The following is a 576,716-nucleotide window of genomic DNA, read 5'->3' as shown; positions in this document are numbered from 1 at the left end:
TATCCTTCTACCACACCTCCAATCCTAGGAAATAGTGCATCAACCCCAAATCCTTCATATCAAATTTTGCTGCCAAGTTCCTCTTGCAATCCTCTATGAGCCCTAATGATACTGTCAAGAAAATATCATCCACATACAATACTAGGATGAGTGGCTCACCCTTTACCATTAAATAGTAAAGGTTGGGATATGTGTTACTCTTGATGAATCCCATCTGCTACATGTAACAGTTAATCCGACCATACCATGCCTTGGGAGCCTATTTGATCATGTATAGAGCTTCTTCAATTTGCACACATGAGTGTGCCTCTCATGAGTCTCGAATCCCTCTTGTTTTTCTATGTATACATCTTCCTCTATCACCACATTCAAGAATGTTGTCTTGACATCCATCTGGTGAATCTACCATCCCATCTGATTTGTTAGGGATATAACTGACCTGATAGAGGTGTATCTGGAAACTGGGGTGAAGGTCTCCTCATAATCTATCCCTTCTTTCTCTGCATACCCCTTTGCCATGAATCTAGCCTTGTACTTTTCCACACTACCATGTGCAACATACGTTATCTTGTAGACCCATCTAGAGCCTACAATTGACTTTCCTTCAAGCCTTGGCACTACTTCCCAAACATCATTCGTCATGGTAAAGTTATACTCTTCTAAAATGGCATCTACCCACACCTGATGTTGTGCATCCTCATGAAATATGGAAGGTTCTGCAACCTGAGCCACCAATTCTTGGTACTTGTCAGGTTGTTTGTGCTATCTTTTATTCAACCTAGGAGTTCTAATAAACTCCTCTACATCTCTCAATGTCTAACGAACCTCTCTATTGGTTCGATCACTGGTGGTGGGAGGTTCAACCAGCTCCTCCTCATCCTGCCTCTATTGCTCTGTCTACTGAGAACTCCTTGGATCTCCTGCACCTGAGAAAACACTGGTACTAGTCACTATACTCGATCTTTGTGACTATCCTCCTGTCAGTCCCACAGGTTGCCCTTATTGCTGGACCAAAGGAGCTTTCACTGACTAATTTTGATCACCTGCAGGCATCTCATGAGATCTTCTGAAAGCTCAGCCCTCCATGAAATTCATGCCTCGTCTTACCACAACATTCCTAACTCTAGGAATGTAAATCCTATATGCATTTGAGGTTTCGCTATACCCAACGAGAACCACTTTTTTGTAGTCTAATCCAATTTGGTATGCTTTTCATCTGGTATGCGTCAATAAGCAACACTACCAAAAATCGTGAAGTGGCTAACTTTTGGCTTCTTACTTGTGAAGACTCATTTTGGAGTTTTCTTCCCCAATGCTCTATGAGGAGTCCTGTTCTGAATATACACTGTCGTGTTACATGCCTCTGCCCATAAAAATCTAGGAAAATCCTAGTCATATAACATAGATTTTATAGTTGCAACTATGGTTATGTTTTTCTTCTTTGCTACCCCATTCTATTGTGGATTATATGGAGTTTTCCATTCTCTTCTGATTCCTTCCTTCGTGCATAAATTTGTGAATTATTTATCAATATATTCTCCACCATTATTTGAGTGAAGCACCTTGATATTCTTCCCTGTCGCATTCTTCACAAGAGCCTTAAACTCTCTAAAATGATCAAAGACCTCATCTTTGGTCTTCAAGAAGTAGATCCAGGTTTTCCTGGAAAGATCATCAATAAAGGTGACGAAGTATTCATTACCACAAAGAGCTCTAGTGGACATCGGGCCACAAATATATGAATGTATAAGTCCTAACATGCCATCTACTCTATTGTCACTTCTTGGGAATGCTTACTTAACATACATCCCAAGCACGCATCCTCTGCACACATCATCGTGTTTTGTGACAATTTATGGAACCCTTGTTACTATTTCTCTGAGCATCGTAAGTGCTCCATGTTGTATATTTTCCATTCTCCTATGCCATAACTCATTCAGCTCCTCACCACTGCTATTGTTACTACATACTTAGTGTCATTGGAGATTCAAGATGCAACTTGTACAATTTGTTGCTTTGAGCTCCAATTTGTCTGACCATCTTCCAGCTTGAGTGTTTGACATACACTTTCTTCCCTATGAAGTGGACATCATACCCCTTATCCTACAACTTGGATACTGAAATTAGGTTCATACCCAATCCTGGCACATGCAATACATTTGTAGCATTGGTACTTTCTCCTGACTCCCTCATGAAAATCTATGTTACCTCTCCCTACTGGAATACATTTTTTTCTATTTCCCATAGTAATCTGGGATTCCATATGCTCCTCCTCGTAGCTAGAGAAATATTCTCTAACCCTTGTCATATGAGCTAATGCTCCACTGTGTATATACCAGACACCTTGTGAAGTTGATCCTGACAAGCAAGCAAATTCGTCCTCTAACCTGGAAGACAAATTTGAAGCTTCCTAAAAGTTAATTTTATCCATGGTCAAGAAATATATAAGTATCATCCATGATTTCATCATAGGAAACCCATGACCGCAACATAGAAAAAACTTCAGCTACATGATAATCATTATGTATCATCCATGATTTCATCATAGGAAACCCCTGACCGCAACATAGAAAAAACTCAGCAACATGAGCATCATTATGTAACAAGAAATTCTCAAGCAATCATAATGCCAACAGTGCATTATTAGAAGAATAGCATATTCTACCCCTGAACCTGTGCCAATTGTTCACTATCATATCTAATCATATCATCTCACATATCAGTAAGGACATCAAAATATCTTCATCAATCGGTTATCCATCAAATAATCAACAACTTATAAAAGCCAAAAACAACTTCTAAATAACATCAACACACTGTAATCATCAATCATCAGAACAAGAAAGCCAAATAATAATTGACTGAAGCATATCAGAGCCTTTTGTTGAGTCTGTCTCACTGTTTCTTCATCATAAAAAACATATGTGACTATTTAGATCAGAACTCGTGTATATACACGACTTGTCTTCATAGGATCCACGTACAGAAAGTGAAATACTAAAACTTCACAACTTCAGCTCCCCCTAAGCCTGTTCATTATTACTACACCAGATGCACTGTCAGTAGTATAAGAAACATGAATATCAAAACAATCATAGGAATCATCATCGAGACAAAACATGTATTTCTCCCCTTGAGATTACTAATCCTTTGGACCTGATAATAAACTTTTGTTCTTATGAGGTCAAGTACCTCACATCACTTTTGTAGTCATTGTTACAAGTATTCTTTTAAGAATAATGAACTGCAATGGGCACCATATTCTTTTACTTTGAGTGTGTATCCTCCTCATATCTGCGAGAGTTTCCTTCTTCAAGAACATATAATTTGTATGGGTTTCTATATCCTCCTGCTATGACCTTTCTAGTTTCTTCATCCATAACCTTGCACTTGATTGATGTAAACACAATTATATTTCCCTTATCATCCATTTGACCTACACTTAGAATATTCTACTTTAGTCCCTGAACTGATAAAGCATCAACTTCTCCTCTATGTTTATTAATTATGCCTTTATCCTTTCCCGGAACTTTTGTTGTAACATTAGTTCCAAGAATAACATTACCATATTGATTTTTCTTGAGAGATTCCATCTTACTCTTGTTGATTTTTGGTAGCATTGGATGTGCTCTAAGTCTCAATTTTGCAGGGAGGCATGGGCACATGTATTCCAAAGAACCCAGAAAGTGTTTTGGGAAATTCCACCATGAGACAATTTTATTAAAATAATTAATTATTTTTAATGGGATCCTAAGTCTAAACTTAGGAAATTAAAATAATTAATGGGTATTAATCTAACTGTGGGTGTAACTTCTAGAAGAAGACGAGGATCAAGAAGAAATGATCTTAGCCATTGATTAGCTTCTAATATGGGTAGTTGAATGTCAACAATAATATTATTTAAGGAGGCTTGAGGATCATTTGGAAAACACACAAAGAGTTGATCAGTGAGATCGAATTGTTGAAGCTAGAGGCAGCACATTGATTTGTAGTGATCACGCAGAGAGGGGCAGAGGGAGTTTTGGCTAGAGGATCTTCTCTGGAGCCAAGAATACTCAGCAGAGAGGTAGAGAGACACACAAAGGAGGCATCGTAGAGGCCAGAGAGGATGACACGGAGCCAAGAAGGGCTCACGCAGGCCCCAGGCAGAGCCTTCACACAGAAGTCTAAATTTGCCGAGGAGGCTGACATTTCTGAGCCAGGAGGACTAGAATTAGCTCCAAAAGGAAAATTGATTCCCAAATGAAGTGAAAAATTGCCTTAGAGGCTGATGCAGGGCCCACACAAGGGTAGCGCAGAAGTAGTCGGGGACTCGTTGGTTCAACTGTCGGATCAGTTGCGACTTGTAGTGTAGAGTGAGTTAATATAACTAATTTCTTTTGCCAAGTGATATTCTCTGTAACTAGATTTCCAGGAAGGCATCTAGAGATTGTATTCATAAATAATTTCAGTTTAATAATAAAAACCCTCAAATCTGCTACATAGGTTTTCCCGCATTGGGTTTTTCTGAGGACGCTTGTCCAAAAACAATTGTGTCATTTGTGTTGTATCTTTCTCTATTGTTTAGTTTCTTGTTTCGGCATATTATTTAATTGTGTAGGCTACAGTGTATGTATTTCGATGTTTGTCGTAAGAAACTGCAAATAACTTGTTCAAGTAAATCTAACAAATAGGAGAAATATCATTAGTTGCTGCAGTAGGGATTCTGGTTTAAGGAATTTTCACATGGTATCAGAGTAGTGTAGGTGAAGCAAGAAGAACAGTACCAGAGAACCCAACGCTAAGCAGAAAAGGAGACTGAATAGTTGCAGGAGGCAACAATTCAAATCCCCAAAGGGGTTTGCACAGTCCAAGCCAGGAGGGTTGAATTTTGAGGCAGTCTCTCTCTAAGTGAGTCGATAGAGAGAAGGGCTTCCAGATCAAAATATTGTCATGGAAGAGGGAGCAACATTGAGTCTCAGTGTGAGGAAGAGCTGGTGGGACACAATTTTTTTGCAAGCCGTTTTTCTAGGTAGAATGACATTAGAAGAGAGAAGAGAAGCACAGTGAGGAAATTTTTCCTCTATAGACTTCCTGCCAAGAAGTTCGTTTTCTTATTGGCTGAGTAGCAATAGTAAGAAGCAGAGAGGAGCAATTCGACATTTTCATGGAAGAAATGGAAACCAGTTGGCTGAGAGATCAGGACAAGTTGGATGGAGCATCCAACTACATCATCTAGAAGGCAAGGATGTCATTCCTTCTAGATGAGAATTCTCTCAAGACTTATGTCGACAGTGTGGTGGTTGTGCCTATAGATCAAGATCTGTTGAAGAAGTACAGAGAAGAAATGGCGAAGGCCAAGAGGATGATCCTAGATGGAGTAAAGGATCATGTGGTTTGTCAAATCGCCAACATAGGAACTGCTAAGGAGATGTGGGATTCCTTGGCAATGCTATATCAAGGATCTTTCGAGTAGCGAAAGATGTACTTAGAGAAGAAACTGAGATCTACACAGATGCATAAGGGGGAGTGCATAGATCTGTTCCTCACAAAGCTTCAGGAGACTTGAGATGAGTTAGCAGCTATGAGGTATACACCTCAAGGGTCCGTGTTGGTTAGACTGGCCCTCAATTGAGTCTCAAATGAGTGGCAAGTCTTTGTCCAGAGTATCCTGGGCAGGGAAACTTTACCAAATTGGGATGAGATGTGGGAAACTCTTAAGCAAGAGGATCTGAGAGATCTAGTCAAGTGTAAGCTTGACGGAAGTAGTAGCAGTGGGTCGAAGCCCAAGGAGGAGGATGAGAATGCATCCCTTGCATCCAAGGGGCAGTAGGAGCAGCGGAAGTGAAAGAAAGACGTCTCGAAGATCAATTGTTTTAGGGGTGAAATGGGTCACTACGCAACACAATGTCCTCTCAGGAAGAAGGACAAAGATGAAAAGCATGATCTGAAGGCTACACTCGTGAAGATCGAGGAGGAGGATTTTGTCATGACATCCGAGATACCTCCACAAGGGAGGTGGGTTGATTTAGAGTTATAGTTCGAAGGAGCTACAAATGGGCAAGATCCTAGAGGATCCCACCTCTCGGATAAATTCCTTGCTACGGGGCCTAGATCAAAAGTAGCAGGATGGACCAATGTCAATTAGTGCAGAGGAGTGTTGGAGCAACAAATGCACTGACTAGAACGCTAAGTCTAAGTAGTGTAGTGCAGAGTTGCAACAGTGCAGGGAGGCACAGTGTAGTAGTAGCAGCAACGCAGTTTCTTCAAAGGGATAGTGTGGGCCTAGTAGCAGTTAGATATTCAGCATCGAGATGCATCTATGTTGAACACTTGTTTATATTTTGGGATGTTCTTAAGTTGTAGTGGAGATGAAGTGTTAGCAGTGGCAGTGCTAGCAACCACACAGATGCAACACTTGCGAGAGGGTTGTAGTACGGATGCAGTGTTCACAGTGGTAGTGTCAGTAGCAGCACAGTTGCAGTAGCAGCATAGTATTTGGTGGATAGCATGTCAAACACCAGCAACGCAAAGGATGATGTTATGAAGTCAGGGTGATGCTTCAGTGAGAAGCATTGCTAGAGCACATTCTTCGCTAAGAGGGTGTTAATTTAAGGTATGTTCCATGCTTGAGCAATTTATCTAAATTTTCACAGTTAGAAATCACATCATCATTAAGATAAACTGCAGATAGAACACAAATATAAATCGCAAAAGACAAGAGGACACAATATGTGGCGCAAGCCAGGGACAAACCCCACAAAGTGAGGGGAAACCCTTGATCAATTCTTCTTTTATGTTCTTCAAAGTTCAACAGAGAAAGAGAGAGAGAGAGATAGTACATTTACAACAGAAGTCAACACTTTGACTTATCTAGATTTAGCATAGATCATTTTGAATAATGATGAGATCAGTTGAAGACATTCTACTTCAACTGATTCTCCAAGGTGACTACTTCACCTATCGTAGTGCTGCATCTGGTCCACTTGCTGCACCACTGCATACTGCACTAATCATGATCATCATCATGCTGCCCATGTCCATAATCTTATAGCTGCCCATGATCTCATCATGCTTCATGCTGCCCATGCTGCCCATGATCTCATCATGCTGCAACACAATTACATTGCCAAATGTATATCTTCCTTAGCTGCTTGCTATGGCTTGCAGCCTAGCAAAGCAGCTAGGCTATGTTCCAAATCACACATAATGCTGCTGCCCATGACTGCATTATATAGATCACACATAATAACAGTGTCCTTATCTCTATGCCACAAAAGTTTATATACCTAGACAATATCATTGTTGTTCATTATATTAGGGCTACGTATGATTCATAATGAACAACATATTTGTACCTCCATGAACAACGTAAATATAATCCATGATGACAGCATTCTGTATGTATATGACTGCGTTTTACAGCGTATATATAATCCATGATGACTGCGTTTCGTATGTATATGACTGTGTTCTATAGTGTATATATGTATATATATTTGCGTAGACATACATATGAACTGTGTGGCATATTATCCTGCGTTCCATTATATATTACGTTGACTTACATATGATTCTGCATGGCATATTATCTTGCGTTCCATTATATATTATGTTGACTTACATATGATTCTGCATGGCATATTAACCTGCGTATGGGTGCTTCAGTGTATCCATGTCTTCCATGAATTGCGTATGGGATAACTGCTCCATTGACTGTGGTGCTCCCTTTGACTATGATCATTACAACGTGTTAGGGTTTAGGGCGTATCAGCGTACCATAAATAGCGTATAGGTTTCCTATATCAGCGGATTCATGACTGCGTTGGATTATGTCCTGCGTATATATATATATATATATATATATATATATATATATATATATATATATATATATATATATATATATATATATATATATATATATATATATATATATATATATATATATATTGTTGTCCTGTGTTGCTGCGTATGACAACATTTCATTGACCTTGCTGCGGCTTCATTCTATTCACCTCAGGACTATGACTGCGGCTACCATGCGTTGACTGTGGCTACACCATTATGTGCGGCCACCATTTATGTTACAGCGTGTAAGTGCCCCATGATCTGCGTTGGTAGGTTTTCATGACTGCGTAGATAAGGCATCATCTTTTGGGCCAACGTGAGTTTCTCTTGGTGTCTCACTTCTTCTCCAAAAACCCAAGACATGGAGAGGAGGAGATCACTCAAGAATTGTGTCCAAATGACATCCAATCCTCTTATATTTATACAAAAATGTAGAGGTTGAATAGACACGTCGGTTGGGCTTCTTGAGCCTACATCAGTTGCTGGTCGGCTAGATAATAAATCCATAATCAAAATAAATTCATATCTCCATAAATACTTATCGGAATCGGATGATCTTTGGATCAATCCTACACCTCTCGATGAGAGGGATCCAATAAAAATATCAGTTGCCATAAATAAGCTGACCCACATGGAGTTTGGCCCTAGTTGCCAATTTAACAGAGGGATCATTGATTTCTCATAGCTTTGGATGTGCTCTAAGTCTCAAATTTTGCAGTTAGGCTTGGGAACATGTATTCCAAATAACCCAGAAATAATTTTGGGAAATTCCACCTAGAGACAATTTTATTAAAATAATTAATTATTTTTAATGGGACCCTAAGTCTAAACTTAGGAAATTCATTAGGGGATTTTTGAGGTCTAAAATCGGCCTCCTAAGAAAAATGTACAACCAAAATAAATTTTATAAGAACCAATAGGATTCAAGATGATGATGTCAACCATGAGGGATGATTCACCATTTTTGGAATAAAAAAGTAAAAATATTAAAAAATAATAAAATAATAAAACTACTTTTTCAACTCGTATTTTAAACTTATATCCCTAAGGTTTTACTCAAATTTCAAGTGGAAACACTCCTTGGATGAAAAATTTAATTCCTCATCCAAGGAGTACCCATGTTTCATACTTTTGATGGACCCTGCTGCATGAAAAATGAGAAATACATGAAAAAACGTGATTGCAATCATGTTTTTCATGTATTTCTCATTTTTCATGTAGGAGGGTCCATCGAAAGTATGAAACATGGGTACTCCTTGGATGAGGAATCAAATTATGCATCCAACGAGTGTTTCCGCTCGAAATTTGAGTAAACCAAAAGGGAGATAAGATGAAAATACGAGTTGAAAAAATAGTTTTTCCTTTTTCCCTCTAAAATTTGATGATGTAGGCAAATCTTATTTTATTATTTCCACTATTATTTTATAATTTCCTTAGGGGGGAATTTTATACCTCAAAAGTCCCCTAATGAAAATAATTAACAGCTATTAATCTAAATGTGGGTCTAACTTCTAGAAGAAGACAAGGATCAAGCAGAAATAATCTTAGTCATTGATTAGCTTCTAATATGGGCCATTGAATGTCAACGAAAAGATTATTTAAGGAGGACTGATGGTCATTTGGAAAACACAAAAAGAGTTGATCAGTCAGATCGATTTTTTGAAGCTAGAGGTAGCACAGTGATTTGTAGTGATCACGTAAAGAGGGGCAAAGGGAATTTTGGTTGGAGGATCTTCTACAAAGCCAAGAATAATCAGCAGACAGGTAGAGAGATGCATAGAGGAGGCAGTGCAGAGGCCAGAGCGGGTGACACAGAGTCAGGAAGGGCTCACGCAAGCCCCATGCAGAGCAGCAGAGCCTTCACGTAGAAGTCTGAATTTTCTGAGGAGGCTGATGTTTCTGAGCCGAGAGGGATGGAATCAACTGTGAAAGGAAAATCAATTCCTAGCAGAGGTGATGCAGTGCCTTATAGGCTGACACAGGGGCAGCATAGAAGTAACTAGGGACTTGTTGGTTCAATTGTTGGATCAGCCGGAACTTGCAGTGTAAAGTGAGGTAATCTCACTAATTTCTTCTGCCGAGTGATATTCTCTGTAACTGGATTTCCAGGAAGACATCCAGAGATTGTATTTAGAAATAACTTCAGCTTAATAATAAAAACCTTAGATCTATTGCACTGGTTTTCCCACATTGGGCTTTTCCAGGGATGTTTATCCAAAAACAACAATGTCATTTGTGTTGTATCTTTCTCTATTATTCAGTTTCTTATTTTGACATATTATTTAATGGTGTAGGTTGCAGTGTATGTATTTCAATGTTTGTCATAGGAAACTACAAATAACTTGTTCATGTAAATGTAACAAGTAGGAGAAATTTCATCAGTTGTTGCAGTAGGGATTATGGTTTAAGGAATTTTCATAACTCTTATCTCCAGTCATGTGATGATAGCATCCACTGTTTATGTACTTGTTGTAGCGGCTACAACCACCCTCCAAAATTTTTCCTTAGCCCATTTTGGAGCCTCCCTACCAACCTTTCACAACACCTTGTCTTGCTTTGTCAAGTACACAAGATTCAGTGTTTTCCTTGCACAAAGGTAACTTGTTGATCACAGCTTGATCCATTCCCCTCAAAGGTTGTTCACCTGGACCTGGTCTAGCTGCAGGTTGAGAAGCTTCCCCAAGAAAATTGTGCATTTCTGGAGGGAAACCAGCCTTCCCTTCAGAAATTGTGCAATCCTGTCTGGCAGCCTGTCGGGCTCCAAGATTGCACAATTCTACTAGTCAACACTCCCAACAATAATTGCGCAATTTTCCCCAGCAGGGTTGCTCAGCCTAGAATTTGCGCAAATCTGGGTAGCAGTCAGCTGCTCTGCCTAGAAATTGTGCAAATATATGCATGGGTTGCTTCTCCCAAGGCAGCATGCAAAGACATCCTTTGTTTCATGGATTTATGTTTAGCAAGTGGAGGTTACATGCAAGGATCATTTCAGAAACCCCCCACCAAGTGTCGTTTTCCCTAGATTTGTGGCATGTGCGTCACAACCTCGATGTTATCAAAACTCATCAACCATAAACTGCAGAGCTCATTCCTCACATCAAACTTGTAGCTCTGACATCCCACATCACATCTAGGATCAATCGGCACATTCATCTCAATTTTTTGGGGTAAGTCCACTTCCCATGCCTTGTGTTGCATTTCCGTTGATTTTTGCATTTTCTCTTGTATGAGTATTGTTTGCTTGATTTCTTTGAATGCTTGTTGTCGTTTACATGTATATTAGCTTTTCCTAGCACCGTTTTAGTTTTCGTCAACATTTCACTACTGTCGCATGCATGAAACTTCTTTTCGTGAACAGTCGTCGATTCGACGACTCGCCTCACCCACATGCATCTTGTTCCATTTTCTGAATCTGTCTTTCACCATTTGCATGCATGATCATTCATTTTGATTTGGGGTAGCATCGGATGTGATCTAGCCATGAAAATTGGTGGAGAGGCTAAAGCACATGAGATCTCGAATTCCCAGAAATGATTTGGGCAGAATTTAACCAATTTGGGAGATATTAAAATAGTTAATATTTTTAATGGACTCCCTAAGTCTAAACTTAGGGAAAATAAAATATTAATGTGAATTAATATAAAACTGAGTTAGAATGGTCCAAAAGTCATGTATCAAGCCAAATCTAATCTTAGCCGTTGATTAGGGACTTAATCTCGACCATTGAATTGTCAACGAGAAAAGTATAAGAGGAGGCTTGAGGATCACTTGGAGACACATCGAGTTGATCAAGATTTCAATTTTTTTGGGGCAGGGTTTGATGAGGAAGTCGAAAGATTGATTAGAGTTGTAGCTGAGGGGCAGTGAATACAGAAGTAAAGACGCAGAGATAGTACCAGGAGGATCAATGTAGAAGCCAGGAGAGAGGGATGCAGAGCCAGCCACAGGTTCATGCAGAGCCAACCAGAGCTCACGCAGAGCCAACCAGGAGCTACGCAGTGTCTCGAAGAGCCAGTGTGGGTGAAGTAGAGGCTCTAAGGGCTGATGCAGTGCCTCCAGAGGCTGACGCAGGGCGAGCTAGGGAGATGCTGGGTAGAAGCTAAGCCAAAAAGGGCTGATGCAATCCCTAGAGGCTGAAGTTGGGGTTTTCGTGGGGCAGATTGGAGCTGGGAGTTGTCAGAGTGTTTATCTAGGGTTTCAGCTAGAACATCTATCTCCGACTGAGAGCTACTACTGCCGAGATTATTCTCTGTTGGGTGAACTGGTTTTGGCACCCAGATTGTATTCTGAAACTATTTAATAATTAAAACTCTCAGATAGCTGCACCGGTTTTCCCGCATTGGGTTTTTCCAGGGACATTGGTCTAAAAACAACAGTGTCACTTGTGTGCTTGTTTTTTTCCTTCAGTTGATGATCTGTAATGTGTTGAGCATGTACTTGTATTTATTTTCAGTATTTACATGGTAAATTACTTGTTAATTAATTAGAACAAGTAGGCAGAAATAAATCAGAAAAGTACATGAAGGGTTTCTAACAGTTCGACTTAGAAATTCCAACATGGTATCGGAGCGTGGTTGCAGATCATAGGAGAACTAAGGACATCAGCCGAGCAGACCAGCAACAACAAAAAACAGTTGTCTCGAGTGACAAAAGTTGTTCCTAGCAGAGAAGCAACAAGGAAGGGGTGACGCAATGCCTGCGTCATCAAGTTTGAGTCGGGAAGAGGATCATCATAGTGGTAGAGGGGAACAGACTCGATCTATGCAGTGCCTGGTCATCTTTCTCAGTCAGGAAGGATTGACACCCATGGCTAGGAGGTGAAGATTTTGCTGGTGCCGAGATTGCATAGAGCCTATAAGCTCTAACCTTCAGTTTGCTGGAGCTTAGGAGGCTGTGGGTAAGTTGTAGAGTGAAGCTGGTGGGATAATGTAGTCAGAATAGTACCCAACAGGGAAATACCAAGGAGGAGGGAGCTACTACCAAGAATTTCTAGCCAAGAAATCTGTATCAGTGTAGCTACACTAACGATCGGAGTGGGGGCATCTCGACATTGGCAGAAGGGTTTCCAGGAGGGAAATTGAGGCTCAGAGGGAGTCACACTAAGAACTTCCAGGAGGGAAGTAAAGGAGCAGCGAGATGGAAGTGAACGGGGTAAGAGACCAGGACAAACTAGACGAAGCCTCAAACTTCGTAGTCTGGAAGGCCAAAATCTTATCCATTCTAGACCAGAACCGTCTCAAGCAATTCGCCTTGAGGACAATAGCAGTCCCAATTGACTCGACTGATAACGCAAGTACAAGGATGCAATGGTGAGCGCTAAGAGCATCATCCTTGATGGGGTCAAGGACCATGTAGTACCACATGTTTCCAAGAAGAATACGATAAATGAAATGTGGGAGGCCCTAACAAAGTTGTATCAACATACTTCCATGCAGAGGAAGATGCTACTAGAAAATTAGTTGCGATCATACCAGTTGCAGAAGGGAGAACAGATCGACACCTTCCTCACTCAATTGAAGGAGATCTGGGATCATCTGACTTCCATAAGGGCCACGTTGTATCAAGAATTGATGGCAGGAACAACCCTGAACGTCATATGTGAAGAATGGGAGGTGTTTGTCCAGAGCATACTGGGCAGGACGACCCTTCCAGATTGGGAGGAAATGTGGGCGGCTCTTTGCCAAGAAGAGATCAGAAGGCTGACCAAGGTAGGAAGTAGTGGAAAGGGGGTCAGAATCAAGGAGGAGGAGGAGGTGGATGATGCCCTAACATCTAAGGAAAAGAAGGACTTCTCCAAGGTCAAATGCTTCCACTGTGGGGAACTGGGTCATTATGCAACCCAATGTTCAAGGAATAAGAGCAAGGGAGAGGCTTCCAAGACCAAGGCTATGCCAACAAGGGCGGAGAAGGAGTGGAGAAAGATGATGACTATGCCATGAGTGCTCACTGTTTGGTCAATTTAGTGTGATCTAAATTGCTATTTATAATGTCAACCCGGGGTTCGTAAACTGACGAAGTGAAGTGTACTATATGTACTAGATAACCATTTCCTTAATCTTTTGTCGTTTTTTACTTTTTTTAAGATTGTTTTTGGATTTATCTTTCCCTAATGTGAGATGATGAAAATGTAATAAAGCAAGTGGAATATGGATGATTATGGTGATCTCTAAGTGGTTTTTCAAAACTTAAAAGAAAGCAAGCTTTAAAGTGACTGAAATGAAATCAATTCTTAAAAAGAAATCAAACAATGAACTAATGACATCGGCCCAGTATCTTTGTTGCTGAATGAAAATGAAAGTGAAATCTACACTAAACTCAATTAAAAATAAGAACAACTAGTCCACACTATTTCAACTCTTCAACTCAATCTTCCTTGTGAAAAGATATCATGAAATGTTAAGCAATGTGAAATCTAAAAGAAGTTAAACTGCATAAAAGAAGCTAATCACACTAATTTAATTCTCTTGACCTTTTTCCTTTCAGCTTAATTTACCCTGTGAGAAACAGTCATGAACAAGTCAAGCAATGTGAGATCTAAAGCAAACTAAATCAAGCTATAAAGAGTGATATTCTGATCCCTAATACAGTTATTTGATTATAGAAAGGAACCATTAACAGATGAATAGCATGATATCTAAGAACAGAAAATAAATGTACTCAAGGAAATGACAGTGCTTGAAAATCAAACTTCAGAAAACAAAAGTCAGCGACAAAGACAAGATGATCTCGTATGCCAATAGTGATAAAAAGAAAAGGTGAAAAATTGCCCCAGGCTGCCTAAGAAAACCTGCAAAAACACTGATCAGTTGTAACCATGAAAGAGCAGCAATGAAAATGTAAATCAACAGAAATCAAAAGCTTTGTTATGTACAGCTAATATACATGATGAAATAAAACGCAACAATGAAATGACAACTGTAAAACTAATATACATGAACAGAAATAAAGTAATGAAAAAGTTAAAAGACAACTGTACAAGGTTTCAGTAAGCAGGGGCCCTCTGCCACTTCAACCAATTCAACGAACAGCTACACGCAGAAGTTTAAACCAGTCTTCTCATATATTAAACAACAACGTAAAAGTGCAGTGGGGAAATACAACAGTCTTCAAATTACATTAAAAACGATTAAATTTTCAGCATTCATGGATGCGTTATTTATAAGGAAAAAGAGCTAAACAGTTTAACTAAATCTACACTATTAACCATGCTGCCAGAGACACGTGAATCCTCCTCAGCCCGGATCTAGGTAACTGTCATCATGTTTATTAAATCCGAGAGGTATGGCTGTTGGATTTGCGCTGCCAGGGTGTCTTCATGGCTAAGGATTGTGCCACGTAGCTTCACGTGCTCAAAAACAGAGCTACGCAGAGCCATGCCACCGCTGGACACTTCTGTTGACTATCCTTTGCCCCCTGTTTGACCGCGGTCTTTCATGGCTGTGCTGGATGATCTGGAGGGACACGATCCATGTCCTTGACTCCTGGGACTTGCCCATGTGGCTCATCCCTTCAGAGGACACCTGTAGCATGGTATTTGACAAAACGGCTGCGGAATCCTGTGCTGGCTGCAGAATCCTGGGTCAGCTGCGAAAACCTGTGTCGGCTGCGGAAACCGAGAAGCTTCCGCAGCTGTCTGAACAAAATTCTAAACCAAACAACAGTCATCAGTGTAGTTAGAAAATCATGTCAAAATCTCCTTTTTAAACTAAAATACAATGATTTAATCAGCTAGGTGGATGAAATGAGTGGAAGAAGAAGGCTGAGAGGGTGTATAGGAAAGTGCAGGTTCGAGGCTCAACACTCACATGCCACTTGAGTGGACGTGGGGAGACATTGAGCTGTAGTCAAACAGACTACATGCAATGAGGGGCTGGATCCTTGAGGTACCCAACCTCTTGGATTATCCCTGGTTACGGGAGCCCCGAAGAGGAGTAACAGTGCTAGCGGATGTCAGTAGAGACAGTGAGGATAGAGTGACAGAGGGAGCTATAGTGCAGGATTCCCTGGACAGCGCAAGGCTAGCAGGCTACAATAATGTGAGAGGCACGGGAGTGTTAAACCAGTGTAGGATGGCACAAAGAGGTGTGCAACAATGCAAGATGCAGGGAGTTGTTCAGCAACGTAGAGGATAGATAGGGAGCACTTGTCAGTGACAAAGGGAGTTTTCAGCTTCGTGGGTGTCTCTACCCTGACAGAGATGTCAAAGTTGGGAGATCAGTTACTTACTTCTCAGTAACTGAGTTGCAGTGCAGCAGTTAGCAGTGGCAGTCCTATGGGTAGCACGATGCAACATGACAAGAGGGGTTGTCGTACGAATACAGTAGTGGAAGTGGCAGGGCCATGGGTAGTAGTACATGATGCAACAGTGCAGAGGATGTTGGGCAGCAGGCCTAGCATCAGCGCTAGGACCGATGTCAGATGATCAGGGTGATACTCAGTGAGGAGTATTACTAGAGCACAATCCTCGCTAAGAGGAAGTGTTGATTTGGGGTAGCATCGGATGTGCTCTAGCCACGCAAATTAGTGGAGAGGCTAAAGCACATGAGATCTCCAATACCCAGAAATGGTTTGGGCAGAATCTAACTAGTTTGGGAGATATTAAAATAATTAATATTTTTAATGGAGTCCATAAGTCTAAACCTAGGGAAAACAAAATATTAATGTGAATTAATATAAAACTGAGTTAGAATGGTCAAAAAGTCATGGATCAAGCCAGATATAATCTTAGTTGTTGATTAGGGACTTAATCTTGCCCGTTGAATTGTCAATGAGAAAAGTATAAGAGGAGGCTTGAGGGTCACTTGGAGAACACACCGATTTGATCAAGATTTCGATTTTTTGGGGCAGGGTTTGCTGAGGAAGTCAAAAGAGTGATTAGAGTTGCAGCTGAGGGGTAGTGAATATAGAAGTATGGAGGTAGAGATAGTACCAGGAGGATCAACATAGAATTCAGGAGAGAGGGACGTAGAGCCAGCCAGAGGTTCACGCAAAGGAATCCAGGGCTCACGCAGAGGCAACCAGGGCTCATGCAAAGGCAGCCAGGAGCTATGCAGTGCCTCAGAGAGCCAGCGTGGGTGACATAAAGGCTCTAAGGGCTGACGTAATGCTTCCAGAGGTTGACACAGTGCGAGCTAGGGTGACGCTAGGCTAGAAAGAGCTAACACAGTCCCTAGAAGATGGCGTTGGGGTTTTCATGGGGCAGATTGGAGCTGGGAGCTGTTAGAGTGTTTATCCAGGGTTTCAGCCAGAACATCTGTCTCCAACTGAGAGGTACTACTACCGAGATTATTCTCTGTTGGGTGAGCCAATTTTGGCACCCAAATTGTATTCTGAAACTACTTAATTATTAAAACCCTCAGATAGTTGCACTAGTTTTCCCGCATTGGGTTTTTCTGAGGACATTGGTCCAAAAACAATGGTGTCACTTGTGTTCTTGTACAATGGCGTCACTTGTGTGCTTGAGCATGTACATGTATTTATTTTTAGTATTTACATGGTAAATAACTTGTTAATTAATCAGAACAAGTAGGCAGACATAAATCAGAAAAGTACATGAAGGGTTTCTAATATTTAGACTTAGAAATTCCAACAATTCACTTATGCTTACACTCAGTATCAGCATGCATTTGCATTCACATTCGCGTTCAGTTGCCCATCGGCAAGTTTGGCCAACCTTGGCCCAGACTCTGCCTCACTAGACAACATTGCGCAATCCTAAGAGGGAAGGCTCTACCTTCCTCTCCAGAAATGTGCATTTCTATCCAACAAATGTTCCCTAGGCCTACTTTGTGCAATCCTGAGGGACAGTGACTGCTGGCCAAGAAAATTGCGCAATGCAGTCACTGAGCCTACAACCATTGCCAGCTGAGATTGTGCATTGCACAATTCCAGCAGTCAGTAGCCAGACTGGACTATGCATTGCACAGTTCTAGCAATCAGTCAGTCTCCCAACAACCCAGACTGTGCCTTGTGTAGTCTTGGCAGTCAGTCTCCCGACCTCCCGGCCGAAATTGCGCAACCTTCATGATCAGTCACAGAGGTATGTTGCAAGTCAATTCTCAAGTTTAGTTTGGTTTTCGACTGACAGATTACTTGCCATGAATGTTGCCATGTCTCCAGATATTGCAGGTGTGCATTTGCCTCTTAGCATTGCAAGTACAATGGTTTCCAAGAGGGCAGAGTCGAATACACCATTTAGAGCACACCTAGAGATGTAGCTGATCAAATGTCTATGAGCTTGCCTACTCATGAAGATATCAAGTTGTTCGTAGACAAGAACATCAAGATATCACAGTAAGCAGCATCATGAATGACAACGAATACAACGAATGCAGTGAATGCAATGAATGCAACGAATGCAACGAATGTAGCGAACACAACGAATAAAGAGAATGCAACGAATACAGCGAACACAATGAATGCAACGAATGCAATAAATGCAAGAGGAAGGTTGTTGACAACACAGAGGCAGAACAAAGTCACAAGATCAAGTATATTCTACAGCGAATGCAGTAGACACAGAAAATGCAGCAAGCACAGCGAATGCAGTGAATGCAACGAATGCATGAATGCAACATGAAGGTTTTTGACAACACAGAGGTGGAACAAAGTTACAAGATCAAGTAGATCCTCTGATAATGAAATCAACTTTGGAGACTCAGGCTATGAGGTGATGGCGCGACATGAAGATCGTGCGAAGACAGAGAATGGAACAAAGAAGGAGTTGCATGTGCTGAAGCAACAACTCAAGGAAGAACATGAAGCCACATAGACAAACGAATGAGTTGCAGCAGGAACAAGAACAACAGTGGGCGAAACATGCACCCACGGATGAAACTGTGCCTGTATAAGTTAAAGATCCATCCCAACAGCTAACACAGAGCAAACATGGTGAGCAGTGTTGTTGATCACATGCAAGGGATTCAATAGCATGCATGTCATTGTGTGCACACATGCAATCCAAACCATTCAACACACTCACCAAGGCGAAGACAAGAAGCAAGTCCAACTGGAGCTGAACCTGTACTTCATCAAGTTGATGCGCATGACCACTAGCACACACTTGAAGATCAGCTGGATACTATGCATCAGTGTGTTGCCGGTTCAGCTGCACCCAAGAAGACCATGAGCATGTTAGCAAATGAGTTGGATGAAGGAGCCGAACCAATGCACGGGTTGCAACGGAGGCAAGAGTTCGCTTCAGCAAGATGTCACCATGAGGTGCATGCACACCATTACGGACAACCAAGTTTGGCATCAACTCACCACCTTCACCATCACAAGCATGCCAAAGAGTTGGTCTCATCACAATGGACCAAGTGTCAGTGATGTCTTGCATGACTTGCTCAAGTCATGTTGTCTCACATGAGTACATGTGCATTGTAATGTAACGTCATGTTAAGTGTAAGTCAAGTGTCAATAGTTGGATGTAACAGTCATAGAGTAGATGAAGAGTCATGAGGGTAGATGAACTGTCACAAAGGGGAATGTTAAGGGTCACCCCACCCTTTGCTATAAATAGTCCCTCATAACTCATTGTAAGGGATTTTGGTCATCCAAGCTTCTGATAAGACTATCTTGGAAAGAGCTTGGACAATATTGTATCGCGCCTTGGCTTCTCCACTGCACGGAGCCAATTCATCTCTTTGGAGGAGCAGGTGGATGTGGCTGTAATATTCCACTGTTGGGGCTAGCAGGTTTACATGGATGTATTGTATGATTGGAACTTACACTTTTTTATATAATAAGATCCAACATGTTTTCATGCATATGTTGTTATTGTAGTTGGACTGTTCTGGTTGTTGTAGCAATGTATGTTGTTTAACTTATGTAGTTGTGTATGAACACTTTTGTATGCAATTATATGAATCTTGTTGTAGATGTGTTGTTGGTTTAACCATCACTTTGGATTGCCAGATTGACTTTCTTTCCATCTTGTGATGCATCTTCGCTTGTGTGTTCCCTTCCCAGCTGAGTACACTTACAGGATTCCAAGGGGCACACTCATCTCAACCCACCTGTGTTAGGAACCTCTCATGCACCTTCCTTGACTCACTGCATCATTCACACCCTTACTACCAACAGAGTTATCTTAGTTGCCTCTATGGGAAATTGCAGTCAAGGGATTGCTCTACGACCCACTGTTGGGACTCCTACACCAAACGGTCTGAGGTCTAATTGGGACTTCTTACCGGGGAGATCCCCTTGACATGTTGGCAAGTCCAACGTCATCAACAGTACCATTAATATTCTTCTTTAAATGAGAAAAGTGCAAGACCACACCTTATTTGTTCTTCTTATTTCTGCTTGTTATGATAAATGTTGGTGGATCCATCTTTTTCAGGTCTTCTGGCATCAATATTCTTATATGATTGCTTAGCATGTTGTCTACGGTGATCCATAGAATTTTTCCTACATTCTTTTGATACATGCCCAAACTTGTTACAAGAATAACGTCTTATATGAGTAGAGGAATCATAATATTTCTGTTTCATATTCCTTCTATTATAATCAATGTCTTTGTGACCAAATATATTGCAAACAAAACAATATCCTTTAAATTACTTGTAAGTTGATGATCTCTCTGTGAGGCGGTTATTAGCTTCAAATAGTCTACTTCTGAAATTGGCTGCAACGTGTCCATAATTATGACATATAGAACATTCAACATTATTGATCATAGGAGAGAATCAATTAACATTTCTATAATTAGGAGTAAATGATTTTCTTTTAAGGTTCACTTTCCTTGGTTGTTGATCAGTTTGACTTCTTATCTCTTTGTTGAGAATTTAAGGTTTTGCATTGTTACTCTTTAAATTCCTTGCCTTATCTTGTGAACTAGATTATCCTTCAACAGTTTCATGAAAACCAAGACTAGATTTGATGGCAGGAGACCCTTGACTACTATGAATATTATCCAAAATCTTAGTGATATCTTGAAATCACAAATGTTTATCATTTTCTTCTAATTTACCTTGTAGAATGTTTACCTCAACCTCCATTCTTTGATATTGCTTTTCCTTTTCTAGATACTGCTTCTTCATACGTTCTTCAACCCTTCTTCCTTCCTCCACTTGTTGCTTTAATTTGAGAATCTCTTCTTTCAGCCCATTTTCTTGTTCTTCAAATGCTTGAAGTAGTTCTTCATTCTGCTTATCTTATTTTTCAAGATATTCTCTTAGAGAGATGATCTCAGCTTCAAGACCTTCACGATATTGTTTAGATTCCACAATAGCATTTACTAGTTTAATATGATCCTTGTTATCATATGCCTGCAACTTATCTTTAAGATTATCAATCTTTTTCAAAGAAATATCAAGTTTTGTTCTAAGATCAAAAATATCTTCTAACCTGTCTTCTTCTGAATCAACAACTCCATTTGACATAACAAAGGTTGACACACTATTAAGGATAGGATTACTTGGTAGTTACCTTGACGAAGAATCTTGCTTTGAGATTTCTTCATGGATTGCTTCTAGATTAGCCCACACTTGCTTTACAATTGTACAATGCGTAACCTTATTTAATGTTGAATCAAGTATGCTACAAAAGATGTCACTCAAACCCTTACTGATCTTTTGCACTTCCTCGTTAGATGAAGGAGTATTGGTGTATCCATTGCATACTAGCTACCAAACATCAAGATCCATTAGATTATACTTCATCTTTTCCTTCCATTGTTGATAATTATATTTTCTCAGCATAAGCACATTTTCATTTTCCATTGTTTATGAATTGTCTTGATCTTCTTCTTCAAGAGGCATCATTTTTAATCTGTTTTCTATTTAGAGTGCTTAATTTCAATTTTACCCATAAGTGCAAGTTCAGTTGTTTCACTTTCATCTTCACCATCATTATTGCATAGACAAGGAAATGGATCAAAATCAGAATAAAATCCCATACTTGATAGTTCTTTGTTACCATCTTCTTCATTCTTAATCAATAGAAAGCGGGGTGCTCACAAACTTGAATATTTGCTAACATCTGTAACTTTCATTGTATCTGATATATCACTGTCATAGTTTTCTGAATCCCTTCTTTGAGCAATCTTCTTTATTTCCATAATCTTAAATTTGATCAATAGCATCATAACAACTATGTGGCTCAAGCAATATATAAGTATCATCCATGATTTCATCATAGTCAACCCATGACCACATCATAGCAAAACTTCAACAACATGAGCATCATTAATATAAGCATCAGTATGTAACAAGAAATTCTTAAGCAATCATAATGCCAACAATGCATTATTAGAAGCATAGAAAATGCTCCCCCTGAACTTGTGCTAACTATTCACTGTCATATTTGATCATATCATCTCATATATCAGTAAGGACATCAAATTATCTTCATCAATCGGTTATCCATCAAGGAATCAACAACTTATAAAAGCCAAAAACCACTTCTAAATAACATCAACAAACTGTAACCATCAATCATCAGAACAAGAAAGCCAAATAATAATTGAATGAAGTATATCAAATCCTTTTGCTAAGTCTGTCTCACTATTTATTCATCATAGAAAAACATATGTGACTGTTCAGATTAGAACTCACGTATATACGCGACTTTTCTTCATAGGATCCATGTACAGAAAGTGAAATGCTGAAAATTCACAACTTCAGGTCCCCCTGAGCCTGTATTGTATCAAATTTTTACCTGATAATTATTTGTTGTCATCTTCTTCATTCTTGATCAATAGAAAATGGGGTGCTCCCAAACTTGAATATTTGTTGACTTCTATCACTGTCACTGCATCTAATATATCATTGTCATATTTTTCTGAATCCCTTCTTCGAGCAATCTTATTTCTTTCCATCATCTTAAATCCGGTCAGTAGCATCATAAAAAATATGTGGCTCAAGCAATATATAAGTATCATCCATGATTTCATCATAGGAAACTCAAGACCGCAACATAGCAAAAACTTCAGCAACATGAGCATCATTAATATAAGCATCATTATGTAACAAGAAATTCTCAAGCAATCATAATGTCAACAATGCATTATTAGAAGCATATAAAATACTCCCCCTGAACTTGTGCCAACTATTCACTGTCATATTTGATCATATCATCTCATATATTAGTAAGGATATTAAAGTATCTTCATCAATCGGCTATCCATCAAGGCATAAACAACTTATAAAAGCCAAAAACCACTTCTAAATAACATCAAAAAATTGTAATCACCAATCATCTAGATAAGAAACCAAAATAATAATTGATTGAAGCGTATCAGAGCTGAGTCCTTCAGAAGAAGCAAGATCGCTAGAAGGAGATCCATTAAGGAGATGGGTTACTAACAAAGTTTGATAAATGATGGTGAGCTCATGGTTTTCTATTGATGACTTTTCTCATTGATAAAAAGATATATACATATTGTTATCTCTATGTCATGGGATATAATTGATGGGTGAATTACAGATAAGGATCTTATATTGCATGTTGATGAAGTGATGTTGGTGTGATAATTCTCCTTGCATGAAGAAAATGGGCCAAGAGAATGATGTTACTGCAAGTTTCATGAAGACATCTACTAAAGGTTACTACAGGAGACATGGCATACTTAGTCACATATTGATGATGATAAAGAATGATGCTACTTTATGATGATATGATTGGTTCTCACATATGTTGATTATTCCCTTGACGAACATGAATTGAGTCTCTTCCTAGTAAGGGAAAGAAAAAGTTGACCTTGATGAGGTCAAGAGGATGAGTTGATAGCAAATCTCTATGGAAAATATTATGCTACATACTTGGTCACAGGTTGATGGTATTAACGTGCAGGTTGCTGCTAACATACACTTACAATGCAGATCCTACATAGTATATGATGGTTTTTGAAGACTATCTTGGTCTTGTTACCTCACTATAGAGGTATTTGTTATAAATGTCATATTTTTCATTTGATCTAAAGGTCATGTAAAGACCTATGCTGTAATCATTGTAAAATTCAGTCGTGTATGGACTATTGTGGTAAAGTCATGTAATCCCATCTTTATGGGCATATGATGTAGTTTGTAACCCCACTGTGATTGGGTGACTGATGTAAGTTTGAGTCATTTACTTCTTTGTATATCATATATTCATGTACTTCTTTGTATATCTTCAGAAAATTAGAATGTGCTCAGGGGGGGCATGGTCAATTCAGATTAGATTTACAACACTCATGTCAACAAAGGGAGAGAAGCCTTCATTCCACCAATGGTAAGCCCTTTTCCCTTGATGTCAAAGGGGGAGAGTAACTTGGGGTTTGAAAATCTTGGTGCTTATCTTGATGTGTTTTATAAGTATCTATAGGTGGTGGTGACCAAACACCAAAGTGGTTGCATTATGACTAATGTGTTGTCCTTGATGGAAACCTACTTGATGAGTTGTACTTTGATGGAAACCTACTTGATGAAAATGTCAAAAGGATATGTCTACATGTGATAGAAAATGATTATTAGTTCAGAGATAGAAGAATGATAAAGATGAATTTTGAAGAAGTATACATAGGTTTGGTGAAGCAAAGTCGAGTATACGCAGGTTCTATGAAGCAAAGTCATGTACACACTTAGGTTTGGTGAATAAAAGTAGATTATACGTGGGTTTTGTAAAGAAAAGATGCATACACACACAGGTATGAAGAAGAAAAGGCATGTACATATTCCACACCAGGGTATTCCAAATACCAAGGATATTTACCATTTTATTGACCTATGGTATTGAGCCCAATAATGGATATTTGATCATGTCCAAGAATACCATTGGAACTAGTATGTTTTGACTTGTGGTATTGTCTAAAGGCTATAAGCTATATAAGGAGATGAAGATAAAAGTATTTGAGGTGTGCAAGTGATGAATATTTCATGAATAGTTAGATATGAAGTAAGTGAGCATGTAATGGGCTATTATTGATTTGTTTGATATAAAACTAAGTATGCACCCGAGAATTTGATGATGGATCAGATCCAATAGATCTAAGATGATAGTTTTGATTATGGGTTGATTTGATCAGTGATGATAATGTATTGACGTGTGATTATTCTGTGTATGCCGAGATCTTGGTATGTTTGAAGTTTTGTTGTGCAATGAAGGTCTGTGGCAATAATTGCATATCTGTACACGGGTTTGATAACCTGAAAGGCGCGTACTGTTGTGCAGGAAATCCTTTCTGTGGACAGAAATGATCCCTCTAGTCCTATGGGAGGATCTATTAACAAACAAAGACAAATATAGGTAAACTTTCCTAGTTCATACCAGAAAAACACAAAGGAGGATAGATGACCTACCTCACTGTGATGCTAACATCCGTTGGTGACGTCCTTGATTCTTTCACTTCCAAGATCAATCTCCTCTTCACCGTTATGGATGAATACCTACAAGGAAGATCATGTGGAGACGACATATGCGTACATACCAAAATTCATTCCAATATAGACCATGTAACAGATCAAGGAGTATTACACTAAATGAGCAATAATTGACACATTTATGGAAAGCAAAAACATAATGTATTATTAATAGATGGTAAATGGAGCATTACAAGCACTTAAGCCTTGATGTTGGAAGCCTCCTTTAGGTGAGTTTCCAAGTCCTAACCTTAACAAGCACTCCTTTCTCCTTAGCAAAATGGGAAACATTTTGGCATAGTTAAGCACTAGGAAGGAAACCAATCAATAGCCAACCATTGGTGGATAGTAGGGATATTATTTATAGGGAAGGAGAGGGAGTTAAGGATCCATAAAAGGAGGGAGAGGTTCCACATCTCAAGGGAAAGATCCATAAAAGTAGGATCAAAGACCAGGAATGGGAGGTCTCATTCTAATCCTGATTCACCTGTAACCAACTCGTTGTTCTCGAAACTTCAACGCGGGTTTTACTGATAAAATCTGTGTTGGCAGCACTAGAACATTATAGTGCAACAAGTTACCAACACAGGTCACTAGTGATGCAAAATGCATTGATCCTAAAAACAAGGTTTTTTGACAAGTTTCTTAAGAATTATTTCAAGGAAAGTTTTCTTCTTTTCTTCACAGATGCTTCTGAACATGTTTCATGATGAATACACTAACAATTTTCGTCATTTTGACACTTCGGGATACGAGACGGGGAGTGTGACAAAATATTGTATAACACGTACACACGTGAGTTCAATACTGGTAAGTCACGTATCTATTCATATCCGTATGCGGGTTTAATTCTTGAGAAGCAAGTATACACATGAATTTCTTTTGAGGAAAACACATATATAAGCTAGGGTTTTTCTATAAAAGATGTCTAATTAGTTTAATCAGTCTTGTTGTGTTTCTATTGTTTGTCAATGAAGTCTTACTTGATGATCTAGGCTTAATAGTGTTGTCTTGATTGAGGATTGATATGTTGAAGAATGATAATGTTACTAGCTATTTGGGATTGAAAATCAATGATGGTTTTATGATTATTTTAGAATGATGCAGTGGATCTGTGTATGATTCAGTGTTTATTTCAGAGTGATAGTGGTTGAGTTTTAGGGTTCAATGTTTTGAGATCTGTATGCGAGTATGCTTCAAGGAAGTCACATATGCACGGGGGTTTGCTACAATAAAGTAGCATATATATTCTAATAGTTTATTTATCTGGGCTTTCAGTTGATTCAGTAAGTTGATGCAGTGTTTGGGTTCAGTATTAGTATTCTGGTTATAGTGATCTAACTGTTATGGTTGTTTGAGAATAAGTTGATTGATTTGGGTTTCATTTGATTCAGTGATTGATTGATTTAGTTGGGTCAGAGATTGGTTATTTCGGCTGATGATTAAGTGATTTGTTGTAGTGATCAGTTTCAGTTTTGATATTTGGTTTTGGGCTTAAATGATGATAGTGGGTCAAGTCTGAAAATTTGATAAAAAGTGGCCTACAGTTGTGATGTGTTGGATCAGGTGGATCTAGTATGAAAATTTATGAAATGTGGTCCACGAATGTATTGAGGGTTGGAGCCTTCAATGAGGAATTCAAAGCTTCCTTCCAGTGGTAGCTGGTAAATCAGATCAGGGGGTTGGAGCTCCCTGCTGGGTGTCGGTAAATCAGATCAGGGGGTTGGAGCTCCCTTTTAGTGGTTGTTGGAGAATGAGAGAAGGTTGTAGCCTTATGCATGTGGGTTCCTGTGTGATGGTATGAGGTTGCGCCAGTACAAGCTTGTAAGAATTTTCTCTTTATAATAAAAAGAAGACAGAGACAACATCAGCGGTGTTTTTTTCTCACATTGGATTTCCACCTAAAAATCCTGGTGTTCGTATGTGTTGATGTGTTGCTTATGTGTGATGGTTTATTTTGATCTTATTGCACATGGTTACTTTTTAATTAGTGTTTAACGAGGTACTGACACAATGGCTCAAGTTAAACAAATGATGAATTAACTGAAAAGTAAGTTTATTGGATATATGTTAGTTGTTTGCATAACAGTCGCGTACATACGCGGGTTTCAAAAACGCTCTATGTCCAACCAAGGAGTCTGCTTGGGAAAAAAATGAGCTACAAATACTCCCTTTGACTGCTAGAATTACTAATCCAGGCAACTCGACTTTTCTACTCACCAACAACTGAAAATCTGAACTTCTTCCCTCAGCAACTTGACCTTCATGTTTGCGTTGCCTCAAGATTTTCGGCTCGTTGGGCGTACTGATCAGCGAAATTATTTCTTCTTCTTCTAATCTTCCCAATTGATCATTTAAGCTTTGATACCATGTGAAAATTTCATCTATTGCAGCAACTGGAAATTATTATTCTAACAGTAAATTTAATTATGCAGTTTATTTGCTACGACAAACAATGAATAAAATCACAACTACAATTTTTACCATAAAAATATTACAGAAAATAAAATACTGGAAACTGAGAAATTCTAGCACACACACAAGAATTCTAACACATTTATTTTTGGACAAATATCCCTGGAAAAACCCAATGTAGGAAAATTGGTGCAGTAGATGAGGGTTTTATTATTATTCTCCAGTAGCAATTATGAGTACAATAATTTAGATGCTCTACTAGCAATCTAATACAAGGAAAATACTGGCAAAAATTATTGTGAGAATTTTCTCACACTCCATCGCTAATTTCTTCCCTTGTGATTGACTTCCTAGCCTCACACTGGAGCTTTTGCGCCACTTTTTGCGTTGCGCCTGCACAGAGCCTCTGTTGAATTCAACCTTCCTCTCACTACCTCTTCCTAGAACTAGAAAACTTCCTCAAAAAATGCTGCTACCCTCCTCTACCACCTGCTACTCACCCTCTGGCTCTATCTTCTCTGCTAGATCACTGCCACTGAGAAAATCGAATTGCCTAGGCAACTGAGCATTTGCACTTGTCTCGTCTCCATGTACCCATTAACTTCTTCATATAATCCTTTATTGGAGAACCAATGACCAAGATTAAATTATAATTGATTGTTAGGATCATCTCTAATTCAATCCATGTGAGTTTCTAGATCATTCTCACCTTATCTCAATTAATACTTATTAATTAACCATATTCCCTAAGTTTAGACTTAGGAAATATTTTAAAAACGATTAACAATCTAATTGAGACACTTCTAGGTGGAATTTCCAGAAACAATTTTTGGGTTTTGGAGATTTCATGTATTCTAGCTTCTCCACCAAATTTCGTGGCTAGAACACATCTGATGCTACAAAAAATAGTAAGAAACGTATATCGAAGTGTTGTCATTAGTAACAAAGGGGGAGATTGTTATAAATGGTTGTTGTTGGTATCAAAGGTTGTCCAAATAAAAGATAAAATCACATTTTCAAATATCATATTTGAGACCTTTCCAACGATATATGGCATGCCTTCTAACTCCTCATGATTGAGGAGAAATGAGTTTTGAAGATTCATTTTTCATCCTACTAGTTGCACATGTTGGCCTAGGTAGTGGACAAGTTAGTCCCAAGACAAATTGGTCCCAAAACTGATGACATAAAACACTATATAAATACCACAAATGTGGCCCATTTGAGGTAAGAAACTTCTACATTGATCAAGTAAGAGAATAAGGAAGACCAGAATCCAGGCAAGTGATACAGGGCTGAGTTGACTTTATATGTGGCTTGAACGATGACCTTCACTTATTGTTTAGGAGTCTCTATTAACATATGAGTTTGACATGTTTTTCACTGCCTATACATGAAGATAATGATGGAATAAATTTGTTGTCATAATTGTATTTTTTTGTGGATTGTGGTGGTCATATTCTACTCTAGAACATCGTGAAAAATAAGCCTCAGTAGTTTATGAGCTCACAGGGCTAGATTACTCTAGAATAGGGCCAAGATGAAGGTACACAAGGCCAAATTGAGGGACACAACAAGGCCAAACTAAGAAAGATAACATGGTCGAGCAAAGGATACAAAAATTTGGAGTTGAGGGAGCAGAAGGTCGAGTTGAGGAGTAGAGACTTGACTGGCCAAAAGTTGACTTAGGAAGACTATTGAGTTTCCTTACCAAGTTGATTTTTTTGTTTATTTTTTTGTGGTATTCTATGTTATTTACCCCTATTGGTATTAGAGTAGGCTAAGCCCTATTTATCTAGGTCGTAGGCCTATAGAGAACCTTAAATTAAAGTGACAACAAATTTGTGAAGTCTATAATGGATAAATAAGTATTGGAACAACAAGAAAAATGGTATATTACAAGCTACTAGGTAGGAAAAAAAATTAATAGACAATAAGCCTAAATATTGACAGTGATCAACAAGTATTAAGTTATTTTAGTGCTAAGGTTGAGATAGCCCTAGACAACAAAGGCATTGAGGGGCTAGGAGATCCCTAAAATGATAGTTCAGTTGTACCAATGACACCTCAGAATGCAAGATTTAGAAAATGTTTGTGAGTAGGGAATAAAAAGTGTTCTGAAAATAGATCAAATTTAGAACTAATGGTTGAGAAAACCAAGGAGCAAGAAAGAAGACTAATTTTGAAATAGGCCAAGAATAACAGTCAAGAACAACAAGAAAATCTATGGAAAGATAGACGACAAAGCTAAGGATTAGGACAAGACAAATAAGTAGGATAGGTGGATGTGATCAAGATTGAAGGTGAAAACTTAAGGGTGGCATGGTTGGGTAAGAACTCCACTAAAAAAAGCTAATTTGAAGTGAACCAAGAGAAGTTGTGAAGTATCTTGAAGAAGTAGGTTGGTGCCTACAAATTTCTAAGTTGGTGCTCAACTAAGGGTATTAGAGTCTCATGTAGGTTGGTGTCTATGAAATTGTTGAGTTGGTGCTTAGCTAGGGGACTGAAATCTCTTGTAGGTTGGTGCCTACAAAAGTTGTAAGTTGGTGCTTACTTTGTACAAGGAAGTTTACAAAATATTTAAAAAGATAAATTGTATAAGTGTTTCTTATACAAATATTTGTGTTTCATGATTTACGTGCATAAAATGTTTTGAAAAGTAAAAATTATTAATAGTAACAAAACATTGATTCACCTCCCCTCTCAATATTCTCAAAAATTCCCACATTCTAGTGGTTTTTGGATTGTGAGATGAAATGCCATAATAGAAATTTCATTGCAAAACATCTTCTGTACAATTTGTGGGTTGATTTTTTTTCAAATATTTATTTCTTCTCTTGTTGTAATAATGCTTAATAAGATGGACACTAGGAAATCCTAGTTACATATAAATTTGAGGGATGATCCACAAAGGGGATACATATTCACATGGTGTTAGATCCCTATAATACTAGTATAGCCCCATGTTAGGTCCCTATAATACTAGTGTAGCCCCTATGTTATTATTGTTGTGCCCCAGAGAAGCCCAATATTCTTACTGTTGCACCCTTACATTATTATTGTTATGTAGGCCCTAATTATAGTTTTACCCTTTAGACTCCTATATATATGAAGGAGGTTTTCTCATTTGAATTATCCAAGAATTGTTCATTTATGCGATGTAAAAGGAGGTTTACAAAATGGCTTATTATCAAGGAATTGATGTATCTCTTCTTATGCTTTTGCGTTATTTTGATATGGGTACATAACATTTGGTATCAGAGCAAACGAATCTCGAGATTGTCTTCCTCAAAAATAGTCATCTTGGAAATTTTTCTATAAATTCTTTTTGGCTCAAGCTAAGGGTCTTAAACTTTTAAAATACAAATATTATAGGTCGAAGTACTTTGGATTCATGATCTAGGAGAATCCTTGAAATGCTCAAAGTTAAAAAGTCTCAGATACTCGCAAAACCATCGTCGAGTCGAAGAGCTTGTTGTGTTGATTTTGGCAGTATATTTAGTTTTGAAAATGGCCTCTGTATGAGTGAGAAAACATACTCTGAAATTTATGGAAAACAGGTAAAAAAATGGGCCTTTGTAGGCCAAGTGGCAATCTCATATCATGACAAGTGGTAGGTCAAAGTCAACACAGGTCGGGGTCGAATCTGCGACCTCTGCCTACAAAGTGAAAAACCTTACCAATACGCCATGTATTTCATTTATTAAATGATGTGCACAAATATGTATTTATTGTTTTGTATTATGGCAAGTTGGGGTAGGGTTGGCAGAGCCTGCCACATCTGGTGGCCCCACCAACCCGAAGCCATGGTTTAATTGGCACAACAACAATCTGAAATGACAAAGTATAAACGTTATATGGCAATGGAAGTGTTGATATGTGGCAATAAAGGTATGATGGGGAGTTAACAACAAGTTCAAATGGCTTAGAGTGTTGATGTGGCACAGGAGGTGGCACCCAATGGCATGGAGCAGTATGTTAACAATTATGAATTGGCATGTCATGTGCCATGAGTTTCAACGTGGTTCCACCACTGTGTTTGGTTACAATATATGTCAAATATATATATTCTGCCAACCTATACCATTAATACCAAATGCTATATATTAAATTCAATGCGCCATATTTAAACTATGTTGTAACGTATTGCAATATATCATATGGTTTTCAAACCATAATGCACCAACTTCATATTTGTTAAAAAAAAATGCCATATTTTCCATTCAAGTCTGGGAGGTCCGCAGGTTTGATCCCGGGACCTACCTGCGACCTTATAAAATTATATGCCTTTGCGCCATCAGGGGGAGAGTTGTACAGTGAGGCCGGAGACTATGTAATATTTGTGCCTGCAAATTCCTTTTTGGGCATATCTTGGCCACCCTTGGGCATTTTTGTAATTTGAAAGTTGTGTTGAAGAGTTGAGGCCGAAAGCTATTAGTTGACAGAAGAATTCTGATGTAAAGATAATTTTGATCATTCCTAATACAACAAACACCCACTTGGAACTGGACCCAGAGATGTAGTCTAGGAGGGACGAACTCTGTCATCAAATTTTTATGTGTTTTCTTCTTTTCTTTATGTTGTTCATGCTCATTTGTAGTTCTCAAGTTTATGTTTAAGGCACTTAAAAACTCAATTTTCTCTCATTCATTCACATAAAAGCAATCTTAGTTAATATTTGGTTAAATTGAGAAAATAGTCAATTCTGTGTTTTTAGATCATATTTTGGTATCAGAGTAGGATGATCATGTATAACCAGGATATTTTCCAATGTGAATGTTGACTAGATCTAGGCCGCAATGTGGAGAAGGGAAACTTGAAGAGATAAATCCAGAGATTGGAAAGAGGAAAGTCTCGCAAAAGATGCTAGGTTCAAATGAAGGAGGAGCTCCTGAGGCAAAGAGCGAGGAGCAATTTCAACAAATGTTCCTTAATATGAAAATTATTATTGTAGAACTTTATGAAGACAAGAAGACTAGAGATGCAATTTTGTCTTCTAAATGCATGAAAGTAAAAAAGGGCAAGGAAAATGCTAATGGTAATGAACTTCCTTCTCCTCCATCTTCATCTTCTTCTTCTTCCTCATCCTCTTATCATTCTAGTTCAGATTCAGACTCACAAAAGAAACCAAATAAATATCCTTTTTGAATCTTGGTGTTAAGTTTGAATTGCCAATATATGATGGTGAAATGAATCCTGAAAAGTTAGATAACTGGACAAAGCAACTTGAGATGTATTGCAGAATTTAGAATATTGTTGATGAATCTGCAAAAATTTAGTTAGCTACACTTAGAATGGGGGGAACAACTTTGATTTTGTGGGAAAGTAAAACTCAATCAAATTTGAAGCATAAAGGTAAAATTATCTCTTCATGTTCTAAGTTTGTTAAATCTCTTAGAAAGAAATTATATCCTTTAGGATATATGCAATAGGTTGTAATGGATTGGCAGCATATAAGGCAAGGTAAAGGATAGAGTGTGCAAGAGTTTCCATAGGAATTCAGGAAAAAGGCATTAGCACTTAATGTTCCATTAAGTTTGCATTCTTATTTGCGACATACAGTGCTTATGTTTAATTCAACTAACTTTGATGAAGTGTGTGTGCAAGACATTCATATTGAATTAGGTGGCAAACCTTTTCAGTCAAAGTTTTCAAAGAAACCATTCAAGCATTCAGAGAACAAAGATTCCAAACAAGGCAAAGGGAAGAGCAAGTTGAAAGGGAATAAATTGGCAATGGCTAAGAAAGAAGGAGAAAGGCCTACTTGTACTCATTGTCAGAGGGTTGGACATGATGACTCCCAGTGTTGGAAGCTTCATCCAAAACTTAAGCCAAAGAATTTCATTAAGAAGAAGGGTGAGATGAAAGCTAATGTTGCAGTCCAATAAGATTTGGGATCTGACTCCGGTGATGAAAAGAAGATAACCACTATGGGTCTGACACGTAATCCTTCTGAATCTAGATCTAGTTCTACTTGTTTTGCATCTTCTTCAAAATATAATGATGTGATTGAAGAAAAGAAGAGAGTTGAATTGTTTCATATCAGGATTATCTCCAAGCACACTAAGATAGATACATTATTCAATAGTGGATCACAGGAAAATCTAATATCTAAGGAACTAGTAAGGAAATTGGGATTGGAAACTAACAATCATCCAAAACCATATCCTTTAGGATGGTTGAAAGAAAACACTTTGATGCAAGTCACAAAACAATGTTGTTTAACGTTTGCAATTACAACTAATTTTGTTGATGAAGTTTATTTAGATGTGATTCCTTTGGATATATGTGGAGTTGTGTTGGTTAGTCCTTATCTTTATGATCGAGATTCCATATTTCATAGAAAGGAGAATAAGTATCATCTCTTTAAAAATGGAATTGAATACATTGTCAGGGCACACATAATGAAGACAAGCTTGGATTTAATCAATGTAAATCAAATGAAAAGACTCATAAGTTCAAGTAAAAAGTATGTTCTCATGTTTATTAAAGAACAACCTAAAGATAAATATGATGCTTTCTAAGGGTGTGATTCTAAGTTTAAGGAAAAATTGGTTGAAATAGTAGATTCTTATAAATATTTGTTTAAAGAACCAAAAAGTCTACCTCCAAAACAAGAAATACAACATGAGATTCAATTACAATCTGATGCCCCTCTTCCGAATATTGGCATGTATCAAATGTCGGTCATAGAGAATGAAGAAATTAAGAAACAAATTTAGGAATTGTTCGATAAAGGCTTCATTCGAACTAGTTCTTCTCCATGTGGATCACCGATCATATTAGTCCCTAAGAAAGAACTTGGAGAATGTGTGTTGATTTTAGAGCCTTAAATAAAATCACCATTAAGAACATGTATCCTCTTACGAAAATAGATGACTTTCTTGATCAGTTAAATAATGTTGTTTACTTTACAAAACTAGATTTAAGAAGTGGTTATCATCATATTCGTATTGTAGAGAATGATATATGGAAAATTGCAATTAAGACTAGACAGGGGCTTTATGAATGGTGGGTTATGTCGTTTGGTTTATGCAATGCTCCAACAAATTTTATGAGAGTGATGAATGATGTGTTTCATCCTTTTCTTGATAAGTTTGTCATAGTCTATCTAAATGATATTCTTATTTTCAGTTCAAGTTGGAAGAACATGTAAAGCATGTTAAACAAGTTTTTGATGTGTTGCAAAGAGAGAAACTGTATCTCAAACTTTTTAAGTGTGAATTTGGGAAAACTTCCTTAATATATCTTGGTTACATAGTTGGAGGAGGTCATCTAAAAATAGATCTAGCTAAAATTGATGTAATCCTTAAGTGGCCAAGACCTCAAAATGTGACGGAAGTTAGATGTTTCTTGGGTGCAGTTCAGTATTGGAGGAAATTTATTTCTCATTTCTCTTTTATTGCATCACCATTTCATGCTTTAACAAGTTCTAAAGTCTCCTTTCATTAGGGAGGGAAAAAACAAAAAGAATTTGATACTTTAAAGCAGAAAATTGTGACAGCTCCAATCTTAGCATTACCAGACCTTCAACAACCATTTGAAATAGAAATTGATGCTAGTGGGTATGCAATGGGTGCAATGTTATTGCAAAAAGTGAAGCCTATTTGTTTTCATTTAGAAACATTTTCTAAAGCAATTGCTAACTATCCAACATATGATAAAGAATTGTATGCATTAGTGGAAAGTGTTAAAAAATGGAAACATTATTTAATGGGAAAAGAAATAGTGATTCATACAGATCATCAGCCACTTCAGTACCTTTAATCTCAAACTAAGTTGCAGCAGTCTTGACATTATAGATGGATGGGGTTTTTGCAACAATTCCACTTAGTAATCAAATATAAGAAAGGTACCACTAATCAAGTAGCTTATATGTTATCAAGACCTTATTTGAATGCTTCAGTAATTATTCAAAATAGTTCTTTAGCGCATGAAATTTACATTGAACAATATGTTGAAGATACTGATTTCGAAGATGTTTATGAATCACTATCTCATGGTGCTCAGTTGGAAGAAGTGAATTATCATGTTCATGACAGTTTATTGTACCATCTTGGCAAGTTGTGCATACCACAAGGAGAAAGAGTGCATGTGATAAGGGAAGCACATTCTTCTCGTGTTTCAAGGAATTTTTGTGTAGGTAAGACAGTGGCACAGTTACAAAGATATTTCTATTGGCCTCGAATGAATGAAACAATTGCTAGATACATTAAACGTTGTGTCATGTGTTTGACAAGAAAACCAAACAATAGAAAGTTAGGTTTGTATATGCCACTTCTAGTTCCTTCTCGGCCATGGGACAATATATCTATGGATTTTGTAGGAGGAATTCCAATGTCTAGAAAAGGGCATGATTATTTGTATGTTTTGGTTGATAGATTTAGAAAAATGTGTATTCTTGTTCCATGTAGAAAGAAAATTACTGCTAAATAGACTACATAGTTGTTCTTTCAAAATGTATGGGTTCATTTTTGGTTGCCTACTTCTATCATTTCATATCGGGACTCTCGTTTCATGGGAGATTTTAGGTCCACTTTGTGGGGACTCATGGACACTAAATTGAAAAAGAGCACAACTTTTCATCCACAAACCGATGGAAAAACAAAGGTGGTGAACAGAACAATGGTACATCTTCTCATAGGCTATTGCAGCAAACATCCCAAGTTGTGGGATGAATCCTTACATTATGTCCAGCATGCTTACAACCGGACCTTACATTCTTCTACATATAGATCTCCTTTTGAGACATGGTTTGGGTACCTTCCAAAATCACCAATGGAGTTCATGTTTGGTGAAGACGCTCAGGGGTGTTAGCGCTTGAAATTTCACCTCAGGCTGAGAAAGTTAAACCTCAAGGCAACATCAAACCATTTAGCCTCGTAGCTAGCCCTACGGGGCAGGAGAAGGCTCTCTCCGGTCTATCTCGGTAAAATCTTCAATGGATGAGATGACCAATATGTTATCATTGATTTTAGGCTAGTAAACTTATCAAAAAGGTTGTTTTGGGATTTTTAGGGTTTTTGGTGGCAAATTTGAGGAGAGGGCAATTTTGGGTGCGGGGATTGGACACAGTTTCTGCAGGGGGTTCCTTGGGGCGAGGTAGGAAACAGTATTGATGCCTTAAATTGAGATGGATGATCGGGAATGAAAGATGAGGAGCTAAAGAGAGCAAAAAATGACTTTGAATTCTCTTTAGACAGTAGAAAACATTGAAATTAAACAAATTTAAAAGCAGAGCATGGCAAGCATGAATTCTTACTTTAACACTTCATTTGTTTAATGTGCAGAAGCAAAAGAAAGGAAATGATTCACATAAACACACTTACAAGAACATTGAGAAACACACCATCAACACATGAGTCCACAAGAATCCCAAAGAGGACTGCAAAACCCTGGTCTTCCTTAGCCAAAAATTGCAGAGATACAGTGAAATAATACAATGATAGGTTCTCCCTCAAGAGTCCAACCATGAAAATGAGCAAGAAAGTACATAATATAGATGATATAACCTCTTTCCCTGACTCCATGGGTCGAGCTCACTATCCTAGGAGCTGTTTCAACCACTTCTAAACTAAGCACTACAAACTAGGCAGTCAAAACAACTTGCCTCTATAAACTTGGAAACCAATTCATTCATTTAATATTTACCCTTTTCATGAATGAATGTTCTAGAAGTTTTACATAAGAGTAAAAGTGTCTAAAAAGTAAAATAATTACATCAATGAGGATCAAATTTCATCTCAAAAAGTCAAACTGAGTCAAATCTGCGTTTTCTGGCCTGTACAGTGCATTTCTGGACAAAACTGCCTCACAGGTCGCACGCCACTGCCTGACGGGTCGCGCGCCTTTTGATCCATGTTTGGGGCGCTTTCAGGTGGCCAAATTGAGCAAAAGTAGGCTTGTTGGAAAGGTCTATGAGTCTACTTTCCAACCCAACTAGAATTTCTGAATTTGGAGTTCATTTGCCCTGTCAAAACTCAAATCTCCCAAGACTGCTTTCTGCAATTCAAAAAAGTGGCAGAAAGTCAATTTTTGCATGTATTTTGACTTTCTGGAGGCCTAAAACTTCACGAAATCTCAAGTCCATCCATGAGCATATGTAGCTTTGCATGAAAAATCTGGAAATGCTGAGTTTTGGTCAAAAGGAGTTGCCCTGATGTAGGGTCGCGCAGGGGGTGAGACCCATTAATGGGAAAAACCTGCAAATTGCCAAAAAAATGCCAAAATTCACCCAAAATTCTCAAAATTTCTTGGGATTTGTGCTGTGGCTGGGCTATTTAATGCCTTGATCCTTGAGTGAAGCCTCAGCCAAGATACGGAGGGGATTTGGCCTCTTTCTCCTTTTCAGTGCCTCGGTCAACCGCCTTTGAAACATTTTCATCTTTGCCTTGCACACATGCATTCTTGCCCAGTAATGGTTCTTCATGTTCCTTAGCAATCTCTTCTCTTGGTTGGCCTTAGCCAACAGCCTCTCCAAGTGTGCATTGACCCGGATGAGCATGGACTCCCTCTCAGCAGGCAATAGGTCACCGGGCCTCCTTCTGTTCAAGTTTCGGTCTCCTCTAATCCTCCATAGCTCATCAAGGACTTTCTCATCCTCCAACTGTTTGTTGCGCTGCTCCAGGTATGAGACTGTCCATTGTGCTCCCTCTAACCTCCTCTGCAAGGCATCATTTTCAGCTCTGAGATGCTGAAGGACCTCCTTTGCCTCTCGGCTAGGAGAACTGGCCTCAAGATCCACAAGCTCAATATCTGGCACTGCTGATGGCCCCTCATGACTCATGGGCTGCTTGCCCCTCCCTGGTACCTGTGTTGGTGAAGAAAGCGAGGCCCCTTCCACCTGATGTGGAGATAACACTCACTGAGCTGATGATGAAGGCGAGACCCCTTCCACCTGCTGTGGAGATTGTACTCGCCTAGCTGCTGCAAATAAGGCCCTTGGGCCTTTCTGATAGGTAATCAGAGGTGAGGAGCTGACATGTCTAGTGACAGGGATGTCATGCTACTGAGATGGTCCTCCCTCCTCGTGAACAACCTCGGGATGTGGCGAGGGTGGAGATGTGAAAAACTCCCGAGAGATGAACTCCTCCCATGAGATGCCCTGCTGAGTCAACTAATGCAATACTACAAGCTGAATCAAACCATAATGGCATAGGCTCTTATACTGCTGTGCCATGTTCTTCCTCTGCAACATGGGCACCATCCTCTGAATGTTCTGATAGAAGAAAACCGGGATGTTCATCATCCTCACTCGGGTGAAGTGCATCAAGAGGCGAATATGATATGAATATTCCTGTGAAAATCTGCCCTCACAGGTGAAATAGTGCATGATGAGCCTCATCATGGGAGCATACTCGCTCCTGAGAAACCTGAATGGAAACACACTTGCCAAATGTCTCATAAATGGTGGCCGGACAAAAGGCTCAAAGTGAACATTATCTAGCACCTTGCGCTTGTTCCACACCTCCCCAACATTAGGTATCCCTGTGGCATGTGAGGTCACCTCGGGTGTCAATGTAAAGTATACCCCTGCAAGGTTGACATGTCCATCATGCAAGTGTAAGACAAATAGGCGAGCCAACTCTCTATGGTGCTGAATCCGTGAGATCCTCTCACAAAACTCATAGCATGACATATACTGAAAACATGTGACTGCCATAGGACAAGCCTGTAATTCTGCTAAAGAGGTGGGATCCTCTCTCTTATGATGTCCACCCTTTCCACCCTTATGAGGCCTCCTCTGTACCTCAATCTCTGAAGCTGATGACTGGTCATCACTCTGCTCATATGTTTCGGTTTTTGACATGTTTGAGGAGCAAAGTGGACAAAATGTACTGTTGTTTCCGCCTTTAAAAGTGCTAAATTCTATGTTGTTTCAAGGGGACAAGGACATGAGGGAAATGTTAGGGGAGGGACCTTTTTACAAGGAATTGGGAATATATGAATATAACAGGGAATTTAAGGAAAACATTGCAAACAATTATTGCATATAGGAATACATGTTTGTAATCAGGAATATTGGGAAATCATTTGCAAAAATCACTGCATATGGGAATACATGTATAGAAAGTGAACATATGGGAATATGAATACATGCATTAACAGGGGAGAATAGGGAAACATATTTACAAAACTCTTTACATATTCACCAACAAATTCTTGTGTTTACACATGCATATGGTGCAGCAAGATTAGGGTTTGAGTTTTTTGATGTTTTGGGAGAGGGGTAGGGTTTGTATTTTTAGTGATTAGGGAGAAGGGAGGGTTTGCATTTTATTTATAAAATAGTATGGGAAAATATATATAAATACAAGTGTAAGTGGAAAGGGGAAGGAGGGAAACAATTACAAAGGGAAAGAACCTTGAAACAACACAAACCCTAGCACATTTTAACCATTAATATTGCAGTCATATGAAGCCTCTTCCACTTGCACAATTTGATTCTTAAACACAAGCATGAGGGCCTTCAATTATAACCAACAACCAAATTGAAGTGTAGAGGGCCTACCTCAAACAACTTGAAGATTTGGAGGGAGTTTGAGTGATTTTGGAGTTGAGTTTGCAGGGGGAACGTTGACGGGTCGCGCACCACGCCCAACGGGTCACGCGAGCTTGACGGGTCGCGCCCATTACAAAACAACACTGCCTGAAACCCTCTGACGGGTCGCGCGCACCTGACGGGTCGCGCACCTGGCCTGACGGGTCGCGCGACTATCTTGAGCCCGAATTTGCTTCTGCTTTCGCTCCTTTCACCTAATCACTCTCTCAAACTTCTCTTGGAAGTGTCTTGGATGCACAATGAGAGTGAAAGGAGGTAGATTGGGTTTTTATAAGTTTCATTTGAAAAAATTTCATTTTCAAACCCACTTTCTAATGTTTCTCTTTGACACTTTATAAAATTGACTTTTTGGTTTCCTTTGCCCTGAAATTGACTCTTTTAGTGCTTTGACTTGATTCTTTTTGCAGGTAGATCATCTGAGGGATCTAGGCAAGGGGACCAGGGTTGCATATTGTCCGCTGAACACTTTTGAAATTTCATCACTTTTTACAAAAATTTGAAAAAATGACCTTGGCTTTAAAAACAGAGTTTTTAAATCCAAGGTGAAAATTAACTGTACAATATTGAAATTCATGAAGAAACACTTTTAAAATCATCCCTCTGGCTTGTTGGGCACCATTTGACCTTCAGAGACATGACCTTGTAAACCATCTTGACCAAAACCCTAGACCTAGGAATTTGACCTTATGACAAAACAAGACAAACTTTGAGAAAGCTTAATGGCTGAAATGACCTGAACCAGCAATGCCAAGAGGGGTATAAACACACCAGCTCCTCCATCAGGGTTATGGCATGCCTAATGGGATGCAAAAATTAACACTGATGAGACACCTACCTATGAAAATGCAAAGAGTTTTGATCACTGATGGAGGGCTCAAGACCGACTCTAACATTGGCTCCAATGGGGATGGTAGCTCCTTGGAGGTGCCAAGAACCACAGATCTCTGGGAGAGCAGACCAGCACCTTCATCCATTGGGCTATGGAGTCCATTATTTCGGCAAACGACATAAGACTTTGACTCATTTATTGACTGAAACCTGACTCAAGCCGACACAATTATGAAACCAACATGACTGAAAACCGACTCATAAATGACTCATGACTGACTTAACAAAAACAAGAACTTACAAAGCTTATTAAAGGGCAACAGTCCATCAAGATTTGAAATCATGATGACAACCACCTATGTTTCTTACAAGACAATATACCATCAAACTATATCAAAATGCCAATGCAACCAATCAAGCAGATGCCTTCTTGATTGTTTCTTCTTATCAGATCTTCTGGTCAACAGTACAAACCGATCACTTGGCATCCAAAAACATAGCTGACCATATTCTCCTTCATCACTGAATACTGCAATAATCACCTTCACTGTTGACTGCAACAAGTCTGCCATTGGATCTTGAAAAACATGAAGATTTGCCACTACCACCTCCTGCTGAAAGATCAAGGTGTCCTTTGTTTCAAATTCTGATCTACCTTCATCATGTGCTTCGGTGAAAGTACGCTCATGGGCTTCAAAAAACTCTGAACAAATGGATGAGCAGATCTCTTCGTGTAAAAACATCTCAACACATGAAACATATGAAGAATCTGAAAGGTAATCCTGAATGGTCTGATCTTCGATAGTCTGACAATATGGTAGGTCATCTTCATATGATATGACAGCCGGATTATCATCTTTGTGAACGAAAAAATTGTCTGTTTGTTGATCTACAAGACAGTCATCTTCTTCAACAGAGGAAGAAGTTTCCCCAACACTTTCCTGACTATGTGTGCATTGCAAATCTGATGTAGCTTGGGCTGTAACAAGACCTTTCAAAAGCTGATCTATCTCATCTTCAGACAAAGGAGACAATTCCTTTTGTTCTCTTCTGCTTAAACAGTAATTATCTTCATATGATAGGGCACTCAAACTATCATTTATTACTGAGTTATTGAAAAGAAATTCATCACTTACTTGCACAAAGATCTCACCTTGCTGTTCATGAACATCTGAATCCAAAACTCTGTCTATGATCTCAACAGTAGAGCTCTCTTTGATGGGCTTCAACACAAGAGATTCATGGTCATCATAATCAAAATGTTGTTCTGAAGTAGCTGTACTAACATTATCACATTCTGCAATCTGGTCTTCTTCTGTGGGCAGATCTGAAACAAGCTCTTCTCTTTCATCATCTTCCACTATATGACCATCTTCAGCCTGCTGATCTTGATTCTGCTGCAAAATTTCCTGATCATCTTGATGGGTATCCACTAGGTTCTCTTCATGTTGCTGAAATGGATTCTCATACAGAGCCTCCATAATCTCAACGTCCATGAAATTATCATCTTCATAAAACTTCTCAAGGCTTTCAATAAAACTATATGCATGCTGGCAACAGTCTTGAACTAAATTTAATGATGGATAAGAGTCCTTATATCTTTCGATGAACATAGCATGAAAATCCTTTAAACAGTAAATACAAGCAGGCGGCAAACTTTCATACCATGATTGGGCTCTACCTTCCAAAGTGGCCAAGAATATCTTCATCAAGCAATCTTCAGGAAAATCCACCTTCAACTTGCGAATATGCATATGAAATCTAACTAGATGAAGAGCAGCATCCTTCTTACCATCATCATTAAATATAGGCAGATTCCTTGACCAATCTACCTTCGGAATTTTATTTGGAAAACCGGGAATGTGATCTCGGCTCAAGGGAGCATATCTTCTTGCGATCTGATCCATCTTGAAAAGCTCAAAGCTACTAATCTTCCTGCAGTTAAGTCACCATGAAGCATTGATCTCTGGATTTTTCAGTGAATGAAGTCGCCAGTGAATGATTTCAGCCTTGTCAGTGTCTGATCGTTGTCCACTATCAACAATCAGATCTGAACTTGATACATGTACTGGGGTAAAATGCAAATGAAGTGTTGTATTCACAAGCTCACGGAGATTGACTGAAGCAGTGTTTATCTACTTCCGCTTATGCAAAGCAAAAGCGTTTCGAAGGCTACCTGGCATAACTTCAGGATCCGTCTAAGACTTATGAAATAACACGTCAATGAGCAAACGATTAATTGTTCTCCCCAGTATGGTTGCCAGCATGTTAGCGCTTGAAATTTCACCTCAGGCTAAGAAAGGTAAACCTCAAGGCAACATCAAACCATTTAGCCTCGTAGCTAGCCCTACGGGGTAGGAGAAGGCTCTCTCCGGTCTATCTCGGTAAAATCTTCAATGGATGAGATGACCAATATGTTATCACTGATTTTAGGCTAGTAAACTGATCAAAAAGGTTGTTTTGGGATTTTTAGGGTTTTTGGTGGCAAATTTGAGGAGAGGGCAATTTTGGGTGCGGGGATTGGACACAGTTTCTGCAGGGGGTTCCTTGGGGCGAGGTAGGAAACAGTATTGATGCCTTAAATTGAGATGGATGATCGGGAATGAAAGATGAGGAGCTAAAGAGAGCAAACAATGACTTTGAATTCTCTTTAGACAGTAGAAAACATTGAAATTAAACAAATTTAAAAGCAGAGCATGGCAAGCATGAATTCTTACTTTAACACTTCATTTGTTTAATGTGCAGAAGCAAAAGAAAGGAAACGATTCACATAAACACACTTACAAGAACATTGAGAAACACACCATCAACACATGAGTCCACAAGAATCCCAAAGAGGACTGCAAAACCCTGGTCTTCCTTAGCCAAAAATTGCAGAGATACAGTGAAATAATACAATGATAGCTTCTCCCTCAAGAGTCCAACCATGAAAATGAGCAAGAAAGTACATAATATAGATGATCTAACCTCTTTCCCTGCCTCCATGGGTCGAGCTCACTATCCTAGGAGCTGTTTCAACCACTTCTAAACTAAGCACTACAAACTAGGCAGTCAAAACAACTTGCCTCTATAAACTTGGAAACCAATTCATTCATTTAATATTTACCCTTTTCATGAATGAATGTTCTAGAAGTGTTACATAAGAGTAAAAGTGTCTAAAAAGTACAATAATTACATCAATGAGGATCACATTTCATCTCAAAAAGTCAAACTGAGTCAAATCTGCATTTTCTGGGCTGTACAGTGCATTTCTGGACAAAACTGCCTAACAGGTCGCGCGCCACTGCCTGACGGGTCGCGCGCCTTTGGAGCCATGTTTGAGGCACTTGAAGGTGGCCAAATTGAGCAAAAGTAGGCTTGTTCGAAAGGTCTGTGAGTCTACTTTCCAACCCAACTAGAATTTATGAATTTGGAGTTCATTTGCCCTGTCAAAACTCAAATCTCCCAAGACTGCTTTCTGCAATTCAAAAAAGTGGCAGAAAGTCAAGTTTTGCATGTATTTTGACTTTCTGGAGGCCTAAAACTTCACCAAATCTCAAGTCCATCCATGAGCATATGTAACTTTGCATGAAAAATATGGAAATGCTGAGTTTTGGTCAAAAGGAGTTGCCCTGATGTAGGGTCGCGCGGGGGGTGAGACCCGTTAATGGGAAAAACCTGCAAATTGCCAAAAAATGCCAAAATTCACCCAAAATTCTCAAAATTTCTTGGGATTTGTGCTGTGGCTGGGCTATTTAGTGCCTTGATCCTTGAGTGAAGCCTCAGCTAAGATACGGAGGGGATTTGGCCTCTTTCTCCTTTTCAGTGCCTCGGTCAACCGCCTTTGAAACATTTTCATCTTTGCCTTGCACACATGCATTCTTGCCCAGTAATGGTTCTTCATGTTCCTTAGCAATCTCTTCTCTTGGTTGGCCTTAGCCAACAGCCTCTCCAAGTGTGTTTTGACCCGGATGAGCATGGACTCCCTCTCAGCGGGCAATAGGTCACCGGGCCTCCTTCTATTCAAGTTTCGGTCTCCTCTAATCCTCCATAGCTCATCAAGGACTTTCTCATCCTCCAACTGTTTGTTGCGCTGCTCCAGGTATGAGATTGTCCATTGTGCTCCCTCTAACCTCCTCTGCAAGGCATCATTTTCAGCTCTGAGATGCTGAATGACCTCCTTTGCCTCTCGGCTAGGAGAACTGGCCTCAAGATCCACAAGCTCAATATCTGGCACTGCTGATGACCCCTCATGACTCATGGGCTGCTTGCCCCTACCTGGTACCTGTGCTGGTGAAGAAAGCGAGGCCCCTTCCACCTGATGTGGAGATAACACTCGCTGAGCTGACGATGAAGGCGAGACCCCTTCCACCTGCTGTGGAGATAGTACTCGCCTAGCTGCTGCAAATAAGGCCCTTGGGCCTTTCTGATAGGTAATCAGAGGTGAGGAGCTGACATGTCTAGTGATAGGGATGTCATGCTGCTGAGATGGTCCTCCCTCCTCGTGAACAACCTCGGGATGTGGCGAGGGTGGAGCTGTGAAAAACTCCCGAGAGATGAACTCCTCCCATGAGATGCCCTGCTGAGTCAACTGATGCAATACTACAAGCTGAATCAAACCATAATGGCATAAGCTCCTATACTGCTATGCCGGGCTCTTCCTCTGCAACATGGGCACCATCCTCTGAATGTTCTGATAGAAGAAAACCGGGATGTTCATCATCCTCACTCGGGTGAAGTGCATCAAGAGGCGAATATGATATGAATATACCTATGAAAATCTGCCCTCACAGGTGAAATAGTGCATGATGAGCCTCATCATGGGAGCATACTCGCTCCTGAGAAACCTGAATGGAAACACACCTGCCAAATGTCTCATAAATGGTGGCCGGACAAAAGGCTCAAAGTGAACATTATCTAGCACCTTGCGCTTTTTCCACACCTCCCCAACATTAGGTATCCCTGTGGCATGTGAGATCACCTCGGGTGTCAATGTAAAGTCTACCCCTGCAAGGTTGACATGTCCATCATGCAAGTGTAAGACAAATAGGCGAGCCAACTCTCTATGGTGCTGAATCCGTGAGATCCTCTCACAAAACTCATAGCATGACATATACTGAAAACATGTGACTGCCATAGGACAAGCCTGTAATTCTGCTAAAGAGGTGGGCTCCTCTCGCTTATGATGTCCACCCTTTCCACCCTTATGAGGCCTCCTCTGTACCTCAATCTCTGAAGCTGATGACTGGTCATCACTCTGCTCATATGTTTCGGTTTCTGACATGTTTGAGGAGCAGAGTGGACAAAATGTACTGCTGTTTCTGCCTTTAAAAGTGCTAAATTCTATGCTGTTTCAAGGGGACAAGGACATGAGGGAAATGTTAGGGAGGGACCTTTTTACAAGGAATTGGGAATATATGAATATAACAGGGAATTTAAGGAAAACATTGCAAACAATTATTGCATATAGGAATACATGTTTATAATCAAGAATATTGGGAAATCATTTGCAAAAATCACTGCATATGGGAATACATGTATAGAAAGTGAACATATGGGAATATGAATACATGCATTAACAGGGGAGAATAGGGAAACATATTTACAAAACTCTTTACATATTCACCAACAAATTCTTGTGTTTACACATGCATATGGTGCAGCAAGATTAGGTTTGAGTTTTTTGATGTTTTGGGAGAGGGGTAGGGTTTATATTTTTAGTGATTAGGGAGAGGGAGGGTTTGCATTTTATTTATAAAATAGTATGGGAAAATATATATAAATACAAGTGTAAGTGGAAAGGGGAAGGAGGGAAACAATTACAAAGGGAAAGAACCTTGAAACAACACAAACCCTAGCACATTTTAACCATTAATATTGCAGTCATATGAAGCCTCTTCCACTTGCACAATTTGATTCTTAAACACAAGCATGAGGGCCTTCAATCATAACCAACAACCAAATTGAAGTGTAGAGGGCCTACCTCAAACAACTTGAAGATTTGGAGGGAGTTTGAGCGATTTTGAGTTGAGTTTGCAGGGGGAACGTTGACGGGTCGCGCACCACGCCCAACGGGTCACGCGAGCTTGACGGGTCGTGCCCGTTACAAAACAACACTGCCGGAAACCCTCTGACGGGTCGCGCGCACCTGACGGGTCGCGCACCTGGCCTGACGGGTCGCGCGACTGCCTTGAGCCCGAATTTACTTCTGCTTTCGCTCCTTTCACCTAATCACTCTCTCAAACTTCTCTTGCAAGTGCCTATGATGCACAATGAGAGTGAAAGGAGGGAGATTGGGTTTTTATAAGTTTCATTTGAAAAAATTTCATTTTCAAACCCACTTTCTAATGTTTCTCTTTGACACTTTATAAAATTGACTTTTTGGTTTCCTTTGTCCTGAAATTGACTCTTTTAGTGCTTTGAATTGATTCTTTTTGCAGGTAGATCATCTGAGGGATCGAGGCAAGGGGACCAGGGTTGCATATTGTCCGCTGAACACTTTTGAAATTTCATCACTTTTTACAAAAATTTGAAAAAATGACCTTGGCTTTAAAAACAAAGTTTTTAAATCCAAGGTGAAAATTAACTGTACAATATTGAAATTCATGAAGAAACGCTTTTAAAATCATCCCTCTGGCTTGCTGGGCACCATTTGACCTTCAGAGACATGACCTTGTAAACCATCTTGACCAAAACCCTAGACCTAGGAATTTGACCTTATGACAAAACAAGACAAACTTTGAGAAAGCTTAATGACTGAAATGACCTGAACCAGCAATGCCAAGAGGGGTATAAACACACCAGCTCCTCCATCAGGGTTATGGCATGCCTAATGGGATGCAAAAATTAACATTGATGAGACACCTACCTATGCAAATGCAAAGAGTTTTGATCACTAATGGAGGGCTCAAGACCGACTCTAACAAGGGGGATGGACATGGAGATGCTGACAAAGCAATCAAGTTCATTCAAATAATCCAAAAGATTCATGAAGCAGTGTAGGATCAATTGGAGAAAATTCAGGCCAAGTACAAAATGCGCCATGATAAGCATTGGGTGGATCATCACTTCCAGGTTGGTGATTAAGTATGACTACAAATCAGAAAAAAAATGATGAAAGGTGAAGGTAAAAAGTTGAAACCTATCAGGTATGGTCCATTTAAGATTGTTAAAAAGATTGGGTACAATGCATTTCGGTTAAATTTACCTCCATACATGGACATATATTTAGTTTTCAATGTTGAAAATTTAAAGTTGTATGAACCTCCTGTGATCATGGATCCAGAGGAAAATGTTCAAATTCCAACTGTACATGATTTTTCACCTGAATGTATGACTGAGTTACAGGAAGATACCATTTTAGACAGAAAGGTTTGCACTTCCAGGCGAGGATATGTTGAGTATCTTCAAGTGGGATTCAAAGGCATGAATCCAAGTAAAGCAAGATGGATGGAGATTGGAAGGGTGAGGGAGATGTACCCTCACCTCATGTCTGATTAAAACCAAACTTTTGGTGGTCCAAAAGCTTCCAGTGGAGAGGAATGATCTGAAGGATCCTTTAAATGCTCAAAGTTCAAAAGTCTCATATACTCACAAAACCAACGCCAAGTCGAAGAGATCATCGCGCTGATTTCAACATTATATTCAGTTTCGAAAATGGCCTTCGTATGAGTGAGAAAACGAACTCTGAAATTTATGGCAAACAGGTAAAAAATGGGCCTTTGCAGGGCAAGTGGAAATCTCATATCATGACAAGTGGTAGGTCAAAGTCAACACAGGTGGTCAAATTCAACACAGGTATAGTTCAAAGGTCGGATGGGCAGGGTTGGGGTCGAACCCGTGACCTCTGCCTACACAGTGAAAAACCTTACCAATACGCCATGTATTTCATTTATTAAATCATGGGTGTAAATATGTATTTATTGTTTTGGATTATGGCAAGTAGGGGTAGGGTTGGCAGAGCCTGCCACATCTTGCAGCCCTGCCAACCCAAAGCCATGGTTTAATCAGCGCAACAACAATCCGAAACGACGAAGTATAAATGTTATATGGAAACAGAAGTGTTGATATGTGGCAACGGAGGTATGACACGGAGTTAACAACAAGTTCAAAGGGCGCGGAGTGTTGATGTGACATGGGAGGTGGCACCCAATGGCGCGGAGCGGTATGTTAACAGTTTATGAATTGGCATGTCATGTGCCACGGGTTCAATGTGGTTCCACCACTGCATTTGGTTACAATATATGCCAAAATATATATATTCCGCCAACCTATAACATTAATACCAAATGCTATATATTAAATTCAATGTGCCATATTTAAACTATGTTGTAACGTATTGCAATATATCATATGGTTTTCAAACCATAATGTGGCAACTTCATATTTGTTAAAACAAAATGCCATATTTTCCATTCAAGTCTGGGAGGTTCAGGGGTTTGACCCCAGAACCTTCCCATGACCTTATAAAATGATATGCCATTGTGCAATTAGGGGGAGAGTTGTACAGTGAGGCTGAATATTATGTAATATTTGTGCCTGCAAATGCCTTTTTGGGCATATCTTGGCCATCCTTGGGCCTTTTTGTAATCTCAAAGTTGCATTGAAGAGATGAGGTCGAGAGATATCAGTTGACAGAAGAATTCTTATGTAAAGAGACTTTGATGATTCCTAATACAACGGACGCCCACTTGGAAGCGGACCCGAAGATGTAGTCTAGGAGGGATGAACTTCATCATCAAAGTTTTATGTGTTTGCTTCTTTTATTTATGTTCTTCATGCTCATTTTCAGTTCTCAAGTTTATGTTTAAGGCACTTAAAAACTCAATTTTCTCTCATTCATTCACATAAAATAAACCTTAGTTAATATTTGGTGAAATTGAGCAATAGTCAATTCTTTGTTTTCAAATCAATTCAAGTTTCAACAAAATATTCATTGTGGTTTGGATGTTATGATAAGTGAAAGTTATGATTTTTTACAAGCCCTGAATTCAGTCTTAAATAGGTGTCCTAGGGAAAATCGACATAACTTACTCTTTGAGCATCTAATTTGAATTCCGTAAAAAGTTGTTGAAATTTCACAAGTTGTAGTTTTTCTGATACTAGTTTTGTTGAGAAATGTATAAGGCAAAAGTTAGGATGATTTCTTTATTTCTTGATAACTTCTTGTGATGTCTTTTTACTTTTTCATACTTATTATCTTCTTCAATTATTATTATGTTTGTGTATCATCAAACAACTACCAAAATAGGAAGAATAACAGTACACAAGAACACAGAATGTAAGTTGCAAGCTAGGTCCAAAACCTCTCCACTTGAGAGGAAAACCAGCAAATCTCTTCTCTTCTTATATATTCTTTAACTGGAAATTTCCAATACCTATAGACCAATACCAATACCCTCCAAGACCAATTCCAACACTTCCGGATGATGTGCTTCCTTATATCAAGTCAAACCTCTTCCAGCAGCACAACTTCAATCCCCAACTTCATAATTTCGGCCTCTACTACAGGTCTGAAATCCCCCCCCCCCAGCAACGACTGTTTGCCACCCATGCGAGCTTGTTTTAGCCTCCCAAGGCTTCCTCATACATTCCCTTGGCTTTCTCCTTCTTCTAGTGCTCGAGGAGGACCCAATGTGGCCTTCGTTGACCTTCTTTCTCTTCTTTCTTCAAGATCGAACCTGCAGAAGAAAAACCCTAGTCTAGTAGTAGAAACCCTAGCCTTCCTTCGCACGTGTGAGACAGAAATATCCCAGAAACTAGTCTTCTTCATCCTCTTCCTTCTTTGCTACATTTCTTTCTCTTCTTCTTCACTTGGATGAGTAAGTGATGAATGTCTTCTAAGGAGGTCGAGTTCCCTCCTTTATATAGGCTTCTAAAGGTGGATGTGGCTCCTCAAAATAGGCCAACTTCCCAGATGCCAAGTTGAATTGGTATTGAAGGGTATTTTGACACTTTTAATCACAAAAAATATTTTCTTTACAATTTACAATGTGCCCGATGGGGTCTTAAACTTATGAAAATGAATCTTTTGACTTCTTGACCTAGGACAAACCCTAGAAGCACTCAATGGGGGCTTGACCTATAAAATAAAATACCTTAAGCATGAAACCCATGCTCCAAAAATAACCAGGGAGGTATTCATAAATGGTACATGAAAATTCTCAATTTGAAAAGATATCATAAGAAGATTCGAATTTCTAACCCATCTGTTTAACATCATAACAATCAACATTGTCATTAGCAAGGCCTTGACTAAAAACTCTATCTCTCCACAAGATCAGAGCACAAAGTTGGCGAGGCCAATTATTTATAGACACCATCATCATTGTCTCTCTAGGCACATACCCCACCTGGGTGTTCACAAAGTATGTCCTTCCTTGGACTATTCTTTTCTTGGATAGCTAGTCCTCAAAGAATATCAATCATCGGCTACTCTTATCTTGGACACCCTACCACATCCTCAAAGAGTATCAGATGTCAGATGCTTACTCAATCCTCCATTTTTCCTTCCCAAGTGAAGAAAAGAATGATTTTTTTATATCTCCCTCTCAACCAGAGAGGATATATCAACCAAACCAAGCTTGTCTCTCAAATACACAAGCTTATTATTAGGAATAGATTTTGTCAATATGTCAGCTACCCAGTCATCGGTGGAGATATATTGTAGCTGCAACACACCATCTTGTACCAGCTTCTGAATGTAGCAATACTTGTTGTTTATATGATTTGTCTTTCCATGAAACATTGGGTCTTTAGAAAATCTTATACAATTGGTGTTATCACAATTTATCATTGTAGGGTCCATTGGTCCTTCGAATAAGTCAAACAACAACTTCCTCAACCAAACAACTTCTCTGCTCACTTCACAGGCTGCAATATATTCAGCCTCAACACTACTTAAAGAAATTATATCTTTCTTTCTGCTTATCCATGAGATCATGGAGGATCCAAAACTAAAACATCCTCCTGTAGTGCTCCTTCCATCCTGCTCACTACCTCCCCAGTCGAAATTTGTATATCCAATCAAGTGGACATCATTCCTCCTATCATATTTTAGGCACTAGTGGATTGTTCCTTGCAGATATCTCAGTATGTGCTTGGATGCTATCCAATGGTCATGCTTCATCTCCACTTGGAACTAACTGAGAATATTCACTGCAAAACATATGTCTGGTCGAGTATTCACCAAGTACATCAGTAAGCCAATCAATTGTCTACACCTTGTAGGATCCATTGGGTTAGATTCAGAACTCCTTAGTCTCTTCAAGTTCATGATCATCATAGTTGTCATTGGTTTGCAATCCATCATCTCAAACCTTTTCACCATCTCGATCACATACTTCCCTTGACCTAGGTAGATCTCATCACATCCCTACCAGACTTCTAGTCCAAAATAGTAGTGCAATAGCCCAAGATCCTTCATATCAAATTTTGTTGCTAGTTTCTTCTTGTATTCTTCAATTCGACCTTCCACACCATGCCATTGGTGCCTGATTAAGGCCATATAATTCCTTCTTAAATATGAAAACATATGCCTCTCTATCTTTGACTTCAAATCCTAAGGGTTTCCTATATAGACTTCCTCATCAATTGTGTCATTCAATAATGCAGTCTTAACATCCATTTGATGTATATTCCATCCCATCGATATTTCCAAAGAGACCAATGATCGAATAGTTGTATACCTTGTTGTTGGAGCAAATGTCTCTTCATAATTGATGCCTTCTTGTTGAGAGAAGCCCCTAGCCACAAATCTTTCCTTATACTTGTCAATACTTCCATCTCCTGCATGTTTAAATTTGTACAACCATTTGGAAGTTACCACATAATTCTCTTTAGGCCTAGGTATGATCTCCCATACCCCATTTTTCATTATTGATTGGTATTCTTCATTCATAGCATCTTTCCATTCTTGATGATTGACAACATCCTCAAAAGTGGATGGATTTGCTTCTATTAACTTTGTCATATATGTTGTGTACATTGAATATATTTTGGGCTTCTTTCTTTCTCTAAATGTGCCTTTAGTTGCACCATGACCCTCTGCATCTAATAGGGTGGGTTTCAACCAATTAGGTCTCTTTCTAGTCTCGGGGATTACCTCAGGTTGTGTAGGTTCACTGGGACCTTAGTCTTCATGATTTTATTCTTCTTCCTCCCTAGCAACTTCCTCTTCAAATACCAGAATCTATTCATCATTAGAGTCCATAGGGAGATATCTTGGTTTCTTGAATGCAATACTTTCGTCAAATATCACATCTCGACTGAATTCTATCCAGTGTCCTTCTTTTATGTAGATCCTATAAGCCTTTGAATATTTAATCTAGCCAACAAATGTTCCCTTCATGCCTAATGGATCTAACGTCTTTCTCTTGTCCTTTGGTATATGAATATAAATAGGACAACCAAAAATTCAGAGATGATCTACGTTTGGTTTCTTCACAGTGAATACTTCTTCAAGAGTTAGGTTGTCTAGTGACTTATGGGGAATTTGATTTTGTATGTAAACAATTTTCTTTGTTTCTTCAACCACAGGAATTTTGGAAAGTCTTGATCATGTAGCATTGTTTCACACTTTCTTGGGATTATATGGGACTATCAACTCCCTCTTAATCTCAGACACCTTACAGAAGGCTATAAGTTCTTATGAAGTATATTCTCCTCTATTATCATATCTCAATATCTTTATTCTCCTTTCTGTAAGGTTCTCTACTTCAGCTTTGAATTCTTGAAATTTGGTAAAGACTTCATCCTTGGATTTCATTAGGTGAACCCAATTTTTCCTAGAGTGGTCATCTATAAATGTGACATAAAATAGATGACCTCCAAGTGACTTTGGAGTCATAGAACCACAAACATTGGAATGAATAAGATCCAAGATTTCTTTTGACCTTGAAGCACTGCTTCCAAATGGTCTCTTGGTGTTCTTACCTAATGCACATCCCTTGCAAACTCCTTCATGATATTCTTTCAATTCAGGGATGTCATTTACTATGGTATTTAGGGTTGGTAATATTTTGTAGTGAAGATGACCAAATATTCTATGCCAAAGTTCACATGGGATAACCTCAATGTGAACTATGGATTGAGCGAGGGGAGTTATCAATCTATAGAGTCTTCCTTCAAGGATCCCAATCATTTTAGCATATTCTATGCTTGAGTTTTTACCCCATACTACAACCTTTCCATCAATGAATGCAACTCAATCACCCTTGTCTTCTAAGCATGAAATGGAAAGTAATTTTTTGTGCAAAATTGGAACAAATAAGATATTGTTGAGATGAATGTTTCCTCCATTTTCCATCTCAATCGAAGTTGATCCAATTCCTCTCACAGGGTAGACTTTATTATCACCAAGTTCTACGAAGTAAGAGGACTTCCCTTATGATAATGTATTCAATTGCTTATGTTGACTAGTCATGTGCCTTGATGCTCCACTATTGATCATCCAAATATTCTCATCTTGAAATGTGCCAGTGAGTGCTAAGAATAATCCTTCATCCTTTGTAGATATCTTGGTCACTTCCTTCTTAGAAGAAAATAGGAGATCCCATACTTCCTTGATGCCCTTCTTGAGTTAACTTGCCACCTTAATACACTTCTTTAGGAACTTCTTTAGTGTAGTAGAGATCTTCATTATGCCCTTAGCCAACCTTAGCTCTAATACCATGTTGATAAATGTATAGGGAAAAATTTAGGATGATTTATCTTTTTCTTTATAACTGCTTGTGATGTCCTTTTAATTTTTCTTGCTTATTAGCCTTTTCACTTACTATTATGTTTGTGTATCATAAAAAATATACTAAAACAAGAAGAAATATAGTACACAAGAACACATAATGTAGGATGCAGGCCAGGGCCAAAACCTCTCCACTTGAGAGGAAAACCCGCAAATCTCCTCTTCTTATAGATTCTTCAACTGGTGAATTCCAAGACCTCTAGACCAAGACCAATAGCCTCCAAGACCAAGTCCAAACTTTTTGGATGATGTGCTTCCTTATATCAAGTCAAATCCAGTCAAATCTCTTCCAACAACACAACTTCGACCCCCAGCTTCAGAATTTCGGCCTCTACTACAGGTCTGAAATTCTAGCCACCTAGCAGCAACTGTTGCCACACGTGTGAGCTTGTTCTAGCCTCCCAAGGCTTCCTTAGACCTTCGCTTGGCTTTTGCCTTCTTTTAGTGCTTGAGGATGACCCAATGTGACCTTCGATGACCTTCTTTCTCTTCTTTCTTCAAGATCAAACCTGTAGAAGAAAAACCCTAGTCCAACAGCAGAAACCCAAGACTTGCTTCGCACATGTGAGAGAGAAATAGCCCAGAAACAAGTCTCCTTCGTCGTCTTCCTTCTTCACTACCTTTTTTTCTCTTCTTCTTCACTTGGATGAGTGAGTAATGAATGTATTCCAAGGCGGTCGAGTTCCCTCCTTTATATAGGCTTCTAAAGGTGGACATGGCTCCCTAAAATAGGTCGACTTCCCAGCTACCAGGTCGACTTGGTCTTGAAGGGTATTTTGACACTTCTAATGAAAAAAATAAATTTCTTTACAAGTTACAATGTGCCCAATTGGGCCTTCAACTTATGACAATGACTCTTTTGACTTCTTGACCTAGAATAAACCCTAGAAGCACTCAATGGGTGCTTGACCTTTGAAAAAAAAGGTCTTGAGCATGAAACCCATGCTCCAAAAATAATAATAATAAATTTTTTGTTTATTTTAAAATATACAAGAATCAAAAGTACATTTCATATTTATGAAAATCAAACCTAGTTACACATTTTTTAATAAGTTTTAGGGATAAAATTTTAAACTATGACACATGAAAGCATGTACAGGTCTGCTATATTGAACCAATCCATAATCAGGTCATTGTGGGATATGTGGCATAACATTATCTTGAAGAATCCAATCTAGATCTAACTTGTGGGGTTTGAAAGAAGACACAAAAAGCTACCTAAATACAAAGTTTCAAACCTTGGTAGGCTTAAATCACATAGATACAATAGTTTCAAGGTCGGTCAGATCAACAAGCTCAAAATCAAGCTCTTAAAAACAAAAAAGGTGTGTATTTTTAAAATTGCATCTTTTGTTTGAAAAATTAGTTTGAAGTGATTTAAAGGGCATAGTAAAGCATAGATATCATTATTTGGTTCCAAAATTCCTCCCAAAAAAAAATGATACATTCATTGAGGCCCCAGAAAACTCTACTATGATGCATAAAGAAGAGGAAGAAATGCAACACAATATATCAAAATTACGGGACCAAGTGAAACAATTTTTTCTCTCACAAAGAGAAACCAAATATGAACTGGAAGAAATGATGAATGTTAAGATGGATGGTTTAAATATAGACATAAAAGTATATATGAAAGGGGACATGGAAGGTTTGAGAAAATTTCTACAAGAAATGCTTCTTATTGGTGACAAGGTATGAATCCATGAAACTCATGATGAGAACAAAAGGAATGTGAATCATGATTTTGGAGACTCCAACTTTGGGTGGAAGACCAACCACATTTCAAATATCGATATGAGAAAGTTTAGTGCCAAGGATCCAATAACATGGTGTTGACAGTGCTAGATCTGCCAACATTTAAGGGGATCTTCCCAATATGTGGTCCCAATTAGACCTCACACCATTTGGGATAGGAGCCCCATCTAGAATATGACTCGGTTATCATTTTCTTAAAGGTTTTCCTTGGCTCCAACTATTAGCAAGAGAGAGGAATGCATATGTGCCTTCTAAAATCGAGTGTGCTTGGTGAGTGTTCGGTTGTAGGTGTGTCGAGGTTCTTCTACTATGGAGGGGAAAAGAAGGTGAACTAGTAGTACCACTCTAGTATAAATACTCACAACCATGAGAGATTCGTCTAACACCCAATGGAATGGTCCACAAAGATGTGACAGTCATTGCAACCATTACAACACATTCTCAATATGATAAGCACTAAAATAACTGAAATAATTCAACTACTTTAGTACAAGTGAGAAAAAACATGAATCATAAACATTCACAAAACAATATTACAAATATTCATAATCCATGCATGAAGAATGGTGTTAGCCATCATGATTGATATAATAAGTAAAAGTCCTAAGACACATGTATACAACGAACACCACTAGCTCCAATAGTGGAGCATTGGAGACACTACTTGATCCTCAAAATAATTGGCTTATCTCTCTGATGCCTTGCGGGAGGAGCCAAGGGGATAAGTGTTTTTCTTGTACAATGAAGGTGTATATATAAACAATGGGGTGATCCTTCACCTCCCTTGTGATTCCTTGGCTAACCTCATGACTGTTTGACTTCCCTATGACTTTTCAACTTTACATGACTCTTCATATTTTGTACATGTCCTTTGAACTTCCAATTTACAATACATTTTCAAATAAGAATTTACTTAATACACAAAAATGATGTGGCATATGATGACTCATGACATGACACTAATGACATGGAAATGTCATGTCATTATTACTACTTCTTGCTATGTTTCTTCATGAGAATGGTCTTCTATGCACCTCCAAATGGCTTAGAGATGAGGAGAATTTAATGTTATCAGGTCTTGAGATGCGACTGCAAACTGATGTCCCTTTGCATTATCCTAATTGATCAACTTGCATCTTCAGCTACAGAGGTGTCTTCTAGCATGTTCTCCTTCTCCATCTCCTTCTTCATGATCCTGTCATAACATGATAGTTACCTGCATCTACAATTCACTCATGACAAGACGAAATTAGTCTGATAAACCCCTAGTCTAAGATGTTGCGTGATGATCCAAAGACTAAGCCGGAACCAGGTGGTAGGCTGAGGTAGAGGCTCAGTGGCTGTGAAATTATGCAGCTCAGGAATTCACGGGTCAGACTTGAGCCTTGAGACTATGCAATGCATAGTTCATGTAGTCAGGGGTCTGGATTGAGCCTTGAGACTGTGCAATGCGCAATTCAGGCTGGACTGAGCATGATGATTGAGAATTTGGGGACCTCAAGGAGAAATTTGAGGGCTTGATGACTGAATTTTGCCACTGAACAGTGTTGGAAGGACAAGGAGGCTAGGTGAATGCATAATTGCGCAATTCAAGAGCTCAAGGATTGGGCTTGAGGACTGAGACTAGGTAATTGCACAGTTCAAGAGCTCGATGGTTGGGCTTGAGGACTGAGACTGCACAATGTGCAGTTCAGGCCTATCTAGAGGGAAGTATTGCGCAGTTTTGGAGCTCAAGGGTTGGGATTAAGGACTAAGATTGCACAGTGTGCAGTCCTAGGAAGCAAGAACTGCACATTACGCAGTGCCAATAGGCAAGGTTTCTACATGAGGGTTGAGGATATGCAATGCGCAGTTAAGGATGGTCGAATGAGGCTAAGTTACTTGATCGACAAGTTTTCCAAATCTGACTAACTGTGGGAGTCATGAGGCTAATGTGACAGTGACAAGACTTGATTGTGATCACACACTTAGAACACTTGACAACACAACATAGATAATCCAAAACACATGAACAACAAACTTCCCTCAGTGCGATAACTTTCTGATAACAAGTGCGACACCAAAGATACACTCTGTGACGATCGTGACAACACTTGTGCGACAATGCTTAAAACTTTGGAAATGAGTGTGACACATGTTTAAATGGTAAGATTGACTCATTTACACAAAGATTTCCCTTTGAAACCACCAAAACAATATTTTTTACATCGTCTAACACTTAACATGCGAAAAGACAACACTTTGATTTTCTTGCAAATGGGACCAAAACACTTAGAGAAAAGACATGTGATAAGTCTTAATGTTTGTGATGAAAATATACAAGATCAAGGCAGGCTCCAAAATTTGGGTGTAGGCCAAATTTTGGAGGGTATTGTAGCAATGACAACACTTGGCGACACACTGGTAGAATTCCAGCTTCTCTTTCTAGGTCGATCCTTTTGTGCAAGGTCTAGTTCCTATGGGAGTATTGATTCATCGTGCAGATCACTTTGGTTTCCTCACTTATCCCATGAATAAACATAGTCCCCTATGTCCCTTCTCGGTTGAACACAAACATAAGATCAACAGTATCGTAATGTTTTGAATCAGGAAAGGGTAGTATATTTTGCAAGATTTAGATTTTCAGAGTATAGTTTTTCATCTTCAGTGTCGCTCTACTGCTAATAAGCCTGGATAATACCCTGGTAGTCACTACAGGAACACAAGCATTGCTTCGCTTCCAGCGAGCCTGGAAAGTACCCCGACAAAGTTTCTTGCTTCACCTCTCTATGCAGGAAGCCTTTCTCTTCTTTCTCCTTTATCTATATATTTATATAAGACTATGCATAGGAACTTATTCATTTCATGGGCTGAAGAGGGATCTCGACTTATTGAGAGTAGGAGAGGTTGTTCCTTCAAAGAAGCATATAAAGACCTTTGATTTAGGTTTTCTCATTTATATTTTTCCCCTTTTCCTCTTCTACTTGATTGGATAAGCATGAAGACACTGAAACATAAAGAACCGAGTACATGTGCAAGGTTTCTAGAATAGACACAAGTATCATGGTTCAACACAAAACTCTCCTTACTAAAGGATCGTATTTTTCATCTGAACATCATTGACCAAAATATGTAACCAAAGAAAAGAAGGAGGACTGGAGGTTAGCCAAATGTTGTAGTGTCACAAGACTCTTTTCAACTCATCCACACACAAAGAAGTTAGAAAACATGTTCACACATGACACTTATTTACATGAACGAAAACAAATGCAAGACCAAAGAAACAAAGAAACAAGAAAACAAACTATGTACATAGAGCAGGGCATATCCCCAAACCATCATTGAAAATATTTTTTTAAGTCTTGGCCATTAACAGGAAGAGAGTCAATCTTCATGTCTAAAGGTTGAAGACGATATGTGTGTTTGCCAAGTTTCTCATGCACAGTGAACGATTTGATCCATAGGGATTATAAATTAATATTTTTTCCTTTTTCCTTGTGGGATTTGTCCCACTTTAAGACTAGGTCACCCACACTGAATTCATTTTTCCCTGCAGACTTCTTGTCGAACCACCTCTTGATATGACTCTAGTGAAGAGAAAAAAATAAATTTTCTTTCTATCTTTCTTCCTACAACTTGTGAAGGGTGTCTATCCTACTTTGATCCAATAAGCATGGCTTGCCTTGGGACTCTTGTGAAAGTTTAAGGGTAGGCTAATAAATGTTCAAGGGTAGGATGGATTATTTTCCATACACCAGGAAGTAGGGAGACATTTAGAGAAGGTTTTGGGCATGACACGGTCAGCCCATAGGGCATTCACCAAAGTGGAGTGCTAGTTCCTCTATTAAGGGAAAATGGTCTTCTTGATGATGCAAATGAGGTTCTTATTGGTAAACTCAGCAAGACCAATTCCCTGCAAATAGTAATTAACAAAATGTTTCAATACAATTCCATTTTCCAATGCAAAATCATATAATCTTAACAATGAAAAGTACGTTGCATTGTCAAAAACAAGTGAAGTCAAAATGCCAAACATGGAAATGATATTTTGTTTGAGGAAGTTGATGACTTCTTGATCATTCACTTGTTTGAGTGGAACCACTTTTTTCCACCGCGTGAAGTAATCTATGGTAGTGAGAATATAACGATGTTTCTTTGATGAGTGCAGAAAAATCTCACTAATGACATCTAGCCCCATTGTTGAAATGGTTTTTCCGCAATGATAGGCTGCAACGGGGAAACTGACTTCTTTCCTCGGTTGGCACACTTCTGACATACCAGCCACTTGCACGCATATGCGTGAGCATCTTTAAATAATGTGGGAAAATAAAAACTGGCCTGCATGACTTTGTGCTCTGTAGTGTTGCTCACAAAGTTTCCTCCAGTTGGTCCGTTGTGGAGGTCACGCAACACTTTCTCCAAATCATGTGCTTCCAAGCATCTGAGAAATACTTCGTTATGGTGCTTTCTGAAAAGCACCCAATGCACCAACTAGTAAGATAATGCTTTCAATCTAACTTCCCTCTTTTGTCGTGTAGATAAGTGAGAGGGAAAAGTGTCATGCTCAAGATATTGGTGCACATATGCATACCAAGAGTTTGAGATAATAGTGGGGGAAGCTCGCTCAACATTATGCATCTCAATTTCCTACTCCCATCCGAATGGATCATCTTTCATTGCATTCACTACTTCTGTTGCTAACCGACAAAGACCATGGCCCTTGATAGTATGAACTAGTTTGAATTCTAAGGCATACTCTTGTAAACCAGTCATCCATTTCACTCTTCTCTCACCCAGCTCTTGTTGTACAAACATTGATCTAACTGCTAGGTGTGAAACAAAGATAATACAATGATTTTTCAAAATGTAGGGTCAGAAGTGTTTCACCAGCTTATAGACTGCATATGCCTGTTTATCGATGGCAAGATAATTGAGTTCAGGTCCTTTTAAGCTAGAACTCATAAAATATATTGACCACTCATTATTCTGATCATCTTTCTACGTAAACACAACGACAAGAGAAGTATCGAAAGCGAAGGTGTAGAGAAGAAAATCGTTGTTGAAATTTGGATTGTATAAGGCTAGTGCTTCTACGATAACTTGCTTTATATGGGAAAATGCATCATTTTCCCTTTTGTCTGACTTGTATATTGCATCCTTCCTTACCATCTCCTGCATAGGTTTCATAATTTGAGCGTAATCGGAGATGAACATGTGGAGAAAGTTTATCTTCCCTAGGAAGGACTGCATAGCTTTCTTGTTCACTGGGAAGGGAATCTGCGTAACAGCACTGACCCTTTCAAGGTCCAATTTAATCTCACTCTTCACTATGATATGGCTCAAGAGGTTTCCCTGATATTATCTATAATATCTGCTCCATTAGCGACACATGGTAATTGTCCTTATTTGAGGCACAGTTAAGATTTCAGAAATCTTCACACAAGCGTATTTCCCCAGACTTCTTCCTTACCTGGACCATATTGACACCATGTTGAATGTCGTACTTTGTAGATGATCCGAGCATCTAACAACTTCCTCAAATCCTTTTGAATCAGGGGCTCAAGCGTCGAATGTACCTTTCACAACTTCCGTTGAAAAGGCTTGGCCCCTTCCTTTATTGGGAGAACATGCTGGATTATTCACATGTCATAAGTTTTGAGCTCATCATATGTCCACGCGAAAACATATCGGTACTACTTGAATAAGCGGATGAAGAATTTTCGCTCTTGTGGTATGCATCAAGTATCGGGATTAACAAACTTTAGATCCTTTTCTATTCCAAGATTAATCTTCTCATGTGACAACGTTGAACTGTGGGTTTTGGAATTCATTGGTCCTCTAAAGAAATTATGAAAGAAATATAGCTTCTCTAATGATACCATGCCCTTCAACATAGGGTTTTCCTTGCTTGCTCAAGCTGCATCTTGCAACGCTCTATCGTGCTCGTCTTCATCAATGGCTGCATCTTTGAATACATCAGTGTTTACCATGAAATGCAGTATCTTTGGTCATCATTAAAAATGCATAAATTAGTGATATTATCAGGGACGAATGGTTTATAAATAATCTCAACAGAAAAATCATCCCTAAGCGTGACAACCTAGCAACAACATTTGCTAATGCATTCACAACTATGTTACGCATTCTAGGAACATATACAATGTTAAAAGATTGGAATTGAGAAATTAAACACCATACCTCTTGTTGATAACTTTTCAAATTTGGTGACACCCAATGTATAATATTTCGTACCTGTCATGTGACAATCTCAATGTCACCTACTGCTTTAAGAATTCCAACATTGAGGTTGATGGCCTTTTGTAAGCCCAAGATGGGTGCTTCATATTCTGCAGTGTTGTTAGTGCACTCGAATTCCAAGTGGCTTCAGATCAGGTGGTTCCTCTGTCACAGGTCTACTAAAACACAACCAGCTCCAAATCCCTCCTATGTCTTGGAACCATAAAAAATAAAGGCCAAACATCATATGTACAAGAACTATGCCCTACACTAGTACTACTACTATCTACTGTATAGAGGTCATTTGTGTCAGTTGGACTAGGAAGGAGTTCCGACTGTGTGTCTAGTGGGAATGGGGAAGGTTGAGCAAGGTAGAACCCTATGTCAGTCTCCAAAAAGCAATTCCCAATGATCAAATGTATGAAAGCAATTGGTTCGTTCTTTCCCTCTAAGGGTGTGACAATGTGCTTCATGTATGGTTCTGAGTCTACCCAGATTTGGTTATTCCTACCCTTATAATGAAGCCATAAATGTGACCATTCAATAGCAAAATACCACTGTAATTTTTTGGACCAATCTCTACTCAGCAATACACTGTATGCTTCCGAGATGTCCATAATTACTATGTTTATACACTAGTGAACTCATTGATCAGATGATAAGAGAATAGGCACATTTCTGAGTTCACCAATAACATGGACAAGAGTCCTGTCTAGTTGAATGATCTGTGCATCTATCTTATCCCATTTCGCATTGATTTTCTTAGCTATGGATAATGGCATTAGATTTACAGATGCACCAGAATCAACTAAGCATTTGTGTACATTATAATTAAAAATTTCAAATGTCAATAAAAATGGAGGGCATAGTGTGTTTTCTTCTAATGTTAATGCATTAAAAATAAACTCCAGTGGACCAAAAGACTTACTAGATCCCTTCTATGAAGAAGCGTTATCACCCGAGGAAGATTGTTCAAGATCTCAGACAAGCAGTTTCCATTGGCTTGTGATATTGGTAAGTTTGAAGAGTGAGATATTAGCACGAGCTTTCTTCTTGTCTTCGAGTATGTTATAATCAAGCATGGCAGGCATCGCCAAAGTGTCTAGAGGAGTGACTCTATATGATACTTTTGGAATGGTGCACTTGATTTTTCCATTGGAAGAAGTATTTTTCACTGTATCAGTATTTCCAGACTTGTTTTGAGTGTTCTGTGCTGAGTTGACAGGCAGAGTGATCTTCCTTAACAAGTGTTCTTTCAATTTTCGCCTTGTCATCTCTGGTTCAGAAACTAGACCTTGGATTCTCAACTTATATCGATTATTCTGCTTTTGAGCTGGGTCCTCACGCAGTGGCAATTCTTCGACATTTTTCTTTTTAGTTGCGTATACACAACTGAACGTATTCACTGTGTGCCCAACACTCGCATTAGTTTCTACCTTCTCTTCCGCTGGCTCAAACTTCTCATCTGAAAGTACAGTGTCAATGATATGCACAGGAAAAGCGTTCATGTTGTGATTCCATTGCGAGCATGTCTTTTTCTGAATGATATTCTTGATGAAACGAACAATATTAATCCATGCCCATGCTCTCAATATTCAACACAAAATTCGAGCTTTGTGTAGACTTGGTTGGCTGATTGTTGTTGTTGCTAAAGTTGGCATCCCTTCTCAAGAAGTTTAATTTAAGGTCTTTCTGCTAACGGTGGTATCACTTGACCTTTGTTTTAACTCTACCAACTCATTGGACAAAGATTTGATGGTCCAGGTCAAGATTTCAAGGTTTGTAGCTTCTTTATCCTTGGCCTTACTTAAGGAGGCCTAAGACCTTTTACCCGTGTCCTTGGAATCTTTTGAAAGTTCATCATCAATGATGACTCTAATTGCACGCAAGCCCTTTTCAACCATAATGGCCTCTTCGTAATTTTCGGGCAGAGTTCCTTTCAAAGTTCTCTTAAATTACTACACAATGCTTGTCGGTAAGGCAAAAGTATAATAATCAATAGTGATGGAGTCATGAGGCTTCATATCCATAAGAAATTTGTTCAATATGTGATTGAACCTCTGATTAAAATCTTTAACTTTCTCTTTCTTCTCAATCTTCAGATTTCCCAGCTCTTTTAATAACATGGCTGGGGTTTTGTCATCAACAAACTGTTCAAGGAACAACTTTTTAAACCCCTTCCAATTTTGGATTGAGTTTGGAGGAAGACTGTGATACCATACAACATCTCTACCATCTAAGGTACAAGGTAAAATTCTGCATGGACCATCATCGTAATGTACCTCGAGAATTTGCAGATGTAGGTATAAGTTGTCCAAATGGTCCTTTGCTTTGAATTCTTTTTCAGGGTTGTACTTTGTTAACAACTTATTCGGGTTCCTTGACATCTTTTGTAAAACACCTGGTAGAGAAATTGGGCCCTGAGTCATCCAATCCAAATCTTGGTCCATCGTGTCTTCATCTCTATGCTCCTCTTCTTCTTCAGAATCTGAGGGAGCTTCCTCCTCCTTTCCGTAACTGCCTAACCCACAAAAAGTGTCATCTAAGAGTATGACATCATCTTTGTCACCACCGTTAAAAGATGGAGGTTGCTCTGATTTTTTTGCATTCTCCATAGTCTCTGCTAACTCTTTAAGGGTGGCAAGAACCAATCTTTGATTTTAGAAACCACTATCCCAGTAGGAGTGGTTATGTTCTTCTTTGTAGAATAAGGAACATTGTGTACTCCATGTATCAATCCAATAGCATTTTCAAACTTATGGGTTATAGGTCAGATAGCCTAAATCTTCTCATAAGAGATTTCACAAATTTGTCCAAGACTTGGTTGAGAAGATCTGCCAACTTCAAGAATATGAGAAGGAGAGGTGCTGGGAATATTGTTGCCTTGACCAGAAGTAGTATGATGAGGGTAGGTGGAGTTATCATCCATAAAAATATGGCTTCCCTCCTAGTGCCAGAAATGTTGATAGTGCTAGAATTGCCAACATTCAAGGTGGTCTCCCCGATATGTGGTCCCAATTAGACCTCACACTATTTGGGATAGGAGCCCCATCTAGAATATGGCATAGTTACCATTTTATTAAAGGTTTTCCTTGGCTCTAACTGTCAGCAAGAGAGAGGAATGCATATGTTCCTTTGAAAACCAAGTGAGTGTGCTTGGTGAGTGTTTGGTTGCAGGTGGGTCAAGGTTCTTCTACTACGAAGGGGAAAAGAAGGTGAGTCTCTAAGAGAGAGGTAGTAGGACCACTCTAGTAGAAACACACACAAACACAAGACATCCATCTAACACCTAGCGGAATAGTTCACAAAGATGCAATGGTCATTGCAACCATTACATCACATTCTCAATATGATAAGCACTAAAATAACTGAAATAGTTCAAATACTTTAGTACAGTGAAAACAAACATGAATCATAAACATTCACAGAACAATATTACAAACATTCATAATCCATGCATGAAGAACATGGTGGCCATCAGGCTTCATATATTAAGTAAAAGTCCCAAGACACATGTATACAACGAACACCACTAGCTCTAATAGTGGAGCGTTCGAGCCACTACTTGCTCCCTAAAAGAACTAGCTTGTCTCTCTGATGCCTTGTCAGAGGAGCCAAGGTGAAAAGTGTTTTTCTTGTACAATGAGGGTGTATATATAACCAATGGGGTGATCCTTCACCTCCCTTGTGACTCTTTGGTTACCCTCATGATTGTTTGACTTCCCTACGACATTTCAACTTTACATGACTCTTGATATTTTTCACATGTCCTTTGGACTTCCACTTTACAATACATTTTTGAATAAGAATTTACATAATCCACAAAAATGATGTGGCATACGATGACTCATGACATGACAGGACATGATAGTGATGGCATGCAATGCATGATGACATGGCAATGTCAAGTCATTCTTGTTTCTTCTTGCTATGTGTCTTCATGAGAATGATCTTCTATCCACCTCCAAATATATTAGAGATGAGGAGACTTCAGTGTTATCAGGTCTTGAGCTGCGATCACAAACTGATGTCCCTCTTCATTCTCCTAATTGATCAACTTGCATCTTCAACTACAAAGTTGTCTTCTATCATGTTCTCCTTTTCCATCTCCTTCTTCATCATCCTATCATAGCATGATACAGTTCATGTATCTGCAATTCACTCATGACAAGACAACATCAGTTTGATAAACCCCTAGTCTAGGATGTTGCATGATGATCCATTGACTGATCTGGAACCGAGTGGCAGGCTGAGGGAGAGGCTCAGTCACTATGCAATTGCACAACTCAGGCAGTCAAGGGTCAGTCTTGATCCTTGATACTGCGGAATACGCAATTCAAGCTAGACTGAGCATGATGATTGCGTAGATGGGGAGCTCAAGGAGCCAGTCTGAGGGCTTGATGATTGAATTTTCCCACTTCACAGTGCTGGAAGGACAAGAAGGCCAGGTGACTGTGAAATTGTGTATTTCAAGATCTGAAGGGGTGGTCTTGAAGACTGAGACTGCACAATACACAATTCAGGCCTGACTAGAGGGCATGATTTCATAGTTTGGAGATCAGGGGTTGGGCTTGAGGACTGAGACTGTGTAGTGTGCAGTTCTGGGAGGCAATAACTGTGCATTGTGCAGTGCCAAGAGGTAGGTTTTTTGCTCGAGGGTTGAGACTATGCAATGTGCAGTTTAGGAGGGCTAGATGAGGCTAAGTTGCTTAATCGGGATGTTTTTCAAATTTGACTAAGCGTGGGAGTCATGAGGCTGATGTGACAGTGACAATACTTGATTGCGATCACACACTCAGAACACTTGATGAAAAACATATATCATCTAGAACACATGAACAACAAGCTTCCCTCAGTGCAACAACTTTGTGACAACAAGTGTGACACCAAAGATACACTTTGCGACAACCATGACAACACTTGTGCGACAGTGCTTCAAATTTTGGAAATGAGTGTGACACATGTTTACATGGTAAGACCGACTCATCTACACAAAGATTACCCCTTGAAACCACCAAAACAATTTTTTGTACATCATGTGACACTTAACATGCGAAAAGATGACACTTGGATTTTCTTGCAAATGGGACCAAAACACTTAGATAAAAGACATGCGATAAGTCTTAATGTTTGTGATGACAATATACAAGATCAAGATAGGCTCTACAATTTTGGTGTAGGCCAAATTTTGGACAACACATGGATACTACATATGGAGCAGTTCTTTGATCTACACAACGTGCAACACACACAAAAAACACATATTTCATTAAAATTGGAATTAAACAATGGATATGGAATTTTAAAATAACCAAAATAGTCAATTCTAATGATCTCTTTGTAATAAAAAATTTCCAATTTTAATGAAATATGTGTTAAAGGTATGTATTTCACCTTTATATTTAGAACCCAATAAGTTTATGGTGTATCGATGGCTTTTTTCTCATAAATCACTTGTCACTTGGATAATTTTTATAGAGGAATTTATAGCACATTATGAGGATACAAAGAAAAATATCTTCTTTATCAAATTGATAAATCTCAAACAAAGGGGTTCAGTTGCATATTACATTGAGAACTTTCACATATTGACAATCAAGGTAACTGATATTTCAGAGGAGCATCTGGTTAATGTATTCATAGGGATTTTAAGGGATAACATCCAACATGATGTTTGACTTTGGGAACCTAAGTCATTGGAGAATGAATTTAGGATGGTGAGAAACATTGAAAGCAAAATTATGGCAATAAGGAGGTATACCACTCACAACTATAAAGATGGAAGTGTTGTCGCTCCTAGCCTCCCATAACCTACAAGGTTGACACCACAACAAATGGAGGAAAAAAGAGAAAAAGGGCTTTGTTATAGTTCTTATAGAAAATTCAATAAAGGTCATAAGTGTGTTGATAATAAATTATTTTACATGCATTGTGAACAGGAGGAAGAAAAGGAACAAGAAACATCAGAAGAAGAATATATACACCAAGAACCAACTCTAGGTGTTGAAATAGAAGAAATCAATTTGACCATATATTGTAATGCATTGGCTAGAATTACCACTCCTCAAACTCTTAAGATAGAAGAATATATCAAGAAGAAAAAATAAATAGTGTTGATTGATTCAAGTAGTACCCATAACTTTATTCATTGTAAGATAGTGAAGGATTTGAAATGCTTTATATATCCAACACCAGAGTTCCAAGTGATGGTTGCAGATGGAGGAACTATAAATTACACAAGGAAGTTCATAATATTAATCTAACCATGGGCCAATATGTATTGAAAAGTATAATGATTTCCATTCCAATGGGTGGTGCTAATGTTGTATTAGGAGTCCAATGGTTACCATCTTTAGGGATGATAGCTTTTAATTTTCAAGAAATTTTCTTGAAATTTTTCTAAGGAGGAAATGAATTTGAATTAAGGGGTATCACAGGGATACCTGTTAAAATAATCAACTCTAATGGCATGACAAAGATTTTGAAGAAGGAAAAATGAGGTGGAATTTCACAATTATGCTCACTATATGTTCAAACATCTAAGTCATCCATTTCTCTAGATCTCCAAAGAGTCCTTGACAATCATTCCAAGGTATTTGATACTCCCAAAGGTCTCCCACCTATTTGAAATTGTGATCATGTTATTCAATTGATTCCACGAAGTTTTCCTTCAAACATCATACGTTACAGATATCCCTATGCCCATAAGAGTGAAATTGAAAATATGGTTGCAGAAATGCTAGAGGCTAGAATAATTCAACATAGCAAAAGTTCTTTCTCTTTTTTAGTAATATTGGTGCACAATAAGGATGGATCATGACATATGTGTTCAAATCATATAGAAATCAACAATCTCTCTATTAAAGATAAATTTACCATCCCTGTCATTGATGAATTGTTGGATGAATAACATGGAGTAATTTACTTCACCAAGTTGGATCTTCGTTCAAGATATCACCAAATTAGAATGAAGACAAAATACATTCCAAAAATAGCATTCAGAACTCATGGAGGTATTACGAATTTTTGGTCATGCCTTTTGGCCTTACTAATGCACCTTCCACATTTCACGGTTTGATGAATTCCACTTTCAAACCCTTTGAAAATGTGTGTTAGTATTTTTTGATGTTATATTAATATGCAAAAAGTCTTGGGAAGATCATGTTCAACATGTTGTCAGGGTGCTAAAACTATTGCAAGAGAAACAATTGTACACAAAACCCTCCAAATGTTTCTTTAGAGTACAAGAGGTGGAATATTTGGGTCATATTGTGTCTCATGAGGGTGTTAAGGTAGACTCTAACAAAATTAAAGCCATGAAGGAATGGAAAATTTCCACAACCTTAAGGCATCGAGGATTTCTCAGGTTGACAGGGTATTATCACAAGTTTATTAAGAATTATGGGCAAATAGAAGCACCTATAACAACATTAATGAAAAAAAGATGCATTTTCTTTGACTCTAGAAGCAACTAAGGCCTTTGAACATCTTAAAGAGGCAATGTGTCGAGCCACACCTTAGCTACACCAGACTTCATAAATACCTTTACTGTGGAATTTGACACATCGGGAAATGGCATTAGTGTTGTTTTAATGCAATAAGGAATACCAATTTCCTTTGAAAGTCGTAAAATCAAGGGAAAGAATTTACACAAACCTATTTATGAGAAGGAAATGCTAGCAATACTACATGTGCTTAAGCAATGACGCCCTTACCTAATGGGAAGACACTTCAAGGTAAAAACGGATCATGATAGTCTTAAATAATTCTTGGAACAAAGATTATATTTACAAGAGAAGCGAAAATGGGTCACAAAGATGTTGGGTTATGACTCTGAAATCATCTACAAAAAAGGGAAGAAAAATGTTGTTGCAGATGCACTCTTAAGAAAGGATGAGGATGTGGAGGCATTGATCTGTGCCATTTCTATTATCCAGCCTGATTGGATAACTAAAGCAATGGATGAACAAAAGAAAGATGAAGAGGTGAGGACACATTCAAAAGTTGCAACAAGATCCTAGTGCATCTGATACATTTATCTAGAAAAACAATTCACTATGGTACAAAGATTGCATATATCTATGTAATAAATACCAACTCAAACATAAGGTTCTTTTGGAATTGCACACCTCTCCTATAGGATGGCACTCGGGATTTTAAAAACTTACCACAGGGTCAAGAAGGAATTTTTTTGGGATGGCCCTAAATATGATATTTAGAAGTTTGTGGAAAAATATTTGGTTTTCCAACAAAATAAGGTTGACAATTAATACCCCATGTTTTTTTACAACCATTAGCCATTCTAAGTTAGCGTTGGGAGGAGGTCTCAATGGATTTTATCACAGGTCTACCCAAGTTCGAAGGAAAAAGTGTTATCATGGTGGTAATTGATAGAATTACCAAGTATGCACACTTTTATGCACTATATCATCCTTTCAAATCCAGTATAGTTGCAATTGCATTAGTGGAGACAATTCAAAAGCTACATGGAAACCAAAATATTATTGTAAGTGACAGAGATCCCATTTTCATGGGAAATTTTTAGACAATTATTTTTCTTGTCTTGGTACTCAATTGGCTCATAGCTCATCTTATCATCTTCAATCTAATGGGAAAACTGAGATAGTGAACAAATGTTTTGAAGGATAAATTTGTTGCTTTGTATCTAATAAACAAACACAATGGGCCAAGTGGTTATCTTTGGCAGAATGGTGATATAACACTTCCTTCCATACGGCAACAAAAATAGCCCCATTTATGGTGCTTTATGGATATCATCCACCGTTTATTACACCGTCTCAAGATACAAATCTAAGGTTCAAGCAATGGAAGATCACATCGAGCATCAACTACAAGTTTTCCAACTCTTAAAGGATAACCTTGTTGATTGCTATAGAATCAACATAAACTAGAGAAATTTTCTATTTGGTAACTACTTCCAATGATAAATTTTAATTTCTTAAAACATTTACATCATCAAGCAGTTACACTTAGAAAAAATCAACCATTAAGATTAATAGAGCAGCAAAGATCATAGTGAAATAATGAGACAAAAGACACCAACAATTTACCCTAGGAAAAACCCAACAACCTTTCCTTAGAGATATCCTTTAAACAAGAGATACATCAAATTCTAATGATAGACAACTGACTAGTATAGGTGACAAGCTCAACCTCTTACCAAGAAACCAAGTCATCCCTCATGAATTTGTCCACAAAGTAACCTCCAAGAACACGATCACAATCTCAGATAGGTCTGCTCCAAAAGGCCTAAATTCGACCTATATCCAGACCACAGAAGTTCGGTCCTAACCATTGATATACCACTAAAACACCATAGAGTTTCAGACTATAATATCTGAATTTTCCACATAGAAACACCACAGAGATTCAGACTGTAATCTCAGACTTTTCCACATAGAAACATCACATAAATTTGGATTGTAATCTCAGATTTTTCCATAGAGAAACACCACAAAGATTCAGACTGTAGTCAACCTTTTAATCTTTCTTGAGCCAGGAACAAAGTTACCAACTTAATGAGAACTCTAGCCCTAAAATCCCTATTTTTGCAGAAAAAAAAACATAAAAAAACACCTAAAAACGAAACATGTTGATGCTACATCAACACCCTAAAATGAAAGTGTTAATGTAGCTTAAAAAAATCACAGATGTAGCTTGATGTTGTCTTCTTCAAGCATTTATAAAACAAATTAAAAATAACTAATAAAAATGCAAATTTCAATCATAGAAAATAAATTAATTAATTAAAAATAAAAAGTGTAAAACAAAAGAAAACCTCAAAGAAACATAATTTAAAAAAAAAAAATAGAGATTAAAAATAATTAAAAAAAAAATAAATAATTACAAGAAATCAATTTGAAAAAATAAAATAAACAAATAAAAAAATATTAAGAACCATTTAAAAAAAATCAAAAATCTATTTAGAAAAGATTAAATTATCAGAAAAATAAAAAATAGAAAAAAATAAAAATAAAAAAATTATTAATAAGAAAGAAAGAAAGTATATATATATATATATATATATATATATATATATATATATATATATATATATATTGCAGAGGTTCGCGAACCCAGGGTGGGGTTCTTGAACATGTCCCAGATTCTCGTCCCCAAGTACCGGGTTCGAGTACGGGTTCTCCTAAAATGCACCCAAAAGAACCGGGTTCTTTGCAACCAAAATTTGGGTTCTTTTGTCTAATTGGATGCGCTGAACCCAACAACGGGTGCATGGAACACCAAAATCAGGAACGTTAGGGTCAATATTTTTTACTGATTTTGTTGTAATTCTTTTCAAGCTCAACCTTTTTACTTCTCTTTCTACAATTTTGACCTAGAGATGGCCACTATAGATTCATTGTGTAGACCGAATGTCATTACTATTGTAGTTATGTTAAGGACATTACTATTGTAGCTATGTAGTGGGAGAGCACGTTGAATGAAGATCTAAGTGATGTTGATGACATGGCTTGAAGAAGCCATTGTTCACTATTTTGAAATTTCCTAGTTCATGTTTGGAGATGCCTTAAGGCAAAGTTTGAATCTAGTATGACAATGGACATATATCATGATTCTTAATAATATGTAAACTCCAATTTGCACTTGATATCAAACTAGAAATTTTGAAATTTCAATGTGAATGTTGAATGTTCAATGATGTGCATGTTTAAATCATAAATATTTTATTTTTCTTTTTTAAAGTTGGAAAATATACAAATTCATATATATATATATATATATATATATATATATATATATATATATATATATATATATATATATATATACCCGACGAACCCACAAACCCTTTTTCAAAAAGGGACATACACATTCCCGTTCACGTCCTCGAACCCATGTTTCCCAATTATATATATATATATATATATATATAGAGAGAGAGAGAGAGAGAGAGAGAGAGAGAGATCTATAAGCATATAAGCATATAAATAAATAAAAAGTCAGTGGACAAGGGAATGGATGGGCCGCCCCCGCCAAGGCGCCAAAGGCTGCAGGCAAGGCAATTGGAGCGACCTCCACCACTCTAGTTGCCCTACTTAGGGCCTTTAGCACCTCAGTGAGCATGACACTTCCATGCCTAGTCAACCACAATTTTTTTTTCATATTTCTTTTATTATTTTCTAATGTTATTTTATTTTCAGTTTTTTTAATACTATTTAATATATATATATATATATATATAATTTATTTTTTAATGTTTTTTTAATATTTATTTTTTATTTATTTTTTTTATATTTTTTAAATTGGTTTTTTTATTTTTTAATATTTTTTTCCTTTTTTAATTTTTTAATTATGTTTTTCTTTTTCCTTTTTCCCTTCAAATTTTTATCCAATTTGGTTAATTTTTTTAATTTTATTATCAAATTTGTAATAGGATTTTTTTTTAATTGGTTTATTTTATTTTTTTATTTGTTTAATTTTTTTAGCTTTATAATTTTTATTATTATATTTTTAATTTTCTTTTTTCTTTTTTTTGGGATAAATGTTGATTTTGACTTGTTTATAATGTTTTATTTTTTCCCCTTTTGCTATTTTTTTTCAGATTCTTGTTTTAAATAATCTTTTATTATTATTATTATTATTTAGTTTTAAATTAAGTTTGGTTTAGTTTCATTTTTTTTTTAATAATTTATTTGTATTTTGTTATTTTGATTTTTCTTGTTAAAGTTGTTTTTGTTTTAAACATATATTTTTATTTTTTGGTTATTTTTACTTAAAATTATATGTGAATCATTATTTTTGAAAAAAATAAAAAAACAAAACAAACTAACTAACTAACTAACTAACTTCAGATGCTATTATCTTTAGACATAAAATTCAGAAAATTTCTTCTTTTTTTTCAAATTCTTCATAAAAAATATTTATTTGACACATCCATTTTAGCAAAATAGGATTTAATTGTGCATTTTTTTAATTACATCTATATGCAAAATGTGTAAATTTTTGTCAATTGTTTAAAATTATTATATTTTTAGTGGCAATTATTTTATGTGTATTGAAGTATTAATTAAATATACATAAATTAATAAAAATCTTAACTTCAAAATATTAATTTGATTATTTTTTTTTAACTTTGCAAAAAAATTGAAATTTTCATATTACAAAATAACATTGCAAAGAAAAACAAAAAACACAAACTTGAAAAACCCTTAGAAAATTGTTGGACACAGATTGTCATTAATGTCAATATGGCAATATTCAAGGAGTAGACAGAGCTAAGAGGAGCACACAGAGTTATCAGAGCCAAGAGGAGGAGACAAAGCCACCAGAGGAGCAAACAACGCAAAGAGCAGACAGAGCCAATGGAGGCATGCAAATAAGTCATCGGAGATCTTATATGCATGCAGGTAATAGCTATAAACAGCCATCAGAGCAATAGAGGAACAAACAGAGAGCCATCAAAGCAACAGAGGACGCAAACAGTCATCGGAGGAAGCAGACATAGCCATTAGAGAAAACCTTATATATATATGCGTTTAAAGGAATGGAGAATATATATATATAAATAGGCAAATGCATTATTGAAGGAGAAAACCTTATCTATATGCATTTAACGCAAATGGAGGCGGAAGGCTTATACATATATGTATTTACCCATTGGCAGCAAAAACATAGTTATATGGTGTTTAACACTATCGGAGGGCAAACGCAGGCCAAAACACATATATATGGCAAACACACTAACAACGGAGAAGTTTATATATATATATATATATATGTATGTATGTATGTATGTATGTATGTATGTATGTATGTATGTATGTATGTATGTATGTATGTATGTATGTATATCGGCGATAGTGCTAATCGGCGGTTCGGCTATGTGTCACCATCGAAACCTCTGATTGCGATAATGTACGCGAACCCAATGCGGCATTGTGTTATGGTTGAATGCAATATCGCATCCACCCTATCGGGACTTTCACATCACAATATCCAAAGGGCTGTCCTCCTGCTATGCACCGATTGCGATGACACATGCGGACCCGATGCGGCATTGTGTTATGGTTGAATGCTATATCGCATCCACCCATCTCAACAATACACAAAGGAATTACACTCTCCTGAGTGCCGATTGTGATGTAAGTCACGGACCCGATGGTCCGATTGCAACGTGGTCCAATGTTATGAAACCAGCTCAAGAAAAGATAGAAAAGATAGATCAACGCCTTAGAATTCAACCTCTTCGAGGGGGCAACCTCCTTTACATTACATAAATGAACAATTCTTGGATGATACAAATGAAAAGACCTCCTTTCTATATATAGGAGTCTAAGGGGTCATAACATAATCAGAGCTGACATAACAATAATAATGTAAGGGCACAATAATAACAATGGTGGGCTTGAGCCCCAAGAGTTAGCTCAATCGGTCAAATCAAGTGCCTCACCAATGGGAGGTCACAGGGTCGAATCCCGAAAGCTCTTGGGGTTAGGTCAGTAAATAGGCCAAGGGGTGTTGATGCCTTCGGGTGCGTCCACTCAGTGTTGAACAACCCTGGATGTAGCGGCTACCCATTGACCCGGGTATCAGTGAACCAGAAGTGAAAAAAAAAAACAATGGTGGGCTTCTATGTGGCACAATAGTAACAATATGGCAACTACTTGGGTACATCAATATAATAAGTGGGTTGTACTAATAACAATAAGGGGTTACACTAGTAGTATAGGGGCCTAACATGCCCCTCTCCTTCAAAAAGCATTGTCCTCAACGCTTGAGTAGTTCTTGATGCTTTTGTACAAAATTCTTGTCCTCCCATGTGGAATTTTGTTGATGCTCGATGTGATCTTTCTCTGCTTAAACCTTTTTCTTCTTGATATGTCCTTCTATCTCTCGAGTTTGAGGAGTGGTAATTTCTTCCAATCCTTTACAAGATATGGTCGGATTCATTTCTTGATGCTCGATGTGATATTTCACTTCTTGAACATTTTTCTTCTTGATATGTCCTTCTATCTTGATAGTTTGAGGAGTGGTAATTTCAACCAATGAATTAGAAGATATGATTGGATTCATTTCTTCTTTCTCGATGTGATATTTCACTTCTTGCACCTTTTTCTTCTTGATATGTCCTTCTATCTTGAGAGTTTGAGGAGTGGTAATTCTTGCCAATGCTTTACAAGATATGGTCTGATTCATTTCTTCTTTCTCTAGGGTTGGGTCCTGGCATATATCCTCATCTTTTGATGTTTCTTGATCCTTTTCTTCCTCCTCTTCATATTCTATGTAAAATAATTTCTTCTCAGCACACTTATGACCTTTAGTGCATTTGCTATCACAATTGTAACAAAGCCATTTTTCTCTTTTTTCTTCCAATTGTTGTGGTTTAACCCTTGTAGGTTGTGGAAGGCTGGGAGAAACAACACTTCCATATTTATAGTTGTGAGGGGTATGCTTCCTGGTTCCCATAATTTTTCTTTCCACTATGTCGCAAAACCTTTTTACTCTTTCCAATTGTTGTGGTGTTGCTCTAAAGAAGGTGTTGCTCTTTGTATCCTCATAATGTGCTATCATTTCTTCCGTGAAAATTGACCACGTAACAAGTTGTTTACGACAACAAATCCCTTCATATCATAAAAATTGATCTAGTTCTAAATATGAAGATGCAATACATACCTTTTGTAACAGTGGTACACCATGTAGATCAAAATATTGCTCCATCTGAATTATCCAATTTACCGAATCCTTGCCATCAAACTTCCTCACCTTGCTTTTTCTTGATTTTAGGAGCTCGATCTTGAAACGATTGTAACTCTGTACTTTCGGATCTTTAAGTTCTGAAATTGCGACCTACAGTAGCCCTCTATGTCCTCTTTCCAATGCCACCAGTCTGATCCAAATTGGATTCTCCAAGAAAGAGTTATGTACAACCTCCTAAGATGACCTGATTATAAACCTTTCTAGAAGAGCGAATTTTTATGAAGTGCCACGTGTCACTATTTTGACCTTTGGATCTGAAAAACATATACAAGAAACTACAATTCGTCCTCTTTTTATACCTTCTTACAAAATTTCAATCTGATGCTCAGAGAGAAAGTTATGATGATTTTCCCTAGGTCACCTGTTTGGAATGTAATTCAGGAGTCTGCAAAAAGACCAACTTCCTCAGATCATATCTTCGCAAATATAGCATGAAAAGCCCTGAAATTCGGACCCAAGATTCATCGTGATTTCTTCTCAAAACGTTTTTTTTTTTAACTTCTGAAACATCGCAGAAAAAAAAAAAAAAAAAAAAAAAAGAGTTATAGCAAAAATTCCACGATGACCTGTTTGAAGCAGGGAAACCCTAGAATCCAAAGCTCTGATACCAAATGTTATGGAAACAGCTCAAGAAAAGATAGCAAAGATAGATCAACGCCTTAGAATTCAGCCTCTTCGAGGGGGCAACCTCCTTTACATTACATAAATGAACAATTCTTGGATGATACAAATGAAAAGACCTCCTTTCTATATATAGGAGTCTAAGGGGTCATAACATAATCAGAGTTGACATAACAATAATAATGTAAGGGCACAATAATAACAATAGTGGGCTTCTATGTGGCACAATAGTAACAATATGGGCACTACATGGGTACATCAATATAATAAGTGGGTTGTACTAATAACAATAAGGGGTTACACTAGTAGTATAGGGGCCTAACATCCAATGTAATATCGCATCCACTGTGTCGCTAGTCTCAAAGGGATGTTAAATCCATCAATTGCGATGGAGCTATGGACCCGATATAGGAATAGGAGCGGGTAAACTAAATTTGAAATCCGCCATTAGTGTTTCTCGCCTGATTTTTTTCATATATTTTCCTGTGTAACCATGTTTTCTTGTGGGGTGGTTTTAAGCCGAAAGGCTTACGATGGCTGTGTCCAATGGTTTTTAGAAGGCTGAACGTCAAGTAAATGGGGTGATTCAGGGAAATATTGATTGTGATTGGACGTGGCAATCCATTAAATGAAGCAGAGCTCTGTGTATGCCCACAATCATTGTTAAAGGAGCGTTGTTATAGTCGTAACTAGTAAGATGTCTTCTTCGTGGAGTTTTGGACCTCTCAAATGAATCTACGTGTCTCAGAAAGTTAGTGAACTTGCACAGCGCAGAGGAAGCTGAAGTAGGCGAGGAGGAAGCCAAAGAGCCAGTGAGTACGTGGAAACGAATGGAAAAAGGCATGAGAATGTATAAAACAGTAAAAACAGAGAACTGTTGGGGATGTTGTTGTGGTGAAGAACCAAAGCATGAGGTAGCAGAAGCAGCGGAGGCGGTAGAAGTAGCAGAGGCAGGAGAGTAGGAGTGAGAGAACCTCAACTGAATAGAGTGCAACAACATACTAGTGTATACCAAGATTGGGTTGGAGCCTCAAAACTGAACAAGACTAAAGTCATTAGGGGTAGGTGCTCCTAATTGCAGAACCATTGCAAAAAAGAGTTGGTGCTTTAGAGGTTGTAGCCTCACTGAAGTCCAAGTTGGAGCTTGGAAACTATTCACAGTCGGATATATACATATATTGTATTTATTTCATTGCACTATCTTGAGTTTTAATAAAAGCATTTATTCCAGCTGCTGGTTTCTGTGTTCTGTGTGTACATATACATATCTATATATGCTTTTGGCAATCACTAGAACAATTAAAAAAAATAGTAAGAAATAGTGATTCACCCCCCCCCCCCCTTCAGTATTTCCAACAAAAACAAACATCTCAAGAAGAAAAAATATATAAAAATAAAAATAAAAAGCTTGAAAAATGGTTAAATAACCAACTTTAAAAAAAATGTGCATACTTAAAACATAAGAAAATTCAAAGTGTCAAAAGTATGACCCCGAAAAAAAAAGGTTGATGTACCTTGATCTGTTTCTTCAACTTGCTTAGCTTGATCTGTTTCTTCAACTTGTCCTGATGATGAACCACACTTGTTGGTTCGAAACGCGTCGACAAATGATTTTCCATGTGATTTTCGCCGAAGAATCTCTCTCTAAGGTTGATGTAGCATCAACACTTTTCAAAATCAGCAGGAAGATCACCAACATTTAAAAAAATTATCCATACTTAATACATAAGAAAACTTAAAGTGTCAACAATAAGCCCTCCCTAAAAAAAGGTTGATGTTGCATCACCAGTTTTCAAAATCAACATGTAAATCACAAATGTTTTTAAAAAAATGTCCATACTTAAGGCATAAGAAAATTTAAAGTATGAAAAATATGCTCCAGAAAAAAGGTTGATGTTGCATCAACACTTTTCAAAATTGGCATGAAAATCGTGATTTTTTCTGATCTTTAAAAAAAAAAAACTAGGAACAGTTCTCGTTAATCTGGTAACTTTGTTAACGACATACAAGTCACTTCTTCTCCTTATGTACTTTGGCCTTCTTCACTCCTTGTATTTTTCGTAGATTGCAGAGATGGACGACTTTTAGATGTGAGATTGAAGTGCCCAAGAGGGAGGATGAATGTCTCCTTTATATAGCCATCAATGAGGTCAAATGGGTGCCATAAAGGGATTGAGCTGACTTGAGCAATTAGAGAAGCTGACTTGGTTTCTTGTGGAGGGAAAATTATAAATTCAAAATTCAAAATACTTCTCTTCTTGCAAGCATGAAGAACATGCTTCAAATAATTTCTTTTGTCACAAATATAATTTATATTTTATTATTACAAATACAAATTGTACATTTATGAATACTGGCCATAGCTACATACTTGAACACTCCCTCTTAGCTAGGGAGGTACTCAGACTGTCAAGATGTCAACAAATTGAAAGGTCAAACAATCTCTCTCTCAAATGTATAAATCTCTGCATAAGGAAAGGTTGACAGCATCAAGTTCATTCCATAAGCCAAAACCAATGGCATCAAGGTCAACCCAACTAACCATGGGGTCAATCAATATCATTCATGAGGCCAAACTCTCCAACCATACGTAATGGTTTCTCAGTCAAACACAATGACTCAAGGGAGTAATCAAGATCGAACTCTCCAATCATACCAATGGTCTCCTAGTCAAACCCAATGACCTAAGAGAGTACACATGGTCCATCTCCTCGACCATAAACAAAGGTCATTCAATCAAGCCTAATGACCTAAGGTAAGAATCCCTATCTCAATATCAAACTCCTCGACTATATAGTGTCTTGGTCAAACTACATGACCTAAGGGAGGAATCTCGATCTCGATGTCAAAAGAGCCAATCTCCCTAACCACATGGTATCTCAGTCAAATACAATGACCCAAGGAGAGTACTCAAAATCAATGTCCATGTGTTATGCAACCAGCTCACAAAATAGAAGAAAATATAGATCAACAACTTGAGAAATAGCCTCTTCGAGGGGGAAACCTCCTTTACATCACATAAATGAACGTTTCTTGGATGATACAAATGAAAAGACCTCTTTTCAATATATAGGAATCTAAGGGGTCATAATATAATCAAATCCTACATAACAATAATAATTTAAGGGCACAACAATAACAATAGTGGGGTCACACTAGTATTGTAGGGACCTAGCATTTCCCTCTCATTCAAAAAAGTGTTTTCCTTAACGCTTGAGTAGTTCTATATGCTTATGTATAAAATTCTCATCCTCCCATGTGGAATCTTCAGTGGGTAAGTTCTTCCACTTAATGAGATACACCGAAACTGGTCGATTCCATAGTTGTCGAATTATTGTTTCTGTGACTGCTTTAGCCTCCAATATGACTTTTCCTTCTTTGTCAAGTTCTGGAAATACTATTTGAACTGGGAGCTTGTTACCAATAACCTTATTTAAGCATGAAACATGGAAAACTGGGTGTACTCGGGAAGATGCAGGAAGCTCCAATTTGTATGCCATAGTACCAATATTTTGCAACAATTTGTAAGGACCATAATACTTGGGTGATAATTTATTATCCTTATTAGCTTGCTTGAGGGACATTTGTTTGTATTGTTATAGCCTTAAAAATACCCAATTTCCTACATCAAAACTTCTTTCACTATGATGTTGATATGCCTGTTGTTTCATTCAATTCTGCACCAGAGTGAGGTTATCCTTTAAGAGTTGGAGAACTTGTTGTTAATGCTTGATATGATCTTCCACTGCTTGAACCGTAGAATGTTCTCTTAAATATGATGTGATGGATGGTGGATGATATCCATAAAGTGCCATAAATGGGATCATTTTTGCTGCAATATGGAAGAAAGCGTTATACCACCATTCAACCAGGGGTAACCACTTGACCCATTGTGTTTGTTTATCATATACAAAACAACCGAGTTATCCTTCCAAACATTTGTTCACTATCTAACTTTTCCCGTCAGATTGAGGATGATAAGATGAGATATGAGTTAATTGAGTACAAAGACAAGAAAATAATTTCGCCCAAAAATTTCCAGTGAAAAAGGGATCTCTGTCACTTACAATAATCTGTGGGTTTCTTTGTAGCTTTTGAATTGTTTCCATAAATGTAGTGGCAACTGTACTAGCTTTAAAAGGATGAGATAATGCAAAAAAGTGTGCATACTTTGTAAGTATATCAACTACCGCAATTTTGACACTCTTCCCTTCAGAATTGGGTAAACCTATGATAAAATCCATTGAGACATCCTCCCAACGCTGACTTGGAATGGCTAAATGTTGTAACAGACTCAGGGTCTTTATTATCTCAACTTTATTTTGTTGGAAAACCAAACATTCTGCCACAAACTTCTGAATATCATATTTAAGGCCATCCCAAAAAAAATCCTTCTTGACCTTGTGGTAAGTTTTTAAAAATCCTGAGTGCCCTCCTAAGGGGAAGGAGTGCAATTATAAAAGAATCTTTTGTTTAAGTTGGGAATTATTACAGAGATATAAATGATGTTTGTACCATAATGAATCATTTTTCCAGATAAATGTATCAGATGTACTGAGATCTTGTTGCAAATTTTGAATGAGTGTCCATACCTCTTTGTCATTCTTCCATTCATCCCTTGCTTCATTTATTCAATCAGGTTGGATAATAGAAATGGCATAGAGAAATGATTCCACATCCTCATCATTTATTGAGAGTCATAACCCAACATCTTTGTGACCCATTTTTCTTGCTCTTCTGAAGGAAATCTTTGTTCCAAAAAATATTTAAGACTATCGTGATCCGTTTTTACCTTGAAGTTTCTTCCCATTAGGTAATATTGTCATTTCTTTCATGCATGTAGTATTGGCAACATTTCTTTCTCATAAATAGGTTTGTGTAAATACTTTCTCTTGATTGGACGACTTTCCAAAGCAACGGGTTTTCCTTCTTTCATTAAAACAACACTAATTCCATTTCCTGAGGCATCACATTCCACAATAAAAAAAATTGTGAAGTCTAGTGTAGCTAGGACTGGTGCTTGGCACATTTCTTCTTTAAGATGCTCAAAAGCCTTAGTTTCTTCTGGAGTCTAAGAAAATGCATTTTTCTTCAATAATGTTATTAGAGGCACTATTATTCTCTCATAATTTTTAACAAACTTGTTATAATACCCTGTCAACCCAAGAAATCCTCGAAGATGTTTTATGGTTGTGAGGATTTTCCATTCCTTAATGGATTTAACTTTGTTAGGGTCTACCTTAACACCCCCATAAGATACAATATGACCCAAATATTCCACCTCTTATACTCCAAAGAAACATTTGGAGGTTTTTGCATATAATTGTTTCTCCTCCAATAGTTTGAGCACCCAATCAACATGTTGAATGTTATCATTCCAAGACTTGTTGTAGATTAGTATATCATCAAAAAATACTAACACAAATTTTCTAAGGAAGGGTTTGAAAATAGAATTCATCAAACCTTGAAATGTGGAAGGTGCGTTAGTAAGGCCAAAAGGCATGACAAAAAATTCATAATGACCTTCATGAGTTCTGAATGTTGTTTATGGAACGTATTTAGTCTTCATTCTAATTTGATGATATCCTGAATGAAGATCCATCTTAGTGAAGTAAATTGTTCCATGTAATTCATCCAACAATTAATCAATGACTGGAATGAGAAATTTATCTTTAATAGTGAGCTTGTTCAGCTGTCTATAATCTGGACACATATGCCATGATCCATCCTTCTTGTGCACCAATACTACTAGAGCAGAGAAAGAACTTTGACTAGGTTGAATTATACCATCCTCTAGCATTTTTGCAACCATACATTCAATTTCACTCTTTTGGGCATAGGGATATCTATAAGCATTGATGTTTGGAGGAACACTTCCTGGAATCAAGTGAATAGCATGATTATAATCACAAATAGGTGGGAGGACTTTGGGAGTCTCAAATACCTTGGAATGATTGTCCAAGAATTTTTAGAGATCTAGAGAAACAGATGATTTTGATGTTTGAACCTCTAGTGAGAATAATTGTGAAATTACACCTCGTTGTTCTTTTTTCAAAATCTTTTTCATGCCATTAGATATGATTATCTTCCCTAGTTTCCCTGCAATACCCCTTAATTCAATTCCTTTCCTTCCCAAAAAAATTCAAGAAGACTTCTTGAAAATTAAAAGTTATTGTCCCCAAAGATTGTAACCATTGGACTCCTAGTACAACATCAACACCACCCATTGGAATGGAAAGCATTGGACTATTAAATATTCCCCCATGGTTAGTTTGATATTATGACACTTTCTAAAGCAATTTATAGTTCCTCCATTTGCAACCATCACTTGACACTCTGGTGTTGGATATAGAAAGAAATTCAATTCCTTGGCTATCTTACAATGAACAAAATTATGGGTACTACCTGAATCAATCAACATTATTACCATTTTCTTCTTGATATATCCTTCTATCTTGAGAGTTTGAGGAGTGGTAATTCCTTCCAATGCATTACAAGATATTTTTGGATTCATTTTTTCTTTCTCGGGGGTTGGTTCCTGGTGTATATCCTCTTTTTTTATGTTTCTTATTCCTTTTATTCCTCCTCTTCACAATCTATGTAAAATAATTTATTCTCGGCACACTTATGCACTTTAGTGTATTTGCTATCACAACTGTAACAAATCCCTTTTGCTCTTTTTTCCTCCAATTGTTGCAGTGTCAACCTCGTAGGTTGTGGAAGGCTAGGAGCAACAACACTTCCATATTTATAGTTGAGTGGTAGACTTACTTGTTGCCATAATTTTTCTTTCAACTTTTCTTGCCACCTTGAATTCCTTCTCAAATGAATCAGGTTCCCAAAGGTGAACCTCATGTTGGCTTTTATCCTTCAAAGTCCCTATGAAGACATCAATCCTATGCTCCTTTGGCATATGAGTTACCCTGATATTCAATTTTTGGAAGTCCTCAATGTGTTCCGCCATTGAACCCTTTTGTTTGAGATTTATCAATTGGCTAAATAAGGTGTTTCTCTTTGTATCTTCATAATGTGCTATCATTTCCTCCATAAAAATTGACCAAGTGAAAAGTGGTTTACGAGAACAAAGCCACCAATACCATACAAATTGATTGGGTTCTAAATATAAAGATGCAAAGTGTACCTTTTGTGTGTGTTGCACATGTAGATAAAAATATTGCTCCATATGTAGTATCCATGTTACTGAATCCTTGCCATCAAACTTTATCATATTGATATTTGGAATGTGGTTGGTCTTCAATCCAAATTTAGAGACTTTAAATCATGATTAACATTTCTTTTGTTCTCATCATGAGTTTCATGGAATACCTTTATGCCATTAGAAAGCATTTCTTACAGCAACTTTGTCAAACCTTCCATGTTTGCTTTTAAACCATTATTCAAACCATCCATCTTAGCTTCCATGTCTGATTTTAATCCATCCTTGAAGCCTTCAACCTTAGCTTCTAGTTCATTTTTGGTTACTCTTTGCGAGAGCGAAATTTGTTGTAATTGGTCTCATAAGTTTGATATATCATGTTGCATTTCTTCCTCTTCTTCATGCTTCATAGTAGAGATTTTTTGTTTCTTACTAGGTTTATTCATTTTTTTGTTTCGAGACATTTTGGAATCAACCAAAGATATCTATGCTCCTTTGAATCACTTAAAAATTATTTTTCAAAGAAAAGTTACGCACATGTAAAAAAAACAAAAATACACACATTTTTCTTGTTTTTAGGAGTTCAATCTTGAAACAGTTGTACCTTTGTATTTTGGCTCTCCAATGTCTAAAATTTTGTTTTGTGGTATCCCTCTGAGTTTTCTTTCCAATGCCAAAAATCATACCAACATTGGATTCCTCAAGATAAAGTTATGCTCAATCTCCCACAATGACCTGGTTATGGATTGGTTTAGTAGAGAAAAGTTGTACGGAATTCCACGTGTCATTGTTTCAACTTTCGGCCTTGAAAATGATATGTGAAAAACTATATTTCGTGCTATTACATCAAAATCTTATGAAATTCAAATTTGATGCTTGTAGAGAAAGTTATGGTGATTTTCCCTAGGTCACCTGTTAGAGACTGAATTCTGGAGCATGCAAAATCCTTAACTTATTTAGACCATATCTCAGAAAATATAGCGAACCAAGATCTGAAATTTTTACACAAAATTCACCAAGATTTTGGATCCATGTGGTCAAAATTTCAGCTTTATAAGCCTTGTAGAAAAATATTTATAGCGAAAATTCAAAGATGGTATGTTTAAAGCAGCGAAACCCTAGAATCCAAAGCACAAATACCAAATGTTATGCAACCAGCTCACAAAATAGAAGAAAAATGTTGGGAAAAATATTGAGAGGGGAGGGGGCTGAATCAATATTTTAAACTCTAAATTTCAAATTTTATATTATGAAATATGCAAGTTATTGTTCTTAAAGCAACCTGCGTATGTACACTAATTCAGAGAAAGAAACCAACGTATATCTAGTTTACTGATTTTTCATGTGTTTTATCAGATGACTATATTTAATAATTGCATCAGTAGATTAATCAATATGTAGTAAAGAACATAAAATAATCACAACAAATGAGCAACACACATAGACCACCAAGATTTTTTAGGTGGAAACCTAATGTGGGAGAAAACCATCACTATTGTTGTCTTTGTCTTCTTTCTTATGATATAAAGAAAATGTTTTATTACATTTGTATTGATGCAAACTCTTATTAGTATGCAAGCACCCACCTACAAGAGGCTACAACCTCTACTCGTTCTCCAACTCCTACTGGAAGGGAGCTACAACCCCCTAATCTTGTTTACCAACTTTTACTAGAAGGAATCCCCTACCCCCTTTCTGAAGGTTGCAATTCTCAGCTCCTTGTGGACCGCTTTTCAGAAAGTTTCAGAATGGATCCACCTATCAAACAATCATCAAAAAAACTATAGTCCACCTTTCATCACATTTTCAAACTGGACCCAAACAAACATGTCAAACTGAAGCACTGAATTTGAGACACTGTAACACTGCAAATCAATTGAATTTCTGAAGCATTAAATCACTGAATGTAGAACCCAACCAGAATTAACAAAAATTAAATTTTGTACATGATTGTACTAAATAAGACTCACGTATGTACGTGCCTCCTTTGTACAATACCTGCATACAGATCTTAAATTGATGCAAACTGAATCATGAATAACTGTAATGTTGAATCAATCACTATACCATACATAGAACAATAACAAAATAATGAACCAATCACAAATCCCCACACTGTAGCATCATTTCCAATCAACCAACCCAATCATTATAGTCAGACATAGATCATCAAGATAGAGACATCACTGGCAGACAACAGAAGATAGAGCTGAACTCATCAAGTGTCATCATCAAAGCACACTACAAACCCTAACATATATACACGACTATCATAGTATAAATATGTGTATGTACATGAATATCATGAATTACACCAATGTGCAGATCTCAACAAATTGTATACCATATCTCAGAATATATACGCGGCCCTACATAAACAGATCTGCATATGTACGCGACCATTCAGAAGAAAACCAAAGTACATATCTAAAATCACTTAATCATACCTTTGCAATATGTCAAATCCAAATATTGGCCTACACACTGTCGCAATCATACATCATTATATGCATATTCATACCATCATCATAGGTCTATCATTGTTAGCCATGGACACAAACAGATTAAGCAATATGCATTTCTTTCAGATCTATCAGATCTGAGTCATCTCCATGCTCCTTGGTGCACACCTATTTCAGATCAAATCATTTATAAACAATGCATCACTTGCACACTTGACACCTTGAACTCCATCTCCTTATATAGTTTTAGCCTTGGGTAATACCTTAGGTAAATCCCTTGGTAATGTCATTAGTATTCTTTGATAAGATCAAATAATTGTTTTTGCACAAATTACTATGGCCCAATACCATGGTAAAGACCCCTGGTATTCAAATTACCATGGTTCAGATTATGTAAGAGAATTTCCCTTATAGGACCTGTGTATGTACGCGACCCTTCTTCATAAGATCCGCATATACTTTCTCAAACTTCACCTTAACATCCATTTGTCTCTAAACTATCATTTCTTTGTCCATACCATCTATAACATCTGTATCAATCTACATAACCTTCATGTTATCACAATGTTGATATATTTATCAAGTAGGTTTCCATCAAGGAAAACACATTAGCCATAATTCCAACAATCTCCACTTTTGGACTTGATGACAACCACTGTGGTGTTTGGCCATTACCTATAAAAACCTGCAAACACACCCACAAATATCAAGACTTCTCATCTACATTCTTCTCCAAACACCAAGCTTCTCTCCCCCTTTGACATCAAGGGAAAATGGCTGACCAATGTTGAATGAAGGCTTTTCCCCCCTTTGTAAAGAGGATTGTTGGAGGTCTGATCTGCTAAATATGAGGACTGCATACTGACCATGCTCCCCCTGAGCATATGCTGAACTTTTTGAAGGTATTCAATATAGTACAAGACTTGAGGACTCAACCAAATGACCTTTCCTATGACCAATGACTCTTTACATTAATTACCCAACTTGTGGGGTTTCCATATTGGATAAAAAAAATTACATCAATGTCCCAACATAATGAGATTACATACATTTCATGACTTACTCCCAATATGTAAAAATTCCCACTGTAGATCAACAGATTATGCAATAGACTAAAGCAAAATACAAGATCTACTTCTACAACAAACTTTGCATAAGCTTAATCGAATTGAGCAAGATCAATGGGAACACATATAACTAAGAATGAGAAATCAATCACACATAACATAGAAGAAATAACCCGGGGAAATCCTCATCCTAAAACCCCAATATCTGTATTATCATACAAGTGGAAATATGTTCGAGTTACAAAAAGAATCAACTCACAAGCTATCCTGCTCTCTTTGCAATCAAACAATACAGCTCACACACTGAATAGACACAGAATATGTCCTCCTCAAGCCCTCCAAGCCTCCTATTTCCTTGCGCAGTTTTTCTTGGGGTCCAATGATGCCACATGTGTGAATTGGCCTCATCACACTCACAAAACCTGAAGAAGTAACTGCGCAATCCTCAAGGAAATAATTCCTTCTGCATGCAAGGGATATTCACAATGGAATATTCTAGCAACTAATAGTACATTGTCCCTCCATATGATCTCAACTGGATCTCTGTCTGAACTGACATGCATGAGTTATGTATGAGAGAATATTGAGTTATCTGAAGTGCAGCAGTTGCATGCATGCATGCATTAACTAACTGAACTCACAATTAATTTAACAACCTAATTGAATTAATCTAACTGGACTTAACTCAGTTTATTGAGCCAACTAATTACAACTCATCCTTATCTCTTTAACTGATGGATAAATTCCTTAATCAATGGAGAAACTGTTGCATGTCCCCACATAGACTTCATGTTTGATTTTCCACAACTAATTAACTCATGGTGAATTAATTAATTCTTTTACAAATAGCTACTAAGATCAAATTCGAATTTTTACTTCTCTATTTTAGTTCAGGGACTAACTAAAATAGGAAGGTATCCAGAAATTCTATTTATAGCAGCACTAAATTTAGCACTTCTATATTTAGCATTTCTTGTTGCTATTTTCAACACTCCCTCTCAACAAGAAAGCGATTATCAGTAACCCCAATCCTGTCTTTGTGGAACTCGAACTTTCATTTTGACAATGCCTTCATCAAAATATTTGCATCCTGTTCCTCGATCGAAACATACAACAATAGCATGTTCCTCTTGACCACATAGTCTCGAAGATGGTGATACCAGATATCAATGTGCTTGGACCTGTCATGAAAAACTGGATTCTTGGAGAGTTTGATACAACTCTGGTTATCACAGTAGATCAAAGTAGGATCCATCCTCTGACTAAACAATCCCACTAGAATCTTCTTCATCCAAATTATCTCACATGCAACCTAACTAGTAGCCATGTATTCAGCCTCTACTGAGCTAAGTGCAACTGATCTTTGTTTCCTGTTGTACCAGGAAACTGCAGTTGAACCAAGGTTGAATATTCCTCCAGAAGTGCTCTTCCGGTCTGATGGAATCCCTTCCCAATCTGCATCTGTGAAGCCCTGAAGCTTCACTCCATCTATCCATTTATACCACAATCCGAACTGAGATGTGCCTCTGAGGTATCTCAGCTCATGCTTCGCTACCTTCCAAAACAGCTTGGTAGGCTGAACCATAGCTTGACTCAGCTGGTTCACCGCAAAGCATAAGTTGGGTTGTGTGTTCACCAGATACATAAGTGAACCCACTAACTGCCGATAAACAGTAGCAGCTACTACCTCACTTGAAGTAGCATCCTCCTTCCTCTAGTTCCCAGCTAGAGGAGTCTGCATGGGTTCACACTTTTCCATGTGAAAGCGCCTGAGTATCTCATTGGCATACTTGCCTTGAGACACAAATACTTCACCATCTTTCTGCCACACCTCCATGCCTAGAAAGTAGTGCATAAGACCCATGTCTTTCATTTAAAACTCTCTTGCAAGGTCCTCCTTGCAAGACTATATCAGTTGATCATCACCTATCAAAATCAGATCATCGACATAAAGATAATGGTTTACCTTCTACCATGATGTGGTAAAGGTTCGCATTTGCTTCACTCTTGTTGAAGCCCAATCTGGTGAAATACTTGTCGATCCTGGTGTACCAAGCACGGGGTGCTTGCTTCAGCCCATACAAAGCCCTCTTGAGTCTGCACACATGCGACTCACGATTGAAGGTCTCGAAACCCTCTAGCTACTCAATGTACACCTCCTCCTCAATCTTCCCATTGAGGAATTATGTCTTCACGTCCATCTGGTGGATCTTCCACCCCATTTGAGATGATAGTGCCAACATCGATCTAATCAATGAGTACCTTGCTACGGGAGAAAAATTCTCATCATAGTCGATCCCCTCGACCTGTGAGAAACCTTGGGCAACAAACCTTGCCTTATGTTTCTCAACACTGCCATCAGCTGCCTGCTTTACCTTGTAAATCTATCTGGAACTCACCACTGACTTACCATGAGGTCTTGGGACAACATCCCACACACTTTTCTAAATGATAGAGTCATACTCCTCTACCATTGCATCAACCCAGACTGGTTGTTGCATTGCCTCCTTGAATGAAGAAGGTTTGATATCTACACATTGCCCAACTAGGGCCATGTACCTAGTGTACTACTCGGGCGACCTCCTCTGTTTGCGCTAAGAAGATGGCTGTCCCACATTCTCCCACGCATCGAGCATCAACCTATCAACTTCCCTTAAGCGTTTCTTCCCATCTCTGGAAGTCTCAGAATGAGTGGATGTCTCCACTCCCAGATCCTCTACATGTGGTTGCTCTGCATCAATATGAGGCTCCTCCTCCTTAGGAACTGAAAGTTCCTCCTCTACATGCAACTTTACCTCCCTCTTAAGTGATAATCGCATGGCTTTCTGCTCGTCGAACTTAAAATCCCTGCGTACCACAGTCTTCTGACTGGTAGGTAGGTACACCCTATAGTTGTGGGGTGTATCCGTGTACCCCACAAGTATTCCCAACTCAGCTATTGGCTCTAGCTTCTTCCTGGCATCTTTTGTCACATGATAGTAAACTGATGATCCAAAGATTCGGAAGTGACTTACATAAGGTCGCTTCTCGGAAAACGCCTCCATAGGTGTCTTCATCCGCAGTATATAGTGCGGGCCTCTTTTCTACAAGTACACTGTTGTATTGCATGCCTCAACCCACAAATGCAGTGGTAGGATTTGGTCATGCAACATTGCTCAAGCTACACCCACAATCAATCTGTTCTTCCTTTCGGCCACCCCATTCTGTTGTGGGTTATGGGGTGCCGTCAATTCCCATTTAATTCCTTTTGCAAGCAGAAGTCTTTAAACTGTTGGGAGACATACTCTCCACTATTGTTGCTACACAAGGCTTTTATTTTCTTTCCAAATTCTTTCTCTGCCAAGGCTTTCAACTCACAAAAACTCAAGAAGATCTGATCCTTCTTTTGTATAAAGTAGATCCAGCATCTACGAGAAAAACCATCAATAAAAATAACATAGTACCTTTGTTTAGCGGTCGAGGTTGTAGAGAAAGGTCCACAAACATTTGAGTGAACTCGCTCCAAAATTGCTCCAACTCTACTATCTCGATCCGAAAAGGAATATTTCGCATACTTACCCAAGGTACAACCTTTGCATGTATTCTTATACTCAAGTTTTCCCTTGGATAATCCGGTAGAAATCTGTTGCATGATCTTCAGGGCTCCATGGTGCAAGTGGCCCAGTATTCTATGCCATAGCTCGCCAACATCTTGGCTCTGCACCATCTCAGCTTTGGAACTCAAAGCAACACAGTCGTCTACCTCCATCTTGTAGAGATTCTCTACTCGAATCCCAATTCACTTTCTCTGTCCAGTATCGATATGCCTCAGGAATACCTTTCCTTTACTAAATACTACATCATAGCCTTTATCTTCTAGCATAGCAACAGAGACAAGATTCTTCTTCAGACCTGGTACATACTTTACATCAGTCAGGGTGAGGGGAGCTCCATGCTCCCTCTGAAACACAACCGTACCTTCACCTCAAACACGGTACTTTCCATCATTTCCCATCTTGATCTGCATCTAGAGATCCTTCTCCTCCAAGGTACTGAAAAGATTCTTGTCACCTGACATGTGGAATGAAGCTGCACTGTCCAGGTACCACACACATCGCACCATGGATGAAACCATGCATGCAATAAGCGAGAAATCCAGCTCAAAATATGAGGCCAGTGCCTCACCATTAGATCCCTTAGAGGAACCCTTCTTGGATTTCTTCTGTGGACAATTTGTAGCATAATGGCCCACTTCATGACAATGAAATCATCACACTTTCGATTTGTCAAACTTCTTCCCACCATGGGAAGAACTGGATTTGGGATGGGACACCTTCCCTTTCCCTTTCCTCGCCTTACTCACTAAGGCTATATTTTCCTCATCATCTTGCTTCGATGAGGATCCATCTATGGTGCTTCTTCTTATTTCCTCCTGCATTAGATCTGACCAAAGTTGTTCCCAATCTGGCAGTTTTTCTCTTCCATTAACTGAGTCTTGGTAGCTATGCCAGCTCTTAGGAAGACTAAGGAGTGCAAGACTCACCATCTCATCATCAGCAGTCGTGATCCCTACACTTCCAAGCTCATCCCTACGGGCGGTGAGCTTGTTTAGATATGTAGAAATCATGTCGCCCTTTTCATACTTGATTTTCTGAAGCTTGTCTTTCAGCGCCAGCTTCCTTTGATCACTACTATTCTAATATAGATATTTCAATGTTTTGCACATCGAAAAGGGTGTCTCCCCATGGAGACTCGAGACTATGTGGTCTCGAACTCCCTCCAGAAGGATTCTCCTTGCTTTAGCCACACATTTCTTCCATTCCGCCAATTGAGTAGCATCAGTCGGCGTGGGGAATTCTTGATCAATGAAGTCCTTTAGACCGTTATCCTCTAATACTGCTTCCATGCGATCCTTCCAGGCTATATAATTCGAGTTGCCATCAAGGGCATACTCGAGTCTTAAACTGCTAAACGCCATTGGTGAAATTGAGATGTGATAAGATTTCAATTTATATATTCAGGAACCTCAAACTTCGAACTTCTCCCTTCTTGTATACAATTCTCTCCTTTGATCACCTTTGCTTAGATACCATGTATAAATTCCCACTGTAGATCAATAGATTATGCAATAGACTAAAGCAAAATATAAGATCTACTTCTACAACAAACTTTGCAGAAGCTTAATTGAATTGAGAAAGATCAATGAGAACACATATAACTAAGAATGAGAAATCAATCACACATAACACAGAAGAAATAACCTGGGGAAAGCCTCAGCCTAAAACCCCAATCTCTGTATTATCATACAAGTGGAAATATGTTCGAGTTACAAAAAGAATCAACTCATAAGCTATCCTGCTCTCTTTGCAATCAAACAATACAACTCACAGACTGAATAGACACAGTATATGTCCTCCTCAAGCCCTCCAAGCCTCAATTTCCTTGCACAGTTTTTCTTGGGGTCCAGTGATGCCACATGTGTGAATTGGCCTCATCACACTCACAAAACCTGAAGAAGTAACTACACAATCCTCAAGGAAAGAATTCCTTCTGCATGCAAGGGATATTCACAATGGAATATTATAACAACTGATAGTACATTGTCCCTCCATCTGATCTCAACTAGGTCTCTGTCTGAACTAACATGCATGAGTTATTTATGAGAGAATATTCAGTTATCTGAAGTGCAGTAGTTACATGCATGCATGCATTAACTAACTGAACTCACAATTAATTCAACAAATTGTTTGAATTAATCTAACTAGACTTGACTCAGTTAACTGAGCCAACTAATTACAACTCAATATTACAACTCATCCTTATCTCTTTAACTGATGGATAAATTCCTCAATCAATGGAGAAACTATTGCATGTCCCCACATAGACTTCATGTTTGAATTTCCACAACTAATTAACTCATGGTGAATTAATTAATTATTTTACAAACAACTACTAAGATCAAATTCAAATTTTTACTTCTCTATTTTAGTTCAGGGACTAACTAAAATAGGAAGGTATCCCGAAATGCTATTTATAGCAGTACTAAATTTAGCACTTCTATATTTATCATTTATTGTTGCTATTTTCAACACAATATCCCATATATGACTGAATTTTACAATGATTTACAATATGGGTCTTTTCATGACCTTTACATCAAGAGACATTGACAATTATAACAAAAAATCGAGACCTCAACAATGAGGTAACAAGATCATGATAGTCATCAGCAACCACTATACACCATGTAGGAACCTGCAATATGAACATTTAATCACAAAAACATAGCAGCAGCATGAACATGATCAAGAAGCTATGTAAGATCAAGCAATGTAGCATCAAACTTTCCAACATCATCAACATCATCAACATGGACCAAGTATGCAATGCTTCCAAGCATCACCAAGTAACTCCAGAAAACCAACAACCAACATCATTATTGACCATAACATACACATCTTCCTCATCAAGCATAGCATCATTCATAACTTTATCATTTGGAATCCATGCATCATTGATAACTAGAGACATAACTTTAGCATATAAATATTCAGTAGTAACATCCAAAAATAAGCAAAGATATGCAACAAGACATGCCCAAGAAATCATAATGCCAACAAGGTACTATTAGGGGCATAACAACTGCTCCCCTTGACCTAAAAGACTACAACAAACCAATGTCAGAGCCAGAAAACTAAACATGAAATGATGAAGGCATATAGGAGGCTCCCCCTGAATCTATGCCACTTTTTTTTTCAATCACTAAGAGGTACATGCATCTGTCTAACTCATAAACCGCGTATATATGCAACTGTCCTTCACACCATCCACATACGAAAAGTAATTTACAGACACAACTCCCCTTGAACATGATATACATGTTAGAACAATCAGTAGAGTGATGAGGCTGGAATCATTCCTAATTTATGTCTGATATATTCAAAGTAATCATGTGGAAGTGGCTTTGTAAATATGTATGCAACTTGTTCCTTGGAAGGAACATATTCCAGTTTGACCTTTTGTTCAAGCACCTTCTCTCTCAGAAAATGGCACTTGATTGGAATGTGCTTGATTTTTTTAGTGTACGATAGAATTTTCAAAGATACTTATTGCACTAGTATTGTCATAAAGAATAGGAACAAGTTGAGTATAAGTGACTTGAATATCTTGCAGTGTTTGTATCATCCATAGAAGTTGAGTACAATAAGATGTAGCAACAACATATTCTTCCTCAACAATGGACAAAGAGATAGAACTTTGTTTCTTGTTGAAACATGAAACCAAGCAAGGTCCTAAATAAAATGCTCCTCCACTAGTACTCTTATGATCATCAACATTACCTGCCCAATCTACATGTGTAAGCATGAAGTGCAAATTCTGCATTTTTGGGGTACCATAGACCAAAATCTTGAGTTCCTTGTAGATACTTGAATATTCTCTTAACTACTAGGAGATGAGTTTCCTTAGGATTTTCTTGAAATTTTCCAACAATGCCAACTGATGCTAATGTATGGTCTTGTACCTATAAGATAGAGCAAGATGTCAATCATAGATCTGTATTCTAGTTGATTGACTGAAGGAGAATCATCATTTTGACTTAGATTGCATCATGTTACCATTGGTGTGCATACAGGCTTGCAATATTCCATTCCATATTTCTTCAAAATTTGTTTGAGGTACTTGGTTTGAGAGACAAAGATACCATTCTTAGTTTTTTGAACTTGAAGTTCAAGAAAGTATGTTAGTTCACTAAGTAGAGACATTTCAAATTATTGTTTCATAACTGAAGCAAATCCTTGACTCATAGATTCTACATTGCTTCCAAATATGATGTCATCTACATAGACAACAACTATCAAAAAAATTTCTTTATCAAATTTGATATATAGGTTGTTATATGCAGAACCCTTTTTGAAGCCTTGTTACTGAAGATACCTATCAAGATGATAATATCATGCATGAGGAGCTTGTTTTAACCCATACAATGCCTTCTTAAGTTTGCAAACAAGATTTTTATCATTGCCAAGAATGAACCCTTCAGGTTGTTCAATATAAACTTCTTCTAGATCCCCATTTAAAAATGCAGCTTTAACATCCATTTGATATACTTTAAAGTTATGAAAACTTGAAAATGCAAGAAACATTCTTATGGCTTCAAGTTTAGCTACAGGTGAAAACGTTTCTTCAAAGTCTATCCCTTCCTGTTGAACATAGTCTTTGCATACAAGTTGTTGGGCCTCCAAATTAACCTTAATTTTCACTCCATTTTCACCTTTTATCCTCATTTTGTCATCTCATTTCACCATATTATCATTACATCACCCTATATTTCTATTACCATATGAGTTTATATTCTCATTTTCCAAAGTTATTAATTTCATGTATTTAGAGTGAATTTATGATTAAAAGTTAGAGAAATAACATGTATTTGCTTATACCTAAAAGTGGCTTGAGTTTGATGACAAGTGTAGATCATTTGGAAGCTTCCAAGGCACCCTTATGTGGCCTCCCAAGATCAAATTCGAATTTCAACTCAAGAGGTGGACCATATTCCAAGGAGAAAGATCATGGAGATTTTGATGTGTCATGGGATTTGTTTCTATTATTTAGGGATAAGTTGAGACAAGTGTGGGTCTAGTAGATATTTAAGGGATCTACATTTATTGAGTAGATATCCCTAATTCATGTATAAATAAGAGGAGCATCCTCCAAATCATGTAATAAAGGAGGAGGAGGGAGAGAAAACAATTATCAGTTATTCATTAGCATTAGATTTTTGTTCATTCAACATGAATAATACCATTTTCTCCAAATCATGAGTTATGAGTGTTGTTTGATTCTTAAGGTGTGATAATTGTTCATGTGTACTCATTGAGGAATGGAAGGATCCCCATACTGAGATAAGTACACTTTGTTGTAGAATAATGTTGTGAATATACTAATTTCAATTCTAATGTTCATCGTATTTCTTTCTTGTAAATACTTGTAGATAATTTTAGTATGAATTCATGTGGTGGCCATGTTTTATTGTGTGAAGGTTGATCTCCTTTCAATAGCTAGTTTTGATGTGAGAAGGAAAACCAGGACCTCCTAAGTTAGGAGTCCCTTCTTCATGAGCTAGATTAAATTGAAATAAGATTTACTTTCTCTTATGCTTTCCTAGATTACATTTATGTGAATATTGATTCCCTTTCAGTATCTAGAGAAATCAAGTCCTCCTAAGTTAGGAGACTCTTCTCCATTAAGAACTGAACTGAAAACAATATTTACTTGCTTTCATTTACATGCTTTCTTTCCTGCTTTCTTAGGTGTTTGGCAATGTTATTATAGAAAGATGGTAGAAGGACAACCAGGACTCTTGAACAAGAGACTCTTCTCTATCTTCTAAAGTAAAATAATTCCATTGATCAAACATTATTTTTATGCTTTCATAGAATAGATCTGATAGTTTAGATTTGTAATATGCATTTCCATTCTAAACAAACTTCTTGCACCTGTTTCATCTAAGGTCCCATATATATTGGTTTGCTTCTAAGTTTACGATTCCCCGGATTGATAAATTAAATGACAGGGATTTAGCAGACAACTAAATCGCCCAACATTTTGGCGCCGTTGCCGGGGAAAGCAAACTTAGATGTAAGCTAGTTAAGAAGATTGTTTAGGAAGAATTTTTATTTAGGATCATTTAGGGTTAATTGCATTTAGGAATTTTCATTTAAGTTTATTCTCATATAGAAAACATAGAAATAGAACACAAATCAGAAACCCCCCAGTCACTAAAAAAAAAACAAAAATACAATAAAGATCCATATGTATATATGGAAAAATGATGAGTATAAGTTTGGAACAACTCGCTCAGATCCTAGCAAATGTTAGGATCTCCTCTTCTTGCGAAGAAGAGATCTTGACAGCATCCAAAAGCTTAACTACTCCTCTAGAAGAAAACAATGAATTAACATTTGAAGAATCATCCTGTATATCTGACAATGAACCATTGTTTGAATAGGAGAATGAGGAGGACGAAGAGAAGTTGCAGCATGATCTGAATGAGAATGGAAATCACGCCTATGAAAGCCTTATCGACAAGTGGTTTCGATGGTTTCAAACAAGTACAAGGTTAGATCGATTTTGTTTTTATTTCATTAGATCATACTCACAAAAACTAGATTCGATCATCCTTGTATATTTTCATTTTAAAATTGCGAAATTGAAAATGAATATATTTTTACTACTATTGCGTGAATGGTTACACTGGAAATTTAATTACACGTAATAGTTTGTAATCTTCAATTAGCATAGAGTAGGTAGGATCATATTTTCAGTTTGAATAAGTATGCTCTCCTCCTGTGCCTTGTTGCGACCTGGAAGATCAGAAAAGGAAATTGAACAAGTTAGCCTTGAAATTTTACAATAAAAATCATAGATCTAGATAAATAACTAGGAGATCTAAAATTGCTATTGATTGTAAAAAAATGATCTCCAATTTATTTATTAAATAAATGATTTTTGAATTTTTTTTAATGAAACATAAAAACAAAACATTAAAAAATAAAATAAAAATACAAACTATAAAAAAATTACAAAACATTAAAAATGAATTAAAAAATAAAAACAAAACAAAATCATTTAAAAAAAAACAAAACAATTAAAAAATACAAAATACAAAATCCCACCCACGTACTCATGGCAACAAATTCATAATAAAAATCATTATATATGCATTAAAAGAAATTATAAAAGGAATTCATACAAAAACAAAACAAATTAAAATTTAAAAAAAATTGTATGAATATAAAAAACCCTCATAAAAGGAATTCATACAAAAACAAAACAAATTAAAATTTAAAAAAATTGTATGAATATAAAAAACCCTCGACCATTAAAAATTATCAAAAAGAAAAAGGCCATGATATTATTAACAACGCTGCATATAATAAAAAGTGAGGGTTGAAACAACGCACTGAAGGTTTGAAAACGACATTTTGTAAGTGGATTGAACAGGCCGAATCATGATTTCAAAACTGGCTTCAATCCAGCTTGGCCATCCACCCGTCTTTTTTTTTACACTTGCAACCTAAATAACAAAGATGAAAACCTGGGAGGCGTAAGTCTAAACATGGCTTGTTTATTGATAAACTGCGTGTTGATTTCGCAAACAGATATGCATTTAAAAGCAAATTATTGAGAGGGATGAGAACAAACGACCTAAAATAAATTTTGTGAGAGTCGGCTTTGCACAGGCCAACGAACAGATCAAGTTGCGACTGAAACGAGGGTTTGAACGAACAATCCTTTAAGGCAAAGGAATGATGGATTGCAGCGAGGGTTTGGAGGTTAAAAAATAAAAATGAAATGGCATGCAGGCTTCTCATTGGTTCCCTCTGGTTCCCTCTGAGGAGGCGCTCTGGGCGGTCTACATACTAGACAACAGCATTATCAAGTTCAGATTTACGGCCCGCTTTGCAATGGCAAGGTGGAACCTGGACGGTGGTCGTCCAGGAAAGAGACCCAAACATTGAACAAGTAACCCGATTTCTAATGGACGAAGCTCCTAACATATCTTTTGCCAATAAAGCACAGGTTACTGCAGTACCTCGTCGAGGTCGTCCAGTATCTCGTCGAGGTCGTGGAAGGATGAGAACCCAGAATGTCAGCTTTGGGTCACAAAGATGTTGGGGGATCCCCATCGAATATGCAAATAAAAACCTGGTATAAATCCATATTCAAATCCTTTGAGCAGATCCTATTTTGCAGGTAAGCAAATGAGTTTGAAACAGAATAAATTGTGTTGATTGCAAACAGGAAGGAACCGCTTGTGGCTTAATAAATAGAAAATCAGTTTGATGAGCTTAAAAAAAATTCGATAGACAATGCATGCCAGGCAGTGTCTTGTTGAAAAACGATGCTGGCGCCGTCGCACGCTAGCAAAGGTTGTTGAAACTTGGCACGTTGATGGGTTGTTACGATAATGGTGGCGGCGATTTTAGTTTGAATCCTCATTAAATTCTTCTATTATTATTTGATAATATTGGTTAATTATTAAATTCAAAATAAAAAAAAAAATTAGTTTAGCAATTAATAATACAACATTCATGGACGTTGTAAGGGTAAATTTATTAGTTACGTTAAGAGTTCAAATCTCAAGGTTGTTGTTTGCTTAAGATTTGAAAGAATTTTTGGTCAAATAAAGGCTTCTACGTGTGTGTGGTTCATGTGGCAATTTACTCTTTGCCTGTGTCAACTATTTGCCACATCAACCATAAAGAGTTAGAGTGACATTGGCCATGTTTTTCCACATCATTAGTCAGTGATTTTCCCACGTGGCACTCCATGGTGTTGCCACGTAGCACTTATGTAGCGCATTTTTATCATTTTGTTAAAATTTTAAAGCAACATTACTTTTTCATACGACATCGGATTTCGACGATTTAAGCGTCGTTGGAAAGGTCTTGGCGAGATCTACACAATGAGAAAGCTTTCAAAATAGTTTGAAACAGTTCAAGATTGACGAAATTGCTGACAAGACATAACAGGTAAAATGAGGCACTAGTTTTGAGACAGGTAAAAATTCTTTTGGTTTTTCTTTCAAGAATTTGTTTCATTAGTACCAATTCTCAGTTTCTTTTTGTAAATGTCATAAATAGCGAGATTGATCACCTCTCTATTGTGATAAACTTACATTTTATTGCAGAAAAAGTACTAAGTTTTTGCAGGTTCGAGGAAGATAAACAAATGAGCACAAGCAAACGGTGTCTTTTAAAGACCCCATTTCAAGCATGAGGACATGCTTTCGGATAAGCCAAGGGGGAGAGTGTCATCATATCCATCACTTGCAAGCCTTTTAGATGCCAGTATCTTCATTGCATCCATGCTTCTTTAGTTAATAAACATTCACCTCATTTCCCTTTACATTCGCCATTATACTTCTACTCATTTTCTAGTCAATAAAATTTCCATTCCATTTTCCTTTCCATATTTTCAAATAAAACCTTGATAAATTTTCCATTCTATTTTCCTTCACAGTCGTTTTCCTGTCTCTTTCACTAACCTGTAAGCCCATGAATAAAGTCATTCAGCTCCCTTACAAAGCTGAGTCACCCCATTTTCCTTTTCTTCCAAATAAACCCTGCTTCAATGCAAATTTTCCATCTATGGTCCTTCAAAATCATTATTTCATACTCGTGTTAGATGATGGAGGATTCCTTAAGGCCTCCCTTCTAACAAGTCTTGACCCATCGACCTCAGCACCTTATCTGGGATAAAGACTAGAGTCACTATTACTACCTTGAGGCTTGCATGCCCTAATGGCAATTCTTCTCGCCAACGAACAATGGGAATACATTAATGTCCCTTGTTTGTTGGATCTTGCAAGTGGCTCGACATCAGCTCATTCATTCGCACTTCGCAAGATGTACTTGGGTACCTTGGCACTCATTGACATTAATGGTGAGTTTGCCTCGCATTGGTTAACGACATTCATCAATGGTCGGTAATCCAATGACTTCTTTCCATGTTCGACATCGAGACATTCATTCACATGGAAAGAATTGTGCCACGATATGGGACGAGATGAAGACTATATGACTCAGGAGCAGATTACTTTGGAACAGTTTCAGTAGCAGTAATAAAGGATCTACATTCTCGACTTCATCCATCATATATGCAACCAAGACACAGATCACATTCTTGTATTCTTCATTCCATGATTCAACAACAGGAGCTACACATTTCTACATATACACAGTTTGTCCACTCAGGTAAGTAAAGGTATGTTCTTTCCTAGCTTTTTATCATACAATTCCTTTAATACTAAAATTATAATTTTTGGAAAATGTTTCACCATGTTCATATTCACATCCATATTCCATTATCACCTTCCATATGTCATATATATCCTTTCTACACATATCATCCTACCCAACATACTTTTTCTAACCAACATACTTTTTCCAAACAACTACTATTGCATTATGATTCAAATGTTACATGTTTTGCAAATAATGATCAAAGAAAGAAAGGTTGATTACATGTTTTCAAAGACTTTTGATGCAACACAAAAACAATGAAAGTATTGTTACACAAGAACCAATACTAAGTAAATTTTGGTTGTTACACAAGAACCAACCAAACTAATATGTTGCACTCGATTAAATGTTTTCAAAGTCTTTTGATGCAACACAAAAATAATGAAAGTATTGTTACACAAGAATCAATACTAAACAAATTTTGGTTGTCACACAAGAACCAACCAAAATAATATGTTGCAAGCAAATGTTTTTAAGAGAGAAGACTTTGCAAAAAAGGAACAAAGTTGTCAAAAAGGAAAATATGTGAAGTTAAAAAAATTGACATCAGCCAGAGTTCATGTAAAAGCAAGACAATTCAAAAGATCAAATCATGATCAGTGCAATAGATTGCATGAGGACATGCAATAACTTAAGTTGGGGAGTATGTTGGGCCTCCAAATTAACCTTAATTTTCACTCCATTTTCACCTTTTATCCTCATTTTGTCATCTCATTTCACCATATTATCATTACATCACCCTATATTTCTATTACCATATGAGTTTATATTCTCATTTTCCAAAGTTATTAATTTCATGTATTTAGAGTGAATTTATGATTAAAAGTTAGAGAAATAACATGTATTTGCTTATACCTAAAAGTGGCTTGAGTTTGATGACAAGTGTAGATCATTTGGAAGCTTCCAAGGCACCCTTATGTGGCCTCCCAAGATCAAATTCGAATTTCAACTCAAGAGGTGGACCATATTCCAAGGAGAAAGATCATGGAGATTTTGATGTGTCATGGGATTTGTTTCTAGTATTTAGGGATAAGTTGAGACAAGTGTGGGTCTAGTAGATATTTAAGGGATCTACATTTATTGAGTAGATATCCCTAATTCATGTATAAATAAGAGGAGCATCCTCCAAATCATGTAATGAAGGAGGAGGAGGGAGAGAAAACAATTATCAGTTATTCATTAGCATTAGATTTTTGTTCATTCAACATGAATAATACCATTTTCTCCAAATCATGAGTTATGAGTGTTGTTTGATTCTTAAGGTGTGATAATTGTTCATGTGTGCTCATTGAGGAATGGAAGGATCCCCATACTGAGATAAGTACACTTTTTTGTAGAATAATGTTTTGAATATACTAATTTCAATTCTAATGTTCATCTTATTTCTTTCTTGTAAATACTTGTAGATAATTTTAGTATGAATTCATGTGGTGGCCATGTTTTATTGTGTGAAGGTTGATCTCCTTTCAATAGCTAGTTTTGATGTGAGAAGGAAAACCAGGACCTCCTAAGTTAGGAGTCCCTTCTTCATGAGCTAGATTAAATTGAAATAAGATTTACTTTCTCTTATGCTTTCCTAGATTACATTTATGTGAATATTGATTCCCTTTCAGTATCTAGAGAAATCAAGTCCTCTTAAGTTAGGAGACTCTTCTCCATTAAGAACTGAACTGAAAACAATATTTACTTGCTTTCATTTACATGCTTTCTTTCCTGCTTTCTTAGGTGTTTGGCAATGTTATTATAGAAGGATGGTAGAAGGACAACCAGGACTCTTGAACAAGAGACTCTTCTCTATCTTCTAAAGTAAAATAATTCCATTGATCAAACATTATTTTTATGCTTTCATAGAATAGATCTGATAGTTTAGATTTGTAATATGCATTTCCATTCTAAACAAACTTCTTGCACCTGTTTCATCTAAGGTCCCATATATATTGGTTTGCTTCTAAGTTTACGATTCCCCGGATTGATAAATTAAATGACAGGGATTTAGCAGACAACTAAATCGCCCAACACAAGTCTTGATTTGTTTCGAATAACTTCTCCATTTTCATTTAGTTTGTTCTTGAACACCCATTTTGTCCCAATAACATTTTTATCACGAGGCGTTGGTGCTAATTCCCATGTATGGTTATTTTCTATTTGATCAAGTTCTTCATGCATTTCCTTAACCCAACATTCATCTTTGCATGCTTGATTTATATTTTGGGGTTCAATTATGGATAGTAAGTCTAAGTAACTAGAAGTTCCAATAAGAGTTCTTCTAGTTTGTATTCTTGCTTCCTTTTCACCTAGAATTTGAGATTCGGGATGATTTTTCTGAACATACCTTGAAGGAGTCTATTCTAATGTATTTGTATTTTCATTTCCTTCTTTTGATGCTTCTCTATTTCCTTCTCCTACAACCTTTTGGCTTGTAGTAGGGAGAGTTTCGTCATATGCTAGTGCTTCTCTTTTGGTACTTGTGGGTGCTACATCTATCACATCTATGCATTCAACAATCTTTTGAAGCCTTTTTATTATAACATTTATATCCCTTGCTTCTAGAAGAGTATCCAAGAAGGATTCATTCATCAACTCTAGATTCAAACTTTCCAAGCTTATCATCATTTTTCTTTATGTAACATTTGCTTCCAAAAATTCTGAAGTGTTTGACAGTTGCATGCTTGCCAAACCATAGTTCATGTGGATTTTTATCAATGTTTACTCAAACATGAACTTCGTTAAGTATATCCATAGTTGTATGTGTTGCTTCTCCCCAGAAGGTGTGAGGTCTTCCTGACTCATCAAGCATGGCACATGAAATTTGTTGGATTGTTTTGTTCATTCTTTCTGCCACTCCATTTTGTTGAGGAGTCTTAGCTATGGAAAATTGTCTTTTGATGTCATGTTGTTCACAAAAATTGAAAAACTAATATGATATAAACTCTCCTCCTCTATCAGATCTAAGACATTTGATTTTCAAATCTAACTCATTTTCTACCAGAGCCTTTAATACTTTAAATTTATCAATTGCTTCATCTTTATGTTTTAGTAAGTCAATTCAAGACATTCTTGTAAAATCATCAATGAATAATATAAAGTATTGTTCACCACGAGGAGAATTCTTTCTCATAGGACCACACAAATTAGTCTGAATAAGTTCAAGTGGCTTACTTGAAGCACCTTCCTTAGCTTTAAAATGAACTCTAGTTTGCTTACCAAATTGACATGATTTGCAGATGTTATTTTCAGGTGGAGAGATGTTGGGCAAGTCAAGAACTGCTCCCATTCTGCTTGATTCATATAATTGAGAAAATTTAAGGTGTCCCAACCTTTTATGCTAAAGCCAACTCTCTTCAGATTTACTTAAATAACAATGCTCTTGGTCGCCTTCTAAGACATAGGCATTGCCTGGAGTTCTTGTTCCCTTTATTATGATCTTATCTGTATCCATATTTCTTACCATGCAATTCTTTGATCTGAAAATAACTCCATGCCCTTGGTCACACATTTGACTAAAAATTAATAAGTTATATCTTAATCCATCAACAAATAATACATTTCCAGCCTTGACCCTTTTCTTCAACAACACAGTTCCTCTTCCCTTGATAGCAGCAACTGAGTTATTACCAAAAGTTACATTATTTTCTTTCTTTATTTCGTTAAAAGAAATAAAATTATCTTTGTCACATGTCATATGCTTTGAACATCCATTGTCAATGTACCATAGATTTTATTGATCTCCTGCATACAAAGCTAGACCACAATTTTCAGTATCTATAATTTTCTTTTTCCGTACCTTGGGTGGTATTATCTTTTGCTCATGCTGGTAAGACGGCCCCATGTTGCTTCTACATTCAATTTATTTATGACCAAAGTTATTGCAAAGAGAACATTCAATTTCATTATGAAGAGGTGAGAAAACATTATAAGAATATTTCTTTTCCCCGATCTCATTCTTTTGTTTTCTTGCTTCTCTAGTCATAATAGTTTTATAAGCAACACAATGAATAACTTTGTGACCAAAATTGTGACAAGTGAAGCATTGACCATTGAAGTAGGAATAACTGGGAGTATAATACCTTCTTGAGTAGCTTTCCCTTTGATTATGGTAAGGTTGTTTTGCATGAGAAGGGTTTAATCCTTCATTCTTTTGCTAAGAACTACAATTCTGATGATTGCTTCCTTTTACTGCATTGATGTAGCTTTCTGTACCTGTTTCAGAAGATTTCATAATTTTTTTATGTTTCACCATTTGAATTGTATCCAAGGCGTGTCTTGATTACAGGAGAGCATTGTACTTTGATGATTTCTTCTAAATTCTCAGTTCCTTTAGCAAATCTAAAATTTAGAGCCTTTGTTTTCTTAAGTTCCTTTCTTAGACCCACTATTCCAAGTTCTAAATTTTCACAGTGCCTTTCCTTTTCTAGAACGTGTTTCTTTGAAACTTCTTCAACTAATTTAGCTTCTTCTAAACATATTTTAGCTGAGTTATCTCTTCAACAAGAGTATTTTCCTTGTACATACAATTTTCCTTTTCTTCTAGGGAATCCATAAAAACATCATTAGATTCATCCACATATTTTTCTTCAAATGCCATAAGCAACTGATAATCTTGATCAGATTCAACATCTTCATTATTGGAAGAATTCACTATCTTCATGAGTATAAAATATTTTCTTGCTATCAAAACTTCATTTAACATTCCCTTTTAGAACATTCTTCCCTTTCTCATGATTTTTTTATAAGGACATTTAGCAGCATAGTGACCTACTCTTCCACAGGCAAAATATTTTAAAGGGAGCTTACCTCTAAACCTGCCAGTTCCTACCTAAAGTTTCTTCACAAAATTTGCTTATTCTTCGTCTAAAATGTAACATGTTTCCTTAAGCTCTTCATTTTCCTTTCCTTTGTATGTAGCCTTGAATGTTTCTTCTCTGATATCTGATGGACCTCCTTTTCTCATTTCATAAGTTGTTAAAATCCCATGGAGTTGTTCAATAGTGAGATTCTTCAAACCTTGCATTTCTTCAATGGAAGAGACTTTGGAATCGAACTTTGAGGTTAGAGATATTAGAATTTTCTCAGCAACAGTAGAATCCTCTATTTCATCACCAATATCTTTCATTGAGTTAACGATATCATCTATTCTAAGGAAAATACTTGCAGTACTTTCATCATCATGCATTCTAAGGGTCTCATGTTGAATTCTAAGCGTTTGAAGTTTAGAATTTTTTACCTTAGTGTCACATTCATAGCTTTGGATAATCTTGTCCCATATAGCCTTTGTGGTATTCAGTTGCATGACCTTCACAAATTTTGATTCAACCAAGCTTCCTAAGAGAGCATTGACTTCCTTCACATTGGTCTCATATTGTTTCTTCCCGGCATCATCTGTGGGAATGGAGGATGGGTATTGATATCCACCTTCAACAATTGTCCATACATCGGCTCCAAGGTGACTACAAAAATGCTCTCATTCTGACTTTCCAAAAGACAAGGTTAGTTCCATTAAACAAAGGTGGCTTAATAGAAAATGCTCCTTCTTGACTACTCTTCTTGATAGATCTCCTTTTAAGCAATCAAGCATTAGAGAACTTTTGAGGTCTAAAATGGGCCTCCTAAGAAAAATGTACAACCAAATAAAATTTATAAGAACCAATAGGATTACGGATGATGATGTCAAACATGGGGGTTGATTTACCATTTTTGGGGTAAAAAAGTAAATATATTAAAAAATAATAAAATAATAAAAATACTTTTTCAACTTATCTCCCTAAGGTTTTACTCAAATTTCGAGTGGGATTACTCGTTGGATGAAGAATTTAATTCCTCATCCAAGGAGTACCCATGTTGCATACTTTTGATGGAACCTACTATATGAAAAATGAGAAATACATGAAAAAATGTGATTGCAATCACGTTTTTCATATATTTCTCATTTTCGTGTAGAAGGGTCCATCGAAATTATGCAACATGGGTACTCCTTGGATGATGAATCAAATTATGCATCCAACAAGTGTTCCCGCTTGAAATTTAAGTAAACTCATAGGGAGATAAGTTGAAAATACAAGTTCAAAAAGTAGTTTTTTGTTTTTTCACTCTAAAATTTGATGATGTAATCTAATCTTATTTTATTATTTCCACTATTATTTTCCTTAGGAGGCCCATTTTAGACCTCAAAATTCCCCTAATGCTTCTTCTAAGGGACCTGCTCTGATACCAATTGTTGGGAAAAACTAAGAGGGGGTGTTGGGATGGGGAGTGGGAGGAAGGGGGGGTAGGGCAGGGTGTTGGTGGTGGTGGGTGAATCAGTATTTTAAACTCGAACTTTCAAATTTTATATTTTGAAATATGCTATTGTTCTTAAAACAAATTGTGTATGTACGCTACTTCAGAGAAAGAAACCAACGTATATCCAGTTTACTGATTTTTCATGTGTTCTATCAGATGACTATCTTTAATCATTGCATTAGTAGATTAATCAATATGCAGTAAAGAACATAAAAGAATCAAAACAAATGAGCAACACACATATAGCATCGGGATTTTTTAGGTGGAAACCCAATGTGGGACAAAACCACCATTGTTGTTGTCTTTGTCTTCTTTCTTATAATATAAAGAAAATATTTTATTACATTTGTACTGATGCAAACTTTTATCAGTACGCAGGCACCCACCTGTAGGATGCTACAACCTCTACTCGTTCTCCAGCTCCTACTAGAAGGGAACTACAACTCCCTAATCTTGTTTACCAACTTTTACTGGAAGGAAGCCCCTACCCCCTTTCTCAATGCTGCAACCCTCAACTCCTTGTGGACCACTTTTCATAATGTTTCAGACTAGATCCACATGTCAAACAATCATCAAACAACTTGTAGGCCACCTTTCATCACATTTTCAAACTAGACCCAAACAAACATGTCAAACTGAAGCAATGAATCTCAGACACGGTAACACTGCAAATCAATTGAATTTTTGAAGTATCAAATCATTGAATGTAGAACCCAACCAGAATTAACAAAAATCATATTTGTATGCAATTGTACTGAATAAGACTCGCGTATGTACACGCCTCCTCTGTATCATACCTGCATACAGATCTTAAACTACTGCAAACTGAATCATGAATAAATATAATGTTGAGTCAATCACTGGACCATACATAGAACAATAACAAAATATTGAACCAATCACAGATCCCCACACTATAGCATCATTGCCAATCAACCAACCCAATCCTCATAGTCAGACACAAATCATCAAGATAGAGACATCATTGATAGACAACAGAAAATAGAGAAAAACTCATCAGGTGTCATCATCAAAGTGCATTGAAAACCCTAACATATATACGCGACTACCATAGTATAAATATGTCTATGTATGTGACTATCATAAATTACACCAGCATACATATCTCAACAAATTGTAGACCATATCTCAAAATATATACATGACCCTACAGAAACAAATCTGCGTATGTACACAACCATTCAGAAGAAAGCGAACGTACAAATCTAAAATCACTTAATTATACATTCACAATCTGTCAAACCCAAATCTTGGCCTACACATTGTCACAGTCATACATCATTGTATGCATATTCATACCATCATCATAGGTCTATCATTGTTAGCCACGAACACAAACAGATTAAGCAATATGCATTTCTTTTAGATTTATTAGATCTGGGTCATCTCCATGCTCCCTGGTGCACACATGTTTCAGATCAAATCATTCATAAACAATTCATCACTTGCACACTTGACACCTTGAACTCCATCTCCTTATATAGTTTTATCCTTAGTCGATACCTTAGGTAAATCCCTTGGTAATGTTGTTAATATTCTTTGATGGGATCAAATAACCGTTGTCGCACCAATTACTATGGGCCAATACCATGGTAAAGACCCCTGGTATTCAAATTACCATGGTTCGGATTATGTATACGACTTTCCCTTATAGGACCCACATATGTACACGACCCTTCTTCATAGGATCCGTGTATACTTTCTCAAACTTCACCTTTAACATCCATCTATCTCTGAACTATCATTTCTCTGTCCATACCATATGTAGCATCTGTATCAATTTGCATAACCTTCATGTTATCACAATGTTGTAGGTTGCCATCAAGGACAACACATTAGCCATAATGCCAACAAAAAGATAGATCAATGATTTGAGAAATAGTCTCTTTGAGGGGGAAACCTCATTTACATCACATAAATGAACAATTCTTGGATGATACAAATGACAAGACCTCCTTTCAATATATAGGAGTCTAAGGGGTCACAATATAATCAAAACCTACATGACAATAATAATGTAAGGGCACAACAATAACAATAGGGGGCTACACTAGTATTGTAGGGACCTAACACCCCGACCAAACCCATTGGTCTCTCAGTCAAACAAAATGACCTTAAATATCACTCCAAGTCGTGGAATCAACCTCCCCAACCATAATGGTTTCTTAGTCAAACTCAATGACCTAAGGGAATAATCAGAACAATCTTCCCAAACATAAACCATGGTTTCTCAGCCAAGCCCAAGGAATATTGTTATTCTCATGATGTTGTACATTCAATGCTCTTTCTCTCCAAGAGGAATACTCAGCCACTCTAGGCTTCTCACAGAAGAAAGAAAACTTCATCTGGGATAGTGGCTTTGTCAAAACATCAACAACTTGCTCATCAATAAAAATGTATTTGAGCCTCACAACTCTCCTTTGGAAAAAAACTCAGATATAGTGACACTTGATTTTAATGTGTTGACCTGTCATGAAAAAACATATTCTCAAAAATCTTCACACAACTTTGATTGTCACAATATATCACAGTCAATTCCAGCACCTGATCAAACAAACCAACAAATAATTTTCAAAGCCAACAACAGGCAGAACTATCAGTTGTATACTCCACGTTAGTCGTGCTAAGTGAAACAAAGGTTTGCATCCTACTCATCCATGATATCCAAGCTAAAACAATATCCAAAAGTGCTCATCATGTCTTTAGAACATCTAGCCCAACCAAAATCTACAAATCCATGCAGCAAATAGTTCAACAAGCCAATTAGTAGGATCAACCAAGTCAGCAACAAAGTCTCATAGCTTCTTCAAAATTGTTATCATAGAGGTGTACATGGATTTGTAGTCCAACATGCCTAGATTTTTGAAGGATCTCAATAAATATTTCAACAAATATCAATTCAAGCTCGAGGTGCCTGACTTCATAGTCTTCTCCCTCTTACTAAGGTAATCCTTCGCTTTGTACTTCTAGCAATCTTCATTTCGGAAGTCACAACTGAATTATTTTTGACATAAATAAAAAACAAGCTTCAATTTGGTTGATCTATCTACTCCCTTTGAGTCCAGAGCTAGGGTTTGTTCTTTCAGCAGAAGCAATCAATCCTAGGGTTTTGTCTATAAACCTTAGGGCTTTCTTACCCGGTCCCTTTATCTAACTAGGATTTTGTAGATCTCCACTATTCATATCCAAATTAAATTCATCATTGTCATCAATAAAGGACTCTTCAAACCAAGTAGCACCAACAATATTTTGTTTTGAAAGATGTGGTCTTCACTTCATGATGCAACAAATAGTCTTTATTAATTTAGGTTGAGCATTCAACATCTGGTCATCCATAGCAATAGATACATGATTAGAAGTAGGCGCATTCAAGAACATATCTTCAGTTGATTACATCTTTGGCTTATAGAAACAAGAAAAGGAGGCTCTTAATTCATGTTTTTAAGAAGGGGTTAGTCTGGACTTAACTCAATACTTCCATGTCATAGCAAAAGGTATATGTTAGCAAAATAATGTCAATGCTTTGCATCATCTTCAAGGTAGCTCTTTATATAGATCATTTTGATCATGATCCAACACACCAAGATGGTTAGCATGCCATTCTTCAAGTATCCTTCCTTCAAATATATGCAATGCAAGGATCAAGGCATCAACTTCACATGTTCGGTATATCCCTTTTTCAATCTTTCAGTATAATTCTCTTATGTGACTACGTCTTTCTTTGAGCCACAATTTGATCAAGATAAATCTCATGCCATATATTAATGATGTTTTTGTGATCAAATATTGTTTGAAAAACTCATCAATGAATGAGGAGATTCCTTTGATATTCATTGTCATTGGTGATCTCTCCAAGGAACAGACTAGACAATCTTGCAAGTGAATCATCGTCTTTTTCAATCTTTGATATAGACCCTTTTAAGCATACACGAGATCTTTCTTTTGACTATGAAAAAAAAAACTTAGATAGATTGAATTATGATAATACCAGTCATAGCTTTGTTGATCTTCACATCCAACTTGATGCTTGTAATTGTAAATGGACTTTGAATTGATCATGGATGATATTGATTTATGAGAAGCAATTTTTTGTATCACGATCACAGACTTGATCCTTCTTTATTAAACTTCTCAAAGTTAAACAAAAGGGAAAACCCACAGTACTAATTGCCAACTTCAATATTCCTTTTAACGCCCTCTGACTCAGTAATAATCATACTTTACAATTCTTAAGTTGCTTCTTTCAACACCTTATGATGCATTTATGCCTTGACTTGATGCATTAATCACCTTACTTTAAGTCAAACACTTCCCAGAGTTCACAAGGATGTCTCTACTGGCATGTCAGAGATACTTCCAAGCTTACTCAGATTTTTCAAATGGACTTTCAATTTTGAGATTTCGATCCTTGAGAACATGGTATGCTTCATCAAATGAATTGTAGACTGAGATGATTCAACTATTCTAATGATAATCAATTTTTATCAATTTTTTTTGAGGTTGCATTAAGGTACTTCCGCTAAGATGGATATTCTTTAGAAAGAACAGACTTCGACCTTTTTAATATTAAGACTCCTTGAAACTTTTTCGGACCTCCGACAAGGGCTTCGGATTTATGAGACCAGATTCTTGGATTGTCTAAGATCCTTCGGCCTTCAACAAGTCTTGTGGCTTTCTTTGGTCTGCGAGATTAAGAAACCTTTCGGCCTTTGGTTGAACTAATACTTAGTTATTAGATTCTCGGCCTTCTTGACAGAGGCGTAGCATATTCGGTTTGGCGGTCTCTCCATGCGGGAAACAATGCATTCAAGTTCAGTCTCTCTGGATTTCTTCAGAAGAATGTTCCCCAGTTGGTATATGGTTGCCACAGAAGCGGAAGGTATGTCTGGTGGTCTGGCAGTTTTGTGGAACCCGGTCTCGGTCAGAGCAAAGGCCTTCAAATGTTGTGCTGGGATTCTCCTCTCGGCTTCTATCAGAGGAAGGCCTCAGATTATCAACATCTTGAATATATATGCGCCCTATAGGGACAGATCTCCTTTCTGGGACAAGCTGTTTGATTCTGAAATACTAGACATAAAATCTTTATTAATAGCGGGTGATCTAAACCTGACCCTCAACGCTGCGGAATGCTGGGGCTGTTGTAGAAAGCAGGACCGCATGGCTGATAAAATGCGTCAGGAACTTCTAAATAGAAATTTAGTAGATATAATTCCTGAAAAATTGGTACCAACATGGGAAAACGGCAGGACGGGCTCAGCTTACATTGCTAAAAGAATAGATCGCTTTATTATTAATGCCAGCATAATTGAAAGCTGGGGGATGCCTGTCGCTAGAACGGGATTGGAGCTTTCCTCGGATCACAGGCCCATCTTCCTCGAATGGGTGAACATGAATTGCAAGTTGGGCTACCCTTTCAAATTTAATAGATCCCATCTCGAGGATAAATCTTTCAATGAACTCATTGCAAACACTTGGAGGGATATTCATCAATCTGAAGAGGCATTCTTATTTACTTTCCGGGAAAAAATTCAATTGCTGAGAAAAGCAGCAAAGGATTGGCAGATCAAGAAGAGGAGAATGGACAAACAGGAGCTATCTGACATCAAAAAAGAAATATGTTATCTCTCTAATTCGGTCCATTATAATGGTCTATCTTTTGATCAAAAAACCCTCATCAGAACTCTGGAAAAAAAGAAACAAGAGCTGCTGCAAAAGGAGGAAGCATTATGGAGGCTTAAAAGCAGAGCGACATGGCTCAGGGAGGGTGATCGAAATACTAAGTTTTTTCACAATTTCGCAAACGCTCGACGGGCCAAAAACTCCATTTGGAAGATTGAGGATGGCAAGGGGGGTTTCTACCACACTCAACAGGATATCTCGGCAGAAGCCACAAGATTTTTTCAAAATCATTATAAAAGGCAGGATAGCAATGCATATGACTCTTTATGGGCTGTGGAACTGATGCCTGTAATGTTTGATGAGGGCGCAAATGATCAATTCTTTAAGCCAATTACGGATGAGGAACTTCTCGACACCATTAAAAAGTTCAAAAGGGACAAAAGCCCGGGCCCTGATGGTTGGCCGATCGAGTTTTTCTGTCATTTCTATGATCTGTTCAAAGAAGATTTGCTGCGCATGGTGGATGCCTCCCGCATGTCTGGGAATATAAACAATGCGCTATCCGCCACCTTTATAGCTCTTATTCCCAAGAAGGACAAATCGGAATCTTTCTTCGATTTCAGGCCGATAGCCCTATGCAATACTCTATTTAAAATTATATCAAAGATTATTGCGGAAAGGTTGAAGGTTGTTCTAAATTCCTTCATATCAAAGGAACAACATGCCTTTTTAAAAGATAGACTTATTCTGGACGCTGTTGCTATGACGCAGGAATGCCTCTTCTCAATCACATCAAACAATATAGATGCCGCAGTCCTGAAGATAGATCTCAAAAAAGCCTACGATTGTGTAGACTGGGGCTTCCTTCGAATCCTTCTTGCAAAAATTGGATTAAGAGCACAGGGAATTAAATGGATTATGGCGTGTGTTGAAAACGTCAATTACTCAGTTCTCATAAATGGCATCCCATCTACTTTCTTTCCAGCGGAGAGGGGCCTTCGCCAAGGCTGCCCTCTTTCACCTCTTCTTTTTATTCTCGTGATGAACTCCCTCAGCTCTCAGATCAATTTGGCCGTTGCAGAAGGGAGATGCAGGCCGATCAAGATCTGCAAGGACATTTCCCTCTCTCATAACCTTTTTGTAGATGATATTCTCCTTTTCGCGATGTTATGTAAATCATCATGGATTTGCCTAAATGTGATATTCCAGAAATTTCAATCCGCATCGGGCCTCTCTATCAATAAAGACAAGTCCACGCTGTATCATAATGAATCAAATCCGGACTTAGCTCAATGGATTGCTGCACGTTTTGGCATAAAACTTGCTTTGATAAAGGATGGGTTTAAATATCTTGGATTCCACTTAAAAGCAAAAGGTTATCGCGCACGGGACTGGCAGTGGCTGATCGAGCACTTTTATAACAAAATCTCATGTTGGGAGATGCGTTTTTTATCCCTGGCGGGCAGATATATATTGGTCCAGTCCGTTCTTTCTCAACTGGCGGCATAGTTTTAAAAACCGCTCAGAAAAACCGGTAGCCGGTCAAATCGGCCGGTTAGATAGCTGGTCGATCCGAACCGGCCTAAAAACCCAGTCAGCTCCCTCGTTTGCCCAAATTTTGGCCCTAACCGATAAAAACCGGCCGGTTTAGGACGGAACCGGCCGATTTCGGTTTATGGCAAGCCCACCGATTCATGAAAAAAAGCGTTGTTGTTTTGTGGTTTAGGGGTTTTGGGGGGGAGGTAAAGGTATTTTCCCTCCAAAAACACCCTCTCCAAGCTATAAGATACCCCTCTCACTCTCATTTGTCTCACACAACTGATTTGGAGTGTTTGTGAGTTTGTTTGTGAGCTTGGAGAGTGTGGAGTTTTTACTGAAGTAGTCATCTTGGAGTTGGAGTTGGAGCTATTTTGGAGATAGTGTGTAGCTGTCAATGGAGCTGCCATCTTCAAGAGGAGGCTAAGGGAGCTAGTTTGCATTTCCAGGTAAGGATTTGCACTTGATAATTCCTCATTTGAGTCTGTTGTCCATGAATTTTTTTTTAATGTGTTATACTTATAAACTTCTCACTTCTATGATCTATCATGTATGCTATAAACTCTCTAGCTCTATGCTATCAAATTTTGTAGCTTGAGCCTTGCATGTGCATTTGTTTTCCTACATTTATCTTTGGTTTTCCATTTTGCTTAGCTGCAACTTTTTTTAAATGGCAGATTTCTTTGCAAATTGTTATTATTTCAAGCAAACATGGCTCCAAAAGGAAAGGACAGTGCATGGGTTCATTGTGATGTAATTGATGGAAAAATGATATGCAAATTATGCCATAAATCTATTGGAGGTGGGGGTATTCTTAGGTTGAAACAACACTTGGCTGGGGTAAGAGGCCAAGTAAAGCCATGTGATGCACCAAAAGAACTGTTAGGTCCTATTAGGGCAGAATACATTGCCAAGCTTGAAAAATTTTATGAGGATAAGGCTAGGGAGAAGGCCATCCAAGATGAAATTGCAAGGAAGAGGGAATTAATAGAAGCCATGAAAGAGATTGGGTATGATGATTATGAGATTCAAGACTCCACTTCTATACATTCCACCAATGACCCCTTTCACTATGTTCATCCTTCTATTGGAGTTGGTCAACCATCAAAAGGAACAAAGAGAGCAAACATCCAAAGTTATTTCTCATCTCCTGCCAACATTGCCTCTTCTAAATCTAATCCCACTTCCTCCCAGCCAAGTTCTCAACCCACTTTGGATCAACATTGGAAAAAACAATGCAAAGAAACTTCTCACCAATACATTGCTAGATGGTGGTATGATTCAGATATCCCATTTAATGTTGCTCGCTCACCTTATTACCAAGCTATGTGGGACTCTGTTATAGCTGCAGGAAAGGGCTTCAAAGGCCCAAGTATGCATGACTTGAGGGGAGCTCTTTTGCAAAAAGAGATATCTTCCATTGATGAGTATTTGGTTGAGTTTAAAGAGTCATGGCTCAAAACAGGTTGTTCCATTATGTCAGATGGATGGACCGATGGAAAGAACCGCACTATCATTAATTTCCTTGTTTCTTGCCCTCAAGGAACCATGTTTTTGAAATCAGTTGATGCATCTGATAAGGTAAAGGATGAAATCCTTCTATTTGAGCTTTTGGATAATGTTATTCAGGAAGTTGGGGAGCAGCATGTTGTGCAGGTCATCACTGATAATGCCTCAAACTATGTTCTTGCTGGAAAGATGCTTGAGGCCAAATATAAGACGATATTTTGGACTCCATGTGCTGCACATTGCATAGACCTCATGCTTGAGGATATAGGCAAAGTGGAGTGGGTAAAAAACACAGTAGAGCATGCCAAGTGCATTACAAAATACATTTGCAACCACTCATGGGTATTGAACCTAATGAGGAAACACACTGGAGGCAAAGAGCTTGTTAGGCCTGCAATTACGAGATTTGCAACTCACTTCCTCACGTTGCAATGTCTCAATGGTCAACATAAAAACTTGCAGAAAATGTTTTCCTCTGAAGAATGGTCTGAATCTCGGTGGGCTCGTAGACCAGATGGAAAAGACACCAAAAAGAAAGTGTTAGACACTTATTTTTGGAAAAGGTCTGTAGAGCTTGTGAAAATTACCAAGCCCCTTGTTAAGGTGCTAAGGTTGGTGGATGGGGAAAGATTGGCCATGAGCTACATTTATGAAGCTATGGATCAGGCAAAGGAGCAGATACGGGCAACTTACAAAGACAGGTTAGCTAAATATGGCCGTATATGGGAGATCATTGATAACAGATGGAACAATCAACTCCATCGTCCTATACATGCAGCCGGGTATTTTTTGAACCCAAGGTATCACTATAAAAATCGGCTAGGAGATCAGCATGATGGGGAGGTCAGAGCTGGATTGATTGATTGCTTGGAGTGCATGGTCCCTAACCATGTAGACCAGTTGGAAATACATAGACATCTTACTATTTTCAATATGGAAAGTGGTACTTTTGGCAAAAACTTGGCAAAGATGGCAAGAGATGTGGACCAACCAGGTAAGCAATTCCAACTTCCATTTTGTTTTTCATTTCAAGTTAAAATTATTTACGTTCTTTACAATTCAAATTATAAACTAAGTTACTAATTATTGTCTTTTTCTTTGCAGCACATTGGTGGGAGTCATTTGGTGGCCAGTGTCCTCAATTGTAAAGGTTTGCAATTAGAGTCCTCAGTCAAACTTGCAGTGCTTCAGGTTGTGAGTGCAATTGGTCTGTTTTTGAGCGCATACACACGAAGAAGAGAAACCGTTTGGAACAAAAATGGTTAAATGATCTTGTTTTTGTGCAATACAACCTTCGACTGAGGAGGAACCAAATGATGAGCAAATCACCTGATCTAGATCCCATTGTGTTGGACGATATTGATCCAACATCAGAATGGGTGGAGGAGACTGAAGATCCTGTGTTTGAGGCTGATTTTGATATCGACATGGCTTTAGCGGGGGATGAGGCAGATTATGTGGCGGCATCAGAACCAGGATCAGTAGCGGCATCAAGGAAAGGCAAGGAACCAATGGAAGGCACTAGTCATGCAGGTCGACAAACTCGTGCTTCCATTAGGTCCACTTCTATTGTCATTGGTGGCATTGATACTGATGTTGCAGATCAGGCTGAGGCATCCTCAGACTCTGAACCAGATGATGTCTATGTAGCTCCTGATGATGATCCTGTGTCTAGTAGTGGTGATGGACTTGATGATTGATCATGTGTACACTGTAGACTTGTAGTAGGCCAATGGCCTCATAGCTTGCAGCATTGTTTTTGGACTTTATAGGCCATTTAGAGCCTCATTTCTTATGTATTTTGCTATTTTGTCGATGATATGTATTGCACTCGGTGCCATTTTGATATATTCACCTTTGCATGGTATATAAATGAGAAAACTTTGCATATTTTGTCTCTATTAGCTTGGAATCATGGTTTTACATCTTAAAAATAGTTTTGTTTCATTAAAAATTAATTATTTAATGTATTTTTTTAAAACCGGTTCGTTTAGACCAAACCAGTCCCGGTTAGACCGGTTCCGGTCGGTAAACCGGTTCATTAGGTGGACTGGTCCGGTCACCGGTTCCGGTTTTAAAAACATTGACTGGCAGTTTATTGGGGCCACCTCTTCCTTCTTCCTGCATCCATTACAAGTAAAATGTCCTCTCTGGCAGCCACTTTTTTATGGGGCGGCAGATCATATCAGTCTAAGATCCATCTCGTAAAGCTAGATTCCATTTCAAGTCCGAAGGTATTGGGCGGTTGGGGCCTTCTGCACATGCCGACTTTTGGCAAAGCACTTCTATGCAAATCCCTTCTCAAAGGAATATATGGGAAATGTCAATGGAGCACTATCATTAATCAAAAATACCTCAAAGGAAAAAGTATGGTTTTTTGGTACAGAAGACGCTCTTTGGGCATCAGAAGGGGTTCCCCCATATGGAAAAGTTTTAGAAAGATCCAGTCTCTCTTCTTGATGAATTTAAGATGGGAATTTTTCTCGGGATCCAGCATTTTTATTGGCATTGATTCAACTATGCACAATCTGGAATCGATGATTCCCCCCGCTTTGCTATCTTTCTTCTTCTCCAGGGGCTTTTTCACATGGAATAAATTAATAAAAACTTGGTCATCTCAGTCCCCTGTATGGAAGGATGCGGCCGAATTATCTATGCCCCACTCTCTTCGTCCCTTATGGTCATCGGCTATCAATGGTTTTTCCAGCAAAGGCTTCTCTCAATCGGGTTCCAAGGATGAACTCATCTGGTCACTTCAGAAATCATCACAGTCTATTGGCGTCAGAGATCTTTATGCTGCATTCTTATCTGGACAGTCGCCCTCCTCCCCCATCTTCCCCCTCAAATTTTGGAAAGCTTCCTGTCCACTCAAGATGATTCTCTTCTCATGGCTTCTCTTCTCGGACAGGAATCTCACCTGGAAGGTTCTCCAAAGAAAGGGATGGTAGGGTCCGGGCAGATGCCAAATGTGCCTTTCGGAAGCTGAATCCAACTCTCACATGTTCTTCAGCTGTGCCTCATCTTCATCAATCTGGTATGATTTATCTTTGATATATGGTTTTTCTCATCAAGTTTTTTCATCTGTACAGGATGGCTTCAATTGGTGGAGCGCTCAGAATCCCTCCTGGCGCTCATTTTTTATCCTCACCTGTTGGTTTCTTTGGAAATGGAGAAATGATTGCATTTTCCAGAACTCCAGATTGCCCCTTGATTCTATCCTGATCTCAATCACGGGCTTTCTGCCCCCCGCAGATTAATCACAAGTCCAGCTCTGCTTCTATTACAACTTTTTGGACCTTCTACTCACAATGTTGGTGTATTTACAGATTTTGGCTTGCTGTCTCAGCTCCTATTGTATAAAAAACTTTTATGGCGATCCTGCTCCTCCCCCATGAAGCGTTAATTGTGGAGGTTTATGTTTCTCTCTTTCTCAATCTTTTTTAGAAAGGTCTGCTTCTCTCAAGAAGCGCCACTATTTGTTATGTTGATGGACCCTCATGCCTATATGTTTTGCTTTTTGCTCATGCTGGGCTCAGTGCCTCCCGGTTTTGTTGGCTTTCTCATATTAGTGACAATATGTTACATGCTGCCTCATCAGTCATACTAACGGATCAGCTGTATGTTTTCCAGCTGATTCTCATAGATTTCGATCATGTATACAGATCTTTATATCTTCTTAACATAATCTATTATGTTTTTTCTCTTTGAAAAAAGGCTACTTCGTTTACCTTTTCTGAGGCTTGTGTAGATTGCTTATGATATTTTCGTACCTTTAATGAAAATTGGACCCTTTTAAACTCTTTTGGGTGCTTCTTCGAAAGAGACACCAGATCATATCCTTGGTTTCTGAAGATAACTTTAGTATTTGAAGATTATTGTAACAATTATTCCTTCATTGGCTTGGAAGACACCTCCTGAGATCCTCGACTTTTGAGTTTAAGGATTGCTTTGATTTCAAAATTGAGTCAAGATCTTTTCTGTGATTGGACCTTCAGAGTTAAGGCATTATTAAAACATCGAGTAGGTCAAGTTTTCTTCCCAAAGGTTGGGCAAATCCAATCTTTGATTCTTGAACTAGGGTAAATAGGGCTAGATGACAAATTAAGCCCTAGATGATGACTAGATGACTTCCTTTTCAGGGCTACTCTTTTACCATAGTTTTGATACCATGTTGATTTTTCTAGATGCAACATAAACTAGAGCAATTTTCTATCTGGTAACTACTTCCAATGATAAATTTTAATTTCTTAGAAAATTTACATCATCAAGCAGTGACACTTAGAAACTTGCAACCATTAAGATCAGTAGAGCAGTAGAGATCACTGTGAAATAATGAGACAAAAGACACCAACAATTTACTTGGGAAAACCCCACTCCAAGGGGAAAAACCCAAAAACTTTTCCTTAGAGAGATCCTTTCAATAAGAGATACGTCAAAGTCTAATGATAGACAACTGACTAGTATAGATGGCAGGCTCAACCTCTTACTAAGAAACCAAGTTAGCCCTCATGAATCTGTCCACAAAGTAACCTCCAAGAACACGGTCACAATCTCAGATAGGTATGCTCCAAAAGGCCTAAATTCAACCTATATCCAGACCACGGAAGTTTGGTCTTGACCAGTGATATACCACCGAAACACCATAGAGATTCAGAGTATAATCTCATAATTTTCCAAGAGAAACACCACAAAGGTTCGGACTATAATCTCGAACTTTTCTACAGAGAAACATCACAGATATTCAGACTGTAATCTCATATTGGTCCACAGAGATTTGAATTGTATTCGGCCTTCTATTCTTGCTTGAACAATGTAACACTCCTCCCTTGTGTACTACATTATTGTAAACCTAAGCTAAGTTAAAGCTAGGTATGATATCCTCCCTTGTGTGTTAAATGTTTTTAAACCTAAGCTGAGGAAAACTAAGTTTGATACCCTCCTTGTGGGTTAAACTATTCTACACCTAAGCTGAGGAAAGCTAGGTGATATGTAATATGAAAAGCAAATGTATTATTAAATAAATTAATAAAATAAATCACTTGGAGGGTGGAGCACCAAGAGAGAGGAGATGCTTGCCAAATCCCATTAGGAATGGTATAGAGATGAATCTTTCATGATAAATCTTCTAGATATGATTCTAGATAAGCTTGGATGGGAGATAAAGATCCATCGAACATAAAATCTTTGCGGGAGATAAAGGCAAGCTTTTATGTGGAAAAGCGTCGTGGGAGATAAAAACGAGCTTTTCTGGATAAGACCTAGGCAAAAGGAAAAATCCATAAAGTGGGACGCCAGTAATGGTAACGAAATCATGAAAGATCAATTGAGGATAGTTGATCCTTGGCAAGATCTTCAACTCGGGGGGAATCAGAGGTGATTCATGGCTGGGTGGTGGTGCTCCTCCCTCCAAGTGAGATTTAGTTGGTGTCATTTGCGTGGAATGGTTGTATGTCAGTCTCTTTCCCTTCATGTGATTATTTTATTTGGTTCAGTATTGGATATGTTATCAGTCTTGGCTTATTTCATTCTTATGTGCATGAATGAGTAGGATACCAAATGAATCTAATGGCAATCTTCTTATGTTTGTTTGTTTTGTTTGTTTGTTTGTTTTTTGTTTGTTTGTTTGTTTGTTTTTTTTTGTTTTTTTTAATATGACTACTCCTATATTGATACAAAAATTTTGATACAGAGAGGCAAAGGCCTCGAGATTCCTAGCCGATGTGTCGGCATGCTTACAAAAATTGCTTAGGACATTGACCAAAAGACCAGCATACTGACTTACTTTGAGACTTGAGACAACTGAAAACAGTGACGGAATACCAGGACAAGAGAAAGGAACAACACAACCGCTGCCAAGACAGTGACCCATTAACATACTGAACCAGAACAGGAGTGAACCCCCCACACATGGGTAACCGGTAAAGCCGAAATTGAAAACTGAAGTTTTGAGAGCTGGAACCATGAAAATACTGTGAATTTGGATGGGAGTGAGCAACTTCAAACAGAAATTGGACAAAAACAATAAGGCACCGACTTGATCATTCTTCATGTTGTGTTGAAGGTGATTCTTCAACTATGCGGCAGCCATATGGATCAGGGTTTCACTTTTAGAGGGTCGGCCCTCTTTTCCTGAAGGACTTCCACATGAAGGGGCACTAGGACCGGCTTGGAAGGGAGCTTCCTGGGTTGCTGAGCCGCCTTGGGTGTTACTTTGAACATTCAAAGTCTGCACTGTAGCCATCTGGTCTTCCATTCTTGGAACCAAAGGGTGTCCCGAACTGTCAGCCTCCCAATCATCAGAAGCCTCGCATAGCTCGACAGTAACTGATGCTGTGAAGGAGGAGCTGCCAAGGGTGCACGGGAAGCGGAAGCGAACTGTCTGGGAATTGGGATGGAGAGAATGCTCTTCTGAGAGGAAACGCCCTCGACCTCCGCCGTGTCCACTTCTAGTTTTAGGATACCTGTCAAACCGAAAATTCAAAGCCTCTGACAAAGTTTCTGAGGTAGAAGAGGAGGGCTGACGGGAGACATGACCTCGTGAGTTGCCCCTTCTGCTAATCATTCTGGTGCGCAGTCTCGGCATCTTGAAGAAATCTATAGGAATTAAACAGTCAGCCGTTGATAGGATTGAGAGGGGGCGACCAAGGGAGTTGGAAGCATACCATCCCCTACGCTTTTCGTCGTTTGGTTTCTAAGACCGCCAGTAGCGTGGACTATCTTCCACCTTGCCAAACCTGCAAGTGTCGGAGAGAGGAGCGAGACGGAGTAACATATAGAGAAGAGTATCCACAATACTAACATATTTGCAGGAGTAGGTGAGCTGCATTATTGCATCATTAATGTTTACTGACTGAGATATCAAATCATTGTTTGTGCGATGCCGGCTGGCACTTGTGTTGAGCCACTTTCTCTGCCTTTTCGCCGCCATCGTTCTAAACGCTATGCTATACACCCGCATCCGGGGTGGCAATATTATTATGTTAGTGAAGGAGCTTTTACTGTTATATAAAGCCTCTGGTTAACATGGCAGATAGTGGTAGATGGTTGCGGATTATCATAGTATAATGTAGGTAATAGTATAATCTATGATGGTCAAATTTTCTATTGCATGTATACCCAATAAGGATCGATTTGCATTTTGTCAATTGCTTAAGAATAATGCATCCTTATGTAGTAGAATGTCCTATTAAGTGGATAAAAACACTTTTGAGCAATCTGATTGAAGAGTAGATGTGATGAAAGTGGTGCATGTGATTATCTGAATAATTTATAAAGTTTACGCATGCATTATAGTAACCAGGATTTACTAGTGTGGAGACAAGTTATTGGCATAGAGGCATGCAGAGAAACTAGGAGGTAAATTCTAATCTTATATCGAAGGGTCGAGGATATCGATACCATGCGGGGCTTGATGCTTGCATGCTATGGTTCCTCCTTCTTTCCAATTGTGGATATATATATAAAATCATTCGATGAAGAAGAATTAATGGGTCTATGGTATAAGGTTACCTCTTGAATGTGACGTGACCATCCAGCTAGAAGAAGAGGACATGAAATCTTAATTATAACTAAGGAAATTTTTAAAAATTGGGGAATTAGGGGTTATTTTCCAGGTAGGCCATGGAGGTACATTACAAACAAGGTCATACAAGTCACTTCTTATCCTTTTTCACTTCGGCCTTCCTCACTCGTATTTTTCATAGATTGCAGAGATAGATGACTTTTAGATGTGAGATCGAAGTGTCCAAGAGGGAGGACAAATGTCTCCTTTATATAGCCATCAATGAGGTCAAATGGGTGCCATAAAAGGGTTGAGCTCTAAGTTCCACGAAATGGGGAAATGGGTACGAGTTTCTGAAACAGGCACAGGTACGAAACGTGACCCCCCCAAATTTTGGAAGCAGGGAAACGCGAATATATATATATATATATATATATATATATATATATTAGGACATTTAAAAAATATGTGCAATCACAAAGCATATATGATACATTCTAATTTATTACATTATGATAAAATTGTCAATTGTCAATGCATAAACTATAAGTCTCTAAATTTACATCACATTTACTCATGAATGATCACATAATGAAAATAGACATATCCAAAATCAGCCACGAGAGATTTCTAATTTCTTGTCTCGTGCTTGATTGGGAGTCTCCTCCTACATAGTCAAATGACCTTAGTGCTCTTAATTAAATACAAGTTTCATACCCTAGTACCCTATATGTTCTTGATTATTGGGAGTCTTTCCCGCATAGAGGGCTTGGTTCTCTTGATTAAATACAAGTTCCACACCCTAGTACATGATAAAATCCAATGGAAACATTGTAATCCCCCCAATCCTGAAATCTTGAAAAACAGATAAGTCTGTTGGATTTTGAGTGAGATCTAAAATTCTACTTTCTCCATATGAAATCCAATGAGGGCGAAACCACTCTCAAACATCCCGAGTCATTTCACGGTAATGTTAAAAATTTAAGTAAAAGAATGAAAATGAAAAATAAAGGAGAATGTCACTTTTACTTTAAGAATTTAACATTACCATGAACTGACCATGAACTGCATATCAACACTAGAGCCATAGGCTTGAACATTCGGCTGCCCCACTAAAAAAACTCCTTTTTTTTATAACTTGAGAGACATCTAGAAGCATCTAGAGGATATTTGGGTCACCCAATAAAAAATTAGAAGCGAACAAATAAAAAATAAAATACAAGAAAAAGTCAAGTTACAAGAGGAAACTCTGTCATACAGCCTCGAAACGCGTTTCCAGTTGTACTGGCCAAGTTTCCTCCTCGAGAAACGGGCCAGTACGGATGGAAACGCATTTTTGGGCCGTACCGTACGGGTTTCCACATTTCCATATAGAAACAGACCCTCTACCCACGTTTCCTGCAACTTAGGTTGAGCTTACTTGAGCAATTAGAGGAGCCTACTTGGTTTCTTACGGAGGGAAAAGTACAAATTTAAAATTCAAATTTCTTATTTTCTTGCAAGCATGAAGAACATGCTTCAAATCGTTTATTTTGTCATAAATGTAGTTTATATTTTATTATTACAAGTACAAATTGTACATTTATAAGGACCAGTCATAGCTACATACTTCAACAAACATGATTCCAACACAAAATCGAATGAAACAATAAGGAGATCAACATTGCAATGAAAAAAGTTTTGATGTGGGCAATTAGGTATTTTTATGGCTACAACCATACAAACAAATGTCCCTCAAGCAAGTTAAGAAGTATAACCCAAGTACTATGGCCCTTATAGGGTGTTGCAAAAGATTGGTACTATGGCATACAAATTGGAGTTGCTTGCATCTTCGCGAGTACACCCAATTTTCCATGTTTCATGTTTAAAGAAGGTTATTGGTGACAAGATCTCAGTTCAAACTATATTTCTAGAACTTGATGAGCAAGGGAAATTCATATTGGAGCCTAAAGAAATCACTAAAACAAGAATTTGACAACTACATAATTGATCAATTTTAGAGCATCTCATTAAGTGGAAGAACTTACCTGTTGAAGATTCCACATGAGAAGATGAATATTTTATACAAAAGCATCCAAAACTACTCAGGTGTAGAGGACAACAATTTTTTTAAGAAGAACATGCTAAGTCCCTATAATACTAGTGCAGCCCCTATGATGTTAAGTCTCTATAATACTAGTGTAGCCCCTATGTTGTTATTGTTGCGTCCTTACATTATTATTGTTATGTAGGCCCTAATTATAGTTTTGCCCTTTAGACTCTTATATATACCAAGGAGGTCATGTCATTCGAATCATCCAAGAATTTTTCATTTATGTGATGTAAAAGGAGGTTGCCCCCTTGAAGTGGCTTATTATCAATTCGTTGATTTATCTCTTCTTATATCTTTGTGTTATTTTGATCTAGGTACATAACACACGGAGGGTGCAACCAAGATGCTATTCATTGCAAACTTGTTGGAGGTTGGAACTATTGGATCTAGTGGTTGGACAAACCCTCATCAAGGGTGTCTTCAACTAGGTGAAGATCTCTTCCAATCTCATAATCAATCTGAAAATCGGAGATGCTTCACTAGAAGTCACTCCTAGTTGAACTTGAGGACTTATGGAGCTATCTTAGGCAAAGATGGGGGCGACAGAGTGTTTTTGACTCCAAACTCATCGCAATGTCCAAAGTACAAGGTCAACTTAAAAGTGTTTTTGATTTGTAACCTGACACTTGAAGGTAATATTGGGCTAAGGTAAGCATATCTTAGCAAACATCTTATTTTAAAACTCAATCTTTTCGATTTCTACTTTTATCAAAATAAAAATAAAAATATTTACTAGCATGCACTTTTCAAATTTTATCCAAAGGAAAGATATACCTTATTTTGGGTTTTCATACATATTTCACATGGTATATTGAGTTAATTTTGCAGATCTACATTAATCTATAGCAATACATACTTTAAACCCAACAAAATTCAAAACACATGGACATTTTCCAAGTTAGTATACATCCATAAGCATTAGATTCCAAATTTATTTATCAAGTTGATATCATTGTTTTACGACTATTTCTAGCTTACTCCAATACTTAAAAAGTTAAATGACAAGCTAGATAAATTTATGGGTTTCCACTAAATGGGAATTTGACCCCTAGACCTCTGCAAGAAGTTTTCAACTTGTTGGAAATGCAAATCTGTTGTAGATTTAAAGCTTAGGAAACATAAAATTGACATATACATGTTATTTGAGCTTCTCCCATCCCTAGATTATCAATCTGAAGCATATAGACACTTGTGGCTAGCCCTGGAAAGGGAGTTTCTCTATTGTGTCTTGTGTTTTTTTGCATTTTTTTCAAATTTGCGGTCACAAGAAAGCAAGTAGAAAAACACAAGATAGCCCCTTACTAAATGCATACTTTAAAGAAAACTTGTATCTCTGGTAAGTATATTGAATTTTTACTCTTTTAAGCATTTTTGAGTAAATTACATTATTGGTCTACACTATTTTTTGGTGTAAATATCATTTCCAAATCAGTTTAATAAGAAAGAATTACCTTGTCTTTTCACTTAAGACCCCATTTAAGGCACTAGTATATTAATGACTAGGTGAAGCATTTTACATAGGGAATCGTCCCATAAGTAGGAGTGGGTTTAAAGAATGGGAACACATGTCGATATAAGAGTGGAAATTTGTCTTGTGCGTGCCATATTAGCAAAGCCCAGAGACCTTGGAAAACCTACTAGTTTGAGTGGTAACAAGCCCAATATGGAGGAGACACTGTCACGCAAGCATAGATAACACTATTGAAAAATAATGAAAAAATACTTATATTAACAAATTTTAAAAATACAAGCTTTAAAGTAAAAAACTACAAGTTATCTTTGAGTTAAAACTAGAAATAGAAAGTATTATTAATTTTACTACATGACAATAGTAATATTAACAACGATTTACTTCTAATTATGAGTCGGTAATGGAAATAGAGAAAAAAATGTCTACTTAATTTATAAATAAAAATAAAACACAAAGACTTATTTATGCACATAAGTTACTAATGGAATTAGAAAAATGATTGTTTTTTTGTTTGTTGATAACCAACAAAAAAATGATTGGACTCGATTCATAGTAGATTGCATTGACAGTAGCAAGGTGATTTACAACCTAGTATGTGGAAAATGTTACAAATAATAATAATGTATATACATATGTCTGTGACAACAATAAATAAATAAACAAACAAACAACTAAATATGTATGTCACATCTAAAAAAATAAACTAGCATAAACCCATCTTAACCTTGGATCTATCCAGCACTAGGAGGAATCAAATTTCTTAAGGTGTAATTTGTTTATCGTTTAATCTAAGGAATCAATACATGACTTGGAACTAAATGATAAAAAATATTAAGACCTCGGCAAATTTGACCCTTCTCGATGCTTGATAGATCTGAGTTTAAGAAGTTTATGTGGTCATAGGTTAATGACTTATTTTACACAGTTAATCTCAAATTTGATATCTAATATGTTGTAACTGTGGAAGCCCCTAATGGTTAAACATGGATTAGATTACAACCCTAATTCCTTAACTAGAATTAGTTTACAATGGACCAAAACCATTGACCAAAATAATACATAACAAACCCAAAAAATTTCCTTTAAGGCTTTGTCCATAGCCTTCACATGCCCCTTGAATCCTCATTGGGATATAACATGTCCACACCCATTTATAGTTTAAATTGGTATTAGAGCATCTTTCTTTGGGGTTTTTGTGGAATGAAGTACTAAAATAGGTCATTTTTGCAACATTTCCTAGCATCCTCTCATGCACAAATTGGAGAAAAGGGTGCATGATGGTCCCTTTGGTATTTTGTCTTTGCGTCCCTTTTCTATGTCTCTCACATGTCCATTGTGTTCTTGTTGCATCCTTTTTTGTGTCATTATTTCATCCCTTTTTGCATCCTTAGAATCCTCCTAACATTCAATTTGTGTTGTGTTTCTTTATATCACCCCCGCCCCATAGAAAGACACTATAAGGATGCTAGGACAATGTAAGGACATTAAAAGGGTACACAAAAATGTTGTTGTGATTACAAATATTATAGTGATTAAGGCTACCTATCATATCATCTAGAGATAATATCCTCGGGTAATGATGATAATATGAGGCCGACACTCCACATATATGGTTGTCCTAAAAGAAATCACAAACTTCAAATGCAGTAATGTCACATAGTATGTCATATTTGACGAGCTTGGCAACATATTGTAGGTGGCATTGTTGATTACATGGATGTCTTGACCCTAGCTCAAGGAACCAATGGTGTATAGCTAGGGGTTTTACATTATTAGAAATGTCATTCTCTTCACAAACTCAACTAAGATCAAGTTCTCTTGACAATTGCTACCAACAATGACATGAAGTGATGTCCCCTTCACCTACATTTGCAAGTGGAAGAGGCAATCACCTTCCCCAAGCTCCTTTAGTGACCTTTGCAACGGTGATTGTGACATTGGATTCTATGTTGATGATCCATTTTATTTCCCCATCCATAGGATGTGGTGGCCTTCACACTAAATCAAGTTTGAGGCTTTAAGCTCATCTAATAACCATGGTTGAACATAACTTTGTCATTGTTGTGCCAAGGGATTTTATGGGTGTTGCACCATCCTCCCATGTCCTTTAACTTCCATGTGTTCTCTATATGTTGCTTTCACTAGGTATCTTGAGATAGGTTATCCTTGCTATGTCCTTTTTGAAGTGTTAAGGTTTCAGTTCCCTTCTTTTTGTTGCTAATTCTCGACCCCAAACTCTTCCTTACAATTTTGCTAAAAAAATTATTCAATCCTAACAATGTAATAGTAAATTGCTCCAAGTGACGAGAAGTCCAAAAACTACATTTATGTATAGATGTATCTATGCACGCTATTACAATGTTTTGGAACCAAGTGCCACTCAAATGTCTTGATACATAATGTAGCACATAGGGTATCAAAGACATTGGTGTACTTTAGCACAACCTAGTCATTACCTTAGAGAAGATTGCCCATCTCGTTCATTTGTTTTCATAGTTTCCAATAGGTAAATACTCTTCTTTGTGGGCAATGAAAAAATACCCCCAAGTGGGTTTTGTTACATGTGTTTCAAAATCATCTCCAACATGTTTCACATAATAGGTATGCCACCAATGCTTTACATGGGGAAGGTACTTCAAGAGTGAAAAGGTGATCTTCTCACTATAGGAAAAGTTGCAAATAAAGAAAAAACCCTCTAGCTGATTTAATCATCTCTCCAACTCTTTTGCATCTATCTTGACTTCAGTAGAGGGATATTAAACTTAACTTGTACCTTGAAGGGTATTGGTCCTCCAAAATCACTATTTTGCCAAAGGCGCCCTTGTCATTGTTGGGAGTCATTGAAGGATATGCACAAAATGATCCATCATCTAGCTCCTTTATCACTCAAGAACTTCCTAAAACAAAGCTTGTTAAAATTTTCTACTCCATTTCCTTCACCAAGAAAGGTTGCTTAGGTTAGTGAGGAACATCATCACTAGGATTAGTTAGATCATGGCCCAACTCCCTCTACTTTGAGCTTGTGGGGGGAAACCACAAAAAAAAAATAGAGCACAAATTGCTCTGATACCACTAATTTAGATTATGTTGACAACAAAACGAAAGATAGCATTAACCTAGAAAGTGACATGGAGATACAATGAAAACCAAATTGTATCACTAGAAGGATGGCGACAAACATTGTACAAATACAATTGCTAGAATGGTGGTATCTATCATTGACAAGAGATGCCTCTACTATGCAACTTCGCAAAAAACTAATCTTAGAGGTCTTATGATAATGTGGAAAAAACTAAAGAGACCAAAACCCTAAGATGCAAGGACCTTAACCAGACCATGAAGCTTTGACTAAGTGTGCACACTAAGCTCCAACTCAATATGGTTTAGAAAAAGAGTTTGCACACTAGTGACTAAACTATCTGAGAAAAAGCCAAGACCATAAATTTTCTCTTCTTGCTCCATTTCAAGTCTTCTTTAACTCGTTGGAAAAAGGAATTGCATTTTCAACCAGATGCTCAATCATTACACATCAAAACCTCAAAAAGTGTATGGGTAGGCCCCAAAATATGTATCAACCGTATATGACCCAAAAACTACCAATATCAAGACCATTTTTTGGATGGCCCTAAATGGGCACCTAGATCATGGCAAGTACGAGGAAAACCATTTCTCTAATATATTCCTCTAGACACAATGTATTTGGGATGCTTTAAAGAGAAATTTGATAAAATGTATAGAAGATTAGTAGATATTTTAAAGAAGACTTCACATTTATTACTTCGAAGAAATTAGGTTCTTAAGAAATTGCAAAGCTATGAAATCACTTGATTTCACAAACCTCTAGCAAGGTGTGGAGTTATAATCCTACATATTGAATGGCTTTTAAAACATGTACTCTACAGTTTTCATGCATACTCAAAATGAATAGGGAAATTTTTACAGAAAAATAAAAGATAAATGTACCAATAAAAGAAAGTAAGAAAAACAAAAAAGGAAAGGTAGCTTATAAATGAACCATAAAGGTGATTTCCCTTTGCACAAGGGAGAGAACAATGACATTGACAGGAACAATTTCCAATTCATGTGTTTGATCTCTTCCTGATACATGCAACTATATCAATTTTTTCCACATTGGATAGTGAAACTAGTTCCCCTTTTGGACCAGCCTGAAATCTATTTAATAGGACTCTCCCAAATGCAAAAGGGCATTCCATTGTAACAGAAACTTCTAAGAAACATGATGCAACTTTTTTCGCAGCGTAAAATGGCACAGTAACTGAACCAGATTTTACTCCACCATTTCCTTCAAATTCATTGACATCTATTTGGTTATATTGTACCGAGTCTCCCAATACCATCAACAACCAAATTCTGTGTTCACTAGTTACATTGTACAAAGTGATGTGCAAGGTAATTCCAATAGGCACACCTATTACAAAATTAAGAGGTCGCTCATAGCTATTTTCTGGAACAAGCAAAACTGCTCTAATTTCTTTAAGTTCTTCACTGAGAAATATGGGTTCAAGGAAAAAATGTTTAGGTAATTCCTGAACAAGTTTCAAGAGACATGATAAATTTGGATCGTCATCACAAAGTTGCTTCTTAACTCGCTCTAAAAAGTCAGAATGCTCCAATCCAAGTCCTTCATAGAGGACCTCAGCAGTAGAAACTATGGACTTCAATCTGGTAAATATTTGGGAATGTACATTTAGTCCTGACGCAGACAACCTCAACATATAACTGAGGGCATTAAGCTCAAGTATGTGCAGCTCTTGTTCTTCACCTAGGCCCAAAAAGCAATTCCCCATTCGTCTTAATGCTTTGTCTAATTGTTGCAGAAAGCATTCTGGTGAATTTATTCCAGAATGATATGTATTTCGGCAGCTTCCAGGTATCAAGTTGGCCCACAGCTTTGCTAAAAACTGAATTGAATATATATAGAGAGATGAAAAGGCTATCACAGAGCTAGGCCCTTCAAAATTTCTTTCAATTTTTCCCAAGTCTTCCCTGCACTCACTATGTTCCAATCCAAATGGAAGTTAGTGCTAAAATATATGCCATGCAAAGAGAAAACAGAGGAATGAAAACTAATTTTACTGTTACATGATCGATATCTGTTCTACTCAATGTTGCACAAACAATGATAATGCAATAAGCAGACAACTGACATTAAGATTGGTATATCTGCATTTGCATAAATGTTTACATTCTTATGCAAGCTTCAACACATACAAGAAGCAATAAAGTAGCGAGCATAGAAAAAAGGAATTAAAATGATTTCATGGATGGAACTATATTTTGCACCTAAAAATAAATTAACAATTTATCCCTAAAAACATTCATGGTATAACTAATCTAGAAGTCAGAATACACTGAAGGGACAGAAACCAAAGGAAGATTCTCACCTCAAAGTCTTTAGGACATCAACTAATGCCCTCTGTTTAATCAAAGGCCAAGTCGCAGCAACCACCCTGAGAATATTTGTAGCTGTATGTAAGATCTCACTTTCACATGGAGAATTTCGTTTATGTTGTCTCATTTCAGGTCCATCAACGTCCTTTGCCAATGTCTCACAATGTTTTAATAAATTATTTGGAAATCCATCCCCCATATCTAATGCTGTGAACTGTGGTCTTATATTATTTGTTTCACATCTAAATCTTTGGCATATCTCCTTTCCCTCATCCTGATATGGAACTATAGAACTTGATGCAATCAAGTTTTCATAATTGTTGTTTTCTGAACTCTTCTGCCAATCGTCTGAAGGTGGACTCTGCATTTTTACAGTTACAGTTGATCCCAGAGCACTAATGAACTTTCCATGGAAATATTTCGCATATGAAACCACCTCTTTTGGGATTTGAAAGCGGATTCCTACATTTGAGACTTCTGCTGCCAACATCATGATCAATAACGCTGCTACTTGAGGTTGATCCAAACCTAAATCTTCATTTGAATATGCTGTTATCTGCAGCCATTGACATTATATTAGCATTTTAAAATCCTTCCTTGCTCTTAAGACACAACCTTCATCTTAACCAAAATCAAGTTGCCCGCTCCTCTTCTCCAAAAGGATCTGCAGGAGAAAAAATAAGCAGCAAAACTGACAGAAAAATAGCACAAAAGCTCATCTCCAACGAATGGTAAATTTGTTGAGGAAAACTATTTCACCCTATGGAAAAGGTTTACAATCCAGTGAAAGCTGATGATCTCCAAGGATGCTATCAGTGATGCGCAATTTACTAAAGCAGGGATGAATGGGACCTATCAGGATATAAAATGTATTGGGTGAAGCAGTCAACTTAACTGGCATCATTGTAAAGGTTTTCCTTTTGCTGATTTTAAGTTTCTCATTTCTAGGAAATAACAGATGTCTGCATACGATTCAGACTTTGTGCTAGTGCATTCTAATGTTAATAATCAGGTAAATTTTTGCAATGAAATTAACTTCTTGAGCAATGCTGAGGGATATTTCAAATAAAAGAAGGAATATAGTTAGATTATTCATCTCAAAGAATAATGCCTCTTGAGAGATAATTGTGATTGCTTAGAAGACCCTCATGTTTATGATTAGATTTTTTCTCTTTCTGGATCATTTACTACATAAAGTCGCATGTCAAAAATATTTTCAAAAATGTTAAATAAAAGTACCTCTCCCAAAAATGGATAGATAATATGGGAACCTGAAAACCCCCAACAGGGATGGAAGAACCCAAGAGAAGGATGGATCATACTGAACTATTAAGGGACATCAAAGGGCAAGCTGGGATTAGAGTGGGGCCGGGGCAGTTTGTAGAAATCATGGAGGAAAGCTAAGTTGCAGGAAACGTTGGAGAAGGGTCCGTTTCCAGCGGGAAACGAAACGGAAACGAGGAAACTCGTACCGTACGGCCTAGAAACGCGTTTTCAGCCGTACTGGCCTATTTCTCGAGGAGGAAACGTGGCCAGTACGGCCAGAAACGCGTTTCCAGGCCATACGGTGGAGTTTCCTCTTCTAACTTGACTTTTTCTTGTATTTCTTTTTTATGTTTTTGCTTCTAATTTTTTATTGGGCAACTAAAATATCTTTTAGATGCCTCTCAAGTTATAAAAAAGAGGATTTTCTGAGTGGAGCAGCCTAATGTTCAAACCTATGGCCCTAGTGTTGATATGCAGTTCATGGTAATGTTAAATTCTTAAAGTAAAAGGATGAAAATGAAAAATAAAGGTGAAAATGAAAAATAAAGGAGAATGTCACTTGTACTTAAATTTTTAACATTACCATGAAATGACTCAAGATGTTTGAGAGTGGTTTCGCCCTCATTAGATTTCATATGGAGAAAGTATAATTTTAGATCTCACTCAAAATCCAGCAGACTTATCTGTTTTTCAGGATTTCAGGATTGGGGGGATTACAATGTTTCTATTGGATTTTTTCATGTACTAGGGTATGGAACTTGTATTTAATCAAGAGAACCAAGCCCCCTATGCAGGGGAGACTCTCAAAAATCAAGAGCACGTAGGGTACTAGGGTATGAAACTTGTATTTAATCAAGAGCACTAAGGTCGTTCGACTATGTAGGAGGAGACTCCCAATCAAGCACGAGACAAGAAATTAGAAATTTCTTGTGGCTGATTTTTGATATTGCTATTTTCATTATGTGATCATTCATGAGTAAATGTGATGTAAATTTAGAGACTTATAGTTTATGCATTGACAATTGAAAATTTAATCATAATGTAATAAATTAGAATGTATCATATATGCTTTATGATTGCACATATTTCTTAAATGTCCTAATATATATATATATATATATATATATATATATATATATTGTGTTTCCCTGTTTCCAAAATTTGGGGAGGTCACGTTTCATACCCGTGCCCGTTTCGGAAACTCATACCCGTTTCGTGCAACTTAGGAGGAAAGATATCACAAGTTCTCAGGGACAATAGCAAACAATCAGGCTAAAATGGATGCCCTAATTTCAGGATCAATATTTGTCTGCAACTTAGCCTCCAAAGAATTAAGATTGAGGGTGACTCTACAATATTGATTGATTATATAAACAAGAACAAAGAACCCTAATGGGAGTTAGGTACTCAGATTGATTGGATAAAAGAAGCAATAGGAAACATAGAGGAAATTTGGCTTATCAATGTTTAAATATCAGCCAATCAAATAGCTAATGGGTTGGCAAAGAGAGTGGTATCTAAATTAGATGCACAGTTGTCAAGAACTGAATGTGGGAACTTTCATAGAGAAGCAAGGAAACTAGAAGAAATGCCTCTTCGAGATAGTTGTCAAATCCCAGCCCACAAGGTCATTAAACATTCAAGTCCTACTCAATGTTGCATGAAGTGGAGACGAAGCGGGGACACAGAAGCATCATTTCTCAAAAGTCTTGGAAACAAAGCGTCTTGGAAGCGTCTACTATATATATATATATATATATATATATATATATATTGCATTTATACTAAAAAAAAAACATCCCAAATACCAAATTAGTTGTAGAAGACATAAAAACATGCATATTTTTACATAAACTAAGATAGATATGGTATCCATGATTCCATTGTACATCAATGATTAATTATTCAAGCATCAACCATCTAGATTCTAGCAATTACAAATATACATCAAATTTTTAAGCATATCATAAAACATAAAACATTTAGAGAATAAAATCATCAAACATTCAACTAACTTATCTACCGAGTGTGAAAATTCAATCACTACAGTAAGTGATTTACTTTTCCTACTTATTCCACCATAAGTTATTCATGAAATCACTTCAATAAACATTAAAATAAATATTGCTGCAAATATCACATTGTAATAAAGAAACAAACATATGCACAAGAATCAACACATTGACATAGATATTTTGGACTAATGTCCCCGGAAAAAAACCAATGTGGGAAAACTGGTGCAGCAAGGGAGGATTTTATTATTCAACAATTTTCTAGTACAACAGGGTGCCACATTGGCTTACCCACAAATAGAAAAATTCCCCAGCACTTCTTCTGAACCCAGCGTCAGCCCTGCTGCCCTCTGCGTAGTTTGAAACCCTCTGCGTCAACCTGTTGAGACTCTGCATAGACTCTCTGGCCTTCTGCGTCACTCCTGCAGCCTCTGCGTGGATGACGCAGGCCCTGCTAGCTCTGTGTAGTCTCTGCTGCCTCTGCGTGGCTCCCTCTGGCCCTGCGTCTGCCTTTTCTGCCTCTGCACTGATCTCTCGTCTCTCTGTTCCGTACTTGCTGCCTCTTGACTACTCACCAGACCACTGGTTCAATTTCTCAGCTAACCCCGCTCCAGAAATTGAACTGACTGGTCTCCCTCAGTATGTTCTCCAAGTGACCCTTAAGCCTCCTTTTATACTTTTCTTGTTAAAAAATAAACGGCCGAGATTAAGTCCCTAATCAATGGCTAAGATTAGATCTAGCTTGATCCATGACTTTTGGACCATTCTAACACAGTTTTATATTAATTCACATTAATATTTTATTTTCCCTAAGTTTAGACTTAGGGTTTACATGAAAAATATTAATTATTTTAATATCTCCCAAACTGTTTAGAATCTGCCCAAACCCTTTATGGGTATTGGAGATCTCATGTGCCTTAGCCTTTCCACCAAGTTTCGTGGCTAGAGCACATCCGATGCTACCCCAAATCAACACTCCCTCTTTGCGAGGACTGTGCTATGGCAATACTCCTCACTGAGCATCACCCTGATCATCCGACATCGGTTCCTGTGCTGATGCTAAGCCTTCCTGCCCAACATCCTTTGCACTGTTGCCCATGGTTCTGCCACTGCTACTGCCACTGCTGCATTTGTGCTACTGCTGGTCCTTTCTCCCAACATTGCATCTGCACTGCAACTCTCTCTTCATTCATGCTACTAACACATTCATTTCTACTTCTGAAAGTGGTTCTTTACCATCCCAATATTTTCCCTGAAGTAGTCAAATCTTGACTTTCCAAGGGCCTTGGTGAGGATATCTGCCACCTGTTCTCCTGTAGGAGTGTAGCTCCTCGTTGGACACAGTCTCTAACAAAGTGACATCGGATATCAATATGCTTCGACCTATCATGAAACATTAGATTCTTGGAGAGCTTGATGCAACTCTGATTATCGCACATGATCCTGGTCACCTCCATATTTCTTCTGAATAGGTTCACCAGTAGTTTTCTAAGCCATATGGCCTCACACGAAGTTGTGCTTACTGCCATATATTCTGCCTCAGATGAGCTCAAAGCCATAGACTTCTGTTTCCTACTGCACTAGGAGGTCATTCCTGATCCAATGTTGAAATAGTACCCAGACGTATTTTCTGATCCACTGAACTTCCTGCCCAATCTGCATTAGCAAATCCACTCAACCTGATATCCTTCCCCTTGGTGTATATGAGCCCATAATCAACTGTTCCCTCTAAATACCTGAGAACGTGTTTGGCTACTACCTAGTGTGCCCTCTTTGGTTCCACCATGAACTGACTGAGGGTGTTGACAGCGTAGCAAATATCTGGCCTGGTATTGACCAGATACATCAAGAACCCTATGAGCTGCTGGTATAGGGTGGGATCGACATCCTTGTCTTCTGATGAATCAATCTTCTTCCAATTGGTGATCATTAGCGTAGCCATAGGTCTACAGTCTCCCATCCTAAATCTTTTCAAGATTTCTGTAACATACCTCCCTTGCCCAAGGAAGATTTCTCCTTTCTACTGCCAAACTTGTAACCCTAGGAAGTAGTGCATTCGTCCCAGATCCTTCATATCGAATGGCTAGATTCTTCTTGCAATCCTCCATGAGTCTGGATGCTCCTGTTAGAAAGAGATCATCCACATATAATACTAAGATAAGCGACCCGTTCTCTACGACCAAATAGTAGAGATTCGGATCCGCGTCACTCTTGACAAACCCCATCTTCTGCAGGTAGCCATCTATTCGACCATACCATGCTCTCGGTGCCTACTTCAGCCCATACAAGGCTTTCTTCAGTTTGCATACATGAGACTTCTTCTCATGAGTTTCAAAGCCCTCTGGTTGTTCAATGTATACCTCTTCTTCTATTACCCCATTCAAAAATGTTGTCTTGACATCTATCTAATGGATCTCCCATCCCATTTGGGCTGCAAGAGATATCACAGTCCTAATAGATGTATACCTGGCTACTGGGGCGAAGGTTTCACCGTTTCCTCATAGTCAATCCCTTCCTTTTGAGCATACCCCTTAGCCACAAACTTGGCCTTGTATTTCTCAACACTGCCGTCTACAGTGTAAAGCTTGTAAATAATTAAACAGCTATTTACCCTAAACAGATTATGAAATCTACCAAATGTAAAGCCTGTAAATAATTAAACAGCTATTTACCCTGAACAGATTATGAATTCTTCATGAACCTGTTATAAAATTTAACAAAATTTCATGTATCAAATTGATTGATTTGATGAGAAGGACCTACCTGGTTTCCTGCGGATGAAGAGGCTTCAGATTTGCTCCAGCTTTCGCTCCCGTTACCAAAAGACCATAACCTCCCAGCCAAACTAAGTACAACCTAGGTACTCAGTCTAGAATGCTTCTCAATTGCTGCACTCTATTCCCCCTGTGCCCAAAAACTTCAGAACAAACAAGGCTTAGTCTTTACTGTTGAAAATTCTGTGTTACAAATTTTCCTCCTCCTTTGACCCCCCCTTCTTCCTCCAACCACCCCTTCCTTCTTATAAGTCTCCGTTCACCGACTTCCTCCATCTCCGTGTCCTAATTTTGATACATATTGATTTTATAAAACAAAATCTGATTTGATTTGGTGATTTTATTCGAGTATCTAAATTTGATTTAATAGGTTATTTATTATTTTAATGATTTAATTTAATTTCTAATTTTAATTTAATTAATTTTAGTTAATTTCATAAATTTCAATTTACAAATTAAAATTTTAAACATTAAAACTAACATTTCTATTCGTTTGAGGGTTTAGTATATATATAGTGCTTTACATACGGGTCCATGCATATGTAGCTATCATATGGAGGCCTTATATGTATGCTAATATTTGTATTTTACTTATAGCTATAGGTGGGTCATTACATGCAGCATATTTGATCTTGTGGATCCATCTCGAACCTACCACAGATTTGTCTTTGAGGTCTTGACACCACCTCCCAGACATTGTTCACCATTATGGAGTTATACTCTACCATCGCATCTAGCCGACCTGATGCTGCGCTGCCTCCTTGAAGCTGGCAGGCTCTCCATCCTGAGCTACTAATGCCTGATATTTGTCTGGCCGTTTTCGCTCCCTCTTACTGTTCCTTGGAGCACCGATGAAGTTCCCTGCTAGTTCTTCCTCTACCAGCAAGTACTTTTGTTCGCTCCTCCTCCTCATCCTGAGAATCTACCTGACCTGAGGAAGAATTCTTCACTTCTGTTGGTTGCAGAGGCATGACCAACGGATCCTCTTTCGACTGCTCCTCGGAAGGCATTTCGCGAGATCTTCTGAAGGCTTTGTCCTCCATGAACTTTACATCTCATCGTACTACTACCTTCCTACTCCCTGGAAGATAGATTATGTATGCCTTAGCGTTCTCGCTATATCCCACCAGATATCCCTTTTCTGCAGTCTGATCCAGCTTCTTCCTCTTTTCTTTGGGTATGTGACAATATGCTAAACTCCCAAATATCCTAAAATGACTAACTTCAAGCGTCTTCCTAGTGTAGACTTTCTCTGGAGTAATCTTGCCCAATGCGCGATGAGGAGTCATGTTCTGAACATAGACAACTGTGTTGCATGCTTCCGCCCACAGGAATTTTGGCATATCCTGATCATACAGCATGACCCTAGCTGCTTCTACAATAGTCCTGTTCTTTCTTTCTGCTACCCCATTCTTCTCCGAATTGTAGGGAGTTGTCCACTCTCTTATGATGCCCTCCTTAGCGCAATAATCAGTGAAGTCCTTATCGACATACTCTCCACCATTATCTGAGCGCAAAACTTTTATTTTCTTCCCAATCAGATTCTCCACTAGAGCCTTGAACTCCTTGAATTGACAGAAAACCTCATCTTTGATTTTCAGAAAATAAATCCAAGTTTTCCTCGAGTGGTCATCAATGAAGGTAAGGAAATACTCGGCACCACTGAGAGCTTTGACGGACATAGGTCCGCAGATATCTGAGTGTATCAATCCTAGTACACTCTTGGCCCTGTGTTTTCTCCTAGGAAATGTCGCCTTGGCATACTTCCTAGAGCGCATCCCCTGCATACATCATCTCGTTCCGTACTCAGATTTGGAACTCCTGTTACAGTGCTCCTGAGAATTCTCAGAGCTCCATGGTGCAAATGACCCATCCTTTTGTGCCATAGTTCGTTCAAGTCCTTATCCCCATGACTACCTATTAGTGCCATTGGTGATTCTAGTTGTAATCTATACAACTGATTACTTTTGATACCGATCTGCACTTTCTTTTTCTAGCTCAGGTGTTTGACGTATACCTTTTCCTTGATGACGTAGACGTCATAGCCCTTGTAGTTGTGACACGAAAAAGTAAGTTCATACCCAATCCTGGTACATGCAGCACATTTGTGGCACAAAACTGCTCTCCCCATTCTGTCTGAAAAACTATTGTACCTTTCCCTACTGGAGTACACTTTGCCTTGTTCCCCATGGTGATCTGAAATTTCATCTTCTCTTCTCGATATTCTGAGAAACACTCCCTGATTCCCGTCATATGCCACGAGGCTCTACTGTCTATATGCCATACTTCTGATGATGTAGCACTAGTCATGTATGCCACTTCTTCCAGCCTGGAAGCCAACATAAAGAAATCGAAATCTCTTTCTCTTGTGCAATCTTCTAAAAATCTGTGTGAGTCCCCTGAGATGGATGCCTCTGCATCGTGGTCTCGACCCATAACTGATTTTCCCTTTCTATCTCTGATTACTTACTCTGATACCATGTGAAAATTCTATCACTGCAGTAACTGATTTACTTTTCCTACTTATTCCACCATAAGTTATTCATGAATTCACTTCAATAAACATTAAAATAAATACTGCTGCAGATATCACATCGTAATACAGAAACAAACGTATGCACAAGAATCAACACATTGACACAACTATTTTGGACTAATGTCCCCGGAAAAAACCCAATGTGGGAAAACCGGTGTAGCAAGGGAGGATTTTATTATTCTGCAATTTTCTAGTACAACAGGGTGCCAAACTGGCTTACCCATGGATAGACAAATTCTCCAGCACTTCTTTGGATCCTAGCGTCAGCCTTGCTGACCTCTGCGTGGTCTAAAACCCTCCGCGTCAACTTGTTGAGACTCTGTGCAGCCTCTTTGGCCTTCTGCATCACTCCTGCAACCTTTGCGTGGATGACGCAGGCCCTGTTGGCTCTGCGTAGTCTCCGCTGCCTCTGCATGGCTCCCTCTGGCCCTGCGTCTGCCTTTTCTGCCTCTACACTGATCTCCCGTCTCTTTGTTATGTACTTGCTGCCTCCTGACTGCTCACCAGACCACTAGTTCAATTTCTCAGCTAACCCCACTCCAGAAATTGAACTAACTGGTCTCCCTCAGTATGTTCTCCAAGTGACTCTCAAGCCTCCTCTTATACTTTTCTTGTTGACAAATCAACGACAGAGATTAAGTCCCTAATCAATGGTTAAGATTAGATCTGGCTTGATCCATGACTTTTGGACCATTCTAACACAGTTTTATATTAATTCACATTAATATTTTATTTTCCCTAAGTTTAGACTTAGGGATTACATTAAAAATATTAATTATTTTAATATATTTCAAACTGTTTAGAATCTACCCAAACCCTTTCTGGGTATTGGAGATCTCATGTGCTTTAGCCTCTCCACCAAATTTTGTGGCTAGAGCACATCCGATGCTACCCCAAATCAATAGTGAGAAACTGTCAACATGAGTCATGTCCAAAATTCAAATAATAATGTTTACAAAATAGGCCACTTGGCCACCACCAAGACTCGAGTACACATTGAACCAGGAAGAGCAAGACAAAAAATTTTATAATCACAAGACTATAAGTCTAGTCTATGACAAAAGTAGTAAACTGTGAATATATCTATTAATCTCCCCTTCCAACACAAACGGGGCATGAGCCTCCACGTGGTGGCAATGAAGAAGAAGGTGGGTGGCAGTGGAGCTGATGAAGATGAAGCCCTTGTTTTTGGTGTTGAAGCATGGAACCTGGGAATCAAAGGACCGGATGGGGGTGGCATCTCAACTCGGTCATCATCATCATGGATAAGAGCATCATCCAATTGCTCTAATACCAACACTCCATCCTCCAACTTGGGCTCCTCTGGATTTTTGTCTCAAACCTTAAGGTCTTTATTAGTCTTTGCATCATCACAATAATGGTACAACAATCGCAAGTTGTAGTGAACATAAACCAAGCTCTTTGCCTGGTCTAAACTCAACCTGTTCCTTTTAACATTGTGGATGAAAGAATAAGAGCTCCAACACCTCTCTGTAGAAGAAGTGTTTACCACCTGTGATAGCACCCGCAATGCCAAAGTTTGTAGAAGTGGAGTAGCACCTCCATGCATGTTCCACCACTCAAGAGAAGATAAATTCTCTCGATCTCTAATTGCAGCATGCTCCCAAATGGGCTGGTGCTAAGTGTATATTTGCTCAAATGTTTTTGTAGCATGTCAGACTCCTCATCAAGGACTAATTTATCCAATGCTTTCATATAACCATTTAGAACCTATGGATCTAGGTGTGGTTTTCTCTTGCTCCCCCCCTTGGTGCTGGTGTTGAAAGCCATGATGGATGATAGGATTTAGGTGTCAGAACATATGCTAAGGCATGCAGTGGAATGTTTAGCATTTCCCATTGTTTTTCCACCTCTGCATGAATATAATTGTACAAGGTGATATCTCTAGGGTCAACAATGTCTTTAATCTGCCCCAACATGATATCCATTTTCTCATACACCTCCCCAATCATTGGCCGATCTGAATCTGCAAACTTGATCATGTAATAAATTGGTTTGGTGAATTGCTAAACATATTTAATCTGTGATCAAAAGTAACTGTCAAGAATAGTGTCCTTTGCTACATTAGCACCATCTCTATCAGTGTTAATTTCCTCCCATGATTCAGAGGTCACCATATTAGTTAAAGCTTGTCTCACCTTCACTAGCCGCCTAAAGGTGAGGTAATAACTTGCAAATTTTGTTTTTGCAAGTTTAAGCAACTGCAACTTGGAGTAAGTGCCATAAAAGTAGTTTACCCTTGTATGCCCTGTGACAAATTTAATGAGTTGCTTCCCTCTCTTGTAAAGCTCATTAATCCATCCACATTCTTTATGCTTCACAATATCATGCATCAAAAGGTTCAATGTGTGCACCAAACACCTGGACCAAAAGATGTGTGGATGAGTACGCTCAATAATTTTTCCTGCTACCTTACAATTTGTTGCATTATCAGTGATCACTTGAACCACATTATTAGGACCAACATCTTTGATTCACTGCAATAAGAGATCTGCAATGTTTTGGGCAGTTGCACTGATAGAGGAGGAGTCATGACATGTAATAGACACTGCACCACTAGCAAAAACACCAAGAACATTTATCAAATGTTGATTTCTAACATTTGTCCACCCATCTAATACAATGCATACCCCACAATCCACGCACTCATTTGTAAACTGTGTCAAAGCTCTTTGAACCTTTGTTTTTTCTCTTTCTAATAACATTGTTCTAGCTTTCTCATCTTTAGGGCTCTTGTATCCTTTTGGGGCTTCATTGATGGCCTTAACCATATCATGCCAATAGGGAGAGCGAAACACATTGAATGGTACACCGCAAGCACAAAGAATCTGGACTATCGTTCCATCCACATCATCCCTCCCAGCAACATTTAGGAAATCCCCTATTGTTTTTTTACTTTCAGAGGTTGCAGAAGTACCATGAGGAGATGAGCTACCAAATCTAGAGGTTGCACTTGATTTAGAATGAATTTTTTGTTTCTTGTATTTCTGTTGTGTAGCCTCCTCTATTTGGATGTATTTTCTTCTTTGTTCAGTTGGAACCTTTGGGCAAATTGCTATCCCCGTAGCACCCTTTTTGTCATCACTGTCCAACACCCCACAAAGACACCTCCCCATACGGATATATGAAACACTATATGGTTTTCCTCTATGACAACCATGAGGGCATAAAAACTTGTAGCTTCCACCACCTTTTCCCCCTTCAAGTTTGGTCACAAAATTCCACAAGGGTGTCAATGCAGCTTTCCCCTCTAGCATTTCAGTGTTTTTTTCATCCCCTTCCTCTTCAAACCTTCCTCCTCATCATACATTGGGTCACTCATATGGGGACCACTATCCTCTTGTTCTTCTTCCCTTCTATTCTTACTCCCCCTTGCCATCATGAAAACCAAAAGTGGAATGATACATAGAAGCCAAAAGAACACCATTTTAGAATATGAATATAGATAGACAACTTGCAATGAAATGAACAAGAAGAAAGAATGAGAAAGAGTAGGAGAGGGAGGAGAAAAAATACAAACAACAATGACAGAAAAATGAGGGAGTTTGGGGTTTGCACTTACCTCTTTGGCTCTTGTAGATGAAAGCCCTTCTTTACTCCTCCAAGCTCCTCCTCCTTCACTACCCCTAGCTCCTCCTCCTTCACTCCTCCAAGCTCTCCTCAAGTCTCTCTTCTCCAAGCTCTCTTCTCCTCTCTTCTCCAAGCCCTCCAAAAATACAAGAGTGAGGAAATGAGTTTTATCCCCATCTATCATTTCCCTAACTCAACCTAAACCCTCCCCTGACTCAAGTTAGACAAAAATAAAAATAAAAATAAATAAAAAGATTGGGTCAGCCTCGCGGAACTGCCCATCAGGCATCGGATCGGCTCAAGAACCATACGGATCTGTGCCTGATTTGCTACGGATTTAAGGCGGATCTGTTGTCGGATCTGCGGTTCGAAAATCTAGAACTACAGATAGGGATGACACGATTTTGAAATTCCAAGAACCGTGTTTTCCGGCCCAATTCGCAGTTCCGAATTTCTGAACCGCAGATCCGATGGCAGATCACCCACAAATCCGTACGGGACACAAGTCTCGGTTTAGATCCGGGGGGGGTGTTTCTTGCAACATTGGTCCTACTACACAACACCATAGTGTAACTAAAGGGTGAACCAAAGTTCATAAAAAACTAAGTAAATGGTACAGATTTCATTACTTCGAAAAGTGTTATCAATCATTTCAACATAAATACAGCCTTGTGCTCCAGATTAAGAGGATCGAGATGGATTTCCCCCCTCATCCTCATCCCATGTAAAGAGTCCTTTGAGAAGTGATTAAGAAAAGGGTCTTTCATGGTGATCGAAAGCCAATTCGGGTCCCCTCCTTTAGTAGGGGTACTCCAAAACTTTTTGGCCACACTATATAAGCTCAAAGCATGTTCCTTACAGCCTTATAAAGCCATGTGGGTGTGTGTTATCTTGTGAAAGTGACTCTTAGATCCCCATTGGCATGGACGGCCATGGCTACTCGATATTTGTTAGTTTCATGATATGTTTGCCTTATTGTTAACTTCCCCCTGGTGGGCAGTGTTACCGCTCAAACTAGCAGGGGTCCTAGGAGGTGATCCTATAGAGCAACTACTAGGTCAAGTGGCAATAATGGAGCAATAGCCCACTACCACCTCAACGAAAGCTCCCTGCTCTTTATGGACTTTCACCAACGGGAGGGGTCCCAATATGAGAGGAATCACGAGGATAGATAGATCAATGATAAGATGTGGAGTGATTCTTAAAGCCTATTCACATGAGAGGCTCAGGTAATTGGCTTACTTGCTTTGGAAGCAAGGTGATTGGCTCTCTAAGAAGAGATGAGGGGGCACCTAGAACTAGATTTGAAGAATATTCCTTAACAAGAGGTATCCTAGACCTAAGAATCCTAAAGGAGAAATAGTTTCAATGTAATCCGCGTGGAATTTGAGTCACAAAGTTGTGGGACCACAAAGAACCCAAGTGGACCCAAACTAGGTCAAGGGTATGGGATTGATCAACAATGGATGAACTTGACTGGGTTAGGGAGAGGAAGAGGATCAAAGGAGAAATTTTCTCTTGGAATTTATGTGCATTGATCCAAGTGAAGACAGTAACCCAAAGGAACCTAGGGAGAAGAACGGTCTTTAAGCTAGGGCTTGCGATATCTTAGGATTCCACTGTCGGATTGAGCTCAAAACTAGAGGACCTCTCAAGGAGACTCAGCACAGTTCTAGACAGATTTTCAAGAGTTTTTGATGGCTGCAAATGATTTCGTGTGATGCCCTAGGAGGCCTTTTAGGGTTAGGCTTAGAGTTGGAAGAGAGGAAGAAAAGAAGGGTTATTTTGACGACCAAAGGAATGCGAGGACTAGTGCCTTGCTTCTTGGGCCTAATGGAGTCAAGATACACTTAGATCGAGAATTTTCATATTCTAAGGAGCCCTAGATGAATTTTTCTAGCCCCTCCAAGTGTAGCGACTAAGTCATTTAGGGATTTACACTTCGATTTGCAAAGGAGATGAAGTTTCAAGGCTTGTTAACCTTCTAGGGTGCCTCTAGGAACATTCGATCCCTCCCTCTATGAGCAATGCATGCAATATGTCAATTATTCAAGACTTAAGAGGAATTTCACATTATTTAGTGCCCATACAAGAACAATGATAAAATTTCATGCATTAGACAAGTAAGAAAGACAAAATGGCATTAAATTTCACTTACAAGAGAGGCAAGAGTATATCCATTCATCATCTTCACATAGAAAGAAGCTCCAAAGACAATAGCGAAAATCCAAACATCATAGTGCATCAAGTAACTCCAAAATTTCGTCCAAGAGAGCAAGTGCGAAAATCTCAAGAGATACTAATCCAATCCAAGCGATGATGAGAGGAATGAATGAACCTCTCATCTATTTATACAATCCATAAGGGGGTTCGAATAGGCTAATTGGCCTAATTAAGCCCCACATAATAAAATAATGTACAATAGTGACATGACTTGGTGACAAGCCCACCAAGATAACTCAATAATACAAAGATGAAGCCTCTCAAGAGGGAAAAATAGTGAATACAATGATTCATTGGGCCCTTGAAGAGGCCTAGTGGAGTCCACATTGTGCCAATGTGAGAGAATAGGCTCCAAACACAGTGAGCAAGGGGGTGGCCCCTTGATATCCAAGCAAATCCAATGTGGTGTCCCCAAGTGGATGTGGGGGCACAATGACATCCTCATGGGTCTCCAAGTGGATCGATAATGCATGTATACCATCTGTAAGGGCTGGAATGATGACATAATCCCTCCCTTTGTCTCCCATGGTAAGACGCATCCTCATCTGGGCCCTAGAACATCTACCAAGTGTGTGGTGCAAGTGTGAAGTTGGTTGGGCATGATGGTCTAGGTGCATCATCCTCATCCAAAAGGTGTAACATGAGCAATCAACTACATAATCCCTCCCTTTGTCTCCTATGGTAAGACACATCTTCATCTGAGCCTTGGAACATTTTCCAAGTGTGTGGTGCAAGTGTGAAGCTGGCTGGGCATGGTGGTCTAGGTGCATCATCGTCATCCAAAAGGTGGAGCACGAGCAATCAATGAATGGCGTTGAGGGATCCGTGAAGTGACAATCTGCTCTTTATTATGGTGGAGGCCCATGGCTCTCAACGCTCACCATACAAATGCCAATATGATCCTCTGGAGGGCTTAGATCCCGTATAGGGAGACCAAACCCCAAATGGAGACCCACTTGCAATCCTGTATAAGATCCAATGTGTCCCCTCATCTTCTAGTACAACAAATCATTAGAGTAATCGAGTAAAAGAGTTCACAAATCATGGAATCAAGTGAACACTTCATAGTGGCATGCCCTTCCATAGCAGGCTTTAGCATGTACAGGTGTCTCCAAGCTCAATAAGGGGGTTAACCAAGGACCCTATTAGGTGGTTTCAAACTCTAAAGGGGGTGACATGTCCATGGTACATCCATCAAGTGGTAGGCGACACATGATATAAAGATGAGATGGAGTGGGGCATCAGGGAAGGCTCTAAGCCACTTTCCACAGTACAAGGGTAGCTACAATAGGGGAAGCCCACACTTGGGTATATGAATGTAGGAGGGAGAAATCGTGGTACATGAGTTACCCCGGCCTTTGTTTTTCCACCCTTCTTCATATGGCCTTTTGCTTTTGATTGATTTTTCTTCATAACTGCTTGGAGCTCTAGAGGATGAGAGCATGATGTGTAGGATATAGTAGTGATTACCCCATTAAGGAGGGGCAGTTCATTGCCCACCAGGGGTTGGGACAATCATGGGTTCCTTAATGATGAAAGTGGTCAATATGAGGGACCCAAGAAACCAGGGTGATTGCCATAATCACTGGGGTAGAGCTCATGTTTGGCTTTTGTCCACGTTCCAAACATGTATGTCTCGGCCATCTTTTGCATTTTATGGTACATTTCTTGTTGAGAGTGACCAAATTATGCTGTTTCCTTTTCTTTTAGTTGCATCAACCTCTGGGGTATCGTTCCAGGCCCGACCCAAGGTGTGGACAAGTGGAGGGGGAGGCTAACTCCTTGTGGACCCAAATGGGAAATATGGTGAATGGGGTTATAATGAATGGAGGGAGGTGATGTATGTGGAGTCGGGAAGTGGGACCACACAACCAAAATTAGGGTTCCCATGTAGTGCCACCCCTAAAGCTAATAACCAATAAAGGAGATCACACGGGACTAGGATACAAGGTTAAGCATCAACTTGGGCAGAGGAGACAAGAGTGCAGACCTAATCCACATCCCCCCACTAATCCATGCCCAAAAGTGTCCATGATAAGTAAAAAAAGATACGCAGTGCACACAATGAAAAGCCATACATTCGGGATTGGAAGGTCCACCTTCAAACATATGATCATAATAGATGGGAAAGGGACGACATGGTTGGCTCAGGTGGCTGCAAGGAGCTGCTAGTTATCAACTGAGGACCATCTAAGAGAAAATTTTCTCCTATGGATATCACCCACAAAGTGGTGGGTAACAGGCGGTGACGCCTTACCTTGATGGGTATTCTTATACCCTGGGATGTTTGGTGGGTTTCATGGAGTAGGAACTACTAGGACTCATGGTTTAAGGGAGCACCTACATCAATAAAGCCTTGTAAGGGTGATCACCATATGTTATTTTCAATGACATTATCCCTTCTAATTTAGGTGCACCCTACCCCACATGTGTTATGTTCCTTATGTATTTTGCACTCCCCTTTGGCTTTGAATTTTTTGTGAGTTTGTCTAGCTCGGACAGGTGTTCTAGTCTCAAATTGTGTCTATGAGGTTAGGGAACACATTTTCTCCAATACCCAGAAAAGGTTTCATGAGAAAAGGCCTTGATTAGAATTAATTAAGTAGTTAATTAATTTTCCTAAGTCTAACTTAGCGAAATAGCTTAATTAATTAATATTAATTGGGGTAAATCGATTTTTCTCTAGAGACTTTTGGAAAAGTCATGAGATGGGGTCAAGATGATCTTAGCCATCGATTGAGATTAGATCATGGTCGTTGAAGAGATAGATGGGTCACTTGGAAAACACACAAGATCAGTAGAACATCAAGACACAGATTGGTAGTGATAGTTGTTGGACACCTAATCCTCTATGGGTTGGTGTGGAATGTGAACAACCACCGGAGTCCAAGAGACCACTTGGAATATGAATCCAAGGGTCACACCATGTACTTTAAATGTATATCATGTCAATAATATATGCAATCAAATGCTTATCTTTCATATTCGTTGTTTACATTTCATGTGAGTTTAACATGGTATCAGAGTTGACATTCTCCTACCCTGCTCCAATTTGAGCCACTTGTTTTGTGGTCTCTATATACATGTCAATTCTGCCTTTCTTTAGATTAGAACTACCACCTTATAGAGCGTTTTACTCTGTGCATACATACCTATTTCATTACTAAGCGGATTTCACAAGGTATAGGTACATTTTCCTTGCCACACGCCTATCAATGTGACCTCTCGCATGAATCTTACTGAGTTCTTTTCCACGCCTGACAAATCTGCCTCTAAATTGATCAAATCTGCCACTCTGAGCAGTCCAACGTTTACTTAGTTCTGTCGATTCTCCGCTTCATCTGTCAGAAATGTTTCATGTTCTCTTCCCAAGGTCCAATAGATTTGTTTTATTCCCAAGCATTGTCCACAGCGAAGGGATGCGACCGTGTTTCACCCATTGCACACGTTTTCTTCCATTTCTGCACTGTTACTTTTCCTACCATATCCCCCTTTCTGTCAATATAGAAATCCATTTCCTTTGAATGATGTAAAGTGCACCAACTTTTCTCGAGTTCTTAATTAATTGTTTATTTCCAGGCCTATCGGAAAGTCCTCCTCTTGTACATCTATTGTGCAAGATAATGAGTGGCATTTTCTTTGATCGACTCATTCATTTTAGCTCATTGGCAACAACATTTATCTGAGAAATATTGAAGGCATGTATAGGTTGCAGAAAAAGTGAATGCATGTATAGGTTGTAGAAAAAGTGAAGGCGTGTATAGGTTGCAGAAAAAAGGTTGCATTTGCACCATCCATAAGTGCTTCATAGGGGCCATGTTTATCTAGCCATTTCTGAAAACTAACAAACTTTGCCTTTAACTCCCTTCCGCACGCCAATGCCACAACAGACCTTGCAAAGTTCTCCAACTCCTCTGAATCGATATCAATAGTGACCAATCGCTCCTGGCAACATGGGCAAACAATATTTGGGTTCATAGTGGTGCACTTCACTCTCCAATCCCTGGTCCCCAACCAACGGTGCGTTGTTTTTGGTGTTATTGCTTACCTCCCTGTTCCACCGGTTGACCTCCCCTCTACGCAACAATAGAATGGTTATCTTGCTTGACCTCCCCTCTATGCCACCTACGCACTTTTTGAGCCTAGAGTGTTGCATGCAACAATGGGTGTACTAGGCCATGGTCTTCCAGCTGCAGTACTTTCCAATGCTTGTCCAACACCACCATGAAGAAACTTTGATGCTTTATCCAGCTTGAATGTTATCGTGGGGCTCACAAGAGCTGCTAAAGTTTAGCGTTTGAAAATAGTTGGACAACATAGGGTCTTGACTCGAGGTTCAATAAAATAGTGATTTGGCGGCCCTCAGATTTAAGAGAGATTAGTGTGCAGGTGGTGGATGGGAGGATCGACGGTCATAAGGGTACATTGAAACAAAAATTGAGGCTTGAGTAATACCTGTAATAGAAATTATATTTTGTTGCTAACCTGTATTAAGGAGAAAAAGGGAGCTCAATTGGATTATTTTATCATTATTAAGAAGCCCCAAAATTGTTTGAACACTGAGATTGAGAATTCTCAAGCTACTATCTTCATGGCCAAGAATTCAAAGTTCTCTAGAGTTTGATTCATCTTCGGATGTCGAAAATGAGTAAGATCAGGTCATATTGCTTCTAAGTGAAGGCTAGGTCGTTCTGCTGCTAGGTGAAGTAAGGCAATGCTTGCAAGTCTGGTGGTGTAATCAAAGTATCAATGACACAATGTATAATGAAGGCATAAAGAATAATGGCAGTTTATAAAAAGTGTTGAAAGGTGCATGTTTGTTGGAAATCGACACCTTTATTTGTTGAGGTTGATTTGTTGACAAAATGGCTCAAATTAATAATGTATTAGAGCCACTGAATACTTTAATACAGTCAATTGTTTATGACAAAGTAGAAATCAACAAAACCACTCTTGTCGACATTCAAACATGTCTACAACATGCACAGGAAATGATCGAGTTTCTTCAACTCGAGTCAAAGCTACAACAAGAAGAATTGCAGTAGTGGAGTCATCATTCTGAACCTATTTCTGTTCAGAACATTGAGATAGACTCCCATAAGCAACAAATCAATAAGGTTGATCTTGTACCCAATAAAGGAGAAGCTTTGCAGAAAGATGCAGAAATTCAGCCTGCATGGTATCCAAGTCGGTCATCAGACCTTGGGAAGAGCTTGTCCATAACAAGCACAAAACAGATCTTGGATATGATAAGGAGGTTTCCCTTCACATTCCAGATTACTCAAAGCCCATCTAGTTTCAGAATGTTGGATTCCTTCATGACAGTTCACCTTCACTTGTTCCAGATTCTCCTCGTCCACATTTGCAACCAAAAGTTGTTAAATGCCAACACTATGACCGATTTGGCCATATGAAAGATCATTGTTTTGATCTTCATCCATGTGAGCATTGTCATAAAACCACTCATTCTTCAAATAGATGCTTCAAAAACAAGCCTCCTGCAAGAACAAAGATTCATCTTGGATGGATCCCTTCTCGGCAATGGGCTTCAACAGCCAAGAAGATATTTCAGTCATATGTCAATACTTGTTCTAGAGTATTGAACAATGTTGCAGTTGAGTTTTCTCCATCATCTCACCTTGTATCTGACAGGGGGGGAAGTGATGGTCATCTACAAGCTTCAAAGCCATATCAAGTGAGCCTGAGCCACAACTTGCCATACCAAATTCAGAGTTGTAGCCAGAGACAAAGATGCCCTTGAGCATGCCTTTGGTTGATGATTAGCCTTAAACCATCTATGTAGGGTTAGGACATCTCTTCAAAGAATTGGGGACACTTCCTCTAGCAGAAGACTTCAGCTTCTTGCCAGTTTTGGAAGAGTTCCAAGAATTGCATTAAGCATTCTAGAGTTGGTGGTCATCCTTAAACCATCACAGGTTGAGACCTCCCTTTTCAGGTTGAGGTTCTCCCTTTTTATGCGGGGTGAAACCTCCCTTTCAAGGTTGAAGGTTTCCCTCTTCAAAACATTAGGAGCACTTCCTCTAGCAGAAGACCTCAGCTTCATGCTAGATTTGGAAGAGTTCCCGGAACTACACTAAGTGTTCCAGTGTTGGTGGTCATCCTTAAACTACCCCCTTTATACCAACATTTCAAAGAGCACATTCACCCTAGTGTTGCCATGCATTTTTTGAACATTTTGTATTACAACTCTCTTCTTGGACTCATACATACCCATTCAGATTAAGGGGAGGAATGTTGGACACCTAATCCTCTATGGGTTGGTGTGGGGAATGTGAAAAGCCACTAGAGTCCAAGAGACCACTTGGAATATGAATCCAAGGGTCACACCATGTACTATAAATGTATATCATGTCAATGATATATGCAATCAAATGCTTATCTTTCATATTCGTTGTTTACATTCCATGTGAGTTTAACAATAGCAAGGGTGTGGAGGCAGCGCAGAGATACCAGCAGCAAGGGTTTCAGGAGGAAAAATTGAGAGATTTTCAGAGGTATTCTTCATGAGATTCTAGCATTCTGAGAGAAGGGAATAGAGGTCGAATTGATCTATAGTAAGGCCGCATTAGTTAGTGTGAGTTAACCAGTGCGCATAATTGGGCAGCAGTTTGATTTCCAGTTGCCGAAGGAGGTGTAAGTTGCCCAGTAGAGTTGTAGGAGGAAGAAGACGTTGCATGAACAATTTTCCAGAGGATGTGCGAATTCCAGGAGGGTCGTACGCATTTCCAAAGTAGCTAGTGCAAGTTGCAGGCAAGAATGCGAGTTGCAGGCAGGACACCATGAGGTTTTGCAGAAGGAAACATTGTGTTTCCAGATCGATTTGCCAGTGAGGAAAATTATCGGAGCTTTTCCAGTGTAAGGCAAGTAGTTGGTGTACTCTTTAATTTGTTGAAGAATTAATAATAAAATGCTCATTAGAAAAACTGGTTTTCCCTTCGGGGTTTTTCCAGGGACAATTATTCAAGAATATTGGTGTTCAATATATGTGTGTGTGTTTGTGTGCATAATTTTCTCAGTCCCTATGGTTATTGATTTTTCGGTGAAGTGGTAGTCGTGTTTTATTCAGTATTTGATGCAATTTAATTGCAAAAAACAAATAATCTAAACAGATAGGTGAATAATAACTAGTGATTGCAATAGTATATCAAAATTTCACATGGTATCAGAGTGGATCTGAGGGTAGAAGGAAGATTTGCGCAAACACAAGAAGAGAAAAGTCAAGGGTTTTTAGCCTAGTTCGAATTCTTCAGATATTTCTCCAGTTTATTTGAGTTCACTACATTTTAGATTTTCCATAGATGGTTGCAACAAGTTTGAGAGATCAAGAAAGGTTGTATGGAGCCTCCAACTTTGGCATGTGGAAGGCCAAAATGTTTAGACTTAGGGACTCGATTAAAAATATTAATATAACAGTGGAAAAATTTCATGTGGGTTAGCCTAAAATCAGTTCCTAATTTGTCTAATACATTAAGGAATTAATTTCTTGAGTTGGGCATTCATCATTAAGGTTATTTCATGTTTTAGTTGTTGGCTGTAATAAGTATATCAGATCTGATATAATTATGGAAATCACATCACAACAGGCTGAAAAATTTTGATAATTCATGTGGGCAAGTTTGGAAAATTTTCGGTAAATTTTTGGCATAAAGATATCATTGATAGCTCATTGTTTTCATTGTCATATTGCTGCTGTCATAAAGTTTTTCTTACTGCTGTCCTAAAAATTAATTTCTGAAAATTAAGTACTCTGTCATGGAATTGTGATAAAATGCATATCATTTGTTTCATAAACTGAGTATTTTTTTGAGCATCTGTTGACATTGATATCGAATTGCAAAGTTGTTTTTGTTCTCTTTGAGCTAAATTGTATCAAGAAGATTTGAAATAAGCTGGTGTTTTAATTATAGTATCTTCAAGAGTTTATTTTCTAAGTCTTCATCTAAAAAAAGGCGAGCATTTCATTTGGGTAATTGAGGGATTTTGCAGCATAAGTGTTTTCCCATTCTCGAGTCTAACTTCATCTCATCTTCCGGTGCATTTGCATATAAGTTAACTTTGCATAGACAAAATTTACCTCCAAGCATAAGCTTGGTCGATAGACAGATAGATCTCCATCTATCTTTTCTTGAGAAGCCTGTTTTAATAGTACTTAAAACGGTGACCTTGTAGTCGTCAGAGCCACAGTTCTCTGCGGTGTCGGAGGCACCAGGTATGTTAGAATTTCCGAAGAGGTATCGCTAATCACACCTTAGCGTGCTTCTCCTGATCTTCTCTCTTCCAATTACTACGAAATCAGGCTCAACACAGAAAGGATTGAAGGGTTCACGTTTAAATAGGCATTTAACTAAAATTAACCAAGATTATTGCATCTTGTAATAACCCACTTATAGTAAATTAATATTTATGAAATTAAATAAATTAATTAAATTAAATAGATTATAAATTAAATAGATTATAAATTAAATAAATTAGAATTAAATCATTGAAATAAATAAATAAACTTTATTTCAAATTAAGATATGCAAATAAAATAAAATCAGATTTTGTTTATAAAAAAATCTCAACACGTATCATAATTTAGACACAGTGATGGAGGATGTCGGTAAATGGAAACTTATAAGAAGGAAGGGACGGTTGGAGGCAAGGGGGGAAAATATAGGAGAAAAGCTTATAGACAGAGTTTGTTTATCATCAAGAACAGTTTGGCCTTGCTTGTTCTGAGGTTTTTGGGCACGGGGGAACAGTCTGCTTCAACTGAGAAGTTTACTGGATTGAGTAGCGAGGTTCTGCTCAGTTTGGCTGGGTGGTTTTGGTCTTTTGGTAACCGAAGCAGAAGTAGTTTGAGGCATCATCGACCGTAGGATTACAGGTAAGTATTTTCATTGGTTCTGTCAATTAAATTTATAAAATTCAGGAATTTTTATCATAGGATCATGATGTTTAATTTTAGAAGCCTTTACTATCTCTGCAATGGCTGTAATATTCTGTTATTTCATATTCTGTTCATAGGGAATAGTTGTTTAAATTATTCATAGTTCTTACACATCTCACATTAGTTTTAGGATCTGCATTTCATATAAAATAGTCATTCATCTAAGCAGCTGCTACTAATCGATTACTTGGTCTTAATTTCCCTAGCAAGATTTTTAGGCTAACCCACACTAAATTTTTTCCGCGTGTTAAATGTTTAGACTTAAGGACTCCATTAAAAATATTAATTGTTTTAATATCTCTTGATCTGTTTACAATCTGTCCAAACCCTTTTTGTGTATTGGAGATCTCATGTGCCCCAACCTCTCCACCAAATTTTGTGGCTAGAGCACATCCGATGCTACCCCAAATCAACAACAATGTGGCCCAGGGATGAATCAACTATGAAAAAAAATACAACTAGATGTTCAAAGTGTTTCGCCCTCCTTTACAAGTTTTATCTGTCACCCAAAATTGTACTCGGCTCTTCAAAATGGTGCACAAACTCAGTCTGGAAATGCTCTGCTGGTATACATTAATCTCGGCCTCTGCTTGGGTTTTTATGATGATGGAAACCTTGAGCAAATCGTAGAGATCTGGTAATCTAACCCTGGAGTAAGAACACGTCCACTAACTGGAACGATTGGCTTCTTCTATTTCTAGAAATGCCCGACCTTCATGTGAGTTGAATTCTGGAAATTATGCAATGAGAAATCCTCACACCTTGGAGGAATTATTACTACCACAAACTGAAAAAAATTGACCTCCACTCAGGTTATAAGTTTCCGCTCTTTGATCTAGAAGGGAAAGAATAGCAATCAACCACTTTGAATATATCTTCTTTGGCACTAACTGAAGCATACGACCTCCTAACCCTCCTTGTGATTCGTCTTGCTACCACAACAATTTTTTTGGCCCCTATGTGGAAAATTTGAGTATCCCTGCAATTGACAAATTTTCGTTGAGGGATTCCTTTTGAGCATCAAATGCCCATGATCTGCAAGAGTCTCTACTTCAGCTAAATTCATAGCCTTTGCAAATATAGTTCCTGTGGATGATTAATCAGCCCCTTAAAAATAATTTTGCGGCAATTAAACGTTGGCCCTTTACAAATGTTTGACAGCAACAAAAATTAAACCATGATTTTTATAAACTTTAGACTTTGTCTTTTGATCAAGATTTGCTCATCGTTCCCCTTTTAATAATATTCCATGCCAAAACTTTTGGCTTTATACAAGAAAATTAATCCCCTTTTCAAAAACTAGTTGGCCTCTTCATATACTTTATGAGCCCCACTTCAAATTAATTAGCCGCGGATTTTTGGATTTAAAAAAAAAATTGTAATTCTTGCCAATTAAAAATTTGTCCAATGAAATAAAATATTTGTACTCCTGATCTTTGCCCCGACTTCATGAAAGAAATTTCTTCTCCAACAAAATAATGACTTCGACAAAATAGATGAAATCCTTAAACCCTCCACGCTGGACAAAACACCAGCTTCGATACCAATGTAATATCCCAAATGGGATATTCGGCTAATTTTGCAAAAATCTAACTCACCCAGAATTTGTCCATACCATTCATTTAGCAGAAAATTTCCATGTAAAATATCATCAATCGATTGCATGCAATTCAATAACACAATGAGCAGAAATAATCTCAGCTTTCATTATAATAAATAACTGAAAGAGTGTACATGATGATATGCTAAAATAGCTGAGATAGATAATCTAGTGTCCAAAAAAATCTGCTCCAATGCTGAAACCGGCCCTCCAAAATTGAACTGAAATGCAACTACTAAGCTCTCCTATGAATTCAGGATGAATTCACGAAGGGGAGATGGGTACTCGCCCAATCTCATTGAATCACTCGAGGGTTTCCGTCCTAGGGCTATCAATGATGTGGAGAATCGAGTTCTCAACCTCTCATACAAGAAGAAATATCAAATCAAAAATGTCCTCTAATGGCCTCCTCCTCGTCTTTTTATATCTCTGATGGACCCCTCTAGAAATTCCTATTTTATTATTATTTTAATCATTGAGCACATTTCCCTCAATTAAAATATCTTTTTAATGTGGGAAAATGGTAAATTGGCCACAATACTCTCCCTGGCCACTGAAAGTCACTTCTCAGCATCCCATCTTGTAGATCTTCTTGTTCCGGTTCCAACGAGCGATTACACTGAGGTGTTCCATTAACTAATCTTCCTGGAGTGCCACCTCGAGCATAATTAATTAAGTTAGGCCCCATAATAATGCTATTTTTTGAAAGTTGTCGGAATGCAACGGAACGAAAAGCAAATTGTGCAAATGATGGAATATGCTAAGTGAATGCCATTGGATCCCATAAAAACTCCTCAAAACTCCCTCGGAACCCCGGATGACATAAACCTGCTCCCATGACCTAGCCATCTCGTGCCCTAGAAATCCACCCTGGTTGCACTAAGAGGAAAATAAAAATGGGGACATGACATTAGACTAGGCCCACTATATCGTTTAAGCTCAATACTGAAAATACCTCAAAACAATTGAATACAAATTCTTCTCTCAACACTCTGCAATAGACTCTAACTCATAAACAAAACTCTGCCCAAAACTCTCAATTTAGTAGCATGCCCTTAACACTCTGCAATACAAACTCTGCTATAAGCAATCAATTGTGCATCAAACTCATTCTCATCACCCCAACAAGCAAACCCTAGCATCACTTCAACAACGACCAAACCTTGGAAACACCAATCTGCTCTCACTACTAATCTCAACCTACAACATATAACAATCCACTTATACTCTGTTCATGACAAATTCAACATCAATCTCTCTCACAATCATCTCATCAAACCATGGACACCAGCAAACTCCCTCATTCAACATAGAAGACAACATGCTGCCAAACCCTAGCAGCAATACATAGTAACAAGTAACAACAAACTCTCACTAACCATCCAAGTAATGACATGACCTCAACAGCATAAAATGGCTCTCAGCATTGTTGCACACATTTGGTCAAAGTTCCAAGGAAGCAGTTGTACCATATTTTTCAAAAGATCAAGATCATTAGCCATCAGCTTTTTGAGTCATTATAAACCCATTCTGCAAAATTTGTAATACAAATGGTGCTAGTAAGACCGTGTATGTATGTAAGAACCTATGTAAGCCTATTATTTTGGTGACGAATTTCATCCTAGGAGGGTTTTCATCTCACTAATTTATCTGTGTTTCTAAACACAAATGATCGGAAGATTTTTCCCTCCAGCCTCACCCCAAATCTAGGGTGGAATTTATCGTCAAAGTTTTAGTTAAGTCCTAGTGTTTTAGTCGCGTTTTTGTAAAAGCGATTTGGGAATAATTTAAGTTGATTAGCTAAATTATTTTATTACAAGTCACTTCGTCTACTAGATCATATTGTGTCACATAATTGGGCGTGTATTTTGAGGGTCTATAACAAACGGGTATTCCCCCTTTGAGGGTTGAATTTTGTCAAATCTTATGTAAAAAATATTTTAGTGCATGGTCCCTCATACTTAGACACCATGGCTAAAATATGAGGGTGGAAAAATAATTAATCCCCTCAAGTGTCAACTAATTACTTTTTCTGGCCTTCCCCATATTCATTAAGGAGAGGGTGAAGTGTCATATTCAACGGGTTTCCTTCCCCATAATCTAGAGGCTCAAGTGATTTGAATGTATAATCATGAGGTGGGTAGGTAGGAGCCTCATTGCTTTCCTCATTATAAGCATCAAAGATTGGGTTTTCATTAAAAGGAGAATCAATCACCTACAACTGTCCTTCTTCATGCAAGGGAAAATAATAATTTTCCTTCCCAAGGGTATCAATGGATATGTCATTGCAAGTAATTTTTGGGATAAAGGGAAAACCAATCTTAACCTCGTCTTCTTTGTCAGTATCATAAATAGGTGCACAGTCGAATTGAGGCCCAACAATCTCCCCTTTCTCCTTTTCAATGCGGAAGTAATCTCCAATGTCATCTTCTAAGGAGCTCGTGGGATCACCTTCCTCAAGGTTCTCAAAAGGAGAGTCATCAAGAGTGATACCCTTGAGAGAGGTAAGGTCAGTCTCGGCCCTACTTTCCATAGCCTCATTCTCCTCAAAACATGCTCTCAAAATCGTCATGTCCATCTTGCGGCCCTAACGAGGACTCATCTTCCTGCTCATCACCGAGATCCTCAAGGTCGTCTTCATCTTGGTTGATTGATAAGCGGGACCCCTCTTCTTCTCTCTTCTCTTGAAGAACAATGGCTAAGATATTTGTTACATGATTTTGGTAATATGCTTCTAGGAGGAGAGCATTAGTAGGGTTCTCTTTATATTCACATTTCATCTTATGAAGCTTCACCTCTTCATCATATAAACGGGAGAAAACTTCATTAGAATTACATTCCTTTACTAACCCCCTGCATGACCTACTATATTCATCCATTCTTTCTTACGTAATTTGGAGGCTTTCAGGATCCAACTCTTTGTCGTCCTTAGAGGAGATGTCTTTTACTTCACTATTATTGGCCCCCAATTCCATAACTGATATTTGCTCATCATCCTCATTTTCTTGGTCATCCTGGTCATCCAAATCCTCATCTAGTAATGAGCCATATTTTCCTTGATCTTGTGAGACAAGGAATTAAATGCACCAGTATAATAAGCAAGCTCCAAGAAGAGATAATTTGTGGGCCCTTCTTCATACTCCTGCCTTATGCTGTCGAGGTTTGACCTACTCTTGTTATACAAATTGAGTATGAAGTCCTCGTTCTTGTGCTCTATTAGATGATCACAAAGCTCAAACCACGAATCCAATCTTTCCCATAGGTCCTGCTCTTCTTCGGGGCTAATGTTGTGGATACTTTCTTTAACCATTTTTCATGATCTTGCATATAATGCCAGAATGGAGCCGTCAGGGTGAATTAAAATGCCTTCACAAATGCCTGCTTCACCCTACAAGCATTGACTTTGAAGTTCAATGAGGAACTAGGACTTCATTCCTCCAATGGAATCGCCAAATGATATATCAATAATGTCGTACAGGGAACAAAGCACATGTTTCGTGTCTCCGACAACAACGCCAAAATGTTATTGCTCAAACTAGCAGGGGACCTAAAGGGGATTCATAAACGGTAAATGCTAGGCCAATGGCAACAAATGGAGACTTAGCCCACTATCACCTCAGCTAAGGCTCCCTTCTATTTACGGACTTTCACCATTGGGAGGAGACCCAGCATATAATGGAGTCACCAATGATAGATAAATCACGATGGCGCTTGTTTGCTTTCTAAGCAAGGTACAATGTCTTCTAGGGAAAGGAAGGGAGGATTTTAGGGTTAGGTTAATGGGATATGACTTGTGAAGGAGTTTCCCAATCCCTAAAATCCTTGTTGAAATTGGTATCCTGGATGGTTCTTCAAGAATTGTCTTTTCAAAGGAACGGGACCAAGTGGACCCAGTCTAGGGTAGGAGGAAAGAGTATGGAAATCAATGATGTTCTTACCCTAGACAAGGTGGGAAAAAGGATCAAACAAATAATTTTCACTTGAAGGTGTTGAATTGATCCTATAAAGTACTAGCCTTTGGATGCTAGGGCAAAGTTTGATCTCGAAGCTACGGCTTGGCTTTTCTCCCAACTCCACCATCGGAATGGCTTCCATTATAGCGAAGAAGACAAGGGTCAAAACCTAAGGAAAACCTCTCACACGTGTGAAAAACTAGGGCTGCAGTGTTGACACATCAAGTCTGCAACTTCATAGCAAGAAGAAGCTCGGTTGGTTAAGAGAAGGAAAGCATCATCTTATGTGAAAGAGTTCACTAAGGATCAAGGAGAAATATCTCTTCTAGAACTAAGCATAAGAAGGTCTATCACCAATTGCCGAAAGAAGTAGGAGGAAAAAGTGTCGGGGAACGAAGTGCTGAAAGAAGGAGGATGAAGTGTTGGGAAACAAAGTGCGGGAAGAAGGAAGGATTTGACTTGTGCTTGGAGGATATTCTTGTCAAGGGTCTAGGGTTTGGCATTGATCAATAAGAAGATTCAATAAGAGAAACTTACTAAAGGGTTTTCCTCTCAAGAGGAGAGGTTTTGGCCCTAGCAGAGAGCCAACATCTTGTGTTCTTGTTCTTATGTTTTTGGTAGCAGTTTGTTGAAGTACACACACATGCATTAATAAGAAGAAGAAGAGGATTAAGCTAACAAGAAAAAGTAAAAAGACTCCACAAATTGTTATGAAGTCAAGAAGAATCACACTACACCTAATTTGCCCTTGATTCTTCAACATGGTATCAGAGCTAAGGTGTCACATTAAGGAAAGGGCATCTCAAGAACACCTATAAGGTGACTCATCAAGGCAAGACATCTACAAAGTTGAAGCATCAAGCCAAGAAGTCTCAATCACTTCAAGGACAAGAAGGCCTACCATCTATCATTCATAAAAGGAAGAATACAAAGCAAGAAGAAGAGCCTTACATAAAGGCACCTACAAAGAAGAGCAGATCAAAGAGGGACCTACATCATCTACAAGTCACCAAGCAAATCTCATCATCAAGCAAGTCCACTTGGAGAAGGCAACTTGAAGAACATCAAGATCCTAGGAAGGCAAGCCATCAAGTCTTCAAGGAGAAAGCAAATCCACTACATCTAAAAATCTATCAAGTAAGTATATGTCCCCTTTTGAATATACATCAATGTCTTTTTGCAAGGAAAGCAACAAATCGGTGGGTACCAATAACTTTCTTGCATGGAAGAAGAGGACTGATTTACTTCTCAAGGAGAATGAACTTCTAGAACATGTCAAAGGGAATATCACTATCCCTGCTAAGGAACAAACCCAAGCCTTAGCCAAGTACAATAAGGATGAGACAAGAGCTCAAAGGATTCTAATAGAATCTATCAAGGACTCTATCATTCCTTATGTCTCCAAATTTGAAACATCAAAAGAAATCTATGATAAACTAGTAAAGCTATTCTCAGTAACCACTGCTGGATAAGTGATATCTCTAAGAAATGAATTGTACAAGATGAAGATATCAAAGGAAGGAAGAGCTCCCTACTTCATGAAGATCTCTGAGATGAGAGATCAACTTCAAGAGCTAGGGGATGTCATGTCCGACAAAGAAATGACAACTGTAGTACTCAATGCTCTACCTGAGAATTGGGGCAACTTCACATCAAGCATATATCCAAAGAAGGAAGCTACCCCACTAAGTGAAATGTGGTCTCTATGCAAGATAGAGGAAACAAGACTCAAAGCAAAGGAAGATTTGGGATCAAAGGAGCAAGCATTTGCTACCATGGCCAAGAGAAAGGGAAAATTTGGGAAATTTGGTCCGCAAAGAACAAACAACAAAGATATGTCCAAAATCCAATGTTATGGATGCCAAGAATATGGACACTACAAAAGGAATTGTCCTAAACTGAAGAAGGACAACAATAACAAAATAAAAAGGGAAGAAGCTCATATGACTCAAGAAATGAAAGAAGAAGACAAGAAGCAAAAGAAGGAAGATCCTCCGGAACTCTACTATGACTAAGTCAAACTCTTTACTTAAAGTCTTCTTTCAAAGTTTTGAGTAGTATAGGAGCATGTAGCAATAGAATAAAAATCAATGTTCCACGGGGACACGTCCCCCAGGGTCGGGTGCATGCACTCCTCACGCACCTGGGATGGGGGGACGCCTGGGGGTGCGTTTCCCCATTGTGGGGGATGTGACTCCCCAAAAGGGGTGCTTCAGGGCATCCCCTTTGGGGGATGCGACTCCCCAAAAGGGGTGCTTCTAGGCATCCCACCCACCCAAAAATGGTGCTTCTGGGCATCCCCTTTTGAGGGGGGATGCGTCCCCCCTCGAATTTGTCTAATAACACTTAATGTAGAGGACCAATCATTGAGATTGACTCCTTGATGTTGATTTTATTTTCAATCCTCATTGTCCATTTTTACTTTTTAGTTTTAACTTTGTTTGACACTAGATATTGATGACCTCAGACCAATTATTAATTCCTCACTCTTAACTATTTTTAAGTTTGAGATTTTGGGTTATATCAATTTTGAATTCAGTAATTTACTATTTTAGTGTTCAAACTTCAGTATCTAGTATACAGTATATTAGTAATATACTAGTTTGTTTTTCTTTCAAATTTTAATTTAGATTCTAGAATGATGAATTTATTTTTAAATCAATGTAGATTATAGAATGATGAATGACATTGATCAATGTATTTGAATGTTTCATTATTGAATCTCATGGTATGGATGAATGATGTATGTATCAAAATGAATGATGGGAGGGATCAATGTATGTAATTATTTCATTCAATTATGAATATAAATTTTATGTGTGGATCAATGTATTTACTATTACTATTAGTCTATTTATGCTTTCATTATTGAAAATGAACTTGAATTTTATATATATATATATATATATATACCCCGACGTCCCCCCGCACCCCCGAAATTTCCCTAAACTTTGAGGGTACTACTCCCACACATCCCCCCTGTGCGTCTCCCCGCGCTAGAGTCCTGGTGGAACATTGATAAAAATTGCATGGCTAGAAACATCTTCTAGAATCTAGAAGCATGATGTACAGAGTTCAAAATGCTCTTGTAGAAGGAGCATTTATAAATGAGAACAAAATGCATGGTTAGAAATATCTTCTAATCGAAGCATGGTAGATATAGTTCAAGATATTCATGTAGGAGCATACCTAGTATAGGACCTCATCCACAATGAAAGAAAATTGATCATGATTAAGAATCTTAGAAGACCTCCATCATCAAAAGGAAAGAAACATTTGCAGGGTAAGGGTCTTCAAGATCCTATGATGGAATCTTCAAAAGAAGATTCATAAACAAAAGCAGATGTCTCATTGGGAATCCCATTCATGGGATTCAAGAAAAGGATGATATGCAGGCAAGCTAAGATGAAGCAAGAAGGGCCACACCAAGGACAACCAAATGAAGCTAAGATGATCAAAGGAGAATCAAGATAAGGTATGTATGCATCAAAGTTTAGTCATGTTATTATATGTATATTATTGTGCCATGGGAATAGTTCTATGATATGATCAAGTAGGAAAGAATATATTTCACCAATGACATGCTCGAAGGCATGTACTACAATGCTATGAAGGTCAACAAAAAGGAATACTCACATAAGGAGTATAAGATTGTTGACTAAAAAGCAAGTGAAGAAGAAATGCTGACTAGCACTAGAAGCAAGCAATGAAGAAGTGCTCCCACAAGGAGCATAAGGTGGTTGACCAATCTATCCAAGAAGAAGCAAGTGAAGAAAGAGATCAAGCATGTGAAGAACACCATGATCACAACGAATCACTATCTAACAAAGATCCATTTAAGACAACTCCCGAAAGAAGGCAAGACAACTCTGACTAAGAAAGAAAAAGATCAAAGAACCCTTGACACCTATGAAGGCCTTGGAGATATAGAAGGTGCAGATAATTGATTCTACTCTACGAAGATGTCATGATGAAGAAGCCATCTAACAAAAGCACCATTTAATGTTGAAGCAATATCAGGATGAAGTCATGAAGGGCTTCTAGATCAAAGCATGGGAACAAGCAAGTACAAAGAATCATCCATGTAAAGAGTAGTCTGAAGCATAGACAAGATGAAAAGGAATAACCAGATGACAAGAGAACCTAATATATGACAAGAAGGCCACTTTCCACGAAGGAAGCAATGACATGACAAACCAAGAAGGAAAGTGATCGATGGATGATGCCCTACCAAGAAGAAGTTCAAACAAAGACTTCATGATATCAAAGGAAGGAAGGAGATCAAGCAACTGAAGGACCCACAAAGAAGAAGTTGCTAATGAATGGACAAGTCCCTATCTAAGAGGGAGTTATAACAAGTTCCCAATTACAAAGGAACTTGGACAAGTACCCTGTCAAAGGATACTCGGGCATGTCTTCCTCAATTGAGAGGAAGTGATAGACACAACATTCTTGTCTTCACTTGGGAAGAAAGAATGGGAGCATTGGGTAATCATCTAGCATCCGATACTCTTTGACGATGTGTAGGGAATTGTTATGAAACCAGCTCAAGAAAAGATAGAAAAGATAGATCAACGCCTTAGAATTCAGCCTCTTCGAGGGGGCAACCTCCTTTACATTACATAAATGAACAATTTTTGGATGATACAAATGAAAAGACCTCCTTTCTATATATAGGAGTCTAAGGGGTCATAACATAATCAGAGCCGACATAACAATAATAATGTAAGGGCACAATAATAACAATAGTGGGCTTCTATGGGGCACATTAGTAACAATATGGGCACTACATGGGTACATCAATATGTTAAGTGGGTTGTACTAATAACAATAAGGGGTTACACTAGTAGTATAGGGGCCTAACATGCCCCTCTCCTTCAAAAAGCGTTGTCCTCAACACTTGAGTAGTTCTTGATGCTTTTGTATAAAATTCTTGTCCTCCCATGTGGAATCTTCAGCGGGTAAGTTCTTCCACTTAATGAGACACTGTGAAATTGATCGATTTCGTAGCTGTCGGGTTCTTGTTCCTGTGACTGCTCCAAGTTCCAATATGATTTTTCCTTCCTTTTCAATATCTAGCAATATTGTTTGAATTGGGATCTTTTGCAACTTTTGAATAAGTGGCCATACTTCTTTGTCCTTCTTCCATTCATCCCTTGCTTCGTTTATCCAATCTAGTTGGATAATAGAAATAGCACAAAACAATGCTTCCACATCCTCATCCTTGAAGAGTCTTCCCATTCCGTAAGGTCGCCATTTTTTAAGTGCATGTAGTATTGCTAACATTTCCTTCTCATAAATAGCTTGCTTTAGATGTAGCAGTAAAAATACCCAGTCGCCTACATCAAAACATTTTTCACTATGATGTTGATCTACCTGTTGTTTCATTTGATTTTGCACCGAAGTGGTGTTATCCTTTAAAAGTTGGAGAACTTGTTGTTGATGCTCGATGTGATCTTTCACTGCTTCAACCTTTTTCTTCTTGATATGTCCTTCTATCTTTAGAGTTTGAGGAGTGGTAATTTCTTCCAATCCTTTACAAGATATGGTCGGATTCATTTCTTGACGCTCGATGTGATCTTTCACTTCTTGAACATTTTTCTTCTTGATATGTCCTTCTATCTTGATATTTTGAGGAGTGGTAATTCCGACCAGTGAATTACAAGATATGGCTGGATTCATTTCTTCTTTCTTGATGTGATTTTTCACTTCTTGCACCTTTTTCTTCTTGATGTGTCCTTCTATCTTGAGAGTTTGAGGAGTGGTCATTCTTGCCAATAGTTTACAAGATATGTTCTGATTCATTTCTTCTTTCTCTCGGGTCGGGTCCTGACATATATCCTCTTCTTTTGATGTTTCTTGATCCTTTTCTTCCTCCTCTTCATACTCTATGTAAAATAATTTCTTCTCAGCACACTTATGACCTTTAATGCATTTACTGTCACAATTGTAACAAAGCCCTTTTTCTCTTTTTTCTTCCAGTTGTTGTGGCCCTTGTAGGTTGTGGAAGGCTAGGAGAAACAACACATCCATCTTTAAAGTTGTGAGGGGTAGACTTCCTTGTTGCCATAATTTTACTTTCAAATATGTCACAAAGCCCTTTTACTCTTTCCAATTGTTGTGGTGTTGCTCTAAAGAAGGTGTTGCTCTTTGTATCCTCATAATGTGCTATCATTTCCTCCGTGAGAATTGACCACGTAACAAGTTGTTTACGAGAACAAAGCCCTTTATACCATAAAAATTGATCCGGTTCTAAATACGAAGATGCAATACATACCTTTTGTAACAGTTATTAGAATATTAGTCTATTTCTATTTAATGCTCATTCTTTTAGCTGTTGCTATTTTTTCTTTTAGCAGTTTCTTAGATGAAACTGATTGTTTCCTTAGACTACATAGAAACCTGATGTTTCTATTATTGTAAATATCTCTGTATTATCATTGAGCTGTTGGCTCATTCCTAATTAATTCATTCGATATTCTTTTATGGTATCAGAGCACAGGAATTTTTTTTCGAAATAATTTTTCATAGTTTGAAAAATTCAGTAGTTCATTTCGAAACTGCTCTCAGGGTCTGTAGATTTCTTGATCAGCTATCCTCTTCGTACCCTAATCTCTTGAGTTCCTTCATTCCTTTCTAAGGTCGAGCCCTCTGTAAGCCAGGTAGCCTTCACTGAGTCTTAGCCTCGGCGTTGCTCACTGTGATAAAAGCTTACAGTCATCAATCTCGATACAGAAAGGGATTCTTCTCCTGCATTATCATTTTATGAGGAATTAACTTTGTGGCGGTGCACAGAATCGTGAAATTGCCTTGAAATTAAAATTCGGCATTTCGAATCCGGGGGCAGCAATCGATTTGTCGGTTGATCAGTTTATTTGTTTTGAAGTCTTGTTTATTTCGTGGCCACCCGATCAACGAATTTGGAAGTCGTGCAGGACCGCCGACGCCTTCGAAGAACCAAGATTCGAAACCCCGGGGGGCCCAAGTTCTAAAACGGCAAAGGGCAAAAATTACTATCAATCGATAGAGGGGAATGAAAGCCAATCGTCGGAGCAGTCTTTAGAACACGTGATCTGAGAGATCGGACCAGAACAGCTTCGAATCGAGGACTAGCCAACTTCGAATTGTTACGAAGTATTTCAAGCACGGTCCTATACGTTTCCCAGTTCACAAAGTCGACGTAACTCTGTTGTCTGCTTGTATTGCAAACAGAAATGGAAGGCTCGATGTGCAGTCATCGCATATAACGCTTCCAGCTTCAGGCACTTTCCAGCGGCACATTCTCGTATTCCAAGGCTTCGGGTATTCTCGTCAACACGTTCTCCGACCTCGAAGCTCCATTCCAGGCATTACAGTTAGACCTCGCATTTCTGTTCTTCCTGTTCGAATCCCGTCCGGCCCCGCTTGCACCACGTGACGGCATTCTTCAGATTATAGTGACGGCATTTTTACGTGACGGTGATCGATACACAGTAAAACGTATTCAGGGTCATTCTGAGCTCCGTTTGGGCTGTGTTTTCTTAGCGAATACACATTGAAGAACGACTACAGACCTGCATACGACACCTCAATATCTTCGACCTGTGCTTAAAAGTGCAGAGATTCTGTTGGTATTCTTTTCAGAACGGCTACAAACAATTCGGTTGTCTGAAGACTTAATCTTGTGGATTTTTATGACTCAACTTTGTGGAGGACTCGATTTAGAGCAATCCGTGCAGACTTATAACCATTGCAAGCAGTTGGAGATCTATATTACGGTCCTGTAGAATCTCATTGAAGACTGACCTGACTCAAGATTTGGTACAGATCTGAGTTATTCTCTTGCGCAAGTCTATTTCTTTCAAAACAGAATTTGTTAAGGTTTGGTACAGTCATCCTGAAAGAGGAATTTTTAGCAGGCAGCTACATTTTTTGAGTGTCAGACTTCTGTATTGTCTTTGGGAAAATGGCCACGCTCACCAATCTGATGTTAGAAGGAAATCAACGCTTTAATGGCAGCAACTATAACATTTGGAAACAAAGAATGCTGACCATTTTTGAATACAGGCATCTTGATCAACTCATTTTGGGCAAAGAGCCTCGTCCCGGTACAGCTGGTACCGATCAAGATAAATTTGATGATCGAAATCGAGAGGCTGTTATGCTTCTCAAGCTCTCTGTCGCTGATGATCAGTTACCACAGATTCCTTCTGGCAAGACCGCTGCCAAAATCTGGCAACAGTTGAAAGAACTGCACGAGACATCTGACAAAAGCAGAGCATTTTTTCTCAAAAATCAGTTGTTCTCCATCATGATGGATGAACATATGTCTTTACAGGAACATCTCAACAAAATCAAGACATTCGAGATCAGCTCGAAGCCATTGGTCGGACCATGGAGGAAGAAGATATGGTAGTCATTACTCTGAAAATACCGAAATATTATGAACACTTCATAGAAACTCTCAACATTACGACCACAAATGTTGATCTGAAGTTTCCAGATTTATGTACCAAACTTCTGCAGCAGGATCGGTGGAAACAGCAGTTTGGTAGTGGTGCTTCATCAGTGCCCTCGGAAAATGCATTTGCTGCAAAATACCAGTCCTCTCAGTCCTTTCAGCAGAAAGGCTATTCTCAGCCTTTTGATCCTGCTAGGAAGAAAAGTGTGCAGTGTAATTACTGTCACAGGTTCGGTCACATGAAGAAAGATTGCCGACAGAGGATTGCTTCTGAACAGAAGAAACAGGGAGGGCCACATCAGACAGCAAATGTTGCAGAACATTCCGAGCAGACAGATTCTGCCTTTTATGCCTTTATGGCTAAAAGGTCTTCAAAACATGTTCCTTCCTCTGCATGGTACATTGATTCTGGTGCATCACGCCACTTCTCTCACAGGTGTGACTGGTTTATTGACTTCTCACCTTTCAGTGATTCCGTGGTATTTGGTGGAGGTGAAAAGTACACTATAGCTGGCAGGGGTACAGTTCAAATTCAGTCTGGTGGACGCACACTTATATTTCTGAATGTATACTATGTTCCCGGTATGGAGATTAATCTGCTATCTGTCAGCCAGATTATGAGGAATTCTCCTCAGCTTGATGTTGTGTTCAGTGCACACAAGTGCTCCATCATTGACAGGGAGACCAGTCTAACAGTTGCTGTTGGCCTAGAGGACCATGCTCTATACAGGCTACTTGACACCGGTGACTCTCCAGAAGTGGCTCTAGCAGCAAGTGTCTCTCCCATCAGCACTCTATGGCATCAGCGATATGGGCATCTAAATATGCAGTATCTCTCTCAGCTCTCTCGGGAGGGACTTGTGTCAGGATTACCTGATATTCAGACTCAGCAGTTGGGGGTATGCAGCGCCTGTAAAGCGGGAAAGCAACATCGGTCTTCATTCAAAAATGGAGAATCTTGGCGCGCATCTAAGGTACTTCAGTTACTTCATGCTGATATTTGTGGTCCTATGAATACAGCTTCTATCACTGCTTGCAAATATTTTTTACTTATTGTAAATGACTTCAGTAGAAAGATGTGGGTGTATTTTTTAAAAAATAAATCTGATGCTCTCAGTACCTTTCAGAAGTTTAAAACCTTAGTTGAAAAAGAATCTGGTTGTAATATCATGACCTTTAGGACCCACAATGGGGGGGAATTTTGTTCCTCAGCTTTTGCCAACTTCTGTGATATTCATGGCATCAAACGTCAATTAACCACCCCTTACACTCCCCAGCAGAACAGTGTTGTCGAGTGTCACAACCGCACGGTTGTTGAAATGGCTCGTTCCATGTTACAACACAGGAGTGTCCCAAACAAATTATGGGCTGAAGCAGTATTTACTGCAGTTTACCTTCTTAACCGATCACCTACTCAGGTTGTTAAAGGGAAAACTCCTGAAGAAGTTTGGTCTGGTCGTAAGCCTAAGATCAGTCACCTCAAAGTATTTGGCTCAGTTGCATATGTTTGGATTCCACCTGCTAAGCGCTCTAAGTTGGATTCCAAAAGCCAGAAACTCATGATGACAGGTTACAGTGATCATCACAAGGCCTATAGGCTGATAGATATAGCCATTGGTCGTCTTAGCTTCAGTCGAGATGTAGTATTTGATGAAGACAGAGGATTCTTTCAGTTTTCTTCTTCTGAGCAATGTTCTGAGGATCAACCTCACAGTGTTCTTCTTCCGGTCGGTCCACCTGATGGGAGGGATGATGTCGCATCCGTATTTGATAATACTCTATCTGAGCTTCCTCCAGCAACTAACCCTCCCCTTGCTGCCCCTATTGCTCTTGAGTCTTCTCCACCTCCTCCTGATATTGGTTCCTCTACTCCTGATATTGGTTCTTCTACTCTTCGGCCTAAATGGTGGGCTAAAACCATTGGTGATCTCCGGGATGATGAGCTCCTTGAAGGTAGAACTTCTAGACATAAGAACAGACAACAGTCTACAGTCAATTTTGCTCTTATGGCTAACCTACACAGTGTTTTTGAGCCTCAAACCTATTCAGAGGCTAAGGGTACATCTGAGTGGGAACAGGCTATGGAAGCCGAATACCAGAGTCTTCAGAAGAATCACACCTGGACACTTTCTGATCTTCCTGCCGAAAAAAAGCCCATAGGCTACAAATGGGTGTATAAAGTGAAATACAAAGCTGATGGAACCATAGACAAGTATAAAGCTCGTCTTGTGGCTCGAGGGTTCTCACAGAAGGAAGGCATCGACTATGAGGAGACTTTTGCTCCTACAGCCAAAATGAGTACCATAAGGCTTGTCCTTGCCCTAGCAGCTCAGTTCAATTGGAAAGTTCATCAAATGGATGTAAAGAGTGCTTTCCTAAATGGTGATCTCCAAGAAGAAGTCTACATGACGCAGCCTCCAGGATTCAAGGTTGCTAGTCAAGAACAGAAAGTGTGTCGGTTAGCTAAAGCAATCTATGGATTGAAACAAGCTCCTCGGGCTTGGTACATGAAAATTGATCAGTACCTGACAGATCAGGGTTTTCAGCGGAGCCCATCTGATGCAAATCTGTATATCAAGCATACTGGTGATCAATGTTACTTGGGAGCGGGAGCGGAAGCGGGAGCGGGAGCGACCATTTTCAGAAGCTCCCGGTTTGGGAGCGAATCCCGGAGCGATTTTTTAAAAATATATATATATTTATATTTTTTAATTTTTGATACATATATGTCAACAAAAACATGTAGAATGATGAATTAGATATAAAAAACATAAAAAAAAGCATAGATTGAACAATATAACAACAATCATCTAGAAGTTATAATCTTCATCAACCACATCCGCAAGTTAGTAACATAGTAACATACAACATATTGAGTCTCATGATTCATCAATCTTAAAGTTTCAAGCTTTCAAAATTCAATATATAACATTTATCATCATTGATCACCAAAGTTGTACTTGTAAGCTAAGTGTAACCATTACAACAAATAATATCTAACATGAAATGAAATGTTATAAAATGAAACGAAATGAAACAACTTTCAACTTTCATGAAGCATCATATTCATAATTCATTACTAATGAGTTATAATTGCCAACTTCAAACTTAAATTGTCATATATTGTTTAAAAAAATATCATAATAAATATGAAAGAGTCAATAGTTATAAAAGCTACTAGAAACTAGAGAAGAGAAGTAAATCTATTATCTATTTCTTATGCTTGGGCCTCTTGCCACCACGAGAAATGTCTAATTTTTTGGTCTTGTTGCAAAATCAGGATCTTTGTCATTAATATCACCCTCCAAGCATTAATATCCAGAGGTATCTTTGTCATTACCTTTGTATCTGTATAGGGATCTTTGTCATTAATATCACCCTCTAAGCATTAACATAAGATAGAAAAAGCATAGCATGTCAAGTCAAGATTTTGTTTGAGTGATGCGTACATTTTTAGAAGGGTCATGATAGAGGAGTTCGACAACCAATGTCACTAACATCAAGGTACATAGAGGGATTGGTACTCTTGATTAAATATGAGTTCCATACCCTAATACATGACAAAATTCAATGGAAACATTGCAATCCCCCAATCCTGAAATCTTGAAAAACTGATAAGTCTGCTGGATTTTGAATGAAATCTAAAATTCTACTTTCTCCATATGGAATCCAATGAGGACGAAACCACTCTCAAACATCCTGAGTCATTTCATGGTAATGTTAAAAATTTAAGTAAAAGGATGAAAATGAAAATTAAAGAAAATGTCACTTTTACTTTAAGAATTTAACATTACCATGAATAGCATATCAATACTAGGGCCTAGACTTGATCATTAAGTTGCCCCACTCAAAAACTATTTGTTTCTTTCAAAAAAAATTGCATTTCGAACATTACTACAAAAAAAAAATGCAAAAAAGGCAAAACGCTCCCGAAATCGGGAGCGATTTCTTTTTTAGGGAGCGCGCTCCCGACCCGCTCCCGCCCGGAGCGCGGATCGGGAGCGGGAGCGAGGGGGGGGGGGGGGGGCGCTCCCCCGCAACACTGCTGGTGATGATATCTTGTTTGTGGTTGTCTATGTGGATGACCTTATCATTACTGGCAGCTCTGCACATTTGATCCATGGGATCAAACAAGATCTATGCAGCACTTTTGAGATGACAGACTTGGGACTTCTTCATTATTGTCTGGGGGTTGAAGTTTCGCAGACTGAAAATCAGATCTTTCTCTCTCAGTCCAAGTATGCCAAAAATCTTGTGGAAAGGTTCAGAATGCAAGATTGCAAACCGGCCACGACTCCTATGGAACCAGGGCTCAAACTTTCAGCACAGTCACCCTCTCCCCTTGTGGATGAAACTTTATTCAGGCAATTAGTGGGCAGTCTCATCTATCTTACTGCTACCAGACCCGACATCAGTTTTGCAGTAAGCTACATTTCCCGCTTCATGTCAGCTCCTAAAGCTGATCATTGGATAGCAGCAAAGCGAGTGCTACGATATGTGCGTGGTACTTCTGATTATGGTCTCTTATATACTCGCAGTTCCAATCCTATTCTCAGTGGCTACACTGACTCTGACTGGGCAGGGTCGGTTGATGACCGTAAATCTACAGTTGGGTATGTGTTTAGTCTAGGATCTGGTGCTGTTACTTGGACTAGTAAGAAGCAACAGGCAGTGGCTCTCTCCTCAACAGAAGCAGAGTATCGGGGAGCAGTTAAGGCATCCTGTGAGGCAGTTTGGCTTCGACGTATGCTTGCAGATATGCATGTTTTCCAGACCGGGCCTACTTCTTTATTTTGTGATAATCAGGGAGTGCTCAAACTTGCCAAGAATCCAGTCTTTCATGAACGAACAAAGCATGTGGAAACTCATTGCCACTACATTCGCCAGCTGGTTGAGGACGGCTCAGTTCAGTTGCAATATGTTCCCACAACAGAGCAGCCCGCCGACATTTTCACCAAGCCTCTTGGTCCTGATAAATTTGTAAAATTCCGAGGGTCTATTGGTGTTGTAAATAGATTGAGCATTAAGGGAGGGTATTAGAATATTAGTCTATTTCTATTTAATGCTCATTCTTTTAGCTGTTGCTATTTTTTCTTTTAGCAGTTTCTTAGATGAAACTGATTGTTTCCTTAGTCTACATAGAAACCTGATGTTTCTATTATTGTAAATATCTCTGTATTATCATTGAGTTGTTGGCTCATTCCTAATTAATTCATTTGATATTCTTTTAACAGTTGTACACCATGTAGATAAAAATATTGCTCCATCTGAAGTATCCAATTTACCAGATCCTTGCCATCAAACTTCCTCATCTTGCTTTTTCTTGATTTTAGGACCTCGATCTTGAAACGACTATAACTCTGTACTTTCGTATATTTAAATTCTGAAATTGCTACCTGTAGTAGCCCTCTGTGTCTTCTTTCCAATGCCACCAATCTGATCCAAATTGGATTCTCCAAAAAAGAGTTATGCACAATCTCCCAAGATGACCTGATTATAGACCTTTCCAGAAGAGCGAACTTGTATGAAGTGCCACGTGTCAATTTTTCGACCTTTGGCTCTGAAAAAGATATACAAGAAACTACATTCCGTCCTCTTTTTGTACCTTCTTACAAATTTCAATCCAATGCTCAGAGAGAAAGTTATGACTATTTTCCCAAGGTCACCTGTTTGGAATGTAATTCAGGAGTCTGCAAAAAGACCAACTTCCTCAGATCATATCTCCGCAAATATAGCGCGAAAAGCTCTGAAATTCAGACCCGAGGTTCAGCGCGATTTCTTCTCAAATGGGTTTTTTTTGCAACTTCTGAAACGTCGCAGAAAAAAAGTTATAGCGAAAATTCCATGATGACTTGTTTGGAGCAGCGAAACCCTAGAATCCAAAGCTCTGATACCAAATGTTATGAAACCAGCTCAAGAAAAGATAGAAAAGATAGATCAATGCCTTAGAATTCAGCATCTTCGAGGGGGCAACCTCCTTTACATTACATAAACGAACAATTCTTGGATGATACAAATGAAAAGACCTCCTTTCTATATATAGGAGTCTAAGGGGTCATAACATAATCAGAGCCGACATAACAATAATAATGTAAGGGCACAATAATAACAATAGTGGGCTTCTATGGGGCACATTAGTAACAATATGGGCACTACATGGGTACATCAATATAATAAGTGGGTTGTACTAATAACAATAAGGGGTTACACTAGTAGTATAGGGGCCTAACAGGAATCCAAGACAAGAGTAGGCAAGAGGACCAATATTCTTTGAGGGTTGGGAACCCAAGATAAGAATAGTCCTAGAAGGTCATACTTAGTGAACACCCGAGTGGGTATGTACCTTGAGAGACAATGACTAAGGTGTCTATAAGTCATTGGTCTCGCCAACATTGTGCTCTGATCTATTGAGAGATAGATTTGTCAATCAAGGCCTTGTCGTGGAAACAATGTTGGTTACTATGATACTATAACAGATGGATTGCCAATCCGGTTTCTCTTATGTGAATTCTTCAAAATTAAAACATAGCCAAACACCTTGTAAGGTTGTATGAATACCTCCCTAGTTAAGAGGGGGTGTTGAAGGAAATGTAACTAGGTTCGGTCTTCATAAATGTACTTTTGATATTTGTATTTATTCAAGAAAAGAAATATTATTTTTATAATATATGTCAATGAGTTTTTTGCTCATTGAAATAGGTCTAGCACATGTTAAAGTGCTATAGGTGAGTCAAATAGTCAAAAGAAAATATTGAAGACCTTAAAGGCATGTTACACCATGTATATAATTGTATTAAGTCAAAAAGAATACCTCCAAGCAAAGTCAAAGTCTCCTCTTTGCAACGACATCCTTCAAGCAGCAAAATGATGAAGAAATAGACAAGTCAGCCTACTGTCCTCAAGTCGGTCTAAAGGAGGGATAGTCCTCTATATATAGAGGTTTTCCACTCTTCCAAAGACAATGAACTCACCTCTGAAATTAGCGAGCAAGAGAATTCGAGAAAAGAGTGAAAGAAGTGGAGTATAAGGAGCCTCTAGTGCAGCGAAGTGTGAAAATTCTATCACTGTAGTAAACTGATTTATTTTTCCTACTTATTCCACAATAAGTTATTTATGAAATTACTTCAATAAACATTAAATAAATATTGTTGCAAATAGCACACTGTAATACAGAAACAAACATATGCACAAGCATTAACTCAACGACATAGATATTTTGGACAACAGTCCTAGGGCAAACCCAATGTGTGACAACCCGTGCAGCAAGGGAGGATTTTATTATTCAGCAATTCTTCTGTACAATAGAGTGCCAAACTGGCTTACCCATAGAGAGAAACAATTCTCCAGCACTTCTCCCAATCCCAGCATCAACCCGGCTGACCTCTGCGTGGCTGTCAAACCCTCTGCGTCAGCCCTAGGCCTCTCTGCGTCACTCACGCAGGCCCAGCAAGTGACTGCACAGTCTTCTGGTACCTCTGCGTCTGCCTGAAAAGCCCTGTGTCTGCCTCTCCTGCCTCAGCACTAATCTCCAGTGGTTGATCCCGCCTCTCTGCTCCGTACTTTCTACCTCCTAACTACTCACCAGACCATTGGTTCAATTTCTCAGCTAACCCCGCTCTAGAAATTGAACTAACTGATCTCCCTCTGTGTATTCTCCAAGTGACCCTCAAGCCTACTTTTATACTTTTCTTGTTGACAAATCAATGGCCGAGATTAAGTCCCTAATCAATGGCTAAGATTAGATCTGGCTTGATCCATGACTTTTGAACCATTCTAACACAGTTTTATATTAATACATATTAATATTTTATTTTCCCTAAGTTTAGCCCCTAAACTTAGGGGCTCCATTAAAAATATTAATTATTTTAATATCTCCCAAACTGTTTAGAATCTGCCCAAACCCTTTCTGGGTATTGGAGATCTCATGTGCCTTAGCCTCTCCACCAATTTTCGTGGCTAGAGCACATCCGATGCTATCCCAAATCAACACAAAGAAGGAGAAGACAAGACCAAAGGTTAAGGGGTTGCTCTAAGGGTCAAACATAGTCACACGTGCAAGAAAAAGAGGCCTCTCTGCGGTCATAACAACAACAGCACATCAATCCCATATCTCTCATTGTTTGGGCTAGAAACTAAGGCCTATAAGGCCTCCCACTATAGCGAAGAAGAGACTCTCTCAAGCGAAGAAGACAAGGGTCAAAACCTAAGGGAAACCTCCCACACATGCAAAAAACTAGGGTTGTGGTGCTGTCACATCAAGTCTGCAACTTCACATCAAGAAGAAGCTCGGTTGGTTAAGAGAAGGCATCACCTTATGTGAAAGAGTTCACTAAGGATCAAGGAGAAATATCTCTTCTAGAACTAAGCATAAGAAGGTCTATCACCAGTTGTCGAAAGAAGTAGGAGGACGAAGTGTCAGGGAACGAAGTGCCGAAAGGAGGAGGACAGAGTGCCAAGAAACAAAGTGCAGGAAGAAGGAAGGATTTGACTTTTACTTGGAGGATATTCTTGTCAAGGGTCTAGGGTTTGGCATTGATCAATAAGAAGCTTCAATAAGAGAAACTTACTAAAGGGTTTTCCTCTCAAGAGAAGAGAGGTTTTGGCCCTAGCAGAAAGGCAACATCATGTGTTCTTGTTCTTATGTTTTTGGTAGCAATTTGATGAAGTACACACACATGCATTAATAAGAAGAAGAAGATTAAGCTAAGAAGAAAAAGTAAAAAGACTCCAAATATTGTTATCAAGTCAAGAAGAATCACACTACACCTAATTTGCCCTTGATTCTTCAACAGATCTGAGCTCAATGCTGGCGAGACCAATGATTTATAGACACTCTCATCATTGTCTCTCTCGGAACATCCTGTACCCGAGTATTCAAGGTGTGTTCCATGAGGACTATTTTTATCTTGGACTCCCCAGCCCTCAAAAAATATCGGTCCTCCATGACTACTCTTCTATTGGATGCCCTATCTCATCCTCAAAGAGTATCGGATGCCAAATGATTACCCAATCCTCCATTTTGTCTTCCCAAGTGAAGACCAGTATGACATGTCTATCTCTCCCTCTCAAATAGGGAGGACATATTCCAATAAAGGAATGTAATCATTCCTACCAAAAAGGAATGTACCTGAACTCCCTCTTGGCTTATGACTTTCAAGTTTCTTCCAAGTAAGAAACTCCTTTTCAGGCTCCCTCTTAACTAGGGACCTACAGCAGCTCCTCATGTGAAACAACTAGCTGCTTGAAGAAGTCCTTCCTTCGATGTCATGAATTTATTCTTCGTCATGGAGTCTTCATCTTTCGAGGACTTCTTCATAAGGCACAGACCATCTATCACTTTCATGCATGAGTTAGTCATGTCCTCATTTCATCAGAAAGTGATCCATCAGTTTTTCCATCTCGCTTTGCTTCATGTCATGTTGCTTTCTTCATGCCATATTTTCCGGAAGGATCTTACATCCCTCAATATGGTCCTCTTGGAAATCATCCACAAATCTTCCCTTTGGTAGTCCTACATAAGCCCATCTAGATATTAGTTCAAAAATAAGAAATGAATACTTAAATTAAAATTACCTTTGTGATGGTCTTTCTCCATGACATCTTCTTGTAGGTATCAACATCCTGCATACATGTTGACACATCTCTCAAAGATATTCATTGTCAAGGGTCTCCATCTTATCCCGACTCTTATCAAAGTCTTCATATCTGTGTGAAAGATATTCTGGTCAACTCTTCTTGGTCTCAGAAGTTGAATGCCTTCTATCTTTGTTGAATATTTTCACGATCTCTTCCTTTCTTTTAACACTTCATTCCCAAGAGCTTCCAATTAGAGTTCCTCAATTGTAGTCATCTTCCTCATCTTTCACATGAGAACATATTATGTTGATTCTATCTAGTGTGACTTATGCCTTTCTGCAATCTTTTGGAGGAGGAGATCCCTTCTTCTTTTGATCATATTTCCCAAGATGGAAATAGTGATCCATATTATCTGCAACCATATGACATGACTTTCATAATAATCTATGTGAGCATACATACCTCATCTTTCCTTTCGGTCATCCAAACTTCCTATAGCAGCTTCGAAAGAGCTTTATTCTTTAGACCTGCTTCATTGTTATGTCATCATACCATCATCCCTTGAATCCCACGAGTTGGAATACCTGATAAAACACTTGTTTTCCTTTGAGATCGGTGAATCCTTTGATAAGGATTCCATCAGAGAAACTTGAGGATCTTCCATATCCTCACCTGGTAGATGTTTCCTTATTGACTATTGTATGATGATCCCAGCCGATGATGACCTCTACTTCTTTTGAGATTTCATTGAGGTTTCCTAGAGCTCCCATTCTTTGTAATTAATAGAATTTATTCCAAACATCCTTTCTATTTCTTATGTCAAGAGACATTACTTCTAATGCTTCTTCCATGACGCTATAATCTAATGCACCTTATCTTATTTACATTGCTTCTTATCTATAAATTACAAGTAACAAGTACCTTCTAGTGAAGAAGATTATCTCAGTCATAGTAGAGATCTTTTTACTTCTTTCTTCTTAAGCTTCTTTGTCTCGGGTTCTTTCACTTCCTCAATAATATGGGCTTCTTCCCTTGTCCCTCTTAAGTTTAGGACAATCTCTTCTATATTGCCCAAGTTTCTGACAATCGTAGCATCTTCCTTAGCCATGTTCTTCTTTTTCTTTGGAGGACCAAACTTTCCAAGTTTCCCTTTTCTTCTTGTTATTGATTGATCCCTTCTATCTGATCTTTTGTTACCTTCTTTCTTCATTAGGATGATCTTTTTTTTTCAAATGAGATCCTTTCTTCAATAGAGAGAAGATTGCCTTTCGATCTAATCTTCCTTAGATTTGAAGAGCTTCCACTTCTTTGGTGATGTATGAATGATGATCTTTGAATTGCTTCTAGGGTTTCTGTCTTTCTTCCTACTTCCTTCTTGAAGATAATTTCAAGACTCTTGCTAGAATATATTTCTTTGATCTAGGGTTTTGAAGATCTTGACCGTAGTGGTCCTTGAATCTGATACGATAATTCTTCCACTGCTTGATGTCTTCTTGATTGAATACCCCTTCTTGTCTTCAGCACCTAGGCTCTAATACCTGTTGATTTGGGGTAGCATCAGATGTGCTCTAACCATGAAAATTGGTGGAGAGGCTAAAGCACATAAGATCTCCAAGGCCCAAAAACAGTTTGGGCAGAATCTACCTGGTTAAGGAGATATTAAAATAATTAATATTTTTAATGGAGTTCCTAAGTCTAAACTTAGGAAAAATAAAATATTAATCGGTATTAATATAAAACTGGGTTAGAAGGTTCTAAAGGGCATGGATCAAGCCAAATCTAATCTTAGCTGTTGATTAGAGATATAATCTCGGTCGTTGAAGACACAAAAGAAAAAGTATAAGAGCAGGCTTGAGGGTCAGTTGGAGATACCCCAGAGTGATCAGTCATTCGATTTTCTAGAGTGGGGTTTGCTAAGAGAAATCAAATCAGTGATCAGAGTTACAGCAAGGGGCAGTGAGTACAAGATAGAGAGGTAGAGATAGTGTTGAGAGACCAGCGCAGAAGCAGAGAGGTAGACGCAGAGCTAGAGGGAGCCACGCAGAGGCCAGCAAAGACAGCGCAAAGGCCAGAAGCAGAGAGGCAGACGCAAAGCCAGAGGCAGCCACGAAGAGATGAGCAAAGACAGCACAAAGGCAAAAAGGGCCTGCATCATCCACACAGACGTTGAAGGAGTAGCGCAGAGAGCTGAAGAGGCTGCGCAGAGCCTCAGAAGGCTGATGCAGAGGGTTTCAAGTTGACGCAGAGGCTAGGAGGGCTGATGCAGAGCTTCAGATTGAGCTGGAGAGGGATTCGTGGGGCAGACTTTCAAAATATTTGCTTCCAAAGAGAGAGGTATTACTGCCAGATTATTTTCTCTGTCGGGTGAGCCAGTTTGGCACCCAGTTGTACTCAGAATAACTGCATAATAATATAACCCTTAGAATTGTTGCACCGGTTTTCCCAATTTGGGTTTTTCCGAGGACGATTGTCCAAAAATAACGGTGTCCCTTGTGTGTTTGTCTAGTATTTCAGTTGCTAGTCTATATATGAGTTAAGACTGCATTTGTGTTTATTTTCAGTATTTATATGTATAAATAACTTGTTAATGGAATAAACAAGTAGGTGAAATAAACCAGATAATGCAATAGGGATTTCTAACGTGTCAGACTTAGAAATTTCAACAATACCATGTTGAGAAATCTAGTACATGGATAGTTAAAATATTTCTCTACTTGATAATTGCTTGTGATATACTTTTACTTCTTAGCTTATAGTATTTTCTTCATTATGTTATTATTGTGTTCTTTTCATCAAGAAAATTACCAGTATGCACAATAAAAGACAAGTGACACAGTGTGTAGGCTTGTCAACTAGGGCCAAAACCTCTCAATTGATGAGTACCAAGACCATGACAAAGACCCTTGACTCTAGTATCCTCCCAAGAACCTTGTCACTAACCTTGATGCTCTGCCTCTTCCCTTTTTCGACTTTCTTCTTGATCTCGAATTGTTCTCTTCGGCTCCTTCTAGAGAAACTCAGTCTCTATACTTCACATCGCTTCTTCTCGACTTCTCCTAGAGAAACTCGGTCTTTATGATCTTACTGGCTTCCTCTAGAGAATCTCAGTCTCTAGATCTCTCTCTCGGTTACCCAGAACAAGTATCCCAGAAGAATCCTTCCTTCGTTATCCCCAGAAGAAAACATCTCCTTCGCTAACCCAGAAGAAAATCTCTCCTTTGCTAACCCAAAAGAAACCTCCTTCACTGCCCCAAAAGAAACCTTTTTCACTGCCCTAGAAGAAACTCTTCTTCGATGACCCTAGAAGAAACCTTCTTCGCTATGCCCAGAAGAATCCTCCTTTGCTTCCCCAGAAGAAACTCTTCTTATCACTTCTTCACACTTTTCTTTGTAGCCCTTCTTCTTCACACTTCTTCACCGAATGAATGTCGAGTTACTTGCTTCTAAATGATGTCGAGTTAGGCTTTATATACACCTCATCTCATGATCCAGGAGGATCTCCAGACACCAGTGGCAGGGAAAAGGCTCAAACTTCAAATTGGCGGAAAGGCGATGAACTTGACATCAGATCGAAGTGCTCGTCTCCCTGATTCGAACGGTGTGAACGGCACTCCAATCTAAGTCCGGATGAAGGAGATAGAGGCAGTCAAAGTTGGGTTGACTTTTGATGACTGGGCAGGATTAATGAAGGCATAATTTGAACTTTTCCGACGGATGGAATCCGGCCAACTCCGGCCAGATTCTAGGCAAAATCGTGGCCTCATTAAAAAGACTCCTTCGGTCCAAAACTGAATTTCCAAAAATGCATAGTTTGTTTTATATCACAAAAATATATATATAAAAAAAGGGGTGGCGGGCCACCAACCCCGCCACCCCAACTCCATCCGCATACAAACAAAATAATAGTGGAGGGGCGGGCCACGACCCCCGGCCCCTCCCACGAAACCCACACCATGGAGCCATTAACCGTAAGCTCAAAGTTAAGGTGGTGGGCCGGCCCTTGGGGCACGAACCCAACCACCAACATTAAAACGAAGGACCGTTAGCATAAAAGGTGGGCCAGCCTTTGGGGCGCGGACCCAGCCTCAACCGCTGCTTAAATGAGTTGGAGTAGGGGAAAGGTGAGGTGGGCAGGCCGCCCAAGGCGGGCCTAGCCTGACCTCCCTTCCCACTTAAAAATTTTGTTATGTAAAAAAGGGAGGAGGTGGGGTTTGACCACCCGACCTCCTCCCCATTAATATTTGGATCTCAAATCAACTCCACCAACAACATTCTTGAGAAATCCGTCAGCCATTTTTTATTTAACACACAATTCATCAGTGTGCCCAGGGGAGAGGAGGCAACGCACACAGTTCGAGGCAGAATTTTGCAGGAGGACCGAATTTTCACTTTGTCAAAATTTGACAAATTTTATATGGTTTCAGCACTTCTCGACGCCACGAACGCAATGGCGTTGTCCGTTTCTCCATCAAAGTTCTGCATTTTTTGGCCATTTTTCAATATGGAGGTATAAAACTCCTTTTTTGTAACTGATGCTTGTACTCTTCTTTCTCATGCCACTTAATGAATGAAGGCCTCCCCATTGATCGAGCAGGGACCGGAGACGTAGTCCAAGTCAGACGAACTCTGTTATCAAGTCTTGTTGTCTTCTTTCATGCTTTATGTGTTTCTCCTCTTCTCTCATGTGCACATTAAGTCTTCTATGTTAAGCTACAATTTATGCATGTAATTCTTTAACACATCTATAAGCAAAAGATTTTGGATCAAGTGGTATCAGAGCAAGTCTTTTTTTAGATGTGAATTGCATGTTTGTATGCTAACAAGAAACAGGCTCCGAAGAGGTGAAGGGAAACTAAATTCTTTCGATCCCGAAGTGGGGCATGCACATCGAAGGAGAAACATGGTAGATGAAGAGGCCCATCATGAAGAGGAGCGCAATTTCCGCAAAACCTTCTATACAATGGCAGAGAATGTTCGGCAGTTGCTTTCAAGGCTGGAGAAAGCAGAAGAGAGAAATCCAGAAGAACAAGGTTCAGTGCATGGAAATGGTGGAGAAGAACCCCCTCCTTCTCCTTCCACGAGTGAAAGTTCTTCTCATTACCATCATCATAGAAATTCAAGGGATGCATCTAAGAAACCTTTCTTTAAATTAGATGTCAAATTTGATCTTCCCATGTTTAATGGTGAAAGTAATGCAGAAAATCTTAACAACTAGATTCGGCAAATTGAAATCTACTCAGGATTCAGCAAATCGAAGAGGACGAGGCAAAGATTCAACTGGCCTCTCTTCGGTTGAGTAGCACCGCTCTCGTTTGGTGGGAGAGCAAATTGCGAAGCAGTAAGAGTGTGGGTAATCTTCTTTCCTCATGGCCTAATTTCATTTCTGCATTAAAGGAACAATTCTATCCCTTGGGTTATAAACAAAAAGCCTTAATGGATTGGCAATACTTAAGGCAAGGTAGAGGTCAGGATGTTCAAAGCTTTATAGAGGAATTTAGAAAACTGGCACTTAATTTGGACATTGCACTTGACTCACCTGAAGTAGTAACTAAGTATATTGGATCATTACATAGTTACCTTAGACATTCATTATTATTGTTTAAACCAACTACTATTGACTCTGCCAGTGTGAAGGCAATTCATCTTGAGAACAGGGGCAAAAATGAAAGAGATGATCATTTCAAGAAACCACCTTTCAAACCTCCAAATGGCAAACCCAAAGTGAAAGGAAAGGGTTAGGAGAAGAGGACAGCATCAACCAAGAAAGATGAAGGAGAAAGACCTTATTGCAATCACTGCAAAAAGGAAGGTCATGACAACGATCATTGTTGGAAACAGTACCCAGAAAAGAGACCAAAGAAGTATGGAGGAAAAGGCAAGCAGAAGACAATGGCAACTGTGCAGCAAGACCTTGGATCTGATTTAGGAGATGAAGCATTGATCACAGCAGCTGGAACAAAAGGTACTCTTACACCTCATGTTAATTTTGAATCACATGAAGGTACTAGTTCAATAGATGAGTCTCTTCCTAATGAATGAAAGAGAATTGAGCTATTTCATATTAGAGTTATCATAAATCATACAAAAGTGGAAACTCTATTTGATACTGGATCCCAAGAAAACTTAATTTTAGAGTCCTTGGTAAAGAAGCTAGGCTTGGAAACCAAACCACATCCAAAACCTTACCCACTTGGATGGATAAATGATAAAGCAAAACTGAATGTAACTAAGCAGTGCAAGGTTAAATTTGTGATCGCTTCTAAGTTAGTGGATGAGGTAAAACTTGATGTGATACCATTGGATATCTGTGGCATGGTGTTAGGGAGTCCATATCTATATGATAGAAAGGCAATCTTCTTTCGTCATGAAAACAAATACCAAATCACAAAAGATGGGGTAGAATATATTGTAAGGGCTCATCAAACTAAAATCAATGGCAGCCTTGTAAGTGCAGGACAAATGAAGAGGTTGGTGAATTCCAGTAAGGGTTGCATGCTTATGATTGTAAGGGGAAAAGATGCAGAATTATCCGATGCTTTCCAAGGTTGTGATCATGTACATAAAAAGGAATTATGTGAATTAATTTCTAACTATGATGAGATTTTTCAGGAACCAAGGGGATTACCTCTGAAGAGGGAAATCCAACATGAGATCCATTTGCAGCATGATGCTCCTTTACCTAATATTAGCATGTACAAGATGTCGACCATTGCGATGGAGGAGATCAAAAAGCACGCGCAGGAACTATTGAACCAAGGGGTCATCAGAGCGAGCACTTCTCCATGTGGCTCACCGATTGTCTTAGTGCTAAAGAAAGAAGGCACATGGAGGATGTGGGTGGATTACCGAGCACTAAAAAAAATCACGGTAAAAAATCGTTACCCTCTTCCCTGCATTGATGGCTTATTAGATCAGTTAAAGAATGCTATCTATTTCACCAAATTCGATTTATGTAGTGGTTATCACTAGGTCCAAATTGCAAAGCAGGATGTGTGGAAAATCGCCTTCAAGACCAAATAGGGGTTGTTCAAATGGATGGTGATGCCATTCGGACTTTGCAACGCTCCAGCCACTTTTATGAGGGTCATGAATGATCTCTTTAGGCCTTTCATTGATGAATTTGTTCTTGTATATCTAGATGATATTCTTGTCTTTAGTAAAAGTTGGAATGAACATGTATGTCATGTGCAGAAAGTGCTTGATGTATTAAAAACGAAAAACTCTATGTAAAATTGTCAAAGTGTGAGTTTCAGAAAACCTCTTTGGTTTACCTAGGTCATATTGTTGGTCATGGTCAGCTGAAAATTGATCCTTCTAAAGTTGAAGCAATTGTAAATTCGCCTAAGCCTACTAGTGTAACCGAGGTTCGCAACTTTTTGGGTGCAGTACAGTATTGGAGAAGATTTATTGCCAATTTCTCTATTGTTGCAGCACCTTTACACGCATTGACATGTGTAAAGCAAGTCTTTCAATGGGGAGGAAAGCAGCAGAAGTCCTTCGAAACATTGAAAGAAAAGATCAGCACCGCACCAGTCTTGGCCTTACCAGATCTCCAATAGCCATTCAAGATCGAGACAGACGCCAGTGGATATGCCATGGGAGCTATATTGATGTAGCAAAAGAAGCCGATATGTTACCATTCAGAGAAGTTCTCTCAGGCTGTGATAAACTATCCCACTTATGACAAGGAATTATATGCCTTGGTCCAGAGTGTGAAAAAGTGGAAACACTACCTGATCGGCAAGGAGACCATCATCCATACGGATCATCAGCCCTTGCAGTATCTTCAGTCACAAACCAAGTTGCAGCAATCTCGTCATTTCAGGTGGATGGGTTTTCTTCAGCAGTTTCATCTGGTAATAAAGTATAAGAAGGGCACTAGCAACAAAGTGGTTGATATGCTATCTCGCCCTCCTATTTCTGCTTTTGTTATTTTGCATAATGCTTCGTTATCTTTTGAAAGTTATGCTGAACAATATGCTAACGATGATGACTTTAAGGAGATTTATGCAAAACTAACCCATGGTTCACAGGTGGACAACTATCACTTGCAGGGAAACTATTGTAACACCTTGGCTAATTGTGCATACCCACAAGAGAAAGGGTACATATAATCCGGGATGCCCACACCTCCCTTGTGTCTGGTCATTTTGGTATTGAAAAAACTTTGTGTCATGTACAAAGATTTTGGTTTTGGCCTCATATGAAGAACATTATGACTCGTTATGTGAAGCATTGTGTGATGTGTTCTATTTCAAAGCCCTCTAATAGAAAACTTAGGCTCTACACACCACTCCCTATTCCGAGTCGTCGATGGGAAAGTGTGTTGATGGATTTTGTAGGAGGTTTGCCTTTGTCTACGAAAATTCACGACTATTTATATGTCGTCGTTGACCATTTTAGTAATATGTGTATTTTAATGCCTTGTAAAAAGCATATCACTGTAGAGCAGATTGCTTAACTTTTCTTTCAGCATGTTTGGATCCATCTTGGGTTGCCCACATCGATTGTGTCAGATCAAGACTCTTGCTTTCTCGGAGAGTTTTGGACCAGCTTGTGGAAGATGATGGACACCAAGTTGAAAAGAAGCACGGCATTTCATCCACAAACTGACGGATAGACAGAGGTTGTCAACTGCACCGTGGTACACTTGTTGCGAGGCTATTGTGGGAAACATCCTAAGTTGTGGGATGAGCATCTTCCATATGTGCAGCATTCCTACAACCGAGCAGTGCACTCATCTACGCATCGTTCACCATTTGAGACATGTTTTGGCTACCTACCAAAAGACCCTTTTGATATGGTCTTTGGAAGGGAAGATGACTCCAGTGGACATGATGACAGGGACAAAGCGCAGCAGTTCATTCAACGGATCCAGTTGATTCACCAAGCAGTACAGGAGCAGTTGGAGAAAAGTCAAGCCCGTTACAAGGCTCGACATGAAAAACACCGAGTAGACCATCAATTTCAAGTGGGCAACAAAGTGTCGTTCCATATCAGCAAGGAAAGGATGAAGGGAGAAGGGAAGAAGTTGTGACCAATCCGGTATGGTCCATTCACCATTTTGGAGAAGATTGGAAACAATGCCTTTCGTCTCGATTTGTCGATATATATGCAAATGTACTTTGTAGTGAATGTGGAGAACTTAAAGTTGTATGAGCCACCATTGATTATGGACGCCGAGGAGGTGGGCACAGTTCCTACAATTGATGATCTTGCACCAGAGTATCTCGATGAGTTACCTGAAGACATCATCCTTGACAGAAGAACCAGGACTTCAAGATGAGGAGATGTGGAATACCTTCGAATTGGTTTCAAGGGGATGCACCCTAGCAGGACAAAATGGTTGGAAAAAGAAAGGGCGAGGAAACAATTCCCTCACTTGCCAATTGACTGATAAAGCTTTTGGCGGTCCAAAAGCTCCTCAATGGGGAGGATTGATCCAGGAGGATCTCCAGACACTAGTGGCAGGGAAAAGGCTCAAAATTCAAAGTGGTGGAAAGGTGATGAACTTGACATCAAATCGAAGTGCTCGTCGCCCTGATTCCAACGATGCGAACGACACTCCAATCCGAGTTTGGATGAAGGAGATAGAGGGAGTCAAAGTTGGGTTGACTTTTGATGACTGGGCAAGATTAATGAAGGCATAATTTGAACTTTTCCGGCGGACGGAATCCAACCAACTCCGGCTAGATTTCGGGCAAAATCATGGCCTCGTTAAAAAGACTCCTTCGGTCCAAAACCGAATTTCCAAAAATGCATAGTTTGTTTTATATCACAAAAAATATATATAAAAAAAGGGGTGGCTGGCCACCAACCCCGCCACCCCAACTCCATCCGCATACAAACAAAATAATAGTGGAGGGGCGCGCCACGACCCCCGACCCCTCCCACGGAACCCACACCATGGATCCGTTAACCGTAAGCTCAAAGTTAAGGTGGTGGGTCAGCCCTTGGGGAACGGACCCAACCACCAACATTAAAACGAAGGACTGTTAGCATAAAATGTGGGTTGGCCCTTGGGGCGCAGACCCAACCTCAACCGCCACTTAAATGAGTTGGAGTAGGGGACAGGTGAGGTGGGCGGGCTGCCCAAAGCGCGCCTAGCCCGACCTCCTCCCCAATATTTGGATCTCAAACCAACTCCGCCAACAGCATTCTTGAGAAATCTGTCAGCCATTTTTTATTTAACACTCAATTCATCAGTGCACCCAAGGGAGAGGAGGCAATGCACGCAGTTCGAGGCAAAATTTTGCAGGAGGGCCGAATTTTCACTTTGTTAGAATTTGAAAAATTTTATATGGTTTCAACACTTCTCGACGCCACGAATGCAATGGCGTTGTCTGTTTCTCCATCAGAGTTCTGCATTTTTCGGCCATTTTTCAATATGGAGGTATAAAACTCCTTTTTTGTAACTGATGCTTGTACTCTTCTTTCTCATGCCACTTAATGAATGAAGGCTTCCCCATTGATTGAGCAAGGCCTGGAGACATAGTCCAAGTTGGACGAACTCCGTTATCAAGTCTTGTTGTCTTCTTTCATGCTTTATGTGTTTCTCCTCTTCTCTCATGTGCACATTAAGTCTTCTATGTTAAGCTACAATTTATGCATGTAATTTTTTAACACATCTATAAGCAAAAGATTTTGGATCATCTCATGTCCTTTAGGCCGACATGATCACTAGAGGTTAGGCCGACTTCTTCTAGCATGTTCTTCCCTCGTTGTAGGTCATCTTGAAGAGGATAAGTGATAAGGTCTTGGAGGATAATTTACATAGACAAGTTTGACTCTATACAAAGTGTAACATGACTTTATTACATGACAATGACTCTATCATTTTATAACTAGATGACAAATAATTCCTAAAGACTCTCAATGGGAGTCGACTCAAATAAAATATCTTGCTCATGAAACCCATGAAGCAAGCATTACAATAAATTTATTTTTCTTCTTTACATCTCATTACATAGCATCATAATTACATGTCATTATGAAGACCAAACCTAGTTACACTTTTCAACAGGGACTTCAAGATGGTCTGCCCTTCCATAATGGGCTTCAGGATGTGCCAATGTCTCCTAAACTCCAAATGGGGTTAATCAAATATCCTATTAGGTGGTTTTTACTTCTAAAGGGGATAATATATTCAAAGTACATCCTTCAAAAGGTGGTGGCATGTGACAGATAGGTGAATGAAGTAGGGGATGACAAGGGGTAGCTCTGGGCCACCTGCTAATGTACAAGGGTAGCTAATAAAGGAAAGCCTACACTTGGGTTTATAATGTATAGGAGGGAGAAATCGTGGAACATGAGGTGCCCCGACCTTGATTTTTCCACCCTTCTTTATATGCCTTTTGCCCTTTTATGATTTTCTTTGATTAACTGCTCGGGGCTCAAGGGGGAAGAGCATGATGTATAAGATATAGCAGCAAATATCCCCTTTTAAGGTAGGGCGGTTCATTGTCTACTAGGGGTTGGGAAAATCATGGGTTCCTATATGATGAAGGAGTTCATAGAACTAGTAGGAACTAGGGTGATGGCCATGATGATCGGGTAGAGCTCATGTATTGGCTTTTGCCCACGTGATAAATGTGTTTGTCTCGGCCATCTTTTGCATTTTGTGGTACATTTCCTTGTTGAATGTGGCCAAATATGCTTTTATCTTTCTATTTAGCTGCATCAACCTCTGAGCATCATTCCAAGCCATGACCCAAGATGTGGGCAAGGGGAAGGGGCGAGCTAACCCTATGTGGACCCAAGTGGGAGAGATGATGAATGGGGTAATAATGAGTGGAAAGGGGGTAATGTAAGCAGATAAGAGAACGGGACCACGCAACCAAAATCAGGCTTTTCCGTGAAATACCATCCCTAAAGCCAAATGGTCAGTAAAAGAGATCCCACAGGACTAGAATGCAAGGTTATATCCAAAAGGGGTATAGGAGACAAGGACACAGACCTAACCAATTTTTTCTGCTGAATCCCCCCATTAATCCATACCCAGAAGTGTCCATGATAAGAAAACTACAATACTCAATTACCAAATGACAAGGCATACCTTTAGGTTCGGGAGGCCTACCTTCAAACATACGATCATGGTAGATGGGCGAGGGACCACATGGTTGGCTCAGGTGGCGAAGAAAAGGCACAATGAGCTAATTGGTGGCTGCAAAGGGCTACTAGTTGTCGGCTGAGGACCATCTTGGAGAAAAAAATTCTCCTAGGGATATCACCCACAAAATGGTGGGTAACAGGTCACACTTAGAATAGGCACGTAAAATTAACCAAGATTTTTCATTTTAACCTAGTTGATAGGATTTGCACTTCATTTAGGTTAGTAAGGCATTTAAGCAGTGATTGTCCATCCGGTTAATTGGCATTTAATTGATAATAAGCAAGAAGTTGACTCCATAAGGCACTGGTCTCACAATTCAATCTAATCTAATCTTTTAATCTTGCTTAATTTAACCAAGTAGCCAGGCCACTCAATCTTGTCTCTCGGACTCGTTGGTTTCCAACTTGTCCTTCATCTTCACATTTCCATAGGGACTACCCCCATAGCCTGCTATTGGGAGACAACTAGAACGGAGAGGTCGGGGATCAGGGTGACAACCCCGACCTAAGTCATTGTCGCAGTGTCTATAAAATCTGAGCGACAAAAAGCATGATAAAAACTTATAGCAACTAATTTGATCTCATACTTGTATTACATGAATTCACACAAAGTACATGGCCTACATATATAACTTTGCAACACTAAGAACTCATACATATACTATTGAATGTAGCATCAACAAAATATGATGGGTATTTGCACAACAGTATACCCCTACAACAAACATTGTTAGCTTCTCTGCAACCTTGCAATCACTACCTTAGATCAATAGCTACACCCTGCATAAACTCTGTTAGCCACTCTACTCCAACCTCAGCCTCTTGACAACAAACACTAACTCAACACTCTGCTGATTACAACCAAAGTATCTCGTCACAAGTCCTTTGCTCATACAGCAACATACAAACAACCTGCTGACTCAACAATACAAAGCCTTCTCAATACGTCTAGTTGTAGCATACAAATTATAAACTCTGACCTCATACATTAAGCTACAACCATATAAATTATAGGCCATATCACATCAATGTGTAGAGGCTACAAGCATACAAATGTTATGACAACAAAACTCTTGACAAAGCCTCTCTACCATGTATACTCTATCCCAACCAGTAGCAACTAATCCCTACAAACACTAGTAAGATTAATCATGACAAAACACCAACATTTTATTGCGATGGAAGCTTTTTGTCCATACTTTGCCACCAGACTTTCAAAACACTACTACAGGGGATGGATCCATGTGCTCTGCCTCAAAGCTTTGCTTAGTTCAATCACACTAGCAAACATACTCTATCACAATTAACCAATTGGTACAACGTAGCAAATTCTATCTCTGCAATGCGCACTTGATTCGCAGGACTGCTACAGGGATCGACTTTGTCCAAGCACCAAGTATATGCCTTGACATCAATCACTCTTCATGCACAAACCATGCACACTTACACTATCAAATGCCTTAATGCATTGTCCCTTTATCGCAATTTGTTACTCCTTGCGCTATGCTATAGATATTCAACACACTGGCTCTGCACGCACACATCCAAATTTCGTGCACTTCCTCAAATATATTTTCATCATTACACAATGTGCACTTGGCAATACTTTAGCACAAAAACACTCACCATCGATCTATCCCTTTTTCACTCCATTTGCACTAGTGTATGATGTATGTTATCAGCTCTGTGATTCTATGTGCGCCTATCTCAAAAACTCACGCCACTCACAATGCAATCGTTTTTCATCAAATTAACTATGCATATCATCCAACATTTTGTTGCTAAATGCTTTGTGTTGATTTTTGGTAGCATCGGATGTGCTCTAGCCATGAAATTTGGTGGAGAGGCTAAGGCACATGAGATCTCCAAGACCCAGAAATCGTTTGGAGAAATTCCACCAGGATGAAGAGATATTAAAACTAATTAATATCTTTAATGGGTTCCTAAGTCTAAACTTAGGAAAATTAAATTATTAATGTGTATTAATATAAAATGGGTGAGAAAGTTCTAAGAGACGAGGATCAAGCCAGATCTAATCTTAGCCGTTGATTAGGGACTTAATATCGGTCGTTGAATCGTCAACAAGAAAAGTATAAGAGGAGGCTTGAGGGTCAGTTGGACACACACCAAGAGAGATCAAGAATTCGATTTTCTGGGGTTGGGATTGCTGAGGAAATGGATTAGTGATCAGTGGCAATGAGGGGCAGTTCAGCAAGGGATTTCGATCCAAGGCTGAAGAATACATATCAGAGAGGCAGCAAAGAGCCTAAGAGGGTTGACGCAGAGGACGCAGAAGCCATAGAGGTAGACGCAGAGGACACAGAGGCTAACGCACAAGCCGCAGATGCTTACGCAGACAGCACAAATGGCTGTAGAGGCTGACACTGAGCTGAAGAGGCTGCGCTGAGAAGGTTTTGTGGGGCAGACTGAGAGGAGATCAGCCGGGAGAGTGTGATGCAGTTCTAGAGAGGGTGACGCAACTCCAGAGCAGTGCTTGGAGCAACTTTCATTGTCCAACACAAGGAACAGTCAGAGTCACTGTGGGGTTGATCATCCGATTGTTAATTTGTCGGAATATCTGTCTCTGGAGAGAGGTACTACAGCCAAGGATATTCTCTGAAGGGTGAGCCAATTCTGGCACCCTAGTTGTATTCAGAAATCTGCTTAATAATAAAACCCTCATAAATGTTGCACCGGTTTTCCCACATTAATATTTGTCTCTGAATAGAGCTACTACTGCCAAGGATATTCTCTGAAGGGTGAGCCATTTCTGACACCCTAGTTGTATTCAGAAATCTGCCTAATAATAATAAAACCCTCATATATGTTGCACCGGTTTCCCGCATTAGTTTTTTCCGGGGACAATTGTCCAAAAATAACGGTGTCCCTTGTGTTGTCTCAATTTATTTCAGTGGTTGATCTTTATATTTGTGAAGGTTGCAATTGTGTTTAATTCGATGTTTATGTTATTAAAAAACTTGTTAATGTAAAGAACAAGTAGGAGATAGTAAACCAGATATTGTAGTAGGGGTTTTTGATGTGTTAGATTCAGAAATTTTCACATGGTATCAGAGGGATTGCAGATCAAAGAGGACTGAAGACACCTGCGGAAGAAATCTGAAAATTTGCAGCAGAGAAACAGTTGTCCCGAGAGACAGCGTTGTTCCAGAGTTGAAGAGGCAAGAGGAGGAGTGATGCGTTGCAAAGAGGGTGACGCAAAGACTCACGCAGAGCCTGCATAAGCATTCTCAGCCAAGAGAAGGGTCAACGCAGAAGCAGAGAGGGGCAGAACAGGCTCACGCAGAGCCACGTCATCCATCTCAGCCAAGAAAGACTGACGCAGTTGGTCGGGAGGAGCAAATTTAGCCCAAGCCGTGATTACACAGAGCTTGAAGGGCTCAGATTCTTCAGATGATATGAATGAAGATATCTATAATTTTGTTTCATTTATGCATATCGATATGATTAATGAGATAGAAATAAAAGAATGATTATAATTTCAATATGAAAGCCAATAACATGAGAAGGACATGACCAAGTATGTTATACTGTAGATAACAACATATATGAGCTATACAGAAACTGTTTATTTTATATATATTGATACATATGTTATAATATATGGACAAGTGTTTACGTTGCAGATAGCATTGTTACCAAAATGACCACGTGATGACAAAAACTTCAGTACAATTAAGGCTCAATGAGATTTCATGATAGGGTGTTGACCCTAGTCCCACTAGGAGGGGTGGAGGTATTGCCCACTGTTTATCCTCCAAAACCTGGAGTCATGGGAGGACTGTGTGAATCACGCTCCCCTAGACGTGTGATGATGACTGTTGGATGCCTACTGGGAAATCAGGTCAATATAGTCGACGCTATCACCCTTGAGGTTTATGAATGGTTAGATCAGTGTAACTGACGCCATGACATATTCCAGTAGAGGACGGATAGGATGGGAGCGGAAGAGATTAGGAAGGATAGGATGATTTTGGAATAGCTTGGGAACCCAACTGAGATAGGGTATAACTATTAAAGTTGAAAACCTATAAATGTTCAAAACATAATTTTTATAGTGTCCTCACATTAAACATAAATTATATTAATCATTAAATAATTACTAATATATTATATAAAAACCTAAATTCGGGACGAAGTTTGCTGAAGGAGGAGTGTATGTAATGACCCATCTACCAGTATAAACGAAATGTGAATTATTAGCATGCAGACGATGCATGCATATGATAGCTATACATGCATGTGTCGCCTACACTACACTAGTAGTCATATTAAATTATAAAGACATTTTAAGCACAGGATAAATGATGTAAGTGTTGAAGATATTAAATAAATATCTAACTCACAAAAAATAATATACTGGAATATGTATTTTAGAACATTATCCAAAGGTTCTAAATTTTGAATTACTAAAGTTTTAAAAGGAGTTATATTGTTATAAAAGAAGTAACTTTATACTAAAGGTTAAACATTAAAAGGTATAATATAATAAAATATTAAATAAATATTAATAACAAAAGCACAACGTAAGTGATGAGTGTCAATATAAAACATGACTATCTCTTTAATTCACGGTAAGGAGCCACGTAATAAGACAGGGGGCACACAACCAAGGCAATGAAAGATGAATAAGCGGTGGTTCTAAGAAATAAAAGGAGAAGGGAGTAGGACTGAAAGGGAATCTTTTGTTGCTTGGGAGCACAATATTCAGGGGAGGAAGGAGAACAATTTTAACACAAAGGTACAGATAGGAAGGAGTCTTGATTGTACTGGAGTTTTTGAGCACGGGGGATCAAATTACTTCGATTGGAAAGCATTCTGAGACTGAGTACCTAGGTTGTACCCAGTTCGGCAGGGAGGTTTTGGCCGTTTTGGTAACGCAGCCAGAACAAGATTTGCAGCAGAGCAGACAGGTTGGTATTCCTAAGATAAATTGTTTAAATTCTGTATTTAAATTACATATTCTGGTATTTTATGAACAAATTATTGTTAAACCCTCTTAAGTTTCGAATTTAGGGCTCTTACACGGAGGATCAGTGTGATGTGTCTATGTTGAACTGTTGCTAGAGCACATTCCTCGCTAAGAAGGAGCGTTGTTTTTTGGTAGCATCGGATATGCTCTAGCCATGAAATTTGGTGGAGAGGCTAAGGCACATGAGATCTCCAAGACGAGAAATTCCACCCAAATGAAGAGATAATAAAATAATTAATATTTTTAATGGGTTCCTAAGTCAAAACTTAGGAAAATTAAAATATTAATGTGTATTAATATAAAATGGGTGAGGAAGTTCTAAGAGACGAGGATCAAGCCAAATCTAATCTTAGTCGTTGATTAAGGACTTAATCTCGGTTGTTGAATCATCAACGGGAAAAGTATAAGAGGAGGCTTGAGGGTCAGTTGGAGACACACCAAGAGAGATCAAGAATTCAATTTTCTGGGGCTGGGTTTGCTGAGGAAATCGAGTTAGTGATCAGTTGCAATGAGGGGTAGTTCAACAAGGGATTTTGATCCAAGGCTAAAGAATACATATCAAATAGGCAACAAAGAGTCGGAAGAGGCAGAAAAGAGCCTAAGAGGGCTAACACAGAGGCTAAGGAGGCCAGCGCAGAGGACACAGAAGCCATAGAGGCTGACGCAGAGGACACAAAGCCTGACGCAGAAGTCGCAGAGGCTGACGCAGAAGTTGTAGAGGCTGAAGCAAAAGCCACAGAGACTGAGGCAGACAGCGTAGAGGGCTATAGAGGCTGACGTTGGGCTGAAGAGGTTGCGCTGAGGAGGTTCTGTGGGGCAGACTGAGAGCAAATCAGCCTGGAGAGGGTGACACAGTTTCAGAGAGGGTGACACAGTTCTAGAGCAGTGCTTGGAGCAGCTTTCGTTGTCCAGCACAAGGAACAGTCACAGTCACTGTGGGGTTGATCATCCGTTGCTGATTTGCCGGAATATCTGTCTCCGGAGAGAGGTACTACTGCCAAGGATATTCTCTGAAGGGTGAGCCATTTCCGACACCCTAGTTGTATTCAGAAATCTGCTTAATAATAAAACCCTCATATATGTTGCAACTATTTTCCCGCATTGGATTTTTCCAGGGACGATTGTCCAAAAATAACGGTGTCCCTTGTGTTGCCTAAGTTTATTTCAGTTGTTGATATGTATATTTGTGAAGGTTGCAATTATGTTTACTTCAATGTTTATGTTATTAAATAACTTGTTAATGTAAAGAACAAGTAGGAGATACTAAACCAGATATTGCAATAGGGGTTTCTGATGTGTTAGATTCAGAAATTTTCACACTTTGGGTATAAATAAAATAATGCTCCAAATCAACCATACCTCCACGAACTGAGCATATCAACTCTTCCTTTGACCAGATCACACAATACTCTAATGATCAATGTGATCACACATGGGGACGAGATCAGATTACTTGGACCATATTAAGACATGACTAGATCAAACAATTTATTACAACCAGATCCACCATTGACGCCTTTACACTTTTAACACCAAGTCAACGGAACTTTCTGGACCAAATCGAACCATTACAATGACCACATGACAACTTGTAGACTAGATCAATGTTCACATTTTTAGGCTCCTTTTATACGATGATCAGGTTCACACTTGATCAATCAAACTTTTCATTTTGTCTCAACACTCTGCATATGATGGCAACTAGTCTCTGCAATAGATTATTCAGAAAATGGTATCTCCCATTGATCACACTGGTCCAAAACAATGCGAGACCTCAAAGGATTCTTCCAGACCAAGCACAATTTCATCAATCCACCATTCTTATATCCCCTGTGCCAAAACAGAAGAAAAACAAATTCATATCTATAATGTATGAGCGTTGGTGCCAAAACAAATTCCTCAAATAACTCAAACACTCATGCTCAAATGTCAAATTGCTATTTCGTCAATCCACCATTCTTATATCCCCTGTTCCAGAACAAATTCCTCAAATAACTCAAACACTCACGCTCAAATGTCGAATTGCTATTTCGTCAATCCACCATTCTTATCCCTTGTGCCATAACAGAATGAAAAACAAACTCAGATCTATAATGGATGAGCATCGGTGCTGTTGACCTCTACTGGTCAACTACCCATGCAGTGCACCCCATTTTTCTTGACAGAAAGAAGCAACACCTGATCAGCATGTCCGTGCCATCCTGCCATCATCAGCAGCTTGATCTTTTTGATTGTAAACCCAGTCTGCAATGTATTAATTGTAAATAATCTTAGCAGACATGAGTCATGTATGTAATTTGCCTAGGTGGACCTAACTTTCTGATGATAATCTACGTCCCGGAAGGTTTTTCGTCTCACCGATCCACGGATCAGCAGAGTTTTCCTTCAAACCTGACCCCAAAGTCGGGATTGATTTTGTCATTAGAACTTTAGGAGAATCCTAGTGTGTTGATCTGCTAGATTATCGTGGTGTCGCAGAGCTGGGTGATTTATGAGGGTCTGTATTAAGTGGACTTGTCCCCTTGAGATGTAAATTATAAAAGTCATGATGTAATGTGTCTTGAGGGTCGAGAAATGTTTTAAATCCCCTCATGAGTCCTAAGTCCTAGGTCCTAGGTGATGTTTCCGAAAGCTTAGTTCAGTGATCCATGTTAAATGAATTAAAAAATTAAAAAATGAATAAAAATAATAAAATAATAAAAAACAAAAAATTTAAAAAATGAAGCAAAAACCCTAACTAATAAAATAATAATATTTTAAGTTAATAAATCGACAGATGAGATCAAGAGATATCTTGATCCTCATCAACGGTTGAGATCATTTCTACATGGATCACTCGAACTAGCCGTTGGAGGCATTTCCTTTATATAGGGTCTTAGGTGGTCATTTCAGATCATCTGATCTGTGAGTCTGTACTGAAAAGCTCTCTTGTAATCTGATTTTCTGGTTAATAAAAAGACTTTGGGGTCCAAATCGTGCTGGTGTTACTCTCTGGGATTGCTGTGAGATCTTTAATTTTCTGCATATTTCAGTTTTTAGCCGTTAATCATAGCTTGTTTTTTTAAGAGTAGTGTGAGCACAGGTATCTTGTTCACCTGCTAGGGTTTGAGGGCTGCTAGGGTTTCTGAAATAATGGCAGGTATCTCCATTATTTTCTGAGATCTAGCAGCACTCTTTCTCTCTGTGCTGATGGTTGCTTGAGGTGTGCAGGAAAACCTTTCTGAAGGAAATTGTGGGCGTTTGGGGAAGTTCTAGGCTGAACCAGCCGACTCCCACTGGCTTTTCTGTGCAGAGCCCAGCTGATTGTTCCCTGGGTTAATCATTAAGAGTTTCTTTTCTGTTTTACATTGAGAGATTTTCTTTCTGTTCACAGTGAAGTTCAAAATTTCTGATATACTGAAAACACTTCTGCTCTTATTGTTAAATCTGGCAGTTAAGAGGCCAAGATCTGTAAATTAGTCAGTTGATCTAGGGTTTTGATTTTGATTTTGTGCATATATCATTAGGGTTTTGTTTTCTTTGTGTTTGCAGGTATAGGGTTTTGTTTTCTTGCAATTACGGCTGCCCAGCCTGCAAATCTATTTTCAGTCAATGTGTTCTCTTTATCAGTGCACTGCCAGACTTGCGTCACTTTCTGCCGGCAAAGGTGGTGCTGAAACGTTTTGAAAGGGAGAGCATTGTTGTTTGCTGGTACTACGGCTGAAAAATTATGCCATGAGAAGCCCGCACAAGGCAATGAAGGATGCAGATACACGTTGGCAATTAGATCAAGCTTCTGTAGCGGCCTTTGTATAGTGGCTCCATTGAAATTCTGCGGTCACCAAAGCCGTCTCAAATCTAAGCAGCCAAAAGACAAGAAAACTCAAAAGTCTGCACAGTTCGGATGATCCCGCAGCAAAACCAGGTTTAAATCGAAGGTGTCCGACATCATTCAACGCAGAACTGCCTCAAGTAATAAAATCCGTTTATATAAAAGACATAAATTGAGACGCATCACCACAATCCGTCAGACAGCGTATCCAGCGTCAAGCCGATTCAAGTTTCCTTTCTGTCTGCCGTCAATGTCCAGCCATTTCACCTGCATTCCAAAATCAATCCACAATCAACACGATTCGGATACCCACGCGTTCAACACTGATTGAACCTGCAAAATTTCTGCGGATCGATGTCATCGTGCGTGTGAGGAATCGAAGCTGTAAGGAGGTATCAATGGTCGGCTGGTCCAGGGTTTCGATGGCGTTTTAATGACTGCGTTTCAAATTACGGGTCAAGCGATTCATGAATCTGATTTATCCATCGAAAGCAAAGGCATACCCAGGCGTGACTACAATTTTCCTCACGAGTTTTGCTGCGTATCGAAATCATTCAATCATTCAAAATCATTCAATCGCATTGACAAATTCCATCGGGCCAGGTAAATCACGCTCAGGTAAGTTTCAAATTGATTTAAGTCTTTCTCTGTCCGCCGCATTCTATCCCTGCCCAGGTTTTTCTCCACGCGATCCGAAATTTTCACTGAGCCAAGGTAACGATATATGCAAGGCGTGGCTACATTTTAGTCAAGGGTTCAGTTTCAGTTCTGAGTTATATGTGCGTTCAGATAAATTTCGATTTCCTTTGGGTTATTCGGATTATAGCATGGTTTAGACGTTAGAACTTAGGCTTGGTTAGATAGATTTTAATTCTAATTAGATTTTAATTTGTTTTGTTTTATTTAGTTTTTTTTTAATGGGTTAAGCTTAGGTTTTCATTTAACGTTTTAGTTTATAATAGATTTTAAGTGTTAAGTTTTTATATTTTTTAGATTTTTTAATTTTCAGTTTTTATAACATGGAAAATAAAAAAGGAAAAAAATAAAAAATAAAAAAAATTTATAATTTTTTTTTTTTTTTAGATTTAGTTTTATTTTTTTTTAAATAGTTTAGTTTTAGAATAATCTTTAGATTTCATTTTAATATTTAAAAAAAAAAATAAAAAAAATATTTGTGGAATTTTTTTAGATCCAGTTATTTTCAGTAATTGTCATATCTTTCATGCTGAGATCTGAAATTTTCAAGTCGAAACACGAAATATGATGTCTGGTTAACAATTCATGGTTCTCAGGCTTTCATCTCTTCAAAAATTTCCAGTTGCCAGGATATCATTTTTGGTCATGTGATTTAGCTGATGACAAATGATTACTGTTCACGGTTTATGTTTCTATACCATTTAAAAAGTAATCATTTAAACATTAACTCCACAAGGCACTGGTCTATTAAATCTCTAAATTCATCTAGTGCTTATCATATCGTGTGTCGTGTCTCCCACCCAACTGTTTGGCAGTTGGTCTTCATTATCTCGCAGGGTCTACCCCCCTTAGCCGCGGGAGACAGGCTTAAACGGAGGGATCGGGGATCAGAGTGACAGCCCCCGGTCTGAGCGTTGTCGTGTCAATCTGCGCGACAACAGGTGCCAAAAAAAATTCCTCAAATAACTCAAACGTTCACACTCAAAGGTCAAATTGCTTTGCTAATTTATAGATCTCGGCCCTTTAATTACCACAAGAAAAATCAACTGTAATGTTTGATGGCTTTCCAAGTCAACCACAATGCATTAACTCATTTATAACAGTAGATGACCAAATCCACTACAACGACTCGATCGATCCACTACATCATCACTTGATGAATTAATACGTTCACACCATTCATTGGAGACTAGATTAGCCACAACATTGCAAACCACCTCATTCTAACTGTCAAAACTCTACCATGGGCGATTACTGAGGTTTGTGCTCGCGATAATTTCTTTTGCGCACCTACAAGCACAGGCACAGGTTATGCATGTTGAATCCAAGATGCGGACGTGGACTTGCCAAAGAAAATCTGGGCTGTAAAAGTTAGGTCTGTTGTTTTGCCTCTTTGAACCAACGTCTGTACACTTAATGAGGAAAAACATAAAACTTTTGATCCAGATCTGCCACTGCTATTTCAGGCCATCTGCAACGATCTTGTCAAAACCCTGTAAACCAACAGACTTGATCAAAACACCATGCAACCTCATCAATCTGTTGGAATCAATGCCAACAAAACTATCTGACTGGCTGATTGTCTCTGAGGGTTGAAATCAATGCCAACACCATGCTGCCAACTGCACGTCCCAACCCCAATGGGCAATAAGTTGCCTCATCATTAAAGGGTAATACAACTGCTATACATCATTCAAAGCAAGCTCTAACCCTTTGAGCTATGAGCAGTGATACAAAAAAAAAATAGGCAAAAGAAAAACGCATACAAGAGGGGTGGAAAAACAAAGGTCAAGTTGGTAACTCATGCATCCATGATTGCTTCCTCCTCACATCTATACACTCACGATGTGGATCCCCATCATTTTGTTCCATTTGACCATGGCACTTGGCCATGAAGTCTTCTCCCCTCTGTTACCATCATTATTCACTAACACCTATCAATTGAAGGTTGGACTGAGGAAATGTTACTTCCCCTTAGGGGCTAAAATACCTAATAGGGTTGTCCTTTAGCCACTCCCATCTAGGGAGGAAACACCATTTCGAGTTCAAGGCCCCAATTTTGGAAGGGAAGCCTTATTTGACGTATTAAATAAATAGCCTTTTACATTCAAGCTTGGTTCACTTAGATGCAAAAATGATTGTTTTCCCTAATGACTAGTTACTTTCGCTAGATTTTATGTTGTTATTGTCAGGTGGTTTAGCCGCCCATGATCTGGGCACCTTACCCACAGATACCTAGACCCTAGAGAAGTATACTGGCACCATAGGTGAAGTGTTGAGAGCCTTGGGTCTCTGAGCAGTAGCAACACATCATACCTACCTTATGCACCTTCTACACCTAGGACGTTCTACCTCTTTGCACTATATTTGATGATTCTTTAGGATGATGCACTTGCACCAACATGCCCCAGGTCGGCCTTAGCACTCTCTGAGAGATGGAAGTTGATCCAAAGCCCAAATGAGGATGGTCTCACCTTCAGAGACTTGGGAGGGCTAGTAACACCTAGAAAACCCTCAAATATTGGAGCAGAGATGGACATTTTGAGCAATGGGAGACCCAGGAGACCACCTTTGGTCAAACTGGATTTTGGGGTCCACAAAGAGATATTGACAGAGATTTGAGGGCCAACCCTCATATCATGATTTTTAGAGGCTTCTACACCACTCATCGCACCCTGGAGTCTCAAAGCATCCCACATGGAGCTTATTTGATGGATGATGTCGACATAATAAGGCTTCACGGCTCACAAATGTGGGCAATTCTTTGATTTTATGTCTAAGCCAGTGGGTTGGCTTGTAACACAATGCATTATTATGATTTTACTTGTCTTTCTAGGGGATTTTAGGTTAATTAGGAAATATTCCTCCTCATCAATAGAGGAGAGGACTATTACATTTTTCATCATCATCACTTGTGAACTCAACCTCTCTTCTTGAGAATTTCGGCCTCCTTTCCTATTTGAGAGATGTGATCTATGGAGCAAACCTTGTCTTGGAGATATTGTCCTGTCTTTGGAGAAGTTACCTTGGATTAATGATTGACTTGTACATATATATTATCTTGTAAGTGCCTTTATTTGCCAAAAAAATTATTTTATGTCTATTGTATGGAATAAATTAGTGACCTAGGTTAAATATTGTGCCCTAATTTTGTTGAATATCAATCTTACTGAAGGTAGGTCATTTTATTGCATGCATTACTCATTGTATGATATATGAATGGCAATCCCCTTGGTGATCTTACATTAGCTCTCCCAAGTGATTTTCAATCCCTCCCAAACGTAATAGTTAGGGTTTTGATATTAGGGCATCAAAATATCCTTACTCCTTTGCGAGTTTTAGCCAAACTAAAGAACCCATAGACTCCAACAACCCTAAGACTAGGCACTAACCATCCTTTGTCAGTGATCAAGTCAAACTTTATCCATAAATTTTACTCTTTCTCTCTCTTTACCTAATTCGGTCCTCTTAAGGCCAACCAGCCACCTAGGGCCTAGTGCAAATTAGCTAGGAAGGGAAATTTTGGCTTTTGGAAACTCTAAATATCAAGGGTGTGTGAAAATTTCTAACACGAAATTCTACTGCAGTAACTAATTTATTTCTCCTACTTATTTCCCACAATAAGTTATTTACAAAACCCTTCAGTAAACATTAAAATAAATTCTACTGCAGTTATCACATAATTACATAGAGAAAATAACAATGATATACAAGCACAAGAATCAATCACATCAACACAGTTGTTTTTGGACAATTGTCCCCGGAAAAACCCAATTCGGGAAAACCAGTGCAGCATATAGAGGGTTTGTATTATTAAGCAGATTTTTTAATACAACTAGGGTGCCAAATCTGGATCACCCAATAGAGAATAAACCCGGCAGAAGTACCTCTATCCAAAGACAGACGAATAAACTCCACAAGTGACTGCGTTGTTCCTAGTGCTGGGCAGCGATGGCTGCTCCAAGCTCTGCACTGGAATTGCGTCACCTCCTCTAGGAGCTGCGTCACTGCGACACTGCGTCAAAGCTCTCCCTCTGCATCACTGCGTCAGAGCTCTCCCTCTTCCTTCACCCTGCAACTCTCCCTCTGAAATCAAACTCCTTCTCCTTGAGAATCGATTTCCCTCGGGTTACTGAATATTTGCCCAATGTATCTCCAAATGACTCTTAAGTCTTCTCTTATACTTTTCCTATTGATGAATCAACGGCCGAGATTAAGTCTCTAATCAACGACTAAGATTAAAACAAACTTGATCCTCATCTCTTAGAAGCTTCTCACCCATATCTTTATTAATACCCATTAATATTTTTATTTTCCTAAGTTTAGACTTAGGAACACATTAAAAATATTAATTATTTTAATAACTCCTCATCCGGGTGGAATTTCTCCAAACGATTTCTACGTCTTGGAGATCTCATGAGTTCTAGTCCCTCCACAAAATTTCAGAGCTAGAGCACATCCGATGTGAAAATTCTATCACTACAACAACTAATTTATTTTACCTACTTATTTGCCGATAAGTTATTTACCAAAACCCTTCAGTAAATATTAAAATAAATTATGCTGCAGATATCACGTCATAATACAGAAACAAACACATGCACAAGAATCAACACATCAACACAGATATTTTGGACAAATGTCCCCGAAAAAACCCAATGCGGGAAAACCGGTGCAGCAGAGGAGGATTTTATTATTCAGCAATTCTTCAGTACACTGGGTGCCAAACTAACTTACCTAACAAAGAACAAATTCTCCAGCACTTCTCCCGGTCTCAACGTCAGGCTTACTGGACCCTACGCAGCTCCCAGAGCTACTGCGTCAGCTCCTGCCTCTCTGTGTCACCCACGCAGGCCTTCTAGTGACTGCGCAGTCTGTTGTCTCTGTGTCTGCCTCTCCAACCTCTACACTAATCTTCTAGTGTTGTTCCCAACTCTCTGTTCCATACCCGTTGCCTCCTGCTGCTCTTCAAACCACTAGTTCGAATTTCTCAGCTAACCTCGCTCCAGAAATCGAACTGACTGGTTTCCCTCAGTGTGTTCTCCAACTGACCCTCAAGCCTCTTCTTATACTTTTCCTGTTGGTCCTTCAATAGCCGAGAGTAAATCTCTAATCAACGGCTAAGATTACATTTGGCTTGATCCATGACTTTTGGAACCTTCTAACCCAGTTTTATATCAATACCCATTAACTCCATTAAAAATATTAATTATTTTAATATCTCCCAAACCGGGTACAATCTGTCCAAACCATTTCTGGGTCTTGGAGATCTCATGTGCTTTAGCCTCTCCACCAACTTTCATGGCTAGAGCACATCCGATGCTACCCCAAATCAACACTCCCTCTTAGCGAGGACTATGCTCTCGTAATACTCCATTCTGAGCATCACTCTGACTATACGGCACTGGTACTTGTGCTAATGCTAGGCCTCCCTGCCCAACATCCTCTGCACTGCTGCATCCTGTACTGCTGCCCATGGCTCTGCATCTGCCACTGCTGCATCCGTATGGCAGCTCCCTCTGCATCAGTGTTGTTGCTGGTCCTTTCTCCCAACGTTGCATCTGCACTACAACTCCATTTGCATCCGTGCTATTGTTGGTCCTTTTTCCCAACACTGTATCTGCACTGCGATCTCTTCTCGCCATGTTGCATTGTGCTACTGTTGACTGCTACTGCACTGCAACATCACCCCCATTTCTGCTACTAAAATGGATTCTTTATCATCCCCATATTTTCCCTGAAATAATCAAACTTTGTTCTTCCAAGGGCCTTGGTGAGGATGTCTGCCACCTATTCTCTTGTAGGAGTGTAGCTCAACTGTACAACTCCTCGTTGGACATGGTCTCTGACAAAGTCACACCGAATATCAATATACTTTGACCGATCGTGAAACACTGGATTCTCAGAGAACTTGATGCAACTCTGATTATCACACATGATCCTGGTCGCCTCCATCTTTCTTCTGAATAGGTTCACAAGCAGTTTTTTAAGCCATATGGCCTCACATGAAGTTGTGCTCGCAGCCATATATTCAGCCTCAGCTAAGCTCAGAGCAACGGATTTTTGTTTCCTACTGCACCGGGAGGTCATTCCTGATCCAATGTTGAAACAGTACCCAAAGATACTTTTCCGATCCACTGAACTTCAAGCCCAATCTGCATCAGTAAATCCACTCAATCTGATATCCTTACTCCTGGTGTACAAGAGTCCATAGTCGACTGTTCCCTATAAATACCAGAGAACATGTTTGGCTTTGCCCAGTGCGCCCTCTTCGACTCCACCATGAACAGACTGAGGGTATTGACAATGTAACAAATGTCTGGCCTGGTATTGACCAGATACATCAGGGACCCTATGAGCCACCTGTATAAGGTGGGATCAACATCCTTGTCTTCTGATACATCAATCTTCTTCTAATTGGTGATCATTGGAGTAGCCATGGGTCTACAGTCCTCCATCCTGAATCTCTTCAGGATTTCTGTAACATATCTCCCTTGCCCAAGGAAGATCTCCCCCTTTTCCTGCCAAACTCCCAACCCCAGGAAATAATGCATTCGTCCCAAATCCTTCATGTCGAATTCCATGGCTAGATTCTTCTTGCAATCCCCGATGAGCCTAGATGATCCTGTCAGGAAAAGATCATCCACATATAATACTAAGATTAGAGGTTCATTCTCTACAACCAGATAGTAGAGATTTGGATCTGTGTCACTCTTGACAAATCCCATCTTCTGCAAGTAGCCATCGATTCGACCATACCATGCTCTAGGTGTCTGTTTAAGCCCATACAAGGCTTTCTTCAATCTGCATACATGAGACTTCTTCTTATCTGCATACATGAGACTTCTTCTCATGTGTCTCAAAGCCCTCTAGTTGTTCAATGTATACCTCTTCTTCTATCACCCCATTCAGAAATGCCATTTTGACATCCATCTGATGAATCTCCCACCCCATCTGTGCTGCAAGAGATATCACGGTTCTAATAGGATGTATACCTGGCTACCGAGGAGAAGGTTTCTTCGTAGTTAATTCCTTCCTTCTGAGCATACCCCTTAGCCAAAAACCTGCCTTTGTATTTCTCAACACTGTCGTCTGCAGCGTATTTAATCTTGTAGATCCATCTCGAACCTACCACTGATTTGTCTTGGGGCCTTGCCACTACCTCCCAGACAGCATTCACCATTATGGAGTTGTACTCCTCTACCATCGCATCCAGTCAAACTTGATGTTGAGCTGCCTCCTGAAAACTGGCAGGCTCCCCATCTTGAGCTACTAATGCCTGATATCTATCTGGTTGTTTTCGCTCCCTCTTATTGTTCCTTGGCGCACCGATGAAGTCCTCTACATCTCGCAGAATCTAACGAAGTTCCTTGCTCATTCTTCCTCTGCCAGTAGGTGCTTCTGTTAGCTCCTCTTCATCCTGTGATTCTCCCTGATCCAAAGAAGAATTCTTTACTTCCATTGGTTGAAGAGGTTTGACCAACGGCTCCTCTTCTGACTGCTCTTAAGAAGGCATTTCTCGAGATTTTCTGAAAGCCCTATCCTCCATAACTTCACATCTCGTCGAACTACTACCTTCCTGCTCCCTGGAAGATAGATTCTGTATGCCTTAGCGTTTTCGCTATATCCCACTAGATATCCTTTCTCTGTAGTTTGATCCAGCTTCTTCCTCTTTTCCTCAAGTATGCGGCAATATGCTAAGCTCCCAAATATCCTGAAATGACTGACTTCAGGTGTCTTCCTTGTGAAGACTTTCTCTGGAGTAATCTTGCCCAATGCTCGATGAGGAGTTCTATTCTGAACATAGACTGTTGTGTTGCATGCTTCTGCCCATAGGAATTTTGGCATATCCTAATCATACATCATGGCCCTAGCTGCTTCTACAATAGTCCTGTTCTTTCTTTCTGCTACTCCATTCTGCTCCGGATTGTAAGGAGTTGTCCACTCTCTTTTGATGCCCTCCTTAGCGCAAAAATCAGTGAAGTCCTTATCGACATACTCTCCACCATTATTTGAGCGCAAAACTTTTATTTTCTTCCCAATCAGATTCTCCACTAGAGCCTTGAACTCTTTGAATCGACAAAAAACCTCGTCCTTGGTTTTCAGAAAATAAATCCAAGTTTTCCTTGAGTGGTCATCAATGAAGGTGAGGAAGTACTAGGCACCACTAAGAGCTTTAGTAGACATAGGTCCGCAGATATCTAAGTGTATCAATCCTAGTACACTCTTAGCCATGTTTTTACTTCTAGGAAATGTTGCTTTAGCATACTTTCCCAGAGCACATCCTCTACATACATCATCTCGTTCCGTGCTAAGATCTGGAACTCCTGTTACAGTGCTTCTGAGAATTCTCAAAGCCCCATCGTGCAAATGTCCCACTCTTCAATGCCATAGTTCATTCAAGTCCTTGTCTCCATGACTTCCTATTAGTGCCATTGGTGATTCTAGTTGTAGTCTATACATCCTGTTACTTTTGATCCCGATCTGCGCTTCCTTTTTCCAGTTCGAGTGTTTGACATATACTTTCTCCTTGCTGAAGAAAACGTCACAGCATTTGCCTTGAAGTTGCGTCACGAAAAGTAAGTTCATCCCCAACCCTAGTACATGCAACACATTGGTAGCACAGAACAGCTCTCCTGTTTCTATTTGAAAAACTATGGTACCCCTCCCTACTAGAGTACACTTTGCTTTGTTCCCCATGGTGATCTGAAAGTTCATCCTCTCCTCCTGATAATCTGAGAAACATTCCCGGATTCCCGTCCTATGCCAAGAGGCTCCACTGTCTATATACCATACCTCTGATGATGTAGAGCTAGTCACACAAGCCACTTCTTCTTCCAGCCTGAAAGCCAACATAGAGAAATCGAAATTACTGTCTCTTGTGAAATTTTCTGAAAATATGTGCGAGTCTCTGACATAGATGCATTTGCATCATGGTCTCGACTCATAGTTGATTTTCCCTTCCTTTCTCTGATTACTTGCTCTAATACCATGTGAAAATTCTATCACTGCAACAACTGTCTTATTTTACCTACATATTGTCGATAAGTTATTGACCAAAACCCTTCAATAAACATTAAAATAAATTACGCTGCAAATATCGCCTCATAATACAGAGACAAACACATGCACAAGAATCAACACATCAACACAGATATTTTGGACAAATGTCCCCGGAAAAACCCAATGCAGGAAAACCGGTGCAACAGAGGAGGATTTTATTATTCAGCAATTCTTCAGTACAACTGGGTGCCAAACTGACTTACCCAACAGAGAACAAATTCTCTAGCACTTCTCCCAGTCTCAGCGTTAGGCTTACTGGCCCCTACGCAGCTCCCAAAGCCACTGCATCAGCACCTGCCTCTCTACATCAGCACTGAACCTCTGCGTCACCCACGCAGGCCTTCCAGTGAGTACGCAATCTGCTGCCTCTATGTCTGCCTGAGAGGCTCTACGTTTGCCTCTCCAACCTCTACGTTGATCTTCTGGTGTTGTTCCCGACTCTCTGTTCCGCGCCCACTACGTCCTGCTGCTCTTCAGACCACTAGTTCGAATTTCTTAGCTAACCCTGCTCTAGAAATCAAACTGACTGGTCTCCCTCAGTGTGTTCTCCAACTGACCCTTAAGCCTCTTCTTATACTTTTCATGTTGGTCCTTCAACAGCTGAGATTAAATCTCTAATCAATGGCTAAGATTAGATTTGGCTTGATCCATGACTTTTGGAACCTTCTAACCCAGTTTTATATTAATACCCATTAATATTTTATTTTTCCTAAGTTTAGACTCCATTAAAAATATTAGTTATTTTAGTATCTCCCAAACCGGGTACAATCTATCCAAACCATTTCTAGGTCTTGGAGATCTCATGTGCTTTAGCCTCTCCACCAATTTTCATGGCTAGAGCACATCCGATGCTACCCCAACTCAACATCTGATGCTACCCAAAATCAACATTTTGTCTTAGAGAGGAATGTGCTCTAGCAATACTTCCCAATAAAAGCATCACACTGATCCACGACATCGATCCTCTACGTTGTTGATGCTCGGCCAACTGCCCCTCACCCATTGCGCTGCTGCAACCTGTACTATTGCCCATGACACTGCAACTGTCACTGTTACATCTGTACTGCAGCTCCCTCTGAATATGCTGCTCATTGCACTGCCACTGCTAACTGTTGCACTGCAACTCCTTATACTATCTGCTTTTGCTACTAAAACGGATTATTCACCATCCCCATCTTCTCCCTGAAGTAAACAAACTTTGCTCTTCCAAAAGCATTGGTGAGAATCTCTGCCACCTATTCTCCTATTGGGGTGTATCTCAACTGTACTGCCCCTCGTTGGACACAGTGTCTGATAAAGTGACACCTGATATCAATGTGCTTCGACCAATCATGAAAGACTGGATTCTCATAGAGCTTGATGCAACTCTGATTATCACACAACATATTGGTCGCCTCCATCTTTCTCCTGACCAGATTCACAAGCAATTTCCTAAGCCATATGGCTTCACACAAAGTTGTGCTAGCTACCATATATTCAACTTCAACTGAGCTCAGAGCCACGGATTTATGTTTCCTACTACACCAGGAGGTCATTCATGATCCAATGTTGAAACAATACCCAGTGGTACTTTTCCGATCTACTGAACTTCCAACGCAATATGCATCAGTGAACCGATTCAACCTGATGTCATTGCCTTGGGTGTACATTAGTCCATGCTCGATTGTTCCTCGTATATATCTGAGAACATGCTTGGTTGTTGCCCAGTGCACCCTCTTTGGTTCCACCATGATCTGACTGAGGGTGTTGACAGCGTAACAAATGTCCAGCCTGGTATTGACCAGATACATCAGGGACCCTATGAGCTGCCTGTACAAGGTGGGATCAACTTCTTTATCTTCGGATGCATCAATATTCTTCCAGTTGGTGATCATTGGAGTAGCCATAGGTCTATAGTCCTGCATTCTGAACCTTTTCAAAATCTTTGTAGCGTATCTCCCTTGCCCAAGGAAAACTTCACCCTTCTACTGCCAAACTTCCAACCCCAGGAAATAATGCATCTGTCCCAAATCCTTCATGTCGAATTCTGTGGCTAAGTTCTCCTTGCAATCTTGGATGAGCCTGTCAGAAAGAGATCATCCACATATAAAACCAGGATTAGAGACTCATTCTCTACAACCAGATAGTAGAGGTTAGGATCTACGTCACTCTTGATGAATCCCATCTTCTGCAAGTAGCCATCAATTTGACCGTACCATGCTCTAGGTGCCTGTTTAAGCCCATACAGAGCTTTCTTCAACCTGCATACATGAGATTTCTTCTCATGTGTCTCAAAACCCTTTGGTTGTTCAATGTATACTTCTTTTATTACCACATTCAAGAATGCCACCTTGACATCCATCTGGTGAACCTCCCACCCCATCTGTGCTCCAAGGGATATCACGGATCTAATAAAAGTATACCTGGCTACTGGGGCGAAGGTTTCTATGTATTCTATCCCTTCCTTCTGAGCAAGCTCCTTAGCCACAAACCTGGCTTTGTATTTTTCCACACTGCCATCTGTAGTGTATTTGAATTTGTAGAGCCATCTCGACCCTACAATTGACTTATCCTAAGGCCTAGGTACCACTTTCCAGACATCATTGACCATTATGGAACTGTATTCCTCCACCATAGCATCTACCCATACTTGATGTTGATCGGCCTCTTGAAAACTGGAGGGTTCTCCAATCTAAGCCACCAAGGCTTAGTATCTATCTGGCTGTCTATGATCCCTTTTCTCGTTCCCGGGCACCCCGACGAAATCCTCTGCATCTCGTAGTATCTGTTGAAGTTCCCGGCTCATTCTACCACTGGTAGTGGGTATATCTATCTGCTCCTCTTCCTAAGGCTCCACCTCTGGAGTTTTGCCTTTAGGAGAAATACTAGTGCTAGTTTCTGTTGGTCGAAGAGGCTGGACCAACAAATCATCCTTTGACTGCTCTCTGGAAGGCATTTCTCTGGATTTCAAGAAAGCTCTGTCCTCCATGAACTTTACATCTCGTCGAATTACGATCTTCCTATTCCCCGGAAGATAGACTCTATATGCCTTAGCATTCTCTCTATATCCCACAAGATATCCTTTCTCCGCAATCTGATCTAATTTCTTCCTCTTTTCTTTGGGTACATGGCAGTATGCCAAACTCCTAAATATCCTGAAATGACTTACCTCAGGCTTCTTACCAGTGAAGACACTCTCCGGAGTAATCTTACCTAATGCCCTATGAGGAGTCTTGTTCTGGACATACACTGTCGTGTTGCATGCTTCTGCCCATAGAAACTTGGGCATATCCTGATCATACAACATCGCCCTCGCTGCTTCAACAATAGTCCAGTTCTTCCTTTCTGCTACTCCATTCTACTCCGGATTATAGGGGGTTGTCCACTCCCCTCTGATGCCCTCCCTTGCGCAAAAATCAGTGAAGTCCTTGTCGATGTATTTTCCACCATTGTCTAAGCGCAATATCTTTATCTTCTTTCCTATCAGATTCTCAACTAGAGCCTTAAACTCTTTGAATCGACCGAAAACATCATCCTTGGTTTTTAGAAAGTAGATCCAAGTCTTTCTGGAATGGTCATCAATGAAGGTGACGAGGTATTCGACACAACTAAGAGTTTTTGTGGACATGGATCCGCAGATATCTGAGTGTATCAATCCCAGAACACTCTTAGCCCTATTGTTGCTTCTAAAAAATGCTTCCTTGGCGTACTTGCCTAGTGCGCATCCTCTGCATACATCATCTCGTTTGGTACTTAATTCTGGAACTCCTGATACTGTTCTCCCGAGAATTCTTAGAGCCCCATGGTGTAAGTGTCCCATCCTCCTGTGCCATAGTTCATTCAAATCTTTTTCCCCATTGTTGCCTATCAGTGCCATTGGAGATTATAACTGTAATCTATACAGCCTGTTACTTCTGACTCCAATCTGGGCCTTCTTTTTCCAACTCAGGTGTTTGACATATACTTTCTCTTTAATGAAGAAAACGTCATAGCCCTTGTTTTGAAGCTGAGATACAGAGAGTAAGTTCATCCCCAATCCTGGCACATGTAGCACATTGGTTGCTCAAAGTCGATCCCCTGCTTTTATTTGAAAGACTACAGTACCTCTTCCTACGAGGGTACATTTTGACTTATTTCCCATGGTGATCTGGAAGTTCATCCTTTCTTCCTGATAATTTGAAAAACATTCTCGTATTCCTGTCATATGCCAAGAAGCTCCACTATCTATATACCAAACCTCAGAGGAGGCAGAACTTGCTAGGCACGCGACTTCTTCTACCAGTCTGGAAGCTAAAATAGAATAATCATGATCCATATCCTTCGTGCTCTCTTCTTTCTCTGGAGATCTGCGTGAGTCCCTCTGAGTTGATGCCACAGCATCAAGCTCCTGAATCATAGTAGATTCTTCAATCATGTTGCCTGATCTCTACTCTGATACCATGTGAAAATTTCTAACACGAAATTCTACTGCAGTAACTGATTTATTTCTCCTACTTATTTCCCACAATAAGTTATTCACGACACTCTTCAGTAAACATTAAAATAAATTCTACAGCAATTATCACATAATTACATAGAGAAAATAGCAGTGATATACAAGCACAAGAATCAATCACATCAACATAGTTGTTTTTGAACAATTGTCCCTGGAAAAACCCAATTCGGGAAAATCGATGCAGCATATAGAGGGTTTGTATTATTAAGAAGATTTATTAATACAACTAGGGTGCCAAATCCAGATCACCCAATAGAGAATAAACCCGGCAAAAGTACCTCTCTCCAGAGACAGATGAACAAACCCCACAGGTGACTGCGTTGTTCCTGGTGCTAGGCAATGATGGCTACTCCAAGCTCTGCACTGGAATTGCGTCACCTCCTCTAGGAGTTGCGTCACTGCTACACTGCGTCAGAGCTCTCCCTCTACGTCACTGCGTCAGAGCTCTCCCTCTTCCTTCACCCTACAACTCTCCCTCTGAAATCGAACTCCTCCTTGAGAATCGATTTCCCTCAGGTTACTGAATATTTGCCCAGTGTATCTCCAAATGACTCTCAAGTCTTTTCTTATACTTTTCCTATTGATGAATCAACGGCCGAGATTAAGTCTCTAATCAACGGCTAAGATTAAAACAAACTTGATCCTCGTCTCTTAGAAGCTTCTCACCCATATCTTTATTAATACCCATTATTTTCCTAAGTTTAGACTTAGGAACACATTAAAAATATTAATTATTTTAATAACTCCTCATCCGGGTGGAATTTCTCCAAACAATTTTTGGGTCTTGGAGATCTCATGAGTTCTAGTCCCTCCACAAAATTTTAGAACTAGAGCACATCTAATGCTACCCAAAATCAACAGGGTGGAGTGGTTGCCTCAAAATCATTCCCCTTTGGTAAGCATTCATTCCGATTTTGTCCATAATTTCGCTTGCCTAGTTGTTTGCCCTAAGTCAAAACCCTAGTTTGGATTTAGCTTCAACTTGGGGGCTTCTTGATGGTTTCATGTGCCATATCCTTGCTGAATACATTGTTGGAAACCCTTTATCTACACCTTGACCTTTGGCCATCCGAAATCTCAACCTATTAATCAAGCCCTAGGTCTTGTGGTTCACAAATTTGACATCTCTAAGGAGAGTGAATTGTCTTCATTCATTGATTGGAGCCTTGTACTTAAGTTGCATCTTTCCATTAGAAGCCTCTTGGTCATCTTATACCTTTATACCTAGAATATCCCTTATAGGTGACCTTATACAGAGACTCCTCCCATTGATGACAATCCATAAAGAGCAAGGGGGTTTTGGTTGTGGTGACAGTGGGCCATCACCCCATTGTTGTCACTTAGTCTAGTGATAACCTTGTAGGGTACCCCTCTCCAAGGTCTGCTAGATTTTGCGGCAACAAGAGTTTCCGAGGTAAATGTGTCCTACTATTTATGTGTTTGGTTTCATTGTTGTTTTTACTTCTGCTGTGCATGTCCAAAAATCCAGTGTGTTTAGTGTATAAAAAACAGACCTGAATTTTATTTCCTGTTTTGAGCATATTTTATTGGGCACTGAATCTGAATCTAGGTGCAAAAGAAACTAACGCCCCCCACCTTCTCATCCCCGAGAAGGAGATTAAAGAATCAATCAAAGGTAACATTTATTGACGGTTCATTCAAATCACTTGAGTTTCCCCCACACAAAATCTAAGTCCTGAGCTAGCCTATTTGGACCACAAACTTGACATTACAACACATATTGGGCACAACTAATATTTAAGTCTCAGACTAAGATGCTTATCAATATTTCAGAATTTAAGAGCATAGGATGCTGATTTCAGCTCATTTGTGTTAATATTTAATTTCATTTTAACGTAATAAAGAAATATTTTGAGTTTTCCATGAATACTGGATCCGTACATAAATCTTGCATGTGAGAATGTTTTGCTAAATATGAAATAACATCTAACGAAAAAATTTGTTTTTGACACAATTCCAATCGACTATGGTATGTAGGCAGCAACAAGCAAGATTCAAATGAAATGGATGATTTGGTCAATTTCTTGGTTATAGAATGCTTAGAAGGTGGCCCATCTCCCCAGCTTCTATTAGTATGTATAGATTTCAAGTCGTACAGCTCATAGCAAGATAGAGTTCAGGAATTGATACAAGTAGAACAACTTCAGCTATGTTGAACACAATCATTTTTCAAAACGGGAATCCTTGGAATAATTTTAATACTTGCAGAAAACAAGCATATGAATTTTTGTCTTGACAAAAAGGAACCTAGAAAACCCCAGCTATGAACATTTTCTAATTGGATAGATCAGAAAACTGAAACTCTGGAAGAAAATTTATAAGTCATAAAACTTAACCACCTAAAAGTGTTGTGAGTGAAAAACACCAGTGGCTAAAATACTGAGCATACAAGAGGAAAGTGAATGTAAACCTGTTGTACAAATTCATTCGCAGAGCACAAGATATATGTGCCATGGCTTTTGCCCATGCAATACATAACAGAGATAATATCTTGCTCATCCTGCAGTCAAGAAAGATCAACCATCAAAGACCAGTCACACTTCAACACAAAGCAAGGTCTTATTCACCAACTAAATATTCCCAGCTGAATTACTTGGTATATGCTGCCTATGCAGGAACAATTCTAGATATTCTTCAATCATCTACTATGTCTTGGTTGAGCTACAAAAGTCAACAAATTATACAATACACTTTCAGTTTAATATTTTTAGGTTATAAGCATATGACAAGAATCAGCTACCACAGTTAACCATCAGGTAAATAGATGGTCAATGATTTAGTGAGAATGTGAGAGAATCTATCTCATTCACAAGTGACAAATATAAGAAACAAGTTGCATTATAAACTCAAATGTACAGCCTGCTCGAGGAATAAGGAAATATTAACTTCTCAGCATATATTCTCCATTTGCTAAGTGCCTACAAGTTTATGGTCAATGACAGTGAGAATGAGAAATTGACAGAGAATCTATCTCATTCACAAGTGACATACATAAGAAATAAGGTGCATTAAAATCTTGAATGTAAAGTTCAACCTGCTAGAAGAATAATTCAGTATCAACTTTTGAGCGTATATTCTCCTTGTGTCTACAAGTTTAATTAATCACAGTGAAATAGTATGTGTGTGCACTTTTGTTGCAAAAAATATCGATTTATCAGTGATTTTCAGTTTTTCCCCAAGTTCATCCCCAAACTAGAAATTGGAAAAGAAAAAGAAAAATACATGATTTAATAAAAATTTGAAAAAATCATGCTGCAAAATTTCTCTTATAAAAGACATACTAATTGCAGTAAGTTCATATATTAAACTAATTGGATAAAAAGATTATTTTGCATTTTTAATGCTTGCCAATTTTTGTTGAATCATCCCAACTTTTTCCCAAGTATTTCCCCAAGATACATTTTTAACCACCTTTGACAAAGTAGCAGAATCAGATCTTTCAGTACAGAAATTTGACCAGGATCATGATTCAGCTGAATCTCTGCTGATTTCTAACTGGTTTAGCATGCCAAAAAAATGACAGGATGCTTTTGAGAGTTCATTATGTTAGGCCATAATACTTTTTTATTGCAAACTACATCATATATTTACAAAAAGGCATATACAAATATCAAAACAAACATGGAAGGATATATACAATGGAATTTATATCCTCTTCTAAAGATGTAATCTAATCTTAGCCATTGATTAGAGATGTAATCTCAGTCGTTGAAGACTCAACAGAAAAAATATAAGAGGAGGCTTGAGGTTCAGTTGGAGATACACCAGAGTGATCAATCAATTCGATTTTCTAGAGCAGGGTTTGCTAAGAAAAATCGAACCAGTGATCAGTGTTGCAGCGAGGGGCAATGAGTACGAGGCAGAGAGGTAGAGATAGTGCCGGAAGACCAGTGCAGAGGCAGAGAGGCAGACGCAGAGCTAGAGGGAGCCACGCAGAGGCCAGCAGTGACTGCGCAAAGGCTAGAAGGGCCTGCGTCATCCATGCAAAGGCTGCAGGAGTGACGCGGAGGGCTAGAGAGGTTGTGCAGAGCCTCAGAGGGCTGACGCAGAGGGTTTCAAGCTGACGCAGAGGCCACGAGGGCTGACGCAGTGCTTTAGATTGTGTTGGAGAGGGTTTCGTGGGGCAAACTTTCTGAATATCTGCTTCCGAAGAGAGGTATTACTACCAGATTTTTTATCACTTTCGGGTGAGCCAGCTTGACACCATGTGTACTCAAGAAAAGTTTCTTAATAATAAAACCCTCAGGACTGTTGCACTGGTTTTCCCAAGTTGGGTTTTTGCCGGGGACGATTGTCCAAAAATAACGGTGTCCCTTGTGTGTTTGTCTATGCCTTTCAATGGTTGATCTATAGATGGTTGGGACTATATTGTGTTTATTTCAATGTTTATATGGTTAAATAACTTGTTAAGTAATTAAACAAGTAGGCGAAATAAACCAGAGAATACAGATAAAATTTCTAACAGGTAATACTTAGAAATTTCAACAGTGAACACTCATCCTGATATTTGCTATGGTGTAAACACCTTCAGTCAATTCATGACCAAGCCTTTACATAATCACCGGGTTGCTGCTAAGCATGTGCTTAGATATTTGCATGGGACAATTAATTTCGATCTTCGATATACTGTTGGCAACATAAAGTTGCATGCTTATATTGATGTTGATTGGGCAGGAAACATTATGGACAGAAAAAGCACTTCAAGATGTTGTTTCAGTTTGGGATCTGCCATGATCTCTTGGATGAGCAAGAAACAAAAATCAGTTGATGTCAATTCTGCAAACACTGAGTATATTGTTGCTAGCTTAGCTAGTTGTGAAGTTGTCTAGTTAAGAAAACTCTTTGGAGGGTTATTTGAACAAGTCTTGAATACTATAATGATATTTTGTGATAATATGAGTGGGATCCTATTGTCCGAGAATCTTGTATTTCATGGTAGATCCAAGCACATTGAAATCAGATATCATTTCATTTGAGACATGGTACAGAGAGGAGCAGTGAGACTCCACCATATTCAAATCGATGAGTAGATTGTTGATACACTTACCAAAGCACTGTCCAAGAAGAAATTTCTAGTCTTCAGAGATATGCTTGGATTAAGGGATTTACCTCTTCGAGGTTTGGGACCCAGTTGATCAAGCACACTGAGATGTGTTCTCTTCCCCCTTGGTTGAGCTCCCTAGGATGACGAATTGAGCTAGTGAGCTCCTAGGGATGAGGGGCCTCCAATCAGGAGTATGCCCCAGTCATGCATCTTGTTTCCCACCCATCTGGCCAATGGGTGTTGGCTACTTGAGATCGGATGGTGATCCTTACTAGTCATGGTAAGTTGTATCTCACCCAAGTTCAAAGATGTTGATTTTCTTGAAGAGCATAGATGTTGGTGTTCTTGAACAACATGGATTCCTAGCCTTTGAGCTAAGTTATTGTGGATTCTTAACCTTTATTTGGTTGAGCTTGGATTCAGGGTGGTAGCAGTAGCTCCCCTACCATGAGTACTCTTCTTTAGATTCGAGAATGTTCAGCATGAGTCATGATGATTTGACAGGTACAGCAGTTTTGGCTTTATTGATGGAAATTCCTCCCTAGTTGAGAGGGAGTGTTGAATTTTTGGGCAACTAGGGAGAAATTTCCCTAGAAATCACTTTATGTGATTAACCCCTTTCACCCTTGAAGCAAATTATTTCTCAAGAGCAAAGTATTTTTCATAAGAGCAAAAGTTATTTCAAAAATATTTTATAGAGCAATTAGACATGTGCAAAATAAAATCACTTAAGTGATTCAATTAGACATGTGCAAAATAAAATCACTTAAGTTATCTAATTCGAACGAATCACTCTAGGAGCTTCCAAAACACTTAATTCAAGGAAGCGATTTTTCCTCAAAAATTTATATATATTGAAGAGAAGCCTTCATTTGCAATACATCGAGTTCTCTCTCTCTCACTTTGGTGATCTAGCTCTCGCATTGATGATCAATCCCTTGCATCAGTAATTTATCTCTCTTATTATCAGTAGTAGATCTGTTGCAGATTCGCAGAACTCTTATCATCACTGGAAGATCTCTTATTATTAATAGCAGATCTATTGCAGATCCCTTATCATCATTGGCAGATCTCTTATTATCAGTAGCAGATCTCTTATTATCAGTAGCAGATCTATTGCAGATTTGCAAATCTCTTATCATCATTGGCAAATTTATTATCTGGCAGATCTAATGTTTGGCAGATCTATTGTTTGGCAGATCTATTATCTGGCAGATCTTTTGTTTGGCAAATCTATTATCTAGCAGATCTAATGTTTGGCCGATATATTATCTGGTAGATCTATTGTTTGGCAGATCTATTGACAGATCTCAAAGCTCTCGTTCATCTCTCGCACCAGTGGTTTCTGCTTTTGTTATTTGCTATTGCTAATGCTCTCTCTCCAGAGAAGTATTATTGCAGTTGGTATTTCTCTCACACCAAAAGTATTTAGCTCTTGTATCTCAAAGCTCTTGTTCATCTCTCGCACCAGTGGTTTCTGCTTTTGTTATTTGCTATTGTTAATGCTCTCTCTCCAGAGAAGTATTATTGTAGTTGGTATTTCTCTCACACCAGAAGTATTTAGCTCTTGTATTGATCTCGCTCCAGAGATATTCTATTCTTGATATTGCTTTCGCACTAGAGTTTGATTGTTGGTATATTGCCCTCACTTCCATAGCATTTTGATCGTGCATTTGGATAATATTGCTCTCAGTATTTAGCTCCCGTACTTGTGCACTTTGTTCACGCACTTGTGTCTACTGCTCTTGTTTTGGAAGCCTTTGGAGCCTTGTGGTGGTATTTTGAAGTTTTCATATTAAAAAGGGTTGTTACTACTGTTATTTGTAAAAGGGGTTTTATACTTTGACTATATATCTCTGCTGAATATTTGAAAACGATCTAATAGGAGAGCATTTTAAAAAGGGTTTCCCCCATAGTGGGGTTTTTCCCTGGTCTTGGACCAAATCCTGTGTCTTGTTGTGGGTTTTTCCCTAGTCTTGGACCAAATCCTGTGTCTTGTTGTTCATTGACTGTCTTCTATGGTTTATGATCTCAAAAATTAAATTTTAAATCTGCAAAATTTAACAAGACTTATCTCCCAAGTTGAGAGGGCACTGGATGAAGGAAAGTGTATATCCTCCACAAAGTTGAGAGGCAAGACATGATTATTTGCTTCATATGTCATGCAGTCGTACGTCTTGTAAAGGACATAACGAAAGAATGAGATCGAAGAATGGCTAAAGCACTGCTAATGGTTATTCGTGTTTGATAAGTCGTGAACAAGACTTGGTTGTTTTTTAGAAGTTGCCAGGGCTGATTTTAGTGTTGCTTGAGAAGATTGGAAAAGGAAGCTTTTGTCAAGATTTTTTTGGATATTGTGATGACCTAAGCAGCATCAGAATAGTTGAGGACCCCAGATTTTATGCTAGCATATTGATAGAAAGAACCAATCTATTGGAAGTTTGATACTAGTTGGGGTCATGGAGCTATAGTATGTTCGAATGGATGAACAAGTAGTTGAAGTGTTGATCTCTCCCTGAGAAGTTTGAATATTTGATAAGCATGCTTGGATTGATTTCATTGAGGCGGAGATATGAGTACCTTAGGCTGCATGCCTGTATGATGGTACTTGATAGGACATCTTGGCCTAGTTGGTATTGAGATCTCAGTTATAGTTTGGCCTTGATGATGTTTAGATCCTGGTGTGGGAGGGTATCTTGATCTTGATGGTATGGAGCTTTGTTTTAGTGTTGATATCTTGACCTTGATGATACCTAGATCCCTGTGAGGGTTGGTGTCTTGGTATGGAGGCCTAGATAGTATCTATATCCAGTTGGATTGATACCAAGGTTATAGCATGATGGTACCTATAGTGGCAAGTTGCCTTGATGACACCTTAGTCCTTATTGAGTTAGTGTCTTGGCAGGTAGCCTTGATGACACTTGATTAATACCTTGGCAGTTTTTGGCCTTGATAGTATCTAGCATTAGATATGATGTTGTAATCTTCTTGGAACACCTCAAATTGACGTCATCCTTGTATCTACTATCAGTTGAACAATTATAAAAACCTCCCTAGTTAAGAGGGAGTGTTGAAAATGTAACTAGTATCAGTCTTCATAATTGTTTTCTAGCATATCATGTTGTAATTCATATCATGATGTAACTAGCATCGATCTTCATATCATGATGTAATTCTTATGTATTGATCAAGAAAGAAAATGTAAAAGAAAAGTTATTTATAAAGCATGGGTTTCATGCTTATGTCATTTGGTCAATAGGTCAAGCATCCATTGTATGCTTCTAGGTCTTTGCCTTAAGTCTTGGTCATTGTAATTATGTAAAAGACCCTTTTAGGCTCTTGTATTAAAGAAAAGAAAATTATTTTTGTAATTATAAGAGTCTAAAGGGCTCCATCAGTCAAGACAGCCAGCCCTGCTCATGTCAGCCTAGAGAGGGCTATTTGAGCCACTTGGACAGCTATACAAAAGAGGATACACAACTTCATTTGGATCAAGAGAAAGTACGAGTTTTCTATCTGATCTGCGGCCAAGACTATAGGTGCGAAGAGGGCTAGAAGAGCTGACAATAAAGGAGAAATCTGAAGCATAAAAATCTCTGTTATTTCTTCTTTGACAGTATATATATATGCAAGAAGTTTCAGATCCAAGGTTACAAAGAAGAGTTGCAGAACTGTAAGGCTAGGAGAGCCTCATCTTGAAGAATATCTACTCCATTTGTGTGGGAAGGCAGGCTGGTCGACTTGATGGGAGCCCTGCTCTAAAGTTTGGTCTTGGAAATCTCCCTTGAAGTTGATAAGAAGAGAAGTTCTTTTGGGTTTTCCCCTGTTGGAGGGGCTTTCCCCTACCATGGAGCCTATATTCTGTGTTCATGTGATCTTTATTGTGTTTGGCATTTATTTGATGAAGAGAACATTAACATAATCAAGTTAAAAGGAACCTAAATCACAAGTAAATGTCAAAGAAAGAAAATGATAAGTTAAATATGCTGCCCTAATCAGTTTTCCAACAATAGGGCTACTAGAGAAGGCCTAAATCTGATATATCTCAAGTGCATTCGTCAAGAGGAGGGAAAGTCTCAGGTGCCGCAGACCTAAGGTGCCAAGCCAAGCGTGGAACAAGCACAAGGATGGTTCTGTCTCCCTAGATCTGGTTTGGCCATGAAGGAGGAACTGTAGGCTGAGCTTGGAGGAGAAGATCTGTGCATAAGATGGTGTGAAACCCTCACAAGATCAGGCCGCAGATATGGAGATCCTTAGAATAGGGCCGAGACCCTGCAACCTGTGATTAGGAGAGGCATAAGCTCTGTCTTAGAAGGTCGAGATCCCTGATCTATTGCAGAAGTGCAGCCACACAAGCTAAAGGTCCAGCGCATAGGGTTTGTGAGACGGGTTTTGCACAGGTACAAGGAGTTTTGGAGGCTGAGTTTAGGGTACACCTGTAGATGGAACAGGTATCCTAAAAGAGGCTGAAGGACTCATGGTCTATGCACAAGAACAGTGGCATAAAACGTACAGCAAGACATTTGAAATAAGGTGTGCCTAATCTGGTTCCTCATGTTGATTGAATGCAAGGCTAAGTCACCTGACACGGGGATTCGGGATTCATAGGATACGGAGATTCGAGTGTCGGATTCGGACACGTTGACCCCCCAGAACAGGACACGTAGGATTCGTTATATATTATTTTATTAAAAATATATATATATATATATATATATAGATTTAAGAAAAAAAAAAAAAAATATATATATATATATATATTAAAAATTAGATATTTCTTACACAAATTCTAATTAATGATACAAATTCATTGATTTCAAACATAGATCTTCATCTATAGCATGCATAGTACATACAAAATTCAAATACATGTCAGTGGTCACATAAATCATGATTCATAAATGAAAGACAACTTACAACTACAAGATAGTAAGATAAACACACTGACCGCAGTAGTTTTCTCATTAAGTCATCAAATCAAAATGTGTTACATAGGTAGTGTTGGTGCAATGCCAATGGCAAATAGAAATAGAAAATATAAAACAACTACAGGTATACAAGCCTCAAGGCAATAGGTAGCCCATGACTCATGAGTCATCAATCCTCAGAGTCATCATCAGAATCAGCATCAATGTCCTCATCATCATGGTCACCACTGCTCTCCTCTGCATCCTCCTCCTCCCCTGTATCCATAGTCGCCTCTGCATCTGCTGGTGTGGAGGATGACCCCTCTAAAATATCACCATTATCAAATCTAACAGGCTCTAGCACTGGATCATTGAGATCCATGTTGGCCAATGCCAACTCAACACTGCTGTCTAGACCCATATCATCAGGAAAGACATCCCACATCTTTGTCTTTACCTTCAACCACTCTTCCCACAGCTCAAAGTATGCAAAACTGAAAGAGAAATATGGTAAAACACATAAGGAACAATGCCTTTTTAAGAGTGCGGGTTTCAATTTAGGGGATTCGAATCCCAGAATCGAGACACATTGTGTCCTAACGGGATTCATATGAATCCCGTTAGGACACGACGTGTCCCCTTTTGGGATTCGAATCCCCAGCGAATCGTGTCCGATTCGCAGGATTCGGACATGTGGCCCCTATATAACGAATCCGGTTACTTAGATGCAAGGAGATGGAGGAGCCGTCCTAAAGGTTTAGGACAGAAATTGTTTGAGCCCTAGCTAGGGCTTCCTTCCAAGAATACACTGCCCCAGGTTGGGTCTGTCCAAGAGGTTAAATAACTCGGTCATATATGTTCATGAGTAGAAGGGTCGAGACCCTAGTTATGGTGTTGACACGTGTTTATCCCTACATGAGGGCCGCAGACCTGAGTGTATTTGTGCAAGGGTTTCTAGGTGTCAACAAATCCCAAAGAGGGTCGTGAGTACCCTAACTCATGCACATAAGTATGACTGAGTTGGACAAAAGTTTAAGCAGTTGTTGGCGTGGATAAAGGAAGGCTAGAGAAGGCATATAATGAAGTATTGGAGGTCAGTTTGAGAGTTTGGAACAGCAATATGATTGAAGCCCTATATCAATCCAAGGACTGACTGTATGTGGGCAGATTCAGGCCCTAAGAATAGTGATAGAAGAGGCCCACGTGTCACAGAAGTAGGGCAATTTTGTGTGCCCTAGGTGCAGCATTCTGGAGCATCCAGAATCACTTCAAGTGGCCAGTGCAGGAAGTGCGAGCATCTGATATGTCAGAGAGGTAGGGCATTTTTGGAGGCCCTAGGACCACCAATCCGATGTGACAACATTGTTCACAAGTGGGCAGACCTGGAAGAGAGAGCATTATTCACAAACGAAGTTGTGAACAGTGATCTTCATATGCAGGATGCAATGTTTGAAGACCTCAAGTACAGGATTATGAAAGGAGCCATGGATTGTTAGAAGGCAGGTTGTTGGAGCCCTAGTTCAGAAATTGCAGATGGACAGACTTCAGTGAAAAGTAGGCTATTCTAGAAGACCTAATGATCAGTCATCCTAATGGAGCAGGAGGGCTACTAGTGGGCAAATCGATGAGCCAAAGTTCAGTGACACAAAAGGAGTTGTGATCATTGATAGTGGCTGGCTGGAGTGATCAGCAGTTGGGAGGCAAGCAGACCCGCCGAATGTGTTCAGGGCATGTGGATTGAAAGGGCTGTGGGGCGCCACATAATAAAGTAGATCAAGTGTGCCTTGTTCAAGGTAGATTGGTGGTCAAAGTGACTGACACCAAGCCCTAATTGTGTCCTTGTATCAGGGTTGTATGTAAGGGCCAAGATCCTTGGTACAGGAGCCCTAAGACTGTTGTATTCTAGTTTGTAATATAACATGTAGTGGGTTTGAAAAGTTAAAAATTGTCATGTGCACTAGTTGATTCACTAATGTGTGTAGATTTCGCTATGCAAAGTAGTATTGTTGTGGCATTTGAGTTTGTTTGTGTTAAAATTGGCAACTAGGGCCAAACTCCATGTGGGTCACCTCATTTATGGCAGCTGATATTTTTACTAGATTCCTCTTGTCAAGAGGTGTATGATCGATCTAAAGATCATCCAATTCCGACAAGTATTTATGGAGATATGAATTTATTTGTAATTACTTGACAAATTGTCAAGGTCGGCCAACAACTAAATGTGTGGCACAAATCATATAAATACAAGTGAGATTGATTCATTTCAAATCATCTCATCATCTCTCATTCTTCTCTCTCTCCTTATATGATTGGGTATACACAAGCAAGAGGATCTCTCACACGTGGGAAGCAAGAAGACGCACACTGAAAGAGGACGCAGAAATTGTTGACTGCATTGACCGAGTTTGATTGAGGCAGCTGACCAAGCGTTGACTCATCAAGGATGCGGTTTTGGTGTGGCTGCCTCTCCTAGGCAGGCCGCAGATTTTGGCACAAAAAATCGAGGCAATCCGTCCACAGGTTTGACTAGCGTTGGCTGCCCTAGTTTTGGGCAACATGTTGACTTCAGTCAACAGCAGTTTGACTGTGTTTTTGGGGCTATTCAAGGGTTGTTTCTTCAGGCTGTTCAAGGGCTAGTTGATTGACCAAGCATATTGGAAGTCAATTTCAACTCGTTTGACCAAGTTTGACTTTGCTGATCTAGGTTTGTTGTTGCTGATATAAAATTACAGAATTCTGATTTTGTACTATCTCTCTCTGTTGAACTATTGAAGATAAAAGAAGATTTGATCAAAGGGTTTCCCCGCATTGGGGTTTGTCCCTGGCTGGCCACCGCATCTTGTGCCTCTTGTCTTGGCTTGTTTTATGTTAATCGTTTAATGTTCTATATGCGCTTTACTTAATGTATATGTGATTGCTAATCTGTGGCTAATAAGAAGAAAAGAAGTAAACTCCTCTAAGCATAGAACATACCATAATTTAACATGGTATCAAAGCTGAGGTGAAAACAAAGCCCAAGCAAGAGCAAGAGCAATTACCAAAGAGAAGGTTGGCAAGGCTATCCTAAAAACTTCATGGGATCCTCAACACTCTTCCTCGCCGAAGACAAGCTCCATGAGAAGTCTGACTATCACGGATGGAAGATGTCTCTCGATCCGACTTTAGAAGATCAGGAAGTGTTGGACCATGTGAGAGGCAATATTGTTGTGCCTCCATCAAATGCATCCATTGCTGCCAAAAGCAAGTGGTCCAAGGGAGAAGTCAAAGCAAGGAAGATCATCCGGGACTATCGTCAAGCGCCTAGTGGCCTATGTTTCCGAGCTGACAACCTCCAAGGAAATCTACAATAGACTGGTGAGTTTAATTAAAGTTAATGATGCAAATCAAGTTTTGTTCCTTAGAAATAAGCTGAAGGAAATTAAGAAGGGCAAAGATGAGAGTATGCAAGCATATTTCTTAAGGATCACCGAGATCAAGAATGATCTCCTATCTATTGGGGAAGTAGTTCCTGACAGGGAAATGACTATCACAACTCTTGGAGGACTGCCACCTGAATGGTATATATTCAAGACTACTCTTCTCAACAATAATGTCATCCCAGGATTTGAGGAATTGATGGCTAGATGTATTCAAGAAGAGACAAGGATGGAAGAGCAAGAAATGCCCGCACTTAAAGGCCATCCCTCTGCCTTTTCTTCTCATGCTAAAAGAAGAAACAATTCTGGGGCTAAATCCAAAGGAAAGGCTGGACCAAAGGGTGGAAGAAAAGGTCGATGTTACAATTGCAACAAAATGGGCCACTATGCGAGGGAGCACCCTGATAAAAGGGATTCACACCATGGCGATGACCAAAACCACTCTCAAGGCAATCAAAGGAATGGCAGGTCCAATGGCAAAGGTAAAAGAAATGCTGGAAATCAAGGAAGAGGACAACTCTTCAAGAAGGCAAGAAACTCTATGTATGAATCTAACATTGTTAACAATAAGCAAGATGAATATTGTCTACCAACGGCCCTCTCTACTACTGCTCCCCCGGACACTTTGGGAAATTGGCTTATTGATAGTGGTGCCTCAAGGCACTTCACTGGTTTCAAAGAAGCTCTCTCTAATCTGATAGAGAAGGAGACCAACTTGGAAATTGTTCTTGGGGACAACGCAAAATATCCCATGAAAAGCGTAGGGAATGTCACTCTTCAATTGAATTAGGGTAATACAATTCATTTGCAAGAAGTCCTCTGTGTACTTGATCTCAAAAAGAAATTGGTGTCCATTTCGGCAATGGAAGACAAAAGCTACAAGCTAACCTTCATCGATGGCAAGGTAAGTGTATGGAAAAATAATTTTAAAGAAGCTTTCACTATTGGGTTTCGAGTCGATTCATTATATCAGGTCGGAGGAAGTCCGTTGGGTGTCATGTCTTGTGACACATCACTTCAGTCCGAACTATGGCATTGGAGGTTTGTTCACCTTCCTTGTAAAGCTCTACCTAATGCAAGACAAATGGTGTATGTCCAGGATGTGCCAAAGGGAAGCTCAAAAGGGGACCATTCCCCTCAAGCCAAAGCAAGACCTCCAATATATTGCAGTTGGTTCACTCAGACATATCTGGTATGATGCCTGTGAACTCCTTGGGAGGATATTTATATTACCTCACTTTTACAGATGACTATTCTCGCAAGACTTGGATATATTTCTTGAAAAAGAAGGATGAAGTGTTCACTTGGTTTCGTCACTTCAAAGCCTATATCGAGAATCAAATGGAAAAGAAAATCAAAATCTTAAGGACTGATAATGGGACTGAGTATGAATCCAATGAGTTCCATGGCTTTTGCAAAGAAGCTAGCATTAAGAGAGAGACTACAACACCGTATACTCCTTAGCAGAATGGTGTGGCGCAAAGGAAGAATCGTACGATTGTGGAAGTTGTTCGTGCTATGCTTCACGATCAAAGACTTCTGAAGTATCTATGGGCTGAAGCTGTGAATATGTGCAAAACCGATGCCCTCATCAAGCATTGGGTTCCAAGACTCTCGAAGAGATGTTCACTGGTAAGAAACCTGACGTATCTCATTTTAGAATTTTTGGAAGTCCGGTATATTTTCATGTGCCTAAGGAAAAGAGGAATAAATTGGGTGCATCTGGAAAGAAAGGAATCTTCGTGGGCTATAGCGAAAACACTAAGGGCTATAGAATCTATGTGGCTGGTCAAAGGGAAATCGAGATTAGCCATGATGTCACCTTTGACGAAGATATGGCTCTTAACAAAGTTGACAATCTTCCTACTCAAAAGGGATCTAAAGAAGTTGACACCAGGGAACCAAAGAAAAAGGAAGATGAGACGATGCTCGATCTGGAAGAACCTATGGATCCTATTGATCCCCCTCCGCAAGAGCCTTCCTCTTCTAGGAAGAGGCCTTCATGGCTTAGGGGGACACTTGATGATGTTGAAGGGCACATAGCACCCAGGGGAACCTTCCGAGAAAGTAAGAAGCCGACCAGGTATCAAGGATACTTGACCATCATGAGCACGATCATCCAAAATGAGCCTTCGTCATTCGCAGAAGTTGTCAAGCATCAAGTATGGAAGGATGCTATGACTAAGGAATATGAGTCCATCATGAAAAACGATGTCTGGGATGTGGTCCCCAGACCCCAAGACAAAGCAGTTGTCACTTCAAAATGGCTTTACAAGATAAAGCATGCAGTTGATGGAAGTGCGGAAAAGTATAAGGCTCATTTTGTCACTCATGGCTTCTCTCAAAAGGAAGGTATAGGCTATGACGAGATATTTGCACCTGTTGCCCGATATACCACCATCCACTCGATCATAACCCTTGCTGCTTCGCAAGGATGGAACCTACATCAGATGGATGTCAAGATCGCGTTCTTGCATGGTTCGATCAAAGAAGAGGTCTATGTGGAGCAACCCAAAGGATTTGAGATTCATGATCGAGAATCTCATGTATGCAGGTTGAAAAATGCCCTCTATGGGCTAAAGTAAGCACCCCGAGCATGGTATGAGAGGACCGATAGCTACTTGATGAAGCTGGGATTCACTAGGAGTGAAGCCGACCCACTTTAAGGTTGAAGATGACAATCCTCTCATACTGGTGTTGTACGTTGACGACCTCTTTCTAACAGGTGTAGATCCTCTCATTCACAAATGTAAGAGGGAGTTGGCTTCTAAATTTGAAATGAAGGACCTAGGATTGATGCATTATTTCCTAGGACTAGAAGTTTGGCAGAAGCCTGGGGAGATTTTCCTATCTCAAGGAAAATATGTAGTGAAGATATTGGAGAGATTCGGTATGGTGGACTGCAAGCCCGCGACTACCCAGATGGAGCTTGACTTCAAGAAGTTAAGTGGTAGTGCTGCTGGACCCGTTTTACGAAATACTACAAAGTATCGTCAACTCAGCAGAGCATTGATGTTCTTGGTGAACTCTTGGCCGGATATATGTTTTGCAACAACACGTTGAGTCAACATATGGTTGAGTCTCACCACTCACATTGGATTGGTGCCAAGAATCTATTGAGATATCTTCGTGGCACAATCACTCATGGGTTGAGATACACCGCTGGAGATGTGAGACTGCATGGATATACCGATGTTGATTGGGCAGGCAATGTGGTGGATCGAAAGAGCACTTCCGGGTACTGTTTCTCTTTGGGATCCGCTTCGATATCTTGGATGAGCAGGAAGCAGACGTCGGTGGATTTGAGCACCGCCGAGGCAGAGTATATTGCTGCTATTATGGCCTCTTGTGAGGCAATCTGGTTGCGAAATCTCTTCAGTGAGTTGTTTGGATTTACATTGGATACCACCGTGATCTTGTGTGACAACCAGAGCGGAATTCATTTATCGGAGAATCTCGTATTTCATGATCGCTCCAAGCATACCGATATCAGGTACCACTATATTCGGGATATGGTGCAGCGGAGAGAAATAAGGCTCCAGCATGTCGGTACAGATGAACAAGTTGCTGACATTTTGACGAAGCCCCTGGGAAAGATCAAATTTTTTACTTTCCGAGAACGACTTGGTGTCGTTCAGAGACCCTCTTATGAGGGTGGAGTATGATGTATTGAGCTCTGGGAGCTCCAAGGGGGGCGTGGGGTACTTCTTGGAGCGACATGTGACCACAGGGTGACTCACCATCCCCTGGTGGTGCACTATGTACAGGGTGAAAGGTTCAACCTTCCCTTGTGACACCCCGTGGCAACTGTAGGACGGGATGATTAGTTCTCCTGTGGGCCAGGATGATTCGTTCTCCGTGGCCACTGTTGGACAGGATGATTCGTTCTCCTGTGGACAAGATGATTAGTTCTCTATGGCGACTGTTGGACAGGATGATTCGTTCTCCTGTGGACAGGATGATTAGTTCTCCTGTCAAGGCATCCTACCCATGCAGTGTGGGACTCATGGGAAGTACCTCTCATCTGATCAATGAGTAGGGAAATGGGGTTAGGGACCATTAGTAGTACTATCGATGGACGCATCGTTGTATCTACTGTACTCCCTATGCTAGGATGACCTCCATTGATATGGGATCAATAATATTAATCTAAGATCAGTGAGAGTGGTATGACACACTCTAAGACTGACTTCGGGTCAGTGGAGGATGGTATGATACATCCTCGATCATTTCTTCTTCTTCATAGTTCAAGGAGAGTAGAGCAGAGCAAAGCAGGGCCAAGCAGTGCAAGGCAGTGCATTTGATGGTTGGGATAGTAGCGACAGTCAAACGGATTGCAGATGAAGTTCTCCTTAGTTGAGAGGGAGTGTTAAAATTGGCAACTAGGGCCAAACTCCATGTGGGTCACCTCATTTATGGCAGCTGATATTTTTCCTAGATTCCTCTTGTCAAGAGGTGTAGGATTGATCTAAATATCATCCGATTCCGACAAGTATTTATGAAGATATGAATTTATTTGTAATTACCTGACAAATTGTCAAGGTCGCCCAGCGACTAAATGTGTGGCACAAATCATATAAATACAAGTGAGATTGATTCATTTCAAATCATCTCATCATTTCTTATTCTTCTCTCTCTCCTTGTATGATTGGGTATAGACAAGGAAGAGGATCTCTCACACGTGGGAAGCAAGAAGACGCAAGCTGAAACAGGATGCAGAAATTGTTCACTGCGTTGACCGAGACAGCTGAAGGCATCTTTGACCTATGCTGACCAAGCGTTGACTCATCAAGGGTGCAGTTTTGGTGTGGCTGCCTCTCCTAGGCAGGCGACAGTTTTTGGCACAAAGATCGAGGCAATCCGTCCACAGGTTTAACCAGCGTTGACTGCCCTAGTTTTGGGCAGCAGGTTGACTTCAGTCAACGACAGATTGACTGCGTTTTTGGGGCTGTTCAAGGGCTGTTTCTTCAGGCTGTTCGAGGGCTAGTTGACTAGAAATTGACCAAGCATATTGGAGTCAATTTCAACTCGTTTGACCAAGTTTGACTTTGCTAATCTAGGGTTTGCTGCTGCTGATATAAAACTATAGAATTCTGATTTTGTACTATTTCTCTCCGCCGAACTATTGAAGATAAAAGAAGATTTGAACAAAGGGTTTCCCCGCATTAGGGTTTGTCCCTGGCTAGCCACCACATCTTGTGTCTCTTGTCTTGGCTTGTTTTCTGTTGATCATTTAATGTTCTATCTGCACTTTACTTAATGTATATGTTATTGCTAGTTTGTGGCTAATAAGAAGAAAAGAAGTAAACTGCTCTAAGCATAGAACATACCATAATTTAACAGTTTGTGTCAGAGACTTTAAGATCCAAACCAGATTCTCATGTGCCATGGCAAATCGATAGATTCAGCTCTTCAAGTACCATTGCCAATGATGCTATAACCATAAAGAATCTTAAGTATATTTCATTATATCTATCTAACTTTGAATGTAAATAAACACTGGTAGCATTTCCATTCACTAGTTTTCACTGAGACCTTCAAATGTTACTCCAAAGTCTAGTATGTTATTTGAAAGCAAACGTTTGTAAAACCATCACAGAAAAAGATGCATCAGGGAGAAAGGGACAAGAATAGATGGTAGAAAACCTGGGGATGCTTGTCCAGATTAGTCATAAGGGCTTCAATTGTCATTTTAAACATAGATATGCTGGGTAGCTTTATTCGACCAAGAAGTTTCCTTGCTGCAGAACGTATATCAGAGTTGATGTCGTCGAACATACCAAGAAACTACAACATTTTGCACATTCAAGACAACACAAAATAAAATAACTGGTAAGTATTGATACATTTGGTTGATATAAAAAATATACAAAAAAATAAAATAAAATAGATAAATAGTATGGAACTTTGCACAAGCTGCAATGTAAATGAAATAGCTAGGAACTACCACTGATGTAAGTGCAAGCTGCATGAAACACTGAGCTGTCTGTCTCTCACAACATCAGATTTAAAGTTTCTAGCTACTTAAATGTGTGACCATCAACAATTATAGTCCCCAGACTTTCACCATTATCCTTAAAAGAACTCAAATATTTGAAGGTTATCAGAAGGAAATCATTGCTTTGGCTAACCATTTCTCATGAACCAGCATGTCAACACTAAGAGATAACTACATTGCACATTGATTACGTGTAGCTTTTAAATATCTAGAATGTGCATAATTCCAGCATGTCATAAGACTAAGAAGATAACAGCATTGTACATTTACTATGTGTAGCTTTTAAATATATAGAATTTTCATTGCTTGCATTATCTAGTTGTTGATTATTGTTGAAGTCACTATGTTCACAAATTCGTTTCCTGAACAACAAAGAATCTAATTAACGTTTTCCAATGCATGTTAATGGATAATTTGTCGCATTCATGGTTTTACCTTTTGTTGAATCCTATTTTCCCTTTGTAAGGGCAGCGAGGCACTTTAAATAACCTAATAGCTACTATTGTTAAAGTTAATGTGATTTTTGACAATATATCCAACCATAGTTATCAGGACCATCCAGTCCAAGCTGGAGACAGGTGGTCTGAGCTAGAACTGGTGGTCCAAGCCATAGCTGGGTTGTTTGAGTCAGAACTGGCAGTCCAAACTGGAGCCAGCCGGTCGAGCCAGAGCTGGAAGTCCAGACCAGTCAATACCCCTTAGCCCCCAAATCAATCTCTAAACCAGACCAACAAGACAGCTCATCACCGAATTGACCAGTTTAGACCAATTCCCACTGTGAATCAGTCTGTAGGACCAACAACAATTCCAGGGTAGAAGACAAAAAAATAATAAATTAAAAGAATGAAACGAAAATAAAAAAAATAACTCCTCGATAATTATTGGTAATATTAAATTCTTAGTAAAGTTGACATTCTCGTTTATCTTTCCTTTTCTATCCTTTTATTTAAATTTTCAACATTACTGTTAGTTGTTTCAGATTGTCTGCGAGTGCTTCCAACCTTATTGGTGTAATATCCCCTACTAAATTATCCACCAAATTTGAAAAACTTTTAATTTTTATCTTTCAAACATTTTGCATGCAAACCAATATGAAGTATTTCAAAGACATTTCATCAAACACTCTGCATGAAACCTTTACACCAATTATACCACAAGCAAAATAACATTAATAACACAGCCACAAATAAAACTTTTACAGCAACAACTCAGCCAACTAAATATGATTCATTAATATGCCAGGCAGCCCCTCATAGATACAACAAAAAATTCAGTTTCTGGGAACCTGAGAGTGGCCCACACGATTTTGCTAGGGAATAAGAAGAAGATGGCAGCTCTGAAATTCTTTTGACAAACTGATGTAAATCACTTTGTTGGGACAATTTGATAAGCTGATTCGACCTCCCTTTGAAATGCCATGACTCGGCAAATATATTGGTTTGATTGGCTGAATGAAATGTGCTGATCTTGCACAGTAAAATCAGGCTGAAATGGCCCACACAAAACCCTCATATTTTGCTGATATACTGATGAATTCAGCCTCCCTTGGCTTCCACGTGTTTTATTTCGCCTACTTATTTAATTACTAAAAAGTTGTTTAACGGTTTAACCATATAAATACTGAAATAAACACAATACAGTCTCAACTATCTACAAATCAACAGCTGAAAGAAATAGACAAACACACAAGGGACAACATTATTTTTGGACAATCGTCCCCAGAAAAATCCAAGTTGGGAAACCGGTGCAGCAATTCTGAGGGTTTTATTATTAAGCAGCTTTTCTTGAATACACTGGGTGCCAAACTGGCTCACCCGACAGAGATAAAAAAAGCTGGCAGTAATACCTCTCTTTGGAAGCAAATATTCAAAAGTCTGCTCCACGAAACTCTCTCCAACACCTCTTTGAGGCACTGCGTCAGCCCTCTGAGGCTTTGCGCAGCCTCTCTTGCCTCTGCATCAGCGCTACAGCCTCTACGTCACTCACACAGGCCCTCTACGCAGTCACTGTTGGCCTCTGCGTGGCTCCTTCTGACTTTGTGTCTACCTCTGCACTGGTCTTCCGACACAATCTCTGCCTTGCACTCACTACCCCTCGCTGCAATATTGATCATTGGTTCAATTTCTCTTAGCAAACCCTGCTCTAGAAAATCGGACTGACTGATCACTCTGGTGTATCTCCAACTAACCCTCAAGCCTCCTCTTATACTTTTTATGTTAAGTCTTCAACGGCCTAGATTACATCTCTAATCAACGGCTAAGATTAGATTTGGCTTGATCCATATCATTTAGAACCTTCTAACCCAGTTTTATATTAATACCCATTAATATTTTTATTTTCCTAAGTTTAGACTTAGGAACCCATTAAAAATATTAATTATTTTAATATCTCCTTCACCGGGCAGAATTTCCCCAAACCATTTATGGGTCTTGGAGATCTCATGTACTTTAGCCTCTTCACCAATTTTCATGGCTAGAGCACATCCGATGCTACCACAAATCAACACCACGAATAGCTGATAGCTAAATCTATCCACACTAATTCTGGTTGAACCCTCGTTTTGGCCCAAAAAGTTAATCTTCTTCTTCGGCAATGAATTCTTGTGAAGAATCTAAGTAATTCCTCCGTATGATCAACTAGGGTAAATTTGTTTCATCACCAAAACTAATTCTCTTAGGGGTTTTACCCCCACACACACACAAGCTGCAAGAGATCTCAAAATCAACTTGAGAAAATAATCAAAATTGCCCAAAGAGTGAGCTCCAATCTCTCTTTTATCCTGAGAATACCATTGGTTTATACCATGGGTCTCCATTTTATAACCCTTTTTCGCTTTGACACTTTCTTTCACCTTTTTACCTTTTCTTGCTCAATTAAATAATATAAAGTGACTTTATAAAGTTTTCCTCGTTTTTCCTCCCATAGTCACTTAATAACACTTTTTTAAGTTAATTATTCAATGTCACTTTTACATGTTTTTTCACACAAATGACATTTAAACAATTAAATTGATTGATCCCCCTTTTTCAACTATAGCCTACAAGAATCAAATAGGCTACTAAGTCGCTCTCCAAAAATTATCATTCAGAAAGGGACATTACAATTGGACTTCATATGGAGAAAGTAGAATTCCATATCCCATTCAAAATTCAACAGACTAGTTTTCAAGATTTGAAGATTGACAGGATTGCTACATTTCCATTGGAATCAATCATGTATAAGGGTATGGGATTGGCATTTAATCAAGAGCACCAAGCCCTCCATGCACCCCAATGTTGGTGTTGTTTATTGTTGAACTGCTCCGTCATGAATTTAGTATAAACATAACCTCATTCAAGCCATAATCACTAATTATTCATGTTAAGCTTTTCTACCTTATTTTAATGCTCAGATGGAGCAAGTTGACTAATGTTTTTGGAGGATCAAGGTAGAGGCAAAGGCTAGAGAAGGAGACAAAGGATGCTACTAAGGATCAGGATCCCAATATAGGCAATGGTTTTGATGATATGTAGTTATTTTTTGTAGCATGGTGTTTTTTGGACTCTAGAGGCCATTTAAAGCCTCAATGACTATGTATTTTAATTTGGACATGTATCATTATTCACGCAGTGCCATTTTCCTACATTCACCCTCAAGACAGTTATAGTTTGATTCTAGTTTTGTACTAGTTGAACCTCAATCTATTTTGATCCCTATTCCAGCTCTAATAACTTCGTATCCAACCATGTTCACAAATAACAAGTCCCTTGAAATCTTCTTGATTATTTGGTCAAAATGCATAGATATTTCCAACCCTCATCTTAACCTGCTTGAAACCAAAATTACAAGAGTTAGAAAGTCAATTCAGCTCTCAACATCGTCTGTGCCCCATAGACGCCCAGAGTCACAGACATTAGACACACTCATCCAGGATCCCTTTATGCTAGCTTGGGGTCTGTTCTCGTCAATTTTGAGTGGAGATTGACCACAATATACCAAGATCTAATAGGATTTACCAGATGTGTCACCTTCAAGAACCAAAAACAGAGCAACGCCTCATTTTTAGGTGCCCCCTATACTATAAGATCAAATGGTGCTACCACTACCTCTATAGAGATTTATGAGGATCCCTCTCTACCTTCTTCTAGTTTACTACCCATAGATGCCTAGCCCTCTTCATTAGGGAGATATTCAGACACAAATATCAGATCCTCCATACCCTGCCTCACTTGAGGATGATTTAGACGAACATCATACTTTCAGGTCGATCTGGATGATTGAAGCAACAAGCAATGAGCTAAGTTCCAAAGTATTTCACATAGTAGAACAGTGAGAGCTCGGGTCTCCCGCAAGCCCCCCCCCCCTTTGGGAGGCCAATCAGTATCCTCGAGACCAATGCAGAGGTGACGAACTACACATCAGTTCACTCACACCCAGAGTGTCAAATGGATTAGTTCCGTAAGGTTCTCAAGTAGGGTGCCCCCCCCCCAACGCACTCCTCCATAACCCCAGCAGAGCAGCCAAAGACTTATCTAAAGCTTATTTCCTTCAACTTCAAATGCTAGGAGTATCCCTTGCTCCTACACCCCCCCACTTGGATCGTGCAACCAGACACTTCATTGATCCAGAAGACTCCGATAGTGAGTTAGCACCATTGTTGTCCCCCTTGCCGTCGACTATCAGACTCGAGCATTCTTGACATCATCAACCTCCAACCCCGAACTTCTTCACTTAGTCTTCTACATCACCGGGGGCCTTTGATCAAATTATATACATGTTTATGAAGCTATCCTATTGTTGTATCCTTCTTTACTTCATTTTATCTAGATTTAGCTTTGGCATTTTCTAGGAGTTGTGTTTGCACTCCCACATTATACTCGTACTAGATGTATCTTTCAGTCTCATTTAACTACTTTTGTGGTCATTCATTGGACATTAATAAAATTATCTTATCTTATCTCAACCAAAAATTGAGACAACAGTGAGCATTCAACAACTTGCCGTCAAAATCAAGGCTCAACAAACATTGATAGCCTTAGAAAGTTGAGCAAATACTTGTGAAGTCTTAGCAAACTTGAGGATGACTCAGCCTACACAATTGCATGGAGCTTGTTGCATGGTTTGGAGTCTTGGCTTAGATTGCGTTAACACTTAGAATCAACACATGCAATTCTCATGTTAGCACAATTTTTTTCATCAAGCTTATCCATTAACAGATATCCTTCAGAAGCTTGTTGGTATAGCAATTTCAAACAATTTGTTTCAAAGATCAATTTGAACATGGTGACCATATCCAGTTTCACAGTTTGAGATTCAAAGGTGATTCATGCCACATTCAACGTTCATGTGCATATGTAGCAGTTGTTGGTATATTGCATGTGACATGCATGCAATTTTGTTACACTATTATTTTTAGCAATTGACTTTTTCAATGTTCACGCATTGGATTTAATGATATATTTGGACTCTTTGCCTCCATGTGAGTCTAATGAGACTATTTCTAATGACATGCAAGGTGTTTTGTGAGACTAGTATTTTTAGCAACTAGGGCTATAGGGCTTACATGGAAAAATAGAGCACAAATCAAAGTTCTTTAAAGATAGATGAGTTTGATGAACCTATTTGCAGTGACATATGAAGTAGTGTTATTTTAGGAGCATCTATTTTTAACATGCTATTTATTTTGGCATTCTAAAGTTCCTAATTTTTTCGGAGGCTCAAATTTAGATTTGGAAGTTTTATTTCTAGGAGAGTTCACTATTGTTTTTAGTACGCTTATTTTTAGGTAGTGAGGTGGTGCGTACAGGATGATGATTAATGGGAGAGATGGTGCCATGTGTTGAATTAGTAGAAAAACATAATTTTCGTATTTATAATTTCACAAGCATGAGGATATTGGCATGCACCTTGGCGTGGATAAAGACGAAAATAATTTTAAAAATACATATCTTTCACTCAAGGTATGTTTGGAAAGTTTATATCTTATCCATGCAAGAAGTACTTAAAGGGGAGATTATTTATGGCAAAAGAATTAATTATTATCGATAAGGTGGGTGCACTAGTTGAGTTGGATACATTGTTGAAAATTGGCAGCTAAGGGATGTTGGAAAATGTAACTAGGTTCGGTCTTCATTTAATGTATTTGAGTCATCTTGTAATGTACTTGGTAAAAGAATAAAGAAAAGAATTTTTATTATTGACTTATTAAAGCATGGGTTTCATGCTTGGGTCAAATGTATAGGTCAAGCCTCCATTGAAGGCTTTAAGTTATTGTCAAAGCCAATTTGTGAAGACTCCTCCATCCATCGAAGTCTCCTTACTATTGAAAGAATCTCCATCAAGTTGACTTCCATAAGGTGATCACATGTCGGCCTACACAATTTTTCGAATATATATGTCATCTCAATAACAGTGACACAACTCTTCATGATAACATGTCAACCTATTTTCATGTGGCAACAACTATATATATCAACCTAAGTACTTTGCATAAAACACAGTTCAGAGCTCGCATATTTCTAAGAAGTTTTTTGGTGATCACAGAAATTTGGACAAGACATTTCAGAGACAAGGTTTCGGTGTCATTGCAGGAGCTCAGATAGGATACAAGGATTATAGTTCAATGCTATGATAACTACAATTCGGTGTCACCACAGTTCGGTGTTCTCACAGTTCACTATTACCATAGTTCGGTGCTTCAACAAGTTCGGTGATATATCACAGTGACACTATGTTATTTTTGTCTCACAGTTTCGGTGCTATCACATTGCTACCATAGTGAATGTCTTAATATTATCACAGTGATGAAATCTTGGTTCTCCAATGTTTCGGTGATATCACAGTTTCGATGCTAGTATTATTACAATGATATAATATTGGTGCCATTGCAAGGATCTAAGTGTGAAGAAGAATGACTACTACAGGAGTTATTGAACTAAAGAATGACAAGGTTGACTTGATGGATGGAGGGAGTCTCGAGTCTAATTTTGAAAATTTGAGAATCCCACCCGAATCACCTATTGCAGCCTTCACTTAATTAATTTTCCCAAAACAAGAACAGAACAAATAGAGAAAGATGCACAAGTGACAGTATTTTTTGGACAAATGTCCCCAGAAAAACCCAGTGCGGGAAAACCGGTGCAGCGGCTCTGAGGGTTTTATTATTATGCAGTAGTAAAATCTGAATACATCTTTGAAGCCTTCCCGGCAATCCAATTACAGAGAATAATCCTGACAACGAGATTTGTGAGATTACCTCACACTATCACTGGGAATCCTGGCTAATCCAGCCCCAAAAAGATTGCCCCCGGCTTTTCTGGTTGCCTCTGTGCAGTGTCTGTGTCAGCGCAATGTCAAGCTCATTGGGGACAGCGTCAATCCTCTGGTTGGTCGATTTGCTGCCTAGGTGATTCGATTTCTGCCTCTCGATCTCACACCCCAACTCCCAGCTTTTGAAACTCGAATTCCCTCTGCAAATTTCAGACTCCCTCTTGGTTTTCGCGCTGCCTCTGTGTAGCTCTACGTCAGCCCCTCTAGCTCAGTGCTGCCACTGCTAGATCTCCCTCTGCCTTCTCTGTTGAGCCTCCTCCGGCCGAGAAAGATTTCCCTTCGACTGCCCCTCACTACAAAAGCTCACTATCGAAATTCTCCCGACAGCTGCTCTGCTTCAGAAAATCGAACTTCTGAACTCTCTGTGTGTCTTTCCAAGTGACCCTCAAGCTTTCTTAAATAATCTCCTCGTTGACATTCAACGGCCCAGATTAGAAGCTAATCAATGGCTAAGATCATCATTGTTTGATCCTCGTCTTCTTCTAGAAGCTACACCCACAGTTTATATTAATACCCTTTAATTATTTTATTTTCCTAAGTTTAGACTTAGGGTCCCTTTAAAAATAATTAATTATTTTAATAAAACTATTTCTGGGTGGAATTTCCAAAAACGGTTTCTGGGTTCTTTGGAATACATGTGCCTAAGCGTCCCTGCAAAATTCAAGACGTAGAGCACATCAGATGCTACCAGAAATCAACACTAAGTTGTAAAGGTATTGGTCATCTCATCTTGAATCTACTAAAAGAAGAATTTTGACTGGGTTTTCCCCTAGAGTGGGGTTTTGCCCTGGCAGCATGCCTACATCTTGTGTACTCTTTTATTTGTTGCTTGGAATTAGTCTTGATGGTAAGAAAAGATAAATCGAAAGAAATAATAATAATAACACAAACATCACACAATAATGTCATTAACAAGGGAAATCGTTTAATTGCCAACTCCTTGGAGTTCCCAACATGGTATCAGAGCTATGGTTAAGGTCAAACGCAGTTTTACATCTTTGAAGCTCTCTCAGTAAGAAGTTTTGCTTGCATGTGCCTTAAAGATCATGACAATTAAATCAAGATCCCTCAAGGTGACAACACAATGATATTTCAATGTTGCCACAAAGAGGAAGTTTCGATACTACTACAGTGAGACAGTTCGATCCTTTCAAGAATGGATTCTAAGCATTTCATTTCGGTGAAGGCACAGTGTGATGAAAATATGACTTCGCTATATATATTGATGGGGTCTTAGTACAATGACAAGATCTCAGTGCAATGATAATAATCTCGATATGTTTTCAGGGACCACAGAACTCGCACTACAATGAGATTCTCGGTGATATATTACAGTAAGGAGATCTGGTAATATTACAGTGAAGTAGTATCACAGTGAAGAAATTTGGATCAACCTTCAGAGAATAAGGATCGATGAATTCACATCTAGAAGAGATATATATTGCTCAAAAGGTTTTCGATGGAATCAAGTGACATAGTTTCAGTATATCACAGTGATCGAGTTCAAATAAATTCAAAGTGATTAGCGATTTTCTTGCAAGCCTTATCTACAACATTCAACAGATTGAGGACAACTTCTAACACAAGTAAGTATTGTGATTGTTGTGCTTTAGTCGTCTAACAATGTGTTTACAGTTTTCAGGAAGAGCACCAAGTCCTATAAAACATTGATCTCTCAATTAAAGAAGTTCAAGGTATGTAAAGTCGAGGTACGAACATACAAGAACCTTAAACCTTAAACCTTCTAGGATTTATAAAGCAATCTAGGATGTCAAGTAAAATCTTAGTATTAATTGGACGGAAAGATAAATTTGATTTTTATATAAAGGATTCCATCCTCCATTGTTAGAAAATATAGATTGAGAGCTAACATCATATTCTAGGTATCTCATGTTTTGTCTAGAAGTATTCATTACAAGTACAAAATATCATGGCACTTCAAGGAGTCCCTACTAGGTTTGTCAAGGAAAAAAGGTATGTCTTAAACTACAAAACATTGATTTCCTTATAATAAATGTTTATTCATTTGATAATATATTACTAACATCATTATGTCTAGCTATATTGAATCATAATGATTCTTGCTTTGGGTGATTCATCATTTGATAAATCTATCCCCCTCATATTCTTAATTGACTCTATAGAACCCTAGACTGGTTCTCTGGAAAACCCTAACCTAAGGGTATGTTGAAAATGAATGAAACCCTAATCTACTTAGGGTTATTGATAAAGTCTAAAGAAATCGCTATTATGATTGATATATTGATGATGTCATGGTTAGGGTTTTGGTATGATCATGAGAACCCTAACTTGTTAGGGTTGAAATAATGTTGTCTAAAATCTCGAACCTTTGAAGTTCTGGAAAAGTAGGGTTTGCTATGTTATGAATTGAAACACTAGATCCTCAGGATTTGGTTTGGCCTATGAGCAAAACCCTTGTTATGTATTTAGAGTCCTAAGAATGAAACCCTCGGTATGTGTCCTTTTAGTTGAAACCCTAGCCTGTTCTAGGTCGGTATATGTCTAACATATTAATATTGCTAGACATATGATGTGTTTATGATATGTTCATGAATTCCTAGATATATGTGTTCACCTAAGTGTTAATGGTCATGAGTACTAGGGTTTGGAAACAAGCCTTAGTTAAAGTTTGATGGTCTAGGATGATGTTGTTTATCGAGGGTTTAGTAGCTAAACCCTAGTAGTAGTTAAATTCTCTAGTATGTATAACCGTCTGGGATTTATGAATTTATATGGTGATTGCTGAGAATTTGTAAATGGAAATCTAGGGTTTACATTAAACTCTAGTAGATGCTAGTCATGATGTCGATTAAGTTGTGATAGGTTTTGGTTGTTGAAGCTCATATGTGAAATCTAGGAGTCTAACATATGAATTCTAAAAGTCGTTAGATTCATTGATTTGATTTGTTTCTAGGGTTTGCTATATGAAGGAAATTGTCATTGAAAGAATATTGAAACCCTAGACATAATGAGTTTGATTGATGAGCTATGAATGTGAGTTAAGGTTTGTAACTAAACCTAGGCAAGAAGTTGAAGTATTGAAATATAATCTCTTGTTGATTATGTTTGTAATGTCTAAATGCTTCCGTTGTTATAAGATTTTGATATGGCTAACTTCATGCTTCTATAATTTTGGTTGTACTTGTTATCTAAGTTGTGCAGGTACATCATCTTCAAGTTGGTGAAGATGATCAATGGCATAAGCATGATATATGAATGACTCTAATAAGAAGGACGGAAGCCATGAAAGATTCTCTGATGTCGTAAAGAAGAAGTAGAACTCCCTAAGTTAAGAGGGAGTATGGATGAAATCTCCCTAGGTTAAGAGGGAGCTTGAATGAAAGGAATCTCCCCAAGATAAGAGGATGGTTGAGAATATTCCTTCTACAGGAATAATTAGATCCTTTATGTTTAAGAGGGAGTCACAGATATGATTCTCTACTTCATGTGTCATGCACTAGACTAGGACTAACAATCATAAGTATTAGTGAAGACAATGAGTGAGAGAAGGAAATTGGAGAATGAATTTTGAGGTGTTGCTGAAACAAGGAAAGTCAGATCCAATTGAAGAATATGTTGCTAGGAAAGGAAAAGTGTATGATTGAGGAATCTTCTGTCAAAGGTTCGGTTGATAGCCCTACTATGAAAAGTTGAGAATCAACATCAAGTTGTCTGGAAGACCCCGGAGGTTTGTATTTGATTATCTACATGTGAAAGTATATTATTGATTGGGGTTGTGTTTGTACAGGTAAATCTCTTGAACGTTTTGATAGCATGCTGGTTACCGATCATTTTGAACGGGAGAGATTTGTTGTTCTTGATCTGCGGGATCAAGGGGTGTTGAGGTTTTGTGAGTGAAGCATTGCCTAGGAGGACATCTGGCCAGCACTTTGTGTTAATGTCTAGGTCCCGAAGTTGGAAGGGTGGAGTTGGTCATTGAGCTGTGACACACACCAAGATCTCTGGGTTGATGGTTAGCAAGTAAGCCTAATGGTACCTAGAGAGGCTGAAAGCTTGAGTCCATCTCAGTCCCACCCGGATAGATTGCCTTGGTCAAGAATCTAGTCCGTGGCATTGTGGTGCCTAAATTATTGAGAGACCAATGGATGGATTGCCCTGGTTAGGAATCTAGTCCATGGCATTCTGGTGCCTAAACTTCTTCATAGATGATGTGTTTTGAGATCTTCCATGTACCTCTTTGAATATATGTAAATACGAATACCTCCCTAGTTAAGAGGGAGTGTTGGAAAATGTAACTAGGTTCGGTCTTCATTTAATGTATTTGAGTCATCTTGTAATGTACTTGTCAAAAGAATAAAGAAAATATTTTTTATTATTAACTTATTAAAGCATGGGTTTCATGCTTGGGTCAAATGTATAGGTCAAGCCTACATTAAAGGCTTTAAGGTATTGTCAAAGTCAATTTGTGAAGACTCCTCCATCAATCAAAATCTCCTTGTTGTTGAAAGAATCTCAATCAAGTTGGCTTCCATAAGGTGATCACATGTCGGCCTACACAATTGTTCGAATATACATGTCGTCTCAATAACAGTGACACAACTCTTCATGATAACATGTCGGCCAATTTTCATGTGGCAACAACTATATATAACATCCTAAGTACTTCACATAAATCACAGTTCAGAGCTCGCATATTTCAGAGAAGTTTCAGTGATCATAGAAATTCAGACAAGACATTTCAGAGACAAGGTTTCAGTGTCATTGCAGGAGCTCAAATAGGATACAAGGATTACAATTCAATATTATGATAACTACATTTCGGTGTCACCATAGTTTGGTGCTCCCACATTTCAAGATTACCACAGTTCAGTGCTTCGACAAGTTCGGTGATGTATCACAGTGACACGATGCTATATTTGTCTCACAGTTTCGGTGCTATCACATTGCTACCACAGTGAATGTCTTGATATTATCACAGTGATGAAATCTTGGTCTCCATTGTTTCAGTGCTATCACAATTTTGATGCTAGTACTACTACAGTCATATAATATCGGTGTCATTGCAAGAATCTAAGTGTGAAGAAAAATGATTGCTATAGGAGCTATTGAACTGAAGAATGACAAGGTTGACTTGATGGATGGAGGGAGTCTCGAGTCTCAGTTGTAAGGGTCTTGGTCATCTCATCTTGAATCTACTGAAGGAAGAATTTTCATTGGGCTTTCCCCTAGAGTTGGGTTTTGCCTTAGCAGCGTGCCTACATCTTGTGTACTCTTTTATTTGTTGCTTGGCATTAGTCTTGATGGTAAGAAAAGATAAATTGAAAGAAACAATAATAATAACGAAAACATCACAAGATAATGTCATTAATAAGGGAAATCGTTTAAGTGCCAACTCCTTGGATTTCCCAACAAGGGATGAATTTCCTTATAAAAAATTGTTAGGAAAAATACTAAGAAGGGGGGGGAGGAGTGAATTAATATTTTAATTCACTTCAAACTTTCTATTTCTTATTCAGAATTATATACGCTATTGTTCTTCATGCAACTAGCATATGTACACGACTTCAATGAATCTAAATAGTGTATATCTAGTTTACTTAATTTGTCATAACATTCATCGGTAAGTTAATTTAACCATTAAATTATTAATTCATTAACCATCCAGTATGTAGTAAAGAACAGATAAGTCACAGTGCACGAGCAACACACATAGAACACCAAGATTTTTAGGTGGAAACCCAATGTGGGAGAAAACCACCGCTGTCATTGTCCCTGTCTTCTTTCTTATTATAAAATCTTCATTACATTTAGTATTGGTGCAAACTCTTACCAATACGCAAGCACCCACCTGCAGGAGGCTACAACCTCCACTCGCTCTCCAGCACCCACTGGAAGGGAGCTACAACCCCCTAATCTTGTTTATCGGCTCCTCCCGGAAGGAAGCCCCTACCCCCTCACTGAAGGTTGCAACCCTCAGCACCTTGTGGACCAAATTTCAAAATGTTTCAGACTAGATCCACCTGTCAAACAATCATAAAACAACCTGTAGGCCACCTTTCATCAAATTTTCATACTGGACCCACACCAACAATAAGCCCAAACCAATATCCAAACTGAAATATTGAACCACAAATTTGAACCACTAAATCAACTGAATCTATGAAGCATCAAGCCACTGAATCCAGAACCTAACCAAAACAAATGAATTTCATAATATATACATCACTGTTCTTAAGAGAACCAACGTATATACGCACTTCCTTAGCATAAAACCTGCGTACAAATCTCAGAATGTTGAACACTTAATCATTTAGCTCACTATAACACTAAACCACTTACTGAATCAAGTACTAAACCAATCACAGATCACCACATTGTTCATCAATCAATATTCCAATCCACAATCAACCCAACCAACACTGTCAGACACAGATCATAGAGACATCATTGACAGACAGTAGCAAATAGAACAAACATCATCAACAGTTATCATCAAGCAGCACTACAAACCCTGATCAGATCTGACTCAGAATATATACGCGACAGTTATTAAGCATAACAGCATATATATGTGCTTATATTGTAAGACACCCACGTACAGATCTCAACATACTGAAAAACATTTCACAAAATATATACGTGACTACTCAGAAACAGCTCCACGTATGTGCGCGACTATTCAGAAATAAACGTGTACAGATCTGAAAATTTTCACTGCAGACACAATTCCCATTACGCAAACCTCACTGTCAAATATTCAAATTACAGCATGAGTATAGCCACAAATCTACCATTATTAGCTACAAGTATAAACAAATCAAGCAAGTGTATTCATTAGTCTTTACTACTCTATCAGATCTGAGTCTTCTCCTTGCTCCCTGGTGCATACCTATTTCAAATCAAATCACATATGAATAACTCATTTATTTGCACACTTAACACCTTGATCTCCATCTCCTTATATAGCTTTTCCTTAGCCAATAACTTAGGTAAATCCTTTGGTAATGTCGTTAGTATTTGTTGACAGGATCAAATGAACATTTTCGCTCTAATTACTATGGGCCAATGCCATGGTAATGACCCTTAGTATCCAGATTTCTATGGTTCAGATTTTTTACGCGACTTTTAATCACAAGACCTGTGCATGTACGCGACCCTTCTTCATAAGAACCACGTATACTTTCTCAAACTTCACTTTTGTCATCCATTTGTAACTGAGTTGTCATTTCTCTGTCCCTATACTCTCTAGCATCTATACCAATCTGCATGAGTTTTATAGTCATCATGTTATCACAATGTTGACATCAAGTACATCTTTATTAAGCAGTTTTCCATCAAGGACAACACATTAGCCATAATGCCAACAAAAATTTCATTTCTGACTATTCTAGAGTGATTTTCTAAAAATAGAAAGTCATGTCCATCATTGCAACCATGACTTTCCAAAAGTAGTAAGTCACCTTGCTTCAATTGTTAATCATGTATAGATGATGGAAAATCACTGAACTTATCCTTAATCAATCTAAATTGTTTAATTTTTTATTTAATCATCAACATTATTAATATTATTATTATTACACTTATGATACTATAATATTATCTAAAGAGGAATTACATGTCACCTCTCCTACTTGGCAATCAATCATGCCACTTCATATCTCTCTCCTTGATGGCAAATCGAACTCTCTCATTAAATGATACATTACTCTCTCTCTCTCTCTCTCTTAATGGAGTCATTCCTCTCTCTCTTGAATGCTCTTACGCACCTCTTACACTCTCTTACACACATTAATGACTCGTCATAAAAAGATTCCTCTTACACCTCTTTAATGCATATGTTACACTTCTCCCTAATGGCTCGAATTACTAAGGCATGTGTTCTCCTTCTTTATGGCACAAGTCACTAAGGCATGTGTACTCCCTCATGATGGCATGAGTTACTAAGGCAAGCGTACCTCCTTTATGGCATAAGTTACACTCCTATTTTGGCATATGTAACTTATCCTCAAGGCATGGGAGTTACTCCTTCATGAATTCGACCCCCTTGCACTTCCTATATATTTGTGCCTCTCATCCACTCTACTACTCACTTGTGCATTGTGAAAGGAGAGTACAAACTTCAAAAAGAGAGAACTAGAGAGACTAGAGAAGAATTGAGAGAGAGAGAGAGATTCTTGAAGAGTACGAACAAAACTCGCTGAACCAAAATAATTTAGTGTTTGCATCAACTACTGCTATCAGAGATCTTTTTCAGATTTGGGTAAACTTCTCCATTCTCTCATTGTATTTTGTATCTATGTTGAACATTTGATTTCTAATAGAAGAAGAATCTAGTTTGGTTTTCCCCTTGTGGGTTTTGCCCTGATCATTGGACATAAACTCACTATGTCTTATTGAGTTCTTGGTTGTCTTCTATTGTGTATATGGTTTATGTTCTATCTACAATTGTTTAACTAACATTGCAGATTAAAGAAGTTATTGGATCAAGTAATTGTTAGACCATGGAACTTCTGAATTTCAACATACATGTGGCCAATTATAAACTCAACCTTGTTTGTCCAGTTGCTTTGCATGCAATCTTATCCACTTACATTATAGATTATTGTGCCTTTCATGAGAGACTACTTAAGTTCCAATTCAAAGGTTCAGATAAAGCGTCCATGCATGATTATTCTTGGCCAAGGAAGGTGCACCACTTAGCAGAAGAAATATCTACTTAATTAGTTTTCAAAGATGGTGAAAAACATTAGATCAAGAGGCTTGACTCACCTTTGTATTTGTAATTTGTTCCGAGGCTTCGAGGTCAATAAAATTAGTTTGGTCCCCATCTCCTTTTCTCTAGCATGTTATTTTTATCTTATCATTACTAGAATTCTCTTGTTTGATTAAGTTTATTTGTGTCATGTTATGTGGATTCATTCTTCCATTAGTTGTGTTGTCGCCTGAGGTGTACACCATAGCATGGGAGATGTTCCCAACCCCACAAAGTAACACTTTGTAACACACAACCCTCGGAGTAGGGGTTGTCACTCTAATCCCTACTCATTTCGTTTAAGCCCTCTCCTAAATAAGCTAAGGGGGGTAATCCCTAGAAGAAGAAGGAAGGAGAAAACTTGTTGAAGCAGCAAGCCCTTGGATACTATGGGCAAGGCAACTACTTCTCTAGGCAACTTGAATTAAGACTAATTAGCAAGTGTGTTTAATAATGAGCAATGTGTATCTCAAAAGATGGATTCAATTAGAATGGCATGACAATAAAAAGATTAGTAAATACATACAAGTGCCTTAAAATAATGCTCAACCGAATATATCACTTACACAATGGAAAAGATTTCAAGTTACCAGATAAAAAGTGTTGCAAGAGAAGATGTTAGTATCAAGAAAAAAGATGCAACAAAGTACTTCCACTTCAAAAAGATAAAAATATTATAAGAATTAGTGACAAGTACAAGAAGGATGGAACCTACAAATAAAAAGCGCTCACAAGATCAACAATGAAAAGATGTTAGACAAGAGGTACCAAGATTGTAAGATTTCCACAGTTTAATTGAGACGGCGTTATTTATGTGTTCATCCCTTAATTATCAATTAAATTTAAATGTTGCAAACACAAACAATCAAGGATATGAGGGAATGCTTGTTGAAAATTTGGCAGCTTAGGGATGAATTTCTAAAAATAGAAAGTCTCAAGTATCCCTTTCCAAAAATATTAAATCACCTTGCATCAATTGGTAATCAAGTATTGTTGATGGAAAATCCAATCTGATCATCAATCAATCTTGATAGTTCAATTTCGACTTAATCATCAAAAATATCAATAATATTAAATTATTATTCTTATGATACTATTAAATTATTATTAAAACGAAATCAAGTCACTCAATCATGGCTCTCAATAATGTTCTCTTACACTCTCATTATTGGCATGGCATATTCCTCTTACACTCTCTTACACTCAATTAAAGCACGTCATAAAAGATTCTCTTGCACTCTCTTACACTCAATAAAAGCATGTCATAAAAGATTCCTCTTATGCACTCTTTAATGCATATGATACACTCTCTCTTAAAAGCATAAGTTACAAAGGCATGTGTACCTCCTTAATGGCATGAGTTACATTTCTTAAATGGGCATGAGTTACACTCCTCTTGGCATGTGAGTTACTCCTCCTTTATGGCATGGATTCGTTGCTCCTCCTATATAGATGTGCCTCATTCTTTCTCCCTTCACTACTTGTGCATTGTGAAAGAAGAATTCGAACTTGAGAAAGAGTTGGAGAGAGTTGAAAAAATTTGTGAGAGAGAGACGTGGAGAGTAAGAGCAAAACTTGGTGGGCCAAGGTTGATTCAGTGTTTCAGTGTTGATTCAGTTGAAGGGAAGATTGATTCAATGTGTGCATTTGTTGCTGCTACTAATGATCTTTATGCTACAACTTGTTCAAATTTGGGTGAACTTACTCATTCTCTTGATCTCTCATTGTACTTTGTATATCTGCTAAACAATTGATTTCTAATAGAAGAAGAATCTGGTTGTGTTTTCGCCTTGTGGGTTTTGCCCTGGTTATTGGACCTAAATTCTTTGTCTCATTGTATTCTTGATTGTCTTCTATTGTGCATTTGATTTATGTTCTATCTACAATTGTTTATCTAATATTGTAGCATAAATAAGATTTGTAATAAGTGATTGTTACAGCATAGAACATCAGAATTTCAACATGGTATCAGAGCTTTGGTGAAGACAAGCTCCATTTTCAGCGCTTATTCTGCTGGAATATCTCTTGTTGTTGCTCCATTTCCTGCTCTCTTTCTGCAGGAATATATTTTGTTGTCTGCTCCATTCCCAACTCTCTTTCTATTGGAATATCTCTTGTTTTCCACTCCATTTCTAGCTCTCTTTCTATTGGAATATATCTTGTTGTCCACTCCATTTCTAGCTCTCTTTCTGTTGGAATATATCTTATTGTTCGCTCCATTTCTAGCTCTCTTTCTGCTGAAGTATCTTTTGTTGTTCCCTATACTTGCTGCTCATTTTCTGCTGAAATTTCTCTTTCATTTTGCCGCTGAAATATCAGATTTACAGCTGAAATATCTCTTGTTATTTGCTGCTGAAATTTACTGTTGAATTTTACCACTAAAATATTACTGCTGAAATCTTACTACTGAAATTTTACCGATGAATTTTACTATTGAAATTTTACTTCTACTATTCTTCCAAGATTTCAAGGAACCCAAGATATGATAGTAATTAAGGTGTTGCATTTGTTTAATAGTTGTGGTCTTGGTACTTGTTGATGCATGCAAAAGTAAAGAGTAGTTTTATTTCTATTTATGCATGTGCAAGAAAATGGTATAATGCATAGAAGGTTATGAAAGAATAATTGATAGAAATTGAATGTTGAAGATAAGGGGATTCTGACTCTCACATTATATGAGAAAAGTTATGGGAGTTTAATAACAATACTATCATCACTTTTGCAAAAGATGTAATGACAGTTTTCTAAACTAATCTCTTTTGCAGCGATCAAAGATGGATTATAACTTAATATCATTGCGGGCAATCAAGTCAATATGTATAATTATTATTACATGCCTTCACTCTGGGATCAAGTTTTGAAGATCTTTATAAAATCAATGGAAAACCTATTCATGCATTGATTCATGATAAGTAACCATCAATATAAGTTGTGGCACAGAAAGTTGACTCATCTTCACTATAAAGCATTACCTCATGTGAGAAAGATGGTTTCTGAAAAGCCTGAGATTAGAGTGGATCATGATGGAGTTTGCCAAGTGCTGTTCAAGAATATGCATTTCTTCTGCCAATGACATATGACTGATTGACAGTAGTAACTTATAGAGGCCAAATCAAGAGGGAGCTAACAGCTTCCTTCAATCCCCGTTAAAAAAAAATAATTATTTTCAAGTCTTATGTTGTTTCTTTGTGTCACTGCTCTTGTTTAGATTTTTTTATAGATCATTGGTAATTCTTCCTGCATGAATATTTGAATGATTCTTTAACTAACTTCTTGATGAGGATACGATCAAGAAACGCAGATCCTGAAGATCATCAAGGTGCAGAATAGTGCAAGAAGAGTAAACTTTAAGAGGAAGCCGGTGCAAGGATAATGAAGGAGCAATTCTCACATCTAGGAAAGAAAGAAAGACCTACCTCATCACCATGTATACTTTCCTCATGTCTATTTACTTTTCTACTATTGCTCTTGCTCTTGTTCTGGGATCAACAAGTACATTTGATGAAGGTGAGAACCAAGTCCTTTACATCGAGATTGAGGAAGATGTCGAGCCATCCCATGACTTGAGTGGACATGAAGTGGACAACAGCTCAAGACTTCTGCTAAAAAAAAGAAAAATTGGAATTAGGAAAGAGACCACAGTACCGTATAACCCATAACAAAATGGAGTGGTTGAGAGAAAGAATAGAACTATGTCGCAAGCCCTCTAGGGCTTTTACTCCTTGCCTTTAATTTTTTGTGCTAACCCTTGTGATTTTGCAGGAGTTTCAACGAAATTTTGAAAGGGTTTCACAATAAATTTTGGGCATAAATCAATCTTCAAAGGCTTATTCTCACTTGTAAATTTGTTTTTGAAGGAAGTCACATATTATTTAGCCTTCTTCTTCAAGGCCAAAAGCTCCTAGAGGAGCTAACCATAAAAGTTTAATAAAATTCAAAGAAAAAATTTAAATCATTTTTTTGGGCTAACCAAAAGGTCTTGGAGGCCTTCCTTCACCTAGGTCGTGAGCTTTGATGGCTGATTGTTTTCCTTGTTGAAGGTTGAGGGCCCTTGAAGGGTTAGATCAACTTGTTTGAAGTGTTTGCAATCATAATCAATAGCTGGTATGGTTTTCCTTTGTATCTTAAGGAGGTTGTGTTGTGAAGTTCTTCAATCCTTGTAAATCCCCTTGAGTGGAGGAGTCCTTTCCCTTTGTCAAAAGGACTTCCTCTTTTGTAACATAATAGAAGGAGATCTTGTTCTTGAGGGAGCTTGGGACCTCAAATCCCATGGTATCCTACCTCCTTATTTAAAAGGGAGGGCTTCTCTTTCTCTTTCCCTTTCTCTTAGTCTTTAGATCTAACTTTACTAACTTATCACTCTTGCATTGCGAGTTTCATTGTTATCATAGTTTAGATCCGATCTCTTAAGTTGCATTGGCTATTTGATCTATTTGCATTTGGAAGTGTTCTTGTCTCTGTTTCACTTGCAATTGAAGATTTAAAGTAATCTCTCTAACATCTTGTTAGTAATCTCATTTGTCATCATTCACTTGTGCTTTTATCATATAACTTTACTTGTTTCCATTGTTTAATATAAGTAAAGGACATGTTAAGAAGCATTTCTTGTTAAAGGCATTTCAAGCATTGCTCTAAACATCTAATCTAACTGCATCTATCTTGTTTCATTGAGTAATCTTAAAATTCGCTTCATTGTCATTGTTACAAGCTAATAATCTTGTGTTTCAAGTGACTATCATAAACCTTGATTATAAGTTTCCTATATTGAGGCATTATTGTTATTGAATCTCATTGAAGCATTTGCATCCTAATCTTGCATTTTTAATACTTACCTCCAAGCATAAGCTTGGTTGATAGAAAGATAGGTCAACCTTCTTCATATCCAATTTGAGAAGCTTGACCCTTAAACAACGGTTAAAACGAGTGACCTTGTAGTTTTCTTGTGGTCGAGTCCCTTGTAGGAACAGAGGCACTTGGGTTGCTAGAAGTCTTGGGTAGGCATCTTTAATGAGGCTTTAGCCTCCTTCCCCATCACTTCTCCCAACAACCTTGTTCTAAGACTTGCTTCAATAATTGAGGAGAAGGTCTTCACCTTAGAATAGGCATATAATTAAAATTAACCAAGATCTTGCATCTCACATAGGTAGATCTTGCATTTCAATTGATTAACGTAAATTGGATTGTGGGCTCATTTCATACTTGCAAATCTTACATTGTTGAACTTGTCATTTTCAAGTCTATTGTCTCTTGAATATCATCTTTACTTGAAGTACAAGTCTTATTTATATTGCAAGCCTATCTCTCATTGCTCATATCCAATTGTTTTAATCTCTTGATCTATTGTATTAACATTGTCTTGCAGCATTGCTTATCTTATATCTTGAGATATAGTTTATTATTGCGCAAGTACTTTAATTCATATTTTGAGCATTGTTATTAAGGCACTGGTATCTCACTCATTATTTTAAGTGTCTCATTGATCTAATTGAATTTATTTTTATTACTTACATTGCTCATTAGTAATTACACTTGCCAATTAGCTTTAGCTTTAAATGAGGTTGTCTAGAGAAGTAATTGTCTTGCCCTTAGTCTCTAGAACTTCTTGTTCCAAAAAAATTTCCTCTTTCATTTACCTTTAGGGACTAACCCCCATAGCTTGTCTTGGAGAGAGCTTAAATGAAGTGAGTAGGGAATAGGTGACAACCCCTGCTCTAAGTGTTGTGTCCTATGTGTACACTTTGGGCGACAATAGATTCAAAGGCAAGGTCTTTCATTGAGGACTGATTGAAAAAGTGTCACGAGAGAGAAATGGCTACAATGGCGTGTCTCTTCATTAAACCCCTACTGACTTTCAATTCACTGAAAATAAATAGACAAGGAAGTTATACTAAGGTTCCTTGCTGGAAACTAGAAGATAATCTTGCAAAAGGAGATGTTAGAGCCATAAAAAAAATCTTACACAATGAAAATTTCAATGAAACCCTAGTTCTATAACAATTACAAGATGGAACAAGCTGCTTACAATAAACTTGCACAAAATCACCATAGAATCACATTATCATCCAAGAGAAAATTCCTTCCACTCAAAATATCCTTCACAGGACAACTTTTTTAATCAATGCTCTAATGCATCCAAGAGAAAAGAGACACTAGTGTGCACTCCCTAATGAGTATGTTATACTTTGCTAAATTGATTTTCCTCTATTCATATGAGGGAAAACAAGTCAATTTAGCTTTGAAATTGTATAAAAGCCCTAAAAATACTAAAATATGTGATTACAAGTAAGTCACAAGTTGGCCTCAAAGATAGCTACCTCAATGACAAAAATAAAAATAAGCCTCCTTTTAGACCACATCTGTGAGCAAAAATACCTCCATGGGTTACATCATCCTCTAAAAGTGCTTGTCTCCATCATGATCAGCTATGGGCGGGTCAAAAAGGTGCTCCTCACTCAATAGCCCATATCCTCATCAGCAAGGTGTCCAATCATCAAGCAAAACCATCTTCATCAATACATCATCATCAACCAATCCCGTGACATCACAAGGCTATAGCATGACATCATCATGTATATAACGTGCACCATCCCTTCCAAAGGGATTTCAAGTAATCATTATCATCAAATCAGCTCAAAAAGAAGGTGGTGTACATCAGGAAGGTACAATGCCATCTTGGGGGTGCTCTGTCGTCTCTAGGGTACATCGGCACTCTAGGTAAGGTCCTAGCTCAAATGTACAACATTTAAGACTCTCGAGGGAGAAGAGAAAGTCATCATCAGTGTTGGATACATCCCAAGGTCAACTATCCTCAATAATGGTCATTAAATGGGGTTGGACATCCTCTCTGAAGGCTTGGAAAATCCTTATACAATGGTCGAAGGGATAACAAATGTCCCCAGGCATAACCATTTGAAACATACCCTCAAAATCAAGTGAGACCATCATCATGGGTAAAATAACAATTAGAGTAACATAGTGGCCCATATCTAATGCAAAAGGCACCAAAGTACTTCACCCAAGCATCATCTTCAAATGTCTTCTTAGCTTATGATTTGTAAACAAGTTTTCATGCTTAGATATGGGAGGGTTATCAAAAGGCCCTATTACGTGCTTCCAACCCTAAGGGGAGGAATAGTTCAAGGGCCAACCCATCAATCAATAGGTGGTTGGTGATATGGTAGGGGTTTACTTCATAGAGGAGGCCACAATCTTTGTACTAGCCATGAAATTCCATCATCATTGAGCATTAAAATGTGAAGACAGAGCAATAATGGGACTTGAGTTACCCCGACTTGAGTTACCCCTTTTCTCAACCTATTTTTACTACCCCTCTTGTGTGCCTTTTTCTTCATTGATTTTCTATTTCTTGCATAGCTTGGGTTACAAGTTGTCATTACGCGTCATTGACCACTTAAAGGTGAAGCAGTTAACTGTCCATCAGGGTTGGAATGTTCATAGTTCCTTTCATTTTGATAGCTCATGCATTAACCAGGAACTAGGTCAGGGCTAATGAGGGAGGTAGAGCTCACGCAAGGCTTTTTTCTATTGTACTTTTGTATATCCCAGCCAATCTTTTTCATATTATCAATATGGCTCGTGCTCTTACTTTTCTTTCTAGTGTATCAATCTCTTAGGGCAAAATTTCCAGACCCCTACTCAAGGATGAGGAAGACAGGGAACCAACACTGGTGACAGATAGCAATCAACCAGAAAATGGGACATCGATATAAGGTGTTGATAGATGGTTGTCATTAATGTCAACTCAAGTAGCACCTACCTTTTGTCGCTCAAAATGACATGGCAATTCATGGATTATCGTGTCACGATCATCATTAATGGATTCTCCTCATCAAGATGTTTCTAGTGGTATGTGGCACGCCATGTAGTTCTTCATGCTTTGAGAGATGGTCGTGCTTGAAGTTAAAGACACCAATGAGTGGGAAAAACCACAAGGGGTGGTGACATGGTACTCTTTCATTTGTTGTGTGTCATTAGACATCAAGCATAAGGGTTCTTTATCATGTTTTGTGGAGTAATCATCTTGAGGAGGGCATCACAAGTGTTTTGCACCCATAAGAAGTCTCCTTCATGCATTAAAGGCTAAATCCATTCACCTTAAGGGCGGACAGCCTTCTTGCTTGGGCTACAAGGCATGCACAATTCAAAATTTATCTCCTAAAAGCCCTCCAACTGTCAACTTTTGGAAGCCCCTTCTATTCAAGGGATCATCTATAAAAAGAAGTCTTTATCTCCCTCAAAAGGTATGAACTAAAATAAGAAATCAATAGGGATATCACTCTAAATTTTTCGGTCCTTTGAGGAGTCAATGGAGAAATCTGTTGAGGATAGGGTTTGGCTATTTTTCTTTTGATTTGGAGTTACATTTTGGAAGTCACCTTGCAAGAGGATGAGCGAAGGTCTGGAAGAGAGGCATATCTTCAATAGAATAACGAAGTTTTGTTGTAGAAACTTGATAATAGTTTTGGTCCAATTTAAGAGTTTCAGAACAAGTGTTTTTATCCTAATTTTTCTTTGGGTGTTGGGATTCACTTGGGCATTATTTTTTATTGCAGGTGTAGTTCTCGGCCCTCATTAGGGCACCTTCTCACAAAGGCAGAGAGGATTTTTTTTGTAGCTCTTGGCCCTCTAGGGCACACAAGACCTACGATTGAGACAAACTTATCTTCTTGTAGGTTCAAGCATCTGGTATGAAGCTTGAGTTTCGGACCTTATTAGGGCACAAATATTACAGAAGCAGTCTGAATTATGTATAAGGTTGCCTATGGTTTGATTAGGACACTCAAGGCTCAGTCAGCGAGTTTTTTTTTTTTTTGCAAAAGTCGTTTCGGCCTTGTCTAGGGAATTAACATTGCCACAAAAGTTCCATTCCTTGTGGCCTACATTGAGATTCATAGGTGTATTTTTTAGCAGTAAGAGGACTAAACCTTTATGGTCATGGGGTCATTATAAAGGTCTCTCTCTCTCTCTCTCTCTATATATATATATGCTAAAATGAACAATACAGTGTTGAAGCCGACTCATTGAGGTTCAAGCCACAGTGACATCAAATCTATGAAGTGCGGCCTACATTCCTGTACAGTATCAAGGGTTTCTTCTATCGTTGAAATATCTTTGTGACTTGCAACTAATATTCAAGTAGTTGAGAGTTGAGACCTATTTCTGCTCATTTGAAGATATTCGCTTAGAAATTAAGCAAAGAACATACTTATCAGTAACAGCTCTTGGGTATAGTTATTTAATGCTTGTGTTCGGAAGGCAGCAGTACCTGGTGGCCAATCTTTGATCAAGGAAAATGCATGACACATATTTGCCACTCAGTCTACTCTAGAAAGAGTCTCCAAGCTTCATCATCAGCATCAACTCACATTTTGTAGAATTGCAGTTATGGTTTTGTAATTTTGTTACAAGGGTATCATGATCTAAATTGTATTGTACAGTTGAAGGGCCTTGTAGTGTTACAACAGCAGCAGTATATGACAACCATCTTCAACATTTCCACAGTAGTGAAGGAAGAGTAGTCACATCATTCTCTACAGCAGTAAGGCAAAAAAGCACTCAAAGTGCCATCATCAGCAACATCCTCATTTGCATTGGTTATAGTTTGTAATTTCAGAGTCTTGTGAAATTTTGTAAAAGCATTATTGTACTGGGAATTGTAAGAGTCAAGAATCATAGTGGTTTTTGCTGGTACAAGGGTTTTAGGTCTTATGGTTTTTGTCAATTGAAGAAAAGTCATTATATGTCATTGTAAGTGGACCATTGTCCTTGCTACGGGGGTCCTCAATATTATATTTTTTTTTGTCTTTTTCAGGGTGGTAGGGTGGTGCCAAGGCAAGTTGGAGCTTGCTAGGGTGTTGGAGCATCCTTTCAACTAATTGCTAATAAAACCAAGGCATTGGGGCGTCTTTCCAGTGGGAGCTATGGAATGAATGCTTTTCTAGATTTCTAGGAAGTTGGGGCTTTCTTTTCAGTTATAGCTGAATATTAAAAGAACTTATTAGAAAAGCGTTCGGTGGTTTTTGACCAGGAGGGGGTTTTCAACCTAAAAATATTTGTGTTCACTATCTATTGTTTATTTACTAAGTTACTGGAAACACTACCCCCAACTCCCAAAAACGTCGTTCAGCATTTCGGATACAGAAATGCATACAAAGTAGCTTGGAAACGGCATGGAAACGTTTCCACCACGTTTCACTTTTTCGAAAACGGCCAACCTAAGATCAGAAACGTTTCAAAGGAGTTTCAACAAAATTTGATCCGTTTCTAGAAAATTTGGATACGTTTCCAGAAAATATGGATACATTTCCAAGTTTCCAAGTTTCCAGTTTTCTAGGTTTCCAATGTTCTAGGCACTTTATAAGTTTATTGCAAGAATATATACCAGGTTTGTTTGTCCAGAGCATGTAAATGCAGCTAAATTCTTTGCAGACCTTATATCCACTGATTACAGCTCATCTGAAAGTGAACATTTATCTTGAAAAAGGATTCATAACATGATAGAGGTATTTGCCAACAAGTTTTAATGCCAGATCTAAAGGATGGAAACCTGGAATTTGGAAGGGAAACTCATAAGTTATCTATGAAATCAAGAAGGAAAGTTGTTACCCACAAAGTTCGCTGGTGGAAGCAATTTCTTTGCATTAAGTTAAATTTCTCAGCATTTCTTTACGAGTATCATACTTCACAATATTTAATTGCTTAAATTGTGTTATCTTGATTCTTGGTCATATGATCTTAGGTTGTAGCTACCTAGAGCATCTCCTGTTGTAGCTACTTGAATAGAGTCCAATGTATAATGTGTAGACGTTGTTATTTACAATGATTAAAGTTACATTATATTCGGTGATACTAGACAATATTTCTATGTCATAACTGTAAAAATTCTGTTTCCCACCCCGGTTTTCAGTTTCACCTTATTTCTCCCATGTAGTTAAATGCCCATTCCCATAACCATACATTTAACAGACTGAAAAAAATAAATATTGCTGAAAACACAAATTCTGGAAATTTTTTCAGAATGCTGGAAATTGCATAAATAAAAATCAGCAATTAAAACAGCCATTAAAACACATTTAAACTCAGTGATTTTTGGTCAACTTGACCCTGGAAAAACCCCCTACAACTCTTGGGGAAAACCAGTTTGAGAGCTCTTCTTTATTTCTGGAAATGTCTTTTTACAGTGAGAAATTTTCAGCAAAAATCAGCAAACAAATTTACAACTTATCTCGATTTCTGAGCCTCACAGCCCACCAGAAATTTCCAAACAGCAACACAATGTTGTACAGCCACTGTACGGACGGTACGAGCAGTTGTACGGACGGTGCGGACGGCTGTACGGGCTGTACGGACCTCGATTTTTGTGCAGAAAATCAGCTGCCTCGATTTCTGTGCAAAAACAAATCTGCCTTTTGCTGTTTGCTCAAGAAAAATCTGCCTTTTACTGCTTGCACATTCAGCTGTAAGGATTTGCTTAAATGTTGCCTTGGTATGTGTGCCAAGCTGCTGCCTCCTTCTCCTCCTTGTCCAGAAATCTCCCTTGCTCTCTTGCTCTCTCTCTCTCAATCTGCTCATGAAAGAAAATGAATGATCTTTTTCCTCCTTTTCCTCCCTTAACCCAACCCTAAATGACTTTTGGGTGATCCCTAAATCCAATGGCTGAAATAGATTTAGATCAATGGCTGAGATTAAATGCACATTTAAATCTCACTTTCTATTTTTTTAATTCACCCCACTTTAATAAAGACCCACTTAGTCATTTATTTCCAAAGTCACTTTTCCTTTCTAATTTTTCATTGACTTTATAAAAGTCACTTTAAAATTAGACTTAGTAACTTTATCACTTAAAGTCACTTTCAAATTAGATTTAACTTTATAAAAAATTATAAAGTTACTTTAGGAGAAAAATTAAATTCTTTTGGACACTTTTCCCTAGGCCAAAGATCAAAGCCTTAGGGAACCACCTGTCCTCCGGTACCAAATTTCAACACTCCCTCTTACCGAGGAAGGTGTTCCTCACCACACCCATCTTGTCTCTGAAGTAGACATGCTTGCCCCATGGTAAGGCTTTGGTAAGAATATCTGCAACCTGCTCATCCGTGGAAATATACTCAAGCTTCACAGCTCCCTTCTGAACATAGTCTCTGATGAAATGATATCTGATCCCGATATGCTTTGACCTGTCATGAAATACTGGATTCTCCGTGAGTTTAATGCAACTCTGATTATCACAGTAAATCACTGAAGGTCTCAACGGCTGTGACCAAATAAGCCAAACAACATCTTGCGAAGCCAGATGGCCTCACAACTAGCTAGACTGGCTGCCATATACTCTGCTTCCGCTGAACTCAGTGCTACTGACTGCTGCTTCCGGCTGAACCATGACACTACTGCTGAACCCAACCCAAAACAACACCCTGAAGTGCTCTTCCTATCAGAAGCACAACCTGCCCAATCAGAATCAGTGTATCCTGCCAATCTCACTCCATCTCCCTGCCTGTAGTCCAGACCATAATCCACTGTCCCCTGCAAGTACCGCAAAATGTGTTTTGCAGCCACCCAGTGAACCTTCCTAGGCTCACACATAAACTGACTCATCGTGTTGACTGCAAAACAAATATCTGGTCTAGTGTTGACCAAATACATCAAGGAACCAATCAGCTCCCTGTACAATGTGGGATCCACCAACTCGGAATCCGAAGCATGAAGCTTCTTCCAGTTGGTGATCATCGGTGTCGACATGGGTCTACAATCCTCCATGTGGAATCTGCTAAGGATGTCCACAATATACTTCCCCTGCCCCAGGAAGAAATGCCCCTCCTCCTGCCACACCTCCAAACCCAAAAAGTAATGCATCAAGCCGATGTCCTTCATCTCAAACTCCGCCGCAAGATCTCTCTTGCAGTGCTCTATGAGTCTCTCTGCACCTGTAATGATCAAGTCATCCACATACAGCACCAGAATGAGAGGCTCCTCACCAATCACAATAAAGTAAAGATTCGGATCTGCCTCACTCTTTGTGAAACCCATCCCCTGCAAGTATGCATCTATCCTGGAGTACCAAGCTCTGGGAGCTTGCTTCAGGCCATAAAGGGCCTTCTTCAATCTGCACACATGGGACTCCTTCCCATGCACCTCAAAGCCCTGTGGCTGCTCAATGTACACCTCCTCCTGTATGAAGCCATTGAGAAATGCGGTCTTCACATCCATCTGGTGGATCTTCCAACCCATCTTTGCTGCTATCGATATAATGGAGCGAATCGAAGTATATCGAGCCACGGGAGCGAAGGTCTCCTCATAATCAACTCCCTCCACCTGGGAGAACCCTCTAGCCACAAACCTCGCTTTGAATTTCTCAATGCTGTCATCTTCAGCATGCTTTACCTTGTAAAGCCATCTGGAAGTAACCACGGATTTGCCCTCAGGCCTCGGCACCACCTCCCAAACATCATTCTTCATGATAGAAGAATACTCCTCCTGCATGGCCTCTCTCCAGACCTGCTGGCTAGTTGCCTCCTCATAGCTAGAAGGCTCAGAGTCAAGGATGCTGGTAACCATCGCCATATAACTACAAAACCTCTCAGGTGGTCTACTCTCTCTGACCGGCCTCTTCGGCTCAACAACAGATGTGGCATCTCTCAAGGTGTCCTGAAGCCACTTGGGCTTCCTCTTCCCTGAGCATGCTTCTCCCATAGGAGAATGAAACTCCTCCTCATCACCATCAGTAGCCTGAACTCCTAACTGTCTGTCTGTTGTCCTCCTGCCTGCACCTGAACCTGTAGAAGCTGAGGTACCGTGTGAACTGTCCATCAGTGGACTCCCTAGTGAACTGCTCTACATGCTGCCCGGAGCACCACCCCTCTGGCTCGGCGAGCCACTGCTCACTGATGGACCTGACATCCTCATAGATGTACCTCCGGATCCTCCTGATCCCTGCCCACTGGATCCCTGCGACTGACTCAACTGCTGCTGAGGTCTGGCTGATCCAGATACTCTAACTCCCGTGACCTCCTAAAGGCCCTGTCCTCCTCGAACTTCACATCCCGTCTGACAACAACTCTCCTCTGTGCAGGAATGTAAATCCGAAAGGCCTTTGAGGTCTCACTGTAGCCCACAAAGATACCCTTCTCTGCGGTGGGCTCTAGTTTGGTCCTCTTCTCCTTGGGTATATAGGAGTATGTAATGCATCCAAAGATATGAAGATGACCAAGATCAGGCTTCTTCCCAGAGAAAGCCTCCTCCGGAGTCATGTGCCCCAAGGCATGATGCAGACTCCTGTTCTGCAAGTAAACAGCGGTGTTGCAGGCCTCTGCCCACAAGAACAATGGCAACCCCTGATCATGTAACATGGCTTTGGCAGCCCCTATGATGGATCTGTTCTTCCTCTCCGCAACCCTGTTCTGCTGGGGGTTGTAAGGAACAGTGAACTCCCTCCTAATGCCTGCCTCCGCACAATAGTCAACAAACTCTCCAAGGGTGTACTCTCCTCCATTGTCCGACCTCAGGGACTTGATCTTTCGACCTGTCTGAGTCTCCACAAGAGCTCTGAACTCCTGAAACTGATTGAAGACCTCATTCTTGGTCTTCAAGAAATAAATCCAGGTCCTCCTGGAGTGATCATCAATGAATAAGACATAGTACTCATATCCACTCAAGGAAACATGAGACATCCGACCGCTCACATCGGAATGAATCAAATCAAGTATCCCCGTCGCTCTGCTGTCACTGCTGGGAAAAGGGGATTTGGCAAACTTGCCCATCGCACAACCTCTGCAAGTATCAAAGTGATCAGTACTGAAATCTGGCACACCTGTAGTGATCTCCCGCAATGTCCTCAAGGCTCCATGATACATGTGTCCCATCCTGCGGTGCCAAATCTCACACAGCTCAGAACTGCTAGCTCTGCTGTCGGTACTACTGCTCAATGCCAAAAGGGGCTGGAATGCAAACTTGTACACCTTTGCATGGCGTACACCTATCACTCTAGCTGAATCAGCTGGAGTGCCCCTGGGATACATCAACACCTGTCCTCCCCTGAACAGTACCTCATATCCTCTGTCCTCCAAAGCTGAGACGGATATGAGGTTCTTCCTCATCCCTGGCACATAAAGAACATCTGACACTTTCAAGGGAGGTCTGGACTCCCTCTGAAATGTCAGTGTACCCACCCCGACTGCTCTAACAACTCTGTCATCACCGAGTACTACCTCAATATCAGTGCCACTCTCTGAAAGCTCTGAGAAGTACTCCCGGACTCCTGTCATGTGACGTGAAGCCCCACTGTCCACATACCAGATACCTGTAGATGCTCCGCTAATCGAGGGAAAAGCATGCTCCCTCTGAACCTGTGTGGCAGGTGATCCTGCACTAGAGGACTCACATGTAATGAACGCAAACTCCCGGTCAAAACGACCTGCAAAGTCCTCAATCTCAGCTGAAGCTGCCACATCCTGGTTCTTCCCCTTCTTCTTCTTCTTCTCCGGACACACAACTGCATAGTGTCCCATCTTCTGACAATTCCAACACTTCACTTTGGAATAGTCCTTCTGTGAGTTACCCTGTTTACCTTTACCTTTGCCTTTGCCTCCACCACCGCTTGTGGAAGCCTGCTTCTTCCCTTTGCCTTTCTTGCCTCCTGCCACCAGTGCTACGTCCTCATCCTGCTCAACTGGCTTGGCTGCCCCAAGCTGTCCTTTCCTGATCTCTGTCTGAATACAATCATCCCAAAACCTCTCCCACGTGGGAAGGGTCTCACGTGCACAAACCCCATCAGCAAAGTTCAACCATGAACGGGGGAGGCCATTCACTGCAATACGCACCAACTCAGTGGATGGAATGGCCTCTCCAATCGCTGCCAACTCATCTCTCACATTGGTAATCTTTGTGAGATATCCAGCTGCACTATCATTCCCCATCTTAATGTTCTTCAGCTTCTCCTTCAGGACCATCTTCCGGTTCTCATTGGTACTCTGGTAGAGATTGGACAATGTTGTCCACATCTCATGGGCATTGCTCTTTCCTCTCACATGAGGAATGCAATGGTCTTTGATTCCGTCTAGAATCAGCCTCTTACCCTTATTGTTCTTTCTATTATAAGTTGTCGACTGAGTAGCATCAGTAGGCACAACAACAGGGTGCTGTGCTGTATGCACCATGATATCCCAGACTTCTGCCTCCTCAAAGATACTCTGCATTCTCTCCTTCCAAACGCTGTAATTTGTATGCCCATCCAACCTATCCTCCACCCTCAATCCCAATGACATCTTGCTGTCCTAAAACTGAAAAATAGCACTGTTGTGGTAAAGATAAAATTGTTGTTTATGAAAAATCAGCTTGCTGGAATTTTCTGAGTGAAAAAATCAGCAGCTGTATTTTTTTCCTTTTGCTGTCCCAAACTGCCCTTCAGCACTCAAGCTCTGATACCATGTAAAAATTCTGTTTCCCACCCGAGTTTTCAGTTTCACCTTATTTCTCCCATGTAGTTAAATGCCCATTCCCATAACCATACATTTAACAGACTGAAAAAAATAAATATTGCTGAAAACACAAATTCTGGAAATTTTTTCAGAATGCTGGAAATTGCAGAAATAAAAATCAGCAATTAAAAACAGCCATTAAAACACATTTAAACTCAGTGATTTTTGGTCAACTTGACCCTGGAAAAACCCCCTACAACTCTTGGGGAAAACCAGTTTGAGAGCTCTTCTTTATTTCTGGAAATGCCTTTTTACAGTGAGAAATTTTCAGCAAAAATCAGCAAACAAATTTACAACTTATCTCGATTTCTGAGCCTCACAGCCCACCAGAAATTTCCAAACAGCAACACAATGCTGTACGGCCACTGTACGGACGGTACGGACGGCTGTACGGATGGTGCGGACGGCTGTACGGACGGCTGTGCGGACTGTACGGACAGGCTGTACGGACCTCGATTTTGTGCAGAAAATCAGCTGCCTCGATTTCTGTGCAAAAACAAATCTGCCTTTTGCTGTTTGCTCAAGAAAAATCTGCCTTTTACTGCTTGCACATTCAGCTGTAAGGATTTGCTTAAATGCTGCCTTGGTATGTGTGCCAAGCTGCTGCCTCCTTCTCCTCCTTGTCCAGAAATCTCCCTTGCTCTCTTGCTCTCTCTCTCTCAATCTACTCATGAAAGAAAATGAATGATCTTTTTCCTCCTTTTCCTCCCTTAACCCAACCCTAAATGACTTTTGGGTGATCCCTAAATCCAATGGCTGAAATAGATTTAGATCAATGGCTGAGATTAAATGCACATTTAAATCTCACTTTCTATTTTTTTAATTCACTCCACTTTAATAAAGACCCACTTAGTCATTTATTTCCAAAGTCACTTTTCCTTTCTAATTTTTCATTGACTTTATAAAAGTCACTTTAAAATTAGACTTAGTAACTTTATCACTTAAAGTCACTTTCAAATTAGATTTAACTTTATAAAAAATTATAAAGTTACTTTAGGAGAAAAATTAAATTCTTTTGGACACTTTTCCCTAGGCCAAAGATCAAAGCCTTAGGGAACCACCTGTCCTCCGGTACCAAATTTCAACAATGACTCCTTTAGAGTCTAGACCCAGATATTGTGCAACATACTATTTACAAAGTCAAATTCCCTATGTTGCCTTTGCGTTAGTGTTGTCAAATTCATTAGAAAAATATATAATTTCATGAAGTATGATGTGACTCTGAAAACATTCTCATATTCCTTGAAACTGTGAGTGGGTATTGACATTTTAATCAAAGGTGCCAACTTGAATATTATAATAATCATTGATGATGACTGTTGACCACGTGTCAACTACCCATAGCAGTACACCCCCTTTTTCGCAAAAGGGAGAGCGCTTGATCGATATGTCCGTGCCATTCGACTGTCATCATCAGCCCGATCATGTTATGTTGTAAACCTAGTCTGCATGTGTAAATTTGTAAATAATCATAGCAGATCTATGTCATGTATGTATTTGCCTAGGTAAACCTAATTTTCTAGTGATGATCTACGTTCCAGAAGGTTTTTTGTCTCACCGACCCATGGTCGGCAGAGTTTTCCTTCAGCCTAACCCCAAAGCCGGAATGGATTTTGTCATTAGAATCTTAGGGGAATCCTAGTGTCCTTATGTAAGAGTAATTTGGAAATAATTCTAACTATTCGGTTAAGTTATTACAAATTGCTTGATCTGCTAGATTCTATTTGTGTCGTAGAACTAGGTAGTCTATGAGGGTCTTTGTTAAATGGGTTTTCCCCCTTGAGATGTAAGTGTAAAAATCATGATGTAAAGTGTCTTGAGGGTTAGAAAATGTTTTATCCCCTCATAGGTCCTAGGTGTTTTTTTCCAAAGGTTAAGTTCGAGGGTCTAATTAAAATAATAATAAATAAATAAAATTAAAAAATAAAAAATAAAATAATAAAATAATTATAAGTCAAAGTTTTGAGGAAATAAATGCAAAATTTTAATTTTTAATATATTAAAATGCATTTAAAATTTCGACGAATGAGATTAAAAGAGATTTTGATCCTCATCGACGATCGAGATCACTTTGACATGGATCACTCGAACTAGCCGTTGGAAAGTTTTCCTTTAAATAGGGTGTCAGGGGTCATTTGAGATCATTCGATCTTAGAGTCGTGCGCTAAAGGAAGCTCTCTTGTAGTCATTTTTCATGTGCAATAAAGAAAGACTTTGGGGTTGAAATCTTGCTAGTGTTACTCTTCTAGAAATGTTGTAAGATGTTTTATTTTTGTGCATGATTTTAATTTCAGCCATTGATGATAGCTTTATGAAGAGTGATTTTAAACACAGGTATCTTGTTTAGTCGCTAGGGTTTGAATGGTAGTTAAATTTCTAAATATGATGGCAGGTATCTCCATTACATTTGGATTTTAGTATCGTTTTCTCCGTCTTCATTAATGGTTGAAGTAAGTTGTGCAGGAAAATCTAGATTTCGAAGATCAACGGGCGTTTGGGGAAGTTCTCAGCTGAACCAGCCAACTCCCGAGAAAGCATTTTCTAAAGAGCCCAGCCAGTTTTGATCCCGGATTTATCATTTGAATTTTTCTTGTGAATGCATGAAGGGTTTTCTGAAGCATCTCATGTTAAATTTAAAATTCTGAAAATATTTTTGTGGCATACTAACAAATCTGGCTATTTAGAGCCTTTTAAACTGTGAATATTGTAATTATTTAGCTGGTTTTAGGGTTTTTAGTTTTGGTTTTATTTTTTTTGCATATTTTGTTTTTGGGTGTTTGTTTTTGTCATTACAGGTTGCAGATCTGAGGAGAAAATTTTGTTTGAAGCCAGATCTAGGCCCTGGAGAGTAAGATTTGGCCTCAGAAATCAGCTCTTGTAGGGGTATTTATCCCAGACCCAAATTTTCTTGAAGGAGTATCATTTCTGCAGTCCAAGGTTTTAGATTTTTGTCTATCTGGAGGCGATCTTACATGGGTTTCTGAGGCAGAACATATAAATTTTATTCAGAAGTCTTTGAGGGTTTTACTACTAAATTTCAAGCATAAATATAATCTGGAATATTTTAAGGATTTTCATCAGGAGCAGAAGAATTTAAAATTTTTTCAATTTTTTTGGAGAAAATCGAGGTTTCCAAGCCATTTGTTTGCTGGGGTTTCATTTTCGCAGGAAAATTTCGAAATTTTTTCAGGTTGTGCATTGTCCACGCCTCTAGATCTGCGTCCTTCAAGCTGCAACGCTGGCCATTCAAATCCACGCAAATCCGCCTGCGTTCTGTTCTATACGCAGCCTTTCACCTAGCCGCAACGCCTACCCCTCGCTGCCAGAACGTTGATTCATTCCCCATCGTGGCAGCTCCTCCCTCTGCGGCTTTCATCGTAGCCTTCCCTCACCTGCGTGTTGCCTACCCTCATTTCCCTCGGATCCCTGCTCCTTATTCATCAAACTCTCCTCCACACCTCTGCCTATAAAACGTTTTTTACAAAAAAAACCCTCTCAACCATGTCCATTCCTCTCTATTCCTCGCGCAGTAACTCAACGACCAACCTGCAAAAGACATAAAAATAAAATCAAAATTACAACATCACAGCTATTCCCTTTCTCACTCAATCCGTTGCGCGCTTAGCCATCATCGCTACCTCCGTCCAGCGCATCCCTCCTCTCGATGTCATCTCACTCACTGCTCTTTATTGCTGCTATCGGCTCCTCCCTTCCATACCTGCAAAGCAATCTTCTGTAGCACTGTCAACCTCTCCGCCATCTCAAACCTGCAGGACACAATTAAAAAAAAGTACATTTCGATTTGTATCTTCTGGTTTTAATGTGTGAGGGTTAGATTTCCTTTACGCATTCGATTTTGTTATATACATTTCATTAGCCGCAATTTCCTTTTTTAGTTTATTTTTATTTTTGTAATATGAAGGGTCTCGTTTCTATTGAGGCTAGGTTAATTCTTTTATTTGTATTTTAGTTAAGAGTTAGGATTAGCATTCTAGATTCATTAGATTTTTTAACTTAGGTTTTAGTTCTTTGCTTTGTATTTTTTTTTTAAGTTTAGATTTGTTTTGATTTTGATTTATAAAATAAATCAAAAATCATAAAAGGGTTTTTAGTTTTTATTTTTAAACATTAAAAAAAATTATAAATAAATAAATAAAAAATTGATTTCTTTGACTTTCATTTCATTAGCTTATGTCATTTAATAAAAATTCTAAAAACTAGATTTCTAATAATAAAAAATAAAAATAAAAATAAAAAAATAAAAAAATAAAAATAAAAAACATTAAAAAAATTTAAATCTAAAAAATATAAAATTTCAAAGTCCAAAAACATTTAAAAATCTTTAAAAAATTCTGCAAATTCTAAAAATTTTAAATTTTGTGATTAAAGATTTAAATTAAGGGGATTTTTCGCTTAAACGTTAAAAAATTTTAATGTGGCCTATGGCCCATTAAAATTTCTATTTTTGACCCGTTGATTAATTTTAAATTCCTTGGTATCTCTGATGTTGAACTCTCATATATTCTAGCGCAATAAATCATATTGGCTCTTGGAAAGGATTGATTAATTCTAGATCTTGGTCATTAACGATAATCGTTTTAAATCTGGAATCTTTTGCATGTGACAGTGTTGGGCGTTTTAGAGGATTATTTATAATTGTCGCTTTTTGTCACATATTGAAAATCGTTTTGGATAACTTGTTTAATTGATGGTCAATTCAGATATCGAAGGCACTGGTCTATAATTGGTTTTATCTTGTGGTCGTGTCTTGTTTTCATTGGCGTTTAATCTATCAATTTGATTTAATCATTTAAATTCATCAAGTTATCCATCATTAAAATCTCCAGGTGCTTGTTTGCTTCTCTGTGTCTCCCAACCCAGTTGATTCCCAGTTGGTCTTCCTTTATCCCATAGGGTCTACCCCCCTTAGCCTAAGGAGACGGCTTAAACGGAGACATCGGGGATCAAGGTGACAGTCCCCGGTTTGAGTGTTGTCACGCTGCCTAGACAATCTATGCGACAACATTTTTTGGCGCCATTGTCGAGGATAGAGTTTTTTCTGTCCTTGGTTCATTCATCATTCATCTTTCATCTTTCTCATCTCTCATTTGAGCCGGCAAAGCCAACATTTCTTGGCATCATCTCATCTTTTCCACCATTCATTAGCTTGTCAAATGGCCAACATTCTTTGGCGTCATTTGATCTTTTCATCGCCTTATCTTTCGTCATATCATTGTACCTTCAGCACCTATTCTTCAGTTCGTTTCTTTTTTGGGTGGCGACTCCATTTCTTCTCATTTATTTTTCCCAGACAAGAAGCCTCCCTCAAATCTGCTTGTTCCTTTTTGGATCATGGAGTTAGATTCATGTTCAAGTGGCGACTCCACTGCTTTCATCTCTTGATTTTCTTGAGCAGAGATCTCTTTCTATCATCCATTTGGTCCCTCATTATTCATCATGGATTATTCGTTTAGCCCATGTCATTTTACTGATTTTCTCCATGATATTCCGGAAGTGGCCATTTCTAAATTACCTTTGTTCTCGAGTGGTGATTCAGTTTTATCGTATAACGTTCATATATTGTAGATCTCCTCAGTATGATCAAGAAGGTGTCAAAATGCGTCTATTTGTCCTTTCTTTAGAGGGTGATGCTTTGAATTGGTTTAATAATTGTCCTGAAGACTCTTTCACTTCTTTACAAGACATTATCAATGCTTTTAGAGATAGATATGGTTATCAAGATAGCTCACCTTATGCCCCTAAAATTGTGCAACAGAATGAAAGTAATCTTATGAAGGGTCCAACTGTCGATGAAAGATTTCAAGACAATTCTTCATATCAGAATGTGCCATCCACCTGTACCATTGCAGATCAAATCCATGATAGTGGAAAAGTAGGGACAAATTGTAAAATCAATGTCAACAATAAAAGGGAAAATTAGAAGCAAGTTATAGAAGAACTAATGCGGCTGGTAAAAAATATGGAGATCAATCAAGAAAAATTTGTAACTGATTATGCCAATGATATGAAAACTTTATGCACCCACCTGGAAAAACGTGATAAGGAGATGGAAATCATGAAACTTAAACACTCTGATCACGTAACTAACATGAAAAGTCAGCATGCTAAGGAAATTGAGACCATGAAAGCTAATCATGACAGGGAAATTAATTTTATGCAAAGCAAGTTATCAGGCTTAGAGGAAAATATGATGATCATGGAACTCAATCATTCAAATCAAGTGACTGCCATGGAAGCAAGGTTTCAGGAAGAAATAAGTGCTATTCAGAACAAGTTGTCAACTATGAATGATGAAATGACCATCATGAGATTCAATTATAACAACCAGTTGGCTACCCTGCAAGCAAATCATAAGAAAGAGATAAACTCTATACAACATTGCTTGATGACCGTGAAGGCAAAGGACGACAAAGTATTAAAAGACATGGAAGCTAATCAGATATGTCTTCAGAATAAGTTATTGACCATGGAAGAAGACCATGCCAGGGAAATCAGTGCTATGAAGGTTGAACACTCTAGTCAGATGGATGCCATTACAATATAGGTTCAGAAATTTCAACGGCGGTCAGAGGATGAAAGAAACCAGGGAACGTCAATAGATCAGAAGCCTCCTTATCTGCTGCAGCAAGCTCCATCTTATTATGAGGTCGTTTGTTCCATTGAAAAGTGGCTAATTGAAGGTGACTTGGATAAAAGGGAAACTAATAATCAGATGCACAATGAGAAAGACATGTCATGCATATCTTACATACTTCATATGAAAGTTTTGAAGCAGAATTTTCCACGTCATCAGTGATACAGCCTACCACGAAGAAAAGGTGCAAGAGAAAGAGAACAAGAAGGCGATTTGATGCATCAGACGGCCGCGAGCAGCGTGATTTTCGGATAGGAAAAAGTCCTACCGTATGGAGAATTGGACATGGCACATCCGAGAAGCATCCGACAGATTTGCCTGAAAGCAGGCAAATGCTCAGTATACAATATATTGAACACATCTAATGCCATGGGGCATCCTCTGTATTTCTAACCCTACTCCTTGTTTTTTCAGCATCTTCATTTCTATTTTAGGATTAGATTTACTTTTCATGTTACTAGATAGTTAATAAATGAAGAGCTTATATCTTTCATGTGCTTAATGATGATTTTTGGATGGACGCTATTTATGTTATGTTGTGTGTTGCCTGGATGCATATTCTAAATTCTCACATTCCTACATTGCAGCAACGTGTCCCCAAGTAGAGCCAAATGTTGACCACTACGTGTCAACTACCCATAGCAGTACACCCCCCTTTCGCAAAAGGGATAGCGCTTGATCGATATGTCCGTGCCATTCAACTGTCATCATCAGCCCGATCATGTTATGTTGTAAACCCAGTCTGCATGTGTAAATTTGTAAATAATCTTAGCAGATCTGTGTCATGTATGTATTTTCCTAGGTAGACCAAATTTTCTAGTGATGAACTACGTTCTGGAAAGTTTTTTTGTCTCACCAACCCATGGTTGGCAGAGTTTTCCTTCAGCTTAACCCTAAAGCCGGAATGGATTTTGTCATTAGAATCTTAGGGGAATCCTAGTGTTCTTGTGTAAAATTAATTTGGAAATAATTCTAACTATTCGGTTAGGTTATTACAAATTACTTGATCTGCTAGATTATATTTGTGTCGCAGAACTGGGTAGTCTATGAGGGTCTTTGTTAAATGGGTTTTCCCCCTTGAGATGTAAGTGTAAAAATCAGGATGTAAAGTGTCTTGAGGGTTAGAAAATGTTTTATCCCCTCATAGGTCCTAGGTGTTTTTTGCCAAAGGCTAAGTTCGAGGGTCCAATTAAAATAATAATAATTAATTAATTAATTAAATTTAAAAAAAAATTAAAAAATAAAAAATAAAATGAAAAATAAATAAAAATATTAAAAAAATAAAATAAAATAATAATAAGTCAAAGTTTTGAGGAAATAAATGCAAAATTTTAATTTTTAATAATAAATATATTAAATGCACTTAAAATTTTGACGGATGAGATTAACAGAGATTTTGATCCTCATCGACAGTCGAGATCACTTTGACATAGATCACTCGACCTAGCCGTTGGAAAGTTTTCCTTTAAATAGGGTGTCAGGGGTCATTTAAGATCATTCAATCTTAGAGTCGTGTGCTAAAGAAAGCTCTCTTGTAGTCATTTTTCATGTGCAATAAAGAAAGACTTTGGGGTTGAAATCTTGCTGGTGTTACTCTTCTGGAAATGTTTTAAGATGTTTTATTTATGTGCATGATTTTAATTTCAGCCATTGATGATAGCTTTATGAAGAGTGATTTTAAACACAGATATCTTGTTTAGTCGCTAGGGTTTGAATGGTAGTTAAATTTATGAATATGATGGCAGGTATCTCCATTACATTTGCATTTTAGTATCGTTTTCTCCTTCATTAATGGTTGAAGTAAGCTATGCAGGAAAATCTAGATTTCGAAAATCAATGGGCATTTGGGAAAGTTCTTGGCACAACCAGACAACTCCCGAGAAAGCATTTTCCAAAGAGCCCAGCCAGTTTTGATCCCAGGCTTATCATTTGAATTTTTCTTGTGAATGCATGAAGGGTTTTCTAAAGCATCTCATGTAAAATTTAAAATTCTGAAAATATTTTTGTGGTATACTAACAAAATCTGGATATTTAGAGCCTTTAAACTGTGAATATTGTAATTATTTAGCTGGTTTTAGGGTTTTTAGTTTTGTTTTTATTTTTTTTGCATATTTTGTTTCTGGGTGTTTTTTTTGTCATTGCAGGTTGCGGATCTGAGGAAAAAATTTTGTTTGAAGCCAGATCTAGGCCCTGGAGGTAAGATCTTCCTCAGAAATCAGCTCTTGTAGGGGTATTTATCTCAGACCCAAATTTTCTTGCAGGAGTATCATTTTTGCAGTCCAAGGTTTTAGACTTTTGTCTATCTAGAGGCGATCTTACATGGGTTTCTGAGGCAGAACATATAAATTTTATTCAGAAGTATTTGAGGGTTTTGCTGCTAAATTTCAAGCATAAATATAATCTGGAATATTTTAAGGGTTTTCATCAAGAGCGGAAGGATTTAAAAAAATTTCAAGTTTTCTGAAGAAAATCGAGGTTTCCAAGCCATTTGTCTGCTGGGGTTTCATTTTCGCGGGAAAATTAGAAATTTTTTCAGGGTGTGCACTGTCCAAACCTCCAGATTTGCGTCCTTCAAGCTGCAGCGCTGGCCATTCAAATCCACGCAAATCCACCTGCATTCTGCTCTATACACAGCCTTTCACCTAGCCGCAACACCTACCCCTCGCTGCCAGAACATTGATTCATTCCCCATCGTGGCAGCTCCTCCCTCTGCGGCTTTCATCGTAGCCTTCCCTCACCTGCATGCTACCTACCCTCATTTCCCTCGGATCCCTTCTCCTTATTCATCAAACTCTCCCCCATGCCTCTGCCTATAAAACGTTTTTTACAACAACGAAAAAACCCTCTCAACCACACCCATTCCTCTCTATTCCTCACGCAATCACTCCACGACTAGCCTGCAAAAGACATAAAAATAAAATGAAAACTGCAACATCACAGCTATTCCCTTTCTCACTCAATCCGTTGCGTGCTTCGCCATCATCGTTGCCTCCGTCCAGCTCATCCCTCTCGTTGTCATCTCACTCACTGCTCTTTATTGTTGCTGTCAACTCCTCCCTTCCATACCTGCAAAGCAATCTTTTGTAGCACCGCCGACCTCTCCGCCGTCTCAAACCTGCAGGGCGCAATAAAAAAAAGGCACATTTCAATTTATATCTGCTGGTTTTAATGTGTGAGGGTTAGATTTCCTTTACGCATTTGATTTTGTTATATACATTTCGTTAGCCGCAATTTCCTTTTTTAGTTTATTTTTATTTTTGTAATATGAAGGGTCTCGTTTCATTGAGGCTAGGTTAATTCTTTTATTTGTATTTTAGTTAAGAGTTAGGATTAGCATTCTAGATTCATTAGATTTTTTAACTTAGGTTTTAGTTCTTTGCTCTGTATTTTTTTTAAGTTTAGATTTGTTTTGATTTTGATTTTAAAATAAATCAAAAATCATAAAAGGGTTTTTAGTTTTTATTTTTAAACATTAAAAAAAATTATAAAAAAATAAACAAATTTGATTTCTTTGACTTTTATTTCATTAGCTTATGTCATTTAATAAAAAATCTAAAAACTAGATTTCTAGTAATAAAAAATAAAAAAATTAATCTTAAACATCAAAAAATTTTAAATCTATAAAATATATAATTTCAAAGTCCAAAAACATTTAAAAATCTTTAAAAAATTCTACAAATTCTAAAAATTTTAAATTTTTTGATTAAAGATTTAAATTAAGGGGTTTTTCGCTTAAACGTTAAAAAGTTTTAATGTGGCCTATGGCCCATTAAAATTTCGATTTTTGACCCGTTGATTAATTTTAAATTCCTTGGTATCTCTGATGTTGAACTCTCATATATTCTAGCGCAATAAATCATATTGGCTCTTGGAAAGGATTGATTAATTCTAGATCTTGGTCATTAACGATAATCGTTTTAACTCTGGAATCTTTTGCATGTGACAGTGTTGGCCGTTTTAGTGGATTATTTATAATTGTCGCTTTTTGTGACATAGTGAAAACCATTTTGGATAACTTGTTTAATTGATGGTCAATTCAGATATCGAAGGAACTAGTCTATAATTGGTTTTGTCTTGTGGTCGTGTCTTGTTTTCATTGGCGTTTAATCTATCAATTTGATTTAGTCATTTAAATTCATCAAGTTATCCATCATTAAAATCTCCAATGCGTGTTTGCTTCTCTGTGTCTCCCAACCCAGTTGATTCCTAGTTGGTCTTCCTTTATCCCATAGGGTCTACCCCCCTTAGCCTAGGGAGACGGCTTAAACAGGAGACCGGGGATCAGGGTGACAGCGCCCAGTCTGAGCGTTGTCGTGCTGCCTAGACAATCTGTCTGACAACAATGACGATGACAATGTTTATACTCAATTGATGATGATGATTTGTTTATGTTGAACTCATGATGATGATTATGTATTTTTAAATATAGAATCTAGATTCTAAAGACTAAAAGATCAATGATAATATGAAATTTTTATTTTATCATAGGTGTGTGTGTGTGTCATTTCCTTGTCATATCGTATCCAGATTTTTTGAAAATTTGTCATATCTGTTTCAAACCCCGTATCCATATCCGTTCCCATATTTGTTTCAATGCAACTTAGCTTTTTATGTTTCTGAAATACTGCTGAAAATTAATTAATGCTCTGAAAGGATTAATAAGTTACTAATTGCTAAGAAATATTGATTCACCCCCCTCTCAGTGTTTCCAATATAAGGGAGCAATAGAAAGTGTCAAAAATGGATTTCCATGGACATGCAACATCAATAGATGCATCTTATTTGTGCCCCTCCTAGACAGTGGAAAGAAAGGCCTCAAGGAAGGTCACACTAGACTAGGGGCAAGGGATAACCACCAAGGTGAAGCATGGGAACAAGAATACAACCAAAAGTGGTCTATCATCCAATTCAACCTGTGATCCATACTAGAATGCCCTTAAACATTAAATGAAAGCACTTGATTACAAAAATGGTTAATGTACCTTATAATAGATGACTCACCTTCATGTCATGAGCAACCTAGATGAAATAGAACACTGACAAGAGCATGGATGGAAAGCCTTTGAGGCTAGCTATCTGTGGATCATCATAGGGCTGCTCATTGGCAAGCTGAACAAATAGGAGAAAACTTTCTCCTAAGGGTTATCCACTTGGGTGGGTAACATGTATTTCCACCACCATGATCTTCTAAGAGCTAGTTATGTTGGTCAATGTCATTAAGCTTATCCATTTCAAATCCATTTGTCAAGCTTATCTCCACTGGAAAATCAATGAAAGTGGAGGTCAAAGATATCTGTGTCCAACATGAAAGGAGGGTGAATATTGGGAATTGCTAAAATGCACAGGTTGTGGAGGAGGTTGTTGAGTCTATACCATCAAATGCTGGAACATTGACAGCGTGTCTTGCATCATCCTAGAATGAAATTTTTCGCAGCATTAAAATTGATCAATAAATTTCTCCATTTGCTGAGACTGTTGCTCCTAGAGTTGTTTGGCCAGAAGTTGGACAATGTCAGATTCATTTGAGGACCTAGTATCGCACTTCGCAGCCATTGAAGCGACCAAATCCACCAGTGAATGAATGGGAAAGAGAGGAGAGGGGAGCCATCATCTGGTTTTTCTTCTTTCAGTGAGAAAGAAAGGAGAGCCCCCTTCTAACATCACTTCTTGATCTCTCTTGGCAGTAGGCAGTCACTTGAGAAACCAAAAGGCTTTCCTTTAGGGAATGCCTTAGGTAGGCACTCATTTGACTTGACAGAGGTCCACCGTCCAATTGGGGAGAAAGGCACCAAATTTGCTCTAGATGAACACTCAATCTTATCCCTCCCATGCAGCCAACCATAGCAGCAACCCTAAGTACTCCTACTTGCAATAGGAAGAAATTCTTCTCATATCAATGGGGATGGCAAAGAGCAGGTTTTGTGGTTGTTGCCCCTGTTGTTGTCATGAATCGATGCCATCATTTGTTGGAACATGGACATCATGTCCTAAATCATCTTTGCCCAAAGCTCATTCTGCTGCTACTTCTATATTGCAATTTGCTCAACCAAGAACTCAGGTTGCTGATGTTGTTGCTCTTGCAACTGATCAGCCAGGAGCTGGATGATGTTGAACTGCTGTGAAGGTTCAGTTTCCTATGCAACACATCACGAAGTCATGTAGATGTTGTTTATCTGCAGCAGAAATCGACAGAAAAATGGTTTAAATCTGCAAGAATTCAATCAATTTTAACACTTCTGCAAACAAGTCACGCGAGTGTTGGAAATTCTGCTAGTTTTGGCACGTTTCAAGAAGAAATTCTGCGTGTTTTGTCCCTTCCAAGTGGAACTTCTGTTGGTTTTGGCACAGTTCAAGCAAATATCCTGTTGGATTTCCAGGGAGTAGAAAATTGCCAGAAAAGTAGCAGAATTTTGATGAAAAATGGTAGAATCACACAAAACTAAGTTAGAGAATCTGATGGCATGGCTTGGGCAACAGCATGCTACTGTGTGCCAACAATCTCAAAATATTATAAGCCTTCAGCAAGCCATGAATCACTCAAGCAACGTGCAAATTTTAAAGTAAGAAGAGACTTTGAGGAAATTTCTAGGAAGAAGAATCTCCAATGAAACCAGAATTGCAAAGTCCCCAAAAGCTCTAATCACCAACTCATACCAATTGATAAGACAAAAATGACAGCACTAACATAAAAAAGTGTGAGGAATTGCTGCAATAATACACATGGTACAACATATATATAGAGAGAGAATTTTCTCAAGATTTTGTTGATAAATTTACAATTTCTAGGTGAATTAGGTGGAGTGGTTGGTGAGATGTACAGATGTCTCTTCAATAGGAGTTACAAACATAAATATACAAATACAAATATAATACATCATTTAATTTTCGCCTAATACTAATTCTCGACTCTCATCAAATTTAGTAGGATCTAAAGAGATATTATGAAGATACATCAGGCAGTACCATATGCATGTGTTTTTCCTGCACTGTCGAATGGTTAACATGAGCCATGTGTAGCAAACCATGCAAGGTATGCATGCGAACCTCCGTAGAATCATCATTCAACATATCCATCAATAAGTCCAGTGCATTATCAGCAAATTTCTTAGAGAATCCACTGAGCCTTATCAAAGTGTCAATGGTAGCTATACGAACCTACAAACACACAGAGACATTTTATGTCATCATTAGAAGTCATAGTCCTAATGTTCATTTGTAAATATGTACATAGTTATTTTTGAGTTGGCTTTCTATAATAACAACAAAATAGTAAAAAGACAAGACTAACATGTGTAAGTGATCTAGCGGAATAGGAAATGATTTATTATAAGACTATCATCTTTGGGAAGATGTCAGTATGATTATGAATTATAACTTATGGTGCATTGTGCATTCTTACAAGAATAAAGGGAAAAAGCCTCATGCAGAAGATACCATACCGAAAAGAAATCGATAACTACCTCTGAGAATTCATCTTCAACTCCATGAAGAAAAGCTCCAGCAGCGCTAAGGGTGAGAAGATCTAATCCTCTGCCATGGCATGCTAGGTCTCTATCACCCTCAGGAGTTCCATTAGAAAAGTTATTTGATACCCTCTTTGCTGCTTGCCCCAAAATCTTCTTACTCAAAGCTTGAAGCAACACACTTTCAGATAAGGGACCCAATCTTCCAAGAGCATAAAGAGCTTCACTTCTTACTTTCATATTCATATCCCTTGAGATAGTACACAACTGCATAAGTGCCACAATCAGTTTTCACAAATAAGCACTCATCAAACAAATTCAACAAGAGTAAAACATTTAAGATTACTCCAAGATCAATATGCTAGAAGCACCTAGCAAAGAAATATAAAATCACAAATTCAGAAAGATCAGTTAGATTCTACATTTACGTCATAACCTAAGTCACCTAACATAGGACACGAAGGACATGGAAATACAAGTGTCTGACACAGACCATGGCAAGTGGGAATGCCAATGGAAAATACAAAATAGGGTAGATACTAGAACCGTAGATTGAAGAATCTCATAGCTCATGGCTATCAGTAGTCCTCCTCCATGTCATCATCATCAAAATCAGCATCACTGCCACTACTCTCTCCTCCATCCTCCTCCTCTATATCCACTCCAATATCTACATCTACGGATGTGGATGATGACCCCTCAAGATGATCACCATCATCAAAAGTGACCAGCTCTACAATTGGTTCATTAAGATCCAAGTTGGCTAACGCCAACTCAACATTGTTGTTGAAACCCATATCATCAAGAAACACATCCCACGTCTTTGTCTTTCCCTTCAACCACTCCCTCCCTCTACCTATCAGTAAGACAAAGGATACACTTTTTGGAGAGACATGCATTTGAATTGTGGGACACGTTGAGGGTACATGTAGGCCACACATTTGGCATGTGTCTTGTGAACAAGACACGTTCCAAATGCATGTCCAACATGTATCCTCATTAATCCATCTGGCACCATACATTCACGGCAAAGTGACCCTTTTGGACGTGTCAGGTAACATAGGTCATAACAAATATATTAGTTTGAGGCAGCCTAGCTTATCAAAGATGATCTTGAATATTTGTCATCTAACATAATTCCAAGTTAAAATCTAAGGCGATTTTGATCATGATGAATGATGACTACAATAAACATTTGCATATCTAGGTTAGAATAGGATGAATAAGCCCTTTAGCATGAGCATTGGATAAGATTAAAAATTTTGTAATTTCAATTTATGTTTTATTTTTGTGATGTTATTTTCATGTTTTAGGTTAGTTATATATTTTTCCTTGATATATTTCTATGTTGTCAATTGGATGTGTTGCCCACCAAAAGTGGGTACCCCTAGGAGAGTCTTTCTCCTATTCATCTTCTTCCAGTCAGCAACTAGCAGCCCCTGAGAGCCACCTAGTAGCCAATGTGATGTGCCACTTTATCTCCACTCCCTGCATCAATTGTATGTTTCCTTGCCCACTTGTCAAGAGCACATGTTAGAAGGTGGGCAATCCGACCTAAAAGGTATGTTTTTCATTGTGCAATCCAATGCTTATGCTTGTTTTTCATTTGAGCATTTTGGGCATTGATTAATGGGTGACTTGGAAGAAGGAAGGGCTTTGATTGTGGTTTTGTTCCCTCGCCTTAAATGGGGGGTTAATCTTCAGTCCTAGTCCTGTGTGATCCCCCCTATTGGCCTACGGCTTTAGGAAGGGCACTACTTGGGAAACCCCATTTTTGGTAGCGTGGTCCCATTTACCGTTCCAAATTTTTCACTCCCCTCCACACATTATAAGCCCTATTCCACCTGTTGACCACTACTGGTCAACTTCCCATGCAGTACTCCCTCTTTTCTTGGCAGAAAGGGGTAGCACCTGAACGATGTGTCCGTGCCAGCCTGCAGTCATCAACAGCTTGATCATTTTAATTGTAAACCCAGTCTGCATGTATGAATTGTAAATAATCTTAGCAGATCAGAGTCATGTATGTAAATTTGCCTAGGTGGACCTAACTTTCTAATGATAATCTACGTCCCGGAAGGTTTTTCGTCTCACCGATCTACGATCGGCAGAGTTTTCCTTCAGCCTGACCCCAAAGCCGGGATTGATTTTGTCATTCGAATTTTAGGAGAATCCTAGTGTGTTAATCTGCTAGATTATAGTTTTGTCGCAGAAACTGGGTGGTTTATGGGGGTCTATGTTAAGTGGGTTTGTCCCCTTAAGATGTAAATTGTAAAAGTCATGCTGTAATGTGTCTTGAGGGTTGAAAAATGTTTTAAATCCCCTCATGAGTCCTAAGTCCTAGGTCCTAGGTGATGTTTCCGAAGGCTTAGTTCGATGATCCATTTAATAAAATAATAAAATAATGAAAAAAAAAAAAAAAAATTTAAAATCATAAAATAGAGCAAAAACCCTAAAATAATAAAATAATAATATTTTAAGTGAATGCATGCAAAATATTATTTTAATTATAGGTTAACAATTTCGACGGATGAGATTAAGAGATGTCTTGATCCTCATCGACGGTCGAGATCATTTCGACATGGATCACTCGAACTAGCCGTTGGGATCATTTCCTTTATATAGGGTGCTAGGGGTCATTTCAGATGATGGATATAAGATCTGTGAGTCCGGTACTGAAGAAGCTCTCTTGTAAATCTGTTTCTGGTTAATAAAAGAAGACTTTGGGGTCCAAAAAACAAAAAAGCAAAAAAACGAAAAAAAAAAAAATGTTTATGTTTTAGACTTAGGTTTTGTTTGATTTTATAATTTTAGATTTTAATTTAAATAAAAATAGATTTAAGTTTTGTTTTTTTTTTAGGATTCATTTATAATATTTCTTTAGAATTTAGATTTAGTTTAGTTTCATTTTGACTAAATTTTAAATTTTGCTTAGTTTAGATTTTTAGTTTTGATATTTTAAAAAAAATATATAAAAAAAAAAAAAAAATTGAAAAGCATAAAAAGCATCGTGGAATTTTTTGCCAGATTCAGTTGTTTTCCTCAGGGAATTACCATGTTATATCTTTTATGTTGAGATTTAAATTTTCAAGTCTAGATACTAATATGATATCTGGTTAATGATTTATGATTCTCGTGGTGGTTTAAAGCATTCATCTTTCTCAGTTGCTGGATATCGTTTTGGTCATTCTAAGAGCATTGTGAGTTTAACTGATATCTTGTGATGACAAATGATTGTTGTTCACAGTTTATGTTTTCATATCATCTAACAAGTAATCGTTTTAACAACAATCACTTAAAGCACTGGTCTGCTAAATTAATCAAATCCTTTTAGTGCTTATAATATCGTGTTTCGTGTCTCCCAACCAGCTGGTCAACAGTTGGTCTTCATCATTTCACAGGGTCTACCCCCCTTAGCCGTGGGAGACAGGCTTAAACGGAGGGATCGGGGATCAGAGTGACAGCCCCCGGTCTGAGCGTTGTCGTGTCAATCTGCGCGACAACATTTTTTGGCACCGTTGCCGGGGATAGAGTTTTTTTGTTCCTGGAAGTTTCATTGACATTCACCTTCTCATCTTTCTCGTCTCTTATTTTGAGCTGGCAAATTCAGCCTTTTGGGTTATCATTTGGATCTTTTATTGCCTTCTTTTTCGCCATATCAGTAGCATCTCTTCGGTTTGTTTCTTGTTTGGGTGGCGACTCCACTTTCTCATTTTTCCCAGACAAAAAGCTTTCCTCATATCTGCTTGTGGTTACTTTTTGGATCCTAGAATCAGATTCATTGTTCAAGTGGCGACTCCACTTCTTTCATCTCTTAATTTTCTTGAGCAGAAATCTCTTTCTATCGTCCATTTGATCCCTTATTGTTCATCATGGATTATTCATTTAAACCATGTCATTTTACTGATAATCTCCATGATCTTCCGAAAGAGGCCATTTCTAAATTATTTAAGTTCTCGGGTGGTGATTCGGTCGCTGTTAGACAGCATTTAAACAGGTTTACTTGTGTAATGATCATATATTGTAGACTTCCTCAATATAATCATGAAGATTTCAAGATGCGTCTATTTGTCCATTCTTTAGAAGGTGATGCCTTGAATTGGTTTAATAATTTTCCTAATGATTTTTTCACTTCTTTACAAGACATTCTCAATGCTTTTAAAGATAGATATGATAGTCCAAACAGCTTGCCTTCTACCTCTAAAATTGTGCAAAAGAAAGAAAGTAGTCTTATAAAAAATCCAACTGTTGAAGAAAGTTTTCAAGATCAGAATGTGTCATCCACCGGAAATATTGTAGATCAAGTTTATGATAGTGAAAAATCAGGGATAAATGACAATGAAAAGGAAGAGCAAAAGCAAATTATACAAGAACTAATGATGCTGGTAAAAAATATGGAGGCTAATCAAACTAATTATGTCAATGACGTGAGAACTTTGTGCACCCACCTTGAAAAACGTAATAGGGAGATAGAGATTATGCAAAATCAGCATGCTAAAGAAATTGAGGCCATGAAGACTAATCATGAAACAGAAATTAGATTCATGCAAAGCAAGATGTCAGGCTTAGAAGAAAATATGGCGACCATGAAAGCTGATCATGATAGGGAAATTGATTCTCTGCAAAACAAGTTATTAATTATGGATCATCAGTTGGCCACCATGCAAGCAAATCATAAAGAAGAAATAAACTCTACACAGTATTTCTTGATGAACTTAAAGGAAAAGACCGATAAAGTAATAAAAGATATGGAAAAAGACCATGCCAGGCAAATCAGTGATTTAAAGGTTAAACACTCTAGTCAGATGGATGTCATTAAAGTACATGTTCAAAAGTTTCAACAATGGTCAGAGGATAAGAGAAACCAGGGGACATCAACAGATCAGGAGCCTTCTCATTTGTCACAACAAGCTCCATCTTATTATGAGAAGGTCATTGGTTCGAATGAAAGATGGTTAATTGAAGGTGATCCAGATAGACTTAAGAATGATAAAAGATCAGATGCAAGATAAAGAAAGACATGTCAGGCATATCTTACATACTTCATCTTATAGCTTTGAGACAGAAAGTTCCAGATCATCAGTAATTCAACCTGCCAGAAAGAAAAAGCGCAAGAGAAAGAAAATAAGAAGAAGATTTGACACGTCAGACGGCCGCGAGCAGCTTGATTTTCAGATAGGAAAAAGTCCTACCATATGCAGAATTGGACATGGCACATCCGACAAGCAGCCGACAGATTTGCCTGAAAGCAGGCAAATGCTCAGTATGCACTATATTGAACACATCTGATGCCGTGAGGCATCCTTTGTATTGTATTTCTAACCCTACTTGTCATTTCAGCATTTTCATTTCGGTTTTAGGATTAGATTTGCTTTTCTAGATTAGTTAATAAATGAAGAGCTTATATCTTTCCTGTGCTTAATGTTATATGATGATTTTTGGGATGGACGCTACTTATATTTTGTTGTGTGTTGCGTGGATGCAGATTCTGGATTCTCACATTCCTGCAAGCAGCAACGTGTCCCCAAGTAGAGCCAGATGTTGACCACTACTGGTCAACTTCCCATGCAGTACTCCCTCTTTTCTTGGCAGAAAGGGGTAGCACCTGAACGATGTGTCCGTGCCAGCCTGCAGTCATCAACAGCTTGATCATTTTAATTGTAAACCCAGTCTGCATGTATGAATTGTAAATAATCTTAGTAGATCAGAGTCATGTATGTAAATTTGCCTAGGTGGACCTAACTTTCTAATGATAATCTACGTCCCGAAAGGTTTTTCGTCTCACCGATCTACGATCGGCAGAGTTTTCCTTCAGCCTGACCCCAAAGCCAGGATTGATTTTGTCATTCGAATTTTAGGAGAATCCTAGTGTGTTAATCTGCTAGATTATAGTTTTGTCGCAGAAACTGGGTGGTTTATGGGGGTCTATGTTAAGTGGGTTTGTCCCCTTAAGATGTAAATTGTAAAAGTCATGATGTAATGTGTCTTGAGGGTTGAAAAATGTTTTAAATCCCCTCATGAGTCCTAAGTCCTAGGTCCTAGGTGATGTTTCCGAAGGCTTAGTTCGATGATCCATTTAATAAAATAATAAAATAATGAAAAACTAAAAAAAAAATTAAAATCATAAAATAGAGCAAAAACCCTAAAATAATAAAATAATAATATTTTAAGTGAATGCATGCAAAATATTATTTTAATAATAAGTTAACAATTTCGACGGATGAGATTAAGAGATGTCTTGATCCTCATCGACGGTCGAGATCATTTCGACATGGATCACTCGAACTAGCCGTTGGGATCATTTCCTTTATATAGGGTGCTAGGGGTCATTTCAGATGATGGATATAAGATCTGTGAGTCTGGTACTGAAGAAGCTCTCTTGTAAATCTGTTTCTGGTTAATAAAAGAAGACTTTGGGGTCCAAAAAAAAAAAACAAAAAACAAAAAAATGTTTATGTTTTAGACTTAGGTTTTGTTTGATTTTATAATTTTAGATTTTAATTTAAATAAAAATAGATTTAAGTTTTGTTTTTTTTTAGGATTCATTCATAATATTTCTTTAGAATTTAGATTTAGTTTAGTTTCATTTTGACTAAATTTTAAATTTTGCTTAGTTTAGATTTTTAGTTTTGATATTTAAAAAAAAAAAGATTGAAAAGCATAAAAAGCATCGTGGAATTTTTTGCCAGATTCAGTTGTTTTCCTCAGGGAATTACCATGTTATATCTTTTATGTTGAGATTTAAATTTTCAAGTCTGGATACTAATATGATATCTGGTTAATGATTTATGATTCTCGTGGTGGTTTAAAGCATTCATCTTTCTCAGTTGCTGGATATCGTTTTGGTCATTCTAAGAGCATTGTGAGTTTAACTGATATCTTGTGATGACAAATGATTGATGTTCACGGTTTATGTTTGCATATCATCTAACAAGTAATCGTTTTAACAACAATCACTTAAGGCACTGGTCTGCTAAATTAATCAAATCCTTTTAGTGCTTATAATATCGTGTTTCGTGTCTCCCAACCAGCTGGTCAACAGTTGGTCTTCATCATCTCACAGGGTCTACCCCCCTTAGCCGTGGGAGACAGGCTTAAACGGAGGGATCGGGGATCAGAGTGACAGCCCCCGGTCTGAGCGTTGTCGTGTCAATCTGCGTGACAACACCACCATTTCCCTTCTCTGGGTCCACAGGGCACTGGCACACCTCTCCCCTTGCCCACATATCTGGGTCGGGGCCTGGAAACACTGCCCTGGAGGTTGATGTAGCCAAAAGAAAACAAAAAGCATATCGTGGCCACAAGCAAGAAACAAAAAGAAAGAAAACTATAAAATGTAAAGGATGGTCGGAACATTAAAATTAGCACATGGGCAAAATCCAAGCATGAGCTCTACCCCTTATCATTATGGCCATCACCCAGTTCCCGGAGCCGATGATGCCCTATCACATCATAAAAAGGAACCCTTGCACGTCCCAATCCCTGGTGGGCGATGAACTGCCCCACCTTTAAGGGGGTAAACACTGATACACGTCATTCATAATGCTCTCATTTCCTAGAGCTTTGAGTAGTAATACAAAGAAAAATCAAGAAAAGGAAAAAGGCAATAAGAGGGGTGGGAAAACAAAGGTCGAGGTAACTCATGCATCCATGATTGCTCGCTCCTTACATCTATATGCCCAGAACTTGGATTTACTCATCATTGCTACCCCTTTGACCATGGCATTTGGCCCTGAGACCCCTCTTCCACCTCCATTAGATCATTATTCACATAACACCTATTGATTGAAGGATGTATCAGGGACCTGTCTTTCCCCTTATGGGTTGGGAACACCTAATAGGATCGTCCATTAGCCACTCCTATCTAGGGAGGTAACACTATTACGTGATCAAAACCCCAAATTTGGGAGAGAAACTCCATATGAAGTCTCAATTTGCTCGTGACTAACAAACTTGGTTCACTTAGATGCACTAATGATTAATTGTACCTAATGGTAAAGATGCAACACTAGACATTATGTGTGATTGGCAGATTGTTTTCATCATGGGTTGGGCAACTTAACTGGGTCCTGCGTCCACTAGAGGAGCATATGACACCCTACAGGTGAAGCGTTGAGAGCCATGGGAATCCTATCACTTGCAAACCATCATTCCATTCCATGGGAACCTACAGCACCTCGGCAGTTTGTGCTTTGCCCACATATTATTCACGAGATGATGTACTTGGACCAACATGCCCCAACCGGCCTAGCAGTGTGCAGCTGATCCGAGGCCCAGATGACGTTTGTCTCACCCTTTGAGACATAGGAGGGCTAGCACTATTCTCTGAGCCTTCAACGTTGGAATAGAATTCTTATTCTATCACTAGGAGACCCATGAGACCCATTTTGTGCCCCAAACACAAAACTGGGGCCCACACGATGATTTGCATGGAGATCTAGGTGCCAACCCCTAGAGGAAGATTTTTGAAGCCCTCTTAACTCAACTTGGCACCAAGGGAGCTCCACACATGCCTCCAAGAGGCCCACGCAGTGATGACGTCGGCATTTAACATGGTATCAGAGCTGAGGTGAAGACAAAGCCCAAGCAAGAGCAAGACCAATCAACGAAGAGAAGATTGGCAAGCCTATCCTAAAAGAACTATGGGGTCCTCAACACTCTTCCCCACCGAAGACAAGCTCCATGAAAAGTCTGACTATCACGGATGGAAGATGTCTCTCGATGTGACTTTAGAAGATTAAGGAGTGTGAAGCAGAAAACTTAAGATATATGCAGAAATTTATATATAAATATTTATTAAAAAGATGAATTACAGATGATGAATGTTTACAATGGGTTGCCTGGCTTATATACCGCCATGGGCACCCTTTGGGAAAGGGCATGATCTTATGATCGTGCCCTTTCATCTAATTAAACCTAGAATTAAATAATAACCTAAAATTAACTAATTTTTTTACATAACATTGCCTTCCTCTCGAAAGAATGCTTTGTCCTCAAAGCATACGTAACGACGGATGTTGTTGACAAAATGCTTCATTCTCCCATGAAGCGTTTTCTTCGGCAAGTCTTTCCACTTGATTATATATTCCAAAATGATCAAAGTCACACACTGTAAAAGGTCTTGGATTAATCTCTCAATTTCCGTTTTTTGGAGATGTGGATATCGGTATGGCTTGATGTTGACAAGGTCTGACTCTGTTTTAACTTCTGTTCTACGCTCAATTTCCGTATTAGGCGGCATCTTCATAGGTAGGTCTTGAATCTCTGGTGATTCTTCTCTGGTCATATTTGCAGATAACATCTCTAACTGGTGACATTGTACTACATAAGCGGGTGCTCCTTTTCGACTTAGTTTCATCATCTGAGATGATGATACAACTTGATTTTCTGGTGCTTGGAATCCCTGTAGCTTGTACTTCTGACCTCCCCATTTAAATTTTATAAATTGTACTTGATGGTTGGCGGCATAAGTACCTAAAGTTCGTAACCATTGGATACCTAAGACTACATCTACTCCTCCTAACGGTACCGTGAAGAATGGAGACTCTAGATTAAAGTCTTGAATCTGCAAATTGACCTTATGGCATTTCCCTACCTTTTCAATCTTCTTACCATTAGCTACCATCACTTTCATGTTTGGTAAGGGAAATGAAAAGATATTGAGTCTCTTTGCCACGGTTGCATCTAAAAAATTGTGTGTGCTTCCAGAGTCGACGAGAACCACTACATTGTTCTTCTTTATGTGTCCTTTTAACTTTAAAGTCTGAGGTTGTGATATACCTGTCATAGCTGATAATGACACTTGTGGAATACTTCCATCATCTAGTTTTGGTGAGAATTCTGGGGCGTCTTCTATGTCTTCTATGTCATAATCTTCACTATTTGAATCATTGGTTGCTTCACAATTATATAGGTTCTTTGGTTCTTTTCCTTTAGCACATCTATGTTTGGGGTCCCATTTCTCACCACAACGTTTACATTTACCCTCTTTTATCCTTTGCATTTCCACATTAGATTTTTCATCTTCACGACGATGTGGTGGAACATATCTTGTATTATTTGAGTCCACATACTGGGGTATCCTTCGTCTTGCATAAGCTTTTTCCGCTGTTGACCAAAATATTGGTTCAGATTTCTTTTCGGCGGTTTTTGCTTTTCGTCTTGCTACTTCTATAGATGTAATGTCATGCATCTCAAGTTCTGCTTGTAAATGGGTTTTGAGTCCCGAGATGTATGACTGAATTAGACGAGATTCTGATAACCCAGGTACTCATGTTACTAAGGTATCCCATTCTTGAGTGTATTCATCGACACTTCCTTTTTGTCGTAGTTTGATGAGTTTTGAAAAGAACTCTTCTTCCTTTACACCTTGGAATCTTTTGAAGAATGCATCTTTAAATTTCCTCCAGCTAATGACATGTGTTGTCTTTTTCCACCACATATACCAGTTATATGCTTCTCCCTCCATTTTCATGGATGCATGTCTGAGCTTTTCGTCATCGTCAGTGATGTCATATATCTCAAAGTATTCTTCTGCTTTATTTATCCATGCAACATTGTTTTTTTCGTTTCCATCGAATTTAGGCATCTCGACTTTTGCCCGTCGCTGGTATGTTGCTACTGGTTGAGCGAAAAAAGGGTGTTGATTGGTAAAGTTATCCCAGAGTTGCTTGTTTGTAAAGGTTGTGTTACTCGCTTCTTGGTGGGGTGTCACTGATTTTTTTGGGGATTCAACTTTGTCATGAGAGTCTGTGGACTTAGTTGAATCTGACGAAAGGTGTTCTTGATTCTCTTCACCTTCTTTTAGCAGTTGTTCGGGCGTACAATTCGACCTTTTACACAGAACTTTTAGCATTGTTAAGACCTCTTTGAAGTTTACTCCTGTTTGGACATGTTGACTTTCCATTTTTATCTCTATTTGATTTGTCGTATCTTCAAGATTTTTGATTTTGTCCGCTTGCTCCCCCAGCTTGCTCTCGACTTCATTTAATCTTTTACTGACCTCGTCGTGGTTGTTATTTATCTTATGCTCTACATCCAACAACCTTTTTTGGAAATCCGCCATTGTCATTGTCGACATTGAGCTGGTTTGCGGGGGCGTGTATTTATTTACCAGCTAAAATATTTTTCCTCCCCCTATTTTTTTATTAGCTAAAATAATTTTTATACATATAAATTTTAATTAATTAAAATAAATTTAATTAATTAAATTAATATATATATATATAACTTTTTAATTAATTAAAATAAATTTAATTAATTAAATTATATATATTATATATAATATATAATATAATTAAATAAAGTTATGAAATATATATATATAACATATATATGAATTAATAATATAACTATATAATATACGTATATATAAATAAATTATATATAATATATGTTATATAATATATAAATATTTAATATAAATATATGTTATAAATATATATATATATATATATATATATATGTTATAACTATATATGTTATAAATATATATATTGAAATGGAACGACACAACGAATTTAAATGAAACGACACAATGAATTTAAATGAAACGGCACGCAGAGGTTTGACGGCAGACGTGGCCAGATAACGAGGGTTAAGAAATGGGTGCGGACGGCGGACAACGAATGGTGTGGCGCTGCAGACAGGAGTGGATGGGAACAGCAGTGACACGGTGTTGCGGACTGGACAGCAGACGAGAACAGCGGAGGGAGACGACGAGGGACAACGACAGGAATTTGCGGACGGATGGACACAGGGTGGATGACGCAGAATGGAACTGGACGGAGCCGAGAATACGCACAGGGTTGCAGTTGTAAGTGCAGTGGACAGGTAGTGCAGAACCCTGCTCTGATACCAGATGAAGCAGAAAACTTAAGATATATGCAGAAATTTATATATAAATATTTATTAAAAAGATGAATTACAGATGATGAATGTTTACAATGGGTTGCCTGGCTTATATACCGCCATGGGCACCCTTTGGGAAAGGGCATGATCTTATGATCGTGCCCTTTCATCTAATTAAACCTAGAATTAAATAATAACCTAAAATTAACTAATTTTTTTACATAACAGAGTGTGTGACCATGTGAGAGGAAATATTGTTGAGCCTCCATCAAATGCACCTGCTGCTGCGAGGAACAAATGGGAAACCGGAGAAGTCAAAACAAAGAAGATCATCCGGGACTCTATCGACGAGCGTTTGGTGGCCTACATCTCCGATCTAAACACCTCCAAGGAAATCTACGATAGACTGGTGAGTTTATTTAAAGTTAATGATGCAAATCAAGTTTTTTCTTAGAAATAAGCTGAAGGAAATTAAGAAGGGCAAAGATGAGAGCATGTAAGCATATTTCTTAAGAATCACCGAGATCAAGAACGATCTCCTATCTATTGGAGAAATTATTACTGATAAGGAAATGGCACTCTCAACCCATTAGAGGATTACCATCCGAATGGTACGTGTTCAGGACTACTCTTCTCAACAATAACGTAATTCTTGGTTTCGAGGAATTAATGGCAAGATGCATTCAAGAAGAAACAAGGATAAAAGAGCAAGAAATGTCCATGCCTAAAGGTCCTCCTGCTACCTTTTCTTCTCATGCTAAGAAAAAAAATAATTCTGGGACTAAATCAAAAGAAAGGTTGGACCTAAGGGTGGAAGAAAATGACGATATTACATTTGCGATAAAGCATGTCACTATGCAAGGGAATGCCCTGATAGAAGGAACTCTCACCAGGACGATGATCAAAATCCCTCTCATGGCAATCAAAGGAATGGCAAATCTAATAGCAGAGGTAAAAGGAGTGCTCGAAATCAAGGAAGAGGACAATCATTCAAGAAGGCTAGAAATTCCAGGTATGAATCTAACAACACTGTTGACAATAAACATGATGAATATTATCTACCAGCTGCTCTATCTACCTCTGCTCCTCCAGACTCGTTGGGAAATTGGCTTATTGATAGTGGTGCCTCAAGGCACTTCACTGGTTACAAAGAAGTTCTCCATAATCTGACAGAGAAAGAAACTAACCTAGAAATTGTCCTTGGAGATAATATGAAATATCCCGTGAAAGGTGAAGGCAATGTCTCTCTTAAATTAAATCAAGGTAATACGATCCACTTACAGGATGTATTATATGTACCTGACCTCAAAAATAACTCGGTATCCATCTCGGCAATGGAAGACAAAGGCTACAAGGTGACCTTCAGCGATGGCAAGGTACGTGTATCGAAAAACAATGTTAAAGATTCCTTTACTCTTGGGTTTCGAGTTGATTCACTATATCAGGTCGGTGGAAGTCCGCTAGGTGTCATGTCTTGTGACACATCTCTTCAATCCGAACTTTGGCATCAGAGGTTTGCCCACCTTCATTATAAAGCTCTACCCGATGTAAGACAAATGGTGACAGGGATGCCCGAATTCCGAGTAGAGAAAGAAGGTGTATGTCCGGGTTGTGCCGAAAGAAAACTCAAAAGGGGACCATTCTCCTCAAGCCAAAGCAAGACCTCTGATATATTACAGTTGGTTCACTCAGACATATCTGGTTTGATGCCTGTGAACTCCTTGGGAGGATATTCATATTACCTTACTTTTACAGATGACTATTCTTGAAAGACTTGGATATACTTCTTGAAAAATAATGATGAAGTGTTCTCTTGGTTTCGACACTTCAAAGCCTTGATCGAGAATCAAACCGAAAAGAAGATCAAGATCTTAAGGACTGATAATGGGACTGAATATGAATCTAACGAGTTTCATGAATTTTGTAAAGAGGTTGGCATTAAGAGGGAGACTACTACACCATATACTCCTGAACAGAATGGTGTGAAGGAAAGGAAGAACCTACGATTGTGGAAGTTGTCTGTGCCATGCTCCATGATCAAAGACTTCGGAAGTTTCTATGGGCCGACGCTGCAAGCACCGCCGTATATGTACAACACTGATGCCCTCATCAAGCATTGGGTTCCAAGACTCTTGAAGAAATTTTCACCGGTAAGAAACCTGACGTATCTCATTTTGGAATTTTTGGAAGCCTTGTATATTTTCATGTGCCGAAAGAGAAAAGGAATAAATTGGGTGCATCTGGAAAGAAAGGAATCTTCGTGGGCTATGGTGAAAATACTAAGGGCTATATAATCTATGTAGCCGGTCAAAGGGAAGTCGTGATTAGTCATGACGTCACCTTTGACGAAGATATGGCTCTCAGCAAGGTGAACAATCTTCCTATTTTAAGGAGCTCTCAAGACGCTGACACCAGGGAGCCCAAAGAAAAAGATGATGTAACAATGCCCAATGTGGATGAACCCATGGATCCTATTGATCCACCTGAGCCTTCCTCTTCTAGGAAGAGGCCCTCTTGGCTTAGGGGGCTACTCGATGATGCTAAAGGACACACTGCACCCCGAGGAACCTTCCGTGGAAGTAAGAAACCTATCAAGTATCAGGGATACCTAACCATCATGAGCACGATCATACAAAATGAGCCTTCATCATTCTCAGATGTCGTCAAGCATCAAGTATGGAAGGATGTTATGACCAAAGAGTATGAATCTGTTATGAAGAATGATGTCTGGGAAGTAGTTCCCAGACCCCAGGACAAGACAGTTGTCACTTCTAAATGGCTTTACAAGATAAAGCATGCAGTAGATGGAAGTACAGAAAAGTATAAGGCTCATTTTGTCGCTCGTGGCTTCTCCCAGAAGGAAGGTATAGACTATGACGAGATATTGGAAAGATTCGGTATGGTGGACTGCAAGCCTGTTACTACCCCGATGGAGCTTAACTCTAAGAAGTTAAGCGGTAGTGCTGCTGGACCTATTTTACGAAATGCCATCGTCAACTTGTCAGAGCATTAATGTTCTTAGTGAACTCCCGTCCAAATATATGCTTCACAATCAACACGCTAAGTCAACATATGGTTGAACCTCACCACATACATTGGATTGGTGCCAAGAATCTGTTGAGATATCTTCGTGGCACAATTACTTATGGGTTAAGATACACTGCCGGAGATGTGATACTACTTGGATACACTAATGTTGATTGGGCAGGCAGTGTGGTGGATCGTAAGAGCACTTCCGGGTGTTGTTTCTCATTGGGATCTGCTTCGATATCCTGGATGAGCAGCAAGCAGAAGTCGGTGGCTTTGAGCACCGTCGAGGCAAAGTATATTGCTGCTAGCATGGCCACGTGTGAGGCAATCTGGTTACAAAAGCTCTTCAGTGAGCTGTTTGGATTTACATTGGATATCACCGTGATCCTGTGTGATAACCAGAGTGGGATTCGTTTATCAGAAAATCCTATATTTCATGATCGCTCCAAGCATATCGATATCAGGTACCACTATATTTGAGATATGGTACAGCGGGGAGCTATAAGGCTCCAACATATCGGTACAGATGAACAAGTCGCCGACATTCTGACAAAGCCCCTAGGAAAGGTCAAATTTTTGACTTTCCGAGAACGACTTGGTGTCGTTCAGAAACCCTCTGATGAGGGTCTTGTATGATGTATGGAGCTCTTGGAGCTCCGGGGGGGGCGCGGGGTACTTCTTGGAGAAACATATGACCACAGGGTGACTCACCATCCCCTGGTGGTGTACATGTACAGGGTAAAAGAATCAAAACTTTCCCTGTGACACCCCGTGGCGACTATGTAGCAGGATGATCAGTTCTCCTGTGAGGTTTGGATGATGTATTCTCCATGACGATTGTGTAGCAGGATGATTAGTTCTCCTGTGAGGTCTAGATGATGTGTTCTCCATGACGATTGTGTAGCAGGATGGTTAGTTCTCCTGTGAGGTCTGGATGATGTGTTCTCCATGACGATTGTGTAGCAGGATGATTAGTTCTCCTGTGAGGCCTGGATGATGTGTTCTCCATGACGATTGTGTAGCAGGATGATTAGTTCTCCTGTGAAGCCTGGATGATGTGTTCTCCATGGTGATTGTGGAACAACATGATTCGCTCACCTATGGACCAAGATGATTAGTTCTCTGTGGATTCCACTGGATAGGATGATTCGCTCTCCTGTGGACAGGATGATTAGTTCTCCTGTCGAGGCATCCTACCCATGCAGTCTGGGACTCATGGGAAGTACCTCTCATTTGATCAATGAGCAGGGAAATGAGGATAGGGACCATAGTAATACCGATGGACGCATCGTTGTATCTACCGTACTCCCTATGCTAGGATGACCTTCATTGATCTAGGATCAATGATACTGGTCTAGGACCAGTGGTAGGAGTTGTACCCACTATGACACCGACTTCGGGTCGGTTGAGGACTGGTCTGGGACCAGTGGTACACACTCTGAGACTGACTTTGAGTCAGTGGAGGATGGTATGATACATCCTCGATCACTTCTTCTTCTTCATAATTCGAGCAGAGCAGATCAGCACAAGGCAGAACAGAGCAAAGCAGAGCAGGGGTCAAGCTGTACAGGGCAGTGCATTTGATGGATGAATAGTAGCGACAGACAGACGAATTGTTGATGAAGTTCTACCTAGTTGAGAGGGAGTGTTAAAATTGGCAACTAGGGCCAAACTCCATGTGGGTCACCTTATTCATGGCTGATAATATTTTTCCTAGATTCCTCTCATTGAGAGGTGTAGGATTGATCTAAAGATCATCCGATTCCGATAAGTATTTATGGAGATATGAATTTATTTTGATTATGGAATAATTATCAAGCCAACCAGCAACTCATGTAGGCTCAGAAGCCCAACAGACGCATCTATTCATCATCAACATTTGTATATAAACACAGGAGGTCTTTTCCTTATTTGGAGACACATATCTCATCACATCTCTCTTTCTCTCTTGCGCAGAAACGAGGCTCTTCTCCTACTGTGCAGAAAGGGACTCTTCTCTCACACGTGTGGAAGGAAGGACGCAGAATTTAGGGCTGCAACTACAAATCAAAAGTTTGACCATCAGACTCTCTCTCAAAACTACGTTGTAGGTGGAACTGACTCTCCTCAGAAGGCCGCATTTTTTGGTGAAGGAATCAAGCCGATCCGACGATCAGTTTGCAAGATATTGTCTGCCCTAGTTTAGGGCTGATCTAGGGTTTGTTGCTACTGATGTAAATCAGATTTAAGTACTATTTCTCTCTGCTGAATTATTGAAGCTAAAGAAAGATTTGATCAAAGGGTTTCCCCATATTGGGGTTTGTCCTTGGCTAGCCGCCACATCTTGTGTCTCTTGTCTTGGCTTGTTTTCTGTCGATCGTTTAATGTTCTATCTACACTTTACTTACTGTACATGTGATTGCTAATCTGTGGATAATAATAATAATAAGTAAACTGCTCTAAGCATAAAACATACCATAACTTAACATTTGGTGAATGGATGAATATACTACATGTTATCTTGTAAGCACCTATTGTTGAAGATTATCATTTTGATTTTGTCTAATGTGTGGAATTGTTGCTTCTAGATTATGTTAATTTGTGCCCTAATTTGTTGAAAATTAATTTTGTAGGCTATCTAGTTCAGAATTGCACATGTTACTCAAGGTATAACATGTAATGAATGTTCATAGTGGAGGAATTCTTATAACTCTCCATCAAACTCCATTTATCATTGAATGCGTAAAAACTAGAATTTTGATACATAGGGCATCAAATTTCAGCCTCCTTAGCAACAAATTTGGCTTATCTATCACATCCTTGACTCCATATGCTTAAAGGGCAAGGCATTGGTCCAAGTCATGGGTGAGCAATCCTAAATTATCTCAATAATTTTGTCTCCTTAAAATCAATCCTTTTAAGGCTAGGGTGAAAATCTAGGGATTGCAGCGAAATTTTAGGGAGGAGGCTTTTTGGTGATTTGAGAGTCTAAACATCAAGAGATAGGTCTAGGCTACCTAAGCTATCAATTGTGTGGGAATCCACTCAAATTTCATCCATAAAATCTCTTGCCCTAGGGTTGCTCCAAGAGGGAAACCCTAGTTTCTTTTCCCCTCAACTTAAGGACTTTCTTTAAGGTTTTATGAGCTTAGTACTTGTTGAAGTATATCTCAAGAAGCCTTTTCTCTCGGGCCTTGACCTTATGAATACCTATCACCATCGAAAAATCTCAAAACCCTAGGTCTTGAGCCTTTTTCTCTTGACTTTCTCTTTGAGAGTGTTTTTCTTCTTTGAAGCCTTGTACGATTATTGAGTCTCTCTCTTGAATGAGATCTAGCATGATCACTACTCTGTGTCATATACCTAGCATATCTAATTTGAGTGATCTCTCTCCTTTATCGAGACTCCTCCCATCAATGAAAATCCATAAAGAGCGGGGGGGTTTGGCTGAGATGACATTGGGCCTCTACCCCATTGTTAGCACTTTGTCTAGCTCTTATCTTGTCGGGTTTCCCTCTCCAAGGCCTGCTAGATTTTGTGGTAACAAGATGTTTTTTCATTTCCTATAATAGATTTCATTTCATTTTGATTTTATTACTATGTAGGGAGGGATACGACTTTTGTCTAATTCTCTCATAGGGTACTAATGTCTTAATGTTGAGATTTCCGGTGATAGGTGAGAGATTCTAAGGTTATCACATCCTCCCAAGATGAGAATGTGTCTTGCAGTTGGAGTCTGTTGTTACCCCTCTATCAATGGGGGTACATAGACTTTTTCATTTACGTCATTCACCACCATTGTAAGCCCAAGGTCATAAGTCAAAGCCTTGTAAAAACAATGTGAGGCCCTATATTAGGTCTCTTAGGCCAGTGTCTTGTCAGTGTGAGTCTGTATTCATAGCAATTGGTCAAACCATGCCCTATTCCTTGAAAGCTTCAACCAAGTGATCTTGTCCCTGACCAGATTGGAGGACCTTGGGAGCCTTCTCATGAGGACTCACAGTTTTATGGTAGCCTACATTTTGTGGGGGATATCACTGGTGTATGGGCCAATCCAGCATGTTTCAAGGTGCACCTATGTCATTCCACATGGTTAGTGTCTATAGAGTTTGTAGGTGACCTTGGCCTTGGTACAATATTAATCAAGATAGCTCTAATAGCATAGCAGTCTCTCGTGACAACATTCGCGTTCCCCGATGCAGTTCACGACTCCCAATGCAAAATGTTCTAGGTGTTTAGAAAGTCAACCCATCCTCATATTATAAAGCATGATGAGAGGATTCCATGCCATGTGGAATTTTCCCAATCTGAGCATCTAATGGCTAGTTACAGCTCGATCAAACTTGGTCAACAATATAGGAAAAGCTTCCAAGGAGATTTACAAGCAAATCATTGGGTCATTTGTGACATGCATGACGTCAAAAGTGGTCTACTCAATGAGACAAACAATACCCGCATTTCAGATTTTGCAAATCCTCAAGGGCGTTAGAGATCCATCCACTTGCGCGTGATGATGAGGCAGGACAGGTTTCCAAGAGGCTTAAGAGGGGCAAACATTAATAGAATTTGACATATAATATGTCAAAATTAGCCTACAAAATTAAAAGAACAAAACCCATGTCTTGTTTCTCCAAATTTCCAAGGGTGTTACAACTCTAGCAAGGTATGATGATGTGGCAAGAAGGTGATAACATGGCAAGGTTAGGAAAGATATGAAAATTCTGAGATATACCCAGTTTAGATCCAGGCCAATTTCAACATACCCAGGTGCCGAAATTGTCAAAAGGTCAAGGGCATTGGAGATCCATCTTCCATGTGGCTAAGAGAAATTACTAAACGGAAAATTCAAGTCAAAAATAGTCGTTGGTGAAGTCGACTAGCCATTAGAGAGTCTAACTAGCCATTGGAGACCCGGTGAACCAATTAGTTGAGCAATGGACCATGAGCAAAGAGAACCTTGAACTAAATTGTGGAAATTTGTCTAGGTTGACCCCCATGTGGGTGAATTAAAAATTTATAGTACTATTTTTTGAGTTAATTTAGCAAGTCTCCAACATGTGGATGACTAGTAAATATATTATTCAACAAGAGTCAAACTAGTTGTTATAATTTTTTCTATAAAAGGCTAGCCTCTCCTCATTTGTAAATCGTTGTTGTTCACTTGAGAAAAGTGTTATTTAATGAAAAGAGCCCATTCATTTTGCAAACATTTGTTCTTGTACAATTGTGGAGCGGTTATTGTTTCTTCTCGCTATTTCCATTGAGTATTGAATTATTTTTAATCTAATTCCATTTTGCTAACCAATAGATTTATCCTAAAACTAATGTTCTTTGCAATGGAGAAGCTAATACACTACATGGAAGTAAACAACTATGATTCCCCAATTGTTTGTTTTGGTTTTGCAAGTAAATCGGTGCGAGGGTTGTAAACCGCTTTGTAAGAAGGCTTTATTATCTCAAGGGCTTCGTATCTTGCCGCACACAAAGAGCAAGATTGGAGACGCCACATAAGAGGGTCACTCCGAAAGATAATCAAAGATAGCAGAGTGAATTATGCCAAAGTGAGGGCGACTCCCTAAAGGACCAAGCCCACTCCTTGGACATAAACCATGCATATCGACTTAGAGAGATATCTACTTCAGACTCCAGTAAAGGGTGAAACTCCAAGGCACAGGTAAAAAATTCCAACAACCAAAAACTATAAATTCTTCTAAAAATTCTTCAAATTTCTTTTACTTTTTTGCATTAGGATAGGATTCTTGTTTGTTGGTTTTTAGCTACCATATTAGTTTACAACTAGCTTTTGTTGAGGAATACTAAATAAATTGCTAAATCTAAGCCCCATTAGGTTACAAGTTATCATTGCGTGCATTTCACACTTATATCTAGCCTTTTGGTTGCAGATTACAAGGTTAAGAGGGTGTTTTGCTTGTTGGACCTGTGTTTTCAGCCATCAAAAAACAAGTTCTATAGACTTACAGGTAAGCATCTTGCACTAGAACTTGTAATTTTCAACACTCTACTTCTTTGTTAGTAGAGTTTTCACATTAGTGATGAATAAAATTTATTTTCCAACTATTTAAATTGAATAATATTTTTTAGAAAAAACTATGGATTATTAAACATAACCATGAAATCTAAAAATCAATTTCTAGCCAGTTGGAAATTGATTTTTCAGCCCAAATCTGATAGATGGGAGACCCCAAAGCCTCTACAATCACCCTCTAGCCTTTCTACACTCTGGGTAGCTCCCTAGAGGTGTTTTTCACATAGTAGATTGGTTGTTACAGCAAAATAGTTTGTTTTCCAAGCGTTTTTATGCAGATTTTATAGGCTGGCATACAGGACAAGTTATTTTGATTCATAACTCCTTCATACTTCCTTTTGTGATCATGGAACCAGACCTCAAAATCAAGAAATAATCATATTTTTGGTTAGGGTAATTCCTGTAGACCAAAACCCATAGGTTACATGTTATATATTTCAAATATTTTGGCTATTAATATCTCTTGTAGAAATTTGTTTTGATTTTAGCATTGTTTTTATGTGGGACAATAGACAATTCAAGAACACCTCCACCCCATTGACTACATATAAGGCACTGGACATAAACCAAAGTTATAGGGGAATATTAAGGGACTCTTCCTTGGTTGATTACAAGGTGTTGGGCCTAAATAGCGGGGACTCAGGCCGAGGTGACAGTGGGTCCTTCCCTATGTGTGCCCATCTAGCAAGGCTGCCAAGACCTTATCGGCCCTGCTCAAAAGATCAGTAACAATAAGCATTTAGACATGAAGCAATAGAAACCCTACTTAAAACATTTAAAGTATGAAAATTATCAATAATCAACAATAAACTTATAAAATATTCCATAATAGCTCTTCTTTCAATCCCATAATAATGTCTCCAAGCCAAAATCACATTCAAGACAAATCACATCCACAAAGATCACATTATGCCGCAATAGTGAATAAGGAAGAAAATCAAACCCCCTTTAGATAGGCCAAATTCACGTGTGATGATGAAAATGGAAGTGAGGGGGAGGCTTTATTTATACGAGCATTTCTCCACTCGCTTTACAAGTAAAATGATCTAAAAACCCTAAAGACAAGTTCTTTTGAGTGTTCTACAATAAAGAGGTCACAAGCCAACCTCATAGCTCAAAAACAAGACAAATATGACATAAAAACCCATATATGTGAGAATAAATGCTCAAATAGCGTGACATCAACCTCCAAATGAGCTAAATAAGTCCTCAAAATGTGAGGCAAGGGATAAAATGTGCTCCACACTCCAAGAAGTGCTCAAGGATCGTGTACAAACCATCAAAAGTATCTCCATGCCAAGACACCATGCGCAATAAGTGCTCTACATCACCCTCACAAGAGGAAAAGGGGTGACATGGTGTCAACTAGCGCAAGCATTGGGGCTCCAAGGTGATGTACAAGCCCTCGCTTGTCATCTCAAGGACAACCATCATCAACTAGGCTCTAGATCAACCGATGCCCATCAAATAATGTCAAGGCCAGCCTGGAGGCTTCTTGGGTCCACTAGGCACATCATCAATATCTCCAACATTAAGCATCATGGGACCAACGTTTCAACATCTGGGGACTCGTCTAGCTGTCAAGCATCGTGTGAAGCCCTCAAATAGCCCAATGCTCTGCTCTAGGTAGACAACACTAAACCATCAAAGTCAATATTTCTCTTTGCACTGGATAGTACAACTTCGACTGCTCTGTTGAGGAGGTGGAGCAATCACCTTTAGAAGCATTTGTGCTACGATATGGACCACCTGACAAAACCTTCTCAAGATCAAGCGTAAAACAATCAATAATTAGGTAACTAAAACGGTGGATGCATCGTAGTGGACCATACTTAAAGTTAAGGGAACAACCAATACTTCACACAAAGATCACCATCAAATATCTAACTAGGCCAAGTCTTGTATAGGTGTTCTCTCTTATGTTTGGGATTGTGAGATGGATAACCCTATTAGGTGTTTCCACCTCCTAAGGGGAAGTGACAGGTCCCAGGGCAACCCATCAGTCCATAGATGCAAGTGTAGATGGTGGTAATGGAGTGGGCAAGACTTCAAGGCCATGTCCCATAACCAAGTGACCAATTAATAGCAGTCCAACATCCTGGGTGTATAGATGTAAGGAGCAAGCAATCATGGAGGCATGAGTTGCCCCTTTCCTCAACTTGTTTTTTCCACCCCTTTCATTCGCCTTTTAATTCTTTATGATAATGCTTTGATATGGGTGCATAGCTCAAGAGCACAAGCTGGCATTTGAGAGATTTAGCATTTATTGTTGACTCTTGAGAAATCTAGAGCATTAGCATGTTGTGATTTCTCTTAGATTAGTAATTGTTTGTGAATGTTTTTTACTTCATTAGGTTAGAATCTTCTTTGTCTTAGATTATTAGTGTTCTTCTTCATCAAACAATAACCAATGCATGAACATAAATAGACAAGAGACACAGAATGTAGGCTATGAGCCAGGGCCAAAATGTTAAATTATGGTATGTTCTATGCTTAGAGAAGTTTACTTATCTTTCTTATTATTATCCACAGATTAGCAATCACATGTACATAAGTAAAGTGCAAATAGAACATTAAACGATCAACAGAAAAACAAGCCAAGACAAGAGACACAAGATGTGGCAGCTAGCCAGGGACAAACCCCAATATGGGGAAACCCTTTGATCAAATCTTCTTTTATCTTCAATAATTCAGCAAAGAGAAATAGTACAAAAATCTAATTTATATCAGCAGCAGCAAACCCTAGATTAGCGGCATCAGCATCAGCATCATCGGCATCAGTATCATCGGCATCAACGGCATCAGTATCATCGACATTAGCGGCATCAACCCTAAACTAGGTCAGTCAATATCTTCCAAACCAGAGGTCAAATCACCTCGATTCCTGTGCCAAAAATTGCAGATTTCCAAAGAGAGTCAGCTTCACCTACTACGCAGTCAAGAGAGAGAGAATGCTGGTCAACGTTGGTCAAAGTTCCAATCTACAGTTTGTAAACCCTTAGAAAACTGCGTCCTTCCTTCCCACGTGTGAGAGAGACCTATCTGCGCAGGAGAGAGAGAGAGAGAGACTCTTTTCTGCACAAAAGAGAGAGAGAGAGAGACTCTTTTCTGCACAAAAGAGAGAGAGAGAGATGGATGAGAAGTGTGTGTCCAAATGAGGAGGAGACATCCTGTATTTATATGCAAACGTTGACGATGAATAAATGTGTCTGTTGGGCTTCTGAGCCTACATAAGTTGTTGGCCGGAAAATTTGTCCATAATTAAAATAAATTCATATCTCCATAAATACTTATCGGAATCGGATGATCTTTAGATCAATCCTACACCTCTCGACGAGAGGAATCTAGATAAAATATCATCGGCCATGAATAAGGTGATCCTCATGTAGTTTGGCCCTAGTTTCCAATTTTAACACTCCCTCTCAACTAGGGAGAACTCAATCTGCAATTCATTTGACCGTCGCTACTATTCATCCATCAAATGCACTGCCCTAAACAGCTTGACCCTTGCTCTGCTCTGCCTTGCTATGCTATGCTCTGCTCTATTCTGTGTTGCTCGAACTATGAAGAAGAAGAAATGATCGAGGATGTATCATACCATCCTCCACTGACCCGAAGTCAGTCTCAGAGTGTGTACCAGTGGTCCTAGACTGGTCCTCTACTGACCCGAAGTCAATGTCATAGTGGGTACCACTCTCACTGGTCCCAAACTAGTATCATTGATCCTAGATCAATGAAGGTCATCCTAGCATAGGGAGTACAGTAGATACAACAATGCGTCCATCGATACTACTATGGTCCCTATCCTCATTTCCTGCTCATTGATCAAATGAGAGGTACTTCCCATGAATCCCAGACTGCATGGGTAGGATGCCTCGACATGAGAACTAATGATCTTGTCCACAGGAGAGCGAATCATCCTATCCCACAAGAGAGCGAATCATCTTGTCCATAGGAGGGAGAATCATCCTGTCCACAGAAGAGCGAATCATCTTGTCCACAGGAGAGCGAATCATCCTGTCCCACAAAAGAGCGAATCATCTTGTCCACAGGAGAGCGAATCATCCTGTCCACGGGAGAGTGAATCATCCTGTCCCACAAGCACCATGGAGAACACATCATCCAGGCCCACAGGAGAACTAATCATCCTGTTCCATAGTCGCCACGGAGAACGAATCATCCTGGCCCACAGGAGAACTAATCATCCTGTTCCATAGTCGCCACGGAGAACGAATCATCCTAGCCCACAGGAGAACTAATCATCCTGTTCCATAGTCGCCACAAGGTGTCACAGGGGAAGGTTGAACCTTTTACCCTGTACAAAGTGCACCAACAGGGGATGGTGAGTCACCCTATGGTCATATGTCGCTCCAAGAAGTACCCTGCGCCCCCCTGGAGCTCCCAGAGCTCAGTACATCATACTTGACCCTCATCAGAGGGTCTCTGAATGACACCAAGTCGTTCTCGGAAAGTCAGGAATTTGACCTTTCCTAGGGGCTTTGTCAGAATGTCAGCGACCTGTTCATCTGTACCGATATGTTGGAGCCTTATTGCTCCTCGCTGCACCATATCTCGAATATAGTGGTACTTGATATCGATATGCTTGGAGCGATCATGAAATACGTGATTTTCTGATAATCGGATCCCGTTCTGGTTGTCACACCGAATCGCGGTGCTATCCAATGTAAATCCAAATAGCTCACTGAAGAGCTTTCGCAACCAGACTGCCTCACAGGAGGCCATGCTAGCAGCAATATACTCTACCTCGACGGTGCTCAAAGCCACCAACTTCTGCTTCCTGCTCATCCAGGATATCGAAGCAGATCCCAAAGAGAAACAGCACCCAGAAGTGCTCTTTCGGTCCACCACACTGCCTACCCAATCAACATCAGTATACCCAAGTAGTCTCACATCTCCGGCAGTGTATCTTAACCCATAAGTAATTGTACCACGAAGATATCTCAACAAATTCTTGGCACCAATCCAATGTATGTGGTAAGGTTCAACCATATGTTGACTCAACATGTTGACTGCAAAGCATATATCTGGAAGGGAGTTCACTAAGAACAAGGTCCAGCAGCACTACAGCTTAACTTTTTGAAGTCAAGCTCTATCGAGGTAGTTACAGGCTTGCAGTCCACCATATCGAATCTTTCCAATATCTTCACCACATATTTTCCTTGAGATAGGAAAATTTCCCCTAGCTTCTGCCAAACTTCAATTCCTAGGAAATAGTGCATCAATCCTAGGTCCTTCATTTCAAATTCAGAAGCCAACTCCCTCTTACATTTGTGAATGAGAGGGTCTGCACCTGTTAGAAAGAGGTCGTCAACATACAGCACCAGTATGAGAGGTTTGTCATCTTCAACCTTAAAGTAAAGGTTGGGATCGGCTTCATTCCTAGTGAATCCCAGCTTCATCAAGTACCTAACGATCCTCTCATACCATGCTTGGAGTGCTTTCTTCAGCCCATAGAGGGCCTTCTTCAACCTGCACACATGAAATTTTCGATCATAAATCTCAAATCCTTCGGGTGGCTCCACGTAGACCTCTTCTTTGATCGAACCATGCAAGAACGTGTTCTTGACATCCATCTGATGCAGTTTCTATCCTTGTGAAGCCGCAAGGGCTATGATCGAGCGGATGGTGGTATATCTGGCAACAGGTGCAAATATCTCGTCATAGTCCATACCTTCCTTCTGGGAGAAGCCACGAGCAACAAAACGAGCCTTATACTTTTCCGTATATTCTTCGGTCATAGCATCCTTCCATACTTGATGCTTGACAACATCTGAGAATGATGAAGGCTCATTTTGAATGATCGTGCTCATGATGGTCAAGTATCCCTGATACCTGTTTGGTTTCTTACTTTCACGGAAGGTTCCTCAGGGTGCAGTGTGTCGTTTAGCATCATCAAATGTCCCCCTAAGCCATGAAGGCCTCTTCCTAGAAGAGGAAGGCTCAGGTGGAGGAGGATCAATAGGATCCATGGGTTCTTCCACATCAGGCATTGTTTCATCATCTTTTTCTTTCAGTTCCCTGGTGTCAGCTTCTTAAGAGCTCCTCACAGTAGGAAGATTGTTCACCTTGCCGAGAGCCATATCTTCGTCAAAGGTGACATCATGACTAATCACGACTTCCCTTTGACTGGCTACATAGATTCTATAGCCCTTAGAATTTTCACTATAGCCCACGAAGATTCCTTTCTTTCCAGATGCACCCAATTTATTCCTTTTCTCTTTTGGCACATGAAAATATACAGGGCTTCCAAAAATTCTAAAAAGAGATACATATGGTTTCTTACCGGTGAACATTTCTTCAGGAATTTTGGAACCCAATGCTTGATGGGGGCATCGGTTTGTACATATACAGCGGTGTTTGCAGTTTTGGCCCATAGAAACTTTGGAAGTCTTTGGTCATGAAGCATAGCACAAACAGCTTCCATAATCGTACAGTTCTTCCTTTCTGCCACACCATTATGTTCAGGAGTGTATGGTGTAGTAGTCTCCCTCTTAATGCTAGCCTCTTTACAAAAGTCATGAAACTCATTAGATTCATATTCAGTCCCATTGTCAGTCCTTAAGATCTTGATCTTCATTTCGGTTTGATTCTTGATCAAGGCTTTGAAGTGTCAAAACCAGGAGAACACTTCATCCTTCTTTTTCAAGAAGCATATCCAAGTCTTGCGAGAATAGTCATCTGTAAGAATGAGGTAATATGAATATCCTCCCAAGGAGTTCACATGCATCATACCAGATATGTCTGAGTGAACTAACTGCAATATATTGGAGGTCTTGCTTTGGCTTGAGGGTAATGGTCCCCTTTTTAGCTTTCCTTCGGCACATCCAAGACATACACCTTCTTGCTATATTCTGAACTCGCGCATTCTGGTCACCATTTTTCTTACATCAGGTAGAGCTTTATAATGAAGGTGAGCAAACCTTTGATGCCATAGTTCGGACTAAAGAGATGTGTCACAAGACATGACACTTAGCGGACTTCCTCCGACCTGATATAATGAATCAACTCGAAACCCAAGAGTGAAGACATCTTTAATATTGTTTTTCCATGCATGTACCTTGCCATCGCTGAAAACCACCCCGTAGCCTTTGTCTTCCATTGCCAAAATGGACACCAGGTTCCTTTTGAGATCAGGTACATATAATACATCCAGTCTATCGTAGATTTCCTTGGAGGTGTTCAGTTCAAAAACATAGGCCACCAAGCGCTTGTCGATAGAGTCCCGGATGATCTTCTTTGCTTTGACTTCTCCAGATTTCCATTTGTTCCTGGCAGCAGCAGATGCATTTGATGGAGGCTCAACAATATTGCCTCTCACATGGTCCAACACTTCTTGATCTTCTAAAGTTAGATCAAGAGACATCTTCCATCCGTGATAGTCAAGCTTTTCACGGAGCTTGTCTTCGGCGGGGAAGAGTGTTGAGGACCCCATAGTTCTTTTTTAGATAGCCTTGCCAACCTTCTCTTCGGTGATTGCTCTTGCTCTTGCTTGGGCTTTGTCTTCACCTCAGCTCTGATACCATGTTAAATTATGGTATGTTCTATGCTTAGAGCAGTTTACTTATCTTTCTTATTATTATCCACAGATTAGCAATCACATGTACATAAGTAAAGTGCAGATAGAACATTAAACGATCAACAGAAAAACAAGCCAAGACAAGGGACACAAAATATGGCGGCTAGCCAGGGACAAACCCCAATATGAGGAAACCCTTTGATCAAATTTTCTTTTATCTTCAATAATTCAGCAGAGAGAAATAGTACAAAAATCTGATTTATATCAGCAGCATCAAACCCTAGATTAGCAGCATCAGCATCAACATCAGTGGCATCAGTATCATCGGCATCAGCGACATCAGCATCATCGACATCAGCGGCATCAGTATCATCGGCATTAGCAGCATCAACCCTAAACTAGGGCAATCAATATCTTCCAAACTGGAGGTCAGATCACCTCGATTCCTGTGCCAAAAATTGTGGATTTCCAAGGAGAGTCAGCTTCACCTACTGGGCAGTCAGGAGAGAGAGAATGTTGGTCAACACTGGTCAAAGTTCCAATCTGCAGTTTGTAAACCCTTAGAAAACTGTGTCCTTCCTTCCCACGTGTGAGAGAGACCTATCTGCGCAGGAGAGAGAAAGAGACTCTTTTCTGCGCAGAAGAGAGAGAGATGTATGAGAAGTGTGTGTCCAAATGAGGAGGAGACATCATGTATTTATATGCAAACGTTGATGATGAATAGATGTGTCTGTTGGGCTTCTGAGCCTACATAAGTTGTTGGCCGACTTTGACAATTTGTCCATAATCATAATAAATTCATATCTCCACAAATACTTATTGGAATCGGATGATCTTTAGATCAATCCTACACCTCTCGACGAGAGGAATCTAGATAAAATATTATCAGCCATGAATAAGGTGATCCTCATGGAGTTTGGCCCTAGTTTCCAATTTTAACACAAAACCTCTCACTCTTTGAGAGGAAAACCCGCACAAATTCTTCTTACAAAGATTCCAATTGACAAATACCAAGACCAAGACCCTTGACCTATAAGCCACTCCACGACCAAGACACAAGTCCTCTTCCTCCTCCTCGATGGGTTCCTTCTACTTCTGACTTTGTACCATAAGTGATGACACCGAACTGTGGTCACCGTGTTAGACAAGGATATCAAACCTCTTCTTTAGATGTAACACCGAACACTGAAGATATACCATTGAACTATATTTGTTGCCTACTGAGATACCAACGAGACCCTCTTTCCTTGTAACAACATTGAGATCTTTTATCACGTACTTGTGACCTTTCTTCTGTGAGGCACCGAATTCTGCTAGCAATGATGGCACCGAATAATAAATTCACCATGCATCCTTATGCGAACTTCATTTTGCCACTGTACATCCAGAAATCATAGAGACATCCGAATTTTGTCTCTAAATCTCCTCGCTCTCCTTAACCATCTGAATTTTGTACTGTGATTTGTCATCCAAACTTTTCACTGTAATTGTCCACTAAAGTTATAGAAGAATCTAAACTTTTCAATTGTGTTTTATGCGAAGTGCCTTCACCCTATATATAGTGGTTGGTATTCATAAATAAGTCGACATGAGCCATGTGAACCGATGTGTCTCCATAAGGTAAGGCCGACATGAGATCTTTACTTCGTTTGGAGGCCGACTTTAAGAGAGGGACTTGTGCTTGTCGTTGGAGGGCTTTATAGACATATATATATTTGACACATGCTCAAGAAGAGCTCTTCATACATGACATTGACTCTTTGACTCAAATGATAAATCCTAAGGCTCTCAATGGGAGCCACTAACAAATAAAATCTCTTGCTCATGAAACCCATGAAGCAAGCCTTACAATAATAATTTTATTTTCTTCTTTACATCATTTACAAAAGTCACAATTACATGTCATTATGAAGATCGAACCTAGTTACACTTTTCAACACTCCCTCTTAACTAGGGAGGTATTCATAATGGTACTTGGTCAATCTCAATCTGAAGAATTTATCATAAGAAAAATCAGATTGGTAACCCATCTGTACAGCATCATGTCAACCAGCATTGTCACATAGCAAGGCCTTGACTAACAACTCTATTCACATGATCAGAGCATAATGCTGGCGAGACCAATGATTCATAGACACCATAATCATTGTCCCTCAAGGTACATACTCCACCCAGGTGTTCACAGAGTATGACCTACTTTGTACTATTCTTATCTTGGATAGCCAATCCTCAAAGAATATCGGTCCACGACTACTCTTATATTGGATGCCTATCTCATCCTCAAAGAATATCGGATGCCAGATGATTACCCAATCCTCCATTATGTCTTCTCAAGTGAAGACCAGAATGATGTGTCTACCTCTCCCTCTCAATTAGGGAGGACATATCAATTCTAATAAAGGAATGTACTCATTCCTACGGAAGGAATGTACCTAAGCTCCCTCTTGGCTTAGGAATTTCCAAGTTTCTTCGAAATAAGAAACTTGTTTTCAGGCTCCCTCGTAATTAGGGACCTACAGCAGCTCCTCAACCAGCTGCTTGAAGAGATCCTTGCTTCGATGTCATGAATTTCTTTGTCAAGGAGTCTTCATCTCTTGTGGCTTCTTCATAGGGAACAGACCATCCATCACATTCATCCATGAGTCAGTCATGTCATCATTCCTTTCATCATAAAGTGATCCATCAGTGTACATCTGGTCTTGCTTCATGTCATGTTACCTTCTTCATGCTGCCTTCTTCGGAAGGATCCTACATCCTTCTACATGGTCCTCTAGGAAGACATCCACAGTTCTTCCCTTGGCAGTCCTGCATAAGCCCATCCAAATACTTGTTCAAAGTAAGAAATGACACTCAAATCAGACTTACCTTTGTGATGGTCTTTCATCATGACATCTTCATGTAAGTATCAACATCCTGCATATTGTGAGTTTTTGGTAGCATTGGAAGTGCTCTAGCCTTGAAAATTGGTGGAAAGGCTAAGGCACATGAGTTCTAAAGAACCCAGAAACTGTTTGGTGAAATTCCACCCAGATTGTATTTTATTAAAATAATTAATATTTTTAATGGGATTCCTAAGTCTAAAATTAGGAAAATTAAATATTAATGGGTATTAATCAAAATATGGGTGAGAATGATCTAGAAGGTGGATCAAGTCATGTTTTAATCTTAGTAGCTGACTAGAGACTTAATCTCGGTCGTCGAAGACTCCAAAGGAAAAGTATAAAATGGAGGCTTGGGGTTCATTTTAAAAAACACAAAGAGAGAAAGAATTGATCCAGAGTTCGATTTCTGGGGCTAGGAAGTTGAAAAATTCAAACTAAGTGATCATTCTGCAGCAGAGGGACAATGAGAATCTGGGAGAAGGACTTTCCGGAGAATAAAAGCAGAGAGAGCCAGTAGAGCAGAAAAGCTTCCTGTCACGCAGAAGTCGGAACTGTTGGGAACAGTTGCAACTGTCGGGAACTGTCGAAACGGCAGGGAAAACTGATCCAGAGGGCAGAAGCCGGAACTACCGGGAACAACTGAAAGTGTCGGGAACTGTCGAAACTGTTGGGAACTGCCGAAACAACCCAGAAAGCTAATGCAAAGGGCAGAAGCAGGATCTGACGGGAACAGTCGGAACTACCGGGATCTGCTGGAACAGCTAGGAAAGTTGACGCAGAGGGCAGAAGCTAGAACTATCAGGACCAGCCGGAACTACTGGGAACTGTCGGAACAACTGGGAAAGCTGACGGAGAGGGCAGAAGCCGAAACTGCCGGGAACTGTTGGAACTGTCGGGAAAGCTAACACAAAAGGCAAAAGAGGTGACGCACAAAAAGTCGGGGTTAGCCAGTATTGTGCCGGATCAGTCGAAATTTTGCCAAGTGAAGTGAGGTAAAACTCACTCAGATTTTCCACCAGTATTTTCTCTATAAAGGATTGCTAGATGAGCATCCTAGATTTGTATTCAGATATTTCTCCTGCATAATAATAAACCCTGAGAGCTCTTGCACCGGTTTTCCCGCATTGGGTTTTTCCGGGGACTATTGTGTCCAAAAATAAGTGTTTCCTATGTATCTTGTTCTTTGCTCTGTTTTTTGTTTCATGAGATCTAACATTTAATTAGTGTAGGCCACAGAAGTAATTTGCTTCATTATTCAAAAGAATAACTTGATGAGTGCAATTTAAAAATCAAGTAGGTGAAGTAGATTCAGATTTGCGATAGTAGGGGTTCCTTCGAGTCTAAGAATTTTCACATGGTATCAGAGCGTTAATTTTGAAACAAGGAAGACCAGATCCAGTGCTGAGCAGTGAGGTCGAAAGCTGCACTACGCAGCAGTTCAAATCCCCTTGGAAGGATTGCGCGGTCTTTGCCAGGAAGCTGACTTGAGGAAATCTCTCTTTGAGTGAATCAACAGAGAGGTACGATTTCCGAATCGTGAGCTTGTAGAGGCAGAGGGAGTAACGTAGAGCCTTAGCGCAGTGCTAGAAGGGCGTATTTTTTGTCAGGGCAAAAATCCATTGGAAAAGAACCAAGACACGTACAAGGGGAATAAACTCCTCAGAGAACTTTCCGCCAGAAAGTTTGAATTTCCAACTGTCATATGGAAGACCAAAATCTTAGTTGTTCTAGAGGAATATGATCTCGAGGCCTACGTCAATACTCTTGTAGTTGTTCCTGCTGACAACGATCAAAAGAAGAAGTACAAAGCCGAGCAGGGGAAGGAAAAGAGGCTCATTCTCGATGGAGTTCGAGGTCATGTGGTCTCACACTTGCAGGGCAAGGATACAACCCGAGAGATGTGGGAACTCTTGTCTTCTTTGTACGAAGGCTCTTCCAAACAGCAGTTTAGAGCAGAAGTTGCAGCGGACTTTAATGCAGAAAGGAGAAGGGATGAACCTCTATCTTCAATGTCTTCAGGACACTAGAGACCAGCTTGGTGCAGTGGAGTCCACTCCTCAGCGAACCGCGATGGTGAGGATAGCCCTAAATGGAGTCTTGAATGCATGGCAAGTTTTCGTCCAAAGCATATTGGGCAAAGAAAAACTATCTTAATGGGAGGAGATGTGGGTGGCTCTTCAACAAGAAGAGGTAAAGGAAGACCTAATGAAGGTCAACCTCAATCACAGCAGTGGGAGTGGCACAAAGACGGAGGAGGAGGAGAACGCAGCTCTAGCATCGAAGGGACAGCAGAAGCCAAAGCGAAAGGACATTTCAAAGGTGAAATGTTTCAGTTGTGGCGAGATGGACCACTATGCATCCCAGTGTCCTTTGAAGAAAAAGGACAAGGATAAGAAACATGATCGTAAGGCTGCTTCAACAAAGATTGATGAGGATGAGTTTGCCATGAGTTTCCACGCATCTCCAGGAGGGAGATGGGGCGATATTGAGTTGTAGTCGGGAGGAGTACATGTAGGCATGATCCTTGAGTCCACCTCTTGGATCAATTCCTTACTATCGGAACCCAAGATTCGGTAGTAGCGAGCTAGACTTAGTGTCAGATGATGCAGTGGAGTGTTTGGAGGACAGATGCAGTGGCTTGGGACCAAATATTGATCAGCGCATAGCAAGTTTGTCAGCAGCGCAGAAGATTCAGAGGGTCAGAATCAGCAATAGTCATATTCCAACATTCATTGTATTATGCTGAAAACAGTTAAGTTCGGTTAATTTTGGATGTTTTTTAGTTGCTTCACTCAGCAACTGAGTTGCAGTACAAACGCAACGTTAGCAGTGGCAATGATAGCAGCATAGCAGATGCAGCGTTTGAGAGGGAGTTGTAGTACAGATGCAGCAATGACAGTGGCAGTGTCATGGGCAGCAGTACAGTAGCAGCAGCAGCACAGTATTGGTGGCAACAGCTGTGTAGAAAGGTGGTGCTTCAAAAACAGAGAAGCACGTAGGTAGACAATGTTGCTGGAGCACTTTCCTCGCTAAGAGGGAGTGTGAGTTTTTGGTAGCAACGGAAGTGCTCTAGCCTTGAAAACTGGTGGAGAGGCTAAGGCACATGAGTTCTAAAGAACACAGAAATCGTTTGGTGAAATTCCACCTAGATTGTATTTTATTAAAATAATTAATATTTTTAATGGGGTTCCTAAGTCTAAACTTAGGAAAATTAAAATATTAATGGGTATTAATCAAAATATGGGTGAGAATGATCTAGAAGGTGGATCAAGTCATGTTTTAATCTTAGCCTTTGATTAGAGACTTAATCTCAGTCGTTGAAGACTCAACAGGAAAAGTATAAAATTGAGGCTTTGGATTCCTTTAAAAAACACACACACAGAGAGAATTGATCTAGAGTTCAATTTCTAGGGCTAGGAAGCTGAAAAATTCGAACTAAGTGATCATTCTGCAGCAAAGGGGCATTGAGAATTCGGGAGAAGGACTTTCCGGAGAATACAAACAGAGAGGCGAGGAGAGCCAGCGGAGCAGAAAAGTTGCCTATCATGCAGAAGTTGGAACTGCCGGAATAGCCAAAACTGCCGGAACAGCCAAGAAAACTGACGCAGAGAGTAGAAGCCGGAATTGTCGGAAATAGCCAGAACTGTCGGGAACTGCCGAAACAGCCAAGAAAGCTGACGCAGAGGGCAGAAGCCGGAACTGTCGGGATCTGCCAGAACAGCCAGGAAAGCTGACGCAGAGGGAATAAGTCGGAACTACCGAGACCAGCCGAAACTGCCGAAAACAACTGGAACTACCGAGAACTTCCGGAACTGCCGGGAAAGTTGATGCAGAGGGCAGAAGAGGTGACACAGAAATAGTTGGGGTTAACCAATCTTGTGCCGGATCAGTCGGAATTCTGCCGGGTGAAGTGAGGTAAAACTCACTCAAATTTTCCACCAGTATTTTCTCTGTAAAGAATTGCTAAATGAGCATCCTAGATTTGTATTCAGATATTTCTCTTGCGTAATAATAAACCCTCAGAGTTGCTGCATTGGTTTTCCCGCATTGGCTTTTTCCAGGGACTGTTGCGTCCAAAAATAAGTGTGTCCTATGTATCTTGTTCTTTGCTCTGTTTTCTGTTTCATGAGATCCAACATTTAATTAGTGTAGGCTGCAAAAGTAATTTGATTCAGTATTCAGAAGAATAACTTGATGAATGTAATTTCAAAATCAAGTAGGTGAAGTAGATTTAGATTTGCTGCAGTAGGGGTTCCTTCAAGTCTAGGAATTTTCACATGGTATCAGAGCCTTGATTTTGAAACAGGGAAGAGCAGATCCAGTTATGAGCAATGAGTCTGAAAGCTGCACTTGGCAGCAGTTCGAATCCCCTTGGAAGGATTGCGCGGTCCTTGCCAAGACGCTGATTCGAAGAAATCTCTCTCTCAGTGAGTCGACAAAGAAGTATGATTTCCGATTCTTGAACTTGCAGAGGCAGAGGGAGTGACGCAAAGCCTCAGCGCAGTGCTAGAAGAGCGTATTTTCTGTCGGGGCAAAAATCTGCTCGAAAAGAACCAAGACACGTAGAAGGGAATTTTCTCCTCAGAGAACTTTCCGCCAGAAAGTTTGAATTTCTCATTTTCTAGGCAATTGTGCTAAGCAGTGACTAGAGGAGTCAGTTCGACAGTTGGGTGAGATGGCATCACATGGGCTCAGGGATCAGGACAGGTTGGAAGGTGCTTCCAACTACGTCATATGGAAGACCAGAATCTTAGTTGTTCTAGAGGAATATGATCTCGAGGCCTACATCAATAGTGTTGTAGTTGTTCCTACTAACAAAGATCAAAAGAAGAAGTACAAAGCCGAGCAGGGGAAGGAAAAGAGGCTCATTCTCAATGGAGTTCGAGATCATGTGGTCTCACACTTGCAGGGCAAGGATACAGCCCGAGAGATGTGGGAAGCCTTGTCTTCTCTGTATGAAGGCTCTTCCGAACAACAGAAGATATATTTAGAGTAGAAGTTGTAGCGGACTTTGATGCAGAAAGGAGAAGGGGTGAACCTCTATCTTCAACCTCTTCAGGACACTAGAGACCAGCTTGATGCAGTGGGGTCCACTCCTCAGCCAACCGCGATGGTGAGGATAGCCCTGAATGGAGTCTCGGATGAATGGCAAGTTTTCATCCAAAGCATATTGGGCAGAGAAAAACTACCTTAATGGTAGGAGACGTGGGCAGCTCTTCAACAGGAGGAGTTAAGGAGGGACCTAGTGAAGGTCAATGTCAATGGAAGCAGTGGGAGTGGCACAAAGACGAAGGAGGAGGAGGAGAATGCAGCTCTATCATCGCAGGGACAGCAGAAGTCGAAGCGAAAGGACATTTCAAAGGTGAAATGTTTTAGTTGTGGCGAGATGGGCCACTATGCATCCCTGTGTCCTTTGAAGAAAAAGGACAAGGATGAGAAACATGATCCTAAAGTTGCTTTAGCAAAGATTGACGAGGATGAGTTTGCCATGATTGCTCGCGCATCTCCAGGAGGGAGATGGGGCAATATTGAGTTGTAATTGGGAGGACTAAATGTAAGATCCTTGAGGAGTCCACCTCTTAGAACAATTCCTTGCTACGGGAGCCCGAGATTCAGCAATAGCGAGATGGACTTAGTGTCAAATGATGCAGTGGAGTGTTTGGAGGACAGATGCAGTGGCTTGGGACCAAAGACTGATCAGCGCAGAGCAAGTTTGGATGCAGTGCAGTTGGCACAATGCAGGACTCAACGACAGCGCAGAAGATTCAGAGGGTCAGAATCAGCAGCAGTCATATTCCAACATTCATTGTATTATGCTGAACACAGTTAAGTTCAGTTAATTTTGGATGTTTTTCAGTTGCTTCGCTCAGCAACTGAGTTGCAGTATGGATGCAGCGTTAGCAGAGGCAATGATAGTAGCATAGCAGATGCAACGTTTGAGAGGGACTTGTAATACAGATTCAGCAATGGCAGTGGCAGTGTCATGGGCACTAGCAGCGCAGTGTTAGTGGCAGCAGCAATGCAGAAAGGTGGTGCTTCAGAAACAAAGCAACGTGCAAGTGGACATTGTTGCTAGAGCATTTTCCTCGCTAAGAGGGAGTGTGAGTTTTTGGTAGCATCAGAAGTGCTCTAGCCTTGACAATCGGTGGAGAGGCTAAGGCACATGAGTTCTAAAAAACCCAGAAACCGTTTGGTGAAACTCCACCCGAATTGTATTTTATGAAAATAATTAATATTTTTAATGGGGTTCTTAAGTTTAAACTTAGCAAAATTAAAATATTAATGGGTATTAATCAAAATATGGGTAAGAATGATGTAGAAGGCGGATCAAGTCATGTTTTAATCTTAGTCGTTGATTAGAAACTTAATCTTGGTTGTTGAAGACTCAACATGAAAAGTATAAAATGGAGGTTTTGGGTTCATTTAAAAAAACACACAGAGACAGAAAATTGATCTAGAGTTCGATTTCTGGGGCTAGGAAACTAAGAAATTCGAACTAAGTGATCATTCTGCAGCAAAGGGGCAGTGAGAATCCGAGAGAAGGACTTTACGGAGAATACAAACAGAAAGGCGGAAAGAGCCAATAGAGCAAAAAATATGCCTGTCACGCAAGAGCCAGAACTGCCGGGAACAGCCAGAACTACTGAGAACTACCTAAAAGCCGAGAAAACTGACGCAGAGGACAGAACCCAGAACTGTCGAGAACAGCCGGAACAGCCAAGAAAGCTTACGCATAGGGCAGAAGCCGAAACTATCGGGAACAGCCGAAGTTGCCGGGATCTGTCGGAACAGCCAGGAAAGTTGACGCAGAGGGTAGAAGCTAGAACTACCGGGACCAGCCGCAACTGTCGGGAACTATCAGAACAGTGGAGAAAGCTAACGCAGAGGAAAGAAGTCAAAACTGTCGGGAACAACCAGAACTGTCGAGAACAACCGGGAAAGCTGACGCAGAGGGCAGAAGAGGTTACGCAGAAATAGCTAAGGTTAGCCAGTCTTGTGCCAGATCAGCGAGAATTTTGTCGGGTGAAATGAGGTAAAACTCACTCAAATTTTCCGCCAGTATTTTCTCTGTAAAGGATTGCTAGATGAGCATCCTATATTTGTATTCAGATATTTCTCATGCATAATAATAAACCCTCATAGTTGTTGCACCGCTTTTCCCGCATTGGGTTTTTCCGGGGACTATTGTGTCCGAAAATAAGTGTGTCCTATGTATATTGTTCTTTGCTCTGTTTTTTGTTTCATGAGATCAAACATTTAATTAGTGTAGGCTGCAGAAGTAATTTGCTTCAGTATTCAGAAGAATAACTTGATGAACGTAATTTGAAAATCAAGTAGCTGAAATAGATTCAGATTTGCTGCAGTAGGGGTTCCTTCGAGTCTAGGAATTTTCACACATACATGTTGACACTTCTCCCAAAGATATCCATTGTCAAGGGCCTCCATCTTTTCTAGACTTCCATCAAAGTCTTCATATATTTTTGGGAGATTTCTTAGTCTTTTGGATGTTGATTGCCTTTACCATGGTTGTGTATCTCACAATCTCTTCCTTTCTTCACACATTTCATTCCCAAGAGCTTCCATTCAAAGTTTCTCAATTGAAGTCAACCACCTCATACTTCATATGACGACATATTATGTTGATTTCATGTAGTGTGACCCATGCCTTCCCGCAACCTTTCATAGGAAGAGATTCCTTTCTTTTGATCATGCTTCTCAAGATCGAGCAGTGATCCATGTTACCTGCAACCATACAACATGACTTTATAAAGTCGAATATAAGCATACATACCTCATTTACCTTTAGGTCATCTAGGCTTCTTTCAGCAGCTTCCTTGATTGAAAACATCTTCAACCCCTTGATCTGCTTCATCTCTTATGTCATCATACCATTATCCCATGAATTCCACAAGTTTGGAGTTCTTGATGAAACACTTGCTTCCTCTCTAGATCAGTGAACCCTCCAATGAGGATTCCATCAGAGAATCTTAAGGATCTTGCATATCCCTATCCAGCAGATGTTTCCTTTTGACTTGATGTATGATGAGACTTGTCCTGGATGACTTCTTCCTTAAGTTTCCAATGAGGTTCCCAAGAGCTATATCCTTCATAGTTGACTATTAGACATCCTTCATGTTTCCTATGGTGATGTCACAAGCTCTTACTTCTAATTCTTTTCCTCTTCCTTGGACTTCCTTCTTTCAGCTTTCTCCACTTCTTCGGTGAAATGGACTTCTTCTCTATCTTTCTTGTTATTGCCCTTCTTAAGCTTAGGAAAATCTTTCCTGTATAGCATTGATTCTTAGCTATGTTCTTCTTTCCTTTCGGCAAATGTCTGAATACTTTTTGCCCTCAACCTGTCTTCTTCTATCTTGCATAGAAACCACAAGTTGTTGAATGGGATAGCCTTCTTATCCTCATAGACATTTGTTACCTTGTTCATCAATTAGTGCATTTAGAACAATGATGATTATCTCCTTATCATCTCTCCCAAATCTTGTTGTTGAAATCTTATGAAGATATCCCTTCATCCTTTGATACCTACAATTTTGTGTCGATCAAATCTAAGTGATATGACCTTTCTTTATCGCATCTTTAGAGAATAGTTCTACCAATTTATCATATCTCTTTTAGATGTCTCCAATCCTGCTATATGAGGGGACCTTTCATAAGAATCCCTTTCCATTTATTCAGAGGAGATCTTTTCATTGATATGTTCAATGACTTCACTTTCTTTGAGGACTATGTCTTTCCTCTTTTTTCATGCAAGGAATTTCGATGACCCAACCAGCTTATAGATCTCCTAGCAAAACGAAGTCATTTTACCAAATTTGATTATATAATGAAAGATACTTACTTGACAAGTGAAGATGAAATCTTCAACTTGATCACTTTGATGGTGCTTGAAGAAGATGTATTAGTGCCCCTTTTGGATGATCTTCTTCCAAATGAAAAGCCCTTCCTCAATAAAGGAGATTGTTCCTTTTATGATGTCAACGCCTTTAGATCTAGCTTCTTTTGTTGATGGTGATAGATGAGGATGTTTTGTTGCTTCCTCGGATGATCTTTTTCCAGGATAAGGAGGAGATCCTAGCTTCAATGAGAGGGAACTTGCCTTATAGCTTTTGAAGATGAAGATAATGCCTTCTCGCCTTCAAGATACTTCCACTTCTTTAGCAGTGAATGAGTGAAGATCAGAAATGCTTCTAGGGTTTCAACTTTCTCCGAGATGATATGATGTTTGTCGTTGAAGTGCTTCTCTTGAATATCTATACTTTGGGTTGCCTTGCTTTGTAGATCTCTTCATCTTGATGAAGGTCTTTGTGGTCTTTTGCTAAGGACTGTAGGATCCAACACATTTGTTGATTTGGGGTAGCATCGGATGTGCTCTAGCCATGAAAATTGGTGGAGAGGCTAAAGCACATGAGATCTCCACAACCCAGAAATGGTTTGGGCAGATTCTAACCGGTTTGGGAGATATTAACATAATTAATATTTTTAATGGAGCTCCTAAGTCTAAACTTAGGAAAAATAAAATATTAATGGGTATTAATATAAAACTAGGTTATAAGGGTCCAAAAGTCATGGATCAAGCCAAATCTAATCTTAGCCGTTGACTAGAGATTTAATCTAGGTCGTTGATGGACCAACAAGAAAAGTATAAGAAGAGGCTTAAAAGTCAGTTGGAGAACACACCAGAGTGATCAGTCATTCGATTTTCTAGAGCGGGGTTTGCTAAGAGAAATCAAATTAGTGATCAGCAGCGAGGGGCAATGAATACATAGCAGAGAGGCAGAGTTGGTACCAGAGAGACAACACAGAGCCCGGAGAGGTTGACGCAAAGGCAACTGGGTGCTACACAAAGGTAGCTAGGAGCTGCACAGAGCCAGGAGAGGCTAGCATGTGTGACGCAGAGGGTCTAAGCACTGACACAGAAGCTTCAGAAGTTGCACAGAGGCTGGCAGAGCTGACGCAGGGCCAAGAGGCAGTGCTGGGAGGATTTTGTGGGACAGACTGGGAGCTGGTGAGCCGGGTAGGGTGATGCAGTCCCTATCACAGTGACGCAGAGCAGTGGAAGCTGCAATTGTTGTTGTGGTATCGTTCATCTGGTGATTAATCAACTGAAATATCTGTCTCCGAGGAGAGCTACCACTACCGATGGCATTCTTTGTTGGGTGAGCCATTTGTGGCACCCTAGTTGTATTCTGAAAACTGCATAATAATAAAACCCTCTGAATCGTTGCACCGATTTTCTCGCATTGGGTTTTCCCGAGGACATTGGTCCAAAAACAACGGTGTCATTTGTGTGCGTGTTTTCTTTCAGTTGATGATATGTAGATGTTGATACTGTACTTGTGTTTATTTTCAGTATTTACATGGTAAATAACTTGTTAAGTAATTAAATAAGTAAGAAGAAATAAACCAGATAGTACAGGAAGAATTTTTAACGGGTTAAACTTAGAAATTTCGCATGGTATCAGAGTGTGGTTGTAGGTCACAGGATAACTGAAGGCATCATCCGAGCAGAGCATTTGCAGCAGAATCAGTTGTCCCGAGTGACAGAGCTGATCATTGCAGAAGGCGACAGAGGAAGTAGTGACACAGAGGGACTATGTCATCATTCTGGGTCAGAGACAGGCAGCGCAAAGGCTAAGGGAGGCAAAATCAGGCTCACGCAGAGCCACACAGAGGCCAGGAGGGCTGACGCAATTGGCTAGAGGAGCTAATTTGCCGGTGTCGGGATTGCGCAGAGCCAAGTGGCTCAATCCTTCAGTTGCTGGGGCATAGGAGGTTGTGGGTAATTTGTGGAGTGAAGCTTGTGAGGTACTGTGGTCAGAATAGTACCTAACAGGGCAAGACCAAGGAGGAGGGAGTCGCTGCCAAGACGGATTTCTAGCCAAGAAATCTGGATCAGTGGTGCAGTTGCACAGACAATCGGAGTGGGGCAACTCGACGTTGGTAGAAGGATTTCCAAGAGGGAAATCGGGACTCAGAGGGAGTCCAGAGGAGAACTTCCAAACGGGAAGTAGAGAGACTCAGCAGGAGTCGAACAAAGGACTTCCAGGAGGGAAGTAGAGAGACTCAGAGGAGTCAACAGAAGAGCAAAGAGATGGTCGTGAATGGGTTGAGACATCAGGACGGGCTAGACAGAGCGTCCAACTTTGTGGTCTGGAAGGCCGGGATCTTGTCCATTCTAGACAGACATCGCATCAAGGGCCTCGCCTCGAGAACGATAGCTATCCCAATTGACCCAGTGGCTAATGACAGTTACGAGGAGGCAATGGCTAAGGCAAAGTGCATCATCCTTGATGGGGTCAAGGATCATGTGGTACCACATATTGTCGAGAAGGAAACGGCAAAGGAGATGTGGGACACTTTGAGGACATTGTACCAGCATACTTCCGTGCAGAGGAAGATGCTCCTAGAGAATCAGCTAAGGTCACACCAGATGCAAAAGGGAGAGGAGATAGATGTCTTCCTTAGTCGATTGAAGGAGATCCCTGACCAGCTAACTTCCATAGGGGCCACGCCGGATGAGGAATTGATGGTGAGGACCACACTGAACGCAATTTCCGAGGATTGGGAAGCGTTTAGCCAGAGCATACTGGGGAGGACGAAGCTTCCAGATTGGGAAGAACTATGGGCAACTCTTCGACAAGAAGAGATCAGACGGTTGACCAAGGCAGGGAGTAGCGGTAAAGTGGTCAAGATCAAGAAGGAGGAAGAAGAGGATGCAGCTCTAGCATTCGCGGGAAAGCAGGAGAAGCGGAAGAAGGACCTCTCCAAGGTCAAGTGATTCCATTGTGGGGAACTGGGTCATTTTGCGAACCAGTATCCGAGGAAGAAGAACAAGGGAGAGGCTTCTGAGACCAAGGCAGCACCAGCGAGGGCGGAGAAAGAAGTCGAGGAGGATGACAATTGTGCCATGAGTGCTCATGTGCCAAGTGAGAAGAAGTGGGGAGACATCAAATTGTAGTCAGGAGGACTACAGGCAATGAGGGGCAGGATCCTTGAGGCACCCAACCTCTTGGATTATACCTTGCTACGGGAGCTCCAAAGAGAAGTAGCAGGAATAGCGAATGTAGGTAGAGACGGATGCGGATGAAGCGGCAGAGAGTGCTACAGTGCAAGAGTCCCCAGGAAGCGTGAGGCTAGCAAGCTGCAACAATGCGAGAAGCACGCGAGTGTTGCACCAGCGCAGGATGGCACAGAAAGGTGTGCAATGGTGCGAGATGCAAGGAGTTGTTGCAATAGCGCAGAGGTCAGTAGAGGGAGCACTTGTTAGCGGCAGAGAGAGCTTCAACATTGGGAGTGTTTCTAGCCTGACAGAGATGTTAGAAGTTGGGTGGATCAGTTACTTACTTCTCAGTAACTGAGTTGCAGTGCAGTAGCAGTATATAGTAGCACGATGCAGCATGACGAGAGGGGATGCAGTGTTGGGAGCATGAACCAGTAGCAGCATGGATGCAGAGGGAGTTGCCATACGGATGCAGCAGTGGCAGTGGCAGGGCCATGGGCAGCAGTACAGGATGCAGTAGTGCAGAGAATGTTGGGCGGGGAGGCCTAGCATCAACACAGGGACTGGTGCCAGATAATCAGGGTGATGCTCAGTGTGGAGTATTACTAGAGCACAATCCTTGCTAAGAGGGAGTGTTGATTTGGGTTAGCATCAAATGTGCTCTAGCCATGAAAATTGGTGGAGAGACTAAAGCACATGAGATCTCCAAGACCCAGAAATGGTTTGGGCAGATTCTAACCAGTTTGGAAGATATTAAAATAATTAATATTTTTAATGGAGCTCCTAAGTCTAAACTTAGGAAAAATAAAATATTAATGGGTATTAATATAAAACTAGGTTAGAAGGGTCCAAAAGTCATGGGTCAAACCAAATCTAATCTTAGCCGTTGGTTAGAGATTTAATCTCGGTCGTTGATGGACCATCAAGAAAAGTATAAGAAGAGGCCTGAGGGTCAGTTGGAGAACACACCTAAGTGATCAATGATTTGATTTTCTAGAGCAGGGTTTGCTAAGAGAAATCAAATCAGTGATCAGCAGCAAGGGGCAGTGAATACATAACAGAGGTAGAGTTGGTAACAAAGAAACAGCGCAGAGCCCGGAAAGGTTGACGCAGAGGCAGTTGGGTGCCACGCAGAGGCAGCTAGGAGCTGCGCAGAGCCAAGAGAGGCCAGCATGTGTGACGCATAGGGTCTAAGGGCTGACGCAAAAGCTTCAGAAGTTGCACAAAGGCTAGCAGAGCTGACGCAGGGCCAAGAGGCAGCGCTGGGAGGATTTCGTGGGACAGACTGGGAGTTGGTGAGCCGGGTAGGGTGATGCAGTCCCTATTAGAGTGACGCAGAGCAGTGCAAGCTGCAATTGTTGCTGTGGGATCGTTCATCCGATGATTAATCAGCCGGAATATCTGTCTCCGAGGAGAGGTACTACTACCGAGGGCATTCTCTGTTGGGTGAGCCATTTCTGGCACCCTATTTGTATTCTGAAAACTACATAATAATAAAACCCTCTAAATAGCTGCACCGGTTTTCCCGCATTGGGTTTTTCCGGGGACATTGGTCCAAAAACAACTTTGTCACTTGTGTGCTTGTTTTCTTTCAGTTGATGATCTGTAGATGTTGATATTGTACTTGTGTTTATTTTCAGTATTTACATGGTAAATAACTTGTTAAGTAATTAAACAAGTAGGAAGAAATAAACCACATAGTACAGGAAGAATTTCTAACGGGTTAAACTTAGAAATTTCGACAACACTTGTTGGTGTAGACTTCTAATTGCCTTGATTTGTAGATCTATTCACCTTGAGTGGAAATAAGGCTTTGGCCCTGATTATTTGATGATCCCAAGACTTCTTAAGTAGACTTTCTTCTTTGATCTAGGGTTTGATTCTTCAAATTCTTCACTTTGCTTTGATGCCTTCCTTGAAACTCGATCCTTGAGTGTCTATTGACTGCATGCCCTTTTTCTTGACTTTGACACCTTAGCTCTGATACCTCTCACTCTTTGAGAGGAAAACCCTCACAAATTCTTCTTATAGAGATTCCAATTGAGGAATACTAAGACCAAGACCCCTTACCTATAAGCTACTCCACAACCAAGACATAAGTCCTCTTCCTCCTTCTCGATTGCTCTCTTTGGGTTCCTTCTACTTCAGACTTTCTACCATAAGTGATGACACCAAACTATGGTCATTGTGTTAGACAAGGATACCGAACCTCTTCTTTAGATGTAACACCGAACCCTGAAGATATACCACTGAACCATATTCACTGCCTTCTGAGATACCAACGAGACCTTCTTTCCTTGTAACAACACTAAGATCTTTTATCACATACTTGTGACCTTTCTTCTGTGAGGCACCGAATTCTTCTAGCAGTGATGGCACCGAATCATAAACTCAGTGTGCATCCTTATGCGAACTTCATTTTGCCACTGTACATCCAAAAATCGTAGAGACATCCGAATTCTGTCTCTAAATCTCCTCGTTGTCCTTACCCATCCGAATTTTGTACTGTGATTTGTCATCCGAACTTTTCACTGTAATTGTCCACCAAAACTACAAAAGAATCCAAACTTCAGAACTGTGTTTTATGCAAAGTGCCTTCACCCTATATATATTATATAGTGGTTGGTCAGTGTTGCAGGAACCATCCCCCCCCAAGGATCCAAAGGCAGATCCGAATCCCGTACGGATCTGCCACCGATCCTTTAGCGGAACCGCGGATCGGAAAATTGAATCTGCGGTTCCATCTTTTTTTGGTGATTCTTGGAAAATTGGATCTGTGGGGCCCACTTTGCGGTTCCTACTACCCAATCCGCGGATCCGGAAAGGATCGGGTGCATATCTGTGGAGGTTCAAGCGTGTATCCACCACAGATCGCGAGCATATCCGAGAGAAGGTGGACGGTTCACAGGGTTTTGCGGGGCTTTTTTTGTTTTTTTTTTTTTAATTTCGAACTGTTATGTGAGGAACTACACTTTCTGAATACTCCCAAGATGCGCCTTGATTCTCCCTAGACGCTTCCTAGATGTTCCCTAATGGTAATGTTAAATTCTTAAAGTAAAAGTGACATTCTCCTTTATCCCTCATTTCCATCCTTTACTTAAATTTTTAACATTACCATGAGATGACTCGGGTTGTTTGAGAGTGGTTCCAACCTCATCAAACTTCATATGGAGAAAATAGAATTTCATATCCCATTCAAAATTCAGCAGACTTAACAGTTTTCAGGATCAATGGGATTGTGGCGTTTCGTTGGATTATATCATGTATGAGGGCATGTGATTGGCATTTAATCAAGAGCACCAAGCCCTATATGTACCCCAGCATTGGTGTTATTGATTGTTGAACTCCTTTGTCATGGCCTTAACAATTAGGTACCCTTCACTCAAGTCAAAATCATTGATCAGGGATGTTAAGCTTTCTCTACCATATTATAAGGCTTAGATTAAGCCTAAGTTGCACAAAACGGGGAAACGGGTACGAGTTTCCGAAAACGGCACGAGTACGAAACGTGACCCCCCCAAATTTTACGCAAATATATATATATATATATATAGATTATATATATATATATATATATATATATATTAGGACATTTAAGAAATATGTGCAATCATAAAGCATATATGATACATTCTAATTTATTACATTATGATTAAATTGTCAATTGTCAATGCATAAACTATAAGTCTCTAAATTTACATCACATTTACTCGTGAATGATCACATAATGAAAATAGCAATATCCAAAATCAACCATGAGAAATTTCTAATTTCTTGCCTTGTGCTTGATTGGGAGTCTCCTCCTACATAGTCGAACGAACTTAGTGCTCTTGATTAAATACAAGTTCCATACCCTAGTATCCTACGTGCTCTTGATTATTGGGAGTCTCCCCTGCATAGAGGACTTGGTTCTCTTGATTAAATACAAGTTCCATACCCTAGTACATGACAAAATCCAATGGAAACATTGCAATCCCCCCAATCCTAAAATCCTGAAAACAGATAAGTCTGCTGGATTTTGAGTGAGATCTAAAATTCTACTTTCTCCATATGAAATCCAATGAGGGAAAAACCACTCTCAAACATCCTGAGTCATTTCATGGTAATATTAAAAATTTAAGTAAAAGGATGAAAATGAAAAATAAAGGAGAATGTCACTTTTACTTTAAGAATTTAACATTACCATAAACTGCATATCAACACTAGGGCCATAGGCTTGAACATTAGGCTGCCCCAATTAAAAAAATCCTCTTTTTTATAACTTGAGAGGCATCTAGAAGATATTTTAGTCGCACAATAAAAAATTAGAAGCGAAAAAATAAAATAAAAAATACAAGAAAAAGTCAAGTTAGAAGAGGAAACTCCGTCGTACGGCCTGGAAACGCGTTTCCGGCCGTACTGGCCACGTTTCCTCCTCGAGAAACGGGCCAGTACGGCCAAAAACACGTTTCCAAATCGTACGGTACAAGTTTCCTCGTTTCCGTTTCGTTTCCGGCTGGAAACGAACCCTTCTCCAATGTTTCCTGCAACTTAGGATTAAGCGGTTTGATCAAAATTAGGCAATGTTGACTATATTCCCTATAGAATTGAAGTAGAGGCAAAGGCTAGACAAGAGCAGAGGAATCTAGATTGTAGATGGTTGATGCTGGAATAATTAATCATTGATGTACAATGGATGCCATATTTATCTTAATTTATGTAAAAATATGCATGTTTTCATGTCTTCTACAACTAATTTGGTATTTTGGATGTTTTTTTTAATATAAATGCAAAAAATAAAAAATAACAAATATATATATAGTAGACGCTTCGCTTCCTAGATTTTTGGGAAATGACGCTTCGTTGTCCCCGCTTCATGCAACGTTGGTTGGTCTTCATAAATAAGCTGACATGACCCATGTGAACTGATGTGTCTCCATAAGGTAAGGCCAACATGAGATCTTTACTTCGTTTGGAGGCCGACTTTAAGAGAGGGACTTGTGCTTGTCATTGGAGGGCTTTATATATATATATATATATTTGGCACATGCTCAAGAAGAGCTCTTCATACATGACATTGACTCTTTGACTCAAAGGATAAATCCTAAGGCTCTCAATGGGAGCCACTAACAAATAAAATCCCTTGCTCATGAAACCCATGAACCAAGCCTTACAAAAATAATTTTATTTTCTTCTTCACATCATTTACAAAAGTCACAATTACATGTCATTATGAAGACCGAACCTAGTTACACATTTCAACATTAAAATGAGGTGATTTATTGCTAATCGAGGTTGGGACAATACAAGGGTTCCCTTTTGATGTGTGGAGCATCAAGTGCTCTAGGAACCGGCTGATGGTTGATGAGGGGGGTAGAGCTCATGCTAGGCCAAGCACTAATTTCAGTACCAGCTATATTTTCATTTTTCCTTTTTCTTTCAATGTGACTTTCTTTGCTTTTATTTTTCTTTTAAGAACATCAACCTTTAGGACAATGTTTTACGGCCCAAACCCAAGGATGAGGATGAGAAGGTGCCCACCAATGACCACCTGCCCAAAGAATGGATGAGGAATAAAGGGAATGATGGAAGGTGGTAAGTATGTGATATCATGGGCACACTACTTCAATCAAAGCCTTCCCAATAGTGTCCTTCCTATAACTCTAATGCCTCAGAGGAGATCCTACTAGACTAGGATCAAAGACTAACCACCTAAGTGAAATGAGGGAACAAGAATACAGTCAATATTGGTCAATCATCCAGACCACCTGCCAATTCATATTAGTATGCCCCAAAACAATAAGCAAAAGCACATGATTGCAAAATGATAAAAGCACCTGCCGATGGATGACCCACCTTCCTTCAAAGAGGAATGCCAAATGGGAGAAAGAAATATGACTGAAGCATATATGTGGAGGATCCATTGCATCATGTCATGTGCTGATCAATAGGGGGCTGCTGGCTTGCTGACTGTCCAAGGACGAGAAAAATTTCCTCTGTGGGATACCCACTTTTTGGTGGGTAACATCTACTAAAGCAAACAGTTTAGAGCTTGTGATGTAAATGAAAATAGAAGTTCAATTTTATAGTATGGTTTTAAACAGTTTAAATGACAGAAAATTTTGTCTAGATTTGCTAATTTTGACAGAATGTTTAGTTTTATCATTACTAGTTTTCTGGATTCTGTGCATTCATAAGCTGGATGACCAGAGTTCTTACTTAGCCTGTCTCCTGTTCCTAAATTCAACTTAGTTTATTCACTTTGAAATTCTAATCATAATTTCAAGACACTGCAAAAAAATCCCTATGAAAATGATGGAAAGTTCTATCAGGCTTAAAAGTCTCCTGTTTCCAACTCGGTAACACTCCCTATAAATAGAATGTATTTCAAGAGACTCAAATACTTAAAATGGAGTTCTTGGAAAATTCATACCTGGAGAAATGCCTCATTTATTTGGTTTGTACGTTGTCCTTCCTCTACTTGGTGTAACATATTCACCCATTCAGAAACCTGCCATTGCATAGTAGCAAAAAAATACATTACATAACAGCATCCAATGTGAAGAGAATTTAATGAGCTCTGTGCTTTTTCTTTGATGGATAAATGTGAAATTATCAGTTCTCAAGAATCTTACATATAAAGATAAAATCATTAAGGCCTCTCACAACATGAATGATATTGCAATCTTTTGGGTGAAAGCAAGGAAGAAGAGGAGTAATGGAATGATAAAATTGCCTCTTCAACCAAACTCCTTAGACACCATTACTAGATAACAGGAATATTTGAACTCAAATTATATTCATGAACCTACAACATAGCCTTTAACAGTGTGCATGATATTTTAAACAGCATAAGCTTTCTTAAATAGGATAGTTTGTAGAAGATGAATACTACCGCTATTTGGACAGTTAACCTTTGGTTGAACAGTCGATTCTACTTAAAATTCTCAAGAATCTTACGTATAAAGCTTCAAGTGTTTTGGTTTGTTTAAACTTTAAATGAAAATGCAACCACTTGGTTGAATACAAGAAAAGAACAAAATTACACTAATGTTAATACATGATCAAAAACAGTACATTGAACTCCAGGCACGTTATTTACAAAATATCAAGAAACTGCTTAACACCACTCCAAGTTAAGTGCAATATATATCTATAAAAGTACAATACATGAAGCATAAAACAGTGCAGTTTTGGGAATCTACTATGCTACAGCTCTGAAAAAGAATCCAATGTAAAAACAGAGATTGTATTAAAAATAATAAAGGACAGCTGTGTTGCTCATTAAATTACAGCCATATATCATGCTTTAAAAAAGAAATGTATCATATGTTAAATAATTGTTTAACCATTCATTAAATGGCATTTGTAATAGATCTGATGATCACTGTACCACTCCCTAAATAGAAGATGATACAGTCCTTAAATAACAGGCCAACATACATAGAGCAGCAAGATATGAATAGCATGACAACCCTACTCTTAAAAATCAGGCCATCATACATAGAGCTGCAAAATTACAAATAGCATGACAACCTTACTTTTAAATAGCAGTCCACCTTGCAATAATATGGCAGGCTGACAAGCATTGAGGGTTAGCTAAATCAGTTGGTGCCACTGTTGCTCAGGCATTGTCAGTAATCAGGGTTTGCTATGCAGGTAGCTGATTTGATTCCCACAGGGTCAGGCACACCAAGCCTATGCCATGCACCATCAAGCATCTGAAGTGGTGCTAGTTTTTAAAAGGCGATAAACACATGAACATATGGGAAAGATGATGGTGATAAAGAAGTTAATTAGTATGGAGTCAAGAATATAATGTGAAAAATACAATTTATCCAATTATTTGGTAGTTTGACTCTTTCAAACACCTCATAACTGACCAATTGCTAACATATTACAAGTTGGTTTTGTTGACCACTGATGTGCCAACCACCCCATGAGCAGAGTACAGTTCAGAGCAGTCAATTTTTTTCTGATTTCATCATCATCATACAGTTTCTAGTCTTTATATGTAATCCAAATTCTGCTGCCCTGTGGGCCTTAATGTAAAAATGATTCTAGTATGTTTATAAAGCCATGTAAAACATCTAGGTAAGCCTATGAATTTTTACCAAAGAGTTTCACTCTAGGGAGTTTTTCTTTTACTCTGCCAATTATCTGTGTTTTTAAACATTTATAATTGGTAGAGTTTTTCTCCCAAGCTATGCCCCAAACCTAGAGTGGAGCTCAACGGTAAGGTCTTAGGTGAGTCCTCATGTATCGAGTCTGTAAATTATCATACTAGATCATCTGTAAAGTGTTGCAGAATTTGGTTAAGTCTGGAGGTCATGTTTTTATTGTCAAAATTCCCCTTCTATATGGGATTTTCATGTAATATTTTATGAAAAGATGTAAAAAGTGTTGTCTATAGAGGTTCTAGGGGTTATGAGTATTTAATTTTACACTTCAACTCCTAAACTTTCTATCTAGACACACTTTGAGAGTGGAAAAATAAATCCCCTCAAGACATTATTATTATTTTATGGCAAAATAATTAGCTAGAAATTGATCAAAAAAATAAAATGAGAGAAAATAAAAATTTCTCCTAGTGGAAAAATAATTAAAAAGGGAATGTACACTTTCAAAAAAGGGATCAAATTCAAAATGAAGGAAAGTCTCATTTCCAAGGCAGAAAAGATTCAAAAGAATTATTGGGCTGGAAGGAAAATATTTTCCCAAGGGAATTTGAATTTTTTGGTCCAAGTGTTAATCTAGGTTGTCATTGATGTCAATATGGCAATATTCTAGACAGTAAACAATGATGTGAAGCCAAGTAGAGCAGATCCATGAAGCATCAGGAGTATGTCTATATGGCAATATTCTCAGATACTAAATGATGATATGAAGCCAAGGAGAAGCAGAGTAGATCCATGAAGAAACAGGAGCAAGGCCATCAGGAAAGCCAAGCCATGAGTAAGAGTCTATTAATGGAAGAGTTAACAAAGGAGGCATATCAAAGCTATCGCTTCTGCTTAAGGGTATTGTAGGGTATCAGAGGAGTTCATTGAAAGACATTGCAAAGCCAAAGGAAGACCTATTGAAGCAAGAGGAGCCATATCGGGAGTATCGCATGTAATATATGCCAAAGAAGAAATATCGGAATCCAAAGGGAAGACCGATCAGAGGAGCAAGAGAAGCATAGAAGAAGGGTCATTGGAAGCCACGAGAAACAAAGAGAAACACATATCGGAGGTGCATAAGCGAAAGAGCAGTTAACAGAGGAGCCATATTGTTCATTAGAAGGAACAAAGAGGAACACGCATCAGGAGGAGAAGCCAGCGGAAGAGTAGTTAACAGAGGAGCCATATCATGCAATATCGGAGGAATATCAGAGAAGAGCTATTGAAGCAGTGCATCGAAAGCCATCATGGAGTCATATCAGACCAGAAAAGAGCGGAGGAGTATATATTGGGTTAAAGTATATAACCACATATATCGGGTTAAAGTATATAATATCGGCTTAAAGTCAAAGTGAATACACGTGGCTATATTCCAAAAGGAGGATTTGTAACAGTGGCAGTGGTTTTCGGGCGGATGCTAGGGGGTAAGTGGTATTTAGAGGAGAGCGCCCGATTCCATTAACCGAGCAACACGTAGCACGAGGGTGGAGAGAGAAAACCACTTTTTCAGGTGGTTATTTCCCTTGCAAATTGCTCACCCAAAATTCATGCAGGCCGTTAGATCCAGCGCAAGTTGATCAACGGCAATGGATCAACAGACGGTTTTGAGTTGATCGGGTTAAGTGTTGACCGTTGGATCGTGTGCAAATCAACGGTGGAGGATCGCTAAGGAATACCGCTTAATATCATATCATAAGTTATAAAAGGATGGCACATTAAATATGCGATTGTGATATATATATATATATATATATATATATATATATATCTATATATATATATATATATATATATATATGCGATACAATACTCGGGCCCGAGGATTCCATTGTAATACACTTTAAAGTTACATCGCATCTGCCATATCGCAAGACTCTTATAAAGCCTTGCCACATTGAAAGTACCGATTGCGATAATATACAAACTCGATTGGACCATTGCAATATGATTTAATATATTATCGCATCCGTCGCATATCGCAAGCCTCTTGTAAAGCCTTGCCACATTGAAAGCGCTGATTGCGATATATATATGGACCCGACGGGTTTATTAAAATAGTTTAAAATAATATCGCGTCTAGGTATCGGGGAATTGGCTACGTTATGTGCAAATCTGCCGATTGCGATAAAGTTGTGGAGGAGCCGACCCGATGAAGTTATAGATGCGGGCATTGCATTTGAAGTCCGGCCTTATGTGTTCGGAGGGTGTATTTCCGTGTATTCCTGTGGTTTCGATAAATGTTTTGCCCGAAGCTTAAAGTCAAATAAATGCTTTCGATAGGTTTGGGTCCATTGTATGAATATTGAAAAAAAAGGGGGGCCTCTCTAATGTAGTTATTTCTTTAATATGCAATATTATTATAATACGGCCTCTCTTCCGCATTAATGTGTCCTGCAAGAATTTGATGAATCCAAAGAGACAGAGGAAGCCGAAGAGCAAGCACAGAGGAAGCGGAAGCTCAAGAGAGCAAAGAGGAAGCCAAAAGGTCAGGAATATCAGGCTTCTATAACAGTGAACAAGGAAGGTTCAAAGGTTCTTGGCGAACTGGAAGAAAGGAGCAAGCCGTAGGTCCAACAGAACAGAAAATGGCCGAAGGTCCAGCAGGACAGAAGGAAGACGAAGGTCCAGCCAGACAGGAGGCAATGGAAGGACGAGCAACTCTGTTGATCATGTTACCCTGTGGAAGACTCAGACCTGTGATGAATTAATCAAGTACATAATGCATTCTGAAGAACAATTTTGTGATATAATAAATAAAGTTTTATCTAACATCGTTTGAAGGGAGCAGTAGCCAGCATTGGCATTGAAGCATATGTGATTTTGTTTCTGGGAAGTAAGAGAACAGTGAGAAGCAGTCACGCCTAAAGCATTTAATGTGACTGGTAGAACAGAGGCTTGAAACAGAGAGTTGGTTCTCGTGCAGAGCTTAGTGCAACTAATAGTAGACTCACTAAAGTTGTGTGGAGACATTATCAGAGATCATGATGGCTATTTGATATCATCATGAGATAACTTTTGCAGACTCTGTGTGGACAGTATGAAGAGTTGTAAAGACTTCTTCATATGAAGACTGGTTGCCATTGATGTTGTAGCATGGAGACTACAGTGAAGCTGTAAACAGACAGAATTCAGTAAAGAAGAGTTTTGGGAATAGAGAATCACTATCAAACATGCCTTGACAAGATTGGGTCGGAGCCCTTGGGGTTGGAGCCTCAGAATTGGAAGGATCGGTGTCCTTGAGGTTGGTGCCTTAGAACTGGAAGGATTGGTGTCCTGGGAATTGGTGCTCCTAAGTCTAAAGTTGATGCCTTGACAAAACAGAGTTGGTGCTCTGGAGGTTGGAGCCTCACAAAAGTCCAAGTTGGTGCTTGGCAACAGATTGAAACCATATATATATTGTATCTATTTTACTGCAAAGATTATATTAATAAAAGCATTTATTCTTGTTGTTCATCTTGTGTTCTGAATATAAATGTTTTGACTAGAAAAATAACAATTGAAAAGAAACATTGATTCACCCCCCAATATTTCCAACAATCGGTATCAGAGCCAGTACCTTCATTCAAAGCCTAACAGCTCGAAGGTTGATCTTTAGAACACAAACGGTGAAGTCAAGGAAGAAAGTCTCCAATCCTCCTAAGGATGTGTCTCCCTCTACCACTAAAATAGAAGACAATCAATTTGAGAAGGCTCCATGGTTCAATGGAAACTTTAATATATGGGAAGCAAGAATGAGGAATTTCTTAAAGACTCAAGGCACTGAAATCTGGAAATCAGTAATTTTTTATAGCATGATGGATGGAGAATCCAAGGAATACAATGAAAAAGCAATGAAGACAATCTTGAATGGGCTACCTGATTCTATAAAGAACAATTTAGGAAAATGTTCGTCAAGAAAAGGTATATGGGACAAACTTCATGACCTTCACTCAAAAGGAGCATTGACCATGACCATCAGTCAAGAAGATGATGGAAATCAAGAAGGAAATCCAAAACCCATCACAAAAGCTGAAAATGAGAATGATGATATCAAGGCTAAAGAAGATCTAGAAGATGAAGAGAATGAAAAAGATTTTGTAGAAGATCTCCTTGCTCAACTTATTGCTGCCATGGAAGAGATTATCAATTTCAAAAAGGAAAACAAGGAACTTAAGAAGAAAGCACTAGCTGGTGACCAAGACCAAACAAGGAAGAAAGTTGATCTTGTCAAGCTTCAAGTACAAGAAAGGGATGAAGAGCTTGCCAAGCTTAAGAAGGAATTTCATCAAAACAAAAGAAAGCATCATGAAGTCATACCCATGAAAATCAATTGGATAAAGCAAAGAAACGGGAAGATACCTTGTCAAGTCAACTACAAGAAGCAAGAAAGTTAGCACAAGGAGCTGAGAAGACAATGGAAGCATTAGCAATCATAGAAGAACAGGTCGATGAAGCAGAAAAGGAGAGAAACACCATGATATGTCAACTAAAAGCAAAGGATGAAGAAATCTTCAAATTAAAATCTAACATCAAACTTCTCAAGGCCGAAACATGTAAAGCTACAAGGATCAAGGAAGAAATGGAGAGCAGTCTAGCAAAGGAAAATGAAGAAATCTTCAAAATGAAGTCAGATATCATCTCCCTTAAAATAGAAGCAAATGAAGCTGCTCATATCAAGGAAGAAACTGAGAAACAACTTGCTAAGAAGAAATATGAGTGTGAAAGATTGGAAGAAGAGATTGTCTTCCTCAGGAAAAAGGTTGAAGGGATGAACAAAACCTTGAAGAGCTCTCAAGCCTTGGATGACATGCTCAGCCATCAAAGATGTCCATTTGATAAATCAGTCCTCGGGTATGCAAGTGAATCCTCAAACAAGAATGATAATGCTTCAAACAAAAGGGATGTGAAGAAGCCAGAAAGAAATGGTGATGCTCCCAGCTCCAGCAAAGGCAAGGAGAAAAATCAAGGCAACAATGGAAGAAACCCTGCTCCAAGAAGAAATGTAGATAATGTCAAGGATGCTAGAAGCAATGGTTATCATCAAAGGATCTCAAGACAGAAAGACTTCAGAAGTACATCAAGGAAATCTCCATCTCCCAGGTACCAAATTTTATTTCTTGGTTATTGTTATTCTTGTACAAACTTTGGTCACATGGCAAAAGATTGTAAAGCATATCATAAAGATAGATATTATGGTCCCCAACAATCTCCAAGGAACAATTTTGCAGGAAGAAATCATGAATTCTTATTCATGAACAATGTAGAATGCTTCAAGTGTCATAACATTGGTCATATGGCACGTGATTGTAACTTAACTTGGGCTCTTACACAAGCTAGAACTATGCAAAATAAGAAAGTTACACAAGTATGGAGAAGAAAGCAAATACAATCTGAAAGTCCCTTGAACTCTCCAGCCAACAACACATGTTGTTGACCTGATCTTCGACAATCTGAGCATTTGATAGAAAGATTTTGCAAAAGAAGAAAGTTACACAAGTATGGAGAAGAAAGCAAATACAATCCGAAAGTCCCTTGAACTCTCCAGCCAACAACACATGTTGTTGACCTGATCTTCGACAACCTGAGCATTTGATAGAAAGATTTTGCCAAAAGAGAAGATGCATACAGTTAGGGGGAGCTTGTGATTCTTGATCATTATTGCAGAAGCTATTAGTGAAAGGGTCCTTATGAAATCCTTGTTGAGCTATATTAACAATCATTCATTAATAAAGATCATTTCTCAGGAGCACTCCATTGAAGAACTTGATCTCTTAACTATTCTTTGGACTAGTGTTGAAGATGTTTTTCCACTTGATCACTAAGTAGAAATTGAAACAACAAAGAATGTCATCTAATACTAGAGAAATAGGGCAAATAACCATATTGTTGTTATTACAGAAGTTTATGCCTCGACTCAGGTATTGAATGTGAGAACAGGTAAATTATGGACACAAATAAAGGCAACCTTCAAACAAACAAATACATCCGGGAATGAAGTATGAAACAAGAACAGTTGGCAGCATCTAACAAAACTGAAGCATTGCAAAAAGATGCCAATCAGCGAAAAGAATTTAAAAGACAGTCACAGATTAAATATAAAAATCAACTAGTGGAGATAACTTGCAGAAACTTTTAGAAGAACGCAAGGAAAATATGGTTCATCAAAAAGACTATAGAAAGGAGAATGTTGTGCGGTGGAATATAGCTCAGTAACTTAAGAAGAAGCATAGAGATACAAAGGAACTTGGATCTGAAGAAAGATAGCAATTTCAGTGGCAATTTTTCTCTTGATCGGACTATGAAGGCCCCTTAATTCTGACTGTGGAGACAACAAAATATGGATTGAAGCATAAAAACTTGGACTTGAACATTTGGTGTGTGGCTATTTGCAATCTGTTTAGAAGCATTGAAGTGAAGAATCTCTAAGCATTGTTGAAGCCATGATAAAGTAGTTCTGAGACATGAAGAGGGGATAATGTGCTAGTTGCAGCAATCCTTCTATCTTGAGTAAAAAGAAGAGCACTATGACAGGGGGAGTAACAGACCCATGAAGATCTACTATTCATGAAGAAGAGTAGCAGTTTGACAGGGGGAGTCCTTGTGCACTCCTTTGCCATTGATGTCAAAGGGGGAGAGAAGAAGAATATTGCCATCAATAACAAAGGAGGAGATTGTTAATCTAGGTTGTCATTGATGTCAATATCGCAATATTCTGGACAGTAAACAATGACGTGAAGCCAAGTAGAGCAGATCCATGAAGCATCAGGAGTATGTCTATATGGCAATATTCTAGGATACAAATGATGATATGAAGCCAAGGAGAAGCAAAGTAGATCCATGAAGAAATAGGAGCAAGAAGCCAAGGAGCAAGGCCATCAGGAAAGCCAAGCCATGAGTAAGAGTCTTTTAACGGAGGAGTTAACAAAGGAGGCATATCAAAGCTATCGCTTATGCTTAAGAGTATTGCAGGGTATCAGAGAAGTTCATTGAAAGACATTGCAAAGCCAAAGGAAGACCTATTGGAGCAAGAGGAGCCATATCAGTTGTATCGCATGTAATATATGTCAAATAAGAACTATCGGAATCCAAAGGGAAGACCGATTAGAGGAGCAAGAGAAGCATAGAGGAAGGGTCATTGAAAGCCATGAGAAACAAAGAGAAACACATATCGAAGGTGCACAAGCGGAAGAGCAGTTAACAGAGAAGCCATATTGTTCATTAGAAGGAACAAAGAGGAACACGCATCAGGAGGAGAAGCTAGCGGAAGAGCAGTTAACAGAGGAGCCATATCAAGCGATATCGAAGGAATATCAGAGAAGAGTTATTGGAGCAGTGCATCAGAAGCCATCGCGTAGTCATATCAGACCAGAAAAGAGCAGAGGAGTATATATCATGTTAAAGTATATAACCACATATATCGGGTTAAAGTCAAAGTGAATGCACATGGTTATATTCCAAAAGGTGGATTTGTAACAGTGGCAATGGTTTTCGGGCAGACACTAGGCAATAAGTGGTATTTAGAGGAGAGCGCCCGATTCCATCGACCGAGTCACACGTAGCACGAGGGTGGAGAGAGAAAACCACTTTTTCAGGTGGTTATTTCCCTTGCAAATTGCTCACGCAAAATTCATGCAGGTCGTTGGATCCAGCGCAGGTTGATTGACGACGAAGGATCAACAGACGGTTTTCGATTGATCGGGTTAAGTGTTGGCCGTCGGATCGTGAGCAGATCAACAGTGGAGGATCGCTAAGGAATACCGCTTAATATCATATCATAAGTTATAAAAGGATGGCACATTAAATATGCGATATATATATATATAGATGTGATACAATACTCGGGCCCGAGGATTCCATTGTAATACACTTTAAAGTTACATCGCATTCGCCATATCGCAAGACTCTTATAAAGCCTTACCACATTGAAAGTATCGATTGCAATAATATACGGACCCGACTAACCATTACAATATGATTTAATATATTATCGCATCCGTCGCATATCGCAAGCCTCTTGTAAAACCTTGCCACATTGAAAGCGTCGATTACGATACATATATATATATGGACCCGACGGAGTTATTAAAACAGTTAAAAAAAATATCGCGTCTGGGTATCGGGGAATTGGCTATGTTATGTGCAAATCTGTCGATTGCGATAAAGTTGTGGAGGAGCGGACCCGATGAAGTTATAGATGCGGGGGTAGTGCATTTGAAGTCTGGCCTTATGTGTTCAGAGGGTGTATTTCCGTGTATTCCTGTGGTTCCGATAAATGTGTTGCCCGAGGCTTAAAGTCAAATAAACGCTTCTGATAGGTTTGGGTCCATTGTATGAATATTGAAAAAAAGGGGGGCCTCTCTGATGTAGTTATTTCTTTAATATGCAATATTATTATAATACGGCCTCTCTTCTGCATTAACATGTCCTGTAAGAATTTGATGAATCTGAAGAGACAGATGAAGCCGAAGAGCGAGCACAGAGGAAGCAAAAGCTCAAGAGAGCAAGGAGGAAGCCAAAAGGTCAGGCGTATCAGGCATCTATAACAATGAACAAGGAAGGTTCAAAGTTTGTTGGCGAACTGGAAGAAAGGAGCAAGTCGTAGGTCTAGCAGAACAGAAAAGGGTCAAAGGTCCAGCAGGATAGAAGGAAGACGAAGGTCCAGCCGGACAGGAAGCAGTCGAAGAACAAGCAACTCTGTTGATCTTGTTACCCTGTGAAAGACTCAGACCTGTGATGAATTAATTAAGTACAGAAAGTATTCTGAAGAACAATTCTGTGATATAATAAATAAAGTTTTATCTGACATCGTTTGAAGGGAGCAGTAGCCAGCACTGGCATTGAAGCATATGTGATTTTGTTTCTGGGAAGTAAGAGAACAATGTGAAGCAGTCACGCCTGAAGCATTTACTGTGACTGGTAGAACAGAGGCTTGAAACTGAGAGTTGGTTCTTGTGCAGAGCTTAGTGCAGCTAATAGTAGACTCACTAAAGTTGTGTGGAGACAATATCAGAGATCATGATGGCTATTTGATATCATCATGAGATAACTTTTGCAGACTTTGTGTGGACCGTATAAAGAGTTGTAAAGACTTCTTCATATGAAGACTGGTTGCCATTGATGTTGTAGCATGGAGACTACAGTGAAGCTGTAAACAGACAGAATTCAGTAAAGAAGAGTTTTGGGTGTAGAGAATCACTATCAAACATGCCTTGACAAGATTGGGTCGAAGCCCTTGGGGTTGGAGCCTCAGAATTGGAAGGATCGGTGTCCTTGAGGTTGGTGCCTCAGAACTGGAAGGATTGGTGTCCTGGGAGTTGGTGCTCCTAAGTCTAAGGTTGGTGCCATGACAAAACAGAGTTGGTGCTCTGGAGGTTGGAGCCTCACAAAAGTCCAAGTTGGTGCTTGGCAATAGATTGAAACCATATATATATTGTATCTATTTTACTGCAAAGATTATATTAATAAAAGCATTTATTCTTGTTGTTCATCTTGTGTTCTGAATATAAATGTTTTGATTGGAAAAATAACAATTGAAAAGAAACACTGATTCACCCTCCCTCTCAGTATTTCCAACACCAAGTGGTTGTTTTGAATGAGGGAATTTCAAGGAAATTATTTTTGAAGATTTTCCAATGGTCCAAAACCACCCAGGAGTCAAAGATTGGTCCATCCAGCACATCCATCAAGTCGAATTTTTCTAGAGATCTGTGCAGTAGTAATCAAAGGTTGGAAATTTTTTGACAAGGATCAAGCCATGGGTGAAGTCCAACTAGTTGTTTTTCCCCATGGAGGCTCTCATGCTCTCATTTTTCTATATAAGGAAGCTCTAAGCTCCTCATTGCATCATCATGTAATCTTGAGCTCTTGGTCAAGCGAAGCTTTTGCTATCATTGTAATATTTTTCTGAGCAATAATACAAAATTATTTAGGGAAAAATTATGGTGTTTTTCTTCTTTGAAATTGTATAATCTCTCTGATCTCGTGTTTAATGTTCTACTAGTGCTTCATATTGTTATTTCCATTAGCTCTTGAAGATTCATTGGTGTATAGTTACCTTGCATCATTGTTTAGATTTGGATAAACACACTATGTAGAGCAGATCTATTGGTTTCCAGTTAAACCCTTAGACTCCTCTATCACTGTGCTATCCAAATCTCTGTGTCTAACAATTATCTATCAAGTGTGTGGAAATATTATTATTGATCAGATCTTGGATACTTGGGGACATTCTCGGTTGAGTTAACCAACTAGCCAAGCATAGAAGTTGAAGAACCCATAGTGGGTCACTTGATGGCTTATCATCCGAATAAGAAAAGGGGTTTTCCTTACCATTTTCTCTTGATCTAAATTTAAAACATTTTCAAAATCTATTCAAAATTATTTTAGTGCTTTGATGAATAGATCTGCTACTTAAAGAGCTTGTATTATTAAATTTGTGAATAGATCTTGTGTATATATCTCCATCTAACCTTGTACATATTGCCACCTATTTGTATATATTGTTGGGTTTTCTTGAGTTTCCATTGCAGATCTGAAGGAAGGCGTCGACTTTGGCTTGGATCTATTTGTACATATTGTTTGCAGGTTTGATCCCATCAAGATTTTGAAGAATATCAATTTCAGATGCTAGGACTAGCCTCCTAACCTAGATGGCTAGGGCTTTGGAGGTCAACAAGTTATTTTTAAGAGTCGTCTAGCCTTTTCTGGAAGGCCGCAAGGGTTTTGAGGACTTCTTTTGCCTCAAGACCGAATTTCTCAAGGGATTTCACTTCGATAAAAATTTTGCAATTTTTTTTCAAGGATTCCGCTTGGGGTTCTTTGTTACTATTTGCTTCAAATCTCATTTTTTTGCTAGCCGCTAACCTTGAGGGGTTATTCTTGGAATCAAGAAGGGTTTGGGTATCATTTTTGTGGCTCGTAAATTTTTCTACAAGCTCCTTCTTGTAGGCCGCAGGCATTATAGGCCTGTTTTCCCTTGGCCGCAAGCCTCTAGGGCTCCATTTCTTTTGCCATTGAAGGTTTGTTAACCCTTGTCTCTTGCAGGTGTTTCAACAAAAAGTTTAAGGGTTTCTCCACATGTTTTTGGCATAAAATCGATTTCAAAAGCTTGACATCCTTTGCAAAAAAATTTAGGGAAGCCGCATATCATTTTAGGCCTATTTTTCCAAGGTCAAAGACCCTTTTCCTTGACTGAAGCAAAGGGTTTGATAGTATTGGAGGAGCCAGAAATTTTTGAAGTGAAGAGAATGATCATAAAAAAATTAATAAAATTTAAATAACAAATTTTCATTAATTCTTTGGGCTGGCCGTAAGGTTTTGAAGGTTTTCCTCCTCAAGTCGTGGGCTCTCTTGTAACTCGTATAATCTTTTGTTGAAGGCTGAGTGCCCTTGAGGGTTGGATCAGCCTTGCTTGAGGTGTTTTGACTCTTGAGTTATAATTGATAGCTGATCTAATTCATCTTTGTCTCTTGAGGAGGTTGGGTTGTGGAGTTCTCTTTCATCATTGTAATCCTCCTTGAGATTGAAGAGTCCCTTCCCTTTTTCAAAAGGACTCCTCTTGTAATATAATAATAAAATCTTGTTCTTGAGGGAGCTTGGGATCTCTATCCCACGGTATCCCGCCTCCTTATTTAAGGAGGCATCCTCTTTCTCATTTCCATTTCTCCTAGATCTAGATCAATAACTTGTTTCTCTTGCATTAGTAGTTTCATTGTTATCATAGTTTGGATCTAATCTCATAATTGCATTCATTAACTACGTGATCTATTACATTTGGAGTCTTTCTTGTCTTTGGTTTAATTTGCAAGTTGAATATTTCAGCAGTAGTAGTATGAGTAGATTAGAGTTCAGAGTCTAGCGAGGATCCAGCAGTATGAGTAGTTGGGCAGGTTCCGACGAGGGTGCATCGGATGATGTTTCCTCATGGATCATTACCTTGCTATAGGGGCCCACAATATTCAGTAGCACAATGGATCAGTGTCATTGATGTAGTCAGATTCCCAAGTGACAGTTGCAGACTAGTTGCAGTCAGGTGTTGAGAAGCGCAGAGAAGTGCTGACATCAAAGCAGGAGGCTCAGTAGCAGAGTTAGCAGCAGTGTAGATCAGTGAAGCACCACCCTTATGAAACCTGCGGGTACCCGCAGGTAAGAACGGGTCATAAGCCAAGACGGGTGAACCACATAGAACCCGCGGTCTTTACCCTTACCCTGTGGGTTTTGTACAAGACCCAGCTACCCGCATCAAACCCGCGGGTAGCCTATTAAACTCCCATCGGACCCCTATAAGACCCTTCGGGCATCAAAACACCCAAAATGTCTAGAAATTTGATTTTTACTTTTTTTTTCTTTTTTGGAAATGAGGTGGAGCAAAAGGGAAATTGGAGGGGGAAAAAGCTTTATAAGCACCTCTCTCCCTTCCATTTCTCATTCACTTGCCATTTGAGTGTTTGGCTAATTTGTTTGAGTGTTGAAACTTGAGAGTGAAGCTAAAGGAGCGTGAAGGAGTTGTTGGAGGAGGCTAAAGGAGGCTTCATTGGATTAGACTAAGCTTCAAGCAGGCTTCATGAACCTAGTTAGAATGTTTTCCATGTATTTATTTTTGTTTTTTTTGTTTTTAAATTTTTTTGTATGTTTGCAAAAAAAAAATTGTTTGGAAATGCCTGTGGCTGAGTTTCTCAGCCACAAAATGACCCTGTCCAAAAAAAAAATTGCAAATTAAAAAAAAAATCCAAACCAAAAAAAAAAAAATTCTTCTAGATTTTGTTACCATGCCACCAAAGGGTTTCAGACGGTCTCGTGATCCGACTGGGCACATGGTCAATGAATCATTCTCGGTAATGACCACAATATCAAGTGCAATTATTGCAATGCCACAATGCATGCAGGCATAAACACGCTGAAATACCACCTAGCCAGAATTCCTGGGCATGGTGTGGGATGTTGTCAAAGTTGCCCTCATGAAGTCACTATTGAAATGGTAGCTGCTTTGGAATCCATTAAAGAAGCAAGTTCTAAGAGGGCAAGAAGGAAGGATGAGATTGTTGGGATAGGTAGATCTTCATCTCAGAGTGAAACACAGTTTCAAAGTCCAAGTATTGGTAACTCCTCTTCAACTGCTATGGCAAATAGGAGTATAACCTCTTCTTTCTTCAGTTCTCGTACAACTCCAGGATCTCAACCAACCTTGGACAGTTTCAATGATAAGAAGAGGAAGGAGGCAGATATGGCAATGAGGAGGTTTCGGTACCATAACAGTCTTTCATTCAACTATGCAAAGTCTTATTTTTATCAGCCCATGGTGGATGCCATTGCATGTGTTGGCCCTGGATACAAAGCCCCATCTTATAATGTACTTAGGGGGAAAGAGTTAGATGAGGAGCTTGAGTGTGTCAAGGAACAATTGGAGAGCATTAAAAGCTCATGGAAATTTACAGGTTGTACAATTATGTCTGATGGGTGGACAGATCAGAGGGGTAGAACAATAATAAATTTTGTTGTAGCTTGCCCTAAAGGAACCATGTTCCTAAAATCCATTGATGCATATACAAACGTAAAAGATGCACGTTAGATTTTTTCATTGTTGGCTGATGTGGTGGAGGAAGTTGGGGTTGCAAATGTTGTCCAAGTAATCACGGACAATGCAGCAAATTATGTGGCAGTTGGAAGGTTGCTTTGTGCCAAATATCCCACCATTTTTTGGACTCCGTGTGTTGCCCATTGCATAGACTTGATGCTAGAGGACATTGGGAAGTTGGAGTGGGTGCAAGACGTTATGCAAGAATGCAAGCATATTACCAAGTATATTTATAAACATGCTTGGGCGTTGAACCTTATGAGGGAATTCGCACAAGGTGAGCTTAGTCACCCAGCTATCACACGGTTTGCTACAAACTTTCTTTCCCTCCAAAGCCTTTTGTATGAGTACCAAGCTTTGAGAAGAATATTTTGTAGCCAGCAATGGGTATTCTGGAAAGATAGCACAAAACCGGAAGCAATGTCTGTGAAAACATTTGTCTTTGCTAATAGTTTGTGGGACAAAGTGACTGAGATTGTCAGTGTCACTGAGCCACTTGTGAAAGTCTTGAGATTGATGGATGGAGAGAAACCTGCAATGGGATATGTTTATGAGGGCATGGACAGTGCTAAAGAGGCCATCAAGACTTTCTATAAGGGAAATGAATCTAAATATCTCCCTATATGGAAAATTATTGATTCTAGGTGGGACAGGATACTACATTCACTATTGCATGCAGCAGGAGCATATCTCAATCCGAGCTTATTCTATAATGAGGGGTCTAGCATTCAAAGAGATCCCGAGGTGATGAGAGGTGTCATGATATGCATTGAGAAGATGTTCCTGGATGTAGATATTCTTCCTGGATGTAGATATTCAGGACAATCAACTTACAATGAGATATGTACAAGGAAGCATCTGGCATGTTTGGATTCAGCTCAAGCCAACGTCTCAAGGACAAAAAAATCCCTTGTAAGTGCAAATTGTTAGAACTTAGCTTGTAATTTTGCTAGTTCTCTTTATATGTTTGGCATTGCAAACTGATAATCTTTGTTGTTATTTTTTTACAGCTCATCGGTGGATAGGTTGTGGCACTGAGGCACCACAATTACAAGAATTCGCCATCAGAGTCCTGAATCAACCCTGTAGTGCTTCTTCTTGTTAGCGTAATTGGTCAATGTTTGAGCACATCCATAGCAAAAAGAGAAACAAGTTGGAGCATGAGAGGTTGGAGAAGTTGGTTTTCATCTACTACAACCTTCGAATGCCCACAAAACAAGTGCAACCAAAGGATACAAATCCAATTTTATTGGATACTATTGATTTAGAGTTTGATTGGGTTGTGGAGGAGGCCCTTGATTTGAGTTGGCTTGATGAAGAGATTGAGGATCTCTCTAGTTTGTCATCTCAAATGGAGACTCCAAATACACCTATCTCACAGTTGCTTCAGTGTTCCAATGTTACCACTAGCTCCACGAGGACTTATTTTAGGCGTGGCCGTCTATGAGTGATGAGACTCAAGATTGTTATGAGATAATCATTTATCATTTATGACATACGTATTTGAATTTTGAGCTTGCTGACATTTTTTATTTTAATTATGGAATCATGAGTCCTTTTCTTATTCAATATCTAAATGTTTTGCTTACAAAAATCGAATATGTTATGTTGTACTTTTATAAATATGAGATGATGTTATGAATTATTGCATATCTTGTGGTTTTTATAACTTATAAGGATTGGAATTGTCATTAGTTTCTTTTTTGTGCTTAAAATTTACCACATTTTAAGTTTTTTTTGTATTTTGACGAGTCTTATACAGGTCTTATAAGGGTCGTTCCCAAGTCTTATACGAGTCGACGAGTCGATGCCATGACGAGTCTTATACGAGTACGAGTCGTGCAATTTTGGTGCAGCTTCCTTAGTGGACAATGCAAAGACTAGTTGCAGTCATATGCTCAGGAGATAGATGTGGCATAGAGACAGTTGATTCAACATTTCGAATGCTTCTTAGTTGCAGTAGTTGCAATTGCAACAATAACAGATGAGAGAAAGTTTGCAGTGCGGATGCAGTGTTGGCAGCAGTATAGTAGTGTTAGCAGCAACATAGATGCAACATTATAGTTGCGAAGTGGTTGGTGGGTAGTGGCAGGCAGTCACAATAGCCAGACATCAACAGCGTATACAGAGGGTGATACAAACACAGGGTGTTGTAGCAGTAGTGCAGCATGAGAACACCTTCCTCGCTAAGAGGGAGTGTTAATTTTTGTAGCATCAAAGTTGTTCTAGTCTCAAAACTTTGTGGAGAGGCTAAAACACAGGAGTTCTCCATAACCCAGAAATCATTTCTAGAAATACCACCTAGAATGTCTCAATTAGATTACTAGCCTTTTTTTATATTTCTTAAGTCTAAACTTAGGAAATCTAGTTAATTAATTAGTATTAATTGAGAAAGGTGTGAATCATCTAGAAACTCACACAGATCGACTAGGAAATAACCTCAACCATTGATTAAGGTTTAATCTTGGTCATTGGAATCCCACAGTGAGATTAGAAGAAGTCGATGGGTAGATGGAAGAGCACACACACTTGAAATCGATTTCCTTAGGCAGTTTGATTTTCTAGAGAGCAGCAACAGTTGTCGGAAGAGTTCGAGCCAAAGAAGGGAAGCAGATGGGTAGAGCCAGTGAGTCCGTAGGAGGTTTTCCAATTCCGTAGAGTCAGAAAGAGGAGATCGAGAGTTTCTCGAGGAGGCTGCACAAAGGCAGTGCAGAGCCTCAAGAGGGCAATTTGATCCAATTGAAGAGGAACTCGTTTTTAGTTCCAGAGGCCAAGAAATTTTTCCAGAGTGTCGGAGAGATAGTTTCTCAGTCAGCAGCAGGCAGGACGTATAGATTGGCAGTTGATTCATGCAGAGCGTTTGAGGGACTACACTAGGGTGACACAAGGCCTGCGCAGAGCTGGTTGGATGGCTAGCTTTTCAGAGGCAGTCAAGTGTCGAGATTACTCAGAGAGAGGGTAATTTCCCTCAGAGAATTTTTGCCAATATTCCTCTTGAATAGATTCGCCAGTTTGGCGATATTTATTGCACTTAGAATTTCTCACTGTTGCTTAATAATAAAAACCCTCAGCTGCTACACTGGTTTTGCCAAGTTGGGTTTTTCAAGGGGACTTTTGTCCAAAAAAATTGTGTCAAATGCATTGTGTGTGTCAATATTTTCTCAAATTCCAATTTATCTTCCGCGGTATTTTTTATTTGTGAAGATTGCAGGTGATTTATTCGATATTTGTCGTAGCAAATAGACTGTTAATTAATTTACAGTTAGAAGAATTAATTCTAGTTTCTGCAATAGGATTTCAGTGGTGAAATTTTCACACCCTTAGGGATGAGATGGATTCTACAAGGGGAGATCATTCTGATCTTCCATTGGGTGTTGGTGATTCGTTGATGACGTGGGGGACTTCATCAGTATGGCAAGATGCTCCACAGGTGGAGATCAAGGGGAGCACTTGCGGGCGAGGATTCATCTCCACAGGGGTTAGACATATCAATGACTTTAATGTAATTTAACCTATCTTGCCAGTGACATATCATTCCAGTTAACAAGTAATATCACGGTATACTCCACAACCACAATACAATTGGTTGTGGAGTATACCAATTGTACTAGATTGGACTTTAAAATTTGTAATTTCCCCCTCTTTCTTGAAAGTAAGGGATCACCTGCATCAATGACTTTAATGTAATTTAACCTATCTTGCTAGTGGGGTGTTGGCTCAATGAGGAGCACGATGGCTTGCTAAACCATCAACTTGATAATGATGATTCTACCTAACTTATATCATTCATTAAGATATCTATAGAGCAATAATCTCGTATATAATAGAGGCGTCCTCAATGTTGTGTCCCAGAAAGAGACTCGACCTTGACTTATTGTTCCCTCATCCTCTAGTTATTTTGAATCTAGCGGAGCTTCCCCCCGACTACCCCTGCTACATGCTTGGGTTTAGTTGCAAATACTGGAAAACTTTAGTGTAATAATTATACTAGAATGTACCATCTTAGCTGAAAGTAAGCTTAAGCCTTTGCTAGCAGTTAAGCCTTTGGAGGGTAAATAAGTCAGTGTGAATGGCCAGCATATAATAATTCTAAGATTTTTCCTATGTAAAGATCAAGTGTCACTCAACAAACAAGAAAAACAGGGAGAAGAAAGGATAAACTCAATATTAAATAGTTAAATAAATACTGAAAACTTTGGTTGAATAATTACCCCATTGTGTACCAGGGGTGGTAGGTGCTAGGAGATGCACATTTGCTATAGGCATGGAGCTTGGGCAAGGCATCTAATAATTAGGCGGAATCTTACACTCTTCTTCAAGGAGTTAATCTACCCACCTCATTACATTTTCACAATTTGATATTTGTGGGACACTCCAAAAATGTAGTTAGGCATTTCACTTTGGATCTTCCCCTTCAAATTTGAAACTTAATTCAATCTTCAAAAGAAATCACAGAAGCATGGGTTCTGTTGATTTTGGGTAGCATCGGATGTGCTCTAGCTCCGAAATTTTGTGGAGGGTTCAGAACACATGAGATCTCCAAAACCCAGAAATCGTTTGGAGAAATTCCACCCAGATGAGTTATTAGAATAATTAATATTTTTAACGGGATTCCTAAGTCTAAACTTAAGAAAATAAAAATATTAATGGGTATTAATAAGAATATGGGTAAGAAACTTCTAAGTGAGGAGGATCAACTCTGTTTTAAACATAGCCGTTGATTAGGAACTTAATCTCGATCGTTGATTCATCAACAGGAAAAGTATAAGAGGAGGCTTGAGGGTCAGTTGGAGATACACTGTAAAGATCAGCGAGTTTGATTTTTTTGGGGCGAGGTTTGCTGAGAAAATCATACAAGTGATCTGTTGCAGCAGAGGGGCAGGTATAGTTGAGGTCGGAGGATCTTCTTTGGGACCTCAAATACACAGCAGAGAGAGGCAGAGAGACGCCAGAGCTGGTAGCGCAGACACAGGGAGACTGACGCTGGGCCGAGAAGGGCCCACACATTTCCAGCGCTGGGGTAGAGCCACCCTCCAGCAGAAATATGAATTCAGCCAGGGAGCAGTAGGTTCAGCCAAGAAGGCTAACGTCAAAGCTCCAGGAGGCAACGCAGTGCTGACGTAGTGTCCTAGTGTGCTCCACACAAGCCCACGCAGCTACTGCGAAGAGGCAGCGCAGTTGTAGTCAGGGACATCCAGTCCAATTGCTGGAATGGAGAGGTTTTGCTTGGTGAAGTGAGGTAATCTCACTTAGGTTTCTGCCAGTATATTTTTATCTTTGTAACTTAGGTTTCTGCCAGTATATTTTTATCTCTGTAACTGGATTGTTGAGAGGGCACCCAGAGTTGTATTCAGAACAACTGCTTAATAATAGAAAACCCTCAGAGTTGTTGCACCGGTTTTCCCGCATTGGGTTTTTCTGGGACGATTGTCCAAAAATAACGGTGTCCCTTGTGTATTTGTCTCGTTCTATTTATAGTTCATGATTTGTATGTATGCGTAGTCTGCAATAGTGTTTTCATCATTGTTTAATAATTAAATAACTTGCTGAATGTAGAAACAAGTAGGAGATGATAAACCAGTGACTGCAGTAGGAATTATGATGTGTAGATTCAGAAATTTTCACAGGTTTCATTCAAGAGGTCCACTCATTCCACGTCCTTTCGCATAATAATCCCGTGCCTAACTCCTTAGCCATGCTTGCAACTTGGTGAGCGGAAGGAACCTTGAGGATCAATAAGCACGATAGTTATCATCCCATCCCTTAATATCACATGGATATTCGTGTTGATTCCTTGTAGCATTGAATGTGCTCTAAGTCTCAAATTTTGCAGGGAGGCTTAGACATATGTATTCCACAATACCCAGAAATCATTTTGGGAAATTCCACCCAGAGACATTTTTATTAAAATAATTAATTATTTTTAATGGGACCCTAAGACTAAACTTAGGAAATTAAAATAACTAATGGGTATTAATCTAAAATGCGGATGTAACTTCTAGAAGAAGACGAAGATCGAGTCCAAATGATCTGAGCCATTGATTAGAATCTAATCTGGGCTGTTGATTCTCAACTGGAAGATTATAAGAAGGATATCGAAGGGCATTGGAAACACACCAGAGACAGATACTCAGTTACCCGAGTAAGTTCGATTTTCTCACTAGTCAAAGTTCCACAAGAGAAAATCAAATCAAAGGGAGAGTTGCAGGCGAGAAGCAGAGAGTGGGGGTATCAGCATCAATCTGCAGGTCAAGAGTAGAAGATGCAAATCAGAAGGATGATAGCGCAGAGGCTGTGACGCAAAGGACAATGCAGTGGCAGTGCGACGTTGGATAGTGTAGTTCTCATGCAGTGGTTGACACAGTGAGACGCAGAGGGGGCAACAGAACCGTCACGCCCCCAAAGGATCCAAAGGCAAATCTGCGTCTCATACGGATCCGCCACCGATTCTTCAGCGAAACCACGGATCAGAAAATCAGATCCATGGGGTCCCGATCCGCAGCTCCTACTGCCCGATCTACGGTTCTTATTGCTCGATCCGCGGATCCAGAAAGGATCGGGTGTGGACCTATGAAGGCTCGAGTGTGTATCCACCACGGATCGCAAGCGGATCCGAGAGAAGGTAGATGGTTTCGCGGGGCTTTTTCTGTTTTTGTTTTTTGAAATTTCGAACTGTTCTATGAGGAACTACACTTTCTGAATACTCCCAAGGTGCCCCTTGATGCTCCCTAGACGCTTCCTAGATGCTCCCTAATGGTAATGCTAAATTCTTAAAGTAAAAGTGACATTCTCCTTTATCCCTCATTTCCATCCTTTTACTTGAATTTTTAACATTACCAAGAAATGACTCGGGATTTTTGAGAGTGGTTCCAACCTCATAAGACTTCATATGGGGAAAATAGAATTTCATATCCCATTCAAAATTCAGCGAACTCAACAATTTTTAGGATCAATGGGATTGTGGCGTTTCATTGGATTACATCATATATGAGGGCATGTGATTGGCATTTAATCAAGAGCAACAAGCCCTATATGTACCCCAGTGTTGGTGTTATTGATTGTTGAACTCCTTTGTCATGGCCTTAGCATTATGTACCCTTCAATCAAGCCAAAAAATTAATCAGCCATGTTAAGCTTTCTCTACCATATTATAAGGCATGGATTAAGCTATTTGATCAAAATTAGGGAATGTTGACTAAAATCCCTACAGAATTGAAGTAGATGCAAAGGCCAGACAAGAGAAGAGGAATCTAGATTGTAGATGGTTGATGCTGGAATAATTAATCATTGATGTACAATGGATGCCATATCTATCTTGATTTATGTAAAAATATGCATGTTTTCATGTCTTCTACAACTAATTTGATATTTGGGATGTTTGTTTTGAATATAAATGCAAAAAAAATATAACTATATATATAGTAGACGCTTCGCTTCCTATATTTTTGGAAAATGACGCTTCCGCATCCCCGCTTCCAAAAAACATCCCCGCTTCGTGCAACATTGGGCAACAGGTCCTCTCCCGGATCAGAAACTCGTCAAGAAGTGTCTGCAAAAATTCTCACAAAAAGTCCACTTCTATTATGTTTGTTGTATCTTGTACATGAGATTTTTGCTAAAGAATAATAAAGAAACCCTCATTTGCTACCCGCATTGGGTTTTTCCGGGGACATTTGTCCAACTTCACCTTGCATCCTGTCCTTGCTAATATACAGCCAGACTTGGTCTCCAACTTGAAAACTATGCTCCATCTGATGCTTATCATGCCTAGCCTTGTACTTGGCCTAGCTCTTTTCCAGCTATTCCTGTACTGCCTGATGGATCTCCTAAATCTGTTCAATGAACTTAGTTGCCTTGTCCACATCACTGTGTCCATCAACCATGGTATCTTTACCAAAGACAAAATCCAAAGGAGACCTTGGCGTGAAACCAAAGCAAGTCTCAAAAGGAGATCTCTGTGTAGAAGAGGGTTTGGCTTTGTTGTAAGCATGCTGCACATAACACAAGTGTTCATCCCAAAGCTTAGGATGTTTACTGCAATAACCTCTTAGTAACTGGATCACAGTCCTGTTTACTACTTCTGTCTAGCCATCTGTTTGTGGATGAAAAGTTGTGCTTTTCTTTAACTTGGTGTCCATCAGTTCCCACAGACTAGACCAAAACTTCCCCACAAATCGGGTGTCTCAATCAGATACAATGGAAGTGGGTAATCCAAAATGAACCCATACATGTTCAAAGAACAATTTTGCAGTCTGTTCAGCTATGATCTGTTTACTACAAGGTATCAAAATACACATTTTGTTGAACCTATCCACAACAACATATAGATAATCATGACCTTTCCTAGATTTAGGCAATCCTCTAACAAAATCCATGGAAACACTTTCCCAAGGGTGAGAAGGAAATGGCAATGGAGTGTACAAGCCTAGTTTTCTATTGTTGGGCTTGCTTTTAACACACATAGCACACCCTTTTACATATCTAGAAACTGTCTCATTCATTTTCGGCCAATAGCAGAATCTTTGCAGCTGTGCAATTGTTTTGCTTACCCCAAAGTGACCTGATATCAGAGAAGTATGTGCTTCCCTAATTATCTTTATCCTCTCAATTTGTGGAATGCAGAGTTTCCCACAATGGTATAAGAGTTGGTCCTTTATATGATAGTCCAATTCTTCTACTCTTTTGCTTTGACTCAAAGTTGCATATACATCTTTAAAATCTATATCCTGAGCATATTGTTCTATGTAGCTTTCATGTAGCACAGAATTATGTTTAAGTATGGCAGATGCATTTATAAGGGTCTCGATAACATGTCTGCAACCTTGTTATGTATGCCCTTTTTATATCTGATGACTAAGTGAAACTGTTGTAGAAAACCCATCCATCTGTAATGTCTTGATTGCTGCAACTTAGTTTGGGAGTGTAGATATTGAAGTGGTTGATGATCAGTATGTATCACTGTCTCTTTGCCCATTAAGTAATGTTTCCACTTTTTCACACTCTGAACTAATGCATACAATTCTTTATCATATGTAGGATAGTTAACTACTGCAGGATTAAAAGTCTCAGAATGATAACATATGGGTTTACCGTGTTGTGTCAACACTGCTCCCATGGCATAGTCACTGGCATCAGTTTGGATCTCAAATGGTCTTTGTAAATCAGGCAGTGCTAGTACAGGTGTTGTACTAATTTTCTCTTTCAAGGTGTCGAAGGCTTTCTGATGTTTGCCTCCCCACTGAAACACCTTATTCAATCCTGTTAAAGCATGTAAGGGAGCTGCAATCGAGGAGAAGTTAGAAATGAACTTCCTCCAATATTGTGCTGCTCCTAAGAAGCTTCTCACTTCTGTAGCAGACCTGGGTTTAGGCCAGTTCACAATGATTGCCACTTTAGAGGGATCTATTTTCAATTCACCTCCCCCTACTATATGACCCAAGTAGTTTAGAGATGTTTTGCCAAATTCACATTTTGAGAGTTTAACATAAAGTTTCTCTTTTCAAAACATCCAATGGCTACTTAAAATGCTTTAAATGTTCTTCCCACGTTTTACTAAAAATCAGAATGTCATCCAAATACACAATAACAAAATCATCAAGAAAAGGTTTGAGTACATCATTCATTAATCTCATGAAAGTAGCAAGAGCATTAGTTAAGGCAAAAGGCATAACTAGCCATTCATACAATCCCTGCTTTGTTTTGAAAGCAGTCTTCCATGCATCTTGCTCTGAAACTCTAACCTAATGGTATCCACTATGCAAATCCAGCTTGGTGAAGTAAACAACTTCCTTTAATTGATCTAGAAGATCATCTATGCGAGGAAGGGGATAACAGTTTTTTATTGTTATCTTATTCAATGCTCGGTAATCTATGCACATTCTCCACGAGCCATCTTTCTTTCTCACCAAAACGATTGGTGATCCACATGGTGATGTGCTAGGCCTGATGAATCCCTTCTCGAGCAACTCCTGCACTTGCTTCTTGATTTCAACATTCTCTAAAGCAGACAACCTGTACATCCCAATGTTAGGCAATGGAACATCTTGCTGCAAAATAATATCATGTACTATTCCCTTTTTGGGTGGTAGACCTTTAGGTTCTTGAAACAAAACATCATACTCTGAAACAACCTTTTCTATATCAGCTTGTTGTTCAGCATTACAGCCCTCAAATACATTGGTTTTATCAGGTTTCTTTTCCTTTACAACCATCAGTAAGAATTGTTTGCATGAATTAATCATTCTTTTCATTTATCCTGAGTTTATGAGAGTATAATTATTCTTGAGCTTATGAGCTCTTACAAAGTATTCGATTCCATATTTAACCAATAGATACTTGTTCTCAACTCTATAGAAAATAGCCTTTCTATCATACAAGTAAGGACTTCCTAAAACAATTCCACATATATCCAAAGGAATTATGTCTAACTCAACCTCATCTACAAATGCTGACCCAAAAGAAAACTTGAGTTTGCACTGTCTAGTCACTTGTAGTTGTGCTTTATCATTCAACCATCCTAATGGGTATGGTTTCTTGTGAGGTGTAGTTGCTAATCCCAATTGCTTCAGAAATCAAATTTACTTGAGAGCCACTATCAAACAAAGTATCAATCTTTTGATTTTTGGAAATAACTCGAATATGGAAAAGCTCATGCCTTTTTCTCTCATTTTCTTCATCAATAACAGATTGAGCAGAATTACTAGTAGATGCTTCAGAATTCTTACCTTTTATACCTGTGGCTGCTATAGTTGTTTCATCTCCCAAGTCTGACCCCAAATCTCTCTGAATAGCTGCAGCTGTCTTCTTCTTCTTGCCCTTGGACTTCTTAGGTCTCAGCTCTGGATGCAGAATCCAACAATGTTCATCATCATGTCCCTCCCTTTTACAATGAGTGCATGAAGCTTTGGCTTTATATGCAGTGTTAGCCTTCCTTGCTTTCCTCTTCTGTTTTCTTTTCTCCTTGCTCTTGCTGACAGTGGGTTGGGATGGTCATGCAACTTCTGGATTTCCATTCTTTCCTCTAGCTTCTAGATGAGTAGCTTGTACAGATACGTCATCTATACTAGCGGGATTAAAAATGAGGATGGTATGCTTCATGTAGCTATGTAGACCACCAATGTACTTCAAAAGAGTCTCTGGTGAGTCTAGTAAGATACCCAACGTCAATTCTCTCTTTCTGAACTCTTGAGTATACCCTTGTACACTTTGCCCCTTCAACTGCCGAAGAGTTTGCCAACTCATCATGGCTTGTTGCATGTAGGCCAATGGATAGAACTGCTTTTTGATTGCAAAAACAAAGTCACTCTAGACAGAGATGGTCTTGCCATGTCTTTTCATGTCAACTTGGGTTCTACCTTCCCACCAAACCAAGGCAGTGCCTCCTAGGCATAGGCTTGCCAGCTGAATCTTACTCTTGTTTGAGTTTATGTTCTGTACCCTGCAATACACATCAATTTGTCTAATCCAGTTGTCCAGTTTTTCAGCATTTAGCTCTCCATCATATATAGGCAAATCAAATTTAACATCTAACTTAATGAAATATGCTTTTTTATTATGTACAGGGCTATTAGGTGTGAAAAAGTTTTCCTCTTTCCCCTTTCCTTTGGAGTTGTCATGGAAGTGAGACTCATATTCTTCTTTCTCTTGCTTAGAGCCTGATGCATTTTCCACCTTTTGCTTTCTAAAGTCTCTGTACATTTCTTCAACCATAGACTTTATAGCTAGGAAAATCTCTATGAATTGAGGGTCTGGCCCTATAGAACCTTCTTCTGACATTGTCTTTCGAGAATAGACTCTCCCAATTTCAAGATTAGTTTCCACCAACTCTCCTTCTCCTAATTTGATCTTTGATCTTGTGAGCATTCACAGCGATACCAACCCAAGCTTGTCTAACCTTACAGCCTAGAGCTCTGATACCACTTGATCTGATATTCACCCTATGAATGACATCAGTTAAAGATTTATTAAACTAAGGTATTACAGAGTCATGTGCTAGTGTGTGTTCTGTGTTATTGAAACAACGGATCGATTAGATTGCCAATACACAGACAATAAAAGGGAAATACAGCAGAAAAATATAGTAAGCAACACAAAGACACAAACAATTTTAATAAAGAGTTCACCCTATCCTCCAGGGCTACGTCCCTGGTCCAGCTTTCAGTGGTGGCCTTGTTTTATTGTGTCTTTAAGCAGAGAAATTACAATACAGGGACTCAATATGAGTTCTCCTGAAGCAGATTTTGCTTGGCAAGGTGGTTCTTGGATTCCCCAAGCCACTTGGAGTACACAGACTCTTTTTCTTCCTACCAGCTCTATGACTTCTTGGTCTACAGTGGAAAGAGCCAAATGTGATGCTCAATCCGGACATATTCTTCTATGGGAAGGCTTGAATCTTCAAGCTCTCTGGTGCTCGACGCTACCTATGGTCAGCTCGACCCTCTGTCTCTTCTGCTTAGCTTTACTGTTCTCTGTGTTCAGTCCTCCTCTCAGGGTTCACTATTTACTCTCTTTTGGTTGCTTGGACTCTTCTCAACTCTGACTCCAACTCTAACTGATTCGACTCTCTATTCATGGCTTTAGTTATTCGATCCCTATGCATGTTCGGTTCCTCTTCCGCTTATGCCAATTCACCTTCTGGAGTTGTGCTTGGAGTTCCCTGTGTTCGGCGTCATCATGAACGCTCAGGGAGTGGCCACTTGTCCTCCTCTAAATGGCGCCAGCATGCTTCGTCGATTCGTTTCTTCAGTTACACCGTGGATGCGTTCTTCCTCCACCATGGCGGTCAAACGGATTCCAAATCTCTTCAAACGCGGCTTAATTCCCTATCGATTCCGCTTCTTTCCATCGGGTGCAACCTCAGTCGTCCAATCTAAGCCCTCCATATCCGACGTCATACGCACATTTCACACGGTTGACTTGCTCGACCGATAGCGCACGATCAACGGCGGTTTTCTCTCACCTCCGCCTACCACGCGTCGATCAGTGTATGGAATCGCTCCGCTCCTGTCCAAAACCTCTTACCATTCAAGGGTGCCCCAATCAAAACCGTCAATTTTCCAGTGCGCGGGTCCCGCCTTCGTACGTTAGCATTTTTCGCTTTTTCCGCCCGCGGTTTCCTAGCTCCCGATGTGACTGAGTGCTCGGGCTTCCCCTTCAGGGCGCTAATCGCGCATCAAAAACCTCGTCCTTTTCCCATTTCGAGACTCCTACGTTGGCCTCCTGCACGGTCTCCATGGGCCTCGGTCAACGCGCTTTGACCAAGGTCCTCGTTGTTCCACGTCGGCTGCCATGGCCACTGGTTCAAGGTGTTTTTGATACTGTTTTGGATTTCTTTAGAGATTTGTTCGACCTGATTCAGTCATGGTTCTCGACAGTCTTTCTATGGATCCAATTCGGTTTATTTTCCTTGTTCAGTTTCTTGTTTCAACATATTAATTTTAAATAGTGAATGTTGCAATTGTATTTACTTTGATATTTACTGTAGAACACAGTAAATAACTTGTATGGTTTAACAAGTAAGAGAAGTAATATCAATTGTTGCAGTAGGGATTCCGGGTTTAGGAATTTTCACATGGTATCAGAGCAACAGGTGAAGCAAGAAGAACAAAGCCAGAAGACCCAGCGCTGAAGGAAGAAGGGAATTTGAAATTCCTGCAGAGGCAGCAATTCAAATCCCTAGAGGGTTTGCGCAGTTCAGGAGGGCTAGATTTTTGAAGGAAATCTCTCTCTAAGTGAGTCGACAGAGAGGTAAGATTTCCAGATTGAGATTTGTCAACAACAAAGGAAACAGCGCAAAAAAGCTTCAGTGAAGAGGTTTTTTCTGGTGGGACGCAGTTTTCTGCAAGCAGCTACTAGGGCAGGATAACGTCAAAGATCATTAGAAAAATAGCACAAAGATGGAAACTCAAGATGTCTCTGAATTATCTTCCAAATTAGAAGAAGAATTTGCATGCTTAGCAAGTCCAGCGTCAGCAGATGTTTGGTACATTGATAGCCGAGCTTCAGCCCATATGACTGGAGTGAGAGAATATTTCTCGAGCTATCAAGAAGAATAAATGGATTTCCAGATTACTATGGGAAACAAAACATAGTGTACTTCAGTAGGGAGAGGCACCATAGCATTTCAGACGGAAGCAAGAACCAGCGTCTGAGCCACCACTGTTCTGCATGTGCCCGGGTTAAAAATGAATTTGATTTTAGTGTCTCAGTTACAAGGCAAGGGATATGATGTATACTTCATTGGAAAGAAAGTATATGTCAAACAGCCAAGATGGAGGAAGAAGAGAGAAATTGGAGCTCGAAGCAACAGACTGTATAGGTTGCAGCTCGAGTCTCCAATGACACTGATAGGCAACAGTCATAATGGTGAAAAGGAACCAGATGAATTATCGCACAGGCGAATAGGATACTTACACCATGGAACACTAAGGATGATCAGAGAGACTGTTACAGGAGTTCCAGTCCTTAGTACTGAGCATGATGATTTATGTAGAGGATGCGTACTAGGGAAGTACGCTAAAGCATCTTTTTCCAAAAGCAACAATAGAGCAGAATGTGTATTGGGATTGATACACTCAGATATTTGTGGTCCAATGTCCACAAGAGCTCTTAGTGGTGGCGAATACTTCGTCACCTTTATTGATGATCACTCTAGAAAAACCTGGATCTATTTCTTAAAGACCAAGGATGAGGTCTTTGATCGATTCAAAGAGTTTAAGGCTCTCGTTGAAAACATGACAAGGAAAAAGATAAAGGTATTGCGTTCAGATAATGGTGGAGAATATACAGACAAAGACTTCACAGATTTCTGCGCAAAGGAGGGCATCAAAAGAGAATGGACAACTCCATATAATCCGGAGCAGAATGGAGTAGCAGAGCGGAAAAATAGAACTATTGTTGGGGCAGCAAAAGCTATGTTGTATGATCAGGACTTGCCTAGATTCTTATGGGCAGAGGCTTGCAACACAGCAGTATATATCCAGAATAGAACTCCTCACAGAGCATTGGGGAAGAGAACGCCTGAGGATGTCTTCACTGAGAAGAAGTCGGAAGTAAGTCATCTCAGGATACTTGGAGGCATATTGTCACTTTCCAGACGAAAAGAACAGTAAACTGGATCAGACTGCAAAAAAGGGGTACCTCATAGGATATAGCAAGACCTGAAAGGCATATAGAATCTACATTCCTAGCAGCAGGAAGATTGTAGTGAGACAGGATGCGAAGTTCATGGAAGATAGAGCTTTCAGGAAATATCGAGAGATGTCAACAGAAGGTTAATCAGTAGATGTTCCATTAGTCCAGACCAATGTTGCAGGAAACGTCCCCCCCCTGATCTAACCCCCAAAACAGATCCATATGGATGCATGGGGGAAGCGCCTCCCAAAACACGCTTCGGAAAAACCAAAACACGTTTTGGTGCTTCCTGGAAATTTTAGGAAGCTTCGTCCGTACGAAGCGTCAAGCTTCCGAAAAAAATTATAAAAAAAAATGCAAAAAAATATGAAAAAATTATATATATAGCAAAAAAAATATAAAAAAAAAAATAAATATAGCAGATGCTCCCTCATGGTAATGTTAAATTCTTAAAGTAAAAGGATGAAAATGAATTACTTAAATTTTTAATATTACCATGAAATGACTCAATGTTTGACAGTGGTTCCAGCCTCATTGGACTTCATATGGAGAAAATAGAATTTCATATCTTATTCAAAATTCAGTAGTTTTAACAATTTTCAGGAATTCAGGATGAATGGGATTGTGGCATTTCATTAGATTATATCAAGTATGAAGGTATGCGATTAGCATTTAATCAAGAGCACCATGCCCTATATGTACCCTAGTGTTGGTGGTGTTAATTGTTGAACTCCTTTGTCATGCCCTTAGCTAAAAATTACCTTTCAATTAAGTCAAAATCATCGATCAAGCATGTTAAGCTTTTTCTACCATATTTTAAGTCTTGGATTAGGTAGTTTGATCAAAATTGGGCAATGTTGACTAATATCCCTAGACAATCGAGGTAGAGGCAAAGGCTAGACAAGAGGAGAAGAATCTAGATTCTAGATGGTTGATGCATCTAAATGGTTGATGCTCGAATAATTAATCATTAATGTACAATGGATGCTATATCTATCTTGATTTATGCAAAAATATGCATGTTTTCATGTCTTCTACAACTAATTTGGTATTTGGGATGTTTGTTTTGAGTATAAATGCAAAAAAATATAAATATATATATATAGCAGACGCTTTGCTTCCTAGATTTTTGGAAAATGACACTTCCGCATCCCCACTTCCAAAAAACATCCCTGTTTCGTCTCCGCTTCGTGCAACATTGGTCTAGACTCCAGCAGCAGCAGAGGCAGCAAGGAGGATAAGCAGGAGGACAGACACCTGGATCGAGTACATTAACCAGTACCAGCATTTCCTCAAAAGAAGGAAATCCAGATAATTTCAGCAAATGGAACGACAGTACCAGGAGGAGTTGATTGAGCCTCCCACCACTAGTAGTAGAACCAACAGGGAAGTACGACAGACACTGAGGGATGCGGAGGAGTTTGTTAGAGCTCCTAGAACCGAGAAGAGGCAGCGTAGACAGCTTGACAAATACCAAGCCTTGGTATCACAGATTGAAGAACCCTCTAGCTTTTAGGAAGTCATTCAACACCAAGTGTGGGTAGACGCCATGGTAGAAGAGTACAGTTCTATCTTGACAAATGATGTCTGGGAAGTAGTACCTAGACCAAAGGTGATCCAAAAATGGATCCTGGATAAACCTCTAAGTCTAAAAGATTTCATGCAAGAGGTAAAAGGACCCAAATGGCACAAATCCTTTATAAATTAGAGGAAAATCAAAATCGCAGGCTACTCTTAGAAATAGTCCCATTGCATAGATCTGTTCATCTTAAATCCGACACAATTTGAACGGACCAAAACGGACTCCGGATGAAGGAGATATTGTAAAATGAAAATTGCCCAATGTCCTTAGAAAAGGAAGCAATTTCATTAAAATTCGAACTATATTGAAAATTTTGATTTTTAGGATAGGCTCACCGGCCAATCCACAGCTGACACATGGCAAGTCGGGATTGGGCCACGTGGCCCTGTTTGATTGGTCAAAGAGGAAATCTCGCATCGCAAAAAAGCCAAAGGGAGGACTTAACAAAGGTCGAGGCCAATGCGACATGCGATCGCCGATTATCGGTGTTGGTGGATCAAGCATCGGCGATATGTATCGGATCGGCGTATGTCATAAGGGAAGACCCCCAGGCCGTAGCACCGCGATATTGCGATATGCGATAATGCGATCGCATCTGGACTGTTGGATCGCGAGTCTGATCAGATGGTGGAGATTTAACAAGGAATATCGCATCACTATTTGCATTAAGACCATGGACCGGGGCTCCTGCCTGTTGCGATTGCGATATGCGATCGAAGGTGGACCCGATAAGTTTATAGATGCGATTGTATGTGTTTTGAAGTCCGAAAAGCGCCAATTTCCTTTGTAATTGCGTATTTCGTTTATTAAACGAAATACAAAGGGAGTTAAGCCCGATGCGATATTACGGACCCGAAAGGGTTCCGAAATGCCTTTGTATAATGTTTCAAGTCCGGAATTGTGTTTTATGCAGATTTTCTCGTGTTTTTACAGCATTCTCTGTGTAAACAAAGAACCACTGTTTCAGAAGAATTTAAAGCACCAATTGCCCTTCCGTGCAAACAAGTAGCCACCATACCTTGGGACGTTATCAATGATTGTTAAATGCTCCAAAAGGAAGGTGAAGGGACAGCGACCGAGAGCCCAATTGCCTAAGAACCATAGGGCCAGAGAGGAATAGTCGGAGGCACGACCAGAGAGGCACGGCCAGAGGAAGGCGTTTTGGGGAACCAAAGAGGCTTTGGTAACCATCCACGAGAGCCGGAAGCGTTATTCTTGGTGGACTAGAGGAGTTCGAGCCATCTCGAGAGATAAATCCCATTGTTGTAGAGCCAGCGAGGGGTGGCTCAAAAACAAATGATTCCAAAGAACCCGAGGAACAAAGAGCCCGAGAGCAAAAGAGTCGAGGGACAGAGAGCTGAGAGCCCAAAGAGCATTAATCCCAAGAGGGACAGAGAGCCACAATCCCACAGAGAAGCGGGAGGAGGAGCGGAAGAGGCCAAGAGACCCACAGAGAGCCCGAAAGCCAGAGTATCAGGGCCAGTATGAATTTGAGCGTGCTGTTAGCTTCAACAGTTGAGGAAATGCAGAATTCTGATGGAGTTAGTGTTTGAAAAAGCTCAAGACATCCAAGAGCATTGATTGAAGGAATCAATTCCAAGGGAATTTGGATCTGTTTGCAGCAACAGCCAGGGGTAAGATGGTATTCTAAGCCCATTGGTTCATTTGTAAACCATATGGAGTTGAGTCACGGACTTGTAAAAGAATTTAAGCCATAATCCCAAAGAGCCAAGTCAAATTGACCTCCTCATTAAATTGTTGTCTTATGTGTATTGTTTTATTGTTGCATTATTCACTGTTATATGCATTTATGTATATGTTCAAGCACATTTAAATATCAGCATACACAGCATATTTTAAAGCACATAACAATGAACAACAAAAACAAGCATATGCCTATACTTTAAAGTATTTCTTAATTCCGCATTGGTAAATCAAATAGACTTGGGAAAATTCAAGCTTTGGAAGTGGGAGAGGTTCTTGTAAGCTAGACAAGAAGCCTAAGTGCCCCATTTTCAGATCAGTTGGTATCAGAATTTAAGATTGATTAACCACACCTTCAAGAAAGGATTATATCAGAATGCTTGAGTGACAGGGCAAAGATTGCTTGTCTGAAAGGTGTTTGAACAGCAATAGGCTGATTGTATGCTTGTTTGCAAACTGACTACTTGCTGAGTTTGCAAGGGTGAAGGGAAAGCTATTGATAGCTCAATCCAAGAAGAACAAGAAGGAAGAAGAGTTGAAGGCATTCTTCTATCCCAAAAGGACCTCAAGGCAATCCAAAGCACAAGAGGTTTGTTGCAAGAGATTGCTTAAATAAGCTCTTTATTTATCTTGTTGAAGTTTTTTTGTTCATTGGCATAATGAAAACTTCTACAAGTGGGTCCTCAAATTCTGCTCTCTTCACGAGACTCTTTGATGAAGACATGAAGCAAAAATTATCCACCATGATGGATATGGTGAGAGAAATGTATGAGGATGGAAAAAAGCGCAGCATACTTAGAAAGCAGCTGAATTCCATGAAGAAAGAGAAGCAATTGCTTGCTGACAGACTGCAGGAAATGGAGAGGCAACTTTATATTGCAAATATGAACCTGAAAAAGATGCATGAGTTAGAGTCACAGCACTTTGTTGCCAAAGAAGTCTTAGTCAAGTATCAGCTTGAAGAAGAGGTAAGCCATTCCAGTTTGTCTTCAAATTCTTCTAAGAATGCTCATATTGCTTCTGTTGAAAATCATACTAAAAGCATAGGTTCCAAGCTAATGTCCAAGATGGGCTATGAAGGCAAGGGCTTGGGAAAGCATGCACAAGGTATTATTGAACCAATAATGGTTGAGGAAAGGCCTAAATATTTGGGTCTTGGCTATGGACAGTCTTATGGAGAGAGTTCCAAAGCTGCCATGAAGGCCATTGAAACAGTCCCAAGAAGGAATTTCATTTCATGTCCTCTACCTCAAAAGTGTGAAGGTTGTATCCAAGAGGTATACAATAGCTTGAAACATCAATTGCAGGATGCAGGTGTTCAGAAGCACACACTTGAACCAGAGAGTTGGGAGACTCTAACAGCCTTGAAGAGTTTGATGGTGTTCCAAAGCAAGCCACTTCTTCATTTGCTTCACCTCCTCATGAAGGCAATAAAGGTGAAAGAGGCAGATATAAATCTAGTTCTAAACATGTTCCTTTTGATCATGCAAAGCATGATGAATTTCCACACATGTATGGAAAAAGAGTTGCATGTTCCTTTTATGGTTTGGATAACCATGATGTTTCTAGATGTTTGAAGAGAATGGCCACATATAGGAAGCAAAAGAAGGAAAAGAAGCAAGAAGCCAAAGGTCCATAGGACAAGGCAAATCATGCTATCAAGAGGATGCACATGCAGTGCACTTACTGCCATAAGCAAGGGCATCTTGCTGAAAGGTGTTGGACTCTGAATCCAGCAATGCTTCCACAAAAGCTGAAGGAGAAGGTGGAAAGAGAGAATGGCAGAAATGGAAAGGAAGATTCCATGAATGATGTGTCTCAAGATGATTTACATGTTGATGCTAATGTGCAGACAAAAGAAGGACATTTGAAATGGATTGGTAAGAAATGGTTAGAGTTCTTATCCAATTAAGATTGCATGTCTATTAATGCATCTATTTGCATTTCTTTGTTAATGGAATGCAAGTTGCAGGATTTTACTAAGAAGGTGAATGGAGAAGTTGAGTGGGAAGCTCACTTTGTTGTTGCAACATTATATTTTATTTCAGCTTCGAAAGTACAATGTGCTTAAGCAAAAGTTGAAGGATGAAATGCATGCATGAGATGATGTGCATGAACACAAGGATGTTGATGTTTTCCTTGTTTTCGGAACATGTGTGTGTGATTGACTTGAAGGGCTGATTGCTTTGTTGTAAACATGGATGTAATGTCGATTTGGGAAAAGTTAACTTGGGCTCCAAATGGAGATAGTGATGAAATTGTTTCATCTTTTGAAAAGAATATTAATGGTCTTTTTCTACATGCTTGACTTGAAGGGTCATTTGCCTTAAAGACATGTTTTGTGGGCTTGTTGACTAGTCCATCATTTGTATCCAGATGTAAGACATGGAGGTGTTCACAAGATGTGAAATCTATTTCTTTTGTTGAAGTAGGAGTTTAGTCCATCCAGTTGTTGTTTGTATGCCTGTTGTTATTAACAATGTCGTTGGCAGCTTGTCAAACAAGTACAAATAAAAGTTTTGTGGAGCAGATGTACTTCACATTTGTTGAACCACCTTGGATCAATGATCAAGCCAGAGAAGCTCAAACTACCTTCTATGACCATTTCAGTAGAAGTTCTGCAGGAAGGCAAGGACGAAGATAGTTCTTCTTAGGAAGACCAGCCCATCCAAGAAGGGAAGTGGTCAGAAACTTTGGTTCAGAGGCACTATGCAAAGGAAAGTGTAGGGAGGCTGAAAAAAGAGGGTGAGTCACTCTCATTTACTGTTCAGATCAATATATCAGTCTTTTGGAGACCAAAAGTTCTTTTAGTGGGAAGGCGTGATCCAAAAATGGATCTTGAAAAAACCTCTAAGTCTAAAAGACTTCATGCAAGAGGTAAAAGGTGCCAAATGGCACAAATCCTTTGTAAATCAAAGGAAAATCAAAATCGCAAGCTGCTCTCAGAAATAGTCCCATTGCATAGATATGTTCATTCTGAATCCGATGCAATTTGAACGGACCAAAATGGACTAAGGATGAAAGAGATATTGTAAAATGAAAATTGTCCAATGTCCTTAGAAAAGGAGGCAATTTCATTAAAATTCGAACTATATTGAAAATTTTGATTTTAAGTATAGGCTCACGGGCCAATCCACAGCTGACACATGGCAGGCCGGGATTGGGCCACGTGGCCCTGTTTGATTGGTCAAAGAGGAAATATCGCATCGCAAAAAAGCCAAACGGAGGACTTAACAAAGGCCGAGGCCAATGCGACATGCAATTGCCGATTATTGGCATCGACAGATCAAGCATCGGCGATATGTATCGGATTGGCGTATGTCATAAGGGAAGACCCGCGGGCCGTAGCACCGCGATATTGCGATATGCAATAATGCGATCGCATCTGGATCGTTGGATCGCGAGTCTAATCGGACGGTGGAGATTTAATAGGGAATATCGCATCGCTATTTGCGTTAAGACCATGGATCGAGGCTCCTGCCTGTTGCGATTGCGATATGCAATCGAAGGCGGACCCGATAAGTTTATAGATGCGATTGTATGTGTTTTTAAGTCCGAAAAGCGCCAATTTCCTTTGTAATTGCGTATTTCGTTTATTAAACGAAATACAAAGGGAGTTAAGCCCGATGCGATATTACGAACACGAAAGGGTTCCAAAATGCCTCTGTATAATGTTTCAAGTCTGGAATTGTGCTTTCTGCGAATTTTCCCGTGTTTTTATAGCGTTCTCTATGTAAACAAAGAACGACTGTTTCAGAGGAATTTAAAGCGTTGATTGCCCTTCCGTGCAAAACAAGTAGCCACCATACCTTGGGACATTATCAATGATTGTTAAACGCTCCAGAAGGAAGGTGAAGGGACAGCGACCGAGAGCTCGATTGCCTAAGAACCACAGGGCCAGAGAGGAATAGTCGGAGGCACGACCAGAGAGGCACGGCCAGAGGAAGGCGTTTTGGGTAACCAAAGAGGCTTTGGTAACCATCCATGAAAGCCGGAAGCGTTATTCTTGGTGGACTCGAGGAGTTCGAGCCATCTCAAGAGATAAATCCCATTGTTGTAGAGCCAGCGAGGAGGAGCTCAAAAACAAATGATTCCAAAGAACCCGAGAGCAAAAGAGCCGAGGGACAGAGAGATGAGAGCCCAAAGAGCCTTAATCCCAAGAGGGACAGAGAGCCACAATCCCACAGAGAAGCGGGAGGTGGAGCGAAAGAGGCCAAGAGACCCACAAAGAGCCCGAGAGCCAGAGAGTCAGGGCCGGTCTGAATTCGAGCGTGCTGTTAGCTTCAACAGTTGAGGAAATGCAGAATTCTGATGGAGTCAGTGTTTGAAGAAGCTCAAGACAGCCAGGAGCACTGATTGAAGGAATCAAGTCCAAGGGAGTTTGGATCTGTTTGCAGCAACAGCCAGGGGTAAGATGGTATTCTGAGCCCATTGGTTCATTTGTAAACCATATGGAGTTGAGTCATGGACTTGTAAAAGAATTTAAGCCATAATCCCAAAGAGCCAAGTCAAATTGACAAGAGCTCACGGAGACGTAGCCCACAAGAGTTTTGGGTGAACTCCTCATTAAATTGTTGTCTTATGTGTATTGTTTTACTGCTGCATTATTCACTGTTATATGCATTTATGTATATGTTCAAGCACATTTAAATATCAGCATACACAGCAGATTTTAAAGCACATAACAGCGAACAAAAAAAAAAAGCATATGCCTATATTTTAAAGCATTTCTTAATTCCGCATGGTTAATCAAATAGACTTGGGAAAATTCAAGCTTTGGAAGTGGGAGAGGTTCTTGTAAGTTAGACAAGAAGCCTAAGTGCCCCATTTTTAGATCAAAAGGATATATCAATTGTAGGATCAAGGTGGTCCTACAAGATCAAGCATGTTGCAGATGGTAGTATAAAGAAGTACAAGGCTTGGTTCGTGGTAAAAGTGTACGCACTGAAAGAAGGAATAGACTATGAAGAGACCTTCGCCCCAATAGCCCGATATACCTCTATTAAATCTGTTATATCCCTAGCAGCTCAAATGGGATGGGAGATTCACCAGATGGATGTCAAGACAGCATTTCTGAACGAGGTGATAGAAGAAGAGGTGTATAAAGAATAGCATGAAGGCTTCGAAACGCATGAAAAGAGAACTCATGTGTGTGGATTAAAGAAAACCCTGTATGGGCTCAAGCAGGGACCCAGAGCATGGTAAGGTCGGATTGATAGTTACTTGCAGCTGTTGGGATTCATCAAGAGTGATGTTGATCCCAATCTCTACTATTTAATGGTAGAGAATGAGCCACTTATTCTGGTATTATATGTGGATGACTTGTTTTTAACAGGGTCATCTAGGCTCATACAGGACTGCAAGAAGAATCTTGAAGCAGAATTCGACATGAAGGATATGGGGTTGATGCATTATTTTCTAGGGTTGGAAGTTTGGCAGAAGAATGGGGAGATCTTCCTTGGGCAAGGAAGATATGCTACAAAAATTCTGAAGAGATTTAGAATGCAAGATTGTCGACCCATGGCTACACCCATGATCACCAACTGGAAGAAAATAGATGCATCAAGAGACAAGGAGGTGGACCCCACCTTGTATAGACAGCTCATTGGGTCGCTCATGTATCTGGTCAACACTAGGCCAGACATTTGTTACGCTGTCAACACCCTTAGTCAGTTCATGGTGGAACCAAAAAGTGTGCATTGGGCAACAGTTAGGCACATTTTGAGGTATGTGCATGGAACAGTCGGATATGGGTTGAAATACTCTCGAGGGGATGACATCAAATTGAATGGATTCACAGATGCAAATTGGGCATGTAGTTCAATAGACTAGAAAAGTACCTCTAGGTACTGCTTCAGTGTTGGATCAGGAATGATCTCTTGGTGCAGCATGAAGCAAAAGTCGATAGCTCTGAGCTCAGCAAAAGTTGAATATATGGCAACCAACATAGCTACGTGCGAAGCTATATGGCTTAGAAAACTGCTTGTGAGTTTATTCAGAAAAAGGATGGAAGCGACCAAGATTTACTGCAATAATCAGAGTTGTATCAAACTCTCTGAGAATCCAGTATTTCATGATCGATCGAAACACATTCATATCAAATGGCACTTCATCAAAGACTGTGTTTAGTGTGGGGCAGTACAACTGCAGTATGTTCCCACATGAGATTAGGTAGCAGACATGCTCACAAACGCTCTAGGAAGAGCTAAGTTCATTCAGTTCAGAGCGCAGATGGGTATGCTAGAGAATCTGTTTCAGTAAACAGGTAATCTCTCAATTCCAGTGGCAAGGAATGAGAGAGAGTTGCAATACAGATGCATCATTTGCACAGTAGTTGGTGGCGGTGATGTCAGACATCAACAACGCAAAGGGAGATGTTACAAAACAGTGTGATGCTTCAGCAGGTCACATTGCTAGAGCACATTCCTCGCTAAGAGGAAGTGTTGATTTCTGGTAGCATCAGATGTGCTCTAAGTCTCAAATTTTGCAGGGACGCTTAGACATATGTATTCCACAATTACCAGAAATCGTTTTGGGAAATTCCACCCTAAAACAGTTTTTTAAAATAATTAATTATTTTTAATGGGACCCTAAGTCCAAACTTAGGAAATTAAAATAATTAATGGGTATTAATCTGGGTGTAACTTCTAGAAGAAGACGAAGATCGATTCCAAATGATCTGAGCCATTGATTAGAATCTAATTTGGGTTGTTGATTCTCAATTGGAAGATTATAAGAAGGACATCGAAGGGCATTTGGAAACACACCAGAGGTAGAGACTCAGTGCCCCGAGTAAGTTCGATTTTCTCACTAGTCGAAGTTTGGCAAGAGAAAATCGAATTAGAGGGAAAGTTGCAGGTGAGAAGGAGAGAGTGGGGGTATCATCATCAGTCTGAAGGTCAGGGGCAGAAGACGGAGAGCAAGAGGAGGACAGCGCAGAGGCTGTGACACAGAGACAGTGCGATGCTGGGATAGCGTAGTTCTCACACAGGGGCTGACGCAGTGAGACGCAAAGGGGGCAGCAGGTCCTCTCCTGGATCAAAAACTTGCCGAGAAGTGTCTGTAAAATTCTCACAGAGAATCCTCTTCTATTATGTTGGTTGTATCTTGTACATGAGATTTTTGCTGAAGAATAATAAAGAAACCCTCATCTGCTGCACCGGTTTTCCCGCATTGGGTTTTTCTGGGGACATTTGTCCAAAAATAACTATGTCATTGTGTTGTATCTTTTCCTTGTTCAGTTTCTTCTTTTGGCATATTAATTTTAAATAGTGAATGTTGCAGTTGTATTTACTTTGATATTTACCGTAGAATACAGTAAATAACTTGTATGGTTTAACAAGTAGGAGAAGTAATATCAGTTGTTTCAATAGGGATTCCGAGTTTAGGAATTTCCACAATTCATTTCTTCATGCACGCTTCACTTCGCGGCATCCGTGTTGATTTTTCGTAGGTCTTCTACCAGTAATTACTTCTAATGATATTCACTTTAATTTCTTTCATATTCTCAATAATCATTAAGCAATTACATAGAAGATCTTCAATAGTAGGCAATAGAATAATAAATAGACAACCAAATCAAGAACACAAGCATTTACCCTGGGAAAAACCCAGCAACCTTTTTCCTTAGAAAAATTATTCAAGTCAATAGAGATACATCTAAAACATAAAGACAAACTGACAACCTTGGTCACACCTGGTCAAACTGCCTACAAGACAAGTCAATCGACTATCCAACAAGTTCGTCCAATTTAGTTCTGGTAGTACTGAACTTCAGACATCTCTCCTCGAAACAAACTCGATTATGTTCCTCAAATAACCCAGAAACTCTACCACAGATTCATCCTTATTTGACTCAAATGCATCTTCTTTATTTGCCTCAAACTTAGCTTCTACACTGGCCTCAAACAAAACTTCTTTGTTGGCCTCAGACCTCTTCTTCATTGGCCTCAGACAAACCTCCCTCGCTGGCCTCGGACCTCTTCTTTGTTGATATTAGACTAACCTTCTTCGCTAGCCTCAAACCTCTTCTTTGTTGGCCTCAGAAAAACCGAATTACTTGCCCTTGGAGGAGGATGAAATGGTATGTATATATACTATCTTCAGAGGTTGAATGGGTGCCTCTAGAAGCTAGACTGACTTGTCCTTTTGGAGGGTTGAACAGGTCATCTTTGGAGCCAAAATTCAAATTTAAAATTCACAACTTTTCTCTTTTAAAAATTGACATGAAGAATGTCATATATTTTGTCTTTTAACAATAGCATGAAGAACATGTTTTATATTTATCATTATAAATACATCAAGGGCTAGCATATTAATTATGAAGATTGACCAAGCTACAAAATTCAACACTCCTTAGCTAGGGAGGTATTCATAATGACAGTCTAGATGCTCTCATTTTGACAAATTTCTCTAAGAAAAGGTTATAACAAATCCAATTACCATAATCTAGTCAACAATTGTGACACATGGTAAAACAAGTTAACATAATCTGGTCAACAACTGTGACACATGGTAAATCAATAGCATCAACGGGTTACCATAATCTGGTCAATAACTATAACACATGGTAAACCAACAACATCAATAAGCTACCATAATTTTGATTGGTACCTCTGACCTATGGCATATCCTCACCATAATCCGGTTCAGTACTTATGACACCTGGTACACCATTTAGCATCAACTAGTCACCATAATTCAGGCGTATATGACACATGGTATACAGACTAGTCTTGGTTAAGCATCATTCTAGTCAATATCTTTAACAAATGGTGAATCTCCAAAGGCCACTCTCTATCTGAGTAATTTGAGGCCTGATGCTCCAGGACCATTCTTCCTATGGGTCAACATACTTGACACAGGAAGAATGAATGTCATCTACCAAACCATTCACCCTAATTCAAGTAAACATACTTGACACAGGGAGAATGTCAATCAATGATGCTATCTCATCAGCACTCCCTCATTGAGAGAGGCATTCTCAACAAGTCCAAGCTTGTCCCTAAAGTATACAAACTTTGCTCTGGACAGAGGCTTTGTAAGAATATCGATTATCTACTCATCAGTACGGATGTACTTGGAGCTTCACTACTCTCTTCTGCACCATGTTACAAATGAAGTGGTACTTGATCTCGATGTGCTTTGACCTGTCATCATGGTCGTCACCTGCCCCTGATCAAGATAGTCCTGCAAGTAGCCTCTAAAGCCATACTACTTCTCAACTTGCCAATCCAGCTGCAATACACTCGACCTCTGCAATATTGAGTGCTATAGATGTTTGTTTCCTACTCATCCAAGAAATCATAACGGACCCTGAATAGAAGTAATATCCTAATGAACTCTTTTTGTCTTCTGCACTCTCATCCCAATCTGAATTTGTGAATTCTAGCAATTGTATTTCATTGTTTGAGACATATTTCAAACCAAAATTGAATGTGACATGACCAATTGTACCATGTTAGTACTCCAACACATGTTGAGCAACATCCCTTGGCTCAACCATACACTAATCTGGTTCCCTTACTAAATTCACCACCACAACTTCTTTCTTGTCACCTTAACTGGGTGCTCCCTCTTACACTGAAACATATCCTGCTGTGGTAATTATGGTTGCTTCCTTAGCTTGATAGACCATCATCTCAAACTTAGAGGTCAGTGTTGAAATTTCTAAGTATTACCCATTAGAAATTTAATCTGTATTCTTCTGGTTTATTTCTTCTACTTGTTAATTATGAACAAGTTATTTAAAACATATAAATAACGAAATCAACACAATACTGTAATGACCCACCTATAGCTATAAATAAAATACAAGTATTAGCATACATACAAGGCCTCCATATGATAGCTACGTATGCGTGGACCCATATGTAACGCACTATATATATGATAAACCCTCAAACGAAAAAAAAATGTTAGTTTTAATGTTAAAATTTTAATTTGTAAATTAAAATTTATGAAATTAATTAAATTAATTAAATTAAAATTATAAATTAAATTAATTCATGAAAAAAATAAACTTTATCAAATCAAATTTACATATTCGAATAAAATCACCAAATCAAATAAGATTTTGTTTTATAAAATCAACAAGTATCAAAATTTGGACACGGAGATGGAGGTAGGCGGTGAACGGAGACTTAAAATAAGGAAGGTTATCTTGAGAGAGGGGGGGAAGAACGAAGGGGCGATTGGAGGAACCACAGTTGAGAGGAGGAAAATTTGTAACACGAAGTTATCAAAAGTGAGGACTGAGCCTTGTTTGTTCTGAAGTTTTTGGGCACGGGGGAACAAAGTGCAGCAATTGACAAGCATTCTAGACTGAGTACCTAGGTTGTACTTAGTTTGGCTAGGAGGTTATGGTATTTTGATAACGAGAGCAAGAGCTGGAGCAATTTTGAAGCCTTTTCATCTGCAGGAAACCAGGTAGGTACTTCTCATCAAATCAATCAATTTGATATATGAAATTTTGTTAAATTTTAAAGCAGGTTCATGAAGATTTCATATTCTCTTCAGAGTAAATAGTTGTTTAAATTATTTACAGTCTTTACATTTGGTATCAGAGCCATGTTCAAACTCTCGGATCTGTTAAGTCTGTTAAGATAAGGTTGCCTGATCTAAAAACCTCTAAAAACAAAGAACAAAGAGCCAAAATTCTGTGACAATATATTATAAAAAAGCAGTTCACTCGGAAAACATAAAGCCTTCCATTACAAACATAATGAACTCTGTCTAAAGAAGAGTGCCTCTTTAATCAAGTTATCTAAAATTTGAATAACTATTCCATTGACGGCCTTCCCTCGTCAGTGACGTTCCTTCCTCTTCTTTGAAGATCGTTCAACTGTATCCTTCTTGTCTGATTCAGATAACTTTACCCTCTTCAAGCTTCTTGAAGAACTTTCTGAGCTTGGGTCTATGCAGATAAATATCGAAGAGCATCCAAGGTTGACTTTGCTGATTGAGGCTTTCTTGCAAAAGGTCCCGACATAGCCTCATTATAAACATCTGCAACTCCCTCCTCTAGTTGGGTTGTATTGTTCTAATCTCCAAAGGATACGACTAAAAATTCAGCCAAACCTTTAATGGCTTGTTCAATTGCGCCAATACTTCCAGCAACACCTGAAGTTACTTGGAAGGAATAAGCTATAATGGATTTTGACATGCACAAGCACTTTGCCAAACCACTAACAATCCCTGGCAAAAAGAAAGCCAATGCATATGCAGTCAACGAATGCAGTAGCTGAGGCCTATTGTGGCCTGGCTCGCGCAAAAGGAATAATTTAATGCACAGAGGCTTCAGCTTTGAGAAGACCTTGCTTCTAATGGCATCTTCGTTTTCATTCGATTTCCTGTCACCATATTTTTGTTTTTCTTCGGACCGCTCCATTGAACCTCGAATAACTTCCAAATGTTTCCACTGTTAAAAAGCCCTTCCCTGGCGACAAGCCTCGAACAACTTCCAACTATTCCACGATCAAACAGCACTTCCAAATTGAACCTCGAACAACTTCCAAATTCTTCGAAAACTAACTTCTACACCGCATCATGGTTTCAAAACCCATGCCTACTTCATCTGCTCTATTCTGGAGACAAAGGGCATGAACTGCAGTGCTAAAAAAAAAAGTTTATAAAGACTCATGCATTAGAATAAGTATTATTATGCATTAGGGTAGGATTCCCTGCGTTAGGACAAGGAGGTCACAAAACCACCCTCCTTGACCTCAGTACTAGTAAGACTTGTAAAAATAGCCAAAAAAACTATACCCGTTTGTAAATTTGAAATTGCAAAACTATATGTTAAATCTGAAAGTATACCTCAAATTTTTACAAATTTTATTATGTATACAGGAAACACTACGATGGTAAGGACATATCAGCGACGACGACGTGATCGGGCAGCATCACCGTCATTAATGCCACCACCGTCGTCATCACCATCTCCATCGCCACCACCATCATCATCGCCTCCATCAAGACCATCATCAACACCAATCGCTCCAGCACCAGAGTTGACCGTGATAATGCACTCATTAGAAGCCTTATTGGAAACATTAAAAGGGTCAACAATGGCTAAGACCAAAGAAGAACCTCAACCCTTAGCAACCAATTCAGCGGAACCAAAGAATTTTGAATATAAAAGATCAAAGGAAGATATTTCTAGGAAGCTACAGAAAATTAAACTCCCTGAATTTTCAAGAGGACGAGCTGGAGAACGTGCTAAGGCATGGTTAGAAGGAACAAACAGATGTTTTAAATTAAGAGAGTACTCTTCTTCTTCAAAAACAAAAATTGTTGTATTTCAATTAAAGGAAAGTGCCTTGATTTGGTAGGGAAATCTGGAAAAACAACTACACCTCACAACGGATAATGTTGGAAATTGTTCGAGGAAAGATTCCGTGCCAAGTATTTACCTCCATATTTTCAAGAACAACAAACCGGAGCCTTTCATACATTAATTCAAGGTAATAAATCAGTAGAAGAATATGAAATAAGGTTTATGAAACTTGTGAAACACATTCACTACTTAGATTCTGATGAACGTCAAATTGAATGCTTCATATTGGGGTTAAATCCTCGCATCAAGGCCTTGGTTAGGATGTGGAAACCATCATCACTAGCCGAGGCGGTAGAATGTGGCCGTTATGCAGAAGATCATCTAGGAACTAAAAAGGATGTCGGACCAGCAAAACCTCTACAATCAAGGTTTTCAGGAAAGACTCCCCGAAATTTCTTCAGGGGAAGTAGCTCAAGACCACCTTATGGTAATAGATTTACCCCAAGAAATGTAGGAACAAGAGCTCCCATGGCAATTAAATACTATAGTCGTTGAATCATCAAACACAAGTCCATGGAAATCTCGTGGAACTGCTAATAGAGGAAGAAATTCAAGAGGAATCGGTATGAAAGGGCGAAGCTCTTTATCTAGAAACTCACAATATGATTCAAGAGGATTGACCCAGGTTAATTGTTGGGGATGTGGAGGACCACATTTTCAACGTGATTGTCCAGAAGCTTCATCAAGTATATTACAAAGGGCAGAAAAAGAACCAATATCAAATACACAAGGAAATCATAGAATCCATGCATTAGTCGACAACAATCAAGCAGCACACCAATCCACTGTAGTGGAATCCTCGGGTATTATTAATGGTATAAAATTCAAAATCTTATTTGATATAGGTGCCACAAATAGTTTCATTTCATCATATGCATTAAATAAATGTGGACTAGCAACTCGCAGGCAAAATGATTTTAGACAGGTAGAAATGGCCTCAGGAAAACTCCAATCCGTAAACTTAAGCGTGGATCAATGCAAAATTGATCTAGGGGTTTGTTCGACTAAATTGAAAGTTTATGTCACAACCCTAGGAACTTATGATCTTATCATAGGTATGGATTGGTTAGAAACTCATAAAGTTTGGGTAGACTGTTATGGGAAAAGAATTTTCGGTATAAATGATGAAGAAGAGGCGATCCAAATTCACGATATCAAGAGAAAAGTATCTTTACGCTACATATTAGCAATGAAAATGAAGCGTTGCTTGAAGAAAGGTTGTCAGACATATGTAATTCAAGAAGTAAGTAAAGAAAAAGGACCATCCTTAGAACAATATTCGGTGTTAATCGAATTTCCAGATGTATTTCCGAAGGAACTACCAGGATTACCCCCGAAAGAGAGCTAGACCTCACAATAGAATTGAAACTTGGTACTCAACCAATCTCTAAATCACCTTATAGAATGACAGCTCCGGAACTTCAAGAACTACAAATTCAATTGAAGGAACTATTGGATATAGGACATATTTGACCCAATATATCACCTTGGGGTGCTCCTGTAATTTTTGTCAAGAAGAAAGAAGGATCCTTAAGATTATACATAGATTATCAAGACTTGAATCGAGCTACAATAAAGAATCGATATCCTATGCCTCGAATTGATGACCTCTTCGATCAAATGAAAGGAGTTGCTATCTTCTCAAAAATTGATCTTCGATTAGACTATCATCAGCTAAGGATTTCTAAAAGTAATATTTCTAAGACTACATTCCGAACACGCTTTGGGCATTATGAATTTACTGTGGTACCATTTGGATTAACTAATGCAACAGCAATATTCATGAATTTTATGAACAGTGTTTTCTGCAAATATCTTGATCAATTTGTACAAGTCTTTTTAGATGATATTCTCATCTACTCTAAGAATGGGAAAGAGCATGAAGACCATTTACGGATAGTATTATACTGCCTCAAAAAACACCATTTATATGGAAAGTTATCCAAGTGTTCGTTCTTTCAGGAAAAGATTTATTACTTAGGTCATATCATATCAGGTGAAGGGATCTCAGTAGACCCTGAGAAGGTAAAAGCAATCATGGAACGGCCAATATCGAAAAATGCAAATGAAGTACGAAGCTTTATGGGTTTATCCAGTTACTACCGAAGATTTGCGGAAGGATTCTCCAAAATTGCAAAGCCGATTACAACTCTTCAACGTAAAGGTGTCAAGTATGAATGGACTGAAGAATGTAATAAAGCATTCTCTGAACTCAAAAGACTACTGACCAGTGCACCAATCTTAAGAGTCCTTGATATGGACAAAGATTTTACGGTATGTATTGAGCAATCCAAACATGGGTTAGGTGCAGAATTAATGCAGTATAGAGGAGTAATAGCGTATGTCTCAAGAAAGTTAAAGCCTCATGAGGAACTCTACGCTACTCATGATTTAGAGTTAGCCATTGTAGTATTAGCTTTAAAGATTTGGAGACACTATCTAGTGGGGTGAAGTTTTACGCTTTAAAGTGATCATCAAAGTCTACAATATTTGTTCACCCAAAGAGACTTGAATGCTAGACAAAGACGATGAAGTGAATTCCTAAGTGAATATGACTTTGGAATATCATATATTAAAGGAAAAGAAAATGTAGTGGCAGATGCTTTAAGCAGAAAACCACGGATATTCTCCCTCACACCTATCAAAGTAGACTTAAGGCAACGAGTACTAGAACATTTCATAAAAGAGAGCTAGTATTTAAAGGTAAGATCTAGTCTTGATAGTAAAAAGCCAAAAGAATCTAAGTTTAAAGGATATGAACTAGAAGATGATGGAATCTTACAATTTCATAGAAGGATGTATATTCCTGATAATAGGGATCTTCGAGACACCATCCTTAAGGAAGCCCACAAAGCAGTATATTGTGCACATCCTGGAGTAAAGAAAATGTATACTGATACCAAGAAACTCTTCTTCTGATAGGGCATGAAACGTGATATTGTTCAATTCATTGCAAGATGTTTGGAATGTCAACAAGTAAAAGTTGATCATTGTCATCCAGCAGGTCTCTTACAACCTCACGACATTTCTATGACCAAATGGGAGATCATTTCTATGGATTTTATCACTGAATTACCTCTTACTTCTCAAAAACACAATGCTATTCTGGTGGTAGTGGATAAATTAACGAAAAGTGCCCATTTCATTCCCGTAAGAGATACTTACGAAATTGCTGACGTAGCTCGAGTATTCATAAATGAAATTATCAAATTTCATGGAGTACCTAAAAAGATCATATCATATAGAGATTCACGATTCACTTCAAGATTCTGGACTTGCATGCAGTCAACCTTAAGAAATCAACTAAATTTGAGTACAACTTATCATCCTGAAACTAATGGGCAAACATAAAGGGTAAATCAAGTATCTTTCGGCTAAGCATCTCATCTCTATTTATTAGAAAAATGAGAACAGTGTTTCTATAATATTTCACATCCTGAAGATGAACAACCGTTGCTGGTTCGAAACGTCGATCAGAAAGAAACCTAATGCGATGTATCCGGAAGATAATCTACATAATGATGAAACTAGTAGAAACCTCAAAGACGCAAAAAAAAAGGTAAATCAAGTACTTGAAGATATGTTGAGGATGTATGTTATGGATCAACAATAACACTGGGAAAGTACTTATCCTTAATCAAATTTGCATACAATAACAGTTACCACAGCTCAATCGGAATGTCTCCATTTGAAGCATTATACGGCAGACCTTGCAGAACACCGTTAATTTGGGATAGGTTAGAAGATCGAGTGATAGTAGGGCCAGATTTAATCCAAGAAATGAAGGAGCAGGTGAAACAAATTAAACAGCAATTAAAAAAAGCACGGAATAGACAAAAGAGTTATGTTGATGCTCACAGAACTGATAGGAAATATGAAGTAGGGAATCAGGTTTTCATCTGCATCAAACCAAATAAAAGCACTATTCGATTCGGAGAAGGGACAAAGTTGTCACCCCGATTTATTGGACCATTTAAAGTCATGGAAAGAGTTGGACTTGTCGCCTATTATCTTACACTGCCACCTCACTTGCATAAAGTTCATAATGTATTTCATGTATTTGTATTAAAACATTACATAACTGACCAATCTCATAACCTTCAATAGAAGGAACTGGAGGTATCGGACGAAGGAATCATATCGGTCGAACCATTACGTATACTGGAACATAGGGTTCGACAGCTCAAGAATCGTCTGGTAGACCAAGTTAAGGTCCAGTGGGACAAGTATAGTCCTGGATCGGCCACTTGAGAATATACGGAAATCATATGTCAAAAATACCCCAATTTGTGTCAATTTTGAAGAACTTTAAACCATATTTTGTATGTATTTACTTCACTTTAAATCAGAAACTCAGAACCATTTTGGATGATCACATATAAAAGTAAATTTTTATGATATGTTATCTGTTTAATTCCACTAGTACATGGATACCAAGACGGAATATGTTATTAATCTTACTGAATTATAGTTATCAAAGTAAAGTTTAAATATTTGAGTAATTTTGCTTCTAATGGGAATAAAGATATTATAATTTTGTTTCATTTATGCATATCAATATGATTGATGAGATAGAAATAAAAGAATGATCACATTTTAATATGAAAGCTAATAACATGAGTAGGATATGGCCAAGTATGTTATATTGTAGTTAACATGTATGAATTATACATAAACTATTTATTTTGAATATATTGATGCATATTTTATAAATGTATGGACAAGTGTTTATGTTGCAGATAACATCGTTACCAACATGACCACGTGATGACAAAAACTTCAAAACAATTAAGGCTCAAGAGATTCCATGATAGGGTGTTAACCCTGGTCCCACTAGGAGGGGTGGAGGTATTACCCACTGTTTATCCTCTGAAACCTCGATTCATGGAAGAACTGTTGGAATCACGCTCCCCTAGACATGTGATGACGACTACTAGATGCCTACTGGGCAATTAGGTTGATATAATCGACGTTGATACCCTTAAAATCTTATGAATGGTTAGCCAGTATAGCTGATGCCATGGCATACTCTAGTAGAGGACGGATAGGATGGAAGGGGAAGAGATTAGGAAGGATAGGATGATTATAGAATAGCTAAGAAACCAACTGGGGCAGAACATGGATATTATAGTTGTAAAATTTTAAAATATTAAAGAAAGCAAATTCAATTTTGTAATGTAAAGACTTATATACTCATAATAATCATTAATATATTTTAGAAACCCTAACTTCAGGACGAAGTTTTTGGAAGGAGGGATGTATGTAATGACCCACCTATAGCTATAAATAAAATACAAGTATTAGCATACATACGAGGCCTCCATATGATAGCTACGTATGCATGGACCCATATGTAACGCACTAGATATATGATAAACCCTCAAACGAACAGAAAATGTTAGTTTTAATGTTAAAATTTTAATTTGTAAATTAAAATTTATGAAATTAATTAAATTAAAATTATAAATTAAATTAATTCATTAAAATAATAAATAAACTTTATCAAATCAAATTTACATATTCGAATAAAATCACCAAATCAAATAAGATTTTGTTTTATAAAATCAACACGTATCAAAATTAGGACACGGAGATGGAGGGAGGCGGTGAATGGAGACTTAAAAGAAGGAAGGTTATCTTGAGAGGGGGGGAAAGAATGAAGGGGCGGTTGGAGGAAGCACAGTTGAGAGGAGGAAAATTTGTAACACGAAGTTATCAACAGTAAGGACTGAGCCTTGTTTGTTTTGAAGTTTTTGGGCACGAGGGAACAGATTGCAGCAATTGAGAAGCATTCTGGACTGAGTACCTAGGTTGTATTTAGTTTGGCCAGGAGGTTATGGTCTTTTGGTAATGGGAGCGAGAGTTGGAGCAATTATGAAGCCTCTTCATCCACGAGAAACTAGGTAGGTACTTCTCATCAAATCAATCAATTTGATATATGAAATTTTGTTAAATTTTAAAGCAGGTTCATGAAGATTTCATATTCTATTCAGAGTAAATAGCTATTTAAATTATTTACAGTCTTTACACAATACAGTCTCAACATTTACAGATCAACAGTTGAAAGAAAACAAACACACAAGTGACACCATTATTTTTGGACAACTCGTCCCTGGAAAAACCCAATGTGGGAAAATCGGTGTAGCAATTCTGAGGGTTTATTATTATGCAATATTTCCTTGAGTACAACTGGGTGCCAAACTAGCTCACCCGATAAAGAAAAACAACCAGCAGTAATATCTCTCTATTCGAAAACAGGTATTCAAAAAACCTGTCCCACGAAACCCTCTCCAGCAACTCTAAAGCACTGCGTCAACCTTATGCTGCTCTGTGTCAACCTCATAACCCTCTGCGTCAGCCCTCTGAGGCACTACACAGCCTCTGGGACCCTCTGCGTCAGTCCTGCAGCCCTTTACGTGGATGACGCAGGCCCTCTAGCCTCTGCGCTGTCTCTGTGTGGCCTGCTCTGGCTTTTGCGTCTGCCTCTCTGCCTCTGCGCTGGTCTCTCGACACTATCTTTGCCTCTCTGTCCAGTACTCACTGCCCCTCACTGTTGATCAGTGATTCGCCTTTACTTAGCAAACCCTGCTCTAGTAAATCGAATTACTGATCACTCCAGTGTGTCTTCCAACTGACCCTCAAGCCTCCTCTTATACTTTTCTTGTTGGTCCTTCAATGGCCGAGATTAAATCTCTAACCAACGGTTAAGATTAGATTTGGCTTGATCCATGACTTTTGAAGCCTTCTAACCCAGTTTTATATTAATACCTATTAATATTTTACTTTTCCTAAGTTTAGACTTAGAAACTCCATTAAAAATATTAATTATTTCAATATCTCCCAAACCGATTAGAATCTGCCCAAACCATTTCTGGGTCTTGGATATCTCATGTGCTTTAGCCTCTCCACCAATTTTCATGGCTAGAGCACATCCGATGCTACCCCAAATCAACACTCCCTCTTAGCAAGGATTGTGCTCTAGTAATACTCCACACTAAGCATCACTTTGATTATACGGTACCGGTACCTATGCTGATGGTAGGCCTCCCCGCCCAACATCCTCTGCACTGTTGCATCCTATACTGCTGCCCATGGCCCTACCACTGCCACTGTTGCATGCGTACGGCAACTCCCTCTGCATTTGTGTTGTTGTTGATCCTTTCTCCCAACATTGCATTTGCACTGCAACCCCCTCTCATCATGTTGCATCGTGCTACTTTTAATTGCAACTGCACTGCAACTCAATTACTGAGAAGTAACTGATCACCCAACTTCTAACATCCCTATCAGGCTAGAAACACTCTCGACGTTGAAGCTCTCTCTGTCGCTAACAAGTGCTCCCTCTATTGACCTTTGCGTTGCTGCAACAACTCCCTGCATCTCGCATCGCTGCAAACCTCTCTGCGCCATCCTACACTGTTGCAACACTCTCTATGCCTCTCACACTGTTACAACCTGCTAGCCTCGCGTTGCTTGGGGACTCTTGCACTGTAGCACTCTATGCTGCTTCATCTGCATCCGTCTCTACCCACATCCGCTGGTCCTGCTACTCTCTCTTTGGGGTTCACGTAGCAAGGTATAATCCAAGAGGTTGGGTACCTCAAGGATCCTGCCCCATCGCCTATAGTCCTGCTGACTATAGCTCGATGTCTCCCCACCTCTTCTCTAGAGGTACATGAGCACTCATGGCACAATCGTCATCCTCCTCGACCTCTTTCTCTGCCTTCGCTAGCGCTACCTTAGAGTCAGATGCCTCTCCCTTACTACTCTTCTTCGGACACTGGTTCGCATAATGCCCTAGTTCCCCACAGTTGAAGATTTTGACCTTGGAGAAATCATTTTTCTTCCTCTTCTCCTGCTTTTCTGCAGATGCCAGAGCTGCATCCTCTTCCTCTTCCTTCTTGATCCAGACTCCTTTTTTGCTACTTCACGTCTTGCTCAGCCTTCTGATCTCCTCTTGGCGAAGAGTCGCCCACAATTCTTCCCAATCTAGAAGATCTGCCCTACCCAGTATGCTCTAGAAAAATGTCTCCCACTCCTCGGAGATTGCGTTAAGTGCGGTTCTCACCAACATCTCCTCATCCGGCATGGCCCCTATGGAAGTCAGTTGGTCCCGGATCTCCTTCAACCAACCAAGGAAGTGATCTATCTACCCCCCCTTCTGCATCTAGTATGACCGCAACTGATTCTCAAGTAACATCTTCCTCTGCACGGAAGTATGCTGGTACAACTTTTTCAAGGCGTCCCACATTTCCTTTATAGTCTCCTTCTCGGCAATATGTTGGACCACATGATCCTTGACCCCATCAAGGATGATGCACTTCACCTTAGCCATTGCCTCCTCGTACTTCTCATTATCAGTCGGGTCAACTGGGATCGCCACATTTCTCAAGGCAAAGGCCTTGATGCGATGTCTATCTAGAATGGACAGGATCTTGGCCTTCCAGACCACAAAGTTGGGCGCCCCGTCCATGACTCCATCCTATCCTAATCGCTCAGCCCCATCATGGTCATCTCTCTGCTCTTCTTGTTGACTCCTCCGAGTCTCTCTACTTCCCTCTAGAAGTTCTCTCTTCAACTCCTACTGAGTCTCTCTACTTCCCGCCTAGAAGTTCTCTGCTAGACTCCCTCTGAGTCTCAATTTCCCTTCTGGAAATCCTTCTGCCAATCATTAACTTGCACCTCTTCGATCTTTCGTGCACCTGCAACACTGATCCGGATTCCTTGGCTAGAAATTCGCCTCGGTAGCAACTCCCTCTACCTTGGTTTTGCCCTGTTAGGTATTGTTCTACCCACAGTACCCCACCAGCTTCGCTCCCACAAACTGCCCACAGCTTCCTATGCCCTAGCAACTGAAGGACTGAGCCTCTAGGCTGTGCGCAATCTAAGCACTGGCAAAAATGCTCCCTCAACCAACTGCGTCAACCCTCCTGGTCTTTGCGTGAATCTGTGTGAGCCTTTTTCTGCCCTCCTCAACCTCTGGGTTGGCCTCTCTATGGCCCAAACTGATGACGCAGTCCCTCTGCGTCAACCCTTCTTCTGCTACAAATGCTCTACTTCAGCTGATGCCTTCAACTCTCTTGTGATCTGTAACCACCCTCGGATACCATGTTGAAATTTCTAAGTATTACCCGCTAGAAATCTAATCTGTAGTCTTTTGGTTTATTTCTTCTACTTGTTAATTCTAAACAAGTTATTTAAAACATATAAATAACAAAATGAACACAATACAGTCTCAACATCTACAGATCAACAACTAAAAAAAACAAACACACAAGTGACACCATTATTTGTGAACAACTTGTCCCCGGAAAAACCCAATGCAGGAAAACCGGTGCAGCAATTCTGAGGGTTTATTATTATGCAGTATTTCCTTGAGTACAACTGGGTGCCAAACTGGCTCACCCGACAAAAAAAAACAACCAGCAGTAATACCTCTTTTCGGAAACAAGTATTCAAAAAACCTGTCCCACGAAACCCTCCCCAGCAACTCTAAAGCACTGCGTTAGCCTTCTGCTGCTCTGCATCAGCCTTAGAACCCTCTGCGTCAGCCCTTTGAGGCACTGCGCAACCTCTGGGACCCTCTGTGTCACTCCTGCTACCTTCTGCATGGATGACGCAAGCCCTCTAGCCTCTGCGCTGTCTCTGTTGGGCTCTATGTGGCCTGCTCTGGCTTCTGCGTCTGCCTCTCTGCCTCTGTGCTAGTCTCTTGGCACTATCTCTGCCTCTCTATCCAGTACTCACTGCCCCTCGTTGTTGATCACTGATTCGACTTTACTTAGCAAACCTCACTCTAGTAAATCGAATGACTAATCACTCTGGTGTGTCTTCCAACTGACCCTCAAGCCTCCTCTTATACTTTTCTTGTTGGTCCTTCAACGGCCGAGATTAAATCTCTAATCAACGGCTAAGATTAGATTTGGCTTGATCCATGACTTTTGGAACCTTCTAACCCACTTTTTTATTAATACCCATTAATATTTTATTTTTCTTAAGTTTAGACTTAGGAACTCCATTGAAAATATTTATTATTTTAATATCTCCCAAACCAGTTAGAATCTGCCCAAACTATTTTTGGGTCTTGGAGATCTCATGTGCTTTAGCCTCTCCACCAATTTTCAGGTCTAAAGCACATCCGATGCTACCCCAAATCAATAGTCAACTCCCTCTAAAGCTAAAACAAGGGTCTCTAACTACTCCCTCTGTTACAAAAGCAATTCTCTCTGCCACAGCTGCTCCCTTTGACTCTAACACATATGTCTTTCTGGTTCCGTCAGATACAAGTAATAATAATAATAATAAGATCAGCCAAAAATTCAAGAATACCAAGCCTAAAGTGTCTGCTTGTGGTTGTACCAAGCCCTCTTCAATCATGAGACTTCTTCTCATGTACCTTAAAGCCATGAGGTAGCTCTATGTACACTTCTTCTTCCTCAACTATTTATTGAGAAAAACGATCTTTGAATCCTCCTGGTGCAACTTTCTAAGCAATGAAAATACTTCAAACAGAAGTGTACCTGACAACTAGACCAAACATATTGTCATGATCCTCTCCCTTTTACTGGGAGAACCTTTTACTCTCAACTCTCGCTTTGTACTTGTCTATAGCACCAACTACTGCATATTGGATCTTGTAGAACTATTTGGAAGTCGCTATTGACTTCTCTTCGACAAAATTTAAAGTATATTTCAAACTTGTTGATGAGCATGCTCCATCTAAACTCAAATCTCATACAATATCTCTCAACACAAATCACGATTCTAGAAAAAGTCCTCTTGTCACACGCTTTGTTTCGTTCTTCCACTACTTCCATATGCTTGCTAGAGCCTACGCAACTTTTGCTATGTACCTATGATCCTCACTAAGAGATCACAGAAGAACAATTACAACCAAGCAAAGGATACAAAGATAAAAGACTAACTAACAACAATAGTAATAATCAAAGTAGAGAAATGTAAAATTCTTATCTTTTGAGGATTATAGGAAATGCCAACTCCCCCTTAACCTTAGCCTCCTTGCATCCATCTTGCAACTTTAATAACCTTGCCCTCATCATCGACACCATGTCATTCCTTCCTTGCGTGATCTAGGGTTTCTTCCTTTCAACAGAAACATCTAGCTAGGGTTTTATCTCCAAACCCTAGGGCTTCATTATCCTTCAAAATTAATCTAGGGTTTACAAACCCTAATTTTGCAATACTCATTTTACACTTTTTGTAAGGTCTAATACACTAGACAGATTCTCTTTCCCAAATGTCCAAGTAATATATATAGAGTCTTCATGCATCAAAAACAGAGATGTTTCATCTTGATGTCAATCAAGGATCTTTCAATAAGTTGTCTTCATCAAGATAGGTAATATGACAGACCTTCTTGATCCAGACAGAGCAATAATCTGAGAACTTTTCTCTCCAAAAGAATCAAACCCTAGTTCAAAAATGTTGCCAAAACCCTAATCGCATATATACTTAGGCTACTCAAAAATAATATTGTTCATCATGCAAACTGACAACTTTATATCAAATCATTCCGCAAAATCGAATTCAAATGAACCCTTTTACTGCAACATGTGAAATTTTCAACTATTGCAGCAACTGGAAATTATTCTTCTAACTAAATATTATTATGTGCAATTTATTTGCTATTATGACAAAACAATGAATAAAATCACTATTGCAATTTTCACCAAAAATAAAATACATTGCGAAAGCAAAATTGGAAATGAGAAAATAGAGCACAACCACAATAAAAATGACACTATTGTTTTGGACAAAAGTCACTGGAAAAACCCAACTAGGAAAACCAGTGCAACAGCTGAGGGTTTATATTTTTATGCAACAATTTATGAAGTACAACTGGGTGCCTAAACTGGCAAGCCCCTTAGAAAATACTTGCAAAATTCCTAAGGGAGTTTTCCCCTTCTCCACAAGCAATCTGATTACTCGAACTGGCTATCCAAGAACCCCCGTGCAAGCCTTTACACAGATGTTGCACAGTCCTCTACTGCAACTGCTCCGAACTGCCTCGAATCTGCCTATGACACACTGTTGTTGATCTGAAAGTGATCCTCCGACCCTCTGGAAAATTTTCTCGGCCTCCTGCAACTGAATCGTCCTCCTCCTGAGCTTAATTGAATTTCCTTTACTGGTGCTCTGCACAACCCCTTCTCTGGACTGAAAAATGCCCTGGCACTCCGACAAACTGCCACTAGAAATGTTGGATTCTCCTACTCCAAAATTTTGTTGCCCCTCTGCTACTCGATCTCCCTCTCAATGCTCAACCGCACCCTTGCTCTAAATCATTGCAACTAGATGTTGAACACTCTCTGAGATATCTATCTTCATTTCCATCGTCCTACTCTTATAATCTCTCGTTGGTGAGCGAACAACCATGATTAGATCCCCACAACGGCTAATATCATCTCAAACTCAATCCGTGTGAGTTTCTAAAGCATTCTCACATTTCCTTAATTAATTACTATTAATTAACTAGTGTTCCTAAGTTAGACTTGGGAAAATTTTAAATGATGGTTAATTGATTTAATTAAGGCATTTCACAAGCTTATCTCGTGAAACCTTTTATGGGTTTTGAAGATATCGTGCTCTTAGCCCCTCTGACAAAAGTCGAGACTAGAACACCTATCCAATGCTACAAAAACAAACACTCCTTCTTAGCGAGGAAGGTGTTCTATTGTCTTCACCTGTAACATCTTCCCTCACACTGTTAATATTTGACAACTGCGACAATCTACCACTGCCCATAAAAATAGGCCCCGGAATACCCTTGTGCAAGCCTTTGCACAGCCTGTAACTCGCACTGCCCGGAATTGCCTCTGAATTAGACGTCTTGCCTGTTGCTGCGTTTGGAAGTGATTCTTCAGTCCTCAGGAAAATTATCCCGGCCCTAGCACCAGAATCAACCTCTCCTCAGATTGAATCGAATTGCCGCTTTGAGGCCCTGTGCAAGCCCCTATGCAACCTCCTGTGGAATAACTCGACCTCTCTTTGTTGGCTCTTCTGGCACTGGAAACCTCCACCAAAATCTTTGTTGCTTCTCCTCTGCCTCTGCTTCTGATCTCTGGCTCGAATTCTCTTCCCGATTGAACCTCTGCTCTCTACGAAATTTGATTTGCCTAGATCACCCACTCACTCAATGTATCTATCTCCATCCCCATCGTCATGCTCTTATAATTTCTTGTTGGTGAACCAACAGCCACGATTATATCTCCATCAACGACTCAGATCATCTCAAACTCAATTTGTGTGAGTTTCTAGAGCATTCTAACTGTTTTCAATTAATTCTCTTTAAATAATCGATTTCCCTAAGTTAGACTTACACATTTTTTTATTATCGAACAATTAATTTAATTGAGTTGTCTCTGGGTGCTTTCTCCCAAAACTTTTTCTAGGTTTTGGAGATCTTGTGTTTCTTAGCCTCTCTAACCAATGTCTAGACTAGAACATCTATCTAATGCTACAAAAATTAACACAACACATCTCTGACTACCAAACAATAATATATTTATACAACAAACCCCATCGTACAGCGGCAACATCTGCATATTTATAATCTGGACATAGACGCTTACTCAATATACTAACATATTCAAATGACTGCCCATTCGAACTTTGGAACCAATGTTGCTAACATCAGCAAGGGTCCAGAAAACCAAAAAATCGTAAAAATCGGGAAAATATCGATAAAAATCGGCAAACATCGACAAAATCAAGATACCATCAAAATATTGGTAAAAATCGGCAAAAGTCGGCTAGGCCAAAAAATCGTGGTTTCGAGATAAAATCGGGATGTTATCAAGATGTTTGCAACATTGTTTGGAACCATCTATGTTAGTTTTTGGTAGAATCGGAAGTGCTCTAGCCTTGAAAATTGGTGGAGAGGTTAAGGCACATGACTTCTAAAGAACACAGAAACTGTTTGGTGAAATTCCACCTGGATTGTATTTTATTAAAATAATTAATATTTTTAATGGGGTTCCTAAGTCTAAACTTAGGAAAATTAAAATATTAATGGGTATTAATAAAAATATGGGTGAAAATGATCTAGAAGGCAGATCAAGTCATGTTTTAATCTTAACCGTTGATTAGAGACTTAATCTCGATCATTGAAGTCTCAACAGGAAAATTATAAAATGGAGGCTTGGGATTCGTTTGGAAACACACACGAAGAGAACAAATTGATCAAGAATTTGATTCCTAAGGCAGGGTTTGCTAAGGATTTCGAATTAAGTGATCATTTTGCAGCAGAGGGGCAGTGAGAATCCGGGAGAAGGACTTTCTGGAGAATACAGACAAAGAGACAGAGAGAGCCGGCAAAGCAGAAAAGTTGCATGTCATGCAGAAGCCGAAATTGTCGAGAACAGCCGGAACTGTCGGGAACTGGCGAAACGGCCGGGAAAGCTGATGCAGAGGGCAGAAGCCGGAACTGCCAGGAACAATCGAAACTACCGGAACAGCCAAGAAAGCTGACGCAAAGGGCAGAAGTAGGAACTGTCGGGAACAGTCGGAACTGCCGAGAAAGCTAACACAAAGGGCAAAAGAGGTGACACAGAAATAGTCAGGGTTAGCCAGTCTTGTGTCAGATCAGCCGGAATTCTGTCGGGTGAGGTGAGGTAAAACTCACTCAGATTTTCCGTCAAGATGAGCATCCTAGATTTGTATTCAGATATTTCTCCTACATAATAATAATCCCTCAGAGTTGCTGCACCGGTTTTCATGCAATGGGTTTTTCCAAGGACTATTATGTCCAAAAATAAGTGTGTCCTATGTATCTTGTTCTTTGCTCTATTTTCTGTTTCATGAGATCAAATATTTAATAATTGTAGGCTGCAGAAGTAATTTGCTTCAGTATTCAAAAGAATAACTTGATGAATGTAATTTAAAAATCAAGTAGGTGAAGTAGATTCAGATTTGCTGCAGTAGGGGTTCCTTCAAGTCTAGGAATTTTCACATGGTATCAGAGGGTTGATTTTGAAAGAGGAAAGAGCAGATCTAGTGCTGAGTAGTGAGGCCGAAAGTCGCACTTGGCAACAGTTCGAATCCCCTTGGAGGGATTGTGCAGTCCTTGCCGAGAAGTTGATTCGAGAAAATATCTCTCTTAGTGAGTCGACAAAGAGGTACGATTTTGAATCGTGAGCTTGCAGAGGTAGAGGGAGTGACGCAGAGCCTCAACGCAGTGCTAGAAGGGCGCAGTTTCTGTCGAGGCAGAAATTCGCTGGAAAAGAACGAAGGCACGTAGTAGGGGAATTTTCTCCTCGGAGAACTTTCCGCTAGAAAGTTCAAATTTCTCACTTGTTGGGCAGTTGCGCTAAGCAATGACTAGAGGAGCCAGTTTGACAGGTGGGTGAAATGGCATCGCATGGGCTAAGAGATCAGGACAGGTTGCACGGAGCCTCCAACTATGTCATATGGAAGACCAGAATCTTAGTTGCTTTGAAGGAATATGATCTCGAGGCCTACGTCAATAGTGTTGTCGTTCTGAGTTAGTTACCGGAAAACCCACAGTAATAACCATATTTTGTCAACGTTTCAAATCCGAACAGGGATCCATCATCAAGACTATTTCTGAATGTTGATAGTAGAAGAGCTAAATGAGACTGTAGCTCTTCTTGCTATCTTCACTCTGAATTTTTCGAGTAAAATGATTTCACTCCATGTATCCCCTCCATTCAGGGAAATGATTTTGGATTTTAGACATCTATGGTTTATATCTTCTGAGTTAGTTACCGGAGAACCCACAGTAATAACCATATTTTCTCAACGTTTCAAATCCCAACAGGGATCCATCATCAGGACTATTTCTGAATGTTGATATAGAAGAGCTAAATGAGACTGTAGCTCTTCTTGCTATCTTCACTCTGAATTTTTCAAGTAAAATATTTCCCTCCATGTATTGCCTCCGTACAGGGAAATGATTCTGGATTTTAGACATCTGTGGTTTATATCTTCTAAGTTAGTTACCGAAGAACCCACAGTAATAACCATATTCTGTCAACGTTTCAAATCCCAACAGGGATCCATCATCAGGATTATTTCTAAATGTTGATAGTAAAAGAGCTAAATGAGACTGTAGCTCTTCTTGCTATCTTCACTCTGAATTTTTCGAGTAAAATGATTTCACTCCATGTATCCCCTCCGTACAGGGAAATGATTCTAGATTTTAGACATTTGTGGTTTATATCTTCTTTGTTATTTACCGAAGAACCCACAGTAATAACCATATTCTGTCAACGTTTCAAATCCCAACAGGGATCCATCATCAGGACTATTTCTGAATGTTCATAGTAGAAGAGCTAAATGAGATTGTAGCTCTTCTTGCTATCTTCACTCTGAATTTTTCGAGTAAAATGATTTCACTCCATGTATCCCCTCTGTACAGGGAAATGATTCTGGATTTTAGACATCTGTGGTTTATATCTTCTGAGTTAGTTACCGGAGAACCCACAGTAATAACCATATTTTGTCAACGTTTCAAATCCCAACAGGGATCCATCATCAGGACTATTTATGAATGTTGATAGTAGAAGAGCTAAATGAGACTGTAGCTCTTCTTGCTACCTTCACTCTGAATTTTTCGAGTAAAATGATTTCACTCCATCTATCCCCTCTGTACAGGGAAATGATTCTGGATTTTAGACATCTGTGGTTTATATCTTCTGAGTTAGTTACCGGAGAACCCATAGTAATAACCATATTCTGTTAACGTTTTAAATCCCAACAGGGATCCATCATCAGGACTATTTCTGAATGTTGATGGTAGAAGAGCTAAATGAGACTATAGCTCTTCTTGCTATCTTCACTCTGAATTTTTCGAGTAATGATTTCACTCCATGTATCCCCTCTGTACAGGGAAATGATTCTGGATTTTAGGCATCTATGGTTTATATCTTCTAAGTTAGTTACCGGAAAACCCACAGTGATAACCATATTCTATCAACGTTTCAAATCCCAACAGGGATCCATCATCAGGACTATTTCTGAATGTTGATGGTAGAAGAGCTAAATGAGACTGTAGCTCTTCTTGCTATCTTCACTCTGAATTTTTCGAGTAAAATGATTTCACTCCATGTATCCCCTCCGTACAGGGAAATGATTCTGGATTTTAGACATCTGTGGTTTATATCTTCTGAGTTAGTTACCGGAGAACCCACAATAATAACCATATTTTGTCAACGTTTCAAATCCCAACAGGGATCCATCATCAAGACTATTTCTGAATGTTGATAGTAGAAGAGCTAAATGAGACTGTAGCTCTTCTTGTTGTCTTCACTCTGAATTTTTCGAGTAAAATGATTTCACTCCATGTTCCTGCTGACAACGATCAAAAGAAGAAGTATAAGGCCGAGCAGGGGAAGGCAAAGAGGCTCATTCTCGATGGAGTTCGAGATCATGTGGTCTCACACTTGCAGGGCAAGGATACAACCCGGGAGATGTGGGAAGTCTTGTCATATCTGTATGAAGGCTCTTCCTAACAGCGGAAGATGTACTTAGAGCAGAAGTTGCAACGGACTTTGATGCAAAAAGGAGAAGGGGTGAACCTCTATCTTCAGCGTCTTTAGGACACTAGAGACCAGCTTGCTGCAGTGGGGTCCACTCCTCAGCCAACCACGATGGTGAGGATAGCCCTAAATGGAGTCTCGGATGAATGGCAAGTTTTCGTCCAAATCATATTGGGCAGAGAAAACTACCTTCATCGGAGGAGATGTGGGCGACTCTTCAACAGGAATTAAGAAGGGACCTAGTGAAGGTCAACCTCAGTGGCTGCAATGGGAGTGGCACAAAGACAAAGGAGGAGGAGGAGAACGCAGCTCTAGCATCGAAGGGACAGCAGAAGCCGAAGCGAAAGAAGGACATTTCGAAGGTGAAATGTTTCAGTTGTGGCGAGATGGGCCACTATGCATCCCAATGTCCTTTGAAGAAAAAGGATAAGGATGAGAAACATGACCCTAAGGTTGGTTAAGCAAAGATTGACGAGGAAGAGTATGCCATGAGTGCCCACGCATCTCCAGGAGGGAGATGGAGCGATATTGAGTTGTAGTCAGGAGGACTACATGTGGGCAGGATCCTTGAGGAGTCCACCTCTTGGATCAATTCCTTGCTACAGGAGCCCAAGATTCAGCAGTAGCGAGATGGACTTAGTGTCAAATAATGCAATGGGTTGATTGGAGAGACCAATGCAGTAGCCTTAGACCAGAGACTAATCAGCGCAGGGCAAGGTTGGCAGTAGTGCAATTGGCACAGTGAAGAAGATTCAAAGCGTCAAAGACGAGCAGTCGGATTCCAACATTCATGGTATTATGTTGAACACAGTTAAGTTCAGTTAATTTTGGATGTTTTTCAATTGCTTCTCTCAGCAACTGAGTTGCAGTACGGATGCAGTGTTAGCAGTGGCAGTGCTAGCAGCATAGCAGATGCAGTGTTTGAGAGGGAGTTCTAGTACAGATGTAGCAATGGCAGTGGCAGTGGCAGTGTCATGGGTAGTAGTACTGTAGCGGCAACATCACAGTGTTGGTGGCAGCAACAGTGCAGAAAGGAGATGCTTCAGAAGCACAGCGACATGCAGTTGGGCATTGTTGCTAAAGCACTTTCATCGCTAAGAGGGAGTGTTAGTTTATAGCATCGGAAGTGCTCTAGCCTTGAAAATTAGTGGAGAAGCTAAGGCACATGAATTCTAAAGAACCCAAAAACCGTTTGGTTAAATTCCACCCGGATTGTATTTTATTAAAATAATTAATATTTTTAATGGGGTTCCTAAGTCTAAACTTAGGAAAATTAAAATATTAATGGGTATTAATAAAAATATGGGTGAGAATGATCTAGAAGGCGGATCAAGTCATGTTTAATCTTAGCGGTTGATTAGAGACTTAATCTCGGTCGTTGAAGTCACACGGAGAGAACGAATTGATGAAGAATTTGATTCCTAGGGCAGGGTTTGCTAAGAATTTCGAATTAAGTGATCATTCTGCGACAGAGGGGCAGTGAGAATCTGGAGAAGGGCTTTCCGGAGAATACATACAGAGAGGCAGAGAGAGCCAGTAGAGCAGAAAAATTGCTTGTCACGAAAAAGTCGAAACTGTTGGGAACAACCGAAACTACCGGGAACTAACGGAACAGCGAGGAAAGCTAATGCAGAGGGCAAAAGCCAGAACTGTCAGGAACAGCCGGGAAAGCTAACGCAGAGGACAGAAGCCGGAACTGTCGAGAATAGCCGAGACTGCCGGGAAAGCTGATGCAAAGGGCAGAAGAGGTGACATAGAAATAGCCAGGTTTAGCCAGTTTTGTGCCGGATCAACTGAAATTCTGTCGGGTGAAGTGAGGTAAAACTCATTTAGATTTTCCGCCAGTATTTTCTCTGTAAAGATTGCTAAATGAGCATCCTATATTTGTATTCAGATATTTCTCCTGCATAATAATAAACCCTCAAAGCTACTGCACCGATTTCCCGCATTGGGTTTTTCCGGGGACTATTGTGTCCAAAAATAAGGGTGTCCTATTTATCTTGTTCTTTGCTCTGTTTTCTGTTTCATGAAATCAAATATTTAATAAGTGTAGTTTGCAGAAGTAATTTGCTTCAGTATTCAGAAGAATAACTTGATGAATGTAATTTAAAAATCAAGTAGGTGAAGTAGATTCAGATTTGCTGCAATAGGGGTTTCTTCGAGTCTAGGAATTTTCACAATCTATGCCTTATATCTTAGAAACCATATTGGTTTGCAACTTCTTCTCTTTATTCCTTTGATCAGCATGAGCATCCAAGCACCTTTGTATGTAGTACACTTGCATTGTGATTGCATTTTGAATTTTGTGACATCTGAACAGAGATTCGTATGATAAGAATACTCCTTAAAATTATGTCGCGACTTGGTGTGCAACCTTTCTATACACTTAGGTATTTCAGATTTTTAAAAAATGGATTGTGGCCTTCAAAACTTAGGGCTTAGAATAAAGGTTACTTAGGAGCGGGAGCGGGAGCGGGACTGGGAGTGGAAGCAGAATGCGGGAGCGGGGAGGGACATTTTCAAAAGCTCTCGGTTTAGGAGCAAATCGGGAGCGAATTTTTATATAATATATTTATATATATTTTGATGCATATATGTCAACAAAAGCATGTAGAATGATGAAATAGCTAAAAAAAAAAGGCATGGATTGAACCATATAACATCAATCATCTAGAAGTTATAATCCTCATCAACCACATTCACAAGATAGTAACATACAACATATCGAGCCTCATGATTCAGCAATCATAAAGTTTCAAACTTTCAAAATTCGATATATAACATTTATCATCATTGTTCACTAAAGTTGTAACTTGTACTTGTAACCATTACCATTACCAAGTAACCAAACGATAACAAAGAATATCTAACATGAAATGAAATGTTTCAACTTTCACGAAGCATCATATTCATAATTCATTACCAATGAGTTATAATTGCCAACTTCAAACTTCAAACTTAAATTGTCATATATTGTTTACAAAAAATATCATAATAAATATGAAAGAGTCAACAGTTATAAAAACTACTAGAAACTAGAAAAGACAAGTAAATCTATTATCTATTGCTAATACTTGGACCTCTTGCTACCACGAGAAATGTCTAATTTCTGAGAAAGCAAGTAGAATGATGAATTAGTTATAAAAAGCATAAAAACACGGATTAACCATATAACATCAATCATCTAGTAGTTACAATCTTCATCAATATCGCCATCTAAGGATTAACATAAGATAGAAAACATAGCATGTCAAGTCAAGATTTTGTTTGAGTGATGGGTATATTTTTAATAGGGTCATGATAGAGGAGTTCGACAACCAATGTCATTAACATCAAGGTACATAGAGGGATTGGTGCTCTTGAAGAATTCCATACCCTAGTACATGAAAAAATCCAATGGAAACATTGCATTCCCCCCAATCCTAAAATCCTAAAGAAATTAAAAACAAACGAAAAAAAAACAAATAAGTCTGTTGGATTTTGAGTGAGATCTAAAATTCTACTTTCTCCATATGAAATCTAATGAGGTCAGAACCACTCTCAAACATCCTAAGTGATTTCATGGTAATGTTAAAAATTTAAGTAAAATGATGAAAATGAAAGATAAAGGAGAATGTCACTTTTACTTTAATTAGGGAGCGAAAAAAAAAAAAAAAAATTAGGCAACACGCTTCGAGAGCGGGTTTGAGAGGGGGGCGCTCCCTCGCAACCCTACTTAGAATTTCTTTTGGAACAGAGGTTCTTGGCCTCTTTAAGAATACCCTTGATGGTTTCAAGGATCTCTAACAAATCATACTTTTGATACATTCCAATCATCAAACTTCATAACTTCACAGCCTCATACACGTCTTTGAACAACTCATCACTATAATGTGCTTTGCACGGAAACAATGTGCTTTCCTTGGAACCAATATGTAATTTGCAAATCATTTTCAAAATAATATTATAGCTCTTAATCAAACCAAGTCCTGGACTGCCATTGCATAATCCAAAATTTGATCTCCAATCATACTTTGAATAATCCTAGCATGTGACATCTTCAGCATATGGAGCAAACTTATTTCCTTTCTTCATATGGAGCTTTTATTCAAGCACCAAACCGCAAATTTTATTGCCTTTCTGATCTCTTTACATATCTGACGTCCCAATCCTCATACTCATTTTTGGAAATCATTGTAATCTCCAGACAGAGATATTTTCAACCTTCTTTTGATTGCTTCCTAAGATTCCTTTATCTTAGTTACTGAGGCTTAATACACTCATGATTACATCAGCATCTTTCATCACAAGTTCAAGCTCAAGCATTAGTCAAATACGTGAGCTAATTATACTACAAAAGAAAGAAACCAAAATAAATTAATTTAGTCATTTTGGATTCTCTGAGGTCCTTATGAGATCTCTCAGCCTTCTACCATTAACCCTGAGCTCTTCGATCTTCTTGCAACAAGAACGAGGCAACCTCGGCCTTCTGAAGTAATTGTCTGAGACTGCTTTGTCAACTTACTGAGGCTCTCAAACCTCTGTAACTTTCTGAGGTAACTTTGACCTTTGTACTAGTCCTGAGGTTTTGAGCTTTGGCCTTATGCAATATGCTTTGAGGCCTTCTCGGCCCACTGAAATGAACTGATGTTTATTTCGGCCTAACTTCACTGACACTTCAATCTTCTCCCAAGTATGTTTCGGCCTTCTCTCAGGCTTAAGGATGGATCACAATCCTTTCTTATATGAATCTTAGTACAAGATAAAACTTCGGTTGCCAGCCTACCTGTAGTAATACAGAGGCATATGATTTTGAACTTCTTCATAATCAATGTTGCACGACTCGTACTCATATAAGACTCGTCTGTCTATTGACTCGTCAACTCGTATAAGACTCGGGAACAACCAATATAAAACTCGTATAAGACTTGTCAAAATGCAAAAAAAGGACTTAAAATATGGTAAATTTTAAGCACAAAAAAGAAACTAATGACAATTTCAATCCTTATAAATTATAAAAAATAATATATGCAATAGTTCATAACATCATCTCATATCTATAAAAGCAACATAACATATTCAATTTTTGTAAGCAAAACATTTAGATACTGAATAAGAAAAGGAATCATGATTCCACAATTAACATCAAAAATGTCAGCAAGTTCAAAATTCAAATACATATGTCATAAATGATAAATGATTGTCTCATAACAATCTTGAGTCTCATCACTCATGGACGACCACGCCTACAATAAGCCCTCGTGGAGCTAATGCTAACATCAAAAGGCTAAAGCAACTATGGGGCAGGTGTATTTGGAGTCTCCATTTGAGATGGCAAACTAGAGAGATCCTCGATCTCTTCATCAAGCCAACTCAAATCAGGGGACTCCTCCTCCACAACCTAATCGGACTCTAAATCAATAGTATCCAATAAAATTGGACCTGTATCCTTTGGTTGCACTTCTTTTGTGAGCCCTCCTCAGCCCGCAGGGCCCTGTGGTTGAGTTTCTCAACCAGTGTTGCAGGAAATGTCCCCCCCAAGAATCAAAAGCCCGATCCACGATCCGTATAGATCCGTGGGGGATCTGCCCTCCGAAACGCGTTTCGGAAAAACTGAAACGCAGATCGGGCTGAAAAATGTGGTTCCTGCCATTTCGAAACCTTACAGCCCGATCCACGTTTCGGTTTTTTCCGATCTGCATTTCGGTTTTTTGGATCCGTGTTTCGGTTTTTTGGAAACGCGTTTCGATTTTTTCCGAAACGCGTTTCATACGAGATAATTGAGCAACTATATGCTTAGCACTAGTCCATTTGGGAGCATGCATGCAATTAGCGATTCCAGGATGATGATGATCGAGTTGAGATGCCACGCCCATCTGGTCCCTTGGTTCCTAGGTTCCATGGTTCAACACCAACAGCAAGGGGTTCGTCTTCATCAGTTTCAGTGCCACAACTTCCACAGGCACCATCTTCTTCATTGCCACCACATGGAGGCCCGCCGCCATGTTCTCTTCGTGGTGGAAGGAGGAGAGATTAGTAGATATATTCACAATTTACTACTTTTGTTATAGATTAATCATTAGACTCGTAGGCTTGTGAATTTGAACCTTTTTGTCTTGGCGGTGACCAAGTGACCTATTTTGTAAACATTATTATTTGAATTTTGAACATGACAAATGTTGACAGTTGCTCACTTGCTAGATAAATCATAATATGATCTATGTTTTATGTTTTATAATATGCTTAAATGTTTTATGTTTTATAATATGCTTAAAATTTTGATGTATGTTTGTAATTGCTAGAATATAGATGGTTGATGCTCGAATAATTAATCATTGATGTACATACTAGTAACTACAATGGAATCATGGATGCCATATCTATCTTGATTTATGCAAAAATATGCATGTTTTCATGTCTTCTACAACTAATTTGGTATTTGGGATGTTTATTTTGAATATAAATGCAAAAAAAATATAAAAAATATATATATAGCAGACGCTTCGCTTACTAGATTTTTGGAAAATGACGCTTCCGCGTCCCCGCTTCCAAAAAACGTCCCCGTTTTGTCCCCACTTCATGCAACATTGTTCTCAACCACACAACGGCCCTATGTGGCTGACAAACTCAGCCACAGGGCCCTGCGGGCTGAGGAGGCAGTCCTCCTCAGTCCAAAAAAAATGAAAACCAAAAAAAAAATGAATACAAAAAAATTAAAAACAATTTACATGGAAAACATTCAAACAAGGTTCATGAAGCCTACTAGAAGCTAGGTCTGATCTGATGAAGCCTCCTTTAGCCTCCTCCAAGAGCTCCTTCACTATGCAATGGAGTCACTCAACACTAATAGAAATGAGCCAAACACTCAAATGACAAGTGAATGACAAATGGAAGGGAGGGAGGTGCTTATAAAGCATTTTCTTGCCTCCAATTTCCCTTTTCCTCCACTTCTTTCCAAAAAAAAAAGAAAAGAGAAAAATAAAAACTAAAAATCGCAATCTAAGGTTTGACGGGTCTTATAGGGGTCTGATGCGGGTCTTATGCCAAACCCGCAAGTCTTATACCAGTACACGGGCTTAATGCGAGTTTGGCCGAGTAAGGGTCTTAAGCGTGGGTTCTATGCAAGTGACCCGGCTCGCTATAGAACCCGCCAAGACCCACAGGTACTCACGGGTCTTATGCAGGTGGTGCTTCACTGTTCATAATCTTGACTAGGGTCACGAACACATCTCTAAAATATGCTTTGTTGAACTAGGACTCTTTCACAACAAATTTTATGATTGACGTTGGTAGAAAAGAGTGAAGATTTTCTTCAGTCAAGAAGGCAGATCTTGACTTTCTTTGTGACATGCTTCTTGACTTCTAGGGTTAGATAGCTTATACCATAGTTTCTCTTCTTCTTCTTCAAGGATGCTCTTATACCATAGTTTTAATACATGTTGCTGCACAAACTAGCAGGCCTAGTAAATAGGCAAGAGCTAGAGAGCACAACAACACTTGGGACAAAAGCCCATTGTCACCACAGTCTAAGTCCCCTTCTCTTCTCATATTTTCACCGACGGGAGGAGTCCCAATATTCCTCACTTGTGATAGATGTGTCTAGGATAGGTTTAAAGTGAGGCAAGGTGGCTCATTCAATGGAAAGGTTCAATGAAAATGCGAGCTTTGGGAGAAGCTAGGAAGACTTTCCACAAAAAAACCCTTGGAAAGGATCCTACACAAGACCTAGGGTTGATATATATGATGATATATAGGCACATCCAAGGTCAAGGTAGGCAAGAGAAAAGGCTAAGAAGGATATACTTCAACAAGTACTAAAGTGAAAGCCTTCAAAGAATCCCCAAGTTGAAGGATAGCATCTAGGGTTCCCACTTGGTGCAATGGCTAGGGCATCTATTATATTGAGATTCCATTGTAGGAATTCGTTCAAAACTTGTGGATGCCTATAGGAGACACTAAGGAAGAGTCTTGTCAGGACAGAATTCAAAACATGCACTCCTATTGAAATTCGCACCAAACCCTAGAGGGGCCTCCCTATCCTTGAAGGGACGAAGAAAAAGAGGTAAAAGGAGGTGAGAAAAGTAGACCAATGCATGCCTATTGGGAGAATTGGAGTCAAGGATAAACCAAGTAATGGCAATTCGCTCTTCAAGGAGACCTAGAAGGAATTTCACTACCCTTGATGGAAGCAACAACAAAACGACTTCTAGATTTTTATACTTCGATGACTATGGAGATTCAAGGATGAAAATGCAATTATCCTCGAGGAACGTTCATTCATTCATTATCTCATGAGTAACACATGCAAAATTTCCAATAGCTTCAATGTTTTAAACAATTTTTCATCAACTAGGGCACATTAATAACCATTAAAAATATTCCATGCATTAAACATTCACCAAATTAGAAATATAGCATTAAAAGGGCACTTACAAGATAATGAAGAATATATCCATCCACAAAAATGCCAAAGCGAAGCTCCAAGGTGAAATAACCAAATATCAAAATTCATCCAATTCGTCTAAAATTCATCCTCAAATTGCAGGTCCAAAATTCTCTAATGAGAGAGCGAAAATCCAAAGTGTGATCATGAGAGTGAGGCTAGGCCTCCTCTATTTATACATGATCTAAGAGTTTAAAAATTAAAAAAAGCCCCTCCAATGCCTAAAATGTCTAGTAACCCACCCATGGTTACAAGCCAACCATGATAGCTCATAAAATAAGTTAAATAAGCCTTCTTTGGGCCACGCTAGGCTGACGTCGAGGCCTAGAAGGGCAGTGTTGAGGCCTCATGTGCTGATGATGAGAGTGAGGGCCTCAAAAATGGTGAATAAGAGGGGGATGCCCTCCAAATGCTGCAAAACATCTCCAAACCCCAATTTGGGCTTTAGGGGATCCAAATGGATCTCATGGGTCTCCAAATGGCTCAAGATCAAGTTGATGCTCTATCAATAAGGGCTAGAAGATGACACATGCCCTCCCACATCTCCCCAGGAAAGGCAAAACCTCCTTTGGGCCTTGGATCAGCGACCAAGTGTCGGGTGCAATGTGTAGCTCGCTGGGCAATGTAGTCCAAGTGCATCATCATCTTTGTATAACTGGGGCATGAACAAGCAACGTGGTGGTGTTGAAGAAGCCCATGGTGAGGCAATCAATGCTTCGCATGGTTAAAGGCCCATGGCTCTCAACACTCACCCTACAAGTGCCATTATGACCCTCTGGAAGGCTTGAATCCTGTATAGGGAGGCCAAGTCCAAAATGAAAACCCAAGTGCAATCCTATATAAGATCTAATGCATCTTCTCACCTTCCAGTACAATTAGTCAATTGAGTAAATAAGCTTGCTAATCAAGGGCAAAAGTTGACACTTCATAATGGCATGCCCTTCCAAATGGGGCTTTAGACATGCCCAAATATTTCCTTGCTTGGCAAGAGGAGTTAATAAAGGATCATATTAGGTGGTTTCAACCTCTAAGGGAATGACAGGTCCATGGTACACCCATCAAATGGCAGGTGTCATGTGAAATAGTGATGGAATGGAGTGGGGGCAATAGGGGAGGCTCCAAGTCACATGCCATGGTACAAGGGCAACTATGATGAGGGAAGCCCATACCTTGGGTGTATGAATGTAGGAGGGAGCAATCGTGGTACATGAGTTACCCCGGCCTTTGTTTTTCCACCCTTCTTTATATGCCTTTTGCCTTTTACGATTTTTCTTCATTTTTACTGCTCGGGGCTCAAGGGGATAAGAGCATAATGTGTAAGATGTAGGAGTGATTACCCCCTTAAGGTGGGGCAGTGCATCACCCACCAAGGGTTGGGACAATCATTGGTTCCTTAATGATGAGAGGGGCACTCATAGGGGCCTTAGGAACCAAGGTGATGACCATAATGATAAGGGATTGAGCTCGTGTTTGGCTTTTTCCTACATGCTAAATTTTATTGTTTCGACCATCTTTTGCATTTTTAGGTACATTTCTTGTTGTATGTGGCCATATTATGCTTTTATCTTTCTTTTAGTGCATCAACCTCCGAGGCATCATTCCAAGCCTGACCCAAGGTGTGGACAAGGGGAGGGGGAGACTAACACTTTGTGGACCCAGATGGGGAGAATGTGAAAAGGGTTTGTAATGAGCAAAGGGAAGTGATATATGTGGTATCGAGAGGCGGGACCTGTTATCACCTGTTGCCTACACCTACCTACAATTTAGTGAGAAAAGCCTTCAACCCCACAAAGTGTGGTTGGTGGCAGGGAACTCAGAGAAGGGATTGTCACACTAATCCCAACTCTCTCCATTTGAGCTATCTCCTAGGTTAGCTAAGGGGGGGTGGTCCCTAATGAAAAGTTAAGTTAAAAGTTGTGAGTTTCTAGGAGAGTGTTATAGTGAAAATGGATTACTTTTAAAAATATATGAGTAAATATGATGTGAGCAACTTGAAATAACAATGTCAATCTAAACCATAAAACTAGTGCTTTATAAGGAATTTGCTCAACAATTTAAAGATATATTTGCTCAAAGTAAAATGCAATGCTCTCAAAAGAGAAAGCAAAGTAACTTTGAAATGTAAACAAGAATTGTTAGCACAAGATATGTAAGATACAAAATGTTTTTGAGATAATCAACTTTATGAATCAAAACATGTGAAACATATCTTGCCAAAACCCAAAAACTAGTAATTAACATGGAAACGTAAAAGAAAGGAAGTGCTAAACCAAGGCATCAATATGCAATTAGACTTGAAGCATGAAAAGAAAGCATTTGTTTGAAATGATTACAATACTTGCTTTTGGAATAGACTTTGCATATGAAAACTCAAACCATCAAGAGACAAGTAAAGTAAATGTAATGGAAAGTGCTCTTGATTAATTTTATCAATTATCTCTACAACAAAATTACAATTTAACTCTTCAATCCTCAGACCTCACCCTTGCCCAAAGATATGGATCTCATAGTGAGGAGTTAGTAGAGGGTCCCTAAGATGTTTGCTTCAACCAACTTATGTTGAAAGAAAAAATTAATGAGGCTTGGGGCCTTCCTATAATAAAATGCCTAGTTGAAGTGCAAATTGTGTTAATTAAACTAATGCTACATGCAAATGCTTCAAAGAGAAATAGTTTGCAAAACTTGAGAGGCTAGAATGTAAATAAGTTCATATGTGTTTGCACCATTAAATGGAAAAGAGACAAGTAAAATGGAATAGATTGTTTTAAGCTACAATTGTTTCAAATAAATGATAGTGCTCCAATAACTTCGATGACATACATGTTAAAATTGGCAACTACGGCCAAACTCCATGTGGGTCATCTTATTTATGGCAGCTGTATTTTTCTTGGGTCCCTTTCATTGACAGGTGTAGGATTGATCTAAAGATCATCCGATTCCGATAAGTATTCATGGAGATATGAATTTATTTGTGTTATGGGACAATTCGTCAAGGTCGGCAGGCAACCAAATAAACCCCTCATGTGCTCAACGTTTTAGTATAAATAGAGGTGCCTTGAAAGTCATTTGGACACACTCACAACTCTCTTGTGATCTCTTCCTCTCCATTTGTTTGGGTTTTAATGGAAGGAAGAATCCCTAAGAGAATACGCTAATCTAGGAGGTCTGCCCTAGCCCTAGACGAAGAGATCTAACGTTGCCCTCATCTACATTCATGGAGAAGAATCTTCGCTGCCCAAAAGGGAGGCTCTTATATTGCAGTAAGGGTAGGGTTCAACGCTGCTATGGAGAAGCCCTAACATAACCTATGAAGAGGTATACGCAGTCAAGAAGGGCAGCAATGTAAACGCAGCCTAGAAGAGGGTCTCTACCCTAGATGGATGCCCTAGAACCTTAACGTAGTCTATGGAAGAATGAAAGGTCTAAAATTGCCCTAACCGCAGCAAGAGAGGGAGACTCTAAGACAGCGTGGAGGAGGCCTGAGTTCCACAATGGAGGCCGAGTTAATTGCTAGAGCAGTAGCTTGTTTTTGGGTCACTTTGGTGGAGGGCGTAAGGGCTAGTTGTGACTGCTGGGGTATAACAAGCCAACGTGTTGTTTAGGAATGCTAGAGAAGGGTGATCATAGCTTTGGGACAGATGTTGTCGTTGATGTGTGAGCGCTGGTAGGACTGTCATTGATGCCCCAACCAATCCGTGACCTTATTGTGAAGGTTGTCCTAATAGTTGTTAGAATGATTAGAGAATCCCCTAACAATGATCTGATGTAAGTACACCAAGCATGCACATTGGGACAGCAAGCATGCACATTGGGACAACAAGCATGCAAGGTACAGCAAGCATACACATTGGGACAGCAAGCATGCAAGGTACAGCAAGCATGCACATTGGGACAGCAAGCATGCAAGGTATAGCTACAGCAAACACAATGGGACAACATGGCAAGCATAGTGTTGCAAGCACATAGGACAGTATGGCAACATGGCACAGCAATGGCACATGATGCAGTACATTGATGGGTACAGTCATGATTGGTGAAGCATGATGAGATGCAGCATAGTGATGATGGGTGCACATGGTGCAGCACAGAGAGGTGCGGCATGATGATGAGGTGCAGCACAACGATAGGTGAAAGAGTCACTTTGGAGAATCAATTGACGCAGCATGTCTTCAACTGATCTCCTCTATCATCTTCTTAGAGATGATCTATCCTCTTATCTAGATAAGTCAAAGTGTTGACTTCTGTTGTAAATGTACTATCTCTCTCTCTGCTAAACTATTGAAGAACATATAAGAAGAATTGATCAAGGGTTTCCCCATATTGGGGTTTGTCCTTGGTTAGCGCCACATCCTGTGTCCTCTTGTCTTGGCTTGTCTTCTGCGATTTATATTTATGTTCTATCTGCAGTTTACTTTAACGCTAATGTGATTGCTAATCTGGAAAAGGTATTGAGCTAACTGTGAAAATTGAAATAAATTGCTCTAGCATAGAACATACCTGAAATTAACAATATAGCATAAATTGACAAAGTAGTGAAGCATACACTTGAAGAAATTATGAAACAATTAAAACTTGCCAAAATATGAAGTGTTTACACATAAGATGAGATTTTCTCAAGTTTACAATTTGGAAGCTTATGCCTATGGGAATTTGAATACAAGATTAGTAAAAATTTGCATGTGAAGCAAAATTAGTCCACCCACAAGAATCCCTCCTCTAAAAGAGGAAGGGGGATGCCATGAGAAAAATCTCAAGCTCATTCAAGCAAAATTGTTATTTTTTATTAGCGCTCGAAGCGGGTAAAAATGCGTATAAGAAGGTTACCCACAATATGAAAGTGAACTTTACAAAGATAGGAATCTAACAAAGTTAGACTCTCCCAAAAATATAACAACAATAAACTTGAAGATTGAAAAAACTCTCCAAAAGAGATTCACAAGGCTCAAAAGGCCCAGGGCCTAAATGAGTTTGCAACTCTCTCCCAAGTGCTTACGGCATCCCTAGAAATCAGTCTTTGGATAGCATGAGGGGTCCTACATAAACACAAGTGAGTAGTTTACCAAAGCTTCTCCTCAAGCTCCTTGTTGCCCAATGCTCAAGCCTATGGGCTAGCATTGGAAATGACTCTTGAATAGGAGATATAACTTTGAAAGAACTAGAATCAAAGAAGTATTTTGAATTTAAATGGATGATCAAGTAGCTATAGAGTAAGAAAACTCTCTTTTGCTCTTCGTTGGATGGAAGACTTGGAGCGAAAAAATGGCTGAGTCTTGGATCGCCGTGACTCTAGGAGTGAGTTGATCTAATTGAAATTTATCCCACTTCCAGATGGATTCTTGCACACAATACAAAATATCTTTTCTACACACTTGAACATGTATTAGTTTGCACAAGATTAGAGCAATATAATGAATAAGATAAACCAAACATTCCTCCTAAAATGAATTGGCAAGTTTATCCTTAGAGTACTACTCTAAATCAATGATATGTGCAAGATAGTTTGCACACATCAATCCAAGCAAGATTGCAAATATAAACTAGTATTAATTCCATATACAAAAGAAATTAAACACAATAGCAATAGCATGAAAGGACATCACCTCATAACGCCAAGAGGACACCAACCGGATAACCCCAAAATCTTGATTATATTAAAAAAGTATGCAAGTACAAAATGGTAGAGTTTCCTCAAAACCAACAGCTCATAACCTGATACAATATGAGAGCACATAGCCTCATTATATAGAGAGTTGGGAGCAAATCCCAAGGAAGAATGCATGTGAGAACTGAACTTAGAGCAAATCCGAAGGAAAGATAAGTCAAGTTCAATGTGGAGAAGATAGAGACACCAGAGCAAAATCGAATTCCATATGTGCACCTCAAAGGAAATCGAATTCCATATATGGCATAGTAAACTCATCCATGAGTGAATCCAAGAAATGAGATAACTCCAATCAAACCAAATCAAACTCGAGCCAAGTGCCGCCACTTTAGATGATGATCCCAAAGATGCTCTGCGCAAATCCCTAGGAACTGCGTGATTTCCTCAAGTGAAACTCGAAATCCTCCATGTGAAGTGCTAAGTGTAGAAGCAACTCGAACTAACAGTGAGAGAAGGCCCCACGAAATCTTCATTCTAAATATTCCGTAGAATATTCCTTCAGTACATGAGTTCCTCTAATAAATTTGATTTTCCACATGTGCAACTGCTACTTTATCTCTAGGAAATTCGATTTTATGAAATAATGGTATATTTATGATGCAATATGCTTAGTCATCTTCCACATGTCCGTTGACTCAACTCTTTGACTTAAGATAATTTCCAAGTCATTTCCACGTCATTCTCTCACATGGAATAATTTATTTCTCTCTATTTCATCTAATTCTAACCTAATTAAATGCCACAATTTCCACTAAACTTAGGAAATGTGGGTTTTAAGGGTCCAAAACACATTATTAACCCCTCAAAGTGTGTCATAGTAGGAAGTTGAGGGTGAGAAGTGTAATTTTTATTACTCATACCCCATACAACTTCTCTAGACTACACTTATTACATTTTAAATACAATTTTATTTGCAATTTTTTACTTGCGGGAAATCTTAAAAATTAAAAAATGACTACCTAGACCTAACCAAATTACACGAAATTTTTTGTGTGATCTAGTATTGTAATATATATCGACTCTAGACACTAAGATGTGTTAGGGGCTCAACCTTCAAACCTTCACCCCGACTTTGGGGTTAAAAGTGAGTGAAAAAAACCTAGAAAACTATCCGCCTCTAAAAAAGAAAGGATAATTAACTAAATAAAAAAAACACTCCAAGGTATACTCGTTTGTTGATCGAGTCTCAACATATTAGGCCTATTACAGACTCAAAAATCATCATTACTAGTATCACTTATTACAATTCCCCGCAGGGTGTGGAATCTGGGTACAAGAAAGATGATGAGAAGATAGATGTAAACTCGTTAAAAAACTATGTTCACTGATGATATATGATGGTACAAGTGTCTTCTGGATCATCCTTGGGCATGGAGTCTTCATATAATCATCAGGTGCTACTCCAGTGGTCAACAGGACCACGCAACCAAAATCAAGGTTTCCCATATAGTGTCACTCCTAAAGCTAATGGCCCATAAAGGACATCCCACGGGACTAGGATACAAGATCAACCCCTAAAGTTGAGGCAACGAAACAAGAGTACAGCCCAAACCTTTTGTTTCCGCCGAATCCCCCCACTAATCCATGCCCAAGTGTGCCCAAATAAAGCAAGCATAAACATGCAATCACATAATGAAAAACCATACCTTCGGGGTTGGAAGGCCCACCTTCAAACATACTTTCATAACAAATGAGCGAGGACACACAATGGTTGGCTCGGGTGGCGGAGAAAAATAGCACATCGAGCTATCAGGTGGCTGCAAGGGGCTGATGGCTGCCAGCTGAAGACAAATTTAGGAGAAAATTCTCCTATAGGGGTCACCCACTGGTGGTGGATAACAATACCATGTTGAATTTTCGTAGGTCTTCTACTGGTAATTACTTCTAATGATATTCACTTTAATTTCTTTCATATTCTCATTAATCATTAAGCAATGAAACAGAAGATCTTCAACAATGAACAGTAGAATCATAAAGAGAGCCAAATCAAGTACACAAGCATTTACCTTGGGAAAACCCACAAGGGGGAAAATCCCAGCAACCTTTTTCCTTAGAGAAATTATTCAAGTCAATGGAGATACATCTAAAACATAAAGTCAAACTAACAGCCTTGGTCAAACCTGGTCAAACTGCCCACAAGACAACTCAATCTGCTGTCCAACAAGTTCGGAATAGTCAGTTCTGGTAGTACTGAACTTCAGCCTTCTTTTCTCAAACAAACTCGATTCTGTTCCTCAGATAACCCAGAAACTCTGCCACGGATTCATCCTTATTTACTCAGATACATCTTCTTCGTTTGCCTCAAACTTACCTTCTTTGCTGGCCTCAGACAAAACTTCTTTGCTGGACTCAGACCCCTTCTTCACTGGCCTCAGACCTCTTATTTGCTGGCCTCAAACAAACCTTCTTTGCTGGCCTCAGACAGACCAAGTTACTTGCCCTTGGAGGAGGACGAAATGGTATGTGTATATAGTGTCTTGAGAGGCCGAATGGATGCCTCTAGAAGCTGGGCCAACTTGTCCTGTCGGAGGGCCGACCAGGTCATCTTTGGAGCCAAAATTCAAATTCAAAATTCACAATTTTTCTCTTTTAAAAACTGACATGAAGAATATGTCATATATTTTATCTTTTGACAATAGCATGAAGAATATGCTTTATATTTATCATTATAAATACATCAAGGGCTAAAATATTAATTATGAAGACCGACAATAGCTACAAATTCAACACTCCGGGGTCTTGTCTGGGCTCAGGCAGCCACGAGGCATGGGTGACTCATTAATTGTCACACTCATGGAAATTCTTGCTCGTCCCATCCCTTCGTCGCAGCAGTCATGGCGCTGTACACCCAGGATCATGAGAACTTATGGTTTTGGCCAATGGCTCTGATACAGGGGAGTCGGGGACTTACCACATGCTTCAGACTTTCCTTATGGCCCCCAGACTGCTCAGTTCTTGGGTCCATGCATTGGCAGACTGGATTGTGGTGTGCATATTTTATGATTTGTAGATGACGGCTTCGAACTTCTCATCTAGGTGGTGTAAAGCCCCTCAAATCTCTCCTAGTGAAGCGGCAAGCCACTGATCTCCAGGACAGTTTGGCACAGCTTCAAGTCCATTATTAGCACCTGGCAGTGCAAATGACCACAGCAATGGATATCCTGATCGATCACAGGCAGAAAATTCAAAGGGCAGAAGACAAAATCAACTGCTTGAGGAGTCAAATTGGAGAGCTGCAGCATGGAAGTGCTCAGGGTTCTCTGCTTCCTTCTCCCTCTGTCAACTCTGTTAGTCCATCTATATCAATCCTCCTGGATTTGAATGTTGAAGCTCCATCTCTGGAGCCTGTAGCTTCTCAAGACTTGGTTAAGGTTCTACCTCCAGCATAATTTAGTATGGAAGCTAATTTTTGTCTTATGTTAGGCATTTTCTACAGGGTATATACTCCTAGGTTCCTTTGTTCAGAGGTAATCTTGCTGTTATACAGTCTTGTGGTTTTGATTTTAGTACAGCTTGAAGCTGTCAGTAAACATTCCACTAGATTTGTAATCCTGAGACACTGCTGTGTATTCAGCCAAGAATTTGATTAATATAATATTTCCCAAATATGGTTTAAAAGAAAGAAAAAAATCACACCATAGTTGTCGCATCTTAGCTGAAAGTAAGTTTGACCCTTTCCTTGCTGTCGACCCTTATTGGGGTAACTCAGTGTCAGTGGACCGTATATGATAATTCTAAGATTCTTCCTATGTAAGGGTGACCAGACAAGAAAAACAGGAAGAAATAAATAAAAAATAAAAAGGATAAAAATAGTAATATTTAATTAATACACTTAACATAATTTACTGATGATAACAATACTCTGTCGTAAAAATCAGAAATGACATAACTATAGAATCAGCTAGCATCACAAATTAGACTGCCAAAAATGAACAACATTTGCTACCAAATATTTTCTTGAAATATAAGAGCTACTCACCAATTTAATGGCAGACAAACGTACGAGTTCATCCTTATCCTGAAAAAGGGCAACCGCACGTCTGTAGCAGCCTTTGGTCAAATGAAAACCCTTCCTGTGCAATGATATCAAACCCTTCAATGCAGCCTCCCTGACAGAAGGATATGGGTCCTTGGTAAACGCCTCAAAAACTTTAAAAGCAAGCTCCCCGTGTTCATTATTTTCTCCATTCTTACTCTTAGATGACAAACCCAAGAGATTCAACAGCCTTGTCCGAAGGCTTACTTTATCAGTACATAGAAGAGACAATGCCAGGGCTCCATCTAATTCACTGATTACCCCTGTTTGATTATAAATATAATTCAAAGAGCTGATGATTTGGGTAGTTACAAAATCATCAAAATAGTGATGTGCTTCTAAGTATTTGTGCATAACGTTTACTACTGAGTGAGTGGTCTCTTGAGGCATATCATGGCGAACTGCAATATCCGCTAATAATTTGATGATGTGTTGGACCAATTGAGGATCAGTCTCATCCCAGAGGTGTTGTTGGAGGGTGTTATTAATATTTTGACTCAGTGTGAGAGTAGATGCATAGTTTAAGTGGGCGGTGAGGAAGGCAATGGTCTTGAATCTTTGGGATTTTTCAGGATCTTTGATAAAGGAAATTTGGTGGGATATGAGATTATCGATATGATTATTGAGTTTTGCATTTTCCTCCTCTTCCTGCTCTGCAAAAACTGATTTGCGCTTCCTCGACATCGCTGTTGTTTGCTTATTCGGCTTTTCCACCATGGTCGCTCGAAAACTAAAACACTGGCATTGAGTGCAGGGCACAAATCCGGCGCGTGGTTTTGTTGGTCCGCGCCAGATGCAGGGCAACAATCGTCGCCGCATGTTGTGCGCCTCCAAATGAAAAAAAAAAAAACAAAATTACTTCGGTTTCGTATAAGTTCCCAAAAATTAAGTATTATTTTATATCCGAGTTGTCTTATTTGGACTTTTTGGAAGTGTTTTTGTTGACTTTTTGGGTCAAATTTCCCAACATTATTCCGGCAGCAATATTGAAATCACAAGTTTGATGGGTAATCCTGCACAATCAAAGTGTCGTTGAGGTTTTTCAAGGTGTTGAATCCAAATATGTAGTTAAAAAACCAGTTTAAATAATACAAATCAAGATTTAACTTCAAATTTTTCCACAAGATTCCCGTCCAAAAATCACTAAAGACAACTCCCTTTATATTATTTAATTAAATTTTTATTTTTATCTTTTTCGAAAGTCAATTACCAAATTTTCAACCAGCATTCGCTCACATCCTTCATTGTTTGTGTTTGCAACATTCCCTCATTGTTTGTGTTTGCAACATTTAAATTTAATTGACCTTAAGTGTTTGTGTTTGCAACATTTAAATTTAATTGATAATTAAGGGATAAACACATAAATAAGGTTGTCTCAATTAAATTGTGGAAATCTTACCATCTTAGCACCTTGGTCTAACATCTTTTCATTGTTGATCTTGTGAGCACTTTTTATTTGCATGTTCCATCTTTCTTGTATTTGTCACTAATTCTTATGATATTGTTATATTTTTGAAGTGGAAGTACTTTGTTGCATTTTTTTCTTGATACTAACATCTTCTCTTGGGACATTATTTATCTCGTAACTTGAAATCTTTTCGATTGTGCAAGTGATATATTTGGTTGAGTATTATTTTAAGGCACTTGTTTGTATTTGCTAATCTTTTTATTGTCACACCATTCTAATCGAATCCATCTTTTGAGATACGCATTGCTCATTAATAAACACACTTGCTAATTAGTCTTAATTTAAGTTGCCTAGAGAAGTAGTTGCCTTGCCTATAGTCTCCAAAGGCTTGTTGCTTCAACAAGTTTTCTCCTTCCTTCTTCCTCTAGGGACTACCCCCATTAGCTTATCTAGGAGAGGGCTTAAACGAAGTGAGTAGGGATTCGAGTGACAACCCCTACTCTGAGGGTTGCGCCTTACAAAGTGTTACTTTGTGGGGTTGAGAACATCTCCCATGCTAAGGTGTACATCTCAGCGACAACACAACTAATGGAAGAATGAATCCACATAACATATGACACAAATAAACTTAATCAAACAAGAGAATTCTAGTAATGATAAGATAAAAATAACATGCTATTGATAGGGGATGGGGACCAAACTAATTTTATTGACCTCAAAATCTCAGAACAGATTACAAATACAAAGGTGAATCAAGCCTCTTGATCCAATGTTTTTCACCATCTTTGAAAACTAATTAAGTAGATATTTCTTATGCTAAGTGGTGCACCTTCCTTGGCCAAGAATAGTCATGCATGGACGCTTTAACTAAACCTTGAATTGAATTAGAACTTAAGTAGTCTCTCATGAATTGGAACTTAAGGGTCTTTTCCTCCTCCGGTAATGCGTTCATATCCGGTCTCACCCGTGTAGTCAACGTGAATAAATGGGGCTTCCTCAACTGCTCCCCGAAGGTTGCTTCACATCGTGGACATGTTCAAATGTCGGCTTAAGGGTTTTTCCCTCCTCCCGGTAACCCATTCAGATCTAGTTGGCTCTTTTCCTCCTTTTTTCCTTGGCTACTAATCTTTCCTTGTGCTAGCTGCTAATATTTCTTAGGTATGGATGCTCGTCTTTTGCTCGACTCATCTTCTGCTGAAAAGATCCATTAATTGTAAAGAATAAATAGCAAGGATGCATTAGGGTCCAGAGTTAGCCATCAGGAATTAGTTATTGAATTAATTAAAATAATATTTATTTAATATTTAGTTATAAACTAGCTTTTGTAAATTAGTCGTTATTTAGTTATATATATATATATAAATTAATTAAAATAAAATTCATTTATAATATTAAACGACTTAATTAAATAAAGTAAATAAAATCATAAGGGATCAAATTGTATAAAGTAATCATTAGAATAAGATTAATATTCTTATTAATAAATTAATTAATTGATTTTTATTTTTTTATATTAAGAATTTAGAATAAGAAAAATCAATAAAATAAGGGTGACATCAAAATTGAATTAAACTAAAATAAAATAATTTAAGAATTTATGTATTCTTTACTTTAAAAAAAAGGAGGAATAACAGGGGGGAATCAAGAAGAGAGGGTCGGAATCCAACTCCTACTTAATTTCCAACTATCATCCCTATTGAGATTGATTGCATGCTTCTCAATCTCAATAGTCTCTCTTAGCTTCCTATGGTGAAATTGATAAAACCTAGCAATGACCCTCGCATCCTCAATGCAGACATGGTGTTTATATTTCTCTGCATGTTCAGCTAGAGCTAATGAGCGGGAACAATTTTTCATATTGTCTGTTGCATGCTCTTGGATTCTCTGGATAATGGAGGGGCCAGTTTCTCCAATGTAGGGAATCCCACAGGAACAAGGGATCGAGTAGACCCCTTTCATGTCTTTAGGGTCAATAGGGTCCTTAACCGATCAGGGAAAATTTCTAATGGTATTAAGGGGTTTGAATGAAGCAGAAACTTTATTCTTTTTAAGAATATGGGCAATATTGTCAGTGGTCCCCTAGATAAACGGGAGTTGCACCTTAAAGATAGGATCATCACGAAAAAGCTTAACCCTAGATTCTTTATAGGCTCTTTGAAAAGCCTTAAGGCCTTGAGATTTGTTATAGCCATTATTTTACAATATGGATCACAAAAGTCTAAGATCTATCATTTTAATTAAATTTTATTTTATAAACGAGTTAAAAAGTGAAATCTAATTATTATTTTTTTATATGTTGTAATTTACAAAATATGTTTAATAAGATTATTATTTTTCTTTATTGCACTAATAGACATTCTGTAGAAGAGATATTGTAATGTCTTCTCTTATCCTATCTTGTAAATATTTTGACTCAGTCAAATTACATGAAAATTAAAATTAAAATAAAATAATAAAATTAATAACATAAAAACATTTTTCCTTGGTCAAAATAAAATAAAAATAACTTCATGGTATTGACCCATGGTATTCATGTCGAATATAGCATATTTAAAGGGGCAAATTAAACTAGCCTAGATTCATCTTAACTTCGGATCTACCAAGGGCCGAGAGGGATCAAATCTCCTCATATGCAAACCTCTTTTAATGTGAAAATAGAATTGATTCCTCTTGGAGCTTGGTAGATCTGGAATTAAGATGGATCTAGGCTAGTTTAAAATATGTTTTGAATGTAAAAGGACAACAACATATTTAAAATGTGTTTTTAAATGTCAAAGGACAATACCTCGACTTGTAGTTAGTTGGTTTAATTCCCCTTCACTCGAGCTTTATTCTCTAGAGACATGTTAGTCTATGTGGCAAAAAATTGAGGTGATGGTTCAAAAATCAGTGAGCAAAAAGCCAACCATGTTAAGGGTTGGTGTAGCCCACACTTAATGTGATGATTCACCTCCTGCCAACAAGTTCTCAGACACCCCAACTTCCCCAATGCAAATGGATAACACAAACCAAAGCTCCCCTTTCTAGCTAGCCACTCGACCCCCGACAAACGTGATGATATAAAAAACTATAAACACAATTAACCAATGGAAACAAGACAACCAAGAATAAATATTTCCACCTTATATGAATAACCCACAACAACTTCGTGAACGCAGCCTGAGAGCCATCATCGATATTTAGGTATTTTTTCTCTTCAAGAATTCTCCCACAACGCGACGTTATTTCGTAGATCCCACTCTTCACTCCTTAGAGCTCCTTTTCATTGAAGTTCACTCTGTTAAATCCTCGCAGACTACCTCCTTTTGCCCTTGAGTTGAGGCGAAAATCCTTCCCTTTGAATTTATCGTCATACCCTAGCTCCAAACATACAAATTACCATGCATTCTTCCTCTGCTTTTACTTGAATACCTCATCCATCTTATGGCATGCCAATGTCTTCTCAACTAGTATAGGAAATGAATGAATGGAGTAACCAAAATTAAGGCCATTAATTGTCGTCCTTTAGTGGCTTAGGGCTTCACACAGGCGTGTATGTTGCCCAGTTGCCACTAAAAGCCTTACATGATGTCGAGGGGAGGCATAGGGTGGCATTCCCTTTCCACAATCCCTAATGTTTGTTGATTTGTCGCCCCCATCAAGGTGTCAAACTATATTTTTTTGATACTATAAGGAGGTTGAGAGATTTGCCATAACTACAATTTTATGTATTTTTAAATCTTTCATATATATAATGTAGTCATTATTTGATTCGAGTGGTTAACTAGAGGTGTATCTAAAACAAAATTGATATTTACAACTTTTGGATCTTGAATTTTCAAGAGATTTTTTGTGGTCTTCCCATACATTTTTGAGGCTTCAATGTATAAAGAAGACCATTTAAATTCAACAACAATTTATCTTTTTGACAAGAAAAATTGTCTACCCAAAATGAATAATGAGTAAAAAGATATGGTTTTCAAAAAATCATTAATAACACAATTTCATCCAACTCAATATTCCCACTCAATGTTAAATTTATTTGTTTAAAAATAAAAAGCTATAAACTAAAAAACAAAAACATTTTAATTGAAACCAAAATAGTAAAAAAAATAGATAAAAACCAAAGTTCAATTTCATAAGTAATAAATATAAAATATAAAACTAATCAAATGAAAACTTTAAAAACATTTTCTTAATCCCCTTCCCTAACCACTTTCTAATCTTTTCTCATCCCACTCATCCCCTTACACCCTTTGCTCCTTTACCCCAAACTCCCTTCCTTCTTTTATACCCTACCCTCGCTCCAACCCTGCGCACGAACTGCCCTTTCACACCATAACCCCTTCTAAACCCCACCTTTTCCCACCATAACCCGCCTTTTTCTCCTAGCCACCCCCTTCCCTACCAACCTCCATATGGTCAAAGAATGGTGGGAACCATTGTTTAATGATGTTGTCATTAAATCATGCAAAATGACCTAATACAAATTTTTTGTGACTTCTTGAAGGCGTGTAATGTGATAATTATTGATTTTAAGTAGAGACACTAGGCTTTTAGGGATGGATATCATGTGTGAGGCACTAACATTTACTCTGCCATGGATTTAATTCATTATCCAATGACCAATGTTAACCAACCTGAAGCTCACAGAATTTATACTTATTTTACAATAATAATGTTACATATTGTGGCAAATTGTTAATGAGATTGGTAACATTTCTCATTTTACTTCTATAAAGTTGTATCCTTCTTCCACATTCCTTGTCTTGATTTTCTTGACTGATACGAGTTTTATCCTTTGCAATTTTGTTTGTTCTATTTAATTAGAGAGCACAAGGGTTTTGAAGTGCTAGTATGGAAGCTTCCAACATTCCCTCTTTCCTCTATTCTAGCAAGCCAAGAGGCCAATGTCATCTAACCAAAGATGATCCCTTTGAAATGCTTACGATGCATGATGAAACACTCATATAAATTATAAGACGTTTTCATGACAATGGGAACACATTGACCACATGTTAGTCCCTAGAACACTTGTCGAAATGGTTTCATAAATATGCTCCAACTACAAGTTTTTTTAATGGATCAAGCCTTCATGCATACCATTGTACATGAGTTCCAACATAACACCTAGGATTTGGTTGACATATATCTTGCATTTTTTCTGTGGCACCTTGATATGAATTTAGATATTTTAGCTAGTTTTTATGTTGCTTATGGCATCTTAGAGGAATTGGAATGTGTATATTAGTGGTTTGATAAAAAAAAATAGTTTAAGGCTAAATTATTTCGATATATGTAACCCTCCCATACACCCATTAGGGTGCACCCTTGCCTCTGTAACATGACCTTTCTAAAATTTTCCCTTTAATTTGATTCGTGTAGCATTGGTCTAGCATGCATAATACATTCTACCATGCAATGCATTCATGTACAGGAATGTAATTGCATAAATGACACCACTTTAATTGTTATTCACATGTAACACACAAAAATACATGAGTATTCACAAAAGAAAGCATATAAACATAAGAATAAGCACTTATCTTTTAAATAAAACACTAACTAGCTTCAAATCATAGATGTTCCAACTCATCGTAAACCATAATGCTCATAATCTCTCAACAATATATCACCCTTGAGTCGAGGCCACGATTTCACAAGCATGAAGGCTTACCCAAAGCCTGCTATGGTACATAACCAATACTCAACGTAAACAAGGCCAAGGTACCAAAACCTAGAACCCTCCAACCAAAAGTATCATATTACCTATCATCCCACACAACAAAAAGTAGTGCACCCCCATCTCAACACTTGCATTTCATCAGGTTGTGGCACTACCCTTCCAAGGTTTCCAACTTGGCCACCCATGGATGTCTTAGAGCTGGCTTCCAAGAGTTTCACTACCCTCAGGGGTCTCCAAGTTCCTCTTTGACCTCACACCAGGGAACCTATTCCCTTTCCCCAAATCCACCTAGGATTTTATTAGGAAATCCAATAATATAGCAAGATCACCCCTTCTTCCACTCTGCAACAACCCTGCTGAAAATTCCATGTAATAAAAGTTAACAAAGGCAAAATAATAACCACTGTTATGGGACACTTATTCTAAGCTTAATGTTGGGCAAGACATCCTAGTGTGGGTGTTCATTTGGTTTATTATGGTTAAGGAAATTGGCAAAGGTAATGACAAAGGCTTTAGAGAGGCAAATGATATTAATTGGAATTTTTATTTATGAAATTAATGGAAATTAGGAGAAAAGGAAGGTGAAGGGTCACAGGTTGCATGTGAGGAGTAAAGTGAAGGAAAATAATGGAAAATGAAGAAAATAGAGGCCATATTAATAAAATGGCTTTTGAGGATCAGTGCATCGCTTTTGGTCAGTTCAGTTTTGGAGCTCTCTCTCTCACACACCCTTGGACACTTAGAGTTTTCTTGGAGCCCTTCATCGTTGGATCAAGAAAAGCAAAGAAGGAAAAGTGGAAGCAAATATCAAGCAAGGAAGAGCAGGATCTAGCAGCTACCACGGGATTATTTGCATGTGTGATTTCCTTGCTAGATTTAGCATGCATGGTTATGCATGTGTGTTATTGGTTCTCTTGTTGTCATGGGCATGGGTTTTTCCAGGCGTGACATTGTTTTTCAACCTAGCCTTGCCATTTTTGGATAGCCATGGTGTGGTGGGTTCTTTTGTATGTGGTTGAGCTAGATTGTCGGATGGACGCGAAGCTAAGTGGGGTGGTCCTAGGATTATTCACAAAGCCTAGGAATCCCGGGATGGCATACACAGTAAAGCCTGAATGTGAACACCTCAATTGAGCCTAGGAATCCCTTGACCGGTAATGGCAGGATACACGCTAAAACTTAGGGGTGAGTACCCTTGATTTGGCCTAGGAATCTCGGGATGGGACACACAGTAAGTCCTAGAGGGTGGAGACCTAGTAGGCTTAGGAATCCCTTGACCGGTAATGGTGGGATACACGGTATATCTAAGAGGTTGGGACAAACAAATTCCCCACGGTGTAGGTGGAGAGATCTGGTGGCATCCATGCTTGTTTTGGCCTAGTGATCTGGTGACGATTGCGGTAAAGCATGGTGTTGTATAGTTATTGTTTATGGCCTAGTGATCTGATGGGGATTGCGGTAAAGTCTAGTTCTATTGTTGAGGGTGAGGTGATGTAGCCTCGGGAAGCCCTGGTTGCTTTTAGTTATAAGTCCCACATTCATGCTTGGAATATGGCACGTGGGTGATTGGCTGAAGACAGACTTGGCTCAACTAATTTACGGCCGGGTGGAATGTGGTAGTCCCCTACCGAGTTAGATTTTTTATTAATTAATAAGACTTCATTTCCTTGGTATTTTATGAGCAAATCAACTGGTTCATATGAGGCATTTATGGTTGATGTATCCTTGTTATTTTTGTTGGTTATATGTTGGTTATGAGCATGTTTTATGACAGTGATGATGTATGGATCTCATCATGTTTTGATTTGTAAATGAACATACAATGAATATATGACCTAATAGATGATAATGCAGCTAATGTGATAAGGCATCAATGCTTCTTAGCGAATCTCAGATAAGTAAGAGACCCTAATTCTTAGACCTGTTGTTATGACCTATAGAATGCATATGTGACATGTTTGAAGAAATGTTTGTCATGGCTAGTAGGGGTCCAACCAAGTCCTTGTTCAAGTATTTTCATTTGTATCATTGTTTCGATGTTAATTTTTATTCCTAAAAGTTTCATGGTGTTCTAGGGAGTGGCCCGAGTCCTAGCTCTGAAAAAGTGGCATAGAATCTAGGGTCACAAGCTTAGAACTAGCTAAAAAATACCTTAATCGCTTGCATGCCCATGATGTGAGAGAGATTGGAGGGCCCTATTCGCACGCACGACCATGTCAAGGGAGAGACTAAGGCTTTAATGTAGAAAAAAGTCAGTTTGTCTCAGGGGCTGGTCACCTAGATGGGTTGGATGGCTCCTGGGGGTTATGTTGCATGTGTAGAAGGTCAAATTGGTTGGGTTTTGTTGGTTCCACTTCCTTAAGGTGACCTAGGAGGTTGAATAAGATCATAGTATCCTCTCATCACATGTTTACCTCAACCGACCAATTAACTTGGGTAAATGTCGGAGGAGGGTATTACAAAGTGGTATCAGAGCATGGTTCACCCCTTGGACTGGATGGGTTGTGTGTGTTGGTCATGCATTCATGCCGATTGCATACGTGTTACTTATACTTGTGGTCTATGTGCTTGTTTCATATGCATGGTGTTGGTCATGGTTGTAGTGATGTCACCATGTGAAAGTGGATGGTGTGTTGTTGGATGTGTTTATCATGAGTATAGGTCATTTATGCATTGGTTATGCATGTTAATGTTTGTATGTATCGTGTATGCATACATTGATGTGGGTGTAGTTGTCATGCATGAGGTCATGATGTGTGGTTGATATGGTCATGCATTGATGACTGGACTATGCTTAGGATGATATCTATATGTTGTTATGATTATGTTTATATATGTATTGTGCTAATCTAGTTGGTCTTGCAGATGAGATATCCATCCCAAACTATACAAAGATATGTTGATTATGTTTATATTTTGGTTTAGCTAACATGGCATGCTTAGCAGGAAGAAAACAACAAATATGACTAGCAAAATGGTAGAATATAGTTCCCAAGATTCTCCCTATGGATCATATGATCAGTGTGGTGCTGGGCATTCTTCTAACTTAGAAAACACATTGAGAAGCTTGAAGGAAGAATTAAGGAGTTGCAAGGTAGATAATGACATAATCATGCAGGAACAGGAGAAACAAGCGGAAGTCAATGTAGTAATCCTTCAAAGTTTGTCAACTTACAGAGATAGGGACCACTTTGGATCAGCCATGGACATGAGAATAGGACTAATGGGGCATATGACAATAGATCTAAAGGTGGGCACATTTCAAATAGGGATGACACGGTTAGAGATGTAAGGTTCTTGGATACTCTGGATCGGAGAGGTGATGGACAATGGTACTATTCTAGTTCTGGTTCTGATAGGCACTATGATAACGATCATTATCATCCTTTAAAGGAGGAGTGACAAGGGATATTTGTCGGAGGAGTTTAAGAAAAGGAAGCCACCTACCTTTGATGGAGATTTGAAGAATTTGGAGGATGCAGAGGCTTGGTTACTTGGGATGGAGAACTTATTTGAGTTGCATAAATGCACAGATAATATGAAGGCTAGAGTAGCTATCTTCAGCTTGCAAGGTAAAGCAATCATCTGGTCGGAAGATGTGAAGCGGGTCAGAGACATCAGGACATAAGAGTTCAGTTGGCATGAATTCAATGGAGTTTTCAGGAAGAATTACTTGTCGGAAAGGTACTATGATAGCAAAGCCAAGGAATTCTATGAGCTAAAAATGGGATCGATGGTAGATGAGGAGTACACGACTAAGTTCTTGGAGCTATTGAGGTATGTACCGTATCTTAAGGATGAAAAGGCTAAAGTTCAGATATTTACTAGTAGATTGACATTAGCATTTAAGGATCAGATTGAGTATGATGATCCTTAGTCATTGGAGGAAGTTATTGGAAAATTGAAGCATTGTTATGAAAAGTCAAAACGTAAGGCAAAATCTCAGCAAGGTTAGAAAGGGAAAGAAAAAGCTAAAGGTAAATGGAAACCGACAAGAACGATGCCTCAGAATGCATAACAGAAAGAGAATGTTGCACCATACAAGAAGTTCAACGTAGCTAGACAGGGACATGGGTCACAACAACAGAATAGAGGTGATGGTACCGGACGGTTGGAGTGTTGGATATGCGGTAATGAGAATCTCAAGAGATATTTTCCATAGTATCAGGGTGGTAGGCCTCAGATCTATAGGGCACAGGAGGCACAGATTGTTGGGGATATTGGGCAAAGCATTCCTCGTATCTATGCGGCGTTGGATAACAAGCAAACAGATCACCATGCATCTATCATTGAGATGGATGGTAAGCTTTGTGATCAAGTTGTTTCTATTTTAATTGACCATGGATATAATTATACTTATATTAGTCTTGACTTGGTGGATAAGTGTGGTTTGAATAAAGAAGTGCATGCAGAATCTTGGTTAGTACAGTTGGCTACAGGTAAAAAGAAGAGAGTTCATCATTGGGTAAGAGTTTGTGCATTTGAACTGAATGGTATGCCTACATCAACACATTTGAATGTATTGTCGAAGGGATCATACAAATTGTTGTTGGGCATGGATTGGTTGTATCTGCATAGGACCAAGGTGGATTGTTATGACAAAGCCATTGAATGCTGGATGACAATGGAGAACCAAAAATCTTATAGGGTAAGAAGAAGGCAACATCAGTTAGGATGGTGACATCTATGCAGGGAAAGCGTAGTCGCAAAAAAGGGTGTTCATTATTTGCAATACATATCTCTAGTGACAAAGGTAAGGAGTATGAGGATGCATAAGTATTGAGCAGGTACTTAGTTTTACAATAGTTCTAGCATGCATTTCCAACAAATATTTAAGAGTTTCCACCTCACAGAGAAGTGGACTTTTCTATTGAGTTGGTACCAGGGGAAACACCAACATTAAAGGCACCTTACAGGATGGGCACTCCAGAGTTAGTAGAGTTGAAATTTTAGTTGAAGGAAATGCTTGACAAAGGATACATTAGGCCAAGTGTATCACCATGGGGTGCACTGATATTGTTTGTGAAGAAGAAGGATGGTACTCTCAGGTTGTGCATCGACTATAGACATTTGAACAAGGTGACCATTAAGAACAGGTATCTATTGTTGAGGATTTAGGACTTGTTCGATCAGTTGAAGGGAGCAGCAGTGTTCTCGAAGATTGATTTGAGATCAGGATATCATCAGATACGCATTGAAGAAGAGGACATCTACAACACAACTTTCTGGACCAGGTATGGGCATTATGAGTTTGTTGTATTTCTAATGCTCCAGCTACCTTTATGTGCTTGATGAGTAGTGTGTTGTGTCCTTATCTGGATAAGTTTCCTATTGTATTCATTGATGACATATTAATATATTCTAAGAATGAGGAAGAGCATGCTGAGCATTTCGCAACAGTATTGAGATTGTTGAGAGAGCATCAATTGTATGCTAAGCTTAGTAAATGCAATTTCTTTCAGAAAGAGGTGCATTACTTGGGACATGTTGTTTCCAAGTAAGGCATAACGGTGGATCTAGAAAAGATAAGGGCTATGATGGAGTGGGAAACTCCTAGAAATGTGGAAGAGGTAAGATCGTTTATGGGGTTAGCATGTTATTATAGGAGGTTCATCAAGAACTTCTCCCGGACTGCATATCCTATTACATCACTGTAGAGGCAAGGTAAGAAATTTGAATGCACAGAGGAATGTGCAGCCAGTTTTGAGAAATTGAAGTAGTTGTTGACAAATTCTCCAATGTTAAAGGTTGCAGATCTAGACAAAGGGTTCATAGTGTGTACAGATGCTTGCAAGAGAGGAATTGGTGGAGTCCTTATGTGAGAGGGGCAACTAGTGTGCTACAAGTCACAGAAACTGAATAAGCACGAATAGAACTATCCAACTCATGATCTTGAGTTTCCAATGATCATTCATGCATTGAAGATGTGGAGGCACTATCTTCCTTGTAGGAGGTTTGTATTGATGAGTGATCACAGCGGGTTGAGATACGTATTTGACCTGATGAATTTGAATGCTAGGCAAACTAGATGGTGGTGACAATCAATGAGTTTGATTTTCAGATCAAGTACATCAAGGGTAAAGAGAATAGGGTTGCAGATGCTCTTAGCAGGCAGATACATGTAAATCACATTGCAGCTATGAGTTCTTATGGGAGAGATCTACAAGATTGGATCTTACAGTCAGGTCAACAAGATAACAGGTACATGGAGCTCAGACATAGGTTACAATAGAGTACAGATATAGGTACAAGTACAGGTACAGGTGCACGAGATGTGGACTATCATCTCTTAGCAGATGGATTGGTCAAATTTATGGACATGATAAATGTGCCAGACAATAGCGAGCTCAAGAAGATTATCTCGAGGGAGTTTCATGTGAAACCATATTCAAGACACCCAGGATATCAGAAGACATTAACCACAGTGAAGAAGTTCTATTATTGGTCAAATCGTAAGAAGGATATGGCATAATTTGTGGCTTGGTGCTTGGATTTTTAGTAGGTAAAGGCAGAGTGTAAGCACCCAAGTGGACTACTATAGCCAATTTTGATTTCAGAGTGGAAACGGGAGGTCGTTTCCATGGATTTCATTACAGGTTTTCGAGGACATCTAGACAACATGATTCCATCATGGTTATGATGGACAGGTTGATAAAGGTAGCGCACTTCATTTCAGTGAAGTTTATGTATTCAACTAGTGATGTGGCAGAGGTGTTCATCAAAGATGTGGTCAGATTTCATGGTGTTCCAAAGAATATTGTGTCAAACAAGGATGCAAAGTTCACTTCCAAGTTTTGGAAGAGTTTTTTGCAGTATTAGGTATGGAGTTGGCCTTCAGTACAACTTATCATCCACAGATAGATGGATAGGCATAGAGGGTCATCTAGATATTGGAGGACATGTTGAAGATGTATGTGATGCACCAATAGAGGAGATGGGAGGAGTATCTTCCGTTGGAATAGCTTGAGCTGAAGTACCTCGACAACTTGGGGAAGTTCCAACACATCATAAGGTAGATCATCACAAATCGGTAGCTGGGAAAGATTAGTAGTGGAAAAATCAGAATCATGACCAAATGAATCAATGAAGAGGTCACGACAACCATGATCAAAAAGTTCAATATCACAGACGGAGGTATCCTCATGATCTGATGAATCACAAAATGAGAAACGGTAAATTTCACCCTCTAAGTTTTCAGAAATAGGAGATGAGAGATTAGGAAGATCAAGAGTAGAAGATTCATCCTCTCCACATCTAGATGAAAAACTGACATCCAACGTGTTATGTGGATGATCAAAAGTAGAAACATCATCAAGAACTAATTTTTCACAAGATTCAAAAGAAATGACAGAATCATGGGAAATGTCCGGATGATGAAGGAGAGGTGTGGAAGGAAGAGAATAATCCCTCGTCATAGATTCTTGTTTAGCTATGCGCTCCCCCACATAATCATCGTGATGATATCGCAAGTTGGTTGCTCAACAACAACTCCATCCAACACTTGATCCTTGTGAACATCACAAGGGAGATTTGAAACAGATGAACACAACACATCACAACTTGGAGGATCAGAAGGACCAAAGGATGGAGGACGAGGAGATAACACTTCATCACAATCATCAGATTGATAGTCCAAACCCGCGTTGGAATTCTAATATGTGAGGTGGGAAAAGATGGTGGTAGATCAACAAATGAATTATCAACTTCTCCTACCTTAGCCTGTGGAACTAGAGTTGTTTGATGAGAGGATGACGGAGGATCACTTGGAACAACAACCTTGTCTGACGGAGATTTAGAATATCTAACATTGAGGTATGTTGGGAGCGGCTCAAAATATTCTAATTCATGCGAATTTTTTGAAATGTGAACAATATATTGAAATATTCCTGTCAAGAACTTCCAATCAACTTAATCTTTCGGATATTCAAAACACAAATGCTTAAAACGAATGTGAAAATGATGCAATAGTTCATCAGGTGATTTTCACAATTCTACAATTTTCTTTCCCAAAATTTTATGATCGAACATGTAAAAAACGCGAGTAATTCTATGAGAAGATGCTCGAAAGAGTGTATGGAGGCATTGGTCAATGTGTGACACCACTTCCTTACGTGCTCTTCGAATGTGAAGATGAAAAACCTATAAGCAACATCCTTGCAGTGGATGTTGTGCTCTATGCAAAATTCAAGAAAGCGAACAATATGCCCAAGCAAGGTTGTCTCACCCTCACCATTGAATTTAAGGGTTGAAAAGTCATATACAATGCTCTCCGACACTTGTAGACTTACGTCTCTGGAAAAAAATATCGGGATTATGATTGTGGAAGAATTCATTAAAAGAGTGCAGAAATTCAAAACGAACTTCAAGGGCTCAAATTTTCATCTGGTCCTCATTCTAGTGCTAGAAATGTTGATGATGTTGGACCACCAACATTCAGGGGATCTCCTCGATATAAAGTCCCAACTAGACCTCACACGATTTGGAGTAGCAGTCCCAACAATGGCTGGAAATGTTACGCCTTGACTGCGGAAACGTGTAGAGGGAAGTATGATGACTTTGGGTGAGAGCAATTGTGTGACCCTGTAGAGAGTCAAGTGCGATGCATGAAGGTTCCAAAACACGAAGGGAAAATGAAGTGTGCCCCTTGGAATCTTGTAATAGTACATAACTTGAAAGGAACACACGAGCAGAATGACATCACAAGCTAAGATGTGGAACAATCCACAAGTTAAAGTGATGAGTTAACACAACAACTTGCATTCAACAAGATTCATACAAATGCAAACGAAATAGTTCATAAGCATAAGCGTAAGTTAAATAACATACATTTCAAATACAACAAGAATAGTCCTACTATATTCACAACATATGCATGAAAGCATGTTGGCTCTGATTTTATTATTATAAGTGAAAGTTCCATTCATACATACACCATTGACGACCACTAGCCCCAATAGTGGAACATTACAGCCAAGAACGCATGCTCCTCCAAAGAAGTATACTTGCTCTACACTATGGAGAAACCAAGGCTCTTCACAAAACTCCCAAGCTCTTTCTAAACCTAAGCCTAGCCAAAAGCTTGGCTCCCAAAATCCCTTTACATGAGTTATGAGGTTCTATTTATAACAAGATTGTAAGACCCTAAATTTCATAAAATATACCTATAATTTTTTAATGAACTCAGATAGTTACTATTACCAGAATACAAAAATCATCTTAACAAATATAACAAAACCCATAATTTGCCCTAAATTTATCATTAACTAGACATTGAATTTGAAAATGAAGTGTAGACGAATACCTGGAAATTAGTTTGAAGATGTTTCCTATTTTTCTCTAGTTACCAAAAGAACAAAACCTCCCACCAAAAACTGGGCACAACCTTGGTACCGAGCTCCCAAATTACTTTAAATTTAAAGTAATTTGGCCTTTGTGCCCAAAAGTTTCAGGAATAATTACTCAAATCTTCAATTCTAAATTCCAATCCTTCAACTTCGAATTCTAATCTTCAATTCAGAATTTCAGTGTTCTATTCCCCTCTCCTTCCCCTACAATTCTCCAAGTACTTGCATAAATAGTTTTTTCAGGAGGTCCCCGCCTTCTTCCACCGCTCTCGACATATTAGATTTAGGGAGTCATAGTATTACGCTTTGCTGGAACGGTACGAATCATAGATATTATTATGCTTCCTTTTTACTTTTAAATTTTAATTATATGTACATTTACATTAATATGTTTGTAATGTGTGTTTTATAAACTTTAATTATAATATTTGAATAAAATTATATATATATATATATATATATATATATATATATATAACTTATAACTTTAATATTATTATTATTGTTATGGTGGAGGATATTAATTTTATTCACTAATCTTATACTTAAGAAATATTTATTATATATTCTAAGTGTCAATTTTTTTATAGATATTTTCTCATTTCTTAATTATTTTAGGTACTCAAACCTTTTATTATTTATTTAAACATTTTTCATAATTATTTGATAAATATATTAGTGCAAGGTATGCAATGTATGCATATGTGGATATCATATGCATACATCGTATACATGCTAATACATTTTCGCCTATAAATCGAAAATGGGTCATTACAAAGATGGTTGACTCTTCCACTCCCCTCTGTGACCTTTGGACTACCCTCATGACTCTTCAACTTCTTTACAAAATGTCATATTAGATTATATGATGTCTCTTCATATTCCAATATTGGCACTTAGAATTTCATTTACAACATAATTACAAATAATATTACATTTTACACTCATACCCATAGAGGACAAAATAGGGTAGAGAAAACTTGACAACCTAACAAGACAAGACACTATGATGCTTGAGTTTGGGAACACTTTAGCTCGACAAGTTCCACTTGATGCTTCTCGGTCATGTATTGATGCCAAGCTTGGTACTATGCGATGACATCCCCAAACTGCATGAGGGTGTCAAGCTGGAAGTAGACTCTAGCCTCCATAGCATCCAGGTACAATGATATGGAACCAGTCTTAATATATTTCTCGAGTAGGAGTAACATGGTTCTGATCTAGACAAGACCACCGATGTAGTTATGCATGTTTTGTCTATTCAAATCTACATCCTCCTTGGTAGCAACCTGTCTCAGTTACTCTTAAGTACTCTTCAATCTCCTTCCTAATTTGTTCTTTGTAGTGCAATGTCCATTCTTGCACGATGGTGATGGCAGTTTGTACATTCCTAAGAGTCTTGACAAATTCCTCACTATGTTGTTGCAAGATATGCAAGTGGAAAATTTCCTTATGTACGGTCATGAGATCCTCATAGATGGTCTCTCAAAGTGTTGATACTTCAACATGTATCGTTGCTCTCATTTCCCCCAAGCAGACCTGTGCGAGAGCTACATTCTACGCTGCTCCGTGGAGTTGTTCTATATATTATCAGGCAACCTGTAGATTTTGTATCAATTACTTACCCTCGGCCGTCAAATACTGAGTGTTTGATCTTGCCACACCTGCAAAGGCCAAGTTGGCTTCGGTAATAGCGTTCAGATTCCTGTTGGTGTCCGCCACTAACACCTTTTATCTAATGAATACAGGTGATGCATGACCATCCGAAAGATGCTCTCTCCGGGCTTGTACAATCCTCTTCTAAAGTTCATTATATGATAAATTGTACACATCCATTACCAGATCATCATCAAGAGGAACTATGTCCCCTTCCTCGCTCGGGGCTAAATTTGCAGCTGGAGGCGGTGGAGACTAAATGGTAACTTATGGTGCACTGGGCATCAGGTCAACATATTCATCCTACGGTTTTGGTTACAACTCCAAGTCTGCAACTTCAATCAAGTCTTAATTCTGTTGAGCAAGCTCCTGATCCTTCATATGTTAGCTCTCCCCCTCTATTGTTGGTTGATTTTCTCCTTGCTCTTAAACTTAAATTGATGTTATTTCTCCTCACATTGCACCTTGCCTTTCTTTTTATTCCTACTTCTGCTTCTCCTCATGTTTTTTCTTCCTTTATTACTGTTCTTCCTTGGTTATTTATTTTCTTTTTGCGCCCTCAATTCTACTTCCTGCAAGCTCTACTTTTCTCTCTTCCTCTGCTTTGCTCTCTGTCTCCTCTACTTCCTTTGCCAAAGATTCTTGCATAAGGATTGAATTTGATTTCACTCTAAAGCTTTGTTCTCCCTCTATTTTGTCAATGGCCTTTCTCTTTCCTAGATCTTGTACTGGATTCTTGCATTCTGCTACTCCTACTGGACTTGTTTCCATGTTACTGTTGACTCCATTTCTATAAACAGTCGAATGTCAACATATATTGACAAGTTAATTGGAACTTGCTCAACTACTTCCCCAATACTGCTTTAAGTGGTATCTCTTGAAGCAGCTCTCTTTGGTGCCATGGTAACAATGATTACTGGAGAGAAATGCTTCAAAAATGTGGTACCTATGGGACAAAAAGGACACTCTTTGCAAGCAAACATTAGCTTTAGAAAATTGAATTTCAAGGCATGATCAAGCAGAAAACCGAGCATCTCATGGGAAGGATTCCACAACTTTCATTGGCAAGAAGAACTAGTTTCTTGTGGAAACTTCCCACTACGCAGTCCCAGCAGCCAGGGATGAAGCTCGTGGCTTGAGACTGCGCAATGTGCAGTTGTAGCCTGGGCAGAGATTGGGAGAGACTGCACATTGTGCAGTCTCAGTGGCCAAGGTGATAGGCTGACCCCTGAAACTGTGTAGTGCATGGTTGGGGCCAGCTTGTACAATGCACTATGCAGTTCCAGAGGCAAAGCATGTGGCTTGAGCCTTGGGATTACGCATTGCCCAATTGGGCAAGGCAAAATCTGACCAAGGGAAATACATATCTGCCCGGTGGAAGTGTGAAAAATGAGAAAAAGTGAATGATGATGTGAGCTTGAGTGCAAAACTAACTAAGTGTGAATGAATTAATGTGGATCAAGTGCATAAACTGATCAAACATAAGGAAAATCAAGCATTTGAGAAGATTCGCCACAATGACGACCATTAGTGCAAAAACAAGAAAATCGATGCAACATTTGTGAAAGGCAAGCGATAACTTGAAACAACACTTATGCAATCTAAACAAGTTAAAACACCAAAAACCATGAAGAGAAACAATCAAAACAACACTCACACAAGAGAAACAAAAAAAAAGCAACAGAAAAGGCGATAAAAGAAAAACTCACCCAGAAAAGTGACGATGACCCCGCCGAAGGTTCCTTGATATATTTGGGAATGCTAAAGATCCAAGATCGAATGCTCAAACGAGCTCTATAGGCGTCGATTAACTAGATTTGAGCAAATAAGGTTTTAAGAAGAGCATGCCTGAGATCAAGGACAAATGCGACACTTGGTGGAAACTTCTAAAAATAGCAATGTGCCATCTTCGGGAAACTAATAGTAGATCCCTACTTCTTAGGGGTGCCTTTTTCCCTTTATTTTTATTTCTTTTCCCAGGAGGAACTTTCCATGCACACTTCTAGGAAAGACTGCGCAATTCTGGGGAACTGGAAAACTTTACGGCTCAATGTGCACTGCGCGATTTCTGAGCTTAGTGAAGGTTGTACAGTTTATGGGCTCAGTGTTGGGATACCTTCCATGGCTGTGCAATTTTTGAGCTCAAGGCTGATTTTCAATCACGACTGTGTGATTCCTATCATCAAGAATGCTTGCCCTCAAGGATTGCACAGTTTCTGGAGGTAAGCCCAAAACTGTTGTGAGACCAAGTTGGGAGATCAACTTATGACTTAGAAAGATAAGGTAAGTGTGAAAACAAGCAAACACAAGCACAAATGAAAAAGGTAAGTCTCAATCGAAGCATGAATACTTAGATCAATGCAAGATGAGCTCATGTGGATAAGAAGGAAGGCTCTAAAATCGAAGCAGCTGAAAAAATTTGGAGGGTGGTTGTATCCAATACAATAGAAGGCAAAGAGGAAGCAAAGATCAAGCAAGGAAGAGCAGTATCTAGAAGCTACCGCAAGATTATTTGTAGGTATCGATTTGCATGTGTGATTTCCTTGATAGACTTAGCATGCATGGTTATGCATGTGTGTTCTTAGTTCTCTTGTTTTCATGGGCATGGGTTTTTCCAGGTGTGACAGTGTTTTTCAGCTTAGCCTTTCCATTTCCATATACTCATGGTGTGGTGGGTTCTTTTGTATGTGGTTGAGTTAGATTGTTGGATGGACGCGAAGATGAGTGGGGTGGTCGTATGATTATTCACAAAGCCTAGGAATCTCAGGATGGGATACACGGTAAAGCACGAATGTGAACACCTCGATTGAGCCTAGGAATCCCTTTACCAGTAATGGCAAGATACATGGTAAATATTAGTGGTGGGTACCCTTGATTGGGCCTAGGAATCCTGGGATGGTATACACGGTAAAACCCAGAGGGTGGAGACATAATAGGCCTAGGAATCCCTTGACAAGTAATGGCAGGATGCATGGTAAATCCGAGAGGTCGGGACAGACAAATTTCTCATGGTGTAGGTGGAGATATCCGGTGGCATCCATGCTTGTTTTGGTCAAGTGATCCAGTGAGGATTGTGGTAAAGCTTGGTATTGTATGGTTATTGTTTATGGCCTAGTGATCCAGTGGGGATTGCGTTAAAGCCTGGTTCTATTGTTGAGGGTGAGGTGGTGTAGCCTCGGAAAGCCAATTTTGGTTATAAGTCCCACATTCATGCTTGGAATATGGCATGGGGGCAATTGGTTGAGGAGAGACTTGGCTCAGCCAATATACGGTCAGGTGGAACATGGTAGTCCCATACCGGGTTGGCTTTTACATTCATTAATAAGAGTTCCTTCCTTGGTATTTTATGAGCAAATGTAATGGTTTATATGAGGCATTTATGACTGATGTATCCTTGTTATTTATGTTGGTTATATGTTGGTTATGAGCATGCTTTATGACAGTGATGATGTATGGCTCTCATCATGTTTTGATTTGTAAATGAATGTACAATGAATATATGGCCTAATAGATAATAATGTAGCTAATGTGATAATGCATCAATGCTTCTTAGTGATTCTCAGATAAATATGAGAACCCTATTCTCAGATTTGTTGTTAGGACCTGTATAATGCATATTTGTGACCTGTTTAACGAAATCCCTATCATGGCTAGTTGGGGTCCAGTCAAGTACTTGTTAGAGTATTTTCATTTGTATCATTGTTTTGATGTCACCTTTCATTCCTGAAAGTTTCAAGGAGTCTTGTGCATTTGCCCGAATCTTGCCCTTGAAAAAGTGGCATAAAATCTGGAGTCGCAGGCTTGGAACTAGCTGAAAAAGACCCAAGTCTCTTGCATGCCCATGCTGTGAGAGTGAATGGAGGGCCCCAATCACATGCATGACCATGTCAAGGGAGCGACCGAGGCTTTAATGTAGCAAAAAGTCAGTTTGTCTCAGGGGTTGGTCACCTGGATGGGTTGGATGGCACCTGGGGGTTTGATTCCATGTGTAGCAGGTCAAATTGGTTGCGTTTTTTCGGTTCCACTTCCTTAAGGTGACCTAGGAGGTTGAATAAGATCATAGTAGCCTCTCTTCACATGTTTACCTTGACAAACCGATTAACTTGGGTAAATGTAGGAGGAGGGTGTTACACCCTCTAAGGAGTCTAGTCACCTCCCCCCTACCAATGATGCAATGGATGATGGAGTGATTCTAACACACTTCACTTGTATGTGCATGTCCCTCATTTGACAATTGACACTCTCTAAAGTCACTTTATGGACTCAAACATGTGCACTTTTTGACATGGTCTTATTTTAATAATATCTTAGTCACCTTTGCTTAATCCATTCATCACTTATTCCTTAGCCGCCATTTCACACTCATGGAGTCTTAGTCGTCCATACTCTCTTGTCTAACTTGGTTTGCAACAATGGTGTTCTTTATTAATATGCATGTGGTTTCATATTTATAAAACTAGGCTCTCTAGCCTTTAAACGCATAAACATATGCACGCTAGCCTAAAATACATGTACATGGGCTCATCTGTCCCAAACATGATATGTACATCACACACATATAGGGGTCACCAACCTAAACATAATATGTACATCACGCACATAGGGGTCATCCTAGTAGTGTTACATTACCCTCCCACTTATTCATGCACCATCCTCAGTGCATCATATACATGTATATGTTCAACCAAAACTATTCAAAAAAATGAGGGTATTCCTCCATCATGGAATATTCATGTTCCCATGTGGCATCATGAGGACTAAAATGTGTCCACTCCACCTTTAAAAAGGCAACGTTTCAATAAATCACCTTGACCTTCTTGTTCAAAATTCCCACTAGTTGGACCTAAAATCTCCCTCGGGCTCCACCTGAATCATATTCCAGTTAATTACATGATTAATATCATGAACATGATTTAAGTAATGATATATGAAACATTATGAATATGCATGGATGCTAGTAATGGAATCATATATGCAAGTGGGCCAATCCTCTCCACAATTTCAAATGGCCCACAAAATCTAGTTGCTAACTTTGAACAACCACTCAATTTTAATGAGCTTTTCTTTACATTCACTCTCAAGAAGACATGATCATCGACTAAAATTCCTTGTTTAGTCTGTTCTTATTTGCATATATTTTATATTTAGCATGGGAAATCTTCAAATCCTGCTTGATTTTATCTACTCTCTCTGCCATTTCCTTGAGCAATTTTTACCCAACAATGGCCCTATCCACTAGGTTGTCCTAACTCATAGGTGTGTTGAATTTTCTACCACACAAGGCCTTGAATGAACTCTTCTTTAGTGATGCTTGGTACTCATTGTTATATGAAAAATCCACCAAGTGCAACTTTTCTTCCTATTTTGATGGCTTGTCCATCACATACATCCTTTGCATATCCTTAATCCCCTAATTGACCCTTTCTACTTGCCCATATAATTTTTATGGCATGATGTACTAAAATTCAAATTGGTTCCAATTCCCTTGAAATAACCTATCCAAAATTTTGATGTAAACTTGGGATCCTTTTTTGAAGTAATTGCTTTAGGAACACCATGTAGTGTGGACATTTCCTTCATCTAAATTTCAACAATATTTACTACCCTTTTGTTGATTTCACTGGAATAAAATGGGTAGTCTTAGTGTGTTTATCCACCACCACCATGATGGGATCATGTTGCCTCAAAGTTTGGGGTAAATTTGTAATAAAATAAATAAAGATCATTTCCAATTTCCATCGAGGGATGGGTATTGGTTTTAGTAATCTAGTTGAATGTCTATACTCAAACTTAATTTTTTGGAACTCTAAACACTTGGCTATATAATCAAACATCTGCTTTTTCATACCTAGCAAAAATTATTGTTTCTTGACCGCTAAAATTGTTTGTTGACAAGATCCCATACTATAAATTGTCCTTTATTCACATGTTCTCACAATCAATCATAAACTAGGTAGAGGGGGTGGCTTGCCAAAAAAACATGCATATAATCTGTAGAAAGGGTCATCTATGAGATATTGTGAAGTGATGATGATAGACATGGTAAATTTTCATATGTCGGGTCAATTTAAGATGATGATGATAGACTAGTGCTAGCCCATTCAAAGTTATAATCATTGATGGGCAATGCGGGGAGGACAATTCATACATCCCATCATGGAAATTACACTCATATGTACTTAAATTGTCATCATAATCACAAAATGTTATGAATTAACAACTAATATAAGTTAGAATTTTGTTAGACAAATATAGATTAGAAAATGCAACCAATATATAAATTAGTTACAATAAATATAGTAGAAAATATTGTATTTGTGAGCATTGAAGCCTCCCATTGCACTAGCTAGTGCAGATCTAGTTATGTTCTTGAGCTTGTTCAACTTAAAAAAAACTGGAACAATTGTCTTCAAAACCTTTCTATCAAATTCCTTGGTGATGATAACATCACACACCAATGATTTTCCATGCCCTTCAATCCAATTCAAAGTTGTGGGTTTCTTTTCTGCACATAAATTGCTAGAAACACTCATTAACGTCCATGTCATGAAACTCATTTTGAAAGAAATCCAAAACATTCTTCATACCATTGGATACCATATTCATCCCCATAGCATCCTTACTAAAGAAATTGGTTAAAGAATCTATGTAAATCATTTGTTTATTTGCAATGTGGCCTAATAACTTGTTATTAAAAATATCATTTGATAGGATTGAAATAAATTCTATATAATTTGTCTTTTAAATTTAAATTTAACAATATAAATACTACAATACTATATGTTATAAGCCATTTTGATCTATGGGTGGCTATGTATTTATTGTTGAGAGAACTAGGGAAAACAAAATTAGGGCTTCTATATGCTAGACCACTGCTATATCAGATTCATGAACTATGTTGCTACTAATTATTGTCTTTCAGGCATCCACAGTCCCATGATTATACCATGAATCTATCTTTATATATCAGAGTGCCCGAGGATCCAAGGGTCCTTAAATTTCCCTCCTTCCATCATGCTTATGAAAACAGAGGATCAACTTATCCTTCTTTCTTTGGATGATGTGACCTTCCTAACTTTCCTTTGCCCAATGTTTTCATACTTGTTGCATAAGCTTGAGACTTTCCAAGATGATCAAATTCCTCTTTTGCCTTCATCCGTGATTCTTCCATTGCACATTGGGACCAAAGTTCATTGAAACTGACTATTTCCTTTCTTTGAGTGTATATTGGTCACAAAAGAGTTTAATTCCAAAGGAAGTGCATTGAGAATACAAGTTGTCATTTTTGCATCAATAATTGTTTCAAAAAGAGCATGCAACTAATCTCTTAGTTGAGACATCTTCAAAAGGAATTATTGCTTTGTACAACTTACTCCTTAGTGCAATCTTTTTTACCCAAGGTACTCACCGAATACATCTTATTCAATCTCTCATAGATGTCCTTTGCCTTATTTAGTTATGCCACAAAAGGGATAATGGTATCTTTTATTGACTCCACCAATATCATTTGAGCTCTTATCTCACCTTTCAAATATTTGTTCCATGCATCTGTGTCCTTCTTGTATGGTTCTATAACATTGCCTAGAACATAATCCATTGCATCATTTTCGATGAGGATGAGACCAATCCTCTTTTTCCATCCTTGGTAGTTGGAGGTCCGTTCGAGCTTGTTGCTCTCCTTGCAGATGAAGACATCTTGGATGGCCAAGGGGTCCATTCGAGCTTGTTTCTCTCCTTGCAGAATGAAGACATCTTGGATGGCCAAGGGGTCTGTTCGAGCTTGTTTCTCTCCTTGCAGAATGAAGACATATTGGATGGCCAAGGGTTAATTTCAACACTTGACTGATGTCTAGGTTGAGTTAGATTTCCTTCTTCAAGATGTTCCAAAAATTGTTCCAAATTTACTTCTTGAGATTCCTCTAGGATTGATATATTTCTCCTTCAAAATTTATGAAGTGTCTTGTTCAAACAAAGAAGACTGCTCCTTCTCAAGGATGACAAATGTCCACATGGTTTTTCCAAATATACATATATATAGAAAATGATAAGTGCCTTTTCCAAGCATGCTCATAACCGCTCTCTTCAACACATAGCCCTACTATTGCCTTCTTGAACCATGAATTGACTTGGAGCACAAATTTCATATTGTCTTCGTGACAAGTACTTAAGAATATTACATAGTGAATAGACTTCTCAATGGTAGACTTAGAAATTGTAGATCGGCTCTCTTGATTGTTCGTGCTTCAGAGAGAAAAAATAATATATATATATATTTGTGTGTGTGTGTGTGGTGACTGCACTCTTGTGCCAAAGTGTCTCGTTTTCAATAAATTGATCTTGCAAAGAGTATAGGGTAACTATGTCACAAGGATATATGTTTGCAAGATTTACTTTCACTGTAGATGAGATCCACCCTTCTAAAATTCCTTCAAAATTGATCTAATTCTACACAAAGATATAAATGAATCTCAGTCTTACTTGAGATAAAGATTTTGTACCTTTAACAAGAGTAGTATGCCCAAAAATACTTAGATCCTTCACTGAGTGCTATAAGGTTGACTATCAAGCCTTTAATGTTACACGTATGCCCAGAAGATGATCAGGTCTCAAAACTCTTGTTTCAATATTCACAACCTAGAATAGGCCCACAAAAATGCCCAGAACTTTGGATTTGAGGTTATTACTGTAAGTTCGACTTCATGAGATGGTGAAAGAAATATTGCTAATCAATTTCCATAAGCTCACTCCCTTTTCCAAAGGTCTCGACCTTCTTAGAGCTAATAAATTAGGCTTTTGGCCTCTTTGAAGAAGAGATCAAAAATCACACTTAGATATACACAGTTCGAAGGTCTTGACACTTAGAATAGGGATAATTATGTTGCATAAGACTTCAATATGCTTTGAGATGGGTTCAAATTTCCAATAGCTTGAGAGTAGGCCTCTTGGAACCTTAAAACAAAGCTACAATTCTCTATAACTTCTTTGCAGCCTTGAGTTCTAAATATGGTGACTAGGCCTTGATAATGTGCCTAGGATTTGAGTCTAGCCTTGTTTAGAATATTGGCCTAGGAGGAATGAATTCTTTGCCAATCTTGTAGCCTCCAGTGACCTTCTACATTTTCCTTATACACACGACCTTATCTTTGATACAATGTTGAGAAAACTAGGGAAAACACAATTAGGGCTTCTTTTAAATGCTTTCTCTTATTACATTGACAATTCTTGTGATATTAGATCAGTCCATCATCATTATTATTATGTTGTGTTTATCAAGACAATGCCAAATTTTATAGGTCTTCCTATCCCAAATTCGGTGGCTTGTGAGGTTCACATTAGCTCTCTTCCTCTTGGCACATTTTTCCAGCTAAGAAAATTTGTGGGAGAGTTTTAAGGCCGATTTGACTCTCCTGAAACTAATCTGGAAGTGAGTGACTATGATAGATAGTGTGTAAGCTCTGTAGATCTACCTTTTTGGGCATGTTTAGAAATCTTCGTTGGATGATTTCAATAGTCCATTTTGAGCCCTTTTTGTAGTTGTTTTGAGACACTCTTGGAGGATTTATTTAAGGTTTTTCGTGGGTTTTATAGAGGTTATTACTAAGGCATTTATCTGAGCCTACTTGACCCTCCTTGTTGTAGATTCTCATGGAAAATTTTGTGACAAATATGTAGTTCAGTTTGGGCATAATCCTCACCATGAAAACTTTGCTAAGCTAAGCTACCTCTCTGTGGTTAATATATGAACTATATTCGGAGATATTTCAGCCCTACAAGGCCTAAATAAAATATTTTTTGCAGTTGTTCATTGACTATGTCTGAAACTCTTGTGGACGGTGGATGGAAATAAATGAAGTTGTACTCTCTGAGGAGTATCTTCATCTAGAACTTCACCAGTCCATAGTAATTTGTTTGTGGTACATTTTGGTGATTAGGCACATGTTTCAGATTAGGTTCATGAAGTATCTCTTGATAGATATAAAGAAAAACATCCTTGTAAGGTAAACCACAATATTTGACATAAGCCTTAAGTTTTCGAGGCAAGACAGTTTAGTGACTAATCCTTAGAAAGATTTGTTTATTGATCCGAGGAGGTAAAGGATAAATATGAATCACCTGTCTATTGAGCTCATATTGTTGTATTGACTAAAGTAATAAAATACTTAAAAGTAACAATGATTGAGATAAAAAAGTTGTCAATATATATATATATATATATATATCATGCGTAGAATTTCATTGAATATTCAATGGAACATGTTAGCAGTTGAATATTCAACTCTTATCGGTTGGGATAATCGTCGGATAATCGATGCAAAATCGACGAAACGAAGCGTTAGACACATGACACTCTTGTCAGAAAAAAATACAAGCATCGGATATTCGACGCATAACCAATATATGACACCCCCGCCGGACAAAATTGTTACTTGTCGAATATCCGACGCAACACCGTCAAATTACATAGTCCATACCGATGAAATGACACATCTGATATTCAAAACTCTCGTCGAACTAATTTAATGTAATTTCTATTATCCAACACTGAAATATTGAACGAGCTTCTCCATACCGATGGAAGGAAGCATCGAAGAGATAACACTCTCGTTGCACAATCTAGGTAGACAATTGACTATACGATGTCACAACACCAATTTTTCCCATCGGACTAAACTAACAAATTATCGAATATCCGACAAAAAAATGTTATAATTTTGTAAGTCAGGGGCGATAGAACATAACGCGGGTCCCATCGGATATTTGATGCATGTGTGCCTCCCTATCGACGTTTTGTGGATAAGATATCCAATGAATTACAACGTCGCAAAACCAACTTTGAAGGGTCGGTTTTTTAATGATAATTTTGGGCATTTTTTGTGTCGGATAATCGACGCTTGTATCATCGAATATCCGACATTAACTTGTCAGGCCAGGTAGTAACTCTCCAAAGGCAGAAAAAACTGATTCGTGTATATTCCATAGGTAACCCATTGTTATATACAATAAGGAGTGATTGTTCAGTTCATCTCCCGATGACTGTTCACCTTCCCAATTTATTTATTTACATAAAATTCCCAATCATGAAGATTAGGTGTCAACATTCCCCCCCTTAATCTGAAGGGATGTTGGTGAGTCCAAGCATCATTCTGAATCGTTCAAGCTTTTCCCTTCTGTTAGTGTCAGTCTTTCCAGCCTTCCTACAGTGATCAAATATGCTCTTACAAAGTGGTCTCAGAGTTTCCAAGTCAAATTTTGTCATTTCAGTGAGCCTTCAAGCAAAATTTGGTCACTAGGCATTAGGTCTAGGGTTTGCCCAAATGTCAGTCCATGTCATCATTCAGCTGAGTGTATCATCATTCAGAGGGTTGTCATCGTCATGTCAGTATCTAATGGGTCATTTTACATCTTGTTCATGCTTCAGTTGTGCCTAGGCAAGCTCATTTCCCTCTCCTAGGGTTTTGAAGGCAATTTCTCTTGGATGGTCAAATCACCGGCAAAACTTGTTTCCTGATGTTCATACACCTTTCCCTATCCCTAAAGTACCTTATCAAACACTTCCCATCCCTTAGATCCGCCAAATTCCTCATTTTTGCACAAACCCTAGTTTCTAGCTACAACCTGGCAATTTTCTAGGTTTGGCCTGTGTTTTGTCCTTTTCGACCCCTTCCCCTCACTCAATCTCTGAGATTCCAATTTCCCCTGCTTCCTAACATCCCTCCCCACTCCCAAAAATTTCTCCAAGAATTTATAAGCCCTCTATCCCCTTCATTTCGCTCCATTTCGACAAAATCCCTTGTTTCACACATCGGGACAAGTTGCACTCAAAAGCTGTTTCTGAGCAGTCAAAGATGAATTTTACAAAAATGAGAGAGGTTTTTGTCCATAACATGCCAAATAAGAAAAACCTCTTTCACTTTTTACACAGGTGTCATGGTTTGAGAGAAATGTCAAAAATACCGGCGAGAACGAAGGTGCTCCAAGGACGGTTGGCCAAAGCACAAAAACGAAGGAAAACGCCCGATCCACTCCAAATTTTGGCCAAAGCCTCTTTGATTGAGCATGGTACTTGATTGGGGACTCCCAGCCCAAATTTCAAGAAATTTGGAGAAAATTTTGTCATTTGCAAATTTTTGGTAAAATTACAGGTTTTTCCCGTGGAATGGTCTCACCCCGGGTGAGACCATTTTGGAGGACTGCTCGGAATTTTGAAAACTTGGCATTTTTGGAAAGGGCATGCAAAGAGAAAAATTACCAATACTTGGGAGAAGCCTGATTTTGAGATTTGAGCCTCCAAAAGCTCAAAATACATCAAAAAAATGACTTTCTGCCCACTTTTTGAGTTGCAGAAAGTGACCTTGGGAGAAATGGTTTTTGAGGGGGAAAAACAACTCCAAATTCAGAAATTATACTTAGGATGGAAAGTAGACAGACCAAGCTTTCCAATGAGCCATCTTGCACCTGATTTGGACCAGTGGAACCCACTCAAAAGTTGCTGCAAAGGGGCGCGACCATTTGAACAGGGGGCGCGACCATTCGAGCCAACTTTGCCAGAATTGACCTTTTTTGTCAAAAAACATTGTTTTGACTATGGTTGACCATTTTTACTTGTAGATGATGCATAAATGTAATATTTTCATGGCACTTTGATAGATTTTATCTCTCTTTACCCTTCTAGAAGCTTCCTTGATGTAAAAAGTGAATAATTAATGCATGAATCAGTTAGCTAAGTAATAGAGGCAAGTTGTTTGGCTGCCTATTTTCTAGTTCTTAGTTTAGAATTAGTTCAAACTGCTCCTAGGAAGCTGAGCTCGACCCCTAGAGGTGGGGAAAGGAGTTAGATGGTCTAGATGGTCTATATTATGCTCTCTCCTTCTCATTTTCATGGTTGGACTCTTGTGGGAGAAGCATTATTGTATATTGTACATCTATTACTGCAATTTAAGGAAAAGGAAGGCCAGGGTTTTGCAGACATCATTGTGGATTCTTGTGGATTGTTGTGTTGATGGTGTGTTCTATACATGTTATTGTAAGTGTGTTTATGTGTTCCATCTCTTTCTTTACTGCTAATTGAACAGATGAAGTGATAAAGTTTGAATTCATGCATGCCATGCTCAGTTTTTAATTTTTTTCAATATCTATGTTTTCCACTGTCTAAAGAGGATTCAAAGTTGTTGTTTGCCCTCTTTAGCTCCTCCTCTATCATTCCTGATCATCCATCTCAGACTAAGGCATCAGCACTCACTCCTACCTTGCCCCAAAGATCCCCCTGCAAAAACTGAGCCCAATCCCCGCACCCTGAATTGCGCTCCCTCCAATTGCCACCAAAAACCCCAAAAATATTTAAATCAACCTCCCTTATCAATTTACTAGCCTAAAATCTTTATTCCTAATTGGTCAGCTTATCATATTGAAAGATCTACCGAATCTGACCCGAGAGAGCCTTCTCATACCTCGTAGGGCTAGCTACGAGGTGAAATGGTTTGATGTAGCCTTGAGAGTTTGTCTATCTCAGCCTAGGTGAATTCCAAGCGCTAACACCTTCCAAGTGCTTTGGTGAAGATGTCTGCAATTTGCTCATTTGTGGAACAATGACGGAGATGGATTGTTTTGGCTTCAACGTGATGTCGAATCATATGATATTTAGTATTGATATGCTTTGTTCGATCATGGAACTTTGGGTTCTTGGCCAACTTTATTGCAGAGGTGTTATCAATCATGAGTGGAGTTGATTGTACTTGTTTTACTTGCAAATCTTCAAGAATTTTCCTGAGCCACACAATTTCTTTCGTTGCTTCAGCTGCTGCCACGTATTCTGCTTCTGTTGTGGAATCTGCTGGAACCGATTGTTTGCGTGATCTCTAGGAGACAGCTCCTGATCCAAGACTCATAGCATATCCTGAAGTAGATACCCCAGTTTCTTTGTCTCCATCGAAGTCTGAATCAGAGTATCCAATCAAGCTGAAGTCGTCCACCTGTGTATACTTGATTCCAAGGTCTTGAGTTCCCTTCAAGTACCTTAGAACTCTTTTTGCAGCAGACCAATGTCCCTCACAAGGCTTTTGCATGAACCTGGAGAGGATTCCAACAGTAAATGAAATGTCTGGTCGGGTAGTAGTGAGGTAGATGAGACTTCCTACAAGCTGTCTATACTTTGTTGCATCCTCAAATTCCTTTCCTTCAATAGATGTGAGCTTTAAGTTTTGTTCCATTGGAGTAGAAAGAGGATTGCATTATGTCATGCCAAATCTGTTTAACAAATCTCCAATGTATTTCTTTTGAGAAAGAAATATGGCTTTTGGATGTTGGGTTACTTCAATGCCAAGATAGTAATGAACATAGCCCAAATCAATCATTTCAAAACTTTTCCCCAATTCCTTCTTTATGGATGCAATGTAGCTTTCATTGTTCCCTGTCATTAAAATATCATCTACATATACCACAAGATACACAACTGTTTTGCCAACTTTCTTGACAAACAAAGTTGCATCATCAAGATCAAAATGATTGAAGTTGAGTTTCAGAAGATGCTCAGTTAGTTTTTCATACCAGGCTCACGGTTCTTATTTGAGGCCATACAAGGACTTCACAAGTTTGCATACTTTATGTTCATGTCCTTTCACAGCAAATCCTTCAGGCTGGGACATAAAAACATTCTCTTTTAGATCTCCATTCAAGAATGCAGTTTTTACATCCATTTGATGGACTTTCCAACCGTTTTGAGCTGCTAGTGCAAAGAGTGTCCGGATGGTGGCCCATTTTGCTGTGGGGGCAAAAGTTTCCTCATAATCGACCACTTCCTTATGTGCAAAACCTTTTGCCACAAGCCTAGCTTTGTGCTTGTCAAGTGAGCCATCAGCTTTGTACTTGTTCTTGTAGACCCACTTGCAGCCAATTGGTTTGGTTCCAAATGGAGGATCAACCAGCTTCCAAGTGCCATTCTTTATGAGAGCATCATACTCCTTTTGCATCGCTTCTTTCCATTCATCATGAGAAGCATCTTCTTTGAAGGAAGTTGGTTCAAAATATGTAGACAAGCTCAATTCACAATCATAAGTAACATCCATATCAACAGGTGAATTAGAGTCATCTACATCACCTCCATTTTGTCGGTTTGAATTTCTAGTTCCTGTTTTTCCAATTTCATCAGGATGAACACTTTCAAGTGTCTTTGTCAGCCATTTTGGGGGACCTTTCTGAGATGGTCCAAGCTGCTCTGTTGATTGAGTTGGGACTGAATCAAGATTGAGTCTCCCAATTCTATCAATTACATCACTTAAAGCATCATCCGTTGTTGGAGTTTCATGCAGGGGAGATTGTTCTTCAGAAGAAGATTCCACATGTTGATCTAGTATAGGAATCTCCCCTTGAAGATGTGGAATCTGATTATCAAATTCTTGAAATGATTTCGTTTTTGCGAATCTATCCAAGCGATCAAGTTGCCGCTCAACAACATTGTCAGATTTGGATGATTCAAGAAAAATGACATCTCTAGATACAACAAACTTTTTATTTACTTCATCATAGAGGCGGTATGCTTTAGAGGTGTTTGAATACCCTAGGAAGATACACTTACGACTTCTAGCACCAAGTTTGTTTCTATGTACCTTTGGTATCAAAACATAACAGGTGGAACCAAAGATCCTGAGATGTTTTACCGAAGGAACATGTCCATACCACAATTCATAAGGAGTCTTGTTTCTTATAGCATTAGATGGACATCTATTCTTTATATATGCAACACATAGAACAACATCAGCCCAAAACATTATCTTTACATTTTTGAAGAAAAGCATGGACCGTACCATATTCAAGATTGTTCTATTCATTCTTTGAGCTACATCATTCTGTTGGGGATTATAAGGCACAGTTGTTTGATGTTTGATCCCATGTTGGCGAAGATAGTGTTCAAATTCATTTGATGTATATTATTTTCCATTATCAGTGCGTATAGACCCAATATGAGATTGTGCATCATTTTCAATCCATTTATGAAAATTCTTGAATGTTTGAAAAACATCAGATTTGTTCTTCAATAAATAAACCCAACACATTCTGGTGTAATCATCAATAAATGTCATGATATATTTATTTCCATTTGCAGAAGGAACAGGCATTGGACCACATAAATATCAATGAATGAGTTCAAGCTTCCTATGTGCTCTTGAATGTGAATCATGAAAAGACTGTTTGCTATGCTTTCCTAGAATGCAAGCATCACATTGCTTATGTTTCCTAGGAATTGTAGGCAAACCAGCAACACCATTTTTCTTCAATAAGCGGAGACTGTCATAGTTTAAATGTCCAAATCTAGCATGCCATAATAAACTTGATGGAAGTGTACCTTCTTCATGATGAGAAATATATGAGAAATGTTGTGCATGAGCAGAGGTTCCTTGCAGTTTGAGAAGTCTTTTTTCTTCTATTCCCCTCATGAAAAGTGAGTGGTCAGATGCTTTTCTTACCTCAAGCTTGCCATCAAACATATGAATGGAGTGACCTTGCTGGCGGATGTGGACCAAGGACAACAAGTTTCTCTTGAGCTGTGGGAGATATAGAACATGATCCAGAAGAAAGTCTGGAAGACCAGGTAGTTTAAGCCTAATTGTGCCAAGCCCTGATGGCTTGGTTTTTGATTGATCTGCAAAGTATACTGCTCCATCAACATTGTCAGTGAAATCTTCAAAAAAATATTTTCTATGAGTCATATGACAGGTTGCTCCTGAATCAAGCAACCAATCATTTTTCGAAGAAGCAAGTGAAGCATTAAACAAATCTTCATTTACTCCAATGTTACATTGTGCCTCAATATAGTGAGCGGATTCAGGTGCTTTACCTTTGTCTGTATCATCAGTTTTACCTTTCTGCTGGTTTCTTTTCTGCTCAATTTTTTCCCATGGTAGCTTGCATGTAGAAGCATCATGTGATCCATTTCGTTTGCAGCAAATGCAATGCAGATCTGCCTTTTCTCCTTGAGAATGTCTGCCCCCCTGCCTCTGAAGTATCTTCCTCTTCCTCTTCGTCCACCTCTTCCTCTTGTAGAATCTTGAGCAGGATGCTTTTCTTTATGAGCAAGGCACACAGTCTCTTCAGAAGATTCAGGGAATGTCTTCTTTCTAAAGGCTTTCTCTCTTTCAGCAAACTTTTTCACAAGAGAGTCAAAGGTTATATCTTTAAGATTTCCATTTGCTTGTAAAGACTCAAGATAATTGGAGTAAGTAGGATAGAGTGCCTTGAGAAAAGAAATAAGAGGGATATCCAGCTCAACCTTAGTGGATTTAATATCATGCATTATAGAATTTACTTCAGATGCAAGAGCAAGAGGATCATTATTTTTCAGTTCAAGAGTGAAGAGTTTAATCATGAGCTGAACAACTTCAAGTGCAGAATGTGAGTCATAGAGTTCTTTCAGCTTTTGTAAAGCTTCAAAGGCAGTTGAATATGATGAAATATGGTGACTTACTTCTTCATTTACAGATGCTGCGATTAATGCATAGGCTTTGTTGTTCTTGTTTTCCCAAATGACGAGCTCTTTGTCTGATGTAGGCTGCACTGGGTCATTGTCTCCTTCTCCGACACACACTCCTTTCCACAACTCATTGAAGATGAGGGTGTGTTTTATCATCCGGGACCATTCATGATAGTTCTCCTTGCCAGTGAGAACTATTCCTACCATAGAGATGATTGAATGCATTTTGTAAAAAATACTTCTGCTGATAAAAAAAAATTTGCTGATAAAAAACTTCTGCTGATAAAAAAAACTTCTGCTGATAAAAAACTTCTGCTGATAAAAAAAAAATTCTGCTGATATACAATGAAGTTGTACTCAAAAGGGAAACTTTGCTGATTTCAAATTCTTTATGCACTCAGTTTTCTTCAAATGTCTCCAAAATTTATAAAATATCCTCCCCTTTCATTTTCTTTTAGTGGGATTCCTTTTCTCGAGACAAGTGCAAAGAATAATGTTGAAAAATTATTTATGACCATGGCATTCAGTAGGCAGCGTAACGCACCATTATGATACCTCGTGAGATTATGAATAATCCGGCATATTACTCAGTGCAGATATAAACAACACATACCTCACACTCTCCAGCATACAATACAACATAGTCAACAACATCAACACGGTGTTCAATGCAAGGTAACAAGCATATGAATGGAACTATTCTCAAGCAAATGCAGCATAACCCTTACACCAATAAGGCATACAAATAACGTTGACTACATCATATAATCAACCAACACGCATATATATTGAACAACAGATGTAATGGATGAACTTCAACATGAACTTCAACTACACGAATGAAAAAAGGTCCAACGCATATACCCGAGTTCAACAAAGGAACGACACTCAAATTTAATGACCTTCAGAGTGTATACTATTCAACAGATATGGAGAAAACCCCACTGCTCACTGCGCAAACATCGTATAACCAAACGCATGGAACAATAGCATGCCTAATTAGAACAGTTTTAACTTGCAAGTCCTCGGTGCTCTGATAAAAACTTGCAGGTCCAGCATCACCAGGAAGAAAATGTTAATAAAAACAGGGCTATAACTCAGCACCGCCAACAGAAACCATAACCTCCCTCTTTTCGCAGTGGGTTACGGTCATCCGTTTTATACGCATAGCATAGGAAAGAGCGGCTACTGTTCATGTAATTCTACATAATGTAGCAGCGATGTTATGGTTGCATCAGGTATTTGATGCTCGATGCCCAAGTTCAAACATCAAAACAAAACGATACGGATAATGCAAACGCAAGGATAATCAAAACGATAATACCACGTTTCCGCTGCGCATGGAATCCCTGAGAACGGCGATGGCTCGCCTTCGAGCTCGAGATCAGTTACCAACACTGTCAACGGGTCGCACAATTTCGCAATACAGGGTTATTCCTTGGCCAAGGGCATGGGCGTTGGGTGAGAGCGAAATGATGCTTGGACAGGTCTGCATAGAGGCACCAACGCATCTCTGGGCATGTCAGGCCATCGACAGAGGCAGAGCAGCGCTCAGCACTGAGGCAGTGGCAGACTATTTCAGGACAGAGGCAGTGGCAGAGATGAAGGGAGTTACGACTATTTTTAGAACTGGCTCTGATACCATGTCAGGCCAGGCAGTAACTCTCCAAAGGCAGAAAAAACTGATTCGTGTATATTCCATAGGTAACCCATTGTTATATACAATAGGGAGTGATTGTTCAGTTCATCTCCCGATGACTGTTCACCTTCCCAATTTATTTATTTACATAAAATTCCCAATCATGAAGATTAGGTGTCAACATAACTAAAGTGTCGACTATTTGACGCAATGCCAACGATGAGTTGCTGAGCTACAATGTGTTAGATAGATGATGCCAATAAGTTGCATATCCGACGAATCATCGTCAGATTTTGGCCCCATTTGTACTAGTATCTGAATCCTAGTGATAGTCCCACTAACTCACTACCTCAACTTCTACCTCCTATTTATCCTAGATATTTTTGGATGTGTCTATTTATCGAATATCCGACAAAAAAATGTTATAATTTTGCAAGTCAGGGGCGATAGAACATAACGCGGGTCCCATCAGATATTTGATGCATGTGTGCCTCCCTACTGACGTTTTGTGCATAAGATATCCGATGAATTATAGCGTCACAAAACCGACTTTGAAGCATTGGTTTTTTAATGATAATTTCTGGCATTTTTTGTGTCAGATAATCGACGCCTGTATCATCGAATATCCAACATTAACTAAAGTGTCGACTATTTGATGCAATGCCAATGACGAGTTGCTGAGCTACAATGTGTCGGATAGATGATGCCAATAAGTTGCATATCCGACAAATCATCGTCGAATTTTAGCCCCATTTGTACTAGTATCTGAATCCTAGTGATAATCCCACTAACTCACTGCCTCAACTTCTACCTCCTATTTATCCTAGATATTTTTGGATGTGTCTATTCATTGAATATCCTCTTTGAAGAATCAATACAAAAATGAGTGCGCGACCATTTGGAGAACCCCTAGCACTGCTACCAGACCTCCAATTAGCTCTATGACAAGTCATTACTGCAAACTAGAAGAAAGAGATGAAACATAGGAAGGGTTGAGCGAACCTCATAACAAGAAGGTCTAAGATGAGAGGAAGGAAACAGGTAATGAAAGTCTAAGAACAAAAAAAAAAACTAGCTAGAAAGTTATAGTGGAGCTAGAATTGAAATTCATAAAGGGGAGTGAAAGAACTATAATTGAACTCGGAGAAATCCACAGATAAAAAGCATGCAACTAATAGAAAAGAGAGTATAGTGAGGTAGCTTTCACAAGAGGGAGATCTCCATCATGAAACCAAACTTGAACCAATCAAGTACCTGTTAGGAGCGAGTGAACATCTAGGCAAAAATATAGTCATGTGCAGAGTAGAAATGGGTTTAATGGCCATGATGTCACACACTATGAGGGCATAGCTTCTCATAACATGTAATTAGAGGTTGCGAGCATGTCAACCTCATTCATTGATATAGGTGGATATCAGTGGTCACCTATCTCTTCCACTATCTCAATGATTCTATATCTTATTGGAAGTTATTTATGTGATTTTTGGGTCCCAAACTTCTAAGACCATTTTTAGGCTCTAAATGATGTTTTTTGGCAATTTGAGGGGCTAGGGTTGCGTTAATAACAAATTGTAGTCCTCAGATAGTTCTTTCCAACAAGTTATCATGCACCCCAAACATATATTGTATGCAATAGTTGTGCCACTGGGAAGTTGATGTACCGAGTAACCACCTCGGGGCCCATAAACCTTTTGATGTTTCATCTTCTAAGGTTAGGTTTTTGAACCTCTAGGGTTCTTAATGTTGAAAAGTCATTCTTTCGGCCTCTTGTAATAACTTTTGCAAATGTGTAAAGTCATCACATCTCTCCAATGTGTGTTTTACAGTAGTTGATATTTCATTTATTAATAGAAGTTGATTTTCCCCATATATGTGAAGCGACAACAAGCCTACCAGTCACCTATTCACCCATACCACCCATATGAGGAAACTATTTTATTACATTGAATTTAACAGGAGATTTTTATTCCCTGTATGGGATGCAATGGGACATGCCAGGTAAAATGGTGCATTATTCGTAATAACAAATATCTTTAGACCCAAATGCATAAAAATATCATTAGAGACATTTTTAATGGTTTCAAACGAAAGAAAATGTATATCCCCTTAAAGATTTCAATAGTAGTCATTATACACTGAAGGGTCAAATCATTTTTAAATACAATATACGTTTCAGTCTATACCAAATAGTTTTGGATCCTTACATTTTTATGGTTTTTTATTAATTTTTATATTTTAGATAAAATATATTTAATTTGTTTAATTTAGTTATTTCTCATAAATAATTTTATTTTTTGAAGTTAGTATAAGTTATCAATAATTTATGGATTTCAACAATTATTTTACTAAGAGTAAATGTCATAATGTAAGAATTGCACATAGGTAGGAGAGTAAGTTCAATATATACTTTTCATTGTGGCTCATTTTTGCAATATTGTGGTGTTAAAATCTTCTCTTTACCTTCATTTAGAAGGATCATCATCATTAGGTTCTAGTATAAATTAATTTCTCTTATAATTTATTAAACAATGTATGAATAAATTATATAGTTCGTCAAAAATTGCCTCACTAAGAGTAAATATGTCATAATGTAAGAATTGCACTTGGGTGGGGAGAGTAAACTTTTCATCACAACCACTTGAAGTACACCCAAGCGACAAATTACTATGGATGTCCAAAACTACTTAAAATACACCCAAATAAAAAATCATTATGTAAGTTCAACATATACTTTCCACTGAGATGTATAACTCATTTTTGTGATATTGTGTGCTAAAATCTTCTCTTTACCTTCATTTGGAAGGATCATTAGGTTATAGTCACTAACCATTTCTCCTATAAATTAATTCCTCTCTTCACATCTCAACCCTCCCCTCTGTTGAAAATTGGCAACAAGAAATTGCTAAAAATAGAAGTGCTAAACATAGCACTGCTAAAAATAGCAGTTTGGGCATCAGTGCTGGATTGGGCAACAAGGAATGAAAAATGGAAGTGCTAAAAATAAAAGTTCTATTTTTAGCAGTGCAGTGTGGATTCCTATTTTAGTCAATCCCTGGACTAAAAATAGGAAGGAAAAACGAATTTGATATTAACAACAATTTGTAAATTAATTAATTAATCAATTCAGTTTGAGTTAATTAGTTAAGGAATTATGAACTTGAAGTCTTTGTAAGAACATGCAATAATTTCTCCATTGATTGGGGAATGTGTCCTTGATTTGCTCCACTGATTGAGGAATTAAGGATGAATTCTATATTGAGAGGATCAGTTGACTTAGTCAAGTTCAGTTAGATTAATTTAACAAGTTGTTAAATTAATGAGATACAGTTAGTTAATGCTTGCATGCATGTGACTACTGCTTTTTCAGATAACTGAGTATTCTCTCATGGATAACTGATGCATGTTAGTTCAGACAGAGACCCAGTTGAGATCAGATGAGGGACAATGTACTATCAGATGCTAGGATATTTCTAGTGAATATTCCTTGCATGCAGGAGGAACTAGTGTCCTCAAGGATTGCATAGTTGGACCTGAGGTTGACAGCAGGTATGATCTGGGGCCAATTCACATATGTTTTGTAATTGGACCCCAATCAAAATTGCACAAGGAAATAGGGGATTGGAGGACTTATGGCCTATATATTGAGGCCTAGGGAGTCTATGATCTACTTCATCGGAGTACAGAGAAAGCAGGATAGCTTTTGAGCTGATTCTTTTTGTATGTTGTTGAGGATTTCCACTTGATCGATAATACAGAGATGGGGTTTTAGGCTGATTGGTACCTTCTTGTCAGTTATATGTGTTCATGCTTGATGTTACTCATGGTTGATTAAGCTTCCGCAAAGTTTATGGTAGATGTAGATCTAGTATTATGCATATATCAGTTTGATCTTCAGGTGAAATTTCTACATGATATCAATGAGCTAGCTAATTTGTAGAGAAAATTCTACATGGTATCAAAGCACAGGTGATCAAGGAAGAACAGTATACAAGAAGGAAGAAGTTTGTGGTTTCTAGATATAGATATCGAGTTCTTATCACATTTCATATTTCATCAATGGCATTCTATGGTTTGAGGCTTGAGTATGCACTGGATGGCAGCTCAAACTATATAGCCTGGAAGGATCGCATGGAGGCAGTATTAGAGGATAACGGGGTGAAGGACTTCATTGATCAAGAAGTCCCCAAGCCCTCAGGATCTAATGCCCAAGACTTGGTGGAATGGAGGAAGTGTGTGGCTAGAGCTAGGAGAATCATCCTGGAGGGAGTTTGAGATCACATAGTCTCGAGCCTCCATGGGGAAGGAGACTTTGTTTTCAATTTGGAAAACATTGAAATATCTTTATCAGAACAACAGTGATCAGAGGAAGCTGGCACTGAAGGAAAAACTTCGAAAGATCAAGTGTGAAAAGGGCGACACGATCTCTATGTATCTGACCAAGCTCACCACATGCAGGGATGAGCTTGCAAGTGTAGGGGTCATGACAGCTGATGATGACATGGTGAGTCTTGCACTCCTTGGACTTCCTAAGAGCTAGCATAACTACCAAGACTCGGTTAATGGAAGAGATAAACTGCCAGATTGGGAATGACTATGGTTGGATTTGATGCAGGAGGAGATCAGATGGAGCACCAGAGATAATTCTTCATCCATGGAGGATGAAGAGAACTGTGCCTTAGCGAGTAAGGCGAAGAAGGGGAAGGAGAAGGTTTCTCTTTCCGAGTCCAGTTCTTCCCATGGTGGGAAGAAGTTTGACAAATCAAAAGTGTGATGCTTTCGTTGTCATGAGGTGGGCCATTTTGTTACAAATTGTCCATTGAGGAAATCCAAGAAGGGATCCGGGGAAGGATCTGAAGGTGAGGCACTTGCTTCACAGTTCGAGTTGGATTTCACACTCTTCGCATGCATGGTTTCATCCATGGTGGGAAGTGGTTGGTTTCTTGACAGTGGAGCTTCTTTACACATGACTAATGACAAGAGTTCGTTCAGTACTTTGGAGGAGAAGATCTCCAGATACTCATAGCGATGGGTAATGATGAAAGTATAGTGTCTCAGGTGTAGACACAGTTATTTTTCAGAGGGAGCATGGAGCTCGCCTTACCTTGAACGATGTCAAGTATGTACCAGGACTGATGAGAAACTTGGTGTCGATCACGATGCTGGAAGACAGAGGCTATGATGTAGTCTTCAGTAAGGGAAAGGTTTTACTTAGACACATCATCACTAGACAAGTGAAGCAGATGGGTTCACGGGTCAAGAATCTGTATGTTCTTGAGGTTCAAGATGCATGTAAAGCCTTGAGCAGCAAGGCAACTGATGGAGACTTGGTGGTTGAGAGGGAGAGTATATTACCTCTCAACATGCAGTGCCAGAAGAAGTCTTAGACAATTGTGGAGGAGCCGGGATTGGTCCAGCAGCTTCAGGAGGTTGTGAAGCAACCACAACAGGGGAAGCTGAGTGGAGATCGAGTAGAGACATCTACTCATGCAGACCTCTAGTAGGGGGAAACTTCGAGCCAGGTGGGATGAGGGATCACATGCAGCCATACCTCCAGGTAGGAGGGTGGGCAATGTAGAGTGATCGTCCCAAGGAGGAGGGGCAAGATCCTTGAGGTACCCAACCTATTTGATTCGACTTTGCTACGGGAGCCCCGATGAGGAGTAGAAAAATTGACTAATTGGGTAGAGACAGATGCAGATGGAGCAGCAGAGAGAGCTACAGTGCAGGGAATCCCAGGACATCGCAGAGCATGCAAGTTGCCGCAATGCAAGAGGCACAAGTGTGTTGCACAGTGCAAGGTAGCATAGAGAAGGGTGCAACAGTGCGAGATGCATGGAGATGTTGCAGTAGCATAGAGGTCAGAGAGGGAGCATTTGTCAGCAGCAAGTAGAGCTTCAGCATCAGAGTATGTTTCTAGCCCAACAGAGAGGTCAGTTGGGAGTTTTTTTTTGTTCCGAGAGTTGCTGGAGCAACCACACTTGGTAGATGTGTTTCATGCAGAACATTCCAAAGGTACAGGATCGGGTTCGAGAGGAAGCCTTTCTTGTTGAGAGGGAGTGTTGAAAATTAGCAACAAGAAATTGCTAAAAATATAAGTGATAAAAATAGCAGATTGGGCATTAGTGCTGGATTGGGCAACATGGAATGAAAAATGGAAGTGCTAAAAATAGAAGTTCTATTTTTAGTAGTGCAGTGTGGATTCTTATTTTAGTTAGTCCCTGGACTAAATATAGGAAGTAAAAACGAATTTGATATTAACAACAGTTTGTAAATTAATTAATTAATTCAGTTTGAGTTAATTAGTTAAGGAATTATGAACTTGAATTTTTTGTTAGAACATGCAATAATTTCTCCACTGATTGGGGAATGTGTCCTTGATTTTCTCCACTGATTGAGGAATTAAGGATGAGTTCTATATTGAGAGGATCAATTGACTTAATCAAGTTCAGTTAGATTAGTATAACAAGTTGTTAAATTAATGAGATACAATTAGTTAATGCTTGCATGCATGTGACTACTGCTTTTTTAGATAACTAAGTATTCTCTCATGGATAACTGATGAATGTCAGTTCAGATAGAGACCAAGTTGAGATCAGATGAGGGACAGTGTACTATCAGATGCTAGGATATTTCTAGTGAATATTCCTTGCATGTAGGAGGAACTAGTGTCCTCAAGGATTGCATAGTTGGACCTGAGGTTGACAGAAGGTATGATCTAGGGCCAATTCACATATGTTTTGTAATTGGACCCCAATCAAAATTGCACAAGGAAATAGGGTATTGGAGGACTTGTGGCCTATATATTGAGGCCTAGGGAGTCTATGATCTACATCATCAGAGTACAGAGAGAGCAGGATAGCTTTTGAGTTGATTCTTTTTGTATGTTGTTGAGGATTTCCACTTGATTGATAATACAGAGATGGGGTTTTAGGCTGGTGCTTTCCCCAGTGATAAATTCTTCTGTGTTAGGTGTGATTGATTCCTTCTTATCAGTTATATGTGTTCATGCTTGATGTTGCTCATAGTTGATTAAGCTTCCGCAAAGTTTATGCTAGATGTAGATCTAATATTATGCTTTAGTACATTGCATATACCAGTTTGATCTGCAGGTGAAATTTATACATGATATAAGTGAGCTAGCTGATTTGTAGAGAAAATTCTACACCCTCCATTATCTTGGATCCTCTTGTACTATGTAACACCCCCCCATTTATATGGAATAATAGTTAATATTTGGCATATAAATGGGGACCCCTTTTAAATTTTTAGGCTTAAAATAAATCCTAACTCTACAAATTTCCTTAAAACCTTAGAATACAACCAATACTTAGAAATTTTATCGCAAATCGCATTTCGCAGTTTTCCATGTGACAATTATAAATATCTTGAAGAAAACCCTGAAATGAAATATGCGATAAAGCCCCCGCTACGATTTTCCGATCAAAACACTTTAATAACACGCGATCGCTCTTCACAAGTTGCAAATTAATACAACATGTCATTGTGTCACCCCTTAAAAAATTTGCGAAATGCGATATTGCGATTTTCACAATCACAATTTGCATTATCTCCGAGAAACGTTATATGGCAACGTTCGAAAAATGCGATGTGGCAAATAAGCAAGAAGCGTGGGAAGTTATCGAGTTTTAATGAAATATTAAGTGGTTTGACAGAGTAATTAAGGTTTAGCAGCTCGAGGAGAGACATTGATGTTTTCAAGTTATGGCTAGTTAAAACAAAAATCGCATTCAAAATCTTCCCACCATTCAAAGTGATTTCAAAGAGCTCTCAACTTTAATTTCCCTCTATCGTATGCACTGATATATCCCTTTCGTTTCAGGTAAGCTTCCAAAGATATGTCATTGCGGAAGGTAATGCAAAAGCAGAAGCAATAGAGCATTTCACAGTTTGAGGTTTCAGAAATGTCGCCCATATTTGCTGATACAGTTTGCAATGCCGATGGAGGAGCAACGGCATGGGAAGTCATCTACAACAGGCTTGAAGATGAGCAACCCAAAATTATTGTCACCAAGGCGACATCGGACTCAATAAAACCCTCCGGAGTTCAATTCAAAGATGATGCTTGCTCCTTTCTTCACAGAATAGGAGCAAGAGCTAAAATACTCCCATACACTGATATGATTAGATGGGTGGTGGAAAATCTCAGTATAGAAAACAGACAATTTAGGAACTCAAAGAGGGAGCTAATGGGGTCATTCAAAGCTGAAGATTTGAAACATATGTATCATCTTCCTGACCCTTAGGACATATATGACAAATCATTTCTGGCCAACTTCACAAAGCAGAATGAAGAACCCTTCAAGATGATTCAGGACTGGAGAGTCCCAGAGAACAAGTTCAAATATGATAAGTCAGGTATGTACCCCATTGCTTCTTTAGCAAATCCCCATAACTATGCAACTTCTATGTTATGTAGATTATATGGATTACCTAATAATACCAAGTTCTCCATAGAATGGGCTCCTTTAATTGATGCTTGTGTCAATTCCCATATAATGAATTGGGCCACTATCCTATCTGATAACCTAGCTACTTTTGTTTTCGAATATCGCCAAAAGAGATCCACCTCCACATAGTACCTTCCTCCATTTTATTTCAGTGTCTACATCATGGATGCCATATGTTTCTGTACTAAGTTTCCAATCATGGGTTGGAAATGGACTCTGCAGGACCCTTACACCATTCATCTCAGTCAAAAACAAATGCAGGTCCCATTTTATTCTCCACTTTTACAAAATTTGCCATGTTTTTATTTTACCATTACACCAATTGAGTTTTGATAAGAAAGCCCCCAAATTTTCTAAAGAATCCACTACAGACCTTCTCGTAGTAAGCAAGTATTTTGCTAAACAATGGTTTACGTATATCAGAGTTTATGGCAGTACAACGGACCCGCATGTACTCCCTTTGTATGTCTCCGACAAACTATTAGCTAGAGAAATACCTCACCAAACTGTTGGGAAGGGCTTGACCAAGACCTTGAAAGATAACAAAAAATCATTATGGCCACCCTTTTCCATCCGGTGTGGTTCCTTTTTGTTGGCAAGCTTCAACCATGCAAACAAGTAATTACTAATCTTAGAGAGCCTCACGGCCATACTCTGCCTAAGAGGCAATTCGACCCGAAAAAAGTAGCACAAAATGTTACTACAACACTAAAGATCAAACCCTATGTCCATGAAGCTCATCAATATGAAGATCTTTTACAAACAGTTGAATCATTCGAACAAGCCTTCGATTGGGCGAAGGCAAATTTGAATCGTAATTATTTTGAAAAGTTTCAAGTATTTAGAAATCAAATGCTTGAGACAATCCCATTGCATTTGTTAAGAGTTGATAACAAGCCTACGCCCAGTGTAACTATCAACAACGAAGGGCCAAATTATAGTATAGGATCACAGGTGAACATAGCCTAGGATACAAGAAAGACACCAGAGGCAAAGACTACAATGGAATCCAACAGAAGGTCAGCCAAAAAATAGGTCATAAGTGACCTAACTAAAGATATTGGTCCCGAAGGCAAAAGCAGTGATTTGGAGCAGGAATGGGACCAATTTAATAAAAATCTCCAAGATACTCCCAAGACAACAGATGTCTAGGAAACCACAGAATGTCATACTCCACAACGGACTCAAAAAACATCAGAGTCGGAGCCAATGGATGAGCAAGGGACAAGTTTTCATAATACAAAAATCATCCCTATGTTTCCGACATCTGAAATTATTCTAAAAGTTATAGAGATACCTCCTTTAGATGTGTTCTACAACCCACTGCATAAGGGTGTAGTAAGAAGACAGCTGAAAAGAAGGAGAATAGAAACACCTGAAATCCCACTTGGGAATGAACTGATGGACATAGTCTGGAGGGATATTCCTTCGAACCCCACTGAAAATTTAACCAGGCTATTGCAATTTACAGGGGCATATGCTATTGCAACCATGGATAAAGCCACATAGGTATCTATTTTTTTAAGGGAAAGGGAAGAGAGGATAACGTAGCTCGAGCAACAACTGGAGATAGAAAAATCAAATGTGAACAAACAGACCACTGAACAAATAGTCCATTTGCAGAAGAGTATGGAAGTATTAAGGATAAGCCATGAATAATACATATCTGCAAAAAACATGCAAATCCAAAAGTTTCAAGAAGCCATGGTGAAATATAAAGATGTCCATATTGTTGATGAATTCAACAAAGAGGCATTAGAGCTTAATTCCATTATATCAAAACAACAAGATCTATTCTACTAGAGAATGTCGCAAGTCACTCCTTATCTGATTACAAGTGATCAGTAAACAGATAAGGCGATTGATCTGAGAACTGATTTAATGATTTAAATGCTAAGATATTTGAATATATTGAATGGCAAGAAAATGAAGAGGGAATGAGTGTTAATCTGCCCGAGATTGAAGAGACACATAAGGATATATTGTTCACAGATTGGGATGTGCGGATTAAGAAGGCAGAGTTGGCAGTAGCAAGAGCAGTAGGAGTGGCTAAAAATATAATAAAAGCAATCAACCACACTTTTCACCCTACCAACTTAATAAAATAAGGTAACCCAAAGTCACTGCCAAATTTGAATGACTTGGATAAAAGTTGGAAGGCAAAGGTGAAGAACCAAAGGGAGGCGATCACAAAGTTATCAGAGACTAACTTGGAGGCATATTGGCAATTCCTTGTCAAACCTAACAGTGAAATGATGATGTTGAATTGTTCACTCAATTCAACATAAAGGATGTTGCCACCTCTCATAGATGCCATTTTTGCAGGACAGGTTAGGACGCAATTCAGGGCACCTCCTCAAGTGAAACCAATGGATGATATATGCGATCTAAAGGAAAAGCTGACAAACAACAAGACATCTTTATAACCTCTGGTCATCAGATTACTTTTATTTTTAGAGTTAGTTGCTAGTTAAGAGGAAGGTTGTTTGAAATCTCCTCAAGATATTTTGTATAAATCTATTTTTGAACTTTAGTTAGATAGTATTTATACCCTTCTCATGCCTTTAGAGAAGGGTCCAAAATTTTATCAAAAACATTTGCAAATAATGCACTTATGTAAGTTTGTGAATGCTTTAATGATATTATGGAACACGGTCATTACTTTTGATTATCAAACTACTTTCCTTTGTTGATGCACTATATGTTTGGAGAATAATTTGATTTGAAGAAAGGAGACGATCTATGTTATTAGTCAAATGGGCATAACCTCACACATATGGTACTTTTATCTTTTATGATCAGTTCTGTTTTGTTTAATTAGTGATAACATTTCATTTTCATGAATTATATATGGAATATGTTCTTTATGTTATGTGTTAATTGCACTATTGTATGATGCCTAGCTGAAAGTATTTATCTTCATATATGATCATTAATATATGCGATATAGTTTATACATTTCTTTGACTAACTATTTAGTCAAAGAAATTACCTTTACATGTTATCATCTCTGTTTAATGCATGAATGATCTTTATTATCACATGTAAAACATATATCTTTTATATTGCATATTGCATAGAATACCCTGGGTTTATATTAGATTAAGTTAGTTAGAGATTTGCATGCTAGAATATGTCATTTAGTTATCATTATTCTTATTGCAATCGCTTGAAAACAACCCATTCTGATTTTCAAACCCACTATGGGAAACTGGTCCCATCATCCCCAGTTGGAGACACCACATCAAAGGGAAAAGGAGTTGTCTTTAAGGTCTGGACCGGGTGGTTATCCCCCATGTTGGAGAAACAGAATTCTGAGGCTTCAACATTTTAGTGCTAGAAGGAGGGCCATCTAACTATGAATGGCATATAAATCTAAATATCAATTGAAAAATGCTCATAAGAGTCAAAACCCCTCCACAACTTCTACTTCTTCTAGATATCGTTCAAAATCTCAAGATCAGAAATATGAAGTTGTAGAAACATCTCCCTCGTCTCCTGAAGTATTAAGACAACCACCTTCTTCAGATTACACTCTCGAGTCTCCCGAGGTTCACTCCTTAATACAAAAATTGGAATAGATATCCATTTCTGTGGAGAAACCTGAAAAGCCTGAAGCTTCTAAAGAAAGTGTCATTTCCCTATTACGAGATACTGGTGTATTAACTCAATTAATTCAGCTTTCAATTAATTCATGGCATAAGAGAGTTGCCACATCAAAATCTGAATCAGATATCAGTGAGATCACATCATCTTTCCCTCCATTCACTTCCCCATTCACTTCTACTCAATCTGCCCCTTCTCAATAATCCATTTTTTCGACTCAGACAATTAGTACTACTACCAATAATACTAGTCTAGTACTAAGCTCTTCACCATCACAATCTACTTCTGGGCCTGCTTCCTCATCTTCACAACCTTCAACACAAGTTATGGCCAACCAACCTGCTCAACCTTGGACAAACCCTGGTGTTGTACTGGTTACTAATCCAAATGCTCTCGCAGAAAACCGAGAAAGGTGGTTACCTAAGCATAATCCTGATGATGGTCTTCCTACAGAAGAACATTTAAATAACTTTATGTTAGCCATGAATCTTAATGGAGTTGCACATGAAGATGTTGTCATCAGATTGTTTCCTTATACTTTCCAGAGATCTGCAGGATCCTGGTATTTCTCCCTTCCAGCAAGCTCAATAAGAAACTGGGACACTTTTGAAGAAATATTTCTCGCAAAATTTGGTGATGATAGAACAGTGGCATCTTTAATTAATGATCTTTCCAACCTAAAAGCAAGTTTAGATGAAAGGATCAAAGAATTCAACTCCATGTTGAACAAATTGCTAAACAAAATCCCAGCTGCCTCTAGACCTACAACAGATGTGCAATTGAATGGTACATATCCTCCCCTCCCTCTCATATCGTGATTTTTGTGGATAGAGCCAATAAGGTTACCCTCATAGAAAACATGAAAGAAACATTGTCTGTAGAAAGAAGAATTATTGCCTTAGAAAAGAGGTCATAAATAGAAGAAGGGAAATCAAAGAAAGTGACATCCAAAGAAGATTCAAAAAATAAAGCTCCAAAAGGCCCTTTTGACCTTGAAGGCCTTCAAAAAGTGTTAAAGATCGTGTCAAACGAAATGATAGAAATCAAGAAGCAAGTTGCAGAATCATCTTCTCCCAAGAAACCTTTTCGCCCATTCAAGAGAAATCCTTCTTCTACATCCCAACCACCAAATACTATTTCAAACGCTCAATCTGATCAAGAACCAGAAGAAGACTCAGCAACCGAAGAAGAAGCAGAAACTAAAAAATAAGTTGAGTTAAATGGAATGTGGGACTTCATTCTTCCAACTGAAGAGGAAACCCAAGCTATGCCAATAACTACAAGAAGTAAAAACTCTACTGATACGTCTACAACAAATAAAAAACATAAAGTTGCTACTCCTGTAAAAGAGAAGACAGTAAGTAAGAAATCTAAGACTACTCAAACTGATTCTATTCCATTAGATCCTCCAATTGCTTCCAAAACTTTAGTAATATCAGATATAGTGGAATATAATATAGTCAAAGATATGAAAAAGAAAAGAGAAAATATTTCATTGCATGAATTGACTAAGCTCAAACAACAACATAAAATCTTACTTAGAGAATTAAAAGCAGTCCATGTAGCTCCTTTACCATCCGTTGTAGTTACTCAAGCTGCTAAAGATATGGGAAAGCCTCCTTCATCTTCAAACAAAGTAATTACCACAGACCTAGTTCTGATAGGTGATAAATCTATTTCTCATACTCCTCCATTTCTTCTTACCTATGAGATTTTCAACAAAAACGTCCATAATTGCCTTGTTTATTCAGGAGCCTCTTCAAACATCATGCCAATAACTGTGTGCACCAAATTAAATATTACACCTCAAAAATCTGTTGTACACATAGTTCAATCGGAGAGGACAAAAGTAGAAGTACTTGGAGAAATGATATAAATTTCAATCAGGCTTTCCTCTAATCCAAAGGTTTCACAGATAATTGATATTCTAGCAGTTGATGTCCATGAGTTTTATGGTTTAATTTTGAGTAGGGATTGGTCTGAAAAATTACATGGATACTTTGCAACTGATTGGTCTCATATATGGTTACTATACAATGGTAAGCCTAACCAAATCAGAGTAGACGTGAGAAATTCATGAAGTACACAGTCACTGCTCTCGAGGGAGCAACGAACCTATAGCTTTCACCAATAATATCATTGGAATTACTTGGCTGAGTCATCCTTGGGATCCTTTAATGCACAAAGATTTCCCTTTCTAGATAATGTTGTAGTATCTCAGATAGAAAAATTTTCGCAAACAGATGCTTCCAAGTGTATAGATGTAGTTGATAAACTTGTAGATAATTCATTATTCTGGGCTCTTTATTTTGATGGTTCCAAGTCTGAAGATGGTGCAGGTGCTGGATGTATCTTAATCAACCCACAAGGAGAGAAAACCATGTTAGCCTGCAGGCTTGAATTTTAATGCACTAACAATACTGCAGAATATGAAGCATTGATTCAAGGGATGTACAAAGCCATTGGCCTTGATGTCAAGTATTTGCAAGTATATGGAGACTCTGAAATAGTTATTAAATAGGTAAGAAACACAATCCATTGTGTCTCTGGGCATCTCAAACATTATCAATCCTTAGCCCAGAATCTTACTTCACATTTTATTGCTTTTAACATTTCTTCAGTTCCCAGATTACAAAATGCAAGTGCTGATTTACTTGCCAATGTAGGTTTTCCATAGAGTTAATTTTTAGACAATCCATCCCTGATAATGTAAGAAATTGGAGAGTGTTTAATAATGATGTTGATATAATCGATTTCCTTACATCAGAAGGATCTTATGAGGAACAAATCATAGATGAACATGAATATGACTTGCAAATCAACCATAAACAATATCAAAATCCAATTCCAAAGTCTGTAGTCAAAATGGAGGATCTCTATGATTTGAAAGACAGGTTTAAAAAGATTACCAACTCCAAGACATAGAGTTCTACTTTGAGATTTGAAGTGGTAAACCTAGGCACAAATGAAAAACCTTAAAATGTCAACCTAGGTCTTGGTTTATCATCCGAAGAAAGGATATCATTCATCAAGTTGTTGAAAACATATAAAGGTGTCTTTGCCTGGAATTATTCAGATCTCAAGGCCTATGATACCTCTGTAATTCAACATACTATACCTATGACCTCTAATGAGAAACCAGTTTAACAGAAGCTTAGAAAGATTCATCCAAACCTTAAAAGCCAAATTAAATCCGAATTAAACAAACTTCTGAAAGCAAAGATAATATTTCCTGTTAGACACTCAAAATGGGTATCAAATATGGTTCCTATCAGGAAAAAGAATGGAGATATTAGGATTTGTATTTATTTTAGGAACTTAAATAGAGCTTGTCAAAAGGATAACTTTCCTTTGCCTACCATGGAGCAAATATTACAATTAGTTGCAGGTTTTGAGTTAATGTCTTTTCTAGATGGATTTTCAGGATACAATCAGATTCTTGTACATCTAGATGGCACATTGAAGACAAAATTCAGGACCAAGTGGGGGATATATTCTTATCAGAAAATGCCTTTTGGACTCATCAATGTAGGTGCTACATTTCAACGCGCCATGGATATTACTTTTAAAGGTCTGATTAATAAATCAGTTGTTATTTACCTAGATGACATCGTAGTCTACTATAGGAATAGAAACAATCATTTGAATGACCTAAAGCATATCTTTGAAAGATGCAAGAAATATGGCATTTATTTAAATCCCAAAAAGTCATACTTTGCTTTAGCAGAAGGCAAGCTTCTCAGACTCATAGTGTCCAAGAAAGGAATTTATATTGATCCTGATCGAATCCAAGAAATTGAAAAGATTCCTCTCCACGTAATAAAAAGACCATGCAATCATTCTTAGGCCAGATTAATTTTGTAAAAAGATTTGTTCCATATTTTTCAAGGATTGTTCTACCCCTTCAATCAATGATAAGAAAGAATGCAATCTTCAAATGGGGGAAAGATGAAAGAGAGTCATTAGAGTTAATAAAAAGAGCCATTATCAATGTTCCTTCTTTAACAACTCTAGACTTTGTTAAATCTTTTGTATTGTAAATTTTTTCATCTGATACATCATATGCAGTAGTTTTAACACAACTGAACGATCAAAACATCGAGGCACCTATCTTTTTTTTCAATTCCAATTTACAGGGTGTCGAGCTAAACTACTCAATTGTTGAGAAACAAGCTTTTGTTGTCTTTAAAACCTTGAAGCATTTCAAACCTTTTCTCCTCAAAACTCTTACAAAAATAGTAGTACCTTACCGTGCAGTAAGGAAAATATTGATTCAAAGAGAAGTGGGGGAGAAAAGAGCCAATTGGGTCACTGCACTTCAAGAGTACGATGTAGAAATCCGGCCAGCTAAAATTGTTAGGGGCCAAGGTTTTTGCACGATGCTAACTGGAGCTTCTCACTTATCAACAGAAGAAGACCAAGGTAATGACGTGCAAATATCAGAGGTAAGCCTCAACAATGTGCAATCACAATATGCTGATTTGAAGTTTTATTTAAAGAATGGATATGCTCATATGCATCTCAATTACAAAACAAAGCATGCTTTAAAGTTGAAACCAAATCAGTATGATTTAATTGATGATGTATTATTTAGAAAAAAATTATGATTTAGTATTATTAAGATGCCTAGAAAATCCTGAAGCTAAAAAGGTTATGCAAGAGTTACATGATGGACTAGTTGGAGGTCATTCGAAAGAACCACCACAACTCACAAAATCATGCATGTAGGTTATTATTGGCCAACACTATTTAAGGATGCACATGACTATGCAAGAAAATGCAAAACTTGTCAAATTGCAGCTCGAAGAGAAAAAAAAAACAACATTCCCTTTACAGCCAATGAATATCCAACAACCATTTGAACAATGGGGATTAGATATAATTGGTGAGATTGTTCCTAACTCTTCCAAGCAGCACAAGTACATCCTTACAGCTACTGATTATTTTATGAAATGAGTAGAAGTTATCCCACTTAAGGTAGCTAATATAGAAAGTATTACAAACTTTATTGATCAATACATAATCACGAGGTTTGGCTTACCCACAACTTTAATGTTTGATAATGCATCTTATTTATCTGGAAATACTATGGTAGAATTTGCCTTAAAAAGAGGTTTCAAATTGAAGTATTCAGCCAACTATTATTTACAAGGTAATGGATTAGCTGAATTAACAAACAAAAAAACCTTATTAGAATCATCAAGCGGACTATAGACCATAATCATAGGAATTGGCATGAAGCATTGACATTTGCTCTTTGGGTAGATAGAATAACACATAAGACCTCAATTGGTTCTTCTCCTTTTGCTTTAGTTTATGGAAAAGAAGCAGTTCTCCCGACAAACATAGCAATCCCATCTCTCGCCCTAATGCAATTTATTAATGAAAATACTTCCTCTTCTCTTCAAGCAAGACGATTTCAAATCCTTAAGCTTGAAGAAGCAAGAGAAAAAGCTAAAGCCACTCATTCCCATCATCAACAATTGGTCAAAGCCTCTTTTGATACAACCTCTGTCAGTCATAAAACCTTTGAAGTAGGTGCTCTGGTTTTGAAATGGGACAAAGCACATGAGGAAAAGGGAAAACACACGAAATTCCAAAGACTGTGGCTTGGACCATTCCAAATCATTGAGAAAATTGGTCCATCAAGATTTATTTTACAAGATTTGTCAGGTGGAATTGATTCCTTGCTCGTTAATGGGAAAATTTTGAAAAAATACTTTTCCTAGAAGACAATGTCTTCTAATTTTGTATCATATTGTCTTTAGCATTCTTAGGAAAATAAAGGTGAACTAGTATTTACTTTTGGCTTCTCAAAATAAAGTCTCTGATAATATTTTGATTTTTATCTTCTATAAGTAAGAAAAGTTAAAGAAATAATTAGAGCATTTGAGTATCAAAGTGAACCTTATTTCTTTGGAAAAAACTTAACCTTGCTAAAAACACTTATTCTATGAACAAGCTCTTATCTTTATAAGGTATAGATGTTTTGCTATCAGTCAAGAAAAGAATCTTTAAACTAGTAAGGACTTTTTACAGAAGGGTATCTCAAAACTCTATTATTATCATCCAAAGCTCTTAAAAAAGGCCAATGATTCACCCCATCTGATAAAATTTTCTTTTTTAAGAGTGTAATTCTAAAATATGCAAAACTTAAAAGATAATAAGTCTCATTACGAGTTTGTTTACCATGATCATAGGGGAATAATTAAATCGATATTACCAAAACTTCATATCAAAACAGGGTAATAGCCAATGATCTAATCAAAGGACAAGGGGTCTCACCAAGAGCCAACTTATTCAGTTTAGTTACAACCAGTGAATGGCATTGTCATTATTGGGTTACCAAGCCTAGACAATGTCTTTTAAGAAACTTGAAAAGAATAATTACGTGAAAGGAAAAAACAAGGTCTAAATGAGAAAGAAAGCAAATGAATATCATTTTGAATTCTGAAAATTGCTTCAGATGGGACAATGAATCATTGTTGGTTAAAAGATAACCCTGCCGAGGCTATGAATGCCTGCTGGCAGCAGAGGCTCTATCTGTGATAAATGAGTAAACAACAAAAAACTAATATGTAGAAGACACATGCTATATCTATTTAAATCTTACTATTGACTGATGCAAACATTTGTATTTTTATCACTACAATAGTAAAGTAGTTGAGTAAATATATTGAGCGAGTGATTATGATTTCAGAGAAATGTTGTTTAGTTTATAACTCATGTAATTATTATTCCTATAACTCTTCTAATTTTGAAAGTTTTAGAAATTAAAAAAAAAAAAAAAACCAATCAGAGATAGTTGGTTCTCCGAAGTGAATCACCAATTGTTGTACTATGTAACAAACCCCCCATTTGTATGGAATAATAGTTAATATTTGACATATAAATGGGGACCCTTTTTAATTTTTTAGGCTTTGAAAATAAATCCCAACTCTACAAATTTCCTTAAAACCTTAGAATACAACCCATACTAAGAAATTTTATAGCAAATTGCGTTTCGCAATTTTCCATGTGACAATTATAAACATCTTGAAGAAAACCCCGAAATGCGATAAGCGATAAAGCCCCCGTTGCGATTTTCGGATCACAACACTTTAAGAACACGTGATCGCACTTCGCAAGTTGCAAATTAATACAACATGCCATCATGTCACCCCATAAAAATTTGCAAAATGGAATATTGCGATTTTCGTAATCGCAATTTGCATTATCTCCGAGAAATGTTATATGGAAATGTTTGAAAACTGTGATGCAGTGAATAAGGCATGGACCAAGGGAAGCTACTGAGTTTTAATGAAATATTAAGTGGTTTGACAGAGTAATTCATGTTTGGTAGCTCGAGGAGATGAATTGATGTTTTCAAGTTATGGCTAGTTAAAATAGAAATCACATTCAAAATACTCCCATGATTGAAAGTCATTTCAAAGAGCTCTCAGCCTTAATTACCCTCTATTGTATGCATTGATATATCCCTTTCGTTTCAGGCAAGCTTCCAAAGAGATGTCATTGCGGAAGGTAATGCAAAAGCAGAAGCAACAGAGCATTTCACAGTCCGAGGTTTCAGAAATGTCGCTCATATTTGATGATATAGTTTGCAGTGCTGACGCGGGAGCAACGACATGGGAAGTCATCTACAATAGGCTTAAAGATGAGTGGCCCAAAATTATTGTCACCAAGGTGACAATGGACTCAATAAAACCCTTCGAAGTTCAATTCAAAGATGTTTCTTGCTCCTTTCTTCACAGAATAGGAGGAAGAGATAAAATACTCCCATGCACTGATATGATTAGATGGGTGGTGGAAAGTCTTAGTATAGAAGACAGAATATTCTGGAACTCAAAGAGGGAGATAATGGGGTCATTCAAAGCTGAAGATTTGAAACATATGTATCATCTTCCTGACCCTTAGGACATATATGAAAAAACATTTCTGGCCAACTTCGAAAAGCAGAATGAAGAACCCTTCAAGATGATTCAGGGCTGGAGAGTCCTAGAGAACAAGTTCAAATATGATAAGGCGGGTATGTACCCCATTGCTTCTTTAGTAAATCCCCATAACTATGCAGCTTCTATGTTATGTAGATTATATGAATTACCTAATAATACCATGTTCTCCATAGAATGGGCTCCTTTAGCTGATGCTTGTGTCAATTCCCATATAATGAATTGGGCCACTATCCTATCTGATAACCTAGCTACTTTTGTTTCCGAATGTCGCCAAAATAGATCCACCTCCACAGAGTACCTTACTCCATTTTATTTCAGTGCCTATATCATCGATGCCATATGTTTCTGTACTAAGTTTCCAATCATGGGTTGGAAATGGACTCTACAAGACCCTTACCCCATTCATCTCAGTCACAAACAGATGTGGGTCCCATTTTATTCCCCATTTTTACAAAATTTGCCATGTTGTTATTTTACCATTACACCAATTGAGTTTTGATAAGAAAGCCCCCAAATTTTCTAAAGAAGCCACTACAGACCTTCTCGTAGTAAGCAAGTATTTTGCTAAACAATGGTTTATGTATATAAAAGTTTATGGCAGTACAATGGACCCACATGTACTCCCTTTGTATGTCTCCGACAAACTATTAGCTAGAGAAATACCTCACCAAATTGTTGGGAAGGGCTTGACCAAGACCTTGAAAGATAACAAAAAATCATTATGGCCACCCTTTTCCATCTGATGTGGGTATTTTTTGTTGGAAAACTTCAACCATGCAAACAAGGAATTACTAAGCTTAGAGAGCCTCAAGCTCCATGCTCTGCCTAAGAGGCAATTCGACCCGGAAAAAGTAGCACAAAATGTTACTACAACACTAAAGCTCAAACCCTATGTCCATGAAGCTCAACAATTCGAAGATCTTTTACAAAAAACTGAATCATTCGAACAAGCCTTCGATTGGGCGAAGGCAAATTTGAATCCTAATGATTTTGAAAAGTTTCAAGAATTTGTTAAGAGTTGATGACAAGCCTATGCCTAGTGCAACTATCAATAGTGAAGGGCCAAATTCTCGTATAGAATCACAGGTGAACACAACCCAGGATACAAGAAAGATACCAGAGACGGAGACTATAGCGGAATCCAACAGAAGGTCAGCCGAAAAACAGGTCATAAGTGACCTAACTAAAGATATCGGTCCCGAAGGCAAAACCAGCGATTTGGAGCAGGAATGTGACCAATTTAATAAAAAGCTCCAAGATACTCCCAAGAGAATAGATGTCAAGGAAACCCCAGAATGTCATATTCCGCAGCAGACTTAAAAAATTTCAAAGTCGGACCCAATGGATGAGCAAGTTAGAGTTAGTTGCTAGCTATGTGTTCTACAACCCACTGCATAAGGCTATAAGAAGAAGACAAAGGAAAAGAAGGAGAATAGAAACACCCGATATCGCACCTAGGAATGAACCGATGGACATAGTCTGGAAGGATATTCCTTCAACCCCGCTGAAAATTTAACTAGGCTATCGCAATTTACAAGGGCATATGCTATTGCAACCATGGATAAAGCCACATAGGTATCTATTTTGTTAAAGGAAAGGGAAGAGAGGATAGGGCAACTCAAGCAACAACTGGAGATAGAAAAAGAAAATGTGAACAAACAGGCTGCTGAACAAATAGTCCATTTGCAGAAGAGTATGGAAGTATTAAGGATAAGCCATGAAGCATACATCTCTGCAAAAACATGCAAATCCAACAGTTGCAAGAATCCATGGCAAAATATAAATATGTCCCTACTGTCGATGAATTCATCAAAGAGGCATTAGAGCTTATTTCCTTTCTATCAAAACATCAAGATCTTTTCTACAAGAGAATGTCGCATGTCACTCCTTATCTGATTACCAGTGATTATTTAACAGATAAGGTGATTGATCAGAGAACTAAATTTAATGATTTAAATATTAAGATTTCTAAATATTGAATGGCAAGAAACTGAAGAGGGAAAGAGTGCTAATCTGCCCGAGATTGAAGATACACATAAGGATATATTGTTCATAGATTGGGATGCACGGATCAAGCAGGCAGAGTTGGCAGTAGCGAGAGGAGCAGGAGTGGCTAAAAATATAATAAAAGTAGTCAACCACACTTTGCACGCTACCAACTTGATAAAAGAAGGTAACCTAAAGTCATTGCTAGATTTTAATGACTTGGATAAAAGCTGGAAGACAAAGGTGAAAAACCAAAGGGAGGCGATCACAAAGTTATCAAAGACTGATTGGGAGGCATATTGGCAATTCCTTGTCAAACTTCATAGCGAAATTATTATGTTGAATTGTTCACTCAATTCAACACAAAGGATGTTGCCACCTCTCACATATGCCATTTTCGCAGGACATGTTAGGACACAATTCGGGGCACCTCCTCAAGTGAAACCAATAGCCGATATATGTGATCTAAAGGAAAAACTGGCAGACAACAAGACATATTTATAACCTCTGGTCATCAAATTACTTTTATTTTTAGAGTTAGTTGCTAGTTAAGAGGAAGGTTGTTTGAAACGTCAAGATATTTTGTATAAATCTATTTTTGAACTTTAGTTAGATAGTATTTATACCCTTCTCATGCATTTAGAGAAGGGTCTAGAATTTTATCAAAAACATTTGCAAAGAATGCACTTCTGTAAGTTTGTGAATAGATTATGGAACATGGTCATTACTTTTGATTATCAAACTACTTTCCTTTGTTGATGCACTATTGTATGCTTGGAGAATAATTTGATTTGAAGAAAGGAGTTGATCTATGTCATTAGTCAAATGAGCAGAACCTCACACATATGATAGTTTTATCTTGTATGATCAATTATGTTTTGTTTACTTAGTGATAACATTTCGTTTTCATGAATTATATATGGAATATGTTCTTTCTGTTATGTGTTAATTGCACTACTGTATGATGCTTAGCTGAAAGTATTTATTTTCATATATGATCATTAATATATGCGATATAGTTTATACATTTCTTTGACTAACTATTTAGTCAAAGAAATTTTATTTACATGTTATCATGTTTGTTTAATGCGTGAATGATCTTTATTATCACATGTCAAACATATACCTTTTTAGATCGCATATTGCACAAAATACCCCGGGTTTATATTAGATTAAGTTAGCTAGAGATTTGAATTCTAGAATAGGTCATTTAGTTATCATTATTCTTATTGCAATTGCTTGAAAACAACCCATTCTCATTTTCAAACCCACTATGGGAAACTAGTCCCATCATCCCCAATCGGAGCCACCACATCAAACGAAAAGGGAGTTGTCTTTAAGGTTCGAACCGGGTGGTTATCCCCCATGTTGGAGCAACAGAATTCTGAGGCTTCAACAGATCCCACTTCTTATTTGTCATGTATTGATTGTCTTCCCAATGTTATTGTGATGATTCTAAGTAGTTCCTCCCCTCCTTTTTTCCATAGGCTCTTCAGAGGTTCTTTGTGAATTGGATGGTTTGAATGCTATGCACTAATTCTATGCCTAAATTGATATTTACATAAATATAGTGGGAAGCATTACTTCCAAAAAGAAGGCTTACACTTCCAAAAAGAAGGCTTACACATTTCTTATAAGAACGTGCACCATTGCATCAAAAATAGGTATTCCATGTCTTAGAATTAAAAATTTATTAGCATACAAGAATGAGGTACATGTCATCTATTTATGCTAGACATGAGTTTTGTCACTACATCTAAATGCAATAAAATCCTAGTAAAGATATATAATCATATAAAATTACATAAAAATAGTGGGAAACACTACTTCCAAAAAGAAGGGTTACACATTACTGGTAAGAATGGGGCACCATTGCACTACAAATAGGCATTCCATATCTTAGAATTAAAAATCCATTAAGCATACAAGAATTAAGTACATATCATCTATTTATGCAAGACACAAGTTTTGTAGGCTACATATAAACACAATAGAATCTTAGTAAAGGTGTATAATCATATAAAATTACATAAAGATAGTGGGAAGCACTACTTCCAAAAGAAGGATTACGCATTCCTTGTAAGAATGTGCAACATTGCATCAAAAGTAGGTATTCCATGCCTTAGAATTATAATTCCATTAACATACAAGAATGAGATACATATCATCTATTTATGCTAGACATGAGTTTTGTCACTACATCTCGACACAATAAAATCTTAGTAAAGGTGTATAATCATATAAAATTACATAAAGATAGTGGGACTTCCAAAAAGAAGGGTTACACATTCCTTGTGAGAAATGGGGCACTATTGCACTAAAAATAGGCATTCCATGTCTTAGAATGAAAAATCCATTAAACATAAGAGAAAGATGTGCATATTATTATCGACCACATAAAATTACCTTAATGACATATGACATTATTTATATCTCTATTGATTAAAAAGAAATAGATGGATTATAGATGGATTGATTGGACGTAAGGGCCACCTCATATGCCATATACATATTAATACTATGAAAGAGATTAAAAAGAAATAGGCATTCCATGTCTTAGAATGAAAAATCCATTAAGCATAAGAGAAAGAGGTGCATATTATTATCAACCACATAAAATTACCTTAATGACATATCACATTATTTATTAAAAAGAAAAAGATGGATTGATTGGACGTAAGGGCCACCTCATATGCCATATATGTATTAATATTATGAAAGAGATTAAAAAGAAATGGATTGACTCGAAAGTAAGGGAAGGGCCACCTCTTATGCTACATATATATCAATGGATGTTATGGCTCCCTCTTATGCCACATATATATTAATGAATGTTATGACTCACAACTAGACCTTAATGCCATATCACATGATTTATATCTTTATTGATTAAAATAAATAGATGAATTGATTGCAAGTAAAGGCCACCTCATCTGCCATATATGTATTAATATTATGAAAGGGATTAAAAAGAAATGGATTGACTTGAAGTAAAGGAAAGACCACCTCTTATGCCACATATATATTAATGTTACGACTCCATGAAACCCTATCCATATGAACCAACTAGTTTGAAAGATAAGAGCATTCTTAATGCATACTCTGTATTAGGAGCATTGGAGATGATTGTCTTTCACTATGTAAATGTATTAGGAGCATTGGAGATTGACTTTCACTATGTAAATGTATTAGGAGCATTGGAGGTTGAATTTCACTATGAGATTAAATTTCAATATTTTAAAGTTTAGATGCAATAAATATAGCATTTTAAACATTTTGTCAATTTTTTTCTAAACATTCTTTAATCTTTCTTTACATAATTATAATATCAAATCATAATTTTCTCTTATATAACTATAACATAATTTAATTATTTTTCATCTAATCATAAATTAAATAAAAATAAATAGATAAATATCTTGTTTAACGTAATTTAAATAAAATATCCACCCATAAATTAAATTAAAAATAATATAAAATTAAAAATTAAAATGATTATTAAAAATTTAATTTCGATCCAGTCATCCATTCAATTTGAATAACTTGACATAACTTGACATGTACATCTCCTCAATAACCCCATCAATCTTCCCTAATACAAATGTTCAAAATGGTTCTACACCATCATCCAAAGGCTGAACTTAACTAAATGCATCATCCATTTAGCAGGGTTGACGGCGTCGAGACTTTTTGACATATGTTTTAGATTTTTCATTCTGTGCTTTAATGGTTTCTCCAGGGGTTCAGGTAATATATTATAAAAAATTTAATTTTATATATATATGAAAGTGTATATATTAATAAAAAAATATTAGTTAATAATATTTTTGAATTTTTGGTGATATCCTTCAACAATATAATAATTTAGGGTTCATGGCGAGAAAAATACAGAGCAATGGCCCGAACAATGCAGAATGCCCGCAAAGTAAGCGGGGGGAAGACGCCTCGCAAGCAGTTGCCAACGAAGGCAGATGAAGACGCCTCGCAAGCAGTTGTCAACGAAGGCAGATGAAGACGCCTCGCAAGCAGTTGCCAACGAAGGCAGATTGTAAGTTTTTGCACCAGCAACAGAAGGAGCGAAAAATCCAAAAGTAGATAATTACCAGTGAAGGTCACAATAATAATTTGTGATAAAATAAATAAAACAACTTGCTATGTTTATTTTCAGAAATTTTGTACTTCATTAAATCAATGAATTCATGAAAAATCATTCCACTGGCGTGAAAAAACTGCTCCTTTCACTGTGTTTGCTAAAAAAATTGGTAACTGCAGAGCTGTCGAGACACATCCAATTCCAAAATCTTCAGGTAATTTGAAATATAAATCATCTCCTTTGTCATGTGGTTCAAAAAGTTCTAGAACATATAAATACCATACAAAAGGGCCATAGTGAAAAGATGTTTCTGTTAGCACAAGTTCAACACAAACCCCTGGCAGGTAACGCATTCACGAAATACCTGCAGAATCTCTTTCTAGGATCTTTCGTAGCTATTGACCAGCATGGAACCACTGCTGATATTCTGCACATATACTAGCTCTACCATTATTTTCCATTTTAAACAACTGGCTTAGCAGTTAAAAAATCTCTGATGAGCAATTTTTAAGGTCTAAAACGTCAACACATCTTTGTTTATTTACATAATCTGCACTCACGAACTTTTAAAGACCCTCTCAAACATCTAAAGGAGTAACATTGCATCATTGTTCACCAATCTTTCTAGATGACTATGTACGGATCCAAAACCTGTTCTTCACTGATTAAAGACATTGGAGTATTGGAGATTTCAATTTTGTCAGCATATTTGTTAGAAGAGTGCAAGGCCCTTCAGTGCAAGTCCTTCCCTGTTAGAAGTTCAGTCCTTGGCTGTTTAGGTTTCAACAAACTCCTCCGCTTTGGTATCAACACCTGGAAATTTTTTAGGATGACGTCCCTCAAGGATGAAAGCTGTTTAAACAAACTCCTCAGAAGAAGACCCTTCAGTGCAAGTAATTCACCGTTAGATTTGTATCAGACCACATTTTTCAGTTGAGTCATTGATGAAAGCTGTTTAGGTATCAACAAACTCCTCGGCTTTGGTGACATTATAAACACCTGTGAAAATTTTGTGGAGTCCACCAACATAATGTGAAATACAAATCGGTCCACACTGCAAGCATTCTATTCACTGAGTTCTTCATTGCCGTCCTTTCCTGCTAGATTTGTCACTGACCACACTTTTGTTCGTTTAGGATGACGTCCCTCAATGATGAAAGCGTTTAGGTTTTAACAAACTCCGCAAACTTTGGTGGCGTTTAAAAACGCCTGGAAATTTTCTGTAGTAGACATCCACAGGTGCAGACGTCCACCAACACATGGCAGAGCTACAAATTCAACAAAGGCGATTAAGTGAAATGCCATACATAATCTTAATTAAAACGTAATGGATTTGTGTACTCTAGATGAACTAGATGAATCACATTCACTCTTCTTACCTGAGAAGTTGTCAAATTCTTCAATGCAATCCTTCACTACTATACCAAATACATGAACATGCTTTTGGTTGTTTAATATGCCCCTATGATAAGCAAGATAGACTTACAGTATCTTCAATATAACATAAGTCCATGTCTATTTGAATTGCAAGGAATGTAACAACTTATTCCTACAACAAAATCACTATGATACAGAGTATATTCGCTACTCTTACCTGAGATTACCCTTTCCATGTCAGACTTGTACATGTCCAGAACGGCATCTCCATGTACAAATCACATAAATTACATGTCATATCTGCAGAAACCTCTTGAACACTAAAAATGAATTCATGGAATTCATGAGTGGTTAGAGAACTGGTATAAAAGAAGGAAAAACAGTTATGTTAAACAAGATAGGCTTACAATGCCAGGGAAATGCAAGAAAATATTATCATACCGCCGATAATACCCATGTGATCATTCCTGAAGCGGAAAATCTGCTTAACCAATCTGCTTGAAATATATTTTTAAATCACCAACCGCATCTTTACTCTTGGTCCTCTTTAAGGTATTCAGAGCTCCAAAGACTTACCAAATACAAAGGTCAAACACAAAAACAAAGGAAAGACTGTCAGCACAAAAACAAATACTTTCAATACAAAATCCATTTAGCGATAAATCAATAGAATGAGTACCTCTGCCAGATGCAGCACTCTAGACGTGTGACCTGTTCTCTTATCTTAACCATATATGGATACCATAAGGTCAGCGGGTTCTGGCTAAATCCATGTGAGCAGATAATGGCCCTGTGCTCATTCCTGAACGAGTAAAATCTGCTTAACGGATATGCGTGAGATACATGTTAAAAGCACCAGCCGCATCTTTACTCTTGGTCCTCTTTAAGGTATCAGGAGCTCCAAAGACTTGCCAAAACCTAAGAGTCTCATCTCCTGCAGCCGATGCAACAGTGTACCCATCTGGACTCTGAAAATACAAAACAAAGGAAAGACTGTCAGCAAAAAGGCTAAGACTGTCAGCACAAACCCATTTAGCGATAGATCAATAGAATGAATACCTCTGCCAGATGCAGTACTCTAGACGTGTGACCAGTAAGCTCTGCTATCTTAACCATAGATGGATATTTCCATAAGGTCAGCTGGTTCTGGCTAAATCCATGTGAACTCAATAGCTCACGCTCATGCTTATTCCATAATAATGAGCAAACTTGAGAGTGAGTGTCAACGGTATTTAGGCAAGCTCCTGTATGAGTATTCCAAAACTTAATGCAGCGGTCAGCACTACCTCCACCTGATGCCAAAAGATTGCTCTGGAAAGGGCACCATGCCAAGGCTTTTACTGCAGCACAATGCTCATCAAGCCGGTGAAGATACCGAGTTGCAGCATTAGAGGATGACATGCTTTTGTCCCATACATGAAGTAAATTGTCATTCCCCCCACTTGCAAGCTGTTGGCCAGACATAGACCATTTCAAACCACACACTTCTTGCACATGTCCTGTGTATGTTTGAACAATGGAATCACGGATGCGGACATCATGATTAAATATTAAACCATCAAGGCCACCAGTTGTAAGAATATGACCATTCCAAGCAAGCGCACCTACACGGGATTGATGACCTTTCAAGGCTCTCAGCTGTGTTCATTGAAAAACATTACCAAGTGAATCAGATTCCATCTAGAAACAAATAATGAAACTGAAAATATGAGAACAAAAATTAATTTAATCTACCTGTCTATTAGATGCAGAATCCCATAGCTGTACAACAGAATTAGTCAAGCCAACACCGATATGTCTTCCATCAGGTGCCCATTTAACACTGGTTATTGGACCAACATCATCATCAACTGTCAGGAGCTCAGAAGTTGTGCTCTTGGAGGCATCCCATAAATAGACCGTATTGCTGAGGGCTATCGATAAAACGTTATTGGCACCCCAGTCCAACAGATTCAAGTAATAATCATCCACAAGCTCAGGGGCATCCAAAGTTCGCTCCGCAGACTGTAAAAATAAGGATAAGAAAGTTAAAAATAAAATACAAATGTTAAAATCAGCAACTGTCAATTTTTAATTATCTAGGTAACATCCTAACATCCCACAGGAGTGTGGTCCTGGGGCAAGCAGTGAGGTACTCGGGGGCTTGGGCTTGAATTAAGGCGGAGACCAGTGTTCCACGGCTGAGGTCAGTTGCAAGTCGTAAGTGATTGACGGCAAAGATACATCCTAGGGCAGCAGCTTTTCTATAAACAGTATTTCTTAAAAGAAAAATTATCTAGGTGACAAAAAGGCAGAACCCCTGCAGAGATAGATAGAGCAGTGGATCTCAATCATCTTGAATCCAAGAGAAACCCATTCAGAGACAAGGGAGGATTTGTAACTTGTCCAAATCTCAATCCCAACCTGGGCCGTTTGCTCAAATATCAAACTCTATCCATTACAAGCATTAAGAGACAAAAAACCCAAAAACGAAACATGAAACTAACATGGAAGTGTAACTGTGTAAGTTCAATATACAAAGACAGAGCCGTAAACTGGGGTTGGCTGAAGGATTTATCCAATTTCTGGAAACAAACCTAAGCAGAACACCTAGGACTGCACACAACCTACAAACCTACGCATAACCAAATATAAAAGTTCGCAAACATGGTACTAATTAGGGTTCTAGAATAGACATACCTGAGGAATATAACGGCGTGATTTACTGGATTTTGGCACATTATCAACAGCCACATTTTCAGAATAGAGGGACTGTAAATCCTCAGGAGGAGCAGGAGCTTTGCTGGTAAAGCTTAGAATCCTGTATTTTTTGGAGGCAATATCTCCATCCTGCAATAAACTTGCTGCAATCTCCCTCTTATAAGATTCCTTGGAGGGCGTTGTATAAACGCCATTATTATCATTTTCCTTCTCGGTGAGCAGATATCGAGCCACATCAAAATCCATGGATCCCCTGTGCGAAATAAACCTATCGCTCTGCAATAATAAAACAATACAAGATTCAAGGTCAAACACCATAAAACCCTAGCCCAATTCAGATTACATCCATGAAGGTCATATAACTTTGGAGAACATAATGTAGGGTATCAATCCTAATACACAAATCTATTCATAAAAGCCCAAACCTAATACAGAGTACATCCATGAGGCTTATATACAGTTGTTGGAGAAGAGTGTAGTGTATCATACATATTCATATACCGTAAAGCAGAAATATATTCATATACCCTGAACCCAAAACGGAGAACATCACTGTGGGTCATACAAAGTATGTATACACTGTATCTTATATCAATCCGAAAACACAAATGATATCCATAAGCACTAAAGCCCAAATCCAAAGTACTGTGTCCTACAAGATTCAAGGTCCACATCAATCCTAAACATCATAAAACCTTAGGGAAATACAAATTACATCGATGAGGGCTATCGTATCAATCCTAAAAAACAGAGATCTATTCATAAAGCCTAAACCCAATACAGAGTACATCCATGAAGGTTATATAAAGTTGGAGAAGAATGAACCCAATACAGAGATATATATTGAGGGTCATACAAAGTTGGAGAAGAATATATACGCTATATCTTATATCAATCCGAAAGCACAAATAATATCCATAAGCAGTAAAGCCCAAATCCAAAGTACTGTGTCCTACAAGATTCAAGGTCCACATCAATCCTAAACACCATAAAACCTTAGGGAACTACAAATTACATCGATGAGGGTCATATAATCCCTATCGTATCAATCCTAAAAAACACAGATCTATGCATAAAGCCCAAAGCCAATACAGAGTACATCCATGAAGGGTATATACAGTTGGAGAAGAATGAACCAATACAGAGAAATAGATTCATCAACCCTAAAAACAGAAAACTGTATCTTATATCAATCCCAAAACATATATATCCAAAAACAGTAAAGCCCAAATACAAAAGCACTGTGCCCTACACATCAATCCTAAAAAGCAGATGTATCCATAATTCCTAAACCCAATATAGACAAAACCAAAGAGGATTCATGTAGAATTAGAGAATACTACATTACATTTTGTCTTAAAGGTGCTGAATGCTCCTGCAACGGGCGCCTTTGCTCTGGTCTTTTGCAGGGTTTCTTAGCACTCACAGACACTGGCGAATCGAGGCTAGAATTCATATTTTACGTATTGAAAAAACCTGTAACAATGCAGAAACAAAACAAACAAACAAAAAACTACAGAGAAAAAGACACAAGTTAAAGCAAAATAAGGGCAAATTTGTAACTCAGCTGCCTCTAAGACAGATAGCCAAATTATCAGAGATTTGATCGCGAATATCAGTTGATTGTCGATCGCCAGCAGAGATCAAAGCAAAGAGATGCCCATAGATTGCAGGTACCAGGTGTGTTAGTAAAGAATAAATCAAATGTGAGAACAAAGAAAGTTTTAAATTTGAATTTATAGATCTGCAATCCAACGGTCAAAATATAAAAGCCTGATAATGATTAAAATATTCACATTGTGATCAACATTAATTACCGTTCAATTGGAAAAAATTGTACCTGTATCACGTGTTCTCAACGGGATGATAAAACGCGTAATCTAAACAGTTCACAATTTGCGGGGAAAACCATAAAAATTTCGGTAATTTAGTGAAATTTTTTGAAAATCTGAATTACAGCGTCAACGATTTTGGGTGACACATGATTTTTTTTAACTGTGCTGAATTAATTTCTACCATAAAAAGATTTAAACCCTAATAACTTCCAAATTACCATATTAAAACTTATGAATATTGTGCATTTTGTTTCCATTTATGGTTTAGATATTTTTCTTCCAATTCCATAAAATGGTAAGTAAATAAAAACCGTTAAATATAAAAACCGTTAAATATTTTTTAATAAAATATATTTAATTTGTATAGGAATATTTATACTAGTTAAAAAATAAAAATATGATTTTTAAAAGGAAATTTGAAGGTTGAAGATTAAAAACATTTTTCTTTAGATTGTCCATTTTATACTCAGTGCTCACATTGGATTTAATTTTCCAAACATCTCAAACGATTAACCTACTTTGACATTTTTTAATAATAAAAATAAAAAGTTAAATAATTCTATTTAATCTCCTACTTTTTTTAAAGTCCTTTAAACTATTTAAACCTTAGTAAACATTAATCATCATTATCATAATTATATATAATTAAATTTAAATATAAAATTTGGTATATAATGGCTATGAATATTAATTATTATTTTAATTTTATATATATAGTCTAACAAAGCCGGACTTTAAACTATTTAAACCTTAGTAAACATTAATCATCATTATCATAATTATATATAATTAAATTTAAATATAAAATTTGGTATATAATGGTTATGAATATTAACTACTATTTTAATTTTATATGTATAATCTAATAAAGCCACAATTGTGTTTAAAAAATAGTGGAAAAAAATCAATTCAAAGATAATTAATTTTAAAGATAAGGTTTTTTTAAAATGAAAAGACAATGTTTTAAAAGCTAACAACTTTATTTTAAAGAAAAAAATATTAATTTGAAATGAAAAGTAAAACTAAATATTAAGAAAAATATAAAGAAGTATTAATGATATGATCAGAAGATACATATCAAATATTTAATAATTTTAATGATATAAAATAAATAATTTACAATAATTATAATTAAAAAAACAATTCAAAGATAATAATTTTAAAGATAAGGGGTATTTTTTTAATGAAAAGACCATGTTTTAAAATGTGAAGGATAAAAGTATAGAAAGTTAGCAAAGTTATAATATATTAAAAGAAATAAAAAATATAATGCAATTTCTTTTTTGTTATAGAGTTAAAATAGATCAAAGTTGCAACAACCAAAAACTTAGAAAACAAGGATTTTATAATATTGTTTCTATTTCTCTTTGGTTGATTATATATATCTAATATGTTCCAAATTAAGATTTCAAATTACAATTTTTTTTAATTAACCATAGCTTCCATTTTGCCACATTTTCATAGTTTTTTTATATTTAAATTATACAGTAGGTATTTGCTTGTTTCTTCTTTTAATTAGATGAAATTGTAATCAAAATTATTAAATATTTTTAATTAATTAATATTATATATATATATGATAAAAATAAAAATTCTAGAAAAAAAATTTCACAAAACTTTAAAGAATATTTTCTCACACATGTACATTGGTAATTTAAATAAATTTATTAACATAAACTTGTTATATACTAATTTCTCCATGTTAAACTATAAAAATTACATTAAGAAAATTTAATTTTTTTATAACATAAAAATATTTCAAATAAAAATAAACTACAATATAATGAGAAAAACATCATATTAAACATAATGGAGATAAATAAATTGTGAAATAAATTTACAAATATTTGAAACAAAAAGAGAGTTAAAATGACATTATTGGCTAGGCTATGTCACTTTTTCCTTTTCATGAAAATGGCATGTTTGAATGAATGAACTGAAACAAATTTAAAAATATTTGAAACAAAAAGGAAGCTAAAAAAGAAGGGGTATTGGTTTGCCTTTCTTATGAAGATGACAATCCTCATATATATGTAAGGATTACTAATCACTACCCTTCAAAGACAAAAATACATACAATATCAACTTCTACTTCATTAGTAAAATTTCCGCTAATAACAAATTAAAGTTTACACTACTTAGTAAATTTTGGCTCTAATCCTTATTCACCCATCAAAAGAATATGGTAGATAGATAGATAAGTAGATAGACTTTATTGGACCTTACATGAGAAAAAAAGGGTCATATGGGACAATAAGGCTTAAAATCTTTGCACCAATTTCCAAACAATAAATTGTGACAACAAATAAAGCTAGTGGGTTTACTAATGCCAACCCCAAATCATGGACTTGGCCTACTCAACTAAATCTAGTATCCTTTGCTTTACATCAAGGGCTAGTATGGTGAATTGTAGGAGAAACATTGCTCATTTTTCGACCTCCCCATTTCCACATACTTGTCATAACATTTCCTTCCATGGTTCCCTTTAGATGTTCTCATCTTCCTATTTCACATCTCAATATGTGGGACTTGGTTTTTGGTTGTGCTATAACATGTTTTTAACACCAAGGAATGTTATGCTTCAAGTAATTTTACATGTTGATCTCCTCCTATCCATTCATGCGGTCTATCTATGTAGTATTGTTGTTTTCTTTTAGGGCGTTTTCTCTATTTTCGCTTCTTATAGAATTCTCATAAATGGATTTTGAATGCCTAATTATCTAATGGGCACATTTCTTCTTATGCATTCCATTCTTCAAATTATTCCTTGCCGTTTCGTTTGTATATTTTCCTCTTCCCTTTTAGCTCAATTTCATTGATTTTCAATCAAATCGCATCACTCTCCATGGATAACACTTTCATCAAATCAGAATGAAGATTGAAGACATTCCAAAAATGGCATTTAGAACTCATGAGGGTCATTATGAATTTTTGGTCATGCCTTTTGGCCTTACCAATGCACCTTCAACATTTCAAGGTTTGATGAATTCAATTTTCAAACCATTCCTTAGAAAATTTGTGTTGGTATTTTTTGATGATATACTAATCTACAACAAGTCTTGGAAGGATCATGTTGAACATGTTGACAAGGTGCTACAACTATTGGAGGAGAAACAATTATATGCAAAAAGATCCAAATGTTTCTTTGGAGTCCAGGAGGTGGAATATTTGGGTCATATTGTATCTCATGAAGGAGTTAAGGTAGACCCTAGCAAAATTAAAGCCATTAAGGAATGGAAAATCCCCACATCCATAAAGCATCTGCGAGGATTTCTTGGGTTGACAGGGTATTATCGCAAGTTCGTTAAGAATTATGGGAGAATAGCAGCACCTCTAACAACATTATTGAAGAAAGATTCATTTTCATGGACTCCGGAAGCAACAAAGGCCTTTAAACATCTTAAAGAGGCAATGTGCCAAGCACCGGACTTCACAAAAACCTTTATTGTGGAATGTGATGCTTCAGGAAATGGAATTGGTGCTGTTCTAATGCAAGATGAAAGACCCATTGCTTTTGAAAGTCGTCCAATCAAGGGAAAGTTTTTAAGCAAAGCTATTTATGAGAAGGAAATGTTGGCAATACTCCATGCACTTAAGAAATGGCGACCCTACCTAATGGGAAGACACTTCAAGGTAAAAACGGATCATGATAGCCTTAAATACTTTTTATAACAAAGATTATCCTCTGAAGAGCAACAAAAGTGGGTCACAAAGATGTTGGGTTATGACTTTGAAATCATCTACAAAAAAGGGAAGCAAAATGTGGTGGCAGATGCACTCTCAAGAAAGGATGAGGATATGGAAGCATTGTTGTGTGCCATTTCTATTATCCAACCAGATTGGATAAACGAAGCAAAGGAGGAATGGAAGAATGACGAAGAAGTGTGGGCACTTATTCGAAAGCTACAACAAGATTCCAGTACTTCTGATACATTTAGCTGGAAAAATGATTCGTTATGGTACAAAGATCGCTTATACCTCTGTAAGAATTCCCAGCTAAAACAAAAAGATTCTTATGGAATTGCACACTTCTCCCTTAGGAGGGCACTCAGGATTTTTAAAAACTTACCACAGGGTTAAGAAGGAATTTTTTTGGGATGGCCTTAAATCAGATATTCAAAAGTTTGTGGCGGAATGTTTGGTTTGCCAAAAAAATAAAGTTGAAACAATTAAGACACCGGGTCTATTACAACCTTTATCCATTCCAAGCCAACGTTGGGAGGAGGTTTCAATGGATTTTATCACAGGTTTACCCAAGTCCGAGGGAAAGAGTGTCATCATGGTGGTAGTTGACAGACTTACCAAGTATGCACACTTTTGTGCATTATCACATCCATTTAAAGCCAGTACAGTTTCTACTGCATTTATGGAAACAGTTCAAAAGCTACATGGAAATCCAAAGATTATTGTAAGTGACAGAGATCCCATTTTCACTGGAAATTTTTGGACAGAATTATTTTCTTGTCTTGGTACTCAGTTAGCTCATAGCTCATCTTATCATCCTCAATCTGATGGGCAAACTGAGATAGTAAACAAATGTTTGGAAGGATATCTTCGTTGCTTTGTATCTGATAAACAGACACAATGGGTCAAATGGTTGCCTCTGGCTGAATGGTGGTATAACACTTCCTTCCATACAGCAACAAAAATGACCCCATTTATGGCACTTTATGGGTACCAACCACCATCAATCACATCATATTTAAGAGAAAATTCTAAGGTTCAGGCAGTGGAACATCACATCGAACATCAACAACAAGTCCTCCAACTCTTAAAGGATAACCTCGTGTTGGCACAAAATAGAATGAAACAACAGGCAGATCAACATCGCAGTGAAAGAAGTTTTGATGTAGGTGATTGGGTATTCCTACGGCTACAACCATATAAGCAAATGTCCCTAAAGCAAGCTAAGAAGGATAATAAATTATCACCAAAGTATTATGGTCCGTACAAGGTGTTGGAAAAGATTGGTACTATGGCATACAAATTGGAGCTTCCTGCAGCTTCTCGATTGCACCCAGTTTTCCATGTTTCATGTTTAAAGAAGGTTATAGGCGACAAGCTCCCAGTTCAAACAATATTGCCAGAACTTGACGAGGAAGGAAAAATTATATTGGAACCGGAAGCAGTCACAGAAACAAGAACTCGACAGCTACGAAATCGATCAATTTCAGAGTATCTTATCAAGTGGAAGAACTTATCCGCTGAAGATTCCACATGGGAGGATGAGAATTTTATGCAGAAGTATCCAGAACTGCTCAAGCGTTGAGGACAACACTTTTTTGAAGGAGAGGGGCATGTTGGGTCCCTATAATACTAGTGATTACCCCATTACTATTGTAGTTATACCCCTTATTTATATTGTTGTGCCCATATTACCCCCATATTGTTATTTCTGTGCCCCATAGAATCCCTCTATTGTTATTTTTGTGGCTTTATATTATTATTGTTAGGTCGGCTGGATTATATTGTGACTCCTTAGACTCCTATATATAGAAAGGAGGTTTTGCCATTTGTATCATCCAAGAATTGTTCATTTATGTAATGTAAAGGAGGTTGCCCCCTCGAAGAGGCTGAATTCTAAGGCGTTGATCTTTCTTTTCTATCTTTTCTTGAGCTGGTTTCATAACAACATGAGCCCAAGATTCAGCAGTAGCGAGATGGACTTAGTGTCAAATAATGCAATGGGTTGATTGGAGAGACCAATGCAGTAGCCTTAGACCAGAGACTAGTCAGCGCAGGGCAAGTTTGGCAGTAGTGCAATTGGCACAGTGAAGAAGATTCAAAGCGTCAGAGACGAGCAGTCAGATTCCAACATTCACGGTATTATGTTGAACACAGTTAAGTTCAGTTAATTTGGATGTTTTTCAATTGCTTCTCTCAGCAACTGAGTTGCAGTACGGATGCAGTGTTAGCAGTGGCAGTGCTAGCAGCATAGCAGATGCAGTGTTTGAGAGGGAGTTCTAGTACAGATGTAGCAATGGCAGTGGCAGTGGCAGTGTCATGGGTAGTAGTACTGTAGCGGCAACATCACAGTGTTGATGGCAGCAACAATGCAGAAAGGAGATGCTTCAGAAGCACAGCGACATGCAGTTGGGCATTGTTGCTAAAGCACTTTCATCGCTAAGAGGGAGTGTTAGTTTATAGCATCGGAAGTGCTCTAGCCTTGAAAATCAGTGGAGAAGCTAAGGCACATGAATTCTAAAGAACCGAAAAACCGTTTGGTTAAATTCCACCCGGATTGTATTTTATTAAAATAATTAATATTTTTAATGGGGTTCCTGAGTCTAAACTTAGAAAAATTAAAATATTAATGGGTATTAATAAAAATATGGGTGAGAATGATCTAGAAGGCGGATCAAGTCATGTTTAATCTTAGCGGTTGATTAGAGACTTAATCTCGGTCGTTGAAGTCACACGGAGAGAACGAATTGATGAAGAATTTGATTCCTAGGGCAGGGTTTGCTAAGGATTTCGAATTAAGTGAGCATTCTGCGGCAGAGGGGCAGTGAGAATCTGGGAGGACTTTCCGGAGAATACAGACAGAGAGGCGGAGAGAGCCAATAGAGCAAAAAAATTGCCTATCACGAAAAAGTCGAAACTGTTGGGAACAACCGAAACTACCGGGAACTAACGGAACAACGAGGAAAGCTAATGCAGAGGGCAGAAGCCAGAACTGTCAGGAACAGCCGGGAAAGCTAACGCAGAGGACAGAAGCCGGAACTGTCGAGAATAGCCGAGACTGCCGGGAAAGCTGATGCAAAGGGCAGAAGAGGTGACATAGAAATAGCCAGGTTTAGCCAGTGTTGTGCCGGATCAACTGAAATTCTGCCAGGTGAAGTGAGGTAAAACTCTTTTAGATTTTCCGCCAGTATTTTCTCTGTAAAGATTGCTAAATGAGCATCCTATATTTGTATTCAGATATTTCTCCTGCATAATAATAAACCCTCAAAGCTACTGCACCGATTTCCCGCATTGGGTTTTTCCGGGGACTATTGTGTCCAAAAATAAGGGTGTCCTATTTATCTTGTTCTTTGCTCTGTTTTCTGTTTCATGAAATCAAATATTTAATAAGTGTAGTTTGCAGAAGTAATTTGCTTCAGTATTCAGAATAATAACTTGATGAATGTAATTTAAAAATCAAGTAGGTGAAGTAGATTCAGATTTGCTGCAATAGGGGTTTCTTCGAGTCTAGGAATTTTCACAATCTATGCCTTATATCTTAGAAACCATATTGGTTTGCAACTTCTTCTCTTTATTCCTTTGATCAGCATGAGCATCCAAGCACCTTTGTATGTAGTACACTTGCATTGTGATTGCATTTTGAATTTTGTGACATCTGAACAGAGATTCGTATGATAAGAATACTCCTCAGAATTATGTCGCGGCTTGGTGTGCAACCTTTCAATACACTTAGGTATTTCAGATTTTTAACAAATGGATTGTGGCCTTCAAAACTTAGGGCTTAGAATAAAGGTTACTTAGGAGCGGGAGCAGGAGCGAGACTGGGAGTGGGAGCAGAAGCGGGAGCGGGGAGGGACATTTTCAAAAGCTCCCAGTTTAGGAGCAAATCGGGAGCGAATTTTTATATAATATATATTTATATATATTTTGATGCATATATGTCAACAAAAGCATGTAGAATGATGAATTAGCTAAAAAAAAAGGCATGGATTGAACCATATAACATCAATCATCTAGAAGTTATAATCCTCATCAACCACATTCACAAGTTAGTAACATACAACATATCGAGCCTCATGATTCAGCAATCATAAAGTTTCAAACTTTCAAAATTCGATATATAACATTTATCATCATTGTTCACTAAAGTTGTAACTTGTTCTTGTAACCATTACCATTACCAAGTAACCAAACGATAACAAAGAATATCTAACATGAAATGAAATGTTTCAACTTTCACGAAGCATCATATTCATAATTCATTACCAATGAGTTATAATTGCCAACTTCAAACTTCAAACTTAAATTGTCATATATTGTTTACAAAAAATATCATAATAAATATGAAAGAGACAATAGTTATAAAAACTACTAGAAACTAGAAAAGACAAGTAAATATATTATCTATTGCTAATACTTGGACCTCTTGCTACCACGAGAAATGTCTAATTTCTGAGAAAGCAAGTAGAACGATGAATTAGTTATAAAAAGCATAAAAACACGGATTAACCATATAACATCAATCATCTAGTAGTTACAATCTTCATCAATATCGCCATCTAAGGATTAACATAAGATAGAAAACATAGCATGTCAAGTCAAGATTTTGTTTGAGTGATGGGTATATTTTTAATAGGGTCATGATAGAGGAGTTCGACAACCAATGTCATTAACATCAAGGTACATAGAGGGATTGGTGCTCTTGAAGAATTCCATACCCTAGTACATGAAAAAATCCAATGGAAACATTGCATTCCCCCCAATCCTAAAATCCTAAAGAAATTAAAAACAAACGAAAAAAAAACAGATAAGTCTGTTGGATTTTGAGTGAGATCTAAAATTCTACTTTCTCCATATGAAATCTAATGAGGTCAGAACCACTCTCAAACATCCTAAGTCATTTCATGGTAATGTTAAAAATTTAAGTAAAATGATGAAAATTAAAGATAAAGGAGAATGTCACTTTTACTTTAATTAGGGAGCGAAAAAAAAAAAAAAAAAAAAATTTAGGCAACGCGCTTCGAGAGCGGGTTTGAGAGGGGGGCGCTCCCCCGCAACCCTACTTAGAATTTCTTTTGGAACAGAGGTTCTTGGCCTCTTTAAGAATACCCTTGATGGTTTCAAGGATCTCTAACAAATCATAATTTTGATACATTCCAATCATCAAACTTCATAACTTCACAACCTCATACACGTCTTTGAACAACTCATCACTATAATGTGCTTTGCACGGAAACAATGTGCTCTCATTGGAACCAATATGTGATTTGCGAATCATTTTCAAAATAATATTATAGCTCTTAATCAAACCAATTCCTGGACTGCCATTGCATAATCCAAAATTTGATCTCCAATCATACTTTGAATAATCCTAGCATGTGACATCTTCAGCATATGGAGCAAACTTATTTCCTTTCTTCATATGGAGCTTTTATTCAAGCACCAAACCACAAATTTTATTGCCTTTCTGATCTCTTTACATATCTGACGTCCCAATCCTCATACTCATTTTTGGACATCACTGTAATCTCTAGACAGAGATATTTTCGGCTTTCTTTTGATTGCTTCCTCAGATTCCTCTATCTTAGTTACTAAGGCTTAGATCTCTAATACACTCATGATTACATTAGCATCTTTCATAACAAGTTCAAGCTCAAGCATTAATCAAATACGTGACTAATTATACTACAAAAGAAAGAAACCAAAATAAATTAATTTAGTCATTTTGGATTCTCCGAGGTCCTTATGAGATCTCTCAGCCTTCTACAACTAACCCTGAGCTCTTCGATCTTCTAGCAACAAGAACGAGGCAACCTCAGCCTTCTAAAGCAATCGCTTGAGACTTCTTTTTCAACTTACTGAGGCTCTCAAACCTCTGCAACTTTTTGAGGTAACTTTGACCTTTGTACTGGTCCTGAGGTTTTGAGCTTCGGCCTTATGCAATATGCTTTAAGGCCTTCTCGGCCCACTGAAACGAACTGATGTTTATTTCGGCCTAACTTCACTGACACTTCAATCTTCTCCCAAGTATGTTTCGGCCTTCTCTCAGGCTTAAGGATGGATCACAATCCTTTCTTATATGAATCTTAGTACAAGATAAAACTTCGGTTGCCAGCCTACCTGTAGTAATACAGAGGCATATGATTTTGAACTTCTTCATAATCAATGTTGCACGACTCGTACTCGTATAAGACTCGTCTGTCTATTGACTCGTCAACTCGTATAAGACTCGGGAACGACCAATATAAAACTCGTATAAGACTTGTCAAAATGCAAAAAAAAGACTTAAAATATGGTAAATTTTAAGCACAAAAAAGAAACTAATGACAATTTCAATCCTTATAAATTATAAAAATAATATATGCAATAGTTCATAACATCATCTCATATCTATAAAAGCAACATAACATATTCAATTTTTGTAAGCAAAACATTTAGATACTGAATAAGAAAAGGAATCATGATTCCATAATTAACATAAAAAATGTCAGCAAGTTCAAAATTCAAATACATATGTCATAAATGATAAATGATTGTCTCATAACAATCTTGAGTCTCATCACTCATGGACGACCACGCCTACAATAAGCCCTCGTGGAGCTAATGCTAAAATCAAAAGGCTAAAGCAACTATGGGGCAGGTGTATTTGGAGTCTCCATTTGAGATGGCAAACTAGAGAGATCCTCGATCTCTTCATCAAGCCAACTCAAATCAGGGGACTCCTCCTCCACAACCTAATCGGACTCTAAATCAATAGTATCCAATAAAATTGGACCTATATCCTTTGGTTGCACTTCTTTTGTGAGCCCTCCTCAGCCCGCAGGGCCCTGTGGTTGAGTTTCTCAACCAGTGTTGCAGGAAATGTCCCCCCCACGGATCAAAAGCCCGATCCACGATCCGTACAGATCTGTGGGGGATCTGCCCTCCGAAACGCGTTTCGAAAAAACTAAAACGCAGATCAGGCTAAAAAATGTGGTTCCTGCCATTTCGAAACCTTACAGCCCGATCCGCGTTTCGGTTTTTTCCGATCTGCATTTCGGTTTTTTGGATCCGTGTTTCAATTTTTTGGAAACTCTTTTCGGTTTTTTCCGAAACGCGTTTCATACGGAGATAATTGAGCAACTATATGCTTAGCACTAGTCCATTTGGGAGCATGCATGCAATTAGCGATTCCAGGATGATGATGACCGAGTTGAGATGCCACGCCCATCTGGTCCCTTGGTTCCTAGGTTCCATGGTTCAACACCAACAACAAGGGGTTCGTCTTCATCAGTTTCAGTGCCACAACCTCCATAGGCACCATCTTCTTCATTGCCACCACATGGAGGCCCGCCGCCATGTTCTCTTCGTGGTGGAAGGAGAAGAGATTAGTAGATATATTCACAATTTACTACTTTTGTTATAGATTAATCATTAGACTCGTAGGCTTGTGAATTTGAACCTTTTTGTCTTGGCGGTGACCAAGTGACCTATTTTGTAAACATTATTATTTGAATTTTGAACATGACAAATGTTGACAGTTGCTCACTTGCTAGATAAATCATAATATGATCTATGTTATGTTTTATAATATGCTTAAATGTTTTATGTTTTATAATATGCTTAAAATTTTGATGTATGTTTGTAATTGCTAGAATATAGATGGTTGATGCTCGAATAATTAATCATTGATGTACATACTAGTAACTACAATGGAATCATGGATGCCATATCTATCTTGATTTATGCAAAAATATGCATGTTTTCATGTCTTCTACAACTAATTTGGTATTTGGGATGTTTATTTTGAATATAAATGCAAAAAAATATAAAATATATATATATAGCAGACGCTTCGCTTACTAGATTTTTGGAAAATGACGCTTCCGCGTCCCCGCTTCCAAAAAACATCCCCGCTTTATCCCCACTTCATGCAACATTGTTCTCAACCACACAACGGCCCTGTGTGGCTGACAAACTCAGCCACAGGGCCCTGCGGGCTGAGGAGGCAGTCCTCCTCAGTCCAAAAAAAATGAAAACCAAAAAAAAAAATGAACACAAAAAAATTAAAAACAATTTACATGGAAAACATTCAAACAAGGTTCATGAAGCCTACTAGAAGCTAGGTATGATTTGATGAAGCCTCCTTTAGCCTCCTCCAAGAGCTCCTTCACTATGCAATGGAGTCACTCAACACTAATAGAAATGAGCCAAACACTCAAATGACAAGTGAATGACAAATGGAAGGGAGGGAGGTGCTTATAAAGCATTTTCTTGCCTCCAATTTCCCTTTTCCTCCACTTCTTTCCAAAAAAAAAAGAAAAGAGAAAAATAAAAACTAAAAATCGCAATCTAAGGTTTGACGGGTCTTATAGGGGTCTGATGCGGGTCTTATGCCAAACCCGCAAGTCTTATACCAGTACACGGGCTTAATGCGAGTTTGGCCGAGTAAGGGTCTTAAGCGTGGGTTCTATGCAAGTGACCCGACTCGCTATAGAACCCGCCAAGACCCGCAGGTACTCACGGGTCTTATGCGGGTGGTGCTTCACTGTTCATAATCTTGACTAGGGTCACGAACACATCTCTAAAATATGCTTTGTTGAACTAGGACTCTTTCACAACAGATTTTATGATTGACGTTGGTAGAAAAGAGTGAAGATTTTCTTCAATCAAGAAGGCAGATCTTGACTTTCTTTGTGACATGCTTCTTGACTTCTAGGGTTAGATAGCTTATACCATAGTTTCTCTTCTTCTTTAAGGATGCTCTTATACCATAGGTTTAATACATGTTGTTGCACAAACTAACAGGCCTAGTAAATAGGCAAGAGCTAGAGAGCACAACAACACTTGGGACAAAAGCCCATTGTCACCACAGTCTAAGTCCCCTTATCTTCTCATATTTTCACCGACGGGAGGAGTCCCAATATTCCTCACTTGTGATAGATGTGTCTAGGATAGGTTTAAAGTGAGGCAAGGTGGCTCATTCAATGAAAAGGTTCAATGAAAATGCGAGCTTTGGGAGAAGCTAGGAAGACTTTCCACAAAAAAACCCTTGGAAAGGATCCTACACAAGACCTAGGGTTGATATATATGATGATATATAGGCACATCCAAGGTCAAGGTAGGCAAGAGAAAAGGCTAATAAGGATATACTTCAACAAGTACTAAAGTGAAAGCCTTTAAAGAATCCCCAAGTTGAAGGATAACATCTAGGGTTCTCACTTGGTGCAATGGCTAGGGCATCTATTATATTGAGATTCCATTGTAGGAATTCGTTCAAAACTTGTGGATGCCTATAGGAGACACTAAGGAAGAGTCTTGTCAGGACAGAATTCAAAACATGCACTCCTATTGAAATTTGCACCAAACCCTAGAGGGGCCTCCCTATCCTTGAAGGGACGAAGAAAAAGAGGTAAAAGGAGGTGAGAAAAGTAGACCAATGCATGCCTATTGGGAGAATTGGAGTCAAGGATAAACCAAGTAATGCAATTCGCTCTTCAAGGAGACCTAGAAGGAATTTCACTACCCTTGATGGAAGCAGCAACAAAACGACTTCTAGATTTTTATACTTCGATGACTATGGAGATTCAAGGATGAAAATGCAATTATCCTCGAGGAACATTCATTCATTCATTTTCTCATGAGTAACACATGCAAAATTTCCAATAGCTTCAATGTTTTAAACAATTTTTCATCAACTAGGGCACATTAATAACCATTAAAAATATTCCATGCATTAAACATTCACCAAATTAGAAATATAGCATTAAAAGGGCACTTACAAGATAATGAAGAATATATCCATCCACAAAAATGCCAAAGCGAAGCTCCAAGGTGAAATAACCAAATATCATAATTCATCCAATTCGTCTAAAATTCATCCTCAAATTGCAGGTCCAAAATTCTCTAATGAGAGAGCGAAAATCCAAAGTGTGATCATGACAGTGATGCTAGGCCTCCTCTATTTATACATGATCTAAGAGTTTAAAAATTAAAAGAAGCCCCTCCAATGCCTAAAATGTCTAGTAACCCACCCATGGTTACAATCCAGCCATGATAGCTCATAAAATAAGTTAAATAAGCCTTCTTTGGGCCACGCTAGGCTGACGTCGAGGCCTAGAAGGGTAGTGTTGAGGCCTCATGTGCTGATGATGAGAGTGAGGACCTCAAAAATGGTGAATAAGAGGGGGATGCCCTCAAAATGCTGCAAAACATCTCCAAACCCCAATTTGGGCTTTAGGGGATCCAAATGGATCTCATGGGTCTCCAAATGGCTCAAGATCAAGTTGATGCTCTATCAATAAGGGCTAGAAGATGACACATGCCCTCCCACATCTCCCCAGGAGAGGAAAAACCTCCTTTGGGCCTTGGATCAACGACCAAGTGTCGGGTGTAATGTGTAGCTCGCTGGGCAATGTAGTCCAAGTGCATCATCATCTTTGTATAACTGGGGCATGAACAAGCAACGTGGTGGTGTTGAAGAAGCCCATGGTGAGGCAATCAATGCTTCGCATGGTTAAAGGCCCATGGCTCTCAACACTCACCCTACAAGTGCCATTATGACCCTCTGGAAGGCTTGAATCCTGTATAGGGAGGCCAAGTCCAAAATGAAAACCCAAGCGCAATCCTATATAAGATCTAATGCATCTCCTCACCTTCCAGTACAATTAGTCAATTGAGTAAATAAGCTTGCTAATCAAGGGCAAAAGTTGAAACTTCATAATGGCATGCCCTTCCAAATGGGGCTTTAGACATGCCCAAATATTTCCTTGCTTGGCAAGAGGAGTTAATAAAGGATCATATTAGGTGGTTTCAACCTCTAAGGGAATGACAGGCCCATGGTACACCCATCAAATGGCAGGTGTCATGTGAAATAGTGATGGAATGGAGTGGGGGCAATAGGGGAGGCTCCAAGTTACATGCCATGGTACAAGGACAACTATGATGAGGGAAGCCCATACCTTGGGTGTATGAATGTAGGAGGGAGCAATCGTGGTACATGAGTTACCCCGGCCTTTGTTTTTCCACCCTTCTTTATATGCCTTTTGTCTTTTACGATTTTTCTTCATTTTTACTGCTCGGGGCTCAAGGGGATAAGAGCATAATGTGTAAGATGTAGGAGTGATTACACCCTTAAGGTGGGGCAGTGCATCACCCACCAAGGGTTGGGGCAATCATTGGTTCCTTAATGATGAGAGGGGCACTCATAGGGGCCTTAGGAACCAAGGTGATGACCAAATGATAAGGGATTGAGCTCGTGTTTGCCTTTTGCGGCTTGCCTACATGCTAAATTTGATTGTTTCGACCATCTTTTGCAATTTTAGGTACATTTCTTGTTGTATGTGGCCATATTATATTTTTATCTTTCTTTTTAGTGCATCAACCTCTGGGGCATTATTCCAGGCCTGACCCAAGGTGTGGACAAGGGGAGGGCGAGACTAACACTTTGTGGACCCAGATGGGGAGAATGTGAAAAGGGTTTATAATGAGCAAAGGGAAGTGATATATGTGGTATCGAGAGGCGGGACCTGTTATCACTTGTTGCCTACACCTACCTACAATTTAGTGAGAAAAGCCTTCAACCCCACAAAGTGTGATTGGTGGCAGGGAACTCAGAGAAGGGATTGTCACACTAATCCCAACTCTCTCCATTTGAGCTATCTCCTAGGTTAGCTAAGGGGGGTGGTCCCTAATGAAAAGTTAAGTTAAAAGTTGTGAGTTTCTAGGAGAGTGTTATAGTGAAAACGCATTACTTTTAAAAATTTATGAGTAAATATGATGTGAGCAACTTGAAATAACAATGTCAATCTAAACCATAAAACTAGTGCTTTATAAGGAATTTGCTCAACAATTTAAAGATATATTTGCTCAAAGTAAAATGCAATGCTCTCAAAAGAGAAAGCAAAGTAACTTTGAAATGTAAACAAGAATTGTTAGCACAAGATATGTAAGATACAAAATGTTTTTGAGATAATCAACTTTATGAATCAAAACATGTGAAACATATCTTGCCAAAACCCAAAAACTAGTAATTAACTTGGAAACATAAAAGAAAGGAAGTGCTAAACCAAGGCATCAATATGCAATTAGACTTGAAGCATGAAAATAAAGCATTTGTTTGAAATGATTACAATACTTGCTTTTGGAATAGACTTTGCATATGAAAACTCAAACCATCAAGAGACAAGTAAAGTAAATGTAATGGAAAGTGCTCTTGGTTAATTTTATCAATTATCTCTACAACAAGATTACAATTTAACTCTTCAATCCTCAGACCTCACCCTTGCCCAAAGATATGGATCTCATAGTGAGGAGTTAGTAGAGGGTCCCTAAGATGTTTGCTTCAACCAACTTATGTTGAAAGAAAAAATTTAATGAGGCTTGGGGCCTTCCTATAATAAAATGCCTAGTTGAAGTGCAAATTGTGTTAATTAAACTAATGCTTCAAAGAGAAATAGTTTGCAAAACTTGAGAGGCTAGAATGTAAATAAGTTCATATGTGTTTGCACCATTAAATGGAAAAGAGACAAGTAAAATGGAATAGATTGTTTTAAGCTACAATTGTTTCAAATAAATGATAGTGCTCCAATAACTTCGATGACATATATGTTAAAATTGGCAACTACGGCCAAACTCCATGTGGGTCATCTTATTTATGGCAGCTGATATTTTTCTTGGATCCCTCTCATCGAGAAGTGTAAAATTGATCTAAAGATCATCCAATTCCGATAAGTATTCATGGAGATATGAATTTATTTGTGTTATGGGACAATTCGTCAAGGTCGGCAGGCAACCAAATAAACCCCTCATGTGCTCAACGTTTTAGTATAAATAGAGGTGCCTTGAAAGTCATTTGGACACTCTCACAACTCTCTTGTGATCTCTTCCTCTCCATTCGTTTGGGTTTTAATGGAAGGAAGAATCCCTAAGAGAATATGCTAATCTAGGAGGTCTGCCCTAGCCTTAGACGAAGAGATCTAACGCTGCCCTCATCTACATTCATGGAGAAGAATCTTCGCTGCCCAAAAGGGAGGCTCTTAGATTGCAGCAAGGGTAGGGTTCAACGCTGCTATGGAGAAGCCCTAACATAACCTATGAAGAGGTATACGGAGTCAAGAAGGGCAGCAATGTAAACGCAGCCTAGAAGAGGGTCTCTACCCTAGATGGATGCCCTAGAACCTTAACGTAGTATATGGAAGAATGAAAGGTCTAAAATTGCCCTAACCGCAGCAAGAGAGGGAGACTCTAAGACAACATGGAGGAGGCCTGAGTTCCACAATGGAGGCCGAGTTAATTGCTAGAGCAGTAGCTTGTTTTTGGGTCACTTTGGTGGAGGGCGTAAGGGCTAGTTGTGACTGCTGGGGTATAACAAGCCAACGTGTGGTTTAGGAATGCTGGAGAAGGGTGATCATAGCTTTGGGACAGATGTTGCCGCTGATGTGTGAGGGCTGGTAGGACTGTCATTGATGCCCCAACCAGTCCGTGACCTTATTGTGAAGGTTGTCCTAACAGTTGTTAGAATGATCAGAGAATCCCCTAACAATGATCTGATGTAAGTACACCAAGCATGCACATTGGGACAGCAAGCATGCAAGGTACAACAAGCATACACATTGGGACAGCAAGCATGCACATTGGGACAACAAGCATGCAAGGTACAACAAGCATACACATTGGGACAACAAGCATGCAAGGTACAACAAGCATGCACATTGGGACAACAAGCATGCAAGGTATAGCAACAGCAAGCACAATGGGACAACATGGCAAGCATAGTGTTGCAAGCACATAGGACAGTATGGCAACATGGCGCAGCAATGGCACATGATGCAGTACAGTGATGGGTACAGTCATGATTGGTGAAGCATGATGAGATGCAACATAGTGATGATGGGTGCGCATGGTGCAACACGGTGAGGTGCGGCATGATGACGAGGTGCAGCACAACGATAGGTGAAAGAGTCACTTTGGAGAATCAGTTGACGCAGCATGTCTTCAACTGATCTCCTGTATCATCTTCTTAGAGATGATCTATCCTCTTATCTAGATAAGTCAAAGTGTTGACTTCTATTGTAAATGTACCATCTCTCTCTCTCTCTGCTAAACTATTGAAGAACATATAAGAACAATTGATCAAGGGTTTCCCATATTGGGGTTTGTCCTTGGTTAGCGCCACATCCTGTGTCCTCTTGTCTTGGCTTGTCTTCTGCGATTTATATTTATGTTCTATCTGCAGTTTACTTTAACGCTAATGTGATTGCTAATCTGGAAAAGGTATTGAGCTAACTGTGAAAATTGAAATAAATTGCTCTAGCATAGAACATACCTGAATTTAACAATATAGCATAAATTGACAAAGTAGTGAAGCATACACTTGAAGAAATTATGAAACAATTAAAACTTGCCAAAATATGAAGTGTTTACACATAAGATGAGATTTTCTCAAGTTTACAATTTGGAAGCTTATGCTTGTGGGAATTTGAATACAAGATTAGTAAAAATTTGCATGTGAAGCAAAATTAGTCCACCCACAAGAATCCCTCCTCTAAAAGAGGAAGGGGGATGCCATGAGAAAAATCTCAAGCTCATTCAAGCAAAATTGTTATTTTTTATTAGCGCTCGAAGCGGGTAAAAATGCCTATAAGAAGGTTACCCACAATATGAGAGTGATCTTTACAAAGATAGGAATCTAACAAAGTTAGACTCTCCCAAAAATATAACAACAATAAACTTGAAGATTGAAAAAACTCTCCAAAAGAGATTCACAAGGCTCAAAAGGCCCAGGGCCTAGATGAGTTTGCAACTCTCTCCCAGGTGCTTACGGCATCCCTAGAAATCAGTCTTTGGATAGCGTGAGGGGGTCCTACATAAACACAAGTGAGTAGTTTCCCAAAGCTTCTCCTCAAGCTCCTTCTTGCCCAATGCTCAAGCCTATGGGCTAGCATTGGAAATGACTCTTGAATAGGAGATATAACTTTGAAAGAACTAGAATCAAAGAAGTATTTTGAATTTAAATGGATGATCAAGTAGCTATAGAGTAAGGAAACTCTCTTTTGCTCTTCGTTGGATGGAAGACTTGGAGCGAAAAAATGACTGAGTCTTGGATCGCCGTGACTCTAGGAGTGAGTTGATCTAATTGAGATTTATCCCACTTCCAGATGGATTCTTGCACACAATACAAAATATCTTTTCTACACACTTGAACATGTATTAGTTTGCACAATATTAGAGCTATATAATGAATAAGATAAACCAAACATTCCTCCTAAAATGAATTGACAAGTTTATCCCTAGAGTACTACTCTAAATCAATGATATGTGCAAGATAGTTTGCACACATCAATCCAAGCAAGATTGCAAATATAAACTAGTATTAATTCCATATACAAAAGAAATTAAACATAATAGCAATAGCATGAAAGGACATCACCTCATAACGCCAAGAAGGCACCAACCGGATAACCCCAAAATCTTGATTATATTAAAAAAGTATGCAAGTACAAAATGATAGAGTTTCCTCAAAACCAACAGCTCATAACCTGATACAATATGAGAGCACATAGCCTCATTATATAGAGAGTTGGGAGCAAATCCCAAGGAAGAATGCATGTGAGAATTGAACTTAGAGCAAATCCCAAGGAAAGATAAGTCAAGTTCAATGTGGAGAAGATAGAGACACCAGAGCAAAATCGAATTCCATATGTGCACCTCAAAGGAAATCGAATTCCATATATGGCATAGTAAACTCATCCATGAGTGAATCCAAGTAATGAAATAACTCCAATCAAACCAAATCAAACTCGAGCCAAGTGCCGCCACTTTAGATGATGATCCCAAAGATGCTCTGCGCAGTTCCCTAGGAACTGCGTGATTTCCTCAAGTGAAACTCGAAATCCTTCATGTGAAGTGCTAAGTGTAGAAGCAACTCGAACTAACAGTGCGAGAAGGCCCCACAAAATCTTCATTCTAAATATTTCGTAGAATATTCCTTCAGTACATGAGTTCCTCTAATAAATTTGATTTTCCACATGTGCAACTGCTACTTTATCTCTAGGAAATTCGATTTTATGAAATAATGGTATATTTATGATGCAATATGCTTAGTCATCTTCCACATGTTCGTTGACTCAACTCTTTGACTTAGGATAATTTCCAAGTCATTTCCACGTCATTCTATCACATGGAATAATTTATTTCTCTTTATTTCATCTAATTCTAACCTAATTAAATGCCACAATTTCCACTAAACTTAGGAAATGTGGGTTTTAAGGGTCCAAAACACATTATTAACCCCTCAAAGTGTGTCATAGTAGGAAGTTGAGGGTGAGAAGTGTAATTTTTATTACTCATACCCCATACAACTTCTCTAGACTACACTTATTACAGTTTAAATAAAATTTTATTTGCAATTTTTTACTTGCGGGAAATCTTAAAAATTAAAAAATGACTACCTAGACCTAACCAAATTACACGAAATTTTTTGTGTGATCTAGTATTGTAATATATATCGACTCTAGACACTAAGATGTGTTAGGGACTCAACCTTCAAACCCTTCACCCCGAATTTGGAGTTAAAAGTGAGTGAAAAAACCTAGAAAACTATCCGCCTCTGAAAAAATGGATAATTAACCAAATAAAAAAAATAAACACTCCAAGATGTACTCGTTTGTTGATCGAGTCTCAATATCTTAGGCCTATTACAGACTCAAAAATCATCATTACTAGTATCACTTATTACAATTCCCCGCAAGGTGTGGAATCTTGGTACAAGAAAGATGATGAGAAGATAGATGTAAACTCGTTAAAAAACTATGTTCACTGATGATATCTGATGGTACAAGTGTCTTCTGGATCATCCTTGGGCATGGAGTCTTCATATAATCATCAGGTGCTACTCCAGTGGTCAACAGGACCACGCAACCAAAATCAAGGTTTCCCATATAGTGTCACTCCTAAAGCTAATGGCCCATAAAGGACATCCCACGGGACTAGGATACAAGATCAACCCCTAAAGTTGAGGCAACGAAACAAGAGTACAGCCCAAACCTTTTGTTTCAGCCGAATCCCCCCACTAATCCATGCCCAAGTGTGCCCAAATAAAGCAAGCATAAACATGCAATCACATAATGAAAAACCATACCTTCGGGGTTGGAAGGCCCACCTTCAAACATACTTTCATAACAAATGAGCGAGGACACACAATGGTTGGCTCGGGTGGCGGAGAAAAATAGCACATCGAGCTATCAGGTGGCTGCAAGGGCTGATGGCTGCCAGCTGAAGACAAATTTAGGAGAAAAATTCTCCTATAGGGGTCACCCACTGGTGGTGGATATTGGATAACAATACCATGTTGAATTTTCGTAGGTCTTCTACTGGTAATTACTTCTAATGATATTCACTTTAATTTCTTTCATATTCTCATTAATCATTAAGCAATTAAACAGAAGATCTTCAACAATGAACAGTAGAATCATAAAGAGAGCCAAATCAAGTACACAAGCATTTACCTTGGGAAAACCCACATGGGGGAAATTCCAGCAACCTTTTTCCTTAGAGAAATTATTCAAGTCAATGGAGATACATCTAAAACATAAAGTCAAACTAACAGCCTTGGTCAAACCTGGTCAAACTGCCCACAAGACAACTCAGTCTGCTGTCCAACAAGTTCGGAATAGTCAGTTCTGGTAGTACTGAACTTCAGCCTTCTTTTCTCAAACAAACTCGATTCTGTTCCTCAGATAACCCAGAAACTCTGCCACGGATTCATCCTTATTTTACTCAGATACATCTTCTTCGTTTGCCTCAAACTTAACTTCTTTGCTGGCCTCAAGCAAAACTTCTTTGCTGGACTCAGACCCCTTCTTCACTGGCCTCAGATCTCTTCTTCGCTGGCCTCAGACCTCTTATTTGCTGGCCTCAAACAAACCTTCTTTACTGGCCTCAGACAGACCAAGTTACTTGCCCTTGGAGGAGGACGAAATGGTATGTGTATATAGTGTCTTGAGAGGCCGAATGGATGCCTCTAGAAGCTGGGCCAACTTGTCCTGTCGGAGGGCCGACCAGGTCATCTTTGGAGCCAAAATTCAAATTCAAAATTCACAATTTTTCTCTTTTAAAAACTAACATGAAGAATATGTCATATATTTTATCTTTTGACAATAGCATGAAGAATATGCTTTATATTTATCATTATAAATACATCAAAGGTTAAAATATTAATTATGAAGACCGACAATAGCTACAAATTCAACACTCCGGGGTCTTGTCTGGGCTCAGACAACCACGAGGCATGGGTGACTCATTAATTGTCACACTCATGGAAATTCTTGCTCGTCCCATCCCTTCATCGCAGCAGTCATGGCGCTGTACACCCAGGATCATGAGAACTTATGGTTTTGGCCAATGGCTCTGATACAGGGGAGTCGGGGACTTACCACATGCTTCAGACTTTCCTTATGGCCCCCAGACTGCTCAGTTCTTGGGTCCATGCATTGGCAGACTGGATTGTGGTGTGCATATTTTATGATTTGTAGATGACGGCTTCGAGCTTCTCATCTAGGTGGTGTAAAGCCCCTCAAATCTCTCCCAGTGAAGCGGCAAGCCACTGATCTCCAGGACAGTTTGGCACAGCTTCAAGTCCATTATTAGCACCTGGCAGTGCAAATGACCACAGCAATGGATATCCTGATCGATCACAGGCAGAAAATTCAAAGGGCAGAAGACAAAATCAACTGCTTGAGGAGTCAAATTGGAGAGCTGCAGCATGGAAGTGCTCAGGGTTCTCTGCTTCCTTCTCCCTCTGTCAACTCTGTTAGTCCATCTATATCAATCCTCCTGGATTTGAATGTTGAAGCTCCATCTCTGGAGCCTGTAGCTTCTCAAGACTTGGTTAAGGTTCTACCTCCAGCATAATTTAGTATAGAAGCTAATTTTTGTCTTATGTTAGGCATTTTCTACAGGGTATGTACTCCTAGGTTCCTTTGTTCAGAGGTAATCTTGCTGTTATACAGTCTTGTGGTTTTGATTTTAGTACAGCTTGAAGCTGTCAGTAAACATTCCACTAGCTTTGTAATCCTGAGACACTGCTGTGTATTCAGCCAAGAATTTGATTAATATAATATTTCCCAAATATGGTTTAAAAGAAAGAAAAAAATCACACCATAGTTGTCGCATCTTAGCTGAAAGTAAGTTTGACCCTTTCCTTGCTGTCGACCCTTATTGGGGTAACTCAGTGTCAGTGGACCGTATATGATAATTCTAAGATTCTTCCTATGTAAGGGTGACCAGACAAGAAAAACGGAAGAAATAATAAAAAATAAAAAGGATAAAAATAGTAATATTTAATTAATACACTTAACATAATTTACTGATGATAACAATACTCTGTTGTAAAAATCAGAAATGACCGAACTATCAGCTAGCATCACAAATTAGACTGCCAAAAATGAACAACATTTGCTACCAAATATTTTCTTGAAATATAACAGCTACTCACCAATTTAATGGCAGACAAACGTACGAGTTCATCCTTATCCTGAAAAAGGGCAACCGCACGTCTGTAGCAGCCTTTGGTCAAATGAAAACCCTTCCTGTGCAATGATATCAAACCCTTCAATGCAGCCTCCCTGACAGAAGGATATGGGTCCTTGGTAAACGCTTCAAAAACTTTAAAAACAAGCTCCCCGTGTTCATTATTTTCTCCATTCTTACTCTTAAATGACAAACCCAAGAGATTCAACAGCCTTGTCCGAAGGCTTACTTTATCAGTACATAGAAGAGACAATGCCAGGGCTCCATCTAATTCACTGATTACCCCTGTTTGATTATAAATATAATTCAAAGAGCTGATGATTTGGGTAGTTACAAAATCATCAAAATAGTGATGTGCTTCTAAGTATTTGTGCATAACGTTTACTACTGAGTGAGTGGTCTCTTGAGGCATATCATGGCGAACTGCAATATCCGCTAATAATTTGATGATGTGTTGGACCAATTGAGGATCAGTCTCATCCCAGAGGTGTTGTTGGAGGGTGTTATTAATATTTTGACTCAGTGTGAGAGTAGATGCATAGTAGTGGACGGTGAGGAATGCAATGGTCTTGAATCTTTGGGATTTTTCAGGATCTTTGATAAAGGAAATTTGGTGGGATATGAGATTATCGATATGATTATTGAGTTTTGCATTTTCCTCCTCTTCCTGCTCTGCAAAAACTGATTTGCGCTTCCTCGACATCGCTGTTGTGTTGCTTATTCGGCTTTTCCACCATGGTCGCTCGAAAACTAAAACACTGGCATTGAGTGCAGGGCACAAATCCGGCGCGTGGTTTTGTTGGTCCGCGCTAGATGCAGGGCAACAATCGTCGCCGCATGTTGTGCGCCTCCAAATGAAAAAAAAAAAAAATCAAAATTACTTCGGTTTCTATAAGTTCCCAAAAATTAAGTATTATTTTACATGAGTTGTCTTATTTAGGCTTTTTGGAACTTTTTTCGTGGATTTCTGCACCATCAAAGTGTGGTTGAAGTTTTGTTTAAGGTGTTGAATCCAAATATGTAGTTAAAAAACCAGTGTAAATAATACAAATCAAGATTTAATCTCAAATTTTTCCACAACATTTCCGTCCAAAAATCACTAAAAACAATTCCTTTTATATTATTTAATTAAATTTTTATTTTTATCTTTTTCAGAAATAATACAAATCAAAATTTAATCTCAAATTTTTCCACAAAATTCCCATCCAAAAATCACCAAAAACAACTCCCTTTATATTATTTAATTAAATTTTTATTTTTATCTTTTTCGAAAAGTCTTTCAACCAGCATTCCCTCACATCCTTCATTGTTTGTGTTTGCAACATTCCCTCATACCTTGAGTGTTTATGTTTGTAACATTTAAATTTAATTGATAATTAAGGGATAAACACATCAATAAGGTTGTCTCAATTAAATTGTGGAAATCTTACCATCTTAGCAACTCTTGTCTAACATCTTTTCATTGTTGATCTTATGAGCACTTTTTATTTGCACGTTCCATCTTTTTTGTATTTGTCACTAATTCTTATGATATTGTTATATTTTTGAAGTGGAAGTACTTTGTTGCATTTTTTTCTTGATACTAACATCTTTTCTTGGGACATTATTTATCTCGTAACTTGAAATCTTTTCCATTGTGCAAGTGATATATTTGGTTGAACATTATTTTAAGGCACTTGTTTGTATTTGCTAATCTTTTTATTGTCACACCATTTTAATCGAATCCATCTTTTGAGATACACATTGCTCATTAATAAACACACTTGCTAATTAGTCTTAATTTAAGTTGCCTAGAGAAGTAGTTGCCTTGCCTATAGTCTCCAAAGGCTTGTTGCTTCAACAAGTTTTCTCCTTCCTTCTTCCTCTAGGGACTACCCCCATTAGCTTATCTAGGAGAGGGCTTAAACGAAGTGAGTAGGGATTCGAGTGACAACCCCTACTCCGAGGGTTGTGCCTTACAAAGTGTTACTTTGTGGGGTTGAGAACATCTCCCATGTTAGGGTGTACATCTCAACGACAACACAACTAATGGAAGAATGAATCCACATAACATATGACACAAATAAACTTAATCAAACAAGAGAATTCTAGTAATGATAAGATAAAAATAACATGCTATTTATAGGGGATGGGGACCAAACTAATTTTATTTACCTCAAAATCTCAGAACAGATTACAAATACAAAGGTGAATCAAGCCTCTTGATCCAATGTTTTTCACCATCTTTGAAAACTAATTAAGTAGATATTTCTTATGCTAAGTGGTGCACCTTCCTTGGCCAAGAATAGTCATGCATGGACGCTTTAACTAAACCTTGAATTGAATTAGAACTTAAGTAGTCTCTCATGAATTGGAACTTAAGGGTCTTTTCCTCCTCCAGGTAACACGTTCATATCTGGTCTCACCCGTGTAGTCAGCGTGAATAAATGGGGCTTCCTCAACTGCTCTCCGAAGGTCGCTTCACACCGTGGACATGTTCAAATGTTGGCTTAAGGGTTTTTTCCTCCTCCCGGTAACCCATTCAGATCTGGTTGAGTTTTTTCCTCCTTTTTTCCTTCGCTACTAATCTTTCCTTGTGCTAGCTGCTAATATTTCTTAGGTATGGATGCTCGTCTTCTGCTGAAAAGATCCATTAATTGTAAAGACTAAATAGCAAGGATGCATCAGGGTCCAGAGTTAGCCATCAGGAATTAGTTCTTGAATTAATTAAAATAATATTTAGTTATAAACTAGCTTTTGTAAATTAGTCATTATTTAGTTATATATATATATATATATATATATATATATATATAAATTAAAATAAAATTCATTTATAATATTAAACGACTTAATTAAATAAAGTAAATAAAATCATAGGGGATCAAATTGTATAAAGTAATCATTAGAATAAGATTAATATTCTTATTAATAAATTAATTAATTGATTTTTATTTTTTATATTAAGAAATTAAGAATTTAGAATAAGAAAAATCAATAAAATAAGGATGACATCAAAATTGAATTAAACTAAAATAAAATAATTTAAGAATTTATGTATTCTTTACTTTAAAAAAAGGAGGAAATAACAGGGGGGAATCAAGAAGAGAGGGTCGGAATCCAACTCCTACTTAATTTCCAACTATCATCCCTGTTGAGATTGATTGCATGCTTCTCAATCTCAATAGTCTCTCTTAGCTTCCTATGGTGAAAGTGATAAAACCTAGCAATGACCCTCGCATCCTCAATGCAGACATGGTGCTTATATTTCTCTGCATGTTTAGCTAGAGCTAATGAGCGGGAACAATTTTTCATAATGTCTGTTGCATGCTCTTGGATTCTCTGGATAATGGAGGGGCCAGTTTCTCCAATGTAGGGAATCCCACGGGAACAGGGGATCGAGTAGACCCCTTTCATGTCTTTAGGGTCAATAGGGTCCTTAACCGATCAGGGAAAATTTCTAATGGTATTAAGGGGTTTGAATGAAGCAGGAACTTTATTCTTTTTAAGAATATGGGCAATATTGTCAGTGGTCCCTAGATAAACGGGAGTTGCACCTTAAAGATAGGATCATCACAAGAAAGCTTAACCCTAGATTCTTTATAGGCTCTTTGAAAAGCCTTGAGGCCTTGAGATTTGTTATAGCCATTATTTTACAATATGGATCACAAAAGTCTAAGATCTATCATTTTAATTAAATTTTATTTTATAAACGAGTTAAAAAGTGAAATCTAATTATTATTTTTTTATATGTTGTAATTTACAAAATATGTTTAATAAGATTATTATTTTTCAGAATAGCTCAATTCGAGTTTTGCTAAAGCACTTAGTTGTCACAAATCTCCTCAGTTAGTGTTAAGATAGATTTCGATCTGCCTCGATATTTTCCCGTGGATCGGCCACTTAGTGATCGTGAACCACAGCTTAATTATTTTTCTTTATTGCACTAATAGACATTCTGTAGAAGAGATATTGTAATGTCTTCTCTTATCCTATCTTGTAAATATTTTGACTCAGTCAAATTACATGAAAATTAAAATTAAAATAAAATAATAAAATTAATAACATAAAAACATTTTTCCTTGGTCAAATAAAATAAAAATAACTTCATGGTATTGACCCATGGTATTCATGTCGAATATAGCATATTTAAAGGGGCAAATTAAACTAGCCTAGATTCATCTTAACTTCGGATCTACCAAGGGCCGAGAGGGATCAAATCTCCTCATATGCAAACCTCTTTTAATGTGAAAATAGAATTGATTCCTCTTGGAGCTTGGTAGATCTGGAATTAAGATGGATCTAGGCTAGTTTAAAATATGTTTTGAATGTAAAAGGACAATAACATATTTAAAATGTGTTTTTGAATGTCAAAGGACAATACCTCGACTTGTAGTTAGTTGGTTTAATTCCCCTTCACTCGAGCTTTATTCTCTAGAGACATGTTAGTCTATGTGGCAAAAAATTGAGGTGATGGTTCAAAAATCAGTGAGCAAAAAGCCAACCATGTTAAGGGTTGGTGTAGCCCACACTTGATGTGATGATTCACCTCCTGCCAACAAGTTCTCAGACACCCCAACTTCCCCAATGCAAATGGATAACACAAACCAAAGCTCCCCTTTCTAGCTAGCCACTCGACCCCCGACAAACATGATGATATAAAAAACTATAAACACAATTAACCAATGGAAACAAGACAACCAAGAATATATATTTCCACCTTATATGAATAACCCACAACAACTTCGTGAACACGGCCTGAGAGCCATCATCGATATTTAGGTATTTTTTCTCCTCAAGAATTCTCCCACAACGCGACGTTATTTCGTAGATCCCTCTCTTCACTCCTTAGAGTTCCTTTTCATTGAAGTTCACACTGTTAAATCCTCGCAGACTACCTCCTTCTGCCCTTGACTTGAGGCGAAAATCCTTCCCTTCGAATTTATCGTCATAAACTAGCTCCATACATACAAATTACCATGCATTCTTCCTCCGCTTTTACTCTAATACCTCATCCATCTTATGGCATGCCAATGTCTTCTCAACTAGTACAGGAAATGAATGAATGGAGTAACCAAAATTAAGGCCATTAATTGTCGTCCTCTAATGGCTTAGGGCTTCACACAGGCGTGCATGTTGCCCAATTGCCACTAAAAGCCTTACATGATGTCGAGGGGAGGCATAGGGTGGCATTCCCTTTCCACAATCCCTAATGTTTGTTGATTTGTCGCCCCCATCAAGGTGTCAAACTATATTTTTTGATACTATAAGGAGGTTGAGAGATTTGCCATAACTACAATTTTATGTATTTGTATATCTTTCATATATATATATCATATATATATATATATATATATATATATATATATATATATATATATATATATATATATATAATGTAGTCATTATTTGATTCGAGTGGTTGACTAGAGGTGTATCTAAAACAAAACTGATATTTACAACTTTTCGATCTTGAATTTTCAACAAATTTTTTATGGTCTTCCAATACATTTTTAAGGCTTCAATGTATAAAGAAGACCATTTAAATCAACAACAATTTATCTTTTTGACAAGAAAAATTGTCTACCCAAAATGAATAATGAGTAAAAAGATATGGTTTTCAAAAAATCATTAATAACACAATTTCATCCAACTCAATATTCCCACTCAATGTTAAATTTATTTGTTTAAAAATAAAAAGCTATAAACTAAAAAACAAAAACATTTTAATTGAAACCAAAATACTAAAAAAAATAGATAAAAACCAAAGCTCAATTTCATAAGTAATAAATATAAAATATAAAACTAATAAAATGAAAACTTTGCATCATTTTCTTAATCCCCTTCCCTAACCACTTTCTAATCTTTTCTCATCCCACTCATCCCCTTACACCCTTTGCTCCTTTACCCCCAAACTCCCTTCCTTCTTTTATACCCTACCCTCGCTCCAACCTTGTGCACAAACTACCCTTTCACACCATAACCCCACCTTTTCCCACCATAACCCGCCTTTTTCTCCTAGCCACCCCCTTCCCTACCAACCTCCATATGGTCAAAGAATGGTGGGAACCATTGTTTAATGATGTTGTCATTAAATCATGCAAAATGACCTAATACAAATTTTATGTGACTTCTTGAAGGCGTGTAATGTGATAATTATTGATTTTAAGTAGAGACACTAGGCTTTTAGGGATGGATATCATGTGTGAGGCACTAACATTTACTCTGCCATGGATTTAATTCATTATCCAATGACCAATGATAACCAACCTGAAGCTCACAAAATTTATACTTATTTTACAATAATAATGTTACATATTGTGGCAAATTGTTAATGAGATTGGTAACATTTCTCATGTTACTTCTATAAAGTTGTATCCTTCTTCCACATTCCTTGTCTTGATTTTCTTGACTGATACGAGTTTTATCCTTTGCAGTTTTGTTTGTTCTATTTAATTAGAGAGCACAAGGGTTTTGAAGTGCTAGTATGGAAGCTTCCAACATTCCCTCTTTCCTCTATTCTAGCAAGCCGAGAGGCCAATGTCATCTAACCAAAGATGATCCCTTTGAAATGCTTACGATGCATGATGAAACACTCATATAAATTATAAGACGTTTTCATGACAATGGGAACACATTGACCACATGTTAGTCCCTAGAACACTTGTCGAAATGGTTTCATAAATATGCTCCAACTACAAGTTTTTTTAATGGATCAAGCCTTCATGCATACCATTGTACATGAGTTCCAACATAACACCTAGGATTTGGTTGACATATATCTTGCATTTTTTCTGTGGCACCTTGATATGAATTTAGATATTTTAGCTAGTTTTTATGTTGCTTATGGCATCTTAGAGGAATTGGAATGTGTATATTAGTGGTTTGATAAAAAAAAATAGTTTAAGGCTAAATTATTTCGATATATGTAACCCTCCCATACACCCATTAGGGTGTACCCCTGCCTCTGTAACATGACCTTTCTAAAATTTTCCTTTAATTTGATTCGTGTAGCATTGGTCTAGCATGCATAATACATTCTACCATGCAATGCATTCATGTACAGGAATGTAATTGCATAAATGACACCACTTTAATTGTTATTCACATGTAACACACAAAAATACATGAGTATTCACAAAAGAAAGCATATAAACATAAGAATAAGCACTTATGTTTTAAATAAAACACTAACTAGCTTCAAATCATAGACGTTCCGACTCGTTGTAAACCATAATGCTCATAATCTCTCAACAATATATCACCCTTGAGTCGAGGCCACGATTTCACAAGCATGAAGGCTTACCCAAAGCCTGCTATGGTACATAACCAATACTCAACGTAAACAAGGCCAAGGTACCAAAACCTAAAACCCTCCAACCAAAAGTATCATATTACCTATCATCCCACACAACAAAAAGTAGTGCACCCCCATCTCAACACTTGCATTTCATCAGGTTGTGGCACTACCCTTCCAAGGTTTCCAACTTGGCCACCCATGGATGTCTTAGAGTTGGCTTCCAAGAGTTTCACTACCCTCAGGGGTCTCCAAGTTCCTCTTTGACCTCACACCAGGGAACCTATTCCCTTTCCCCAAATCCACCTAGGATTTTATTGGGAAATCCAATAATATAGCAAGATCACCCCTTCTTCCACTCTGCAACAACCCTGATGAAAATTCCATGTAATAAAAGTTAATAAAGGCAAAATAATAACCACTGTTATGGGACACTTATTCTAAGCTTAATGTTGGGCAAGACATCCTAGTGTGGGTGTTCATTTGGTTTATTATGGCTAAGGAAATTGGCAAAGGTAATGACAAAGGCTTTAGAGAGGCAAATGATATTAATTGGAATTTTTATTTATGAAAATAATGGAAATTAGGAGAAAAGGAAGGTGAAGGGTCACAGGTTGCATGTGAGGAGTAAAATGAAGGAAAATAATGGAAAATGAACAAAATAGAGGCCACATTAATAAAATGGCTTTTGAGGATCAGTGCATCTTTGGTCAGTTCAGTTTTGGAGCTCTCTCTCTCACACTCTTGGACACTTAGAGTTTTCTTGGAGCCCTTCATCATTGGATCAAGAAGAGCAAAGAAGGAAAAGTGGAAGCAAATATCAAGCAAGGAAGAGCAGGATCTAGCAGCTACCATGGGATTATTTGCATGTGTGATTTCCTTGCTAGATTTAGTATGCATGGTTATGCATGTGTGTTATTGGTTCTCTTGTTGTCATGGGCATGGGTTTTTCCAAGCGTGACATTGTTTTTCAACCTAGCCTTTCCATTTTTGGATAGCCATGGTGTGGTGGGTTCTTTTGTATGTGGTTGAGCTAGATTGTCGGATGGACGCAAAGCCAAGTGGGGTGGTCCTAGGATATTTCACAAAGCCTAGGAATCTCGGGATGGCATACACGGTAAAGCCTGAATGTGAACACCTCAATTGAGCCTAGGAATCCCTTGACCGGTAATGGCAGGATACACGTTAAAACTTAGGGGTGAGTACCCTTGATTGGGCCTAGGAATCTCAGGATGGGATACACAGTAAGTCCTAGAGGGTGGAGACCTCGTAGGCTTAGGAATCCCTTGATCGATAATGGTGGGATACATAGTATATCTAAGAGGTTGGGACAAACAAATTCCCCACGGTGTAGGTGGAGAGATCTGGTGGCATCCATGCTTGTTTTGGCCTAGTGATCTGGTGACGATTGCGGTAAAGCATGGTATTGTATAGTTATTGTTTAGGCCTAGTGATCTGATGGGGATTGCGGTAAAGCCTAGTTCTATTGTTGAGGGTGAGGTGATGTAGCCTCGGGAAGCCCTGGTTGCTTTTGGTTATAAGTCCCACATTCATGCTTGGAATATGGCATGTGGGTGATTGGCTAAAGATAGACTTGGCTCAACTAATTTACGATCGGGTGGAATGTGGTAGTCCCCTACTGAGTTAGATTTTTTATTAATTAATAAGACTTCATTTCATTGGTATTTTATGAGCAAATCAACTGGTTCATATGAGGCATTTATGGTTGATGTATCCTTGTTATTTTTGTTGGTTATATGTTGGTTATGAGCATGTTTTATGACAGTGATGATGTATGGATCTCATCATGTTTTGATTTGTAAATGAACATACAATGAATATATGACCTAATAGATGATAATGCAGCTAATGTGATAAGGCATCAATGCTTCTTAGCGAATCTCAGATAAGTAAGAGACCCTAATGCTCAAACCTGTTGTTATGACCTATAGAATGCATATGTGACATGTTTGAAGAAATGTTTGTCATGGCTAGTAGGGGTCCAACCAAGTCCTTGTTCAAGTATTTGTATTTGTATCATTGTTTCGATGTTAATTTTTATTCCTAAAAGTTTCATGGAGTTCTAGGGAGTGGCCCGAGTCCTAGCTCTGAAAAAGTGGCATAGAATCTAGGGTCACAGGCTTAGAACTAGCTGAAAAATACCTTAGTCGCTTGCATGCCCATGATGTGAGAGAGATTGGAGGGCCCTATTCGCACGCACGACCATGTCAAGGGAGCGGCTAAGGCTTTAATGTAGAAAAAAGTCAGTTTGTCTCAAGGGTTGGTCACCTAGATGGGTTGGATGGCTCCTGGGGGTTATGTTGCATGTGTAGAAGGTCAGATTGGTTGGGTTTTGTCGGTTCCACTTCCTTAAGGTGACCTAGGAGGTTGAATAAGATCATAGTATCCTCTCATCACATGTTTACCTCGACTGACCGATTAACTTGGGTAAATGTGGGAGGAGGGTATTACAAAGTGGTATCAGAGCATGGTTCACCCCTTGGACTGGATGGGCTGTGTGTGTTGGTCATGCATTCATGCCGATTGCATACGTGTTACTTATACTTGTGGTCTATGTGCTTGTTTCATATGCATGGTGTTGGTCATGGTTGTAGTGATGTCGCCATGTGAAAGTGGATGGTGTGTTGTTGGATGTGTTTATCATGAGTATAGGTCGGTTATGCACTGGTTATGCATGTTAATGTTTGTATGTATCGTGTATGCATACATTGATGTGGGTGTAGTTGTCATGCATGAGGTCATGATGTGTGGTTGATATGGTCATGCATTGATGACTGGACTATGCTTAGGATGATATCTATATGTTGTTATGATTATGTTTATATATGTATTGTGCTAATCTGGTTGATCTTGCAGATGAGATATCCATCCCGAACTATACAAAGATATGTTGATTATGTTTATATTTTGGTTTAGCTAACATGGTATGCTTGGCAGGAAGAAAACAACAAATATGACTAGCAAAATGGTAGAATATAGTTCCCAAGATTCTCCCTATGGATCATATGATCAGTGTGGTGTTAGGCATTCTTCTGACTTAGAAAACACATTGAGAAGCTTGAAGGAAGAATTAAGGAGTTGCAAGGTAGATAATGACATAATCATGCAGGAACAGGAGAAACAAGCAGAAGTCAATGCAGTAATCCTTCAAAGTTTGTCAACTTACAGAGATAGGGACCACTTTGGATCAGCCATGGACATGAGAATAGGACTAATGGGGCATATGACAGTAGATCTAAAGGTGGGCACATTTCAAATAGGGATGACACGGTTAGAGATGTTAGGTTCTTGGATACTCTGGATCAGAGAGGTGATGGACACAGGTACTATTCTAGTTCTGGTTCTGATAGGCACTATGATAACCATCGTTATCATCCTTTACAGGAGGAGTGACAGGGGATATTTGTCGGAGGAGTTTAAGAAAGTGAAGCCACCTACCTTTGATGGAGATTTGAAGAATTCGAAGGATGCAGAGGCTTGGTTACTTGGGATGGAGAACTTATTTGAGTTGCATAAATGCATAGATAATATGAAGGTCAGAGTAGCTATCTTCAGCCTGCAAGGTAAAGCAATCATCTAGTCGAAAGATGTGAAGCGGGTCAGAGACATCAGGACAGAAGAGTTGAGTTGGCATGAATTCAATAGAGTTTTCAGGAAGAAGTACTTGTCGGAAAGGTACTATGATAGCAAAGCCAAGGAATTCTATGAGCTAAAAATGGGATCGATGGTAGATGAGGAGTACACGACTAAGTTCTTGGAGCTATTGAGTTATGTACCGTATCTTAAGGATGAAAAGGCTAAAGTTCAGAGATTTACTAGTAGATTGACATTAGCATTTAAGGATCGGATTGAGTATGATGATCCTTAGTCATTGGAGGAAGTTATTGGAAAATTGAAGCATTGTTATGAAAAGTCAAAACGTAAGGCAAAATCTCAGCAAGGTTAGAAAGGGAAAGACAAAGCTAAAGGTAAATGGAAACCGACAAGAACGATGCCTCAGAATGCATAAGAGAAAGAGAATGTTGCACCATACAAGAAGTTCAACGTAGCTAGACAGGGACATGGGTCACAACAACAGAATAGAGGTGATGGTACCGGACGGTTGGAGTGTTGGATATGTGGTAATGAGAATCTCAAGAGAGATTTTCCATAGTATCAGGGTGGTAGGCCTCAGATCTATAGGGCACAGGAGGCGCAAATTGTTGGGGATATTGGGCAGAGCATTCCTTGTATCTATGCGGCGTTGGATAACAAGCAAACAAATCACCATGCATCTATCATTGAGATGGATGGTAAGCTTTGTGATCAAGTTGTTTCTATTTTAATTGACCATGGATATAATTATACTTATATTAGTCTTGACTTGGTGGATAAGTGTGGTTTGAATAAAGAAGTGCATGCAGAATCTTGGTTAGTACAGTTGGCTACAGGTAAAAAGAAGAGAGTTCATCATTGGGTAAGAGTTTGTGCATTTGAACTGAATGGTATGCCTACATCAACACATTTGAATGTATTGTCGAAGGGATCATACAATTTGTTGTTGGGTATGGATTGGTTGTATCTGCATAGGACCAAGGTGGATTGTTATGACAAAGCCATTGAATGCTTGGATGACAATGGAGAACCGAAAATCTTACAGGGTAAGAAGAAGGCAACATCAGTTAGGATGGTGACATCTATGCAGGCAAAGCGCAGTCGCAGAAAAGGGTGTTTATTATTTGCAATACATATCTCTAGTGACAAAGGTAAGGAGTATGAGGATGCATAAGTATTGAGCAGGTACTTAGTTTTACAATAGTTCTAGGATGCATTTCCAACAAATATTTAAGAGTTTCCGCCTCACAGAGAAGTGGACTTTTCTATTGAGTTGGTACCAGGGGAAACACCAACATTAAAGGCACCTTACAGGATGGGCACTCCAGAGTTAGTAGAGTTGAAATTTTAGTTGAAGGAAATGCTTGACAAAGGATACATTAGGCCAAGTGTATCACCATGGGGTGCACTGATATTGTTTGTGAAGAAGAAGGATGGTACTCTCAGGTTGTGCATTGACTACAGACATTTGAACAAGGTGACCTTTAAGAACAGGTATTTGTTGTTGAGGATTTAGGACTTGTTCGATCAGTTGAAGGGAGCAGCAGTGTTCTCGAAGATTGATTTGAGATCAAGGTATCATCAGATACGCATTGAAGAAGAGGACATCTACAACACAACTTTCTGGACCAGGTATGGGCATTATGAGTTTGTTGTATTTCTAATGCTCCAGCTACCTTTATGTGCTTGATGAGTAGTGTGTTGTGTCCTTATCTGGACAAGTTTGTTATTGTATTCATTGATGACATATTGATATATTCTAAGAATGAGGAAGAGCATGCTGAGCATTTCACAACAGTATTGAGATTGTTGAGAGAGCATCAGTTGTATGCTAAGCTTAGTAAATGCAATTTCTTTCAGAGAGAGGTGCATTACTTGGGACATGTTGTTTCCAAGTAAGGCATAACGGTGGATCTAGAAAAGATAAGGGCTATGATGGAGTGGGAAACTCCTAGAAATGTGGAAGAGGTAAGATCGTTTATGGGGTTAGCATGTTATTATAGGAGGTTCATCAAGAACTTCTCCTGGACTGCATATCCTATTACGTCACTGCAGAGGCAAGGTAAGAAATTTGAATGCACAGAGGAATGTGCAGCCAGTTTTGAGAAATTGAAGTAGTTGTTGACAAATTCTCCAATGTTAAAGATTGCAGATCTAGACAAAGAGTTCATAGTGTGTACAGATGCTTGCAAGAGAGGAATTGGTGGAGTCCTTATGTGAGAGGGGCAACTAGTGTGCTACAAGTCACGGAAATTGAATAAGCACGAATAGAACTATCCAACTCATGATCTTGAGTTTCCAATGATCATTCATGCATTGAAGATGTGGAGGCACTACCTTCTTTGTAGGAGGTTTGTATTGATGAGTGATCACAGCGGGTTGTGATACGTATTTGACCAGACGAATCTGAATGCGAGGCAAACTAGATGGTTGGCCACGATCAATGAGTTTGATTTTGAGATCAAGTACATCAAGGGTAAAGAGAATAGGGTTGCAGATGCTCTTAGCAGGCGTATACATGTAAATCACATTGCAGCTATGAGTTCTTATGGGAGAGATCTACAAGATTGGATCTTGCAGGCAGGTCAACAAGATAACAGGTACATGGAGCTCAGACATAGGTTACAATAGAGTACAGATATAGGTACAAGTACAGGTACAGGTGCACGAGATGTGGACTATCATCTCTCAGCAGATGGATTGATCAAATTTATGGACATGATATATGTGCCAGACAATAGTGAGCTCAAGAAGATTATCTTGAGGGAGTTTCATGTGAAACCATATTCAAGACACCCAGGATATCAGAAGACATTAACCACAGTGAAGAAGTTCTATTATTGGTCAAATCGTAAGAAGGATATGGCATAATTTGTGGCTTGGTGCTTGGATTTTCAGTAGGTAAAGGCAGAGTGTAAGCACCCAAGTGGACTACTATAGCCAATTCTGATTCCAGAGTGGAAACGAGAGGTCGTTTCCATGGATTTCATTACAATTTTGTCGAGGACATCTAGACAACATGATTCCATCATGGTTATGGTGGACAGGTTGATAAAGGTAGCGCACTTCATTCCAGTGAAGTTTATGTATTCAACTAGTGATGTGGCAGAGGTGTTCATCAAAGATGTGGTCAGATTTCATGGTGTTCCAAAGAATATTGTGTCAAACAAGGATGCAAAGTTCACTTCCAAGTTTTGGAAGGAGTTTTTTGCAGTATTAGGTACGGAGTTGGCCTTCAGTACAACTTATCATCCACAGACAGATGGACAGGCATAGAGGGTCATCCAGATATTGGAGGACATGTTGAAGATGTATGTGATGCACCAACAGAGGAGATGGGAGGAGTATCTTCCGTTGGAATAGCTCGAGCTGAAGTGCCTCGACAGCTTGGGGAAGTTCCAACACATCATAAGGTAGATCATCATAGATCGGTGGCTGGGAAAGATTAGTAGTGGAAAAATCAGAATCATGACCAAATGAATCAATGAAGAGGTCGCGACAACCACGATCAAAAAGTTCAAGATCACAGACGGAGGCATCCTCATGATCTGATGAATCACAAAATGAGAAACGATAAATTTCACCCTCTAAGTTTTCAGAAAGATGAGATGAGAGATTAGGAAGATCAAGAGTAGAAGATTCATCCTCTCCACATCTAGATGAAAAACTGACATCCGACGTGTTCTGTGAATGATCAAAAGTAGAAACATCATCAAGAACTAATTTTTCACAAGATTCAAAAGAAATGACAGAATCATGGGAAATGTCAGGATGATGAAGGAGAGGTGTGGAAGGAAGAGAATAATCCCTCGTCATAGATTCTTGTTTAGCTATGCGCTCCCCCACATAATCATCGTGAATGATATCGCAAGTTGGTTGCTCAACAACAACTCCATCCAACACTTGATCCTTGTGAACATCACAAGGGAGATTTGAAACAGATGAACACAACACATCACAATTCGGAGGATCAGAAGGACCAAAGGATGGAGGACGAGGAGATAACACTTCATCACAATCATCAGATTGATAGTCCAAACCTGCGTTGGAATTCTAATATGTGAGGTGGGAAAAGATGGTGGTAGATCAACAAATGAATTATCAACTTCTCCTACCTTAGCCTGTGGAACTAGAGTTGTTTGATGAGAGGATGACGGAGGATCACTTGGAACAACAACCTTGTCTGACGTAGATTTAGAAGATCTAACACCGAGGTATGTTGGGAGCGGCTCAAAATATTCTAATTCATGCAAATTTTCTGAAATGTGAACAATATATTGAAATATTCCTGTCAAGAACTTCCAATCAACTTCATCTTTCGGATATTCAAAACACAAATTCATAAAACGAATGTGAAAATGATGCAATGGTTCATCAGGTGATTTTCACAATTCTAAAATTTTCTTTCCCAAAATTTTATGATCGAACATGTAAAAAACGCGAGATAATTTTATGAGAAGATGCTCGAAAGAGTGTATGGAGGCATTGGTCAATGTGTGACACCACTTCCTTACGTGCTCTTCGAATGTGAAGATGAAAAAGCTATAAGCAACATCCTTGCAGTGGATGTTGTGCTCTATGCAGAATTCAAGAAAGCGAACAATATGCTCAAGCAAGGTTGTCTCACCCTCGCCATTGAATTTAAGGGTTGACAAGTCATATACAATGCTCTCCGACACTTGTAGACTTATGTCTCTGGAAAAACATATCGGGATTATGATTGTGGAAGAATTCATTAAATGAGTGCAGAAATTCAAAACGAACTTCAAGGGCTCAACTTTTCATCTGGCCCTCATTCTAGTGCTAGAAATGTTGATGATGTTGGACCACCAACATTCAGGGGATCTCCTCGATATAAAGTCCCAACTAGACCTCACACGATTTGGAGTAGCAGTGGCAACAATGGCTGGTAATGTTATGCCTTGACTGCGGAAACGTGTAAAGGGAAGTATGATAACTTTGGGTGAGAGCAATTGTGTGACCCTGCAGAGAGTCAAGTGCGATGCATGAAGGTTCCAACACACGAAGGGAAAAGGAAGTGTGCCCCTTGGAATCTTGTAATAGTACACAACTTGAAAGGAACACACGAGCAAAATGACATCACAAGCTAAGATGCAGAATAGTCCACAAGTTAAAGTGATGAGTTAATACAACAACATGCATTCAACAAGATTCATACAAATGCAAACGAAATAGTTCATAAGCATAAGCATAAGTTAAATAACATACATTTCAAATACAACAAGAATAGTCCTACTATATTCACAACATATGCATGAAAGCATGTTGGCTCTGATTTTATTATTATAAGTGAAAGTTCCATTCATACATACACCATTGACGACCACTAGCCCCAATAGTGGAACATTACAGCCAAGAACGCATGCTCCTCCAAAGAAGTATACTCGCTCTACGCTATGGAGAAACCAAGGCTCTTCACAAAACTCCCAAGCTCTTTCTAAACCTAAGCCTAGCCAAAAGCTTGGCTCCCAAAATCCCTTTACATGAGTTATGAGGTTCTATTTATAACAAGATTGTAAGACCCTAAATTTCATAAAATATACCTATAATTTTTTAATGAACTCAGATAGTTACTATTACCAGAATACAAAATCTATCTTAACAAATATAACAAAACCCATAATTTGCCCTAAATTTATCATTAACTAGACATTGAATTTGAAAATAAAGTGTAGACGAATACCTGGAAATTAGTTTGAAGATGTTTCCTATTTTTCTCTAGTTACCAAAGAACAAAACCTCCCACCAAAAACTGGGCACAACCTTGGTACCGAGCTCCCAAATTACTTTAAATTCAAAGTAATTTGGCCCCTGTGCCCAAAAGTTTCAAGAATAATTACTCAAATCTTCAGTTTTGAATTCCAATCCTTGAACTTCGAATTCTAATCTTCAATTTAGAATTTCAGTGTTCCATTCCCCTCTCCTTCCCCTACAATTCTCCAAGTACTTGCATAAATAGTTTTTTCAAGAGGTCCCCACCTTCTTCCACCGCTCTCGACAGATTAGATTTAGGGAGTCATAGTATTACGCGTTGTTGGAAGGGTACGAATCATAGATATTATTATGTTTCTTTTTACTTTTAAATTTTAATTATATGTACATTTACATTAATATGTTTGTAATGTGTATTTTATAAACTTTAATTATAATATTTGAATAAAATAATATATATATATATATATATATATATATATATATATATATATTAACTTATAACTTTAATATTATTTTTATTATGGTGGAGGATATTAATTTTATTCATTAATCTTATACTTAAGAAATATTTATTATGCATATTCTAAGTGTCAATTTTTTTATAGATATTTTCTCATTTCTTAATTATTTTAGGTACTCAAACCTTTTATTATTTATTTAAACATTTTTCATAAATTATTTGATAAATATATTAGTGCAAGGTATGCAATGTATGCATATGTGGCTATCATATGCATACATCGTATACATGCTAATACATTTTCGCCTATAAATCGAAAATGGGTCATTACAAAGATGGCTGACTCTTCCACTCGCCTCTGTGACCTTTGGACTACCCTCATGACTCTTCAACTTCTTTACAAAATGTCATATTAGATTACATGATGACTCTTCATATTCCAATATTGGCACTTAGAATTTCACTTACAACATAATTACAAATAATATTACATTTTACACTCATACCCATAGAGGAAAAAATAGGGTAGAGAAAACTTGACAACCTAACAAGACAAGACACTATGATGCTTGAGTTTGGGAACACTTTAGCTCGACAAGTTCCACTTCATGCTTCTCGGTCATGTATTGATGCCAAGCTTGGTACTGTGAGATGACATCCCCAAACTGCATGAGGGTGTCAAGCTGGAAGTAGACTCTAGCCTCCATAGCATCCAGGTACAATGATATGGAACCAGTCTTAATATCTTTCTCGAGCAGGAGTAACATGGTTCTGATCTAGACAAGACCACCGATGTAGTTCTGCATGTTTTGTCTGTTCAACTCTACATCCTCCTTGGCAGCAACCTGTCTCAGTTACTCTTAAGTACTCTTCAATCTCCTTCCTGATTTGTTCTTTGTATTGCAATGTCCATTCTTGCACGATGGTGATGGAAGTTTGTACATTCCTAAGAGTCTTGACAAATTCCTCACTCTGTTGTTGCAAGATATGCAAGTGGAAAATTGCCTTATGTACGGTCATGAGATCCTCATAGATGGTCTCTCAAAGTGTTGATACTTCAACATGTATCGTTGCTCTCATTTCCCCCAAGCAGACCTGTGCGAGAGCTGCATTTACGTTGCTTCGTGGAGTTGTTCTATAATTATTAGGCAACCTGTAGATTTTGTATCAATTACTTACCCTCAGTCGTCAAACACTAAGTGTTTGATCTTGCCACACCTGCGAAGGCCAAGTTGGCTTCGGTAATAGCATTCAAATTCTTGTTGGTGTCCGCCACTAACACCTTTTATCTAATGAATACAGGTGATGCATGACCATCCGAAATATTCTCTCTCCAGGCTTGTAAAATCCTCTTCTAAAGTTCATTATATGATAGATTGTACACATCCATTACCAGATCATCATCAAGAGGAACTATGTCCCCTTCCTCGCTCGGGGCTAAATTTGCAGCTGGAGGCGGTGGAGACTAAATGGTAACTTGTGGTGCACTGGGCATCATGTCAACATATTCATCCTACGGTTCTGGTTACAACTCCAAGTCTGCAACTTCAATCAAGTCTTCATTTTGTTGAGCAAGCTCCTGATCCTTCATATGTTAGCTCTCCCCCTCTTTTGTTGGTTGATTTTCTCCTTGCTCTTCAACTTAAATCGATGTTATTTCTCCTCACATTGCACCTTGCCTTTCTTTTTATTCCTACTTCTGCTTCTCCTCATGTTTTTTATTCCTTTATTACTGTTCTTCCTCAGTTATTTTTTTTTTTTTTGCGCCCTCAGTTCTACTTCCTGCAAGCTCTACTTTTCTCTCTTCCTCCTCTCTGCTCTCTGTCTCCTCTACTTCCTTTGCCAAAGATTCTTGCATAAGGATTGAATCTGATTTCACTCTACAGCTTTGTTCTCCCTCTATTTTGTCAATGACCTTTCTCTTTCCTAGATCTTGTACTGGATTCTTGCATTCTGCTACTCCTACTGGACTTGTTGCCATGTTACTGTTGACTCCATTTCTATAAACAGTCGAATGTCAACATATATTGAAAAGTTAATTGGAACTTGCTCAACTACTTTCCTAATACTGCTTTAAGTGGTATCTCTTGAAGCAGCTCTCTTTGGTGCCATGGTAACAATGATTACTGGAGAGAAATGCTTCAAAAATGTGGTACCTATGGGACAAAAAGGACACTCTTTGCAAGCAAACATTAGCTTTAGAAAATTGACTTTCAAGGCATGATCAAGCAGAAAACCGAGCATCTCATGGGAAGGATTCCACAACTTTCATTGGCAAGAAGGACTAGTTTCTTGTGGAAACTTCCCACTACGCAGTCCCAGCAGCCAGGGATGAAGCTTGTGGCTTGAGACTATGCAATGTGCAGTTGTAGCCTGGGCAGAGATTGGGAGAGACTGCGCATTGTGCAGTCTCAGTGGCCAAGGTGATAGGCTGACCCCTAGAACTGTGTAGTGCATGGTTGGGGCCAGCTTGTACTATGCACTATGCAGTTCCAGAGGCAAAGCCTGTGGCTTGAGCCTTGGGATTGCACATTGCCCAATTGGGCAAGGCAAAATCTGACCAAGGGAAATACATATCTGCTCGGTGGAAGTGTGAAAAATGAGCAAAAGTGAATGATGATGTGAGCTTGAGTGCAAAACTAACTAATTGTGAATGAATTAATGTGGATCAAGTGCATAATCTGATCAAACATAAGGAAAATCAAGCATTTGAGTAGATTCGCCGCAATGACGACCATTAGTGCAAAAACAAGAAAATCGATGCGACATTTGTGAAAGGCAAGCGATAACTTGAAACAACACTTCTGCAATCTAAACAAGTTGAAACGCCAAAAAACATGAAGAGAAACAATCAAAACAACACTCACACAAGAGAAATGAAAAAAAGCAACAGAAAAGGCGATAAAAGAAAAACTCACCCAGAAAAGTGACGATGACCCCACCGAAGGTTCCTTGATATATTTGGGAATGCTAGAGATCCAAGATCGAATGCTCAAATGAGCTCTATAGGTCGATTAACTAGATTTGAGCAAATAAGGTTTTAAGAAGAGCATGCCTGAGATCAAGGACAAATGCGACACTTGGTGGAAACTTCTAAAAATAGCAATGTGCCATCTTCGGGAAACTAATAGTAGATCCCTACTTCTTAGGGGTGATTTATTCCCTTTAGTTTTATTTCTTTTCCCAGGGGGAACTTTCCATGCACACTTCTAGGAAAGACTATGCAGTTCTGGGGAACTGGAAAACTTTACGGCTCAATGTGCACTGCGCGATTTCTGAGCTTAGTGAAGGTTGTACAGTTTATGAGCTCAGTGTTGGGATACCTTCCATGGTTGTGCAATTTTTGAGCTCAAGGCTTATTTCCAATCATGACTGCGCAATTCCTATCATCAAGAATGCTTGCCCTCAAGGATTGCACAGTTTCTAGTAGTAAGCCCAAAACTGTTGTGAGACCAAGTTGGGAGATCAAATTATGACTTAGAAAGATAAGGTAAGTGTGAAAACAAGCAAAAACAAGCACAAATGAAAAAGGTAAGTCTCAATCGAAGCATGAATACTTAGATCAGTGCAAGATGAGCTCATGTGGATAAGAAGGAAGGCTTTAAAATCAAAGCAGCAGAAAAAATTTGGAGGGTGGTTGTATCCACTATAATAGAAGGCAAAGAGGAAGCAAAGATCAAGCAAGGAAGAGCAGGATCTAGAAGCTACCGCAAGATTATTTGTAGGTATCAATTTGCATGTGTGATTTCCTTGCTAGATTTAGCATGCATGGTTATGCATGTGTGTTCTTAGTTCTCTTGTTGTCATGGGCATGGGTTTTTCCAGGTGTGACAGTGTTTTTCAGCTTAGCCTTTCCATTTCCATATAGTCATGGTGTGGTGGGTTCTTTTGTATGTGGTTGAGCTAGATTATTGGATGGACGCGAAGATGAGTGGGGTGGTCGTATGATTATTCACAAAGCCTAGGAATCTCAGGATGGGATACACGGTAAAGCCTGAATGTGAACACCTCGATTGAGCCTAGGAATCCCTTTACTAGTAATGGCAGGATACATGGTAAATATTAGTGGTGAGTACCCTTGATTGGGCTAGGAATCCCGGGATGGGATACACGGTAAAGCCCAGAGGGTGGAGACATCATAGGCCTAGGAATCCCTTGACAAGTAATGGCAGGATGCATGGTAAATATGAGAGGTCGGGACAGACAAATTTCTCATGGTGTAGGTGGAGATATCCAGTGGCATCCATGCTTGTTTTGGCCTAGTGATCCAATGAGGATTGTGGTAAAGCCTGGTATTTTATGGTTATTGTTTATGGCCTAGTGATCCGGTGGGGATTGCGTTAAAGCCTGGTTCTATTGTTGAGGGTGAGGTGGTGTAGCCTCGGAAAGCCCTAGTTGATTTTGGTTATAAGTCCCACATTCATGCTTGGAATATGGCATGGGGGCGATTGGTTGAGGAGAGACTTGGATCAGCCAATATACGGTCGGGTGGAACATGGTAGTCCCATACCGGGTTGGCTTTTGCATTCATTAATAAGATTTCCTTTACTTGCTATTTTATGAGCAAATGTACTGGTTTATATGAGGCATTTATGACTGATGTATCCTTGTTATTTATGTTGGTTATGAGCATGCTTTATGACAGTGATGATGTATGGCTCTCATCATGTTTTGATTTGTAAATGAATGTACAATGAATATATGGCCTAATAGATAATAATGTAGCTAATGTGATAATGCATCAATGCTTCTTAGTGATTCTCAGATAAATATGAGAACCCTATGCTCAGATTTGTTGTTAGGACCTGTATAATGCATATTTGTGACCTGTTTGACGAAATCCCTATCATGGCTAGTAGGGGTCCAGTCAAGTACTTGTTAGAGTATTTGCATTTGTATCATTGTTTTGATGTCACCTTTCATTCCTGAAAGTTTCAAGGAGTCTTGTGCATTTGCCCGAGTCTTGGCCTTGAAAAAGTGGCACAAAATCTGGAGTCGCAGGCTTAGAACTAGCTGAAAAAGACCCAAGTCTCTTGCATGCCCATGCTGTGAGAGCGAATGGAGGGCCCCAATCACATGCATGACCATGTCAAGGGAGCGACCGAGGCTTTAATGTAGCAAAAAGTCAGTTTGTCTCAGGGGTTGGTCACCTGGATGGGTTGGATGGCACCTAGGGGTTTGATTCCATGTGTAGCAGGTCAAATTGGTTGTGTTTTGTCGGTTCCACTTCCTTAAGGTGACCTAGGAGGTTGAATAAGATCATAGTAGCCTCTCTTCACATGTTTACCTTGACAAATCGATTAACTTGGGTAAATGTAGGAGGAGGGTGTTACACCCTCTAAGGAGTCTAGTCACCTCCCCCTACCAATGATGCAATGGATGATGGAGTGATTCTAACACACTTCACTTGTATGTGCATGTCACTCATTTGACAATTGACACTCTCTAAAGTCACTTTATGGACTTAAACATGTGCACTTTTTGACATGGTCTTATTTTAATAATATCTTAGTCACCTTTGCTTAATCCATTCATCACTTATTCCTTAGCCGCCATTTCACACTCATGGATTCTTAGTCGTCCATACTCTCTTGTCTAACTTGGTCTGCAACAATGGTGTTCTTTATTGATATGCATGTGGTTTCATATTTATAAAACTAGGCTCTCTAGCATTTAAACACATAAACATAGGCACACTAGCCTAAAATACATGTACATGGGCTCATCTGTCCCAAACATGATATGTACATCACACACATATAGGGGTCACCAACCTAAACATAATATGTACATCACACACATAGGGGTCATCCTAGTAGTGTTACATTACCCTCCCACTTATTCATGCACCATCCTCAGTGCATCATATACATATATATGTTCAACCAAAACTATTCAAAAAAATGAGGGTATTCCTCCATCATGGAATATTCATGTTCCCATGTGGCATCATGAGGACTAAAATGTGTCCACTCCACCTTTAAAAAAGCAACGTTTCAATAAATCACCTTGACCTTCTTGTTCAAAATTCCCACTAGTTGGACCTAAAATCTCCCTCGGGCTCCACCTGAATCATATTCCAATCAATTACATGATTAATATCATGAACATGATTTAAGTAATGATATATGAAACATTATGAATATGCATGGATGCTAGTAATGGAATCATATATGCAAGTGGGCCAATCCTCTCCACAATTTCAAATGGCCCACAAAATCTAGTTGCTAACTTTGAACAACCACTCAATTTTAATGAGCTTTTCTTTACATTCACTCTGAAGAAGACATGATCATCGACTAAAATTCCTTGTTTAGTATGTTCTTATTTGCATATATTTTATATTTAGCACCGGAAACCTTCAAATTCTGCTTGATTTTAACTACTTTCTCTGCCATTTCCTTGAGCAATTTTCGCCCAACAATGGCCCTATCCACTAGGTTGTCCTAACTCATAGGTGTGTTGAATTTTCTACCACACAAGGCCTTGAATGAACTCTTCTTTAGTGATGCTTGGTACTCATTGTTATATGAAAAATCCACCAAGTGCAACTTTTCTTCCTATTTTGATGGCTTGTCCATCACATACATCCTTTGCATATCCTTAATCCCCTAATTGACCCTTTCTAGTTGCCCATATAATTTTTATGGCATGATGTACTAAAATTCAAATTGGTTCCAATTCCCTTGAATAAACCTATCCAAAAGTTTGATGTAAACTTGGGATCCTTTTTTGAAGTAATTGCCTTAGGAACACCATGTAGTGTGGACATTTCCTTCATCTAAATTTCAACAATATTTACTACCTTTTTGTTGATTTCACTGGAATAAAATGGGTAGTCTTAGTGTGTTTATCCACCACCACCATGATGGGATCATGTTGCCTCAAAGTTTGGGGTAAATTTGTAATAAAATCAATAAAGATCATTTCCAATTTCCATCGAGGGATGGTATTGGTTTTAGTAATCTAGTTGAATGTCTATACTCAAACTTAACTTTTTGGAACTCTAAACACCTGGCTATATAATCAAACATCTGCTTTTTCATACCTAGCAAAAATTATTTTTTCTTGAGCGCTAAAATTGTTTGTTGACAAGATCCCCTCCTATAAATTGTCCTTTATTGACATTTTCTCACAATCAATCATAGACTAGGTAGAGGGGGTGGCCTGCCAAAAAATCATGCATATAATCTGTAGAAAGGGTCATCTATGAGATATTGTGAAGTGATGATGATAGACATGGTAAATTTTCATCTGTCGGGTCAATTTAAGATGATGATGACAGACTAGTGCTAGCCCATTCAAAGTTATAATCATTGATGGGCAATGCGGGGAGGACAATTCATACATCCCATCATGGAAATTACACTCATATGTACTTAAATTGTCATCATAATCACAAAATGTTATGAATTAACAACTAATATAAGTTAGAATATTGTTAGACAAATATAGATTAGAAAATGCAACCAATATATAAATTAGTTGCAAAAAATATAGTAGAAAATATTGTATTTGTGAGCATTGAAGCCTCCCATTGCACTAGCTAGTGCAGATCTAGTTATGTTCTTGAGCTTGTTCAACTTCAAAAAAACTGGAACAATTGTCTTCAAAACCTTTCTATCAAATTCCTTGGTGATGATAACATCACACACCAATGATTTTCCATGCCCTTCAATCCAATTCAAAGTTGTGGGTTTCTTTTCTGCACATAAATTGCTAGAAACACTCATTAACATCCATGTCATGAAACTCATTTTGAAAGAAATCCAAAACATTCTTCATACCATTGGATACCATATTCATCCCCATAGCATCCTTAGTAAAGAAATTGGTTAAAGAATCTATGTAAATCCTTTGTTTATTTACAATGTGGCCTAATAACTTGTTATTAAAAATATCATTTGATAGGATTGAAATAAATTCTATAATATTTGTCTTTTAAATTTAAATTTAACAATATAAATACTGCAATATTATATGTTATAAGCCATTTTGATCTACGGGTGGCTATGTATTTATTGTTGAGAGAACTAGGGAAAACAAAATTAGGGCTTCTATATGCTAGACGACTGCTATATCAAATTCATGAACTATGTTGCTACTAATTATTGTCTTTCAGGCATCCACAGTCCCATGATTATACCATGAATCTATCTTTATATATCAGAGTGCCCGAGGATCCAAGGGTCCTTAAATTTCCCTCCTTCCATCATGCTTATCAAAACAGAGGATCAACTTATCCTTCTTTCTTTGGATGATGTGATCTTCCTAACTTTCCTTTGCCCAATGTTTTCATACTTGTTGCATAAGCTTGAGACTTTCCAAGATGATCAATTTCCTCTTTTGCCTTCATCCGTGATTCTTCCATTACACATTGGGACCAAAGTTCATTGAAACCGACTATTTCCTTTCTTTGAGTGTATATTGGTCACAAAGGAGTTTAATTCCAAAGGAAGTGCATTGAGAATACAAGTTGTCATTTTTGCATCAGTAATTGTTTCAACAAGAGCATGCAACTAATCTCTTAGTTGAGACATCTTCAAAAGGAATTATTGCTTTGTACAACTTGCTCCTTAGTGCAATATTTTTTACCCAAGGTACTCACCGAATACATCTTATTCAATCTCTCATATATGTCCTTTGCCTTATTTAGTTATGCCACAAAAGGGATAATGGTATCTTTTATTGACTCCACCAATATCATTTGAGCTCTTATCTCACCTTTCAAATATTTGTTCCATGCATCTGTGTCCTTCTTGTATGGTTCTATAACATTGCCTAGAACATAATCCATTGCATCATTTTCGATGAGGATGAGACCAATCCTCTTTTTCCATCCTTGGTAGTTGGAGGTCCGTTCGAGCTTGTTGCTCTCCTTGCAGAATGAAGACATCTTGGATGGCCAAGGGGTCTGTTCGAGCTTGTTTCTCTCCTTGCAGAATGAAGACATCTTGGATGGCCAAGGGGTCCGTTCGAGCTTGTTTCTCTCCTTGCAGAATGAAGACATATTCGATGGCCAAGGGTTAATTTCAACACTTGACTGATGTCTAGGTTGAGTTAGATTTCCTTCTTCAAGATGTTCCAAAAATTGTTCCAAATTTACTTCTTGAGATTCCTCTAGGATTGATATATTTCTCCTTCAAAATTTATGAAGTGTCTCGTTCAAACAAAGAAGACTGCTCCTTCTCAAGGATGACAAATGTCCACAGGGTTTTTCCAAATATACATATATATAGAAAATGATAAGTGCCTTTTCCAAGCGTGCTCATAACCGCTCTCTTCAACACATAGCCTTACTATTGCCTTCTTGAACCATGAATTGACTTGGAGCACAAATTTCAGACTGTCTTTGTGACAAGTACTTAAGAATATTACATAGTGAATAGACTTCTCAATGGTAGACTTAGAAATTGTAGATTGGCTCTCTTGATTGTTCGTGCTTCAGAGAAAAAAATAAAATATATATATATATATATATATATATATTGTGTGTGTGTGTGGTGACTGCACGCTTGTGCCAAAGTGTCTCGTTTTCAATAAATTGATCTTGCAAAGAGTATAGGGTAACTATGTCACAAGGATATATGTTTGCAAGATTTACTTTCACTGTAGATGAGATCCACCCTTCTAAAATGCCTTCAAAATTGATCTAATTCTACACAAAGATATAAATGAATCTCAGTCTTATTTGAGATGAAGAGTTTGTACCTTTAACAAGAGTAGTATGCCCAAAAATACTTAGATCCTTCACTGAGTGCTATAAGGTTGACTATCAAGCCTTTAATGTTACATGTATGCCCAGAAAATGATTAGGTCTCAAAACTCTTGTTTCAATATTCACAACCTAGAATAGGCCCACGAAAATGCCCAGAACTTTGGATTTGAGGTTATTACTGTAAGTTTGACTTCATGAGATGGTGAAAGAAATACTGCTAATCAATTTCCATAAGCTCACTCCCTTTTCCAAAGGTCTCGACCTTCTTAGAGCTAATAAATTAGGCCTTTGGCCTCTTTGAAGTAGAGATCAAAAATCACACTTAGATATACACAGTTCGAAGGTCTTGACACTTAGAATAGGGATAATTATGTTGCACAAGACTTCAATATGCTTTGAGATGGGTTCAAATTTCCAATAGCTTGAGAGTAGGCCTCTTGGAACCTTAAAACAAAGCTACAATGCTCTATAACTTCTTTGTTGCCTTGAGTTATAAATATGGTGACTAGGCCTTGATAATGTGCCTAGGATTTGAGTCTAGCCTTCTTTAGGATATTGGCCTAGGAGGAATGAATTCTTTGCCAATCTTGTAGCCTCCAGTGACCTTCTACATTTCCCTTATACACACGACCTTATCTCTGATACAATGTTGAGAAAACTAGGGAAAACACAATTAGGGCTTCTTTTAAATGCTTTCTCTTATTACATTGACAATTCTTGTGATATTAGATCAGTCCATCATCATTATTATTATGTTGTGTTTATCAAGACAATGCCAAATTTTATAGGTCTTCCTATCCCAAATTCGGTGGCTTGTGAGGTTCACATTAGCTCTCTTCCTCTTGGCACATTTTTCCAGCTAAGAAAATTTGTGGGAGAGTTTTAAGGCCGATTTGACTCTCCTGAAACTAATCTGGAAGTGAGTGACTATGATAGATAGTGTGTAAGCTCTGTAGATCTACCTTTTTGGGCATGTTTAGAAATCTTCGTTGGATGATTTCAATAGTCCATTTTGAGCCCTTTTTGTAGTTGTTTTGAGACACTCTTGGAGGATTTATTTACGGTTTTTCGTGGGTTTTATAGAGGTTATTACTAAGGCATTTATCTAAGCCTACTTGACCCTCGTTGTTGACTAGATTCTCATGGAAAATTTTGTGACAAATATGTAGTTCAGTTTGGGCATAATCCTCACCATGAAAACTTTGCTAAGCTAAGCTACCTCTCTGTGGTTAATATATGAACTATATTCGGTGATATTTCAGCCCTAAAAGGTCTAAATAAAATATTTTTTTGCAATTGTTCATTGACTATGTCTGAAACTCTTGTGGATGGTGGATGGAAATATATGAAGTTGTACTCTCTAAGGAGTATCTTCATCTAGAACTTCACCAGTCCATAGCAATTTGTTTGTGGTACATTTTGGTGATTAGGCACATGTTTCAGATTAGGTTCATGAAGTATCTCTTGATAGATATAAAGAAAAACATCCTTGTAAGGTAAACCACAATATTTGACATAAGCCTTAAGTTTTCGAGGCAAGACAGTTTAGTGACTAATCCTTAGAAAGATTTGTTTATTGATCCGAGGAGGTAAAGGATAAATATGAATCACCTGTCTATTGAGCTCATATTGTTGTATTGACTGAAGTAATAAAATGCTTAAAAGTAACAATGATTGAGATAAAAAAGTTGTCAAACTATATATATATAGATATAGATATCATGCACAAAATTTCGTTAAATATTCAATGCAATATGTTAGCTGTTGAATATTCAACTCTTATCGGTTGGGATAGTCGTCGGATAATCAACGCAAAACCGACGAAACGAAGCGTTAGACATATAAGCATCGGATATTCGACGCATAACCAATGAATCAAAGTGTCAAACATATGACACCCCCGCCGGACAAAATTGTTACTTGTCGAATATCCGATGCAACACCGTCGAATTACGTAGTCCATACCGATGAAATGACGCATCTGATATTCAAAACTCTCGTCAAACTAATTTAATGTAATGTCTATTATCCAACGCTGAAATATTGAACGAGCTTCTCCATACCAACGGAAGGAAGCGTCGAAGAGATAACACTCTCGTTGCACAATCTAGGTAGACAATTGACTATACAACGTCACAACACCAATTACTGAATATTCGACAAAAAACTGTTATAATTTTGCAAGTCAGGGGTGATAGAACATAACGCGGGTCCCATCAGATATTTGACGCATGTGTGCCTCCCTACTCATGTTTTGTGCATAATATATTCGATGAATTATAGCGTCGCAAAACCGACTTTGAAGCGTCGGTTTTTTAATGATAATTTCGGGCATTTTTTGTGTCGGATAATCGACGCCTGTATTGTCGAATATCCGACATTAACTAAAGTGTCGACTATTTGACGCAATGCCAACGACGAGTTGCTGAGCTACAATGTGTCGGATAGATGACGCCAATAAGTTGCATATCTGACGAATCATCGTCGGATTTTGGCCCCATTTGTACTAGTATCTGAATCCTAGTGATAGTCCCACTAACTCACTACCTCAACTTCTACCTCCTATTTATCCTAGATATTTTTGGATGTGTCTATTCATTGAATATCCTCTTTGAAGAATCAATACAAAAATGAGTGCGCGACCATTTGGAGAACCCCTAGCACTGCTACCAGACCTCCAATTAGCTCTATGACAAGTCATTACTGCAACTAGAAGAAAGAGATGAAACATAGGAAGGGTCGAGCGAACCTCATAACAAGAAGGTCTAAGATGAGAGGAAGGAAACAGTTAATGAAAGTCTCAGAACAAAAAAAAACTAGCTAGAAAGTTATAGTGGAGCTAGAATTGAAATTCATAAAGGGGAGTGAAAGAACTATAATGGAACTCGGAGAAATCCACAGATAAAAAGCATGCAACTAATAGAAAAGAGAGTATAGTGAGGTAGCTTTCACAAGAGGGAGATCTCCATCACGAAACCAAACTTGAACCAATCGAGTCCCTGTTAGGAGCGAGTGGACATCTAGGCAAAAATATAGTCATGTGCAGAGGAGAAATGGGTTTAATGACCATGATGTCACACAATATGAGGACATAGCTTCTCATAACATGTAATTAGAGGTTGCGAGCATGTCAACCTCATTCATTGATATAGGTGGATATCAGTGGTCACCTACCTCTTCCACTATCTCAACGATTCTATATCTTATTGGAAGTTATTTATGTGATTTTCGGGTCGCAAACTTCTAAGACCATTTTTAGGCCCTAAATGATGTTTTTTGGCAATTTGAGGGGCTAGGGTTGCGTTAATAACAAATTGTAGTCCTCAAATAGTTCTTTCCAACAAGTTATCATGCACCCCAAACATATATTGTATGCAACAGTTGTGCCACTGGGAAGTTGATGTATCGAGTAACCACCTCGAGGCCCATAAACCTTTTGATGTTTCATCTTCTAAAGTTAGGTTTTTGAACCTCTAGGGTTCTTAATGTTGAAAAGTCATTCTTTCAGCCTCTTGTAATAACTTTTACAAATGTGTAAAGTCATCACATCTCTCCAATATGTGTTTTACAGTAGTTGATATTTCATTTATTAATAGAAGTTGATTTTCCCTATATATGTGAAGCGACAACAAGCCTACCGGTCACCTATTCACCCATACCACCCATATGAGGAAACTATTTTATTACATTGAATTTAACAAGGGATTTTTATTCCCCATATGTGCAATGGGACATGCCAGGTAAAATTGTGCAATGGGACATGCCAGGTAAAATGGTGCATTATTCGTAATAACAAATATCTTTAGACCCAAATGCATAAAAATATCATTAGAGACATTTTTAATGGTTTCAAACGAAAGAAAATGTATATCCCCTTAAAGATTTCAATGGTAGTCATTATACACTGAAGGGTCAAATCATTTTTAAATACAATATACGTTTCAGTCTATACCAAATAGTTTTGGATCCTTACATTTTTATGGTTTTTTATTAATTTTTATATTTTAGATAAAATATATTTAATTTAGTTATTTCTCATAAATAATTTTATTTTTTGAATTTAGTATAAGTTATCAATAATTTATGGATTTCAACAATTATTTTACTAAGAGTAAATGTCATAATATAAGAATTGCACATAGGTAGGAGAGTAAGTTCAATATATACTTTTCATTGTGGCTCATTTTTGCAATATTGTGGTGTTAAAATCTTCTCTTTACCTTCATTTAGAAGGATCATCATCATTAGGTTCTAGTATAAATTAATTTCTCTTATAATTTATTAAACAATGTATGAATAAATTATGTAGTTCATCAAAGATTGCCTCACTAAGAGTAAATATGTCATAATGTAAGAATTGCACTTGGGTGGGGAGAGTAAACTTTTCATCACAACCACTTGAAGAACACCCAAGCGACAAATTACTATGTATGTCCAAAACTACTTGAAATACACCCAAATAAAAAATCATTATGTAAGTTCAACATATACTTTCCACTGAGATGTATAACTCATTTTTGTGATATTGTGTGCTAAAATCTTCTCTTTACCTTCATTTGGAAGGATCATTAGGTTATAGTCACTAACCATTTCTCCTATAAATTAATCCCTCCCTTCACATCTCAACCCTCCCGTCTGTTGAAAATTGGCAACAAGAAATTGCTAAAAATAGAAGTGCTAAAAATAGCACTGCTAAAAATAGCAGTTTGGGCATCAATGCTGGATTGGGCAACAGGGAATGAAAAATGGAAGTGCTAAAAATAGAAGTTCTATTTTTAGATAAACGTTCTATTTTTAGCAGTGCAGTGTGGATTCTTATTTTAGTCAATCCCTGGACTAAATATAGGAAGGAAAAACAAATTTGATATTAACAACAATTTGTAAATTAATTAATTAATTCAATTTGAGTTAATTAGTTAAGGAATTATGAACTTGAAGTCTTTGTGAGAACATGCAATTATTTCTCTATTGATTGGGGAATGTGTCCTTGATTTGCTCCACTGATTGAGGAATTAAGGATGAATTCTATATTGAGAGGATCGGTTGACTTAGTCAAGTTTAGTTAGATTAATTTAACAAGCTGTTAAATTATTGAGATATAGTTAGTTAATGCTTGCATGCATGTGACTACTGCTTTTTCAGATAACTAAGTATTCTCTCATGGATAACTGATGCATGTCAGTTCAGAAAGAGACCCAGTTGAGATTAGATGAAGGACGATGTACTATCAGATGCTAGGATATTTCTAGTGAATATTCCTTGCATGCATGAGGAACTAGTGTCCTCAAGGATTGCATAGTTGGACCTGAGGTTGACAGCATGTATGATCTGGGGCTAATTCACATATGTTTTGTAATTGGACCCCAATCAAAATTGCACAAAGAAATAGGGGATTGGAGGACTTGTGGCCTATATATTGAGGCCTAGGGAGTCTATGATCTACATCATCAGAGTACAGAGAGAGCAGGATAGCTTTTGAGTTGATTCTTTTTGTATGTTGTTGAGGATTTCCACTTGATTGATAATACAACAATGGGGTTTTAGGCTGGTGCTTTCCCCAGTGATAAATTCTTTTGTGTTATGTGTGATTGATTCCTTCTTATCAGTTATATGTGTTCATGCTTGATGTTGCTCATGGTTGATTAAGCTTCCGCAAAGTTTATGGTAGATGTAGATCTAGTATTATGCTTTAGTACATTGCATATATCAGTTTGATCTTCAGGTGAAATTTCTACATGATATCAATGAGCTAGCTAATTTGTAGAGAAAATTCTACATGGTATCAGAGCACAGGTGATCAAGGAAGAACAATATACAAGAAGGAAGAAGTTTGTGGTTTCTAGATATAGATATCGAGTTCTTATCACATTTCAGATTTCATCAATGGCGTTCTATGGTTTGAGGCTTGAGTATGCATTGGATGGTAGCTCAAACTATATAGCCTAGAAGGATCGCATGGAGGCATTAGAGGATAACAGGGTGAAGGACTTCATTGATCAAGAAGTCCCCAAGCCCTCAGGATCTAATGCCCAAGACCTGGCGAAATGGAGGAAGTGTGTGGCTAGAGCTAGGAGAATCATCCTGGAGGGAGTTCGAGATCACATAGTCTTGAGCCTCCATGGGGAAGGAGACTTTGTTTTCAATTTGGAAAACATTGAAATATCTTTATCAAAACAACAGTGATCATAGGAAGCTGGTACTGAAGGACAAACTTCGAAAGATCAAGTGTGAAAAGGACGACACGATCTCTATGTATCTGACCAAGCTCACCACAGGCAGGGATGAGCTTGCAAGTGTAGGGGTCATGACAACTGATGATGACATGGTGAGTCTTGCACTCCTTGGACTTCCTAAGAGCTAGCATAACTACCAGGACTCAGTTAAAGGAAGATATAAACTGCCAGATTAGGAATGACTATGGTCGAATTTGATGCAGGAGGAGATCAGATAGAGCACCAGAGACGGTTCTTCATCCATGGAGGATGGAGAGAAATGTGCCTTAGCAAGTAAGGTGAAGAAGTTTGACAAATTGAAAGTGCGATGCTTTGGTTTTCATGAGGTGGGCCATTTTGTTACAAATTGTCCATTGAGGAAATCCAAGAAGGGATTTGGGGAAGGATTTGAAGGTGAGGCACTTGCTTCACAGTTCGAGTTGGATTTCACACTCTTCGCATGCATGGTTTCATCCATGGTGGGAAGTGGTTGGTTTCTTGACAGTGGAGCTTCTTTCCACATGACCGACGACAAGAGTTTGTTCAGTACTTTGGAGGAGAAAGATCTCCAGATACTCATAGCGATGGGTAATGATGAAAAGTATAGTGTCTCAAGTATGGGCACTGTTATTTTCCAGAGGGAGCATGGAGCTCGCCTTACCTTGACCGATGTCAAGTATGTACCAGAACTGATGAGAAACTTGGTGTCGAACGCGATGTTGGAAGACAGAGGCTATGATGTAGTCTTCAGTAAGGGAAAGGTTTTCCTTAGACACATCATCACTAGACAGGTGAAGCAGATGGGTTCACGGGTCAAGAATTTGTATGCTCTTGAGGTTCAAGATGCATGCAAAGCCTTGAGCAGCAAGGCAACTGATGGAGACTTGGTGGTTGAGAGGGAGAGTATATTACCTCTCAACATGCAGTGCCAGAAGAGTCTTAGACAATTGTAGAGGAGCCACGGTTGGTGCAACAACTTCAGGAGGTTATGAAGCAGCCACAACAGGGGAAGATGAGTGGAGATCGAGTAGATACATCTACTCATGCAGAGACCTCCAGTAGGGGGGAACTTTGAGCCAGGTGGGCTGAGGGATCACATGGAGCCATACCTCCAGGTAGGAGGGTGGCCGATGTAGAGTGATCATCCCAAGGAGGAGGGGCAAGATCCATGAGGTACCCAACCTCTTTGATTCGACTTTACTATGGGAGCCCTGATGAGGAGTAGCAAAACTGAATGATTAGGTAGAGACAGACGCGGATGGAGCGACAGAGAGAGCTACAGTGCAGGGAATCCCAGGACAGCGTAGAGCATGCAGGTTGCAGCAATGCGAGAGGCACAAATGTGTTGCACAATGCAAGGTAGCACAGAGAAGGGTGCAACGGTGCGAGATGCATGGAGATGTTGCAGTAGCGTAGAGGCCAGAGAGGGAGCATTTGTCAGCAGCAAGTAGAGCTTCAACATCAGAGTATGTTTCTAGCCCAACGGAGAGGTCAGTTGGGAGTTTTTTTTTGTTCCGAGAGTTGCTGGAGCAACCACACTTGGTAGATGTGTTGCATGCAGAACATTCCAAAGGTACAGGATCGGGTTCGAGAGGAAGCCTTTCTTGTTGAGAGGGAGTGTTGAAAATTAGCAACAAGAAATTGCTAAAAATAGAAGTGCTAAAAATAGCATTGCTAAAAATAGCAGTTTGGGCATCAGTGTTGGATTGGGCAACATGGAATGAAAAATGGTAGTGCTAAAAATAGAAGTTCTATTTTTACCAGTGCAGTGTGGATTCTTATTTTAGTCAGTCCCTAGACTAAATATAGGAAGTAAAAACGAATTTGATATTAACAACAATTTGTAAATTAATTAATTAATTCAGTTTGAGTTAATTAGTTAAGGAATTATGAACTTGAAGTCTTTGTTAGAACATGCAATAACTTCTCCACTGATTGGGGAATGTGTCCTTGATTTGCTCCACTGATTGAGGAATTAAGGATGAGTTCTATATTGAGAGGATCAGTTGACTTAATCAAGTCCAGTTAGATTAGTTTAACAAGTTGTTAAATTAATGAGATACAATTAGTTAATTCTTGCATGCATGTGAGTACTACTTTTTTAGATAACTGAGTATTCGCTCATGGATAACTGATGCATGTCAGTTCAGACAGAGACCCAGTTGAGATCAGATGAGGGACAGTGTACTATCAGATGCTAGGATATTTCTAGTGAATATTCCTTGCATGCAGGAGGAACTAGTGTCCTCAAGGATTGCATAGTTGGACCTAAGGTTGACAGCAGGTATGATCTGGGGCCAATTCACATATGTTTTGTAATTGGACCCCAATCAAAATTGTGCAAGGAAATAAGGGATTGGAGGACTTGTGGCCTATATATTGAGGCCTAGGGAGTCTATGATCTACATCATCAGAGTACAGAGAGAGCAGGATAGCTTTTGAGCTGATTCTTTTTGTATGTTGTTGAGGATTTCCACTTGATTGATAATACAGAGATGGGGTTTTAGGCTAGTGCTTTCCCAAGTGATAAATTCTTCTATGTTAGGTGTGATTGATTCCTTCTTATCAGTTATATGTGTTCATGCTTGATGTTGCTCATGGTTGATTAAGCTTCCGCAAAGTTTATGGTAGATGTAGATCTAGTATTATGCTTTAGTACATTTCATATACTAGTTTGATCTGCAGGTGAAATTTATACATGATATCAGTGAGCTAGATGATTTGTAGAGAAAATTCTACACCCTCCATTACCTTGGATCCTCTTGTACTATGTAACACACCCCCATTTATATGGAATAATAGTTAATATTTGACATATAAATGGGGACCCTTTTTAAATTTTTAGGCTTTGAAAATAAATCCTAACTCTACAAATTTCCTTAAAACCTTAGAATACAACCCATACTTAGAAATTTTATCGCATTTCGTAGTTTTCCATGTGACAATTATAAACATCTTGAAAAAAACCCCGAAATGCAATATGCGATAAAGCCCCCGTTGCGATTTTCCGATCACAACACTTTAAGAACATGTGATTGCACTTCACAAGTTGCAAATTAATACAGCATGTCATTGTGTCACCCCTTAAAAATTTGCGAAATGCGATATTGCGATTTTCGCAATCACATTTCGCATTATCTCCAAGAAACGTTATATGGCAACGTTCGAAAACTGCGATGTGGCAAATAAGCAGGAAGCATGGAAAGTCACTGAGTTTTAATGCAATATTAAGTGGTTTGACAGAGTAATTAAGCTTTAGTAGCTCGAGGAGAGAAAATGATGTTTTCAAGTTATGGCTAGTTAAAACAGAAATTTCATTCAAAATCTTCCCACGATTCAAAGTGATTTCAAAGAGCTCTCATCTTTAATTGCGCTCTATCATATGCACTGATATATCCCTTTCGTTTAAGGCAAGCTTCCAAAGATATGTCATTGCGGAAGGTAATGCAAAAGCATAAGCAATAAAGCATTTCACAGTCTGAGGTTTCAGAAATGTCGCCCATATTTGCTGATACAGTTTGCAGTGCCGATGGAGGAGCAACGGCATGGGAAGTCATCTACAATAGGCTTGAAGATGAGCAACCCAAAATTATTGTCATCAAGGCGACATCAGACTCAATAAAACCCTCCGGAGTTCAATTCAAAGATGATGCTTGCTCCTTTCTTCACAGAATAGGAGCAAGAGCTAAAATACTCCCATACACTGATATGATTAGATGGGTGGTGGAAAATATCAGCATAGAAAACAGACAATTTAGGAACTCAAAGAGGGAGCTAATGGGGTCATTCAAAGTTGAATATTTGAAACATATGTATCATCTTCCTGACCCTTAGGACATATATGACAAATCATTTATGGCCAACTTCACAAAGCAGAATGAAGAACCCTTCAAGATGATTCAAGACTCGAGAGTCCTAGAGAACAAGTTCAATTATGATAAGTCGGGTATGTACCCCATTGCTTCTTTAGCAAATCCCCATAACTATGCAGCTTCTATGTTATGTAGATTATATGGATTACCTAATAATACCAAGTTATCCATAGAATGGGTTCCTTTAATTGATTCTTGTGTCAATTCCCATATAATGAATTGGGCCACTATCCTATTCGATAACCTAGCTACTTTTGTTTCCGAATATCGCCAAAAGAGATCCACCTCCATAGAGTACCTTCCTCCATTTTATTTAAGTGTCTACATCATGGATGCCATATGTTTCTGTACTAAGTTTCCAATCATGGGTTGGAAATGGACTCTACAAGACCCTTACCCCATTCATCTCAGTCACAAACAGATGTGGGTCCCATTTTATTCCCCATTTTTACAAAATTTGCCATGTTGTTATTTTACCATTACATTAATTGAGTTTTGTAAGAAAGCCCCCAAATTTTCTAAAGAAGCCACTATAGACCTCCTCGTAGTAAGCAAGTATTTTGCTAAACAATGGTTTAAGTATATCAGAGTTTATGGCAGTATAACGGACCCGCATGTACTCCATTTGTATGTCTCCGACAAATTATTAGCCAGAGAAATACCTCACCAAACTGTTGGGAAGGGCTTGACAAAGACCTTGAAAGATAACAAAAAATCATTATGGCCACCCTTTCCCATCCGGTGTGGTTCTTTTTTGTTGGCAAGCTTCAACCATGCAAACAAGTAATTACTAATCTTAGAGAGCCTCAGGCTCCATACTCTGCCTAAGAGGCAATTCGACTCGAAAAAAGTAGCACAAAATGTTACTACAACACTAAAGATCAAACCCTATGTCCATGAAGCTCATCAATTTGAAGATCTTTTACAAACAGTTGAATCATTCGAACAAGCCTTCAATTGGGCGAAGGCAAATTTGAATCCTAATTATTTTGAAAAGTTTCAAGTATTTAGAAATCAAATGCTCGAGACAATCCCGTTGCATTTGTTAAGAGTTGATAACAAGCCTACGCCCAGTGTAACTATCAACAACGAAGGGCTAAATTCTAGTATAGGATCACATGTGAACATAGCCCAGGATACAAGAAAGACACCAGAGACAAAGACTACAATGGAATCCAACATAAGGTTAGCCGAAAAACAGGTCATAAGTGACCTAACTAAAGATATCGGTCCCGAAGGCAAAACCAGTGATTTGGAGCAGGAATGGGACCAATTTAACAAAAAGCTCCAAGATACTCCCAAGACAACAGATGTCCAGGAAACCACAACATGTCATACTCCACAGCAGACTCAAAAAACATCAGAGTCGGAGCCAATGGATGAGCAAGGGACAAGTTTGCATAATACAAAAATCATCCCTATGTTTCCGACATCTGAAATTATTCTAAAAGTTATAGAGATACCTCCTTTATATGTGTTCCACAACCCACTGCATAATGGTGTAGTAAGAAGACAACGAAAAAGAAGGAGAATAGAAACACCCGAAATCACACCTGGGAATGAACCGATGGACATAGTCTGAAGGGATATTCCTTCGAACCCCACTGAAAATTTAACCAGACTATTGCAATTTACAGGGGCATATGCTATTGCAACCATGGATAAAGCCACATAGGTATCTATTTTTTTAAGGGAAAGGGAAGAGAGGATAATGTGACTCAAGCAACAACTGGAGATAGAAAAAGCAAATGTGAACAAGCAAACCACTGAACAAATAGTCCATTTGCAGAAGAGTATGGAAGTATTAAGGATAAGCCATGAATCCTACATATCTGCAAAAAACATGCAAATCCAAAAGTTTCAAGAAGCCATGGTGAAATATAAACATGTCCCTACTGTTGATGAATTTAACAAAGAGGCATTAGAGCTTAATTCCATTATATCGAAACAAAGAGATCTATTCTACCAGAGAATGTCGCATGTCACTCCTTATCTGATTACAAGTGATCAGTAAACAGATAAGGCGATTGATCAGAGAACTGAATTTAATGATTTAAATACTAAGATCTCTGAATATATTGAATGGCAAGAAAATGAAGAGGGAAGGAGTGCTAATCTGCTCGAGATTGAAGAGACACATAAGGATATATTGTTCACAGATTGGGATGTGCGGATTAAGAAGGCAGAGTTGGTAGTAGCAAGAGCAGCAGGAGTGGCTAAAAATATAATAAAAGCAGTCAACCACACTTTTCACACTACCAACTTAATAAAAGAAGGTAACCCAAAGTCACTGCCAGATTTGAATGACTTGGATAAAAGTTGGAAGGCAAAGGTGAAAAACCAAAGGGAGGCGATCACAAAGTTATCAGAGACTAACTTGGAGGCATATCGGCAATTCCTTGTCAAACCTAACAACCAAATGATGATGTTGAATTGTTCACTCAATTCAACATAAAGGATGTTGCCACCTCTCACAGATGCCATTTTCGCAGGACAGGTTAGGACGCAATTCAGGGCACCTCCTCAAGTGAAACCAATGGATGATATATGTGATCTAAAGGAAAAGATGACAAACAACAAGACATCTTTATAACCTCTGGTCATCAAATTACTTTTATTTTTAGAGTTAGTTGCTAGTTAAGAGGAAGGTTGTTTGAAACCTCCTCAAGATATTTTGTATAAATCTATTTTTGAACTTTAGTTAGATAGTATTTATACCCTTCTCATGCATTTAGAGAAGGGTCCAAAATTTTATGAAAAACATTTTCAAATAATGCACTTATGTAAGTTTGTGAATGCTTTAATGACATTATGGAACACGGTCATTACTTTTGATTATCAAACTACTTTCCTTTGTTGATGCACTATTGTATGTTTGGAGAATAATTTGATTTGAAGAAAGGAGATGATCTATGTTATTAGTCAAATGGGCATAACCTCACACATATGGTACTTTTATCTTTTATGATCAATTCTGTTTTGTTTAATTAGTGATAACATTTTGTTTTCATGAATTATATATGGAATATGTTCTTTCTATTATGTGTTAATTGCACTATTGTATGATGCCTAGCTGAAAGTATTTATTTTCATATATGATCATTAATATATGCGATATATTTTATACATTTATTTGACTAACTATTTAGTCAAAGAAATTACCTTTACATGTTATCATCTATGTTTAATGCATGAATGATCTTTATTATCACATGTAAAACATATATCTTTTAGATTGCATATCGCACACAATACCCTGGGTTTATATTAGATTAAGTTAGTTAGAGATTTGCATGCTAGAATAGGTCATTTAGTTATCATTATTCTTATTGCAATCGCTTGAAAACAACCCATTCTCATTTTCAAACCCACTTTGGGAAACTGGTCCCATCATCCCCAGTCGGAGACACCACATCAAAGGGAAAAGGAGTTGTCTTTAAGGTCCAGACCGGGTGGTTATCCCCCATGTTGGAGAAACAGAATTCTGAGGCTTCAACATTTTAGTGCTAGAAGGAGGGCCATCTAACTATGAATGGCATATAAATCTAAATATCAATTGAAAAACATTCATAAGAGTCAAAACCCCTCCACAACTTCTACTTCTTCTAGATATCGTTGAAAATCTCAGGATCATAAATATGAAGTTGTAGAAACATCTCCCTCGTCTCCTAAAGTATTAAGACAACCACCTTCTTCAGATTACACTCTCGAGTCTCCCGAGGTTCACTCCTTAATACAAAAATTGGAATAGATATCCATTTCTGCGGAGAAACCTGAAAAGCCCGAAGCTTCTAAAGAAAGTGTCATTTCCCTATTACGAGATACTGGTGTATTAACTCAAATACAAAGTGAAAGGCTTGGAGTAACCCCTTTTGAGTTTTCCATTCATTCGTGGCATAAGAGAGTTGCCACATCAAAATCTGAATCAGATATCAGTGAGATCACATCACCTTTCCCTCCATTCACTTCCCCATTCACTTCTACTCAATCTGCCTCTTCTCAATAATCCATTTTTTCGACTCAGACAATTAGTACTGCTACCAATAGTACTAGTCCAGTAGTAAGCTCTTCACCATCACAATCTACTTCTGGGCCTGCTCCCTCATCTTCACAACCTTCAACACAAGTTATGGCCAACCAACCTGCTCAACCTTGGACAAACCCTGGTGTTGTACTGGTTGCTAATCCAAATGCTCTCACAACAAACCGAGAAAGGTGGTTACCTAAGCATAATCCTGATGATGGTCTTTCTACATAAGAACATCTAAATAACTTTATATTAGCCATGAATCTTAATGGAGTTGCACACGAAGATGTTGTCATCAGATTTTTTCCTTATACTTTCCAGGGATTTGCAGGATCCTGGTATTTCTCCCTTCTTGCAAGCTCAATAAGAAACTGGGACACTTTTGAAGAAATATTTCTTGCACAATTTGGCGATGATAGAATTGTGGCATCTTTATCAATGATCTTTCCAACCTAAAAGAAAGTTTAGACGAAAGGATCAAAGAATTCAACTCCAGGTTTAACAAATTGCTAAACAAAATCCCAGCTGCCTCTAGACCTATAACAGATGTGCAGTTGAATGGTACATATCCTCCCCTCCCTCTAATATCATGATTTTTGTGGATAGAGCCAATAAGTTTACCCTCGTAGAAACATGAAAGGAACATTGTCTCTAGAAAGAAGAATTATTGCCTTAGAAAAGAGGTCACAAATAGAAGAAAGGAAATCAAAGAAAGTGACATCCAAAGAAGATTCAAAAAATAAAGCTCCAAAAGGCCCTTTTGACCATGAAGGCCTTCAAAAAGTGTTAAAGATCATGTCAAAATGAAATGATAGAAATCAAGAAACAAGTTGCAGAATCATCTTCTCCCAAGAAATCTTTTCGCCCATTCAAGAGAAATCCTTCTTCTACATCCCAACCACCAAATACTATTTCAAACGCTGAATCTGATCAAGAATCGGAAGAAGACTCAGCAACTGAAGAATAAGCAGGAACTAAGAAGAAGTTGAGTTAAATGGAATGTGGGACTTCATTCTTCTAACTGAAGAGGAAACCCAAGCTATGCCAATAATTACAAGAAGTAAAAACTCTACTGATACGTCTACAACAAATCAAAAACATAAAGTTGCTACTCCTGTAAAAGAGAAGATAGTAAGTAAGAAATCTAAGACTACTCAAACTGATTCTATTCCATTAGATCCTCCAATTGCTTCCAAAACTTTAGTAATATCAGATACAGTGGAATATAATATAGTCAAAGATATGAAAAAGAAAAGAGAAAATATTTCATTGCAAGAATTGACTAAGCTCAAACAACAACAAAAAATCTTACTTAGAGAATTAAAAGCAGTTCCTATAGCTCCTTTACCATCCGCTGTAGTTACTCAAGCTACTAAAGATATGGGAAAGCCTCCTTCATCTTCAAACAAAGTAAATACCACAGACCTAGTTCTGATAGGTGATAGATCTATTTCTCCTACTCCTCCATTTCTTATTACCTATGAGATTTTCAACAAAAACGTCCATAATTGCTTTATTTATTCAAGAGCCTTTTCAAACATCATGCCAATAACTGTGTGCACAAAATTAAATATTACACCTCAAAAATTTGTTGTACACATAGTTCAATCGGAGAGGACGAAAGTAGAAGTACTTGGAGAAATGATATAAATTTCAATCATGCTTTCCTCTAATCCAAAGGTTTCACAGATAATTGATATTCTAGCGTTGATATCCCTGAATTTTATGGTTTAATTCTGAGTAGGGATTGGTCTGAAAAATTACATGGATACTTTGCAATTGATTGGTCTCATATGTGGTTACTATACAATGGTAAGCCTAACCAAATTAGAGTAGACATGAGAAATTCATGAAGTATACAGTCATTGCTCTCGAGGGAAGCAATGAACCTGTAGCTTTCACCAATAATATTCTGGATAACGTTGTAGTATCTCAGATAGAAAAATTTTCGCAAACAGATGCTTCCAAGTGTATAGATGTAGTTGATAAACTTGTAGATAATCCATTATTCTGGGCTCTTTATTTTGATGGTTCCAAGTCTGAAGATGGTGCAGGTGCTGGATATATCTTAATCAACCCACAAGGAGAGAAAACCATGTTAGCCTGCAGGCTTGAATTTCAATGCACTAACAATACTACATAATATGAAGCATTGATTCAAGGGATGTACAAAGCCATTGGCCTTGATGTCAAGTATTTGCAAGTATATGGAGACTCTGAAATAGTTATTAAATAGGTAAGAAACAAAATCCATTGTGTCTCTGGGAATCTCAAACATTATCAATCCTTAGCCCAGAATCTTACTTCGCATTATATTGCTTTTAACATTTCTTCAGTTCCCAGATTACAAAATGCAAGTGCTGATTTACTTGCCAATGTAGCATCTAAGCTTATACCTTAAGGGGAATTTAGTCCATATAGGTTTTCCATAGAGTTAATTTTTAGACAATCCATCCCTGATAATGTAAGAAATTGGAGAGCCTTTAATAATGATGTTGATATAATCGATTTCCTTACATCAGAAGGATCTTATGAGGAACAAATCATAGATGAACATGACTATGACTTGAAAATCAACCATAAACAAGATCAAAGTCCAATTCCAAAGTCTGTAGTCAAAATGGAGGATCTCTATGATTTGAAAGATAGATTTAAAAAGATTACCAACTCCAAGACTCAGAGTTCTACTTTGAGATTTGAAGTGGTAAACCTAGGCACAAATGAAAAACCTTAAAATGTCAACCTAAGTCTTGGTTTATCATTCGAAGAAAGGATATCATTCATCAAGTTGTTGAAAACATATAAAGGTGTCTTTGCCTGGAATTATTCAGATCTCAAGACCTATGATACCTCTGTAATTCAACATACTATACCTATGAGCTCCAATGAGAAACCAGTTCAACAGAAGCTTAGAAAGATTCATCCAAACCTTAAAATCCAAATTAAATCCGAATTAATATTTCCTGTTAGACACTCAAAATGGGTATCAAATATGGTTCCTGTCAGGAAAAAGAATGGAGATATTAGGATTTGTATTTATTTTAGGAACTTAATAAAGCTTGTCAAAAGGATAACTTTCCTTTGCCTGCCATGGAGCAAATATTACAATTAGTTGCGGGTTTTGAGTTAATGTCTTTTCTATATGGATTTTCAGGATACAATCAGATTCTTGTACATCCAGATGGCACATTGAAGACAACATTCAGGATCAAGTGGGGGATATATGCTTATCAGAAAATGCCTTTTGGACTCATCAATGCAGGTGCTACATTTCAACGCGCCATGGATATTTCTTTTAAAGGTCTGATTAATAAATCAGTTGTTATTTACCTAGATGACATCACAGTCTACTCTAGGAACAGAAACAATCATTTGAATGACCTAAAGCATATCTTTGAAAGATGCAAGAAATATGGCATTTATTTAAATCCCAAAAAGTCATACTTTGCTTTAGCAGAAGGCAAGCTTCCCAGATTCATAGTGTCCAAGAAAGGAATTTATATTGATCTTGATCGAATCCAAGAAATTGAAAAGATTCCTCTCCCACATAATAAAAAGACCATGCAATCATTCCTAGGCCAGATTAATTTTGTAAAAATATTTGTTCCATATTTTTCACAGATTGTTCTACCCCTTCAATCAATGATAAGAAAGAATGCAATCTTCAAATGGGGGAAAGATGAAAGAGAGTCATTAGAGTTAATAAAAAGAGCCATTATCAATGTTCCTTCTTTAACAACTCTAGACTTTCTTAAACCTTTTGTATTGTAAAAATTTTCATCTGATACATCATATGCAACAGTTTTAACACAACTGAACGATCAAAACATCGAGGCACCTATCTCTTTTTTCAATTCCAATTTACAGGGTGTCGAGCTAAACTACTCAATTGTTGAGAAACAAGCTTTTGTTGTGTTTAAAACCTTGAAGCATTTCAAACCTTTTCTCCTCAAAACTCATACAAAAATAGTTGTACCTTACCCTGCAGTAAGGCAATTATTGATTCAAAGAGAAGTGGGGGAGAAAAGAGCCAATTGGGTCACTGCGTGCTTCAAGAGTACGATGTAGAAATCCGGCCAGCTAAAATTGTTAGGGGCCAAGGTTTTTGCACGATGCTAATTGGAGCTTCTCACTTATCAACAGAAGAGGACCAAGGTAACGAAGTGAAAATATCAGAGGTAAGCCTCAACAATGCGCAATCACAATATGCTGATTTGAAGTTTTATTTAAAGAATGGATATGCTCATATGCATCTCAATTACAAAACATAGCGTGCTTTAAAGTTGAAACCAAATTAGTATGAATTAATTGATGATGTATTATTTAGAAAAAAATTATGATTTAGTATTATTAAGATGCCTAGAAAAACCTGAAGCTAAAAAGGTTATGCAAGAGTTACATGATGGACTAGCTAGAGGTCATTTGAAAGAACCACCACAACTCACAAAATCATGCATGCAGGTTGTTATTGGCCAACACTATTTAAGGATGCACATGACTATGCAAGAAAATGCAAAACTTGTCAAATTGCAGCTGGAAGAGAAACAAACCCAGCATTCCCTTTACAGCCAATGAATATCCAACAACCATTTGAACAATGGGGATTAGATATAATTGGTGAGATTGTTCCTAACTCTTCCAAGCAGCACAAGTACATCCTTACAGCTACTGATTATTTTACGAAATGGGTAGAAGTTATCCCACTAAAGGTAGCTAATATAGAAAGTATTACAGACTTTATTGATCAGTACATAATCACGAGGTTTGGCTTACCCACAACTTTAATGTTTGATAATGCATCTTATTTTTCTGGAAATACTATGGTAGAATTTGCCTTAAAAATAGGTTTCAAATTGAAGTATTCAGCCAACTATTATTTACAAGGTAATGGATTAGCTGAATTAACAAACAAAAAACCTTATCAGAATCATCAAGCGGACTATAGACCAAAATCATAGGAATTGGCACGAAGCATTGACATTTGCTTTTTGGGTAGATAGAATAACACATAAGGCCTCAATTGGTTCTTCTCCTTTTGCTTTAGTTTATGGAAAAGAAGCAGTTCTCCCCACAAACATAGCAATCCCATCTCTCGCCCTAATACAATTTATTAATGAAAATCCTTCCTCTTCTCTTCAAGCAAGACAATTTCAAATCCTTAAGCTTGAAGAAGCAAGAGAAAAAGCTAAAGCCACTCATTCCCATCATCAACAATTGGTCAAAACCTCTTTTGATACAACCTCTGTCAGTCATAAAACCTTTGAAGTAGGTGCTCTGGTTTTGAAATGGGACAAAGCACATGAGGAAAATGGAAAACACACCAAATTCCAAAGACTGTGGCTTGGACCATTCCAAATCATTGAGAAAATTGGTCCATCAACATTTCTTTTACAAGCTCTGTCAGGTAGAATTGATTCCTTGCCCATTAATGGGAAAATTTTGAAAAAATACTTTTCCTAGAAGACAATGTCTTCTAGTTTTGTATCATATTGTCTTTAGCATCCTTAGGAAAATAAAGGTGAACTAGTATTTACTTTTGGCTTCTCAAAATAAAGTCTCTGATAATATTTTGATTTTTAGCTTCTATAAGTAAGAAAAGTTAAAGAAATAATTAGAGCATTTGAGTATCAAAGTGAACCTTATTTCTTTGGAAAAACTTAACCTTGCTAAAAACACTTATTCTATGAACAAGCTCTTATCTTTATAAGGTATAGATGTTTTGCTATCAGTCAAGAAAAGAATCTTTAACCTAGTAATGACTTTTTACAGAAGGGTATCTCAAAACTCTATTATTATCATCCAAAGCTCTTAAAAAGGGCCAATGGTTCACCCCATATGATAAAAATTTCTTTTTTTAGAGTGTAATTCTAAAATATGCAAAACTTAAAAGATAATAAGTCTCATAACGAGTTTGTTTACCATGATCATAGGGGAATAATTAAATTGATATTACCAAAACTGCATATCAAAACAGGGTAATAGCCAATGATCTAATCAATCAAAGGACAAGGGGTCTCATCAAGAGCCAGCTTATTCAGTTTAGTTACAACCAGTGAATGACATTGTCATTATTGGGTTACCAAGCCTAGACAATGTCTTTTAAGAAACTTGAAAAAAATAATTACGTGAAAGGAAAAAACAAGGTATAAATGAGAAAGAAAGCAAATGAATATCATTTTGAATTCTGAAAATTGCTTCAGATGGGACAATGAACCATTGTTGGTTAAAAGATAACCCTGTCGAGGCTATGAATGCCTGCTGGTAGTAGAGGCTCTATCTGTGATAAATGAGTAAACAACAAAAAACTAATCTGTAGAAGACACATGCTATATCTCTTTAAATCTTACTATTGACTAATGCAAACATTTGTATTTTTATCACTACAAGAGTAAAGTAGTTGAGTAAATATATTGAGTGAGTGATTATGATTTCAGAGAAATGTTTTTTAGTTTATAACTCATGTAATTATTATTCCTATAACTCTTCTAATTTTGAAAGTTTTAGAAATTAAAAAAAAAACCAATCAGAGATAGTTGGTTCTCCGAAGTGAATCACCAATTGTTGAACTATGTAACAAACCCCCCATTTGTATGGAATAATAGTTAATATTTGACATATAAATGGGGACCCTTTTTAATTTTTTAGGCTTTGAAAATAAATCCCAACTCTACAAATTTCCTTAAAACCTTAGAATACAACCCATACTTAGAAATTTTATCGCAAATTGCATTTCGCAGTTTTCCATGTGATAATTATAAACATATTGAAGAAAACCCCGAAATGCGATAAAGCCCCCGCTGCGATTTTCCGATCACAACACTTTAAGAACATGCGATCGCACTTCGCAAGTCGCAAATTAATACAACATGCCATCGTGTCACCCCATAAAAATTTGCGAAATGGAATATTGCGATTTTCGCAATCGCAATTTGCATTATCTCCGAGAAATGTTATATGGAAACGTTCGAAAACTGTGATGCAGCAAATAAGGCATGGAGCGAGGGAAGCTACTGAGTTTTAATGAAATATTAAGTGATTTGACAGAGTAATTAATGTTTAGTAGCTCGAGGAGAGGAATTGATGTTTTCAAGTTATGGCTAGTTAAAATAGAAATCACATTCAAAATCTTCCCATGATTGAAAGTCATTTAAAAGAGCTCTCAGCCTTAATTACCCTCTATCATATGCACTGATATATCCCTTTCGTTTCAGGCAAGCTTCCAAAGAGATGTCATTGCGGAAGGTAATGCAAAAGCAGAAGCAACAGAGCATTTCACAGTCCGAGGTTTTAGAAATGTCGCTCATATTTTATGATACAGTTTGTAGTGCTGACACGGGAGCAACGACATGGGAAGTCATCTACAATAGGCTTAAAGATGAACGGCCCAAAATTATTGTCACCAAGGTGACAACGAACTCAATAAAACCCTTCGGAGTTCAATTCAAAGATGTTGCTTGCTCCGTTCTTCACAAAATAGGAGGAAGAGCTAAACTACTCCCATGCACTGATATGATTAGATGGGTGGTGGAAAATCTTAGTATAGAAGACAGACAATTCTGGAACTCAAAGAGGGAGATAATGGGGTAATTCAAAGCTGAAGATTTGAAACATATGTATCATCTTCCTGACCCTTATGACATATATGACAAACCATTTCTGGCCAACTTTGCAAAGCAGAATGAAGAACCCTTCAAGATGATTCAGGGCTGGAGAGTCCTAGAGAACAAGTTCAAATATGATAAGGCGGGTATGTACCCCATTACTTCTTTAGCAAATCCCCATAACTATGCAACTTCTATGTTATGTAGATTATATGGATTACCTAATAATACCAAGTTATCCATAGAATGGGCTCCTTTAATTGATGCTTGTGTCAATTCCCATATAATGAAGTGGGCCACTGTCCTATCTGATAACCTAGCTACTTCTGTTTCCGAATATCGCCAAAATAGATCGACCTCCACAGAATACCTTCCTCCATTTTATTTCAGTGCCTATATCATGTATGCCATATGTTTCTGTACTAAGTTTCCAATCATGGGTTGGAAATGGACTCTGCAAGACCCTTACCCCATTCATCTCAGTCACAAATAGATGTGGGTCCCATTTATTCCCCATTTTTACAAAATTTGCCATGTTTTTATTTTACCATTACACCAATTGAGTTTTGATAAGAAAGCCCCCAAATTTTCTAAAGAAGCCACTACAGACCTTCTCGTAGTAAGCAAGTATTTTGATAAACAATGGTTTATGTATATAAAAGTTTATGGCAGTACAACGGACCCACATGTACTCCCTTTGTATGACTCCGACAAACTATTAGCTAGAGAAATACCTCACCAAATTGTTGGGAAGGGCTTGACTAGGACCTTGAAAGATAACAAAAAATCATTATGGCCACCCTTTCCCATCCGATGTGGTTATTTTTTGTTGGAAAACTTCAACCATGCAAACAAGGAATTACTAAGCTTAGAGAGCCTCAAGCTCCATGCTCTGCCTAAGAGGTAATTCGACCCAGAAAAAGTAGCACAAAATGTTACTACAACACTAAAGCTCAAACCCTATGTCCATGAAGCTCAACAATTCAAAGATCTTTTACAAACAGCTGAATCATTCGAACAAGCCTTCGATTGGGCGAATGCAAATTTGAATCCTAATGATTTTGAAAAGTTTCAAGAATTTGTTAAGAGTTGATGACAAGCCTATGCCTAGTGTAACTATCAATAGTGAAGGGCCAAATTCTCGTATAGAATCATAGGTGAACACAAACCAGGATACAGGAAAGATACCAGAGACGCAGACTATAGCGGAATCCAACAGAAGGTCAGCCGAAAAACAAGTCATAAGTGACCTAAATAAAGATATCGGTCCCGAAGGCAAAACCAGCGATTTGGAGCAGGCATGTGACCAATTTAATAAAAATCTCCAAGATACTCTCAAGACAACAGATGTCCAGGAAACCACAGAATGTCATACTCCGGGCAGACTTAGAAAATTTCAAAGTCGGAGCCAATGGATGAGCAAGGGACAAGTTCGCAAAATACATAAATCATCCCTATGTTTCCGACATCTGAAATTATTCTAAAATTTACAGAGATACCTCCTTTATATGTGTTCTACAACCCACCTCATAAGGCTATAAGAAGAAGACAGGGGAAAAGAAGGAGAATAGAAACACCCGATATCCCACCTAGGAATGAACAGATGGACATAGTCTAGAAGGATATTCCTTCGAACCCCGCTGAAAATTTAACCAGGCTACCGCAATTTATAGGGGCATATGCTATTGCAACCATGGATAAAGCCACACAGGTATCTATTTTGTTAAATGAAAGGGAAGAGAGGATAGCGCAACTCAAGAAGGAACTGGAGATAGAAAAAGAAAATGTGAACAAACAGGTTGCTGAACAAATAGTCCATTTGCAGAAGAGTATGGAAGTATTAAGGATAAGCCATGAAGCATACATCTCTTCCAAAAACATGCAAATCCAACAGTTGCAAGAATCCATGGAAAAATATAAATATGTCCCTACTGTCGATGAATTCATCAAAGAGGCATTAGAGCTTAATTCCTTTCTATCAAAACATCAAGATCTTTTCTGCCAGAGAATGTCACATGTCACTCCTTATCTGATTACCAGTGATTAGTTAACAGATAAGGCGATTGATCAGAGAACTAAATTTAATGATTTAAATATTAAGATCTCTAAATATATTGAATGGAAAGAAACTGAAGAGGGAAGGAGTGCTAATCTGCCCGAGATTGAAGAGACACATAAGGATATATTGTTCATAGATTGGGATGCGCGGATCAAGCAGGAAGAGTTGGTAGTAGCGAGAGGAGCAGGAGTGGCTAAAAATATAATAAAAGCAGTCAACCACACTTTGCACGCTACCAACTTGATAAAAGAAGGTAACTTAAAGTCATTGCCAAATTTTAATGACTTGGATAAAAGCTGGAAGACAAAGGTGAAAAACCAAAGGGAGGCGATCACAAAGTTATTAAAGACTGATTGGGAGGCATATTGGCAATTCCTTGTCAAACCTCATAGCGAAATTATTATGTTGAATTGTTCACTCAATTCAACACAAAGGATGTTGCCACCTCTCACATATGCCATTTTCGTAGGGCAGGTTAGGACACAATTTGGGCACCTCCTCAAGTGAAAACAATAGCCGATATATGTGATCTAAAGGAAAAACTGGCAGACAACAAGACATCTTTATAACCTCTATTCATCAAATTACTTTTATTTTTAGAGTTAGTTGCTAGTTAAGAGGAAGGTTGTGTGGAACGTCGAGATATTTTGTATAAATCTATTTTTGAACTTTAGTTAGATAGTATTTATATCTTCCTCATGCATTTAGAGAAGGGTCTAGAATTTTATCAAAAACATTTGCAAAGAATGCACTTCTGTAAGTTTGTGAATAGATTATGGAACACGGTCATTACTTTTGATTATCAAACTACTTTCCTTTGTTGATGCACTATTGTATGCTTGGAGAATAATTTGATTTGAAGAAAGGAGTTGATCTATGTCATTAGTCAAATGAGCAGAACCTCACACATATGATATTTTTATCTTGTATGATCAATTCTGTTTTGTTTACTTAGTGATAACATTTCATTTTCATGAATTATATATGGAATATGTTTTTTCTGTTATGTGTTAATTGCACTACTGTATGATGCTTAGCTGAAAGTATTTATTTTCATATATGATCATTAATATATGCGATATAGTTTATACATTTCTTTGACTAACTATTTAGTCAAAGAAATTTTATTTACATGTTATCATCTCTGTTTAATGCGTGAATGATCTTTATTATCACATGTCAAACATATATCTTTTTAGATCGCATATTGCACAAAATACCCCGAGTTTATATTAGATTAAGTTAGCTAGAGATTTGAATTCTAGAATAGGTCATTTAGTTATCATTATTCTTATTGCAATTGCTTTAAAACAACCCATTCTCATTTTCAAACCCACTATGGGAAACTGGTCCCATCATCCCCAGTCGGAGCCACCACATCAAACGAAAAGGGAGTTGTCTTTAAGGTTCGAATCGGGTGGTTATCCCCCATGTTGGAGCAACAGAATTCTGAGGCTTCAACAGATCCCACTTCTTATTTATCATGTATTGATTGTCTTCCCAATGTTATTGTGATGATTCTAAGTAGTTCCTCCCCTCCTTTTTTCCATAGGCTCTTTAGAGGTTCTTTGTGAATTGGATGGTTTGAATGCTATGCACTAATTCTATGCCTAAATTGATATTTACATAAATATAGTGGGAAGCATTACTTCCAAAAAGAAGGCTTACACATTTCTTATAAGAATGTGCACCATTGCATCAAAAATAGGTATTCCATGTCTTAGAATTAAAAATCTATTAAGCATACAAGAATGAGGTACATATCATCTATTTATGCTAGACATGAGTTTTGTCACTACATCTAAACGCAATAAAATCTTAGTAAAGATATATAATCATATAAAATTACATAAAAATAGTGGGAAACACTACTTCCAAAAAGAAGGGTTACACATTACTTGTAAGAATAGGGCATCATTGCACTACAAATATGCATTCCATATCTTAGAATTAAAAATCCATTAAGCATACACGAATTAAGTACATATCATCTATTTATGCAAGACATGAGTTTTGTAGGCCACATCTAAACACAATAGAATCTTAGTAAAGGTGTATAATCATATAAAATTACATAAAGATAGTGGGAAGCACTAGTTCCAAAAAGAAGGATTACACATTCCTTGTAAGAATGTGCAACATTGCATCAAAAATAGGTATTCCATGCCTTAGAATTATAATTCCATTAACATGCAAGAATGAGATACATATCATCTATTTATGCTAGACATGAGTTTTGTCACATCTCGACACAATAAAATCTTAGTAAAGGTGTATAATCGTATAAAATTACATAAAGATAGTGGGACTCCCAAAAAGAAGGGTTACACATTCCTTGTAAGAAATGGGGCACTATTGCACTAAAAATAGGCATTCCATGTCTCAGAATGAAAAATCCATTAAGCATAAGAGAAAGATGTGCATATTATTATCGACCACATAAAATTACCTTAATGACATATGACATTATTTATATCTCTATTGATTAAAAAGAAATAGATGGATTGATTGGACGTAAGGGCCACTGATCCAGGTGGATATTGGTGGCCACCTGCCAAGTCCACCTGGACCCCCACCATTGTCTTTCTCAGCATTTTCAGTTTCCTTAATTGTAGCACAACTTACTATTTTTAGTAGTTTTTCGGGTCCTGAACTTCCGGAGCCGTTTTGAGGCCCTAAATGACGTTTTTTGGGGAATCCGGGGGCAACACGAGTCCATGGAATGGACTGGTGTTGCCCGTTCCAACAATGATAGTGCTCAAATAGATCTTTCTAATGAGCTATTGTACGCGTCAAACGGAGATCATATGCCAAAGTTACGACCCCGGGAAGTTGATGTACCAACTTACCCCCAAACGGGGCCCACAGTTTGGCGTTTCATCTCCTAGGGTTAGGTTTTGGAATGTTAAGGGTTTTTCCATTGTTTCTCAACAATAAATAGGCCTTCGAGCCTCATTGTAACACAGTTCAGAGGCATGTAGCCATCACATCTCTTCTCAGAGATAAGCTACCATCGCCCTAGCTAGTTTATTGCCATTTCTGTTTGTAAGCATATTTCAGTATTTTCCATTAATGAAATGAAGTATTATTCCCGCTGCATCTTTGTGTATATGGTTATCTCTGTAATTTGTTGCGTTCCTGTTTAAATCTGGATCAGTGGTATCAGAGCGGTCTGCTTTTTCTCTGTTTTTCTTTGCATGTCCCCAACAAGGTCGGGATATAAGGAGTTAGGGCTTGAACTGGTTGGACCTTTGCAAGACCAGCCTCGCAAATCCTGACGGCCTCCCATGGTGGACGAGAAGAAAGACAAGGGGGCAGGAGATCCCATCAAAATCTTGCTCAAAGAAGCGCTCGAGCGACAACGAAACGCGATGATGGACAGCTTTGCGCAGATCCTTCAGCGGCTACCCAGAAGCGGCGCATCGGCTTCCAGCAGCTCCTCTGGAAACGCCACACCCTTTAAGGTACAAGTTAATTTTGAAATCCCCATATTCGAGGGTCAGATAGATGCCGATGCCGTAGATAAATGGTTAAATCTGCTAGAGGGTTATTTTTCTGTTCATGAATTTTCGAGTCGGGAAAAGATTGTTTTTGCTCTTCTCAAAGCAGCCCCCCACGTCAAGGACTGGTGGGAAACCTACTGCGAGCAGAAGGATGAAAGTACTGGATCACTATTTTCATTCGCACCCACCTGGGATTCGTTCCGGGATGCCATCAAGGAGCAGTACTACCCTGTCGGAAGCTATGAGGATGAATACATAAAGTGGACCACGCTGCGGCAGGGAAGGGACCAAGACGTGCCAGAGTTCACCAATCTTTTCCATACCCTTCGCACAAAGTTGGGTATCAAGGATTCGGAGCAACATTTGATACTCAAATACTGTGGCTGCCTGCACAAGTACATCCAGGAAGAAATACAGTTCCTAAACATCCCCTCGCTCGGTGCAGCATACCGGTATGCCGTCAAGGTCGAGCAGAAGTTTAAACAAAATAAGCGAGACTTTGGATCTGCGAATCCAAAGCAGGGGAAAGGTGCCCCTAAACCACAGAACAAAGGACAAAGCCAAGGTGGGACAGCCCAAGACAACCAGCCGAAGCTGCAAGCAAAGAGCAACGCCGCAAAGCCGAGAAAGGACACTGGAAAATGGTGCGAGTTCCATAAGAGCTCCACTCACAACACAAGTGAGTGTCGGGCCAAGCAGTCACTGGTGGCTGAGCTAAAGGTTTCAGAATCAGATGCATGTTCCGACTCTGAGTCAGAACCCGATAAGGGGTATGAAAAAGGGAAGCAGATCATTGATGTGGATCCCAGCGCCACTGTTGCTACCGCAAAGATCCAGAAAAATGAACCCGAAGATCCAGAGGAGGAGGAGCGTCTCTTCCACTCCCAGATGTGGGTAAAGGGCTCCCCGATACAGTTCATTGTTGATAGCGAGAGTCAAAAGAACCTCATTTCGGCAGAGGTCGTGAAGCGGTTGGGCTTACCGACCACAGCACATCCACAACCATATACCATTGGGTGGCTTCACCAAGGGCGAGATCTTCGCGTGAGCCAGCAGTGTCGCCTTCCATACAACATCAAGCCCTTCACGGATGAGGTATTGTGTGACATTGCTCCCCTTGAAGTTTGTGATGTATTACTAGGACAACCATACTTGTGGAAGCGACATGCTATGTATGAATCAAGGCCCCGTGCTGTTATTATTACATTGGGAAATAAGTTGTTCAGGATACCAGAGGTAGCACCACCTGCCGCCATCTCTTTGATTACTGCAAAACAATGCAGTAAGATCATTTCCAAAACCAGGAAATTTGTTTTCCTGATGATACGCCCTCAAGGGAAGAAGAAGACAGTGGCCGCGGCCTCCAAACGGGGTCCCTCTGCACGGCAGCTACAGATGGACAAGATTGTGGAGGAGTACGAAGACATCTTCACCTCCCCGGCAGGGGTTCCTCTGCACTGTCAAGTCAAGCACTCCATCGATCTGACCCCAGGTGCACCGCTACCCAATGGACCAATTTATCGGCGCTCCGTTCTGGAGAACAATGAAATCAAGAGGCAGATTCAGGAGCTCCTGCAGAAAGGTCACATCCGTCCGAGTTCTTCGCCCTGTGGGAGCCCGATAGTGTTGGTACAGAAGAAGGATGGGATGTGGAGACTCTGTATTGACTATCGGGCGCTGAACAAGATCACTGTCCGTAATAGGTACCCGATCCCGCGGATTGATGACCTCCTAGACCAACTAAAGGGGGCGAAATATTTCAGCAAGATCGATCTGAAGTCAGGATATCACCAGGTACCAATTGAACCCTCAGATGTGTGGAAGACTGCCTTCAAATCCAAGGAGGGCCTCTTCGAATGGTTGGTCATGCCTTTCGGATTGACGAATGCTCCTGCAACCTTTATGAGGCTAATGGATGACATCTTGCGGCCATTCACCAACTCCTTTGTAGTAGTATACTTGGATGACATTCTGATCTTCAGCCAGAGTTGGGAAGAGCACCTCCACCACATCCGACAAGTTCTCCAAACACTGCGGCAACACAAGCTATGTGCCAATTTGGAGAAATGCACTTTTGGCATTACCGAGGTTCAGTATCTGGGATACATCATTGATGAACAGGCGGTGCATGTCGATCCAGCCAAGGTCCAAGTCATTCGGGATTGGCCCTCTCCAACCACTCTAACAGAGCTCCGCAGCTTTCTAGGTCTTGCCAACTTCTACCGCAAGTTTGTGTTGGGATTTTCTCATATTTCTTGGCCCTTGAGTCAAGTCACCAAGGGCAGGGCGAAAGCAAAATTCTTTTGGTCTGAATCTCAACAGAAGGCATTCAGGGAGTTGAAGGATCGCCTCTGCACGGCACCAGTGCTCGCGTTACCAGATTTACAACAACCATTTGAGGTCGAGACAGATGCCTCTGACTATGCTATTGGGGCAGCCCTTACTCAACATGGACATCCAGTGGCATATCACAGTGAAACACTTTCAGACACAGTCCGAAAGTACCCCACTTATGATAAAGAGATGTATTCCATTGTACAGGCCTGCCGACAATGGAAGCATTACATTTTGGGGAAGGAAACAGTCATCCACACAGACCACCAACCTCTGCAGTTCATACAGACCCAAGGGAAATTGCAGAATGATCGCCATCAGAAGTGGTCTACATACCTGCAACAGTTTCACTTGAATATCAAGTATAAAAAGGGCAGCACCAATAATGTTGCAGATTGCCTCAGTCGACCACCGATCATGGCGCTAACCACCGTGCTCAACTCTTGCAGGCACGAGACTTCTGATTGGCCACTTCTCTACAAAAGCGACCCAGAATTCGGCCACACATACCAGACACTCTTGGAGGGTCGGCAGGTTGCAGATTTTCACCTCCAGGATGCCCTATTATGCCACCTCGGTCACCTCTATGTTCCTTCAAGCGAGCGTGCCAAGATGATTTGGGAAGCACACTACAGTCGGGCTGCTGGGCATTTCGGGGTCGAGAAAACAGTGGCAGTACTGCAAAACTATTTCTATTGGCCGAATCTTCGACAGGATGTTGGGAAGTACATCCGATCATGTACTGCCTGTGCCATTGCCAAACCGACCATTAAGAAGCAAGGCCTCTATACCCCGTTGCCTACCCCTAGTCGACCTTGGGAATCCATCTCCATGGATTACATGTCAGGCCTTCCTTCCACTAAGCATGGAAATGACTGTGTTTTTGTGGTCGTCGACAGGTTCTCAAAGATGGCCATTATGATGGCCTGCAAGAAGAATATCACAGCAGAAGCCACTGCTAAACTCTTCTTTGAACGAGTGTGGGTGCACTTTGGGATCCCACAGTCTATCATCTCAGATCGGGACAGTCGGTTTCTCAGCACCTTTTGGTCCAGTCTCTGGTCAATGCTGGACACCAAACTCACGAAGTCCACAGCCTTCGATCCTCAAACTGATGGCCAGGCAGAGGTTGTCAATAGGATGATTGTGCACATTCTGCGCATGTATAACTCAAAGCATCCACGCACATGGGACGAGAGCCTCCCCTACGTTCAGCACAGCTACAACCGAGCTCTTCACAGCTCCACTGGCCATAGCCCTTTTCAGGTGGGTTTGGGATTCCAGCCACTATGCCCCATTGATGTGGCCATGCCACTTGCAGCTACTCACATGAATTCAGCTCATGTCCAGTCCAAAACAGATAAGGCCACCAGCTTCATTGAGCGCATCCAACATATTCGCCAGCAGGTCCATGACATTCTTGAGAAATCAAATGCCAAGTACAAGCAGCGACATGATCAACATCGGGTGCCACACAAGTTTCAGGTGGGCGACAAAGTCTGGTTGCATTTGCAAAAGGAACGCCTTACTGGAGCCTATCGGAAATTGAGACCACTCCGATATGGTCCTTACACCATTACTAAGGCTATGGGAGACAATGCATTTGAGCTCAGCATTCCCCCATTCCTTGGCCTGCACCCAGTATTTAATGTGGACCGCCTTCGGCCATACTTTCCACCATTGCTAGACACATCCGACATTGCAGAACAGCTCAAACCCACAGAATTAAATCCAGATTGCATGGAACAAGCTGCAACTGATCGGATCATGGACACAAAGATCAAGAACACTCGCCAACAGAATATCCAACTGTATTGAGTTGTCAAAGCGGGCCAACTCCTTCAGCAGGGCAAGTGGCTCACCAGGGAACAAGTTCAGCAGAAGTTTCCTCATCTCATGGAGGAGCTCAACGCAATGGGGACCATTGCTTCCTAAGGGGGGAGGAATGATCCAGGTGGATATTGGTGGCCACCTGCCAAGTCCACCTGGACCCCCACCATTGTCTTTCTCAGCATTTTCAGTTTCCTTAATTGTAGCACAACTTACTATTTTTAGCAGTTTTTCGGGTCCTGAACTTCCGGAGCCGTTTTGAGGCCCTAAATGACGTTTTTTGGGGAATCCGGGGGCAACACGAGTCCATGGAATGGATTGTGTTGCCCGTTCCAACAATGATAGTGCTCGGATAGATCTTTCTAATGAGCTATTGTACGCGTCAAACAGAGATCATATGCCAAAGTTACGACCCCGGGAAGTTGATGTACCAACTTACCCCCAAACGGGGCCCACAGTTTGGCGTTTCATCTCCTAGGGTTAGGTTTTGGAATGTTAAGGGTTTTTCCATTGTTTCTCAACAATAAATAGGCCTTCGAGCCTCATTGTAACACAGTTCAGAGGCATGTAGCCATCACATCTCTTCTCAGAGATAAGCTCCCATTGCCCTAGCTAGTTTATTGCCATTTCTGTTTGTAAGCATATTTCAGTATTTTCCATTAATGAAATGAAGTATTATTCCCGCTGCATCTTTGTGTATATGGTTATCTCTGTAATTTGTTGCGTTCCTGTTTAAATCCGGATCAGCCACCTCATATGCCATATACATATTAATATTATGAAAGAGATTAAAAAGAAATAGGCATTCCATGTCTTAGAATGAAAAATACATTAAGCATAAGAGAAAGAGGTGCATATTATTATCGACCACATAAAATTACCTTAATGACATATCACATTATTTATTAAAAAGAAAAAGATGGAATGATTGGACATAAGGGCCACCTCATATGCCATATATGTATTAATATTATGAAAGAGATTAAAAAGAAATGGATTGACTCGAAAGTAAGGGAAGGGCCACCTCTTATGCTACATATATATTAATGAATGTTATGACTCCCTCTTATGCCACATATATATTAATGAATGTTATGACTCACAACTAGACCTTAATGGCATATCACATGATTTATATCTCTATTGATTAAAAATAAATAGATGAATTGATTGGAAGTAAAGGCTACCTCATCTGCCATATATGTATTAATATTATGAAAGGGATTAAAAAGAAATGGATTGACTCGAAGTAAAGGAAAGACCACCTCTTATGCCACATATATATCAATGAATGTTATGACTCCCTCTTATGCCACATATATATTAATGAATGTTATGACTCACAACTAGACCTTAATGCCATATCACATTATTTATATCTTTATTGATTAAAAATAAATATATGAATTGATAGCAAGTAAAGGCCACCTCATCTGCCATATATGTATTAATATTATGAAAGGGATTAAAAAGAAATGGATTGACTCGAAGTAAAGGAAAGACCACCTCTTATGCCACATATATATTAATGTTACGACTCCATGAAACCCTAGCCATATGAACACAACTAGTTGGAAAGATAAGAGTGTTCTTAATGCATACTCTGTATTAGGAGCATTGGAGATGATTGAATTTCACTATGTAAATGTATTAGGAGCATTGGAGATTGACTTTCATTATGTAAATGTATTAGGAGCATTAGAGATTGAATTTCACTATGTAAATGTATTAGAAGCATTGGAGATTGAATTTCACTATTTTAAAGTTTCGATGCAATAAATATAGCATTTTAAACATTTTGTCAATTTTTTTCTAAACATTCTTTAATCTTTCTTTGCATAATTATAATATCAAATCATAATTCTCTCTTATATAACTATAACATAATTTAATTATTTTTCATTTAATCATAAATTAAATAAAAATAAATAAATAAATATCTTGTTTAACGTAATTTAAATAAAATAAATAAAATATCCAACCATAAATTAAATTAAAAATAATATAAAATTAAAAATTAAAATGATTATTAAAAATTTAATTTTGATCCAGTCATCCATTAAATTTGAATAACTTCACATGTACATCTCGTCAATAACCCCATCAATCTTCCCTAATACAAATGTTCAAAATGGTTCTACACCATCATCCAAAGGCTGAACTTAACTACATTTAGCAGGGTTGACGGCGTCGAGACTTACAGAGATTCCAAATTAACTATTTTCATAAAACAGAATATTTGCAAAAAGCAGGAATAAGGCCAGATATCAATTCAATTTCCTCTGTTTTTGACATATGTTTTAGATTTTTCAAAATATAGTGGTTTTTCTGCTTTAATGGTTTCTCCAGGGGTTCAGGTAATATATTATAAAAAATTTAATTATATATATATATATATATATATATATATATGAAAGTTTATATATTAATAGAAAGAATATTAGTTAATAATATTTTTTAATTTTTGGTGATATCATTCAACAATATAATAATTTAGGGTTCATGGCGAGAAAAATACAGAGCAATGGCCCGAACAATGCAGACTGCCCGCAAAGTAAGCGGGGGGAAGACGCCTAGCAAGCAGTTGCCAACGAAGGCAGATCGTAAGTCTGCACCAGCAACAGAAGGAGCGAAAAAGCCACATAGGTTCAGGCTTGATATCGTTGCTCTCTGGGAGATCTGAAAGTATGAGAAAAGCACCGATCTGCTTATAAGGAAGCTCCCTTTCCAGCGTCTCGTAAGGGAGATTGCCCAGGGCTATAAGACTGATCTAAGATTCCAGTTTTCTGCAGTGGCGACGTTGCAAGAGGGGAATCTGGATGCTTATAGGGCTGGATCTGGCAACCTATATGGCATAGACTCTGAGGTAAGGGGCAACTTGCATTTCGTACACCTTTTCCACAATCCTGAATGTCAACGCTACATTTGTATGGCCATTGAATGGATCTGGGTCGATCATTCCTGCCACGGAAGGCAGTAATATGCTCAGATCCACTAATGATCCAATAGATCAGGCACTTAGAAGAACGAGCAGCCCACACAAAATCTAGATCTAGGGGCATGCAACCGTCAAGACACCTCTTTGCCCTGAATCACATGCCATAAACACAAAAGAATGCCTGATAGGGAAGCAGAACGACATGATCTAGGGTTTTGGAGCAGGATGACCCAGGCAACAGATTGAGGTCATTCTCAGATGGATTCATACCCTAGAGAGGCGGATCTCACACAGTTCTTCATCAAAACACCGGAAGGCAGGCATTATTGCTTGAGGTTTTGGAAGGGCAGCAGGATCCAGGATCTAAGATATAAAATACAGAACCTCCTTGGTATACCAGAACATGGGCAAAATCTGATCTACATGGGACGCAACTTACAGGATAACTACACCCTTCAGGATTACAACATAACCACAAACTCGACCATCATCATCAATCTCCGTCTGCGCGGTGGATGTTCTGGAACCAGCTCAAAGAACATAGACTCTTTCAAGGATGCAGTCAAAGGTAAAGGGAAAGTGCAGACCAAACCAGTAACAACGCCTGAGCTTCCCGGGCCCTACATTGTAGAACAAAAAACTGAGAATCTTGCTCTCACCATTGCAATGGCTGAGGTAAATGCTTTGTATACAGATCTTTACTCCCATTTAGTTATCTGTAGATTTAATGGATTTTGGCCCAAATCTGATGTTCTGCACCACTGGATACATACTACATGGACACCAAACTACGAAATATACTTATGCCCCAAGGGGTTTTTTATAGTAAGATTCAACACAGAACAGGAAAAGGAATACATCCTCAACAAGGGACCATGGTTCTGGGGGCAGCACAGGGCTCTTCATGACCCCTTGGTTTCCAGACTTCGATGCCAACACAATGGTGGTATCAAAGATGCCAGTTTGGGTCAGGTTGCACAACCTTCCATTACACTTCTGGCACCACAAGGTTTTAATTGCCATAGGGAACACTTTGGGAAAATTTCTAAAGACTGATGGAGACAGACTCACAAGGGGAATATTTACATTTGCCAGAATTTGTGTTGAAGTAGATCTCAGTCAGGGACTACCAGAAAGTATAACACTGAACTTCAATAATACACAGTGGATACAATCCTTGGATTATGAAAATACAGCGTTCTGATGCTGCAAATGTCTACAAACAAGCCACCTCCTTAGTGCTTGTCCACAGGCAAGCCACATCCCCAAATGGAACAAGAAGCAACAGAGGAAGCCTAAAGGATGGCAACATACAGATCCATTGGATGAAGAAGAAGACACAACAGAGACTGCAGAATATAAAGCAGAAATGGATGAACAAGAGACTGCATAATATAAAGCAGAAATGGATGAACAAAAAGTCCAGAACAACACACTAACGAAAGAGGAAGCCCCCACTAACCCTTTGCAGCAACAAGCTTCCCAACCAACAGGAAAGGAAATATCTGGCAACAAGAGAACTCATGGATCAGAAGGATCTGAGTCGGACAAGGACTCTCCCATAACCGAAAATCAGCTATCCATCGTAACTGCTACCCCCAACATTGGAGGATGGCGAAAGGTGGAGAAAAAGAAAGGGAGAAAAGAATAGCATTTTTTACTTTTTTATCTTTTTGGTTTCTGTGAAAATAGGAACGGACCATTTGCATATGCTCTTTAGCATCTACAAAATGTAATTTTGTCTTATGAATAAAATTACGACTTTTCCACGAAAAAATAATTATTATTATTATAAATTATTATATTGTTAAATGACATCACCAAAAATTAAAAAATATTATTAACTAATATTATTTCTATTAACATATATTTTGTGATAAAATAATTGTTTTTGTTATTTTTTTAGTTTAATTAAATTAAATTTAAGCTAGGCTGCAGGTACTAATTACTATGTAACATTTGTTTATATTAAATTTTCTTAATTAATAAAAATATAATTACATTAGAGATAAATCACAAACTTTATTTTGAGTATACTATATCACAATAATAATTTGCAAGAAATATAAAACAACTAATTGTATTTATCTTCAGAAAAATTGAGCTAATATTATAGACTAATTTAGTATATCACATTTAATACATATTTCATATCACATTTTTTTAATTAATAAATTTAATTAAAAAGAAATAACCATTTTGAAAATTCCATTTACCACTAAAAACTAAAAATACTATATGAAAATTAAATCCCTAAATTATAAAAATACTATTCCAAAATAAATAAGTCTATAGAGATAATTACCAGTGAAGGTCACAATAATAATTTGTGATAAATAAATAAAACAACTTGCTATGTTTATTTTCAGAAATTTTGTAATTCATGAAAAATCATTCCACTGGCGTGAAAAAACTGCTCCTTTCACTGTGTTTGCGGACGTTAAAATGTATCATTCTTCTTCATGTTTGCTAAAAAAAATTGGTAACTGCAGAATGTATATCCAATTCCAAAATCTTCAGGTAATTTGAAATATAAATCATCTCCTTTGTCATGTGGTTCAAAAAGTTCTAGAACATATACATTTTTGACTCAATCGAGATCTCTCCTGTATAAATACCATACAAAAGGGCCATAGTGAAAAGATGTTTCTGTTAGCACAAGTTCAACACAAACCCAGGTAACGCATTCACGAAATACCTGCAGAATCTCTTTCATAGCTATTGACCAGCATGGAACCACTGCTGATATTTTCCATTTTAAACAACTGGCTTAGCAGTTAAAAAATCTCTGATGAGCAATTTTTAAGGTCTAAAACGTCAACACATCTTTGTTTATTTACAAAATCTGCACTCACGAACTTTTAAAGGAGGAACATTGCATCATTGTTCACCAATCTTTCTAGATGACTATGTACGGATCCAAAACCTGTTCTTCACTCATAAAAGACATTGGAGTATTGGAGATTTCAAGGCCCTCCAGTGCAAGTCCTTCCCTGTTAGAAGTTCAGTCCTTGGCTGTTTAGGTTTCAACAAACTCCTCCGCTTTGGTGACATTATAAACACCTGTGAAAATTTTGTGGAGTCCCTCAAGGATGAAAGCTGTTTAAACAAACTCCTCAGAAGAAGACCCTTCAGTGCAAGTAATTCACCGTTAGATTTGTATCAGACCACATTTTTCAGTTGAGTCATTGATGAAAGCTGTTTAGGTATCAACAAACTCCTCGGCTTTGGTGACATTATAAACACCTGTGAAAATTTTGTGGAGTCCACCAACATAATGTGAAATACAAATCGGTCCACACTGCAAGCATTCTATTCACTGAGTTCTTCATTGCCGTCCTTTCCTGCTAGATTTGTCACTGACGTCCCTCAATGATGAAAGCGTTTAGGTTTTAACAAACTCCGCAAACTTTGGTGGCGTTTAAAAACGCCTGGAAAGTTTCTGTAGTGGACATCCACAGGTGCAGACGTCCACCAACACTTGGCAGAGCTACAAATTCAACAAAGGCGATTAAGTGAAATGCCATACATAATCTTAATTAAAACGTAATGGATTTGTGTACTCTAGATGAATCACATTCACTATTCTTACCTGAGAAGTTGTCCTTTACTCAACTGAAAAGAAAAATTGGTCAATTTCTTCAATGCAATCCTTCACTACTATACCAAATACATGAACATGCTTTTGGTTGTTTAATATGCCCCTCTGTTGAATATGATAAGCAAGATAGACTTACAGTATCTTCAATATAACAGAAGTCCATGCCTATTTGAATTGCAAGGAAGGTAACAACTTTATGATACAGAGTATATTCGCTACTCTTACCTGAGAAGATTACCCTTTCCATGTCAGACTTGTACATGTCCAGAACGGCATCTCCATGTACAAATCACATAAATTACATGTCATATCTGCAGAAACCTCTTGAACACTAAAAATGAATTCATGGAATTCATGAATGGTTAGAGAACTGGTATAAAGAAGTAAAAACAGTTATGTTAAACAAGATAGGCTTACAATATCTTCTTTATTTATAATATTTTGAATGCAAGGGAAATGCAAGAAAATATTATCATACCGCCGATAATACCCATGTGGTCATTCCTGAAGCGGAAAATCTGCTTGAAATATATTTTTAAATCACCAACCGCATCTTTACTCTTGGTCCTCTTTAAGGTATCCAGAGCTCCAAAGACTTACCAAATACAAAGGTCAAACACAAAAACAAAGGAAAGACTGTCAGCACAAAAACAAAGACTTTCAATACAAAATCCATTTAGCGATAGATCAATAGAATGAGTACCTCTGCCAGATGCAGCACTCTAGACGTGTGACCTGTTCTCTTATCTTAACCATATATGGATATTTCCATAAGGTCAGCTGGTTCTGGCTAAATCCATGGGAGCAGATAATGCCCCTGTGCTCATTCCTGAACGAGTAAAATCTGCTTAACGGATATGCGTGAGATACATGTTAAAAGCACCAGCCGCATCTTTACTCTTGGTCCTCTTTAAAGTATCAGGAGCTCCAAAGACTTGCCAAAACCTAAGAGTCTCATCTCCTGCAGCGGATGCAACAGTGTACCCATCTGGACTCTGAAAATACAAAGCAAAGGAAAAGAGTGTCAGCAAAAAGGCTAAGACTGTCAGCACAAACCCATTTAGCGATAGATCAATAGAATGAATACCTCTGCCAGATGCAGTACTCTAGACGTGTGACCAGTAAGCTCTGCTATCTTAACCATAGATGGATATTTCCATAAGGTCAGCTGGTTCTGGCTAAATCCATGTGAACTCAATAGCTCACGCTCATGCTTATTCCATAATAATGAGCAAACTTGAGAGTGAGTGTCAACGGTATTTAGGCAAGCTCCTGTATGAGTATTCCAAAACTTAATGCAGCGGTCAGCACTACCTCCACCAGATGCCAAAAGATTGCTCTGGAAAGGGCACCATGCCAAGGCTTTTACTGCAGCACAATGCTCATCAAGCCGGTGAAGATACTGAGTTGCAGCATTAGAGGATGACATGCTCTTGTCCCATACATGAAGTAAATTGTCATTCCCCCCACTTGCAAGCTGTTGGCCAGACATAGACCATTTCAAACCACACACTTCTTGCACATGTCCTCTGTATGTTTGAACAATGGAATCACGGATGCGGACATCATGATTAAATATTAAACCATCAAGGCCACCAGTTGTAAGAATATGACCATTCCAAGCAAGCGCACCTACACGGGATTGGTGACCTTTCAAGGCTCTCAGCTGTGTTCATTGAAAAACATTACCAAGTGAATGAGATTGCATCTAGAAACAAATAATGAAACTGAAAATATGAGAACAAAAATAATTTAATCTACCTGTCTATTAGATGCAGAATCCCATAGCTGTACAACAGAATTAGTCAAGCCAACACCAATATGTCTTCCATCAGGTGCCCATTTAACACTGGTTATTTGACCAACATCATCATCGACTGTCAGGAGCTCAGAAGTTGTGCTCTTGGAGGCATCCCATAAATACACCGTATTGCTGAGGGCTATCGATAAAACGTTATTGGCACTCCAGTCCAACAGATTCAAGTAATAATCATCCACAAGCTCAGGGGCATCCAAAGTTCGCTCCGCAGACTGTAAATAAGGATATGAAAGTTAAAAATAAAATACAAATGTTAAAATCAGCAACTGTCAATTTTTAATTATCTAGGTAACATCCTAACATCCCACAGGAGTGTGGTCCTGGGGCAAGCAGTGAGGTACTCAGGGCTTGGGCTTGAATTAAGGCGGAGACCAGTGTTCCACGGCTGAGGCCAGTTGCAAGTCGTAAGTGATTGACGGCATAGATACATCCTAGGGCAGCAACTTTTCTATAAGCAGTATTTCTTAAAAGAAAAATTATCTAGGTGACAAAAAGGCAGAACCCCTGCAGAGATAGATATAGCAGTGGATCTCAATCATCTTGACTCCAAGAGAAACCCATTCAGAGACAAGGGAGGATTTGTAACTTGTCCAATTCTCAATCCCAACCTGGGCCGTTTGCTCAAATATCAAAATCTATCCATTACAAGCATTAAGAGACAAAAAACCCAAAAACGAAACATGAAACTAACATGGAAGTGTAACATTGTAAGTTCAATATACAAAGACAGAGCCGTAAACTGGGGTTGGCTGAAGGATTTATCCAATTTCTGGAAACAAACCTAAGCAGAACACCAAGGACTGCACACAACCTACAAACCTACGCAAACATGGTACTAATTAGGGTTCTAGAATAGACATACCTGAGGAATATAACGGCGTGATTTACTGGATTTTGGCACATTGTCAACAGCCACATTTTCAGAATAGAGGGACTGTAAATCCTCAGGAGGAGCAGGAGCTTTGCTGGTAAAGCTTAGAATCCTGTATTTTTTGGAGGCAATATCTCCATCCTGCAATAAACTTGCTGCAATCTCCCTCTTATAAGATTCCTTGGAGGGCGTTGTATAAACGCCATTATTATCATTTTCCTTCTCGGTGAGCAGATATCGAGCCACATCAAAATCCATGGATCCCCTGTGCGAAATAAACCTATCGCTCTGCAATAATAAAACAATACAAGATTCAAGGTCAAACAGCATAAAACCCTAGTCCAATTCAGATTACATCCATGAAGGTCATATAACTTCAGAGAACATAATGCCTATCGTATCAATCCTAATACACAAATCTATTCATAAAAGCCCAAACCTAATACAGAGTACATCCATGAGGCTCATATACAGTTGTTGGAGAAGAGTGTAGTGTATCATACATATTCATATACCGTAAAGCAGAAATATATTCATATACCCTGAACCCAAAACGGAGAACATCACTATGGCCCTGTGGGTCATACAAAGTATGTATACACTGTATCTTATATCAATCCGAAAACACAAATGATATCCATAAGCACTAAAGCCCAAATCCAAATTACTGTGTCCTACAAGATTCAAGGTCCACATCAATCCTAAACATCATAAAACCTTAGGGAAATACAAATTACATCGATGAGGGCTATCGTATCAATCCTAAAAACAGAGATCTATTCATAAAGCCTAAACCCAATACAGAGTACATCCATGAAGGTTATATACAGTTGGAGAAGAATGAACCCAATACAGAGATATATACTGAGGGTCATACAAAGTTGGAGAAGAATATATACGCTATATCTTATATCAATCCGAAAGCACAAATAATATCCATAAGCAGTAAAGCCCAAATCCAAAGTACTGTGTCCTCCAAGATTCAAGGTCCACATCAATCCTAAACACCATAAAATCTTAGGGAACTACAAATTACATCGATGAGGGTCATATAATCCCTATCGTATCAATCCTAAAAAACACAGATCTATGCATAAAGCCCAAAGCCAATACAGAGTACATCCATGAAGGTTATATACAGTTGGAGAAGAATGAACCAATACAGAGAAATATATTCATCAACCCTAAAACAGAAAACTGTATCTTATATCAATCCCAAAACATATATATCCAAAAACAGCAAAGGCCAAATACAAAGCACTGTGCCCTACACATCAATCCTAAAAAGCAGATGTATCCATAATTCCTAAACCCAATATAGACAAAACCAAAGAGGATTCATGTAGAATTAGAGAATACTACATTACATTTTGTCTTAAAGGTGCTGAATGCTCCTGCAACGGGCGCCTTTGCTCTGGTCTTTTGCAGGGTTTCTTAGCACTCACAGACACTGGCGAATCGAGGCTAGAATTCATATTTTACGTATTGAAAAAACCTGTAACAATGCAGAAACAAAACAAACAAACAAAAAACTACAGAGAAAAAGACACAAGTTAAAGCAAAATAAGGGCAAATTTGTAACTCAGCTGCCTCTAAGACAGATAGCCAAATTATCAGAGATTTGATCGCGAATATCAGTTGATTGTCGATCGCCAGCAGAGATCAAAGCAAAGAGATGCCCGTAGATAGCAGGTACCAGGTGTGTTAGTAAAGAATAAATCAAATGTGAGAACAAAGAAAGTTTTAAATTTGAATTTATAGATCTGCATTCCAACGGTCAAAATATAACGGATACTTTTAAGCTTGTTAAAGCCTGATGATGATTAAAACATTCACATTGTGATCGATATTAATTACTGTTCAATTGGAAAAATTTGTACCTGTATCGCGTGTTCTTAACGGGATGGGATGATAAAACGCGTGGGGAAAATAAAAAAAAAAATTCGGTATGATTTTGAGAAAATTTAGTGAAATGTTTTGAGAATCAGGAGTGAAGGATTTTGTATGGCACATGTTTTTTAATCGTGCTGAATCAATTTCTACCATAAAAAATCTAAACAGTAAAAAAATAACTTCCAAATTATCATATTAGAATTTATGAATATTGTGCATTTTGTTTGCATTTATGGTTTAGATATTTTTCTTCCAATTCCATGAAATGGTAAGTAAATAAAAACCATTAAATAATTTTTAATAAAATATATTTAATGTGTATGGGAATATTTATACAAGTCAAAAAATAAAAATGTGATCTTTAAATGTAAAATTTAAATAAAGATTTATCCTCGGGAAATTTGAGGGTTGAAGATCAAAAACATTTTTTTTAGATTGTCCATTTTATACTTAGTGCTCATATTGGATTTAATTTTCCAAACATCTCAAATGATTAACCTACTTTGACTTTTTTTAAGCTTAAAAATAAAAAGTTAAATAATTCTATTTAATCTCTTAACTTCTTAACGTCCATTAAACTTTAAACTATTTAAACCTTAGTAAACATTAATCATCATTATCATAATTATATATAATTAAATTTAAATATAAAATTTGGTATATAATGGTTATGAATATTAACTATTATTTTAATTTTATATATATAGTCTAACAAAGCGACAATTGTGTTTAAAAAATAGTGGAAAAAACTCAATTCAAAGATAATTAATTTTAAAGATAAGGTTTTTTTAAAATGAAAAGACAATGTTTTAAAAGCTAACAGCTTTATTTTAAAGAAAATATTAATTTTAAATGAAAAGTAAAACTAAATATTAAGAAAAATATAAAGAAGTATTAATGATATGATTAGAAGATACATATCAAATATTTAATAATTTTAATGATATAAAATAAATAATATACAATAATTATAATTAAAAAAACAATTCAAAGATAATAATTTTAAAGATAAGGGGTTTATTTTAATGAAAAGACCATGTTTTAAAATGTGAAGGATAAAAGTATAGAAAGTTAGCAAAGTTATAATATATTAAACGAAATCAAAAATATAATGCAATTTCTTTTTGTTATAGAGTTAAAATAGATCAAAGTTGCAACAAACCAAAAACTTAGAAAACAAGGATTTTATAATATTGTTTCTATTTCTCTTTGGTTGATTATATATATATATATATATATATATATATATATATATATATATATATATATATATATATATATAATATGTTCCAAATTAAGGTTTCAAATTACAATTTTTTTTAATTAACCATAGCTTCCATTTTACCACATTTGCATAGTTTTTTTATATTTAAATTATACATTAGGTATTTGCTTGTTTCTTCTTTTAATTAGATGAAATTGTAATCAAAATTATTAAATATTTTTAATTAATTATATATATATGAAAATGATAAAAATAAAAATTTTAGAAAAAG

The 576,716-nt window shown here is 38.6% G+C and overlaps 3 protein-coding genes across 16 annotated transcripts; all 3 read right to left on the bottom strand.

Moving 5' to 3' along the window:
* Positions 1–132,535: 132,535 nt before the first annotated feature.
* Positions 132,536–414,317, bottom strand: LOC149156822 (protein SIEL-like). 3 transcript variants are annotated; one of them, XM_089438630.1, is made up of 8 exons: positions 413,413–414,317; positions 331,798–331,875; positions 282,043–282,312; positions 281,546–281,737; positions 235,041–235,181; positions 218,438–218,527; positions 133,931–134,493; positions 132,536–133,541 (listed from the first exon to the last, which is right to left on the bottom strand). In XM_089438630.1, the coding sequence occupies exons 1-8, from the start codon at positions 414,286–414,288 to the stop codon at positions 132,605–132,607; spliced, it is 3,147 nt and encodes a 1,048-aa protein (XP_089294756.1). In that variant the 5' UTR covers positions 414,289–414,317; the 3' UTR covers positions 132,536–132,604. The 3 variants fall into 3 exon arrangements, with proteins under 3 accessions (XP_089294756.1, XP_089294757.1, XP_089294758.1); XM_089438631.1 differs by lacking the exon at positions 235,041–235,181; XM_089438632.1 differs by lacking the exon at positions 282,043–282,312.
* A 62,648-nt stretch (positions 414,318–476,965) lies between these two features.
* LOC149156820 (cell division cycle 20.2, cofactor of APC complex-like) lies at positions 476,966–574,188 on the bottom strand. 10 transcript variants are annotated; one of them, XR_016262360.1, is made up of 8 exons: positions 573,831–574,188; positions 573,319–573,615; positions 572,399–572,668; positions 571,725–572,303; positions 571,341–571,632; positions 570,863–571,232; positions 570,629–570,742; positions 476,966–478,129 (listed from the first exon to the last, which is right to left on the bottom strand). XR_016262360.1 is itself a non-coding variant. In XM_089438629.1 (5 exons), exons 1-4 carry the CDS (start codon positions 573,655–573,657, stop codon positions 571,486–571,488), a joined length of 1,335 nt encoding a protein of 444 aa, XP_089294755.1. In that variant the 5' UTR covers positions 573,658–573,909; the 3' UTR covers positions 479,205–479,290; positions 571,460–571,485. The 10 variants fall into 10 exon arrangements, 1 of the variants encoding a protein (XP_089294755.1); XR_016262357.1 differs by having other exon boundaries at positions 570,863–570,968; positions 571,116–571,232; positions 573,319–573,909; XR_016262361.1 differs by having other exon boundaries at positions 573,767–573,889.
* Positions 477,873–482,298, bottom strand: LOC149156821 (cell division cycle 20.2, cofactor of APC complex-like). Of its 3 annotated transcripts, none has more exons than XM_089438626.1 (7): positions 482,176–482,298; positions 480,807–481,103; positions 479,862–480,131; positions 479,187–479,765; positions 478,807–479,095; positions 478,569–478,698; positions 477,873–478,447 (listed from the first exon to the last, which is right to left on the bottom strand). In XM_089438626.1, exons 1-5 carry the CDS (start codon positions 482,281–482,283, stop codon positions 478,949–478,951), a joined length of 1,401 nt encoding a protein of 466 aa, XP_089294752.1. In that variant the 5' UTR covers positions 482,284–482,298; the 3' UTR covers positions 477,873–478,447; positions 478,569–478,698; positions 478,807–478,948. The 3 variants fall into 3 exon arrangements, with proteins under 3 accessions (XP_089294752.1, XP_089294754.1, XP_089294753.1); XM_089438628.1 differs by lacking the exon at positions 482,176–482,298 and adding an exon at positions 481,317–481,417; XM_089438627.1 differs by lacking the exon at positions 482,176–482,298 and having other exon boundaries at positions 480,807–481,246.
* Positions 574,189–576,716: the final 2,528 nt, after the last annotated feature.

This window comes from Pinus tabuliformis, chromosome 9, assembly GCF_031772625.1.
Source record: "Pinus tabuliformis cultivar Carrire ecotype Pingquan chromosome 9, CPIR1, whole genome shotgun sequence".
In the NCBI taxonomy this organism is placed as follows: domain Eukaryota; kingdom Viridiplantae; phylum Streptophyta; class Pinopsida; order Pinales; family Pinaceae; genus Pinus; species Pinus tabuliformis.
This window is presented reverse-complemented; position numbering and strand designations above follow the sequence as displayed.

Coding starts and splice junctions, on each gene's coding strand:
- LOC149156822 (XM_089438630.1), bottom strand. CDS start 414,288: ATGCGGCGACGATTGTTGCCCTGCATCTGGCGCGGACCAACAAAACCA. Junction 282,313..331,797: donor TAAATGAGGCATTTCTCCAG/GTATGAATTTTC, acceptor GCACTTATGCAG/TTGTGTACTATCTCAAGGGA. Junction 218,528..235,040: donor ATCTGGACAAGCATCCCCAG/GTTTTCTACCAT, acceptor TCTTGACTGCAG/GATGAGCAAGATATTATCTC.
- LOC149156820 (XM_089438629.1), bottom strand. CDS start 573,657: ATGCTGTTTGACCTTGAATCTTGTATTGTTTTATTATTGCAGAGCGAT. Junction 572,669..573,318: donor CACGCCGTTATATTCCTCAG/GTATGTCTATTC, acceptor CCTTATTTACAG/TCTGCGGAGCGAACTTTGGA. Junction 572,304..572,398: donor ATTCTGCATCTAATAGACAG/GTAGATTAAATT, acceptor CAATGAACACAG/CTGAGAGCCTTGAAAGGTCA.
- LOC149156821 (XM_089438626.1), bottom strand. CDS start 482,283: ATGAATTCTAGCCTCGATTCGCCAGTGTCTGTGAGTGCTAAGAAACCC. Junction 481,104..482,175: donor CAGCACCTTTAAGACAAAAT/GTAATGTAGTAT, acceptor TTATTATTGCAG/AGCGATAGGTTTATTTCGCA. Junction 479,766..479,861: donor ATTCTGCATCTAATAGACAG/GTAGATTAAATT, acceptor CAATGAACACAG/CTGAGAGCCTTGAAAGGTCA.